Below are 576,716 nucleotides of genomic sequence, written 5' to 3'. Positions count from 1 at the left end.
TGCATTTTTAAGGTCCTGCCAATACAGTTCCTCCCATTCTTTTTTTGCCCGAGCTTGTTCTTCCGCGTACTCCCTCCTAGCTATTCTCACCAGCGGTTGGTTCTTATTACGAAGGGCAACAGTTAACTCACGTCTTTTTGCCCGACATTTTGTAGAATACCAGGGATTGCTGGGTTTAGGTGCATTTGTTTTAGAGCTCCGGATTAAAAATAATTTGCCAACTTCTTCAATGGCATTAGTGTAAATCTGTGGGAAGAGCGTGTCATTGACCACCCCTGTCACCATGGTTATAACCTTCAGCTCAGTAATCAGCCCATCAATGTGCATCTTAATCTTTGCCAGTTTATCTGGGTGAGAGCCTACCTTCTCCCATTTCAATCTTCGATTGCCGTCGTATGGGATCACCTCCTTTGTTATCTTCAATTGGGCTGGGTTTTGGTTACTTTTTAAATCCCTCCACCTCAGCGACATACATAAGGGATTATGGTCGCTATCCTGCGAGGGGCTCACCTCCATGTCAACCAGGTCACGCCACATAGTGACGTCCAATAAAATATAATCAATTCTGGACGGGCTATTGAGTCTATTAAACGTCATTGCCCCGTCCCGATCGGAAGGGGATCTACCATTTGCTGCTCTTAAATTATGATCCACCGTAAGGGCGTTGATCTGTAGCGCCTTTGCAGACCAATTTTTAATTGGGGGTAATGTCAATGCGGGAATAGACCAGCTAGCGTCGTCCTCCTCTAAACCCAGGGGGTCATCCTCACTTAAGGGTTCAAATGTACAATTAAAATCTCCCCCCACAAGTATTTTAGAGTTTGGTGGGCAATTAGCTAGTGCCTGGTCCAAAATTGTAAAAGTAAAAGACATTTTACCTCCCTGGGTCCCTCTAGCGTAGATATTAAATAACTCCATCTTGTTTCCCCGCACCTGTCCTGGTAATGTAAGATGTTGAATATCCCTACACTCGGAATCATGAACTGAAATGTTCCAGTTTAGATCTACTTTTATCCAAATATGTAGGCCCCCAGAGGGTCTACCCTTACCACTACTGTAAGCAGGTACACAAAAAGTAGCATATCCCGTTTTATAAATTGGTACTAAACTCCAGGTTTCTTGGAACATACATATATCAAATTTTTCGATAAAGTTGTTCCAATCCGGGATAGTTAGTTTTCTTTCTAACCCTGCTATGTTCCAGGATAACAGTCGAATAACGTCTTTCCCACTAGGGGGCGGAGGTGGAATAACTCCCATTTCCATATCCACAATCCCTGAAGTGGGTATTTCAAAATGCTCTACCTGGTTTACTAGCTTGCTGTTATTACTACTACTGACTCCCGCAGACAGAGTATGGGTAGGGGAAAGAGAGCAAATGGCGACCCTGGTTTCCGGATCCAGAAGAAACCCATCACTGTTTTGGGGGTCATCAGCCTCATTAGATAACACAATAGCGTTCCCCTCAACTCTACCTACAATTTGACTCTCCCTCTTACCCTGCCCAAACTGTAATTTTCAATCACAATCATCCATGCCGGAAAAAACATCAAACCTATTCCCTAACTCTAAGGGTGTAAAGGGCCTCAGGTACTCCATTCTCCGGTTGTTATTCCTGTGGCCTCTGAAGGGTATCATATTCCAACCTTGATGATCGAATCGCAGATTTGTAGCATGTAGTGCTGTGGGAGCGATTGGATGAACTATGCGGTTTTTCCTTGCATGGGATGTGGGGAAGACCAAGGACCTAGGATAGAAATAGGTCAGAGCTCGGGGGCAAATTTGGCTATTGCCGTTGCCCAGGGGCCAATTCAATATAAAAGCTACCGCTTCTGGGTCTCTGAAATTAATCAGAACTATATCTCCGTCGACATCCTTATTTCTTCCACCAAGCCATGGGAGACGTCTAACATGCAATATCTCACCATTTACATTCTTATTTATAGGTCTATATATTCTTAACCAATGTATAATTTTGTTTTTTAGCTGTGAGAAATCTTCACTCTTATTATCAGCCAGTACAGGGACCCCCGTCAACACCACCACTAAGGGCACAGCTTCTGGGGGTAAATCAACCTGTAGACCATGGATCCCGGGGCCCCCCTCCCACCTAGGGTTACCCTGCGCCTGGCATGTAATCCCTACTGGGGCAATGCTGACCTCCTCCACCGAATCAGTAACAGGCTTACTAACTAGATGTTCCATGGGCATCAGAGGTCCCTTTCTACCACGGTCGGGAGCTATGTGGCCCACAGTCTGTGTTGCATTCCTACTGAAATCAGGAGTTTCCTTAGATAAGTTTATAGGGGGAGCTGCAGCTTGAATACTAATACCATCCGCTGGGGCCTTACCTACGACAGCCAAATTTCTCAATGTAGATTCAATGTTCTCTAGCCTATGCTCCAGCCTCCTCAAGTTGTCAGTAATGGGCAATATGAGAGTGCTAAACATGTCCCCCAGTTTAGCTAACAGATCAGTGGGGATAACAGGCGCCTGCGGGAAAACAACAGCTGGTAGAGCAGGCTCTAGGGTGGACACAACTGGGTTCACAGCCTTTGGAAGAGTGCTAATGGCCGCTATCGGCCTATGATCTGACCCGGTTGCCAACCCAGAAACAGATCCATTTGAAGTATGTTGGCCGAACTCTGAATGATGGATCCTAGGGATATTGATCACCCCCTCCTTACGCCTTATTTTCCTAGGAGGAGGGCCACGAATAATCCCCCTGGTCAGATTCTTAGCCCTTTTTCCCACCCCCCGGCCCGTAAGCCGTGTATTAGAGATTTTAGAGTATCTTTTGACATTTGAAGAGAGAGAGTCGCTGATAACATGCACACTAGGGACACAGTTTGTGGGCGAACAATCACGTAGTAATAGCGGAACACCCTCTTGAGAAAGGGGGGTGTCGCTATCACCACAATTACCACAATCAACAACAGGAACGTGGGAGGAAGCAACCTCTGAGGCTCTACGTTTCATGTTCTCAATAGAGCGACGACGTTCAAGTCTGCGCTCATCCAGAGTAATATCCTGATCCTTATCCGTTACAAATGTCTTTTTAAAATAACTATCTAGGGGGCCATTTACCACAGTCCTCAGTTTCTCCCCTGACATAACATTCTCGCTAGAAGCCATGACAATATTTAGATACTACAAAATCCCACAGAACAGCAGAAAAACTCCTGACCCAGCCCAGCCTCGATCGGCCTCGGAGGGCCTTAGAGGGCCCGCTCTTTGCCCGGTCTTCGCCAGAGCTGCGACCGCGCGCGTACCGCTAGCACGTGTGGGCGAAGTCCTTAAAATAGATGGGAGGGCGTGTGGGAGGCAGGGCCGGGAAGAGGTTCCAGGTGTGCTTTAGAAAGGCTGGAGGCGTGCACCCTGGACCTCGCAGTCCCGTATGCTGTGCCTCCTCGCCGTTCTTCCCGCAAACTGTAAGATGTCCTCACTGGACAAAGGGCAGAGATAACAGTCCCAACACGATCATCCGAAAGCTGCGATTAAATAGTCCGGGCCTCCGAGCGGTACCCGCGAAGCGGGGGCCGCGAGGCGTGGGATTGGTGGAGGCGGGGCCGGGAAGAGGTTCCAGGTGTGCTTTAGAAAGGCTGGAGGCGTGCACCCTGGACCTCGCAGTCCCGTATGCTGTGCCTCCTCGCCGTTCTTCCCGCAAACTGTAAGATGTCCTCACTGGACAAAGGGCAGAGGTAACAGTCCCAACACGATCATCCGAAAGCTGCGATTAAATAGTCCGGGCCTCCGAGCGGTACCCGCGAAGCGGGGGCCGCGAGGCGTGGGATTGGTGGAGGCGGGGCCGGGAAGAGGTTCCAGGTGTGCTTTAGAAAGGCTGGAGGCGTGCACCCTGGACCTCGCAGTCCCGTATGCTGTGCCTCCTCGCCGTTCTTCCCGCAAACTGTAAGATGTCCTCACTGGACAAAGGGCAGAGGTAACAGTCCCAACACGATCATCCGAAAGCTGCGATTAAATAGTCCGGGCCTCCGAGCGGTACCCGCGAAGCGGGGGCCGCGAGGCGTGGGATTGGTGGAGGCGGGGCCGGGAAGAGGTTCCAGGTGTGCTTTAGAAAGGCTGGAGGCGTGCACCCTGGACCTCGCAGTCCCGTATGCTGTGCCTCCTCGCCGTTCTTCCCGCAAACTGTAAGATGTCCTCACTGGACAAAGGGCAGAGGTAACAGTCCTAGGTTTATATGCCTATTATGTGTAATATTGTGAGCTATTCTGCGTGGAAAGTACGCAGGGCAGCTTGTTCTCTCTTGCCTATCTGAGCTGTCTAGGAATGGCCATGAGACAATCTGTTGGGCTCGCTTTAGTAATTCATTTCACAGGAAGCTGTGAATATGTTTATGAATAAATAGAGACAAAGCACCTCACCAGTGCACATCTAATTGGCTATTAAGTAATACTGTTTGAACAAATTGTTAGAATTAACAAAATGAATAAATAAATACGCCATGTTACTACCCGTCCTTTCTGTAAACTGATGAAACTGGAATTGTATAAAGATGAAAAGATGGGTAGAATAGACTGACGTTCCCTTATTTGACCTTTAAGGGGAACTATATGTTGGTGGTTTTTGTTCCAAATTCCCAGGTGGCAACACCATTATTGTTGATATTATTGCAGCACTACATAAGTCGCAGAGGCATCACGAGTCCCTTATCAGTTAGTCTATGCAATCAAGCTGACAGCCCTTGCTAGAGCTGGTGAATAGACTTCTTCCCTGAAAATTATATCACATGGCCTGGATCGTGAAAAGTATGATGTATATGGATCACAATGCTAGGAAAGATGCCCATATGTCCTTAGCACACATTTTTTAAAACAAAATGTACTTTGCTTGTTTTCTTGTCTGCCACAAAGTTCTGCTGGAAAATTCATGTACCTATTAGGTTAGGTTTAATTTATCAGTTATTCATGTAATATGGATCTCTGTTACATTCACTGTTTTAGAGTTTCCCCCTACACCTATAATATGAGAGCATGGTCATAAGCGCAAAACATGGTTGTTCTTATGCAAGGAAAATAATTTTAGAGGTGTATGCAGTTTTGCACAATAGTGAAGGTTCACAAAGTAGAAGCTGTATCGTGATTTCTATGACTTATAAGAACAAGTTTGTTGAAAGACTAGTTGTTTTGAAATTCCTCTTTTTTTTAGGTTCTTCAGAAGAATAATATAGGGGCGTTTCTGAAATTGAATATCCTCTTTTGATTTATTATTTGTATGTTGTGTCTACAGATTTCCTTTCTGTTCACTAACAGATATCTGCTGCCCTACAACCATTGCCAGAGGGGCCAGGATATCAGATCCAACCAGGGGACTAAGTGCAAGTCTAATTTGGAGCCAAAGTGAAGGGACCCAGCCCAGGTGTTGCTGGCCACTATAACAGCGGTGAAGGTGGAAGGCCGGAAGAAACGTGTACCCCTACCACTGTCGGATAATTCTTGGGTGAAAAACGGGGTCACAAATCAGGACGGCGAGCTGATTCCTTGCTTTGTTCCTTTTTTTTTTGGTGCCTAGCTAAGAGAGGCACCGACCGATAACAAGAGCAAGGAGGTTTTGCCTGAGGGGACTCCCTCTGAAACAAGGGTTGCTCCAGATACTCCAGTTTTGTGTGCATCAGGCCTCTGAGTCCCGTTCCCCAAGTGAATACAAGTCTGCACCTTTGTTTGCTGATAAGGAGGTGCCTGGGTACACTAGGTACAATCTGTGGCCCGATGAAAGAGCAGTGCGCCAGCAGGGCAACCCAGGAGTTAGGGAAGGACTAGAGTTTAGGGTATAGGTGCTGGTGCCTGTTAGATTAGAGTGAAAAATTGCCTATTGCCCTGCCCTTAGCATTGCTCTCCATTAGATTGATACCCCATACTCGATCTGGCCTTACACCTTATGAGGTTGTTTTTGGCAGACCCATGAATATTTGGGGGGGTCCCAAAGCCACACCCTATACGTGATGTTCCCCAGGTGTTGAGTGTCACAGTTGACTGACAGCTTGCTTTCTATTCATCAACAGGTCCGAGAAGCTTTTCCTGACAGGTCGCAAGGTGATGGTGATGGTGATGGTCATGATCTGCGGCCTGGTGACCAGGTGATGTTGAAGGTGTTCCAGAGGTCGAGCAGCCTGGAACCTCGGTGGCGGGGACCTGAGCAAGTTCTTCTGGCGACCAGAACTGCAGTCTGAGTGACCAATCGGAAGAACTGGGTCCATTCTACCCACTGCAAGAGGGTGCCGTACGCCTTGGTGGAACCTGCTGCGCTGAAATATCGCCGCAGTATCCTGGACACCGAGAAAGGCCGAGCTGCGTCAAGTGAAGGATGTTATGTTATGTTATTCGTTCTTCTATAGCGCACAGCTGCCCCAGCAAAGGGGCGTCCCGGCGCTCTGAGCGGCAGAACAAAAAGATACATAGAACAGAATGTAACAGAGAGAGGGAGAAGCGGGACCGAGGAATGAAATCCTATGTAGTAAGATGACATCCAGAGGGAAAGAGATAGGTTTTAATAGCCCTCCTGAACATAAGCAGATCATCAAGGGCACGAATATGAGCAGGTAGTGAGTTCCAAAGCCTAGCCGCTAGAACGCGGAAGGAACGTCCTCCCGCTCTGCAGCGTTTGAACCGTGGAACTACTGCTAGATTTTGGTCCAGTGACCTCAAACAGCAAACGGGAACATAAGGAGTAAGAAGATGCTCCAGAATCGGAGGAGAGGACAACTTAAGGATCTTAAAGGAGAGACATAAAGTCTTAAACTCAATCCTTTGAGCCACAGGCAGCGAATGTAGTTTCCGAGTAGTCTCCCTCGCAGAACAGAACCTAGGTAAACCCACCAGGGCTCTGGCCGCCGCGTTCTGTACTCGCTGCATCCGAGTAACTTCCGCCTGATTGGCCCCCACCAAGAGCAAACTCGCGTAATCCAGCCGCGAGAGTATGGTGGCCTAAATTATCAGCTGTCTAGTGGGGGTGTCAAAAAGTTTCAGGGTTGGCCTGGCCCCCCACAAAACCCCAAAGCAAGCAGCAGCCACTTTTTTCGTGTGTCCGCAGAAACTAAGGGCGGAATCTAACCAAACCCCCAGGTTTTTAGTCTCGGGGACCGGAATAGGGGTTGAGCTCAGCTCTGGGGGCCACCACTGAGCACCCCATAGATTGCATTGCTTACCAACGATGAGAACTTCCGTTTTTTAGCATTGAGTTGTAAGCAGTTAGCCGTCATCCAGCCAGCCACTGCTGTTATGCCCTCCCTGAACCTAGGGGCCTCCGAGTCGGAGTCCCCGTTAAGTGCAACCGCCAGCTGCGTGTCGTCAACATAGGAGACCATAGTAAGGCCCCACTGCTTGGCGACCGCAGCCAGCGGCTGCACATACAGATTGAACAGTGTGGGGCTGAGTGCCGACCCCTGAGGGACTCCCTGCTCAATAGGATAGCGTTTGGATTCAAAAGGAGGTGTGGCGACCCGAAATGAACGACCAGCTAGGAAAGACCGAAACCAGTCAAGTGCCACACCAGAGATACCTGCCTCACCCAGACGCTGCAGAAGTAACACATGTGAGACCGTGTCAAACACGGCACTGAGGTCAAGTAACACCAGTGCCGCAGTTTGACCGGAATCAAGCACGGTGCGGAGATGTTCCGTCATCGCGAGAAGAGCAGTCTCCGTGCTGTGACCTGCTCAAAACCCGTTCTGGGAGGAATCCAAGATATTAGCCGTCTGAAGATGTTGAGTCAGAATACCGTTGACATAAGCCTCCGCAACCTTGGCAGCCCAAGGGAGAAGAGAAATTGGGCGATAATTCTCCAATTTAAGGGGATCCAAGGCGGGTTTCTTCAGAATAGGGGTGACATAGGCTTGTTTCCACTTAGATGGTACTATCCCTGCGCACAGCGAAAGATTAATAAGTTGGCGCATAGGGGGGAAACATAGAGCAGTCGAGTCCCTGAACTGCGCGGGTCTAAGCAGGTCTGCAGGGGACCCGGATTTAATTTTAGCTGCCAACCTATTGAACTCTGCTTCTGAGATTCCCGGGAATGTGGATAGAGCCATATTAGAAGTAGAAGTAGGTCTCTGACCTTCACACTGAGGGGTGGTATTAGGAAAGGAGCGGTAGATGGTATGCACCTTTTAAAAAAAAAAGTTGGCGAGCTCCTCACAGTGGGATACAGAACATATCTCACCTGCTGAGGCCCTTTTAGCAGTCAGATCTTTAAGAACTTTAAAAATCAGCTTTGTAGGATTGGGGCTACGTTTGATCTCCTGGGAGTAATAAGCCGCACGAGCTCTGCATATGGCTCTATGTTATATTTTAATTTTTCCAAGGTACAGTGTTTTTTTCTCAGCATCATAGGTTTTACGCCAGGCTCTTTCCGCTTGTTTACACAATTTTTTTAGAAGCAGTAAAGCGTTATCATACCATGGGCTGGGTTCAAAAGAGCGGCATTTACTCCACGTAGCAGGAATCAAAGAATCGAGTGCCCGGGAAACCCAGTCACAGAAGAGATCATAGCCAGACTCGACATCATGAAATGGGTCTAGTGGATATTCACTGAGTACCCGATGAAAGTCCTCGAGCTTAAGTTTCTTCCAGGGCCGTTTAAAGACAGACCTGTCTAAGTTAGTAAAAGGAGGGTTTCTAATCACAAGGTTCAGTTCCACTAAGAAATGGTCTGACCAGGCCACCGGAGAGGGAGGCAGAACATTAGCCTCAGACAGGTTTGTAAAAATAGGGTCCAGGATGTGGCCACCCACATGCGTAGGGAGGGTGACCACCTGACTTAACTGCAACGCCTCTAAATCTGCGAGAGTACTGCTGATAGCAGGGGTGTGGCAGAGGTCAAAGTGGAGATTAAGGTCGCCAAGGACCGTGAAATTAGCCGACCCTATCGCGAAAGAGCTCACTACTTCAGGAAGAGCCTTTCTGAAGGCTATATCATTACCAGGGGGTCTGTAAATCAGAAGCCCAGAAAAGGTAAGGTGATGATTAATTGTGATACAGAAATGCACACTCTCGCAGCCATCTATAGCTAGTTTCTTCCAGGTACAGGGGTAGCAAGATTTAACTACCATTGCAATACCCCCACCCCTAGAATTACGATTGTGAGTGAATATGGAATATTGTTGCGGGATTGCCAAATTCAATTCCACCGTGGTTTCATCATAAAGCCAGGTTTCAGTCATAAAAAAGATATCAGGAGCTTCTGCTGAGATAAGATCATGGATAGCAGAATGATGTTTAAACAATGATCTGACATTAAGGTTCCAAATTTTAAGGCTCCGAGGAATGGAAGGCTCGCTAGACAGGGATGTCATGGGAGGGGACTCACATAATGCCCTAATGGGGGTAGGGGAGCTAAGGCCAAAATTACCACAAGGGCACCGATGGGGGCAGCACAGCGGATCATGAGGAAGATACTCGCAAAATATTGAGGACTGCCGAATGCTCAGTAAATCCTCTCTCATGTACTGGCAGCTCGCGAATTTGGGAAGCACGATAGCCCTTGCCCCTGGCGCCTCTTAAGCGCTGACGGGCGCAGACGGGCAGGACTGTGGCACAACTCCGGTGCAGATCCGGCGCGACCGCTGATCGCGTCCGCTGCCCAGAGACATGACCGTCCTTTTTTATGCGCAGCTAGAGCGCGTCCCAGCAAGAGCCCACACCCAATATGGCCGCCGTCCAATACTCGCCCGCCCGAACCTGGTCTCTCAGCGTCGATACTCGGCTGAGAGTGGCGAGGGAGGGGAGAGATCTCTAGCGGATGTCACCACCGAAGAGGTAAGGGCTGATGGTAAAGCGCGGTGGAGCAATCACACTCACACTGACATATACAGTTTTTTTTAAAACAAAGTTAAAGTGAAAGAAAGATCTCCCGCATCCGCCTCAGGAGAGTAAAAGTATCGTGCTGCCTAGTCGAGCGCTGGGTGTCCAAATGCCCCTTTTATGCGCCGCTAGAGCGCGTCACAGCAAGAGCCCACACCCAATATGGCCGCCGTCCAAGACTCACCCGCCCGAACCTGGTCTCTCAGCGTCGATACTCGGCTGAGAGTGGCGAGGGAGGGGAGAGATCTCTAGCGGATGTCACCACCGAAGAGGTAAGGGCTGATGGTAAAGCGCGGTGGAGCAATCACACTCACATATACAGGTTTTTTAAAAACAAAGTTAAAGTGGAAGAAAGATCTCCCGGCATCCGCCTCAGGAGAGTAAAAGTAGCGTGCTGCCTAGTCCAGTATCGTGCTGCCGGACCACACGATTCCTCAAACATCTTGATTTCCGCTGCGACCCCGGAAGAAAGATCTTTGTTGCTGAAAAAGACTGTTTGAGGCACTGTCCTGGGTTAGTGAAAGTCCAAGTAGCAAAGGGGGGGACTCTTTTAGTGATACTCGTCTCAACCTCAGTGAAGAAACCAATGGCTTCCCAGGACCTTAAGGCTCCATCTGCTTTGTTGTTCAACATCGAGATGAACATGCCTACAGAGAAGAAATCAACTGCTACAAGAGTATGTGATCGAAAGACTATGTTCATTATTGGACTCACTTTGATTATTGTTCTGATCGCTGTAATAACATGGGTTTTAGAGGGAGTAGCTCCTGCTCAAAATCTACTGACTGCTACTACTCCTGTCCCCATTGAACACCACTACTTCCCTCTTCTTTTTCATAAGAAGAAGCACCGAATGTCCTATTTCAACAATATGTTCATTCAGATGTTGCATCACACCCACAATGCTATGAACACTGCCAACTGTTGGGTGTGTGGAATGATGCCAGCCAACCAGAAAAAGGGAGGAACGCCTTTTATTCCTTTGCCGTTTTCACACAATGGCTCTTGCAGGGCCTGGTTTGCGCTGCTGTGGGCTACTCATGTTGCTAACATTACTGACTGGTGTAGGAAGACTTAATGCCCAACTAAACATAGCCTGTTACCCTGATGAAGAAGAAGATCCACAAGCTAAAGGAACTGTATGGGAAATGGAAGAGTATCGCCGAGGAAATTCCTCCACACACTATGTTTTCCCTAACACTCAAACTGTCAAGGGTAATGGACCTCCTGTTATAGCTGTTACTAGAGCTCGAGCAGAACTTTGTGTGAACAGTATTGGCAGTATTCCTGTGGGGAAAAGTGATTGTACTCTGGTGTTAAATATTACTGTAGCGAACACTAGCAGTTTTTTTGTCATCACACAGCACCTATTTTATTTGTGGAAATAAATGATATTACCCTCTACCTATTGGTTGGTCGGGTACATGTTTTGTGTCCTTTTTGCTACCACCTGTGTTTTTGGCACCTGCATCCTATCATAAAGACTATAAACTGTTTAATGACATTTCTAAAAACCGATTCAAAAGGACCATAAATCACAATGAGGTGGATCAAACTGATACTGCATTGAAGCAGTATGTTGACTTTAATTTGGGACTGTTCTTCTCTGTTGGTGCGGCCTTAAACAGCAAAAAGATAAGGCGCTTGACACGTGTTGTAGAGGCTGTAACCAATCAGACAGATATAGCCCTTAGAAATCTCACGGAAGAACTGCAAATTGCTAGGATTGTGGCGCTCCAAAACAGGATGGTCCTCGACGTGGTCCTTGCCAACCGCAGTGGAGCATGCCGCATCATCGGGAGCTGTTGTTGGGTCTACATCCTTGACCACGCTCCTTCAGGTTTTTGAAGCAATTTCTAAGCTGCATAAAATAGCCACTGAAATCCATCAGGATTCAGGGACATGGACTTGGACTGGATAGCTACGGGTGTACTTATTTTATGGGGATGGAAGCTGCTGTCAGCTCTATGTATATTTCTTGCAATTCTGTTTACCTGTTGCTTATGTATACAATGTGGTCCGATGCTCTGTTCTCTCTGTATTTCTACCTGTACCTCATGTATACCAGCTAAACAAAATGCCAAGAATGTAAATGCCCGGTTAGTCACAGACCAAGAAATTAGTGAGTTAATGATGATTGACGTCCATGATATCTTCCATGCTCCTTCTAAATCATAGAGATGTCTCCAGCTAATGCTAAAAGGGCCGTCTGTGTAAATTGAAAATAATGGCTGTTAGCATGAGCTGAAGCCATCTTGGTTGTGGCGTCCATTTTGTTAGCCATGTGATTCTTCCGTCTTCACTGTTGCTTGCCTTTCTATTCTGCTTGAGTCATCAGCTTTATTTAACTCCTTCTATTTTAAGTTCAAACAATGAATGACCTCAGAAAGGCCTGTAGCTGCTAGAATGCAGCTGTCTGAGAATGTAACTGTCCATCATGTCTTACTGATGTAAGCAGTTTTGTTTCCCCTCCCACTTCGCTGGTTAAGTGATATCCATCTGCCCATGTTTGTCAATAACTATTTCTGTGAAGAACTGTACCTTCTATTTGAGTCTACATGCTTACTCCACAACAAACACAGTATATAAGGCCCATGATCTTTGTATTCAAGTCACTACCTCCTGGAACACTTGAGGGTGTTGTATGGACGTGGTCTCACTCATGAGTGACTAAATTTGTTATTTGTTTAATTCCAGCCTCAGTGCCAATCTCTTCTTTGTTGGTTTAAGAACCCGCGGACAGATAAGGATGAACCCCTGCTCCTGTGGGCCCCTAAGAAGGCTCATTTCCACAACTTTACATATGCAGCACCACTGGTTTAGTGCAATACTTGTGCGTGTTGGTCCCACGGGCCGTTTTTCTGTCTCACACTGCATTTACACCATCAACATTGCGACAGTGATTCTAGCATGTTATTCTGAATACCCAGCACCACTGGATCAGTGCATTTCTTGCGCACCTTGTCCCCACGGAATTTGCATTCCTGTCACGGCGCGTTCTCCCACAGGGGGGTTGCTTCTGGGGTACCGGTAGTGCCACACTTGTGTTCGCCAAAACACACAAGATGATGGACGGAATGTTGCACGTTGGCAAAACATTCACCCCCAGTCACAGATCTGGGTTTAATCCATCGTTATTTTGCTCACCACGCCACCCCAGTTCAGACATGGCCATATGCAAATCAGTCTTGACCCTGTGCCTCATGGGAACAGTTCAGCCCGAACTGCCAAGCCATGTCTTCCCTGGACTGGAATCAAGCATCCTAGGACCGGTTTCGGGGTTTCACCTCTCTTCAGCCAGGATAGCATGACTCCAGTGGCGTAGTGAGCACGGGACCCACGTCTGGGCATACCCTTCCCACATAGGGCAAACAGCAAAGACAGCATTGACAGCGCCTATAGCTCTTGGCTTGCTGAGACCGATTGCCTTTGCCAGAGCTTGTTGATAAGATGATGTGCAGCTTGTGGTTATTGGGCTGTTTCTGTATCGGCCGTTAGGTCTCTCCGGCACAGCGCTTGCGCTGTGCTTGAGAAATGTATTGTTTTTAGTATAAATCTTAAAAGGGGCTTACATCCTGCGCCCCAGTTTCCTGGCTTTTCTTTGGTTCATGTGCTTGCCACTTTCTTTTATCTAATTTCTATGTGCTGTTGCATATTTTTCTGCATTTACCAATGCTTGTTCCTCGTCTGCTTCTCTTATCAGTTTCCCGTAGCCGAAATACGATCCGATTCATTAATCTTTATTTCGGTTTTGAAAAACCATAACAGATACATAGTAACATTCATACATATTGGATAATAAAACACCATTAAGAATGGAACATTACGTTGGTACCGCCTTGGCTGGAGCTATTACTTGTTATGACCTTTTGTTCAGTCCATGAGCCTTGAAAATATGTACACAATACAATAAATAACACCTAATAATAAAAAAGTTAAAAGATTATTATAAAAAAAGGCCACCCAGTACCAAATAATAATGTGGGGCATTGGCCTGTTTGACATTGATATTCTAGACTACAGTCTAATGGGTCATTACCGCTCACATTTTATATAAAAGAGAAATATATATGTTCTCACAAAACATGTATCACACAGTTAGTAGGAATTAAAATCAGTGACAGTCTGAGGCGAGAGGAGGGAAACAATTTCTAAGTTTTATCCAGGGGTAGTATTTTTTAAGAGAATCCAGCACCTACACCACATTGAGATTAAAAATCGAAAGACTGCAAATACAATGGGCTTAGAGGTATCAGATTTTAACACTCTATATGCCTCCTGACAATGCACAAACCCCCAGATTCCTACACAACTCGTTGAGCCAACGTTGCCTAGCAAGTTTGTATCCTGGACAAAAAAATAAAATATGAAGCTCTGTCTCCTCTTGGGGTCTACAGATGGGGCACCCTCACAAGGCAGTGCTAGACCAACTGGCAGTAAAGGCATGGAGGGGAAGGGTGCCAAATCTAAACTGTAGATATAATTTCCTAGCTAGGGGATGCAAGATATCGTCCAGGAAAGGCTCAATTTTGTATTCAACTTTTTGTTTAAGAAAATCTGCTGTACGATGGCCCGTGCCCGGGTTCCCACAAATAGCTGCCAATTTAAGTAATCGATAGGTTTTCACCAGTTCCACACGCGAGGTTGCCAAGCATGCTTCCTCGGGGTCGCCCCAGAGACTAGGGTTACCTATCCTGCTGCACTCTTCCTTTAGGTACGCAAACCAAGGGATCTTTTTCTCTGTACCCCGGAAACCCAAAAGCTCTTTTGTTCCTAACCGGTATGCTTCCAATTGTGGGGTCACCCATAGTCTTCGCCAAAAGGTTAGGGGTCTTAAAGTAACCTCATCTCCTATTGGCCTAATACCCAAATCGAGTCTCAGCGGACTTAAGGGGGTACTAGAGGGGAGACCCAGAGTCTGTCTTAAAAAGCTATTCTCAACTTTGCTCAATTGGCTACAAGGACAGTGACCCCACAATTCGGCCCCATACATTGATGCGGCCCTGACCTGCACCTTGCATATCTCTAGGATAGGGCCAGCAGGTTTAAAGGAATAATCTCTCAAATAGTTGTGCAATTACTCCTGTGGTCTGAGCTAATTTGAGCTTGACTTTGGCAGTTTGTGGCCCCCATTCCATATTCTTGTTCATGGTTAAACCTAGGTAGTCAAATACAGAGACCTTTTCCAGAACCATGCCATTTAGTCTAGGATTAGGGCGTGTTGTCTTGGGTGGATTAAAGACCATAAATTTGGTTTTTGAGGTGTTTATTTCAAGCCCCTTGTTATTACAGTAGATTACAAAACTGTCCAGGACCCTCTGTATTCCCATTGGTGACTTGGACATTAAAAGGGTGTCATCCTCTAACAAAAGTGCTGGGACCTTAGAGTTTGCCAGCTTGGGGGCATCACTGTCCATGACCTCATTGAGGTGTGCAATCAACTCGTTGAGGAAGAGGCAAAACAGGGTAGGAGCAAGCACACACCCCTGTCTCAACCCCTTCTCAACGGGAAATTGTGGAGTTAGCTCGCCCTCTTTCCCACATCTAACTTGCACAAAATTGGCTTCATGCAGTCTCTCAAACATTCTCATTTCTATGTGCTGTTGCATATTTTTCTGCATTTACCAATGCTTGTTCCTCGTCAGCTTCTCTTATTAGTTTCCCGTAGCCGTAATACTGTTAACATCCGCTTTGGTGGACCTATTTGTTTTCATACATTTTGCCTCTTTCTACTCTTATTGTCTTGCAGCGCCTTTTTATAAAGCGCAATGTATCACCCAGAGAAATTAAGTGTCTTACCCAGAATCACAGGATGTAGCGCCGCCAAGACTCTAACCTGGATTCCCAGCTATGGAGTCAGGAGCTCTGGCCGCTGCGCCACATCCTCTTCACTTCCATGATGTTTGTTTTTTTGTTCTTGTTTTTTTTAAATGTATTTAAGAGTAACACATCTCTTGACTCCCTCCCCCAAACAAATACTCCCATGGGACTGTCCTTCACTTTGTGCTTCTCGGAAGAGTGCTGTGTAACTTAATGTCATTCACTACAGTTCAGTATACAGATGAGATTTCACGATTTGGCCAAAAAAAAGCAACATCACGGTTCTGTCTTCGAGAACTCGCGTCATTTTGCAACACTGGGTAGAACTCAGAGATTTCATTTAGATGATTTCAAAGCCGGAACAGGCGACTGCTACTTCTGTTTCTCTGATTTCTCCTCTTCATTATGAAACTCCGGTACAAGCCGCCATTGCTTCTTCAATGCTGAAGCCCAACTATTGTTCCTGCCCTCATGCGGTCCAAATATGTAGGGCGGACATCTCTCTATGATCACTTCGCAGGACGTTTTACGTCTGTGGAACATACCAGAAGATTCTGTTGAGGTGCAAGGGTTAAGTCACAGGGGAGTTTTGGGGTTTCATTTTATAACCACTGCTCCAGATCAATCAATCAATCAGAACATTTGTAAAGCGCACCACTCACCCGTGAGGGTCTCAAGGCGCTGGGGGAGGGGTGCTGCTACTGCTCGAATAGCCAGGTTTTGAGTAGCCTCCTGAATGTTAGTAGGTCCTGGGTCTGCCGTAGGAGGGTGGGGAGGGTGTTCCAGGTCTTGGCGGCGAGGTGGGAGAACAATCTGCCGCCGGTGGTCGTTCTTAGGATGCGGGGGACGGTGGCGAGGGCGAGGTCAGCGGAGCGAAGTTGGCGGTTCTGAGTGTAGAAGGTGAGTCGTCTGTTGAGGTATGCCGGTCCGGTGTTGTGGAGTGCTTTGTGTGTGTGGGTAAGGAGCTTGAAGGTGATCCTCTTGTTGACGGGAAGCCAGTGCAGGTCTCTCAGGTGTGGCGTGATGTGGCTGCAGCGAGGGATGTCGAGGATCAAGCTTGCAGAGGCGTTCTGTATGTGTTGTAGTCGTCTCAAGAGTTTGGCGATGTTCCTGCCTAGAGGGCGTTTCCGTAGTCTAACCTGCTGCTGACGAGGGGCTGGGTGACCGTTCTTGTTTCGGTGGGGATCCACCTGTAGATCTTGCGGAGCATGCGGAGGGTGTTGAAGCAGGGGGACGAGACGGTATTGACTTGCTTGGTCATGGAGAGTGTTGAGTCGAGGATGAATCCTAGGTTGCGTGCCTGGTCGGTGGGTGTTGGTGCTGCTCCCAGTGTGGTTGGCCACCAGGGGTCGTCCCAGGCTGAGGGTGTGGAGTCGAGGATGAGGACTTCTGTCTTGTTTAGCTTCAGACAGCTGTTCTTCATCCACTCGGCAACAGCTTTCATTCCTTCGTGGAGGTTGGTTTTGGCGGTGAGGGGGTCCTTGGTGAGGAAGAGGATCAGCTGGGTGTCGTCGGCGTAGGAGATGATGTTGAGGTCATGCAGTCGGGCGACATGAGCGAGCGGTGCCATGTACATGTTGAACAATCAGATCAGGACTTTTAAAAGATATAAACCACCCTAGTAGTGATCTAGTGGGTTAGTTGGTAACTGTGGAACAAGAAGACACAACTTTTAATCTCAGTCTCACCATTTGGCTAAATTGTGAGCTCTTGGCCAATCACTTTTTGAATGCACTCCCATCTGTAATTTTTGATAAGCTAGGGAGACTTTAGGATTGAAAGCAAAAAAAAATCAGGTTTAGTTTGTGGTTACATTAAAAACTGGATTGGATATTACCTTGGGGTGAAGTGGGGTAGGGGCTAAGTAACACCTGGTTTCAAGGTCTGTTCCCCAAAATGTCATCAATCAATCAATCAGGGGTTTATATAGCGCGGCTACTCACCCGTGAGGGTCTCAAGGCACTGAGGGAGAGGGGGTTGCTGATCCGTCTGGGCGCAGGGGTTCAGTTGAAGAGGTCTTGGCAGTGAGGTGAGAGATGGCTCTTCCTCCGGCTCTGGTCCTGTGGATCTATGGGACGGTAGTCAGGGCCAGTTTGACAGAGCGATGGTGTCTGGTGAGTATGCGGAATGAGAGGCAGTGGTTCAGATATGCTGGTCCTGCGTCTTGGAGAGCTTTGTAGGCATGTGTGAGGAGCTTGAAGATGATTTGTTTCCTGATGGGGAGCCAGTGGTTATTGAAGGTGTTTGGTGATGTGGCTGCGGCGGGGAATGTTGAGGTCCAGTCTGCCTGTGGCATTTTTAATGTTCTGTAGTTTCCTGAGGAGTTTCTGGTTGACGCCGACAAAGAGATTGCTGCCGTAGTCGAGTCTGCAGGTAATGAGTGCGTGGGTGACCATCTTTCTGGAATCTGTGGGGATCCATCTGAATGTCTTTCGCAGCAGGCGGAGCGTGTTGAAGGAAGATGAGGATACAGCATTGATCTGGCTGTTCATTGTGAGCGAGGAGTCCAGTATGATGCCGAGGTTACGTGCTTGGTCTGTGGGGGTGGGTTCCTAGTGTGGCGGGCCACCATGAGTCATCCCAGGCTGAGGGGGTGAGTCACAGGATGACTACTTCGGTCTTGTCCCAGTTGAGCTTGAGGCAGCTATCTTTCATCCAGGTGGCAACTGCTCCATCCTGCTGTGGAAGTTGATTCTGGCGTCTGTGGGTACGTTGATGAAGGAGAGGATCAGCTGGGTGTCATCGGCACAGGAGAGGATGTTGAGCCCGTGGTTCCTGGTGATGGCAGCGAAGGGGGCCATGTAGACATTGCAGAGGGTGGTGCTCAGGGAGAAGCCCTGGGGCACTCCGCAGCTAATCTTTGTAGGTTCAGAGACGAACTGAGGTAGTCTGACTTGCTGTGTTCGCCCGGTAAGGAAGGAGTGGATCCAGTCCAGGGCCTTGTCACGGATGCCGGCCTCATGGAGTCTCTACATTAGGGTGCGGTGGGAGACGGTATCGAAGGCAGCCGAGAGGTCCAGTAGGATGAGGGCTGGGGTTTCGCCTTGGTCTAGGAGGGGGCGGATGACGTCAGTGGTGGCGAAATGTGAGGTCTCGTTGCTGTGGTTGCTTTGGAAGCTGGATTGGGAGACAACTAAGACATGGTTCCGTTCAATGAACTCAGAGGGTTGGGCGTTGATGGCCTTCTCGATGACCTTGGCCGGGAAGGGGAGCAGTGAGATGGCCTGAAGTTTTTGAGGTCCTTTGGGTCGGCCAATAGCATCTTTAGTAGGGGGTTGATCTCGGTGTGTTTTTCAAGCCATCGGGGAAGATGGCAGTCTCAATGGAGCAGGTGATGGTGGCTGCTTTAAGGAAGATATGATGTGGGCAAGGGTCTGATGGGGCTCTGTAGTTGATGCTCTTCATGGTTTTCAGTGTGTTGTCTGAAGTGAGCGGAGTCCATTTGAGCAGGATCCGTTGGGGTGTGGCATGGTTGCGTGTGGTGGTGTCGGGCATGGTGGGAGGGTCTTGGGTGTCGAAACTGTCTGATCTTGTGATGGAAGAAGGTGCCAAGTTTGTTGCAGAGGTCTTGGGAGGGTGGGATGTCTGTGGTCTCGATGTTGGGCCTGGCAAACTCCTTGACCATGGTGAAGAGTTTTTTGCTGTTCTGTGCGTTGGTGTTTATCCCGTCTTGGAGGGACATTTACTTTGTGGTTTTGAGGAGGAGGTGGTGTGCGTTCACAGTGGTTTAGAAGGTTGCGTGGGTTTCCGAGGTTTTGTTGTTCCTCCATCTCTTCTCAAGTTGTCTACAGGCGCGTTTGGACTCTTGGAGGGCGGGAGTGAGCCAGCTGGCTTTCTTGGAGTGTTGCTTGCCAAGTGCCTTCTTGAGAGGTGCCAGAGTGTCACTGCAGTTAGAGATCCATCGGTGGTGGTTGCATGTTGAGGTTTTACCGTCTGCTGATGTTGGTGGTGTTTTAGTGATGTTGGTTGTGAGGGCAGTGGTGTAAGGTGGGTGTGGTGAAGGTGAAGTGCACACAGTGGTAGTTGGCCCAGAGGAGTTCGGTGGTGTGGCTGTAGGTGATCTTTCTGCTGGTGGAGAAGACAGGGTCGAGGTGGCAGGAGGTGTGACGTCCTGTTTTGAGGGCGAGGAGTGTGCTGGAACCGTATCAGTGGGAGGTCCGAGAACCAGGGTCTGTGACGCTGGGCGCAGTCCAGGCATGGACGGGCACAGACAGGCTTGCCTTTGGCCCTCCAGCAATGCGGCCACCATTAAGTAGTGTGCGGGAGAGCTGGGATGTGGGAATTGTTGGTGAGGCCACAAAAGAGAGACAGAAGGGCAGCCCAGCAGCAGAGCAGTTACGCTCTACCACGCGCAGGACGGACCCTGCGGGTGGTGGAGGCCGGGCCTCGAACTCGTGACCAAAGGTCAACAGCAGTAACGGGGGCAGCAGCTACCAGACAGAGTTGTGCAGGGAAGGGAGCAGTTTAATAGTAAGGTCTAATAATACTGTGATAAAGTTATATCATTTCCAGCAAGCACTACTGTTGTATGTTTGGGTGCCTTACTTTCACAAAATGTAAGATCTTGGGAAAATAATACTCAGTGCCCTAGTGTGACAATATGTGAGCACCCAGAATTGGCTTATGAAAGAAATAAACACCAAGGGTATATTTCCAAGACAGCACCCGCCACCCCGAGCATGGTTTTTATTCACAGATTTAGAGTTAATTAATTGCAGGCATCTCGTTCCCCCTTAGCATATCTAAATGTGAAGGTGTTACTGAAACTAGGTTGTACAGAAACCCTCTGGTACTACAGCATTACACTCCCAATTACACAGTAACCAAATGCTTGCTTCAGCCTGCAGACAAGCTCCTCTTAACAGCTCATGTAGGGTTAATAAAAGAGAAAGTGACACCCTGACCGGTAGCTTGTGCCATCTTACTGGCAAGCCCAAATCCTAGACATAAAAGCGCAAAAAAGTGAGACATTTGGTGTCCTGCAGCGCCTTACTGCGGACATCAGGAGAGACCGACAGAAACAAGATGGTTGGCTACCCTACATATATGCTGTGAGAGATGTTTGCCTCCATGCTTGCTGTGAGAGTCTTTGGCTTGACTGCAGTTTTTATCTCTTCAGTGAAAGTGACTGCTACCTCCTCTTTTATTTCCTCATCCCAGCAGTGAGAGCACAATGTCTCCTTATTAACTCCAGCACCTCTGCAAGTGTGTGATGCTCATTTGCTTGCTTCTATTCAATAGCTTTCCTTCCTCTTATTGTGTCTCTCGTGCTCCTGAAGCATTGCTTCTTTGCCAAACTTTACATTTGATGACTTGCATCCTTCCATAGTATACATTAGAAAGCTAGTTTCTTTTTCTTTGAGCACTCCACGGGAGTGCATGTGTTTTCTTGATCTCTATATCACTTTACCCAAAACCAATGCACTCTACACCAATCTACTCTGCACCCTATGCTAGACTCTGCTCTGCAACACTTTAAGCCACTGCACGCTATGCTATTGTGCTCTACGTTGCTGCACTCTACACCACTCCGTTCTACTCTGCACCACTGTACTCTACGGCACTTTACTCTGCACCACTCTATGCCAATGACCTCTAAGCCATTCTACTATACACCACAGCGCTCTACGACCGTCTACTCTGCAACGCTGCCTGCATCTGAACTGTATACTCTGCACTCTGTGCCCCTGCCCTCTACGCCAATCTACTGTAATCCACTGCACTCTCTGCCTATGCACTGACTACCACTTTACTGAAAATCAATCAACTCTAGGCCACTGCACTATATGCCAAATACTGTGCACCACTGCATTCGATGCCGCTGTACTCTAATCTCCAACACTGCACACTATGCCACTGCATGCTAAGCCACTCTATTCTACTGTGTACCACTGCTCTCTGCACCACTGTTCTCTGCCCCTCTGCTTTCTGCTCCACTCTACTCCACACCACTGCTCTCAGCATCACTCTGTTCTACAACTCTCCTGTGCAAAACTGCACTGTCTGCCACTGAACTCAGTCACTCTACTCTGCACCACTGCCCTCTACATCAAGACATGCTATGCCACTCTACATTATTGCGCTTTATGCCACTCTGTTCTACTCTGCCCCACTCTACTCTATGCTGCTGCACTCTATTCTACATCCTTCAACTTTACACCAGTCTACGCCACTACACTCTGCATCACTACACGCCACTCTAATCTATTCTGCATCACTAGACACCACTCTAATCTATTCTGCACCACTGTGCTCCACGCCACTCTGCTCTACACCACTCTACTCTATGCCACTCTGCTATACACCTCAGCACTCTACCCTGCACACCTCTACCCAGAACCGCTCCACTCTATGCCACTTCACTCTAATCTGTAAGAATCTACCCTACATCGGCCTGGGTGAGCAAGCGTATCTCTACTGTTAAGGTATGGTTAAAAAGCCTTATTTACTGCAACACGAAAATTGATTTATTTTCCTCCACACTGCTGGTGACCTCCAGACCCAAAGACATATGGGGTACCTTGAAAACCTATTTGTTTGAAACTGACCAGACCTCCTTGCCACAGACTCTCCCTGGGATTGCCCCTGCTAGGGTGGGTTGGGGTTTCGCTTTTCATATTAAAGTACAATGGATCAGCCATTTAAATGGATGTCAAATGTGATATTTTATCAATTTCTGGGCTTGCTCTCTATGGAGTCGACAACTAATATTGACTTTGGAGAAGTGGTTTTATTTTATGCTATGTTATTTTCTCCTCCTAAGTGTCGCAAAGAGACTTTGTACCTGATGATTGCTGTTGATGAAAATGGTAAATAAAGTTACCAAAAAAAGAATAATCTACTCTACATCACTGCAGTCTACTCTGCACCACTCTACTCTATGCCACTGCACTCTACGCCACTCTATTCTGTCACTGCACTCTATGCCAATGCGCTCTACACCACTTTTCTCAAATCCAATGCACTCTACGTCACTGCACTCTCCGCCAACTTACTCAGCACCACTGTACTATACGCCACTTCACTCCAGGCCACTCTACAACACTACACTCTACAATACTCCACTCTGACGCTGTACTCCACTCTGACACTCTACTTCACTCTACAACATTACTCCATAGCGCTCTACGCAACTACCTCTATGCCACTTCATGCCACTTTACTCCGCTCTATTCTATGACACACTACTCCATTCTGTGCCACTTCTCTCTGTAACTCCATTCTGACACTCTATGCCACTCCACTGTATGCCAGACGACTTTGCAACCTCTACTCCACTCCATTTCACTCTCCTACACTATTCCACTCTGTCAATCCACGACAATTTACTGCGCTTTATGCCACTCTACTCCGCTCTATGCCACTCTTGCCCACTCTGCACAAATCTCTCTATGCCCCTCCACTCTGCTCAACACCACACCACGACACTCAATGCCACTCCCCTCCACTGTATGCCCTTCCACTCTACCACACTCTACTCCCTCCACGACACTCCATGATACTCCACGCCACTCAACTCTACTCTACACCACTCCACTATACTTTGACACTCCACTCCATTCGGCTCTCCTTTAACCCATTAAATTGTAGCCATGATGAAAGGCCATACTGATGTACAACATGGCTAAAACATATTGGCAAAGCCAATGACTCTTGCATAGCCTAGACCTATTGGCATTGTAGTTTTCTGTTGCAATTACTTTTTTCTTTCTTCTGTGTCCAAAAGAAGAGTTAGGAACTGTAAATGTTGACAACTCATAGCAAGGTAACTCCATTTTGGTGAGAGGTCTGCAAATCCTTTGCAGTGCATTAACGCAGGCTTCTAGTGAGAATGATCATTGCATTGCAACAGTTTCCTAACTTCATTTTTAGGTTGTGCCTGCACAGCGCAAGTGAAATCTCTTGTATTTACTATATCTTAAAAGGGGGCTTTTATCAGTTCACATCACCGAATGACTGTGTTCATTCGCTTTGCGTGAAACATTTTTTTGTTAACTTCCCCTGGCTGCACGCATTTACAATACTTCTACTAAAGTTGTTCACACTGTTTAAGTGCCATTCACTGTCAAGATAAAAATCTGTTCCCACAGAAAATGCAGACAGCTTCTAATAGAATGCTGGAATGCCTGCTTTTTAATACTTAGTTGTGTAAACCAGATGATTTGAACTTAAAATGTTTGTGGCATTTCCTATTCATACCTCAGTACTTTTCTAAACACTTTGTAGGCATTATCGGGTTGATTTTTTTAACTTAATCTATTTGTTTTTTATGATTAAATTCTAAATGTTGTAATAAACATTGCACATAAAAAAGAAAGTTAATATACAAGAGCTACGCTATATTTTACTACTAAACAGGCAGCCACAAGTGCAGTTACCATGCAGACAACAGGGTCATGATTTAAATGGTGCAGCAGGTGCAGTAGCACTGGGCCCAAAAGTTGTCAGAACTCCTCTAAACACATAATATTGCTATATTTGACTACTAAACAGGCAGTCACAATTGCAGTTACCTTGCAGTTAAAAGGGATTTGATTTGAATGGTGCAGTGGTACCGGGGCCATAAGCTCTAGGGACCCCACTAAACCCAGAATATTGCTTAAACTTAAAACCAAACAGGCAACCACAAATGCAGTTACCTTACAGACAGCAGGGTCATGATTTCTGTGGTGCAGCAAGTGCAGTGACACCTGGACCAAAAGCTCTAGGCATACCAATAAACACCTAAAATTGTGACATTTTACTACTAAACAGGCAGACACAAGTTCAGTTACTTTGCAGATAACAGGGTCATGATTTGAATCGTGCAGCAGGTGCAGTGGCACTGGGTCCAAATAATATTGCTATCTTTTACTACTAAACAGGCAGCCACAAGTGCAGTTGTCTTGCAGGCAATAGGGTTATTACTCCTCTAAACACTTAATATTGCTATATTTTACAACTACACAGGCAGTCACAAGTGCAGGTATCTAGCAAGAGCTAGGGTCATGATTTCAATAGTGCAGAAGGTGCAGTGGCACAGGGACCAAAAGCTCCAGGCACCCCTCTAAACACCGATTGTAGCTATATTTTACAACTAAACTGGCAGTCAACAGTGCAGTTATCTTTCAGGCACTAGGGTCATGATTTGAATGGTGCAGCAAGTGCTGTGGCACTTGGCCAAAAACTTGCCAGAAGTCCTCTAACCACCTAATATTGCAGTTACCTTGCAGTTAAAAGGGACTTGCTTTGAATGATGTAGCAGGTGCAGTAGCACCAGGGTCAAAAGCTCTAGGCACCCCACTAAACACCTAATATTGCTATATGTTACTACTAAACAGGCAGCCACAGGTGCTGTTACCTTGCAGACAACAGGGTCAGGATTTGAACGGTGCCGCTGGTGAAGTGGCCTCAGGCCCAGAATTTGTCATGACCTTCTCGAAAAACATAATATTGCTATATTTTACTATTATATATGCAGACACAATTGCAGTTATCTTGCAGTTAAAAGTGGCTTGATTTGAATGGTGCAGCAGGTGCAGTAGCACCAGGACCAAAAGCTCTAGGCACCCCACTAAACACCTAATACTGCTATATGTTACTGCTAAACAGGCAGCCACAGGTGCAGTTACCTTGCAGACAACAGGGTAATGATTTGAACGGTGTAGCTGGTGAAATGGCATCAGGCCCAGAATTTGTCTTGACCTTCATGAAAAACATAATATTGCTATATTTTACTACTATACATGCAGACACAATTTCAGTTATCTTGCAGTTAAAAGTGGCTTGATTTGAATGGTGCAGCAGGTGCAGTGGCACCATGGTCAAACGCTCCAGGGACCCCACTAAACGCAGGATACTGCTAAACTTTACTACTAAACAGGCAGTTACAAGTGCAGTCATCTAGCAGGCACTAGGGCCATGACTTCAATGGTGCTGTAGGTGCATTGGCACCGGGGCCAAAAGTTGAACTCCCCCAAACACTTAATATTGCTATATTTAACCGCTAAATAAGCAGTCACAAGTGTAGTTACCTTGCAGGCACCAGGGTCATAATTTCAATGGTACAGCAGGTGCAGTGACACCGGGCCCAAAGCTCTAGGAACCCCTCTAAAAACCAAATATTTCTATATTTTACTACTAAACAGGCAGTCACAAGTGCAGTTACCATACAGGCAATAGGGTCACGATTTGACTGATGCAGCAGTTGCAGTGGCACCGTGGCCAACAGTTGTCACAACTCTTCTAAACACCAAATATTGCTATATTTTACTACTAAACAGACAGTCACAAATGCAGTTGTCTTGCAGGCACTAGGTGCATGATTTGAATGGTGTACAGGTGCAGGGGCACTAGCCCAAAAGTTGCCAGAACTCTTCTGAACACATAATATTGCTATTACATCAACTAATTATATTATTTCCCTCTTTCAGTTCATTTTTCAAAAATTATCTATTGCTTACCCGCAGTATACCACTAGTAACAGCACAATGTATTGCCTTTTTGTACATAAACAAGTCATAACACTTTAACAGACTTTCTGTAACTTATATAGTACATCTACTTAGCAAGCTACAACTTAAATCAAAAAAATCTGATTATGAATCACATAGGCGAAACCTAATGCATTTACCAATGCTTGTTTTGTTTAGCAATGGTGTCTGAGGAACACTGATTGTACAACCAAGTTACTACATTTGTGCAACTGAATCTCCAAAGATGGAGAGAGTGAGTAGTCACGGCTTATTCCAGCAGGTGGTGGAATGTTTGAAACTCAGATACTGGATTGTACTACTGAAAATCGACCCCCAGAACTGTGATACAAGAATATCAAGGAGGGAATATTGAGGGGAAAAAGTATTTAAAGGTAAGTGCATATCGGGAAGTACTGAATTATTGTATGTGATGTTAGGAAGTGGCATAGCTAGGCCTTATGACGCCCATGGGGACCCCTGCTTTTGCTGCCCGCGTGGCCGAATGTAAGAGCGGGTAGTGGTGCTGGCGATTCTTGACTTTGCTGCCCCGCGACGGCTGCAGTAAGGAGCAGGGGGGTGGCCGCCGCCCCCAAAACTCATGCAGCACAGGGCGGGTCTCCCCCCACTCACCTTGCTATACCACTGATGTTAGGTATAGAAAAAGTAGACTTACTTACCTGTCAATGTATATAAAAAGTATATATTTTGTCTCGGATATTCTGTTCCATTGATATTCTGGGGTCGATATTCAGGCTGCACATCAGATACTGTATATCACGAGTACTTAAAAAAGCACTCAATTCCAGTCTGCGCTAATTTTTTGAAAAGCAACATGCATGTTATTTACAGGGGGAATGTAAAGCAGTTATAATTGTGAGCAAAAAAATACCAGAAGATACTTTCAGGGCTACAGTATGATCCCAAACATACTTATAGTAATATAGAGCAAGGTACTAAACCACCGCAGACATGTTGCTCTACGGTCAACTTTAATCCAAGGTGAAAGGTATTGGTGTCTTCAGCAGATTGTGAACTTTGAGGTTTCCTATGGGCTCTGTTTACTAATGTCTATGAACAAGGCAGAGGTGCTAGACCGAAGGCCCAAAAACACCTAGCCCCTGGGGGTTGTCAGCGCTTCTATGTGCATGCCTGAAAAAATCAGTAGGTTTGAGCCCAAGTGGCTGAGAATCCATGAAGAATGTCTGTGAGAAGTTGGCCTGGTATATGCTGTCCACTAGTTATAGTGGGCACCTTGTACCAGTCCAAACAACCCTTATTGATGATAGGTTTAAAGACAGCCTTTATTGAAACCTATCCTAGTGGTAGCTATGGAGAGCAGCCTTCAGGCTAAGTCTTGAAGGAGTGTAAAGCAGCTTGGTTTATCAGATTATAACCTCTTGAAATACTAAATGAAAGGAGAACCACACAAGGTATATATAAAATATATGTATTTATTTCTAAACACTCACTACTAATTTCTTTATGAGATTAGAGTCCCAGATACACAATATTACAGTTCTAAAACGACAGTAAATAGCACAATATAAAATGGGCCCTAGTGGCGGACCAAACCATATATTAAGAAAGTTGTATAAGAACCGCTGGGACCCCAAGGTACCACCCAAGGTAGTGACACAGAAGACCCACGGGGGACGCGTGCAGTGTGAGAACACAGGCGTGAGCCCCGTACTATTCTATGGGAAAGTCGCGGTTGGAATTTTAGAAGTTAAGGACACTTAGGAGAGGACTTTGAGCAAACCCCTTTAGACTTAGGGTGTTCTAGGACCAGCACCCACGGGAGCATCGGAGTCCTTGACTTACCTCACCCAGGGAAGCCAGGTGCATAGTGTCAGAGTCCCCCCCACGACTTACCGTCAGCTGGGTGGGATGTTCCTGCAGAGGCGACAAGAACCACCACCCCGTTCCCCGCCTTGCCCTAGTTGAGGTGCAGCTCCGTCTAGGATAAGGGGGTACCCGGGGTGGAAGCCAGATAGGCGCACGGTCTAGATGGCGCTGGACACACGCTGTGAGGGAAAGAATGGAACACCGTTAGCGTTCTGCTCGTTCCTTCTCCTTCCTCTGTCCTGTGTCACGCGTATGAGACCCTGGTTTACCTGGTGCGAGGGTGTGCGAGCAGCTGGCCTCCGTAGTATATTCCAGTGCTCCGGTGCAAATGAGGCAGAGCCCAATTCTGCTGGGTCACGGTGTGAACAAAAATGATATAAAACAAAACCAGCGCTCCTGCGCAAATTATAAAGAGCCCAATCCTGCTGGGGCAATGGGTGAACCAAAATTACATAAAACAAAACCAGCGCTCCTGCGCAAATTATAAAGAGGGCAAGAACCCCCGTTCCACTGCACTCCTTCTGTGTGCCGTGGAAGCAAAGTTACGAGTTGAAACGGCAAGGACCGCCGTTCTTCTGTAGGCGAAGCGCCGTTAGTTAAAGACAGTACCTGAACTGTAGTTGTCCGCTGCCGCGTCCTTCCGTCGGCTGGTACTCGTCTTCTCCGGAGTGGCGTCTCTCCTTCCAGGGCGATGACTTGAATTCAAAGCAGTCAGTAGCCGGAGTTCCAGGCTCTTGTGCGCGATCAACCGGAAGTGAGTCTTTCGGCCTTCCGTTGTCGACCCGCAAGAGCTAGACCGCTGACCCTCCTCCTCGAGTAGCGGGTGGCGGAACCATGACACATAGGTGTCAAATGGTGTTGGGAATCGTCGTTGATTTCAATGGCGATCTCCTGCAAGGAAGGGGTTAGGCAAACTCTAGGGACCCACCTATGGGAGGGTCAGGAAAGAGGGATGGCTACACCCATTTTCTTTGTCTAGTTTCACGCCAGAGCAGGGGCTGGCAGCCCCTGCAACCGGTTTGAGCTGAACTACGCACAGGGACACCAAATTTGCCCCCGCTGCAGACTTCAAAGCACTCTTGGAGTGCACCCACCCAGCCCCAATACACTAAAGCCTGTCTGGGAGGTGGTGACACCTCCCTGTGACAGGAAACCTATTGTCCAGGCCTCCCCTGCTAGAGTTTCGTCCAGCAGCAGGAGGGCAGACTTTTGTCTGTGGCTGGCAGCATCCATTTTGTGATGCCAGGGCCCTGTTAGCTGGTACCGAGTATACCGGTGCTGTCATGTCTCTCCCTCTAGAAGGGTGGGATCATACTCCCACACCAGTTACTGGTTTGGGGGTATGATTCCAAGGTGTTTGACACCAAACACGACATGTTTCTGTGCAACCATCACAAAATTAGCATTTACTGTTTGGTTATAACTATAAGGCACTTAAGAGTATATGGTTTGGCTGCATCACAAACAACCCCGGAATAAAGGTTCCGAAGGCTGCAGAGGGGCTCTGCTCATGCATGGGCACCCTCTCACATAAAACCTAGCACCCTGCCTTCAGGATTGGTAAGGCCTGCCATAGGGGTGACTGATAGGTTTATATGTGCAGTGATATGGAGAGATATAGTGAACCTATATCTCAGTAAGGGGTTCATGTGCCACCATACCGAGGCTGCAGTAGCAGTCCTGTGGTGTCATTTTGGAAGGCTTCCCAGGGGTGGCATAATACATGATGCAGCCCCTGGTAGGCCTCTGGGGTACCTATGCCCTGGGTACATAGTATACCATATACTAGGGACTTATAAGGGTACCCCAGAATCCAACCTGGTGTGTACATAAAGTACTGGTAATCAATTTAGAGAGGAAGTAACCTAGTCTGGGGTCCTGGTTAGCAGGGCCACAGCCAGACTAAATTAGAAAAACAGTGAAACATCAGCAAAAAGTAGGGGTAACTATAAAAAGCAGAACCTACTCTCCTACACAACCCCCCCAAACGTAAGGACATTAAACTAACCTTGACCAGTTGAGTCTTCATGTTCTAAGTGGAAATATCTGGAGACTCCATCTGCATTGACATGGTTACTCCCAGGTCTCTGTTCCACTGTATAGTCCATCCCCTGTAGGGAAATGGACCACCTCAAAAGTTTGGGGTTTTCACCCTTCATCTGTTTTAGCCATAAGAGGGGCTTATGGTCTGTCTGAACAATGAAGTGAGTGCCAAACAAGTATGACCTCAACTTCTTCAGAGCCCAAACCACAGCAAAGGCCTCCCATTCAATGGCTGACCAACGTTTCTCTCTGGGGTCAGCCTTCTGCTAATACAAGCTACTGGCTGAGCCTGACCTTCATCATTCAATTGTGATACCACAGCCTCAACCCCCAACTCAGATGCATCTGTTTGAACAATGAATTCTTTGGAGTAGTTAGGACTTTGCAGAATCGGAGCAGTGCACATGGCCTCCTTTAGGTCATCAAATGCCTTTTGACAGCTGACGTGCACTGAACTTTCTTGGGCATTTTCCTAGAAGTTAGGTAATTCAAGGAAGTCACTATGGATCCATAACCTTTGACAAATCTTCTATAGTACCCAGTCAAGCCCAAGAAATTTTGCTCTGCAATGGTTGAACATGGCCTCCACCCACAAGGTGGCTCAGGTACACAACCTGACTCTGCCCTATCTGGCACTTAGTGGCCTTGATAGTTAGGCCTGCTTTTTGCAGGGCCTCCAAAACATTCCTCAGGTGGACCAGGTGATCCTCCCAGGTGGAGCTAAAGACAGCAATATCATCTAGATATGCTACACTATTGGCTTCCAGGCCTGTAAGGACTTCATTCACCAACCTTTGGAAAGTGCCAGGTGCATTTTTCAAACCAAAGGGCATCACCACAAATTGGTAATGCCCACTAGGGGTAGAAAATGCTGTCTTTGGCTTTGCATCATCAGCTAGTGTGATCTGCCAGTCGCCAGCTGTCAAGTCAAATGTGCTCAGAAACTTGGCTGAGGCCAAAGTATCTATAAGCTCATCTGCCCATGGGATTGGATTGGCATCAGTCCTAGTGACTGCATTGAGACCCCTGTAGTCTACACACAACCTCATCTCTCTCTTGCCATCTTTGGTGTGAGGGTTGGGCATTAAGACTACTGGACTAGCCCAAGGGCTATCTGAGGGTTCAATGACTCCCAATTCCAACATCATCTGGACGTCAGCCCTGATACAGTTACTTACATGATCAGGTTGCCTGTAAATCTTATTTTTAACAGGCAGACTGTCCCCATTGTCCACTTCATGAGTGCACCAGGTAGTCTGACTTGAAGTCAGTGAGAACATATGTCTAAACTGGCTGAGAACTTTTCTGCAGCCAGTTTGTTGCTGGACAGTGAGGCTGCCTTCCAAGGATACACCATCTACTGATCCATCACCAGAGTTCTGAGAGAGCAGGTCAGGGAGTGGGTCACTCTCTTCCTCTTGTCCCTCATCAGTTGCCATGAGTAAGCCCATGTCAGCCCTGTTGACATATGGCTTGAGCCTGTTGACACGGAACACCATATGGGGGCTCCTGAGAGTTCCTAGGTCCAACAGGTAGGTGACCTCTCCCTTCTGCTCAAGTATTGTGTGGGGGCCACTCCATTTGTCTTGGAGGGCTGCTGGGGCCACAGGCTCCAACACCCATACCGTCTGCCCTGGCTGGTAAACAGTCAGCACAGCCGTTTGGTCGTGCCAGGCCTTTTGTAAATCCTGGCTAGCCTCAAGGTTTTTAATTGCCTTCTTCATGTACTCAGCCATCCTGGAGCGGAGACCAAGTACATAGTCCACAATATCCTGTTTACGGGGTTTGAGAGGTAACTTCCATCCCTCCTTTACCAGACACAATGGACCCATAACTGGTTGTCCAACTGTAACCAACCCCCTTCTGTGGAACCTTTCTGTAGGCAATGAGAAGGCAGGACAAAAGTATGTCCCATCTGTGCCTTAGCTTTTCTGCGAGACCTTTAATCATGCCCTTTAAGGTTTTGTTGAATCTCTCAACTAAACCATTGCATTGTGGGTGATAGGGTATGGTGAATTTATAATTCACTCCATACTCCTTCCACATAGCAGTCAAGTAATTAGACATGATGTTTGCACCCCTGTCTGATACTACTTCCTTAGGGAAACCCACTCTGGAAAAGATTCCAAGTAGGGCCCTGGGCACCACAGGAGCTGTAGTGGTCCTAAGGGGAATGGTTTCTGGGTACCTAGTGGCATGATCCACCACCACCAATATAAATCTGACCCTAGATGCTGTCTGAGGATCCATGGGAACAACTATGTCAATCCCAACCCTCTCAAAGAGAACCCTCACCACAGGTAGTGGTATCAGAGGGGCTTTGTTGTACCACCTGCCTTACCACTGGCTTGACAGGTGACACAGAAGCGACAAAACTCCTTGGTGTCTTCAGACATGTGGGGCCAATGAAAGTGAGGGACAAGTCTGTCCCAAGTCTTGTTTTGGCCCAGGTGACCTGCTAGGGGAATATCATGGGCTAGTGTTAATAGGAACCCCTGAACGTCAGAAGTATAACGTACCTCCTGGAGGCACCAGGCTTGGGGTCTCTACTCTCTGAGTACAGGAGTCCATCATCCCAATATATCTTATGGGTTCCACTAGCATTCCCAGCAGCCTCATTAGCAGCTTGCTTTCTGAGGGGTTCAAGAGAAAGGTAGCGCAGCTGCTCCTGGCTCAGATCTGCCCTGGAAGGGCCCCATGTCCCCAAGAACTCAACCTGGTCAGGTTCAAGCTCATCTGGGACAATTCCTTCTTCAGGCCTGAGATCATCTCCCTCAAGAGACTGATCTTCCTGAGCCAGGGGGGAAGACACTGCCTTACCCCTGCTGCTCCTTTTCTTAGGAGGCACCTGGTCCATTTTTCCAGGATCCAGGGCTGTTCAGCTTTTGACATGTTTTACTGTGACTTGGTCACAGCAAACACATGTGCAGGGATTCCCAACATTTCTGCATGAGTCCTGAGCTTCACTTCAGCCCAAGCTGAAGTTTCTAAATCATTGCCAAGCAAGCATTCAACAGGGAGGTCTGCACTTACCACAACTTTCTTAAGGCCAGTTACACCTCCCCAGCAGAAATTAACAACTGCCAAGGAATGGTCTGTCATGAAATTGCTAGCATTGGTCACTTGGTACATTTCACCAAGTATGATCTGCTCAGGAGCCACAAGATCTTTTGTCACCATTGTGAAACTTGCTCCTGTGTCCCTGAATGCCAAAGCCTATTTTCCATTGATTAAAGGCTGCTGTCTGTATTTGCCCATATTACTGGAACTCACAAAGGAGGACATATCCATGCCTCCATCACAGATCAGTACAGCCTGAGTTGGAACTCTGACTAGGCCAGAGTCCACCTCAGAACCCAGGGTTAACCCTACTACACCCTTATTCTGAGTACCACCACTTGGAGCTAAACTAGGGGGAACAGTTGCCTTAGGAGCAATGGTGGCTGGAGTTGAGTCTTTGGAATTGGTACAATCACTTGTCCAATGGGTTTTCTGTTTACAGATTTTACACCATGGTTTCTTTTGGCCTTTTCCTTTGTTAGATTGGGACTCCCCACCAGATGCAGATTTTTGGGGCCCTTGCGAATACTTCTGGTCTTTACTCTTGTCCCCACCCTTGTCAGAGTTTTTGGAATCCTGCTTCTTGGAGTCACCACCTTTGTTCTGAACCTTCTGCCTCACCCTGGTTCTGACCGATTTATCTGCCTTCTGACCCAATTCTTGGGGAGAGGTCTGATCAGAGTCCACCAGGTACTGATGCCACAGCTGGTTTTGACAATTATTAAGGATCTGCTCCCTCATAATCAAATTGTATAATCCTTTAAAATCACACACTTTACTGCCAAGTAACCAGCCCTCCAGAGCCTTAGTAGCACAATCTACAAAGTCAACCCAGTCTTGAGTCTGTGCCTTTTGGGTATCTCTGAACGTCAACCTGTACTGTTCAGTTGTTAGGCCAAACCCATCTATCAGTGCACTCTTTAAGACTTTGTAATTGTCAGTATCCTCTTCTCTAACAGTGAGGAGCTTGTCTCTACCTTTGTCTGCAAAGGAGAGCCACAAGATTCCTGCCCACTGCTCCTGAGGGACCCTCTGTTATTTACAGGCCCTTTCCAGTGCAGTTATCCATTTGTGGATGTCATCCCCACTCTGGTAGGGAGGGACAATCTCGTTCAGGTTCCTATGGTTATGAGTATGATCTCTACCTCTAGGGACACTGTTGCTGCCACCATGGGGCTCTAGCCCCCATCTATGTGAAGCTCTCTGGAGCTCCAGGGATTCCCTATCCAATGCCAACTGTTCCCTCTTTATCCTAAACTTAGCTTCCTCAAACTGGATCAGTCTGCATTTTCTCACATAAGAGGACTCCCTCTTCTGGGAGAAAATGGTCCTATGAGAGACAGAGGTCCCTACAGATGCACCAGAATGGTTAGACTCCAGCAAAGGAGATCTTGATCTTTTTGGCACACCACCAACTCTTCCAGGTGGGGTATAGAGAGGGTCACTGAGGCCTTCTCCCTCACCTTCAGAATGGATTGGATTTTCCAGGTTAGAATCATCTTGATCCTCCTGGACAGCTTCAGATTCCTGGTCATAGGTGTTGTCACCTCTTGGCCTTTCCTCTTCTACTGCCCGACCCAACCTTCCTACCTCATCAGACCCTGGGGTCTTTCTGAGATCATCTAACAGCAGAGCCTCCATGAAGCTTCAACGTCCTAGCTGTACACATGTTTCTCAATTTCACGAATGTGAGATGGTCATACTTGGATGACAAGGCGCCACTGGCTTCAGGTCTTGAAGACATACTAGTGTAGTGAGGTGTTGCACCTACCTAGCCTAGTGGGAGCTACTAGCCTCTCTTGAGTTGGGGAAAAGGGGTGTGCTGGTCCCTTTGCTATCCCAAATCCAAGTTCAGTAGAACTTACTTTTTTCTAGACTTGATTTATATGTATCTATGTACCTATAGTAGTTTTCAGTTAGTCACTCAAAGAGATTATCTGGTAAAGCAATAGCAAGCTTCAATCCAACCGCTGCACACCAATGTGAGAAGTTGGCCTGGTATATGCTGTCCACTAGTTATAGTGGGCACCTTCTACCAGTCCAAAGAACCCTTATTGATGATAGGTTTAAAGACAACCTCTATTGAAAGCTATCCTAGTGGTAGCTATGGAGAGCAGCCTTCAGGTTAAGTCTTGAAGGGGTGTAAAGCAGCTTGGTTTACCAGATTATAACCTCTTGAATTACTAAATGAAAGGAGAACCACACAAGGTATATATAAAATATATGTATTTATTTCTAAACACTCACTACTAATCTCTTTATGAGATTAGAGTCCCAGATACACAATAATACAGTTCTAAAACAACAGTAAATAGTGCAATAGACAATGGGCCCTAGGGGCGGACCAAACCACATATTAAGAAAGTGGTATAAGAACCACGACTTGACTAGACACAGTGCCTAGAGCATGTAGAATTGCTGGCACCCGAAGGAACACCACCCAAGGTAGCGACACAGGAGACCCACGGGGGACGCGTGCAGTGTGAGAACACAGGCACGAGCCTTGTACTATTCTAATGGTGTTGGGAATCATTGTTGATTTCAATGGCGATCTGCTGCAAAGTGCTGCTGCCGGGATCGAGAAAAGTGTCCAGTGTGATCCAAGCCTGGATCGAAGATCAGAAGAACCTGAAAGCAGAGGGGACAGAGTCTGGGTCACTTGCCAGTGACCAGGGGCATGATAGATGAATGCCCACCAATGTCGGGCGTTTCAGGTGCGAAGAGATGCAGCTTGACTCTGCAGCCACGAGGACCAGGAGGCGTCGACGACAACCAGGAGCTGGATTCGAGCTGTCCCACAAAGGATGTCGAGTGCTGCAGTGTCGGTGCCGGGGTTGGACCCAACAAGCCTCGGCAACTGCAACCCACGCAGGAAGAGAAAAGATGCTTCGGTGCGGACCAGCAAGGTCCTGGGGACTCCCCAAGCAATGGAGAGTCAGGGCACGTCTGGAGCAACCAGGTAAGCCCAATTAAAGTTAACGTTGCCTTCACAGGGACCCACCAGTTGACGGACCAGGGATTGCAAAGGGACCTCAAGAGCAAACACAAAGGGCCAGCTCACGAAACACTTGTGGAGTATAGGTGGGCAATCTTCGGTGCAAATTCTGCTTGGAGTCAGGGCTACAAATAACCCAAAGCTCAGCTGCAGGAGTTGTTGGAAAGCTGATGCTTCTGCAAGGTGACTCGGTGTCCAGGGGTTCGGGTTGCACAGTCACCATGAGGGATACGGGCCTCAGACTTGCTTTTGGCACTGATTGACCTCTAAGACCACGGAAAACCACCTCCTGTGTTGCAAATTTCTTCGGAGTCCGGCGGGAGCTTCAGAGATGCAAACTGGTCAGATGCATCTTTGGTGCCTGCCTTGCAGGGGAGTAACTCCTTTACTCCAAGGGAGATTCTTCAGTCATCTAGTTCAATGTAGATCGTCGAAGTTCCAGGATTTAGTATCAGAGTTCCGTCCAGGTGTAATCTAAAGTCCTATAGCCAAAGATTATTTTCTTATACCCCAGGAAGGGGTTGGACAAACTCTAGGGACCCACCTATGGGAGGGTCAGGAAAGAGGAGTGGCTACACCCATTTCCTTTATCCAGTTTCACGCCAGAACAGGGGCTGGTAGACCCTGCAACCTGTTTGAGCTGGACTATGCACAGGGACACCAAATGTGCCCCCAGTGTAGACTTCAAAGCACTCTTGGAGTGCACCCACCCAGCCCCAATACACTAAAGCCTGTCTGGGAGGTGGTGACACCTCCCTGTGACAGGAAACCTATTGTCCAGGCCTCCCCTGCCAGAGTTTCATCCAGCAGCAGGAGGGCAGACTCGTGTTTGTGTCTGGCAGCATCCATTTTGTGATGCCAGGGCTCTGTTAGCTGGTACCGGGTATATCGGTGCTGTCATGGCTCTCCCTCTAGAAGGGTGGGATCATACTCCCACACCAGTTACTGGTGTGGTGGTTCGATTTCAAGGTGTTTGACACCAAACACGACATGTTTCCGTGCAGCCATCCCAAAGTTAGCATTTACCGTTTGGTTATAATGTGCTTAACAGTATATGGTTTGGCTGCATCACAAACAACCCCGGAATAAAGGTTCCGAAGGCTGCAGAGGGGCTCTGCCCATGCATGGACACCCTCTCACATAACCCCAGCACCCTGCCTTCAGGATTGGTAAGGCCTGCCATAGGGGTGACTGATAGGTTTATATGTGCAGTGATATGGAGAGATATAGTGAACCTATATCTCTGTAAGGGGTGCATGCACCACCTTACCCAGGCTGCAGTAGCAGTCCTGTGGTGTCATTTTGGAAGGCTTCCCAGGGGTGGCATAATACATGCTGCAGCCCCTGGTAGGCCTCTGGGGTACCTATGCCCTGGGTACATAGTATACCATATGGATGTATGACGTTACAACGCGTGCTGTTACAACGCATGCTGTTACAACGAAACTGTTACAACGCAAGTGGATTTACAACGCATGCCATTACAACGCAAGTCTTTACATCGACTTGCGCTAGATGGCGTGCTAACATTAGAAAAGTGTAATTTACTATTCCAACTCCAGTCCACTTAACAGTAGGGAAGGCAGAGGCAGTGTCACTCGATTTAACTCTGCTTACATACAGGGTAGGACTGTGACAGAAAACAGGCACAGGCACCAACATAAAAATGGCCTCCATTAGTGATTTAGAAAGCTAAGAACGCCGCCCATGTTTGCAAACTGAGGCAATTTCAATTTGTAAAGACACACAGTATAAGTGTTTTGTAAGATATGGTAGACTGCATGTATGTGTGCTTGCTGCAGGCAATTTTTGTTTTAATATCAGAAAAATTAACAGTAAACCGATCCAGCAGCCGAGTAAAATTTTAAGTGCCAGGGCTCTGGCCAGGAGGCCACTGCAGCTTGCACCACCCATCGCCCCTGTCATCATTGCCAAAACAACTACTAACCATCTCTCTTGCATGTAAATGCAACAGTTCAGATTATTCCAGGTCCCCAAAGCTAAAGGAATGGCTGGGGAGGCAGGTATTAGAAATTTTAATATATATTCTATTCCTAAACAACCGTTAATCTACTCACCTCTTAATTAGATGAGCAGCGCCACCATGTGGTAGACTGTTCTAAGTATGGTGTTGACAATTAGTTGCCGGTGCCGAGCACCGGAAACCGATTAAGTGCCGGTGCTGAGAACCGGAAAGCACCGGTTCAAATTAAGCACTGCAGCAGACCATAAAACAGGCCCACAAACAGCCAAAAAAAGGCCCACATGCTGACCTTTCACTTATTTCCCCATAGGCCAGTCAGATTCTGCTTACATGAGTAATATATGGACATAATGGTGTCTGTCAATGTTTCTAACTGCCGGTGCTTTGAAAAGCATGTATAACCGGTTTGTGGCCTCTCTAAACTCAAGGCAAGTTGTTCCTTCCTGAAATCAGGTACCACTGTGGACTAGTTGTACCTTAGTTAGATCAGGAGAATTCTGGAGTGATGAGGGTTTGCTGTGAAGTACTGCATATGGTTGGTAGATTATGTAGAGAGCATGGACTGGTTTTGAGAGTCCTCCTTGCTCCTCAGGTTCCTTATCCATAGGTCTAGACCTTGAAGAATGTTACAGGTGGGACTGAAACATGTAAGTGGTCCTGAGACACACTGGGGAGAGAAATGCCAGTTCTAGTGTAAAAAGACTGAATGTCTTGAGCATGGCTGGCAGCATCCATACAGGAGAGAACATCCATTGAAGTCTTGTGTCTAGTACAACTAAGTATCAGCTTCATGAAACTGAGTGCAACATCCAGTACAACTGAGTAATAGTGAAATGAAACTGAGTGCAACATTTGAGAACTATTGAGTATGAGTGGGATGAAACTGAGTGCAACGTCAAGTGCAGCTGAGTGGAGCGGGATGAAACTGAGTTCAACGTTTAGTACAACTGAGAATGAGTGGGATGAAACTGAGTGAAACATTTAGTACAACTGAGTATGAGTGGAATTAAACCGATGCAACATTTCTTGTTTGATGGTAAGTTCCAATATGATGACCATACTCATTTTCAGCAACACGTCTTTTAGGAGTTGTGGAGGTGATGGTGCCTTAGCCAGTCTTCCAAGAATGGCAAAACCTAAATGCATAGATTGCTCTAGTAAATAGACTCTGGAGGTGAGGATGAAATGGAACAGACGAGCATGATCTAAAGATTAGTTGAACCTCAATGCTGTCAAGTCACTTTTCATATCTATATTGTGGAGGTGTGCAAGCACAGGGTCTGTGCTAGGCATGGGCATTGTGAGCAGCTGCTTAGGGCTCAGCCCTCCAACAAGGGGCCTGCATCAGTACACCACAGCCAGGCCACCACACACTGGTCCTCTTATGCCCTCTGCTCATCTAATTGGGAGCTAGGTGTTTCAATGCAATGGCACCCTCGGGAGGGGGCGCTTTCCATGGGCTTCGCTGCTATGGTGTAGCAAGTCCTAGGGTGGGGGCCCCTTTCCATGGTCCCAGTTGCAATCAGACAGGTTCTGCAGTTTTGTCCTTGCATCAGGCCTCCTGTCCTGCTGCCCATTCAGTGGCACCACAAGTCCCCCATTTTCTCACAGTTTAACTCTCTCAAATGATAAGCTATTCTCACACCTCCAGCCCTTCAAACTTCATTCATATTTAGTGCCTACTACCCCTGATGATAGTGGCGTACCAAAACTAGAGGGAGCCCCCTGCAAAGTATATGGAGGGCTTCTACCGCCCTACCCGGACCCAGTCAGGAGCTCTCAGGCCAGGGGCGTGCTACCCGTGCCTGAGGGCCCCCCCCCCCTTCGCCACGGGAGCTGCGGGGGCTGATATTACGCCTCTGCCTGATGAGGCATTGAATTATGAGCTGTAAAAGAGGTGCTGGTCTGTTGCTGAGAGGGAGGCTCTGCAGCTCAGGATGGGTCTGTGTAGTGAGGAAGAACAAGCCAGCCAAGCCAGCCAAGTTCGAATTCCATGCTCAGCACGAGACAACATTAGCAGAATACCACATGGCTTTTCCCTTTAGAAAAAAGTATAAACATAATAACAATACTTATAACAAATACAAGTAGAAAGAAGAAATGCAGTAACCAAACACATAATAATGGAAAGAGGCAATTGAGGTATAAAACACTTAAAGTGGGCACAAAATAGACACCCACCACTAAAACAAAAAGAAGAAATACAATTGGATTAAACATTTTCACAAAGTAAAATACACTCAAAGATCATAAAACTATAAGATACAAATTAGACAAAGTCACTGTACTTGCTAGGAAAAGTAACTCTCCTAGCACTATGCCTCACTTTGACATCCTTAGCTTAAGCATCAGAAGTTGAAGGTATTTCATCAGAACCTGAAGAATCTTCACGACACACGACAGTGTGATGACCCACGCTTTTCCTAGTCTCATTCTTCAGTAAATTCCCAGCCTCATGTCCAGCAGGAACAACTCTCTTACCATTCCACCATTGCTTACTAGCAACCTGCACACTATTTCCATTCACCTTGATGACCCTAATAGGAGCACCATACTTGTTTTTTCCTTTGTTAACATGAACAGGCTTACAAATGCGAACAAAATCAGCCACCTTTGCATCCATATCCTTGACTCTGTTTCTCAAATTAAAGTTGTATTTTTGTTTCGCCTGAAAGGAAGAGACTGTTTTCCTAACAATCTCATCAGAAACCAAAACCTTCTTGGCCCGGACCCATTTGTTCATCCATGCTGGACTAAAACATGTTGCCACGCTTCTACCCTGCAGCAATTCAAATGGAGATATACCAGTAGTCGAATGGGGAGTGGTACGATAAAACCACTGCATGCTCTTAACAGCATTGACAATTACACATTTGTTTGTAATGGCCCACTGAATACATTTTCCTAGCACCTTGTTCATTTTCTCTACCAATCCATTTGTTTGTGGATTATAAAGAGAACTCCTAAGATGTTTGATGGCACTGGTCAACAGTAATGTTTTGAACTCATCAGAGATGAACTGTGAATCGTTGTCAGAAACTAACATTGCGGGAAATCCATCCTTGGGGAAAATTTCTTTCATGAACTCAACAACTGTTTTAGAAGTCACTTCATTGACAAACTTAACTTCTGGCCATTTGATATAATAGTCCATCATAACAATAGCAAACCTAGAAGAACTGTTAAGAGCATTGAACAGTCCAACAAAGTCAAAACCTACTTTTTCCCAAGGACCTGAGGGCAATTCAGTAGGGCAAAGAGGAGGTGTTCTACTCTTAATTGACTTGTCACAACTTGAGCATATAACACAATTCTTAATAAACAAATGAATCTCTTTTCCATACTAGTCCACCAGAAAGATGAGTGTACCCTTTTCTTAGTCATGGTAGCGCCCATGTCCATTGTGTGCTCCTACAATAATAATCTTCTTCTTCAAAGTGATGGGGGGAACAAACTTTTCCGCTCTCATCACCAACCCATCCTCAACAGACATCTCATCGGCAACCTTTACAGAAGTCTTGAGATCAAAATCCACATTCCTCTCTTTGGGCCAACCAACCTCAATGAACTTTTTAACAGACTTGAGCGTGAAATTCTTCTCTAGAGCATCTCTCCAATCTTTTTCAGAAAAGGCACCAACCATTGGCAAATCAATAGAAGCCACAACACAATTTTCCTTGTCCTCATCACTGCACAAAGTTTTGTCATCTTCACTCCAATCAGAAGAACGGGACAAAACATCTGCACACCCATTTTTTTTACCAGGAATGTATTCCGTATTAAAATCAAATTGCATCAATTTTGTTGAAATGCGTGCAATATGGGGTGTGAATCCTTTCGAGTTCTTCCCACTCAGAATATAAATTAGGGGTTTGTGGTCAGTCTGAATAACAAAATGTGTTCTCCAAATATAGTTTCTAAACTTCATAACACCCCACCAACAGGCCAACAATTCTTTCTCAATCACAGAATATTGTTTTTCTGTGTCAGACAACACACGGGATGAAAAACCAATAGTATACATTTCAGAATTTTTCACCTGGCTGAGAACAGCACCCAACCCCACTTTACTTGCATCAACAGTCAACACACAATGCAGTCCTGGATCATAGTTCTTCAGAACCATCGGAGACAACAGTTGTCTTTTCACCCATTCAAACATATCCTGACACTCTTTGTTCCACTCAAATGCAACACCCCTTTTCAACATGAATGAAAGAGGTCATAACTTAGTAGCATAATCCTTGATAAACCTAGAGTAAAACTCACATAGTCTCAAAAAGGATTTGAGACCAGGCTTATCAACTAGCGCTTTAGCGTCAACAATACTTCTCACCAAACTCTGATTAGGCTCAACCCCCCGTTCACTGATGAGATGTCCCAGATATTCCACTTTGTCAGTGAGAAACACACATTTATCATGTCTAAGTACACCTCTACACTGAAATCTGCTCAGAACCTCATCAAGAATAAGATCATGGGCACGTCTGTCAGGTGCATGTATCAATATACCGTCCACAGTCTGCACAAAGCACCTTTTGCAGCAGGGTCATCTATTGAGATGCAAACTGCCCTTACTGTGCCACATTGTATAAAAATTAGAGAGGTCTCGCACATTCCCTTTTTGCCCGGGGCCTAAAAAATCTTAGAACTGGACCTGCGCAAGCATATGGTGAATTTAGGGATGTATTGTAATTGTGTTTTGTGATATTATTTATATAGTGATTTCTACTCCTGACGAGATGCGGAACTGCTTTACAAATGTGTTGCATGCTACATTGTGGGATGCTAAAAACCTTTGAGGCATTGGCATGCAGTTGGAGGTACAATTTGTCATACTGTTTATCACACAGTTTGTATGCACCTTGCATGCAGTCTGCCATACTGTTTGTCATATAGTCTGTTGCACAGATTTGTCACCAAACTGTGATGCAGTCTTTCCAGCATTATGTCATGCAATAATATGTCCAGATGTGGCTATGTGATTGGTCATACAGACAGTAAATAATTCAAGTGATCATGCTTGCTGTTGTGCAGAGGTCATGCAGGCAGTTAGGCAGGTAATCAGACCTGTGGTCAGGCCAGCACTCAATGCTGAAATCATGCAAGTGGTTAGGCAAGGCTCAGAGTAGCGTTCATAGCATTTGTAATAATAATTCACAAGTTACTCAGAGGGTTTAAGTAGCATTTTATTGCATTTCAGTACTAACAATTCATTTGGTCCGAGAGTGTCAGCCATACCAACTCCAAATATATTGCAGCCATATCATATCATTTACATCTTTTTAATAGTTTTCCAACAGTTGCAACAAACAGCTGATGGAGGATCACCAGCAGACATTGTATTGTCAATTATCACAGGGCACATGTTATGGCAACATACATAATACTTTCAACAAAAAAGGAAGAACAGGGAAGAGAATTAGAGAGCCTTATCCTTCTATTGATATGTAACAAAACAAAAAAGCCCATCTGCTTATATGGACTAACCCTCAACAAGACAAAGAAAACACTTGGTTTTCTTATATAACCTTCATCCACCAGGATTACCCCTTGGTGGCATGCTTCATTATTGGGTATCATTCCATTCCGCTGCAGAACGGGACGTGCTGCGACCTATGAATTACGTGGGAGCACTCATAGGTGTATTCTAAATGATGAGAAAATAAGAGTGTTTTTTTTGCCGAAAGTAAAAGTAAAAAATATCTGCCCATCAGTAAAACTTTGTTTATTTTAGCCTCTAGCCGGTATGGTTAAAAACGGGGAAATAGAAAGTGTAGGTAATCATGTACCTGCTTTTCTAATGGTCTACATGTTTCAAGCCGTACCCCGTGGCTTTTCTTCAGGACCAACGATCTAACTCCCTGAAACCACTCCTTTTATAATGATGTATAACTGCACACACTCTGCATGCTATAGCTATAAAAACATGTACAGCACCTACATGGTGTTATTGCTTGGTAATCTGTAATACATAATGGGAGAGTTAGCCTGCCAAATTCCTGGCATTATACAGAATCAGACACACTGCTTATACTTCTAATTTTCAGAGCGTCGTGTCTATTTATTAAAGACAACACCATGTTGTGACATGCCTGGGAAGTTCAATATAATGATAATTAATGAAATGAAATTAATGAGCCTTGTGACACACAACATTGAGCACAATACACATGTAAAAACACACAACATACATAAATAATGCAGAAATCTTGCATCATGGTGTCATGCCCAGACCAGGGGCACTAGGACCCTGGGACGTAAGGGCAGAGGGCAGGGGACACTGGACACCAGTTCCGGTGAGGGGAGGGGGCAAGGGGAACAAAGGGCATTGCTAAGCAGGACCTCGGGGCAAGAGGTCAGGGTCCACGAGTGTGACGACAGAGAACAAATAAAAGATACCTGCAAGCTCCGGCGAGTCCTGCGTGGTCTGTGGGGTCCGGGGAACACGACAACTGGCGACGAAGGTGCGTGATCACAAGTGCCCAGCAGAAGATTGGAAGAGCGGCGGTCCGAGGCGTCGAAAGACACTGGAAATCGAGACCAGGAGCCCACCCTGACTCGTGTGTGCAGCCATCGAAGTAGACACGGCGCGGGAGCCCACCCCGACCGTAATAGAGCGCAGGAAGACTGTCCTACATCACCCGGTAAGGAGATTCAAAGCCGAGTGGACGCGCGCTGTTTGGAACGCGAAATATCGCGAGAAGAGGGCAAGGTCAGGCAGACATAAGGACAGCAAGCGTTAGGAAGCTGCGGGCGGCCATTTTAAAGTCAGGCAGAGCCCCGATTGGAGGAAAAAGTATCGCGAGACCACCGGCGGCCATTTTGAGGTCAGGCGAACAGACCAATAGGAAGATAGAACAGCGCGGCGGCCATTTTGAGGTCAGGCAGTGATAAAGAAGTGCCAAATAGAACAGCAAAAGAAGGAAAAACAAGCATTGGCAACGGCAAACACGCACCAGAATGGATTAAAGAAGCACTGGCAAAGGCAAATAAACAGACACCATAAGTGGGAAACAAGCATTGGCAAAGACAATAGCAGAAACACCAGAAATAGAAAACAAGCACTGGTAAAGACAAAAAAAAAAAAAAGACAAGACAAGAAGCAACTAAAGAAGCATTGGCGAAGACAAGTAAAGAAGAAACAGAAGTGAAAACAAGCATTGGCAAAGGCAAATAGAGAGGCAGCAACAAAAGAAAAGGATGGCAGAAAGACAAAATGCGCAATATCGAAGACCACTACCATTTAACCCATCAGAGCCACAAGCAGGAATACGGTGGGAGAAATGGATCAGGCGTTTTGAAAGATACATGGAAGCGACTGATGTGACAGCAGCGAAACAACTAGGCCTATTCCTAAATTTGGCAGGAGATGAGGTTGAAGACCTACTTGTAACACTGCCAAAAGAGGAGACTACCACCTACGACAAACTAAAGGCGTGCCTGACAAACAAATTTGACCCGCAGAGAAATGTTGATTTTGAGCGATACACTTTCACGATCGCTTTCCAGCAACAAGACGAAACGCTGGATGACTTTGCAACGAGACTGCGAAAGCTAGTAACACACTGCGAATTTGACAAATTCGACAACGAACAAGCAATCAGACTGCGCATCATAGAGGGCTGCCGTGACACAGAATTTCGCGCAAGAATTCTAAAAGAACCAACGTCTTTAGAAAGCATCCTATCACTAGCAAGAGCGGAAGCAAGAGCGACAGCACAAGCAAAGGAAATGGAACGAGGAAAGGAACGGTCAGTGGACCAAGTGCACCGAATGACAAACAACAACCGCACAAGTGGATGGAAAAAAGACAGAACTGACCAGACTGTGAAGAAACGACCGGAAGGAACGTGCTACAGGTGCGGACTTGAATTTCCACATCGAGGGCCGTGTCCGGCATTTGGTCAGACTTGTCGGAAATGCAATGGGAGAAATCACTATGCCAGTGTGTGTCCAGGAATGCAATTCAGGAATGATAGAGGAAGAACAGAAAGGCCACGAGTACCAGCCAGCAGGCATGTCCGACACGTCGACACAGGAGCAAGGAGCCCCTCAATAGGATCAGAAGGAGAAGAAGAAAAAGAAGAGGCACCGACGGGACGACTATACCTCATGTCGGATGTCAGTACCGAACAAAATGAGGAGGGCGAAAGCAGAGAAAGCATATCTCTGGCAGATAAAAGCAAGATGAAAAAGACAGAATCGGTGACAATAGGTGTAGGGTCACACAAAGCAAAGTTCGTTTTAGACAGTGGCGCAACGTGTAACATCATGTGCGTGTCAGAATACGAAAAAATGAAAATAAAGCCCAACTTGAGGCCGTCCCGAGTTGAAGTCTTCACCTGGGGGTCCCGCACACCAGTAACAAACATGGGGAAATTCACAGAAGAACTGACATACAAAGACAAAAAGACGAAAGAAGAAATTCACGTGCTAAAGGGCGACATCCCAGCGCCATGCCTCTTGAGCAACATCACGGCTCAGATGATGGGTCTGCTTGCAATGACTTACAATATATCAGACAAAGGAAGCATCCTGAATGAATACCCCAAACTACTGCAAGGTTTAGGGAAGCTAAAGGGGCGGCAAATAACACTACACATTGATGAAACAGTAAGGCCAATAGCGCAACATCATCGGAGGGTACCAATACACCTGCAGCCACAGGTAGAAGAGGAATTGGATGCATTACTAAAGCAAGACATCATAGAATGAGCAGAAGGACCAACACCATGGGTGTCTCCGATTGTGGCCGTACCAAAGAAAGATACGTCAAAAATAAGAATTTGTGTCGACATGAGGATACCAAACAAAGCAATAGAACGCGAGAGACATCCCGGACCACACCTTGATGACATGATCAGCTGCCTAACAGGCATGAGGCGATTCTCTAAACTAGACCTGTGCAAGGGATACCACCAGCTAGAACTAGATCCTCAGTCTCGATACATCACGACGTTTTCCACACACCTAGGCCTGTTCAGATACAAACGTCTGAGCTTCGGTGTATCGTCGGCTGCAGAAATATTTCAAGAGACAATACGACAGGTAATAAGGCCGGTAAAGAACAGCCTAAACTACAGCGACGACATCCTGGTATTTGGAAAATCAAACGAGGAGCACGACAGAGCGCTAAGAGAAGTGTGCTCTCACTTAGAACAGGCGGGTCTGACACTAAAGAAAGAGAAATGTGAGTTGGAGCGAGACGAACTAGTATTCTTTGGCCACATCTTCTCCAAGAAAGGAATGCGACCAGATCGCAACAAGGTAAAAACGCTGGAAAGAGCAAAACAACCAAGTGACGTGGCAGAAGTGAGGTCATTTCTTGGTCTGGCCAGCTACTGTGCAAGGTACATTCAAGACTTCGCTACAGTAAGTGCACCACTGAGGGAACTAACAAAACAAGGCCATAGTTTCGCATGGACTGAAAAGTGCAGCAAAGCGTTTGAGGAGATCAGAAGCGCTGTAACAGCAGTAGACCACCTAGCATACTTTGATCCGAGGCTATGCACTGAGCTGACAGTAGATGCCAGTCCAGTGGGGCTAGGGGCAATACTGGCGCAACACCAACCGGGAAAAGACTCCCCAAGACATGTAGTAGCATATGGAAGCAAAAGCCTATCGGATGTCGAAAAAGGATACTCCCAGCCAGAAAAAGAGAGCCTGGCGGTAGTATGGGCATGTGAACACTACCACATGTTCATCTACGGAAAACCATTCACAATAATAACAGATCACCAAGCGCTGATAACAATATACGGAAACCCAAATGCAAAAATACCGCCCAGGATAGAGAGGTGGGGGATACGGCTAATGGACTACAATTTCAAAATAATACACAAACCAGGGAAAGAACACAATCCGGCGGATTATGTGTCAAGGCACCCCCTGCCACAAGCATCTCAAGTAACAACCATGGCGGAGGAATACCTAAACTTTGCATTAAAACTCAACACACCGGCAACAATAGCAATGGAAGAATTGGAACAGGAGACAAGGAAAGACCCCACCATGCAAGCAATAATGAAAGTGACGAAACAACAAAGATGGAGGCACGTCAACAACAACAACAACTGGGAAGAAGGAGTGAGAAAAGAAGAACTGCTCGCATTCAAAAAGATCAGCGGAGAACTCTACGAAAGCGAAAATGGAATAATGATGAGAGGCACTCGAATTGTAATTCCACAAACTCTGAGAAGAAGAACAGTAGAACTAGCACATGAGTCACATCGAGGGATTGTGGCAACGAAAAAAATGCTACGAGAGAAGGTGTGGTTCCCGGGACTGGACAACATGGTGGAAGAGACCGTGATGCACTGCCACATCTGCCAGGTAACAGGTCCCCCACCAAAGCCGGAGCCACTGCAAATGTCCAAACTACCAAAGGCCGTGTGGACGGAACTGGCGGCTGACTTCTATGGACCTCTGGAGACAGGGAATTACCTGCTGGTAATAATAGACAAATTATCCAGGTTCCCAATAGTGAGGCCGGTAGCTTCGACGTCAGCGAACGCAACACTGCCCGTTTTGGACGACATCTTCGCAGCATGGGGCTCACCACAGACACTGAAGACGGACAACGGGCCCCCATTTTCAGGCGAAGAATTCAAAAGGTTCATGGCATACCTCGGGATCAATTATCGACGAATAACACCCCTATGGCCACAAGCAAACGGAATGGCAGAACGGTTCATGGGAACAATAAAAAAAGGCCATACAAAGAGCAAAGTTGACGCAGATCTCGATAGGACAAGCTCTGTGCCAGGTCCTAAGGGACTATCGAAACACCCCGCACAGCTCCACAGGAAGATGCCCCGCGGAGCTGGTGTTGGGACGGTCGAGCAGGACGAGGTTGCCACAGGTGAAAGAAAAGGAAAGCATAGAGCGACATGACGTGGCAACAAGAGACACCCAAGCGAAGGAAAAGATGAAGGCATATGCTGATCGGAGAAGACACGCGGCAAGCACAAAAATAGAAGAAGGAGACACCGTGGTAGTGCGGCAGAGACAAGTGAGAAAGTCAGACAGTGTTTTCTCAAAGGACCCACTGACAGTGACAGGAGTCAAAGGGCCAATGATAACGGCTTCAGCAGGGCCATACCACATCACGCGAAACAGCTCGCATTTCAGAGAATTGAAATCAAAAGGAGAGGAGCTGCCAATACATGAACTGAAGGAAGAGACACATGAGGAAAGAGATCAAGCGGACAGCGGAACGCAACGACTGAAGGAAGAGACACTTGAGGAAAGAGATCAAGCGGACAGCGGAACGCAACGACCGAGAAGAGAATGCAAGAAAACAAAAAGACTAATTGAAGAAATGTAATGAGACAAGGGTCCGTGGAGACGGTCTCTCTCTCTCTCTCTCTCTCTCTCCCTCTCTCTCTCTCTCTATCTCTATCTCTATCTCTCTCTCTCTCTATATCTCTCTCTCCCTCTCCCTCTCTAAAGAAAAAAAAAAAAGAAAAAAATGTTTGTTTGCAACAAAGGGGGAGATGTCATGCCCAGACCAGGGGCACTAGGACCCTGGGACGCAAGGGCAGAGGGCAGGGGACACTGGACACCAGTTCCGGTGAGGGGAGGGGGCAAGGGGAACAAAGGGCATTGCTAAGCAGGACCTCGGGGCAAGAGGTCAGGGTCCACGAGTGTGACGACAGAAAACAAATAAAAGATACCTGCAAGCTCCGGCGAGTCCTGCGTGGTCTGTGGGGTCCGGGGAACACGACACATGGGTCCTCCAGTGGAGAGGGGCACTTGTAGTCACACTCTTTAAAGTACAAACTAGCGAGAGATCCCCGCATGTCAAAATCGGAACATATAGGACTTTGAAGCAGTAATTTCTTGCAGCTGTGCCATGCCACAGCATATTCTTGGTATAATGATCTAAATATGCCACGCCATGGCCCGACTCTTACCGTCCTGTATACCCTTGGGGATTATATACAGAGTTCCAGTGATCAAAGTCTTGTGGGCGCAATTTCCTCACTGCTCTGAACGAGCACTACTTCAAAATCAAGATGGCCACTGGAAATGGAATAGCTTCCACTTTCTATTAGTGTGTATAGGCTGGGGAGTCGACGTAGGTGAAAACAGAGTTTCTTGTGGGCTATAACTGCTAGTAGGCAAGGAAGTATCCTGATACAAGGAAAACACTTTTTAGAATTGACACGGTCCAGAAAAAACATGTTTACCATTGAATAAGAAATTTAGGAAAAAAAGGAAAAAAAGGAAAATTCCTAAGGGCATTTAAAAATCTGAGCCCAAAAGGAAGAAATGGGTAGAAATGCTTAATCATGCTGTACTTCGGGTGGTTAATGTTGTTTTTGGAAAGTACTCATCAATTACACCTATATTAGATTCATTCTGGAGACAGGACCAAAATGTATTGAGATTAGTTACAGTACTAGTGTAGAGACGAACAAAACCTGTTTCTCCGAAAACATGCTATGCTACAAATTGTCCCGATGATATGTTGTCTTTCAGGCCCTCAGTGTGTGTTTTAAGCCTAAACACCCAGCTTTGTTTTTTTTCCGAACAGTTTGGAATCACAATTCACAGGGTCATTCAGGTGTTCCGGTATCACCAACCAGTAGTCTTCTACTATATGTCTCTTCCTAATGTAGTGGGTCGTTATCTTCGTTGTCGGACAGCCACATCTGAGATTGCTGAGATGTTTGCAGATTCTTGTTTTTATCTTGTAGGTGGTCATCACCACATGGTGCAAATTGCATGGGCAAGTAATTAAATATACCATCCTTAGTGAATTGCAATTTGTGAATCTCCTGAGTTCTCATGTTGTATTGTCATAGGAGGAAACTGTTTTTGTGACCTTTGTTAGGTGAAATACACTGCATCTGCCACATGGGTAATGGCCCACAATGGGAAACATTATGCCTTGAGACTGTAATCTGTTTGTTGTTGATTTGGTGTGTACTAACATGTCCCATAGGCTTTGCCCTCATCTGTGAGAGAACATGGGTTTGGGGAACTCTATAGCACCACTATTTGGAATACGCCAGTGTTTGCTGATGATCTTACTCCCTTGATTTGAGGGTATGTTAAATGTAGTGATACAAATGGGTCTATCCTCTTTTTCTTTTTTAGGGGGAATGTCCAGTAGGGCTTCCCTGTTGTTATCCTGTTCCCATTTCATAGCTTGTGCCACTATCCTTGGTAGATACTTTCTGGCCTCTAGTTTGGTTGCCAGACTTCCTGCTGGTATTTTTGTAAAGGGCAGGTTTTCTAAGGCGTGGCGAGGATGAAAACTGCCATAAGGGAGTAGGCAGTTTTTTGCTGTGGGTTTGTCATGTGTTGTGGTTCTGAGCGTGCCCTGATCAGATATAATAAGAATGTCGAGGAATATGAGTTCTTTCTTGCTTATGGTGTGGGTGAACTTCAAAAACTTGTTCTGTGAGTTCAGCCAGCCTAGAAAATGTTCTGCTGCTGATTTAGTACCCTCCCATATGACCAAGACGTCATCAATATATTTCTTCCACAATTTAATGTATTTTTGATAGGGGTTCTGAGGGCATAAAATCATATTTACCTCCAAGTGGTGGATGTATAGACTCGAAATGCTTGGTGCCTGGTGCCCTTCAGGATAATATAAAAAATTTTCTATTTCCCCTAAATCAGTGTTTCCCAAACTGGGGTCCGAGGACCCCCAGGGGTCCGTGGCACATTCCCAGGGGGTCCGCAGGCATCAGTTTTAAAACCACTGCAAAGTTCCTTGTAAAATTAGCAGTTTTCGAGCAACTATAAAAGTGTTAGAAAATGCCAGTGATTAATGTACCTGCTGGAGAGAGATGAGTTTTGTCCAGTGGCAGCTTTGTCTTATCTAATGTGACACAGAGGGTTAATATGCCTACTGCAAAGAACGTGTACAATGCATTTTAAGAAACAGTATTTTATGTGCATAGGTCAGTGGGTTACTGAGTTTGTCACAGAGATTCTTTTGTCACTCTGCAATACAGAAGGGACAATCGTAATCTAGAGCTGCTTGCAAACTGCATGGTAAAAGTTAGCAACATATGTTTATTCCAAGTCTATCATTATCCTGATGCTGCTAAAAAAGGTTTATTGGGGTGGAAATACATTTTTCTTGTTAAAGCCAATGCTAACCACTGTGTTTTGTTCTGAATCCTGAGTTTGTGCTTCTCCAGACCAAGCACTCTTTAAAAATGCCTACCAGTATGGATGACATGCGAATCCTACACCTTGTAGTCCCATTTGCCTTATGTAACAATTTCTATACACTGATTTACACGTATGATTCATTATCTCTAAATGGGTGTGATGTAAAGTGCTCTGACATCCTACAATGGTATGAAATATGCTAAAACAAATGAAATACATGTGACAGAGGGGCTATGGAGAGATGAGAGGCACTGTTGGAGGGTTATAATAAGAGAATCATTGAAGAACCCCAACAAAGATTGTTGTATCCTGGTGCATAGTAAGGTCTTCATTTACTATTCTTTAAAAGCTAATACAATTCATTATATAATGATAAATGTGTTGTAGACAGCACAATTGTTTCCTACATTTTTTGGGGGAGAGCCTCCCAAAGCCCCCATTGTAGTGGTCAGGCCCATTCACTGCACTTGGTGTGCACCGTATAGGGACTGGTCTGAAAACATTTGCCAGGGCTGCTTTGGGTTTCCAGCCAGGCCCTGGCAGGAGCAGGAGCCTCGTACTGCGAAATAAAACCAACCATTCAAAAGTTAGTCACGGAGATGCAGCACCAACCTTCCCATTGAAAGGTTCAATTTCTTTGCAAATTCTTTCAATATAAAAAACGAAGGGGATATTTACAACAGAATTGGCGGAGCGTGTCATTAGCCTCCTTGGCTTAACAACACACTCCGCCACTCCAGAAACGCAGGGCTGCACCATATTTACAAGAATTTGGTGCAACCTTGCGTTTCCCCCTGCGCTGGCACTACACTTAGCAGTGTAGTGCCAGTGCAGGCACCCTTGCACCATAGTGCAGGGGTGTCTGTGTGCAGGGGAAGATTGTTTATGTGCAGGAAGTTCCCACTTCCTGCACGTGAACAATTTTGTAATGCCGTTTTGTCACTTCTATGTGTGCTGCCTAATGCAGCACACATGGAAGTTACAAAACGTTAATTTTAATAAAGATTGTTTATGTGCAGGAAGGGTCACCTTCCTGAACATAAACAATCAAAGTGTTTTGCTTTATCCGTTGGAAAAAGCAAAAACGAGGAGAAATAGGGCATTTCTCCAAGTTTAGGTTTAAATCTCTTTATTAATTACCAACATCAAGCCAACATCATCCATGACAATCCATTCATACGCCTACAACCTCAGGGGCCGGCAAGTATCACATGGAACATCCTCTTTTCCTGGGTCCCTCCTAGGCCCTATTGCCCTGTCAAGGTGGTATTCCGTCTCTCCCTCCCCACCCCTCATGGCCGTCCTCCGGTGAGCTGGTGTGCCCCGGACGTCCCGCCTTCCCCGCGCACACATACTAGGGAGCCTCTCAGCCCTGCCTCTCTCTCTCCTGAGTACCTCCTGCCCAACCTCCCCTTCAGGCCACGCTGCCCTAGCCATATTCACGTAACTACCGCCGCTCCGGCCGGGGTGGGCGGCCCCCTAGCTGGGGACCCGCCTCTGAGAGCCCCTCTGCTTCCTGAGGTTTATATGTCGGCAAACTGTTAACCCTCCCTCCCCCCCCCTCCTCCCTCCCCCTACACCACTCCCCCGTCCCCCCTCCCCCCTCCCCCCCCCGTCCAGAGCTAATGTCCAAGGACCTCGCTCCCTGCTGCTTCATCCGACCGCGCCTCCCTGCTCAGGTGACATCAAATATCCTGGCCTTCCTGTTCTGAAAGCCGTAAGAGTCTGAGGTATCTGAGGCATGTCAGTTCTCTAAATTCAGTGGCGAGCAGGGAAATAAACGGCCGCCAGATCTCTTTATACTGCTCTACCTCTCCCTTTGCTGTAAGTGACATTTTCTCCATCCCTAGCACATGCCATAGTCTGTGCAACCACCCAGTCACTGTGGGGAGTATGGGTGTTCGCCAATGTGTAATGATGTTTTGAATGGCTGATCCTAGCGCTATCGCTATCTGCCTCCCTCTGCGAGATCTTAGCGGGTACATCAATGTGTTAGGGAGGCCCAACAGGATGTATGCCGGTATACGTGGTAACTCAGTGTTAAACTGGGAGTCCATCGTGTCCAGCACCTCCTTCCAGTAATCACCCAGTCGCGGGCATTCCCACAAAATGTGGGTCAGTGTCCCTACCTGCTCACACCCTCACCAGCATCCCAGCTCTTTACCGCTGTCCATTGCGTGAATGCGTGCCGGGGTGTAGTACCAGTACGTAGAAACTTTCGTGAGGGTTTCTGTCAGGCCTGTGTGATAAGCCGAGTGTCGTGCCCTATACGCAATTTGTTCCCACTCCATGTGACTTAGTGACCTGCCTAGTTCTTTCTCCCAGCGCACCCGACCCGGATGATAGAAGTGCGAAGAAGGCAACTGGATGAGTTTATAGAGATCACTTATAAGCTTCGCGTCGGACGTCCGAGTCAGGAGCCAGCGCTCGTATTGGGATTGTCGTCTATCCGCGGTCTCCCGCATCTGAGGGCTCAGTGCCCAGTGTCGGGCCTGCAGGTATCGCATTCTCTCCGTTTCGGGCATCATATATTCCTGCCTAAAGCTCGTAAAGGGGATAATCCCTTCTGAGGTGTATAGATGACACAAAGCTCTACAGCCTGCCGCCCGTCAGTGGCCAAACGCTCCTCTCTGCGTCCCCGGTGTGAAGTCCGGGTTATCCACCAAGGGCGTCAGCGGGGACGGAAACGAGGTCAACCCGTGTGTAAGGTTTGTGGCGTCCCACACCCTCAGTGGCACTCTGGTGATAAAGGAGGCATAGAGGTTAGCTGGGCGATGGGCCCTACGCAGGAACGGCACTTCCTGCAATGGTCTGCCCGCCACCGCTTGGTCCTGAAAGAGCCAGTGTTTATCCGATTCCCACTTGCTCCACTCCACCAGGTAGCGCAGCTGAGCTGCTTGAAAATATTTGTGGAGGTCTGGGACGCCAAGGCCTCCCGCCTCAGGCGCCAGCAGGGAGAGCGCCCGCCTCAATCTCGGTTTCTTACCCTGCCACACAAAGCCCCCCAGCTCGGACTGCATCTGCCGGATCCACCCAACCGGCGGCGGCAACGGGAGCGCCCGGAACAAATAGAGCACCTGAGGCAGGATAGTCATTTTAATGGCTGCCACTCTGCCCAGCAACGACAGGGTACCGCGGTCCCACCTGGCCAATTCTTCCCGTATCTTCCTGCCCAGGGTAGTGTAGTTGACCGCCGTCATCTCGGGCAGGGTGGGGGCCAAATGGATCCCCAGATACGGGATTGTGCCTGTTGACCAGGCTATCGGGACTTGACGCTGCAGGCGCGTCCGAGTCGCCGGCGCAAGCGACAGATCCAGAGCAACTGACTTCCCCATATTCATCCTGAATCCTGAGACTGCCACGAACGTGGTCAATTCCTCGATGCATGCCGGTAGTGCCCGGAGCGGCTCCTCCAGAAAGAAGATCACATCGTCCGCATATAGGCTGACTGCGTGGTAGAACCCGCCCATTTTCACCCCCTTCACCTCTGGGTTGTCCCTAATACGTTGTGCGAACGGCTCCATATACAAGGCAAAGAGTATGGGTGACAACGGGCATCCCTGCCTCGTGCCCCTCTCAATGTTAAAGCTCCCGGAGCTACAGCCATTAACCCTCACCACTGCGGTCGGAGACCCGTAACAGTTGAATATCATGGTGCGGAACTTGTCCCGTATCCCCACTTTCTCTAGCACTTGCTCTAGGTAAGGCCAGTGCACCCGATCGAATGCTTTTTCCGCGTCTACCGCCATCAGCATTCTCTCACCTCGGATCCGTGATGCCTTTTCTATAATGTGCGCGATCCGTTTGGTGTTGTCCACCGTCTGCCTCCCGGGGACGAAGCCTGCCTGATCTGGATCTATAAGCCCCGGCAGCAGAGGGGCTAGTCGGGTCGCCAGGATCCCCGTGTACAGTTTTAGATCCACATTCAGTAGGGATATCGGCCTGTAGGAGCCACATTGTGAGCCATCTTTCCCCGGTTTAGGGATAACCGTAAGTGACGCCCGCAGCAAGTCCTGCGGCATGGTCCCCTGCTCCATGAAGGTGTTAAAGAGGCGTGTGAGAATCGGTGCGAGTGTAGTGCAGAACGTTTTATAGAAGAGGGCGGTAAAGCCATCCGGTTCCGGAGATTTACCAAACTTGAGTTTGGCAATGGCGGAGATCACCTCCTCCACTCGAATGTCCCTATCAAGTCCCTCCGCTTGCAGAGGTGTCAGCGTTGGCAGAGAGACCGAGTCCAGGTACCCTCGCGTTGCACGCGCGTTTGGGGGGTCCCCAGCATAAAGGTCTGCGTAATATTGGCGGAAAGCTTCCGCGATTGGGTCGTAACTGTCGATCCTGAGGGGTCGGTGATCCCTTTCACCAGGTGCTTCTGTCTCGCCACTCGGAGCCGACTCGCCAGCAATCGGCCGCACCTATCACCCCCAGTGTAGTAGGCATGCTTAAGGCAAAGCGCCGCGTATTCCGCGCGGTCCATATCCAAAGCAACCAGGGTCTTTCTCGCTCCCTGGAGCTGCCGCCAAATCCGGGGGGCCCCCGTTCGGCGATGCATGTGTTCCAGTTCCCTGACTTTCTGCGTAAGTTCCTCTTGTTTACTCCATCTGTGTGCGTTATCCGCCGCCGATATCGCGATGAACTCCCCCCGCAATACTGCCTTCAGGGCGGCCCATTGCGTCGCCCTGGAGGTTTCTGGGTTCTCATTGTGGGATTGGTATTCCCGAATCGCGGTGGTCACCTGCTTGATGACGTCCCCTCTGTATAATAGGGTGTCCCGTAGGCGCCACACTCTGGGGGCATCGTGCACCGGCGGTACCGAGAAGGTGGCCGACACCGGAGCGTGGTCCGACATGGAGATTACTCCTATGTCCGCCGCTGTGGCCAGAGTGCTGACCGGCCCGGTAACTAGAAAGTGGTCCAACCGTGCGTACGTTTTATGTGCATGTGAGTAATAGGTATAGTCCCGTTCTGTCGGGTGCAATTGACGCCACAGATCCCTCAATCCCATGTCTACTAGCTGTGCCTTGCTGCCCGCCGAGAACTCCCCCGCTTGCTGTGAACGTTGGGCTGATCTGTCCAGTGTCGAATCGAAGACGAGGTTAAAGTCTCCCCCTACTATTATGTGTCTGTCCGGGGTAGCCGCCACCTCCCCCAGCGCTGCATCGAGAAAGCGGTCTTGCCGGTCATTTGGGCTGTATAGGGACCCTATTGTGAAGGCTATACCCACCACCTGGAATCTATAGAACAATAAACGGCCCCGCTGCTCCGCCAGTTTGTGGAGGACTTCTCCCCGGAATCGTCGGGCCACCAATATCGCCACCCCCGCTGTTTTGCTGTTATTAGAGGAGTAGAACTGTGTGGGGAATTTGTGAGAAATCAGTCTGGCACAATCCTTGGGCAGGAGGTGCGTTTCCTGAAGGAGACAGATATCTGCCTGGGTATTTTCCAATAAGGAGAGCACCGCCCGCCGTTTGGTCGGATTGTTAAGGCCCCGCACATTGAGCGTCACTATTTTAAAACTTGTGGGTGTCATGTATGAATAGAGTCCCGCCCGCGCTGTGCCTCCCCGGTGTCAGATAGCATTTCTGTGAGGTCGCTTCCCCTGTCTTGCACGCCTTCCCTGTCTTGCAATCTGTCCTGCTCTGGACGGTGCCCCCCCCGCCCCGTATCCTGCCTTCCCCGTGCCCCTTCCTGGTGTGGTGCCCGCTCTCCCTTCCCCTTCCCGCCGTAACCGCAACTGAACCAACTCCTCCCTCCCCCTCCCACCCACCTGCCCATTCCCACGACCCCAACCAACAACTTCCCCAACCGCACCCCCCTCCCTAACCCCAATACCCATGTCTGCATAGTCCAAGTCCGGTCCTCTAGAGGACAAGTCTTTGGTAACACTCTCCAGTGAACGTTAGGCCACCTGCCCCCCCCCGCCACCCCCCCTACCCCTCCCCCCCGCCCCGAACCTGAATGCTGATGTAGCCTTGTGCGATCTCCCCCCGGAGCATTTCTATGCTGTTAACGCTACGTCGCTGGAGCCAGTGTTCTCGACCACCTCCGGTTCTGCTCTGTCCACATCAGCCCGGCTGGTGGATGTGTCCAGCCGCGTCGGTCGGTCCCGGGAGCGCCGCCCGGTCACTCACCGCCAGTCTCCTCCTCTGACGCGCCCCCGTCGCTGCGAAGTTGTATCTTCCTCTCCTGCTGTCAGGCCCAGGATTCCGCAGGTTTCCTGCAGGGAGCGTAGTTGGTGCAGAACCCCGTTCCACCGAAAGATGAGCCTGAAGGGGTGGCCCCATGCATAGGGTGCCTGGTTTTCTCGTAGGAAATCGGTGGCTATTTTGAATGTCCTCCGTTTCTGGAGCGTGATTGCCGACAAGTCCTGATATAAGGCCACCGAGTGCCCCCGGAAGGTCAAGGGCTGTCGCCTCCGCGCCTCTGCCATGATCCGCTCCTTAAGTGGGAAGTCTGGTAGATAGGCTAGGATGTCCGGGGCCGGCGCCGGTCCTCTCCTTTGTGCCCCCACTCTGTGCGCCCTGTCTATTCGGATGTGGAACCCTTCCGGCTCTCCCAGGACCTCCCGGAACAGCGCCCCCAAATAGCCTGCAATGTCTGTTCCCTCCTCCATCGATGGGACCCCGCGGACCCTTATGTTGTTTCGCCGAGACCTGTTTTCCAGGTCTTTGGCATGGGCCTGGAGATCAATCTGCTGGTCTCGGAGTCTCAATACCTCTTGTCGCAAGTGTTCAAGCTCCTCATCCCGTCGTTGGCTTGTCTCCTCCACCGTGGCCACCCGTTCGCCCAAGCCGTCCACCTCACATTTGATTTCCCGCACTTCGCTGGCCACTTCCTTCTTCAGGACCTGGAAATCTTCCCGTAGAGATCCGAATGGGAATTCCATAAAGGACCTGGTGAGCAGGGCCTCCCCTCCCTCGGGGTCCGCAGCCGTGCCGGGGGCCTGAGGCGACCGCTGCCCTCTGTCCATCCTTTGCGACTGCCGGCCCAGCAGCTCGGGGAGAGTGCGCTCCCCCTTCCTTCCTCCTCTGCTGCCCGCCATGCCCGCTGGGTCGGGATTCGAGGCGCGAGGCGTATCCTCCGCTTTGCTGCCCCTTCGCAGGATCCGTCCCCTGGGCTCCCCGTGCCTGTGCACCTCCTCTGGACCACCTGTCCCTCGTCCTCCTGGCCCTTCCTCCTTAGGACAATCCTCCCATCCGCGTGCAGCTGTGGTCACCGCTCGTCCAGCTGCGATCCCCTGTCACGTTGGCCGGAAAATTCTCTCCTCAGGATGACGCTGAAGATAATGGGGTCCACCTCCCATCCGTCCCCAGTCCGGAGAACGTGTAACACACACGGACTATGGAGACAGGTGGGCGAGGGAAGGAAGGGAAGGAACAGCTGGGAGAGGGATCTGGAACGAAACAAGCACACCGTCAGACACCCGTCAATAGTGACCCACGTGTTGCCTCCCCCCTCCCGCTTTGCAGTGGTTTCTCACCTGTCACCTTCCCACCCGGGGTTTTGGGGGTTCTCTGGCCTGGCCTGCGCGTCTTTCAGTTGAGGTTCGCACTGCCGAGACACCGCAGAGCCAGGGCGGATTCGTGGGATCGAATCTGGAAGGGCAGAGGGACGCTGCCCACTGGGAGCAAAGGCCAGCACTTGAAGGTCAGTGCTTGATGCCCCCCAGAGCGCGTCCTGGATCAGGGTCACTTCTAAAAGAACGAGGAGATCGCCTCCCTGAAGGCTAAAGGAAAGAACAGGAACGGGCGCTGCTACTCTAAGCCCGGAACTCCATGGGCCGAGGAGCGCCCCAGTTCGCGCTTCCACTCTGGACCCGGTTCTCCGTGGGCAGAGGAGCGCAACAGTCCGCGCTACAACTCTGTACCCGGAACTCCGTGGGCAGAGGAGCGCGTGGAATGGATGAGGGAAGAAAACAGGAACGTGGAAGCGTCGGGGCTCACCGACGAGGTTTTCACCTTCGCGCTACCACTCTGAACCCGGTATCCTTGGGCAGAGGAGCGCTGATGTAGTGTTTCCTGGAGACTGGATACAAGGACTAGGGCAAGGCCGAGGATGCAGGGCTGGAACGTTGTTTCTGGAACAAGAGTACGAACAGGACTGGCTGGAATCATCGGCACCGCTTGGTGTTTGTTGGCGGTTTTAACCGCTGTCGCGCTCGGCGCCGAACACGTGGGGCGTGTTCTGCCGGGCGTTCTGGGAAACGTAGTTCCCCCACATGGCGGGGATGCGAGCGGTGTACTACCGGTTCTCGCCACCTGACAGTACACCCCCCTCCCCACCGAGTCAAGCGCCGCGAGGAGCCCCAGGCTTCCCGGGGCAGCGGCGGTGGAAGGCAGCCACCAGGCGGGGGGCGTGGATCGCCGACGCCGGCTCCCAGGAATGTTCCTCCGGCCCATACCCCTTCCACGCCAGGAGGTACCACACCCTGCCCCGCACCAGCTTGGAGTCCAGCACCTTCTCCACCACGTACTCCCGCTCATGCTGCACCCACACTGGAGGAGGGACACGTTTCACAGGACACAAAGAGGGTTTGAGCAACGAGACGTGGAACACGGGGTGTATGCGCATGTGAGGTGGGAGACGGAGCTGCACGGCCACGGGGTTGACGTGGCGAACCACCGCATAGGGGCCTATAAACTTGGGATTGAACACACTGGGTTTCTTGAAGGAAATGTGTTTAGTGGACAACCATACTTTATCCCCCTTACGGTACACGGGATTGGGCCTACGGTGCTTGTCGGCTTGCGCCTTGTACCTGTTCTTTGCTATGCGGAGGTTTTCGCGGGCCGTTGTGAGGGTCGAGCGTATCAGCGCGAGTCGGTGTTGGAGATCGGGCAGAGTGACGCCAGAACGCGGGAGCAAAAAAGGGGTGAAACGAGGGTGATACCCAGAGGAGAGGTAGAAGGGAGTGTGTTTTGTGGATGCATGAACGGTGCTATTATAAGCTATCTCCGCCACCCATAACCACTCCACCCAGGCTTCTGAGGCTTTGTCCACATAGCAACGGAGGTACTGCTTCAGGGTTTGGTTGAGGCGCTCGGTTTGACCATCGGATTGGGGATGGAAGCTGGTGGACAGGGATGATTGAATCCCCAGCTCGGTGCACCAGACTTTCCAGAAGCGGGCTGTGAATTGGGACCCCCTATCAGACACGATCTCCAACGGAAGGCCGTGGAGCCGTACGATGTCCTTCAACATGAGTTTCGCCAAGGTCCCCGCCGTGGGTATCTGCCTGCACGGGATGAAATGCCCCATCTTGGTGAGGTAATCGATGACGACCACAATAGCCGTGCAGTTCTGATCTTTCGGCAGTCCCACTATGAAATCGACGGAGATCTTTTCCCACGGAGTCATAGGGGTCGGTAGTGGACGCAGGAGGCCTTGTTGCTTGCAGTGGTCCGTTTTCATCTGGGCGCAGACGGTGCATTGCTTGACCCATCGTAGGACATCCGGTCGAACCGACGGCCACCAGAATTGTCGCAGTACTTTTTCCAGGGTCTTGGAGCCACCCATGTGACCGGCGCAGGGGGCGTCGTGGCACCAGCTGAACACGAGCTTTCGGAGGCGGAGTGTAGGAACCAGAACTCGGGAGCCACACAAGGGGATGCCTTGCAACAAACGCCACTCCTTGTGGCTGCGCAACCAGGACGACCAGGCGAACGATTTGATACCCCGTTTCACTCCGTCGAGGAACGATCCGGTTTCCACTCTCCCCACCACGTTGTCGGGGGTAATGATGGCTCGTTCGGCATCTGCTAAGGGGAGACAGGTCATACCCTGGCGGGATAAGGTATCCGCCTTTTGGTTCTGGGTTCCTGGTCGGAACGTGACGAGGAAGTGGTACTCCGCGAAGAAGAGCATCCACCGTTGTTGTCTGGGGGTGAGATGCCTAGCAGACCGCAAAAACTGGAGGTTGCGATGGTCGGTATAGACCGTGACCTGGTGTTGTGCCCCCTTCAGCCAGTGTCTCCATTCCAGGAAGGCTTCCCGAATCGCTAGCAGCTCCTTCTCGGCGATCGTGTAGTTCTTTTCGGCGGGGTTGAGTTTCCTGGACAAGTAGGCCACTGGATGGAGGTGGCCGGTGTCTGGATGCCGCTGTGACAGAACCGCCCCAACTGCGATGTCCGAAGCGTCCGCCTCCACTATGAACGGGAGTTCAGGTTTGGCATGGCGTAGGACCGGAGCGGTGGTGAAAGCGGTCTTGAGCTGCTCGAACGCCCTCTGTGTTTCGGGTTGCCAGGAAAACGGAACGCCTTTGCGAGTTAGTTTCGTAAGAGGTGCCACCAGTTGGGAGAAATGATGGATAAAGCGCCGGTAGAAATTGGAGAAGCCGAGGAAGCTTTGCACCTCCTTGACAGTCGTAGAAGGCGGCCACTTCACCACGGCTTGCACCTTCCGATCCGACATGACTTGTCCGGCGGGAGTCAGGAGAACACCCAGGAATTCCACTGTCGTCACGTGGAATTCGCACTTCGTGAGCTTGCAGTATAAACGGTGCGCGCGGAGGGCTTGTAAGACCTGTCTCACGTGGACGACGTGCTCCTTCGCGTTGGCCGAATAGATCAGGATGTCGTCGATGTAGACTATAACGGACTTATCCAGGTAATCCCTTAAGGCCTCGTTGAGGAAGAACTGGAAGGCGGCAGGGGCGTTGCAGAGCCCAAAGGGCATCACGAGGTACTCGAATAACCCATACCGCGTTTTGAACGCCGTCTTCCATTCGTCCCCTTCTCTCATTCGAACCAGGTGGTATGCCCCACGGAGGTCCAGCTTGGTGTACAGGGCTGCCTCCCGGACCTGCTCGAGCAGCACGGGGATCAATGGCAAGGGGTATTGGTTCTTTACTGTCACTGCGTTGAGCGCGCGATAGTCAATGCAGCAACGCAATTCGCCGTTGGCCTTCGGGATGAAGAAGAGCGGAGAGGCTGCGGGCGATCGAGAGGGGCGAATGAAGCCCAACGCGAGGTATGTGTCCAGATACTCTCGGAGGTGACTCGTTTCGGGTCCTGTGAGAGCATAGACACGGCAACAGGGGATGACAGCTCCAGGTTCCAGGTCGATGCGGCAGTCATATGTCCGATGGGGTGGCAGCTCTTCGGCCTTCCGTTTGTCGAAGACGTCCGCATAGGCGCTATACCAAGCCGGGAGCACTACGTCTTTCTCCGCCGCCGTGGCGATATGTTGCTGAGAGACCAACGGAGGGGGTGGAGGTGAGTCAGGCACCGTACAGTGTTGACGGCAAAAGGTGGAGCAAAAGGAAATGGTGTTCGCGGACCACTCTATGGTTGGTTCGTGTTTCCTTAACCAGGGTAGCCCCAGAATGAGTTTGCACCGGGGAGCTTTGATGATGTTTAAGGCCAACCATTCGCCGTGGGTCTTCCCGATGGTCATCCAGAGGGCTGGGGTGACATAACGGATGGGCCCCGAGTCCAACTCCTTCCCATCTACCGCATAGACGAGTTCAGGTGTATGTTTGGGGAGGAGAGTGACCCCCAGCTTCTGGGCTTCGGTCTCGTCCAGAAAGCATCCTGTGGCCCCAGAATCAATCATGGCTCGAATGGTCCGAGTGGTATGGTCTATCACGACTTGAAGCGTGAGGAAGAAGTGGTCCGGCTCTGCCTCAGCATCGGCTTCTACCGAAGGGATAGAGTGGTAGCTTGAAGGCTTCCCTTCGAGGTCCTTCAAGCCTGGGCGTTTCCCGCCTCCCCTTCTCCCGTCACTGCCGCGGCTTGGCCTGCGCGAGGCCTCCCGACCTTAGGACGGACGGGACATTCTCTGAGGTAATGGCCTTTCTTGCCGCAGTACAGACAGAGGCCCTGCTTCCGGCGGTAATCCTTCTCACTCGAGGTGAGGGACGCTCTCACGGCCCCTATCTCCATGGGTTCGGGCCGGGCCGGTCCGTGATCGGGTGCTCGTGCCAGATCCGAGGACGGAGGGGGTCTTTCCTTTTTTCTATGGTCTCCTTTCCTTTCTCGGAGGCGGTATTCCAACCGCGAGGCAAGTTCCATCATCGCGACACAGGAGCGTGGTTGGGGATCTATTTGTGCTATGACGTCTTTCAAATCTTCCGTCAGCCCCCGGTAAAATATGGCTGACTGCTTTGCTTCAGGCCAGTCAGTTTCCGCTACCAGCCTCCTGAAACTGTTGAGGTATCCGAGAAAATCGGAACTGCTCTGTTTGAGGTCGAGGAGATCACGATCCGCGGAGAAGGTATCGGCTCTTCGGTCGAAGGTTTTCTCGAACTCTTCGCGGAACGTATCCCAATCATAGAGCAGGGCGTCGTCTCTCCTGACGATAGGCACCGCCCATTGGGCTGCGTCTCCTGACAGGTACGAGATGAGGAAAGCTACCCTAGCCTGGTTAGTAGCGAACAGCTTGGGTTTACAATGGAAGTTGAGGAGGACCTGAGTCATGAAGACCTGTACTTTCTGCATATCCCCATTGAATCGTTCAGGAGGGGCCAGGGGAACATGCGCGGGCATCTCTACCACTACCTGGGGCGTGGAGGTTGGGCCAATACTCCCGGCATCAAAGGGATTCCGTTGGATACGGTCCATCCGGGAATGGAGGGCAGCGGTTTCTTGACGTGAGGCGGCTAGTTCCCCCTGGACAAGAGCCAGGGCTGCCACCACGTCCTCTAAGGAGGTCATTCCCTATGACAGCGTGATCGGGAGGAGCGATAATTCGTGGGCCGATGATTCTGTCACGTTGGCCGGAAAATTCTCTCCTCAGGATGACGCTGAAGATAATGGAGTCCACCTCCCATCCGTCCCCAGTCCGGAGAACGTGTAACACACACGGACTATGGAGACAGGTGGGCGAGGGAAGGAAGGGAAGGAACAGCTGGGAGAGGGATCTGGAACGAAACAAGCACACCGTCAGACACCCGTCAATAGTGACCCACGTGTTGCCTCCCCCCTCCCGCTTTGCAGTGGTTTCTCACCTGTCACCTTCCCACCCGGGGTTTTGGGGGTTCTCTGGCCTGGCCTGCGCGTCTTTCAGTTGAGGTTCGCACTGCCGAGACACCGCAGAGCCAGGGCGGATTCGTGGGATCGAATCTGGAAGGGCAGAGGGACGCTGCCCACTGGGAGCAAAGGCCAGCACTTGAAGGTCAGTGCTTGATGCCCCCCAGAGCGCGTCCTGGATCAGGGTCACTTCTAAAAGAACGAGGAGATCGCCTCCCTGAAGGCTAAAGGAAAGAACAGGAACGGGCGCTGCTACTCTAAGCCCGGAACTCCATGGGCCGAGGAGCGCCCCAGTTCGCGCTTCCACTCTGGACCCGGTTCTCCGTGGGCAGAGGAGCGCAACAGTCCGCGCTACAACTCTGTACCCGGAACTCCGTGGGCAGAGGAGCGCGTGGAATGGATGAGGGAAGAAAACAGGAACGTGGAAGCGTCGGGGCTCACCGACGAGGTTTTCACCTTCGCGCTACCACTCTGAACCCGGTATCCTTGGGCAGAGGAGCGCTGATGTAGTGTTTCCTGGAGACTGGATACAAGGACTAGGGCAAGGCCGAGGATGCAGGGCTGGAACGTTGTTTCTGGAACAAGAGTACGAACAGGACTGGCTGGAATCATCGGCACCGCTTGGTGTTTGTTGGCGGTTTTAACCGCTGTCGCGCTCGGCGCCGAACACGTGGGGCGTGTTCTGCCGGGCGTTCTGGGAAACGTAGTTCCCCCACATGGCGGGGATGCGAGCGGTGTACTACCGGTTCTCGCCACCTGACATCCCCGTTCACTCGGCTCCCGTTGCTCGGGCCGGCATCCGGGCAGTCCTGACCCCCGCTGACTCGGTCCCCCTGCTGTGTCAGTTGTCCTTGCTCCTCCGGGTCGTCCCCGCTCTCCGCAGGGCCACTCCGGTCGCTGTGCTGATGCCCCCGCCTCCGGTCCGCCAGGAGCTCTGCCAACGCACCTTCCTCCTTGTGCTCCGTGACCTCTGCCCTCTCTCTGCCGTAGCGCTTGTCAGGCGGGGGCGACGTCCAAGCTTCCACTCTCTCAAGTGCCTCCGGGCACCAGTCTCTGCCGCCCACAACAGCTCCGTGCCGCCACACCGGCCCCAGGCCCAGCCACCGCCGCAGTAGCACGCGCTCCGGCCTCTGCCGCTCGGGCCGTCGTTGTGCGGCGTCCGCTCTTCGCCGTAGGAGCGCTTTCCAGGGCAAGGTCACTCCATATCCACCTCTGATGGCGGGGTCACTCCACCTGCGTCCCCGCCGGCGCTGACCCTCGGGCTACAGCCCTCCGCCTCACGTGGCGGTGGGCCTCTTTGGCAATCCCGGCCCACGCCTGGTCGCGCACCTGGGTTCTTTCATAAAGTCCGTCCCAGTACCTTCCTCTCCGACCCCCTGGCCTGCAGCGGCTGATTCGGCCTCCCCGTATGCTCCGTCTCCGCCGCCGATCCACAGATCCCGTAAGGCTCAGGGAGGGGGGGGATGGGAGAGGGGCCCCGCGTGGTCTCTAACTCCGGTGGTCTTACCGCTCCAGTATTCTTCCCCTTCCGCGGTCCCCACCGTCTGTCTCCTTTCTTGTAGCCCCCTGCCGGCTAGATTTACAGCCTCCTTCCTCGGCGTCCGCTGTCCTCTGGGGTCTCCCTGGGCTCCCTCGGACGGGGATCCCTCGCCTGCTCCCAATCGCCCGCAAGGTCGGGCTGCTCTCCCCACCGTCTACAGAACACCTCCTCTCTGCCTGGGTCCACTCTTGCTCCCTGTCGCGAGCTCGCTCACCACTCCGCCGCCCTCGACAGGGCCTCCTTCGCGACTTCGGGCTCTCTCGTGGTGCTCAGGCCGGGAGCGCTTCCGTCTTGCCCGGCGCGATGCTCCGTCCCCTCTCGGCGCCTCTGCTCTCATGGCTCTCTGTTCGCCGCCGTGGCCTCCCGGAGGCCCCGGGTCGCTGAGCAGTTTCCCCCTGAGTTCCGCCGTCCCCTCCGCCGGTTTGTGTCGCAGCGTGGGGGGAGATCCTGCTGCAAAATCGGGGCTAGGGGCTCAACGGAGCGGGAGCCGGCAGAGGAAGCGTCCGCTTACACCGCCATCTTGGCCACGCCTCCTCATTTCTCCAAGTTTAGACCAGGTTTTTCATGGTCTTAACGTTGGTGCTATCTCCTATTTAAGCTGCTCATGTAAATAGAGGGCAGCGTCAAAATCAATGGGTGTTGGAGCGAAACTCCCACTGCCCACCTTTCTCACGCTAAGCATTGCATGAAAGGGGGCCTTATTTACAAGGCAGCGTTAAGCCACAATAAGTGGCATAACGCTGGCTTGTAAATAAGGCGAAGCCCCTATTGCCACAGGAACATTGCAAAAAGTGACGTTCCCATGGCGATAGGGACTTGTAAATATGCCACTAAAATCCTTTGTAATTTGAGTATTTGCTTTGTTTGCACATGTGTTTTTTTTGGGGGGATTACTGTTTTATTGTTTGAAATTTAAATCCTACAAGTTGCTTGGGGGTCCCCGGCTTCCAGTGGGGCCTCAATGGGGGTCCTCAGGAGGCAAAAGTTTGGGAACCACTGCCCTAAATTTTCTATTTAATGGTAAACACATTTTTCTGGACCATGCCACTTCAAAAAAGTTTATTTACTGTCATCAGGCTTCTTTCATGCCTACTAAAATTTATAGCCCACAAACAACCCCGTTTTCACCTAGCCTGACTCCGCGGCCTATACACAGTAATGGAATGTGGAAGCGGTTCCATTTCCAGGTACCATCTGGATTTTGAAGTAGCGGTCTAGTGCTCGTTCAGAGCAGTCAGGACGTTGTGGCTGCAGGACTCTGATCACTAAAAGACACACAATTGATGGACCGAATGCAGAACAAATCAAAACATTCACCCCCCGTCAAGAGATCTGGGTTAAATCCATTATTCTTTTGCTCACCATGCCACCCCAGTTTAGACCTGGCCATATGCAAATCAGTCTTGACCCTGTACCAAGCCAGGTCCTCCCTGGACCGTAAACAGGCGTCCTAGGACCGGTTTCGGGGTTTCACCCCTCTTCAGCCAGGATAGCTTGATTCCAGTGGCACAGTGAGCCCAGGACCCACGTCTAGGCATACCTGGCGCACTTAGGGTGAGAAAGCAAAAGACACACAATTGATGGACGGAATGCAGAACAAATCAAAACATTCACCCCAGTCAAGAGATCTGGGTTAAATCCATCATTCTTTTGCTCACCATGCCACCCCAGTTTAGACCTGGCCATATGCAAATCAGTCTTGACCCTGTGCCTCATGGGAACAGTCCAGCCCGAACTGCCAAGCTTTGGACTCTGATCACTGGCACTCTGTATTTAATGCCAAAGGTATACAGGACTGTACGATTCGGGCCATGAGCTGGCATATTTAGGTCATTATATGGAGCAGGCGGTTTGGCATAGTAAGTACGGCACAGCAGCAAGAAATTACAGCTTCAAAGTCCCATATGTAACAATTTTGACACACCCGCATCTGTCTCCCGTTTTTTACTCTATATAGTGTGACTACAAGCGTCCCGCTCCACCGGAGGACCCATGATGCAAGATTTCTGCATTATTTATGTATGTTGCGTGTTTTTACATGTGTATTTTGCTAAATGTTGTATGTCACAAGGCTCATTGGTTTCACTAGAGATGCTCACCTCAATTATTATTATATTGAACTTCACCAGACATGTCACAACAAGGTGTTCTCATTGATAAATAGGCATGATGCACTCAAAATTACAAGTATAAGCAGTGTATTTGATTCTGTATACTGCCACGAATTTGGCAGGCTAACTCTCCAATTATGTATTATAGATTACCATGCAGTAACACCAAGGGGCCGATTCCAAACCTGGAAAAAGGGCGTACGAATCGTCGTACGGAGCGTTTTCTCCGTACGACTCGTACCCGGTAAACTGTCCCTACAACCTAGGAAGTACGATTCGTACAGAAAGCCTATTTCCGTACGAATCGCGACGCGACGTCCGGACGTATTCAGGCAGCGGTTTCCAGCCCAGCAAGTACGATTTGTCCCTACGTCACTCCGTACGGCTCTTTTTTTACGGGAGTCAAACACAGCCGGAAAAGCAGAGTCCGACGCGAACCACTATGCAACGGAGCCCCGGTACGCGACGTAAACGCCATGAACCCCGTCGTACGTGTCATCCCGGTCCTCTTGGCCTACGACCTGGTGCACCGCACCCGACGCACACGCCGCAGAAGGTGAGAACAACACCCAGGGGCCAGGGTGGGGGTGAGGGGCAGGAAACAAACCCCAAACTCAAAGCCAAACCTATAATATGGAGGCCATACATTACCACCAGGGTCTGGTCACTTGGGGGGGCGTATCCAGCAACCCCTGCGTACTGCAACAACGGAAGTGGACGTGTACGGTGCGTTGCACACGTACCCCTACGGCACCATTAGAACAGTGATAGGGACCGTACACACGCAATGAATGTGTGGGTACGTTGTGTGTCACACGTACCCCTACGGCACAGTAGAACTGTGATATGGACCGTACACACGCAATCAATGCCTGGGTACGGTGCGTACCACACGTACCCCTACGGCACAGTAGAACTGTGATACGGACCGTACACATGCAATGAATGCGTGGGTATGGTGCGTACCACACGTACCTCTACGAAACAGTAGAACTGTGATACGGACCGTACACACACAATGAATGCGTGGGTATGGTGCGTACCACACGTACCCCTACGGCACAGTAGAACTGTGATACGGACTGTACACACGCAATGAATGCGTGGGTATGGTGCGTGTCACACGTACCCCGTTACGGCACCAGTACATTTGGGATACGAGGCATACACACGACAGGAATGTGGGCTTAGAGGACTGGCCCAGCATGTTACCTTCATATTGGTGTGTGTGTAGGTCCAGGCCAGCAGTGTACTGCTCCAAGGGGGTGCGTGGGTGGGTGCAGAGGACTCCCAGCAGTGTCCAGACATATGAGGGGTGGGTGCATATGACTACCAGCAGTGTCCAGACATATGAGGGATGGGTGCATATGACTACCAGCAGTGTCCAGACATATGAGGGGTGGGTGCAGAGGACTCCCAGCAGTGTCCAGACATATGAGGGGTGGGTGCATATGACTAACAGCAGTGTCCAGACATATGAGGGGTGGGTGCATATGACTACCAGCAGTGTCCAGACATATGAGGGGTGGGTGCATATGACTACCAGCAGTGGATAGAGATATGGGGGTGGGTGCATATGACTCCCAGCAGTGTCCAGACATATGAGGAGTGGGTGCATATGACTCCCAGAAGTGGACTGAGATATGGGGGTGGGTGCAGAGGACTCCCAGCAGTGTCCAGACATATGAGGGGTGGGTGCATATGACTCCCAGCAGTGGCCTGCAATATGAGGGGTGGGTGTATATGACTCCCAGCAGTGTCCAGACATATGAGGGGTGGGTGCATATGACTCCCAGCAGTGGCCTGCAATATGAGGGGTGGGTGCTGAGGACTCCCAGCAGTGTCCAGACATATGAGGGGTGGGTGCATATGACTACCAGCAGTGTCCTACATATGAGGGGTGGGTGCAGAGGACTCCCAGCAGTGTCCAGACATATGTGGGGTAGGTGCATATGACTACCAGCAGTGTCCAGACATATGAGGGGTTGGTGCATATGACTACCAGCAGTGGACAGAGATATGGGGGTGGGTGCATATGACTCCCAGCAGTGTCCAGACATATGAGGGGTGGGTGCATATGACTCCCAGCAGTGTCCAGACATATGAGGGGTGGGTGCATATGACTCCCAGCAGGGGCCTGCAATATGAGGGGTGGGTGCATATGACTCCCAGCAGTGTCCAGACATATGAGGGGTGGGTGCATATGACTCCCAGCAGTGGCCTGCAATATGAGGGGTGGGTGCTGAGGACTCCCAGCAGTGTCCAGACATATGAGGGGTGGGTGCATATGACTACCAGAAGTGTCCAGACATATGAGGGGTGGATGCATATGACTACCAGCAGTGGACAGAGATATGGGGGTGGTTGCAGAGGACTCCCAGCAGTGTCCAGACATATGAGGGGTGGGTGCATATGACTCCCAGCAGTGTCCAGACATATGAGGGGTGGCTGCATATGACTACCAGCAGTGGCCTGCAATATGAGGGGTGGGTGCATATGACTACCAGCAGTGGACAGAGATATGGGGTGGGTGCATATGACTACCAGAAGTGTCCAGACATATGAGGGGTGGATGCATATGACTACCAGCAGTGGACAGAGATATGGGGGTGGTTGCAGAGGACTCCCAGCAGTGTCCAGACATATGAGGGGTGGGTGCATATGACTCCCAGCAGTGTCCAGACATATGAGGGGTGGGTGCATATGACTCCCAGCAGTGGCCTGCAATATGAGGGGTGGGTGCAGAGGACTCCCAGCAGTGTCCAGACATATTAGGGGTGGGTGCATATGACTACCAGCAGTGGACAGAGACACGGGGGTGGGTGCATATGACTACCAGCAGTGGCATGCAATATGAGGGGTGGGTGCAGAGGACTCCCAGCAGTGTCCAGACATATGAGTGGTAGGTGCATATGACTACCAGCAGTGTCCAGACATATGAGGGGGTGGGTGCATATGACTACCAGCAGTGTCCAGACATATGAGGGGTGGGTGCATATGACTACCAGCAGTGGACAGAGATATGGGGGTGGGTGCATTTGACTCCCAGCCGTGGACTGAGATATGGGGGTGGGTGCAGAGGACTCCCAGCAGTGTCCAGACATATGAGGGGTGGGTGCATATGACTCCCAGCAGTGGCCTGAAATATGAGGGGTGGGTGCAGAGGACTCCCAGCAGTGTCCAGACATATGAGGGGTGGGTGCATATGACTCCCAGCAGTGGCCTGCAATATGAGGGGTGGGTGCAGAGGACTCCCAGCAGTGGACAGAGATATGAGGGGTGAGTGTAGAGGACTCCCAGCAGTGGACAGAGATATGGGGGGGTGTACATCATTATCAGATCACCACACCTACATGGTGGTATGGACGCATCCCTAACTTTGGACTATGATTTTAGTGCTATTACAAAACATCACTGACAGCAGTGTCCCACTCCCAGGAGGATGGATGTCTTTCACACACTGCATGACACACCACATGTGGGTGTGAGGACATATAACACATGCATACCCACCCATGGCGGATGCATCACACCCTGATTTCATGCCAACAGCCTGTATAGTCATGTAACTGCATACAAAACTAAGAAAGCCAAAGGGAACACACACTGTCACGCACATCCCAGGAGTGATAGGAATGTTCAGGTGCTGGTCCAGCCACCAAGATGTTGTCTCTCATGGAAGGAATAGGGTTCTATTCCACTAGATACAATGCCCACAATTGTGAGTCAGGTGCCCAAATACCCTGCATAACAAGTACCATTTGTGTGGTAGGTCGTGATTACACACATGCATAGTGCTGAAAAGGGCCAATTTGTCCCTAAAGGCATTCCTACATACCCAAAACACAAGTACAGTGACTTGCAAGGATGGCACAGACGATTCAGCAGGAGACATCGGTGAGCAGGCATGGCCATTGTTGAAGGTATCCCTCACCAACAAAGGAAATGTTGACACAGGTCAGCACAACAATTGTGCAACTGTTTGCAGGGAAGATGTCAGGTGCCACAGAGGAAGGAACACTCCTTGGGACAATGTCTCCAAACAAAATGAACACACACTACCAATGATTCTTTGCAGAGACATTGTGATGGCACACAGATACTATGGTCCACCTCATGACTGTCATACAAAAACATTTCTCAGAACCCTAACACATTACCAGAACACCAACTCCAGGAGCCTCATCACCAACATCAAGTACCTGAAATGCAATAGTGTTGAAAGTAAAAGAAAAGGCTTTATTCAGCACCAAAAAAAAAAAAGAGACTATGTACAAAGGCCAATGACCAGTCCATTTGTCAAGTCCAAGGGTGGACGTAGGGGACTGCGTCCACCCCTACCTTGCCTGCACAAAGGAACCTCAAGGTTTTTCGACCAGGGGGGCATCATCTGTGGCAGTACCTGGCACCGCAGGGACATGAGGGGGATGGGTAGGTGTGGTGGGTGCAGAGGTGGACGTCTCCACCACAGGGGGTGGTGCAGCGCCAAAGTTGGAGGTGAGCTCGGCGCTGCACACTGCTGCTAGGACGTCCATCCTAACCCCTGCACCTGAAGATACCCCAGGGCCAACGGAGGGTGTGGTGGGCGAGGGATGGGGTGCAGCGCTCTTGGGGGAGGGGGTGGACATGGTGGGGGACTCAACTCCCGTGCCCGGGGACTTCCTCGCCCGCTTGTGGGGTGGTGGCTCAGTGGGGGCGAGGTCCAGCCCACCCATATAGATCTCCTTGGGTGAGAGTTTGGCAGGGGAGCTAAGGGGAGTGGTCTTGGAGGAACAGGGTTGTGAGGACTACGGACTGCGACTGTGGCTGCGTGTATGTCGTCTGCCCCCAGACCCTGTGGGTGTGCCTACATCCCCCTGAGTGTGCGTGCCAGGAGGTGTGCGCTGTGCCTTACTTGGGGGTGTGCTGGATGTGTCTGGTGGGGTGCGTGCCCGTGACTGTCTGGGTGTGCGTTGGGCAGGCATGGGAGAGGGCAGTGTGGATGGGTCCGGGATAGGGGGGGACGGAGCACTGCAGGTGAGAAACTGCTGCTGTCAGGGAAGAGTCCATGGACCGCAGAAACCTGCGTTGGTCAGACATCGTTGCTGACATGCCCTCCATGAACGACACCATCTGTGTGAGCAGTTGAGTGTGTCCATGGAGAACATTCAGCACTGATGCCTGACCAACCTGCAACTGCCGCAGTATGTCCACAGACTCTTCACTGAGGGGTGACAGGGGCAGGGGGTTCGGTGCCTGGGCCGAAGGAGACATGGTGGGCCTCTGCACGGACAGAAGGGACGGGAGCAACTGGGAGGGCGGAGATGGTAATGGAGGAGACGGGGACAGATGTGGGGATGCTGCCAGTTGGTGTTGCAGCCTCTGCCTCCTCAAGGAGGTCAGCCTCAGACCCGTCGGCGTCGTAGCTGCTCTCGCCTCCAGACAGGTCCTCCGACTGACTCCCCTCGCCCTCCGTGCCATTGGATCCTTCTGACTCCACAGCACTGGTGGCACTGTCGCTGGGTCCCTCCTCCAGGTCCATACAGGTGTCTCTCTTGGTTTCGGATGATGATGCTGTGGGCAAGGAGAAGAAACCGAAATGCACCCGTCACCTGTATACATCTGACACATGAGCACAAGGACAATTGGTCACAGTGCATATCAGGCAATGCATCATGAGTAACAGCTAGATAACTCCGCACATATGTAAGCCCTGTACTGCCCAGTTGGTAGACCCACTATGCCACTTGGACACCAGGAAAAAAAGAACACAAAAGGCCACACCTTGAATGAGAAATACACTGAAAAGCTAGTGTCTGTGAACCGGTGAGCACAGCAATACAATGAAGTCATGCCACCTCTTGTTTACCCTGAAAGAAACAGTAGTGGTGAACCCAACATAAACTAACACACCTCAATACTCAAGGTGTCACCACACTCAGAGACCTGTAAGTACTTTGGAACACAAAACAAAAAAATGTTGCTACCTTGGGACTCACAATACTTTACACAATCTACATGTTTTGAATGTGCCAATTCGCCATTTCGTGAAAAGAACACTCATGTGCCTGCATGAAATATGTCGCACAAGGCAGTGCACACAAAAGTACATTTACACTGTCATTGAAGAAGCTGGCACCTTTTCTAAGAAGCCACTGTTAGAAATAAAGGGTGTTGCAGAAAGTACATATACATGGGCCCACGGAGGTCTTGATGTCTTGAGACTCGTTAGTTTGTATCACCAACAACAAAGGAGTCTCACAAAATCAAGACCACTGTGCGAACATGTATATGGAGAATCTGCAACACCATTTAATTCTAACAGTGGCTTCTTTGAAAATGTGCCAGTGTGTTCCATGAAAGTGGAAATGTCGTTTGGTGTGCACTTCCTTGGGAGACTTTTTTCATGCAGGCACATCAGTGTTCTTAACACAAATCATCAAATTTCCACATTTAAAACATGAAGAACTGTTGACAAGTGCTGTGAGTGCCAAGGTACAATTTTTTTAGAGTAACAACTTGAATTATGGCAGTTGTCACATGGCCATCCGTCACCTGATTACACAGTTGGCTACACATATGACCTACTGCCTGTCATCTTGAGTGGCACACATGTCCACACCCAGGACAATGCATAAGCTAATGGGCCTGCAATTGGGTTGAAAAAAAGCCTAGCTGTACTGTGGGGACACCCTCATGGCAAGCCAGAATGTACACACAGATGTCAGCACACAAAGTCCAAACTGCGTTGCATCTGAAACACACACAGGTGCAAAAAATGTATGAGCAGGAATCATGTTTTTAAAAAACTGACACAACATTAAGCACTGGCCAGCATCACAGGGGCACTGCACGGTGATTCTTTGTACAGCCAAGTCTCACACACAAGTCAGGCCTGGCAATGAAAAATCAGGGTTGCACATGTATGCCTCTCCCGCACACCCCACCCCATACATGAGTCAATGTGATTGATACAGATCAAGAAGTGAAGTGAAGTTACAATAACTGTGATGAAAAAATAGCTTAATTTACACAACATCACCTCGTGGGGCTGGCAACACGTATTTGTGACAAACAACCATCAACAGATTGTTGTGAATAGCCACACAGGCACTGCCCAGTGTGAGTATGCACAAGCAAAATGGTGTATCCCTGTCCAGTGGACACATGTAGCACACATTTGCAAAATACTAACTAGGCCAGGGAACAATGCCACAAAGGCAGACCTATGCTGAACCTACAGAGAATGTGCACAGTGTTGGGTGACACACATGATTAGGAGGCCAGGGTGTCTCAGGGGACTGTAGTGGGCACACTGCTCCGTGGTCCTGGAATGAGCTGACCACAACATTGGTCATGCATGCTGCAAGGGTGTTCAGTTGAAAGCTCACACTCCTATGTTGAGAATCATCATCAGTGACAACAAATATGGACCCCCAACATAGTAAACAGGTCATGGCACAGGCAAGGTACCAACAAAAGTCACAGACCACCCTCCCACATGATGCAGAAAGCAATGTGCACTTAGATTTACTGGCACCCTAGATGACCATGTGCAAATTTGATTACACACAGACCAGGGGACACATGTCAAGGAGGGGAAGGGATGAAAAAGAGCACCAGGTGACATTGGGGAACAGAAAATGCACTGCACATATAAACTCTGGGAGTGTATCCAGGCTACGGAGCACTTCCAAAAGCTGGCAACACATAACACAACAAACAGCCATGTACCTACCCCCTCCTTGCTGCAGTCTCTCCTGTAACTGCCTATCGAGCTCAGGGAAGACCACCGCCAGGACACGTCTCATGTGGGGGGTCAGGCGTCGGCGGCCGCCGTGGGGGCGAGGACTGTCGAGCCCCAGCTGGACCCGGGCGATCCGCAGGGTCCAGCACCGGATGTCCTGCCACCTCTTGCGGACCTGTGGTAGCTGCCGACTACGCTCCCCCTCAGATCTCACAACCCTGACGATGTTTTTCCAGATCACCCCCTTCTCGTAGGCAGTTAACTGTCAGGATGACAAAGTGACACAACATCAATACACCTGCTCCATGTCCCAGAGACACACATTTGAACATCATTGAAATGTTGAACAGGGCATAGGATGCAGACAGGAATTACATCATACACAATAAGAAATTGGCCTGTGTGCAAGCCCCAATGCACTACATGGCATTGAAAGTCAACAGGTTGGCATGAGAGGTGCGACACACTCACTGATCATGCCACACACTGTGCAGCACATGCAACAGCAGGCTGATGGCCAGCACGTGCCAAGCAGTCACATGTCCCACTCCACTGACGCACCATCAGCATACTAGACAGACACACCCAAGCACAGATCACTCGCCTATCATTGACAACAGCGGATACAACCCTCACTCTGCACATGTGCCACTTGCCAGTGGGGTGTCACAGGTGTCATGCTAGCTCTGCAAGTCAGACACACTGCACGGCTTACTTGTCACATCAGATGGGTTGATCTGTTGCCTCCTTCATGCAGTTGTGGTGCAACACTTCACATAGACACTCACCCACATGACAAGGAACATTCACACACATCAATGTCCATGAGGTCGTACACATCATTTGGACACTCTCACCACAGGTCCACTCAACTCATACACATCTGTGGGTACAGTCACCTGTCACACCGGGGGGACCACTGAATCACCTCAGGACAATAGGAAAAAAAGCCACCAAGGATTTGCCAGGCTGAAAGTGTCATGCACTATGCAGTGAAAGTCACAGTAAGCACAATGAAAGTGAGGAGTGCACACAGGAACTACATCATGCTCTGCATGAGAGACATCAGCATGTGCCCCCCTGGGACCCACTCTAAACAACATTGCATGTCTGTCCCACCTGGACACAATATTGACAGTCACACAACAGGTGCATAGGCAAAGGTAGTGGAGTCAGCACTCACCTGCTCCCCTGGTCTCCCATACAGCTTGGTGTACTGTGGGAGGAGGCAGTCCAGCAAGGCCTCATTCTCCTCCTGGGTGAATGGCTGGGCCCTCTCCACAGTACGTGACATGGTCCAGAGGAAGCAGAGCCAGCAGCAGTGTGGTCGACTGGAAAGTTGTGCAGGCAAGTGGGTTTTGGCTGCCTTATATCTGTCTTGCTGAGGGGCATTCATTTTGAGGAGTACATAGTGATTGGTCAGACTCATTAGCATCGTACGTTTACTCCAGTCCCTTTAAACATACACCAATGACAGCATTCGCATCGTTCAAAGTTTGAGCATCATGTCAAGTCAACAACCACTTTGCAACATTGTATTTTGTGGCCAACTGACTGTTCCAGGACACATGATCGACACTTTTCAACTGAAAACTCTGTCTCCATGACAACCAGCATGCATTTAGGGCCTAATACTTGTCCCTTATGTGTCCCTATGTAATTTTGAAATCCACACACAGGTACGGTGCGTTTCACACGTACCCCTACGGCATCAGTTGTACAGTGCGTTTGACACGTACGGGTACGTACTAGTTCACACGTACGGGTATGCACTAGTAGTACAGTGCGTTTGACACGTACGGGTATGCACTAGTTCACATGTACGGGTACGCACTAGTAGTAAAGTGCGTTTGACAAGTACGGGTAAGCACTAGTTCACACGAACGGGTACGCACTAGTAGTACAGTGCGTTTGACACATATGGGTATGCACTAGTTCACACGTACGGGTACGCACTAGTACTACAGTGCATTTGACACGTATGGGTACGCACTAGTTCACACGTACGGGTACGCACTAGTAGTACAGTGCGTTTGACACGTACGGGTATGCACTAGTTCACACGTACGGGTATGCGCTAGTACTACAGTGTGTTTGACACATATGGGTACGCACTAGTTCACACGTATGGGTACGCACTAGTTCACACGTACGGGTACGCACTAGTAGTACAGTGCGTTTGACACATACGGGTACGCACTAGTTCACACGTACGGGTACGCACTAGTAGTACAGTGCGTTTGACACGTACGGGTACGCACTAGTTCACACGTACGGGTACGCACTAGTTCACACGTACGGGTACGCACTAGTAGTACAGTGCATTTGACACGTACGGGTACGCACTAGTTCACACGTACGGGTACGCACTAGTACTACAGTGCGTTTGACATGTACGGGTAACGGGCAATCTTTCTTGCTGATCGACGCACCCACACTTCCCCTCTTCTCAGAAGACTTCATTGGCTGCCGATCCGAAAAAGAATTCACTTCAAGGCTTTGGTTCTTGCTTTTAAGGCCTCTCATAATATCGGTGCACCCTATTTGAGAGCCCGTTGTCTCCACTACGTTCCTACACGTTCGCTACGGTCTTCCTCTGCACATTTGCTCCGTACGCCCAGGTTTCACCTTTCACGACAGGGCGGCCGCTCTTTTCAGGTCTTGGTATCGTCCTTATGGAACAAACTCCCTGTTAAGATGCGTCAGGAAAAAGATCTTTTCTGCTTCCGTCGCGAACTTAAAACATTGCTGTTCTAATCCCTCCTAAGGCTGTCTTTTCCTCTCAGCCAGCACTTTAGGCTTGCGTTACAGGTCCTGTGGTCAGCGCCGGGACACTCCTGGGAGTAGCCGTGCGCTTAACAAATACCTTGTAACATTAACATTAACATTAACATTAACACGTACGGGTACGCACTAGTTTACACGTACAGGTACGCACTAGTAGTACAGTGCGTTTGACACATACGGGTATGCACTAGTTCACACGTACGGGTACGCACTAGTAGTACAGTGCATTTGACACGTACGGGTACGCACTAGTTCACACGTACGGGTACGCACTAGTAGTAAAGTGCGTTTGACACGTACGGGTACGCACTAGTAGTAAAGTGCGTTTGACACGTACGGATACGCACTAGTTCACACATAGAGGCACGCATTTCACACGCTTACAATGGTAATACAGGCGCACACATGCCAGGAATGGAGGGCTACGAGTCGCACAAGGATGTCCATCAAGTACTTGTCATTGCATACTGTCATGTACAGTGCATTTGACACGTACAGGTACGCACTAGTTCACACGTACGGGTATGCACTAGTAGTACAGTACGTTTGACACGTACGGGTACGCACTAGTTCACACGTAGAGGTACGCATTTCACACGCTTACAATGGTAATACAGGCGCACACATGCCAGGAATGGAGGGCTACGAGTCGCACAAGGATGTCCATCAAGTACTTTTCATTGGATACTGTCATGTGCAGGCCCTAGGCGTGGCAGCCAGTGATATTGCACATGTCATCTCATCTAGTTGCACAATTGATGTGTAATGACCTGTGGACACATGTCGTGTGATGGGGCACTATGTGGCACACATCACCTTGACACTTGCTACATGTGTGTCTGTAGTCCAACTGTGTCATGCACAGCAGCTGTGGGATGTCACAGTCATCAACACCCGCACCTGTCTCCTGATGCCAGGGACAGGGACACTCTATCAACTGACATGTCACGATCAGCATGTCCCTTTGTGACTATGTCAGGTGTGTGTCATGTGTTCCCATGAGCTTGATGTCAGTGTTCCATCAACTGCATCTGCTGTTGGTGCATCCAACATGGGTCTGTGTGGAGATGGGCATGGAACACATCTACGCACACCATGCCACATGTGGATTCTCACCACTGTAGGGTCTGTGTGCATCGAACATCATATTTTCCCAGTCATACATGTCTGCGTTGTCTCAATGGCTGTGTCTTTCTCTTGTCATGTGTACCCCTTCATCGCAATTTGTTTGATATGTACATTTGACATTCCATGTGACCTGTGCGTGAGCCTTGCAGTCAGCTGTGTGGATGAGATGACATCCTTCCAATGCACCTATGTGGTTGTGTGTCACTCCGGTGATAACTGTGGCTCTTCACTCAGACTGGCCACCAGCTCATTTCAGGGCATGTCATTTAGACTTGACAATCAACAGGTGTATCTGGCTTTTTGTAGGAGTGCCAGCAAGCTGGCATATGTGTCCTGTATGTATTGCACACACCCGACTCCATAGTTACCTGATGTGTATTAGCAGTGTAGCATGTGCTATGTTCATTGACATTGATATTGGCAGACTCTCAATCTTCATTCTTACAAACAATGTCTTGCAGGGCACAGCCTGTCCCAAGAACAATGCCAGACTTGGGTGCCATGAGGGAACGTGCCTGCATCTGCCGTTACAGATTCACTCGCAAGTTGATTGAGGACTTGAAAGACAAGCTGGCACCACACCTGCAACCGCGACACAGGTATCCTACTGCACTGACCCCCAAGATGAAGGTGATGGCAGCCTTACATTTTTTTGCCACAGGTATGTTTCAATTCACCATAGCTGATGTTGGTGGCATGTCACAGACAATGTTCAGCCGTGTCCTGGCTGATGTTTTAGCAGCCATGTTGGAGCACCTAGATGAATTCATCCAATTTCCTACTCCTGAGGAGTTGACAGATGTCAAGGGTGATTTCTATGCCCTGGGAGGGATGCCCCATGTAATTGGGTCCATTGATGGTACACATGTGGCTTTGGTACCACCACAGGCACAGGAACAAGCCTATCGCAATAGAAAACATTACCACTCGATAAATGCCTTTGTGGTGTGTCTTGCTAACATGCTGATTTGCCATGTCTGTGCACGTTTTCCAGGATCAGCACACGATGCCTACATCACGAGGCGTAGCAGGGTGCCACAAATGATGCTGCGGCTGCACAACGAACGAGCATGTCTTGTTGGTGTGTATACTCTGTTTGTCCTGTGTGTTGCGGTATCTTTGGCTCTTACAGCATCTCCTGACCCACTTTTTTACATGATGTTTCCATGTAGGGGACTCTAGCTATCCCAACATGCCATGGCTGCTGACACCTCTCCGCAACCCAAGAACAGCTGCAGATCACCGGTACAACAATGCACACGGGCAGACCAGGCGAGTGATTGAGAGGACGTTTGGACTTCTGAAGAGCCGATTCCGGTGCCTGGACAAGACAGGCGGGTCCCTCCCTTATGCCCCGGAGAAGGTCTGCCGAATATTCCTCATGTGCTGCATGCTGCACAACATGGCAGTTGAGAAGGCAGTGCCACTCATCCTGGATCCGGATGAGCAGGAACATCCACCCGTGGAGGATCAAGGGCTTGCTCACGAGGCTAGTGATGAGGAGGAGGAGGATGATATCCGGAGTCAGCTCATACGCAACTTCTTCTCATAATGGTGAGTCACTGGGTATGAGTGTGTAAGCTTGTAGCATTGAGTGGCATGTGTTGCAATGTGTGTGTCCAGCTGACTGAATGCAAAGTGACTTTGATGTGTGTTCTGATGTGTCACTCTAGTGATGATGTCATGCCACACAGTTTTGCAGAGAGACTTTCTTTGAAATGTACATGTGTCCAACATTGTTCATGTTTTGTAAATGTCCATGTGTGCGGCGAGAATTGTTTTAGGTGACTTCTTGTGTGTCTGTCATTCCCAGGTTTTTGCACCTGTTGTCTGCTCGTGTCATCGTTGTCCTCCTGCTATTCCTCATGAGGATTGCAACGTGTGCTGAATCAGCGTTACATGCATGGACATGTGGAAATGTCAGTTTGGGTAAGGATTGCAGCAAGGCTTTTTGGTGGTGGTATGGGTTGGGAATGTGTGGGCCTGCTTCTGTGCATGTTGTGGTAACATGCATACATGTCTTCTCACCATGGAGCATATAACATGTAGCATCACTCCCATGACATGATAGTCACCCTTCTTGACAGTCATCTGTAGTGGAGTGTGGCGTCTGATGAAGCCATCAATGTGTGTAAACCTTGCCTCTGAAACATTGCGGATGCTACGGGTGGACATAGTGTGGGACATCACAACAACAGGCTCTATGGGGAAGTGCAGCCTCTCCGTGTGCAGCAGGATGTGTTTGGCTCATCCCCTTAACTTGTGTGCCAGTTCATTGGGATTGACATCATCCGTGTCGTGAAGGGGGGGGTTCAGCGTATGTCCCACATGTTCTGTCAACTGACCTGTGAGTCTGTTCACATTGATGCATTTCCCTTTGTGTGTGTATGTGGAATAAAGGTGTTCAGCACAATCCAAAGTGCCTCATCTCTGTCACTGCAGCTCTCTTGCCAGTTTGCATGCGTCATCTATGGCATACTTGTCAAATATTGAGCATATGTGTATGTGTACTTCGGCAACATGCATGCAGTTCTTCATGGCTAATAATATCTATTGTGCATGAAGTCCCTGGTTGTGTATGTATTTGTGCAGGTTGCTCCCCACAACGGGACGTGAACACATGCTGATGGTGTGTCTCCTGTGCGCAGCTCCGCATTTTGTTGCCTGACCCTGTGGCCGTCATTTTTGGTGATTGTTCATACATTTTCTCGTAGTGACCCATGAGTAATCTGACACTCCTTCCTTTACATAAACCTGTTGCACTGTGCCTTTCTGACCTCCTTGTCTTTGTGTGCTACTATTTGCCTAGTTTCTCACCCCTTCCGCCTGCTGCTGCCTCACCTGTGGCACCGCCCCACCGAGTGCCCTGATTCTGCAACCCACACGCCTCCAAAATGCTCCTCCCTTCCCCCCTCCACCCATTCTTAATGCAGCCAGCAGCTTGTCTGTGCCATTGTTGCGCCAACGCCGTGCCAAAGGCAGGATCGTCTGCGCCTGCAACGTGCACAGTGCACAACCCTCTGGTCTTTGCATGACCCACGTAACACAACAGGCTCATGCTGCAGCCAACCTCCAAGCAATGTCCTCCAGACAATCATCCGCCTGCTATCAGGCAACCCCTAAGCGCACACACGACACCTTCGCATGCTGAGTGTGCAACTCCAACTGCCTACACAGCGCTGCCCAGCCTAACAGACCCTGTCAGAGCAACCAGGTCATGTGCCTCCTACTCCACACCCGCTGCGTCCACCAGCACGCCATTGGACTCTGTTACCTCCTCAACACAACAGCCCCACACATCACCTTCATGACAGTAACCTGGACATAAGCATCCTCAGCACACGACTTCTTCATTGCCATCTCAGACGGATACAAGATCACCCGCAGGGACGGCACCAACAATCCTGGAGGATGAATTGCAATTTATTCTCAAGTACACCCTCAGTGTCACAAATCCGGGTTTGCAGCAACTCCCTGGCAACCCTCAGAGTAACACTCATCTACAGATCTCCAGGCCTACATCCACAATTGCGCTAAGCCATCAACACGTACATCTGCACGCACCCCCTCACCTCCACAGGCTACATGTGGCTGGGGGCCAGTAATTTCTGGCTGGAGGAGAACCACACCACCATCCATCATTGGTCCATCAACATTTTAATCCACGTCTCCGACAAGCAACACACTGCCCCACACCCCGCTAACGATCCCCCAAAGATGCTTGATGTAAGTCACCACAGACAAGCTGTGTGGGACACCCGAAACAACACCACCGCAACACCCTGAAACCTCACGCACTGGATCAGCAACTGATCCAACAATCTTGTCACATTGACGGACTTTCCTGTGAAGCACAACAACAGTTAAGGCACCTGGGACAAGGCAGACCTACTGGATTCCTACAGACCTAGCTGGACTCTTGTGCAAACCTTGCAACACAAAGAGCCATCATTTACCTTACAGGCCTGGAAAAGACCACACACAGACATCACCATATTATCAGCAAGGACAAGTGGAGATCCTTCAGATAGTGCCGAGACACCAAAACACACAACATTAAGGAGCTCATCAGCATTGTGAGTGAACTGACAGCAGATCTCCATCCAAGACACCCCACCCTTGCAAGGCAGATCACATCCCTTGCAACTTTGTACCACTGCTAGCTCATGGCCATACACAACAGCCTTGGCATACAGAGGCAGACAGCACTATTATCCGCAGGACAAACCCCCCTCAGGTTCTGGACTCCCGTCAGCAGCAAGTACACCACCTGGCTCATGTGCACCATCCACTCTAGCTCTCCATCAGGCCCCTTCCCACACAACATCTCAACCACATCATTCCCCATCCTTGAAGCCCACGTCCAGTGCGTCATGAATGTCTCCTTTGAGTTATCCACATTCCATGGGTGCTGGAGGCATGCAGAGACCCAGGCCCTTCTTAAACAACGGACGGCAGTACCGCAGGATCTCCTGGTACATCACCCTGCTTCCCTACCCAGCAAATGTCATCAGGGAGACACTCAACAAGCAACAGCAAATTTCCCCCACGCAACCAGCTCCAGGCAACCGGCACCAGACCATATTCCACAGTAATCACGCAACTGCAACCGTCATCATTGCCACCACCAACGACAACTTTGCCCTGCTCAACAATGGTAAGCCCACCACCCTTGACCTCTCAACGGCATTGTACACCATGTGCTAACACACTGTCAGCTCACACATCTCCAACACTGGTATCCAGAGGAGGGCCCAGGATTAAATCAGAAAGTAGCTCACCAGCAAGGCCCAGGGAGTCTGCCTCCACCCTGCAGCATGTAGTACACTGGGGTCATGTGGCACATGCCCCAGGGCTCTTCTCTCAGCGTGACGATCTTCAATGTCTCCATGACCCCCCTCTCCACCATCACATGCGCACACGACCTCATCATCATCTCGTATGCCATTGACACCCAGCTGCTCCTCAAACTTACCAAAGAGCCAGCCAGTGCCAGATCCAAACTTCAAGAAGGCATGAGATCTGTTGACGAATGGCTGAACATCAGCCACCTGAGGCTGGACTTGGACAGGACTGAGGTCATCATCTGAGGATTGTCCCCTTACGGCTGGGTCAACTCCTTGTGTCCCACTGGTCTGGGCACCGCACCAGCACCCAGTGGCCACGCACGCAAGCTGGTGTTCATCATGGACCCATTGATCACAATTACCATGCAACTCACCACCATCTGTACCTCATGCTGCAACACCCTCTGCATGCTGCAAATGATCCACAGATAGATCCACTACAAGGCAAGACAGACCGTCCCCCAGGTCCACGACACCAACCGGCTAAACTACAGCACCGGCCTCTACATAGAACAACAGCAAAACTGCAGGAGAACTTGTCCACATCCAGGGTGCATCCGCACACCTCATCTTCAACATCCCCAGCCCCAGCCACATCACCGTCCACCTGAGATAGCTCCAATGGCTCACTGTCTGCTGAAGGATCACCTTCAGACTCCTCAACCACACTCAGGAGGCAGTCTACAACCCCAGACCCAAAACAAACCTTGGACGTCTGTCATCCAACACCCCGTTGGCCCAACTCCATGCAGCCCACCTTGCCCTGGCCACCATTCATCACATCCACATAAAAACTGCATGCAGGAGATAGTTCTCCCACCTCGCCAAACAGACCTGGGACTCCCTCCCCGGTCACATCAACATGACCCATGACCTCTACACCTTCATGATACTCTTCCAAATTGGTCTGTCTGAGCAGTATTGCAAGCCCCCCCTCAGCAGCTTGAGGCCATCACGGGTGAGTATTGGGCTCCATGTCTGTATTTGGTGATACATTGAGACACATGTGTGTCCTCGACCGGACTCAGATCCAAGTGTATGGATGGCTGGAGTTAGTTCCACACTCAGGCATACTTTGACATATCCCCACACGTATGTTGTGGACTCATGCTAAATGACTGCAACATAAAATTTCACGTATTAATTAATTAATTATAGCTCTGTGGCGTGATTTGTGCACTGAAAAAGGTGCCATGCAGGGACCATAGAATCCAAAGTTCACAGGGGGAGATGGGATCCTTGACATTTGAAGTCATCAGAGTCCAGACCACAGTGTTTGGCATCATTAGTCAGACTGTGACCAGCAGGTCCATGTGGCAGATGATGTCAGTCAATGAGGTGATGCTGTCGCGCATGAAGGCCAGGTGCCAGGCCTGGTGACCTGGGAGATGTGGATGTGCCGCTGCCTCTCACGGTCTTTTCCATGGACGACCCACCTTCCTCGGGGGACCCTCAGATGCAGGCCTTGACGATGCTTGGGACGCTCCATCGGACAAATCCTCCTCCTCCTCCCTCCCTGTGGCTGGTGGAGGTCTTTGCCTGGTGGCACAGGGAGGGTTGCCCATGTTGTCGGCGATCCGACGGAGTGAATGGCTTATGTCCCTTTGCACCGCCAGGAGCTCAACCAGTCTTGCCTCCATCCGTCCTTGGTGTTCTTGTTGACTGGCGTGTTGCTCGGCCTGCTGGTTCTTGATCTCTGTGAGGGTCACCACTACCTGGCTGAACTCCCTGGTGTCATGCCGGTATGCATCCATGATGTTGTGTATGTGTGACATACCGGTCCCTTCAGCTGGCTGGTCAGGTTCTCGCCTCCGCCTGCCTCCACTCCCACCACCCCTGCCCACACGAGCCTGGCCTGCCGTTGTGGGCACATCGGGTCTACAGAACCCCTGAGAGATGGCAGTGGCGGTGTTGTCTGCCTCCTCCTGGGTGCCCGGCGCTCCTTGTCCCTCCTGGTCAGACTGGCTCAGATGTTCACTGCGGGCAGGGCTCCTCGGTGTCTCCTGGGATGTGGCAGGAATGGGGGTGGTGGTTCGCACAGATGGTCCTGAGCCAGGTTCTGCAGGGGCTTGGACACCAGAGGGTCCAGGTCGGTCTGGGTCATCCGCGGAGTGTTGAGAGGCGTCGCTGCCGGTGGGATCAGGTTCCTCCCGGGCCAGGGACTGTGAATCTTCACCCCCATTGTTGGGGGTAGATTCATCACGTTGCCCTGTGTGTGAGAGACAGACAATGTTAATGCTGTTTCATGCAACATGCATGTTTCATACACATTCAAGTTGGCACTGTTCCTCCAGGTAGTTGTATATGCCTAGCATTCTCCTCAATGTTCACATGTGGATGGGTATGTTGCGGGGACAGATTGATATGTTCTCCTGAGTCTTTGACATGTAGATTTTTGGCTTGGATGCTTCTTCGGCTATGTATTGGTCTTGTTGTGTTACATGTCCATTGTGACAATGGGTAAATCCATTGCCTGTCCCGGGGGTGTCTACTTGTGTAAGGGGTGTGTGTGACAGGGCCTGCTGGTGGGTGTAGTGTGATTTGGCACTGGGGCTCCCAGGTGATGTAGCTGTCCACCCATGGAGCATGCTGCCATGACAGTGAGTGTGAGTTCCTGTCCTAGATATCTGACCTTGTTGTCTTGGTGTTTGTGTTTGCACTGGGCACGGGAGGGCCTTGTGCTGCCTACACCCAGGCCGAGTGTGAGCTACCTTGTCAGTACTTTCCCAATCCCTGTGCATTGCTCATGGTGCATGGGTATGTACCTGGGCCATATGGGATGAGGGCAATTGTGTCTGATTTGGAGTTCAACAATGTGTTTTGTGACACCCACCCTCCCAGCATACTGGACATCCATTCTTGGGTTGCTGCTTCGTGTAGCATGGGACATAGCATGGCCTTGCTTTCTCAATGGGGCATACACATGTTAGTGGCATTAGCGTTATTTTTGACTGTGGTTCTGGCCGGTGAGGGCTTGGGGGTAGTTGCGTGCATTTGGTGTAGTTGGGGTGTGGATGCCATTACCCCCATGTTACCTAAGTTGTTTGTGTACTCACCAGGCTCTGGAACTCCTTGCAGTCCATGTACTCCTACCGGCGGAAGCAGCACCGTCACCTTCTCCTCCCAGGGATGGAAATGTACTGGTCTGCGGGGCCCACCACCTCCAGTGATGTTGCTCTGGGCGTAGTCATCATTCATTTTGCGCTTTACCGCCCTCCGCAGATCGTACCACCTGGCTTGGCATTCATTCCTGGTCCTTCTGATGGGTGCAACAGCATTCACCCTATCGACGATCCTCTGCCACAGGCGTGATTTTTCAGCTATGCTGGTCTGTCTGACCAATGTTCCAAACAGCTGTGGCTCGACTCTGATGACTTCATTGACAAGGATCTCCAGCTCCTCCCTTGTGAACTTTGGATTCTTGTCTGTGGGCATGGTGTGGGGTGAGGGTGTGGATGGTTGTGGGTGTGTGGGTCTGAATGTGACGGTGTGGGTCTGAATGTGAAGAGGGGGTATGTGTGAAGGAGGTTGTGTGAAGGTGTATATGTTAAGGTGGATGGGTGCAGTTCTTGGTGTGTGCTCTCTAGCTGCAGTGAGTCTGTTGCAAAGGCTCATGGTTTGTGTGTGTGGGCCCTTTTTATTGGTCCATTTGTGGGTGGGCCTTAGTTTGAATTTTTGGTGGGTATGTTATAAGGGGTGGTTGTGAGTTTGCCCCTCTGTTTGCCTGTTTGGATGTGTCCAGGTCAGTCATTTCTATTTTTTGTGCACTGTAGACGTGTTTTGTGGTGTTGTGCGAGTCGAATAGACCCTCCTTGTGCTGTTTTACAGTGTCCGTGGTTCAGTACGGTACAGGGGTACGAGTCGTACAGGCACACACCCCCATGCATTGTGTATGTACGGTGCGTACACGGACATTGCTATGTATGGTGCGTACACCGCCATTGCGTATGTACAGTGCGTACACCGCCATTGCATATGTACGGTGCGTACACCACCATTGCTATGTACGGTGCGTACACCGCCATTGCGTATGTACGGTGCGTACATAGACATTGCGTATGTACGGTGCGTACACCGCCATTGCTATATACGGTGCATACACTGCCATTGCTATGTACGGTGTGTACACCGCCATTGAGTATGTACGGTACGTATACCGCCATTGCGTATGTACGATGCGTACACCGCCATTGCGTATGTACGGTGCGTACACCGCCATTGCGTATGTACGGTGCGTACACCGACATTGCTATGTACGGTGCGTACACAGACATTGCTATGTACGGTGCGTACACCACCATAGCGTATGTACGGTGCATACACCGACATTGCTATGTACAATGCGTACTACAACATTGGTGCGTACAACAACATTGCGTATGTACAGTGCGTACACCACCATTGCATATGTACGGTGCGTAATACAACATTGGTGCGTACAACAACATTGCGTATGTACGGTGCGTACACCGACATTGCATATGTACAAGTCATTCCCCGTGTATGGGACATTTTCCGTACGAATCGTAAATCGGAAAGCCGGTCCGGATCGTACTTGTACGCTCGGACTGTATTTTTACGATTCGTACGGAAAAGTGTCCGGGTCCGTCTCGTAAAACTTTTCCCACTACGATTCGTACTTCACAGGTCGGACGTGACTTGTACGATTCGTACAGAAAAAAATACGGATACGAGTCGTACGGAAAAAAAAATACAGGATCGGAATTGGCTCCCAAGTAGGTGCTGTACATGCTTTTATATCTTTATCATGCAGAGTGTGTACAGCTATACATTATTATAAAAGGAGTGGTATCAGCGAGTTAGATGCTTGGTCCTGAAGAAAAGCCATGGCGTATGGCTTGAAACATGTAGACCATAAGAAAGGCAGGCACATGATCACCTACGCTTTTTATTTCCTCGTTTTTAAACATACCGGCTAGAGGCCAGAATAAACAAAGTTTTTTCTACCAGGCAGTTATTTTTTACTTTTACTTGCCACAAAAAAAACACCTACTCCTATTTTCTCATAATTTTAAATACATCTGTAAGTGCCAACATGTAATTCGTAGGTTGCAGCACTCCCTGTTCTGCAGCAGAACGGGATGAACCCAATATTGAAGCATGCCACTGATGGAGCAGGATTTCGCAAACAAGAAACCTGCCCATATTGAGTACCCCTGTAACATGTACTAATTGTAAGTAGTGAATATATTCTAACGTGCACCCACACATCACACATGAGATACAAAGGCTTGCTTGAATATAGAATAAAAGGCATGACGTGTGTTGCTTTATTCAAATAATTAATGTTGCTTTCCTGCTTATGCTATGCTAGGTTAACTATTACTATGGAGTAGAGATAAGGTGGGTGGTTAACAGAAAAGATTACATTATCACATAATTAATAAATGTCTGTTTTCACTTTTTTCACGTAATAAACGAGTGCCCCATTTTGTATTAACTTGACACGACTGTAGAGGGAGGAATGGGAAACACGTGACCAAGTGGCTGAACTGCTGAACTGTTGCAGGGATTCTGCACATACACAGAACTATGTGCAGAAAACCAGGACCTCGGTGTGTAGTGGTGTACCAAAAACCCACCTTGGTGCCCAGAACCCCAATCCGAATAGCTATAGTGTCTCATTCGTTCTACGTACTACAGAGAAGCTATCAATGATTAGACATCCTAGAACATGTCACTCTGACCCTCTCAGGAATCTTAGGAAAAACACTCTTTCGTTTAAACACTCATACTTGTCCACAACGTGAGTAAACAGAGACACTGTATAGTTTAAAATGTTTATTTTAACTAACGTGCACTATAATCCGGTACACGAGCCAATACTAGCAGCAAAATGCATAAGAACAATATAATCAGCATTGTTACAATTCCATATAGCACAAAAGGGGAAACCATATTAACATGATAGTGGAAACAGGACTACAGCGCCTTACCACCCTCCCCGTGCTAGAAGCTAGTTTATTTTAAGTATAGAAGACCTCTAGGCTTTGTCAGGGGGACCCCATACCTCCAAGTTTAGATGCAAGGATTTACATCTCCGGACAAGCACAGCTCTTCTTCGTTGGAATGATTTTCTCCAAGTGTCTCTACACACAATAAATGCCATATTAAAAGCACCCGAGTTTCAGTAGTGCAGCTGTGTTATGTCTATGGGAGCGGGACTGACCAAAGTGAATCAACAGCATACATTGTTTTTCGACCTTGAACATGCTGTGCAGACGGGGAGCACAGTGTACAGCTAGAAGTGTGAAAAGCAGACAGTTCTCATGTGAAAAAGCGCAAGCAGAGTATTTACGAGAACAGAGCCATGCAGAAGCACGTGCAAAAGTGGCAGAATGGCTGCCAAGCATCTACTATTACGCTAACTTTAGCAATGCCTGCAGTTAATCCCATGTCCTCACTACAGAACAAGCTGAAAGAGCGTGACTCGGTGAAGGACAATATGCTTGACATGCAACCAACTCCAGTGTCTTCATGAGAAAATTCTGTAGTTGGTGAATGTATTAATTTTTGTTCCACATGCACTCATGAGAGAGAAGGAAAGAAACATTTAATATGTGGAAACGGAAGTTTAACAATGGGGTAGTCAAAGACTCATGTTCTAATGGTAGGGTGACCATCCACCCCTTGATTTCAGCCAAACCCGTAGCTGGGACAGGCGATTTTAGCAATTTTAGTGGGATGGACATGTGAAGTAAAGGTATAAAGAATAGGTGATTTAGGGGTGGGGCTGCTGGTGTGAGTTTCGGAAGAAACGGGAAGAGAGAGAGAGAGAGAGGTGTGCGCCGCTGATCGTCGGGTTGCAGAGAGGCCTAGCTGTTCCTGTCCTGATACTTGAGTCTTTTAGTCGCTGGCTCTCTGTCTGGGGCTCCCCTACTACTACCTAGGCCTGGGTGGTGGTTTTCCTACTTCCAAATTATTTGGGTTGGTATTTCTGATAACTTGAGTACCTTTGCACCTTTTGTCTCTTCATCTATCCCTCCGTATTGATGAATTCTGATTGATGCATATGTCTATTGTCTCTTTATCTATCCACTCTATGCAATGTAATGTTTTTAGAGATCGTTCATTTGCCTGATGTCTGATTAGATTGTACTCTCTCTCATGAGGTTTTCCAAGATTAACGCATTTGAGTTCGATAAAATTGAATAATTTGCAAACAAAGAGTCTGTGGTTATTTTAGTCAGGTTTATGATTAGAACTTCGTATAGAATTGCCATTGCCTTCAATTCTTCAACTAATTGGTTCATCGACCAAGTAGATGAGAAATTGAATAACATGTGTATTGTGTACACTGTATACTGTCTAAATATTGATCGACAGAGTGAAGATTTTGAAATAAATTTGCAAAATTGACACCAGCGTAACAGAGATTTGGGTGTAATGTGTATGGGCCAAAGTACGTGATTTTATTGAATGTTCATCCCTGATCAAATACTATGTTTGTGCTGGATCAGTTTCTTGCTAGCAGGGTTATGGTTTAATTATTGATTAATTAGGTAATGGTTATTGAGTATTCATTATATGTTTTAACCTGAAGAGTTAGTGTCCCCTTTTTTATGTTGTCTAGAAGTACAGGTACAAGAGTTACCTGAGGAATCTCGGAAAGGAATTAGCCTGACGTAGGCAGAAGAAGAGTGTGGTAAAGAAATCACACTGCAGATGTACTTTGTCTATTGTGATAATACTGAAAAGCTAGGTAGGGCTGTTGGTATTATATTTAGGGAAATTATTGTGTGAAAAAGAGAGTCTGTAATAGTTAAGGGTTACTTTTTTAAACTCTGGCAGTATCTCCGGGAGGAGTAACCGGACACCCTTTTTGTACGTCAAAAGGTCCTCTTGTGAAACCTCGGTTTTATCCCTAGGTCACTTCGGAACTTACTAGAAAAGTGAAATAATGCTGGTCGTTATTCTTGCTTGCAGTGTAAGAAAATCTCTTTGAAAGGCGAAGACCATCTCTTTATTTAGCGGAGCAGACAAAGTAGCATCATCTTTATATGTTGTTACGAACCAAATTTGATTCAGAAAAATATTGACGTAAGATTTTGTAAAGGAGGGGTCAGTAGAAGGAGTGCTACTGACGTCACAAAGGTGCTGCGCTGGTATTGAAGGATACAGTGGGTGTGTATCGAAGAGCAGATTGTAAAGGCAGGGTCAGTAGCAGGAGTAAACTGATGTCACAAAGAGCCGCGCTGAGATTGGTCAGACAGCGGGGGCGAACAGAGTGGTGATTGGTTGACTAGTGTGAGACGAACTGAGATAGGACAAGACTGAAATTACATAGTTTATAGAGATTGGTTGGTTGGTGTGAGACGCACTGGGATAGGATAGAAGTTAATAAACATGGAAAAGAGCAATACGGAGAGGTCCCATTTGTTTCTGTTGGGTAGAATTTACTAATAGAAATGTCTGAAGATGGGGTTGATAAAGATTATAAAGAATTTCTTTAAAAAGGACAGACAGATTGTGACAAGAAAGGGAGTTCTTATTCCACCCTGAAGACACCTGCATCTTAGATGATGATGTAGCGAGGGTACCATACGTGTGTTTGGTTAGAAAACTGGTGAAGATATACAAAGAATGACGGAATTTTAGCGTTCCCTGAGTTTGGTACATTTAATGTGAGGATTTTGAAAAAATTGAGAGATAAGATGAACTCTTTGGAGCTAAATCCTAGACTTACACAGTATGAAGCATCGGTAGAGTGGGAAAAGGAAGCATTTGAGAGAGAAAAGGATAGAGGGGGTAGAATATATATTAGATTTTTTGGAGTTACCCATTTGAGAAGCAAGAGGATCAAATGAAAAGGTGGAGAAGAGCTGTAGTGACTGAAGGTTTATACCCAGTTTTGACAGTAGAGAGTCAAATAGGAGCAATATGCAAGGAGAAAAAGGAAAATATGGAAGTGTCCAGAGAGGGTTTGGATGAATCGGATGATGAATTATTAGAATAAATCATGACAAAAAGGCCTCCGCAATATGAAGAAAATTCAGGGGAGGTGACTCCAAGTGCCCCGCAAATAGTAAATGTAACCCCATTAATCCCTCAAATCACTAAATTAGCTAGAGTAATAAAAGAACATGAATTAAGTTTGTTGAATAAGGTTAGATTGTAACAAGTACAGAAATTGAATCAATTGAATTTGGATGCAGAAGCTTTGACAGTACCAGTGACTATTGGTCCTGTAGTTCTGCTATTTGGGGAAAAGTCAACCTTACAGAAAATACCAACATTGGCAGTCCCAAGAAGTAGTATAAGGAGTGACATAGTTACAATAACTAATAATGAGAGTCAAGATTGCCAAAATTACCCTGTTAGATCTACCAGTTGGAAATTTAATGACTGAGACCTCGAAGAGAAGTATTCAATTAGACCCGAGGAAAATAAGTCAAATTACCACTCCAATAGCAGGGAGTTCGATGGATCCCTTACCAGAAGAGCTAAATAATTGGATACAAGACTTGACCAAGCCAGAAGCCCAGACTAAGAGTGTGAATGTGAGTCTATTAAAGGTAGATCTAGAAGAAATGATTATTGGACAGTAAGTCCAGATGGATTGGGGACCTATACTGATGAAGAGCTGTTGTTTTTGTGTAAGAGTATTACGTGGAGAGCGAAGAATTTCCATGAAGAATTATCTGAAGTGGCTAGTGAATTTGGTGTAGAGATAGAAAAATCGAAGTTGTTACAGAAGTCGTACTAATGGGATTTCACTGATAAAGATTTGGAGAGCTTGAATACGTCAGGAAGGAGACTGCAGATAAAGGAATTCTTTAAGAATATCTTGAAGAAATGGGGAACTATAGAAAGATGGAGGAGTAAATGGGTGAAAAAGAAGGAAGAAATTACTGGAAAGGAAACTTCCATGTTTCAATTTAAAGAAACCAAGCAGGTAGAAAGAACCTGTCCCATGAGAGAAGTTCCAGGTGGAGGATAAGTTAATATACCTTGGACTAGACAGGATATATTGTCATTTACAAATGATTTCCCCAGATTACGAGAGAAACCTGTTGAATGGTATAAGCAAGTAGACAGATTTGTAAAAGTTTCAAAGGTATTGTTGAAAGATTTAGATGGTCTTTTTGAGATAGTGGTTCCAGCTGATCTGTGGACAGAATGTAAGATTACTGTTGATTGGCCAAAAGCTGAGTATCCTAGACATGCAATAACAGGTGAACTATCTGGAGAGGTGATGAAAAAGTATCATCAAGTCATTACCTTCTTGAAAGGAAAAATCTCTCCAAAGGAAACATATTGGGTTAAGATTGACAGAACGACTCAAGAGCCTTAAGAGTCAGTTCCCCCCTTACTATGGGCAACGGTTGCAGATGTTTAAGCAGTATAGTGGACTTGAGAATATCGGAGATAAAGATATGGGACATTTTGTATATAAGTTTGTATCTGGCAACTGCAACAGCGACGGGCCCTTCTTGCCGCACCTCGTATCAGTTCTCATAAGAAGTAAAATAATTACAGTGCAATCAACCCCATACGCCAGTCGCTGAGTGGCGCTACTGTGCTCCAGATCAATACAACATAAAAAAATATGAAAGGGGGTGCACAACTGAAATAGTCCAATAGGCCTCAGTGTTGTATCATAATATTCTCTTTATTTAGAAATAGATTAAAGTTGATAAAAGGGTGGTCAGCCAACGCGTTTCATTCCCTCAAGGGGAACTTCATCAGGGCTGTAACATGATAAAACAACATATATATTACATATATATTACATATACATCACAAAAGCACAGGACTAACAACATGCAATGACCACATGATGTAAGAATTTTTATAAAGACATTCTATAGACAATCATAGAGAAACAACCATTTGAGATAACATAAAAATGAACGAACAAAGAATATAAATTCATAATGTACATATTTACAGATAAATGTTTAACGGGTGAGAGCTCAACTAGGGAAAGACGTCCGCCTTATAAACAATTATGAGCAGATATTAAGTTAACCATAACCAACTAATTGTTGGTATACGTCTAGTGATTTGATCTATTGTCATCCTATATTCAAGAAACAACTTTTTTTGGGAAAGCTTATGAACAACGTAAAAAGCACGCAAATAAAGATAGTGCATTTCAAAAAGTAAAAGGACAGAAAAAGAAAATATTTCCTATTTTCCTATTTTTTCATTTTTTTAATAACAGGAGGGGGGAGTGGAAAAAACACATTGCATACCTTGAGTCAGATCTATTTGTTCCTAAAGTAGAACAAGTCTCGAAGGCTTGACGTAGTATAGTGTATAGCCCATGCGTTACAATAGTCTGAAAGAAGGAAAGGAGAAATAGTGTCCAGAATTATATTGAAAAGGCATTGTAAGCAATGCTTGTCATGTTGTGACCATAGAGAACTCTAAGAGTAATCATTCAAATTACATACAAAGTATGATAACCTGCATATATGAGCTCGCTAATGATAGATAAGAACAAAAATGCTAAATATATTTAAAATGTCAAATGGAATCTAAGTTTCTTTTAATATTCAAGAATTACAAAACAATAATGCAATAGCAATATCTATAGGTACTACAACTGTCGTAAATAAAGGACATGACAACAGGGGAAATGAATCCGACAGAAACAGTATACTTCTTCCATAGTTGCCATAGCAACGTGGTACACAAAGAACGGTGGGAAGTCTGAACCAGAAAAAACTAGAAACCGTACGATGTACCTAACTCAAATAAATAAACACAGGGCACCAATGATATGCCCCCGGTCGCGAGTCGTTGCAAGAATGACTCCATTTGTATGATACCACTAAAATAGAGACACAAACAAATGCCGGACAGCAAGGGCATGTCTAAATGAAATATAGAAAAAACCGATCGAAACGGAAAGTACAGCGAGAATAAATATACAAAACTAATCTAGAGCCACGGGCATAAGTTGTAAAATGCAGATGACCCCACAAATTCGGAGCATGTATAAACCCTCATATATATTCTTACCAGCAATAGTACGTGTAGAGTTCCTAGTAAGACGGCATGTTCCTCGGTAGAAAACAGGAACCCCGCCATAGCGTATAAATATACGGGACTCCGCCCACTCATGAAGTGAAAACCAATGAGTGTGCGTCCAAGATCCCGCATTGGTGGTCACCGTTGTGTATTGCTAAGTCAGTCGCCATTATTAAATGGGCAGATTAGTCCGGCAGAGATATTCAAGCACATACTGTTGTGGGGTAACAGTCACAGAATTTAAAGACAGACAATATATAATAAATAATAACCAAAAAACACACAATTCCAAGATAGCAAAGGTCTGTGAGCTGGAATTGTAGCGAGTACGCTAAATGGCAGCTCCACCTGAATAAATCCGATCTATACAGGGCAATGATAATATCATGTGTAACATTTAAAAAAAAGGGAAAACCAGCCCCTATATATAATATCAAAGTCTAAGTGATGTCGACTACAGAAAGTGATCATTATTATATACACAGGGATCGCCACAACTCAATGGACAGAGCAACGTGAAACATTAGCGAATGCGCGTCTGCAGCCGAAAGGTATACGTCAAGCAGCACCTCCACCTAATTCAGTCCGATCCCAAATGGAGAGCGGTGGCTTCCTATAGGACATCCAAGTGCAGAAGCTACCCACCTCTATATATAACAGTGCAAGAAAGTAAAAAACTAAAACGCTAATGGAGATCAACGATCATACACTTGAAAAACGTTTTTTGTGTGTAAACATAAAATCAGATGCTGACAGTTGAAATTTTAAATATGAGATATTTGTGCATTATTAGCCTCAAAAACTGAAGCCCCAGTGGGCATATGAAGCAATGACGGAGCATTCTCGTTCCTAATAGATCAAAAATGATATAGGGCAGGTTTTATCTTTCCAAAAGCTGCAAAGAGTCCTATGTGCAACAAAAGAAGCCATTGAGGCTGATCTTACGGGGGATTTGAAAAAAATTAATTTTTTCATGTGAATATCGTATCAAGTAAACTGTAATTGATGTCATGTGGATGAGAAATGCAAGATTTTCTGTGGGGTAAAATATGTGTCCCCTATGCCTAGTGTGATAATAAGCACCATAATAGACAGGGTCAAAGGACAGAGAACAAGAAAAGAGGGAGAAATACTTGTAACTGGCAGTTTATGTACATCGATGTCTAGTACACATACAGTTTGTTCCACTATTGATGAAGAGGCTGCAAAACCTCATATGTGACAGTTAGAACATGGATTTGCATACATTGGTCATTTTCAAGAAAATAATGCATTTCATTATCGCTGTTAAATCCTTCAGTCGTACTCCGTAATCTACAGATCCATTTTGCCTCACACTGTCTCAGCTGGAGTTCACGATCCCCCCCTCTTTCTGTGTTTTCCACATGTTCAATAGCATGAAACCAGAAATTGGCATGACCCTCATGTGTTTTGATGAATTGGTCAGTCAAGGGATATCTAGAGTCGCGTTTTAGTATAGCCCTCCTGTGCTCCTGAATCCTGATTTTAAGGCTGCGTTTAGTGCTCCCTACGTAAATGGTTCCACACGGGCATCCAATCACATAGACAACACAAACAGTGTTACAATTAATGAAATTAAAGATGTTGTAATTTCTCGAGCCATTGTATGAGAAATTCTTAATTTTATTAATCCCTAGTTCACATATGTTGCACATTGAGCAAGTAAAGAAGCCATTTGGTTTAGATGGTAACCATGTTGTTTTCTTATTTTTACAACTTTTGATGTAACTGGGGCATAGATCATTTCTTAGGGTTTTACCACGCCTATATGTGACTGATGGATTAGTGTAAATCACCTTTTTTAGGCCTGGTATATCACACAGGAGATTCCAATGTTTTTTCAAAAGTTTGAAGATAGCACCGCTGTGTGAGGTATACTGGGTCACGAACCTAATGGTGTTGTCACTGGTTTTAGTTTTGTCTGGACTACAATGTTTTACAGTTAGGGTATTCTCTCTATTTAGTGAGCGTGCCCTGGTTTCTGCCCTGTCCACAATCTCCTTTTTGTATCCCCTTGCTAGGAACCTTTTCTTAACCTGTTGGAGATTCTTATCAAAGTTAGATTCTTCACTGCAGTTACGTCTGACCCGAACCATCTCCCCATATGGAATGTTCCTGATGGTAGAGCTGGCATGTACACTTTCTGGGTGCAGAACTGCATTACACGCTGTTTCCTTGCGATATAAAGTACTCTGAATGTGCCCGTCTTGTATATAGAACTGAAGGTCCAAAAAATTAATTCTCTCATTGCTAAATTCCATTGTAAGTTTAACATTGAATGGATTGGAGTTGAGGTATTCGAAGTAATCTTGGAGTTGAGGTACAGTACCCGACCATAGGCAAATAATATCATCGATATACCTCCCCCAGAACACGATGTGATCAGTCCAGGGGGAGGCACATCTACTCCATGCATGCCCCATCTCATACCATCCCATAAAGAGACAGGCATAAGTGGGGGCAAACCTGGATCCCATGGCCGTACCTCTCTTTTGATGGTACCAGACATCGTCATAAAGGAAATAATTCCTATTAAGGACCAATTTCAACATTTCAATGATCATTTGGTTTTGATCAAACTGGTCAGCATTGTCTCTATCCAAGTAGAATTCAGCCGCTTAAGGCCAAATTGTGTTGGATACACGTATATAAACTGGTGACATCGAAGGTCACAAAAAGGAGTTCATCGGACCATTCGAAGTCATGGAATTTGTTTAAGATATCCTTGCTATCTTGAATATAGGAAGGTAGATCAAGGACATGTCTGTTGATTTTAAGGTCAATAAACTCAGAAATTTTCTCAGTAGCTGACCCAATGCCTGAAATAATGGGTCTGCCAGGGGGGAAGTTTCCTTTTTTATGCACCTTGGGAAGAATGTAAATACAGGGAAATCTGGGATTTTCTGTTATCAGGTACCTGAATTTGTGTTCACTGATCAGGCCCATGTCCCTCCATTCCCTTAGTTTCAAATTTATTTCAATGATCAAGTCATGTGTGGGATTGTAATCCAATCTCACAAAACCAGGAGTACAGTTCCTCTGGGAAGGGAAAAGGAAGGGGAGGGGAGAGAAATTTATCTCTATATAATGCCCTCACACACCTAGCAAGGTGTCATGCTTCATCATAGGGCTATGCTCCTCGTCGGGCTGGCGCTGCAATGCCCGACGGGCTCCCGCGAAGGGGCTCTTTATCGGAGTTCTTTTTAGAGATAGCCGTATGGGTGCGTGGGGGTAAGTGCAACAAATGTAGTGAGTGTGAGTGAAGTGAGTATAAAATAGGTCTGGTATTGCCAGGTAGAGAACAATTTTATTCTGGTGGTATACCAGCCTAGTTAAAAAGGTAGGCTCCCGTAGGGATTATGATGCTCCCCGGGAAGTAAGAGGGTCGACATGTTTCTTGCTGTGTGCCCAGAACGGGTCGGTGGCAATTCTTCAGGATCAGTGGCAGGCAGTGCTCAAGTGAGTGAATATATAGTTTCTACTACATGTTAGGTGAAAGTAAATTTATACTTCACCATGTGTGTCCATAAAATCCCACAAGGGGGAGTCAGGGAATGGACCCACTGTTGTCACACCTAAATAAGGGAAGAAAAACAAAACAACACAACAACCAGGAACAAAACGGACAACATTCAGTAAGGACATAGTAATAATGAGTAAACAATTGGTAGTAATGTGCGATGCTAGGATGGCGGTGTACATCGAAGGCATGCTGAAACACCATACTAGGTGGTGCCCAATACAGAAATTCTAAAGTGCAGCTAAAGGCCAAAGGGGTGGACTGACGTGCCGGGGTGCCACGGTGTGTGGAAACCGGACGGAGTATCGGTGATTTTATGTCTTTCCAAGTCGAACTGAAGGATACAGACCCCAAGTGCCGGAGTGCTACAAGGTGTGGAAAACGGATGGAATTTCAGTGCCGAGTAGGGCTCAGGATAACATACCACGGACCTGGTGCTAGGGTGAACTGAAATTGGCTGTGTACTCAAAATATTACAGGGGGCCTGGAAATTGTCATAGCGGTGGACACTGAAAAGTATTGATGTGAACTACCTATGACCAGAACTCACCCCTAAGGTACAGCAACTTGCTGTACGGGTTAGCATCAAGACCGGGAGAAACGGGGCTCGCCCTGAGGAAAAATGCAATTTAGAATCGGGATTAAGAACTTAGAATCACGACGTGCATAATTACAGATTAGGGTGAGCTTACTGCCGTTGGAATCGAGATAAAGAAATCAGAATCTCGACGGGCGTTTTAGTAATACTTACAAATTAGGGCGCGCTCACTGCCGTTCACCTATTGTGGCTTGTGCTTCCGTGAATGAAACGCGGGAGACGAAATCTAAATAACGGAAGTCGTCGCTAGTAGCTAGACCCGCAGCTAGACCGTAATGTAGTGCGGCCATCTTGATAGTATGGTTGAAACTTTATTAGTAATGAAAGTGACAAAAGACGCTGGTGGGGCGTCATGGTTGAACATGAGGGCATACAAAGGGTGGTATGCCGAACAACTCTTTTACACAAATTGGGGGGAGTTGATGAACAAGGATGGGTTAATTTTAAACGAGAGAGAGGAAAGTATTGGAAACGTCACCTTAATAATAAGTGTGGGTTAAACCCAGGGTAGAGGAACAAGTGTATATTAACTTTTCTTATGGTTTGAGGTCTAGGCACTTATTGTATTTTTAATCTTCACACGACTGGAGGAAACAGGTCTTGGTTAAAGAACACGGACCTGAAGGGGAGTTATAAATGAGAAGATTCAGTTCATAGACGTAGCGTGAGTTATGAGTTGTTGAGAGTTGCCCATGGTATATCATCGTTCAGGCCACGTGTGTGACTGGAAATTCTGAAAATCCACTGTTGTTCCTTGCGGAACAAGGCCTCCTTGTTAATTGCAGGGAAGGCTTGCAAGATTGTCCATGTAAGGTCATTGACAGTATGGTTGTTTTCCAGAAAGTGGGAGCACATTTTGGTGTTAGCCTTTCTACACCTGATGTTGCTTCGATGTTCGGAAATTCTTAACTTGACTGGTCGTGTCGTCATCCCTATATACTTCAATTCGCATGGGCATTGGATCAAATATATGCAGTTGCGCGTGTTGCAGTTAGTGTGTGTTTTTTGTTGCCAAATTAGGGATTCTGAAAGTTTGATATTACTACTTGTTGTTGTCAGCGAACATGCCGTGCATTGTCCACATGGATGATGACCCATTACCGGTGGTAGGTCCCACAGCCGTTGGCTAGAAGGCGGAAGTGGTCTGGGTCTGGTTCTGATAAGTAGGTTTTTTATGTTATCAGTCCTTTTGAACGCAAATCTGGGTTTGGGGATTTACCAATCTCCAACCGACAGTAGATTCCAATGTTTTTTGATGATCTTTTTGATGGAGTTAGATTCCGGTGTGAAGGTGGTAACACATGTAATTTGTTCAGAATGGTTTTTTACTGTGGGGGTCAGCAGAACTTCTCTGTTAGTGTTGCGTGCTCTTTTATAAGCATTTTGTGTGATGGCCCTTGGATACTCTCTTCTCGTTAGGTGGCCCGTTAGGTCGTGTGCCTGTATTCTGAAATCCTCTAATGTGCTGCAATTGCGCCGGAGTCTGAGGTATTGTCCATATGGCAAGTTGTTACGTAAGGCCTTGGGATGGAAACTGCTGAAAAGCAGTGGGCTGTGACTGTCAGTGGGCTTTTTGTAGGTTTTTGTATTGAGCCCTGTTGCGGTTTTAAAAATGAGAAGATCAAGAAAAGGGAGTTCATGGACTGATGAATTGACCGTGAAACGTAAGTAAGGGTTCAGACTGTTCACCCATGTGACGAACAGGGGGATGGAGTTCAAATCACCCTTCCAGAAGATGAGAATATCATCAATGTACCGTCGCCACAGGGTGACGTTTTCCTTGTAGATGTTGGTCTCGGTCATGATATAATTGGCTTCGAAATGTGCCATATAGAGGCATGCCAGGCTGGGAGCGAAGGTGCTCCCCATTGATGTACCATGGACTTGGTGGTACATGAGGTCTTCGAATTGGAAGTAATTCCTAGTAAGGGCAATCTCTGCACATTCCATGATAAAGGATATGGGTGTTGCAGAGACCCATGCTTGTGCTCGGAGTACTTCCTCCACAACGTCCAAAGTGGCCCTCTGTGGGATGTTGGTGTAGAGGGCCTCTACGTCCAAGGTGATGAGGGCGTCCACGCTAGTCCCTTTTTCATTGGTTTCTCTGATGATGTTCAGAACATCCCTTGTATCAAGTAGAAAGGTGGGGGTCTTCTGCACCAAGGGGCGTAAAAAGTGATCACAAAACCGTGAGAGGGGTTCTAGGACTGAGTTGATTCCTGACACAATAGGTCTGCCAGGAGGGGGAAGGACACCTTTGTGAATTTTGGGTAGTATGTAAAAATGCGGTATGCGGGGATCATTGTTAATTAGAAATTCTGATTCATTTCTTGATATCCAGCCTTGTGTGACTGCATTTGTCACTAGAGAGCTTATTGTAATGATCAGTTTTTTTGTAGGATCCTCTTTAATTTGAACATAGTACCGTGTGTCACTGAGTTGTCTCAGACATTCTATTCTATAGTATGTGGTGGACATGATGACTATAGCTCCCCCCTTGTCAGCTTCTTTGATGGTGATTGATGTGTCATTACTGAGATTAGTGATTGACAGATTTTCCAAATTTGAATTGTTGTGGAAGGTTTTTTTCTTTGTCAGAGCATTGATGTCTTTGATGACTGCTTTTTCAAAAGTCAGGATTTCTGGTAGCACCATAGCTGAGGAGGGCATGAAGGTGGAAGGTTTTCGCATCCCTGAATCAGGTTGTGGGGATGGGGTTTGGTCTTGGAAGAAGTTTTTTAGACGGATTTTCCGGAAGAACTCATGCATTTCACAATGAGTCCTAAATGCATTAGGACGTGGAGTGGGCACGAATCCTAGTCCCTTGGTGAGGACGTCTTTTTCTGTCTGGTTTAGTTGTCGGGGGATAGATTCACTATTAATTTTTCTTGCCCCTGTGGCTCCTGAGTTCCATCGGGCTCGGGTCCATTTTGTCCTGCCAATGTACCTGTTTTTGTTGGTTGTAGCCGCCTCTTCTTCTTCCTCTGCCCCTGCCCCAACCTCTGCCTAAAAAAGGTTGTTGCATAAAAGGGTGGAATGGTAATGGTCCCTGTTGGAAACCTGGTGGTTGCCACATATGTGGACCAGGGAAAGGGGGCATTGGGTATGCGTACTGTGGATTGGGTAAACCTTGTTGTTGGTAAAGTTGCTGGCCTTTCCAGATTTCAGTGCTGGAGTTGCTGCTATTAGAGGTGGTTCTACGACGTGAAGTAGTACTGTCGTCTGATGAATAATCGCTTTGTACTTGTTGGAAGTCGTCTTTTAGATATGGGTAGATTTTTTCTTTGTTAAAGCGCCCAATATCTTTCTGCAGTTTACTAATTTTTTGTCGCATTAAGAAATCCTTATTCTCAGCGATCTCGCTGTTGATTTCAGATAATTTAGCTTTGTAGGCCGCGATGGTTATACTAGCTTCTAGTGCTCCCTCTGCAACGGTGATTTGGATGATTAGGTCGTCAGCCAGACGTTTTGCTGTCTTGATAATCAATATCAACCAGTCCCTGGTGCACTTCCAGGCAACCAGGGACCATTCCTCCTTGAATTGCTTGTCATCTAAGAATATCCTTGGCATATTTGAAACAATCAGTCCATTGGGGGCTATGTTGGCACGTAGGTATTCGGTCATGATTGCCCCATGCATGATGATCTTCATTAGTTGGCGTTTCATATTGGTGATGCTATTCCAATCACTTCCTTGGCTGGTGGTGGCCATGGCTCTGTTATCAGGTACCTGAATTTGTGTTCACTGATCAGGCCCATGTCCCTCCATTCCCTTAGTTTCAAATTGATTTCAATGATCAAGTCATGTGTGGGATTGTAATCCAATCTACCATAACAGTCAATGTCATTGAGCTGCCGTTCAATTTCACCTCTATAATCTTTTATGTCCATGACAACGACATTTCCACCCTTGTCAGACTCCCTAATAACGATGTTGTTGTCATTTTTGAGCCTTTTTAATGCTTGTCTCTCTCCGAATGTGAGGTTATGTTGTTGATTATTCCAACTCCTGCTCTGTTTTTCCAGTTGGTATAAACCCTCACTCACCCTTTCCGTGAAAATATCAATGTTACCATGGTGTGTCGTTGGGGTGAATTTTGACCTGGGGCGTAATCCACTTTCTCTCATAACATTTTCACAGATATCAAAGTCGTCTAAAATGGTATGTATCCCCACTTCTTCACCATCACTAAGTGAAAGTAGACATTGAATATTTTTCACTTCAGCTATTGACAGGTCAGTTTGTTTCACATCACAGAATTTATTCGGAGGCATTTTATCTTTGAAAAAATCTTTTAATTTTAACATTCTACTGAACTTGAAAAGATCCACATGTACATTTGTGAAATCACCACCTTGTGTGGGGCAAAACCCCAGCCCCCTGCATAACAAACTTATCTCATCAGTATCCAATGTTTTACTGGATAGATTTCCCCCTCCATCTTTGTCAACCCAGTTTCCACTACTTCTGTTTGTCTTTTCCCCTCTCTGATCTCCTTGGTGGATCTTCTAGTGTACCTTCCTTGTCCCCGTCTACCCCCCTCCTTGTCTTTTTTGCTGCTGTGTCTTTTTTGCTTGATTGCCACTTATTTTTAGTCGGGCCATTTCTTTTTCAAAGGTCGTGGCTCCAACTCCTAAAGGGTGTGTACTGGAATTAGTGTTTGATGAGGTGCTCTCAACAGATGACAGGGAGGTGCTACTCACAGATCTTATTTCATCACTAGCCTCTCTGGATCGTTTTCTATCGTCTGCCACCAAAGTGGTGTCATATTTTTTGGCAAACGTATAGATCCTTCCCTCCTTATAGTCCCTGTCGTCTCGATTGATCTTACGTAGTTTCTTCTCTTTTAAGTAGTTTTGGTGCCCCTCAATCACTTTCTGAAGGATGTTGTAATTTTTGTCAATTAACTCCTTATTGCCACAAGTTTCAATTTCTTTTTCTATGCATTAAATTTCTCACAAAAGTTTTGCTCCCTTCTCTATAGCATGTCTAATCAAGATCTGCATCATTACTAATGAGGCACCTTCTAAGTTCGCCTCCCATTCATTTAACAATTCCTCGCTGAGATCTTCGAACGTAGGGAAAATAAGGATACGTAAACCTCTTGGCACTTTCTTATTATCTATATACTGTTGTAGGGTCACCCCGTCCCACCATCTCGATAGCTCTTGTTTTTTTAAACGTTCCAATTTTACAAACAAAGCACGTGGTCCCAATGTGTTTTTTTCAGTAGATCCTGTTTGAGGTAGGTTGGTATTTCTACCAAATAAGTCCTGTGCCATCTCTTCTCTTTTGTCATCAAAACGTGGCATTCTTAGTTCTGGATGATGTTGAGTGCTTGCTGACCCAGAGAAACCAATATTCCAACTGCAACAGCGACGGGCCCTTCTTGCCGCACCTCGTATCAGTTCTCAAAAGAAGTCAAATATTTACAGTGCAATCAACCCCATACGCCAGTCGCTGAGTGGCGCTACTGTGCTCCAGATCAATACAACATAAAAAAATACGAAAGGGGGTGCACAACTGAAATAGTCCAATAGGCCTCAGTGTTGTATCATAATATCCTCTTTATTTAGAATTAGATTAAAGTTGATAAAAGGGTGGTCAGCCAACGCGTTTCATTCCCTCAAGGGGAACTTCATCAGGGCTGTAACATGATAAAACAAAATATATATTACATATATATTACGTATAAATCACAAAAGCACAGGACTAACAACATGCAATGACCACATGATGTAAGAATTTTTATAAAGACATTCTATAGACAATCATAGAGAAACAACCATTTGAGATAACATAAAAATGAACGAACAAACAATATAAATTCATAATGTACATATTTACAGATAAATGTTTAACGGGTGAGAGCTCAACTAGGGAAAGACATCCGCCTTATAAACAATTATGAGCAGATATTAAGTTAACCATAACCAACTACTTGTTGGTATACGTCTAGTGATTTGATCTATTGTCATCCTATATTCAAGAAACAACTTTTTTTGGGAAAGCTTATGAACAACGTAAAAAGAACGCAAATAAAGATAGTGCATTTCAAAAAGTAAAAGGACAGAAAAAGAAAATATTTCCTATTTTCCTATTTTTTCATTTTTTTAATAACAGGAGGGGGGAGTGGAAAAAACACATTGCATACCTTGAGTCAGATCTATTTGTTCCTAAAGTAGAACAAGTCTCGAAGGCTTGACGTAGTATAGTGTATAGCCCATGCGTTACAATAGTCTGAAAAAAGGAAAGGAGAAATAGTGTCCAGAATTATATTGAAAAGGCATTGTAAGCCATGCTTGTCATGTTGTGACCATAGAGAACTCTAAGAGTAATCATTCAAATTACATACAAAGTATGATAACCTGCATATATGAGCTCGCTAATGATAGATAAGAACAAAAATGCTAAATATATTTAAAATGTCAAATGGAATCTAAGTTCCTTTTAATATTCAAGAACTACAAAGCAATAATGCAATAGCAATATCTATAGGTACTACAACAGTCGTAAATAAAGGACATGACAACAGGGGAAATTAATCCGACAGAAACAGTATACTTCTTCCATAGTTGCCATAGCAACGTGGTACACAAATAACGGTGGGAAGTCTGAACCAGAAAAAACTAGAAACCATACGATGTACCTAACTCAAATAAATAAACACAGGGCACCAATGATATGCCCCCGGTTGCGAGTCGTTGCAAGAATGACTCCATGTGTATGATACCACTAAAATAGAGACACAAACAAATGCCGGACAGCAAGGGCATGTCTAAATGAAATATAGAAAAAAACGATCGAAACGGAAAGTACAGCGAGAATAAATACCAACTGGAAAAACAGAGCAGGAGTTGGAATAATCAACAACATAACCTCACATTCGGAGAGAGACAAGCATTAAAAAGGCTCAAAAATGACAACAACATCGTTATTAGGGAGTCTGACAAGGGTGGAAATGTCGTTGTCATGGACATAAAAGATTATAGAGGTGAAATTGAACGGCAGCTCAATGACATTGACTGTTATGGTAGATTGGATTACAATCCCACACATGACTTGATCATTGAAATCAATTTGAAACTAAGGGAATGGAGGGACATGGGCCTGATCAGTGAACACGAATTCAGGTACCTGATAACAGAAAATGCCAGATTTCCCTGTATTTACATTCTTCCCAAGGTGCACAAAAAAGGAAACTTCCCCCCTGGCAGACCCATTATTTCAGGCATTGGGTCAGCTACTGAGAAAAGTTCTGAGTTTATTGACCTTAAAATCAACAGACATGTCCTTGATCTACCTTCCTATATTCAAGATAGCAAGGATATCTTAAACAAATTCCATGACTTCGAATGGTCCGATGAACTCCTTTTTGTGACCTTCGATGTCACCAGTTTATATACGGGTATCCAACACAATTTGGCCTTAAGGCGGCTGAATTCTACTTGGATAGAGACAATGCTGACCAGTTTGATCAAAACCAAATGATCATTGAAATGTTGAAATTGGTCCTTAATAGGAATTATTTCCTTTATGACGATGTCTGGTACCATCAAAAGAGAGGTACGGCCATGGGATCCAGGTTTGCCCCCTCTTATGCCTGTCTCTTTATGGGATGGTATGAGAGGGGGCATGCATGGAGTAGATGTGCCTCCCACTGGACTGATCACATCGTGTTCTGGGGGGGTATATCGATGATATTATTTGCCTATGGTCGGGTACTGTACCTCAACTCCAAGATTACTTCGAATACCTCAACTCCAATCCATTCAATGTTAAACTTACAATGGAATTTAGCAATGAGAGAATTAATTTTTTGGACCTTCAGTTCTATATACAAGACGGGCACATTCAGAGTACTTTATATCGCAAGGAAACAGCGTGTAATGCAGTTCTGCACCCAGAAAGTGCACATGCCAGCTCTACCATCAGGAACATTCCATATGGGGAGATCGTTCGGGTCAGACGTAACTGCAGTGAAGAATCTAACTTTGATAAGAATCTCCAACAGGTTAAGAAAAGGTTCCTAGCAAGGGGATACAAAAAGGAGATTGTGGACAGGGCAGAAACCAGGGCACGCTCACTAAATAGAGAGAATACCCTAACTGTAAAAAATTGTAGTCCAGACAAAACTAAAACCAGTGACAACACCATTAGGTTCGTGACCCAGTATACCTCACACAGCGGTGCTATCTTCAAACTTTTGAAAAAACATTGGAATCTCCTGTGTGATATACCAGGCCTAAAAAAGGTGATTTACACTAATCCATCAGTCACATATAGGCGTGGTAAAACCCTAAGAAATGATCTATGCCCCAGTTACATCAAAAGTTGTAAAAATAAGAAAACAACATGGTTACCATCTAAACCAAATGGCTTCTTTACTTGCTCAATGTGCAACATATGTGAACTAGGGATTAATAAAATTAAGAATTTCTCATACAATGGCTCGAGAAATTACAACATCTTTAATTTCATTAATTGTAACACTGTTTGTGTTGTCTATGTGATTGGATGCCCGTGTGGAACCATTTACGTAGGGAGCACTAAACGCAGCCTTAAAATCAGGATTCAGGAGCACAGGAGGGCTATACTAAAACGCGACTCTAGATATCCCTTGACTGACCAATTCATCAAAACACATGAGGGTCATGCCAATTTCTGGTTTCATGCTATTGAACGTGTGGAAAACACAGAAAGAGGGGGGGATCGTGAACTCCAGCTGAGACAGTGTGAGGCAAAATGGATCTGTAGATTATGGAGTACGACTGAAGGATTTAACAGCGATAATGAAATGCATTATTTTCTTGAAAATGACTAATGTATGCAAATCCATGTTCTAACTGTCACATATGAGGTTACCAGCCTCTTCATCAATAGTGGAACAAACTGTATGTGTACTAGACATCGATGTACATAAACTGCCAGTTTCAAGTATTTCTCCCTCTTTTCTTGTTCTCTGTCCTTTGACCCTGTCTATTATGGTGCTTATTATCACACTAGGCATAGGGGACACATATTTTACCCCACAGAAAATCTTGCATTTCTCATCCACATGACATCAATTACAGTTTACTTGATACGATATTCACATGAAAAAATTAATTTTTTTCAAATCCCCCGTAAGATCAGCCTCAATGGCTTTTTTTGTTGCACATAGGACTCTTTGCAGCTTTTGGAAAGATAAAACCTGCCCTATATCATTTTTGATCTATTAGGAACGTGAATGCTCCGTCATTGCTTCATATGCCCACTGGGGCTTCAGTTTTTGAGGCTAATAATGCATAAATATCTCATATTTAAAATTTCAAATGTCAGCATCTGATTTTATGTTTACACACAAAAAACTTTTTTCAAGTGTATGATCGTTGATCTCCACTAGCGTTTTAGTTTTTTACTTTCTTGCACTGTTATATATAGAGGTGGGTAGCTTCTGCACTTGGATGTCCTATAGGAAGCCACCGCTCTCCATTTGGGATCGGACTGAATTAGGTGGAGGTGCTGCTTGACGTATACCTTTCGGCTGCAGACGCGCATTCGCTAATGTTTCACGTTGCTCTGTCCATTGAGTTGTGGCGATCCCTGTGTATATAATAATGATCACTTTCTGTAGTCGACATCACTTAGACTTTGATATTATATATAGGGGCTGGTTTTCCCTTTTTTTTAAATGTTACACATGATATTATCATTGCCCTGTATAGATCGGATTTATTCAGGTGGAGCTGCCATTTAGCGTACTCGCTACAATTCCAGCTCACAGGCCTTTGCTATCTTGGAATTGTGTGTTTTTGTGGTTATTATTTATTATATATTGTCTGTCTTTAAATTCTGTGACTGTTACACCACAACAGTATGTGCTTGAATATCTCTGCCGGACTAATCTGCCCATTTAATAATGGCGACTGACTTAGCAATACACAACGGTGACCACCAATGCGGGATCTTGGACGCACACTCATTGGTTTTCACTTCATGAGTGGGCGGAGTCCCGTATATTTATACGCTATGGCGGGGTTCCTGTTTTCTACCGAGGAACATGCCGTCTTACTAGGAACTCTACACGTACTATTGCCGGTAAGAATATATATGAGGGTTTATACAAGTTGTGGGGTCCTCTGCATTTTACAACTTATGCCCGTGGCTCTAGATTAGTTTCGTATATTTATTCTCGCTGTACTTTCCGTTTCGATCGTTTTTTTCTATATTTCATTTAGACATGCCCTTGCTGTCCGGCATTTGTTTGTGTCTCTATTTTAGTGGTATCATACACATGGAGTCATTCTTGCAACGACTCGCGACCGGGGGCATATCATTGGTGCCCTGTGTTTATTTATTTGAGTTAGGTACATCGTACGGTTTCTAGTTTTTTCTGGTTCAGACTTCCCACCGTTATTTGTGTACCACGTTGCTATGGCAACTATGGAAGAAGTATACTGTTTCTGTCGGATTCATTTCCCCTGTTGTCATGTCCTTTATTTACGACTGTTGTAGTACCTATAGATATTGCTATTGCATTATTGTTTTGTAGTTCTTGAATATTAAAAGGAACTTAGATTCCATTTGACATTTTAAATATATTTAGCATTTTTGTTATTATCTATCATTAGCGAGCTCATAAATGCAGGTTATCATACTTTGTATGTAATTTGAATGATTACTCTTAGAGTTCTCTATGGTCACAACATGACAAGCATGGCTTACAATGCCTTTTTAATATAATTCTGGACACTATTTCTCCTTTCCTTCTTTCAGACTATTGTAACGCATGGGCTATACACTATACTACGTCAAGCCTTCGAGACTTATTCTACTTTAGGAACAAATAGATCTGACTCAAGGTATGCAATGTGTTTTTTCCACTCCCCCCTCCTGTTATTAAAAAAATGAAAAAATAGGAAAATAGGAAATATTTTCTTTTTCGGTCCTTTTACTTTTTGAAATGCACTATCTTTATTTGCGTTCTTTTTACGTTGTTCATAAGCTTTCCCCAAAAAAGTTGTTTCTTGAATATAGGATGACAATAGATCAAATCACTAGACGTATACCAACAAGTAGTTGGTTATGGTTAACTTAATATCTGCTCATAATTGTTTATAAGGCGGATGTCTTTCCCTAGTTGAGCTCTCACCTGTTAAACATTTATCTGTAAATATGTACATTATGAATTTATATTGTTTGTTCGTTCATTTTTATGTTATCTCAAATGGTTGTTTCTCTATGATTGTCTATAGAATGTCTTTATAAAAATTCTTACATCATGTGGTCATTGCATGTTGTTAGTCCTGTGCTTTTGTGATTTATACGTAATATATATGTAATATATATTTTGTTTTATCATGTTACAGCCCTGATGAAGTTCCCCTTGAGGGAATGAAACGCGTTGGCTGACCACCCTTTTATCAACTTTAATCTATTTCTAAATAAAGAGGATATTATGATACAACACTGAGGCCTATTGGACTATTTCAGTTGTGCACCCCCTTTCGTATTTTTTTAAGTTTGTATATGGATTAAGACCAGAAATTAGTGCAATGATACAGCAGCATATGCTATGTTGGCAGAGTAAGTCAATTGACGAGATTCTGAGATATGCAAAGTAGTGTAGTGATGATATTGATTCACGGCTTAAAAAGTTAAAAGAGAAAATGACATGGGCACAAGTGAAATTGGCAGAACAACAACAGGAAGTTAGTAATTTACAACAAGGTCAGAGTCATGTAGGACAGGCAAACAGTGGAAATCGAGGAACGTTTAAAATGAGTAAGGAAGAGGCTAAAAATAAATATCCTTGTCATGCTTGCGGAAAGTTGGGACATTGGAGTAACAAGTGTAGATCTGGACAAAAGGGTAATGAAGTAAATCAAAATATAAATCCACAGCTGCAGAATGAGGTGATTGGGAATCAACAGCAGTAGCAGCAGGTAGTTACTCCCCAATTACAGCTGCCACAAACACCTACACCGCACAATGTGAATGCTCACATGCAGATGTACAGTGCAAGTTCGGGATTTCGAGGAGAAGAGCAGTTTGGTAAGAATCCATTAGTTTTGCAGTATTTAGTGTGTTGTAGTGAGAGTGATTTGGATTTGTCTCAATGACGGTGCATGAGGGGGGAGGAAGAGTGTGTACTTGCCGCATCTTTAGCGGTAGATCAGCCAGGTCCATTTATTGATGGAAAGGTAGAAGGTAAAGATATCACCTTCTTATTAGACACTGGGGCTACCCATTCCACTGTGAGAGCAGCGGAAATCCCAAACCTACCCCTCTTGGGAGAAACTATCCAAGTTGTAGGTGTTGCAAACAAACACATTAGAACTCCTGTCACAGCCCCAATAGAAGTTCATATTGGAAACTTTAAAGACATTCATTGGTTTGTGGTGTGTGATTCCAGTCCTGTTAATCTCTTGGGCAGAGATTTGTTCTGCAAAATGAATTGCACTATTTATTGCACACTGGATGGTGTTGCATTCATGACACCGAATGAGGATGTTGAATATAAAATGTTGATGGCCCAGCGAGAGTCAGAAGTAAGTGAATTATATTCATTACTGACGGAGGAAGATTTGCCAGAAGAGTTAAAAAGTACAGTGAGATCGAATGTGTGGGATTTTACAGGAAGAGAGATTGGATTCATGAGAAATGTGGACCCAATTAAAGTCATAGTGAAGGATGGAGCAGTGTATCCCAATACCCCTCAGTTCAAGATGAGTCCAGAAGTAATTGCTGGAGTCACACCTGTAATTGATCAGATGATTGAACAAGAGATTTTAAACGAAATACTGAGCAGTCCCTGTAATTAGCCCATTATTGGTATAAAAAGCCCAATGGAAAATATAGAATAGTTCAGGATTTGAGAAAAGTGAATAGAATTGTAGTGCCATGTTGTCCAGTGGTTCCAAATCCTGCAGTAATTCTGTACCAAATTCCCTGCGATGCTGAATGGTACACAGTTATTGATTTATGTCAGACATTCTTTTCCATCCCTTTGCATCCGGGGAGCCAATATTTATGTGCCTTCCGGTTCGGAAACCGTGTTTTGGCATGGTGCCGAGTCCCTCAAGGGTACACTGAGAGTCCATCAATCTTTAATCAGATCTTGAAAAGGTGTTTAGAAACTTTGAAGTTACCTGGAAATTCTGTCTTGGTTCAGTATATTGATGACCTACTTGTGGCATCAAAAACATGAGAAGCATGTGTAACAGACACCATTGCTTTACTGAACCATCTAGCTGAAGGAGGACATAAGGTTTCACCATATAAGTTGCAATACTGTAGACAAGAAGTTCAATATTTAGGTCACAAGATTGAAAAGGGACTTAGAAAAGTAACACCAGAGAGAATCAGTATAATCAAGAAAATAAATCCACCCCGAAATCAGAAGGAAGTGCGGATGTTTTTGAGAATGGTTGGGTACTGCAGACAATGGATTTGTGGTTTCTCGTTGATTGCAAAACCTCTACAGAGGTTAACACGAAAAGATGTGAAGGATCCGATTATGCTGGATGAAGAGAGTTTGGAATCTTTCTCTCGATTGCGAAACAGTCTTTGTCAAGCGCCTGCTTTGGGAATGCCAGATTATTCTAAAGAGTCTGCATTATACTGTTGTGAAAGAGATGGATGTGTGCTTGCAGTCTTAACTCAGAAACACGGAATGGCAAGACGTCCAGTAGCCTATTTTTCTGCTACTCTGGATTCAGTGGCTGCAGCATTGCCAGGCGGCCTAAAAGCAGTAGCTGCCACTTGTCTAAGTTTGGAACAGAGCGAATCAATTGTGATGGGATACCCAGTGAAGGTCTATGTACCTCACTCTGTTGAGATTCTTTTAACTGGCACTCGGACTCAACATATGACAAATACTCAGCTGACTAAATATGAAGGAGTAATTGTAGGTGCTGAAAATGTGACAGTGGTAAGATGCACTACTGTGAACCCTGCCACATTGTTACCAAATTCAAGATGTGAAGAAGTGAGAGAGGAAGCAGATCATGATTGTCTGTAAGTGACGGAACTTTGCACTAAGCCCCGTCCCGACATTAAATATGAGCCATTAGAAGATCCAGATTGTGAATTCTTTGTGGATGGATCATGTTTTAGAAACAAAAGGGTGAATTGTGTGCTGGTTATGCTGTCTGTACTCTATCAGGGGCACTAGAAGCGTCCTGTTTGAAGGGCGTAAATTCTGCACAGGTTGCGGAGCTGATTTCTCTGACCAGAGCCTGTAAAATGGCAAAAAGTCCCAAAGTAACAATTTACACTGACAGTCAATACGGATTCGATGTCATTCATGACTTTGGTCAGTTATGGATGCAAAGGGGATTTCTGACTTCCTCAGGTTCTCCAATTCGCAATGGAAAAACTGAAAAGGAATTATTGGCAGCTTTACAGTTACCAAAAATAATTGCAGTTGTAAAATGTGCTGACATCAATCAGGAGACGATAATGTGACAAGAGGAAACAGATACGCTGATCAATTAGCGCGTTACTGTACTCAAAATACAATGGCCATAAACAGATCAATTGAAAAGGGAAATGCCGAATGCCACCTTATGTTCACTACAACATTTGAGACTTGGGCGGAGGTGAGAAAGATGCAGGAAGAAGTCAGTGACAAAGAAAAAGAAGAATGGAAAAGAATAGGTTGTAAGAAGAATGAAGAAGAGGTGATATGGGTTTACTATGATGGAAGACCAGTATGGCCAGATTCTTTACTTTCTCACATGGCCAGGATGTACCATGGACATGCACATATTGGACGAGACGTGATGGTAAGAATGTTCAAGCAATCCTGGTACAATCCAAAGTTCAGGGGGTGAACAACCATTACAACGCAACTTTTACAACGCACTGCCATTACAACGAAACTGTTACAACGCAAATGCTGTGACAACGCATGCCATTACAACGCAAGTCTTTACATCGACTTGCACTAGATGGCGTGCTAACATTAAAAATAGTGTAGTTTACTATCCAAACACCTTCGCTACTGCAACGTGGACTGGAGTTAGAATAGTAAATTACCCTTTTTTAATGTTAGCACGCCATCTACTGCAAGTCGATGTAAAGACTTGCGTTGTAAAGACTTGCGTTGTCACAGCATTTGCGTTGTAAAAAATTTGTTGTAACAGCATGCGTTCAGGGTCATCGCAGAGAGTTTGTGCCAATGGTGTGTCATATGCCAAAAACAAAACCCAGGAAGAAAAACAGTTGTCAGCTGGGGTGTAATTGGGAAAGCAAGAGGACCTTTCACTAGACTCCAGCTTGATTTCATCAAGCTGCCTCCATGTAACGGACTAAAGTATGTCCTTGTCATTGTTTGTTTATTTGTTTTCTCGCTGGGTGGAAGCCTACCCAACGAGAAGGAATGACAGTCTCACTGTGGCTAAATTGTTATTGAGAGAATTGATACCTAGCTTTGGTTTTCCAGTCACTATGTAATCAGATAGAGGGTTACATTTTAATAATGAAATAATTCGAGTGATCTGTGCAGCTTTACAAATTGAACAGAAACTGCATTGTGGCTATCAACCAGAAGCATCTGGTATTGTGGAACAGATTAATGGCACCATAAAGTCTAGACTAGGGAAGGTGTGTGCATCCACAACACTAAAATGGCCTGACGCTTTACCCCTTGTGTTGATGAGTCTTAGAAGTATTACTGATAAAAAGACTGGACTAAGTCCCCATGAGGTACTAATGGGAAGAGCAATGAGACAAGCCTACATACCTGCAAACAAACTGATGAGTATGTCTGATGATCGTGTGCTGGATTATTGTAAAGGACTGGCTGACCTGGTGCGTTCTGTGTCTCGCCAGGTTGGAGGAGATGCCACACCAACACAACGAAACCAAGCACATGATTTGAATCCTAGAGAGTGGGTCCTAGTGAAGAAGCACATAAGGAAAACGTGTCTAGAACCCCGCTGGAGCGGCCCTTACCAGATCATTTTGGTAACAACCACAGCAGTAAAGTGTTTTGTTTTGCCAAACTGGATACATGCAAGCCATACCCGTCTAGTCCCAAGTCCAACTGAAAGACCTGAAGAGCAGCAACTGGAACACAGAAATCCAGAACCAGTAGCTGAAGGGCGCAAAGCTGAAGAGTCTGGAGTGACAGATTCTGATGAACATTTTGACAATGAACAGCCAAGCACATGTCGAGTAGAGTGGGCAGCAGATACTGGGACAGAAAAGACTGCTTTTGAGTTGAAAGAGGGTGAGACTGCTATTGAACCAGGAGAAAGTAGAACAGCTGACGAGACAGAAGAAGAAACAGCTGAAGTTCCAAGAATCATCCCAGAAGAAAACCAACTCACAAAATAATTAGAAGAGGGAGAATTAACTAGTGAGTCAGACTCAAGCACTGAACATACAGAGACTGAAAGACAAGAGAACCAAGAAAAACAGATTGAAAGAAGAGTGAATAAAAGAAACAGTGAACAGAACACAGAAGGTGATAAGTGTGGCGCGGTGGAGAAGGAGACAGCGAGACAAGGAATGTTTTGATGAAGAAAGTTTTATTTTGTGTTCAAATCTACAGGACGTTGTCCTAGATTATCAGGAGAGTCTTGGTACTACGAGGCCATCTTCGCTCTCTTACGTCAGAGAGAGAGTCGTCTGGGGTTCAGGCTTCCAAGGACAAGAAAGGTTGCTCCCGCCATGTAGTGAGGCCCAGGTCTGGAAGCAAAAAGGAACAAAGAAAGAAAAAGGCTTGATAAGAAAGGGGGACAATTGGCAAGTGGAGCAAGAAGACTGAATTACAAGATAGTAAGAAAAAAATTAAGATGAAGACTAGAGCAAAGTAACAAAATTTCTAGTCAGACAGAACAGGAAAATGTAGGGAGAAAAACAACTTGAAAATCAAAAAGAACAATAATTCCCTGTATAAAGTACAAGGCTCCTGAATGGACTTATGTTATCCTAGAGGAATTTGAAAGTTTGGGCTTAAGCGATGAACACGAAAGTAGTGAAACTGAAAAGGAGGATGAGAACAAACTAAGACCACCTTCACAAGAATTGTAACGAAATTAAGGTGAAAATTATTGTCAGATGAAATCAAATAAGGACTCAAATTAGACCAAAAACACTGAAAATCAAAAGAAAGGGGTGAAGAAGAACGTCATTAGGTGTAGGACTACACCACATTAATTATCTTTTTCATTAGATAAGGGTTCATTTAGATTCCTTAGGCTTTAGACTAAGAGAAATTGTTAGATTTTACATTTTCGTTGAGCATCAAAATGGCAGAAACTGAAGTGACTGGGCAACCAAAATCTAGCTTAAAACGTAGATGTATTACATTTTGCTTATGTAGTGTTTTTCTACTAACATTTATGTGGATTCTATTAATTATTGTCATACCAATATTCGATATAAATACTACCGGAAATAATACTAATGATGTGATTATTGAAGGAACGAATGATGTTTCTAAACAAGAAATGAACACTAATGAAGAACAATTAGATGGGAGCATTCTCCATCATGACAAATCAATCAGTGATTTCTCGTTAAATGTGTTTACTAAATTATTGTATGAATAAACTAACACCATGAATGTGAGTGATTGTTATGTCTGCATGAAGTTACCACCGTCTGTCTCTGAAGGTATAACCTACCACCATCTTTCTTTAACATATGCTGTTTCATGTAGTGTTCTTAGTAGTCTATTTTACATGTAAGGTAAACTGGAGTATCAATATACAGATATAGATTTAGTATTTTCAGAAGTACCAATTGTAAGGGAACTAAACAAAGTAGAAAGTGGTAAAAATGCACATAATATGGGTGACATTTTCCATATTACTAAACCATTAGATGTAGAGCACACTTATAAAAACAATTTAACTTGCGGATTACATCTTGAAGAAAGATTATTTTTGGATATGGTAGAAAATAGGAAAGCTTCCAGAAGAAAGCTGTTGAACAAAAGTCACAGGCACCACCTTGGGCATTTCAAGAGGGAAATTATGATAAGGGTGAAACTTATGCTGCAATGCCCACGGGTGGGTCACAGAGAGGGAAGTTATGTTTGTTGAGATAAAAGACTAACTACAACAATTATTTTATTGGCACTAGTGAACGTGAGCACACTTTCCAAATTACTGGAGGTTGGGGATTAAAGGGTGGAACTGATCCTGTCTTCCCAGGGATATACTATGTATGTGGTAGGAAAGCCTATTACAGGTTACCTGCCCATTAGTGTGGGAGTTGTTATTTTGGGATTGTTTTTCCAAAAGTCTATCACGTAGACCAAAAAGATCATAGTGTCAATGAAATAAAGCAAGGATTAACACGTAGTAAGAGAGCAAGTTTTTCTGAAATAGTAGGTGATATTTTCAGTGCACTGATACCCTGTTTTAAATTCACACAAAATTGGAAAATTGCCTACTGTAGTTGATCGTTTATTAACAGATACTGCTGGTGGATTTTTAATGATTGATACCGAAATGGTGGCAATCAGATCAATGGTTTTACAAAACCTACTTGCCCTTGATATTATCTTGGCAAAAGAGGGTGGAGTCTGTGGTATGTTGAAAATCCAACACTGCTGTACCTATATCCCTGATAAAAGCAAAGCGATAGAAGGATATATTCGAAATATTACAAGGTTACATAAGGACCTAACCCAACAGGAGGTTAACAGTGTTTGGGAGAAAATTGGTAAGAGTATCTCCGCTGTAGGTAAATGGTTTTCAATGTTTGGAGAAAGTCTGTTAGAGAAAATAGTATTCCAGTACTTTCAGTAGTAATAATAATTTTAGTGATATTAACGGTGTATAAGTGCTGTAAGTGAATGAAAGGGAGAAAAGATATATCAGATAAAAAGAATAGAAAGACAGGATTAAAAAGAAAGAGAGATGAGATAGAATTGGAGGAAATAAATGAAGAATTTTATGACATGATGAAGAAGCTAGATGAGAGTGCCATAAAAGAAGAAAGGGATACTAAGCTTTTAATAAAATAAAAGGTGGTACTCGGTATAGAGAGTAATTATGATGGCTTCAAAAGCCATCAGAGGGGGAAATTGATGGAGCAGGATATCACAAAAAAGAAACCTGCTCATATTGAGTACCCCTGTAACATGTACCAATAGTGAGTAGTGAATATATACTAACGTGCACCCTCACATCACACATGGGAGATTTGCTTTGCAATATGCGTGATTTAATCCTAAAATATATGTAAATAACCGGAAATGTGAAAATATTGTGTATAGAATGAGATTCAAAGGCTCGCATGGCAAGACAGTGTGCTGAAGGGTTCTCGGGGATCCGAGACTTTTTACCAACTGCCTTATTTTCCCCAGCCATCTGGATCATCTATATGCCATAGCTTCTCTCCTGCTACGGGCTCAGATATATTGGACATTCTTAACACTCTTAAGTCAGGCTCCCCTTCGGACCCTTGTCCTGCCAGAGTACTGGCGGGTGTAGCGGAGGTTATTTATACGGAAGTTACATCAATCATTAATCTGTCTCTGGGCACGGCACGGGTCCCTCTGTATTGGAAGCAAGCCAAACTTCTGCCACTCCTAAAGAAGCCTTCACTGGATCCGTTATTAGTGGCTAGCTATAGACCCATCTCTCTGCTTCCATCCTTGTACAAGGTCTGTGAAAAAATCGTCTTCCGATACCTGGATACTTTTGTTGAAAATTCCGGTGCCCTCCATCCGGCCCAATCCGGATTTAGGAAAAGCTACAGCACCGAGTTGGCTTTAGTGGAAATAGCTAAATCCATCAGAGAGTGTCTGGACGCAGGCGGCAGAGCAGCTCTGGTTTTACTGGATCTCTCTGCTGCCTTCGACACGGTAGCCCACCACCTCCTACTTTCCCGCCTGGCTAACATCGGCATTGCAGGCTCTGCTTTGAAATGGCTGAAATCTTTTTTGGAAGACCGTTCCCAGCAGGTCTGGTCACCTCCCTTCTCCTCAATTGCTAGGAATGTGGCTACTGGTGTCCCTCAAGGTTCTACCTTGAGCCCACTACTTTTTAACGTCTATTTGACACCTCTTATTTACCTGGCAGAGGAGCTGGGGGCGAAACTAATCGCCTATGCCGATGATACCCAGCTCCTATTCACCTGGAATGATGGGGACCTGTCCACTTCTCAAGCGCAGAACTGCCTCTCTTCTGTGTTTCAGTGGCTGGCACGTGCCCAACTGAAGTGCAACGAGGATAAGTCTGAGGTCTTGCTATATGGCTCTTTTCCACCTGCCTTTTATGAAAATCTGTGGCCAAATGACTTTCCTCGTCCAAAGTCCGTGGGTGCGCCCACTAAAAACCTAGGAATATGGTTTGGCGACGATCTCCGCTTCACGGTGCAAATTAGGAAACTCACCAGTGCTTGCTTTGGCATACTTAAATCTCTTAGAAGATTTTTTCCTCTTCTTCCCAGCCAAGCAAAGGAAACAGTCGCCTGGGCACTCATTCTTTCCCGCTTAGACTATGCCAATATCCTTTACTGTGGCATTCCTGGCTATCTGTTGAGTAAATTGCAAACAATTCAAAACGCCACTGTTAGACTTCTTTTTAACATCTCTAGAAGGTCTAATGTGCGAAAGCATCTGCGTGATCTGCACTGGCTCCCAGTGGCGCAAAGAGTGCAATTTAAAGCTCTTACGGTGGCCCACAGAGCGCTGCATGGTCTGGGTCCTGCATATATTAGGAAGAGGTTCAGCTTCTATGTTCCCAACCGAGCCTTACGTTCAGCCACCCAACACTTGATGATCATTCCCCATTTTCGTAGGGCTTGACTGGGAGGTCAGTCTATCTCGGTCAAAACGGCATTGGCTTGGAATTCTCTCCCTTTGTCTATTCGGAGCATTCAGGAGCTCGGTCCTTTCAAGAAACAACTCAAAACTTTTCTCTTTAATTAGCCGACTCAAACTTCCCGTCTCTCAGTTTCTCCGATAACTGCTCGCGCCAGGATACTCTCGAGTAATTAAGCGCGCTATAAAATTCTTTATAACATAACATAACATAAGGCCGCATGAATATAGAATAAAAGGCATGACGTGTGTTGCTTTATTCAAATAATTTTTGCCGCTTTCCTGCTTATGCTATGCTAGGTTAACTATTAAAATGGAGTAGAGATAAGGTGGGTGGTTAACAGAAAAGATTACATTATCACATAATTAATACATGTCTGTTTTCCCATTATTCCAGTAATAAATGAGTGCCCCATTTTGTATTAACTTGACACGACTGTAGAGGGAGGAATGGGAAACACATGACCAAGTGGCTGAGCTGCTGAACAAGCTGAAGGAGCGTGACTGGGTGAAGGACAATATGCTTGACATACGGCTAACTCCAGTGTCTTCATTAGAAGAGTCTGTAGTTGGGGAATGTATTAATTTCTGTTCCTTGATTGTTACACATGTACTCAAGAGAGAGAAGGGATGAAAAATGTAATATGTGGGAACGGAAGTTTAACAATGGGGTAGTCAAGGAATCGTGATCTAATGGTAGGGTGACCAACCCCCCCTCAATGACAGCCAATCCCATAGCTGGGACAGGCGATTTTAGCAATTTTAGTGGGATGGACATGTGAAGTAAAGGTATAAAGAATAGGAGATTTAGGAGTGGTGGCTGCTGGTGCGAGTTTTGGAAGGAACGGGAAGAGAGAGAGAGAGAGAGAGGTGTGCCCCGCTGATCGTCGAGTTGCAGAGAGGCCTAGCTGTTCCTGTCCTATTCCTGTCCTGATAATTAAGTCTTTGATTCCCTGACTTTCTTTCCGGGAGTCCCTACTACTACCTAGGCCTGGGTGGTGGTTTTACTACTTCCAAATTATTTGGGTTGGTATTTCTGATAACTCGAGTTCCTTTGCACCTTTTGTCTCTTCATCTATCCCTCCATATTGATGAATTCTGATTGATGCATATGTCTGATGTCTCTTTATCTATCCACTCTATGCAACGTAATGTTTTTAGAGATCGTTCGTTTGCCTGATGTTTGATTAGATTGTACTCTCTCTCATGAGGTTTTCTACGATTAACGCATTTGAGTTAGATAAAATGTATTAATTTGCAAACGAAGAGTCTGTGGTCAGGTTTATGATTAGAAATTTGTATAATATTTTCATTGCCTTCAATTCTTCAACTAATTGGTTCATCGACCAAATAGATGGGAAATGATATAACACGTTTATTGTGTAAACTGTATACTGTCTAAATATTGATCAACAGAGTAAAGATTTTGAAAGAAATTTGCTAACTTGACAGCAGCGCAACAGGGATTTGGGTGTAACGTTTATGGTCCAAAGTAGGTGATTTTATTGAATGTTCATCCCTGATCAAATACTGTGTTTGCGCTGGATCACCACCAAGTGGTAACCCTGGTGGGTGGGGATTATATAAGAAAACCAAGTGTTTTCTTTGTCTTTTGAGGATTAGTCCATTTAAAGCGGTTGGCTCTTTTTGTTTTGGAGCATACATAATATGTAATCCTCAACCACAGTTTAGATGCACTAGTTACATTTCAATTGATCCAACCCAGCCACTCAGTCGATTCTGTGCCCCTTTTGTGCTAACACGAACCGCATTAGTTCCCCTCATGCCAGAGCCTAGTCTTTCCTTCTGTGGGTTTCAAAAAAACCTCTTCCTGTATACCCCGCCATTTGGGACCCATTTTTTATGCTTTCGAGGGTGCTCTCTTGCCTGGTAGATGGTGGCTTCTGTCTGCATACAGCAATTCATGTTCTCATCGGTCATGCTCGGCGGATTTCTCACTCCCCGTAGACGTACAATATCTCGTTTTGTCACCACCAGGGCAGTGTTGCAGAACAGAGCATCATATTAAGACAGTGTCACTTCTCCTCATTCTCCTCAGTTCTTTGACAACCTTGGGCATTTGTTCACGCTTTATATGTTGCCCAAGGAAAATCAAATCCTTATTGTCCTCGCAAAGCTACTGGTGGCAATAGGGTAATATGTTCCTCTGTCACCTGTTATGTGATGTTCTACTCCCGACCAGAATGTCCTCAAACTTAGACAACTCCACAGTGTGTGTACTAGGGTCACCTTCTGACCGCACTTCAGGTCCCTGTCGTTTTATCTACCCTGTGTAGTTGTGTTCTTGTGTGGTAGGAGCTATGTGGAATCTTAAATTGTAGTAGCCAAAACCCTGATTTAATTGCTACCGCTGCGGGGTATTCTAATGCTTTACCCAGTACATATCGTCTAGGACACCCAAGTCTTGTTCCCATTTGGCTTTCAGTGTGTCTAGTGGGCGTTGACAACACACAGAGAGCATTTGGTATATTTGAGCAACTGCATGCTTGTGCAATGTTGATGTCAGAATCCAAAACTCCTACTTAGTCTCATTGGCTTCTGACGCCACTTGGTCGGCATATTCTATAAGCTTCTCTAAGGGACTGCCTCACTTGTAAGTAACCCAGGAACTGCTGGTCAGCCAGCTCATAATGATTCTGCAGTTCTGCAAAGGGCACTATCTTGCCTCCTTTCTAGAAGTCTCCCATTTTGGTCAAGTCCAGCAGGTCCCACTGGCAGCTTGCGTCTAGGCCCTTCATCTTTACAAGGATATCCGACTCCAACACGGCATCTCTAGGGTTAGTCTCGACTCTCACCCCATCGTCCCCATAGCTGACTGCGTTGGGAGGGTTCAGATATTGCCCCTGCTTTACAGTAGACCCAGGTAGTTCCCCTCGCCCACTGTCCTTTTGTCAGCCTTCAATGCTGGCTCCGTCTGTAGTGCATTAGTCCATTGGTTAGATATCAACAGTTAGGTCGCCAAGTAGTCATGTTTAAGGTTTGGGAGAGTGGTCCCTCCGTTAGGGCCCTCTTGCCAATGTCTGATTAGCTAACCATGGTGACCCGTCATCCCGAGCAGGCAGTGGCCTCCACCACCTTGAAAATGCCACTGGTACCTCAAAAGATGTATTTTGGAGCACATAACAAAACATTTAAAAGCGTCATCATTATGTACAACGCGACTCTATCTAGCATGTCAGGAGCTCCTGCTTGAGCGCCCATCCATGGTGACTGTGCCAGGTGTTGATATGCGGCCTCTTTTTTTCCCTGTGGATTTGGTTAAATTAGTGCTGCCACTGAAAGTGTGTTGCATGTTCTGCCATTACAAATGAAGTGCAATGTCATTTTTCATTCTTCTGGTGAGGGACTTGGTCCTTCTGGTCAGACCCATTTCTAGTAAGCTAATGTAAGTTCCAGGTCTCCACCATCCTCTTAACGCCACGTGGTTACCGGTGTCTCTTACTCTGCTGAAAGTGAGTAACAGAGATTAGCAGCTTGAATGGAGGAAGTACGCCCTCTTTTAACAGTGACATCCAACAGCAACCAACTACTGATTATGCTACTTCTTTTAATGAATTTAAGCTTTAGACTCAGAGGACCTAATGATGTGTGTCCCCATTGCTTGATGTAATATTTATGTTGCACTTTAGATCCTTGACACTGTCCCTCTCCTAAGCATACTACATTACCCAGAGTGCAGCATATGGGGGAGGTGGTTGTGTGCGCTCACAGTTTATCACGTGTCCTTGGAGGCGGATATAAGCGTTCAACTATCAAGCACAGGTGCTTGACAACCTTCCTTTTGGATGGACCACGCCTTCCTTCAGCTGTGGATTGTTTGTTTGGCCGTTTGGAATCCCCGTGTAGCGTGATATTCTCTCGCTATTCTGTTTCTGCTGTCCAGGTCTTCGCCTACTTGACTTCTTCTGTATGATATTTTTGAGACTTTCGCTCTTGACGCGTGCCCTCGGCTTCCTGCTCTGCCCTTAATTGGAAGAGACTGCACCTCTATCGTCCCTTACGTGTGACTCGCGCGCACTTTTCTTTTTCTAAGGCAGGGCACGAGTCGGAGGTACATGCAGCTGGACGGCGTTCGACACTATTTTCACAGGGTACCCTGCCAAGAAGTTGGGCCCCTCTGAAAAATATGCTGAATTCGTCCTGGTGTTATTTGCAAACACTGGGACACATTCAGCAGCGCCTGCAGGTTGTTTTCTGCTTTCGATCCGCAACAACGTGCAGGCGGGAAGGGGCTTTTAGTTCAGACTCCTGCTGGGCCCAGGGGCATAACACAGGCCCCTGTATCCCCCGCAGTGCGGGGGGGCCCCCAAGTTCCAGGGGGCCCCCTCTGCACTGCACTTCTGCCGGGGAGCTCCTGATAGTGTTCGGAGGGGGCCCCTCCACGTACCTTGCAGGGGGGCCCTGTGGGGCCCGGCCTCGTGCGTAGGCCTCCTTGACCACTAGCCCCCAGACCCAACCCATACACCACCCCTGGTCCCGGGTTATAGCCGCCCATCCTTCCCACCCCGTAGCCACCGAAGACCCCTGGCCACCATGTCCCGATGTCCCGATGTCCCGATGGCCGGCCCGGGGCCCCAGCGAAACCTAGACCCTGAACGCGCCATGCCCGGCCAAGGGAGAGGGAACCCCCCCAAGCAAGACAGGGAGGAGTAGTCTCTGTCACACCTCTGACCTCCTCTCAACAGAGGGTTTCGATCGCCCTCCGGACCCCCAGGGAGCTGGCTCCCCGCATGCTGGGTGTCTGGAGACCCTCCCAGGCCAACCTGAAAGGATCAAAGAGCCGAGCGGCAGGAAATCCCAACTCCGCCTCCAGAAGCCAAAGACCCCTCTCTGTGTGGACGCCGGACTTCAAAGAGAATGAGGCGTATAACAGGGGGTGCTGAGGGGACTGAGGTAGAGAAGACCTGGAACTAAGAGAGCCCTGCGGACCTGGTCGCGGCTCGACGAACCTGAAAAGAAGGACACTACCTGATCCTTGGAAACCATCTGAGCCCTGCTGACGTCGTCGCGGCTCCCGAGAACACTACGAACCCCGGGGCCTGCTGAGAGACTCGCGGCTCCCCTGACCCTAAGATCATCGGGGCCTGCTGAGAGATTCGCGGCTCCTCCTGACTCTAAGACCATCGGAGCCCGCTGAGAGACTCGCGGTTCCCTCTCCAACTCTAAGACCAGCTGAGCCTGCCGAGTGAATCGCGGCTCCCCGAAGATCTCCCGATTGACAGTTCCTTCCTACCGGAGCCCTGCGGGCATGGTCGCGGCTCGAGAATACCCTGGTCCGGCTGGACCAAAGCCTGTACCGTGTCCCCCGGCTCGAGGATTGAGAGCTGTGCGAAGGATACTCGGCATTGACTCTGAACCTAGAACTGTCCCGCTACCCCAATCCCCTTTGTCAAGGACTTACCAAGCTTGTTGTATTGACCAAAGACTACCTTGCGGATCATAAAGATCCAACGAATCTTAGATAAAGATCTCCGTTTGCTGAACCCTACTGTGTGGTGTCCCTTTCTCAAGTAGTGCCAGCTCAGCGCGTGCGATCCTAAAGTACGAGACCCCTTCCTGAAAGGGCTTCACCGCCAGTGCTCGGCCTGGTTCTGGGAGAGGTGGGTCACGGGGTGGTCAGGAACGTGTTCTGTAACCCCCCTGGGATCGCCCCTTCCAACAGGCCCCCTCAATTATCGTTACGCCACTGGCTGGGCCCATAACCAAGGCAAATCCGAAGGGGACATCAGGCCTCCTTTTCTTGGAGTCTCCTGGCTGGGAGCAGGCAGGAGCCTCACACCTAGAAGCAAATGCGCAGAGGGGAAACAAAGGCTCACACTTTGTTAGCACTTCACACATACTTATGAGAGGCAGCTTTTCACTTTGTTCAGTCCCTGTTTACATGATATGCATGCTCTGCAAGAATGTCAGATGCATTGGTCTTTCCCTGTATTTACATAAAATAAATGCAATTCATATAGTGCCTGAGGAGGCGTTGAAAGAATTTAAGTACCACTATTTTTTCTTGTAAAGCACTATGGGTAGAGGAAGAAATGCGTAGCTTTCAAAAGTGTGAATCTTTTGCCTCAATCAGGAGGGTTTGTGTGTACACTTGCAATGTGCTCCAATGTACTCATGATAGACCTACTAAACATAAATGTGGGGGCTCAAGATCTGATGTCACTTCTTATGATGCCACTTCCTGTGATGTCACGGGCCGTGATGTCACGCGCCACGATCTCACACACTGTGATGTCACATGCTGTGATGCCACTTGCATTCTGATTAACTAGGTTAGTCCCCCCACTTATTTTTTTAGGACCTGCGTCCTGCTCTAAGATACAGGTAAAGCAGGGTTTCCTAATTTTGTAGGGGTCCATCCCTCTGTGTTTCACTGCTGGCTCGATGTCTGTGCACTGAAGCAAGGTAAATGGACCAGGGAGCGTGCATTTTGCTGCTGGCTTGCAACCGTGTGCTGCCTTGGAACTCTTAACTACAATTTGTTCACTTGCCTTTATCCCCCCTGCACTGCCATTACTAGCTACGCCCTTTGACCTCAGACTATTTTTATTGCTAGGATTCTTTGACACCGCAGAGTACATAATCTCTCCATCTTCTGGCCTTGTTTTGTAATAACCCAAACCAGAACACTTGTAAGTGTAATTCAAACCTCTTTTGACATTTCACCAACACCTGGAGATCATCACGGCGCCCCCCCCCCCCCCCATTCTCAATACCGAGATAGTGAGACATCCTCTCAGAGGGAGCCTGGGGGTGTCCCTCCCACAGGCTTCATAAACGGATCCTGACACAGTCATTGAATTTCCTTATACTGTTGACATGTTTTTGCAAGCATTAAAATGTCTGTAGACCCATTATCCTATGTGTTGAGAATATTTTCGATTTACTTTTTAATTTAATATACTACATGAGTAGAGAATAGCCCTTCCTCTTGCTTTTCAATATAGCATAGTTATCTACCAGCACATTAAGTGCAAGTTAAAGAGAGAGGAACACCTACTTGTAGGAAATAAAGGTAAGGCTAACCCTTCAACTGCAAACTCCAACAGAGACACTCAACATAACTCACCTGGGTCCAATTGTACACAGTTTTTTGTGGCCAAAAACGCTGCAATTCGGAGTTAGCGACTGCAAAAATGCTTTTTGCAATGAACAAACTCATTTTGTGATTTGATAACAGGTTACAAAATCGCAAAACGGGTTTAGAAGTTCATTACAAATCACTAATTGGAAGGGGCATGTTTAGGTCATCCCTTTCAAAAGGTGATTTGTTATGGTATATATCAATATTCTGTGACCAAAATCTGGTTGCAAAACATTGAAATTTTACAGACTCACACCATGTGGTGGAAAGCCATTTGCAAAAGTGGTCCAACTGGGAATCCTTCCTTCACATTTGTTGGGGAGTAGGCAGTAGTGAGGGGGTCCAATGTCTACTCTCAAACTTCTAAACATTTTCAAACCTTTCTTTTTAATGAAGCCCTGTATCCTTTATGGAAAAATATTTAGAAAGTGATCAGAGACAAGGTGGTCTGCTGACCCTAGCAGACCCTCATCCATTTGTTGGCCGCAAATCGTATCAGGCAGCACTTTGCACCCTACCTTATGAATATTGATGAGGAAGGTCAAATTGTGACCCACTAGGTGTCAGGATTTTCTAAACCAACCTATTTGTACATAGGTCGGCTTGCAAAATTCCGCAGTGGTCACACAAACATTAGTTGCAATTTCCAACCAATATTTTGCGACCTGTGTTTAATACCCCAGATACCCAAAAGGACTTGCAGATTTTCTTGGTTTCGGCTGATATTCACATCGTTGTGCATTTAGCCACTTTTAGCATGTTTAAGAATTGGTATGTCACTTGTAATAATAAGAATAAGAATAATAACAATAATCATCATCATCATGGTAATAATTGTTGTCATCATCTTCATCCTCATCATCATTATCATAATGTACGTTTTTATAGAATGTAAAATACCAAACCTCTGCTTCTAAACACTATAAATAAGAAATGTTAAAAATATCCAGTATAGAATGCTCACTTTAGTTACCTTGGAAGGACCTTGGAAAGATGGAATTCGTCACCTCCAGAACACCATGGTTGTGAGCGGTCAGCTTTCTGAGCTGTCCTGCATGTGCATTGGCCTGGCCCACACCATGTAATGCAGGGATGGTGACCATCCGGTGACAAAAGGCCTCTGTCTCGGTAACTGATGCCAAGATGGTGAACGATGAGAGAAGGATGGGCTGTAATGAGCATGTCGTCCGGATTTTATATATCATTGTATCTGTTTTGTTAAAAGACACCTTGTTAAAAGGTGGTTCTGACACTATGGGCCGCCCTGATTTTTCGCTTTTTGAGCACCTAATTGTTGAGCTTTTACTGTGGGGGAGCCTCATAAGTTGGGACTCACCCACAGTGAACTCAGGATGTAAGAGACTGCATGGGGATTTTACTGGTGTTCCCCTGGCTTGACCAGGCCACTGCGCAGCAGCTGAAGTAAGGGACACCGGGCTGGTTACATGCAGAAACGTGTACATGCGTGTGCACACGTGTACGGGCTGCGCAGGGGAGATTTCTAGTGTACGCAGTCCAGGAGCAGCTACAAAGTGAATGGTGTGGCAGGACTTATGCAGTATTGGGTGGTGACATGGAATAGGCTTTATACGCTGGAAAGAAACATGCCAGGGAACGTCAGTGTGTTTTACTGTGTTTTCACTTCATTATTCCCCTAAGGGAATGTGGGGCCCATGGCTAAATTAACTTCCACAAGGCCTACAGTTTCCAGACATGCACTAAAGTCCATTGTATTGGAGGTGAAAAGAAGTATTCTGCAGAGTCCAAAGTCATATTTGTACTGCTTTTGGGTCGTCCAGAAATGTCATATTTCTCTGAGTCTCCGGCTGGGGTCTGGCCATGGCAGGTTAGATTAATGCCTTTTCTTCCCTTAGCGAAGAACTTCCCTCCAAGGAAGGGAGATAGGTGGAGCTACAAGCCAATCCATCAACCGCTGTCAGTGGGTGCCAGGCACCAAGCTGAACCCAGGTGAAGGCAGCACTGGGGGAAGGGGAGCATGTGGCCAGAGACACTGGACGACGCCATGTTTGAACAAACCCAGAGGCTGGACAAGAAGGAGGGAGCAGAGGCAGGGACGTGATGTGTCGCTGTTTGATAGGACCAACAGAGACTTCCTGCCAGCCCCCACTCAACTTTTAAAAAGTGCTTGCACAGTAGGAGATGCTCTCTGGGGTATGGTCTGCGGAGGCTGAAGGTGCTGGAGCCTGGCGCAATGGGCAGTTGGAAGGAGAGACCCCCTGACTGCCCCCAGGACCCTAACAGCACCAGAAGAAGAGCCCAGGACCGGTGCGCAGGAGCAGTGGCCTCTGCGCAGGGAGAAGAGAGGCCACGGAGAAGAGCCAGGCGAAAGGCTGGCGCAGGGAAGTGAAGCCAGTGAAGACAGCACCCTGCTGAATCAGAGACCCCGAGGGCGGAGGAGAGTGTTCCCAGCGGCTGGGGCTGGTAAAGAGGAGCATGAAGCGCCCCATAATGCCTCGCCAGGCATTTGGAAATCTTGCATTTTGGTGCTTTGTGGCCCCCAGAGGAGGGGGGATCACCCTCACTTGTGAAAAGGTGCTGGGGGAGCTGCTGGAGAAGCCCAGTCTTTCCCCCCTCCAGCACGAAGAAATCTGCCATTTTGGTGCCTGGTGGCCCCCAGAGGAGGGGGTCACCCTCATGTGTGAAAAGGGGTGCAAGGGGGCTGCAGGAGCATCGCAGCCTCCCCCAGCATAAAGAAGAACAGTCCACCCATAAGTTTCACGGGGCATCTCAAAGAATAACCCCTCAAGGGCTCAGCCAGCCTTTAACACCTTCTAGGCTGGAACTTATATTCTACAGTTGAGGGTGTACTATGAAGTGCATCATGGAGTTATGTTGCTGGACCTTCCTGCTAGGGGGTCTGGCTGTATTTATGTAATCCCATGCTTTTACCTGTGATTCCTTTTAAAGTGAAGAGGCGCACTGCAGGAGAAGTGTAGTTGCCAGAAGTACTTCTTTTGAAGGGACTGTAAGTCAAATGTGTAAGGAGATGTCATAAGCCAAGTGGGGCTATGTTGCCAGACAGTCCTGCTAGGGTGTCTGACTGTATATGTGCAAGCCTGTGATTTCATCTGTGATGCCTTTAGGGGCTGTAATTGCAATGCATTCAAATGATCAACCAAGGTGATGAGTACTGTCATTTTAAAGTGTGCGTAAACATGGATTCTTGCTGCTGCGCTTAGGTGAAGTCCCCAGACTGCTAGCCCTTAAGATATAGAGGTGCATACTTTATGGTCAGTAGGAGATGCTCAGTCAGGGTCATGTGTCACCAAGGCAGGTTTACCCCTTTTTAGGTCTCGCCTGGCTATCGCGTAAGCGATTGCCCAGCGAGACTTATGTAGGGGCTTCAGAAAATGCTCTCAAAGGCTTCCCAGGCAGATCGGGTGGCGGTTACGCGCACAACCACGCGTATTCCATTTGCCACCAGCTACTTCCTGCGCATGCGCCGCCTCACGCATTCAGAGAGATTTAGTAAGGGGCACAAGTCCTTCGGAATGCGGTTTATGGCCAGTGCATGTGAGGCATTCAAGTGCGAAGCTGGCATCTGGCATCGGACTTGAAAGCAGCAGACTGCTTTCGCCAGCGCGCGCTCGGCCTCACTTCCTGCATCCCCTCTTACAATAATTAACTTTCGTTATAACTCACACCCCATATGCTCGTTCCCTCCCACCCTTCCTATGATGTCCGCTTTTCTTGTTGTTTACAAACCACGCCACACACTGCTGCAGGCCACACACTGCTGCACGCCGCACACTACCGCACGCCACACACTGCTGCGCACACTGCTGCATTACACACTGCTGCATTACACACTGCTGCACGCCGCACACTGCTGCACGCCGCACACTGCTACATGAAACACTGCTGCACGCCACACACTGCTGCACGCCTCACACTGCTGCACGCCTCACACTGCTGCACGCCTCACACTGCTGCATGCCTCACACTGCTGCATGCCGCACACTGCTGCATGCTGCACACTGCTACACGCCACACACTGCTGCATGCCACACACTGCTGCATGCCGCTGCACGCCACACACTGCTGCACGCCACACACTGCTGCACGCAGCACACTGCTGCATGCCGCACACTGCTGCATGCCACACACTGCTGCACGCCACACACTGCTGCACGCCACACACTGCTGCACGCCGCACACTGCTACACGAAACACTGCTGCATGCCACACACTGCTGCACGCCACACACTGCTGCATGCCGCACACTGCTGCACGCCACACACTGCTGCACACTGCTGCATTACTCACTGCTGCATGCTGCACGACACTGCTGCACGCCGCACACTGCTGCACACCGCTGCACGCCACACAGTGCTGCATGCCTCACACTGCTACACGAAACACTGCTGCACGCCACACACTGCTGCACGCCACACACTGCTGCACGCCACACACTGCTGCATGCCACACACTGCTGCACGCCGCACACTGCTACACGCCACACACTGCTGCATGCCACTGCACGCCACACACCACTGCACGCCACACACTGCTGCACGCAGCACACTGCTGCACGCCGCACACTGCTACACGAAACACTGCTGCACGCCACACACTGCTGCACGCCACACACTGCTGCACGCCACACACTGCTGCACACCACACACTGCTGCACACTACACAATGCTACATGAAACACTGCTGCATGCCACACACTGCTGCACGCCACACATTGCTGCACGCCGCACACTGCTGCACACCGCACACTGCTGCACACTGCTGCATTACTCACTGCTGCATGCTGCACGACACTGCTGCACGCAGCACACTGCTGCACGCCGCACACTGCTGCGCGCCGCTGCACACCACACAGTGCTGTATGCCTCACACTGCTACACGAAACACTGCTGCACGCCGCACGCTGCTGCACGCCTCACACTGCTGCATGCCTCACACTGCTGCACGCCTCACACTGCTGCACGCCGCACACTGCTGCACGCCACACACTGCTGCAGGCCGCACACTGCTGCACTCCACACACTGCTTTTATGCGAGTTTATGCTACTGACATTGTAAATGACAATGCCTTTTATTTGTTTTAAAACCAAAACATAAATAAAAGGCATTGTAATTTTACAATGCCAATAGCTCAAACTCTTATAAAGGTGAGACCTATTGCATTGCAAATACTTGTTAATGCTTGTTGAGGTAATGGGGCGGGTCGCCACTGGGATGGTGTCAGTGCGCAGGGCCCTCGCTCCAGGTTATGTTCAACTATCTGCATTGGGGGCAAGTTGATTTGCATACATGGGAGTGATGGTACTGGACCCCACCCCCCCTTTGCGGGAGGGGTGGAGATGTTATGCAATGTCACAAAGTAATTCCAACAGCTTATGTATATTTGTAAATTGGTGCATAGTATTGAGTAGTGTGTGTGTTTAATAAATGTACTCTTACTTTTATAAAGCAAAGTACAGACTGGACAATCAATTATTGAGTGTTATTTTTGTGCACCTGCAAATGGCGATTACTGGCCCACACCACCTCCCTTGAGTAAGCCTCAGACTGCTCTGCAACGCTACCCTCTAAGAGTCAGGCGCTACAATTGGGTGTTTGGTTCCCAGTGAAGGACAAATGTAGTCATGTTATTTGTGCAGGCCTCACAGATGCTGCCTCGTTTTCCAACATTGGTGTCTAGCGGTGGAAACATAGTATCCCATTCTGGTGCGCATTTATAGCATTTGATAAGTCCAGTTTTGCCACACATTACCTATGCAGCAATGAGCCAATGGAAGAGCGCAAGGCTCTGAGAAGGGTTCAAAGTTTTGGTTATGTGAACTAAAGGTATGGGAAAGGAAAGTCCAGCGCCCATATGTGTCATGTGAAGTTATTATGGTTTAAATGTAAGCTGTATTGATATGACCGCGCTATGTTGCTTATAATGTGCTAGCGGGATGGTGCTTTCCAGGAAATGATTGCATACACATTTTCTAAGCCATATTGTACACCTTTGAACCCTAACACTACATACACTACACCTGCAGGAGGTCAGCCGCGGCAAAATGCGATGCAGCGCGCGCTACGAAATTTGTTTTATTTATTTAATTGTTTACTTACCTCCAATTATCCATATTCCGGTTTTTAGTACCCCCCACCCTGCCCCTCCCCCGCCCCACCTTTCCGCCCCACGGTACTCCTTCCACGGGCCGCGACTGCATGAGGAGGGTGTCTCCTCAAGAGATAGGGACAGCAATTGATACCTACATCACAGGTGGGGGTGTAGGGGTGGATTGACCTTCAAGGTGGACAGGAGAAGTAGGGGTCCTGGGAGGTTCCCGTGCCTTTTAAGGGCAGGGAGGGTTTCCACAGGAGGGGCCTCAGATATCCTTCCCCCACTGGAAGTTTCTTGCTAATGACGCAGGCCAAAACCACTGAAAGGGTGGGGCAGGAGGTTTCTTTACCCCGGGTAGTAGCGCCCCAGGGGTTCCCATGGTGGGGGACCTCATGAAACTTTTCCCACGGTGGGAGGAGGGTGTGGTAGAGTTGAGTGTCTGGCAGGTCCCCCAGGTTAACTGGTGGGGAGGTGAGCAACCCAGGGGTGGCCCCTGGTAGTGGGTGGCCTCCAAGGAGAGTAGTTCTTGAGTGATGGTGTGTAGTGGTAGCCCCTGGGTACCCTAGGTGGGCTAGGTAACTGACCCAGTGGAGATCTGAGTGGGAGCGATGTGCTCCCTAGTTTCTAGGGGAAGGGTTAGTGGTGGACCCTGAGGTGTAAGGGTTGGGTGGCCGGTGACCAGTCTGGTAGGTCCGGTGGGACTTGAACCCCAGGAGCTGGAGGAGGGAACCTGAAGTGGTGGCTGGGACGATGCCTAGCCGGTAACCAGTCATGTAGGTCCTGTGGGACTTGGACCCAAGGACCAGGAGCTTGGGGGTGTTCCCCTAGCTCAAGGTAGGAGGTGGACTTCTGCCAGGTAGTACCACCCTGAACACAGGTGGGGCCTATCTTAAGTGAAGGGACCCTGTGTTTCGCGAAGGGGTGGTGCAGGCCTAGCTGGGATCTTTAGGGTACCGGGCTGAGAGTGGTAGTACTATCCTGAAGGCAGGTGGGGCCTATCTTAAGTGAAGGGACCCTGCTCTTCAGAAGGTGTGGTGCAGGCCATCCAGGGACCCTGTAGGTCCCTGGGCGGTCTCCCAAGGCGCTGCAGGGAGACCAGGGAGCGCCATGAGAGGTGGGCCTGGGTCTAGCTAACTCGGGACCCACAGGCTCTCTAAGGGTACTCCGGGAGGAGAGCGCACCTCTCGGAGGGAAGGGTACATAGGCCCTGTTCTTGCAGCAGAGAACAAGGAAGGAGTCTAGGTTCCCGGGGTAGTTTCCGGGTGGAGCTACTGACGGGGGGAATGAGCTGTAGAATGTCTGATGAGGCACCCTCAGTGTTCCTCCCTGGCACTGCCAGTGTGGTGGTGAGGTCGGTCTGAGGTCCTATCAGGGAGCCAGGCCAGTGGCCAAAGGGTGCTTTTCTGTGTGGGGAAGCACAAGTGGCTGCGCTTTCTTTAGGGAAGACAGTCATCCCGAAAGGCTGGTGGCAGCAGAATGACCTCAGTGGCAGGCTGAGGGTCCAGAGAGATTGCATCTTTGGGGTGCAAGGACCAAACGGAGAGAGGGTACTGGTTGGAACAAACACTGGAAGGGAGACCAGCTAGTGACCCAGGGGATGGGATTTAGACCTATCCCAGAAGACCGCATCAGTGCTGAGGCACTGGACCCTTGTCCAGAGAAGTGGTAGGCATAGTGTTGCATGCCCAAGGGCAAAGGTGAGCCTAGTTAGGCTGAGTCCATGTAGACCGGAGGGTTCTTAGGGTAGTCTGGGATCCCTGTCATGGGTGGAAATTTCATGGATGGGAGGAGTAGGTGGGCTAAGCGGATAACTGGTCAGTAAGGGGGGTCTGGTCAGTACCCCTTATAACTAGTTATCGCTGACTACGGGAAGTGTACCCATGTAGAGTGGCTACTTCTTCCCTGTAGGAATCAGCTGGGCGTGGCGTGTGTTAGAAGGTGGTTCTGACACTATGGGCCGCCCGTATTTTTCGCTTTTTGAGCACCTAATTGTTGAGCTTTTACTGTGGGGGAGCCTCATAAGTTGGGACTCACCCACAGTGAACTCAGGATGTAAGAGACTGCATGGGGATTTTACTGGTGTTCCCCTGGCTTGACCAGGCCACTGCGCTGCAGCTGAAGTAAGGGACACCGGGCTGGTTACATGCAGACACATGTGTACATGCGTGTGTACATGTGTACGGGCTGTGCAGGGGAGATTTCTAGCGTGCACAGTCCAGGAGCAGCTACAAAGTGAATGGTGTGGCAGGACTTATGCAGTATTGGGTGGTGACATGGAATAGGCTTTATACGCTGGAAAGAAACATGCCAGGTAAAGTCAGTGTGTTTTACTGTGTTTTCACTTCATTATTCCCCTAAGAGAATGTGGGGCCCATGGCTAGATTAACTTCCACAAGGCCTACAGTTTCCAGACATGCACTAAAGTCCATTGTATTGGAGGTGAAAAGAAGTATTCTGCAGAGTCCAAAGTCATATTTGTACTGCTTTTGGGTCGTCCAGAAATGTCACATTTCTCTGAGTCTCTGGCTGGGGTCTGGCCCTGGCAGGTTAGATTAATGCCCTTTCTTCCCTGAGCGAAGACCTTCCCTCCAAGGAAGGGAGATAGGTGGAGCTACAAGCCAATCAATCAACCGCTGTCGTTGGGTACCAGGCACCAAGCTGAACCCAGGTGAAGGCAGCACTGGGGAAAGGGGAGCTTGTGGCCAGAGACACTGGACGACGCCATGTTCGAACAAACCCAGAGGCTGGACAAGAAGGAGGGAGCAGGGGCAGGTGACGTGATGTGTCGCTGTTTGATAGGACCAACAGAGACTTCCTGCCAGCCTCCTACTCAACTTTTAAAAAGTGCTTGCACAGTAGGAGATGCTCTCTGGGGTGTGGTCTGCGGAGGCTGAAGGTGCTGGAGCCTGGCGCAATGGGCAGTTGGAAGGAGAGACCCTCTGACTGCCCCCAGGACCCTAACAGCACCAGAAGAAGTGCCCAGGACCGGTGCGCAGGAGCAGTGGCCTCTGTGCAGGGAGAAGAGAGGCCACGGAGGAGAGCCAGGCGAAAGGCTGGCGCAGGGAGCCAGTGAAGACAGCACCCTGCTGAATCAGAGACCCCGAGGGCGGAGGAGAGTGTTCCCAGTGGCTGGGGCTGGTAAAGAGGAGCATGAAGCGCCACATAATGCCTCGCCAGGCATTTGGAAATCTGCCATTTTGGTGCTTTATGGCCCCCAGAGGAGGGGGGGTCACCCTCACTTGTGAAAAGGTGCTGGGGGAGCTGCTGGAGAAGCCCAGTCTTTCCCCCCCCCAGCACGAAGAAATCTGCCATTTTGGTGCCTGGTGGCCCCCAGAGGAGGGGGTCACCCTCATGTGTGTAAAGGGGTGCAGGGGGGCTGCAGGAGCACCGCAGCCTCCCCCAGCATAAAGAAGAACAGTCCACCCATAAGTTTCACGGGGTGTTGGACTTGGCCCTTCTGGCACGTTCACCCCTAAACTTTTTGCGATTATCTTAGCTTTTTCCCCTATGTTGTGTGAGTGGTTTTAGGCCTCTAGGCGCTTTTACACTGTGTCCCAGTGGAAAGTGCGTGCACGCTGTTACATTTAGTGAGACTGACCTGCCCTCCCATAGGAATGCAGGGGGAATGTATGTGTCCATGGTAGTTCCGGATGCGTGGGGAGTGCAGGGTCGAGTTTGGTATGTGCGAACTCGTGAGAGTGAATGCTGCGCGATGATGTGTGCAGCGTTACTGTGTCTAGTATAGAAGTGCCACTTCTAGATGCTGGCATAAATGTGAAGTGACTGTCTGGCGTGTGATTGGCTGGTGTGCCTGGCTCCAGGAGTCAGGATTGGTCTGCCCCAGTGGTGGGTGGAGAGATCTGCATGTTGATGAGCGGGAGGAGTACACCTGGGACCTGAATAGGGCTGGGCTTTCCCCACACAATGCTGGCTCCGCACCCTGTGGTGCGACTGATGACCCTGGCCTGTTCTGTGAATAGGGAGAGGGGCTGAGCAAAACAAAGTGCACAGGAACCAGTTGCATCTGGTTCGCCCCTTCCCTGCACCTTGAGACAAAGGAAACCTGTGTATAAAAAGGGGCTTTGACCCCCCATGTAAAGTGTTCTTCTTCTGATCCTAACTTGAGGGGGGCCTGCTGCTGCTGGGCGCCAGGAGAGACCGCCACTGCGGACTGCCTCCCTGCTGGAGGGCCCTGTGAGCTGGCTGCTGGGCCCAGTCTTTGCCCGCCTGCATCCTGAAGGGCTTCCCCTGGACTTGGAGCTTTGCCTTTTGATTGGGAGAAGCTCTCCACTTATTGATCTTGGACTTTGGGCTTCCCCCCTAGTGCTGGGGGGCGTTCTGCTCCTACCCTGAAGAGCGCTTTATTTCTAAGTGGGAAGAGCGCTTTGTCCCTGCCCTGAGCTGTCCTGAGGAGCTCTGCCGTCATTTGGCCTGCAGCGCGGTCGATGCGGAGGGAATCCTGAGCGTGGGGTTCCCCCCCCGTGCTGCCGACCGGCGGGAGCCCACCCCGCTCTTTGCGCCTCATCGCGGGTGCCCACCCGCTTATTTAATGATTTTTTTGCTTGTAGGCGGGAGCCCAACCCGTGACTTCGCCCGTGGTTAACGCGGGTGCCCACCCGGTTCTTGATATAAACAAACGAGGGTGCCTACCCCTCTTGCCGCCGAGGAAAAATCACCGCCGCGGCCCAAGCCGCACACTGAATTCCCTCTGGGCCGCTGCCCAGCGCGACCCGGAAGGCAAGGACTCCGTGGGCGGGGCTTCTGGGAAGGGAAGCCCCGCGAGAAGAGGGTCCACGCTGACGGAGAGGAAAGAAGACGGGAGAGGACAGGAGCCTACCCCGCCTCCCTGAGTGCCCCTGCAGAGTCCCGGGTCCCAGGAGGGGGCCCGCGTGAATACGACGACACCGCCGCAGAGAGGAGGCGCCGCAGAGAGGAGACGCCGCCTCCCAGGCAGTCGGTGAGTGCGGGCGTCCCTGCGGGTCACTCCTCTGCTATGTGCAGAGTTTTCTCTGATCTCGAGCCCCCGAGAGGCTCCAACGTCGGGGGCATTCCTTGTGGGAGAGCGGCCCAGGATGACAGCGGGCCGCCCCCGGGACTAAGGCTCATTTTCCCGCTGCCCCGCCTGACAGTGGGTAGCGGCAGCGCTTTGGGGGCATGAGTTGCTACGAGCTCCCGTCCGCTCCACCGAAGGGGGCATTATTATTCCAGAGCCTGTGAGGCTCCAACGTTTGGGGGCATTTTTCACTTAGAGTCCCAGAGAGTGGCTCAGGGGGCACGCTAGTGCCCAGGCTCATTTTTCCCAGCTGCCCAGCACTTAGTGGGCAGCTGCAACGTTTAGGTTGTGCCCCTGTGCCCTGTTGCTTACGCTTCTTTGGCAGCCCAGCCCTGACACTTTGGACAAAGGGCGTTTGCGCCCCTGAGAGGCCAAGTTGGCTTGGGGACAATTTTCCTGTGTTGTGCCCTCACCTAGGGCACATGGTTATTCTTACCTGTGTATGTTTGCGCAATGTACATTACCTATGCTATGTTTATTCCTAACTGTGTCTATGCGTAGGAGATTGTTTTGCTAGTAGAAATTATGCTAGTGTTCATGGTTCCCTGCGTGATATATGCCTAAGGTGTGTACTTACCTTTTACCAGTGGTTACTGGTTGTGCGCTACATTTATTATTTGGTCTACATTTCTACATTTACAATTTGGTAATTTGTGGTGATTCTGACAGTGGTCCATGTGGCCCTGTCTTGTGTAAATTGTCCCCTGTAAATTCTGCCCAGTGCCAGATGGCACAGTGTAAATTGTTCGAATATTATCTAATGTGTTTTGGTATAATACAAAGGCTATTTTTATATATAACCTTGTGTGGAGTTTCTTTTGTGGTGGGCCTTGGGTGTTGTTGCTGGGTGCGCGCGCAAACGCTTTACACATTGCCTCCGGGAGAAGCCTGACTGCTCGTGCCAAGCTACCAAGGGGGTGAGCAGGGGTTATCTTTGGCGTGTAACTTCCTTGCCCTGACTAGAGTGGTGGTTTCTGCCTGGCTTTGGCGCAAGCCCTAGCCAACCAGAAATCCCATTTCTAACACGGGGCATCTGAAAGAATAACCCCTCAAGGGCTCAGCCAGCCTTTAACACCTTCTAGGCTGGAACTTATGTTCTACAGCTGAGGGTGTACTATGAAGTGCATCATGGAGTTATGTTGCTGGACCTTCCTGCTAGGGGGTCTAGCTGTATTTACGTAATCCCATGCTTTTACCTGTGATTCCTTTTAAAGTGAAGAGGCGCACTGCAGGAGAAGTGTAATTGCCAGGAGTACTTCTTTTGAAGGGACTGTAAGTCAAATGTGTAAGGAGATGTCATAAGCCAAGTGGGGCTATGTTGCCAGACAGTCCTGCCAGGGTGTCTGACTGTATATGCGCAAGCCTGTGATTTCATCTGTGATGCCTTTAGGGGCTGTAATTGCAATCCATTCAAATGATCAACCAAGGTGATGAGTACTGTCATTCTAAAGCGTGCGTAAACATGGATTCTTGCTGCTGCGCTTAGGTGAAGTCCCCAGACTGCTAGCCCTTAAGATATAGAGGTGCATACTTTATGGTCAGTAGGAGATGCTCAGTCAGGGTCATGTGTCACCAAGGCAGGTTTACCCCTTTTTAATGCTTGTTGAGGTAATGGGATGGGTCACCACTGAGATGGTGCCAGTGCGCAGGGCCCTCGCTCCAGGTTATGTTCAACTATCTGCATTGGGGGCAAGTTGATTTGCATACATGGGAGTGGTGGTACTGGACCCCACCCCCCCTTTGCAGGAGGGGTGGAGATGTTATGCAATGTCACAAAGTAATTCCAACAGCTTATGTAAATTTGTAAATTGGTGCATAGTATTGAGTAGTGTGTGTGTTTAATAAATGTCCTCTTACTTTTATAAAGCAAAGTACAGACTGGACAATCAATTATTGAGTGTTATTTTTGTGCACCTGCAAATGGCGATTACTAGCCCACGCCACCTCCCTTGAGTAAGCCTCAGACTGCTCTGCAACGCTACCCTCTGAGAGTCAGGCGCTACAATTGGGTGTTTGGTTCCCAGTGAAGGAGAAATGTAGTCATGTTATTTGTGCAGGCCTCACAGATGCTGCCTCGTTTTCCAACACACCTCATGTAGTTTTGTGTATTTGAAGGTATGTACTTGAAATGGCTCTTCATCAGGAGCAATGACAATCTCATCATAACTTGGAGCCAGGGTACTTTAAGGGAAATTGAGATGGGAAATAGCAGAGTGCATGTGAACGGGTGGGGTGGAACACAGAGAAGAACCCTGGAGAGAAGGAGTGATGCAATGGCGGGGTATTTGGAAGAGTGTGGGCACAAACAAATCCTGTGCAGGAATACCAAATGTCAAACTGAAAATAACAGAGGTCATTCTTACTTTTATTATTGGAGCAATATACTCAATCACCAATACGTGGATTTTTTGATAATTCTAACAAGGTTCTGGAATTTGTGACATTTTGCTAAACACATATTTCTTGTATCCTACACATGTAAAATATTTTTCGATGTAATGCCTTCTTTTTCCACCACACTACTTGGAAAGTATGGCTGTTCCATACAATTTCCCAGCACGTCCTCTGCCACTAAACAGCTGCTTCATTTTAATATAAGATGTTCTTTACCTGTGCTGAAAATGTGGGAAGTCTCTACAGGGAGAGAGACCTAAGAATGAGAAGCAAGAAATGTAATCTGATCATAAGTGTGTATCATAATACATGTGACCTAAAATTACATTTGGTACTGCTGATCCTGTTCTTCCTGGCCATCCTGATGCCAGTCCTCCTGGCCATTCTCTGGTCACCTTCTAATGGTCCTTCTGATCCCCCAGGAATTCTGTCCTGGTCGTCCCCATGGTCTCAGTCCTAGCACTCATGGTGTTTGCCCTCCTTGTGTTCCTTTTAGTCCAAATGCCCTTGTTCTCCTTGTGCTCCTCCTCCTCTGCCCAGTCCTCCCTGTCATGGTCCTCATGATTCCCATGATGGTCCCATCCTGGTCCTCCTGGTGATGCTAGTCTACTTAGTCCTTACCCTGTTCCTCCTGTTTTCTTGGGTCTCCCTCTAGTCCTTCTGCAGGACCAGCCCCTCTTGTTCCCTGTGATCCAGGTTCTCGGGTTCTGGTCCCCCTGGTCTTGGGTCTTTCATTGGTCGTAGCCTTTGCAGGATCCTGGTCTTGGGTCTCCTCCTGGTCTTCCTGGGTGTCCTTCTGCTCTTGGTTCTTCTCCATGTGGGCAACTTCTTCATGTTGCTGAGCCTACTCCTCCCCCTGGTCCTCCTGTTACTCCTAGTCTTCCTCCTTGTCCTGAGGTCTAGGCTCTCCTATTCACCTTCATGGTCATCATTAATCCTCCTGGTATCTCTCCCTTTCCTGCCCCCCCTCTCCCAGTGCATGATACTTATGGTGGCCATGCCCTGGTCCTTCTGACGGTCCAAGTCAAGGTAGTGCTTATCCTCCTCATCTTCCTGTTCGTTCTTCTGGTCTTCGCTCTCCATCTAATTCTCCAGGTCTTTGTCCGCATGGCCCTCCTGATAGTACTGATCCCCTACTGGGACTCTCTCATGAGTCAAGCATGTGTGGAAATGTGCATTTTAATGAGCACACCGTTGCAGGGGTCCCCCTTTTCTATCCATGGGTCCGTAGACCAACAAAATAGGGATTGGCACTGAAGCTGGAATTCAAATAACAAGTTTATTAATCACTCATGAGTGGGACTACGTCCACACAGCACTCTCAAGTGCTGCCTGAGGTAGTGCATTGAATACACAGACCATGGTGCTTATATACAGAGTTTGTTGCAGAGTAAGCATGTAGTTACAAATAGAAGGTACAAGCCTACACAGGAATAGTTACAGCCAGACATGGGCAGATGGGTAATCACTTAGTCAGCAAAGTGGGAGGGAGAACAGAACTGTTTACAACAGCACAAATGATTGACAGTTACATCTTTAACTAGGTGCATTTTAGCAGCTACAGGCCTTTTCTCAGCACGTACATTGCTTTGGCTCAGTACAGAAGGAGTTAACTAAAGCTGATGACACAAGCAGAATAGAAGTGCAAGCAACAGTGAAGACGGAAGAATTACATAGCTAACAAAATGGTTGCCACAATCAAGATGGCTTCAGCTTATGCTAACGGAAATTATTTCAGATTTCCACAGACGACCCTTTTAGCATATGCTGAAGACATCTTCCTATGCTTTTGAAGAAGTACAAAAAATATCGTGGACATCAATCTTCATCATTTCACTAATTTCCTGATCTATTGCTCGGCGGGCATTTACATTCTTAACATTCTGTTTAGTTGGTATACATGAAGTGCAAGTAGAAACACATAGGGAACAAAGCACTGGGCCACACTGAATCGCAAAAATTATACATAGGGCTGTTAAAAGTTTCCAGCCCCATACAGTAAATATGTTCCATAGCCATCCAGTCAAAGTCCATTTCCCTGAATCCTGGTGGATTTCAGTGGCTATTTTGTGCATCTTGGAAATTGCATCAAAAACAGAAGGGGCGTGGTCAGGGATGTAAACACAGCAGCTACTTCCGATGATGCGACATGCACCACCACGGTCTGCGACGATGACATCAAGAACCATCCTATTTTGGAGGGCCACAATTCTCACAATTTGAAGTTCCTCTGTGATTTTACCAAGCGCCATTGGTGTCTGATTGGTTACTGCCTCTACAACTCGTGTCAAGCGTCTGATCTTTCGACTGTTTAAGGCCGCTCCAACAAAGATGAATAGTCCCAAATTAAATTCAGTATACTGCTGTAGTGCAACATCAGTCTGAGCTACCTCATCATTATTTATTGTCCTCTTAAATCTATTTTTGGAAATGTCATTAAATAGTTTTTAGTCTTTATGATAGGATGCAGGTGCTAAGAACACAGGTGGAAGCAAAAAGGATACGTAGTAACTTCCTGACCACACAATAGGTAGGTGGTAATAGCCTTTACTTCCACAAATGAAATAGGTGTTGTGTGAAGAAAAAAAACTGCTATTATTCATTCCAGTAATATTCAACACTGAAGTACAGTCATTTTTTCCCACAGGAATATTGCCAATACTGCTCACACAGAGATCCGCTCGAGCTCTAGTAACAGCGATAACAGAAGGTCCATTAACCTTGATGGTTCGAGTGTTGGGGAAAACATAGTGTGTGGAGGAATTTCCTCGACGATACTCCTCCATTTTCCATACAGTTCCTTTAGCTTGTGGATCTCCTGCCTCATCAGGGTAACAGACTTTATTCAACTGAGCGTTAAGTCTACCTCATCAAAATTAGTAATATTAGTGATATGAGAAGCCCACAATGGATGTATGACGTTACAACGCATACTTTTACAACGCATGCACTTAACAACGCAATTTTTACAACGCAACATCCACTACAACGCATTCCATTACATCGCATGACACTACAATGCATTTTTAAAAACTACCTTTACAACGCATTCCATTACATCGCATACTACCTTTACAACGCATACTATTACAACGCATAATATTACATTGCATTTAAGGTAAGTATTTGATAGTATAGGGGTAAAAATTACTATTCTAACTCTAGGGGGTGCAACAGTAGGGTAAGTGTTGGATAGTATAGGGGTAAAAATTACTATTCTAACGCCAGGGGGTGCAACAGTAGGGTAAGTGTTGGATAGTATAGGGGTAAAAATTACTATTCTTACTCCAGGGGGTACAACAGTAGGGTAAGTGTAGGATAGTATAGGGGTAAAAATTACTATTCTAACTCCAGGGGGTGCAACAGTAGGGTAAGTGTTGGATAGTATAGGGGTAAAAATTACTATTCTTACTCCAGGGGGTGCAACAGTAGGGTAAGTGTTGGATAGTATAGGGGTAAAAATTACTATTCTAACTCCAGGGGGTGCAACAGTAGGGTAAGTGTTGGATAGTATAGGGGTAAAAATTACTATTCTAACTCCAGGGGGTGCAACAGTAGGGTAAGTGTTGGATAGTATAGGGGTAAAAATTACTATTCTAACTCCAGGGGGTGCAACAGTAGGGTAAGTGTTGGATAGTATAGGGGTTAAAATTACTATTCTAACTCCAGGGGGTGCAACAGTGGGGTAAGTGTTGGATAGTGTAGTGTAATATTATGCGTTGTAATGGTATGCGTTGTAAAGGTAGTATGCGATGTAATGGAATGCGTTGTAAAGGTAGTTTTTAAAAATGCGTTGTAGTGTCATGCGATGTAATGGAATGCGTTGTAGTGGATATTGCGTTGTAAAAAATGTGTTGTAAGTGTAGTGCGTTGTAAAAGTTGCGTTGTAAAGGTGGTTCCCCGCCCACAATAGTGCAAACCCGGCTCTGCAGGTGCCATTATGTGAAAACGGTAAAGGAATAAAAGGTGTTCCTCCCTTTTTCTGATGAGCTGGCATCCTTCACATAACCAGCAGTTCGTAATGTTCGTAGCATTGTGTGTATGGTGCAACATCTTAATGAAAGTGTTATTGAGGTAGGACATTCTGTGCTTTTGCAAATGATAAGGTAGAGTGAAATAGTGATGTTCAATGGGGACAGGAGTAGTAGCAGCCAATTGATTTTGAACAGGAGCTACTTCCTCTACAACCCAAGTTATTGTAGCGATGACAACAACAGTCAAAGTGAGTCCAGTAGCAAACATAGTTTGTTTATTACAGATTCTCGCAGCAGCCGGTTTCTTCTCCTCAAGCATATTCATTCCATCATCAAACAACAAAGCAGATGGTGCCCTAAGGTCCTGGGCGGGCGTTGAATTCTTCACTAACATTGAGATGAGTAGTCACTAATAGACTACCCCCCTTTGAAGTCACTCTTTAACCACCCAGGACAGTGTCTCAAACAGTCTTTTTCAACGAAGTGTCTTTCCTCCTGGGTCGAAGCTGATATCGGGATGAACCAGGGATCGTGTGGTCCAGGAAACCTTCCCCATGTCCTTCAGGTGACGCAGCTCTTCCTTTCTCGGTGACCAGAATATTGCGGTTATCTGTCAGCGCAGCTGGGCTCACTAGATCCTGCAACACTTTTCGACAGTGTGTCGCATGGACCCAGTTCTTCCGATTTGTCCCTCAAACTGCAGTCTTGGTAACCAGTAGCACCTGCTCAGGGCCTCGCCATCTCGGTGCTATGGAGTTGGTCCTCTGGAATGACTTTATGACCACGAAATCACCAGGACGCAAGCAGTGGCCTTCACCTTGCGACCTGTCTGGAAGGTTTCCCGAACCTATTGATAAATAGAAGACAAACTATCAGTCAACTGTGACAAATAATCATTCATCAACACATGTGGTACATCATGAATAGGGCATGGCTTAGGAATCTCCCAAATATTCATAGGCCTTCCGAAAACCACCTCATACGGTGTGAGGCCAGATCGTGAATGTGGTATCGATCTGATAGATAACAACGCCAGAGGCAGCGCATCAGGCCATTTCAATGACGTGGAGGGTTGTATCTTTGCCAATTTCAATTTCAGAGTGGAGTTATATCGCTCTACTAGCCCCGCTGATTGTGGGTGAAAACCAGCATGAAACTTCTACTTAATCCCCAATCCTTTCATGACATATTCGACAACTTGCCCAATGAAATGGGGTCCATTGTCACGCCATAAAACTCGACAAATGTCAAAACGGAGGAAAATTTCCTTTAGGAGCACCTTTGCTGTCGTAAGAGCTGTATTATCCTTCGTAGCATATGCCTCCACCCATTTACTGAAGGCACAAACCACTACCAGAACATACTTTAGATTGTTACAACGCTCAAACTAGATATAGTGCATTTGCAGGACCTCAAAAGGTGCAGTTGGTATCGCAAACCCTACAGCTGGAGTTTGTGTTCCCTTTCGGCCGTTATAGAGTTTATGGTTTTCTTAAGCCGTGTGGTAGGGTCTATAGCGAGAGGTTGGTAAAATGTAGTGTCAGCCAGGAGGTTCAAGCATGTTGTGCGGTAGGCGGTGGTGCTCTGGATAACTGTGGCCCCGCCTTTGTCTGCTGGTTTAATTATGATGTCGTTCCTTGAACTTAGATTCTTCAACTCTATAACGGCCGAAGCATTGGAAGAAAGATGGATTAACAACAAGGAGCACGCATTTTTGAACTGTGAGGACCCAAGAACACCTATTTGTTATACCATCCCTAAGATACATAAGAACAAATCCCCTCCTCCGGGTAGACCTATTGTATCTGGAATCGGGTCCCTCCTGGAACCTCTCTCAAAATACACAGACTGGTTTCTACGTCCTCTAGTCACACGTATCCGGTCTTATATACAGGATGCTAAACATCTTCTGAACATCCTCCAAGATGTGCCATACAATCCGCAAAAGAATGTATTAGTGTGTCTAGTCGTGGAAGCTCTCTACACAAGCATCCCTCAGGAAGAGAGCATTGAGGTGATTCAGACTGTTTTGAACAAAGAGAAGTGGACCTGGGAAGCCCCGGTAAGCTGGGTCATTACCTTATTACGTTTGGCACTGAAGGAGAATTTCTTTAGATTTGATGACCAGCTCTATTTCCAAGTCCACGGAACATCTATGGGCAGTACATGTGCACCCAGCATAGCATGTCTGTACATGGGGCATTTCAAAGACGAACATATATGGACCCATAACCCATTCTCAACCAACATTAAGAAATGGTGGCGGTACATAGATGATGTCCTTGTTATATGGGAAGGAGATATAACTACACTAGGACAGTTTCACACATGGCTTAACAACCTTAATCAACATCTGAAGTTCACAATGACCTACGATCAAGACCATATATCTTTCCTTGACGTCACGATCAGTGCTAGGAACAATGGCATTATCAGTTTCCTATATACAAAACCTACAGACAAAAACAGTCTACTACACTTTAACAGCACCCATCCCCGTGCGTTGAGAGAAAATCTGCCAGTGGGCCAGTTCCTACGAATACGTAGGAACTGTTCAGATTTGACAGAATACAAACTTGAGGCCCAAATCCTGACAAAAAAATTGGCAGATAGGTCATATCCAAGAAGGATCATTGAAAAGGCGCAAAAACGATCCCGGAATACTCCACGGGATGTTTTACTGGAGACCCATCGCAAAGAAGAACTCAATACCCTCATCTGCGTTACTACCTTTAATGCATCACCCAATGAGTTCAAGAAAATTATCAATAGGAAATGGCCAATACTAACTTCGAACAAGTTGAAATTTGAAAAACCCATGTTCTCTTTCAAAAGAAATAAAAGCCTGAGGGATACACTAATCCATACGGACTTACAGAAAGTAAAAACCACCTACCAGAGTACCTTATGGAGTCAACCATCTGTTGTAGGTCACTATCCATGTGGGTCATGTGTGGCATGTGCATTCACGCGAAAAAAAACACAAAAGAAATTGATTTGGCTATGCATCATAAATGGGTACAGAGATCCCACACCAATTGTAACTCGGAAAGAGTGATTTATGTCATCAAATGCCCTTGCCAACTTTTGTATATAGGTATGACAGGGAGAAAAATAAAAGTTCGTATTAACGAACACAGGAGTACCATCAGAAGATCCATAACAGCTACTCACTGCACATTACCTTGAGAAAAAACACTCAGACAGGGATCTCTGGTGGTCTGTGATCAAAAAAGTCAAGGGGGATGGTAACATGTCTAAGGTCCTTTTAGAACGAGAACAAAGATGGGTCCATAGATTGAAAACCCATATAACTGGCCTCAACGACCACATCCCTTGGAATCAACTTAATAAGAATCGTTAGTTTAGACTTTTCATCTAAGCTAGTATGAAACATCTCCCCTACCATGTTTATACCTGGGTCTCACATTTGTGACAACGACCCCTCCTCCCCGCTATGCATATATGCCCCCCGAGTAATATGGTCACATTGTTATCCGTGTGGAATTAGTCTTAGTATTTCACATATTCAATCCAACCTCTAAATAACTTCCTTCACACTGTTTTCCTTATTTCTGCGAATGGGAACACGAAATATCCAAAAGTCTTGAACTTAACATAACTAGACTTCAGACATCACATAAACACGAGCCCTGTGTAGTTATGATGGAGCGTTAACTTCTTACGCAGATAGGAAGACGAAGTATCCGAAATAATAAGTCTGCATCTCCAGTACTACCACGCATTGACACTAGAACTACAAGTCCCATGTTAATTTAGACCACGCATTCGCAGGATCTACTTCCGCACAGGGCGGTGTTACGAGACCCCGGAAAGAAACGGAGACATCAATTAAAGCCCGCATACAAGATTTAAAGTCGCGGCTACGGCAACGGCAGTGATTCCAAGCTGTGGGAACCCATACCGATTAGGTGCTCATACGGGGCAGGACCCTTGGTGGCGTGAGTAAAATTGAAATGTACAGTGCATGGAAATGTGAAGAGCGAGTGGGGACATAGTGTGATTACGAACGAATGCGTGACTATTATACCTATTTTTCGTTTCCCCTTTCTCTGCTTTTCCTTACATATCTCGGCCTCGACTGTGGGATTGGATTACCTCCTCATGATCGGCTAATTTCCTACACCTGGGTCATCTGATCGGGAACCTACCGATCTGAATATAATTAATTATTTGGCATGAATACACAGTGTGTGACTACAGGGCTACCCTATGTGTAGCGGTCCCACATGACGTTTATCCTCTCCTAAATTGGGGTAAGCATAAACCATAAGATTACAGTGAGTGTGTATTCAGGACATATGAGCGAGTAAGGAGTGGTTTGTTTTAATTTCGTGTCTGTGCCCTGGAAGTTTGACTGATAAGACTTTGGTCTTATAAACACACGCAAATGGATGTGTGAGAATTGGATGCAGTATTTTTCCGCCACTTTGATAATCAGACACCATAATTATGAGTGCAAATAGAATGCGGAAAGATTCCACCACACAACTAGATACACGCCAAATTGCTGTGTGTCACACAAATGAGTGGTTATGCCTTAATCACGCGCACATTCTATTTTTGTGGTTTCACGTATGATGATGTGGAATGGGCAAATATGTACACAATGCAAATGTTGGTATGTCTCTTTGCCGAAAAGAACTGACGCGCTTTTATGTTGTTTGTCATCTTTTGTTTTTCACAGATGGAGTGATTTTAACTGCGGAATGACATTTTAATAAGGAGCAGCTATCTGCCCTTACCATACGATAGTATAGGGAATTTCTTTATCTTTTTCCCTTAAGTCACAGGGGGCACAAGCCCTGACGAATGTCCGTGCACCCTTTACGGGGCATTAAGGACAGAAACATGTTGGCAATAGTGTCCTAGGACCATTATATCCCTAGCAAACCCTTATACTTATTATATTTTAACATCAGTGCCAAACCCAAGAATAAAGGGAAACTGGGGTTTGACGCCGATTTTTAATCTTTATATCCCCTGGCCAAAAAACATTCCCTTAAGTGCTCCCTGAAATATTGGTCGAGCCCACCCTGACCTTTAGGCGTCGGGGTGTCCCAATGATGAAGCATGACACCACTAGGGTGTGTGAGGGAAAATAATAACAAAAGGACTTGCTTCCTTCCCCACGCCTAGGTGGTGTTATTTACTTCTAATAGGGCATACCAACACCTGAGCTGACAGCAGAGTTTTCTTTTCTTTTGCTGACTGGTCCATCTTGGGAGTACCTATAGTGACTTAAAGTCTTAGAGTAGTCTGGAGTTCCTACTACTGGTGCAGAACAAAGAGCTTGACGTAGCTGTTGGAAGGCATTCTTGCATTCAGTAGTCCATGGGAGAGGCATCAGAGTGTCTTTAGTCAAAAGGGCCAACAAGGGTTTAATAATGTACGAAAAGCTAGGGATCCACTGCCTACAGAAGAAAGTAAGGCTAATCAATGCACGGACGTCCTTCTGAGTACGGGTCACAGGAATATCTAAAATGGTCTGAATGCGATCTGGTGTGAGTGCACGTCCCTCCTTAGACAGGAGGTGACCTAAATAGGTAACCTGCTGTCTACAATATTGCAATTTCTTCCGAGAGACTTTATGATGATGAGAGGCAAGGAATGATAACAACAACAGTGTTCCTTCTTCACACTGTTTAGGGGTATGAGCCACCAACAAGATGTCATCGACATATTGAATAAGAGCCACCCCTTTTGGTAAGGAAAGGAATCAAGCTGCGTTTTCAATGTCTGACTATAAATGCTAGGACTCTATGTTTACCGTTGTGGAACTCTACAGAACCTGAATGATCTATTGTTCAAGGTAAAGCCAAACAAATAACGGCTGTCAGGGTGAATAGGTATTGAAAAGAATGCATTCTTTAAATCAATTACACTAAATGTAGTAGCAGTAGGAGGAACCATAGTAAGAAGTGTCGTAATGTCAGAGACTACCGGGTATTGGGGCACCACAATTTTGTTAACCGCTGGTAAATCAATAATGAATCTGTAAATTTTAGTATCAGTGTCTCTTTTCAAAATAGGAAGAATAGGGCTATTACAAATGTTATAAGGAACTTCTTCCACAACCCCCACCTTGATCAAATCCTGAACAATGTGTGTTAATGCTTCTTCGCCTTCCTGAGATATTTTGTATTGGGGCAATTGAGGCAACGGAGCACCTTCCTTCACTTGAATATGCATTGGTAGAATAACCATTTGACCCACATCGGTATCTGATTTAGCCCACAAAGTAGTAGGTAAGGTTGCCCGAGCGATATCCTCATTAATGAGACAAGACCTCTCAACCATTGGATAGTTATCATTTAAGATAACACGCACACCTTCTGAGGAACAACATATTGTAGCACGAAAATATTTGAGCATATCGATACCCACAATGTTATACGGCGTGTTAGGGGAAAGCAAAAATGGACATGCTGCAGTGAATTTATCAAGACTAAATGCAAGTGGCTGTGACAGTGGGCTAGATGTAGGTATCCCATCGAATCCCATCAATGTTATCATGGCGCCAGACAGGGGAGCCCTCGGAACCAATTTTTTAGACAGAGCACTATGAGTAGCTCCTGTATCAACCAGAAACCAATCAGTAGAGCCCAAGACATTTGCATCAACATAAGGACCTTTCTGATCTACTGGGACCTCAACCGGTTCCTTACCCCATCCTAGACATTCCTATGCGTAATCAGAATCTGCAAGACCGTCAGCAGGAAAGTCAAACATTTGATATTTGTTTTGTATATCAAAGGTATTAGAGTAATTTGGTCAGTGCTCAACTGCCTCAAATCAAGGACGAGTTCCAGTGCCGCCTCTGTTCCCAAAATTCCCTGGGCATCCTCTCATAGTTCCCCTACCCCGTTGATACTGCTGACCTCGCAAAAGGGGGAATTCAGTACGCCAATGTCCAATTTCTTTACAATAAGCACACTGATCAGAAGACAAAGTTGATCGAGAGAAAGGGGGTATGCCAGGGGTATATACTACATGTCCGCCTCTACCACCACCTCTGAATGGTGGACCATATACTTGAGCCAACATAACTTTTGTTTTTAAATCCTTTACCTTCCTATCTTGTTTGCCTTTTGCTTCCAATTCCTGATGCTCATGATACTGGCCATAATCAAAAGGGAGACTGGGGAAGACGTAGTCCAAGAAGTCTTGCAGGCCTTTTGGCGACTAGCTATTTCTGGCAATATGTTAGCGACAAATTTGTCAACGAACAAATGCTTACCCGTGTCATCTGTCAATGACTGCCCTCTAAAATCATGGAATGTCTCTTCAAATCATGTAAAGAAATCTGAGACTGACTCATCCGCTTTCTGTTTACTAGACGCTAACGTTATCCAATGTATTTTCTTAGGGGGTATAATAGTTTTCAACTTAGTCACAATAGCTTTGGGAAGAGCTAATATCTCGTGCTGTGGTTTCTGCGCAGGCTCCCTGGCGGCATCTATTTCTTCTAAATGTACCCAAGTATCACCATATGCTACATTGTCATCTATTTTCCGAATCATTCTCCACATATCAGGGGGCAAAAAAAGTCCAAAAAACATATTGATATCTGGCAAGGTCATAGTGCAGGAGCTAATGGCTCCTTCTACTTCTTCATAGAAAGCGGCAGGATTTTTCCACGGATCGGGCAAAGCGGGCTTTAAGAGCCATAACATCCGCTCTACTCCAAGGAGCATAAACCCAATTATAAATAAAATATCCTTTTGCATCATCTGAAGCTTTATCTTCATCTGTTCCCGTAAACTTTGGAGGAACATACAAAGGCGCAGCTTCACGCATTGGTCATTTATTAACTTCAGTACTACTAAATCCGTTATCTGTTTCTGGAGTTTCTACTATCTGTTCTGAGGGTTGGGCTACTTGTACAGTTTTAGTTTTACCTGCTGCTTTTTTCTCCGCTTTTAAGCGAAATGTGTCATCTCGTAATTTACCACTCGCCTAATTAGATCAGGTATTTTTGAACAAAGAAAAGTTCCATCACTTAATTGTTTATAATTAGAATTTATATCAGTGGGCTCTAAGTTTGTGGAAAGGTTTCTAAAATTAAGTATTACTTCCCGAACGAACTTCTCTGCAAAATATAACTGCTCTAAATCTTTCCACTGCTGAACCATCGCTACAAGATCTGGAGCAGAGGTAATCCCACGGGCTTCTCTACGAACAGTGGATCTGATAGTAGCTTTTTCGTCAATAGTTAGAGTAGAGCGAGTCCGTCGCCCATCTGACTTATCTTTGTCTTTATCATCCGAAGAAAGATGTTCTTCGTCGGAAAGATCATTCTCAGGGGCAGAGGGAAACATAGACGGGGTGGGGGTCGATATAATAAGATGGAATCATCCTGAGGTTTATCAAGTATGGAATAGATGGGGCGCATAATAGGGTACTGGCAGTTACCTCTAAACGACGCTCCCTGTCTTCCTTTTCTTTTATTACTTTCATCTCCTTATTTTTTAATTCCAGCGCTTTTTGATATATCGTTTTTCGCTGATCTTTTTCTGCTATAGCTGCTTCTCTCTTCACCCTCTCATGCACTTCTTTCTCCCACATTCGTACACAATCAAACATATCTTGTCGACTTTTCCTTTTAAACAAACACTGCTCTACACACTGAATCTTTCTAAAGTCAAATGACCCATTCACAGGCCATTGTAGATCAGGATCCTTTTTCGTATATTTGTTCCACAGTGTACTATACATTATGAAAGAAATACCGTATTTAATAAACATGTGTCTATTAGGTGTCACCTCTGGGGGAGCCGGCTGACTTTTTTCTAAATCCATATTGGTACCACCAAGACAGCAACACAACCTACGGAGTTTGCAGGAAACAGGCATATTACCAAGTTTTTGTAAAATATAACTTTTTCAAAATATTCAAAAGTGGAGAAAAATTTCAACATTACCTGCCTTTATCTCTTGCAAAGAATAAATCAAACAAACAAAACCAGAATCTTGGCCAAGCAAATCAAGAGTGCCGCTTCAGCGACCTTACACAACAAGAGTCTCCAACCTCCAACTGCCAATCTTTTGGTCGACCTAATGGTCACTGCAAAAATAACGCCATAGTATACGTCAGTCAGGACCGGCCAACACCTGGAGGGTCAAATCGAGAAAACCGGGAAAATCACTTTGGTTGCAAAGACAAGGATCTCCTCATGCAGGACTTCTCCTCAGCAATATTCCACTATTCTGTCAAGACCACTCCTTTGGACGGCCGAGTCCTCGATGAGGCCCCACGTGTCGGGCGCCAACTGTAGAAATGTGCCTTTTAATGAGCACACCGGTGCAGGGGTAACCCCTCTCTGTCCACGGGTCCATAGACCAACAAAATAGAGATTGGCACTGAAGCTGGAATTCAAATAACAATATCACTCATGAATGGGACTATTTCCACACAGCACTCTCAAGTGCTGCCTGAGGTAGTACATTGAATACACAGACCATGGTGCTTATATACAGAGCTTGTTGCAGAGTAAGCATGTAGTTACAAATAAAAAGTACAAGCCTACACAGGATTAGTTACAGCCAGACATGGGCAGATGGGTAATCACTTAGTCAGCAAAGTGGGAGGGAGAACAGAACTGTTTACAACAGCACAAATGATTGACAGTTACATCTTTAACTAGGTGCATTGTAGCAGCTGCAGGCCTTTTCTCAGCACGTACATTGCTTTAGCTCAGTACAGAAGGAGTTAACTAAAGCTGATGACACAAGCAGAATAGAAGAGCAAGCAACAGTGAAGACGGAAGAATTACATAGCTAACAAAATGGATGCCACAAACAAGATGCCTTCAGCTTATGCTAACGGAAATTATTTCAGATTTCCACACCTGTAGTGAGTGAACTTATATGCTCCTTCCCAACCTCCACACCAGTATAACACAGGGCCAAAGAGTAAGCAAATGTTCCTGGAACTATCCCCCCCAGTAAAGAGAGGGGGTAGAATGGAGAAATGAGACACAGCAGTTGAATGAGGCACCTGATACAATGAAAGATCTCACAGGCAATAGCGCAGTCCAACAAGGAAGACCTTATCTGGAGGCTACGGAACCAGGCTGTGTGGATAAACCAATGAAGGTAAGGACTGTCACAAAACCGACATATATAGTAAGTCATATGAACACCAAAGAGTGAAGCTAAATATAATGCCTTCAATTGAGAACAACCTTAAGACAAAACAATATGTAACAGCCAAATGCTATTTGTATTCAAAAAAGGATGAGTCGAGAGGTGTTGTCCTTGATTAATACTGTACTTCATTCAAATGTTACTATGTAGGTAAGGGGAAAAGACTTTCCGCAGCCAACACGTTTCGCCCAGTTACGAGCTTCTTCAGGGCATCTAAACAGAGTAGGGTTAGCATCTCTGGCTGTCAGTGTGAGTTTACTGTGGTCTGCCCGTAGCAAAACCATAAAGAGGTAGGGAGGGCTGGTGTAAGCAGTAGTGCAGACAAAGGGCCAGCAATATGTGTACTGCGCACCTGCCGTACAGATGATTGACCTGGATAAACAGCTGTGTGGCCAGGAGGAGTAGCAAGACATAATTGGGACAGAGGTGTCTGCGATTCTGAGAATCGATAAATGAGGACTATGCCCATACAATGGATAGCTCCCCTTGGGAGCAGTTATGTCAAAGATAGATGCTATTCCTACTCTGTTTAGATGCCCTGAAGAAGCTCGTAACTGGACAAAAGGCAGTGGCTGCCCAAAGTCTTTTTCCCTCACCTACATAATGAAATTCAAATAAAGAACAGTATTAATCAAGGACAACACTTTTCGACTCATCCTTTTTCAAATACAAATAGCATTTGGTTGTTACATATTGTTTTGTCTTAAGGTTGCCTCTCAATTGTGTGCTTTAAAAACTTTATATAATTTATGGTTCAGATTGATGGCGAACCATTTTGAGGTGGGCTACACCTGATCAGTGTATTGTAAACCAAGTCAACACACGTGGTTTGTGCGACAAACGGGCCCCCAGCCACCATTATATCTTCAGTTTAAATATAACGCCCCCTATACTTGAGTGCTTACCCACTTCTCCAGAAAGAACAGCTGCAGGTTAAAGTACTAGAACAACCAAGAAATACCCAGACATACATAAAGGAGAAGCCTTAAGAGTCTGCTGGGAAGCAAACGCATTTTTCAGCAACAACTCATGACTGGAAAATCTGGTAAGGAACCCTAACACGAGGAAAAATGAAAAGGGGAAAACAAAACAAATGTGCTGTACGCCAAAGGATAACTACCGACCAGCAAGTATCATACAACAAGATGCTACTAGGCAATGTGGCTTTCTTCTTCTCTGCTTATATTGACCTGGAAAGACTCATTTGACTTTCGTGAATGTCTAGTCAGACCCCGTCTGTGTGCCCCAGCTACCACTGGTTTGGTCTCTACAACTTCCATTGCGATCTATTGCAAAGGAATCTACGCCTTCCCTTACCTACCCTCGCCTGGTTTTGAGGATCCTTACGCTGAGTGCAGACTTATGGGAGATTTCGGCCCACCACTTCCTTGTCCTGATCCGCCCCGGTGGTATAGGTCCTGTTCATGGTCCTGGCCTCCCAACTGGTATCATGGTCTTGCTAGTCTTTGTGACATTTACCTTTCTAATGATCCTGACCTGGTGCCCATTATCTTCCGGGGCTCTCCCGCCATGTCCTGCTGGTCTTTCTGATCTTGGTGCTCCTTGTCCTCATGATCCTATGGTCTCCATCCACCTGGTTCTCTGGTCACAGCCAACTTTGTCCTTTAGGTCCTACTACTGTTCCTGGTCCTCCTCTCTCTTTCCTCTTCATCCTGGTTCTATATGTATTGAATGTTATGGTCTCATGGTCCTGATCCTCATGGCGATCCTGGTTTTACTCTTCATGGGTTTCCAATTCCTCGGGGTACACCTTCCCCTTGGTCTTCTTTCTCCTCTCTTTTCCTTCTTCCCCTCCTTCTCTTCTTCAAACTGGTTTTATTACTCTTCTTATTCCAAGTCTTATTTGTAGACCTCATCCTAGTCAGCTTTTCTTTCCTAGTCCTCTTCCTAACACCAGTCCTCATCCTAGTCCTCTTCCTAAACCTAATCCTAAAATGAGTCTTTGTCATCTTCCTAGCATTGTCCTAACTTGAGTCCTCTTCCTATCTATAGACCTAACTCTCTTATTAGTCCTATTCTTTCTAGTTCTCTTCTTAGCCCTCTTTCTAATCCTAGCCCTTATTTGTGTCCTACTTAAAGTTCTCTTCCTACCCCACGCCTAGTTCTCTTTCTATCCCAGTGCTCTCTCTATCCCTAGTTCTCCCAGTTGGTCTATTTGTAGTCCATGATGGCCAATGATTCCCCTCTTTCCAATCCAACCACCTGCCTATGGTACTAAGCCCAGTCCTCTTCCTAGTACTACCTCTTTTCAAATTCCTAGTGTTTTCCTCATCCCATCCCATATCATTGTCCTGGGCCTCTTACTTGTGCTAGTCCTTCCTTCACCACTGAAAAGGCCTTACTACTCTTACTGTTAACCTTACCTGAACCCTAAAAGCTCATTACTACCCCTTAACACCCCCTATTCCAGAACCCTAAAACCTCTTACTACCCCTTTAACGCTACCCTGCCCTGGGCCCTAAGAAACCCGTACAGCTCCTTAACCCTACCCTTCGCTGAACCCTAAAAACTCCTTACTACCACTTAGCGCTATCCAGTCCTAAACACTAAAACCTTTACTACCCCATAGTGCTACCTAGCCCTGAAACTTAAAAAACCCTTACTTTCCATACACGCTACCCATTTCTTACTAAGCTTCTATACTAGCAAGCATTGGAAAAGCCAATTGGTTTCTCCTATACGAGAGCTATTGGCTTTGTCAATGTTTTTTAAAAATGTTTCACAGCAGTGCGAGTTACTGTGCTACATAGCTTACAGTTTTTAAAAGTGATAAGATGTGGCCAGAACGAGTCATAGTTTTTTTTTTACCTTAAGCTATGTACAAACAAACAGGTTAAAACAGTTGTTTTTCCCTATACATAATATGCAGTTTATATAGTTGAACAAATGCCCATTTCAGTTACCAGCATGTCAAAGTGGAGCTAGCTAGAACACTGAAGATGGACAGGCTGTAGCATTACAACCAGAGCTGCTGACTTTGGAGCTGGGGAACCAATTTTGAGACTCAGCGCCAGCTCAACATCCTGTGATTCTGGGCAATCACTTAATCTCCCCATGCCTGTAAAAATGAATGTGTCCTTGTGTAATGTATATGGCACACATGTAAAGCACTACAAGTCCTTCTGGTCCACTTTGTGCTATATAAAACAAGCTGTGGGAAAAGGGCATACAGTAATGGGAATGAGGTAGTGGGAGGGGCAGGCCTGCAATGACCAAGGAAGGGGCATGCAACAACAGAATTGAGGTGGTTGTAAAGACAGGCAAGCAACGAACAGAATGCTGCCGCTGGAAAGTAAAAAAACTAATTGCATGTACAAGCAAGTTAAAATTGTTTTTTTCCCTATACTTCATATGCAGTTTATGTTCTTGAACAAATTCCCAATGCAGTTACAAGTGTGTCAAAGTGTAGCTAGATGGAACCCTGTGCATGGAGAGGCTGTGTCGTTATGGCCAGAGCTGCAGACTTTGGCCGGCCAACATCCTGTGATTTTAAGAAATCCCTTAACCTCCCAGTGCATGTAAAAATGAATGTGTACTTTTGCAATGTAACTAGCGTTCATGTAAAATGCTCCAAGTCCTTTCAGTCAACTTCACGCTATATTAAACAAGCTTTTACTAGTGATGAGGTGGGGAAGGGACATGCAGTGAAGGGAGCAAAGTGGTGGAAGGGACAGGCAAGCCACAAACGGGAAAGGGGCATGCAGAGACAGAAGTGAGCTGGTGGTAGGAACGGGCAAACAACTAACAGAATGCATATGATGAAAAGTTAAAAATAAAATAAAGTATGCTACTAATGTGAGGCCAGTGGAAGGACACTGGCCACTGGAAGCAGTACTTGGTCCAAGCTCCACAGCAAGGACGAAGACGTCAAGCCGGGCAGAAAGCTGGAGGCAAGAGGAGGTGCTGACCAACAGAAAGAAAGGAAACAAGAGTGACATAGGAGCCAACCAATGGTACGTAAAGGTAAGTAATGGGGGGACTCTAAATCCCTTTTAAGAATTTCTTTTGTTACAAGAAATTTTGCAAGCACATCACAAGTGTTGTGTAGGAGAAACCTAAAAATCGGTTTTAATTGTAATGGTAAATGTGTAATTATAACTTTGTTGTAATGTATATGTGTTGTACTGGATGCATTGTAGTGGTATAATCAGGGCCACTGGAAATAAGTGGCAGGAGTGGGCCAAATTATGAGGCTGATTTGACTAAATTATGCAGCCAGAAAAGGCAAATTATACAGCATAATGAGGCGTAATTTTTTTTATAGAATCAGTTCATTATTTTGTCACTTTTACACTTATTAACAATGTCTGGGCATAGGTTGCACCTCATTAGAACCCGTTTAACACCCAAACATAGCAATAAGCAACAGTAAGCTAACCAGTCAATCTTTGCAAAGAGCCACCTACTGCGCAGCAACGTGTCACTGCGTTTTTAGTAACTTTTGAACCGTTTAAGCTAAAAGCAACATTTGTTTTTTAATTTTCAGATTATGTAGCAGATGATGGATTAAGTGGCGATTTCAGCAGATCCTTAATTATGTGAAAAACACTGTGCCTGTATGATCGCATAATTCCAGTGGCCCTGGGTATAATACTTTAATGAAGGCTCTTTTGGCACCCAAGTTAGTGTTTGCAAAGATACAAAAAGAGGACTGTAAAGATGGCAAGGAAACCTTTTATACAGATCGCTCTTATGTTTTTGTGTATTTGGCTTTAATGTGCTCACACTGGGTTTGCATGTTTGTGCTGGTCAAACCCTTGCCTATTGACTTTGCAAGTGCTTGTTTTGCTTTTCTGGTAATAAGTCCTAGCAGGACCCAGACCACTTAAGGCGCTGCGTTTGAGTTTAGAAAAGGAACAAAGTGTGAGTAAAGCTCCGCGCATCCACCCCGAATCTCCCCATCACCCGTAAAAATAAAAAATTGCACAGACAACACCCACTGACGCTCCCCTGACAATATACACTATGTTCACGACTGCTGAGAAATCTCAACCCTTAGTGAAATTTAGCACAATTGTGATAATTAATTTCACAAGTGAACGTCGGCATCCTATAATGATTATTGATTATCCACCCTTTGTGAATTCGAATTAGATTTTGCACGCTGAGGAGTCCAATATTTTCAACATCTAAAAGTGTATCATGTGCATGGAAAGTTTTTTTTTTCAAATCGAGGTCTTCTACGTACAAATCAGTAAATAGATGTGTCAATGTTGAATTATAACTGTGAGGCTGATCTTGTACAGAAATAAGATTAGGATGACTCCATGCAGTCTAGACAAACTAAAAATCACGCGCAGTGACATCATTGGAAATCCTACGAAGCCACAGTACTTTTCAAATAAAATGCTGGATATCTCGAAACACTGCTTAGCTGGAAAGTAATGCCCTATAGCAGCCAGAACGACACTGATACTGTACAGGCAACTGTAATGTAAAATTCTATTACAGTGAAGCAGAAAGGGGACTGCAGACTTGTAGTACCACCCGGTTTATTTACCCTACGTATTTAGTTTGATTCCTCCACATACACATTTCTGTCTGCCTTAGAGTCCCACTCACAATAACCCCAAAGGGAAAAAAAACTAGAATAACAAATAAACATATTATCAGCTGAAAATAAAAATACATTTCAATTAAAGTATTCCTATCAATTAAAAAAAACAGGTAGACAATATGCTAAAACCCGAATTAAAAAGAGATCTATGTAAAAACAACAAGAGTTAATTTTCACGTCGTTCAAATACAGCATTTGAACTTTTACCTATATGTGAAGTGACCTAATCAACGTGGAGACAGGAAAAAGCTGGTCTGTGTTTTTTCCTTCAAACTCACAGAATTCCAGTTGATTTTTTTAAGTGCTGGAAGCCTTGAGAAATCCGTCTCCGCGGTAATAAATCCCTTAAACAGAAAGCCACATGTAAACACTGCAAGGGGTAAAAGATTTAAAACGTATCTCAGTAGCAGTAAATTTTAAGGGCTGTTGGGATAAACCCATAAAACACTGCCCCCTCCCTGCCCTCCCAGCGCTACTGCACATTCCTGGTGATGGAAAATAAACTGAAAATAACATGACGAGCCTGAACAGTGTGAGAACTCTGTCAGTGGTGTGCAAAGACTGCGCTTCTCTAGCCGAATCCCGAGGCCAGGGCAAGGGCGGAGCAAGGGCACCATGTGTCCCAATAGGCCTGGAGCAAGGGAACCATGGTCTCCAATGGGCCCGGAGCAAAGGCACTATGGGCTTCAACAGGCCCGGAGCAAGGGCCCTATCGGCCCCAACAGGCCCAGACACAAGGGCAACATGGGCCCCAAGGGGCCCGGAGCAAGGGCACCATGGGCTCCAACAGACTCGGAGCGAGAGAATCATGGGCCCCAACAGGCCTGGAGCAAGGGCACCATGGGCCCCATAGCCCCCACAGGCAAGGAACAAGGGCACCATGGGCCCCAACAGACCCGGAGCAAGGGAACCATGGGCACCATGGGCCCAAACAGGCTCAGAGCAAGGGAACCATGGGCCCAACAGGCCCAGAGCAAGGGCACCATGGGCCTCAATGGACCTGGAGCAAGTGCACCATGGGCCCCAACGAACCCGGAGCAAGGGCACCATGGGCCCCAACAGACCCAGAGCAAGAGACCCATGGGCCCCAACAGGCCCGGAACAAGGGCACCATGGGCCCCAACAGGCCCGTACCCAGTAGTATATTTGTAGGGGGGCATGGCCCTCAGCTATGACCAAACATTAAAGATGGGCTCTATAGGTGCATTATTTACCAAATACTGGTATAATGGTTGCACTACTACATAATGACCCCCCCCCCCCAGAATATCGTGGTACAAGTATATTGACAGAATATTGAAAGGTAAGTGCATATAGAGAAGTATACATTTACTATTCCTAACTCCACATCTACATACCTTGAATATACATATATATTGCGTAGGTACATATATGTGGCGTGAGGAATAGAAAAACTATAGTTACCTATTAAAATTTTGGATTCTATGTTCTATCCTCGATATTCTGTGCAATCGATATTCTGCTTTCGATATTTAGGATGCACACAGTGTGATTCTATGGGAAGGAATATGTGGATTTGTTTAGGTACATATTATAGCACACTCAAAAAACTTTTCACAATCCAACTTTAAATCCTATCAATTCCTATCAATCAGCTCAGAGCCCTCCCTGCCACGCCTCTTACCTGAGGTGTTGGATGCACAGCCTCCACACTCAAAATGTGTTCACTGGAGGATGTCCTACTTGGGACATTCTGTATCAGGAAATCGTCACACCTGGAGGGCCCGAAAGGATACATTTCATCCCAAGTAAAAGTTAGGAAACTTCATCTGCTTCATAAAGTGTGGAGTATCCTAAATCTGACCAACTTCATGAGTGAAGTTTTAATTATACTTACCATTAATTTAAAATAACTTCACTGAGAGCTTGTAGCATATTCACCAAGAACATTTTGGGAAGCTAGTGGCAAACAGTGTGTTTTAAATATTCTAGGGATGCAACAATGGCGAAAACGAAATCAAATTTAAATGTCATTTTACAGGGGAAGTTGGGAAGGTCCTACAATGAGTTTTACGGTAAGGGTGTGGGAAAAGATGGATGGTATAATTACCTTTCATCAAAAGCACCGATCTAAACTTCATTGATTGAAGCAGTAAGTGACATACACCCTTATAGTAACAGACAGGTTGTGCAAAAGGTGTTCTGCAAAAGGAGACCTTCATTAGACATCGACCAGCAAGACAGGTAAGCATGTAAAGTATACGTGATTTTTGGAGCCCGAGATGGGTCTATTTGAGGCCTGTAGCCTGGCTGAGGTCACTAGCAGCTGCAGTGCCTCTAATGCTCTGAGTGATGGTCTCACAGTGTGCTTCTAGGATACTGCTCTGCGATAACCTCTCTCTTTGTTGGCGCTTGCATGGTACCTCCCATTTGGATGCTACAGAGTTCTTCACTTCCAGAATTATGGACATTCTCTGTTCTTTCACATGCAGTAGACTCCTTGCATAGGACTCTCAAGGTGGCACCCTATAAGAAGCAACACAAAAAGATGATGGACAGAAAACTGAACATTGTTATACATTCACCCCAGTCACAGATCTGGGTTAAATCCATAATGTTTTTGCTCACCATGCCACCCCAGTTTGGACCCACACATATGCATATCAATCTTGACCCTGCTCCCCATGGGAACAGTCCAGTCCGAACTTCCAGGCCAGGTCCTCCCTGGACCAGAAAACAAGCGTTCTGGGACCTGCTACCCATGGAAACAGGATGCTTGTTTCCGAAGAAGGGCAATGTTGAAGCACTTTGCATTGTTCATAGAGCCTCAAAGAAAAAAAAGACAACTATATCTACAAGCTTCATTCAAACAATAAAAACAAACCAGGACACTGCGCTCTAGGCTTCCATCACTTATCATATACCACCTTTCCAATGGAAATACATAGGATGCACTGCTTTCTCAGTACAAGCCGCCAAGCTCTGGAACACAATGCTAGCCAACATTTGAAGCAATCAGGGGCAGATACACTTTAGAAGACAGCTGAAAACATGTCTATTTCCAAGACAACTATACCACCAAACATCCCAGCAACAGAACCGGAAAAGACAGTTGCACCCTCAAGTTCAATCTTTAGCCTTCAATCCACAGATTGGAAACAACCCAACCAGCGAACTACTTCTGATAACAAGGTAAGTTATCTAGAGATGACCTATGCTTTTCAGGGGTATTATATTGTTATGTAAGTTCATACATAACATTTCTAGCCCACACTAATACTAATACCATAACACTCAGTGGTTGGCAGCTAACTGCAACTGACACCTCTTACATTCAATAATGGCATATATGCTACGAGGTTGTACATCACCTGCACTGTGCAGCCAATGAACCAGCCATCACTAAATGAACAGGCATGGAATAACTGAAGAGATCTTTCACACACCCCGGGTCAATCAAAGGCCTTTAATCTAGTCCATGACTGCAGGTCTCAAATATCTATACACTATGTCCGCGTCTTTTAACTCAAAATGGATTCAGATATGAGATGATAGTAACACTGCACATTCCAGCAGATCTCTCCACTTCTCTCTTCCTCCAACAATGCCAGATACGGCCCAGAATACACTGGGGCAGATTTATTAAGATTTTGAGTTGGGGTTGCGGCACTTTTGTGGCACAGCTCCAGACGAAAAATAAATGTTGGTATTTACTAAACCATGCAACGTCATCTTGCCAGGCTTTGCGTAGTTTAGTAAATACAAACTAACGCTAGGCATTGGATATCGATGCCTTGCGTTGGGAAGGCATTCCTTGGGTGGAGCATGGGCATTTGAATGCATCCCCCCATGGATTATGGCGCAGTCTCAAATTTACTAAAGCTAGTATACTTGGGAATGCGTCAAAATGCTACACCTTCCCTAGTAAGGAGTAACAGTTCCCCCTGCAACAGTTCTCCTGTCCAGCTTGCCCTCAGTCCACTAACCTCTGCTGCTGCCCTCTGTTTGTGACTCCTCTGCTAATGTCTTGCTCTGTTTTCCCTTTTATGTTCATCTTTCTGCCCTCCTTTTTGCCTTTTCTGCTAGTTTTTCTGCCCACTGTTTTGCCCTCTTCTGCTCTGTTTTGCCTTTGCTGCTGGTTTTTCTGCCCTCTGTTTTGCCTTCTCTGCTTGTATTTCTGCCCTTTGTTTGCCTTTTTTGCTTGTTTCTGCTCTCTGTTTTGCCCTCTTCTGTTCTGTTTTGGTTTTCTGCTCATATTTCTGCCCTCTGTTTTGCCTTTTCTGCTTGTTTTTGTGCCCTCTGTTTTGAATTTTTCTGCTAATTTTTTCCAACTCCCCGTCGTTTCCCTCCTACCGCCGTTTCTCTCCTCCCTCCATCCAGCACCCGGCCCTCTCCCCAGAACCTACTAAATGGAGGCCGGTGCGCGACCCCATTGAGCAGGCCTTCATGCCATCTCCCCCTGTGACAGTTCTCCTGTCCAGTGTGCCCGCAGTCCACTATCCTCTGCTGCCTGTCTATCTGCTGCCCTCTGTGCCTCTGCTCCTCTGCTCGTTTCTTGCTCTGCTTTGCCTTTTCTGCTAGTTTTTCTGCCCTCTGTTTTGCCTTTTTTTTATCCATTTTTCTGCCCTTTGTTTTGCCTGTTCTGCTCGTTTTTCTGCCCTCTTTTGAGCCCTCTTCTGCTCTGTTTTGCTTTTTGCGCTCATTTTTCTGCCCTCTGTTTTACCTTTTTCTGCTCACTTTCCTGCCCTCTATTTTATCCTCAACTGATCTGTTTTGCCTTTCCTGCTTGTTTTCTGCCCACTGTTATGAGTTTTCTGCTTGTTTTTCCGCCCTCAGTTTTGCCTTTTCTGCTCGCTCATTTTTCTGCCCACTGTTCTGCCTTTTTCAGCTTGTTTCTTCCCTCTACCCGCCAGTTCCTCAAGACCTGGCTTATCGATGGAGTCCTCACACCCCTGTGCCCAAATACCCCCAGGGGTGACAGTGCCGTGCTCTACAAATGCTGATTGATGGACTGCATTATGCATCTAAGGATTGTTTTGGGGCTGGAAGTTGTCCATTCCTGCACAAAAACAACCCTACCAGTAACACAGGCATCTCTGCACTATAGGCGCATGGGTGCCTGCGTTGGCACTAGGCAGCACACAGTGTGCCAATTCTAGGAGACAGCACAAATGCCCTATCTTTGTAAATATGGCGCATTTCAGGTGTCTTCCTTTCACGTAACGCAGAGCAGCAAGTTGCCTTGCTGCATTGTGTGAAATGTAAGTAAATCTTCTCAAAAATTTCTGATCTGACAACCCAGTGCAGTGACCAGCTAACCAGACTATAATCATAAGAAATAACACAATGGGATACAGAGAGCTCTTTAAAGCTGCCAGCTTACTGAAAACCCCCATACACTGTGCGTTTGTGTCTCTCACACCTCTCATAACTCCATGCGGCTACACACTGCGTCTTATAACACTATAACCGCACCTCGGTGGTAATCACACATGACATGGAAACACTTCCCACACTGAATCAAAAAATAAAGACCACACCTTTCTAACCAAGCACTGCCCAATATGGAGTAGCTTGCTGTCCATGTAAGTAAGCACTTCAGTGCAGCGCTATACAAATGTGCAATACAATGCAATATTTAACATTTGTGCATCCCCAAAATTTGTTTTGATCCTTTTGAAATCTTTGTTTTCATCACACTTCAGATTTATAAACAAATAATGTGCTTCATTTGCAGTGGCGTAGCTAACCCTCTAGCCGCCCGCGGCGGTCCCTGCGTTTGCCGCCCTGCGGCAGCAGTTAAGAGCGGGGGTTGCTGGCGAGAGTTTTCTCTGCATGCCACCCTTGAGGAGCGGGTGGTGCTATTGCCACCCCGAAACAGCAGGTAAAACCATGTGCCGTCCGGGGCGGACCACCCCATCCCCCCCCCCCCCCCCACTCCCGGACCCCCTAGCTACTCCACTGTTCATTTGTGCTTTCATAACTGTTTGTGTATGTTAAAATATTTGTACAGTTCATTTACTGGTATTTCATTTTTTGTGAATTACAAACAAATTAACATCCTACAGCATTCATTTTTGCGCTCCCTGTACACAAGGCCATTGTTTTTCTTTGCGATTCTGTGGTTGCAGAATTATGCGATTCTGTAGTCACTGGGGTTTTCACATAATTATGAATAATGCCAAATAGTCCATCATCTGCATTATCTATAGATTTTTAACTGCAACATGTTCTGCCATTCAGCGGAAGGTCCTTTGCAAAGGTGACTGGTCACCTTTCAGTTACTTACAGTTGTATTTGGTTGTGGAGCTGGTACTAATGAAGTGTAACCTTTGCCCATACAGTGCTAACGTGCAAAAATTACAAAAAAATGAAGTGATACTGTTAAAAATGTGCTGCATTAAGCCACATATTTTGTGTTTTCTTGCCACATAATTTAGTCAACATTGCTGCATAATTTAGGCCTCCCCTGCTGCCTAATTTCGAGCTTGAATTGACTCTAAAAACACTTGTTTTAGTTTAAAAAGTGATGATTCACATCCGACAGTCATTTACAGTCAAAGGATTAAGCTTTCAAAAGTCACCATTACTGATCATTGAGGAAGGTTCCTCAGGTCTGGGGTCATCGGTTTTTATCAGAAAATTTATTTTTTGGACTGTACAAAAAATGATTTAAAATGTCCATTTTATCGAGCCTCATGTTGAATAACCACTTTTTAAGGCCTCCCAGTGACCAAAATTGCCATTTTTATAGACCTTTCCTCCTACTCAGAAGATTGTCACATAGTTCACTACTCAAAATCCTCTCACTTGGCAGTAAAAGGAAGAAAACAAAACAAAATCTCCACTTTAGAAGATTAAGCATATTTTTTTTTTTAGAAAACATAGCCTGACATTTAACCTGTCAGCAAATGTAATAAGATAAAAACAACACTTGAAGGCATTTTTATCGCTCGGCCACTTTCCGAACTCTTGCACCTCTATACTATGCCAGGTGCCTCGGTTGTTTGGTTGGGGGGGGGGGGGGCAACGATTATTACAGGCTGGGCCAGCCCTCAAATGATACCCCCTCCTCCCACATGGATACGGCCCTGGGCCCCAATTCAAGAAAGGAAAGTGGCCCCTGATGGTCCTGGCTGGGTAGTAAAAAGCAGCCAATTTTAGGCCCCCCACGTGACTGAGAGCCCCGGTGACACTGCACCTGCTGCACTATTTATGTCTTTGCGTCTGGGCCAAAGGGGATTTCCATTAGCCTCTCTGGGCACACCAGGGCACCAAAAAACGTAGGTCCAATCCTCGAACGAGAAGCCTAAACCCCCATTATATTATTTGCTGTTGATTCTGTGTATTCAAATGCATCTCCCTGATTTCAAGTGGGAGCTAAGTGGAATATTGTTTTGGTGTTCATGTACTTGGTGCCTTCAGCAAACCTTTTTTTTAATACATGCTTCATCCTTCAAGAACTGTACACTCACACTTTCTGCACTTTTAAAATTATCGGCAACCTTTTTATTAGTTATTGTTGTGCCTACGTTCATAAAAATGGCACTGCATGTCATTGGCCACTGACCTGACCCTTCCCTAGGAGCCCTCACTTTTGCACACCTGTATGAAAACTGTTTCCGAGCACTTAAAAGTTAAATACCATGCCTTTTGAAATGCCATACTTAAACATACATACATACATAGGCATTTGTACTTTGTACCTTTATGAATTGCAGAAATTTTACAATGAGCGCTTGCCCATTTCCAGGCGTAAACCATACTTGAATAAAAAAAAAACTGTTGTGGCTTTGTTCCAGTGTTTTTAGTTTATAATGACGCAGACATTTACATCAAAAAGTACACTATACATCCCGGATTCACTTAGGTAGTACAAAGCCTGACAGAGACGCAATCAACAGTGACGCACAAGAAAGCTCCAAAGTGCAGCAAAGGGAGGGGACAACCGGACAGCCCATTTTAATCAGGATTTAATCAGGATTTAAGCACCGAAAATCCCTTTGCTAACCCTGCCTCCTCCCTCTCCAGGTTGACTGTGGTGAATTACGTGGCACAAAAAGATAAGCGGCATACTCTTGTGCAGAGGAGAAGTGTATTAACCTGTGGCAGGGACACTGGAATTATGCGACAGGGAAGGACCAAATTATGCAGCAGTATTGACTAAAATATGTGTCAAGAAAAGGCAAATTAGGCAGCATAGTGTAAAACATTTTGTTTCAGCATTTCTTCATTATTTTGACATTTTTACACGTTAACACATTTTGGGCAAAGGTTTCACCCTAGCATCTCCACTTTGACAGCCAAATGCATAAACATGCAACAGAAAGGCAACCAGGCAAACTTTGTAAAGGGCCTTCCCCATGCATCACACTTGTTGCGGTGTTTCTAGTAACTTTGTCCATTTGAACAAGAAACATTTAGGTGGCAAATCCATAATTATGCAGAAAAGGCTGCACCCACAAAATCGCACTCTTCCAGTGGCCCTGGCTAGTGGACTAGTGGATAACAACAGAAGCCCCCTTTCAAGGGCATACTAATGATGATCCCCCAACCATCATCTCCTATGCATTACCCACACATCTCCCTAGACATTCTCTAATGATAACGTCACATTCCGCATGGGCAGGGTACCACAAATTACAGAAGCAGACAGTGAGCCCCCTGTGTACAGGACATCAACTCCAGTTTGTTATGGGGTATTCCATCCACCAAACTCTAAATCAGTTGCAGAGACTTCTGTTATTCCCAGTGGAGGCTACAACTATAAAAATATGGTGGGGATCAATGGCGCCCAACTCACTATATACTACTCCCCAGGGTGCGCACCTCTCTCCCCGATCAACGTCCACGAACAGGAAAGGGAAGGACTTCCTTTCTGCTCAGGGGACGCCGATACAACCAATCCTGGAGCTGCTCTCAAGCTGACAGCAGCTCCAGGATTGGTGGGAGAAGGCTAACCCAGAGCTCATTTTGAGGCCGGGGCCTGTCCCAGCAATCCCCCGGCAGTTTCAGTGACAGGGGATTGCTAGGTTTACAGTGCGCATTTCAGTCTGGCCGCAGCAATAGAGCCGGCCAACCCGACATGCGCACTGAAGGGGCAGCTGTAATCCTGCAATTGCAGGATTCAGCCCCACCCCCTGCCCTCGCGTTGTGGTGTTTAAGTAAAATGGCATTCACTTGCCATTTTACTTATTCTTGTGTGCCTGCGTTGCTCACAGCAGGTGGGTAACACTCCTCCGCTCAAAAGAACGAACCGCCCCTGGTTATTCCTGTTACTCATGATCACTGCTTGTATGGCTAATGTGCTAAATGTTAACTGTTGCTCCATGTATTTATTTGCAATGATGCTGAACCTATAATCTATGCAACCATGTTATATCCCATTACACAGGTCCATGTTCCTCATTTCCTACGTATATATTCTGCGTTCTGTTATCCTCTGTAATCCCTAGACGTGTGCTGTAAACAAATCTGTTCAGTTATGTCACCAGTCAATATGTGGTTCACTTGTTTATTGGCGTTCATATACCTCTCCTCCATTGGGCGATTTGAAATCCAATTGGGTGGAGTCAACGCTTCATAAAACAAATAATAAATGAACCCACCACACACATGCCGTACTTCAATAATGTGGTGCTCTGCAGACTACCAGACATCTCAGTAACCATTTTAGAGTAATGAACCCAAACACTTACCTCCACTGACACCCATTACTTAGCTGGGGACAGTGGATTTACCTGTTAGAGGTCCCTCAGCAGAGACTCCCAGGTTTTCTTCTATGGGATTTGTTTTCAGCCATCCTGACCACTGTGTGGTGAACAAATATCTCTGACAGAGTATAACCCCTGAATTATAAAAAGAACCAGGCCATGGAGCTAAATATTGGTGTGCAATGTAAAGCGGGTGCCACTATTCCACCCGGCGAACCAGCATAGGCGCCAGGAAGTGCAGGTAGCTGGTAGACGCCCCTTTAGAGGCCATATGCAGCCTACTCAACACCCCACCGTAGACTATAAATAAGTATTTTAAACTAGTTCAGCCAGCTGAGTTATATTTGCAATTTTTATTTAATTTTAAGGATTGCTTTTATGTATTAATGTTTAGCTGGGGTTTTTCATTCTGAGAGGTGACAAGTTTCGTGATTTTTTAGGACGCTTTTTATGATGAATTTTACGTTTTATATACTTATGATTTACTATGTTTAATTTGAATAAACTATTTTTTTACTTTTGACTATGCACAACATGGGGTAGGGAATGATTACTGGGGAGGAAATTGGTAATTCTTAAAATCCCTATTTTCAGGGCTGCATGCTCACAGTAGCGAAGGTAATTCCAGGAATTATTGAAGTTTCCCAGGAGGGGATGGGCTCAATGTCCCTGTTGTTTCAGTCAGAGGCCTGGCGTGCTTGCATTGCCGGCATAGGGGACTCAAGGTACTGCATGAGCCAAGGTGAGCAGGAAATGAGGTTCTACTGTCAGATGAGAGCTGGTAGGCTCAAAAGCCCACCCCATCACCCACCTGCACATGTGAGAATCAGGTGATGGGTTCTGCCACTTGATTGCTACACGGCGCCAGCTAAGTAAGCCGCTGGCATACATGGCCATTTGATCTGATGAATCCTCACCTTGGCCTTTGCCTTCAAATTGGAAGGCTGGGATGGTATGGGGAACTTTAGAGGAGGAAATTTTACCACTATATAAGTTTGCATTTTGAGTCCAGACCAAAACATTAAACAAGCATTGGCATAGCCAATAGGTCTCGCCTTTGGGACCTTATAAGTGTTTAGCCATGCAACAGTTGAATAACTAAATACTTATAAGGTCCCAAAAGCGAGACCTATTGTTTATGCCAAGCGGCCATGCGGCCGCGAAAGTGATCGCGATCGCGATCAAACATCACAGCGGCCGCGAAAGTGAAAGTAATCGCGGTAAAGCGCGGTGCGCGTGCCCACGCACATGCTTTGTAGCGCTAGGCTGACATGGTAGCACTTTTTGGAGCCCTCTCAATAAGTCTCGCCAGACCAGCGCATGCGCTGGGTCAGGCGAGACCTAAAAAGAAAAACAAATAAAAAAAAGGAACAAAAAGTGTTACTTCTGTGAACAATGCATCCATGAGTTAAAGAATTTAATAACGGAGTACTTTTGAGAAGTAAAATCGTCTCTCATGTTTTACAATGCAAGCACTTCAAAGGACCAGGAGTGATACATCAAATACGCAACAGCATGAGAGGAGAAACTGAAAAACTCTCCCGGGTGAAACTAAAGCTCACTCTATGTATATTTTAAAGAATTGGTAACAATAGGTAAGTCATTTGTGCTTTCGAGCCAGCTCTAAAAAGGGGATTTCATGCATTGCACTATTCGATATGACTGGGTAACTTGCTTTTAATATCCAACCTACTCAGCATCATTGTTTCAAGGGCATATTTATATATCGTGCCCCAGGTCCCCTTTTATTGATAATATCAACTCTCTTTTGGAAGATGTATTAGCTACAACTAATCTCACTCTGTTGGGCGACTTCAACTTCCATCTAGAAGTCTGCACAGATCCTGACTCCTCGTGCCTCTTGGACGCCATGAGCAGTCTAGGTTTAGCACAATTGAAGGTGGCATCCACACATGAAGCGGGCCACACGCTGATGGTATTTTTTCAAATCATCCTCTTCTCACCTTTAAAGGAACGCCGCTTCTCACCTTTAAAGGAACACTGCCTTTAATATGGTCCAACCACTCAGCGGTTTTGTTTAATGTAGCCCTCCCACTCAGCCTTTCAGCCTCTAGGATCAACCCCAAACCTATTAAGATGTGATACTGGAACAAAATCAGCCCAATTACCTTTCAGGAGCATCTAGTCCCGTCACAGCCGGTCCACACGCAGGATGTGGAAACTAATGCCACGGCTTACACAAGCGGGCTGGATGTAGCAAGGACCACAGTTGTACCAGAGGCAAATAAATGTGCAGGTCATCATTGCCTTTCTGCCCCTTGGTACTCCAAAGATTTGAAAAAACAAAAAATAATGTGTAAACGACTAGAGCGCCTCTGGAGAATAGCCTATGACAGCATTGAGTAAGACAAATATAAACATTGTCTTGCTGCTTACAAAGCCTTACTAGTAAAGGACAAAACTGCGTACTACACAAATCAAATCAAGAGGGCAAAAAATTCCTCCAAAAAACTGTTTAATACAGTCAGGAAATTTACATCTCCGTGCCCGTCCAAAATTTCAAGCAATCAGGAGTTGTGCAATAACATTGCCAAACATTTTCGGGACAAAGTAGAACGTATTTTCTATGACATCTACTGTCCCAGGGCTTTTTCAGACGATGCCTCAACCCAAGGTAATTATGATCCAGCAGTTACCCCCAACTTGCCAACCCTCTCTAAAGTTGCCCCTCTTCCCACTAACCAGGATAGGGATCTCATTGTCTCAGTGAAATGAGGTTCCCCTCTGGATCCATGTCAAGTATCTGCTTTGAATCTGGTGCCGGATATTATTGCGGACAACCTTACCATCCTGTTCAATACTATGTTTGAATCTGGATGCTTTCCCAAGATTTGGAAATTAGCTTCTATCTTACCTATCCTAAGGAAACCTAACCTAAATCCCAACAATCCTAACAATTTTAGACCAATTTCCTGCCTTCCTCTGCCAGTCAAATTGATCGAGCAAACTATGAATCTACAACTTTCTTCTTTTTTTTTTTTTTTTTTTTTTTTTTTTTTTTAAAAACCTTTATTCGTGCATCTTAAAAGAACAAATACGGGCCTACAACCGTCAGGCCGGCCACGATACAATGAAGCACTGATACCCACATTAAATCCCCCGTGCGTCAACAGTCAGGATTAACAACAAGTTATGGATCACATGCTGGAGATATCTTTGACACCCGGGGAAGGAGAAGTGAAGGTTAATTTTAAGGTTTTTAGATAATTTTATCAAGAAAAAAGCAATGAAGGATAGGAACAAAGGAGACTCGAGTCCGCAAGATAGCCTCACCACACGGGAGAGCAGCAACAGCAGTAAGAACAACAATTGAAGTAAAAACTCAAACAGTGAGGCGGTGCAGAAATATAAAAGGATAGTCACATGAGCAAGTACGCACCCCTCCGGAGCCGCCCCCACTCGATCCACCCCACACCCGGACCCCGAATCGAAGAAAGTAGAACGCAGAGACATAAAGGAAAAAAGGCCCATAGAACTAATTAAGAACAGAGTATTACCCCCCCACCCTACACCAATGCGGAGGCTACGGCCTACCCCCCCCCCAGCATAGTGCCTGTCGCCCCATGAACCCGAAATATAGAGGAGAAAGAAAGTAGGAATAGAGGAAAGAAAGTAAGAAAACAGAAAAGAAGGCGGGGAGGAGCCCACGGGACACCAGAGCGCCCCAAACCATCAGCCAATCATGGCCCCCACACACTGAGAGCCCACTACGCCAAAAAACGGCATGCGAAGATAACATGGCACCACAGTGTAAGCGAAGGGATACAAGTCGCAGCAGAGCGCGCATAACATACATACAGTTCCAGTCCCAGGCCAGCCCGTCCATAAACCATGACAATAGAAATCAGTCTAGCCCTGGCCCGATCGCGGGCTTGGGATTAAACCAGCCCCTGCATGTAGGCCCCGTGTCCCGAACAAACAAAAACAAGATGGTCGCTTGTGAAAGGATGGTGAAGTAGGATCACGAAATGGCCGCCGCCCATCGATTAAGGTCCCTCTTTGCACCACATAAAATCCAAACCTGGCAAGTAAGGTACAGGAGTTCCACAAAAAGTCAGCAGTGGGCCACCGCGAACGGTTCCTCGAAGCCGTTAGGCATCTCTCAACAGGATAGTCCAGTGGACGCGGTGAGGCAGGCAACAATGAAGCAGGCAGCCATGACCAGGGGGACAAAGCATCCGCAGTTGAGGTGTAGAGCGGTGTACCCTGGGCGCCGGGAGCGCCAGGTGAAGGCACCAGTGTAACACAGTCACACACCGCCGTTGCGTCCCCGCAAGCGGACAAAAGCACCGGGAGACCCACGCCCTGTAGATGGCACGCAGTGCGCTCACGACCCGCGGCCGACAGTATGGGGTCAAACCGCTCACTCAGCGCCTGCAGGCCAGCGCACATCTGTAGTTGGAAGTCCCGCAGGGCAGCCAGAACGGAGCCGCATGTAAGCGGAGGCTGGGCCCCCACAGCGGCAGCAATCCGGGACGGCACCGTGGAGCTGGTGTCCGGAAGAGGGGGGGCGAAGCGGGCAGCAGGCGAGACCGGAGTATCGCCCCCCAGCCGCAAGCAGGCACTAAACGCCATGTTTTGCCGCTATACGGTGCAATGGCCGGGGGGGGGGTCGTAGCAAGGAGTCAATTCCCCTCAGGTCTACGCCGCAACGGGAAAGGCCAACAGTCGCTTCTCTTCTCGCAGGATCCCTCCGCCGCTGGCTAGGCAATAGGTGAAGGGGGCAGCTGCCTCCCACAGCGCGGTCCTCAGAGCGGGGCAGGGGACCCGCCGCACCGGGGCCCACCCCACAGCTCCAGCCCGTCCGGCACAGGGTGCAGAAGGTGTCCGGCCGTCCCTCTCCGGGCTCGTCCGGCAACGATCCGTGGTGCGAGGTGAAATCGGGACCGCGGGGCTCAGGTTAGCGCTAGCTGGTCCGGCAACTGCGGAGCTTCCAGGGGGCCAGCAAAGGCCGTAATGGCGCAGGGTTTCAGTGCAGAGGACAAAAGCACCCAGAACTCGGGCATCCGGGCGGGCTGAGACTCCGGGAAAGCGGCAGCGCGGTCAGCGCGTCTTCGCACACGTTGCACCTCGAAAATCGGCGAGGATGGGCATCAGGATAGTAGTCCGAGGCCACGGACCGACGGAGCCGGGCGCTCAAGCGTCTGCTCCGGTCGCCATCTTGGCTCCTCCCCCCAACTTTCTTCTTTTATTCTGAAGCACAGTCTGCTGAATGACACACAAAACGGATTTTGAGGTGGCCACAGCACAGAATCTGCTCTGATTAAATCAGTGGAAGAAATCAGAGAGGCCTTAGATTCCGGAAGCAAGGCATCCTTGATCCTTTTAGATTTCTCGGCAGCCTTCGACATGGTCCGTCATGCAATCCTTGTGGATCGTTTAGCATCATTAGGAGTACAGGGTACCGTCCTTAGACTTTTGTGCTCCTTCCTTTCGGACCGGAGTCGGTTTGTAGCTCTGAACTCATATACCTCTGAATCTTTTACTCTCCCTTGTGAGGTTCCACAGGGCTCTTCCCTCAGCCCTACCCCGTTTAATGTTTATGTGGTAGCCTTAGCACCCTTAATGACATTTTTGGGGTTTGCCCTGACCTCCTACGCCGACGACACTCTAATTGTCATTGCTGTTTGCAACCAAGACAATAATTTTGGCAAAAATGTCCATGACTGTATGTTGGCTGTTAGTTTTTGGATGAGTAGCAACTACCTAGAACTAAACTCTGATTAAACCGAGGTCATAATATTTGGCAATAAACCATCCTTTTGATCCCCAGCGTGGTGACCATGGGAATTGGGATCACTACTCACACCAGTCATGAAATCCAAAAATGAAGGAATGATCATTGATAAGTTCTCCCTGGGCAATCAGGTCAATTCATTGACAACGTCAACTTCCGTCATTCTAAGAATGATCAAAAAGATCTTACCCTTCATTCCTACAGAATCCCAAAAACCTGTTATGCCATCCCTGATTTTGTCAAGGTTGGACAGTTTGTATATGAACATGCAGCAACAACATATGAAGAAGTGGCAGGTAATGCAAAATGCTGCTGCAGACTGATGTCTTGCACTCCCAAATTTTGCTCAGTTAAGTCAGAAATCCAAAAACTGCATTGGCTACCAGTGAGAAATAGGATCAAGTTCAAATCTCTGTGTATTGCCCACAAGGAGCTTCACATTATAGGCCCTTCTTATCTTACTCAGAAGTTCGACTGGTATGTATCTAATAGGACCCTTCGGTCGGCAAGCGCCAGAACCGTAGTTGCCCCAGATTTAAAAAAGCCAACTGGGGAGGAGGAAGTTTCTTCATTGGTACAATCAAGGCATGGAATGAGTTACCCTCCTCCATTCGTGCTGCCCAGAGCTTTCTTGCCGTCAGGAAGGTTCTGAAAACCTAGATTCTTTACAACTAGGGCATCAGGTTATGTGCTGATCTAGGAGCCAGCGCCAGGACACCCCGGGGTAACAATGCGCTTTACAAGTCTCATTAACCTTAACATTTGAAAAAAATCTTTGTGATACCTTTTTTTCCAAGAACTTCCTGTTATCTACCTAAAATGTCTGGCAGAGATAAGAGGCCTGTGATTGACTGTTTGAACCTCAAATGCTCCTGGGCAATCCAGGAAGTACGGTGAGGGAGTTGGGTAAAAGCAGAGCGGAGAAAGTCGAACTTCAACACCTCCCACCAATCTAAAGTAGAAGATTCGGCCCAGGCCTATTTATGTCCTTTCGGACCAATGAAAGGCAAGAAGGGCCACTCCGGTGGCGCGTGGGACCAGGAGCTGAGCAAGGGTTTAAGAGTGTACGTATCAATAGTGTAGCTGATGGAATGCCACTGGGGTCCAGGAGGCCCGTTCATCTAAGTTCTAGCTATATATTACAAACTAAATAGGGGTAGGTGGCCTATTTATTTATGTTTATTTATGTCATTTATAAAGCGCTTGAATCACCCCGGATAGGGTATCTCCGCGCTGAGGACGAGAAAGGTGAGAGCTAGAAGGACTTAGAAGAGTGTTGTTTTAAGTTTTTTCCTAAAGGACAGGTAGTTGTTACAGAGCCGAATGTCCAAAGGAAGCTGATTTCAGAATTGGGGGGCCAGATAAGAAAAGGATTTGCCTCCCAATCTGGTTTGTTTTATCCTAGGGATGGTCAGGAGACCTTTCCCTTGGGAACGTAGGGTACGTGAAGGTGAGTACCTAACGAGTTTGTCCGCCAGGTATGTAGGTCCCATGTGATTGAGGCCTTTGAACACCAGGCAGCAGATTTTGAACTGGATCCTCTTACGTATAGGTAACCAGTGAAGTTTACGGAGTAGAGGAAGAGACGGAGTGCGGTAAGGAGCACTAGTCGTCAGACGTGCTGCCGTATTCTGGACTACCTGCAATCCTTGTTGCTAGGACCTATGGCAGGCGCCCTTGCTGCAAGACTGCTAGGGTTGGGCATCTTTATGCCAAACCTCCCTTGCAAGCAGACTAAAGAATAGTGTTTTGAATGGGCAGGTACTGTCCGGCAGTGAATTTGAAAGGGAGAGTACCTGCAGTTTTTAGCTCCCCCGCAATAAAGTTAATGGGATTATACTGGCACGTCTTAGAAGCAAATAGGTACTTTGAACAGTGGGTACCAGCATTTCTGTTTTTCCATTTAAAATGGTGCTTTGAATGGGTAGGTACTCACTGGAATGGCGTTGATGCATTTCTTACACTGAAAGGAGTACCTGCACTTTAACTTTGAAAGGGAGAGTACCTGCACTTCTCAGCGCCAATACATTACTTTTAATAAGAGTACCTGCACTTCTCAGTAGCAAACAAGTGCTCTGGAAGTATCCATACTTTCAGATCTCCATTTCAAGCACTTATTTAAAGAACGGCTGAGGATGTTCGCTTTCCCAGGGCTCGACCCAGAGATGCGCTTCCAAACATGGAAGTCGAAACAGAATTTCAAGTCTGGGCTTACTGTGTGAAGCCACGGCATAATGTGCTATTTTTAGGCACTGTGTCCTCTCCGTGCCTCCCGCACGTCAACGTCCAATACTATATCTGTTTCAGCACCCCTCAAAGTCTGGTCAGCTCTTGTTCAGAAACTTATCATATGCTAGCGTGCTTGCAGCGCCTTGACGGCTCCTTTGAGGAGCAATCAAGTTATAGTGTCTGGAATGAGTCAATCACTTCTTCAAAGAGCTATAGGTATGTAAATGATTTAACTACGGGGCTACCTACGCTTTTCTAGGTAAGCCTAAAAGCTACAGAGGCCGCACGTTTAACAAGCCTTGATTAGCTGAGCAGATTTCTTGTTGTTTAGCAAAACATTCCATTCTATTTACGAAGTACAAATTATACAAAACAAGTCTTTATATAGCTTATATTTTCCTGACTGTCCTCGGAACTCTCTTTGGGCTATGAGACAATCTGTACTATGTATTTATATTCATCTTAATTTATAATAGCACAGCACTTCCCTGAGAGAGCACCACCCCGCTTGCTGGACAGACGATACAAAAAAAACAGGGTATGACAGGTATTAAATCACAGAAGAAACACAGAAAACAAAATGATCAAGGAAGTACAAATACAACTAATAAATAAGAGAACGAATGGAGACCATCTTAGTCTCTTTCCTAGCATAGTAACTTTACTTTCATGAACTTTACGAAATCCTCAGATCAATACTTTGGGAGATTGTTCCAGAGGTCACCAAACTTCTTCCAACTTATCCGACACTTTGAAATGTTGTAAGGATCCACATGTTGGTGTAATTGTGGTTCGCTGAAGAAACTGAGGACCAGCCAACCTTCACATGTACATGACTCCTACGCCACACACCACCTTACGCTTTGAGAGCTGAAGTTTTAGTCCACTTTACTCCAATAGTCAACCATTTATTTTTTGCTTTGGACACCTGGAGTCAGATGTACAAAAATACTGGTCTCAAAAAGTAGTTGTAATATGTGACCTGACTTTTTGGACCAGTATCTAAGGGGCATATTAACAAGGGCCGGCGATAAATATCGCAAAGCGCGCTTAGCGCTTGCATATCTATCGCCGGCTATCTCTGGAATTTATCGCCCGGTTTGTGCGTTATTAACAACGCGCATCGCCGAGGCGATAAAAATTCCAGAGATAGTTGGGATATCGCCGTTTTCCATGGTGGAAAACGGCGATATCCTAAATGATAGGGCCTGTGGTCTTAGCCACAAAATCCACCCCCATGTTAAGTATGCCTTAGTCAGGAATTTAACAGACGTTAAATCCCTGCGTTAAGGCATACTTAACGCGATTTTAAAAATCGCTAACCTCCCTTATTAATATCGCGAAGCTGCCTTCGCGATATTTTCCCAAGGGAGTCTTGTCAGGAACGCCCACTTTGCATCTCATTAGAGATGCAAAGCTGGGCGTTAGGAATCCTGACACTAAAGCAAGGTTTCACGCGTTAGCGTGACCTTGCTGATTAGGTGATAAAATTATCGCTGCTTTTGGGCCGAAAACGGCCGCAAAAGCGGTGATCATTTTTTATCGCTAAGTTTGGGAACCGACCTAGATCAGTTTGCAAAATAATGAATTGGAAGCAGCTGCAGGAGAACCTGCCTTATCAATATTCAATAAACAGGTTGCAAATTGTGACTGGTGGCTCACAAAACAGAGAAGTGCTATGATCAACAAACGACTTAACCCCTAGGAAGGAAGAGGAAATTATGTTCTTCGTTAACCCTCCAATGAGTAAACTATACAGTGAGACAAAGGGGGCAGCAGGGGGACGGAAAAGACATTATTTATCTTAGTACTGCCCTCACACACTTTGCAGTGTCATGCTTCATCATAGGGCCGCATCAGACGTCCAGGCGCAGACCAACACACTGGACGGAGCACGATTTTTTTGTATGTATGAAGAATAGTGGTGAGGGTAGAAAACATGAAGGAACAAAACATAAGTTTTGTCTTACTGTATAGTTTACCCATTGGAGGGTTAATGAAGAACATCATTGCCTCTTCCTTCCTAGCGGTTAAGTAGTTTGTTGATCGTAGCACTTCTCTGTTTAGTGAGTTATCAGGTTTGGTAGAGGAGTCAGAGAAGGCTTATTCCCTTGTCTCTTCTTTTTGTGAGATATTTTGCAAATTGTGACTCCCTTCGACTGACCGCAAAAATAGGGAAGGTGACCTGCAAGGGTCAGCAGACTACCATGGCTATCCGGACAATTCAAAACTTTCTTTTTTAAAGTGGACGATTTCCTTAAAGGGAAAGGGGCAGTTTTTTCTTTGCAGTCTTGGAAAAACCTCAGTGAGAATTGTGAGCGGTCAACTGAAACACTGTCTACGCGCACTGAAGCTGTCATTACAATTTTCAAAATGGAACAGCTCTAAAGGGGACCCCTTCCCTTTTGCCAACGATTTACCCCCCCAACTTGGGAGTCAGTAAATTATCAATGGTTTGTGTGCGGCCAGAATTATTGTTGCAAACAACCGGTACATAGGATACAGATTCGGAATACCACGACCCTTCGAAACTACTCATTAATATCTATTTGTAAACGGATTTTAATGATTTGGAAAAGTTTCTTAAAATCATTTAAGGAGATTAGTACATTCCAGAAATGTTATGAGCGGTCACAAACCCTCTTTTTATTAGCATATCTGAGGGGTTGAGACCATTAAAAATATTAGTACATCTGGCACATGGTCTTGTACGACCTGTGCTAAGGCAGCTTGATTTATAATGAATAAACATGTTTTTTCCCAAGGTTTTTTTATCTTATGGCACTGCACTGCGACACTTTTGGTAGTTCATGGATGAAAATCAACACACATGTTTTCCACTGTACACCTGTCTTTGATTTGGGTTGAGAATAAGCATGTTCTGAGTAAAGTGAGTATCAGCTTCATTGTGTTGTGGATCAAAGTACTTCCTATTTGGGACAGGAGACCAATAGGTTATACTAAATTGCTTATGCATCCTCTAGGTCGGTATGCATATAGCCTAGAAGATGTTATTGTGTAAGGTACCTGAGAGTAAGTGCTGTTGGGTCATGTAACAATCACATGTTGACATACTGGTGCTGTGTTGGCTGTATGTTGGGAGTTCTTTCTAAATGTGTTGTGTTACAGGATAGTCTATTCTGTGTACTGGCAGAGTGTGGTCTTGTGAGCACAGTGGCACCTTTGTGGCAGCAGAGGCTGCTGCCAATCCGACTTGTGGGGGGAGGAGCGCGGGGGAAACAATAATAAAAAAAGAAAGAACTTACCTTTCACCACACCGGGCCCGATCTGCTCCCATGCTGCGCTGCTCATCTGCTCCTGGCACTGCAATCCCTATGAGCATAGGCTCCCAGACTACCCAAGCAAGCCCAGCACTTCTCTCCTGCTATTACTCCCAGGATGAGAGAAGCGCTGGGATTGGGCATAGCGGGTCAGTTTCACGCTCCAGCAGGGACTGGGAGCCTGTGCTCCTGAGAACTGCTGATATCTCCAAGGTACAGCCTTGAGCTATCTAACTGTGCCTGTCATTTTGGCCAACTAAGACGGCCGTCTAAACCGACATGCACAATTTCAGTGCCTAAAGCACCTCCTCCCCCGCTGTGGAAGCTATGACATGGCCCCACCCTAAACTCGCAGACTGGAAGTGAAAAATGAAATGATAATAAAATAGGTTTATTGTCATTTTGTTTTTCTTCTGTCTACTGCATTTCAGCAGTGGGGTGATGCTCCTCCGCCATAGCAAAGGAGCCGCCCCTGCTGTTTTGGCACCATCGGACTGGACCTATGTGTCTTGATGTTTTTAAACTTGGCTGTTACTTAATATGACTTACATTGTGTGAATGGAGATGTGTGTTGTTACATGCACAGCCCTTATCAACTATATGGCTGTGTTGTTTGTGTATGTGGTGGGGTGGCCATCACTTGTTTTCACTGCCCCGGTCTGCCTTGCGAGCCAAGATTGATTTGGAGGAAAATAATCAATGGCCCCCACCCAAGGGGGAAAACATGCTGTGCCTCAACAATACATTTTTTTCCTATGTCAGACGCAAACTCACATGTTGGTGGTTTAATTCTGAAACAGAAAAAGAAATGCTGGGCAAACCGGAAAAAAAAATAAAGCCCCGCTCACCATTAGCAGTGACAACTGTTTGGGCAGATTCACCTTCATCACAGAGATCCCTACCAGACAGTCAGATAGATTTCTCAATATGGTAGATCTGACAACCTATAAATCAAGCCCCATGACAGTGTAGTCTGGAAACTGAAAAAGTGACATAACTCTACATGCAAGTCACACCACCGAACGACACCTCAGAGACCATAAGCTGCTTTGTGGAGAATTTGGTTGGAGCTGCTAAAGTTCAAAACCAGTTAACATTGAACAGAACTACTCCACCAGCGCTTTTATTCTCTCGGCCATCCCAGGTTGCATGCTCAAGTCCAATGCTCTGCCTTCAGCTATCCAAGCCTTAATGAAGAAAAATGTTGAAGTAGTACTTCCGACAACAAATGGGAACAAATATACTCAATCCTTTTTCTATTTGGAAAAGTATAAGGTACTTTTAATCCAGTCTTCATTCTGAATAGAGTGAGTGCCTGGATATCTACATTTCATTAGATTCAGCTTGGGGAACGTTGAGCAAATCTAGACCTCCAGTCTACAGGAATGATCAACGATTCCTCCAATTTGCAGTAATCAATCAACACTTTTTGTGTCCTTCTTTTCGGACTGAAATAAGTGGCAAGACTACTTACAAACAAAGGTGATGGCTCTGCTGGTTGCTTTACCACATAATGAATCCTGATCATCTGAACCTAGATGATTGGTTTCTTCTCCATCTATTGAGATCCCAAAGGACTCATCACCATTATCAAATTCTTTCCATTCTCCAATACCACATCTGTCTAATGAACTGTGAAAGCTGAGGCTAAAACCAGCACATACTTTTACAAAAACAAGGGAACCCAGAAGGTAGATAAGGACCTTGGGTAACAGTTTAGTATTAGAACAGTGGTCCTTAAACACAACAGTTGAGTAAATTGGATAATTATAGACTTGAATCAGTACTATAATGCGAGTGTCCAGCCGGACAATCAATTTAATAAATCAAAAATGTCAAAGAACAAAAACGCAAACTTAGCAATAACGTGGGACACAATCCTGCATCCTACATGAACACATGACAAATACATTTAGGACAAAAAGATATCAGGCAAGACGGGGTAGCTTGTGGAATATTGAGCACAATTTCTAACAAGCTTAGAGAAACAGTAACTGACCTTTTTTATCATGTGCAATTAACGTGCAAACTGTTTACATTAGTCGACGGCGTTTCAATCCTCTAAAAACAATAATAGGATCATCATCAGGACTACAAGCTCGTGGTACGTGGTAAGTTCCTGACTAAACTTTTATCCTGGTGTGGTACTGTAAATTTCGGAACCATGTTGGAAGCATGGCCCTACCATGCCGACTTCAGTATCAGCGAACCGCAAATGTCAAATGCGGTATGTATCAGTGTTTTTGTCATGTTTCACTGATGAATTCACCGTGCATACGATTCCACATATTGAACCCTTTGGGTTCCATTTTAGAACAGTAGCCATTTTGTGGTTGCCCTCACATAGGCTGCGCTCTAAGGCCATGCCTAGGCCTAAAGGACACGTACACCTTCTGTGACTTCTCTCTGACCTGTGCAAACTGACTCCGCTGCCCGAGGAAAATCCTGTCCGGCCAGTTCCTTTCCTCGCGGCCTAATGTGATTAGCATCAGGGCTCGACCCATCATAAAGTCCTTGTTCGCACACGATCTCTGACTAAGCTATTTCACACCTGACTCTGTTTCCTACTTTATGGCTTGTTTTACGAGCAGGAGGTGCCCGTTTTATTGAGGTCCGTTGTTATCTGATGAGGGTTCTGAGCCTTGCTGGGTAAAATGACTGTATGCTTAATGAACTGAAATGTGGGATTGTCATTATGGCTCTGCTGTTTCTTTGAAACTAAAATATGTGGATGACCACTTGTAAAATAGGGGCGGTGTGGCCGAGAGCGTAATTTTGTGTATATAAGTAAAGACTGGTTTTTGGATCGGGAGCAGTCTCCTGAGAACATACATCGTGTTGTACTTCTCGGATACCTGTGATTGGTCTGCAGCCAATAAATATGATCTTTGGTTTCATCTAGAAGACTCTGTGTTTCTGTGGGTCTGAAACAGGAAGAACCCGAAGTCTTAGGGTGTGTTCCCCTGCACCGCTGGGTTCTAAAAACCCGGTACTTCAGTTGGCGCCCAACGTGGGGCGATTTCAGCGGTACTGGTCCAAGCCAGAGGTTCGTGGGGAGCTTCGTGTGGAAATTCTGGAGGAAGGCCGCCACTTCATCGACCCCTGCATGTCGACGTGGTCCGAAAGTCTTTTCTGCGAGGTTCTCCGCGTCTCGACGGCTACGAAGGACTGCTGCCCTGACTATCGCCCTGTTTTGGACCCTTGTCGATTTGGTAGAGCGAAACAATTGAGAGAGTCTTCTGGTGAAGTCATCGATACCTCAGTTAAGTATAAGTGGAGCGTCTCCCAGTTTGTTTGGTATCCTTCGGGATTTTGGTATCCTTCGGGATCGCTTTGATTTGGAACTTGCAAGTGCCAAAGCCGAAGGACTCGTGTAATCACAAGACTACCGTATTCGATAATCCTTTGAAGTTTGAAACTAGACTAGTGAGCGAAGATGCCTGGTTCTAGTATATTTGGAAATTTGTTTTGTTTTGGTTGTAAAAGGGATTCCCGATTAGAGGATTCGTGTCCGGTTCCTCCAATTGGAACTCCAACTTATGAGCTTTATATGAAACATGGCGTGGGCCCCATTATGTATAATGAAGTATGGACCCGATACACCAGGAAGGATGGTGTTTTAAAATGGTAGTTTCGACACAGAAATCCTAGATAACCTAGAAGTTAAATTATTCAAGAAGAAAGCCCGGCCGGCGATGTTTGATTCTTTCCGCCTATGGCGAAAGGAAGCCAAACAAAAAGAAATTAAATTAGCAAAGAAAAATAAAAGAGAGAGAGGTATGTCGATAATGCAAGCAGCGTTGCAGTTTAAAGATAATGAAGAGGACCAAATGAATGAGCAGTTGCACAGGCAACGCAAACTAGTCATTGATAAATGTTACCCAGTTTTGCCGCCCCTTCAGCAAGATGCGTTAGAAGAAAAGGAGAAAGACCCCCTAATGTCGCATTTGCTAAGTTCGCCATCCCCGTATGCGCAAAATGCTACAGCACCTCCGCAACCCTTAAATGTACAGCCTCCAGCTAATGCACCGCAAGCTTTCCCGCAGCCGCCAGCTCTTCCTCAGCCGGCTCCTATCCCTGCAGCACAGCCTTCCCAAGGGACGCCGATTTTGCTACCTACCTCTTCTGCGCTCCCTGCGACTTTCCCTAGCACATCAGCTGCCTCCCTTGGTGCCCTACCTGCTACTATTCCTGTATCTGTATCTACACCCTTTTTTCTTCCCTCTGTTTTTCCCCCGGTTCTTGCCTCAACTTCTCCTTCTACACGACAACGAATAGCTAGTGCAGTCACTAGTCTTATATCACCCCTCTTTGGGTCATCTAGTACGACCCCTGGTCCACAACGTAAGCAGTTGCGTAGTCAGCTGCCTGGTTCTGGAGAGAAAGAAGTACCACATGGCACATAAGTGGATTGTTTATCCATCAAGATATGATGTAGAGTCTGTTGTGAATGTTTTTCATCAGTGGGAAGCACCAAAACAGAGATACGTTTTTGAGAAAATGTGTGAATTCCTCTGTGAGGAATTGGAAGATAATGGTTTAGACTCAAGCCCGCAGGAGTTGTGTCAAGTGCGATTTGAATTTGGAAAAGGTACGATTGTGGGTCCCGATGTTAGGAAAGCAGTTGCGACATTGCTATCTTTTAGGATTGAGGATCCTTCTCAGTCACTGTTTGGGCTTGACTCCTCTGGTAAAAAGGTGCGACAGTACCCTATGAGAGAAGTCCCTCCGGTATGGAAGGCAGCTGTTGCGGCTGATGCCGCTCATGGTATTGCTGCTATGCCAGCTCATTTTCAGCGTGTTTGGGTACATGTTCCCTGGAAGCGATCTGAAGTTTTAGCGCTTAAGCAGACATTGCCTGACCCCCGTAAGAAACCCGCAGGATATTATAAGGAGTTATCACAGACTGCAGAATCATGTGTCATGAACCTAGCTGACATAGATATGTTGTTCGGAAATGTTGTTCCACAGCCTTTGTGGGGATTGATTCTCAATACAGATCATGCTGCAGAACTAGGTGACACATGGGCTAATATCATTAATGCAGACAATAGACAGGTTGGTGGTGCCAAGCCTGAGCCCGCGGTAGCAGAACTCCCTGGTAGAATAATTAACTATATGAAAACTTTAATGCCCGCAATACGTGTAAATTGGGATAAATGATCCGCATGCAAACAGAAGAAAGATGAAACAGTGTCTGATTTCTTCACCAGGTTTGAAGAGACATTTATCGACCACAGTGGTCAAGACATGAGTACAGAAGGTGGCCAACGGTTATTTGTTGATAAATTTGTGCATAATTTGCTTCCAGAGTTATGTAAAAAATTAAAAGATTCGGAGAGTTCTTGGACCGTTTCCTCTTCAGCGCAAATACTGGCTACTGCACAGTATTACGAAAATAGGGATAGAGATGAGAAGGATAGAACAGACAAGAAAACGAAAGAATTAAAAACGAAGGTTCTTTTACAGCAGGCTTATCCGCAACGTGGAGGTCAGAATAATTATAGGCAAACCCAGGGTATCTATCAGCAACCCCAACAGTTTCAGAATAATCAGCAAATGTATGGGTATTATCAACCGGTTGTATGACATAATTTCGACAGACAGAAAATTGACCTACAAATATATCGCAACAAAAATATCGATGTCAAGAATATCGACATCCTATCTACAACATGGTAAGTACAAAAATATCGAAAATTAAATATTGATGTCAAAAATATCGTTATTAAAAATATCGTTTTTTTTACTTTAAAAATATAAGTAAAATAAACCAAATTATACTTAGAAATTAAATAAACATAATTAAATATATTGTATAATATTTTAAATGTATAATTAATATATATAATTTAATAAAATTTAAATTAAACAGATACATATAATATATAACATATATACTTACTTAATAATTAATTTTACAAATAATTTCTGTAACGTATAAATTATTAAATGTTTTTAAAAATTACCAATACATCTATACACATAAAAAAATAACATTAATAAATATTTAATAATTACATATAGCAAATAATAATCAGTATTTTTAATGTGAATAATTTTTATTATTAATGATATATTACAATAGCAAACATAATACAAAACATATGAAATATCAGACACAATAAAACTACTAGTCCAACTCCAACAAAAACAACAGAATGTAAAATGTTGGATACCGTAGGGGTAAAAATTACTATTCCAACTCCAAAGAGTGCAACAGTAGGGAAAGCGTTGGATAGCGTAGGGTTAAAATTACTATTCCAACTCCAGAGAGTGCAATAGTAGGGAAAGCGTTGGATAGCGTAAAGGTAAAAATTACTATTCCAACTCCAGAGAGTGCAACAGTAGGAAAAGCGCTGGAAAGCGTAGGGGTAAAAATTACTATTCCAACTCCAAAGAGTGCAACAGTAGGGAAAGCGTTGGATAGCGTAGGGTTAAAATTACTATTCCAACTCCAGAGATTGCAATAGTAGGGAAAGCGTTGGATAGCGTAAAGGTAAAAATTACTATTCCAACTCCAGAGAGTGCAACAGTAGGAAAAGCGCTGGATAGCGTAGGGGTAAAAATTACTATTCCAACTCCAGAGAGTGCAACAGTAGGGAAAGCGTTGGATAGCGTAGGGGTACAAATTACTATTCCCACTCCAGTAAGTGAAACAGTAGGTAAAGCGCTGGATAGCGTAGGGGTAAAAATTACTATTCCAACTCCAAAGAGTGCAACAGTAGGGAAAGCGTTGGATAGCGTAGGGGTAAAAATTACTATTCCAACTCCAAAGAGTGCAACAGTAGGGAAAGCGTTGGATAGCGTAGGGGTAAAAATTACTATTCCAACTCCAGAGAGTGCAACAGTAGGGAAAGCGTTGGATAGCGTAGGGGTACAAATTACTATTCCCACTCCAGTAAGTGAAACAGTAGGGAAAGCGCTGGATAGCGTAGGGGTAAAAATTACTATTCCAACTCCAAAGAGTGCAACAGTAGGGAAAGTGTTGGATAGCGTAGGGGTAAAAATTACTATTCCAACTCCAGAGAGTGCAATAGTAGGGAAAGCGTTGGATAGCGTAAGGGTAAAAATTACTATTCCCACTCCAGAGAGTGCAACAGTAGGGAAAGTGTTGGATAGCGTAGGGAAAATGATTACTATTCCAACTCCAGAGAGTGCAACAGTAGGAAAAGCGCTGGATAGCGTAGGGGTAAAAATTACTATTCCAACTCCAGAGAGTGCAACAGTAGGGAAAGCGTTGGATAGCGTAGGGGTACAAATTACTATTCCCACTCCAGTAAGTGAAACAGTAGGTAAAGCGCTGGATAGCGTAGGGGTAAAAATTACTATTCCAAATCCAAAGAGTGCAACAGTAGGGAAAGCGTTGGATAGCGTAGGGGTAAAAATTACTATTCCAACTCCAAAGAGTGCAACAGTAGGGAAAGCGTTGGATAGCGTAGGGGTAAAAATTACTATTCCAACTCCAGAGAGTGCAACAGTAGGGAAAGCGTTGGATAGCGTAGGGGTACAAATTACTATTCCCACTCCAGTAAGTGAAACAGTAGGGAAAGCGCTGGATAGCGTAGGGGTAAAAATTACTATTCCAACTCCAAAGAGTGCAACAGTAGGGAAAGCGTTGGATAGCGTAGGGGTAAAAATTACTATTCCAACTCCAGAGAGTGCAATAGTAGGGAAAGCGTTGGATAGCGTAAGGGTAAAAATTACTATTCCCACTCCAGAGAGTGCAACAGTAGGGAAAGTGTTGGATAGCGTAGGGAAAAGAATTACTATTCCAACTCCAGAGAGTGCAATAGTAGGGAAAACGTTGGATAGCGTAGGAGTAAAAATTACTATTCCCACTCCAGTGAGTCCAACAGTAGGGAAAGCGTTGGATAGCGTAGGGGTAAAAATTACTATTCCCACTCCAGAGAGTGCAACAGTAGTGAAAACGCTGGATAGCGTAGGGGTACAATATACTATTCCCACTCCAGTAAGTGAAACAGTAGGAAAAGCGCTGGATAGCGTAGGGGTAAAAATTACTATTCCCACTCCAGTAAGTGAAACAGTAGGGAAAGTGTTGGATAGCGTAGGGGTAAAAATTACTATTCCAACTCCAGAGAGTGCAACAGTAGGAAAAGCGCTGGATAGCGTAGGGGTAAAAATTACTATTCCAACTCCAGAGAGTGCAACAGTAGGGAAAGCGTTGGATAGCGTAGGGGTACAAATTACTATTCCCACTCCAGTAAGTGAAACAGTAGGGAAAGCGCTGGATAGCGTAGGGGTAAAAATTACTATTCCAACTCCAAAGAGTGCAACAGTAGGGAAAGCGTTGGATAGCGTAGGGGTAAAAATTACTATTCCAACTCCAGAGAGTGCAATAGTAGGGAAAGCGTTGGATAGCGTAAGGGTAAAAATTACTATTCCCACTCCAGTGAGTCCAACAGAAGGGAAAGCGTTGGATAGCGTAGGAGTAAAAATTACTATTCCCACACCAGAGAGTGCAACAGTAGTGAAAACGCTGGATAGCGTAGGGGGACAAATTACTATCCCCACTCCAGTAAGTGAAACAGTAGGGAAAGCGCTGGATAGCGTAGGGTTAAAAATTACTATTCCAACTCCAGATAGTAAAACAGTTGGGAAAGCACTGGATAGCATAGGGATTCTATAAACATAATAACCAATTAAATAATTAGTTATAAAAAATAGCATATTAATAATTAATTTACAAAATATGTATTATTAAATACCAATTATTTAAAATAATTATTTATATAAATAACTTTAAATTACATCCCACACTATTCCCCCTTTAACACACAACACACTACACATACAAAATACACAATACATTTAAATATCAGTGTATCTATTATTTACAATTCATAATACATTCTTTATAATTAATATACTTATTATTTACAAATTTATACATATTAACTACGAAATTACAATTATTCACAAATTAATTATTAATTAACAATACATTAATTAGCAATAACAACAAATAACATGGAATAATAAATTATTTATATTTACTATATTTAACGTACTAATAACAATTAAATACCAATTAATAATTAATTAACAATTAATTATTATTAATTACAAATAAATAAAAATTATCAGTAATTATTTGAATTTAATTACATCCCACCCTATTCCCCTATAAACCCACAACCCACTACACATAAAAATTCACATAATTAATTTAATCATCAATTAATCACTTAATAAAATTAAATCACCAATTAATTAGTAATTAACAATTAATTAATTAACAATACCAATAAAAAAATATTAATATTAAACTAATTATAACTTATATAATTAACCAATTAATAAAATTAATTTACAATTCATAATTAATTAATAATTAATTAATCAATTAATATATTTAATTAACAATTAGTAATTAATTAACAATTAATTAATCATAAATACCAATTAAACAATACATATTAATTAATGAATTATAATTAAATTACTTCCCACCCTATTCCCCTATAAACCCACAACCCGCTCTGATACTAAAACGCTAAATTATATTTTACATAATTATTAATCTCTAAACATTTATTTTTAAATGTATTAAAATACATTACAATAGTCTTTAACATACAAATAAATACATATTAAAATACATTACACTAATAAAATATCGATATTCTTGACATCGAAATTTTTGATTACGATATTACTTACATCTATATTAATGACTTCGATATTATTAACTTCGATAATACTTACCTTGGGGTCGATATTCTGTCCATCGATATTCTTGACTTCGATATTCTTTACCTACGATATTTCCAACTCGATATACTTGTAGTTCGAAATTTAAAACTCGATATTTAGACTGCTCACCATTATCAACCACGTGTCCCTATAGGTCCCAATCAGTGTTCATATTGCAAGGAGGAAGGTCATTTTAAAAATAATTGTCTTAGATTGTTGCAGCGCACGAATAATGCTTATGGCGCAAAAGGTAGAGGTGGCCAGCAAGCTCCAAGAGGTAGAGGGCGTGGAAATGTTCCCCAGAACGCGCGTCCTCTTCCGCCTCAAAATACGATAAATAGTTTTGATCAGCAAGCCAATGCAACTGGCAAGACAGCGCAGTACTATAATAATGACTATTATGCAGAAGATGATAATACGGAAGGTAATGATTACTAGGACAGCCATGGACAGAGAGAGGGAGTTGTTTCAGTGCCAGTGGATCAGAGCGGACCGTATGTTAAGGTGACTACAGCGGGTGTAACAGAGCCCTTTCTGCTGGATACTGGTGCTGCAAAGAGTTCTATTATGCGCTCAAAACTCCCTGGCGCGCCTTTGTCTGGCGAAATGAATGTTTCAGTAGGTTTTTCTGGCGCTCCGGTTAGGAACCCGATCTCAAGTCCTATGGCCCTTTCTGTTGGACCTTGTGAGCTGAAAGCACCCCTTATCCTAACGACAGGATGTGGTGAAAACCTGTTAGGATTGGATTTGTTAAAGAGATTACATGCAACATTATATTGTTCCCCCTCGGGAGTACAACTTACACTGGGTAAGGAAGTGATTTCTCCCATGTATTTGTCGAAGAATAAACTGCCAGCTGAATTGTCGTCTCTTCCTGATGCCCTTTGGGCCACTGGCCCTAATGATGTGGGCCTTTTGGAAATACCGCCGTATGTTGTCACTTTGAAAGCCAATGTTAAATTGCCACGCATTCCCCAGTACAAGATCTCTCATGAAGGTGAAAAAGCGTTGTCAGCAATTATCTATGATTTATTTGAGAAGGATGTAATTGAAGAGACAAGAGGCAACGTTTGCAATAGTCCGGTTCTGCCTGTTTTAAAACGTACTGACCCTTCTCAGCCACCCGTTTACAGGTTTGTGATCGATCTTAGAGAGGTCAATAAGATAGTTGTGCCACAGTTTCCAGTCGTCCCTGATATAACTGCCTTGTTAACTATGATCCCAGCTTCCGCTGCTTGGTTCTCAGTGATCGATTTAAAGAATGCTTTCTTTAGTATCCCGATTGCAGAGGAGAGCAGGGATATTTTTGGGTTTTGTTTAGGAGGTCGAAGCTTCCGTTTTAAACGCGCTCCACAGGGCTACTGTGAAAGTCCATCAATATACAGTCAGGCTTTAAAAGCGCAGCTTGATGCACTTGGTTTACCTAGTGGTGCTACCCTTATTCAGTATGTTGACGACTTATTAATCGCCGCAGATACTGAGGAGATTTGTAAAGGAGCTACATCGTCATTGTTGCGTCATTTGTCTGCCTTTCATCACAAAGTGTCTCTCTCTAAACTGCAATATTGTCAACAAGAAGTGACCTATTTAGGTCATCTCTTATCGAAGGAGGGAAGGAAGCTGACCCCAGAAAGAATCCAAGCCATTGCACAATTAAGCGTGCCAAGGACACAGAGAGAAGTGCGTGCTTTCTTGGGCATTACTTCATACTGTAGGCACTGGATCCCGAGTTTTTCTTTGCTGGCAAAACCGTTGATAGCATTAACATGTAAAGATACACCGAATCCTGTCCCATGGTCTTAAGAGTGTCAGAAAAGTTTTTGGGAATTACGCAAGGCATTATGTTCAGCTCCTGTGTTGGGTACCCCCGACTATAGTAAGCCTTTTACATTGTATGTTCATGAAAAGGAAGGTTGCGCATTGTCAGTGTTAACACAGCCTTTTGGAGACAGACCGCGTCCATGCGCGTATTTTTCATCGACTTTGGATCCCGTAGCGAGGGCGTTGCCAAGTTGTTTAAGAGCCACAGCAGCAGCAGCTGCGTCTATTCGACAGTCTGCTGGAGTAGTGATGAATAACACATTGATCGTAATAGTTCCCCATGCAGTGGACACATTGTTAAACAGGACAAAGACACAGCACTTAACTAGTGCTCGATTGTCAGGGTATGAATTGACACTGTTAGCAAACCATGTGCACATAAAAAGGTGCAACACGCTGAATCCAGCTACATTATTGCCAATTTCAGCAGACACAGATGAGGTTGAACAGCATGATTGTCTGTTCAGAACAGAAGAAGAAACAAGAGGGAAAGTGGATCTTAAAGATACTCCCCTGGTTGAATGTGATGGTACCTTATGGGTGGATGGTTCGTGCTTCAAGCTTCCGAATGGTGATACGACTGCTGCATATGCTGTCACGACTTTGCACACGATTGTTGAAACTGCACGTATACCACATAATTCAGCCCAAGCAGCAGAATTAATTGCACTTACAAGAGCATGCGTGTTGTCGAAAGGAATGAAAGTGAACATATATACTGACAGTCAGTATGCCTTTGGCGTGGCCCATAGTTTTGGGCGTTTGTGGAAAGAACGTGGGTTCCTGACCTCGCATGGAACTAAGATTCAGAATGGTCAGTTAGTGAATGATCTCCTTGAGTCACTGACCTTGCCGTTACAAGTCGCGATTGTGAAATGCAGCGCACACAAGAAGGTTACCGATGATGTTGCGCGTGGTAATGCATTCGCTGACGAAATCGCGAAAGAAACAGCAAAAGATGTGACAACTCGAATGTATGTTGCAGGCCCTGCAAGATGGGTTGGTGATGTTGGAATGTGTGAAGACACGATAGAGAGTGTGAAGTCTCTTCAAGCTGAAGCCACAGAGAAAGAATTGAGTATGTGGAAAGAAAATAAGGGTAAATTGGATGAAAATGGTTGTTGAGTTGATTTGTCAGAACACCGGCGATGGTTGTTACCTGATGCATATGTGCTTCCAGTGGTTACGATGGCACATGGAATGGCACATATCAGTGTGAAAGGGATTTGTAAATTGTTGGCTCCAGTATGGCAGAATGCTGGAATTCCCAAGTGTGGGGAGAATGTGGTCAAAAATTGCATGGTATGTTTGAAATACAATCCTGGTAGGGGAACCCCAACTCCAGCTGGTCATTTTGCACCCCCATCATATCCATTTGAGGTTCTGCAACTAGATTTCATCCACATGGAAAGGTGCAACAATTTGAAATATGTACTGGTTGTTGTTTGCGCTTTTTCAAGATGGATAGAAGCATATCCCCTAAAAGACAATACGGCCTTATCCACAGCTAAAGCCCTTGTCAAAGAATTTTTCCCTAGGTTCGGAATGCCAAGGATGGTATGGAGTGATAACGGGAGTGAATTTGTAGGTCGAGTGATGAAGGATGTGTGTGAGGGACTAGGCATTAAGCAGAAGTTCCACGCTGCAAATCACCCCCAATCAGCTGGATTAGTAGAGTGCTACAATGGCACTTTGAAACTTAAGTTGGCCAAAATTCAGGCAAGCTCCGGTCTTAAATGGCCTGACGCTCTGCCCTTAGCACTCCTATCAACAAGAATGACTGTGCATTCGCGAGTGGGACTTAGCCCCTATGAAATCGTGTTTGGCCGCCCGGCCAATATATGGGGTGTGCCAAGACCAACAAAATTCAGTGAAATCGAACATCCAGTACTGCTTGATTATCTGTATGAATTGACGGCTAAATTGCGTGTCTTACACCAACAGGTTCACGATACTCTGCCCCAGGCCGCAGAAGCTCCAGGACACCCTATTAATCCTGGATCGTGGGTGCTGATTAAGAATTTTCAACGTACGAAAAATGATGAGCCCCGTTGGATCGGCCCCCACCTCGTCCTTCTATTGACATGATCAGCGGTTCGAGTGAAAGGGAAAAATAATTGGATACACGGCATACATTGCAAGAGGATCCCTTTGCCCCTACCGTATGATCGGTGGGTCCAGGAGGGGATCGCTGACTCTGAGGCTGAGAATGTGCCTCGTTTTGTGCCTTTTAGCGATGCACGTGTAAAGGGAACAATTTCAGAGCAAGAAAGTGATGACATTCTGCAAGAAGCTATATCGCCATCAATTCGATTGGACACCACAGAGCCTGAACTCTTGTTTCAAGACCAGACAGTACCTGGGAAAAACAGGTATAATTTGAGGCCAAGGACTATGGACAAATAAAAATTCTTTTGCTTTGATATTTTTGGATAGCGCAGCTCTCTCATCTGAGAAACTTTTCTATTTTTTATTTTTTGAACCACCATCCGGGTTTAGCTGTAGGGTCGCGGCGCCAAGACTTTGGGGTACAAGCCGGAGACGTTAGGTCAACGGTTCTGGTTGGTCTAGGGCGTTCCCTGAACTGACAGGTGTACTCCTTAGCAGAAGATACCCATCCGCCGCGAACAGCACGATTAGAGGATGGAGTTTCTCGAGATGAAGAGACCCGCTGAGGAAATACGTTTTAAGAGCAGAATATGTAAAATAATGAATAGCAAATGTTTTGTAGTGTTATGTCTGTTTGTACTGTCTAGCATAATGATGTTTTCCGTAGGTTGTGTATTATTGTCTTTCCGAGTGCCATTTGTACCCACTGTACAGCCCACACCTCCTCCTACTATTTTTCCACACTCTTTTCACCCTCTGCCTGAACACGAACAAGCTAGACGTTCTGAATTTGTAAACAACTCATTTGTTCAACTCCTGCACCAGCACCAACTAGTTATGAACACAACAAATTGCTGGGTGTTGCGTTTGATGCTGCATACCATTGATAAGGGTATGCCATATCTAGTGCTGCCATTTAGCTATAATGGTTCATCATGGGCATTCCAGACTATGTTTCTTTTTGCGCTTGAAACCTACTCCCCGCGACCACCGCGTTCCACTAGACTTAACTCGAACAATAAAGCCTTGATAAGAGGAGTTGCAGATATGAGTAGAGATATCGATGCATATACATCTATTCCCAAGGATGAGTTGCGAGCTTATGTAGGTTGGAACGCGACGGGGTATAGCATTAGTTTGGGCGAAAAACAGTGCAAAAGTTCATCCCCAATTTGGGTTGTACCACACATGGGTCGCCTCTGTTTACAAGGCAATGGTCAGAATCCAAGAGCTCAACTAGGGAAGAGTGACTGTACGGAAACGTACATTTTTCCATCACAGTTTTCGCCTACGTTTTTTGCTGCCAAGGGTACATACTTTGTTTGTAATGATCGAGCATATACATGGTTGCCCCCTGATTTCTCGGGCACGTGTTATGTTGCAAATTTGCTACCGCCGACATTTACTGCCACCTCTGATTATCACAAGACCAGAGTTGTGAGAGACGTGGTTAGTAAGGAGGATACTGTCATACCAGATAACGCTCCGACAATCTATCAGGCCATCTCCAAACTGCATAAAATTTCCGAATCTATCCACGTGGATAAAGGAGATTGGTCGGTAATGGGGTGGTTCTGGGAACTGATAGCAGCTTGGGGATGGAAGATTCTAATAGTCATTGGAACGATCTTAGCCATTCTTTTCCTGTTCTGTCTATGTATACAGTGTGCTCCTGTAATGTGTAGCCTCTGTGTTACATCATGTGTAAGGAAACCTGTATCAAGGGACGAGCTAAGCAATAGGATGATGCTACAGCAACATCTCCATGACTTTGTAGATATGGACCTGGACTCAGATTAATATGAGTATAGTTGTTGCCTATGTAAGGGCAAAAGGAGGGTCTGTGGTACTGTAAATTTCGGAACCATGTTGGAAGCATGGCCCTACCATGCCGACTTCAGTATCAGCGAACCGCAAATGTCAAATGCGGTATGTATGAGTGTTTTCGTCATGTTTCACTGATGAATTCACCGTGCATATGATACCACATATTGAACCCTTTGGGTTCCATTTTAGAACAGTAGCCATTTTGTGGTTGCCCTCACATAGGCTGCGATCTAAGGCCATGCCTAGGCCTAAAGGACACGTACACCTTCTGTGACTTCTCTCTGACCTGTGCAAACTGACTCCGCTGCCCGAGGAAAATCCTGTCCGGCCAGTTCCTTTCCTCGCGGCCTAATGTGATTAGCATCAGGGCTCGACCCATCATAAAGTCCTTGTTCGCACACGATCTCTGACTAAGCTATTTCACACCTGACTGTTTCCTACTTTATGGCTTGTTTTACGAGCAGGAGGTGCCCGTTTTATTGAGGTCCGTTGTTATCTGATGAAGGTTCTGAGCCTTGCTGGGTAAAATGGCTGTATGCTTAATGAACTGAAATGTGGGATTGTCATTATGGCTCTGCTGTTTCTTTGAAACTAAAATATGTGGATGACCACTTGTAAAATAGGGGCGGTGTGGCCGAGAGCGTAATTTTGTGTATATAAGTAAAGACTGTTTTTTGGTTCGGGAGCAGTCTCCTGAGAACATACATCGTGTTGTACTTCTCGGATACCTGTGATTGGTCTGCAGCCAATAAATATGATCTTTGGTTTCATCTATAAGACTCTGTGTTTCTGTGGGTCTGAAACAGGAAGAACCCGAAGTCTTAGGGTGTGTTCCCCTGCACCGCTGGGTTCTAAAAACCCGGTACTTCACTGGAAACAGGTTTTGGTGCCTTTGCTGGATGTCAAAATGTTGGCTCTAAACTATCTAGAAAGGGTTGTTCCTTTTCATAGGTCTGATTCTATGTTTCTAAATTTTGTTTTGACTATCGAAGAGCTGTAACCTTCCAGACCCACTTTAATTAATTCGGTCCAGTTCACTATTTCAGCGATTTGCATTGAAGAACATTTGCCTTATCCTGTCAGTATTCATGATCCTTCCACTATGACTATGACTGCACCATGAGTTGATATCCAGGAAGCTTCTCTGTAGGAAATCTGTGGAGCTGCCACAAGGGTATTTCCTTCCACTTTTGAGCACCAGTAGAGCCTTCTTTGACAGGATAATATTAGGGTGATTTTGGTACCAGAGTCCTCTCAGTTATGTTATAGCTGATAGTCTTCAGGATTTTCTCATCTTGATTAAAGATTTCACAAATGTTGTACTGAACCTAGGTCCTCTTGATATAAAACAACTTGTAACCAGCCTGTGTTCTCTGCTTTAACTTGGATATTCCTCATGGAATAAAGACTGGAAGAAGGAAGCGGATGAAGAGGTAAAGTTTGAATTACATTCTGGTAATTCCATTTACTAGAGGCCTTTCTTCCTCATTGTAGTCATTAAGAATCTCCACATCCTAGATGGTTCTTAGAGAGGGGCGGTGGTGGGCCTTTCTGTGTAGGTGGTATTTTTATTCCCTCTTTTGGAGGGTGGGGAGGAGTTACAGTTGTAGGCAGGGAGGTAGGACAATGGAGTGCCTGTTAATAGAGGTATACTCACTTTATAGAGCAATGACTAGAAAGAGTAAAAATGGAGGATGAGTAATGCAATTACCAGTAAACAATGTAAACATTTGTCTAAAGTTAAAATCTTCCTTGTCAAGGTTTTTAGGTCTTAAAGACTTACCTTTATAGAGTTAAAACTCTGATGGGAAAGACAATGTACCGCTCCACAGCTCCTACAACATGCCTGTGTTGAACTTTCTGTATAAAATATTCCACAAAGAGTGAAATCTATTTATACACCCCAAGTAAGTATTATGAAACTGAGTGTCACAAGGAGAGCAGGGGCGACAGGCTACAAGGGGCGGACTGGTGGGAGGCTCGAGAGATCACGGACAGTGTTTTTTATGATTCACAGGGAGACGAATGGACATCGACAACATCGGAGGAAGCACCTACGGACGTCTTCCCCTTTAACTGAAATACGCTCCCTGGTACACGCCCCCTACGATGACGATGAGGTCGATCACCCAATAAGGCCCCAGGAAGAAAGAGTCGTGGTGTGTGGCTACACCGGAGTGGGAGACGAAGAAGTGAGAGGAGCATCGGAGCAGGATTTCGGAGAATTGAGGAGCGAGGAGACGAGACGGACTACGCCGAAGGAGGAGAAGTCGGAGAAGGGAGGACTCCGCACCCACGCTTCGCCAAGCCGTGCCCACGGAGGAGCGTGGCTGACCCAGGTACGTGAACGTTTCACGGGCTGGGTCGGGAGGCGGGAGAAGGCTGAGAAATAACCTAAGAACCGCTCGCCGCCTCACTTGTACATATTGAGAGCACTTGACCCCTTTTTCCCCCCCCTCACTTGCACCGCTTCCCCTGTTCACACCGGTCGTGTAGAGTGTTTCGTTTGTTTGACACCTGAGCACCGGAGTATCTCCTTCACCTCCCCGGGCCCTTGACGGTAATTTACCCTGAGCGTCCTACTGACCCCAGCCTCTGTTCTTTTTCTCTACATTTGTTGGGGTGGCCGCCATCGTGAGTCCTCTGACGTCCACGCCCGGGACCAGAACCGTCTCCAGCCCACGCCGAAGAGGAAAAGAGAGCAAGAACCTTTTGGGGATTGAGACCGTACATCCTGGATACTTGGAACTCAAATGTCCCCTTACGAATAAAACCCTCACTTACTAGACGCCGAGTTATGCGTTATCCTTCCGACCCGCTCACACTGAGATTTCCTTTTGCTGTCATTCAGCATTTTGAAACAATTAAATGACAAAAATAAAAACTACCACAACACCAGGTAGAGTGTTCTTGGTCTCCTGGTTATTGATGTACAGTGTGGTTAAAAGAACCCTCCTGTGCCAAATAAATAATAAAAATTGCTTTTACAGCTGAATACAGTGGTAATTAAGATACTGCTTGCACGCACTTCCACAGTAACAACAAATACCTCAGCGCAAAAGAGCAGAAGCTGTAGAATTTAAACAAACGGGTGGGTATGTTCTGAAGAACTAAGGCCCTGATTTAGATCTTGGTGGATGGGATACTCCCTCACAATCGAGCCGGATTTCGCCTTCGCCGTATTACAAGTGCCATGGGATATAATGAACTTGTAATACGGCAGACGGGATATCACATCCGCCAAGATCTAAATAAGGCCCTAAGTGTCAAGTAGGTAGTCCTTGTAACAAGCATTGCTGCTGTCCATGAAACCACAAGTGCCAGAAACTAGAGCAAGCTCACTCAACTACAGATTACATTCCCTTTAGGTTTTTGCTTTTGGGAGGTAGCGAAGCTGATCAGTCAAGGCTTACATCTGACGGTTGGATCCTGGTTAAAAATGTCTCAAATACCACATTTATCTTGCACCTTTACTTAATCTCCATGCAACATTTTCTATGAAAGGAAAAAGACTTCACCTTAGTACTTGTAATTATATTTCCATAATACAATACGACTTGTACTTACAGTCTGCTGGCCCTGTGTATCACACTCTGGGTTATTGGTTGAGTGGGGGCGGAAGACCCATTCAGCAACAACCACAGTCCTTGTCAGGGTGAACCACAAAAGTCACTAAATTAACCTTTGCTTAACCCTCTGGTAGCTTTGCATAAAGTAGTCAGCCTTAACTTAGAAGCAATGTGTAAAGTATTTATGCAGCACTCAATCAATAATAAAGTGAAAACGCAACACAATAAAAATCCCAAACCAGTCAATTGTTGCAGCAGCGTGTTGTGCAGATCTCGCTTTCCCAGTAATTGGTGGCAGTCGCTGTCGAAGTGAAGAGCAGGTCTCATTGTAGCTTCTTGTTGGCTGTCTTCGTGGGCAGCAGAGTCTCTGCGCGAACATGCACATTTGCTGTCGTGAAGAGCTCAAACTTCAGGATTTTCACCATTTCTTCAGGAGGAGTGCACTCTGATGCTAGCCAAGGATCCAGGACCTGCAGAGGGAACTCTTGGGGATCTGGGCAGAGGCCTGAAGGGTCCGCAGGGCTCAGGCAGATCCAGTTTCAGCAAGTCAGCTGGGCGGTTTCAGGGAGGCCTCTGAAGTCTGTTATGTCCCTGTAGCTCACACTGGTCATCTTATTGGTCACTCTGGTTAGCCTGGGATGAAGGTTAGCAGGAGTCTTTCTTCTAGACAGCAAAGCTGTCCGTCAAGCAGCAGGGCAGTCCTTCTTCTGTAACGTCCACAGGTTCAACAGAGGTTCTGGAGGTCCAATATTTATACATGATTTTGTATGTGGAGACTCCCTGTCCTACCCCCACATCTGGTTCTGGGAAGTTCTTTCCCTTCCTGTGTCAATCTCTAAACTGTCTAGGTGTGACAATGGGAAGGCAGACCTGGTCCCAGATTCCTTTGTATGTGCAGGAGGCAAAGCCCTTTGACATTTAAGGAAGATGGGTACCGCTCCTCTTTGAGCCATCCTGCCAGGATGGCCCATCTTGTACTCTTTGTGTCACTGTCTGGAAGCAGTACATAAACTTCAACAGCAGAGACATTCGCAGTCATGTGACCGAGGGCACAAGCAGAAAGGCACATTTGATTGGGACAAGAAAATGTCAACTTTCTAAAAGTAGCATTTTTGGAATTGTGACTTAAAATCTGACTTCACCATTGAAGATAATTTTAAATTACAATTCATTTGAGTGTGAACAGCATAAGCCTATCTACTCTCAATCAAAAGTTAGCACTTATTAGGTACTGTACCTTCACTGAAGAGGTCACCCACACCATCATCCTCCTGTTGGAGGTCAAGTATACACTCGTCATAAAACTCCTCATCATCTCTCTGAAGTTCATCCTCAACAAACTCCATTTCTTTAGTGTCCATCTCTTGTGTGCTGCTCCGGACACTAATTTCCAGCCTGCAGCATCGAACACCTCTTTTTTTGTGCTGCATAGAACACCATTCCCAATTCAGGTGCTACGGCCTCCCACTCTTTTCAAGGAATTGGCGCCCTTTCTAAATATGTTTTGTCTTTTTTCTTTTCTATCCTCCTTTGTCCTCATTATAAGAGTAACCCTCTGAAATTGACCAGTATTCATTATCCAAACCTCTTACTTTTTTTTCTGCATGACCTTATCAATGGTCTAGTGGAAAGAGCGCCACATCTCGTGCACAATCAGTTTTTTAATAATCTCTTCATTAATTTTTCCCTTTGGATCACAGGAGATTCTCTGTCCTTATCGGCCATAATGTCTTCAAAGACAGATAGGACTAAAAGAGAGGAGCTCTGTAAGAAGGTTAATGTATAGCCAAGGTATTAACCAGCTAAACCAGGAGTAATTATATAAACTATATTAAATTATACCCTTTTTCTCTTATTATTAAAAAATAATAGCAGGTAATCAAAGTTAAAACAAGAGTTGTCAGTTGTTCGCAGAGATACTGTAACTGTCAACTGCCAGTGTGATGTGTTACTGATCTCGCAAACAGCCGCCAAATTTAATTGTATACCAATTATACTAATCCCTAACTAAAATGGTGCCAAAATCTCATATTAGGCTAAATTCATGCCAGTGCCAAATGCATTCCTCTAATGCAGTGTCGCATATGGCAAGCCTGTCAGCAACAGGGAAATACCTTGCTTCTGCCCAACTGCTCTGCAGAGCGGCTGCGGCCAGCAAGGGAGGCATGTCCAGAAATCAGGGGGGCTGCGCTCAGCCCAGAGACAATGGGGCCTAGGACAACACCAGCGAACTGCGTCGGCAATCACAAGCAGGTGTCGGTGAGCCCGCGGGTCGTAAATGGAGAGCAAGCTGGCTCTCAAGGATTAACTGCATGTAGCCAGGTGGAAGGAACAGGGGAGACGGAAGGTAGTTTTGGCTTAGGCTTTATTGCAATAAGTCTCTTCTTACGAGATGTCAAAGTCATTGAGTATAGTATCTGGGCTGCAAAGTCCTATCCTGTTCTGGTCACAGGCAGGAGATTCGTCTTCTTCTCTACGCGTTCCGGTCCAGTCCCCGTATTGGTAGGAGCTCGGGAAACAAGAGAGAAATATAGCAGACGTGACGGCCCAGTATGAAGGCTTAGCAAGGGGAAAGGGAGTGAGGGACACCCATGCTCTTCTCACACCTCAGTGACGTGGCGGTGGATCTGGGGGAAACAGAGGGGCGCTCTACACACTATCGCTCCCCTTCTTCCCTACCCACCCTGTGATACGGTCTCGTACCTGTGTAAGCCACGCCCCTCCTGGAGCGTGGCTCGGCGATAAGCGGAAACGTAGGCCTCCTGGCTTCTCCAACCCTTCTTCCTCCTTCTAGCTGGACACACGAGGGGAATTCTCGTCCGATGGCGTCTCTCTGTCGCTTCCCTGCAGCTCCCAAAATGCGCTCCTCCAGCGTCTTCCGGCTTCCTTCTTCTCCTCCTCTGGGATGACGATGTTGTCCTGGGCGTGGCTTGTGTAAGCGCTCTCCCAGTTAAAGGGACCGGTTTCGAAAGACAGGGTAGCAGAATCCTGCAGATTTGTGCTTCTGGCATTCCATTAATCAGTCTGTGAAAAAAGGAGAGGGGGCGTTTCAGGGGGCTCAGTCCACCACTCACCCTCCAGTTCCCGTTCCTCATGACGTGCCACGGAACCGTGACACTGCAACATATGAGCCCAAATACAGTTACAAGCAGCAGAATAATATTGGAATAAACAGCATGTTAGTCTCTAGTTAGGACTAGCATCCTCTACTCTTTCAGTGCAATGGGCTGCTAAAACGACTTTTAGACAAATATGGGGGGGATATAGCTGCAGTTATCACTTTGACCTTTAGATTACCGAAAAGTTTCAAACTGAAAAAAAGTTATAATTCACAGTCCTTTATCAACTTGGGATTTACCAACAGTTCTGAGAGGATGGGAAAAGCATTCATTCATTTGAACCGTTATAAATAGCAACTTTACTGTGGTTAACAGCAAAAGTATTTTTTCTGTCCGTTGTATTCTCAGCAAGTAGGTTAGGAGTTAGGTTCTTTAGTAGTCAATCAATCAATCAGGATTTACAGAGCACAGCTACTTCACTCGTGAGGGTCATGAGGCGCTATCTGATTATGCAGCCTGTTCTCCTATTGGTTGAACATCCAGGTCTTGAGGTTCTGCCTGAAATGCTGGAACGCTGATGAGGCTCTGAGGTGCAGGAGGAGGTTGTTCCAGGTCTTCGACTATAAATGAGCGAAGGAGCGGCCTTAGATGTTTGTCCGGCAGATTAGACGAGTGGCAGCTAGGACGAGGGATCCGGATCTGAGTTTCCTGGTGGGCTGTTAAAAAGTCCACAGTTGGCTAAGGTACGCATGTCCCTTGTTGTGTAGTGCCTTGTATGTGTGGGTGAATAGCTTGTACTGGCATCTCTTCATGACTGGTAGCCAGTGGAGTTTCCTGAGGTGAGGGGTTATGTGTGTCCACCTGGGGAGGCCGAGGATGAGCGTGGCTGCTGTGTTCTGGATCTTCTGGAGTTTCTTCAGAAGATGGGCTATTAATCCTACTTAGAGGTGTTTCTGTAGTTGAGTCTGCTGGTGACGAGAGCCTGCGTGACATTTTGTCTGGTGTTGGTCTGGAGCCATCTGAAAACCTTCCTGAGTATTCAGAGCATGAGGAAGTAGGTTGTGAAGACGGCGCAGATTTGCTTCGTAATGGATAGATGACTGTCGAGGATGATGCAGAGGTTGCGGGCTTGTTCGGTGGATGCGTCAGGGCTGGGCCCGGCTCCTAGGGGCACTATTATTTGTTCTAGTGTGCGTCCTTGCCTTTCCCAAAGATGAGTATTTCTGTCTTGTCGGTGTTGAGTTTGAAGCAGTTGTTGTTCATACAGTTGGCAGCGTCTTTCATACATCTTTGGAACTTTTCTTTCATGGTTCTTGGATTGTTAGTCAGAGAGAGCATTAGTTGGGTGTCATCTGAGTAGGTGATGATGTTGAGTCTGTGGCTTTTGATGATGCAGGCCAGGGGGTCATGTATGTGTTGAAGAGGGTTGGGCTGAGGGATGAGCCCAGGTCTAGCAGTCTTGACCAGGACAGTACTCTTCTCTCCATCCCACCCACTTCATTTATTTGGGCATCTACAGCAGTGTGGAATCTGCAGAGGGATGGGGGAGACTATATAAAAATAGAACAAAAGACTTGATACATGAGTAAATTAGGTGTAAAGAGGGGCAGGACTGAACTCATTTTGTTAGTACTAAGACAGGGAAGACTATGGTTTAGCGTAATGAAGACTACCAGTAAGTAATAGGTTAATTTTGAAGGGGTCAGTTATTTTGCATAACACCGCTTCATTTTCTCATACCTAAGGTTTTTTCCTGATGGCGTAGCATTAGGATCAAACTCGAAATTCAAACCAAAGGTTCAATTGTGGTTCCATTACTCTAGAGAACTAATCTTACCAGTTTTTGACAAAGATACAGATATTTAGATTCCATTATCTGTGGATGTTAAGAGAGCACTGGAGGGGGCGTGGCTAGCGCCCAAGGAAGATTGTGACGTCTCTGTGACTCTCTCGAGGGCGGTGCGGAGACTGAGGGACGCTGACAATGCACTCGTGGTTGTCGGAACTTTAAAGGTACATGGAGGAGCAAGTTTTATTACGCGCGGAGCGCTGTTTATTGTGCGTTTTTCTTTTCTCTCACGAGCGGTTCTGCCGTCATGAAGCTAGACCTTTTCAGAGAACACGCGGGTTAAGAGAAGCCGGTTTACCCCGCAAGTTTCTTCTTCGGCGACCTCCATAGCCTGCAATGTTTTCAAAGGCAGCCTGAACAAAAGCAACACATCAATTGAGGATTTTCAGGGACTTTGTGCTGTTGAATACCTGACCCAGTGCTCCTCATTTACTGAGACTCTTGACAAGCCTGATGCTGAGGAAACAATTCCTTGCAAATTATATAGATTCTATGTGAATTTCATTTGGACTTCCTACTCAGCAGTATTAGGCTAGAGTATGCTGGCATGTTGCATTGCACTTTCTAACTTGCATATTTTCATTTGAGGCTGCGGTGATGCACAACAAACAATTGTAATGGGATTGGTCACTTGATGGATGACTTGGGGGAACTTATGGATTTTTCACAGGCAGCCTGAACAAGAGCGACTTATCAATTGAGTATTTTGAGTGGTATTGTACTGTTGGATACCTGACCCAGTGCTCCTCATTTTTTTAAACTGTTGGCAATTTTGATGCTGAGATAACAATTCCTTGCAACATACACAAAATATATATGAATTTTATTTGAACTGTCTATTTTATAATATTGAGCTGGAGTATATCAGTATATTACATTGCGCTTTCTAACTGGCACATTTCCAATTGAGGCTACGGTGATGCACAACAACCAATTTTAATGAGACTGCTCATTTACTGGATACCTTGAGGGAAGTTACAGACTTTTTACGCACCACTCTCCTGGGTCTTGGGCTTGACCGCCCCCCAGCATGGGCAGACTGAAGAAAGTAAAATCTCTGCTGGTACCCACAATTCGTACATTTAAGATCCGTTCGAATACCCGCGCCCATCTTGCCTCAATGAAGGATTCTTTTAATTCGCCACCAAAAAGTCTTTCTTCATCTAACATCAATGCTTCTTCTAAACTTAACAAAGCGTCAACCAAATGGTTGGAAAAAGATCCTCCTTCTCCGCCAAAGGAAACCTCGTCTGTCTCGATGGACCTTCTTTTAGAGGAAATTCGCACTCTGCGTCCATTCATAGAAGAGACAAATTCTAAACTACAAGTCCTAACAGATGGGTGGGCAAAGATGGAAGAAAGAATTACCAAGGTTGAACATAGCTTAGAGTCTTTAGGTTGTTTTAAAGTAGAAGCTCTTCAATCCTGTGTCACATCTCTGCAGACGCAGATTGAAAATCTTGAAAACAGGAATAGGTGGAATAATCTTCGCATATATGGCTTGTCGGAGGGCCTGGAAGGTTCTGATCCTATCACTTTCTTCAAAACATTTCTGACGACAGTGTTAAATCTACCTGAGGGCACTATTCTAAACATTCAGGGTGCTCATAGACTAGGCCCTCCACTTCCAGCATCTTCCAATATCAGGAAACCGAGAGGAGTAATACTGTACCTTCTTGAATATACCGATCTTCTTATGGTATTATCAGCAGTTAGATCCGTAAGACGAATTTCATCATCAGCTAACCAGCTCTTCTTCTCACAAGATTATGCGAAGTCTACAGCGGACAGACGCAAAGAATTCCTCGCTATGAGATCAGCTCTTTGCTCTATTGGAGCACGGTTTGGTTTATTCCATCCCTGGTTGTTCAAGGTAACTTTCAACAATAATACTACTACTTATGAGGATCCAGTCAAGCTAAACAGTTTCCTTAACTCGCATTGTACAACAATTATGGACACTTCTAATACACGTACCAAATAATCTGTTTTGTCTTATTTAAGAGTTCAGCTCTCTACACTGAGTATGATGACTTACTTGTAAGGATATAGAATGTGTACCAGTTTTAGTAAAATGTTTGGTTCGCTTTAACTCTTTTAGGTTGCATTTTTATGTTGTTCAGTTTGAGGTTACGGAAATTTTTCTAATTTAACAAAATGCTTTGATAGCTTTAATCAATTTTTTCTTTTTACAGGTTCCGTCTTCGTATTGTTTGATTTATTCATCTTACATGTCGTCTGTCCTGAAGTCTCTCACGCCACACCTCGTGGAGTCTGGACGTGTCATCTTTCCATGTGGTTTCGTCCCCCCCCACCCCTTATATGTTTTGGATTTTATGTAGGTACAGTCTTCTTTTCCTACTATTTCTAACATAATGTTTCTTCTTTCTATGGCTATTTTGTCTTCTTTCCTTGTAATTACTTATAGTATTTATTTTACCAATTTTCCTTCTCCTGTTCTTTCTTCTCTTCATCTTTTCATCTATTGGTTTTAATAGATATTACTTTCCTACTTATTGCAAAATTTATATTTGACATTATGCATGTTATTACTGGTTCATTTGAATACCCACCCTGTATGCTGAATTTATGTTTTTAAAAATTGTCACTTGGAATGTCAGAGGCTTAATTACCCATTAAGACGGGTTTTATCATACCTATCTAAATTAGATGTTAATATAGCCTTATTACAAGAATCACACCTTACGGAGATTGAGTCATTAAAATTTAAAAAGAATTGGGTGGGTGAAATTTTCTTCTCACCTGGTGATGGTAGAAGGAATGGTGTCATAACATTATGTCATAAAGCATTAAATGCTAGGCTTAGCTCTCAAGAATCAGACAGTGAAGGTAGATGGCTATTCACTAATTTAATGATAGGGAGAACTTCAGTATCTTTGCTTAATATATATGCCCCTACTAATGGTGATGCTTCTTTTTGGTCCCGAATTTCTCATCTACTTGTAAAGTATCCCTCAGAGAATTTTATTTTTGCAGGTGATTGTAATCAAGTGGTTTCAAGACTTTTTTTTTACTCCAAACAAAACACAAAAAGCTTTTTTACAAACTATAAAACAGATTAATCTACTGGATGGCTGGAGATTATGTAACCCCTCTTTGAGGAAATATACTTTTTTTCCCTCCACCCCACCAAATGCAGTCCAGAATCGACCATATTTTTTTAAAATATCTTTTTATTGATTATATTAACAAAAAAATACACAAACAATCGGCATATCACATTTAGCTAAAGATCAGACATGGTTGAATATGGCATTCCATTAAGGCTACAAAGCAATTACGGGAAACAGCACCCACAACAGAGAGAATACTCAGGGAGACAATGGGTCATCATCAGGAGGGGCAGTAGGCGCAACACAGATATCTCCCCTATATGAGTTCCACTTGGCCCACACTCGGGACTATTTTTGGGGGCATCCTCTTGCCACATCAACAGTTTTCTCTCGAAACATACACCAGTCCAGGTTACGCTTCCATGCTGCAACAGTTGGGGGTGTTGGCCCTCCCCATAATTAAGCAATGTCTCTTTTGGCCACTGTGGCACCAAGAGTAACCCACTGCCTCTGCGCCCTTACCAAATCATTGGGCTCCCACACATTGAGTAGACATCTTCTAACCTCAGGGCGGACGGGTTTGTGCAGGACCTCACTCATGACACTATGGATTCATCTCCAAAATCTCTGAATTTGCTCATATTCTCAGAGAATATGCATAAATGTGGCCACCTGTCCGCATTGACGCCTACAGTTAATGTTTTCACCACGCCCCATACGGGCCAGCTGCGGTCCCGTGATGTAGATTCTGTGGAGAATTTTCAGTTGTATCAGACAGAGACGTGCAGAGATCGCCACCTCCCTGGGGGAGGCCACCGCTTCTCTCCAGTCCTCGTCATCTAATAAGAGGCTGTCCGCCTCCCACGACTCACGCAATTTAATTAGAGGATCTGGTGTGTTGTTAACAAGTTTTTTGTAGGTCAAGGAGATAGCTTTCTGAGGAAGCAGCCCGTCTAGTAACCTATCCTCCAGTGGGGAGGAGTCAGGAAGGGAGGAATCCTTACTGATGGCGGTGGTTAAGGCATGACAGATCTGTAGGTAGCGAAAGAATTCTGTATCCGCAAGTTCGTACTGTTGTTTCAGCTGGCTAAAACTGAGCATATGACCCTTCACCCATAGGTCACCGACACGAGAGATGCCAATGAGGTCCCACTTATCGAAACCTTTAGAGGAATGGAGACTACCCAGTTGATCTGAGTCCCTTAGGGGGGCCGCGAGCGTCAGCCTATGCTCCCACCCTAAACGTTTGTTAACTGCATGCCACACTTGGACCGAATGGGATGTGGGCCCAGTCAAGTGGAGGTTCTTAGGATTAGCATAGAGGGCTCTGTTGAACGACTCGCCCAATAGCAGCCATCTGTCCATAGCATATCCCGGATCTACCGGAGCCCGATACATACTCTGATTGATGGCAGCGATGTGGGCCGCCCAGTAGTATTTCTTTATGTCAGGGAGGCTAATGCCACCGTCATACCAATTAAGGGTTAATTTGTGAAGCGCAATTCTAGGTTTCCCGTCCCATAGCAACTGCCTCTGTAGGTCTTCGATCTCTTTAAAATAGCGCTCTGGGACGGGATAGTTCTGAAGGGCGTAAAGGAAGCAGGGGAGGGACATCATCTTAAAGAGAGCGGCTCGCCCGAGCAGCGAGAGAGGAAGCACCCTCCAGGTAGCCACATCACGTCGCAGGCGCTGCAGGGGCAAGAGCAGATTTCTCTCATAGCGGAGCCGGGTGTCGGCTGTGACAAAAATCCCCAACTATTGGAAACCATCGGACACCACCTGTATCGGACAATCCCTGGGAAGAGATGGATTCCCACCAGACAGAATATAGAGGAGAGATTTCCTCCAGTTAATAGAATAGCCCGAGAATCTCCCGAAGGACGTAAAGATGTCTAAGACACATCTGAGGGACTTGTTGGGGGAAGCCAAATAGAGCAGAATGTCGTCTGTGTAAAGGGAGATGCAGTCCTCCCAGTCCGCCGACCACCGCAGACCTCATATGGCCGACCATATTTTTATTTCCCACAATGTTTCCCAATCTTTACGTTCAGCTGAAATAGGACCCATACTTATTTCTGACTATACTCCTGTCTCGATTCAATTGGATATCTTACATAAACCAGTGTTATCTAAAAGATGTAATTTTAATAATTCCTTAATTTTAGACTCCAATTTCAATAATTCTTGTTTCCTTTTTTCATGAATACTTTTGAATTAATCAAATGGTTAACATTCCCTTCCATACAATTTGGGATGCCTTTCAAACCACTTCCCCTGATTCTATTAATATGTATCCAACAAACATAAAATTTCCAAAATACTGAACAGCAAACGTCTTACTAAGATTAAAAGGTTAGAACACTCTTTTTACACCTCTAAGTCAAAGGACTGTCTATCAGACGTTATAAATGCAAAAATTGCTTTCAATAAGACCCCTACTGAAAATGCATACCTATATTTATTGAAAACCAGTGCGAAGTTTTACGGTGGCCAAAACAAATCAGGCAAATTACAAGCTAATTACCTCAAGATCGAGCAAAATAGGCTCCAAATTGAATGAATGAATGAATGAAAACAAATTTATATCGCGCTACTAAGCCCATTGAATCCATTATTGATGAAAACCAAGTACCAAAACTCAAAGATTCCGAAATTATTCAAAAATATGTACAGTTTTATAAATCTCTATACACACCGGAGAATATACCTTTAGATGGAGGTATTATTCAGAAATGCACCATTTCTCCAATGAATTTAGACCTTTTTGAAACTGATATCACGCAGATAGAAATGCTAAATGCATTGAAGACTCTTAAAAAAATAAAGCCCCAGGCCCTGATGGTTTTACGGTTGAATTTTACTTACACTTTGCCCAAATACTTCTCTAACACTTACACACTCTTATTTCCTCCTTCATCACGTAACTCATCGGGATCCTTCTTAGAGGCCTTAATATGCCTCATTCCGAAAGATGGCAAGGATCTACGATATTGCAAAAACTATAGGCCCATATCCTTAGTTAATGTGGATTACAAAATCCTCTCAAAAACATTAGCCCTTTGATTAGAATCGCATCTCTCTTTGCTACTCGGTAAAGAACAATCAGGTTTTGTTAATGGACATAATATCACTGATAATACACGCTTATTTTTTTATATTTTATCTAAAACATCTCATTATTCAGACTCCCTAGCAGCGATTGCCTTGGATGCAAAAAAGGCCTGTGACAGAGTCTACTGGCCATTTCTTTTTTATACCCTTAAATGGTTTGGATTTGGCATACAAATTGTTTCCTTAGTCGCTTTACTTTACTCTGAACCCAAAGCTGCTATTTTTACTAATGGTTGTGTATCCCCTTATTTCACTCTAAATAGAGGATTGCGTCAAGGTTGCCCTTTATCTCCTTTTCTTTTTAATTTAGCATTAGAACCTTTTTTATCTAAAATCCGTCAAAATCATTCCATGACAGGGTTCATATCTAATACTCAACAGATTAAATTAGCAACATATGCAGATGACATATTAATGTTCCTCTCTCAACCACAGACCTCACTCACAACATTTTTGGAGGAAATTGAATCCTATGGACTGGTATCTGGTTTCAAATTAAACAACGACAAGTGTGAAATACTACCCTTAACCAAATATACCTTTAAAGAAGATTTTAAGACCTCTAATTTTGTATGGATTTCTCAACACATAAAATACCTTGGATTATGGTTTTCTCCATCTAAAAAGACATCCATTTCCCTAAATTTTGATAAATTCCTAGATAAATTAGAAGCACTGACTGCGAAATGGCATCCTTCTTATCTATCTTGATGGGGCCGCCTAGACACCATTAAAATGATGCTTACCCATATCATACTTTACATTATCTCTAATATACCAATATCCATACCAGATACGTTTTTTCATAAAGTCAATTCTATCTTTTTATTGTTTTTATGAAATAATAAAAACTCAAGAATGTCGTTACATAAATTGACAAATCCAAAAAAGGCGGTGTAAATTTTCCCCATTTCTTTAATTATCATAAAGCTTTCTAACTGAAGCAGCTATCGAAGTGGGTATCTGACCAATCAGTAGATTCCCCACTATGGGTTGATCTTGAGACTTCATTCATAGTACCCTTCTCATTTCATGAATAACTTTCATTCACTCGTAAACCAAAAACAATTTCAACACCAGTAAGACATTAGATGTTCTCCTTCACTCTGCACTGCATGATTTTCACACTTTTCTCACATCCACAATTTGGCTTAACAAGATTTATGCTTGTCAACAATAAACATATATACTGGAAAATATGGAGAAATAAAGGTTTACTTCAAGTACATCAGCTATTTGAACATGGCTCATTTCATACATTTTCAAAGTTACGTACCCTTTTCCATCTACCTCTTTCCTTTCAACACAAATTTTCAGTTCCATGAACTGCAATACTTGAAGCTTGCACCCACTTTCAGTTTGTGACTCCTTCATCTTCCTGGACCAATTCTATGTGGAATAATTTTCTAGGCTTAAATCCTAAAGCCTCTAATATTTATTCTTGCTTAACACAACCTTCCATAAATAGGGATAAAACCAAAACAGAACTTGCTTGGGAGGCTGATTTACACATAGATTGGTCCATTCCCTTATGGAATAGGATATGGACAAAAATCAGGAAATCATCCAGAGCGGCAAACACTATGCAAACTATTTTTTATATTTATAATAGACTCCTTTTCACACCTGCACACTTACACAAAATACACAATGCAATTTCTAGCACCTGCTGGACATGCTTTCACAAATGTGCTGACTCAAAACACATGCTATTTACATGTCCATACGTACTTAAATTTTGGTAACAGGTTTGGAGTCAAATGAACACCATCTTTAATACTACAGCCCACTTTTCTTTTACCATCATTTTTTTAGGGAGCTTATCCAATGATTGGGATAGGAGACAATCGCAAATAGAAGTCAAAGACTTGTTATTGGCAGTGGCTTTCCAGCAGATAACAAAGAATTGGAAGAATACATCCAAATTATCATATTTAACTTGGTGGTATGCTGTTTGTCATAACCATAGATTGGACACGACCTTTGTATACCCTAGATCTCTCGCTAAAAAAACGTCTACAACTATGGTCTCCTGTCACACAATTTTTAGATAATAGTGCAAAAAATCCTTTGCTCCCATCCCCTTACTACAAGAAGTTGCTCAGCCTCCCTCACTTCCTTTTTATTGAAAATGACATTGTTTGGTATGTTAATTTGGTAATATTTATATGATTGCATATTTTAACTGTATTAAGTTTTTCTTCTCATTTCTTATTGCATTAAAGACTTCCAAGAACCAGACCTTTATATTTCTTAATGTATTATCTTCATCGCTTTCAAATAGAATATGTAATATTATTATTTTTTATCCTTTTTATTTATGTAATATTTGATGATTAACTGTACAAAGCATTGTTACTCATTTCGTTTCCTTCAATAAACCTATTCTTGAAACTTAAAAAAGAGAGCACTGGAAGTATGTCTAGTCAGACCAAAGGAGTTTAGCGACTCAGACCCCCCTATTGTTTTCCTATGGGCCAGTAAATAGATGCAAAAAACCTTCTACTGCCACTATAAGTAGAAGAGCTTGCACAGCCACTCTATAGGAATCAATGTCAGAGGGTAACATACAAGGCAAATCAACAAGAGGTGTATCATTCTCACGGCCAGAATTTAATGGGGTTCTACTTGAGGAGATTTAACGGCCAGCCATTTGGTAAACTGCAAATACATTTGTTAAACATTACTGAATACGTTTAGTCAATAATAAAAATGTTTCTTTTTGTTCATGAGTATTGAAATATGTTATGCAGTATTACCCTGAACCATAGTCTTTCCTGGCACAGTACTCTTCTATCCGTCCCACCCACTTCATTTATTTGGACATCTACAGAAGTGTAGAATCTGCAGAGGGATGTGAGATATTATATAAAAATCGGAAAAAGACTTGATACATGGGTAAGATAGCTGTGTATAGGGGAAGGACCACCCTTATATTGTTATTACTGTGACAGGGAAAACTATGGTTTAGCTAATGAATACTACCGGTAAGTAATACGCTCATTTTGGAGGGACCAGTTATTTTGCATAACACTACACACTACATAATCACCATTCGCATTCAAGCAGGGATACTCAGGTCCATAATTATCTTAGAGTTGCATCAGACTTTGTGCCACGCAAGGGGGCGTTAGGGCGATGCAACATTAAAGTCGGATTTATAAAGGCAAGCAAGGCCACCTTGTGTGGGCCTACATGACTTGATAAATCTGTAGTAACACAAATCGCTTTCTTGCATAACTCTGCCCCAGGGAGGCATTCTATGGGTGGAGCGTAGGTGTTCCCACGCAGCGACCCCCGGATTTGGCGCATTGCTGGATTTACCATTAGTAGTAGAACTAGGAATTCATCAAAATGCTATGCCTCCCAGGGGAGGCATAATAAGGTGAAATATCTTTGTTTCTCTTTGTTATTTCGTCTTTCTACTTGTGTTGCATTCTGCACCACACATCGTAAGAGGAAATTTCCCCTGAGGATTGTTTTTGTGCAGGAAGGCGTCCCTTCCTGTTCAAAAACAAGCCTACATATAACACAGGCACCCTTGCACCATGACACCAGAGTGCCTGCGTTGGTGCAAGGCAGCACATTGTGCACCAGTGCATGGAAAGGAATATGATGCATTCCTGCATTTCACGGAGTGCATTGCATCAAGGTGGCTTGCTGAGTTGCGCTGCATGAAAGTATGTTAAATCTGGGCCTCATTTATTCCTGGTAGTTAGAACTATGGGCACCACTCAGTTCTTAAAGGACTGTGAGTGCTGATTTACATCATGTTAGTTCTGAAATTATAATTTCAGTCTCTTCAAGCAAATATTGTTTTGCCTCTGTTATATGCATCTCAATACTAATAAATCTTGGGCTGGAATGTATGCGGTGTGGTGGGTCTTTGAGGGTTGGAACAATTGTGAGTGAGCGTTGAAGCGATCATCAGGATGGAGGCTGGAGCTGCTGGTGGTCCAATATTTATGATTCAATAAACCTTCCTCAGACTTACTTGATTGGAGAAGGCTCTTGATTTAACACTGACAACGAGATCCGGTGAATACCAGTATACTACAAATCAAACCCACATCAAGTTCATAGGAAATCAAGTAAGCACTGAGATTGTGGCACATCCAGGTTATGAATGACGTGAGGCTCCATCTAGAAGGAAGAGCTAGGGTGCACACTTCGCAGCAGTGGTGCAGGTTGGGAGTCACTGGTTAAGCTAGTGCCGAAGGAGAAGCACTATTGAGCAAGTGCAGATCTTGAAAGTTTACCTTGAGAAGAGGAGTTATCTTCAATGTCTAACGATCTGTAATGAAGCCGGGCGCCATCTTTACTCTGAGCAGAGCTGCAATGACAAACGGCTCATTGTGAATTGAGTGCCATCTTTACTGTGGGCGTTAGTAGTGTACAACATTAACAGATTATGAGCTGCACTGCTACTGAATTGTTGCCTGTTGGGCGTCTACCAACATCGATCTCCATCTTTTATGGGGGCAGTATTTTGTGCTGGCTGTCTTATTGGTCAGTACTAATTCAAGGAGCCATTCTTAAGGAAGGGGAGACTGGGTATAAAAAAACTGTACGTCGTTGACTTCTGTAAGCAGCTTTTACTAAGACTATCTAGTATTCTAGTTGGCAGCTATTATATTGGAGTTTATTCATGTAATGGTACTGCAGTTTTTTGTGTGGCAGGGTGGGTTGATATTGATCATCCTTAGTGAAGTTCAGTGATAACACTGTGTGATATTGAGCGCTTCAAGCATGGTAACATATAACATGCCTCAGCCACTGCAATTTTTATCTGAGAAAAGTGATTCAGTTCTACTGTGTAAACGATGGAAAGTTATTTGACCTATACTTATTAGCTATTGGGGTGAGAAATTCTCCGAGGTCGGAAAGCAAGCTGTCTTGCTTCATAATCGTGGTGTGGAAGGCAGAAACATTTATGAAAGTTTGGATGCTATTAAACTAGGTACTGCATAAAGTGTGAATGCTGAAAATGCATTTTGGGTCAGAACTTAATGTGGTCTTAGAAAGACACACATTTTCTGTAAGAGTTCAAGGGAAAATGGAGAATACTGGAAATTACATAGCATCTTTTAAAACATTGGTGCGTACTTGAGATTTTGAGAACCTTACTGACCCACTAATTAGAGACCAGATAGTGAGATGCACCAATAACCAGAGAGTACAGGAAAAGCTTTGGACAAGAAATTCAAATTTGAAAGAAGCTATAGCAATAATTGAGGGCATAAAAAACGGATTGGTGGGTGCATGAGATGAGAGATTGTAAAAATGGTGAGTATGGCATGATGAATATGGTTAAAGAATTTGCTTATGTGAATATTGATGCAGGGTGTGTGCAGAGAGTGAAGGAGTAGATGAAGGAGTTAAAAGCAAGGAAAATAAGAAACAACATCCACAATGTTATCGTTGTGTAAGTGAAGGTCATTTTTCAAACAGTCTGGGTGTCTTGCCAGATTTGATACATGTAAAAAATGTGGGAAAAAGGGACATTATGCTCGTGTGTATCATGGTAGTGTTGCTAAAAGTACAGTGGTGAATGGCACGAATGAGGAAAGAGAGGTGGTGCTGAGCATTCTGGATGATTGTGTGGTTGATAGTGAACCCTTATTGATGCCTGAATGTGAGGTAGAAATTGGTGGTAAAATTGTCATGGTTCTAGCAGACTCAGGATTGTCCTGCACCATGATTGGTGATAACAATTGTGACAGCATATTTGGTGACGAAGTTATACAATTGTGCCCTCCTGATAATAACCATGCCGGGTTTTTCGGTAATGAACATTAGTTTTGAAGACAGAGAAACAGTGGGAAGAGTGTATGCAGCCAGACATGGTGACAATTAACTGGGATGGAGACATCAGTGTAAAATGGGTATAACATTGAATCCCAACTCACCACAGCGAGTGAGGTTGGTATTGATTGGTGAGATGCCATGTGAGTTTATGGAGGAGTTCCCAAGTGTGTCTGAAGAAAAACTGGGCATGGTCAACCAATCTGAACACAAGATCCTTTTGAAACGAAATGCTGCTCCGTGTATACATAAGGTAAGTAAAGTACCTCATATGATGTTGCAACCGCTTAAAGAGTAGTTACATAGATTAGTAAATATAGGGGTAATTAAGGAGACTGAACTCTGTGGTTCTGGCACTAAATAATGGGGGCAAAAAGATAAGAATGTGTGTGGACCTTAGAGGATTGACAAACACATATGGGTGGCTCATCAGCCACTGCCCAATATTTCTGAAACCTTGGCTTTAATAAAGTATGCTTAGTTTTTTAGTGTGTTGGACCTGTCATCGGCCTACCATCAAGTTCTGGTACACCCAGAGTCAAGGCATCTTATCCTGTTTGTGACTCCTTTGGGGGATTACAGATTCATATGAATGCTCTTTGGCCTGGCATATAAACTGAGCTTTGTTTTCAAAGATTGATGAAGCGGATTTTAGATGGTCTTCCTAAAGTGTTATTCTTTCAGGGTGACATTTTGGTTTATTGGAAGGCTCAAAAAGAGCATGATGCAATCCTCAGATCTGTTGTGTACAGGGTACATAATGCAGGTTTTACTCTCAAAAAGGAAAAATTGAAATTTCGGGTGACAACAGTTACGTTTCTTGGTCACACCATATCTGATGAAGGAGTAAGTACTAAATTGGATTTGGCCAAAGGTACTGTGCAGACACTCGCACCAGTTACCAAGGACCAAATTCATTCCTTTTTGTGGATTGGCAGAGTTTGTTCTAAATTCATTGCCAGATTTGCCAGCTTGTAAATGCCTTTGAGGTTGTTGCTAAAAAAAATTGTGAAGTTTGATTAGTTGAGTGAATCAGCGTTTAGATGTAAAAGAAAAACATTGGGGCTTTACCAACATCAGGTAATTTTGACCCTTGCAAGACAAAAACATCCTTTCTACGGAAGCATGTTTGTGTGGGTTGGTGCAGTATGAACTCAACATGTGGATGGAGATGAGACAATAGTAGCGTTTGCCGCATGTTCTCTTAAAGATGTGGAGGAGTGCTATAAAGTGATTGAGCGCGAGGCTCTGGCAGTTTATTGGGCAATACTGCATTTCACATTTTATTTGTGGGTAATACCTTTCAGCGTGAGATCCGATCATTGTACCCTGGCTCAAATTATTTTTTTTAAACTTCTTTTTATTTTAATCATAAAATGTTGCATTACACCACTCATTTGTCATATGATTTTTAACAGCCATACCATCATATCGTATCGGCTCTTCACATTCCATTAATATGTTGCATAGTTGTCATATCCCCCCCAAAGCTTCCCTTTATTCAGTCCCATCCACCAATACCTCTCTCTCAATTGGGCTGCAGGGGCGGTACACGGGAGGCCTCTGTACTCATTCCATTTATTCCAGACCTTCCCCCACTTCTGTGGACAGCCTCTATTTTGATAAAACATTTTTCGACCACCATGCACCAATCCATATCACCCAGTGACGGTGCTTCTTTCCTGCCCCAACTACGTGCTATATTTCTTTTAACAATTAGTAGGGGTAAGGACACTCGATTTTCTCCCCCCTCCCCAGATTTGTTGCTCCCCACATATTAAGCAGGCACAGCTTAGCAGGCATTGGCAACTCAACTCCATATAGCTCACTTAGACATTGTATCATCACAGTCCAGTAGGACTTGATCTTGGGCCAGGCCCATATATTATGGAAAAAAGTTCCCTCTTGGCCGCACCATCTACAACAGAGTGGATTTGGTTGACTGCCCTATGTTCTGTGAAGCACTTTAAGTTGTATGAGGTGAAAGTGGGATCTAACTGCAACTTCTTTAGGGGAAGAAAGTGCCTCGGGCCAATCGTCTTCTTGCATGTCTGTAATGTCTCCCTCCCATTTCTCCCGCAACTTTATTAACAAATTGGGGGCGTTGTTTGATAATTTCCTGTATGTGAATGAGATCGCTTTTTGAGTTATGTGTTCCTCAAGCAGTCTATTCTCCAAGGCTGAGGATTCTGGCAGCTCTTCGTCTCTGGGTATTACAGTGCCTAGGACATGATGAAGTTGTAAGTATCGGAATGTCTCACTAGGTGCCAGATTATATGTCCCCTGTAGGTCTATAACAGGTCTTATTCCGGCTGCAGAGTAAACATTCCTACTCTTTAAATTCCCAGTAGGTCCCACTTGTAGAATCCCTGTCTCTTCCCTATGTTCCCAAGGAGGTCAGTGTCCTATAGGGGTGTCGCTAATGCAATCCTATTCTTCCATCCCAACTGCCAGTGTGCAGAATGCCAGACCTGAACTGTCAGTGACGTTGGCCACACCAGGGAGGGCACCTTCTGCGTAGAATATAACGTGTGTAGGTATCCCCTTGGGTGTAGTGTTAGTCTGTCCATAGGATATGCCTGTTCCGTCATTGGTTGGGGGCCCCATTGGTTAATGACAATCAATTGCACGGCACGGTAGTACGTCTGGATGTCGGAAAGGGCTATTCCACCATCGAACCATCCAAATGTTAATTCATTAAGAGCAATTCTGGAGGCACCCCCATCCCACAATAAGGTTCTGACCTCACTCTATATGTCTCTGAAATAGCTATCTGGCACTGGGAAGCGGATATTCTGTAAGACATACAGAAAACGTGGCAGTGCCATCATTTTAAAAAGGGCTGCTTTAACGAATAAAGAAAGCGGGAGGGATCGCCAGTGCTGCACATCTCCCTTCAGTCGATGTAGAGAGGGAGAAGGTTTTCGTTTTAAATAGGTATTGATTGTGTGCGACAAAGATTCCTAAGTACCGGAATCCTTCCATCAGTACCTGAGCCTCGCATTCCTTTGGCATTCATGATGCTGGGCCACATAGGACAAAGACCACCGACTTAAACCAGTTTATTGTGTATCCAGAGTGTCTCTGGAATGTGGTGAAGATATTAAGTATTCTGGAAATGGAGGATTGAGGATTGAGGTGCCGCTACATACAGGAGAATGTCATCTGCATATAGAAAAATGATGTCCTCCCAATCTGCCATCCTTCGGAGGCCACGGTTCAATGGGTCACCCCAGATCCAAGCTGCCAATGGTTCCAGCACTAATGCAAACAACAGTGGAGATAGAGGGGAACCCTGTCTAGTTCCCCGGCAAAACGGGAAGGTTTGCAACACTCTACCATTCACGACCACCCTCGCCAGGGGGGCAGTGTATAGGAGACGGATCCAGGACATGAACCTAGGTCCTACACCTAAGTGTTGAAGGACTGCAAATAGATACCGCCATTTGATGGTATCAAACGACAAGCATGCGTCGAGTGACAGAATGGCTGCGTCCTCTTGGATTCAGTTGGCTCGTCCTGGGACCCAATGTAGGCGTCTGAGATTAAGGGCCATTTTCCGGCCCGGCATAAACCCGGATTGGTCCGGGTGTACCAGCTTGGCGATGAGTGGGATAAGGTGGAGGGCATGTAGTTTGGCCAGGATTTTTGCTTCAGCATTTAGCAAAGATATGGGATGATATGAGCCACACCGATCAGCTGGTTTACCCTCTTTATGAATTATCACTATTGTTGCAAGGTACTGGTCTCTGGGTAGTATACTAGTTTTCCTGCATTCCTCGTACATATTGAGCAGGTGGGGCACTGTGTGTGTAGCAGTTATTTTATATAGTTCACTTCGGATCCCATTGGGACCCAGTGCCTTCCCTGATCTTAGAGCCTTGATTGCCTGTTGTCCCTCCTCGCACGTCAAGTCACTATTCAAGCGTTGGCTGTCTTCCTGTCAAGGTTTTATTCCAAACTCCCAGGACTGGCATGTTTCTCAAATGGGTCCACCTCACAATCGCTCCACTCTCTGATGCTATAATAGCGCAGAGGGTTGGAATTATTAAGCGAGGGAAGGAAAAGATAGGGACGGCGGGGAGGGAAACCTACAACACATAAAAACACAATTAGAGGAAAGTTCAAACTCTAATATCATATCACTTTGATATACAACCATATACTAAATGCTATAACTACCTGTAAAGAAAAAGAACTTGAAATCTTGCGAACAGTCTTGTTCGAGATACCTTATCAGCCGAAGGCTCTCTAAATGTAAGAGAAACATCATTCAATCAGTAGCGAAACACACCCTGGGTAAGAACCACACACACACGTGCACACTCGTTACCCACCACAATGTTGAAAGAACTTGCGTCACAGGGGGGGTTGAGTACATGACACACACCACTATCCACTGCTAGGAAAAAGAAACAAAAGAACAACATAAAGCCTTGATGGAGATATACCAGCCTCTAAATGAATAAACCCATATCAGCATTAACAGCTCATGCCTATCACGATCCCGGCTGTTTACTCACAGCACAATTTTCCAAGAGGTATTTCCAAAGTAATGTCACGTAACCAGATACTCAATAGTTAACAGAAAAGTTATAATCACATACTAGAATCTTCGGATGGTAGGTGTCAGGCATTTTGGGCACCCCGACCTGGGTGTATGATTTATAATATGCACATAGAATTCCGGACTTGCTTGTTACTTGCAAAAGTTATTACACGCTCAAGAATGGTGACAGCGTCACCCTTACCGCCCTCGTAGCGTTCGAAATCAAACCAAGGTTTCTTCTCGAGGTACTACACTCCAGCTCCGGCGTCTGCATTCACCAGAATACGCAGCAACAAACTAGTGCAACAGCCCAGATTAAGAGGTTTCCGGGTACGCGCGCATCCCTAGTCCGAAGGATCATGGCAGATGTAGTTCGGGCAGAAAACGGGAACGCTTCCCACCGCGTCACAGTCTCTCGACAGCGAGTCTCCCGGAGAACCAGATCAGGGAACTGCAACAGTACATCCCCCTCCCCGAAGGGGCTGACGAAGACACGGTTTACCGGGAAACCTCTCATGGAACCTTTGTATCACCCTGGGCGCATGAACACTGCTCGCTGGCTCCCATGAATTCTCCTCCACGCTATTTCCTTTCCACGATATCAGATATCACAAGGATGAACCCCTCATTTTGTAATCCAAGATCTTTGATACCTTGTATTCGGGTTCACCGTCCACCCATAAGGGAGGAGGCCTTTTCTTCACTGGTGTGTAGGAGGGCTTTAGCAGGGATACATGGAACACGGAGTGTATTCGCATGATTTTCGGCAGTGCCAAAAGTACAGAAACAGGATTGATACATTTCTTCACCTTGTAGGGTCCCATATAGCGAGGGTTGAAGATACTGTAGCTGCGGAACCTGATATTCCTTGTGGATAACCCGGTTTGTATGGGAGATTTTCCCTACGATGTACATCGCCGTGTTTCTTGTAGCGTGTTTTAGCTTTTTGAAGATTCAGTTGTGTCTTTTTAATGGTGAGCTGTATTTGTCTCACCCTGTCGTGTACTTCAGGCAGTTTATGATCCATCCCTGGATGGATCAAGGGCAGAAATCGAAGATGAAACCCATAGTTACTATAAAATGGGGTGTGTTTGGTGTATTGGTGGATCGCACTATTGTACGCTGTTTCGGCTACCCACAGGAGGTCCACCCATTCATCAGTATTGTCTTTCACATAGCAATGTAGATATTGTTTTAACGTTTGATTCAAACGCTCAGTCTGACCATCCGTCTGTGGTTGGAAACTTGTGGATTTTGCGTACTTTATCTGTAAAGCATTACACCACACCTTCCAGAAATGAGCAGTGAATTGTGAATCACGATCGGATACAATAGTGGATGGCACACCATGTAATCGTACAATCTGACTCAGGAGTATTTTGGCTAATTGCCTAGAAGTAGGTAATGTTAAATGGTAGCGGCAGTCGTAGTCGATAACCTTTCAAGTATTGCCCGGCGGTAATCGCCTCTTATACCATTCGATGCTAAACCAATAAAGAGGCAGGCGCCGGAGACTGGAAGGCAGGAAACAAAGTTTTATTCTGTCGGAGTGGAACACATCAGATCAGACAGCGAGGTATCGTCACGAGGTGCTCTAACTGCATCTCTGAGGCCTGGCCTCTTATACACAGGTTTATGACTTTATTGCAGGTTTATCATACATGGCACATTCTTGAGATTGTTTTGATACATGAAAGAACATCCTCGGAATCCCCACTTCGAGCTCGTTCCCACACATATCTATAGTGGAAGTCCCCACCCCACCCAAAGTAGGAGATGGCTATCACACAGCTGGACATTCCGCCAATCCCCGGGGGTGTGTGCGACCGGTCGGGTCTCAGGGGGTGGGGGGCCTTGATCTACTGTAATCCCTTTGATGTGGGGTGTTTCCCTTACAGTAGGGGCAATAAACTGTATCCGCAGGGCTAGGTGATGGCCTGGGATCGGTTCGGACAATGGGGCGCAGAGGAAGGGGGTTATCAAAGAGATGCATGACCATGTATGGGATGTCGGTCAGGCGTGGGATGTGGTTTCATGGCAGGGTCGCGCAGAAGGAGAGGGTTTATGGCCCGTGTATGAGAGAGCGGGAGGTGGCCGGCGCGCGGGGGAATGCTTGCAGCGCCAGGGGGACGCGCTGGCGATCGGCAATGAGCAGGGGGAGACCATGGTGCCTAAAATGGCTGCCGTGCGCTTTCCTGTGTGTCGTGCTGGGGAGAGGCAAGATGGCGCAGATGATGTTCAGTTGTAAGCTAAATTTCCACAGTCCTCCCTTTTAACATATCTCGCCAGCTTGCCTGGCCGACATTCACCTTCGTTAACCTTTTAGCCATAATACCGTAAATGTTTTTCATGCATTCTTTAAAAGTACATAGTCTTTAGGACAGGCAGGAGCAATCTGACACAATTGTACATAGTTACATGTAGTTGGCGTGACAGTTGATGGCGTAGCGTATACAGAATTTCATTGGAACACACACTTGATACTTGAAAAAGGTTCGGTAAAACAAGGGATAATTACGCCCATTTACTTAAGGTCTAGACTTCGCGTGGATCAAGGTAAATGGCATAGTCATGTGTACGGTTGATGTTATACAAATGTCGTTATACAAAGTTAGAGTTTCTTAACTTATCAGTGTACAGTTGGGAGTGACTGATGCAATATCATGAAAACTCGATTGGAAGATAGTCAATATAAAAGCGGTTGGGAGAGGAATTCAACTTAACATGAGTTACAGTCAGGGAAGGGAGTTCTTCTTTCCAGTGTCCTATTACAACGAGCCATCACTGGTAAGCTCTTATTGTTACTCTTCTTTTGTTAGCATTGTTGAGCACCGGCGGTGGAGCTAAGGTCCAGCTCAAATCCAAGTTTTCACGTAGCAGGGTGTGACCATTCGTTGTTCTCGGATCACAGTCCTGTTCCCTAACACATTTTATCATAGGTACTTTGAGACGGGGTACCCGCTTTTTGTTCTTCTGTTGTTAAGTCAAATTCAAAATCCATATAAAAGAGAGAGAGAGAGAAGGGGTGTGGCGTGCTTTGGGATGCCGAGGGAAGAGGGGGTGGAGTGGGATCGGATCAAAAAGCGGACCAAGGAGAGCAGAATCTTTCAGCACTGGGCCCATCAATCGGGCCCGACGGGTTAAGACTTCAGGCACGTTGGTCAGCGAGCAGGGGGCCTCGAGATAGCCCTTCGTTCTATCGCTTATCATACTGATAATGGTGCCTCGTCTCACGCCCTTTTTGCTTCGTTGCTTCCCCTTTGGTCGATGCCATAGATGTTCCATGGTCCGCAGCCAGAATGTGCGTCACGTCCGACCCCTCTCTTCCGATGGCCGCAGGTTATCTTTGAATGAGTACAAGAAACAAAATCTTAGAGAGTTGGCAGGGAGGACATTTACACACTTCATCCTCTCTCCCAACCACCGAGTAGTTGGGGAAATGCTTTTATCGGTTGCTGTATGATTGATGTCTATTAACTCTTATATCAGTGTGTGTTACCAATTCATTAATCATTGCTGTGGTGCAGGTTTCTGTGGGTGTTCCTGTCCATCGTCTGGCCTGCTAGGTGTCGATTCCTGTGCCCTATAATCGTTGCAGGAAGCCTGACATCTGTCAACTTTTTGGTCTATCAAAAATTCGAACCGGCTTCTCCAGTAGAGACTCGTTCATCTTAACACAAGTTCTGTTAATACACATTTTCCTCCGAGGACTGCTAAGTTTATGAAAAAAAAGTGTGAGGTGCTACTGTCATGGGTTCACAGGTATCTATTTCGGGGAGGGACATAAGCTAAACATTTTTCTTGCTGGAGACAATAGGTAACCCCCATCAGCTTAGGTAATGTACCTTTAGAGAACAAAGTCATCAGTTGATTTGCTCGAAATACTCTGGGACGGCTAGTACAGAGCTGGGGTGATTCTGGGAGGACGGGTGCTTGGACATTCTAGTTCGGAACAATTGGGCGGGGGCAGTTCTGGGCGGTGGAGGTGGTGTCGTCACAGCTCCAAAAACGAAAAACACTGACATATAGTCCCCGTGATGAGGGCCAGATTGGGAGACATCAGTCGTCTTACTCGTCCTTTCCTTCTCAGCCAATTAAATTCAACATTTTGCAGAAAGGAGAGGTAGTAACGTGGTAAAGTACGGTCGTTTTCGTTTCTGTCAATTTGTTCAAACACCGCCGTGTTCGAGGCCAATTATATACATACTGAGGAGGTATGTGTCGTTAATTTGTTCAAAAAAAAGAGAAAGAGGGCAAGAAAGCCTTCAGCGAGGGAGGGAGAGAGAGTAAGAGAGAGAGAGAGAGAGAGAGAGAGAGAGAGAGAGAGAGTGTGAGTGGGAGAGAGAGATGTGTGCATCAAGTAGGTCATTTGGCATACGTACGACACAAAACGAGAGAGAGAGAGTGACATGTGTACGATAATAGGCTACTTGGTGCACACACAACATTGGAGTAGCATGGGTCAGTTCTATGTAAGAAAACACAAGCGGGGGAAAGACATAAATTCGGTGATCACGTTCACACAAATACTGGATAGGGCGTGACAGTACATACATCAAGCGCAGAATCTTAAGACGGAGATACAGGGCTACGTTGAGTATGGGGACCTCTCCTTTTCTGTCCTCTTTCCTATGCATGCTGCGTATTTTCAGTATTTTTGTAGTTTATCTTGGGGGGGGGGTGTCGGACCTTTTACTCCCCTCCCTTTGATTGCTAGACAAGCACTTCAATCATACGATGACGCTCTCTTCAAGCGACCCAAGCATGAAATGCATACACATTCATACCGTATAATCGTAGCACACACGCACAATCATACCATACAGTTTTTCATGTTCCCAATGGTGGTCTGCACTTTGCGCACTATCCCACAACATTTGTCTATGTTTTTCCCTATATTGAACACGGTGCGGTCCATGTCCACTCCATTCTTCAGTCGGAACTTCGTCGTGACCTATAGAGAGGGAAAAGAGGGGGGGATGTGCAGTATTCAAAGTACATTAGCGCGCGTTAGACACGAAAAAGTTCTACTTACCACGTACCAGGCTAGCCGCAGAAGTGGGTAATACCACATACCTATTATTTTTTTCTTTCGAAACAAAGGTGCTCTATTTCATTCATCTCCTAAATTCGGGTTCCCTGGTCGTACATGTATTTCTCAACCGGTCGTATATTATGGTGCAAGATACCATACCTTGCATTCGGCATATACCTTGAGCTATAGTCGACCATTTTCTGACAACTCTTGGAAAAAAGACAGGTGTGACGGGTATAAATTCCGTTAATCAAAAAGATTCGGGCAAATGGGGTCTGCATTATCTGTTTTCTATTGCTTGGGAGTAACAATCATTTATTAAAAAAAAAACCCTTTACCAACCTAGATGATTTGTCATGACACTGATTCCGTAATTCCTTTAAGAAGCCCTTTATTTAAAACAATGTCAGTATACAAATACGGGCCTACAACCGTTCAGGCCGGCCACGGTGTGAGAGGCGTCTCGGCGCCATTTTGGGGCGAGGTCGGGTGGGTCCAGTGCACAGTCTAAGTCTTTCCACTAACTAGCTGCCGGACCAGAATCCCCTTCGGTAGTTCGAGAACTTTTCGTCAGCGTCAGCTTGCGTCAGCATGGCGTCACCGCGGTCTTGTAGCGATGCCGTGGTCCGTCCTTGGGGCGGGACAGCAGGCGGGTTCTTCCGCCGTCGCCCTGAATCGGTCTTTCTTTTACGGCACCAAAACGGAGGCAAGATGGCTGCCGCCCGGGGCAAGGACAAATGTGGAATAATCAAGCAAATAGCGGCGATTGCCCCCACCGGAGGTCCACGGGAGTCGAGTGTCAATGACTCCCGCAGAATCTGCAAAAGCTGAGAGGGTGTTTTTCAAGGGTGGGGGCCCACGCCCGAGCAGACAAGCTTCCGAGTCCAAGGCCGTCTTTCGGTGGGCCAGGCCTGGATTCGAAGAACCGGCCGCCAGAGTCCAGAGGCAGCAGCAGCTCTTCGTTACAGCCACCGGGGTGGGTCCCTCGATCCCTCGGCTGCGGGGGCCCATTCGAGTGAAACGGTAATGGCAATCTTAGTGGATCCGCGCCTGAGTGGCTACCCGGCAGGCAAGACTTGAATGGCTGTCTTGCCGCGGCTGGTCGGTGAGTGCAGGGGCGCCTACTCATCTGGACGGCGAGTGAAATGTCTGGGTGCAACTCAGCTGGCCGGTGAAAGAAACGGCGGGTTCAACTCAGCTGGCCGGCGAGTGAAACGACAGGGTGCAACTCAGCTGGCCGGCGAGTAAAATGGCTGGGGTGCCCTCTTCTGCTGGCGAGCCTCCACCTGGGGAGGCGGGGGAGGCCCGTCCGCGTCGCTTCCCCCTGCCGGGGCACCCTTCGCTGCCGGTCGAGGCAGAGAATGGGAAGACCAATACAACATGGTGGACTCCATCTTGGCGCCGCCAGGGCCTCGGCGCTGCGTGTAGCCTCCGGCCTATTCGCACAATCGTCCGCCACTGATGTTGATGGATTTTTGCATGGCTTTTATAGCCCAAAGCCGACTAAACGGACCGCCCAAAACAGGCCAATGTTGCAACTTCGAGGAAGGAGAGGCGAGGACGGTGTCACGCGGACGTAAATGCTTTGGGATGGAGGTTGCAGCAGACTGTCATGTAAATAGTTGTTTAAAACGTGTTTTAACTTGTTCACCCTGTCGGAATGTTGTTATACCTATAAGTTATTAAAATGTTTTAATCATACTACTTTGTTGGGGTGTTGTACATATTTGCAATCTAGCAACGAGCACAAGGATGTTACTGTGTAATCGGAAAATGGCATAGTCCAATTGTGCGTGATTCTAGTCCGGTTCGGTGACGTCGATGGTGGGTATCAGCAGGCTTCCGGTTGTGCAGGATTTTTTTTTGTGTTTACTGGGCGGGGTGGGTGGTAGGGCAGACATGTTTAGGCAGCGAGAGCGACGGAGCCGAGTTACCTCGTGGCCGTCTTGACCGTGAGCTTGGCTCCTTCCCCTAGTTTCATATATCCCACAAAGGGCTATTTCCTAGTGTTTCTTTTAGTTTTGTAGGGTCAAAAAGGATCCCACCAGGGGGTTTCTGCTTTGGTTGTCTGTCTGTGCTCTTTAAGGTGCCGGTAGACCTCGAGTGTATGAGTGAAGAGGTTCGTCACATCGCCTTCTCCTTCTTCCCCAATGTCTACCTTCCTATATAGGGCCGCTGAGCCTTCGGGACCTTTATCGTGGTACCTATCCTCATATGTATTCAGGGCGTGATAACAAAGTCGTACGACAAAGTGTCGTCTGCGGTTGTCGGCATACGAGTTATACACGTCTGTTATATACTCCTCACTTTCCTTTCGCTCCACCAGTGTCCTTACTATCTTGTCGATTCCTGCTCGTTCATCCTTTGATAGTCGATTCATTCTGGTGGAATCTTTCTTTCTCATCTCAGGGTCATCCAACGTTATTGCCGACGTGGTGTTCAGTACAAAGAGGCTCAGCCGGTGCGGAGGCCGTGAGGACCGAGGCCCCTGTACTGTTTTCGCTTGTGTCTGGGGGTTGTGGGTGTTGCACTACCGGTTGGGAGGGTGCGTATGGAGGGGGCATGTAAATGATCGGGGGACCTAATAGTAATTCGTCATTCGTTCGTTGCTTAGAAGACAACTCAGGGTAGAGCATAGAGGGGGTCCTAACAGGGTACTGGCCTGATGTTTCGGGCTCCTGTCTTAGTTTAGCTTCCCTTCTCTCCTTTATTTCTTCTTCTAACTTTCTAGCGGCAAGGTGAGCTGCTTTTCGTAATTCCTTTTCTGCTTTTACTTCTTCCCTCTTTTTCCGTTGTGTTGCTTCTTTGCGCCACATGCCGATACTGTCAAGCATAGTAGGCGTCGTTTTATTACTACGCAGAGCTATTTCTAGCATTTCTATTTTATGGTCGTCGAAGGATCCCATCAGTGGCCACTGACTCTCGGGGACCTTCCTTGTATATTTATGCCATAGCTTGCTATAAGCTACGGCGACTAGTCCATATTTAGTGAACATGTCCTTATTAGGGGTGCCTTCCAGTGGAGCCGGATGGTCCACCTCTAATAAGCGGTCCGGGCAGAACCAACTACCAATCAGTGGGGAGAAGATAGGCATGACGGGTTACAACGGGGACAAAAGTCAGCACTACCTATCTTTTCACTGCTTGCAAAGACTAGACAGAATATCTCTATTCCTCGTTATTTGTAAGCAGAGAATACCTCCAAAGAACCAATATCGAACAACTAGTGTTCGGACAATCAATCAATCAATGGGGAGATAAAGATAGGCACGACGGGTTACAATGGGGACAAAAGTCTGCGTTACCTACCCTTCACTATTTGCAAAGACTAGACAGAATATTTCTATTCTACGTTATTTGCAAACAGAGAATATCTCAAAGAGCACTATCCTTCAAAACAATCAATGTTCGGACAATCAATCAGTGGGGAGATAAAGATAGGCACGACGGGTTACAATGGGGACAAAAGTCTGCGTTACCTACCCTTCACTATCTGCAAAGGGAGAGAGAGAGAGTATTTCTACTCCTCCCCGTTTGTAGACAGCGAATATCTCAAAGAGAACAATCAATAAGCAATACTAGTATTTTTCAATCAATCAATCAATCGTTTCGCAATTTGTCGTGTTTCACGACCTTACCCGGACTGCGTGGACAGTTTCTCGTCTTCCGCCTCCAGCGCCCGATCGTCCTCTACTCTCCGTATTTGCCGCGGCACTCCTGATGGTTCCCAGTCAGGACCATAGATCACTCGAGAGAGGTCTGCTCAGAACCAGTGAAGTTCGGATGATCGGCTGCCAGACGAGGGTCTATCAAGCAGGAGCTCTCCCGATCGTTGCAGTCGTTCACTCTGTCGTCGGGATCTCTCCCACTGGATCCACGTGTCGCTGATGGGCCCCACGCTTGGGACGCCAATTGTTAAATGGTAGCGGCAGTCGTAGTCGATAACCTTTCAAGTATTGCCCGGCGGTAATCGCCTCTTATACCATTCGATGCTAAACCAATAAAGAGGCAGGCGTCGGAGACTGGAAGGCAGGAAACAAAGTTTTATTCCGTCGGAGTGGAACACATCAGATCAGACAGCGAGGTATCGTCACAAGGTGCTCTAACTGCATCTCTGAGGCCTGGCCTCTTATACACAGGTTTATGACTTTATTGCAGGTTTATCATACATGGCACATTCTTGAGATTGTTTTGATACATGAAAGAACATCCTCGGATTCCCCACTTCGAGCTCGTTCCCACACATATCTATAGTGGAAGTCCCCACCCCACCCACAGTAGGAGATGGCTATCACACAGCTGGACATTCCGCCAATCCCCGGGGGTGTGTGCGACCGGTCGGGTCTCAGGGGGTGGGGGGCCTTGATCTACTGCAGGGGTGTCAAACTCAAATTCATCAGGGGCCGCATCAGCAGTTTGGTCACCCTCAAAGGGCCGGTTGTATCTGTAGGACTATGTGTCCACTATTTATTATCATAAATTATTGTCACTGCATTCAATTATTACTGTTTTTTGTAATAATCATGTGTAAGACAGTAATAACTAGCTCTGAAAGCAGAAACATAGTCAGAATGGCAAGTAGATATTCAAATGTACAATTATTGTACAATTTATTGAAAAATGATTTTTGGTAACAGGCAGCAATTTTTTTTTTTTAAACATACAAATATTGCCAAACACTGTTTTCATGCAGGCCAGGCAAAATCTGGACACATGATTAAACAAAGGCTCGATTCGGAGATCTCAGAGCTCAGGTTGGCTGATGAAGTACCAGCAAGCCCTGGATGTATCGGGGTCCCAGTCCAGCTTTAGCCTTGAACATTTAGCACAGGGCTTTAAATGTAATGTGCTTAGAGATTGTGAGCCAGTTCAACTCATGTAGAAGATGAGAGGCTGAGGCCGATTTTGGAAGGCGATGCAGGTGCCTAGCAACCACATTCTGTACTTCCTGCAACCGATCTTGCCAGCAACTTAACACATTGCCATAGTCTAATCTGGATAAAATAAGGGCCTGGATCACCCTCTTTTGGGCTGAGACTGTTATCATCCAGGTTATCTTTCTTAGTCACTTAAGCACAGAAAAATAAGTGGCAGTCACCATGATCACCTGAGGCTTCATGGAAAGTGTCTGATCCCTACACTACAGAATCCCAGGGTTTTTACCTTTGGCGAAGGAGTCGTCAGAGAAGCCAAAAGATGCTGGCCAATGTTGTGAGTCCCAGAGAGAGAAGTGGCTTCACAGAATCATGACTTCCGTCTTATCCCCATTGAACTTGAGCAAGTTTTTATTCATCCACGCGGAAATGCGTTTTCAAGCCCAGGTTAAGGTCAGAAGGTGCATGATTCTGTGAAGATGACAAAGTAAAGATGATCTGTGCATCATCTGCTTAGGAAACAAGGGTCAAGCCGCAGCTTTCCACTACATCAGCCAAAGGGCGGACGTAGATGTTAAACAAAGGACTCAAAACTGAGCCCTGTGGGACATCAGAGGTCAAGTCTTGCGGTTCAGATCTGGCAATAGATGCAAAATGTTGTGCACGGAGTGTGAGGCCTGTTTCTCTACACAACAGTGCAACAAAATAATAAAGCAGAGTTAACTGGCAACAGGCCATTTGACACGTAGGAAGTGAGTAATTACTGCCGTATTTCCTTTTTAAACCATGTAAAACACATTTCTTGTGATGACTTCCAAGAAGTTCTGGGTTCTCACCTGTGTTTCATGTCCCAATTTGTCACGATTATGAGAGTGAAGCCAGGGGAGCCTACACTGGATGGCCAGCCCCGTCGGCACCTCTGATCCAGCCAGGTACTTTCTGCAACATGCCCAGCGCGGTGGGCCGAGCTGAAGCCGCAGTGGAAAGTGGGTGTGTCCAGAGAGCCCCTGTGCCAGAAGCACACTGCTGAGAGGCCCAGACAGCATCGCTCATGAGGCCATTATTGCCAGCAGTCCGAGAGACCCGGCCCAGAGGGTCCTAGAGATGCTACACCAGACGTTCCCTGGCTTGTAGGCTGGCGCGCAATGCGCTGAAGAGGCGGCCGCGCATGCGCTGAAGAGGCGGCTTTCGAGAATAAGGTGAAGGCTTCAGAATAAAAGCGAGAATAAACGGTGAAGGCTGGCGGCCGGCCGCAGCTACAATGGCCACATGACGAGGTCTGGCGGGCCGGATTCGGCCCGCGGGCCTTGTGTTTGACACCGCTGATCTACTGTAATCCCTTTGATGTGGGGTGTTTCCCTTACAGTAGGGGCAATAAACTGTATCCGCAGGGCTAGGTGATGGCCTGGGATCGGTTCGGACAATGGGGCGCAGAGGAAGGGGGTTATCAAAGAGATGCATGACCATGTATGGGATGTCGGTCAGGCGTGGGATGTGGTTTCATGGCAGGGTCGCGCAGAAGGAGAGGGTTTATGGCCCGTGTATGAGAGAGCGGGGGGTGGCCGGCGCGCGGGGGAATGCTTGCAGCGCCAGGGGGACGCGCTGGCGATCGGCAATGAGCAGGGGGAGACCAGGGTGCCTAAAATGGCTGCTGTGCGCTTTCCTGTGTGTCGTGCTGGGGAGAGGCAAGATGGCGCAGATGATGTTCAGTTGTAAGCTAAATTTCCACAGGTAAAGTCTTGCATGCGATAGAATGTCCCATCTTTGTAAAATTGTCAACCACAACCAATATTACAGTGTGACCTTGATCTTTAGGTAACCCCACTATAAAGTCTAAAGATATAGTATTCCATGGAACAGTGGGTGTGGGTAAGGGTTGTAACAAACCTTGTGTCTTGCTATGATCGGATTCTGCTTTTGCACATATTTCGTATTTCTTTACATGTTGTACCGGGTCTGTCTTTACAGAAGGCCACTAGAAGTATCTAAGAACTCTGTCTAGTGTTTTATTGATGCCATTATGTCCTGCACTGGGAACTGCATGACACCAATGGAACACTCTCTCTTGTAACACTTTCGTAGGGATCAACATCTGCTTTTGTCTAATAGGCACCCCTTGTCGACTTTTTCCATTGACGATGCTCCTTGAGCCATTTCTTCCATGAAGGTGTTGTACTTGCACGTGCCACAGATTTCAGAAACTGTTCAGTGTGTACAACACCTATGACTTGATTGACTTGATCAGGAGCTACTATAGAAAGAGGTTGTTTATTCACCAAACTACAAGCCGTGTCTTGTCTGGTAAGAGCATCTGCCTTCCCATTCCCCGTGCCAGGCCTGTAAGTGACAATGTAATCGAATTTGGAGAAAAAATGCATCCAGCGCAATTGCCTAGGGGACAGCTTGCGTGCGGACCTCATAAATTGTAGATTTCGGGGGGCGTGGCCAAGCGCGGCTCGAAGATAGCCACGTAGTGTGTTAGCTCCACCAATTGTCCCTGCCCCGCATCTATCCTGAAGGCACATCCGTGTCGCCCGACGACAGCCCCTGTTGTCGGAGTAGTGGCGGTTCCCAACCCGCTTACCCCGGCTCGCCGTGCAGGTTCGACGGGGGAGATACCATCCCCGGAGAGTTGTGGCCTGCTGTGAGACCAAAGGCTGGGACCCACAGTGCCAAGGGGCACCGGAAGAGAGCTCCGGCTGGCCCGACTGCATCGCGCGGTGGTGTCGCGATCCTACGGTGCCGCCGCGATTTCCCGGAGCGGAGCTGTGGGGAAGACATCAGAGACCCACGGCAGCGGCGGTGATTGACACCTGAGTCCCTAATCCGGTGAGGCGAGAAGACACAAGTTGGCAGAGACGACACAGAGCGCGCCCGCCGGGAGTTAGTTAATGGTGGTGGCGCGCTCCTGGCGGCAAGAGCTTTCCTACTGCCTGCCCCATTGGTGCCGATGACTGCCACACGCCCGGCCCATGGCTGATACCTGCCGCACGCCCGGGTCAGTAGCGCCCTTGTGAAGCCCGTTTTTGCGCATCAAGGCACTGGAGCGTCCACCCCCCCAGGGAGGCGTTGGGAGAGGCTCTGGTCGATCCGACCACACCGCGCGGTGGCACCTAATTTTCAAGGAGCCGCCGCGATCTCCTGAAACGGAGCATTGAGGAGGAATCTAAGACCCACGGCAGCGGCGGTGATTGAACACCCAAGCCATTAATCCGGTGAGGCGGGAGGGCATAATTGGCATAGAAGACATAGAGTGCGCCTGCCATGAGTCAGTTAGTGGCTGCGGTGCACTCCTGAAGGTGATAGTTTTCCTGCTACCCACCTCATCGGTGCTGACATTAGCTACACACCCAGATCGGCAACGGCCCTGTGGACCCCGGTTTTGACACATCAAGGCGCTGAGGTGCCCCCCGGGGGCTCGGGGGGCTGGGAGAGAGCTGGTGGCCCTCTGTAATTTTGCCTGAGTTCAGGACAGCTTAATGCCGAGGGGTCTGTGGCAAATTTCCCAGGAGGTCAGTGGAGGATGCTTTACTGGTTAAATAAACAGTTACCATCTTTGGGTCCACGTCTAACTTAAAGGTTGGTCCCCGAGATCGCTGCAGCTGCCTAGAACCTGATTAAGGGGCCCATCTTCCTGGGAAGAAAAGGAATTGGTGTTGGACTTTCGGGGGCCCGCACTTTTGATATTGGTGTCCTGACTTGTTGGGCCCGCTGGTGGGGGGTGGTGCTTCTGCCTACCTCGAATACCCCAGTCCAGTTGGGAGCTTACTTTGGATGCTATAATGGAGCCCGTCAAGGGTTCCGGGTCCTGTGGGGCAAAACAGGTCCAGACTAACAAACTGGACCGGTACACGGTTACCAAGGACGTTCAGCGGCACCAGCTGTCCGGAGAGGCTATCCAGGGAAGCCCGGTGGAAGAGAAACAAGAGATATCGCTCAAGGATGTTATGGAGGCTATTACTGGAGTCAAAACTTCGCTGGAACATAAAATGGACACTATGGCGATTGACATTAATCTTATTAGGGCCGACCTGGGGAAGCTCAACGAAAAAGTCAAGCAGGTAGAAATAATGACCTCCAGTCTCGTTGGCGATGTCACGCAACTGCAAAGGGAGGTCTGCGAGCTCCAGGACTCTCGCAAATTTGTAGATCTCAAGCTGGATGATTATGAAGGCCGACTCTGGCGCAATAATCTCCGCATCCTAGGAATTCCGGAGAAATCGGAGGAGCAATCCCCGGACCTGTTTGTTGAAGACCTTATTCTTAAACACTTGCAGCCCAAAGGCCTTAGTACATTTTTGGTAATTGAACGTGCTCACAGGATCCCGGGCGGCCGTCCCAAACCGGGCGCTCCCCCACGGCCCATGCTAGCTAAGGTCTTACACTTTCGCAATAGAGATGTTATTCTCCAGAACTCCAGAGTAGGGGCCCCCCTTCGCTATGAAAATGCTGACATTTCCTTCTTTCCAGACTTCACACAGAGAGTGCAGAAGCAAAGGAGGTCCTTCCTTTCTGTGAAACGTGACCTGAGAGAGAGGGGTCTGAAATACTCAATGCTGTTCCCAGCGCGCATCCGGGTCAAAGTGGAGGGAAGAGCGTGGTTCTTCGACCAGCCTGAAGCAGTGGCAGAGTGGATCGAATACCGCAGAGCAAAGAGCCCAACTTATCGCGGCGCCGGGGAACATGCGGACAGCCGACCTGCTTGAAATAGAAACTTTGAGGACGGCTGCCTTGAACTGAGTAACGGGAATTTGCTGTGGGGTGGGCCGGGGTGGGTGTGGTATCTGAGTCTAATTGCGGGGCTGGTGATTTCATATGGCCTTAAGTCACTTGTCTACTAGGGGCGCTACATGTGACATGGATGGGGCGGGGACACGAGCACAATACTTCCCCTTCCTTTCTTCCTTTGAATTTCTTTCTAGGGCGACAGGCACTCTGCAAGTTTCCGATGGGCAGTTCTAAGCCCAGAGTGCAGGGCAGCAGGGTGGGGGGTTGTTGGGTTGGGGTATTTTGTTTATTTGTTTGTTGCTACACTTGTTCCATCGGTGCGGTATATGGGTACACCCACAGAAGAGTTGCTGGAGGAATACAGGCGGGGGATTTCTTGACTTACAATTTGCATGACAGGCGTGATGGGGGATAAAAACTTTAACATTTTTAGCTGGAATGTTAACGGGTTAGGGGACAAAATCAAACGAAGTGTGGTTCTCCACTACATTAAGAGGCATGCACCTGATATAGTCCTGCTCCAGGAGACGCATTTGGTTGGGAATTTATGTAAGGCAATGCACGGGGGTATAAGTTGGTTGCCCATTCTGGTTTCACCTTGGGCTCCAGGGGTGTGGGTATTATGATGAGAAACACATTCCCACTGGCAGTGAGTTCTACATGGGTGGATGGTAGAGGCAGATATGTTGGTGTTTCTGGTTCATTACCTTTATATCTGTCTATGTTCCCCCAGGCTTACAGGGCCAACGTTCGCTGACCTAGGTGCGGTCCTACTCACCATTCCAGATGGGCTCTTAGACCTAGGTGGGGACTTTAATGCAGTGGTCTCGGGTACATTGGATGGATATCCCCTCGGGAAGTGAGACCATCTGCCCGTTGGTTACCAGATTTCCTTGAGGCGATGGGACTGGTTGATGGCTGGAGAGTATACCATCCGGACGAAGTACAGCACACTTTTCACTCTGGGGCACACAACAGTCTCTCCCGTTTAGACGATTGTCTCGTGCCAGCTGCACAAGCTACCTATATAAACTAAATTAAACACTTAGCCAGAGGTATCTCCGATCACTCGCCTGTTTGGGTTCACCTGCTCGTAAGTGTGGGTGGAGTGGGAAGGTTGGCCCCAATTAACCCTTGGTACCTTCGTAACCCCAAGATCCGTAAGGATCTTATTAAGGCTATTGACGCATATTTTTCCGACAATGTGGGATCAGTGTCCTCTTTCCAGACCCTGTGGGAAGCATTTAAAACTTTAATTTGGGGACAAGCCCTGTCATTGATATCTGGCTCCAAGAGAGACAAACAAAAAGAAGCCCTCGAGCTTGAGGCAGATATATATAGACTGGAGGGTGAACCAGAGTCTGGGGTGACGCTGGAGAAGCTCCATCTGCTGAGTCTGAAGCAGCACGGCTACAAAGCACTAGTCTCAGACAGAGCTAAGGCCCTGAGCAGGGAGCAGCAGGGTAAGATTTATGATCTGGGAGATAAGGCCGGGAAGCTCATACCGTGGCTGGACAAAAGGGAATGGGCGAGTCGGCTAGTCCCGGAGCTTAAAGTACAGGGAGGCGTCTCGATCACGGAGCAGCAGGAAATAGTAGACAGGTTCGCTGACCATTTTCAAGCAGTCTGTACGACAGTAACCTCCCACCGAAGCAGACTCTCCGGAGCTACTGCGTGATATTAAGCTTCCCTGTCTCTCCCTTGAAGATTGGAAATATATGGATAGCCCTCTTACAACTGATGAAATTGCGCAAGCGATCCGTTCCTTAAAGTCTGAGAAGGCTTTGGGCCTAAATGGACTCCCTATTGAACTCTACAAGCTGAGACCAGATAAACTAGCCCCCCTATTTAAAATCTATGTTTGAAGAATCTAGGGAAGTTGGAAAGCTGCCCCGGGAACAGAGAATAGCCACTCTTGTCACTATCCACAAAGAAGGAAAGGCCAAAACAGACTGTGCCTCATACAGGCCCATCTCTCTTTTAAACACTGAACCTAAGATTCTGGCCGAACTCTTAGCCAACCGCTTGGTGAAAGTGATCAGTGGCTGAGTACACCCAGATCAATCCGGTTTTATGCCCCATAGAAATACAGCCCTAAACCTACGCACAGTCCATGGGGTGATAGATAGAGCCCACACCCTTCGAGAGCCAGCTGTGATTGTGTTGTTGGATGCAACCATGGCCTTCGATACTATTGAATGGCCCTACTTATGGGCAGTTTTGGTGAAACTAGGATTTGGCCCGGAGTACATTCAGTAGGTACGTCTTTTATATTCTGAACCACTGGTTCACGTGGTAGTAAATAACAAGGTATCCGCTTCATTTTTACTCAGTCGAGGAACTCGTCAGGGTTGCCCACTGTCCCCCCTTCTTTTTTCCCTGGCCTTGGAACCCCTTGCCGCTTGGATACGTTAGGATCCAATGATAAGGGGTTTGCGGTGGTCCCCCGGATGGGAGGACCGCATATCCTTGTATGCGGATTACAATTTTACTCTATTCGGCCTCCCCTAGGAAATCTCTTATAGTAGTGCTGGACATTCTTACAGTCTTCGGTAGATTCTCTGGACTTCCCATCAATTTGGGAAAATCCTTATTATTTTTTTTTGAGGGGGGACCCTCCCATCCCACCCCGGAACTACCCAATACAATTCAACTTGGTTGGATTTAAATATTTGGGGATTTTTGTCTCACTGGACCCCTCGGTTCGCTATGCCCAAAATCTTCTTCCCCCTTTTCGAAAACTCAAACATGATATTGCCAGCTGGAAGACACTCCCTATTTCACTCTTAGGCAGAGCCGCTCTATTAAAAATGATGGCTTTAACACGATTCCTCTATGCCCTACAAAACACCTTAGATTTAGTTCCAGCACATTATTTCAAGGAGATTGAGGGCCTGCAGAGTTCCTACTATGGGACGGCAAACCTCGAATTGCCCTGAACAAACTAACGCTGCACTGGTATGATGGAGGTATCAGCCTCCCCGATATCAAGAAATACTATTGGGCTTCCCAACTGGCGGCCATCAATCATGGCACGTATGGTCATGCGGACGAACCGGGTTACGAAATGGACAGGTGGCTCCTTCCGGGTGGCAATTATGGCAGAGCATTGTACTCCCGACCTAAACGATTCAAGCTAACAGGCCCCACGGAACACTCCGTTCAAATTTGGCACGACACTACTAACTCTCTTGGTTGGAGACACAAATTAACATTGGCCACCCCTCTTTGGGATTCAGAGAAATTGGGCGACTTGTGGAAAATAAAGGGCTTCGACAGGTGGGACCTTATTAGGATTTCAGCTATCAAGGATATTTGGGGAAGAGGGGGGATCAAGTCCTTCAGTACGCTCCAAAGTGAATATGAATTGGCAGCCACAGAATACTTTCGTTACATACAGGTCCTACACTCACTCCGGTCTTCGTTGCCTAGAGGAGCCGATCCCCCAGAGGCTTCTTCCCTGGAGGACAGAATCTTAGATGGTCACCTCCCTGAAAAAACGATATCATTAATATACAAAAAGCTAATCAGTCACATGACAAACCCTCTCCTGGCACTGCGGGATAAGTGGGTACATGATGGGATAAAGTTAGATGATGAGGATTGGCAAGCAGCAGTGTCCTCCCCTAAAGAAGTGACTATCCCAGCACACTTGCAACTAGTTCAGTTTAAGATCGTTCATAGGATCTACATAACGGGGCCCAGGTTAGTACACATGGGATGGTCTGACACAGGAGAATGCAGAAGGCACTGCGGCCTTACCGGAACGTTTATGCACACTATATGGGAATGCACGCATAACACCTCTTATTGCCTCCAAATACACAACACGATCAATGAGGTGTTGCATGTCTCCCTCCGGCGAGAAGATGCCTCCTAAATGTCAGAGAGCCCACGGATTTAAACACTTCTCAGACGCAATGGGCCACTCTAGGGTTCATGTTGGCAAAAAGAAATTTCGCTCAACTGTGGGGGGCAGCACACCCACCCACATTAGAAGCCTGGGAAAGAAACCTTGATTGGTGTATGTTTAGAGAAAAGACAGTTTATTTGGCAAGGGGGTGCCCTAAGAAGTGGTCCCGTATCTGGAACCCATGGAACATTTATAGAGGAGAGATCAGTACACCGCCTCGAACTGCAGAGCACAATGACTCTATCTCCCCGTGATGTTCCTCTCATATGTGCTGTCTGTATATTCTTCCACCCATGCATATTGTGAAGTATCAACTGCCTGGTCCTCTGTAATGTACCATTCACCGATGTTTGTTTAATAAAAAGATTTATAAAAAAAAAAAAATGTCGTTTTCGATGGTCTGTATATACTGTGGCCAAATGCTTTGCCCCCATTAAATGATGTCTCCAAGTACCAAAAACATCCTTGATGGCTAATAGCTCCTTTTCAGCGAAGGTGTACCGTATCTCTGCATCATTTAATTTGCGAGACATGTAAGCTATGGGATGGAGTCGACCTGTTGTCTCATTCCTTTGAGACAAGATTGCCCCCACCGCCACATCTGAAGCATCAGCTTCAACTACAAAAGGCTTCTCAGGATTTGGGTGGGCCAATACTGGGGCTAACGTAAAGGCTCCTTTCAGTTGAGAAAAGGAGGCTTCAGTTTCTTCAGTCCATTCAAATGGAGTATTTTCCTTAATAACCTTGTTATAGGAGTTACCACCCTCGAGAACTGGGGTATAAGTCTTCGATAAAAGTTAGCAAAGCCCAGGAAACATTTAACCTCCCTCACATTGACTGGTTGTGGCCACTCCTTTACGGCTTTTATTTTACGATCAGACATAACAATCCTTTAGGTGAGATAATCACACTTAAGAATTCCACCCTCTGGACATGGAATTCGCACTTACTCAGTTTTCAAAATAATCCATTGTTGCGCAAGTGTTGCAGGACCAAACAAACATGTTGAAAATGCTGGCCCACCGAATTGGAATGTATCAAAATATCATCTATGTACACCACGGTAAACACATCCAGATACTTCCGCAACACCTCATTAAAAAAACTGAAAAGCCGCGGGAGCATTGCACAGCCCGAATGGCATCACTGTATACTCAAACAATCCAAAACGAGTGCGAAACGCCATTTTCCACTCATCTCCCTCTCTGACCCGGACCAGGTGATAAGCCCCTTTCAAGTTTAAACGTGTGTAGATTTTAAGCAGTTCTAATGGAACGGGGTATATCAAGGGTAACGGATACCTGTTCTTGATGGTAATGTGGTTCAACACCCTAAAGTCTATGCACGTGCGTTTTTCCTCATTTGCTTTCGGTATGAAAAACAAAGGGGAGGCTGCAGGAGACTGGGATGGTCTTATAAAACCATTCGCCAGATACTGATCCACATATATGTCTTCGGGTGCTAATTTTCCGATTCAGTAAGAGCATAAATTCTGCTACATGGCACTACGGCTCCTGGTACTAGATCGATCTGGCAGTCATAAGACCTTTGAGGGGGTAACACATAGACTTGTTTCTCATTGAACACATCCCAAAAAATGTACGTATTCTTCAGGCAATGTAGTGTCTTTCTCAGCTGTGGTAGCTATGTGAAGTAAGGAGGCTAAGGCATGTACCAGAAGTTTTCTGTGACCCTGGCCGCAGTGTTCCTTACACCACTGACTTTCAAAAAGAACGGTCTTGGTAACCCAATCAATGGTAGTATTGTGCTTTATCAACCAGGGTAAAACCAAAATGACTCCATACTGTGGGGCTCGTATTATGTTGAAGCTCAAAAGATTCGAAATGGTGACGCGCACTACATATCTCTAGCATATCTGTGGCAAGACTGACTAGTCCTGTTGTCAACTCCCTACCATCTATGGCCAAAACAGTCTGAGGCGTATCTTTTTCAACTAAAGACAACTGTAAGACAGCAGCTAACTCCTCATCCATAAACAAACCAGTTGCACCGAGTCTATTATGGCTTCCAGATCTCTCCACCCACCTTTTAACTGTATCTGGATGGAGATCCTAAAGTGTTCAGTCTTAAGCACCTTTGTTTCCTGTTTTGAAGGGATTACTAACCCGCTCAAAAAGCCCCATCCTGTTACCTTTGAGCCTTCTAGTTTTCTGATTTTGGAAGCATGGGAGTAGCCCCATTACCAAACCCTAGTTTACCCTTGGGTTTAGTCAAGCAATCTCTGACATAATGGCCTTTCTTGCCACAGTACATACAAAGCCCATGTTTCCGTATTTGATCTCGTTCCTCCGGTGATAAGGAAGCCCTGTCTGTTCCTATCTCCATGGGTTCTGGCACACCTGCCGTTCTAGGTTTAGGGAACTGAGGTTTTTCGTATCTAGGAAAAAACTTATCAGTTCTTCTCCGTTCATTCCTATGCTCATTTATACTGCTGTCTAACCTCAAAGCCAAATTAATAAGATCAGTACATGTGGTAGGCTGTGGGTCTACTTGTGCTATCACATCCTTGAGCTCATCTCGTAACCCTTGATGAAACAAGGCGGCTCTCTTCTCCTCAGGCCATCTAGTCTCTGAGATTAAATGCTGAAATGTATTTAGATATACTATTAAATCTTTGTTGCCTTGTTTCAATTCCAGTAACTCCCTATCGGCTGAGAGACTATGGGCTTGTCTATCAAAGATGTTCTCAAACTCCTTTCTGAATTCATCCCAAACATACAAAAGAGGATCGTCATTACATACCAACGGAACAGCCCACAAAGCTAAATCCCCAGCCAAATATGAAATTAGGAAGGCTACTCTAGCTTGATTAGTAGGAAACGCCCGAGGTTTACATGTAAAGTGCAACAACACCTGCATCATGAATACTTGCACCTTACTCTCATCACCTGAAAACCTTTACAGGGCCGCCATATGGTATAGGTGTGGGGATTCCACCGACACCAGTGATGCTGCTCCAACTAAGGCACCCGAAGGCCAAGAAGCACCACCAAACACTTTTCCTGTACTTGCATCAAATGGATTTCTCTGCAATTTATCAACGCGGTCTTGTAAGGCCGCTGTTTCTGCCCTAGAAGCAGTTAACTCCTGCTGAACTAAAACCAAGGCGGCCATTATATCCTCTAAGGTGGCCATCATCAACTCAATACCGATCAGGAGAGAATAAATTCTTCGGCTGCGTATTCTGTCAAGGTTTTATTCCAAACTCCCAGGATCGGCATGTTGCTCAAATGGGTCCAACTCTCAATCGCTCCACTCTCTGATGCTATAATAGCGCAGAGGGTTGGAATGATTAAGTGAGGGAAGTAAAGGATGGGGACAGCGGGGAGGGAGACCTACAACACAAAAAACCACAATTTTAGAGGAAAGTTCAAACTCCAATATCATATCACTTTGATATACAACCATATACTAAAGGCTATAACTACCTGTAAAGAAAAAGAACTTGAAGTCTTGCGAACAGATTTGTTCGAGATACCTTATCAGCTGAAGGCTCTCTAAATGTAAGAGAAACATTCAATCAGTAGCGAAACACACCCTGGGTAAGAACGGATCACTGACAAAATATCGAAGGTCAAAAAATCGACCAACAAAAATATCGGAGCAAGAATATCCATGTCAAGAATATCGACATCCTATCTACAACATGGTACAAAAATATAGAGAAAAAAAATATCGATGTCAAAAATGCCGTTATTAAAAATATCGGTTTTTTTTGTTAAAAAAATATGTAAAATTAACTAAATAATACTTATAAATAAAATGAACATATTTAATAATGGTTAAAATTAATAAGTAATATATAATTTAATAAAACATTAATGAAACATATACATATAACATATAGGGGCTGATTCCGATCCGGTAAAAAGGCCCTATGACTCGTACCCGGTAAACTGTCCATACAACCCAGGAAGTACGATTCGTACAGAAAGCCGATTTCCGTACGAATCGTACAAAAGACCGTACGGTGCGTACATACGTGGGGTGGGGGTATGGTGCGTACATACAGGGGTGGAAGTATGATGCGTACATACGGGGGTGGGAGTACGGTGCGTACATACGGGGGTGGGAGTACGGTGCGCACATACGGGGGTGGGAGTACGGTGCGTACATACGGGGGTGGGAGTACGGTGCGTACATACGGGGTGGGAGTACGGTGCATACATACGGGGGTGGGAGTACGGTGCGTACATGCGGGGGGTGGGGGTACGGTGCGTACATACGGGGTGGGTCTGTACGACTCGTACCCCGGAAATCAGCTTTTCCCAGGCTACGAGTCGTATAAACTTCGCTTCGTAGCGGGTAGAGTCATTCCCCGTGTACGGGCCTTTTTCCATACGATTCGTAAATCGGATAGCCGGTCCGGATCGTACTTGCACGTTCGGACTGTCATTTTACGAATCGTACGGAAAAGTGTCCGGGTACATCTCGTACAACTTTTCCCGCTACGATTCGTACGGAGCGGGCTGATCCGTACGTACTTTTTCCCGTACGAATCGTACTTCACGGGTCGGACGTGACCCGTACGATTCGTACGGAAAAAAATACGGATTCGAGTCGTACGGACATAATTTTTAACGGATCGGAATCGACCCCAGAATATATATACTTACTTAATAATCAGTTTTAATAATAATTTTAACAACTTATAAATTATTAAAAATATTATACATTACAAATAGATCTATACACATAAAACAATAACATAAATTAAAATGTAATAATTATGTATAACAAATAAAAAAAATACATATACTTTTAATATTTTTACAATTAATTATATACTACAGTAACTAAAATAATACAAAAAATATTTAATAGCGGAGAGAATAAAACTACTATTCCAACTCCAAAAAATACAACAGTAAAGAAAATGTTAGCTAGCGTGGGGCTTAAAATTACTATTCCCACTCCAGAAAGTGCAACAGTAGAGAAAGTGTTGGATAGCGTTGGGGTATAAATTACTATTCCCACTCCAGGAGTGCAACAGTAAGGAAGGTGTTGGATAGCGTAGGGGTAAAAATTACTATTCCCACTCCAGAGAGTGCAACAGTAGAGAAAGTGTTGGATAGCGTAGGGGTATAAATTACTATTCCCACTCCAGGGAGTGCAACAGTAGTGAAAGCGTTGGATAGCGTAGGTATAAAAATTACTATTCCCACTCCAGGGAGTGCAACAGTAGGGAAAGCGTTGGATAGCGTAGGGGTATAAATTGCTATTCCCACTCCAGAGAGTGCAACAGTAGGGAAAGTTTTGGATAGCGGAGGGGTAAAAATTACTATTCCAACTCCAGAGAGTTCAACAGTAGGGAAAGCGTTGGATAGCGTGAGGGTACAAATTACTAATCCCACTCCAGAGAGTGCAACAGTAGGGAAAGTGTTGGATAGCGGAGGGGTAAAAATTACTATTCCAACTCCAGAGTGTGCAACAGTAGGGAAAGTGTTGGATAGCGGAGGGCTAAAAATTACTATTCCAACTCCAGAGAGTGCAACAGTAGGGAAAGCGATGGATAGCGGGAGGGTAAAAATTATTATTCCCACTCCAGAGAGTGCAGCAGTAGGGAAAGTGTTGGATAGCGGTGGGGTAAAAATTACTATTCCAACTCCAGAGAGTGCAACAGTAGGTAAAGCGTTGGATAGCGGGAGGGTAAAAATTACTATTCCCCCTCCAGGGAGTGCAACAGTAGGGAAAGTGTTGGATAGCATAGGGGTAAACATTACTATTCCCACTCCAGAGAGTGAAACAGTAGGGAAAGTGTTGGATAGCGTAGGGGTAAAAATTACTATTCCAACTCCAGAGAGTGGATCAGTAGGGAAAGTGTTGGATAGCGTAGGGGTAAAAATTACTATTCCCACTCCAGAGAGTGGAACAGTAGGGAAAGTGTTGGATAGCGTAAGGGTAAAAATTACTATTCCCACTCCAGAGAGTGCAACAGTAGGGAAAGTGTTGGATAGCGTAGATGTTAAAAATAACATACTTATACAATTCAATTCAATTTATTGCATAATTAATAAAAATTATTACAATCCACATTTAATATAAAAACAATTATAAAACTTGCGTACATAAACTACTTAATTCGTCTTGTCTTTTTGTTTTGTTTTTAGTATTTTTTTTTTTTTTTTTTTAAACCATGTCACAAATTTCCCGGAAGAATATACTTATAGTTTTTGAGTTCTTAGTCTAACACGTTTTAAGATGTAGTCACGTGGTAGAACGTCCGGCCTTAATCAGTGTGTTCCTCTTTAATTGTGGTGTAGGGCTGCTCATTTGCACGGGAGTCGTTTTTTAGCTTCTGTCATAAATTTGAGTCCCCGGCAAGCAAAAATGGGAGAAGAGCCACTCAACCAAGTTATTATCACTTGCCGGCATGTTTTTATGTTCAAATTGAGACAAATAGCACGTAGGTATTTCCTTCTCAGTGTCATTAGCGCTGGGCACACGCAAAACTGGTGAGTTAGAGTTTCGTTGTGGTATCCACATAGTCTACATTGGAGACTTTCGTTCTGATGTTTCCACGACGGTCTTAGATCTTTTGAATAATGCAGGCCCAGTCTATAGTCAATAAAGATTTTTTTTAAGTGTTGACTAAAGTGAGTTGCTAAATAGGTCTGCTGTTTCTGATAAGAGTAGGAAGAGATTACGGTCAAAGCATGGCGTCGAGTAGCCAATATAGTTTTGTCCTCTAGTAGAGATTTCCTTTTTGCCTCTCTGTTGGCTATTTTACAGAAAGAAGTATGTTCAATTTCTTTGTTCCAAATTTCCAGGAGATCTAGTTCGTGCAAGCAGGAGTTCAGGTAGGTTGCCCAAGAGTTTCCGGTAGACTCTCTGTCTTGGGTGCTTATCTCTTGCCAACAAACGTGGTCCATGGACTTGGATTGGGCTAACCGAAGTTTGTGACACCATTTTCCAAACCTTGACATTGAACGAAGGTGTTGATTTTGTAAACCAAATTCGAGACGGATTTGAGCCGCAGATGCTGATTTAGGTAGATTAAACACAGATTTGTAGATTTTGTTCTGTAATTCGTTTAAGATTTTGGCCTCGCCTGCGAGCCAAGTGACTAGTCCATATGATAGTGTAGGTTGAATTTGGGCAGACATTACCCTAAGGAGGTGCGTATAGTTGGGACCCCCCATTTTTTGTTGAAGCTGTCTATATGCGTAAATTAATGTTTGGGACTTTGCTTTTATAGTCAGAGCGTGTTCTTTTTTTGAATTGCCTTTCCCAATCGTCACGCCTAGGTACCGGTAATAGTTCTCTTCTTCCAGTACTGACTTATCAATCGTCCATGTGAATTTAATCTTCTTGTGCTCAACTAGTCGAAGAATTTTTGTTTTTTCCCTATTTAATTCCAATTTTTCTTGTACTAAATAGGAATGAAGGTTGGTAACTTAACCCCAAGGGCCCGAGGAGAGCTGGTTCCCTGTTGTGGAAACTTGGGAACACAAGTTTCCAGAAGTGTCTCAGAGACGCTGTGTGCGTGTGCTTTGTGCAGCCTGAAACCTTCGTAAGAAGTGCCCTGTGATCATGGGCACCTGGAGTCCAAGCAAGTCTCAGCGACACTGTGCGAGTGCTTTTTGCAGCCTGAGCCCTTCGTGAGGATTATCCTGTGATCGTGTGCACCCAGAGTCCAAGTGAATCTCAGCAACGCTGTGTGCTTCGTGCAGCCTGCGACCTTCGTGAGGATTTCCCTGTGACAGTGCACACCAGAAGTTCAAGTGTGTCTCAGCGACGCTGTGTGCGTATGCTTTTTGCAGCCTGAGACCCTCATAAGAATTGCCCAGTGATCGTGGGCACCAGAGGTTCAAGTGTGTCTCAGCGACGCTGTGCGTGTGTGCTTTTTGCAGCCTGAGACCCTCGTAAGAACTGCCCTGTGATCATGGGCACCAGAGGTTCAAGTGTGTCTCAGCGACGCTGTGTGCATGTGCTTTTTGCAGCCTGAGACCCTCGTAAGAATTGCCCTGTGATCGTGGGGGCCAGGAGTCCAAGTGAGTCTCAGCGACGCTGTGTACATGTGCTTCGTGCAGCCTGAGACCTTCATGAGGATTTCCCTGTGATCATGTGCACCCGGAACTCAAGTGAGTCTCAGCGACGCTGGGTGCGTGTGCTTCTTGCAGCTTGAGACCTTTGTGAGGATTGCCCTATGATCGTGTACACCCGAAGCTCAAGGGAGTCTCAGCGACGCTGTGTACATGTGCTTCGTGCAGCCTGAGCCCTTTGTGAGGATTATCCTGTGATCGTGTGCACCCAGAGTCCAAGTGAATCTCAGCAACGCTGTGTGCGTGTGCTTCGTGCAGCCTGAGACCTTCGTGAGGACTGCCCTGTGACAGTGCACACCAGAAGTTCAAGTGTGTCTCAGCGACGCTGTGTGCGCATGCTTTTTGCAGCCTGATAACCTCATAAGAATTGCCCAGTGATCGTGGGCACCAGAGGTTCAAGTGTGTCTTAGCGACGCTGTGTGTGTGTGCTTTTTGCGGCCTGAGACCCTCGTAAGAACTACCCTGTGATCGTGGGCACCAGAGGTTCAAGTGTGTCTCAGCGACGCTGTGTGCGTGTGCTTTTTGCAGCCTGAGACCCTCGTAAGAATTGCCCTGTGATCGTGGGGGCCAGGAGTCCAAGTGAGTCTCAGCGACGCTGTGTACATGTGCTTCGTGCAGCCTGAGACCTTCATGAGGATTGCCCTGTGATCGTGTGCACCCGGAACTCAAGTGAGTCTCAGCGACGCTGGGTGTGTGTGCTTCTTGCAGCTTGAGACCTTCGTGAGGATTGCCCTATGACCGTGCACACCCGAAGTTCAAGGGAGTCTCAGCGACGCTGTGTGCGTGTGCCCTGTTGCAGCATGATATCTTCGTTATCGCCATAGGCCTGGAAGCAACCAAGTCACATCGGAGGCCCAAATCAAGAGAGGCGGGGAGGAGAGCGAAGTCGCACCTCCCAGGTAACGTGTGTCGCCACCTGGGGCGGGGGCGGGCTCGGAGAGAGATGCTCTTGGACTCTCCCCTTCTTTCAGCGCGAGCCTCTGTTCCAGCTCGTATCGCAGCCCGTACGTGCCAAGGAGTGACAGTACCGGGGCCGGAGTGTGGAGCTGCACTGTGGTTTACACCAGACCCGTGTTGGGAGAGACCATCTAAAGCACCGTGATTGGTGCTGGAGTGTATTACGCATTGCATTAATTCTGCATTACGAACTACCTGATTGTTGTATCACTCATTGCATTAGTTTGCAGAATGAACTGCCTGATTGTTGCATTACGTATTGCATTATTTCTGCATAACGAACTGCCTGATTGTTGCATTATGCATTGCATTAGTTTGCATAACAAACTACCTGATTGTTGCATTACACATTGCATTATTTTGGCATTACGAATTGCTTGATTATTGCATAACGAACTGCATTATTTTTACATTGCAAAGTGCCTGATTCTTGCATTACGAACTGCATAGCATTACATTAGGTCTGCATGTAATCATTTAGAATTACTCATTAATACTGCCAGAGCCTACAAGGGCTGGCTGGCCTAATAACTGGCCAGGAGAAATATTACAGATACGCATATTTTATTTTTTATTTATTTTTTATTTATGTCGGATTTTTATCGTGTGGTCTCATCGTATATCTTTTTATATAAACGTATACTTGTTTTTATATCAAACTTGTGTGGAGTCCTTTTCTGGTGTCACCATTGGGTCACTGAGAGCGTGGTTGCACATACTTTACACATTTGCCTTGATGATAAGCCTGGCTGCTCGTGCCAAGCTACCAAGGGGGTGAGCAGGGGCTATCTGAGAAGGTGTCTTTCCTTTCCCTGATGTAGAAGCGAGGATCTCTACTTGGCCTAAGGTACCTACCTCAGCCAACTAGGGAATCCTGGTTCTAACACGGCCCTATCCCCTTGCTCAAATGTTCTGCGTTGAGTCATCATGAGCATAGCTCTGGATGCCTCTGTCGTCAGATCTCTATAGTCCTGCTGTTTGAGGCCTAACAGGTGTCTCGTGCCCTCATCGTTTTGGGTATCAGTTGCGCTTCAAGGTCTGAAATGCTACGTTCTAGTCTTTCTACAACTTTCTTCTTGTCTCTCTTCAGTCCGACCATCAGAAAAAGGGCATGTCCCCTGATTACTGTTTTATATGCTTCCCAGAGTGTCTCTGGTGATGTTACTGATTGTTCATTGTCCTTGAAGTAGCGGTCTGTTCCTTTTGTCACGTCTTCTGTGATTTTCAGGAGTTTTAGTTAGGAGGGATTAATAGTTATTTTGCTACTCGTTCACTGTTTCCAATTTTGTACCGTGCCCAAATGGGGGAGTGATCTGATATTCCTCGAAGTAAGTGTCTCGCATCCCCAAAACCCGGCAGCTGGAATGGGAGTACAACCAGATGGTCGATTCGTGAGAGGCTACCATGAACGCTTGAATGATAAGTGAACTCTCGAGCGATTGGGTTAAGGGTTCTCCCGATGTCAGTCAGACCCATGGCTCCCATAAACTCTGCCAGTCATGTTTGTGATTCGTGTGTCTTCCTTGCTGGCAGCCGATCTATTGTGTAGTTCATTGTCATATTAAAGTCCCGCCCAAAAGGAGTTGGCCCATTGGCAGTTCCAGTATGAGTGTCCCTAGTTCCCAAGAGTAGTGTTGTGGAGTGTTGGTGGGACATATAGCAAGATTATGTTTATTGTTTCCCCTTCCCATCACCCCGAGAGTGCTGTGCATCTACCCCCCTCTTATCCACCCAGATTTTTTCCACTATAAGTGGGAGTTGCTTCTTGAGGAGTATCCCTATACCTGTGGATCCCGAGCAGGAACCCAGCGGGATCCCGAGGTGAACCCCCGAGTGGGCCATCATTTTGTAGCCCCACCTGTCCAATGCTTTGCCGGTTTTGCCCAGGCGAGGGGTTTCCTGTTGGAGGACTACATCTGGGGAGTGTCTCTTCAGGAATTGAAGGACTATACCACACTTAATTTTATCCCCCAGACCATTCACAGTCCACGACATTAGTCGAATCTCTGGGATGCTTGTGTTGGTCACAAGGAGTGTTGATTGTGAGTCAGATCTCTTGTGAATTTTGGAATGAGGAGTACACCCCTGTTGGGGGGTAGGGGTATGGCTCAAAAGAGGTATAAGTCTGATGCTTTGGCACAAGGTGGTGGCATTTTGTGGTGGTGGTGCAGTAAAGCCAAACTGGGATGTTGAATTATACAAACCCTGTAAGTGAACAGAAACTCTCTTTAACCCCTCGTCTCGTAAACAAACCCTCCATCCCGCATCCCTGCCTGACGGACCGACAACTACCCGCCTCCACCAACTTAGAAGAAGTGCCTGTAGTCCCTCGCTGTTTAAGAACCATTGTGAGGGGCTGTGTACCTCCGCGGTCCCAGCCTTCCACCCCATGATAGATTTCTTATTACCAGACTATTCTATTCATAGATCAGAGTGCTGGTTGGCGGGTCGTTACGGCTCTTGGCACGTCCTGCTACTCAATATCAGTTCAGGCAAGTCAAACAACTCACATAGAACCACGTACCCTCCACAAGGCCCGGAAGGTCTGTTAATTTAACAAAATACCTGAGGGAGATAGTTTTCGAACATAAGCCTCAAATGAGCTTTGTGACCTCAGTCACACCGGTGACATGGTGGGGGGAGCCCTCCTTTGGTGCCGGTGCAATGCCCCCAGACAGGGCCGATGTGTCTCTAGCTTGCATCCCTCTGTGCAACTTTGATGGGGAGCCTCCCACCGTATGCCATCCTTCCAGCCAAGCCCATCCCTCTTCAGGAGCGTCAAAAAATCAGGTTTTGCCCTCATTTTTGACTCGCAATCTTGCTGGAAAAGTCATGGAGTACTTCACTCCTTTTTCTCTCAGTGCTTATTTAACAGACAGGAAGTTACGTCTTTGTTTTTGTACCTTCAGGGTGAAGTCCGGAAGAAAGGGTATTGGTGCATTTTCAAATTGGACTGGTGGGGCAGCACAGGCCGACTGCATCACAACATCATGATCCCTAAAGTCGAAGAGACGAGCAAGGATAGGCCTGGGTAGTGTGCCAGGCCGGGGTCTGCCTCCAGGCACTCTGTGTGCTCTTTCGCCTGAAAAGAATTTTGAGAGGCCCCATGCCTAGAGGTGTTTGAGTATAAGATCTTCAAAGAATAAAAATGTGTCAGTTCCTTTGGCTCTCTCCGGAATCCCCAAAATGCATATATTGTTACATCGTGATCTGCCCTCATAATCTTCAATTCTCGCTTCAAGGTGTGCAGTGGTTGTTTGAAGTTCCTTGACTTGGTCCTAGATAGTATTGGTGTCTTGTTGCAGAGTAGTTGTTGTGCCCTGCACCTCCTGGATCCTAGAGCGCATGTTATGGATATCTGCATGTATCAGAGACATCTTCCACGTCACATTGTCTATGCACCCCTCCAGGGCTGGTTTAACCCTTTGTATTGCTGCCATTATGTCTTTTAGAGATATGGCACTGCCATCAGGTAGTTGAGGAGTCGCGTCTGACGCACATTCTTCGGGGTTTTCCGAACCTTCCTGTCCCTTGGGGTGGGCATATTTGTCGAGCTTAGTCTGGTGCGTGCTTTTAATTCCTCTACTCTTGGTAATACCTCCTCAATGTTAGAGGCAAGGGATGGGTTCCAGGCTACTCACTGCCGCCTGCCACCGGAAAGTAAGACTTCCTGCGCAGCCTGTCAGGTTTCTCCCGGTTCCTCAGTTCTTCCCCACCCTCAACCACTGTACTAGATGGTCAGTTTATTTGCGTGCCTTCTTTTCTTCTAGTAGTGTCTCAGGTCAAAAGCCAGGGCACCGTTTTGCTGGCGCAGATGCCTACAGTCACTGGGATTGAATGTGGCCGGTTGTTTCTGATGGCAACCCCCTGGCTATTTCAATAATCTTGCGTCTAGCCGTGTAGGGGCTTCCATCAGCGATGTAGCACCGCTGCTTGGTGTTTCTAGCACCAATGTATTTTTTTTTCCCCCATCGCTACAGAAGAGGTACAGTCGGCCTGCTCGATTCAGGGTCCTCATTCATCGCGGGCGAACGCTTCTGCTTCCTGAAAGAGGCACTCCCCCTATGTCTTCATCCCCACCTCGTTCCGTACCATTAATTGCGGGACCGGCATCTTACTGGGTTCTTCATCTGCCTCAAAGGATGGCCATCTTCCTGCACACTATTCCTGGCTTGCTTCTCTGGATGGGCCACCTCTGCTGCATTCAAGATCGGGGCTTTTTGGCCGCTCCGGAGTTGTACCTCCATTGTCTCAATACGGACTCATCTTCCGCTACAATGGAGCAGCCATTAGTAGCCCCTCAGCCCTCCTCAACGATTTTAAGTCCTCGCACGTCATGGGCAAACAGGTCTGCTTCCCGCTGAAATATTGATGAGAGGCGGTCTTCCTCTTTCTTCCGTCTCACCTCATTCGGCACATGCGTTGGGGGATCAGAGTATCACTGGGTTCTCCGGTTGACTTGCGACCAGTCACCCGCTTGCACACTGCTCCTGGTGCCCTCCTCCAGATGCGTCACAGCCGCTGCCCAGGCCGGAGCGCTGCTGCCGCTCCAAGGCCGCGTCTCCTCCGACTTGTACGGGTTCGTTTTCCGCTGCAATGGAGGGTTCAGCGACAGTCCCCCAGCACTCATCAATGTTCGGAGCTCATAGGTAGGTGTCAGGAGTACGGATGAATGAATGGATATTTGGGAGGAAGTGTACTGGGTCGAGAAGCCACTTTAGCAAGCGCCCATATTCTTAGGCGGTTGGCCACACCACCCTGACTCAAATTTTTCCTTGCACATCAACTGATTTTATTTCACCAAGACTAAGGAGATGGATGGAGGGTCTAACGGAATTCAATTTTGTGGTGGAATACTTTGCTGGACCTAAAAATGATGTTGCTTGTCCAGATCACCCATGCAGAGTGAGAGTACAGTGGATGATGGATGTTTAGTGAGATGGATAAGTGAGAATGCAGTTAATGGTGGTGAGTGGACTGATGCCTTAGCATAGGATGAAGAGCTACAGGTGCTGTGGGAATACATAGTAAAAGGATGGCCATAACTTAAGGGAGTTCCTCATGAATTGAGGGATTCTAGAATGTGTGAAGGAAACTTTGTATTTAGGACAATAAGTTCTGTAGAGTAGACAGAGTGATTCCTGCAGAGGCCTTGAGAGAAAAACTGGTCAATCTAGCACATGACGGTTCTGGGAAGGAACCTGACCAAGTCGAGGCTTTGTGAGTGGTATTGGTGGCCATGATGGATCACAATGTTTAATCTGTTGGTAAGGAATGTATGTTTTGTGCTCAAAATAACAAGAACAAGTTGATACCAAATGCACCTTCATCACCTGTGGAGGTTCCCTCCCAGCCATTGATGAAATTCGGTCTTGATATTGCAGGGCCATTTGATTTGTTGGCTCATAATGAGCACGTTGGTAGATTACACATCTGTGTGGGTTGTGATCAGGTGTATGCCCAGGGTGAACTCAAGTGTGGAGATAGAATTCTTGAGGTATGAGTTTTTGTGTGAGGGTGTCCCAGAACCCTTAATAACTGACAATGACGTGCAGTTTGTTTTTTCACGATATGAGTGAATTTATGTCAGGTTTCCCGATGAGACGTTTCAAAACGGCATTGTACTCTCCGCAAGCCAATGGACTGGCTGAAAGGATGAACTGGTTGGTGAAGAGTTGTGTTCAAAGGGCATTAGACAGGAAGTTGTCTGCGAAAGAAGTTTGCATGAGACATGGTGGGTATATCGCAACTCTCCAAATGGTGTTACGAGTGAGTCTCCTTTTTTGTTACTTAAAGGCAGGAGATCATCCTCTAAACTTAATCTTGCATGGTTAAATTTAGGGAGGATAAGGGGAAACTCTACCACATTTTCCCAAGGTGAGCTTTGTGTCATCAATGGAAATATGAGTCTAGATATGATAATAAGAATGCTGTGAAGTTGTTCAATTGGTCTGTGGGTGACAAAGTGATGGTGGTGAGGCCGGGATATGTTAGGAAGGGAAGGTCGAAGTTCATGAGTCCCTTCGTGATTAGTGAAGTTAAGAAGATTGTAGTAGTGCTTGATTCAGGTGATGGGTGGAATATGCCCAGATTGGTGAGATATGGTGAAAACAGAATCCCTGTGAGTTCTGATAAGACACTGTTCACAGAAAAAAGTGTGTCATCTAATGTGGAGGATGGAATGAGAAATAAAGATCATGACCGGCAGACCTGTAGGGGAGTTCAGAAGAAGGCCCCCTCGGTAAGGTGCTTACTAGGTGCTTACCTTATGTAGGTCTAAGTGCATGTGGCTAATGCACCCTCTCACCATTGACGGAACAACCATAGGTTGCAGTTGAAAAGACTAAAGTGTGGGTCATTATAAATGTCGGAACAGCCATGGGGGGCGTGGCTTGGCAGCCGACGGGCATGGACGCGTGAGCGACGAGCTCCGCATCCAGCCCAGCCATTAATCCTGAAACGAGTGTCCCCCGGGCGGTTTGACGCTCCCGGAGGGCTCCCCCTGCCACCTCGGGACCCCTGGAGCAGTCAGACGGAGCGGACCGCGGCGCAGTGGGCGGACGCAGCGACGGAAAGGTGACGGAGGCGGGCGGCCGCCGGCCATCTTGGGCGGCCTATGAGGGGGCGAGAAGCAGCGGCCCACAGTGCAGGCGGAGCGGGCCGGAAGTGAGGCTGCGTCGGCCGCGAGCGCCGGAAGTGCCGGCCTGGTCCTGCTGGAGAGTGGCGGCGGGGATCACCCTCGGTGCGAAGCTTGGGGCTGAGGAGCCAGCAGTAGAGAGTGACCTAGAGGCGGTGGCTGCATAACGGAGCAGTGGCGACACGGCGGAAGGCTCTGGGCTGGTGTCGGCGACGGAGGACCTGGGTCTGGGGCGCCCGCAGCGAGACGCCACATGCTAGGTGGGCCAACATGGTGGGTGCAGTGACCCCTTGGTGGTAGCGGCTTGACTGCCCACAGGCAGCGGACGGGCGGTTCTGGCCCCTGGGTGGAGCGACGATCCCGACGCCTCTCGGAGGACGGTGGAGAGGGCCGGACGCGGCCCTGGACTCAGCGGCTCTAGCGGCGACTGGTGGCCCCCCCGCTGAGGAGTCGGGTGAGCAGAAGGAGGGCGCTGGTCTCCCGGTGGACTGCAAGCACGGTGGAGCGGGCCCCTGGGGCCGACGAGGGGGTGCGCTGCCCGCAGGTCTGGGGAGCGGCCCGGAGGCCGCCTGGGGAGAGCCTATCGGACACACCGCCTGGTCGGGAGCATGGTCAAGCCACGAATCAAGCCGGGAGGGCAGTCGGTGGAGTCGGCGGGGGACCCTACCGATGGCGGCAGGGGTGGCGCAGGCGCCGAATCAGCGGCGGGCTTGCAGCAGCGACAGCTTGACCAGATCTTGCAAGCCATAGCGGACACAAAAACGGCGCTGCAGAATGATATCGCCCAGGTATCCTCGGACCTGGGGCTGCTCCGGGCGGATCACAGGAAGCTGGTGGACAGGGTCAAGACCACAGAGGACAGGATGGACCTGGTGGAGCCAGCGCAGAAGGTATTGGAGGATCAGACGGCGGATCTCCTACGGCGAGTGGTGACTTTGGAAAAAAGGGCCGAGGATGCTGAAGGGCGCAACCGCCGCAATAACATTCGCGTAGTCGGGCTACCGGAAAAGATCGAAGGGGGAGATATGATAACCTACCTGGAGACCTGGCTGCAGGAGGTGGTGGCGCCCGAGGGACTCACGCGGTTCTTTACTCTGGAGAGGGCGCATAGGGTACCGGCCCGCCCCCCGGACCCGGGCAGGCCGCCCCGGCCGGTGGTGGCCCGACTGCTGCATTACAAGGACCGGGACATTATCCTTCAGAGGGCCAGAACTTCGGGACCTTATCAGGTAGAGAACGCTCGGGTCTCTATTTACCCGGATTACCCCATGGAGGTTCAGCGCAGACGTACCTCATTCCTGGCGGTGAAGAAAGCACTGCGGGAAGAGGGGCTGCAATACTCTTTGTTGTTCCCGGCCCGTCTCCGAGTGGTGATGGATGGGGAAGCTGTCTTCTTCACTGACCCTGCAGCAGCCTGGAGTTGGTTGGAGTCGGCCAGGCCCCGAGCGACGGCGCATGATGCTGGAGAGGGGCCACGGGGTACTCCGACGAAGGCCCGTCGCACCAGACGCAACAGGGCGAGGACAGCGGGGGCCCGATCTCCGGGGGCGTCCCAGACGGCACTGGAGAGGCGAGCCGCGCTGCGGGCGGTCTCTGTGATCTCCGGGGCCACGGCCTCCCAGCCCAGCGAGGATTCGGGCTCTAGGAAGGGCACGGAGGACTCCCATTCGGATGGCGCTGTCGATGAAGTGGAGGTGCTGCCGGATGTTACCCCGGGAACGGCGGATGGAATGTTGGACGCTTGAAGGTTTGGGGAGTGCTTGGGCCCTGAACTAAGGGACTTGGGTTGGGAGGACTGGGTACGTGTGGAGAGGGACACTGCTTCGGGCTCGCTGGGGCCTACGGAGGGCCGAATAGCGGGTGGCGCCCATGGCTGGATGGTCTGGAGCTTCTGGGGGACCCCGGGGGGGGGGGTGGGGGAGCCTGCAGGGGATGGTCTGCTGGGGGGGTGACATTGCTGGAGTCTGGGCATGGATGCTTTGGGGAGGACCACTGTCAACCCGTCAGGCGTAGAGTCACCACCTCAACCTCACGGACATAGTGAGACTCTGGTGGCTACCAGAGTATTTGGTTTCTGTTTGGGGGAGTATTTGGATGGGTGACTGCGGTTTAGAGCCTGTTCTGGGGAGGGGTGGGGATTCGGGGAGTTGGGGTGTTTTAGGGTGTCTAGGGATTGTCAGTGTGCCTCGGAGGAGTAGGATGGGATGGTTGGTCCGACGATGGGATGGGGACCCCCCTTGAATTGAGAATTGTGACTTGGAATGTGAGAGGGCTCACCTCTATGGTGAAGAGACATAAAATCCATGCATACTTAGTGCGGAGAGGGGTCCAGGTAGCCTTCCTTCAGGAGACCCACTTAGATAAAGAGGAGGGGAAGGCATTGCAGCGGCGCTGGCGGGGCCAACTATACTACACCACCTTCTCGAGGTTTGCTCGGGGGGCTCTGATCTGGGTGAGAGCGGGTGTCCCTTTCCAACCCCTGATGACATTGGTGGACCCGGAGGGCAGGTTTGTAGCGGTGCAGGGGCGGCTGGATGGGAGGGACTTGAGCATGTGTAGCGTATATGCCCCTAATGTAGACCAGGCGGCGTTCTTCTCTAGGCTGTCAGGGCAGTTGGCGGCGTATTTGGCGGGGCCGGTTGTGCTGGGAGGAGACTTTAATTCTGTCACGGATGTGGAGTTGGATAGATCCCACCCCCCCCTGGCACGGTCGGCGGTGCGTCGGGTGGCCACTGCTCGGAGTAGCTGGCAGGGCACCTGGGGTCTGGTGGATACCTGGCGTGCTCATCACCCGCTGGACAGGGATTACTCATTCTATTCTGCCCCCCATGAGCTGTATGTCATATTGGATGGTATATTGTGCTCCTCGGACGTCCAACCGCTGATGCGACATAGTGAGTATCTAGCGAAAACTCTCTCGGATCATAACCCCTGTCTGGGGGTGTTACAGTGGTCCAGGCAGCGGCAAGCTATTCCCACGTGGCGTCTTAACCCCCTGTTCCTGGAGGACCCGGTCTTCCGGGCTGAGGTTAGCGACTGCTTAACACAATATTTCGAGCGAAACTCGGGTACGACGGCAAGCCGGGCGACGGAATGGGATGCGCTCAAGGCGGTGGTCAGGGGGTCTGCATCTCGTCCACGGCTGGGGTGAGGAAGTCGCTGCTGAAGGAGGTGGAGGGGGCGGAGGCCCTGCTGCGGGCGGCGGAACAGGCGAATCAGTCGGGGACCGGAGAGCTGGCTGCGGTCGCTGAGGCGCGTGAGGCGGTGGCGGTGCAGGTGGAGAGGCTCCGCTGCTTTGACCATAAAGGCTACCTAATGAGAGCGCACGCGGAGCGTGATAAGGTGGGATCCCTTTTGGCTTGGTTGGCGAACCCGGCGGCCCGGGGGGAACCGATACTGGCCTTGGCTGACGCGGGGGGCGCCCCGGTGTATTCCCAGAAGGGGATAAATCAGCAGTTCGCTGGTTATTATGCTGGGTTATACAACAGCACCATGGCGGGGGAGCCGGAGGGCCTAGCGGACTTCTTGTTGGAGGCCCGCCTGCCTCGCCTAGACCCGGAGGTGGGGAAAGAACTTGGCGGTGCCATTTCGCTGGGTGAAATTCGGGCGGCGATTCGACATATGGCGCGCCGGAAAACCCCGGGGGCGGATGGGCTGCCTGTCGAGTTCTATGCGGAGTTTTCGGACCTGTTGGCCCCACAGCTGCAGGCCCTCTACGGCGAAGCTTGGCGACGTGGGCGTCTACCCGCCTCTGCTCGGGAGGCGATTGTGATCCCCTTATTAAAACCCGGAGGGAAGGCCGACGCGCACACGGCTTATCGGCCGCTCTCCATGTTGACGGTGGACTATAAGATATTGAGCAAGGTACTGGCGTCGCGCCTCCTGGGTCATATGGCCGCCTTAGTCCACCCGGATCAGGCGGGCTTCATTCCTCGACGTAGCACTGCCACTTCTGTGAGAAGATTGCTGCGAGTGATGGAACTGGACCGGGAGGTCTTCCCGGAGGCCTGTACGCTGTCGGTCGACATAGAAAAGGCCTTCGACAGTGTGGAATGGCCTTATTTGTACCGAGTGTTGCGGGAGTTCGGCTTGGGGGAGGACTTTGTGCGCTGGACCTCGTTACTTTATAGCGAGGCTACAGCCCGGGTGAAGACAGGGGTCACCATATCAGCCTCATACCATGTCCGGAGGGGGACGAGACAGGGGTGTTCCCTCTCCCCCCTGCTGTTCGCGCTGGCCATTGAACCATTGGCGGCTCATGCCCGACGAGGGGGTGCGTATGTAGGGGTGGATTTGCGGGAGGATACGCATTATATCTCCCTCTATGCGGACGATCTACTGATGTTCTTGGAGGACGCGGCGGGGGCACTGGAGGGAGCGGTGGCCTTATTGGAGGTGTTTGGTCGGCTGTCCGGGCTTAAGGTCAATTGGCGTAAAACCTGTTTGTTCCCGCTGTCGCGAGGGGGACAGCCCCCGCAGGCGTTAGGCCAAATCCGCTGGGAAGGCAGCTGTCTCCGTTATCTGGGGGTTAACATCTATCATACCCAGGCTGATTTGCTGGACGGTAATGTGGGTGGGGCGCTTCGTGGCCTAAGGGGTAGTATGGGATTTTGGAAAACGCTCCCGCTCTCGTGTGCTGGGAGGGTGGCGCTGCTGAAAATGGTGGCGCTGCCGCGGCTCCTTTACTATTTTCGCACCCTTCCAATATGGATCCCAGCGTCATTTTTTGCGGCACTGCGGGTACTCACCACGAGCTTCATTTGGGGTTCGGGGAGGCGTCGAGTGGCGCTGACCACCTTGCGGCGACCGCGGGCGGAGGGAGGCTTGGCGGCTCCGGATTTCGAATGGTATTATCTGGCGGCCCAGCTCCAGTGGCTCACACAGGCGGTGGCCAGGGAGTACAGGGGCCCGGACGGTCCCCAGGGCAGGCTAATCCCGCGCCACGTGCTGGCCTTTATAGTCCTTCACCAGAGGCTGGACCTCGCCCAGCTCACCATGGAGGAGCGTACCCTCCGGTTATGTTGGAATAGATGCCAGAGAAAGGCCGCCATAGTTCACCCCTATGCCCCTGAGATCCCCCTGGGGATGTGCACGGCGTTCCCGCATGGAGGTGACTGGTCGGGGTTGGCGGTCTGGGAGGAAATGGGGGTCCAGATGGTAGGGGATCTATTTCGAGAGGGAGCATTGCTGCCTTTCCAAGACTTGCAGGACTCTTATGGGCTTCCGCGGGGAGACTTCCTGCTCCATGCGGCCTTGGTGGCGAGCCTTCAGAGGCATTGGAATGTGGGGCTGTCGGAGCCCCCGACTGCCACGGGTTGCCAATATGTGGTGATGGCGGCGGGGACGACCAAGGCCATCACATGCCTTTATCGTAGGCTGTCAACGGAGAGCCTCCCCCCATTGGGCGCCTTGAGGGGAAAGTGGGAGGCGGACCTGGGGAAGGAGATCCCTGAATCCACGTGGTCCACGCTGGTGCGGAGGGCATGGAAGGGGACGAGGAATGCCAGGTTCCAGCTTGTCCAGTTTTTTACACTACACAGAGCGTACCTGACGCCGGCAAAGGTTTTACAATATTTCGGGGGAGCGCACTCTCAGTGTCCGCGGTGCGGGGCGGACGGAGCAGACTTTCGACACATGTTTTGGGCCTGTAGGCAGTTGGGGGACTACTGGGAAGCGGTGGTGGAGTGCCTGAACCAGGTTACGGATCGCTCCATTGGTCCGGAGATGGGCACCTGCTTGCTGCTTTGGTTCCCCCACACCCGTCGCACGAAGGTCACGAGCAAATTCTATGATTTAGGGCTGATATTGGCCAAGAGGGAATTGACGCTGCACTGGAAATCCCGGGGGGGACCCAGTTTCCTGCGCTGGAGATCAGCCCTGGAGCGCTGGGCGGGGGCTGAGGGCACGCTCCGGGTGCAACTGGCCCTCCGGCGAGATGACGAAAAAGCGCTAGCGACAGCCCGGGCGTGGGAAGCGTTGGTGGTAGAACTCCAGGGGCTGATGTCCGAGCCGGGGGAGGAAGGGAGCGGGCCTGATGAGGAAGTGGTTGTGGGGAGTGGGGAGTAGTGGAGGCGACTGGTGGGCCCTGACCGACTGCACTCTGGATAGGGTCGGGGGGAAGGTATTGTGGCTGTAGGGAGAGGTGGGGCTCCTGTATTGCATTGACTGAGGGGAGGGGAAGCATCGAGCGTGGGACCGGGGTAGCAGGCGGGGGCACACTGACAGAGGGTGGGGGGCGGGGGGGGGAAGGGGCCGGGTGGGACAGCTGAGTGGAAATGCTGGTATATGGGGGGTATTTCCTGACTGGGCGGGGATTGAGAGTTGGTTGTTGTATTGCTGTGTATGAAAACAATAAAAAATGTTTCAACAAAAAAAAAAATGTCGGAACAGCCATAGTTTACAGTGGACAATGACAAAAGTGTGGGCCATTTTAAATGTCACTAAAATATTTGTATAGTTGTAGTCATGGATTATTATTTATCTATACCAGTTTCGTTTTATTGTTATGGTTCTTTTATGCCTTTTTTTTTTTTGCTTCTATTGCCATGGTTTGTTTTAAGGATTATGATTAAATAAACCTTCTCCAGAGTGTCAGACACTTACTTTAACGGAGCCTCTTGATTTAGTAACCTCCTTCTCAACCTTCCGTTAATCTGCATTCAGTAAAACGAGACCTAACAGCACCTATGAAACCTCTCACAACCTTTCGAGTCTCAACATCTTTCGTGGAATCTTCCAAAAACGCAACGTGCCTGTGAGTGTCTGCAGCACGCGCCAGGTGACTCCCGCAGCCCCTGACCCTGCAGAGCGCGGAGCTCCCGGGGCTACGGAAGGTGGGAGGGTCCACCCCCAGACGCGGCCCAGTCAGCGTCCAATCAGCGCAGACACCAGCGGGTAGGCTGGTTTAAAGAGAAGGAATTGGGTTTTCAGGTTTATAGGGAAACAGGAGAGCGGTACCAGCACGGACATAAGGTAGGGATTATTCTTGGGGTGTATTATGGCATTTTAAAATACTTGTGAGCTCGGAGAGGCGTGGGGTGCGACTGGAAAGGCATGTAGAAGTGGTTTAATGGGAATAAGAGGACGTTTTTTGAACACGCGTGTTTAGAGTCGGCTGAAGTGGAAGCGCGGTTTATCAGGGAATCGGATTTTGGATGTCGAATTGCCGAGTGTCCCCGGCAGTGATCGTACTGATGGTCAGCCACTGCGGAATGTGCCCGAGTGGCTAGTAAAAGTTGTGATGAATTCTTGAAGATAACACTGTCGCCTCCCCTGTGGGAGAATTTTACTTTCTCCAGAGGTCGCTGAATCAGAATTATCCACATTTTTCTTTTGGGTGTGCCACATTCTCTTGAACTGTTGCGTCGAGGACCATTGCTGGGATTACTCACAGAAGTGTGGGTTTGGGGGGGAAGGGGGGGGGGGTTGTTGTACAAGACACACAGCGAGCTCAATCGCTTCTAAGCGCTAGATATGAATCAAAAGGTCAATGTTATGTATGACACCACTAGCCAGTCTACATTTTTAGTTAAGAATAATTTGCATTATGGGATTTGTTGCACTTTCCTTTGTAAGTAGGGATTTAGAAATCTCAGGATACAAAGTGCTGTTGAATGAAATGCTAGGACTGGCTAAAGAGACCCCCTGGGACGCTTAGATGAGGGAAACTTCAAGCTCCAGAATGCAAAGTGGTATTAGCTAAAATGTCGGACTGGAGCTGGAGGGAGGAGTTGGCTGTCACTGAAGGCAGTCCAAATCGATGGACAAATATGTGCAAAAATATTAACATTTTCTTGATGACAAGGAGGTAAATTTGGCTAAAACTACCATGAAACATAATATTAATGATTGTGAGACTGATGCTAAACATAACGAGAAAAGGGCAATTTTAACATTACTGAATGCATATAAAACAATGTCATTAGTATAGAAGGTCTGTGCCCCTTCACTTGCATATTTCTCTTCAGCTACAACTTTCAAATCATGCTATAAGGGTTGCAGTCAGCATGCCAAACACCCTCTTTCTCCATCTCTCAACAACCTTTCTGTTTCGTGATGCTTAGATGTCTGTTCCCTCCCACACTTTTCCCGAGGTTATTCTTTTCATGCTTGTGCAGCTGCCATGACGTTTTCTTGGTCGAGGCGTGACTAGCTGCTTAGCTCCTTTTCACCTGTTTTTTTCCCTTTTGCGTTTTTGGACTAGCAGTCCTAGGTGCATAAGGGGAAAACAGCGATACAAGTACCAGAAAACAAGCATTGGCATAGCCAATAGGTCTCGCCTTCGGGACCTTATAAGTGTTTAGCCATGCAACAGTTGCATAACTAAATACTTATAAGGTCCCAAAAGCGAGACCTATTGGCTATGCCAAGCGGCCGTGCGGCCGCGAAGAAAGTAAAAGTGATCGTCATTGCGATCAAACATCAAAGCGGCCGTGCGGCCACGAAAGTGAGGCGCGCGCCCGCGCACATGCACTGTAGCTCTAGGCTGGCCTGGCAGCACTTTTTGGAGCCCTCTCAATAAGTCTCGCCAGACCAGCGCATGCGCTGGGTCAGGCGAGACCTAAAAAGAATGGACTAGAACAGCTAGACTTATGTGGTCCTGGAAAAGTTGGCCATGCTGTGTTAGTAACCTAAAACCACATATGTCCTTGCTGCGTTCGGTAATAGGTGCTGAGATTCACTGCGTGACTTCAATGCAAAGAATGAATATGTAGGTGTCGCTGAGCTTTGCCTTCGTTTAAGCAAAGCTGCTATTAAAATTAATGGATCTGTGTTGATGGTAATTAAATGTTAATAGATGCCATTATGGCTGACCCTCTTTGGTTCCAGTCAATCCTCCTCCCTTTACGTTTCTATACTTGCTTGGAAATTCAGACACAAATGGGAATTCTGTTAGCAGTTTTTTAAATTTTGCTGTTTATTTTTATTTTTTTTAGTAATTGCAAACAGGGCTCTAAGTGGGATGAACAAACTTGGGGGGAGGGGGTCATTCAAAGGGGCGTGGCCGATGTAATTAAGGGCATTGCTTAAAAACACGAAAGCTATAAATCTGTGCTTAGCATAGTGTGCTGCCCACCTGGTATGTTGCTGTTTCTGTCATTGTATCTCGTTATATGATGCAACAAGTAACATTACACCTACAACAAGCCAGGACTATTGGCTTTGTCAATAGTTGTTAGTTGCATTAGAAAAACAAGCATTTGCAATGCAATAGGTCTCGCATTTGCAAGAGTTTAAGCTATTGGCACTGTAAATGGGGAAAAAACGTGCGAAAACATTAGTGTTTGAAATGTGCTTCAAGGTCATTTCATCATTGGAAGGACTGTCACAACCCCATTGAGCACTCCCTTTACAGTCCGAGATGAGGTAAAAATGTAGAAGATTGTATTATAAATGCAAGTAAATATACGATTTACATGGCTTATTTTTATGTGTAGATCATATGCAGGAATATCCAAGGTTTATGATCGTTTTGTTTCTGTTGGTGCCTTGAACAGGCCATCTGGCTTTTCGAGCGCTTTACAAAAAAAATAAGCGGATTCTCTCCCAAATGGAAATGTTTAAGAACAGTCAGATTATTTTACCTATTGTAAGTTACATGCATATTTTCCACTTATTGAGGAGTTGACTGAATGAGTCGACATTACGTTTTAAAACTAGCGGTTACGCTTGCTCGGTGCATTTAAACAGGGCAACTTTGTTCTGATTTGAATGTTATAATACTTGGGTGCAGACAGTCTGAGAAATGAGAGACTGCTTGGAACTGCAGCCTTGCCTCTGGCATCCAACCTCTGTGCTAGTGGAAATGCTGATAACTCTTATATACTGTGTCTTAAAATAAAGCAGGTGCCCGGCAATACATGGGCCCCATAATTTCTGGCCAGTGGACAATGTGAAGGGTCCTGGCCCAGTTCTTGAGCACTTATAAATTGTTGGTGGGGCCTGATTTCCCCCCACAACCCCCTTTAAACGGGTGCCCGTGGTTCGGGGTGGTGGGCATCTCTGATGTGGTTACAAGGGATTATGGGACATAAGGTGTACTTGAGTTGTCGGGGGTGGTTTGTGAATTCCCACTGTGCATCTCGAAATAGACTCCAAAATGCAGACTGCCAGAAGAACTTGATCCTTTCATAAATTATTCCCCAAGAAAAATGGAAAAGAGACTTCAAATAAAAGCTGCTAAAGGCCTGATTGATTATTGCCCCAGAAAAATTGAAAACAGACTTCCAAATACCGATTGCCGGCTGCGATGGATTGCATAAATTATTCCCATACAAAAACAGAAACCGGGACCCAGAAGTCAGGCAACCTTGCCTGGGACATGGGTGGCAATGGTCCTGAATCCATATTTCAAACACAAGAGCAAAAAGGCTCTAACTTAGTTGAGTGATCTGCTAAGTCGTGAGCTGAGAAGGGAAAAAGATTTAGAAAAGCTCACAATATTCAATATTACATTTCAAAGTAAAACGCAACATCCAAACTAATAAATCACCGAATATTTACTTCATTTGACGGTGAATTACGACCGTTTACCTCTTTTGTGAATTTAAGAATTTTATTGCTACTATGTTCTACCACTCTTATCCTCACTCACTCACCCTTTAGCACTTCTGCTATTTGCACGTTCCTTCTGGAGAAACCCTGAGTTGAATACCATATAAATCTGTAATTAAATTGCCAAAATGAAGTAAATATTCGGTGATTTATTAGTTTGGATGTTGCGTTTTACTTTGAAATGTAATATTGAATATTGTGAGCTTTTCTAAATCTTTTTACCTTCTCAGCTTACGACTTAGCACATCACTCAACTAAGTTGGAGCCTTTTTGCTCTTGTGTTTGAAATATTGATTCAGGACCATTGTCTTTTGTTTTAAGATTATACCCAGGTCCTAAATTTACTGGGTTACCCCATTTTTATAATGGCTGGGACATGGGTGGGGCATGGAGCGTGCGGCCAGAAGTGTCCGGGGCTCCTGTGAGCTGAGAGAGCCCCGCGTGTTGCAGCCCGAGTGTAGGAGAAGCGAGGCGGGAGCCCACCCGCACTGGCAAGCCATAGAGGGAAGTCAGGGAGGAGCCTACCCCGCCTTCGTGAATGCCGCATGGTGCAGCTGGAGCAGGATTTAAGGCGGGGTTCCTGTGAGCAAGATGGAGCCCCGCGTGTTGCTGTGCCACAAAGAGTGACCGGGTGAAGAGGCGAGTCCCCCTGCCATCGAGGAGACCAGCCAGGGAGCAGCACAGAGTCCCCACAAGAGCCGGTGAGTGGGGTTGAGCGGGAGCCTGCAGGTGGTTAAAGAGGCATGCTGTACGTGGCCACCAGCTGATAATGCATGCAGCTGACGTAAGCGCGTCGCGCCTGGACAGGAGAGGTGCACACATATGGTGCGAGCAGGAGTTGTGATAACGCCGCAAGCCGTACGCGTGCACATCTCCTATCTGTTAAGCTTCGGCACAGACAGTTGATGTGCACGCGTACAGTTTTGTTATTACAACTCCTGCTCGCAGCATGCACATCTCCTGTCCAGGCCTTGCCCTATGCGTGCACATGTCCTGTCCCGCTTCCGACCCAAGTCGACAACAATAGATCTCGCATAGCGTGCAGCGCTTTGCGCTGGATCGCTAGGCAAGACCTAAAAAGCAACAACTACTGCTTTGTTGTGTATATAATATTGAAAATTCCTCAGTTCTGAAATGAGATGACTGTGAAATAACTAAAACGAGTCTCTTTGAAGTTAAATCTAAAGTGGTGAAGGGTGGTACTGCGGCAGAGGTAAGATATATATATATATATATATATATATATATTTTTTTTTTTTTTTTTTTTAATTCTCCCTGAGGGTGAGGCCAAAAATGGACAGCCCGATAGGGACCCGTCCCAGCAGTTGCTTTTTAGAACTGCCTGATTGCAAACATTTGAAGAAGTGAGCAAACAATCTGCAAAATATATCCTAGATCTGCAAGGAAGTTATTCCGCAGGGATGTAAAATCTCTGGTTTTCACAGAACAATCTGGGCCGCCTGATAGGAATATCCCTACACATGATATGGGGCCACTGGACAATTATTCACACTAACCACCAAGGTCTTTTTGACAGCAGAGGGGAAGGTTTGGACGCTATGCCCATGCAGTACTTTGTCTCACTGCCCATGCATGGAAGGTCACATTATGACTAAGGTAGCAGGGCCAGTCACATAGCTGTGGAACTTGCCACTGTGTATGCTGTTGCATTTTCAAAGAATAGTTTACATTTTGGGTCTTTTATAATGTATTATTTTTAAAAAGTGAGAAAGTTACATTGTTTGGTACACGCCACTTTAAAAGTGTGATGCTGTAACATTTCCTGCATACTTGCAGATTTTATTTAAAAAACAATGCAGCTCAAATGAATCAGAAGTTGCTAAAAAAACATTCCCCATGCACACTTTAATGGGGTTAATGGGTACTTTGAGTTTGTTGTCTGGAGTGGGAGACCCCCAGTCTGGGTCCCACCACCATCCCACTCAACCGAAACAATGACTGGTCTCTGTCTTTTTATTTACTGTGGGTACGGATGGTGCAGCCCTGCACCAAGATTTGTTCCATCGTGATAGTCGGGAGGGCAAGATGGCCTGGCTCTAAATATCCCCTGGATCATGACGACAGTGGGTGTGGGCACACTTGACGATTGTGGCCACCCTATCTGTCCCCACATTTTGCAACAGTTTTGCGAGGCTGAAAGCTAGCAGTGGGCCCATTGTGGCACCCACAGCTTGCTCACCTGCCCAGGCTGAAGAGTCATGGGGGCATAGGAGTGGCTAACCACCACTGGTGCCCCAGGACCTAACCAGGTGCATTCCTTATGGGAGTGCGCTTTGTTAATTGCTGAATTTATGTATTAATGAGTTCAAACCATTACCCAGGATGGGCTGGAGAATGGATTTTATCAATAGCATTACAGAAATCTTGACATATTTAAATGTAATTTGGAGGAACCAATGATTGCTTCTTTGGCACACAAACGTTTGCTTCATTATCCATTGAAATGTATGTTACACCACTGATACTGTTTAAAAACAGTAGTTATTTCAAGTGGGCACTGGGAGTAGATGCAAATTCCAAGTATTTGACTCCTTTATTGAAGGATTGATTTCTTAAATCCTACTGTGCCTCCCAGGGACCCAATTTTATTAAACATACATATGCAGTTCTACTAGGGCGTTTCTTGATGAAATGCGGACTTTCTTGTTGTAAAAATTGTAAGCACGGATTAAACCCGATACTCAAGAGTGGCACCTTATAAGTGTACACATGTAGGCTTGTTTTCTGCTGAGTGCAAGACTTTGTGTTTTTCACACAAACTATTATACTAAGGGAGTTAAGAAGGGACAGTGTTAATAAAATGTGTTCCTGTTCTTGAATCTTTAATTGATAGTAAATACTATTTTCAATAGGATCCAATGACTGTGCATGCTTTTTTTTTTTTTTTTGTAAGAAGCGTTTTTTATATTTCGTAATTTTTGGGGTCTCTATAGAGTAGACTTCCACAAAATGTGCTGCATTGGTGGGCTTTTTCTTGCCACATAGTGAATTGGTCCTGCCACATAAATTGATTCCCAGGTTCTGCATAATTCCAGTAACGTAAGGATTAGCGAGGCCGTGCTGAGCAAGCGCCTGCTTGGCATTGAGCACCACAGCAGGAGATGAAACTATTGGAGATGTTTATTGTTATTAATAGGATTACCCAGGTCACGAGCTCCACTGCTTCAGCTCCTTCACCTGGGAATTGGGGAATTGTCGCTTTATATTTCGAAGTCTCCTGGTTGCACCAAGGTATCCCTGAACCAGGACTATTTGCCCCCTTGGATTGTGAGTGAGGCATCTCGTATAGCCATCAGTGTGAACTAAATAACTTCTAGGCGCTTCTTTATGAATGTAGGATGTATTGCTTGCTCAGGGCATATGTTTGAAAAACTAATCCTAATTTGCATCTATGTGGTGTTTCTTACTAACCAAAGTGTTTCTAGGCGCTTATATCGTGTTAATATTACCCACTTGAGTTGCACCAATTTTATCAATCTTCGGGAAATGATGGCCTGGTGAAGTGGGGTGAGTGACTGCATGCTCTGCATTTTATCGACAAGGGAGGATGATGGGCTGGTGCACCCCCCTTCAGAGAAAGGTGTAGCTTGGTCAGAGAGATTTTTTTTTTTAGCTTCAGACTTTCCAACAGTCACGCTAGCATTTAATGTTAAAATACATTTTACAACAAGGAGGGTGCATGCGGTGGCTTAAGGGACACGAGAGAGGAATGCAGATTTGTAGGGGTACTAAGCAAGAGAAACCATGAGTTTGTAAAAAATAACTGAAAAAAGGAGAGAGAGAGAGAGAGAGAGAGAGCGCACGCGCGCTTTTATCTGTAAAAATCCATGTTGAAATCCAACCTCACCATACCCGACTGAAAACACTTCTGTAACCCAACCTATGATCAGAAAATATATTTATTAGGGGGTAACGCCCTTGCTTCAGAAACGTACCTCGTTCTTTCGTATCCCAATAAACAGAACCCTGGAGCATCTTTCATGCTGACACTGTTAACATACGTGCGTTCATATACGTTCATACGTGTATGAAATGTAGTGGCGTCATCGTTTACTGTTTTGTTCGGAATTCGGCTAGTAACCCATTTAATACTCCATAGGCCTCTGAGTGCGGAACAGACCGTGCCCGTTCCCAGGGGAAGCACACCAAAGAAAATGATTACCTTTCTGATTAGCTGGTGCTCAACAGACGAGTGAGGCAGGACTGCCCCCTGAGGAAGCCCCCCGCCCCCCAAAGGGCGCTCTAATGTAATGCGTAACAGAGCATCGTTATATAAGGCCGGCACAGAACCACGCTTTATCATTACGGCAGCCAGAGACGGACCCCTGCCGGGAATGAAAACACAAGGAGAAAGAAGCCTTCCGGGGGCAAAACAAATCAGGCGTGACCGCTCCCCCACCCCCGCTGACCCCTCCAGGGGGCGTCTATGTGAGAAAAAGGCGCGTAAAAAGCTTGTGTAAGACAGGCCCCGCGACAGGTCCTCTCCTCTACCCCAGTTACAGGGAAAAGTCGGCTACAGTTTGATATTGAATCACTTGTTCATTCATGGAAATTGCAGTCATATTCCCGATGTAAGTTACGAGTATCCGAATACAAAGTCACCTGGATAATTCAGGCCTGGCGCAGCCAGGGTGGGGGTCTGAGATAGGGTGCGGTGGGGGAGATGCTTTGTAGCAGCGAACAAAAATGTATAAGAGCAGGTTTGGAAAAAGAACTCGCTTAAAATTTCATATCGGAGTCCACCCTGACCCTCCCCTCCGAAAGAGGGAGAGGTGTCTGTTGTTTAACGTAATAGTAAACACGTTAGTGGATTCTGTCTCCTCTCATGAATGGGGCTGCAGCCAGCGCCTTCCGTGACGGTCTTACGTTCCTCGATGAGCTGAAAAGCTGTGGAGCACAAATTATAGCTAGAGGGCTAATGGGCTACTGTGCCCCGCAGAAGGCCAGCCCAGTGGGGCGCCTGTCGGCTCTCTGTGTCCCGCCCTGTGCTTTCCTAGTTACTAGCATTAAGCATGCTTGGACTCGCAGCCACCAAAACGTGAAACTGCAAGTCGAAGCCTGCATGGTACCGCCTTGCTGCCTGAAAACATAAGAATGGCTGAAAAGGAGGTTACAGATGTAAACCGAACCGCCAGCTCTCCATTCTCATAAGTGCTATCCATGCCCTCACTTTTCTCAAAGAGCAAATATCTGAAAAGCAAAAAAACTGTCAAAATGCGTTTATGGATATAAAATAAGGAAAGCTTTATTCGCTTTCAGCCCTGGGCGGAAATGCACAGTCCATCTGTCAAGCATTTTGTCTTGTCCAATTTGTGATGAGAGATAGATATAGATATATATATATATATATATATATATATATATATATAGATATATATATATTACCTACTGGCGGTCGCCAGTAGGTAGTTATAGTTAGGACCACGTTTCCATAGGAAATCCGCAACATTCTATTTTGAATAACTTTGGCGCCGGTCGACGAATCCTCGCGAATTTTTCAAAATAGGTGGGGCGCTACGCTCCGCTCCTACCCTGAAAGTCTCCGGGGGATTCGTCAAGCGGGGGCTGAGATAAAAGGGGGGTCCCAAAACGCGTTTTTCCCATGCATTTTTCCATAGGACCTTTAGACACAGCTACAGCCCGAACGGCTGAACAGAATTACTTGAAATTTGGCAGAGAGGTAGTCCTCAGGTCAAGGAAGTGCCTTTTGTAGGTTTGGTGTAAATCTGTTCAGTAGATTCAGAGAAAATAGCCTTTAAATCAATATATATATCTGAGCCAGCTTACGGTGCGCTTACGGTGCGCTTACCGTACGCGTACGGTGGCGTGCGCGAGCGCGATTTTGATTGGCTGTTAGATCTTAGTAAACATTCGAATCGGTCGAAACCAGGAAGCGGCGGCCGCCATTTTCTCTCTCGCTCTCTGAGTTGGGCAGCAAAAACGATGCCAAAAAATGTCTAAAGAGGCAGTTTCCTAACCACCCAGCATTGATATAGGGGTCCCCAAACAACCCCCAAAATTTTTTTTTTTTTTTTTCGGAAAATCGCCGATTACGCTTACCGTACGCGTACGGTAAAAATTATTTAAAAAAAAAATTATCCACACCCTCCCTACCCCGTTTGCAAATGGTGCCCTAAGGGCACCATTTGTGCATGGCTTATTACAGGTAAGAAATAAACAAAGAATAAATTTCACAAAGATGCGCATAATATGTCCCCCATGTGCGCACGGTGCGCGAAGCGCATCGTGCGTACATGGCCCATCCCGCATAACGTGGGCACGCGGTGCGCGCAGCGCACCGCGTGACCACCGTGCGTGCACGGCACTAACTGCGTAAAGTGGGCGTGCGGTGCGCGAAGCGCACCGCGTGCTCACTGTGCGTGCACGGTGCGCAAAGCGCACCGTGCGCGCACGGAGCGAACTGCGTTAACTGGGCGCGCACGCCACGAATGGCGTAAAGTAACTTAGCATTTAAAAAAACGTACAAATTCACTGAAAAAACCATAGGTTTCACACACGTTATAGTTAGGAATTAGCATTTAAAAAACCTTGCAAATTTACTGAAAAAACCATAGGTTTCACACATGTTATAGTTAGCTGGACATTTTATTTATAAAAAACCAATGAAATTCCCCCGTTATAGTTAGTGCAGGCAACTATAACTCACGCGACCGCAACCTTCTGCTGATGACATATGTGTCTTTATGAAAAAAAAATATTTGTAATATATGTATAGCTAAAATTTAATGGAAGAAGACATGGGCAAATAAGTGTCTAAATACAGTATTAGCATCAGCAGAGGATTGCGGTCGCGTGAGTTATAGTTGCCTGCACTAACTATAACGGGGGAATTTCATTGGTTTTTTATCAATAAAATGTCCAGCTAACTATAACATGTGTGAAACCTATGGTTTTTTCAGTAAATATATATATATATATATATATATATATATATATATTATCTATCCTAGTGGCGGTCACCAGTAGGTAGTTCTATTTAGGACCTAGTTTCTATTCAAAACGCTTTTTTCTTTTGCCAATATCATTGGTGCTGGTTGACGAATCTTTGCGAAATTTCCAAAACTAATAGGGCCCTCCGGTCAGCTCCTGTCTTGAAAGTTTCGGGGTGAGTCATCAAGCGGGGGCTGAGGAAAAAATGGGGGGGATCCCAAAATGCGTTTTCCCCATGTTCATTTCGATAGGAACTTTAGACAAAGCTACAGCCCAGACTGCTGAACAGAATGACACCAAATTTGGCAAAAAAGTAGGTCTTGGTTCAGAAAGAGCCCCCTTTTTTAGGTCTCTCCTAGCTATCGTGTAAGCGATCGCTTTGCAAGACTATAGTAAGGGGCTCCCAAAAGTGCTCCCAAAAGCAGATTGCATGGCGAGCACACGCACAATCACGTGCATCGTGCCGCCATGCAATCCGTTTGGCATCCTACTTCAAAGGGTCCGCTCACCCGCCTGGAATGCGCTCCCCCGCCCCCGCCAAGCGCGCGCTCCATGCTCCGCCGGGCTTGTCTTGTTCGTCTTTTTAAACATTCGCGTTATCATGTGCTTACAAAAGCCTGCATGTTCGAAATGGGTTTCTTTATTTTCAGAGCGAAGGGCTTTACGATGTACGTCTTTAACATTATTTAATGCCAACAGAGCGCTGTCTTTTTAAATTTTTGTTTGTTTTTAGGTTGCCATGAGCACATAACTGCGCTGCACGCTAAGCTTTATATTAATAGCAGCACACATACTTTTTGTAGTACAAGTTAGTACTTTGCTTTGTTTACTTTGCTATTATTCCAGCGGACATAATACCACTGAGCACACTGTCTGATGCCTGATGCTTGTGGATGTCTGATGCCTGATGTCTGATACCTGATGCTTGATACCTGATGTCTGATGCTTGTGGATGTCTGATGCTCGATGTTTGATGTCTGATGCTTGTGGATGTGTGTTGCCTGATGTCTGATGCATGATGGCCGATGCTTGTGGATGTCTGATGCTTGTGGATGTTTGATTCCTGATGTCGTGGATGTTTGATTCCTGATGTCTGATGCTTGTGGATGTTTGATGCTTGTGGCTGTCTGATGCCTGATGTTCGATGCTTGTGGATGTCTGATGCATGATGTCTGATGTCTGATGCTTGTGGATGTCTGATGTCTGATGCTTGTGGATGTCTGATGCTTGTGGATGTCTGATGCCTGATGTCTGATGCTTGTGGATGCCTGATGCCTGATGCTTGTGGATGTGTGTTGCCTGATGTCTGATGCATGATGCCTGATGCTTGTGGATGTCTGATGCCTGATGCTTGTGGATGTCTGATGCCTGATGCTTGTGGATGTGTGTTGCCTAATGTCTGATGCATGATGTCTGATGCTTGTGGATGTCTGATGCCTGATGCTTGTGGAAGTCTGATGCCTGATGTCTGATGCCCGATGTTTGATGTCTGATGCTTGTGGATGTATGTTGCATGATGGCTGATGCGTGTTGATGTCTGATGCTTGTGAATGTTTGATTCCTGATGTCTGATGCTTGTGGCTGTCTGATGCTTGTGGATGTCTGATGCCTGATGTTTGTGAATGTTTGATGCCGGATGCCTGATGTCTGATGCTTGTGGATGTCTGACGCTTGTGGATGTCTGATTCCTGATGTCTGATGTCTGATGCTTGATGCTTGTGGAAGTCTGATGCCTGATGCCCGATGTTTGATGTCTGATGTCTGATGCTTGTGGATGTGTGTTGCCTGATGTCTGATGCTTGTGGATGTCTGATGCTTGTGGATGTTTGATTCCTGATGTCTGATGCTTGTGGCTGTCTGATGCCTGATGTCTGATGCCTGATGTCTGATGCTTGTGGATGTCTGATGCCCGATGTCTGATGCTTGTGGAAGTCTGATGCCTGATGTCTGATGCCCGATGTTTGATGTCTGATGCTTGTGGATGTATGTTGCCTGATGCATGATGTCTGATGCGTGTGGATGTCTGATGCTTGTGGCTGTCTGATGCTTCTGGATGTCTGATGCCTGATGTTTGTGAATGTTTGATGCCGGATGTCTGATGCCTGATGTCTGATGCTTGTGGAAGCCTGATGCCTGATGCCCGATGTTTGAAGTCTGATGCCTGATGCTTGTGGATGTGTGTTGCCTGATGTCTTATGCATGATGTCTGATGCTTGTGGATGTCTGATGCTTGTGAATGTTTGATTCCTGATGTCTGATGCTTGTGGATGTCTGATGCTTGTGGTTGTCTGATGTCTGATGCTTGTGGATGTCTGATGCCTGATGTTTGTGAATGTCTGATGCCGGATGCCTGTGGATGTCTGATGCTTGTGGATGTCTGGTGCCTGATGCCTGATGTCGGATGCCTGATGCTTGTGGATGTCTGATGCTTGTGGATGCCTGATGTCTGATGCCTGATGCTTGTGGATGCCTGATGCCCGATGTTTGATGCTTGTGGATGTGTGTTGCCTGATGTCTGATGCTTGTGGATGTCTGATGCTTGTGGATGTTTGATGTCTGATGCTTGTGGATGTCTGATGCATGATGCCTGATGCTTGTGGATGCCGGATGCATGATGCCTGATGTCTGATGCTTGTGGATGTCTGATGCTTGTGGATGTCTGGTGCTTGTGGATGTCTGATGCCTGATGTTGGATGCCTGATGCTTGTGGATGTCTGATGCCTGACGCTTGTGGATGTCTGATGCTTGTGGCTGTCTGATGCATGATGTCTGGTGCCTGATGTTTGTGGATGCATGATGTCTGATGCCTGGTATCTGATGCTTGTAGATGTCTGATGCTTGTAGATGCTTGTAGATGTCTGATGCTTGTAGATGTCTGATGCTTGTAGATGTCTGATGCTTGTAGATGTCTGATGCCTGACGCTTGTGGATGTCTGATGCATGATGCATGATGTCTGATGCCTGGTGCCTGATGTTTGTGGATGCATGATGTCTGATGCTTGTAGATGTCTGATGCTTGTAGATGTCTGATGCTTGTAGATGTCTGAGGCCTGTTGTCTGAGGCCTGATGTCTGATGTGTGATGTCTGATGTGTGATACCTGATGTCTGATGCTTGTGGATGTCCGATGCCTGATGTTTGATGCTTGTGGATGTCTGATGCCTGATGTTTGATGCTTGTGGATGTCTGATGCCTGATGTTTGATGCTTGTGGATGTCTGATGCCTGATGTTTGATGCTTGTGGATGTCTGATGCCTGATGCTTGATGCTTGTGGATGTCTGATGCCTGATGCTTGTGGATGTCTGATGCTTGTGGATGTCTGATGTCTGTTTCCTGATGCCTGATGTCTGATGCTTGTGGATGTCTTGTACCTGATGTCTGATGCTTGTGGATGTTTGATGCCTGATGCTTGTGAATAAATTAAAGGCATTGTCCTTTACAATACCATTTATAATATCAATAGCTCCAAAACTCGCAGTTGCGAGACCTATTGCATTGCAAATGCTTGTTTTAAATGGTGTAAATCCATTCAGTAGTTCAAGAGAAATTAGATAAGCATTGGCATAGCCAATAGGTCTCGCCTTTGGGACCATATAAGTGTTTAGCCATGCAACAGTTGCATAACTAAATATTTATTAGGTCCCAAAAGCGAGACCTATTGGCTATGCCAAGCGGCCGTGCGGCCGCGAAAGGGAAAGTAATCGCGGTCAAGCGCCCGCGCACATGCACTGTAGCTCTAGGCTGGCCTGGTAGCACTTTATGGAGCCATCTCAAAAAGTCTCGCCAGACCAGCGCATGCGCTGGGTCAGGCGAGACCTAAAAAAGAAAAGTTTCGATATCTGAGCACCGAGGAAGAGTCGCAACTCCTCCTGAGCATGAGCTGACTTCTGTAGGGCTGCCAACACTCCAAACCAGAAAGTGTTGGCAGCCATCATGTGACTTGGTAACCGAGTCACATGAAAAAAACAAGAAAAGGTGGCAGGGTAGAAACACCCTGACCCTACTAGGCCTGCTGAGAGGGTCCCCAGGGCCAAAAAAAGCATATATATATTTTTTTAAACGGCAGAATTCGCGCTGGGTGCGCAAATCCTGCTGTGAAGAAAAAAAGCTCGAGCCCCCCCACACACCCAAGGACCACCACCTCCCTGGGACTTTGCCAATTAAATGCAAGGGGCACGTGCCCCCCCCCCGCAGCCCCGGGGACCACCACCTCCCCGGGGTATTAGAAATTAAGGGGAGGGGGGGCCTGGAGCCCTTGATGGCCCTGGGGACTGCCACTCCCCAGGGCCGGCTCCTGCAATGTCCCGGGATGCCCACCCCTGGGACATTGCTGTTTGCTATTGCAGAGTTGGAGCATGGCTCCCGCCCTGCCATAGAAAATTACGCTTTGCTTCATTGAAGCGAGAGCATGAAAACCTGCTCTTGCTTCAATAAAGCAAAGCAGGATTGCTTTTGAGCAAGGGGAGCTGCATGTTAGCAGCTCCCCTTGCTCAAAAGCAATGCCGGCTCCCGCAGGAGATGGGGAGAAGGCGGGACTGTGGGGGCCTTGGGGCTTCCCCCACGGTCCCCAACGCAAAGGGCTGGCCCCGGGGGATGGGGTCCCTGGGGCCAATAGTGGCCCAGGAAAGAAGGGTGATGTCACTGACCATGTCATGAATAATGTAATATGTGACGTCATCAGCAGTGCATTGCGGGTGCGCGATTTATAGTTAGCTCAACTAACTCTCAGGTTTTGTTCGAGTGAAATGTCGAACTAACTATAACGTCCCTGAAACCTATGGTTTTTTTCAGTGTATATATATATATATATATATGTGTGTGTGTGTATATGTGTATAGGTGTGTATGTGTGTGTATGTATGTATGTGTGTATATATATATATATATATATATATATATATATATATAATGATCACTGGCACAAATCTGGTGACAATCACAGAGATGCTGCAACAGCACCTCCAGACAACAAATGTAATCAGATTTCACACGAAACAGCAGCCACAACCATCACGTGTGTGTGTGTGTGTGTGTGTGTATATGTATATGTGTGTGTGTGTGTGTGTGTGTGTGTGTGTGTATATATATATATATATATATATATATATATATATATATATATATCCACAGCTTCCGTTTCCCCGTCGAGGCTGCCCACTTCCGGCGCCTGCCCCGAACAGTACAGACACGGACCTCAATTCCAGTGCAAATGTTTATTAGCTTTCTTGCGTGCTAGTCGCCTTAACGTTTCGGCTCAGCCTGAGCCTTTTTTATATATATATATGTATGTATATATATATATATATATATACAAACTAACGTTGCCTGCTGTAAGGAGGCCCAACACAGGTGAGTTCAAAGTAAGCCTTCTTTAATAGTTGGAGAAAACAGTGTGCAAGCAGTGCCTCACAAGAAAATGTCCTGCCCAACGCGTTTCATGATAATAATCACTTCCTCAGGGGCTGTGGGCAAATGCTGCGAAGAAGGAATCACGGTGATTTAAAAAGTATTTCTCCCGCCCTAGTAGGCGTGGCCAACCCCGTGGCCTGCTGGTATTTGGAGTACAAACAGTGTTCATCCGAGTGGATAGCCGTGAAATACCTTCAGTCTGCGATGATTAAAATCCCCAGTGGGTCGTGGTTCACTACGAGTGCCTGTCATGTATGTGAGTTCCTCCAACGGCGACTCACCCGTTCCAAAGCCACAGCACAGGTTGGTACCGCAGCGGAACTGCACAGGTGCAGCGGGGCACTCCTCGCGGCTCAGGCGGGGCCGCCACAAACATCCAAACTAACGTTGCCTGCTGTAAGGAGGCCCAACACAGGTGAGTTCAAAGTAAGCCTTCTTTAATAGTTGGAGAAAACAGTGTTCAAGCAGCAAGCAGTGCCTCACAAGAAAATGTCCTGCCCAACGCGTTTCGTGATAATAATCACTTCCTCAGGGGCTGTGGGCAAATGCTGCGAAGAAGGAATCACAGTGATTTAAAAAGTATTTCTCCTGCCCTAGTAGGCGTGGCCAACCCCGTGGCCTGCTGGTATTTGGAGTACAAACAGTGTTCATCCGAGTGGATAGCCGTAAGTGTTTAGCTATGCAACAGTTGCATAACTAAATACTTATAAGGTCCCAAAAGCGAGACCTATTGGCTATGCAAAGCGGCCATGCGGCCGCGAAAGTGATCGCGATCACACATCAAAGCGGCTAAAGTGAAAGTAATCGCGGTAAAAGTGCCGCGCGTGCCCGCGCACATGCACTGTATCTCTAGGCTGGCTTGGTAGCACTTTTTGGAGCCCTCTCAATAAGTCTCGCCAGACCAGAGCATGCGCTGGGTCAGGCGAGACCTAAAAGCGATGTTATACACTTAATTGTAGTAAAAGCAAAAGGTCTTAATTAACACCAGACCTAAAAAAGCTAATCTGGCTGCCATTGGCTGCTAACCTCTTGCCTTGGCATATGCTTTTTTTGTAATATTTTCGCAAGCTTTTTTACCAATAGAGAGGTTTGCAAAAACCGATAGATAGAGAGTTAGTGTTGCAAAGAGAGTTAGTGTTGCAAAGAGAGTTAGTGTTGCAAAGAGAGTTAGTGTTGCAAAGAGAGTTAGTGTTGCAAAGAGAGTTAGTGTTGCAAAGAGAGTTAGTGTGAGTTAGTGTTGCAAAGAGAGTTCGTGTTGCAAAGAGAGTGTTGCAAAGAGTGATAAAGTTGCATAACTAGATAAGGAAGTTGAAATAAACTAAAATTAGTAATATAATAGATACATGTCTATGCAGGCAGGATATACTAGACCACTAAATGCAAACCAGAAATCAATACAAGCAGGGCATACACACTAAATTGGATAACAAATAGAACTGTAGTCCTAAATTAAAATGCATACCAGTATCACATTCTGGAGTGCAGTTAGAAATGCACTTCATTGCATGTGAGCTAAAAAAAAAAATGCAACTGTGTGAACAGTTTCAAACGGACACAGTTTGGTATACTGTGAAATAGCAAGAGCCAGATAAATTAAAACAAACATTGGCAAAGCCATTGTTTCATGTATTTGAGATCTATTGACTTTGTCAAAGGTTTTTTACATGTTGCACAGCAGCACAGTCGGCAGTGCAACACGGCTCAAAGATCGAATTTAAAAAGTGCCTTTACGCTTGCCAGTGTTGACCGCGTCGTTGCTCCTTTTTCCCTTGTCAGCCGTGTTGTACAGCAGCTGTGAAGCATGTAAAAAAAAAAAAAGAGCTCCGGTGGGTAGTGAGGCGCAAGCAACATGAAGGCAGAGGTGTGAAAGTACTGCCGAAAGCGGGAGGAGGGCGGAGGGATTAAAGCAGGGTTCGCCAAAGTTGGTCTGTTCGAAAAATGGAACATCAGCCATATATGGATTATACCATTGCCTTTGACTGCATTACCAGGTATTTATCATGGGCAAAAATTAAGGCAGAGTGCATTGAAAAGGGCCTGTTCACCCCGCAGACTTGAGTGCACAGCCCAGAACAGGCCAAACCTAACACATTTTAAATACTGAGTGGCCTAAATATGGTTGCATACTTACACAACTTCGATTAAATTAGGCCCTCCGTCACAAAGGTTATTTAATCATGCATAAGTGTACCTTATTTCTGATTTAGACCCTGAAATTCCAGATGCAAGTCACACTTAGTCGCAGAAATAAAGCTTTATGTCCAAACATTTAGCTGAGTCATCAGTTAAACTTAACTGGAACAACATGTTCGTTTTTTTTTTTTTTCTTTCCAAAACTGGGAATGGACCAGTCTATAAATGTATGCTGATGAAACAGCTTTTGCACCTCAAACACAAACCGGCTGGCATCGACTTTACGATTTAATATAATTCATCCTCGCCATTAAATTGATTTTGCAATATTAAAACCAAACTGATGATCTTTGGTAGATACCATATGAATAAACACAAATGGTTCTGGAATGGTCCCATTTTAAATATAATGAAAAATGTGTATTGCCTTAGACCTATTGTCATGCCATCTGCATGTGCTGTTCACAGTTACCTTGTAGTAGGCCAGGTGTTCAAGGTTTTTGTGGCACTTTGCATTGCTATCTTCAAGTCCAAGCGGCATTAGATGGCCATTAAACCTTGGACCCAAAAAGCTCTTTAAAAACCTATTTTAAGAAAAAAATACTTGGGTCTGGGCTGAAACACTTGACTAGCCAATACAGTACAGGTATGTTTCTCACCCAGGAAGTGGATTGGGCGTTTACATTTAGCATTTTTATAAACAAAATAGTCTATTTGAAAATGAATAAAAGATTCTGCGGGAATTTAGTGTAGCTTATGTCTTGCAGCTGCCACTCAGTTCTGTTTTGCAATTCCTTTCGCCGGCTGAACTGCTGCTTGTTTCAAACCCTGAGGCTTGTTCAAAATAGTTTTCAGTACCCCATAGACTGTTCAAAGTCCCTTGTACTGTTTGCAAGGTATTCCACAATACTTTCTTTCCATTTGTGTGCTAAAAGGTAATTTCTGTAAAAATTGTGAACAAAACCAACTGGATATCAAGCCAGAACCCTAGATCTTTTACTTTTTAAGGCACCTTTCCCAAAGAAAGAGGAAGGGCTTCATATTAAAACATCTTTTTGCACAAAGTTTTAGTCCTACGTAGTGTGACATTAGTCTTGGTGGCATTAAATTGAAACCACCTAGTTCACGTTCAGCCCTCAACTCTCGAGTGATAAGACTAAAGTCATTCGTATTCCAATCTACCCAAAACTGCAGAGATTACAAAAATGAGTGTCAGCAGTCCCAGGCTGATATCTTAGAGTTAAACCTGTGATTAAGCTAATTGGGGGCACCAGATGAACGTTCGATGGAAGTAGATTTGAGCCCCAGTCGAGCTTTGCGAAAAATTCTGAACTCTGAGCAAACACAAATTTGTGGAAAGATTGGAATTGAGTATGTGATAATTATTACACCCTGCTGATTTTTGGTGACAAATTTCCCCAGACTAATTTTATTATATACCCATGCCTGATAAAAAGAGAGGATGTAGCCTTACGGCTAGAGCCGTCAACCTCCAAGCTGGGGAACCGGGTTTGAGTCTCGGCAACGACACTCAACATCCTGTGATTCGGGGCAAATCACTTAATCTACCCGTGCCTAACAAAAATGAATGTGTCCATCTGTAACGAAACTAGTGCTCATGTTAAGCGCCTGATATATTTGGGTCTAGTTTGCGCTATATAAAACTCTAAAAAAATAAAAAGGCAAACATGCACGTTTCAGTGCAAAAGCCAATCCACATGCCTCAATGCAAGGTGGAGTATTTAGAATAGGAGGTATTTAAAGCACCTGTGAAATACCCCACGCCGAGGTATCTGTATTGACTGGGTGCAGTAAAACCCCCATTATATATCACCCAATTCGGAATCGGGCCCAAAGTACATATTCATTTGTGTATCAGCAGTCCACTGGGATCAAGGGTGTGGGGGGAAAAACAGTCTGCGATAAGTACGCAGTTCATTTACTTAGAAAAGCCTGGAACCTTTCAATGCTCGCCTGGACTCTTACTTGCACACATGCAGGCATAGAGTAAACCAGATCCGGCGGTCAAGCCTTCTCCTACATCGCTCCTAAAGTACACCGCGACCTGCCGCTACATATAAGAGTCTCCTCCTCACTTATTGAATTCCACAAGAAGCGGAAGACCCAGCTTTTCAAATAGTCCCACTAGGCCCGAGGTGTGGCAGCACCAGGATACCCTCCTGGATGATAGTGTGCTCTACAAATCTGCAGTGCTGGCCCATGGATCTTTATTTATCCACAGCACTGAAGCCTCCTAAGAGGTTTACAACCACCAGCCTGGAGAGCTACCCGGATTTCATGGATAGCCGCTTTAGAGCGTAGCCTCTATGCCATGAAGTTGATTAAAGATTTATTGCATATGATTAGAAACATCAAAATGATCACAGGTCTTGCAGTTCAGTGCTTTACATGGGCAGGTTCTGTCCGGTACTCAGTACCTGCACTTCTTCAATTTGAAAGGGAGAGTACTAGCACTTCTCAGCACGGCTGCAGTACATTTAAAGGGAGAGTACCAGCACTCCTGGGTTGCAAGCAGGTACTCTAAAGAGTGAGTACATGCACTTCTATATTTCCATTTAAAGCACTGTTGAAGTTCCATGACTCAATAGCTTTATCTCACCTTTGAGGATAAACGCAGGACTGACCAGTACAGCTTTCTTGTGCTAATAAAAATCTCTTGTTTATTTTTTTAAAAGTTGTCACTGTGTCTGCGTACTGAAGATGCAATGCCATATGTGTTGAAATATGACTTCTGTACAGTTTTTGTGCTGCATTTTGGATTGTAAGACAATAAATTATTCTAATACTTTAGAGTACAATGGTAGGATACTCTACCCAGCAGCGATTTTAAAATGCTAGCCAGGTTTCTTGGGTTGGTTTGTATGGGAATACTCCAGCCCATATAAGACCTGGGCATCAATAGTCTGATAAGAACAGCAAGATCCCATTGTCGTAAGGCTAAAGTAGACCTCGAGAGAAAATGGAAGGTTTTACATCCAGAATTATGATGACAGTAACTCCAATTGAAGTTATGGACTACCCCAAGACTAAGATTGGTTAAAAAAAATTACGCGCAACCCCATTTTCTTCCATGTCTTTCTCTCATTATTTATTTAATCGATTGATTTTGGTATTTATATAGTATGTCTAGCCGTAAGGAGCAGTGCAGAATTTACATAGGGTACATTTGTGTTGCATTTGGAGCTTCTCAAATACAAAGCTCCATACAAGTTATGAGTATGTAAACTAGGGGAGGGTTAATAAATCATTAAGTGTTGAGTGAAGTTTAGAAATGATTTGCAACCTACTACAATAACCAACATTATTTTGTCACAATTTGTTTTGCAAAACTAATTGTCTGGAAAACCATGTTGATTTACTTTGATAAAGAAATGCACGATGTATGATACTAATTATTGTTTTCTACAATATAGCGGGCTTGAATTAGATTGTATGAAGAATATGTAAGAGGATGAAAAGTGGATGCACTGATTGGAATTCACTTTTGTGTGTGCAATTTGCAGTAAAAAAGTTTACTAAAACGTGAGTAGACCTCATTGCCATAATCTTTCACAGTCAAATGAGTGGTACAGAAAAGGTAGGAAACTCACAGAAGGTAACTCTATATAGAGTCGTGGATGTCAAAATCGAATGTTGGAGTCTGTAAAGGAGAACCGTGTTCAATTGTCCGCCACTTTGGAAAATCAGTGCATCCGTGAGCCACGAGGATCATCTAAATCTGGACATGGGTGTAGATGATGCCATTGTCTCATCAAGTGTTTACGGAACCTGTTGATGCATATAAATTGGAGTTTTCTTGATGTTTTCAAAAAGCTGTAGATGGATGTCAAAAACTCATCAATCTTAAATAAAACATTTACAAACTCATGGAATTTATCTCATTCAAGATCTAGAAGCCAATTTGAGAAGTGTCAAGCATGGCATTGTGGTCATTGTTTTTGGCACGGCACCACAATTTTATGAGTTTCACCTTACAAGGGGTTTTGAGAGAGTGGATGTAAATCACAAGATTGACTAGATGAAGCACTGGCTCCTTCATAAACTGGGGGATCTTTAACTACTTGGTAGAGAAAAAAAAAGAATTTACACACATGTTCTAAATGTTTGTTTTGAATCTGACGTGCAAGTTAATTTTTAAAAACTCAATGTGTAGTTAGTAAAATACAGCACCCTCTTAATCACCCTACTTTTAATTGTCGACGAACTCCTGAGGCTCCAATTACCGTATTCATGTGGTATACTGTGAGCACTTGGGTGGGAGACAAGTTGTCCATTCTCCTTTTAGAGCACAGTCCTGTGTTAGGCAGGTCAAGGGCCTCACCGTGCGCACATTTTTGGTCGCCATATTAGTCAGCTCTCTAGTTGACCTGCGGAGTAAACCGATGACTGCCCTGATGGTTTAAAGAGATGTTTCTCACTGAGACCTGGCTCAGAGAGAACTCTATCCCTGATATTGAAAAGACTATGCCTCAAGGCTTTGCAATAGCAAGGTGCGACAGGGAAGAAAGCAAAAAGGGGGAGAGGTGTGGCCATAATCTACAAAGGGGAACTAAAAATTAAATCTGATCCACTGTCACTCGCGAACTGCGAAAACCTGTTGTTTGCCATAGGGCTATCGCCAACCTTCACATTTTCCACCTTGTAATATACTGGCCCTCAGGCCCTGCCACTCAGTTTATACAAATCCTCGCTGACATAGGGGTGGATCATAGCATCACAAATGCCAACTGCACTGTATTAGGGAATTTAAATCTCCATTTGGAAAATCTGGACTGTGAAGTTTTCAACCATTTTATGACAGACCTAGAGGCAATCCAGCTTACACAACGGGTAAAAGTCCACATCCATTAGCAAGGCCATCTACTAGATCCAGCATTTTCAAACCTAATAGAAATGACTACAGGGGACCCCATATAGATCATATGGTCAGGCCACTAGCGGCAACCTGCTTTGGCCTGCTCAGAACATTGACAAAGCTCCCAAGATGGCTACCTGAACCATCACGTAGAATAGTGGTTCAAGGATTAGTGTGGGAGGGCGGGCCGGATAAACAGACGAGGAGGCTGTATATAGTGGGCCAGTTGTTGGTTTTTATTATAAAAGTCAGAAATAGGACGATAGGCTGCAAATGATTCCTCGGGATCTCCTGATGGACGTTCGCTAGGAATAGGTACGGTGGTCTCTTGAACTTCCCCGTCGTCTATGGCTTCTTCTGATTCTTAGGGTCGACCACGGAGGCTCATAGGGATAAACGAGAGACAAAAGGAGCCGTCAGTCCTATCTCCTCATTACCAAAACCCATTCAGGGTAAACCCGTCACCATCTCCAGGGGGTGCTGTAAGTTACGAGCGTGTAGCCGGTTAGGGTCACATGTGAGGGTAGGGGACTAAAAATGCAAAAGGGATCAGGATAGGAACAGGGGTATATGAGGTTTCTTGTCAACTCTTAGGGGTATCTCAGGGTGAACACTACTGAGTATGTCGGTGGGTCGGCCCTCCTACCCAGATTCCGCCCCTCCCTTCTCTTCCCCCTTAATGTCTTCTACCGGTCCCTGAATCGGGGTACTCATCGGCTCCGTCGCAACTCTCCCCCGGAGTTGCGGCCGCTCTACAGCCTCCTCCTGTGGGGACCACCAGTCCTCGCACCACCGTTCTTCGTCCTCTTCGTCTTCTCCGCTACTCGCTCTGATGTCGTTGTTCTCCTCCGTCTCCGCGATCTCCTGGGTCTCCTTGTCTCTCCTCTCCGATCTCCGTTTCTCCCCGACGTCTTCCTCCTCGTTGGGAGCTGTTTGGTCCTTTTTCTCTGTTGCCGGTATACTGCTTCCGGGGTTGTTCCCTCCTTCGGTGATGACGTCCGCAGGAAGAGTTTCCTGTATGGGCAAAAGACGGAGGGGCGTGTTTAACCTCCGGTAGGAGGTCGTGGGAGACTGCGGCATCAGGGTCCTACTTCCCTCAGGTATGTGTCCGTTATTCCGGTATGCAGCCCGTGTGTGGGCTTCGCTCGGTACCCCCTCACAATTAGTAATTTCACGACTCAATCATGGCAACTCCCTATAGCTGCCAAGACCTAAGGCTGTAATAAAAAGACTGCAAGTTACCCAGAATGCCGCCGCCTGCATATTGATGAAAATCCCCAAACACCAATCCTCAACTGCTCTCCTGGCAAGCCTGAATTTTAAAGCACTGTGCTTAGCTCATCGAGCAATGTACAAAAAGATGCCAAAGCTAATTCAAAGTTTTCTTGCACCCTATAATATGTCAAGAATGATGCGCTCCATCAACCAGCAGCTGTTTGCAGTACCCTGGATAAAGAGATCTAGGAGTGGAGGTAGCTTTTGCCTTCCTGGCTCGTGAACTCCGGAACGTGCTCCCACAGCACTGAAGGAAAACTGAATCCGAACCAAATTTTAGGAGACCATTAAAAACAACTCTGTTCGATGAAACCTAATCTTATGGGAAGTACCTGGAGCTGGTTAGCACTGGAAGTCCATTTTGGGTAGCCATGCGCTCTAGAAGTACCCTTGAATAGATTGAAAAGAATTTGGAAAGCCATGATGGATGGAGCTGTTTAAAGAGCAACAGTGAGTGCAGTGGAGATGCAGTGTTTTGACTGTTATGGAGTGAGTGTCTCCTAAACTAACAAGCATTTGCAATGCAATAGGTCTCGCATTTATGCGAGTTTGAGCTATTGACATTGCAAATTACAATGCCTTTTATTTATATTTTAAAAACAAAAATAAAAGGCACTGTCATTTGCAATGTCTATAGCTCAAACTTGTGTAAATGCGAGACCTATTGCATTGCAAATGCTTGTTAGTGTTTATGTGGGACTTCACCCCCTGTGACCCCTGTGACTCCTACCCAACTTGCCACCACTGTTATCAATTTTTACCTTCAACTAAGTTATTTTATAATCTGATCATAGGCTCATCGTATATTATACAATAGCCACCAGATGTTCACAATTACTCATCATGATATATAGCAACCTATTATTATTCTACATACATATACCTAGGTAATTGAGTATTAGAAGAACTCATTAAATATTTACTAAGGAAAAAATAATTTTTGAAGTTTGAACTCCATTTTCGTGCTGAGAATAGCTCATTGTATTCTTAAATATGAGCCAAGCGGAAGTCCATTAACAATCAAACACATTCTTATGACCTGAGGCTCAAATTGTATGCAGAGAATAACTCATTTGTATATAGTGTAGTGTGATATCTGCCAAGATAGAGCTGAGTCATGAATAATTGTTAAAATCTGGTGTTTACTGAATAATATAAGGTGAGCCTTTGATTGAATTATGGAATAACTTTTCACACCCCTTAAGTTGGATGTATGCCTAGTGTGCAGGTCACGAGGGTTACTGACCCCCTTAAGGTGTGCGCTCTGCAGAGAGGCCACAGTTTGGGTGAGCATGTATTCATAACCCCCTCCACTGAGGGGCATTGTGAGAAACTCTCACCCCTTTCGGCCTCAACTCCAGAACTGTCAGTCATTGCCGCTGTGCACCCACTCATCACAACCTGAACCCACGGACACCTAGAGGCAAGTTTTTTTCACGCTACGCACTATTCAAGAGTGTGAATGCCCTCAGCCCGCACTTGCAGAGAGGCTGCAGAGGGTGGAGAGGGGGGCGGGGGCCCCCTGAGCCTTGTCGGCACCTGTCTGCTTACAGAGGAGGTGCCTGCTGGTGCGGGCTGTGCCAGTGCTCCTCATCACTTGCGCGTCGCTCCCACACCTGTATGACCGCAGGACCGGAGCCTTCCACAGACGAGGTAATAAGGTAAAAGCAGACAACTCTGAGTGATGGGAAATTGTCCTTGAAGGGATGGTGGGTAAGGGCGAGGGGGATTATGGGAGTTCCACGGGGAGAGCAGTTGATATCAAAAAGGGGGAAAGGCAGCTGGGGACATTGTAAAGGGGAGACAGAGGGCGGGATTAGGAATGAATGGAATTCCATAGGTGCAAGGGAGTTAGGTGCGCAGGGATTGCCTGGTTGAAGGACGGGGGTGTATAAAGGGTGAGAGGACGATATTCGTGTCAATCTGCACAATAATCCGTGTGCAATTTGTTAATCCATAATACTCATAGGCATACGGAGCTGTACAAACGCCAATGTGTCTTTAAAATTATATGCGGCAAACCAAGCGATAGAACTAGTTAGTACAAACACGAGAAGGGGAGTAGTCGGGTCAATATTAAAGGACAGCAGAGCAGTCAACAATAGGAGGTACCACTGCGTAGAGCAACTGAAGGAGTAGCGGGAAAAAGCCACTGAGAGGCACAAAGAAAGTAATGCAATAAGGGAGACCGTGGGATAACAACGGAGAAGAAATAAAGAGAACGGGAAAAGTAACGCTGTCAAAAAATGACAATTAGCTTACAGGGAAAATAAAAGGGGGAGAAATAATAAAAGTGAAAAGGAAAAAGAGTGAGGGTAGAAAAAGCCAGACCAATCAAGAAGAAATACAGTGAGAGGCGAAAAAAACCAGCGCTCGCCATAGCGCTGTTTATATTTGCATCGTGCTTTCACTTTCAGTGAAAGCGAAAGCACAATGCAACAAACGCTTGCCATGATGTATTTGCTCGGCTTTCTTGCCTGCAAAAAGGTTTCTTGTCTTTATGGGGCCATGTGTTTGGCCCCATAAAGATAAGAAACCTTTTGCGACCAACGCAAAGCAGGCGAGGCCGTCCAAATGGGACGGCTCAGAAAGCCGAGCAACAACGTCCCAAGGAGCTCTTTTCCAATGGCTGGCCACCGTTTAGCATAAACGGTGATGCCAGCCAATGGAAAAGAGGGGCGGGGCTTAATGCCCCTTACAGAAAATACCACATCTCATTAAATCTCGCCAGCGAGACTGCGCATGCGCGCAGCCTACGCCAGGCGAGACCTAAAAAGGTACTGTTGAAGCGCTTTGTCGGGTAAATGCCCTGGCACCACCTGGCCACAATAGCCAACAATACAAGAGTTTATGATAGTAGAATTAAAATTTTCATGCTGAATGATGTCACTGTACCTGTGAAAACGTTGCTATTAATTGAAGATTAGCATTTTTGTATGTACAAATTATCCTATTGTAGGCATACATTCTCAATAAGGGTATCGCTACTTATGCTGTTTGTCCACAGACATTACCGTGATGGCTTCCTGATGAATGTCACTATGCCGAAATGCAACATCAAGCCCTCCAGCATATCGTGTCATGGTTATCACATTTCCAAGAATTGGCAACATTGACAATTGTGAACCTTATACCCACTTATGTATAATTTTTGATCTAAATATCTGTTGTATCCCTAATATATATTGACATTAAGCATGATCAGTTTATGATGTTAAAAGGTATGAGTATGTCTGATGAACATCCCAAATATTTTTAGACTATGTATTGAAATATGTCACTTTTCATTAATTGAATATATATTTTTCTACTTTTGTTATAAATACACATAATTTGTTGTTGTGTTTTGTGCTTGTTATTTGTTTGACCAATTGATTTAGTTGTCATTGTTGTGTTTTGTGCCCACAATTTGTCTGCATAATTACTTGCTTTGGTGAAACTCCCTGTGAAAACATTGCTACAGACTATGTCACAGATCCAAGGGTGGTGAAGTAGTATGGGTGTGGACTGACAGTCTTGAATGAATCGTTTTTTAACACTTCTTATGCATCTTTTTGAACGTCAGCAAGGCTATATGTACGTGATAAGAAATGGAGTGAATTGGTGGACTATAAGAAAGTAAGGGCATTATGCTGGGTCTTGTCGAGCTTGTTATTTACGCTTCAAAGAGTGCTTTATCTCTTTGATCTTCATAGTGTCTTTATGAATGTTCCTCAGACTTTGTGTGCAGTCCATGGGATAACAGTTTATGTATCAATAGGCCGCACTCTGCGCTTGATTAATGAGGATTTGTTTGAGTAACTGAATACATTCAAGGTGGTTATTTTTGTCCTTTGTGCGGTACATTGAGTGATTTCTTTTTTTCCAGGTAGTCCTGGTTAAAAAACATCTATCTATCCATCGGTAATGCCTCTCCTCCTTGTGGCCTAAATAAAGGCCTGGACTATTGTGGCCCATTGTTTGTAATAAATAGCCCATCCATAATGACGGCTATTCCGTTACTGTAAAAGGTCCTGTCCATTGTGATCCAAATAATGTTTTGGCTGTTGTAACCCTAGTAATGCCCAAAGCTACTTGGCTTCAATATTTTTGCTCTAGATGCAAACCCAGCTGTTGGGGTCAACTTTGCCCCTGGCTATTATGGCATCTATATTGATTCTAGCGTTTGCAGCCATAATAATAGCTCCCCAAAAATGTCCCTTTGCTGTGATTCTAGAAACAGTTGACAAATGTAGTCATAGCAACATCCAACCTTTGTTACGGCATGCTGGGAGTTGTCAATACTGCAAGGACATTACTGAGAGCTGCCTTGACTGAATAACTTTGCACTGTGAGCTTTTTCTGCAATGACCCCCAAAACTGGAAGCTTTCCTTACTGTAGGGACATTATACTGGGCCCTCTTTTAACTAAAGTGACCTCACACACAGAACTGCTCGTCTGAAGTGACATCACACATGTATCTGCTCTTCCTGCAGGAAGATCAAACAAAGAGTCAGGTGGTGCAGCTGCCTTGGTCACCTTCCCCACAAACATGCCACTTTTTCAAAGGAATAATCCTCCCCAGACAAGTCAAGACCTAAAGAGGAACCTATTCAACATTTCCCAACCTAACAACAGCTAACAATAGACACAATACATGTCCTTGGCTTCTCCACACAACACATCCGTTCACAATCACTTGCTGTAGAGAGACAACAGTCTTCTGCAGTTTACACCGAGGTCTGTGAGAGAGACCAGAACCCTGTGGAAATAACCACTTCTGACAGATCTCAAAGCTTACATGCTATATAAAAGCTATGTTTGTACTATCAAATTCTAATAACAAAACCAACATTGATAGAGAGTCTTGATGCAGGCTGTGACATCACACTCTGAGCTGTCGTGCAGCCATGACATCACGCTGATCACTGCTGTAAGAGCAACTCTATCGCATTGGAAGCAGTTGCTATTGTCGTACAATCAACTTATTAAATCTAAAATAGTTGTAAATCAAACGTTTAGGGTACGTGTATCCCTCCGTAATAGGTTCCTAAGGAAGTGGTCCTGATACAAGGGATACTAGGATGCTGAAGATGTGCAAGAATGTTGTGGATGCGATGTGGTTGTTGGAAGTCTTCCTGCGGCTACTACTCAGTCCAAGAGGGGGTCCTGTCCACGGGGTTGACGTCCTCCAAAATCTTTTCAGTTCTGGCAGAAGTTCATTGGCCACTGGGCTACCAGGTGCCCGGTATCGTGATCACAGTCAAATCCTTCCCTTGGCAATAACTTGACTTCTGGGCAACCAGGCTGCACTCTGACTCTCCTGGGTTCAGCAAACTCGGGTGCAACTTTGAACATCAGGTCCTGGTCTCTAGTGCTGTACAGCTGGAAGATTTCAGATACCAGCTCGCCCCAGCAGGCACCTTCAGCTGTTGTGGCCCTGTGCTGCAAACAGGAGGTCAGCCAACTGACCCTTGGAGTCTCTTGTTTCGGCTGGGTTATGGAAATTACTTCTCCATGAGCAGGACAAGGCAGGGACAGTCCCTATCTTTTGCTAGCCTCCAGGTTCAGCAGGTGCAGTCCACGCCGGTGCAGCCTCTCTTTGCTGGTTCCAGGGTACAGCATGGAAAGTCCTTCTTCCAGTCCAGATGAGATCTGGGTGCCAGGGGTGCCTTATTTATTCCCAGAAAATGCCCTCTGGCAGGTTGCAGTTGTTAGCCAAAGGGCTACCAGGTTCCCTCCCTCCTGATAACCACATCCTGGGAAGTGTGGCATCTGGCTATCCCAAATGCACCATTTTGCTCACTCCCAATATGGCAGAACCCATAGCTTGATGTCCAGTGCTCCCTAGCCCAACCCAGAGGTCTTACTACCAAAGGGGCTAAACGCCAAACTGTTTTACAACAGGTTCCCCTCTCATTCCTGGGTGCCAGCGTGTCTGCTCCTCTACCAAATGTTCCCCGTTTACTCTTCAAAGGCGGCTTCATCTTTGAAGCTTGCTTTTGGGCCAACACCCTTGTGCCTTCCTGCAGGACGGAGAAAACACCCTTCACTTCACTGTAGGCCCCTATTGTCCCCTTTCCTGAGAGTTGTTAGCAAGCTTCCCAAGGAGGGCAGAAAGCTATCTTTGGTTCAAGCTCTTTGTGAAATTATTAAGGGCACAGGAGATTGAAGGCAACGTTGTAAAAGTTGCTCCTGTAACCTGTTGCATTAACTTCAAATTGAGAATCCAGTTGGGAATAATGTAATGAGTTGTTTGAGTACCAACTGTGGTCGCACCGTTCAGGATTTAGCACAGCTGAGAAGTCGGCGTGTAGCCCTGTACTCGCCAGTGGGGCAACCAAGTCTTTCCATAGGAAAAAAAACAGTTTTGCATTTTTCCTACCAGAACATGTAAAATACTTGTTCGGCCCATGAAATATGCTGCACCCTATTTTAAGGGTCAGTAGACCTGCTATAAGGGTGACTTACACGTTTCAGAGGGATATTTGACTTTGTCATCGCTTTTAAATGGCAAAGTCAGGCTAGCCGTTCGAAACTGCTCTTTCAGTCTGTAGTGGTAGACAGGGAGACTTGTCACACCCAGGGTAGCACAGTGAGCGCTGCAATCCCCTGGGTGACTTCCTAACTTGCAGGCCCAGGGTACTATATACTAGGGACTTACAGCTACAGTTAAGTTAGCCTATACCAATTGGGTATAGCCAATGTAACATAACGTTGTCTGGTCAGGCCACTGATGGGGGGGGGGTCTGGTTAGCAGGCCTCCGTGCACTCTGAGTTGAAAAACCAGCAACAACTGTCAAACAAGCATTTGCAATGCAATAGGTCTCTAATTCGTGAGAGTTTAAGCTATCGGCATTATAAATGACAATGCCTTTTATTTATCTGTTTTGATAACACATAAATAAAAGGCATTGCCATTCACAATGCCAATAGCTCAAACTCTTGTAAAGGCGAGACCTATTTCACTTCAAAGAAGCGACCCTCATTGACCCAGGCAGCTTGGAAAGTGAAAGCCCGCATGGCACACTTAATGTTGCAGGAAAGCTTGTTGTGCCTGCAGTAGGTGAAACTCGTAAAAGAAAATAGTGCTTAGAGACTAAATAAGACATACTGTGTAACGGAAGTAAATGGGTCAGTCCTCATGGGAGGTTACAAATGAAGACCAGGCGGTACTAAGGAGGGGCTAACAAGCCTAATAACGATTCAGAAGCCAGCATTTATTAAGGACAATGACACAAGCCAATGACAAATATGGGCGGAGAGTGGGCGGGGCTTCAATTCTATACTCGAATACAGCATGCCTCGCAGAGCAGCGCATGCACTGCCCTGGCTCTACCTTAAAAACTTGGTGGAGTAATACAAAAAAGGCATTTTCTTACAATATTCCATCCATATCTGTTCTAAAGAAATTTCATTCATATCACGTGCATAATAATGCACGTAGTGTGTATATTCTCAAATAGCTATACATGATGGGTAGAAAAACTGCAGAAATAACTTTGATCAGCAAATTTCTTATATTTAACTCTGATTGTCTATGCTACCACTGCTTAATTTGGCCGGTGTTGTCCTGTACTCGGCACTGATACCTAATTGGCAACACCCGGCACTTATGACAGCCTGCTACATGGTTTCGGTGTTTGACTAATTTAGAGATAAGCACAACTAGTTTAATAATTGAATAAACGTTAAAAATGACTAATACCTGCTGTCCAAGCTTTGCTTATAGCTTTGGGGCCTTAAATAGTTTGAACTGGCACACCTATAGAGTGTGATGGTTAGTAGTTGTGTTGGTACTGTCATTGGCGGCGCTAGCAGGGCCGATGGGGGGTGCAAGCTGCTGTGGCCTCCTGATAAAAGGCCTGGCACTTTTTTTTTTTTTTTTTTTTTTTTTTTTTACAAACTAAGCGCTGGATGCTCTACTTAAACAAATCCATGAATGCCAGTGGAACACCTATGAAGGCACAGAAGAGCGACCTGCCAGCGCCGTAAGTTGGCAGCAAAAGGAAATGTAACAAGGAATCCATAAACGCGTTATCAAAAGAACGTGTATTGGTCGCCGTATTTTTCCTCTTTCCTATCCGCCTTCCTAATAAATGTAAATGGGTTTCCACCAGAGCCCAAATCGGTATAAACCACAAGTGAAATGTATGGCTTTGCATACTCGGCCTAGGCGTTTGGTGACGCTGCAACACACAAAAAGAATACGATCATTGTTCAGTTCATTCACGTTTTTGCATATGATGGCTCAGTGCGTTCTAGAGAAGTGGGGTAGGAAATGTATGAAGAGACGTATAGTAGTAAAATGAAAGCACGGCAGTTGGAGTTCAAAGTGCGTCATCACTCGGCCCGCGCGCGCCTTCAAAGCTCAGCTGTCGAGGAAAGCACCTGCGCGCCGGTTCACGCGAGGACGTCGAACTGAAGCCAGCTTCCTGTTGGCTCCGAGGATCACAGGATTGGGACACATAGAGGGCAGAAAGTGAACAAAGGCTGGGGTTGTCTTCTTCGTCGTGTCGCCCTCTTCACCAGGGCCCACGCACAAGGCGCCCTGTCATTGCACGCAGTGATGCGTGACAGCCCACGCTCTGCTCTCAGTGCACCACACCCTTCTGAAAACAAAAAAGTTGCTGATGCCTCTGAGCAAATATTTATAATCCATATGCATATGGATGAATCGGGTTCTGTGCTACACCTAAAGCCACAGTGTGCATCTCTTAGGTGGCTGCCCACGGCTATAAAGCTAAACGCCTGTCTTATCTGTCTATCATACAACAGCCAGTTTAACTAAACCTGGTAATGACACATTAAACTGGTAAATTCGCTGGATTTCCCCCACCTCATCGAGTTACCAATACAAGGGGGACCGGTTATTCCTGCGGTGTGGAAAATTGAGTACATTATGTCTAGGTGGACCACGGGGGTCCCCTGAAAAATGAGGAATTCTTGGGGGAGTCAGTAATTCTGGGTCTGATTCAACTGGTGGCTCCTTATTTCCCTATACTTTCACACAGAGATTTTGCTTGTTTTTAGCACTTGAAATCTCCATTTGAAAGTAAAGAGAGAACTGTTGTTTCAGGTTCCGTCGGAATGAAGAGGCCACTTGTAATGTGGGCCTTGTGTTAGCCCGCAAAAGAAGCTATGGTGCCCTCCTCAGCTGTGGCTCATATTTTATATATTTGCCCAGCTCTACATAGGAAACTGCTAAACTATGGAAAACCTTTGTTTTGAGGATGAATCCATTCTGTTTTGAAAAGACTTCTTGGAGACATTCAGAAAGTTTCCCAGGAAATGCATTCCTTCCATTGCCTACCACTGACTTTGTATTTTGTTACTCACAGTTGCTTGTTTTTTCTGCCTTTATTTGGTTTAAGTTGCTCAGTATGTCTCAATCTCTCCCTTGGAAAATAGCCTGTTTACTGTTTTCTTCCACGAGGTCTTGCTTTCTGTAAATAGCCCTTTCAATTGTATTCTTATTTTGTTACATTTACTGTGCATTCAAATGCAGCGGTCAAAAGTTGGGCTCAGACGTCTGAGGTAGCTTGGTGTTTACTTTTGTTTGTCTGACCTCATAGTGAGACAATTTATTTGACAATCATGCTAGATTGTGGGGGTGCTGGAGGAAGGCTGTACAATGTTTTGTTTTGTAGCACACCACAAAATGTGTTATTTGTGCGCTGTACAGTATTTTTTGTTTTTTTTTGTGGTAAAATTGTTGCAAAGGAAATGGCCATTTCGATTGAAAATGGGTTAACTGTAATGGCTGTGTACTACCACAACCTCTACTCAGTGCCACTCTGCTACATGCTACTCCACAAGATCCTACACCACTCCATTCTACTCTACTCTACTCCATTCTACTCTACTCAATTCCACTCTACTCCATTCCACTCTACTCCATTCCACTCTAAGCCACTCCTCGCTGTGACACTGTACTCTTCTCCACTCTATGCAACTCCAGTCTGCGCCACTCTGTGGCACTCCAATCTACTCCAATACACTTCACTCTTTGCCACTCCACTTATGCCACTCCACGCCACTCCAACACTGTATTCCACTCCACTCCACACCTGCCCACTCTACGCCCCTCCATTCTACAACACTCCACTCTGATTCTCTACTCCACTCTACGCCATTCTACTCTATTTCCTACTCTATTTCCTACTCTGTTACCCACTCTATTCCACTCCACTCTGTGCCACTCCAGTCTACGCCACTCCATTCTACAACACTCCACTCTGTGATGCTCTACTCCACTCCATTCCCCACTCTATCCCCCTCTCTGTGCCACTCTATGCCACGCCACTCTATTTGACTCTAGGCTACTCCACTCTACACCACTCAGCTCTACGTCACTCCACTACATTGTACAACACTCAACTCTATGATCCCCTACTCCACTCTATGCCACTCCACTGTATTCCCCACTCTGCCACTGCACTCTAATTGACTCTGTGCAACTCTATGCCACTTCACTCTAGGCCACTCCACTCTACACCACTCCAGCTATGCCACTCCACTCTACTTTCCTCTTTGCCACTCCACTCCACTCTATGCCACTCCACTCTATGCAACTCCACTTTACTGTACGATACTCCACGATGCTCCATTCTGACATTCTACTTGTTTCACTCTGCCACTGTATTTCACTCCACGGCAATTTACTCTACTCTACTCCTCTCTACCCCACAGCACTTTACTCAACTCCTCTCTACCCCACTCTGCACCACTCACCTCTACAATGCTCGACTCTACAACACTCTTCTCTATGCCACTCCAATCTACACCCCTCCACTCAGACAGTCTATCCTATGCTACTCTCCTCTATGCCACTAGTTTTTAGCCATGCTAAACAGCAGCCACACTGGTGTACAACATGGCTAAAACACTTTGTAGAGCCAATAGCTCTTGCATAAGTGAGACCTATTGGCATTGCCAATGCCTCTTGTCTCCCTGGAATAAATGCACAGCTTATTTGTAGGGTCACTAAATTGTTAGATTTCTTTTTGCTACACTTAAAGCAGTAGGAATTGGGGAATTGCTTCTCACTGTATGACAACATCATGAGGGAAAAGCAAGAACGTGTGATGTAGTTTTCAAAGTAGGGATCAAGCAGAGCTTGAATGGAGACTGCATGGCTGCCTAAAGAAGACATTCTAAACGCGTAAATTATGTTTTGTGTCAAATTCTTAACTTTTTTAACAATAATTGTGCAGACTACTGGTGCATTTTATTGAATGAATTGTTAAGGTTTTAATTAACCTACATGAAGGTATCTATTTTACCTACTAGCTAAAATTGAAGGATGATCACATTTTTGTCTTCCTTATGTACGTTTTATGATTTAAAAAAAAAAAAAATAGGCCTGGTTGATATTGGAATGGTTCTAGTTATTCATTAGTAGTTTTGCACTCTGACCCTTTGCCGATCATTATGTTACCAGCAGGCAAAAGGTTTTGCAAATGGTTTACATTTTTGCCAGGTATTTTGGCCATATAGCCAAAACCGCAGAGTAAATGTCCTGGAGGGGAGTAAAAAGAAGCGAAATGTGATGTGCTTCTGTGGTTGGCGGGGTTACGGGATTAAGGGAAGAGTGGCTGGAAAGCATTTCGCTAATCCCTATTTAAAAAGTCCTTGTCAATTAAGTCCATTCTTTACGCACCTAAAAGTTTAGTCATTCACTGACGTCAAAAAATGCCTCTCAGACCAGAAATTTAAAAGAAATTGATTCCTGACTAGACACTTTTTTTGGGGTTTTTTTGGTAAACAATAAGGGTTGAATGATAGTGGGGCCGGCTAAATGTGAATGGATTCAGAAGCCTTTTATACAGCTAAATTTAAAGCTGCTGCAGTACAACACCCCTCTACAAGCAAATTACAAAGACATATGCCGAACCCCTTCCCAGATTACCCAGCAATGTATTAAATATGACGTTTTTGCAAAAAATGTCTCTTAATTAAGGACGCCAATTTATGCGCCGGAGTTACCTCCATGGGCTGCATTCCTTTCTTGATAGTGAATGGTGCTATGTACTAACTTGTACATTTGGCGCTTTGTCCCATACTTTTGCCATCTTTAATCACTGTTAATGTCAGGTGTTGCTTCAGCACATTTTTAAATGGTACACCTTTTTAATGGTGCTCTATTTACTATCAAGGTAGCTATAAAGAGGAGTGGGCCCTAATTTAGACAGCTAGATTGGGCTGGTAAATACTATAAGATATTTAGCTGACCGTTTACGATGCTGCCAATTAATTAAACAGACTCGGACCAAAATCTTTAAGAATGATGGTCTACATCATATAATTATTCAATGTTTTCAATTAATACTCTTTTTGTAAGTTCACAAGACAGATTTGGACTACACTCCACAATTACATAACATCAAGACAAACTAACAAAAAACATCAAAACAATGTTAAAAATTGTCATTTTGAACACATTATTCCCCTTTGTTGCTATGCATGTTTTTATGAAAAACTCTTCTTCCCCTGGTAGTAACCACCATGGGAAGAGTTTTTCATAAAAACATGTACAATCCCTCTGTTGTGCCAAATGTTTTACCCCCGACGGTTGGTAACCCCAGCTGTTTCACTAAAATTGTAATTGATTGAAATGTGGGTTACGTTGTTTCTCTTGACTGGTAACAGTGTACATTGATTTGCTATTTGAACATTGTACCAGTATTAAGCAAACAAGAAGTTCAGTCACAGCAATATAAAATGTTAGCATTAAGATCTGGTGCTCAGAGGAGAGTTTTTGGTCCTCTCTTCTATACATGAGTACAACTAGAATCGTCCAAACTAAAAGTCATTATTCTAAGGAATCTCAAAATTGCGCCAAATGCAGAAAAATAGGTAAATATGGGAAAGTACAAGAAGTAAAGGAAGTTTTAGGAAGGTGTAAGCATTGCAGATGCGCCGTTGAGAGTCTTCTTGGGTCAGTGGAATTTTGGGTATTAGCCTGAGCCACACTCAGCAAGAATCAAAGGGAATAAGCATACAGGTCTAAACCTCTCAAAGTACAAGTGAATGTTGCTCAAGCATCAGACCGTATAGTCTCCAGTTATTTGCACTAAAATCATTCAGATACCACCCCTCTGTTTGCATCATCAGGGGTTCCATTGTCCTTTCCATTCTCATGTTGTAAACTGAAACATTTGTGAAATATCCCACACTGAATATGAGAACGTCAGCGCCCTTGCTCAACCAAACCATGTTAAAACATTGCTGAATAGGATTCCTCAGCAGGGCCAGACTGGGAACCAAAACTGGCACTGGCACTGGCAAAGAGCTCGGCCGGCCCCAGGGGAGGTGGGTGCTAGTGGAAAGCTTTGTGCTCTTGTTGCTGGGGGGTGGTCTTGTACTTATGCTGCAAAACTGGCCCCCGGGTAAAAAAAAAAAACTGCCTCCCAGGGGTCTAAAACCGTCCCCTTACCCTGGCGGACCACTTGGGAAACGCCCAGTGCCCACTACAGCTAGTCCGGCCCTGCTCCTCAGTTAACGCTCTGGCTCTCCATGTTCTCTCTTCTTCTCAGGCCCTCTCTCTATCGCTAATACAGTGTTGTATCTGTTCTCAAACTAACAATGTGTGCGAATACCTGCCAGGGAATAGTCGTGTCAGCAGAAATGGAAAACAGTATTTTATGCAGAATGAAAAACAGGCTTACTTAAGGCAAGTTTAGAATATTAAATCCATGGTGCACATTTAATATGCGTGTACACATTAAACACAAATGAATATAACTTGTCAGTGGATTAGATTCATATTGCATGTGGCATACAGTAAATCTTTAATAAGCATGTGTAAATATGGCTAAGAACTACATTTTATGCGACATATAGGTGTGACATTAGTGCACACATTACATAAATCCATTATTGTTTCTAGAGTAAACACATTCTAAATATGTGAGCATCGTTTCTATTTGATAATCTAAACAGTAAATCTCGTTTAATGAGTTAAGGCACGCAGTGTTATGTATGAATTCTCTAAATCTAAAGTGAATGTACTTCAATAATGATGTCAAATGTAACATTTCATTTTAATTGTTGTTTGGTCACACAGGAAACGTGCACATTTAGATTATGTATTTGTGACGTGTAATGGCGGGGTCAAAATTACACGGTACCATTCCCACGATGAGGAGGGTCAGGACTGATTTGCAATAGGGCAGGACTTTGTCTAGAGTGGTACTGTGGGTGAAAAAGTGACTGGAATGCAGCACCAGGCAAACGCCAGTGGTTAAGAATTCAAGCATTTCAATCGATCACATTGTTGTTTGTATCATCTTATACTGAACACCTGACGCACAGTTGCCACCAGCTGTAAATAGGCTATAATTGTAACCAGCATTTACAATGCAATAGTTCACGTAACTGCCAGTTTTAGAGCTATTGGGATTGTAAATGGCAATGTCTTTTGAAAAATTAACAGGTATTGTAATTAATAATAGTAATTTTCCACCAGTACCATAACTACCACTATTATTATTACTATCACCACAGAGTAATAATAGTAATAATTGTAGTGGTGGTTATGGTACTTGTGGTGGTTGTAGCGGTGGTGGTAGTGGTGATGGTATTGGTACCGGTGGTGTTAGTGGTGGTGGTACTGGTGGTCTATATGGATTTCATTTCAATACTTATGCTACTACTGGAATATTTTTTAACAAAAAATAGAAAAACTAACAAACATTATCATTTGCAACGCCAATAGCTCAAACCTTTAGTAATGCCAGCCCTATTGCATTTGAAATGCTTGTTTTATGTTGCAGGCATGAGGTGCATCATCTACTTCCCAAAATGCAATCTTAGATTTGTAGACACTCGTAACAGTCCTATGGTAGGAGGCAGTTGTTCAGCCAGTGTAAGGCTAATAGCTCACACAACTTAGCATTTTGATACCTGAAGTTTTAAATTACAATAAATGTAGTAGACCTCAGGCAGGAGACTTGAGATATTAGTAACTGTGGAAAGAGCAATAACTTTAGAAACTGGTGCTTTATTTCACCTTTTCCATGGTGTGAAGGTTACGTAACTGTTTTATTGCGTTCGAATGGGCACAATGGGGCTTATTTACAAGTCCCTTGCACCGCCGGTGCTTCACTTTTTGTGTGGGGAAAAAGTGACGCAGTGGCGCAAGGGGCTTCTAAATAAGCTCCAATGTCGTTGGCAGAATGCTTTAAAGATGTCAGTCGATTGCCGCTCACTCTATGCACACACATATATCCCAGAGAAAATCCTGCTCTTAAGCAGTGTTGCCACCTTTTGGTGTCTAGTGAAGCTTGAATACATCCAACTGCAAAATGGTTGTGAAACCAAGAGCAGCTGAATCCACGAGACACCTGGAGCTACAGCCAGAAACATCTGGTATTAGCAAGGAATTTAATACATCATTAAAAAAATCCTCCTAGGCCTTAATGTCCTGTGGCAGTGGAAATCCCTCAGTCAGGGCACATACGTTGTTGGCAAACAGTTTAAAGCCAAGGTGTATAAATAACCCTCAGAGCCTCATCAGAATGTAGCCGAGAATTAGCACAATCAAGACATATACACAGTTGGAAAAAGTGATCTTAAACATCCAGACCGCACCACAATGCCTCATAAATTCAACTAAATTCATGCTAACTGCCAGTGATACGGCATCTAAGTCTATGAAAGGTTGAGAAAAAAGGAGAATAAAAAGAAAGAGAAGTAAAGAAAAGAAAACCATCCTAGTATGAATGTATATACGACACCTAGTACTTAATTACAACCAGGGTTCTCTGGCTATAAAGCAGCACTGCTGACCTGGTTCTCTGGCTCTACAGCAGCTCTGCTGACCTGGTTCTCTGGCTCTACAGCAGCTCTGCTGACTTGGTTCTCTGGCTCTACAGCAGCTCTGCTGACCTGGTTCTCTGGCTCTACAGCGGCTCTGCTGACCTGGTTCTCTGGCTTTACAACCGCTCTGCTGAACTGGTTCTCTGGCTCTACAACCGCTCTACTGAACTGGTTCTCTGGCTCTACAGCGGCTCTGCTGACCTGGTTCTCTGGCTCTAAAGCAGCTCTGCTGACCTGGTTCTCTGGCTCTACAGCAGCTCTGCTGGCCTAGTTCTCTGGCTCTACAACAGCTCTGCTGGCCTAGTTCTCTGGCTCTACAACAGCTCTGCTGGCCTAGTTCTCTGGCTCTACAACGGCTTTGCTGACCTGGTTCTCTGGCTCTACAACGGCTTTGCTGAACTGGTTCCCTGGCTATACAGCAGCTCTGCTGATCTGGTTCTCTGGCTCTACAACGGCTCTGCTGACCTGTTTCTCTGGCTCTAGAGCGGCTCTGCTGACCTGGTTCTCTGGCTCTAGAGCAGCGCTGCTGATCTGGTTCTCTGGCTCTAAAGCAGCTCTGCTGACCTGGCTCTATAGCGGCTCTGCTGACCTGGTTCTCTGGCTCTACAGCGGCTCTGCTGATCTGGTTCTCAGGCTCTACAACGGCTCTGCTGACCTGTTTCTCTGGCTGTACAGCAGCTCTGCTGACCTGGTTCTCTGGCTGTACAGCAATTCTGCTGACCTGGTTCTCTATTTCTACAGCGGCTCTGCTGACCTGGTTCTCTGGCTCTACAGCAGCTCTGCTGACCTGGTTCTCTGGCTCTACAGCGGCTCTAAAGCAGCTCTGCTGACCTGGTTCTCTGGCTCTAGAGCGGCTCTGCTGACCTGGTTCTTAGGCTCTAGAGCAGCTGTGCTGACCTGGTTCTCTGGCTCTAGAGCAGCTCTGCTGACCTGGTTCTCTGGCTCTACAACCGCTCTGCTGAACTGGTTCTCCAGCTCTACAGCGGCTCTGCTGACCTGGTTCTCTGGCTCTAAAGCAGCTCTGCTGACCTGGTTCTCTGGCTCTAGAGCGGCTCTGCTGACCTGATTCTCTGGCTCTACAGCAGCTCTGCTGGCCTAGTTCTCTGGCTCTAGAGCAGCTCTGCTGACCTGGTTCTCTGGCTCTACAACGGCTTGGCTGAACTGGTTCTCTGGCTCTAGAGCAGCTCTGCTGACCTGGTTCTTAGGCTCTAGAGCAGCTGTGCTGACCTGGTTCTCTGGCTCTAGAGCAGCTCTGCTGACCTGGTTCTCTGGCTCTACAGCAGCTCTGCTGACCTAGTTCTTAGGCTCTACAGCAGCTCTGCTGACCTGGTTCTCTGGCTCTACAGCAGCTCGGCTGACCTGGTTTCTCTGGCTCTACAGCAGCTCTGCTGACCTGGTTCTCTGGCTCTACAACGGCTCTGCTGACCTGGTTGCGATAGATATAGGGTCGATTCTGAAGAAAAGTCACCCAGGAGTAAATTTCTGACATTTTGGAATTGGCAGATGATTGTAGGAGTACTGCCTGGAAACCATGATGACAATCACACTTTCGTGAGGCCAGTTGTGGAATTCTTTGTAAATCTCAACGTTCTCACATGAGTATATGTGTATTTTTTTTAAACAAATATAGGTAACGTAAATTTACACATGCGCAAATCCCTCTCAATTACAGAAACCCATTCCCCTGCATCGCAAACAATTTTGGGGGAGTCTGTTCTCCGTTTCCTCCCGCCTTAAAGACTTACTCCTGCCCGGACAATATTACATTTTGGACCATGTCACAGGAGGGTACGGATTGCGATAACACCCACAAACATGCAAGCCTGGTGGGGAGTAACTGCCAGTCCCAGAGCATTCTGCGTTGGCACAGCGAGCAGGAGACAGGGAGGGACTGGCGATGTGCACGTGTTCACATCTCCTGTCCATACGCGTGCACATCTCCTGTCCCTCTTCGGCCAAGAAACCGACAACAATAGATCTCGCCAAGGCGAGCAGCGCATGCGCTGCTCGCCTTGGCAAGACCTAAAAAGCTTTGGAATCCTGTAAGTGAGATTGATGTGGCAGGCTGTGATTGAGGTTGAGAAGGCATATGGTTGAAGGCTGGTTTGGTGTGAGATTGGGGGCTGCGAAGATCGGACGCCTTAGTGGGATTTGAGTTTGGCTGACGGGCTCTGTTAACATTTTGAACTGCAATAACACTAAGTTTGGACAGTGACTGGGGTTTGTTTGATGTGAGGTTGAGGATTGAAGTGGGGTTGAAGTGAGGTTAAGGGAGACAGATGTTAGAACAAAAATGTATTGAAGCAATTAGTGATTTGAACCTACTTCCTTCTTGAAAAAGTGATGATGGTCATGACTCCTTTGCTGCACTCCTGTCTACTGCAAACAGAATTAAATGAGGTGCCGCCCCTCTGTCACAACTTTAAGTATTTACAGCTGTGTCCTTGATGAAGTTATTGGCATTGCTCTCAGCTGTATCAATGACTGTGCATGACAAATGTAATACAAAGATGCACCTGTCTGGGCATAGCTTCCGATGGCTTTGGGGTGTTACAGCCCCTTTAATAAATGTATTTTCAGGTAAATAGTTGGGTACAGGTGCTTTCATTCGGGTATGGTAAGGTGTCTGTCTGATTTCACCAGGAATTTTTACATAAACACAGACCAAAAATGTGCACACACTCTCTCTCGCTGCTTTGAAAGACTTAAAAAATATTGGTTATTTTTCAAAATATTGTTTACTCTCAGGTAGCACCTCCACCAAGTAAGTAAGTAATTCTTTATTGCTCAGTTAATTAAAACCATTGCAATCAGCTACATGAGCTTATACATATAAACAAACTTAAAATAAAATTTTATCTAGTACGACCCTTTTATAAAAGAATTTGGTTAAAATTGCTTTAAAACATTAGAAGCATTTCATGAGGCTAAAAAGTGCATTCTAAAAATTAGGCATTAGCACTTTCCATAAACTAAGATAAGAATGATTTGTTATGTGGCCAAAAGTGTCTTTATTCAAATCAATGCGGCTGCAGGTTCTTGGAGCAATTTTGAGCAGTGCTGTCAGGTGGGCGTAACAATCAAAAGATGGGCCGTTGGTTGGAGACAGCATCTGCGATTTTGTAACGTTGTGGCCGATCCTTAGTGACGGAAGTGTATATGCTTGTTTCTATGCAAGGTTTTTTTTTTTTTTTTTTTTGAAAACCTTTATTCTTCAAAAACATGGACACAGCTATTCAGCCGACAACCCGGAGGTTCGGCAGCTTTAAGAGAGCAGAACAAAGAAACGTCCACAGTGCATAAAAGGAGAAGCAAGAAAGGTTCTGTTTTAAATAAACACAAACTCACACAAAACCCCAGCAAGGCGAAAAACACTAAATACCACTGGTGATTGCCCCTCAGGGGAGAGCGGACCCCCCTCGTCTAACAGTCACAGTACTGTGATAAAAGGAAAAAGGGGGAAAAGCAGAGGCCCAAGAAATCAACTAACAGTCAGATATATATACAAAGCTGGAAAGAATGTTAGGGAGAGAGCTGTTCATCAGGGGGATCCAAATCAGGGGCAAGACATATGCCCCCCCTATACTGGTTCCACCGCCCCCAAATGGCATGCCACTTCCGAGGGCGCCCTCTAGCGCAATATACTGTCTTTTCCCTTAGCATACTCCAGTCCATATTTTCTTTCCACGCAGTCAATGTGGGGGGTCCCGCAGAGCCCCATAGGCGCGCGATGTCTCGCTTAGCCACCATGTTACCCAGAGTCACCCACAGGGTCTGTGCCTCATCGTGATCGGTAGGCCCCCAAACATTCAGGAGACAGCACCGCGCCTCCGGCTGCATAGCAATGCCCGTCACCTCCCCCATCACCGCATGGACTCTCCTCCAAAATTCCATGATGACGCTACATTCCCAAATGATATGCATGAAGGTACCCACCATACCACAGCCCCTCCTACATAAGCCCTCCTCAGAAAATCCCATATGAACCAGCCGTGGCCCCGTAACATAGACTCTGTGGAGTATTTTGAGCTGCACCAGCCTCAGACGCGATGGGATCGCGACCTCCTTAGGAGAGGAAACTGCAGAATGCCAGTCCTCATCATCCAGCTCAAGTCCGTCCCTAGTCCACTGGTCCCTCAGCCCCAATAGCAGGTCCGCCCGAACATTAATCAATTTCTTATATATGAGAGAAATCGTGCTCTCTGGCATATGGCCATCGAGGATCCGGTCCTCCAATGGAGAGGACTCGGGCACCTTCTCACCCTCTACGAGGACTGACCGCAGGGCATGACGCACCTGAACATAGCGGAAGAATTCGGATTTCCCCAACTCATACTCCTTCTGCAACTCTTCAAAGGACTTCACCCTCCCCTTAATCAGCAAGTCTCCAACCCTGGAGATACCGATCCAGTCCCATTTATCAAAGCCTTTCGTGTGCCAAAGCCTCCCCAATTTTTCGGATTCAAACAACGGGGTAGCAAGGGTGAGCCTATCCTTCCAGCCCAGCGAGTCAGTCGCCAACTTCCACACGCGCACCGCCACCCCAGTGGGCCCCGTGAGGGACGAGTCCAGTGCCCGCGAGTACAACGCTCTATGGTAGTTACCGCCGCGCAGCAACCATCGGTCCATGGCGTAGCCGGGGCTTAGAGCCGGACCATAGAAACCATGATTAATCGCGCTCAACTGGGTGGCCCAATAGTAGCGTCGAATGTCCGGAAGCGCAATACCCCCGTCGTACCACGGAAGCGTCAACTTAGCAATCGCTATGCGTGGCCGTCCATCCCACAACAACGATCGTTGGAGGCTTTCGACCTCCCGAAAGTAATTGGCCGGTACCCAATCGAGGGTATTCTGCAGGGTGTAGAGGAACCGGGGGAGAGACATCGTTTTAAACAAGGCGGCGCGCCCGACGAGGGAGAGCGGCAGCCTCCGCCAGCCCGCAACATCCCGCTGCAAACGCGCCAGAGGGGGGAGCAGGTTCCTCTCATACCGCAGAGTGGAATCAGTGGAGATAAAAATCCCCAGGTACACGAAGCCCTGCTGGGCGATCCGGATCGAGCAAGTTCGCGGGACAGGCGGAACATCGCCGCTCAGAACATACAAATATGATTTACTCCAATTGATGACGAGACCTGAGTTCCTACCAAAAGATGTCAGAACGTCACAAACCACTATAAGCGAGTTCTTGGGCGAGGCGAGATATAACAGGATGTCATCGGCATAGAGCGAAATACGATCCTCGTGCTCGGGCGACCATCTAAGTCCACGCATATCCGGATGCCAGCGTATCCACGCCGCCAGCGGCTCGAGGGCATGGGCGAACAACAAAGGCGACAGGGGGCAACCCTGCCGGGTGCCCCTCCCAAGCTGGAACGGAGTCCACGCCCGCCCGTTTACCACAACACTCGCAAGGGGGCCCTCATAAAGCAACTTCACCCAGCTCACAAAACCAGGACCAAAGCCGAACTTGGCAAGCACAGCCCACAGATATGCCCATTCCACCGTATCAAAAGCCATCGTGGCATCAAGAGACGCCACAACAGCTGGTTCCCGCAGCGTGCCCGCCCTGGCAATCACTCCATGAAGACGCCGAAGGTTTAACGCAGTGTTACGGTGCGGGATAAAGCCGGATTGATCCGGGTGGATCAAATCTCCAAGCACCCTGACCAAGCGGCCCGCCAGAATTTTAGCCAGAATTTTCGGCTCAGCATTAAGGAGTGATATCGGCCGATAGGAGGCACACTTGTCTCGGGGTTTACCATCCTTGTGTATTACAACAATCGTCGCCAGTCGCTGGTCCAACGGAAGGGACCCACCCCCCCGCGCCTCCACAAACATGGCGCGCAGGTGAGGGGCAACCCTATCCGGGAACAGCTTATACAAGTCAATTGGCAAACCATTAGGGCCCGAGGCCTTGCCCGAGTTCAGCGCGCGGATGGCACCCGCCACCTCATCAACCGTTATGTCTCCGTCGAGGTCATCTCTATCTACGTCAGAAAGGCAGGGCAGAGCGATGTCACGCAGGAGGTCAAGCGAATCCTCGGTCGGCCTATCCGAAACTGAGGCATAAACCATACGAAAATAATCCGAAAAACACTGTACTATACCCTCGGGATCAACAACCACCTCTCCCCCCTCTCTCGTCAGCTCCGGCACCACTCTATTAACACGTTCTTTTTTTGTCCAGCCAAGCTAGGAGTTTCCCGGCCTTATCGCCAACATCGTACAAGCGACCCTGCTGTTCCCTACTGAGGGTCTTGGCGGCATTCGTCACCAGGTCCTTATATTCGGCTTGCTTCAAGCTCAGATCGTGCAATGAGGCCGCCGTAACCTCCCCCTCCAGGGCCACCTCTAATGCCGCGATCTCCTCCTCAACCTGCATAACCTCGCCATCTCTCCGTCTCTTGGCTGCCACTACCAAGGAGAGGGCCTCTCCTCTCAGCACGGTCTTAAATGCTTCCCACAACGACACGGGCGAGTCAACGGAACCCTGATTGTCCTTAAAAAAGTGATCAACTGTCTTCAACAGCGCACTGCGCATCTTGGGATCACGAAAGTACCAGGGGTTAATAGGAGCAACCCTGCCCCCTCCCTCGCGGCCGACATCCAGCCGGACCCACACTGGCGAATGATCCGATATGCCCCGCGCCATATGCCTGGCCTCAGACACTAATGAGGCGTGCGCAGCCAGAGTGAGCAGGTAATCAATCCGAGAGAGACTACCATGCGCCCCGGAGTGGAAGGTATATTGGCTTTGTGTGGGGTGCCGGAGCCTCCAGCAGTCTACCAAGCCGAGTGTATCTATAAAGTCTGGAAGCCACTTCTGAGCCCCCCCGGTGTCCCTGGGCGGGTACCTATCCAGCAACCCAGAGCAGACAGCATTAAAGTCTCCCCCCACCACTAGCATACCCTCCGGGAGGTCCAACAAGGCCCTGCCCAGATCTGCAAATGTGGAGGCCTGCAGGGCAGGAGGGACATAGACCGAAACCAAAACCAACGTTCTTCCTTCCCACCTCCCCGCCACCGCCACAAACCTCCCCCTATCATCAACAATGGTGGAGTCCACCTCGAAAGGTAGTGAAGCTCTAACTAGGATACCCACACCCCTGGAGCCGGAGGAGAATCCCGAGTGAGCTATGAATTTGTAACCTTTCCTATTAAGAGCATAGCAAGTATTACCTATAAGGTGTGTCTCCTGCAGTAGGGCCACATCCGGCAAAGACCGTTTCAAGAACTGCAAGACTATCCCCCGCTTAATACGGTCTCCCAAGCCATTAACATTCCAGCTAAGAACATTTAAGCCCCTACCCCCCATCCCCACACACAAAGAGGCCCACCCCACACCCGGAGAGCCACCATGGGACAACCCTGACAATGATTACTACGCCTGGCAAAAACAAACCCCCCAACAACAATCCCAAAATCCCAACTCTCCCCCCCCCCCACCCTGCACCCCTGCTGCAGCTTACAAAGCCCCCCCCAACTTGCAGTGTGCCTGTCGCCCTACCATTACCCAAACCTACAAAAAGTACCCTGAGGGAGGAAAGAGCTCCCATCGTCCTCCCGCAACCCTCCGTATTTACTGCAATCAGCTCAAGTCATTGTCTAGTACCAAATCAAGTCAGTCCGGCTCCAAAGGCATCAACCCTGCCCATCCCGGCCACACTCCCCGTCTGCGGCAGCATCCTCGCCAGTCCGTCGTCGGGGCAAAGCGTCCAGCCATTCTCCGGCCATAGCAGGCGACTCAAAGAAGAAAGTTCGGTCCTCATACACCACACGTAATCTGGCAGGGAAAAGCATGGCATACTTCAGGTCCCTCTCCCGAAGCCGTCTCTTCACCCCCAGGAAACTCTGCCTTTGCTTTTGCACCAGCTGGGTGAAGTCAGGATAGAAACTCACTGACGCGTTCTGAAAAGGGACCGGGCCCGTTACCCGCGATGCTTGCAGGATAGCGTCCTGATCTCGGAAGTGAAAGAGCCGGGCGACGATCGGTCTCGGAGGGGCTCCCACCCTGGGCCTCCCGCCCGGTACTCTGTGAGCCCGCTCAACTGCAAAAAACTTCCCAAGGCCCTTAGGCTTCAGATGGTTAAGCACCAAGTCCTCCACAAGCAGGTCCGCGGTAATCTCGTCCGAGGATTCCGGGACCCCGATAATGCGCACGTTGTTGCGCCTGGCCCGGCCCTCAAAGTCCTCAAGCCTTCGGGCGGAGAGGTCACTCTCGGCCCGCAGCTTACGAACCTCGGTCTGAAATTCCGAGACATCATCAGCGAGGCCCGTGGTCTTGAGATCAAGGGTTTTAACCCGCTCATTAGTTTTGCCCAAATCCGCGCGGATCAGGTTAACGTCCACCAAGATGGTATCCACTTTGTGCGCCAGGGCATCGAACTGCCTCCCAATCGAAGCCTGCATCCCTTCGAGCGCGCCCATGACATCCTGCAACGAGAGCTCCGAGGCCGGGGGTGAGGCAGTCTTCTGTACATCCAGCGACTGGCTCGATCCACCAGGCGAGCCCTTCTGCTGGGCATAGCGATCCATATTATTGGATTGAGTATAGGCTCCCCGCCTGGTAGCCTTGGGTTTCAGCCTATCCACCTCTGCTTTACCTGACATGTCTGGCTCCAAGCAGTCCGGTGCAAAAAGACGACCCTCTCTCAGTCAGAGGGAACAGGAGAAGCCAGATCTGCAATAACCAGTCAGAGTAGGGCGCAGGGCGTCCAGAGGATGGTAAAGCATCCGAAGGCACTCCCGGGCCAAGACAAACAAAGGGCGAGAAAGTGAAAGTGAAAGTACTGCGTTCTCCGTCCGCCCGTTCACACCTCGCCTGGCCGCTGTTGTTCAATTAGAGGCCGGGCATCCTGCCAACGCCAGCCCCTGGCATCCCTCGGAGATGGGCCTCAATCTTCCGCCGTGCACAACTCCGGGTCCCGGTGGGCGATCCGAGATCGGGCAGCATCAATCGCCTCCGCACCGAGTCATCTGCATGATGCCGTGCATATAAAACAGGATTTAAGACGGGATAGTCGACGGAGGGCGCGTGGGTCTCGGGAGCTCAAAGCTCACGCGGCCATCTTGGTCAAGCGCTAGGCTCCTCCCTCTATGCAAGGTTTTAACGTTGAGGTGGTTGTTCCTTGTCGTTGCGGAGTGGGGCAGTGGGACTTAAATGCCATATAAGTTTGTTTCGTCTGATCTCTCCCTTCTGGCGTTCTGCTTTTTTTCCGCTTTTTCCAGAAATTTGACAAGATGGCTTGCTAATTGGATGTTTTTTGCCATCAATGCATGGTTTGACCGCCTGCCGGCATGTTCTTATTCCCAGTTTCTTTAGGGTTCGTTTTAAATGATATCTGTTCTCCTTTTCCAGTCCTTTGCAAATGTATATTAAATGAAGGATATCCTCTTTTGGGTCCCCACATAAACGGCAGTTTGTTATCGTTTGAGGCAGTTTCCACGGGGAAAGGTGGTATTGTGGTGGAAGAATACCCAGCCGTAATCGTATAAACTTCTCCTTTGTGGTTCGTGTGTAACCGACTTCTAGGTAGCTTTGACAGGAGCTGCCTGTATAGTTTTGAATGACGGTCCACCCGTGAGCCCTATTGGCTAGTGTTGCTTTGTCCTCTACTAGCGAAATAATCCTTACAGATTTATTTACTAGTTGTTTGAACGTATTATGAGATCCACTGCTCTTCCAGGCATCTTGTAGTTCTAAGGAGTCTATTGAATGCTTTAAATAGTTTGCCGCTGCACTCTTATTTTTCCTTTCTAATTCCTTCAAGAGATGGTGATCCAAGCTTGAGACTTCGACTCCCTGTATTTTATGCCAACTTTTGGCATAGGCACCCATTCTTTCTATTCTTTGATTCCTCAGGCCAAATTCAAGCCTTATTTGTGTCTGTGAGGTATATTTAGGCAGGTTGAATATCATTCGCATTGCCCTGGCTGTTATGTTATCCAATATCTGCGCGTCCCTCCCCCGGAGGCATTCGCTTCCGTAGGTGATGGCGGGTATTAGCTTTGCTTGGATCACTTGTAGTAGTGGGGTAAAGCTGCAGTCAGCTGCTTTCGTTATAAGATTTTTCAGTGCGACCGATATTGTGATTCCTCTCCTTATTATTGCTTCTTTCTGTGGTTGAAATGTCACTTTTCTATCAAAAATTACACCCAGATATTTGTATTCATCCACAGTTTCCAGTGTTAGTCCTCCCATTTTCCAGCAAAACTTGGGTGTAGACGTCTTCATATTTATTCTCATGGCTTTTGTTTTTGAAAGGTTTATGCTGAGGCTGTTCGTTGCCGAATAAATCTATGTTGTGTCAATTAGGTGTTGTAGCCCTATCAGCGTGCTGCTAATAAAGCATAATATCGTCTGCATACATCAAGTTCGAACGATTTAGTCCTCCTAGGTTCAGAGCATGAGGGTTACTTTCGTCTAGCTTAAATGAGAGATCCGACCTAAAGATGTTGAAAAGGGTCGGAGCTAGCACGCACCCTTGTTAAAGCCCTTGGTCGTCTGTATTTTCCTTGACAGGCAGTCGCCAGATCCCAACTTAATTTGTACCCTCTGTCCATATGTAGTAACATCAATTGTGATAGTAGGGTTGATGGTATTTTTCTGTTGGCCAGCTTCTACCATAATAGATTTCTGTTGATGTTATCGAAAGCTGAAGTGAAATTGATGAAACCTACATAAAGAGGCAGGTTGGCGAGTTTGACAGCTTCTATTAGAAGTGTTAAAGGCAGAATATTTGTCGTTGTACCCAATTTTTTCCGAAAGCCTTTCTGGGTGATGGGAATCACAGCGTTTTCGTTCGCCCAATCCATGAGCTCCTCTAGTAAGAGGCCGGCATAATATTTGGCCTCATTGTCAATTAAGGCAACAAGTCTGTAGTTTTTTGGGTCATTTATGCTGCCTTTCTTGTGGATTGGAGCTATTATTGAGCCTTTCCATGAGTAAGGGATTATTTCAGTTTCAGAAATCTGTTTATACAGTGGTGATAACGCCGCTGCCCAGTATTCCGGGTTTCATTTGTACAAAATGGGGATTCCGTTGGGGCCAGGCGCCCCCTCTGTCTTTCCTTTCGCTATCCTACTTTTTTCTGTGAAGGCCAAGGTAGTTGTCTACGTTAGTAGTGCACAATCTGGGATTTTACTGTTGGGTTCCGATAGCCTCGTTATGGTGTTCTTTGGTGCTGTGTTAAAGTGAAGCAAAAGGTAATCGGACCAAGCTTCTTCAGTAAGGTGAGAATTAATGCTGGGTCTTCTTGGGTTCTGGATGTTGTTCACCATTTTCCAGAATCTTCCGCTGGTGTTATTTCCTTTTGTGCCGTGTAGCAACGTAACCCATAGCTCTTCCTCTGCTTCCCTTTTTAAGTGCCAGATTAATTTCTTGTGATGGTTTTTAGGTCTCGCCTGGCGAACGCAGCGCGAAGCGCTGTCGCCAGCGAGATCTATTGTTACTGACTTGCCTCGGAAGTGGGACAGGAGATGGGCACGCGCATGGTCTCGGCGGATTTGAGTTGGTGTACGCGCTTTCAGCCACGCGGCGTGCACATCTCCTGTCTCTCTTCCCTCAGCAAGTCAGTATCCAGTTTCACTTTCTTCCTCATTAGTGTCTGTGAACACTCATACATAGGCCCCAGCATTCAGTGACTCACATCAGCGTTTGCTTAGTTGACTGTTTTCGCCACGTTAATTTGCCTCTTGCGTTGCTACATAATTAGCATAGCTCCAAACACATTTTTACTCGTATTTACCCATTTGCGCTCTCCTACTAACACTAATATTTAAATATAGTCTATACTCCCCTGCAACCTAGCACTTAACACATTTTTACTCGTATTTACCCATTTGCGCTCTCCTACTAACACTAATATTTAAATATAGTCTATACTCCCCTGCAACCTAGCACTTACTCTATCTGCAATACATAAACACTACACTACCAACGCGGTTACTACGCCATACCTTTTCTCTTCTTACAACATTCAATCCTTTTACTTTAGCATTCTTACAACTATTTCATCATGCTAGGATTCTACGCTCCTCTTAATGTAATAATCTTTTAAGGTACTTACAGTTAGCAGCATTTAAAATAGCCTCGCTACGAGTTTCCGTGTGCCCATCCAGCTAACGTTTCCATTGTGCCTGTGTATAAACGAAAGCAAAATGCTCCCAGCAGCAATGTGCACGAGCACGGTAGCAAGGTCGTATCACGTGATATTTTTTTTTCCCAACTAGCATACGTTCAGCATGACTAACAGTTTTAAGATAAATGTTAGTTGTTATTAAAAATACTCTATAAATAAAGATATATTTTATATATTGCTTTTACGATGTTGCTCTTTCAGCAACGCACTAATTATATGCATATTTGAACACATATTGTAAACACGTGTATACGTGTTTAAAGTCTTTACTTAAAAGTGAAAAACCATAACACAAAAGCATTAAACAAGCTTTTACAATGCAAAAATCTCGGCATTGGTAAACTTACAGCTATTACCTTGCTCATAACATTATTTTTGCTTATGTTTTTTTTTTAAATTCATTTTCAAAAACGTACATAGCTATCAACATTACACTGTGCATTAAAAAAATAAATATGTGTAATATTTACCTTATTATTAAAATGTTTTCGTAACACCTACTATTCAACAAAAACTGATTAAAATGCAAAAAAAATAATTAAAAATGCTTACTGTTTTTACACATACTTTGCATAATATTTTTTTTAAAAGGGCTTAAATTACAATGTGTATTAATATAACCAAATAATTATTAATGTTATAACAGAAAATGCATGTTTACCAAATAAATTTAAAAACCTATATTCTTAAGATATGCATTATTAAAACAAAAAATTAGCTGCGCAGCTCACACTGATGCACGCCTCACACTGCTGCACGCCTCACACTACTGCACGCCTCACACTGCTGCACGCCTCACACTACTGCACGCCACATACTGCTGCACGCCACACTGCTGCATGCCACTGCACAAAACACACTACTGCATGCCACACACTGCTGCACACCTCACACTACAGCACACCACACAATAATGCACACTCTGCTGCATTACACACTGCTGCACGCCTCACAATGCTGCACCCTTAACTGCTGCACGCCACACACTGCTGCACGCCACACACTGCTGCACACCTCACACTGCTACACCCATCACACTGCTACACGCCTCACACTGCTGCACAACGCACACTGCTGCACATCGCACAATGCTACACAAAACGCTACTGCACAACACACACTACTGCACACCGCACCCTGATGCACGTCACACACTGCTGCACACTGCTGAAATACTCATTGCTGCATGCTGCACGCTACACACTGCTGCACGCCACACACTGCTGCACGCCACACACTACTACACACCACACAATGTTGCACATCACACACTGCTACACTCCATACACTGCTTTTATGCAAGTTTATGCTACTGACATTGTAAAAGACAATGCCTATTTACAATGCCAATAGCTCAAACTCTATCATTGCGAGACCTATTGCATTGCAAATGCTTGTTAGTTTTTGCAGTTCCTTTTGCACGGCATTGTCCGGACCATCTCGATGTAGTTGCCGCAATAATTTGTTAATATTTCTCTTACGGTACTTTAGGTTGGTGTTTTGTTTTATTAACTTGTCATGACCTTCCATGGTATGAGGAGACTTTATGGGGCTTTTTTGGTTTTGGTCTTCCATTATTATGTGGACCTTTTTTTTTTTTCCTTGTTTGTGCGGTCCCAAGGTTGCTGGTGACTAGCTCCCATCGGCTTAAGTTGTCTATCTGAGTCGCAGTGCTTTTTTCCCACAGTTTGTTCGCTTCCTTTTCGAAGCCTTCCAAGTTATTCGTATTACATTTTATTCTTTTTTGTGTGATCAAAAGTGAAGATCCCACGTTTACTGCTGGCAAGGTTACCGCTACCCCGTAGGTGTTGAGGGTGATTTCTTGCGGTAAATGGTCACTGGCTGACATTGTTCCAATTCAGAAATCCAACACTTTACCGAAAAATTGCAGAGATGAAAATTTAAAGTCTATGGTTGAGCTTAAGGTCGAATTATGAAACGTGGCTGCCGAGGGGCTGTCGTTTGTGAAACGACCGTTTAGAGCTACAAGATTAAGATGTTCTAAATCCTTTAAACTGTCTCTTGCCAGCCGGTTTTGTTTGCCCCATTTGCTTGCCTCCTGTTGTGGTATGCCCCATGCCAAAAACTACTCTTCCAGAAGTGGATCCATTGTCTGGGGCCCTCCAAGATGCATGTTGAAGTCCCCTGTTACTATGAGGTTAGATGTTAGCTCCTCTGACAGTGTTTTTGTCACTTCTGCAATCAGTAGTTTCATCCCAGCTTTTTTCTCACGAGGGTGTAGATATACATTAAGCAGTATTAGCTTTTGGTTTTGTTCTTTTCCCCCTAGATCCAGCACTATTGTTTTTATGCTATTGTTACCTAACTGTTTGGCGTCTTTGTTCTTTATTTCATTAATACTCTTTATTGATGTGCATATTGTTTGGCCTCCTTTTAAGTGGCCATATTTGGCATTTCTTATAGCTGGTAGATGATATGCTTAAAGACCTGTATTTGATGCGGTTGATCTGAACAGGTCTCTTGAAGGGCAATTATGTAAAATGTTTGGAGGTAAAGTAGTAGCTGAGTCTCGTCTGCTTTATTCCCTAGACCGTTTATGTTCCAAGAACATATTCTTAATTGATGTTTTGTTGCAGTATTTCGTTGCGTATTTTGTCATGTCTTCAAAGCCCTTATGTTAATGGTCCTTGCTATCCAATTCCAGTCATTTTGTCCCAGTGATCCTTGGGCTTGCCTTGGGCTCAATGAGTTGGTGTCCATCTGTGAGATTGATGAACTTCAGGCCCCCTTCAGGACACTTTCCGTTTTCACTGTTTTTTGTTTGTTTGAGAAACTACAATCATCTCTCTCTTTTTGTGCCTGACATAGTGGTTCTGGATACCCACCAATACACATTCATCTATCTTTACACTGGCTCTTTAGCCCCTCTCATGTGCCCTGCTCGTCGTATAATGTATTTTAACACTATATGCCAGCGTGATTGTTGTAAAATCTGAAGCTCAGAATCCTGCAATCTTACTGACAGAGCTACGCCACCTGGATCTATGTAAACATGGTCATCTCAGATTATAATGAGCTTCCAATTTAATCGACGTGAGTGGTTCTTCTGAAAAGATTAATTGTTTCTTTATTTTAATATTAAAACATGGAGCAAATTGAATGAGCAACGTGTGCTTTCGTGTTTGCTCTTCTCTGTTCTCTCGGCATGACCATCCTGGCATCACCTCCGTTTGAAAACTTTTCCTCGGTATAGGAGAGCTGAAGAGGAACACATGCTTCATCTCTTATGTTCAGACATGTGTGGTCTCCGTTCCAAGATGGCAAATTCTGAATAAAATCCAATTGTGTACAACTGTGACCAAAGGCCGGTTCCTTTCTGATGGATTTTCCACACAAATAAACTAGTAATCAGTTTGCAAATCAAGTAACCCATGTAGCACATTATCATTAACCAGACCTCTGGCAATATCCAACCAACTTAAAACACATATAAACAGCAACAAGAATTATTGTTGCACTGCCTACAGTTTACTGCAAAACAAAAAGATGGTTTAAGTTGCATCCCTCAATATCTAGGTGAGAAGCTACCGAGCCAAACCTCTGTGAGGCCACACCAGTGCAGAATGTGCACTACATAAAAACACATAACACCTTGTTCTTTTGAAAGAATAACTGAAAGAGCGTTGGAGTATAGAAGGCCACAGTAGCGCCCCTCCGCTAAGGCGGAGGAGCGTCGCCATACTTCTACACAGCAGGAAACGTAAAATGCTAAAAACGTTATCATTTTAAGTTTCCTTATGCTGCAGCAGATTTTGAGGCGGGGCTGCTCAGAGGAGCAAGGGAGGAGTGGTTTACCCACTCTTTAGTGCTCATTTATTTTTTTGTCAGCCCTCTCGTGCCATCCAAAACAGTCATGCGCACTTCCTATATTCTCCATGTAGGCTGCATTACAGCCTACATGAAGAACATTCCAAGGACCCCATTCCCTGGCTGAGTGTCGATCCACGGCGCTCAGACCAATCACAACACTTCATTGCAGCTTTGTGATTGGCCATCGGAAGCCTGGTAGCTGGGTGCTTCCTGCTGGTTCCTGGATCCTGCTGGAACCGGAGTCAGGAAGAAGAGGAAAGAGGAGAGGAGGCGGCCGTCTGGCCCTCACAGGTGAGTGGTTTAAAACCCCCACCACCACCTGAGTCTGGTAGCAGCTTCTACTGGAAGGCCAACCCATAGAAATGAGCAAAACCATCAGTACCCCCCATTTATTTATTTAAAGGTTTTATATAGCGCTGGCTGGACCCAAGAGTATCAGAGTGCTTTACAGGTTTTGGTAATACAGAATTACAATATAACTTTAGTACACTGAGGTAATGAGACAATAGTAGCATTGGAAGAAAGCAGAGTTGGTTAGTGTGTGAGGAGGGGGAGGGCGAGAAAGTGAAGGACAACAGTAGAGGGTGAGGGGTAGGGGGAAAGCAGGTGGGAGAAGGTGGGCATTATCCTAAAAATGAAGAGGGTGGAGGTGGTCGAAATGAAAGAATAGATTGGGGGGGTGGGGTGACACAATAAGTAGAGGGGACCTATACTGAATAAGGCAGGGGTAGGAATTATTAGCCAGTGATAATATATTAAGTACCCCAGAATTTATTGAGAAAGAGAAGCTTGAGGGCTTTTTTTGAAGCTGGCGTAGGAGGGGTAGCAACGTAAGTCTTTAGGGAGGGCATTCCAGAAGGAGGGCGTGTTTCCAGAGAATAAGCGGGACTGTTTGATTTCTTTTTAATAAAGGAGGGACAAGGACAAGAGCGTTAGTGCTCCTCATTGTTCTACTACAGCCTGCTTTGTGGAGTTTGTGAGATAGGTAAGATGGGATATTTTGGTAGAGGGTTTTGTGCGTGATGCAAGCAGTTTTGTAGGTGGATCTACCTTCAATCGGAAGCCATTTAAGGTCTTTGAGAACGGGTGAGATGTGATCAAAACGCTTACAGTCAGTAATAAGCCTGGCAGCAAGGTTCAGAATGGATTTGATAGGTGCTAGGTGGACTTTAGGAGTTCCAGCAAGAGTGGCATTACCGTAATCAATTTTAGACAGGACCGGTGATTGCACAACTGATTTAAAGTCATCTCCCGGAATATAGGGTTTAATTTTTTTAAGATGGTGAAGTGTTAAGAGAGCACCTTTTGGCGGAATTTTTTATGTGGGGAGTAAGACTGAGGCACTTGTCGATGCTGATGCTGAGGGATTTGACTGAGTTAGAGATGGAGAGAGAGCAGTTGAGAGCTTTGATGTCAGAGATCCAGTGTTGAATAGGGAGCAAGTTGTTTTTAGGAGAGAATAGAATTTCTGTTTTTTTAGGGTTTAGTTTGAGGTGGTTATGATGAAACCACAATTGAATCTTAATCAAGGCATCATTGTGATGTAGGACATCGGCATGGGATTTGATCCTATAGTAAAGTTGGGTGTCATCAGCATAGAGGTGGTAACTGATTTTCGCTTGTTTAAGAATCAGGGTGAGGGGTTCCATGAAGAGGTTGAAAAGAGTGGGAGAGAGAATAGAGCCCTGGGGTACGCCCAAGGTGACTGGCAAAGGTTTAGAAAGGCAATCGCTGACTTTAATTTGTTGGGTTCTATGTTGGAAAAAGGAGGTGAACCACTTGAGAACAGCACCATCAAAGCCAAAACGGTCTCTGAGAATATTGAGTAAGGCGGTATGGTTAACAGTATCAAACGCAGCAGAGAGGTCAAAAGAATGAGAAGGGAGGATTCACCCTTGTCTAGGGAGTGATGGATGTCCTCAATAATCTTGAGCATGGCTGTTTCAGTGTTACAGCCCTTTTGAAAACCTGATTGTAAAGCGTCCAAGAGGTTGAATGAGTCGATGTGTTTATCCAGCTGGAACAGGGCACATTTTTCCAGGGCCTTCGATAAGGAAGGTTAGAAATGGGGCGCAGATTATTTAAGTCATTGGGGTCAGCTGTAACGTTTTTGATGATGGAGGTAATTTGGCCTAGTTGGAGGGACGCAGGGACACTACCGGTAGCAAGGGAGGCGTTGATGATAGTGGTCCAATAAGGTGCAATGATGTGTTTTAGGTTTTGTACAAGATAGGACGGGAGGGGATCTCTGGAATGTGAGGATGGTTTAAGCTTGGCAATGATGTCGAGGAGACCCCGTTCTGAAACTGGACAAAAGTTATTCCAGGGTGCATTGTTTTTTAGCTGGGGGGGCTGTGTAGTAAGGTTCAGAAGGGGTGACCGCGGGGGGGGGGGGGGGGGGGGGGGTTAGGCGGAATCAGGGGGATGGATAGGAGTGGATGGCGACAGAGCGGAAATGCTAAGGAGGGGAGGTGGGCTATGTGAGAGGGGGGAGTTAAGACGAAGGATTGATCAATCTTAGTGATTTTATCAGAGAAGAAGCTGGCAATTTCTTCACATCTCTCGACCGTAGCCAATAGTTTCGGGGGGGCTGAGGCAGTTTGGTTTTTGACAATGTTAAATAGTTCCCTAGGTCGATTTCTTGTTGTATGTAGGTAAGGGGAAAAAGATCCTCATCCCTTACTAGTCATATAATAAGCATGTATCCTTTTTGTACTGGTTCTAGCCCAGAAACAGGGGGAGAGGCCCCTATCCCCCTAGTATGAATTAGGATTTTGTAGTTGTATCTGGGCAAGAGTCTGAGTTTTGAGTTCATTAGGATAAAATATCCAAATTAATGTAGATAGATCCGATGGTATTAGTCATATATTTGTGCTTTATTCGTCAGGTAAGAAGAAAAAGGAGAGATGGCACAGCCAACACGTGTTTCGCCCTCTAACTGGCCGTCAGGCCTAGGGCTTCCTCAGGGCTGCACATAGGCAGTGTTAAGCAACAATTGTTTACAAAGGGTTCGGTAAGTAATGTGTATATACCACACAAGGTTGTGGGTGATAGAAAGAAAGCGGGGGTTTAGGTCAGAGAAGAGGAGAAGGAGGGGAGAAGATAAAAAAAGGAACAGAGTTGAGGTGTAAAAGATTAACGAGATATTATTGCAGGAGGATAGTGTGATTAGTAAAGGAGAGTATATGGGTGGGGGTTAGCGGAAGGTATAGTTGAGGTGAGAAGGCGTATGTTAGAACAGATGTGAAGTCGAGTTAATTAACAGAACAAGGGACAGTGTGATTGATTCAAATATTAGTCGTAAAGATAATGATACCGGTTAAATTGCGTGGTATGTTGGTCAGAAGTATCAATAAATGGTGGGGAATAAATATGTAGAAGATAGTATATTAAAAAGGAGAAAAGAAGTTATATAAATTAAAGTAGAATTAATTAAAGAAGGTTGGCATTATAGAAAATCATGTCATACGGTACAATGGTTGAAACAACACGACAATTTTGGGAGGGCATTTGTAAAACCAAGATAACATCAGCGAGGGAAAAAAGACAATATAGTATAAGTAATGCCCCATTTGTGAGGAGACCGCGAGTTTGCAAGACAGGATGAAATAATGTTACCTGTGTGCAGGTACATATAACGAATAACATGATCATAGACAGACATATTGGAGATATAAATTAAACGGCAAGCAATTATTTAAGGAGAGAGAAACAATATATATACATGTCGTATGAGAACAAAAACGTCAAGAGATCCAGCATAGTTGAGACAAGTTGATGCGGGTTCCAAAGTGGTTTCACGGTAAATATGCAAACAATCAAACGTAAATTGACCCAGCCATATAAACATGAGTAAGGACAATTAGAAACATTTCAATCCAGCGTAACGATTAAGCGATCAGTCAAGGACAGAAGTAGCGGATAAAAACAAAGTAAGAAGAGAGCATATATTTACAGTGTAATTGTAATTTCAGCGTCCGGGACAGCAGGGTCAGGTATCAGATGAAAGAAAGGATATCCGCATTAGTTACTTATTCCTATAGCTTTGGTAGAGTTTGCGGATAAAAAAGCGAGGGCGTGATGCCGAAATTCTAACGGTAGTGAAGCGGTGATTTCGGTAAACCGAAAGATGGGGCGTCAGCGAACCAATTAGAACCGTGATATGGGAGTTGATTGAATGCAGTAACATGCAATGGCTTGGATGAAAATAATGATACAACAGATTACACTTTAGTAGGTGCGGTCTAGAACAAGGCAAAAGTGCATGAGGATTGAGGCGTGGAGCTAGCCCGGAAAGTGAAGAGTGCTCATCGTGGCTTGACACACTCTAGTACGTGAAGTATGACGTGAGCGCCAACCTAGGAGAGATGCGGACATTATCGGGGAGTGGATTTGTAAAGTAAAGTGAAGTAAACGTGCACTTAGCTAAAAGATTTATGCGATGTCGTAGAGAGTGCAAAGTACGATCCGAGTCCCTTACCGGGTAGTCACGTAAAAGGGTTTCTGTGAAAAGATTGGGTTTGTAAACCCTAGATTCTAAAATAGGGAGAAAACACAAAGAAAGAACAGATTGTGATATTATATCTTATAAGCTACAGTCTGGCAGGGCACAGGGGTGGTAATGATGTGTCTCTTACCTCCGGTCTCGGCTAATGCCAGATTTTATGGATTTCTACGGCTTCGGTCGTTAGGGTGAAGCCGAAGGGAGCTAGTATTCTTAAGGGAGTCGCGTGTGAGAACTTCCGGGTTGCAAACCGGAAGAGAGAGGGTTCAAACGCGCAGCGCCATTTTAGGATGGTGTGATTAGCGAGGGAAAGTGAAGGACAGGGGGGTGGGCGGGAACGTAATTATTGGCCGCCATGTTAGAATGGGGAGAAATGTCAGAAAAAGCAATCGAAAGCTAAAGGTGTTTGGTTAAAATAAACTGTACAAGAAAGTAATAATGTGTCAACAGGTAATACACATGAAAAACATTGTTATCAGAAATGTGTTCAGCATTTCAGGGCTTATATACATTGCAACTAACAGTGAAAACAAGAGAAGATACTTTTGTAAAACTTGGAGAGCCTCAGTTGAAGGATATTAGTGAGGTACAGATGGAAGGTGGGATGAAGGTATCCTTGGGCTGAGAGAGACATACTGTCAAGTATTTGTGAGCAAATTGCAGCTAATCATCTCCTAACCATACATGCATTCCTGCATCTTTGTTAAGTCCCAGATTGGTAGTTTTGTAATTCATGATCAGCTCGCTTTCGCGTCTCCGTAGTCTGAGTTCGCGGTTTCCCCCTCTCTTGGTTTGGTGTACAATCTCCAAACCGAAGAAACGAAAGTCCTTTTTGTGAGGGTGTTTTTCTTAGAAATGTTCCGTAAGGGGATGGCCAGAGGTATGTTTATGGATGTTGCGATAGTGTTCCTGAATCCGGATTCGTAATGGTCGGATGGTACTACCAATATACGGAAGGTTGCAGGGGCAGATTATCACATAGATGCAGAATTTACTATTGCAGTCAATCCATTCTTTTACGAGGAATTCCCGTCCTTGCGTTATTGGAACTCTTGTCATTTTATTGCAGCTTAGTTTGCAGATGCTGCAATTTTTGCAGGTGTGGAATCCTGAAGGCCTGTCTAGGAATGTAGTTGCTGAGTTCCGTTTTGTCTTCAAATTCTGATTTGCATAGAATATCCTTCAGGTTTGGTGCGCGTCTGAATGTGATTTCTGGGTATGTTTTAAGGTCTTGAGTAAGGTTGGGTGTATGTTGTAGTAAGTGCCAGTGTTTTTTGAGGCTTTGTCTGATTTGATGATGACCAGTGTTCTAGTCAGTTACGAAGCGTATTGCTGAATCACTCTTTTTTTGCCTGTTACGTTAGAACATTTGCTTTCTTTCTATTTTGGCCACTGTTGTCATTGTGTTTTTTAACGTTGATTGTTCATATCCTCATTGTATGAGTCTTGATACAATTTCTTCTCCTTTAGTTTTGAAGACCTCGTCTTCACTGCAGTTTCTGCGTGTCCTTAAAAGTTCTCCCTTTGGAATGTTCTTTATATTATGTCGTGGGTGAAAGCTGTCAGCGCGTAGATTGGAGTTTGCTGCTGTTTCTTTCCGATATAGTTTACTTTGTAAGGTGTTGTCTTTGACATAGTCGATTTCTTGCCCGATCATGTTGTGAAAGGAAGAAGGAAGCTTTTTCCTAAAAGATGTGGTTTTTTTTATAGTTGGGTCTTGCGGCTCTGAGGAGGACGAGATTTGGGGTGGAAGGCTGTTGCCTCCATGTGTGTTCAGCCTGCCTGAGAGCTCGTCTCTCATTGTTGAAGTCAGTATTGATCCAGGATTTGGAGGTTATACTTTTTTGCAGTTTTAATTTGGCTGGGGCAATTTGATCAAGGGGCTTCAATGATGGATTTGTTGTAATGTTCTGTAAGGTCATTGGCACTATGGGAGAGAGGAGTAAGCTGTAGATGAGCTTTAATTTTAGTCTCCAGTTCGTCCGGAGGAATAAGGTGAAGATTTCTGGTCAGCTTCTTTTGAATAACCAAGTACTTGAAAAGGGTATTTGTATTTAGGAAGAAATGGCGCTCGGCAACTTAGCGTATAGAGTATGTGAGTGCACAAGTGAATATGGTGCTAAACAGGAAGGGGAAACCTTTTAAGCCCCTTAATATGTGTAGGCAACTGAATACCACTACACTTGTATTGCATTCATACCTACTGAATTTAACATTTACTGGACTCATTTACACTCTTTACTAGCGGCATTATTTTCGGTTTTGTGGATAATTAAGCTTCTTGGATTACTTTTGCTTGTTTCTGACATAGAGAACGTGCTGAGCGCCGGCTTTTGGTTTTTCACCGGCATTTTGATTACCCTTCATTTCGAAACCTTTGACCGATTTATCCCTCCTTTCTCTTTCACTTGTGATTTGTGTACCCAGCCGGGTTGCAATTATCACAGGCTGTGGGCATCCACTACGTTCATGCAACTCCTGTCAGCCCTGAAGAGTCGTGGGTTCATCTTTTCCTGAAGAAACACGTGTTGGCTGGTTGTGCTTCTCTAAGGATTAAAGAAAATCTGTTTCATTTGAAGAATTGTGTATATTTTACTGTTGTCTTTACTGACTTTTAACTTGTATGTGTGCACAGGATTGCTTGAAAATAGCTTCTTTTGAATGATGGTAGTTGTGGAAGTGGGGGGGGGGGTACAGAGCTGTCGGACTAGTCAATGGGGATAATGTGGGCAAGAGAAGCCAGGTCCTTGCTAGTAATAATAGCTTAATAATAGCGTCAATGGTGGCACCTTTGGAGTGTGTAGGAGAATTGCAGTTTTGTTTCAAGTCGCTGATATCAAGTAAGTCATTGATGATTTTAACCGAGGGGTCGTCATTTTTGTTCCAGTGGAGGTTAAAGTCCCAGAGGAAGAGGTTTCTACACTTGGAAATCGATGATTGGATAAGAAGATCAGACACTTCTTCAACAAAGGAAAGGGGGTCACGAGGGGGATGATAGTTATTATGTAGGCGAAGAGGGGCTTTGTTGGGGGTGTTTTAGGTGTGGGAGGGGAGGAAGGGGATCAGGAGTTCTTCTTGTAGCTTCACACATCGGACTGAGTCAACCCTGTTGACGGGCTGAGCTGCAGCACTAGTATCTGGGGTGGGGCTGGCTATGACATTGTGCCTTGATTGTCATATTATCTATCGTACTGTATGCTGACTTTCTCCCCTGTTCATCTCAGGGACCACAGACTTGAATGTATGTGCTCTGAAACTCAATAAAATTCTGTTTAAAAAAAAAAGATATTATGTAGGCGAATAGGGGGGGGAGCCCTGAACTGTAAGTTCCGCACCAAGGTATTCAAAAGTAGTTGGGTCAGGGTGCTGGACAGGTGAGAGTTGAAGTTCTTCTTTATAAATTATAGCGATGCCCCCTCCAATTTTATCAAGCCTGTCTTTTCTGAGGATGGAGTACCCGGGGGGAGAGAGCAGGTCAAGGATTGATGAGGAGTGGGCATTGAGCCAGGTCTCCATCAGAAAGGCGATGTCAATGTTTTCACTGAGGATGGTTTCTGCGAATTCTGTAGCATGACAAGTTGGCGATCGGCAGTTGACCAACATGCAGTTGAGGGGTTTAGGGTAGTTTATTTTTGTGGAAAAACAGGCGTGGATAGTGGTGAGTTGTTGAGGGGGTCTGGGCGAGACTGGGGAGGACGGGGTCCTACTAGTTCCCAGGATCACAGATAAGCCTGGGCAAAGCACTACGCTACGCTCGCGTAGTTTGCGAAGTTTGCGCTACTTCGCACTACGCGAATTGCACATAGCACAGTGCAAACATGCGTAGCGTAGCGTTGCATAGTGCAGCGGTCATTTTTTGCTTGCTCGCGGTCCTCAACATCAAGTTGGCGACTGCGAGCAAGAAAAATGACATCCTGGCGAGACTTTTTCCTTGTTCGCGATCAGCAACATCAAGTTGCCGATCGCGAGCGTGGAAAATAAACATCCCGGCAAGATTCTCAATGCGAGGAGGTCAGGTTTCTCATTGCGAGTGGTCGCGTATGCTAGCGACTGCTCGCGATGAAAAACTACCAGTCCGCGTTGAGAAAGCTGCCGCTCGAGTAAAAATCTACTCGAGCGGCAGAAAACTACAGCTTGCACTGTGCAAGATGCCGTTTTAAATGATTGCACAGTGCCGGATGCTTGTCTGCACTGTGCAATCATTGAAAACTGCATCTTGCACAGTACGAACAGGGTACTACGCAGTTCGCGAAGTGCTACGCGTAGCTCGCGTAGTGCAAAGTGCACTTTGCGTAGTGCTACTTCGCGAACTACGCCCAGCGTTAATCACAGATCCCAGGATGAAAGAGGTGGAGGAGAGTTTGTGGTCGGGGTGGTGAGGGGGTAGGCTTTATTGATGTCCGGGGAAGGAAGATGGCTCGGGGAGAGGGGTGGGCTGAAAAGACAATTACTGCAAGGCGGTCTAGGTATTGAATTGTCGTTAGGGGAAATATTCCCTTGGTTATGGAGTGCGGGGTACGTTTGTATGGAGTCCAAGGGATAGGTGTGATTGGAAACGTTCCTTGTGGAGAGGGAACTGACGTCATTTCTGGGAGAAGAGAGTTCTAACACAAGGGTTGAGAGGTGGAGTTCTATATTGAGGAGTGACTGGGTAAGATGTACCTTCAGGGCACTGAAGTATGGGATAACTGGGCAAATGAACTATAGACGGTGGAGCCTTTTTGCAACCCGAGAATCCTAAGCTGGAACATTTATGGATCTGAGGGAATTAAGAGGAGTGGTCACGTGGGTGAAATACTGTTTATATCATAAAATTTTCCTGCAGGAGTCCTGGTTCTGAGAGGACAACGCCATTGAGAGCTTTGTAGCTGTTAACAGTTTAGGTCAGAAATGTGGGAAGAGAAGAGCCTCGGCAGGGGTTCTAGCACTAATCGCCACTAAGATAATTAAGAATGTTTTGGATAATATTTAATTCGTCCAGTGGACTGCAATTCTTAGTAGTAGAGTTATGGGTGAATAATAAAGAATGTGGTCCGTTTATACTGATAACTGTGTACATTCATGAAGAGGAGTTCCACAGAATGAATAAGAAGGTTCATAATTTTGATCAAGTATTTTGTAATGTGTTGTGAAAATTCCTGGAGGCAACTATAATTATGGCTGGGGATTTTAGCACACGATTGTACTGCAGGCAGGAGCGGCCTGTGCAGGTAATAGCGGAGGGGTGGGATGGGGGAGATTTGGCTGATGACAGTGAGGGAAAATTAAATTCATTTTCCCTCATCATAGTCTGTCGAACCACCCCCACCGCTCTTACCTTCACCGGCTGCTCCTGAGATGAATTGCTGCAGGAGGTTATTAAGCATCACAATGGGCCCCCAGCCTCTTTCACAGTGGTGTGACAAAAAAGGAGATGATGCTGGTCCAATGGTTGGTAAATAATGGGTTGGTATGTCTGAACGGTTGCTTTGAGAATGATACCCCGACAGCCCAAACTTTTCGTTTTGGCCATAATAGCTGCTCTGTTGACTGTTTGTTCCTGCTTCACTGTACGGACTCTATACAAATTTTAAAGTAATGGATTCCCATGGAAGCGACCGACCATTGGGTAATCTTGGCCATTCTATACTTTGAGGTGCTGGAGGAAGCCAATAAGTTTTTGCTCTTAGGTTTAAGCTTTCCTCTGAGTCTTAAAACACACTTAGATCATCATTATCTTTAGAATTTGGCCATGTACCGAGTCGTGGAATGTACTGATGTTTTTCTGGGGAAAATGAAGCCATAATGGCTTGGTTTAGTAAGGTCTTAAAAAATGTGCTGGCCTGTATACGTGTGAATCTCAGTAGTCATGTATTAGGGCTGAAGGGCCCAGGCAGAATTGAAGTGTGGTTTGACGTATCCTGTCAGGAAATGAAAAGTCGATTGAGGAGGATATCCAAACCGTATAGGCAGGGTCCACCAATATCTAAAAAGTAGTAGTAAAGTGTTTTCCCAATCAGTATAAGTAAGTAAGTGATATCTTTATTTGCGTGATTACTTAAAACCATTGCAACAATAAAACATCAATATCAATTTTCTCCATATTATAAAACCATGATTTCATTTTAGATAAAACCATTGCATAAATAAAACAAAAGTAGACAGATTGTCCGCGTTGAAACTTTTGGTTGTGTATCAGCGTGCTATTGAGAGGTAAGGTTGTTGGAAATGTGTGGAACATGCCATTTCCAAGTTTTTCCTCCTGTGTTGTGCTTTCTGGGGCCGCAGGATCTTGAGTGGGGCTCCCAGCAGCCCAGGACGGCAGAGTGCAATTTTGACAGTAGCTAAGGTGCATTTCTTCTGTGCTAGCATGGCGGTGGCTGAGACTTGGATGCCTGGTGTAGTGCCAAATTGATCAGCTTAAAAGTTTACCTACTGTACCCATAAATTGGACCATATGGCAGGCTAGCTGGATATCCCCTCCTTCGAAGCATGCTTTCACTGCCTTCCTGCATATTCTTATCCCCTTTTTTTTCAAGACCGGTTTTAATACGAGTCTTCGTTCCTTGTTTAGTCTCCCACAAAAGCACAAGAAAGTGTGGTACATCTTCTTTAGATTCTCCTCATAATCGACAGTGGGTTGTTGTCTGTGGCCATTTCCATGGTGGCAAATGGACTAAAGATGGAAGTATGCCTAGCTGCAAGTGAAGGTATTTTTCCTTTATTGTTCTCGTGAAGCCTGCACCTAAGTAGGGTTGGAGGAAACCTCTGAAGAAGTTCTGTAAGCCAAACTAGCCGTGTGCCCTTTTCCTCACACAAGGGACATCATTTTTACCGTTTCTTTGAAGCTTTTGTGCGACCCAGAACTTTCCCAAAGATCTCGTAGTGCCAGACAATTTTTGAGTCTTGCAAGTAAGTCATTGCCGCATTGCCTTTTTTGACTTATGCTCGTTCCAAATGTGCGCGTTTAGAGACCCAGAATCAGATCCTTTTATTTTGTGCCAGCATTTGACCAAAGGCACCCTTACATGCTATTTGTTAATTTCGTAAGCCGAATTCTAGTCTGATTTGTGCGGGCGAGGTATATTTGGGAGACTGAATATTCTCATTGCCCTAGCCACCGTGCTCTCCAGAGTGTCTGCATCTCTTCCTTGCAGGCACTCGCTCCCGTAGGTGATAGTGGGGGAGGAGCTTCACTTGGATTACCTGTAGCAAAGGTTTGAGAATTGGGCTGATGATTTTCTGATTTTTAATGCAATCGCTGTTGCATTTCCTCTTCTTGTTATGGTTTCTTTTTGTTGCGAGAACGTACATTTACTGTCCAATATTATACCCATGTACTTGTACTTTTCAAAATATTAAGTGAGAGTTCTCCCAATTGCCAGCAGTGTTTGTGAGCGTTCTTTTTCTGGTTTAGCCCCATTACATTTGCTTTGTCTAGATTTATACGTAATCCATTCTTGGCAGAGAAGTTGATTGTGACCTCTATTAGGTGCGGCAAGCCAACCGGAGTGTGGTTGATTATAACAAGGTTGTCGGCGTAGAGTAAATTTGGAAGGCTAAGACCTGTCAAATTTGGGGAGTGGGAATTACAACTATCTAACTCAACTGAGAGGTCTGACATAAAAAGATTAAACAAAGTCTGGGCCAAAACGCAGCCTTGTTTCAGCCCCTTGGCGGTTGGTATCTTCCTGGACAGGCGATGTAGGAACCCAGCTTTATTTGCACCCACATATCGGTGTGGAGTAGAATCAGCCTAGTCAATAGGTTTGGTGAGATTGTTCTTTTGGATTGTTTGTCCCATAGTTTCTTCCTGTTGATGTTGTCAACGGCAGATGAATAATCAATGAAGCAAAAAAAGAGTGGTTGATTGACCTTTTTGGCAGCATCTATCAGAAGGTATAGGGCATGTATGTTTGTTGTTGTTCCAGTAATTTCTGAAATCCCGTTTGGTTGATAGGAATTATTGCCATTTCGGCCACCCAATCTGTTAGTTCTTCCAGTAGAAGGCCAGGGTAGTTTTTGGGATCATTATCTATTAACGCGATGAGCCTGTAGTTTTTTGCTTCATACTTGCTGCCTTTCTTGTGAATTGGGGAGATTATTGACCCCTTCCAGGAGTCTGGTATTCTTTCCACTTCAATGATCTGTTTAAAAAGTGGTAATAATGCTGCCACCCAATAATCTGGGTCTTGCTTTTATAAGATTGGTGGGATGCTGTTAGGGCCCAGCGCCCCCTCTTCCCTGCCTTTCGCAATCCTGTTCATGATCTGTTTGTTTGTGAAGGCATAATAACCCTCCTCCAGTGGTTTATCATGATCAGATAAGTGTCTCCCAGTTCCTTGTACTTCATTCTTATAGTCGTCTTGGTTGGCATTGAAATTATGCCAGAGATAATTAGCCCAGGCTTCTTCTGTCAGGTGTGAATTGGTTCCAGGTGCCTTTGGGTTCTTTATGTTATTCACTATGTGCCAAAAGTTTGCACTATTGTTTGTTTTTGCACCGTGTAGAAGTTTGGCCCATAGCTTGTCTTCTGTTTCCCTTTTTGCTTGCCAGATGAGTTTCTTCTTGCTGATTTTTAGGTTCCTTAGTTCCTTTTGAATGCCACCATCTGGGCCTGTTTGGCAGTGCCTCTGCACTGCTCTATTTTTCTCTTGAGGTGTGTAGTTGAAAGTTGGTAATACTCCTGGCTATGTGGTGCAGGGAGAATCCTCCGTTGAAAGTTTGCTTCTGTAGTTGCGCAAGACGTGTGTGTATTTTTTTTTTCTTTGTGTGGGCTGCCACAAGACTTTTAATAAAGTTTTCCCAGCAGGTTAAGGTGCTTGTATTTGTCGATTTTGTTTTCCTCCCAGAGGTCTTTTGCCTTGACCAGGAAACATTCCAGATTGCGCGTTTAGCATTTAATTCTTTTGCAGTTGACTGTGTACATTGTACTCTGGTTCCCCACTGGCTGGGTTAGTGTTATACCATGTATATTCAGTTTAATCTCTTGTGGTAGAGGATCGCCGAGTTCTGATGTTCTATCCGAAAGTCTGCAATTTTGCTGATCAATGATATTGATACAAAAGTGTAATCTATTGTTGTGTGTTAGTGCATTATGAAAAGTTGCCGCCGCTGGGCAATCCCTTGGGAAACGTCCAGTTAATGCCACCAGTCTCAGACGTTCTAGATCCTTTAAGAGTTCTTTTGCTAGTCTGGTTTGTATGTCCCATTTGCATTCTGCTTGGCGGGAGATACCCCAATGCCAGAAATTGTTCTTCCACTAAATGATCCCTGTCCAGGGAGCTCGAAAGGTGCATGTTAGAGTCACCTGTTACAATAACATTCGGGGTTGAAGCCTCTGAAAGAATCCTTGTTAGTTCAGAGCCCAGGAGTTTCGTCCCAGCTTTTTTTTTCCTGGTATGGACTTCTACTTAGAACAAAAAAACAGCCTATTTTTTTTACAACCACTGGAGTGAAATGATGGAGGTGATTCACTCAAGTGACTAAAGATTATTTTAGCTGAACTTAAATACATTTAGTAATTCCCAGTAGGGGAGGCTCATCTGCACTATTGCTGAGGATGCCTGGGTAGCAAACTTGAATGATTTACATGGCTCCCCTCCCATGCAGGCAAATACTCTGTTATGCCCCATTGCCAGTGTTGATCCTAATTGGTTTTTGGTAAGGACATTAAGCTTATAATGGATTACCTCAAGATAACCAGGGCTGCAGGGCCAGATAATATACCTGCAGTAATAATTATGACAAACAGCGATTGGTGGGCTAAGGTATATGCTCACCTGTTTGGATGGATTGTCACCTCAGAAACCCATTCTAAAAAACGGACATGGTAAATCACTCTCACACTATAGATTGATTAGCCTTTTTGATATCTCTGAGAAGGTCTTCTCAAAAATTCTATTGATTCGTCTGGAAGAGTGGGCCCGTGAAAACAAGTGTATTCTAACTGAGCAGGGTGGTTTTCGAGAGGGTCATTCCACCATGGACCATTGCTTTGCCCAATGCGCTATCATTAGGAAATCCTTGGCAATAAATCGGAGGCTGTGTTGCTGTTTTATAGACTTCCCCACAGCATTTGTCAGTGTCGATAGGGGATGGCTCTGGGAGAAACCTAGGTCCTGGAATATCCTTCATCGATTACTATGTATGATCCAGGCACTACACAATGACAATTGGGCTCAGGTAGAACTAGAGAAGACCAGGCGTTCAAGGAAGATTCCAATCCTGGATGGCCTCTGGCAGGGGATGGGTTTTCGCCCGACCCTTTTCAGTCTGCTTTTGGCAGGCTGTTCTGAAATCAAAGTAATTTTCTCCAAAGGCGGGGTGAGCACATTTCATGGCTTTTGTATGCGGATAATCTGGTATTGCTAGATTATACCCCGCTTGGCTTGCAAAGGAAACTAGAATCCTTCTATACTGATAGTAAAAGTACCTCCCGGACATTTTTATTTAGAGAAAGCTAAGATTATGGTCTTGGGGAAAAGAATAAACAACTTTAAATGGATACTAGTGTCCAGCTCAGTGGAAGTGGTAGACCCCCTATAAATATATAGAGCTGACGTTCACTAGGAGCCTAAAGTGGGATACACTACTGGGCCCTACTACAGACAGGAAGTCTGGTAAAGTTCAATAAAACATATGAGGAGCTGTTGCTTGCTCACCTCATGGAAACATATGAAGTTAAAACCCCACCTATTGCACTGTAGAGTGGAGATTCTGCCTCTTACATAACCTAAAACACATTTGTAGCGCGCACCTTCACCACACCGGTATCTTGGTGCTGATTAACAGATTTTTATTGTTTCCCAACTCAATGGTACTCATTTTAGCGACCTCAGAAGGATGAAAGGCTGAGTGGACCCGCCAGGATTTGAACCTGTGACCATGAGGTTGAACACAGGCCCCTGCAGTGAAAGCATTAGTCCACTAAGCCACCAGACCGGACTTGATTAAACGTCTATCTGGAAACCAGTGGAGAATACAGTACTTGAGGGTCTTCTTAGTCTTTACAAAGGAACTATGGAGCGGGATATAAGGAGGGGATTGAAACTGGCATCATGGTATCTGTCATGAATGCTGAAGTTCTTGACTATGCTATCCTCGATGAAGAACCAATAAAAAGTGCTAAACTATGTTGGGAAGAAATCCTTGTCAGCAAAAGCAAGTGGGCAGGGGATGTCCGGTTCAGGATAAGTGACCTCAAATCTATGCACTCGCTTTGGTGTACCAGAGAATCCTGGTTCCCCTTCCCAAGTAAACAAGCACTGAGGGAATCAACCCTGTAGGAAAGCTAGAGGCTGGATACAGCCTATTTGTTGGAGAAACCCTCAATAAGGCTTACATTGAATACTCTAGGGCAGGAGTATGTTTTTCCTATCTGACCTAGTTGCCAGACCCCAAGCTACTTAGGGAAATCTTGAAACTGAGACTGGGGTTTAATCCATTTTTTTCCAGTTCAGGATAGTATGAGGAGGTACGGGATGATAATGGCTTCTTTAAAATATCAGATCTATTCTAGATCAAACGAAATAGCATTTCTGTCTGAAATGAGGTTCGGTGATGTTGCAGTAGGAATTTCATGTTTTAAGCTAATCAGTTAAGCAGCGTTTTAATACTGAATTGGCTTAATGCTGATTTAGATGCATGTACTAAAGGCTTTTAGAATGTTATAATCAATAGAAGCCCCAATAAACCTATTGTTACTACTACTAACGTGTTAATTTTTAAGTCATATATTTCCCTTGTCTTAGTCTCTGTATGAGGTGGTCTGTGTATCCAAAAATGCTGTTTAATGAAAAGGTGAACGTTGAATTATCAGATGTTTGTTAACAATGAGCGAGGATTTCTACAATTTTATCCAATCTTTTCCTTTCCTTTACATAATATTACTGATTACTCTAGTATTCATCATTTCTCGCTCCCTGTCTCCTCCTCATCCTACCATTAACTCTATTCTTCACTTTTTTACTAACTTCATTTTATATTCATGGTCTATGCTTTCTACATTTTACATTTCTCTCTTGTCTAAACTCATATCCTTATTCCAACTCTCTCTACTCCTTATTAATATGCAATGTTGTTTTAACTAATTAGATTTTTGCCTCATAGTTTTGATTCATTCTGTTTTTGATTACTTATGTCCTTGAAAGTCATTTCATGGAAGGTTAGGGGTCTAAATTCTCCTATCAAAAGACAAAGAGTTCTCACTCACTTAGCTAAACTAAATGCTGACTTGGTGTTTTTGCAAGAAACTCCTCTAACAGACACAATCATTAAAACTGAAAAGAGGGTGGGTGGGGGATGATTTCTCATCTCCAGGAGATGGGAAACGAAACGGAGTAGTGATACTTTGTCATAAGACACTTCCAATTTTATTCTTGTCGCAAGATTCTGATAGTGATGGTAGATGGCTGAATGTTAAACTGTTGTTAACAGATGTCCCAGTTTCTCTTTTTAACGTCTATGTGGTGAACCCTCTTTTTGGTCCACATTGGCCAAACAAATTACACATTCTATGGAAGATAATTTTATATTCGCTGGCAATTGCCACCAGGATTTGATCCATTTGTTGACACATTCTAGATTTCCCTTTGTTCCTAATAAACCACATAAATCCTTTGTTAACACTATTAGTAAACACAAACTTCTAGATGCTTGGCGCTTATGTAATCCAACTCCCAGAGAATATACTTTCTACTCCCCTACTCACCACACCCAATCCAGACTCGATTTATATTTTTGTTTCCCACAACATATCTCAAACGCTCACGCATGCAGAAATTGGCCCTATTTTAATCTCCAACCATGCCCCTGTTTCGATTGGCATTGATATTTTACTTAAATCTTCAGCCCCTAAAAGATGGCGTTTTAATAACGCCCTTCTTTTAAACCCTCAGTTCACTGCTTCATTCACTAATTTCTTTAATGAATATTTTGATTTAAATTATACTGAACATATGCCATTTTCAACCATATGGGATGCTTATAAAGCTTCGGCACGAGATTTTATCATTGGTTTTGTTGCCAAGCAACGTAGAACTGCCCGTGTATATATACTAAAAATCTTTTCCAACACATTAAGAAGCTAGAGCACTCCTATTACACTTCACACTCAAAGATTGCCTAACAGCTCTGATTAACGCAAAATTGCAATTTAACAAAAAGTCGACTGATGATGCTTCACTATACCTATGCAAATCCAGTTCAAAGTTCTATGGGGGCAAAAATAAAGCTGGCAAAATACTGGCTAACTACTTAAAGATTAGACCGAATAAGTTAAACATAGAATCGATATGCAACACTAACTCGAATTTAAAATTTAAGGATGCTGATATTCTAAGTGAATTCTCCCTTTTTTACAAATCTTTATATTCGTCCGAAACCCAACATTCCTGATCACATTTCTTTTCTAACATACCAAAACCCGACCTCTCTTCTCTGGATTTGTCTTCTTTGGAGTCCGATATTACACAACAAGGACTATTATCCGCGCTTCAAATTCTTAACAAAATAAGGCACCGGGTCCGGATGGTTTTACCGTTTAATTTTATCTACATTTTTCCAAAATCCTTTTGCTTAAATTGCTCTCTTTAACACATTTTTTTAGTTCTTTAAATAAATCCTCTGGATCCTTTTTAGAGGCACATATTTGCCTTATTCCTAAGGAAGGCAAAGACTCTAGATTCTGTAAGAACTACAGACCCATCTCCCTGGTTAACATTGATTATAAAATCTTCTCAAAAGCATTAGCTATTCGACTGGATTCCTATCTACCAAATTTACTGGGAAAGGAACAGTCTGGCTTTGTTAAGGGACGTTTTATTACAGATAACACCCGACTTCTTTTTAACATCTTGTCCAAATCATCCCGCCTAAAATATTCCCTGGCAGCAATTGTATTAGACGCGGAAAAAGCATTTGACAGGGTTGAGTGGACTTATTTGTTTTACACTCTTAAGTGGTTTGGTTTTGGTCCTAAATTTATTTCTTTGATTTCTCTTCTCTATTCCAATCCTCGCGCTGCAGTCTGTGCTTATGGTTTGATTTCTCCATTCTTTGACTTGGGTAGGGGAGTTCGTCAAGGTTGCCCCTTATCCCCCATTCTGTTTAATCTAGCTTTGGAACCTTTCCTTTCCAAATTACGCCAAAATCCAAACTTAAATGGTTTCCAAATGACCGATTACCATATTAAACTCGCAGCTTATGCTGACGATATCTTGCTTTTTATCTCTAATCCAAGCGAATCAATTCCTGCTTTTCTAGCTGAAGTCCAAACATACTCCCTTATTTCTGGATATAAGCTAAACAATGATAAATGCGAAATTTTGCCCTTAACCAAATATACTTTTAAACCGGACTTTGGTGCCTCTAATTTCACATGGAGTCCTAATCGTATTAAATATCTAGGACTATATATTACACCCAGCATTTCAGACACAGTAGCTTTATGCATGAATAAATGCACTCAAAAGCTCTCGGACCTGACGACCAGATGGCATCCTCTTTACTTATCTTGGTGGGGATCTTTAGACACCATTAAGATGATGTTATCGCCCATAGTTTTATACACTATATATCTAATATACCACTTCCAATTCCTGTTAAATCATTTAACAAGGTTAACTCCATTCTCTCTTCCTTTTTATGGAACAACAAAAAACCCAGAATGTCTCTGAAGAGATTAATTTGTTCCAAAGATGAAGGTGGAATTAACTTTCAAGATTTTCGGACGTATCAGAAAGCATTCCTGCTACGTCAGACATCTCTTTGGTTACTCGAGCCCACAGATGATTTCCCTTTGTGGACCTCAATTGAACATCTTTTTATCTCTCTTTTCTTTCCAGGAGTGTCTTTCCTTCTCACGCAAACCGCATGCTCTTTCTATCCCCATAATCAAATAGACCTCTAAACTTCTCCAGCCATCATCTCCTTCTGAACTGCACACTACAGACTCCTTCCTCAGTTCAACCATTTGGCATAATAAAAGTCTGCTCATTCACAATAAAACCTTTTATTGGAAACCTTGGAGACAGAGAGGATTAATTTGGGTTCACCAGTTATTTTCCCAATCAATCTTTTTATCCTTTTTGCACACTTAGCCAATTGTTTAACCTACCCACTTCCTTTACTACAAAATACAATCTATTAAAGGAAGCCATGATGACTATTTATACCCGAATATCTAGCATACCTATTACTTCTAACAACCCTGACTCCCTCTCACATTTACACACTATGCTACAAAACGCACCTAAAGCTTCCACTATTTATGGTTTTCTACGAGGTACTGATACTACTAGACAGAAATCTAAAATAGAAGAAGCCTGGGAATATGATTTCCAGACCTCTTGGCCAATTTCTTTATGGAATAACGTATGGATTAAATTACGCAAATCCTCTAGAGCAGCAAACACAACGCAAACACTGTTTTTTGTATATAATAGACTTTTATTATCACCGCACGTTTTAAGTAAAAGTTTTTCAAACAAAGGGGAGGGGGAAGGGGGCGTGGGAAAGAAATCTACTTTCTTAAAACTGCCCTCACACACCTTACGATGTCATGCTTCATCATGCAGGCACAGACCAACACACTGGGCGGAGCCTAATTGTTTTGTATAGAAAAGTGGTGAGGAAAGAAAATACATATACAGGTGAAGGAGAAGATTAGTCCCTTCAAGAAGGGATCAGAAAGTGCAAAACAAAATAATAATAAAACTATCTGAGGGGAACTTAGGTTACCTTTATTTTTGGTCACCCTCGATAGGGTTAAAAATATATAGGATACAAGAGGGGAATCAGTACCCCTATATCCTCTTTGCAGGAACCAACATGTCTCGGCCTTTAATGTATGCCCCCAAGGGTCACAGCGGCCTTCGTCAGGGTATTGATCCCTTTAAAAAAGTTCTTGGTCTAGACCCACATTCAGGTCTTAGTCACCGGATAATCTCCATATCTCACTCTTATGCAATCGCCCAGAGGAACAGAAAAACCGAGTTTCACAGCTATTGGCTAAACCCAGGACCGTCGTGGGACCGTGATCCAATCGTCACACTTACTCCAGGATCGACGTGTAGTTCTCGTCTTACTCTGAATCCACCGATGATGGCATACATTAAAGGCCGAAACATGTTGGTTCCTGCAAAGAGGATATAGGGGTACTGATTCCCCCGGTGTATCCTATATATTTTTAAGCCTATCGAGGGTGACCGAAAATAAAGGTAACCTAGGTTCCCCTCAGATAGTTTTATCATTATTTTTGTTTTGCACTTTCTGATCCCTTCTGGAAGGAACTACTCTTCTCCTTCACCTGTGTGTGTGTGTGTGTGTGTGTGTGTATATAGTTTCTTTCCTCGCCACTTTTCTATACAAAGCAATTGCGCTCCGCCCAGTGTGTTGGCCTGCGCCTTGCCGTCAGATGCAGCCCAATGATGAAGCATGACACCGTAAGGTGTCTCAGGGCAGTATTAAGAAAGTAGATTTCTTTCCCACGCCCCTTACCCTCCCCTTTGTTTGGATTGGGGTTCAACAGCTCCCCACTCTTTTTTTTTTTTAGTTTTTTTGTCCTTTTCTTTATAGTGAGTATATAGTTGTGGATGGGGAGTTAGAAAAAGGCTTATTCCCTAGTCTCCTCTTGTGATTTTCTCTAGACCTAAAAAGGAGTCTGTGCCATAGGACTGTGCATTAAAGGAGGTATATTGTCACAACCACCTGTAAAGATGGAAGAATGCACAAAACCATGGACTATCTGAAGAGATGTGCTTCTGAGTTACTGATTTGGATGTGGGCCAAAGTTACACCATCTTCTTCCCCAGAGCCAGTGTCTTTTAGTCTTGCAAAAATGCGAAAGGAAACTATGGGTAAGTTGCATTTATCTTTATACAGGGATGACTAACGCTCTGAAGAGACGTGTCCACCATTTAATGGCTAATGCTTGCCCTCTAGATAGCCGGCTTGGCCTGTAGTGTTGACCACATCCCTCTAGGGCTTTGTTCCATAATGCATGTATGCTATGAGTACATTCACACCTGTTGAAGAGCCTTTGACAGACCTGTAAAGTGAGCAATCGACCGCAGTGGTTTCCTCGTGTTTCTCAATCTGCCTGAGCTTCCTAGGACTTGCTGCTGCCGCCTTCCTGGAAAGGAAGTGCGGCTGCTTACATCCAGGAGTTTCCAGATTTACATTCTAGAATTCCTCAGTGAAGACGAGCAGAATACGATGATAATGCTACAATTTTTCTATATAATAAGACCCTGCAAAATGTTAGTCTTCCCCAGAATCTCGCGAAGACTCCAAACTCAGTCTTACTGTGTGAATGCGGTATTTCTGTAGCTTTAACCTAGCCTTTAGGCAGAGGAGTGCTGGTCAAAGACGAGCATAAAGTCTACAAATGATTGTAGAGGTATCTGTTCGTGCATTGTGATGTACTGTTTTTTAAAGAAGTGCGTCATCAACCCATTCCTAAGTTGGAGCAGCTTTGGGGTGGGTGGGGTCCTAATGGATATGGATCTGTTAAGATCCTGGGTGTAGAGCTGGGGAAAGGCCTGCCATCTTGTTAGGTCGGAGCCTACCAGACAGCGCAGCTTTCTGGTTCTGAAAATTCTTCTTGGTGACATTCTGAAAGCTTTCCTAGGAATCCATTCTGTGCATTGTTTACCATTGGCTTTGTGGTTTGTAACTCACATTTGCTTGCTTTCTATTTGTTGGCTTTACTGATTTTAGGCAGTCCAGCATGTCTTTGTCCCTCCTGTGGAGCATAGCTTATTTACCATTGCTCCTTGTATTCTTCCATGAGTATCCACGTTTTGTAACAGGCTTTTTTGTCACATTTGCTGTGCATTCAAAGACAGAGGCCAAATGTCGGGCTCCGTCTTCTGAGGGAACTTGGTGTTTTACTTTTCTTTGGTGGAATTTCTTTGGCTGACTACAAAGTGAGATGATTTATGTGCCAATCTTGCTGGATACTGGGGGTGGGAACGGACGGTTTTTTCTAGCACACAACAAAATATAAATGTCTGTAAATGAACTGTGCAAATATTTGAGAATATATCAGAATTAGGAAAGCAGAAATGAAACACATTTTTTGTAATTCTGAAGTGTGGTGGATACATTTTGAAGAAGATCAAGACAAATCAATGCATTGGATGATGCCATTTCCACACATTTGTGCACTGTGTAGTTTGATCAGTAAAACAGTATGTACAAATGTAACGGTCATTTCAATTGAAAAAGTGTAGTCTGTAATGGCAGTGCACTAACACACTATTTATACACCACTCCACTCTATGCCATTCCACTCTACCATAACCTACTCCACTCTAGGCCACTTTATGCCTCTACTCCACTCCCTCTATGGCACTTTACTCCACTCCACTCTTCTCTCTTCCACTCCATAACACTTCCTCTATGCCACTAACTGTTAGTCATGCTGAACAGCAGCTATTCTGGTGTACAACTTGGCTAAAACACCTTGGCAAAGCCTATAGGTCTTCAATGAGCGAGACCTATTGGGGTTGCCAATGCTTGTTTTTTCTTTTAATCTACAGTCTGATGGTATCCTAACTGTGGGTGTGCTGAGAGCCACGGAGATGGTGACCTTGGCTGCAAGGTAAGTGGTGGTGCTGGTCATGATGGTTGGGCGTGATTGGCAGTTTTGAGGTCATCGCTCTGTCCCCTCTTACAAGCTGCTACATATAAAGTGTTAGATGATGCTTCTGACCCCAGATTGTTGAATAACACTAAGTGAGCATCTGTTTGAAAAGACTGACTATGAGTAATGCATTTTGGTATTAAGCATGTACCCGGTGACCTTTACAGTGTACTCATATGAATAATATTAAAGTTGTTTGCAAGACAAAGGGCAGAAAGAACTGTGGTGGGATGAGAGGCCGTGTGCTCCCTCCCCGCATGTGTTTAAAGGGCAGAAAGCAGTTGGTAAATGCAAAATTGCAGTAAAGTAATACTTTTCAAGGTAGATAACAATTCCACGTGTAAGAGACGGTTGTGAGGTGTGTGCAGATTTACAGCACAACCTTCGGTCTTGTTTATTACATTAATAGCCTTGATCTGTGACCAATCAATGTATCCATACCTACCTGGGATACACTATTTTATGCAAGGCATTCTCTTGGGAATAGCAAAAACCCAAAACAAGCATTGATAAAACCAATAGCTCCCTCTTATGCAAGCGCTGTTGACTGTGCCAGTATGTTTTAGCAATGTTGTACACCATTATGGCTGTTGCTCAGCATAGCTAAACATTAGTGGGGTAAAGGAGTGTCAGAAAGTGGAGTGCTATGGAGTGGCGTACAGTGGAGTTGAGTGACGTGGAGAGGAGTGAAGTGGGGTGTCATGGAGTAGCGTACAGTGTTGTGGAAGTTGTAGAGTTGACTGGCGTAAAGTGGAGTACAGTGTCATAGGTGAGTGGAGTAGCATAGTGTTGTGGAGTGGTGTAGAGGGTGTTGCGTAGAGTGGAGCAGAGTGTTGTAGAGTGGTCTGGAGAGGAGTAGATTGTCATTGAGTGGTGCAGTGTATCGTAGAATAGAGTGGAGTAAAGTGGCATAGAGGGAGTTGCATAGAGCATCGTAGAGTGGAGTAGTGTTGTAGAATGCCATGGAGTGGAGTAGAGTGCTGTAGAGTGGCATAGAGGAACTAGTTACTGACCTTTGGCAACAATATATCTGTAAGAGACATAGATTAGTTATGGATTCCTCACCTTAGAATTACCCCCGGGCGTCAGACTGGATCCGCAGAATTTTTTCTTCAGCAGTACCCCTGCGCGACGGTAGGTGGCGTTGGTCAACTCCGCGCTCGTCGTTGGCGTCGTGGTCGCCAGAATGACGTTGCGGTATCTACTAACTACTTACCCTAGAAGTCAGTTCACAGAACGGGAAGGATGGGTGGGGCGGTTAGGAATCCATAACTAATCTATGTCTCTTACAGATATGTCATTACCAAAGGTAAGTAACTTGTTCATCTGAAAGGGACAATTAGATATGGATTCCTCACTTTAGAATAGATACCCAAGCAATACCAACCCCGGAGGTGGGTCTGCGAACTAAGTTCACACCAGAAAGTCCTGGAGAACTGAATGGCCAAAGAAGCCGTCTCGCCTGACTTGGCTGTCCAAGCAGTAGTGTTTTGATAAACGTGTGCAATGAAGCCCACATAACTGCCTGGCAGATGTCATGAAGGGATACTCCACGTCCCAAAGCAGTAGTGGCTGCCGTCGCCCAGGTGGAATGGGCACGCAAACCCACTGGAGGTTCCTATTTCGCTAAGGAATAGCAGATTTTGATGCAAAGAAAGACCCATCGAGAGATGGTCCATTTTTGCACAGCCTGGCTTTTCTTGGCGCCCACATAGCCAACAAAGAGCTGGTCATCAACCCAGAATTGTTTTGTGCGATCCAGATAGAATGAAAGCACATGTTTTGGATCCATACGGTGGAGCCTCTCCTCCTCTTTAGAAGGGTGCGGGGTGGGAAGAAGGTGGGCAAAGTAATGGTCTGTTCTATGTGGAAAGAGGTAACCACTCTATGAAGGAAAGAAGGCCTAGTGCAAAGGACACCTTTGTCCGGATAAACAGCCAGGAAAGGAGGTTTTGAAGAAAGAGCCTGAAGCTCACTCACACTGCGAGCAGAGGTGATGGCGACCAGAAAGGCAGTTTAAGTTCAGAAGTCTGAGAGGACAGTTATTTAGTGGCTCGGAAGAAGCGCACATAAGATAGGTCAGAACCAGGTTCAAGTCCCACTGGGGCATTACAAAAGGAATTGAAGGATACAAGTGAGTAATGCCCTTAAGGAAGTGAGTTACAATAGGGGACTTGAAAAAAGAAGGCTGGTCAGGAATCCAAAGAAAGTCCGAAATGGCCGAAAGGTAGCCTTTTACAGTTCCCAGAGCAGAGCCCTGCTGGGGCAAAGAAAGAATGAAGAGGATAACCTCTGAAAGGGGGGCAGAAAGGGGATCCACAGCCTTTCCTGAACACCATGCCACAAACTTGTTCGATCTACAGGCGTATACCGTTTTGGTGGAGGGACGCCTGGCTGCCAAGATAACATTACAGACTTCGGGAGGAAGGTCGAAAGCTGTCAGCTGTTGCCGCTAAATCTCCATGCAAGGAAGTGGAGGCTGGAAAGGTTCGGGTGGAGAACCGTCCCCTGCTGCTGCGACAGAGGATCCTCCCGAAGGGGCAGTCTGATCGGAGGATTGATGGCCATGTGCAAGAGCTCAGGATACCAGACTCTTTGTGCCCACCACTGTGAACTCTGGCTGTGGAAGGGAGAGGGACCTGCCGTTGACCCATTCCTGGTTCGTTAGCCACCACTGCAATTGCTGTGCAGCGCCCTTCGAGATCTGGACGCATTCGGAAAGATTCCACTGATGCTGTGCCCACTGGAACTTCAGGTCCCACTGCAGAGCCCGCATATGCCACCTGGCATAGTCCACCAGCAGGATGCAGGAGACCATGAGGCCCAGTAGCTTCAGGGTCATTCTGACCGAAATCCGGGATACAGGCTGAAAGATCGGAATCATAGTCCAAATATCCCGGACTCGCTAATCTGGAGGATGAGCCCGAAACTGCGCTGTGTCCAGAACCGCTCCAATGAAAAGGAGCTTCTGAGAGGAAATCGGGTGGGGCAGGAACTTGCTCGATTGCTCCCTTGGCCAAGAGAGCCGTAACTTCCTGTTGGAGAAGGGCCAAGGGATCCTCTGACATGATGGAATTGAGGTGGCATGGATGGAGGGGTAGTCTTGGAGGGGAGGGAGTTGCCCCTTTTGGACTATCTGCAAACCCACCTGTCCAACGTGAGGTTGAGCCAGTGGGGGAGGTGACGGCGAATCCTGCCGCCCAATGGTGAATGGTGGCCCTGAAAGGTTGGACTAGGAGGGATTGGAGGCTGCTGCAGAGGGGGTGCTGGTGGACTGGCCCGCCCGCTGGCCCCCAGACCCCCAACGGTGGGTCCCACATCCCAACAGAGGCTGGACAGCTTGTGCAGGCCTGTGGTTCTGGACGCAACGTAGCGGGGCACCCCTGCCGTAGCCATGAAAGAAGCGAAAAGCAGACTGCCCGGGGGAGAGGTGGAAACGAGGCCCAAGGACCTGGCCGTAGCGCTCAAGCGCTCAAGCACGTGGTCTGCCTTGTCGCCAAACAAGCGATGGCCATCAAAGGGCATGTCCTAAGGTGTAGCTTGGACAGCACCCGAAAAGCCAGTAGACCTCAGCCAGGCTTAACGTCGTAGGGCTACTGACGTTGAAATCGTCCTGTCTAGCGAGTCGGCAGTGTACAGCCCACACTTTATGGCAAATTTCGCTGCGGGTCTCCCTCCGGCCACTGCATGGGAGAGCACGGCCTGGGCCTCCTCCAGGCACTGTGGCAGCATCTGCATGACCATGTCCCACACAGAATGGGAATAACGACCCAAGAGACATGCGGTGTTCACTGACCTGAGTCCGAAGCTGGGAGAAGAAAACATTTTCTTCCCAAGATGATCCAGCTTTTTGGATTCCCTATCAGGTGGTGTGGTAGGGAATGCGCCCTTGGAAGACGCGGCTTGGACCACCAAGCTCTCAGGGGTAGGGTCGGCTGGGCGGTGGCATCAGGCAATCATCCTATCAGCCGCTGATGGTTGAAGCACCTCTGTCAGGAGGTTAGTAATAACTGCCACTGTAGAAAGCTCGAGGTTTAAGGCCACGTCTGCCCTACGCAACACCACTGCGTATGATGCACACTCCTCCGTAGCCACGGTAGGGGGAGAAAGCATGCAGAGGTCTGGAGAAGTGTCCCGACCACTGGCCTCACCCAACTCCTCTCTCCAGTCTGGTTCGTCCAGCTGGTCTGCTAGAGGCTCCACAGACCCCTCCCAGCCCTCCTCACCCTCCTCTGGTAGCCACTCAGGGTGATAGGGAACACCAGGGGAGAACAGGGTTACAAAAGTACCGGTCGGCGCCGGTCCGAACGTCTGATGACGTCAGTCTGGCTCTGTGTCTACATTGACTGGGATGCCAAGGTCGACGTTGATTGGGGACACAACTGGCATCGAAGGGGACGGAGGTGTCGCCAATGGATTCGGTGCCAGAAGAGGTGTCACGAGGTCGACCAGCACCGATCAGGATTCAGGCCTGGATCCCTGTGGGCCCTGCGGTGCCCGAGCCGAAGTCCCCGGCATCGAAGGCCTAAAGCTCCCAGCTGAGTCTGTGGGGTCCGAAGGCGCACCGGTGGAGTCAGACTGCCCAAAAATAGAATGGAGGACTTCGTAAAAACTACGAAATTGGGCAGGGGTTGCTCCGGCTCCCTGGAAGGGCAAGGCGCTTGGAGTCGAACCAACCGGCTCCGCGTAACGACAAAAAGACGTAGACAAAAAGTCACAAACAGAGACAAAAAGTGACTCGAGGTACCGCTCTCTCCTGGCATGGAAAAAGAAAGAACTTATGTCAGCGTGCAGGGGCGTGTCTAAGTAGATGCCAGGATTTTATTCCTGTGACCACGATTTCAACGACAAGTGCAGAGTCGACCGACGCCACCTACCGACGCACAGGGGTACTGCTGAAGAAAATATTCTCCGGATCCAGTCTGACGCCTGGGGGTAATTCTAAGGTGAGGAATCAATAACGAATTGTCTCTTTCAGATTGGAGTATCAGTGGCAGTGGAGCAGAGTTTAATGGAGTAGGCTAGAGTTAAGTGGCATAAAGTACAGTGGTGCAGAATAGATTGGCGTAGAGTGCATTTGTTTTGAGCAAAGTGGTATAGAGTGCAGTGTCGTGGAGTTGAGTGGTGCAGTGGCATGGTGTGAAGTCATGCAGAGTATGGTGCCGGGTCGTAGAGTGGTGAAGGGTGCAGTGACCTAGAGAGCAGTGATGTAGTGTGTAATGGTGTAGAGTGAAGTAGTGTAGAGTGAAGTAGTGTCCAGTGGGGTCGAGTGTAATAGCATAGAGTAGAATGTTGTAGAGCAAAGTTGCGTAAAGTGCAGTGGTGCAGATTAGATTGTCATAGAGTGCAGTGGTGTAGAGAGCATTGGTGTAGAGTACAGTGGCATAAGGTGAAGCAGTGTAGAATAGAGTGGTGTAGAGTGCAGTGAAGTGGCAAAGAGCGGAAGAGAGTGGTGCAGTGACAGAGTAGATTGTTTCAGAGTAGAGTGAAGTGACGAACAGTGCAATAGTATAAAGTACAGGGTCATAGAGTGCAGTGGTGCAGAGTAGATTTGAGTGGATTGGTGTACAGTATAGTGGCATGGAGTGTAGCGCTGCATAGTAGAGTGGCGTAGAGTTCAGTGAGTAGAATAACATGGTGGAGTGGAGTGGTGCAGAGTAGCGTGAAGTGACATAGAGTGAAGAGGTGCAGTGTAGAATGCTTTTGGTGTAGAGTGGTACAGTGGAGTGCAGTGGCAGAGTGCAGTCATGCACAGTAGAGTCAGAGTGCAGTAGAGTGGTGCAAAGAACAATGACAGAGTACAGTGGTGCAGAGTAGAGTAGAGTGGAGCTATAGAGCGCAATGGTGTAGAGTGATGTAGCGTGCAGTGGTGTAGAGTGCAGCGGCAAAGAGAATGTTGTAGAGTATTGTGATGTAAAGTGCAGCGGTGCAAAGTAGTTGGCGTAGGTACAGTGGCATAGGGTGCATTCGTTTTGAGTAAAATGGTGTAGAATGAATTGGCATAGAGTGCAGTAGGGTAGAGTGGCACAGCGTAGAGTGCATTGGCATAGTGGAGTGATGCAGAGTGGCATAGAGCACAGTGGCGCAGGGTATATTGTTTCGGAGTGGCGCAGGGTAGAGTGCAGTGGCGTAGAGTACAGTGGAGAAGAGTGGCGCAGCATTGATTGCAGTGGCGTGAAGTTGATCTAAGTGAAGTAAAGTGGCATAAAATGCAGTGGTATGCAGTGGCATAGAGTAGATTGTTTCAGAATAGAGTTAAGGGATGTAGAGTGGAGTAGTACAGAGTAGTGTCGTAGAGTGCATTGGCATAGAGTGCAGTATTGCGGAGTGGTGCAGAGTGGAATGGCCTAGACCGGAGTGGTGTAGAGTGCACTGGCATAGAGTAGAGTGGTGTAGAGTGCAGTGGTGCACTGTAGATTAGAGTGGCAGAGTGCATTGGCTTAGAGTGATGCAGGGTAGAGTGCAGTGGCACAGAGTAGAGTGACGCAGAGTAGTATGTGGCTCAAAGTAGAGGGGCGCACAGTGCAGTTGCGCAGTGTGCAGTGGTGTAGAGTATAGTGACGTACTGTGCAGTGGTGCATAGTAGATTTGCATAGATTGGTGTGGTGTGGAGTGGCGCAGAGTGGACTAGAGTGGCGTAGACTGCAGTGGCATAGAGTAGATTGTTTTAGAGTAGAGTGAAGTGGCGTAAAGTGCAGTGGTGCAGAGTATTGGCCTAGAGTGGATTGCATAGAGTGCAGAGGCATGGAGTGGAAAGATGCAGAGTAGAGTTGCATAAAGTAGAGTGACAGAGTGCAGTGTTGCAGATTATACTGTCAGAGTGCAGTGGCGTAGAGTGCACAGCACAGAGCAGTGGTGTAGCATGCAGTGACAGAGGACAATGGTGTAGAGTGCAGTAAAGTAGAGTGCAATGGTGCAGAGTAGATTAGAGTGGGGTAGAGGGGATTGGCAAAGAGTGCTCTGGCGTACAGTTAAGTGGTACAGAGTAGAGTGCATTGATATAGAGTGCAGTGGCATTGAGTGTAGTGTTGCAGAGTAGGGTGGCATTGAGTAAAGTGGTGAGAATTGGTGTAGAGTGCAGTGGAGCACACTGGAGTAGTGTGGGGTAGAGTGCATTTGCAAAGAGTAGTGTGGAGGGGTACACTGCCAACCGCAACTCTTAGTTTAGACGTACCAAGAAAAACATAGACAGAAACTTGTGAAATTTCACAGTATGTAATGTCTACTGAAAGTGAATACATGGCAAGTTTTGGTCTGCTGTTTTGGAAATATGTTTTTGGCCAAAACAACCATCTCTTCTTCAATGTAACAGGGTAACAAATAGCCAGGACCATTGGGTATATGTACCAGAATTCACTAACGTTAATGACATAAGAACGGGAGATTATGAGGCAAGGACAGCAAATTGTGCTGTGCACTCCATGGCATTAGCTTGTTATTTTGACTTTTTGAGGCACTTTAAAAAATATATATATATTTTTTTACGAGTTTTATATAGTGCGAACTTGACCCGGTGTCAGGTATCAGAACGCTTTACACAGCACCAGTTGCGTTGCATGAGGACACATTCATTTTTGTTAGGCACATTGATTAAAATAAAAGGTTGCAATGCTATAAAAACGCTTAGTTTTCTAATTAAAACAAGCATTTGAAATGCAATAGGTCTCGCATTTTGAGTTAGAGCTATTGGCATTGTAAATGGCAATCTCTTTTACGTATGTGTTACGGAGTGTATGAATGTGGTGTGTACTGGAATTATCTGAGGGACTGGATTAGTTAGTTATGTAATTGTGTGCCATGGAGTTGTGTTATGGAATTATATGGCATGGTGTGATGTAGAATTATGTGGATATTAATTATATGGTATTGCACGTTTTGGAATTATGTGGAGGAGATTGTGTGTTCTGGAGTGTAATTATAAGGAATGGTATTTTGTGTTGTGGAGTGGTATGTAGTGGAGTTTAATTATGTGGTGTGCAGTTTAATGTTGTGGCAGGATGTGGACTTGTGTGGAGTGTACTGGATGTATTTGTTGTGTAATTGTATTGAGCTGTATTATGTGGTTTGCTGAATTATGTGGTGTGGATAGGAAATGTGTGGAGTTGAATTGTGTGGTACGGAAATGTGTGGATAGCTTTGCGTTTAGAGGAGTGCACGTATGTGGTGTGGATTGGAATTATGTGGGTCGGATTGGAATTGTTTGTTGTGTAATTGCGTGGCATGGAATGTGTGGTGTTCAGTGGAGTAATGTGTAATGGAATTATGTGGCATGGCATGCAGTGGTATTATGTGGATAGTATTTATATGGATTATGTAGTAATTATATGGAGTGGGATTGTGTGTTATGGAGTAATTATGTGGCATCGAGTGTACTGGTATTATGTGTTGTGTAATTGTGTGTTATGAAGTGTAACATTCCATTCTGCTTGATTTTGGAAGGGTGAAGCAAGGATAAGAGGCCAGACAAAACAACCACAACCCTTGAAACTGGCAAGGAAAGCAAGAAACTATATATGTCAGTGCCACTGTAAATATATCACAAGTTTACTGCTTGAGCTAAACATAAAAGTAAATAGAGTTCCAAAAGTACCCAAAACCGAGAATACATGCAGGGGCCTGGTAGGCAAGTTTAGCGGTCACTGCCATCACGTACATGAACATTACAGGATGTCCTTTATGACGTAACAGTTTTCGGAGTGTAGTGCTTTAAGGTGACAGAGGATGGTGTGTTTTTGGGGCCCTGAAGCCTGAAATTGACATTTGGTGACTCCAACCCAGATGTAGTTTAATTATGATCTAATGTAAAACATACATGTAAATACTTTAATACATATTAAATGGTTTATACCATGGACAGATATTTCCCGGTGCGATGCGGGTCATGAAAATCTATTTTGACGGTGGCTTTAACATTTACATTTAGTTTCATTATAAGTATACAAAATGAGTATGGCCTCAAGCCTTACTGCAACTGTAAATAAAATATAAACCCCAAGGCTCACTATAGCTTTAAAAAGTATACATCACTTTAAATACACTTGGATTTCATACCTTTATATGATCTGTAATGAGTTGCTATACCTAGCATACTTATTTGAATGCCTGCATGCCACGGTATTTTGGCTATGATTTTTAACATGTAAAAGCATATGAAAACGCACAGGTGGAAAGAATCTAATGTGAACAGACTGTGCATAGATTATGATAGCCAACAGAGGCTGGGTGACGGCCAAGATGTTTTGAAGTGTGCAGCAATGCCCCACAACATGACATTTAACAGTTTGTGTTAGTTTATTGGGTGTGACACGCAGTGAAAGGGGATGTTTATTACAGCCCCAAATTACAGGCCCTGTAGGCCTGTGGCCGGGCTCGGCTCCTGTGTATTTGGGCAACCTGGGGACACTGGCCGGAGGAAGTGGACGGGTCTAGCCCACCTGCAAAGCAAGACAGGCCCAGCCTGATGAAAGGCGTCCCCCGGGGCTGGCGGCGGGGGGCTTCAAAGGAGGTCAAAAGCACACGGGTAAAGGGGTAACAGGTAGAAAATGGGCCTGGGCCGCCTATAAAAGCAGACCGCCACCCTGGCCAGGCACACAAGTTCAGCAGTCTGAGCAGGACAGGTGATCCAGAAGCTCCTGTCTGTGGAGTCATTGGCAGGTCACCCGGAGCACTGAAGGATGCAGCAGCCGGCTGGCCGGGATGATGGACGCTTCTACACTGGAGGTAACTGGTTTCATTTCAACGGATGTATCATTTCCTTTTAATTTTTATTTGTTAATATTGCATTTTGTCGTGTATCATTTTTAAGATATTGGTCATCAGCATTTTTGGGATAAAAAAAAGTCAATTGTTTATTAAGGTCACAGCCTGTAGATGGTCAGCTTGTTTTAAGGTAACCGTCATGCCGGACTAGTTCATTTATACCAAACAACCTCTCACTCTTTGTACAGCGTTGTGAGTCTGTTTACATGTTTTTGCCAAACTCCCGCCAGCTTTATTAGAGTTATTCACGATACCAAATATGTTTGAACCATGTGTTACTAAAGCCCCCAAACTTTAGAAATAATCTCCTTTGGGTGGACAGGATCAAGTGCTGCGGAGCTAGCGTCCTGGTGAGGGTCAAATCCAGTTGCCAGTCTCCTGCGCCAATTAAAAAAAAATTGTTTTACCCCATGCCACCTCTCTACTGAATGTTATAGTGGTCTAGTTTTGATTGTCGGGTCTGTGGTTGGGAATAATGCGTGGGTTACATTTTTAGCAACACTTCTTATTAGCGAGTACTGTTAAATAGAGTTATAGCAACACCAGTTATTTACAATGTGTAGAAACGGCATCAGTGCAGCATGAAGCGCTATATAAAACAAGTTGCCTTTTTACCAGTGCTTGAGGCCCATGCCAGCAAGCAAATACCTGAAGAACAGCACAAAAATAAATGTGGCCGCGAAAGTTTAAAGCAACCGTGCTAATTAGACAAGGAATGTCAGGAATGCAGCTGGCATCGGGCCGCGCTGCTGCTCGCTCCCGAGCTCCCTAGGCCAGGGGAGTTAACGTTTAAAGAGACGGCGGGACATGCACCAGCCTTTGGCCAATTGCTGGATTTCAATTTTTGAAAGCCACACGCAAAGGCCAATAGAATTTGACAAGCAGACGCACGAGCTTTCAGAAAGCTTTGTGAATGTATGCAGTGATTACAAGAGGCCCTCTCCAAGAACAGCGCATGCTCGCTGCGCTAGACGAGACCTAACGAAAACGATTCTGCAGATGCTGTTCAAAAGGTAATCCACTGGCAAGCAACTGTTTTCTTGTATGGAATGTACTTAGGACCGTATTCCTACATTACAACTTAGAATATTTAAAATATTTTCAAATATTTACGCTAATTCTCAAGAGAAAGCAAGTCTGCACCTAGACACGGCTTGTATCAAATCAGCATATATATTTTTTTCCTAATAATCACATTTATGCTTTAAAACTTGCAATCGGTTTCACGTTTAGGCCCCGTTCACACTTCAGGCACTCTCAAAAGGGCCTCTCTTCATTAACAGCCATGCAGAACTGATTTACACAATACTTATGTATTATGCTAGTATTTCACTAGGAATCGGTGCAAGATTAAGGATATCCCACTATAGAGAAGTAAACTGCCTGGGTTATTCTAAACTCGCAGTTCATTGGGAAATTACTGCACCTTTTAAAAAGGCTCCGGGATATACGCATGCGTTTTTTGCAATATTGAAAGAAAACCTTTCGCAACAAACAGAGAATTATTCTTTGTGTCCTCTCTAAATTAAATTAAAGCACCTCTCCTTGGCACATCATTAGGTCAAGCGTACCAGATAGTGCAAGAGGTCTGGTTGCAAAAGACATGTTGTGGGCTTTCCAACAATATACAGCAGCTTGCAGTCAGTTCATTGCTTACCATTGGTTGGCTCTACCGTCACTCCTAGTTACTTTCTTTCTAGTCAATGGCTTTCCTTGTTTCAGCCTGTCCATCTTGTGTTTGTACCCCATAGACCAGACCCTCTTTACCATCTCTTTGATTTGCTTGCTTCTATGCTTCCTCTGCTTGCTTTTATGGACCAACTTTGTTTGTTTTTGTTTAGGCGCTCCATGAGAGTGTATTTGCTTCCAGCTGGCTCCCTTGTGTGCTTCTCCCAACCCTGCTGCTCCTGGTTGCTCCCTCTCGACCCCACCCCACCACTGCTGCCACTCAATCCACCATCTTGTACCTGCTGCCTGCAACCAAAAACCTTCCTTACTCAATTTTCGTCATGCCCGCCTAGCAGCTGCAGTTTGCTGATGAGCTGAAAGACCTTACAATTGGCAACAAACTACAAAGTAGTCATCGCTTGTACAGAAGGGTATTACTTTGTTCCCTATCGCAAAGACCACATCCACACACAATTGTGTAATTCACAGTGGAAGTGGGCTGACTGATTACCTCATGTTCTGTACCTTAGTGGGTAGAAGAAGTAAGTGAATGACACAATAACACATCAGTGGGTGAAGAGAGCTGATTGAAAGCCCCTATAAGCAAATATCTCATACATACAATTTTAGTACAAGCAAAAGGTCTTGGCTAATGGCACTCCAGTGGAGTGGAGTGGAGTGGAGTGGAGTGGAGTGGAGTGGAGTGGAGTGGAGTGGAGTGGAGTGGAGTGGAGTGGAGTGGAGTGGAGTGGAGTGGAGTGGAGTGGAGTGGAGTGGAGTGGAGTGGAGTGGAGTGGAGTGGAGTGGAGTGGAGTGGAGTGGAGTGTGGTACTTGAAACCGATGTATCGAGAAAGTGGTTGAATGGATGCAGATGTAATGTGGCAGAGATATAGATTATGAGGTATAAATGGTAGTTTTTGGTACTAGGTGTAAATAGTGTAAGTAGTGTTAAAGTTATAAGTGTTCAAATACTTAGTTACATATTGTGCTGTGGTATACCATGGTACATGCAAACGTGAAGGCACTATGTGATTGCCTAAAGATGGTCTTTAAAAGATGTAAATGCAGCCATGATACTTTCAGAACACTTTCGCTGCTTTCTGGCTTAGGGCCTTAAATATAGGTAAGTAGTAGGTTTTATTGTTATTCCCTACCTATTACCACCTTCCTTATCAAAGTGATACTAGGTAGAGAAATTAACTTATATGTTTCTATAAATTTTCACAGCACTTTATGGATGACCGCAGTTTCAAACATTTTTTTTTAATGAGAGCAGCAATTTGTCAGTATTAGTGTGGTACTCTGTAGAGTTTTTTTTATAAAGAATTATTATTATTCATTTTTTTTTTTTTTTTTTTTTTTTTACTATTCATTTTTTTTATTCATTTTGCAGCTTGCATCAAGAAAACAAACAACCGCCCAATCAAGGGCAACCATCCACATTGAGTTTTAGCCAATACAAGCCATTTGCAAAGATAAAACAACAATTAGCATTGCATATATAATCAGCTATAAAGAATTAAATATGTTAAAAATTGAAAATATACACAGACTTATGCTATATTTGTAAAATGTATTGTAGTAAAGTGTATTTTTTTTAAACATTTTAAAAGTTTTATTTGAAGCACTGCAGTACTTCCATGGCATTATTTAAGTGGTAATAAGTAGAGTAAAAATATCAAATCTAATACTTAGGCTATGTTCAGCATTACACCCTTAAATATAACTAAGTGTACTGAAAACAACATGGTTGCCTTTAATTTTTGAAATGCACTCATTAGCCAATCACATAATGCCAGGTCATTGCATTGTACAACAGTAATTTTGTGAAATGCTGCATAATGCCACAAATGGTTGTGCAAGTACTGCAACATCAGAGATCACTAAGTTTAAATACCTTATAAAACTTAAACAATGCGTACCTATAGTGCCCAAAAGGATGATGTGGTCCCCATAATGTATAATCCTGTCCCATTTTATGAAAATCCATTCAGCTGTTTTCGCAGTACGTGCGGTACAAGAGTCTATGAAGAATGCATAGGTGGAAAACGTGTTTTGGGACCCCCCCCTTTATCTTTGCACCCCCATTGACCAATCATCGCAAAACTTTCCATCCTCTGCCAATGTAGACAAAGCTATGTAACTGCAAAGTTTTGTGGAGATTCATCGAACCGGAGCAAAGTAATTAGCGAGCAAAATTCTGAGTAATTCCTAATCCTGGGAATCCCAACTGTAACTACAGAGGTAATATAAAACACTGAAAAGCACACATAATATAGTCCATACACATTTTATTCCTATAGTAACTAAGAGGAGACAAGGATTTGTTATCTTCTAAAAGTTGCACATTTTTTTTAGTTCACACAATACTGAAATGCAGTCGACCCATGTTTCGTCCTTCAAGAGTCAGGAATTATACAAGGCCAGAGAAGGAGTTAAGCGCTGCCAGGGATCCTAAAGCAGTGTTTCCCAAATGTTTTAGAACCACGACCCACTTTTTAGAACAACACATTTTTGTGACCCACCTGTAGTGTCCTCCCCAGCCTGGGACCATGCCACATATGGAGCTCCGGTTAGCATGTCTTTATTCTTCAGCATGCAACCGTTAACTGAACACACTGCCACAAACTTTATTAACCCCACCCAGCCACACCCAACAGATTACGTAATACTTGCAAGGAGTCCGCAGAGGACCACTAGAGGTCTCATATATGCAAACACAGGAAGCAATGTCTCCACCTTTGTTAAATAAAAAGTACGAACAAATATACACAGATATAAACGTTATAATTCCTCAGAAAAGGCAGGCTGAGGTGGCCTTGCAGGGAGCGTGTAACTGCATTGGGGGGGGGGGGGGGGGGGAGTGTTGTCGGTATCTCTGGAGGTACATCTTTCACCCCGATGCAGCCACAAAGCCCCCCCGTGACTGTGGTTGGGGTCTGCAAGTGCAACTCAGTAATCTGGTCTTTCAGGGTACATCTCATGGCTCGAGGTAATCAGAGTTGCAGTTCAAACACTTGCTTTCTGATTCTGTGTTGCATTCTTTCCAGCATGTATGGAACTCAAAGTTAGAGCAAACAATGGAGACAACTTATTTTTTTCCTGGATTTTAGGTGCATCACCTTGATGGCTATACACCCAATACTGTAACATGACCACAAATGGGCTATAGCCCTGATCCTGCCAGACCTCTTAGTTACATTTGGCACATTCTACCACTCCGGGCTCACGTCCAATACCTGATCCTGGGCATAACTCTTAGTTACATTTGGCACAGTCTACCACTCCGGGCTCACGTCCAATACCTGATCCTGGGCATAACTGGCTAAGCACTGAAATGGATTGCGGATTTCTTCACCAACCAGAGCCGCTCTTCACACTGGCCCTCACACCTCTCATAGAGTTCCCTCAAAGATCCACGCTCTCGTCCTCTCCTTCAACGCATACCTGTCAACCTTGGGATCCCTTATCTCATCCATTATCCTCTTTAGACAACTATGCAGACAGCACCCTAGTGTTGCTAATATTAATGAATCAAAGGAACTGCTCAACTACCATCACTACTACTACCCGACAGCAGATGAGTCCAGGATCGGCCTTAACCTATCTAGACTGGGTGTGCAGATGCCCTCCGGCCTGGCCTTTATTCTCCAGGTTGAGTGCCTATTGAAATCTCATCCCTCTGCTTGGGAAGTATGTAATATACGCCTTCTCACAATAGGCCACGGATTGCTGGCCCTGCACGCATACCGTCTGCTCCACATAATCGCATTACAGTCCCCAAGGCAAAACCAAAATTGGAGCACCCTTCCAATTGTCATCTTTAATTGTCGGTGTGTTGGGAAAAGCGGGTACAGGCGGGTAGACCAAAGGAGAAAAGAGTTAAGAGAGCCAGGAGAAGAAAAACCAACGAATTGTAGACACAGTTGCCAGCACCCTTCAGAAAGAGTGGTTAACTCACCATTTCTTAGAGCCAGGTGAAGAGGGATTCTGTGCAGACAGCTCCTGTGCCTTTATGCACATCAGAGCCCTGGGCATGGGCCTAGTTTGCCCATGCTAAAGGCCGGCCTGGGACACAGCATTCCACAGAACAGGACTAGCATTCCTCCAAACAGAACACACTCCCCCCACAGATCACATCCTGCCGCAGGACTGATACTCTCAACAACCCTCCTTCTGCAAAATCCTCACAGTATGGGGGTCCTTCTTACTAGCAACTTCTATTTTCTGGAACTTCCTGCCTGCTCCTACTCAGCCAATTTGTAACCGAACAACCTCTGCTCGCAGTACCTGCGCAGACTTTCTGCTGCAGTGCACCTGTGCCTACCACTGCCTGCATGCAGGAGCACTCAAAGACAGAGGCACGCCCACTGCAACTCCGCCTGCACCGAGTGGCACCTGTGGGCCGCAGAATGCGCACTCCCGACACCTCCCCAGTTGTGCTTCTTGGAGTAATGTAATGTGATGTAATGTAGGGAAAATGTTCTAGGTTGTAATGGAAGGGGGCTTTAGAATGTAAGCAGTTCAGTTGTAACAGGCTCCTGAAGGCTACGTGCGATTTTGCTGCTTGAGACCAATAAATAGATTAAGGCTACTCTGGAGTTGGTGTATTATATACATTGTGGGCTATTACAATGGCGACAAGTTAAAGAACATCATGCCGAGTGTAGCATTTGTAAGGATTGGCAGCACTCGCCGGCAAGTAGGGATCGCTCTGATCGGAGCTGGCGTTGCCATGAAGAATCACCACATCTAAAGTGAGTTGCATCTGAAAATCTATGCAGTGCAGCCTGTAGTGAGCTGCGGCTGGGAAATCCTTGTGGGGAAGAGCCATTGTAAAGCACGTGCATGGTCGTTGAATAATTGTACATGTTGGGCCGCCATTTTAGAAGCAGGCATATATGCTGAGCCTAAAAAGTGTGGGAAACACGTTATTTAGGGAAAACGGACAGTTATCTGACACAACTGCATACAAACAGTGATTTCTTTGTGGCAATATCTGCAACTGTGCATATTCAGTAGAGAATGGTGTTTAAGACCTGTAAAATGCTGAAATAACGCGAGATCTCAGCCAGATCTTGGCGGCCAACTTAGTCAGGCAAAGTTTGTGACTTCAATAGACGATTAGTGGGACATCATTTCAAAGGCAGGCAAAATATTTTTCTTCATCATAAAAAGCAAATTCTCATTGCCAAATCTCAATGTTGATGTAAAATAAATAACAGTAATGCCTAGTGAGGAGACAAGTAGTGAAACAATAAACAACGATACAGAAACATATAATGATGATGAAAATGGGGGAAGTGTCCCAAGTATAATTTTTCAAAGGCCATAACCATTTGATATATTCGAACAGAACATTACACAAAGATGGGAAAAATGGAGAAAAAGAATCCGACATTTTTTTAAATTTTTTTTTAAGCCATGTGCAAAAAATATTCTGACGAACAAGCAAGAGATGTACTGCTTAATTTGGTGGGAGATGAAGTAGAGGATATAATAATAATATTCCCGAACAAGAATGAAGTACATATAAAGGACTCATAAAGTGCTAAAATTAGAAATTTGATCCTCCTGAGAAATCGGGATTTTGAAAGCTATCATTTCAACACAGCCTTTCAAAGCGAGGAGGAAACAAAGGATGAATATGTAACAAGATTAAGAAAGTTAGTGACTGTCTGTGAATTTGAAAAATTCAACAATGAGGAAGCGCTAAGGTTAAGAATGATAAAGGATGCATTTCAGTGAGGTTTAGGAAAAAATTGTTGAACAAAACATATGATTTGCAAGACATTTTATGCATGGCAATGACAGAAATGCAAGTGCAGAAGCGTGCTACGGATATGGAGGAAGGCAGAGTGAAAACTATAGAACAAGTACGACAAATGTCTAAAAAAGTAAACCGAGAAAAAGTTGATCCACAAAATAAAAAAAAGAGGCTATGCTACAGATATGGTATGCAATTTCCGCACTTAAGAACCTGTCCAGCACTAGGACAGCAATGCAGAGTGTGGAAAGCCCAATCGCTTTGAAAGTGTGTGCAGATTCAAGAAAGATAAAAAAAGAAATTTGGAACAAAAAATTAAGTTGGAACAAACAAAATCTATCAGGTGTTAAAAAAAAAACGAAAAAAAACCTGGAGGCAATACATTTGACAGACAAATGGAATGTGAAGAAGGGCTGTTTGATGTGTGAAGATCATGAGGTCAAACTAATTAACATACTAAGGAGGGAAAATATAAAGAAAACAACATCTGTAAATATAATGATTGCCCTCAGAAAGTTCCATTTGTTCTTGATAGTGGAGCAACATGCAACATTATGTGTATCAATGAGTACCAGAAAATGAAAGAACAACCAGTGGTGGCCAGTGAGTTTTGAGAGTGGTGAGGCGTAATAGTTGGGGTTGACTACTATGTCGCAAGTAAGGTGAGCAAACCCAGTGGATGAAAGAGGGGTTTGAGAGGGTTCTCCCCCTAGAAATATTTTTTTAAAGAGTGGCAAATGGTCAATTTTGAACAAAATTTGACACAAAAAGGCTTTTATAAAGAAAATGTAAATATGTAGTTTTGAAGTATTTCACCTCATTAAATCAGCCCCTTATCTTGAATTTAATATGTTCCATGTTCCAGTCTGACAATGGGCAGCAAATGATTCAGTCAGTCCCAGAGCGTGTTACTCCTCACCCCCCAATATTGTTTTCTAGGTGTACAGCCCAGAACTAAAGGTGCTAAACACAGCCGCAGGTCCATTAATCTGACCTTAGTGCTTTTTAAGAGGCAGATAGGGATGTCTTAGAAGGCCAGTATAGCACCAAAAGTGGGTCGCTGGCTACATGAACTCATGAAATGGGCTAAGGCTAGTACTATTTGGTACTCATATATTTTGAAACTGGAGGCTAAGAGTGATAAAAGACAACCCTGAATAGGGGACTGTCATTAGATGTGATTGTTGTACACTGTATTCTTGGAGATCCAATTACTTGTTGGCATCGAGTCCCAGGTGCACCCGTGAACGTGACTTTTTCATGTAGACTTATTACATTGTTTTCTCCTGTTCTGTGGTTTTTCTACAGCAAAGGTGGGCGTATGACTTATGCCCACAGAGTAGTCCACGCCAGCATGTGTGACTCCAGCACCGTCAATACTGTAAGGTCATGGGCACGTTTTTGATGGTTATTGTGCTTCAGATTTATATAACTCTAATAAAGCGATTTAAAAACAAATTATGCTAGGGACAGCCTCGCAGCAACATCACGATAAACCGGTACTATGCTGTGTCTCTGTCATGGCCTCATTGTGATACTGGTTCTGTGCCAATGCATGCAGACAGAACACCATATGAGAAGTGGCAGTCTTGGGCCGTGGCACGGCGTTGGTCTTTTGCCGTGTCTAAGATCCCGAGGCCTGGAAGTAAAGACAAGATGCTGGCCCTCTGCCCAACATGCCAAGGCCAACTGAAGGGGCTCATCAATGTAAGGTTAGACTAGGGTTGGCTCAGGAGCCATACAGCTTGCTGACAGCTCCCTTTACCGTGTCTAAGATGCCATGGTGTGGTAGGCAGGACATGATAGTAGCCATGTGCCTCATCTAACATTCCAAGGTTAGCAGCCTGGCACACTTTCGCTGTAGCCTTTCTGTTCCCAGACAAGCCCCTTCGTTAATTGCCCAACAAAGGCCTGTTTGCTCCCTACCCTAGATGTTTGCACAGGGTTGACCCCCGGGTCACGTGAATGCAAAGGATGGTGTTGAGGACTTTTCAAAAACCATGGCCTTTCTGACTGAGATGCTGACACACGCTCATGGATGGACCCATCATTGTACACTGGTTGCCGGGACAAGTGCAGGCGAGTAGAGCGAATGCTGTGAATTGGAAGTGGGGCCCGTACTCGGGCACACGCTTAGAATAACGGCCCAACATTATGGCGTGTGGCCGGGATGTGGAGCCAAGCAGCAAGAAGGGGACAGAGGAGTCTCCTCATTCATAAAATGGAGATGGGATCCTATCTGAAAACATGGAGGCAGGACAGATACCATTCTCAAAATGTAGAACATTCAGAACCTTCCTGTCAAAATAGAGAGATGCGTGAGGCAGGGGAGAGGACCCCTCTTCCAAAATATGGAGGTGAAGTGCCCTCATTTCACAATTTGTATATTGAGTAACTCCTGTGTTCAAACATGGGGACATCTGGGGGAGTCATTCTCTCAAAACAACACCACCACAGAGACACGAATATGCAAATCGATGCAGTGGTGGTTGGCATCTACTGAACGTGGTGGGCAAGTGGGTGGGGCAATTTTTTTTAATTAACACAATAACCGCATTGTGACAGACAATGCCCCCCTCACTTCGATCTCTTCTGCTGGGCCTGCAGTGCAGGCCCCAGCAAACTCCCTCAACCAATCCTGGCCCGCTCAGTTGTTGTTAACCAGCATGTGAGCAGTCCTGATTAGTGGGAGCGGCCTCCCTTGGCGCTCCCCAGCTCACTGGAGACTTGCTCTTAACCTAGCTGTCTTAAGACAGCTGGGTTCAGAGGTTTAAAGTGTGCATGTCTGGCTGGCCGTCGCAAGACAGCTGGCCAAAGAGACATGAGCATTTAAGCAGTCCGAAGGGAGCCTTCTGCCCACCACTCCTCCCTGCTGGCTGTCACTCAGCAGGCCCCGCCCCATCCAGACGCATGGTTCAGGATGGAACTATGAAAAATAAAATGGTCATTAATTACCTTTTTTACTTCTCTGGGGCTTTGGGGGGCACCTAAGTAGGGCGATGCTCCTCCACTCCATTTGAGGAGCCGTCACTGAGAACAACCCTCTTTAAGTCCGTCCAATGTCATTGTTTTTCAGTGGGGAGCAAAGCGCACTGTTTCTTGCTTGGGAAAAGTTTAAGAGATGCTAAAATATGGAGATAAAATCAGTAAAGAAGAGATACGTGTATTAAAGGGTGAAGGTTCCTGGACTATGTTTATTGAGCAATGCCACTGCTCAAGTCATGGGTTTGTTAGCAATTATGTGTAATGTGACAGATCATCCGGTATTAAGAAAATACCCAGAATTGTTCAACGGAATGGGTAAACTAAAAGACTGAATGATTGCGCTTCATATAAATGAAACCGTGAAATCAATCGCCCAAACGCATATAAGAGTCCCAATAAACTTACAAGCAAAGGTTGAGAAAGAATTAGAAAACACTTTTACAACAAGACCTTTTTGAACCAGTCTCTGATTCAACCCAGTGGGTATCACCTATTGTACTGATTCCAAAAAATGAAGCCATAAGGATCTGAGAGGACCTAATAGGGCAACTGAAAGAGAGAGGTATCCAGCAGTGCTGTAGCAGAACTTGAGGTGTCCCCCCCTCCCCCCCCCCTGCAAAGTACTAGGAGAGCCCTCTCCCTGGCCTACCCACCTATCGCTTTTGCTGAGGAGGGCCTCCTGGAGCTCGAAGCCCCTGCACCACGGTGTTGGGGGGGCGTATATTACACCACTGGGATCCAGGCCTCCATTTAAATGATATGATCAGAGTATCAATGGTGCTACTATTTTCTCAAAGTTGGATCTATGCAAGGGGTATTGTCAGCTGGAAATCGATAATCAGTCGAGATGTACCACAACAGTCTCAGCGCATCTTGGGCTATTTAGATATAAGAGACTACATTTTGGCATGTGTTCAGCTGCAGAAATTTTTCAGCAAATCATAAAGAATGTAATAAGACCTGTAAAGAATACCATGAATTACAGCGATGATATCTTACTTTTTGGAAAAACACAAGAACATGATCAAGCATTACATGGAGTATGTCAGCAACTAGTAAAAGCTGGTTTTACATTTAATTTTGAAAAGTGTGAAATGAATGAGCCAGAGTTAACATTTTTTGGTCACATATTTTCCAGTGAAGGAATGAGGCCAGACCCAGTCAAAGTAATGTCTCTCAATGCAGTATTCAGACCTAGAGATGTATCAGAATTGCGTTCATTTTTAGGAATTTCTAGTTATTGTTTCCTGTAGAAAAGTGAGGCCATCTACATCAGTTATACTTTCTGTTCTTGATTAAATATTTTATACCTGGGGAATACCAAATGTATTGTAAATGGATAATGGGCCACCGTTCAGTGCCAATGAATTTCAGAAATGTACAAATTATCTAGGGATAGTGCACAGAAGATTGACACCAATGTGAAAAAGGCTGTGCAAAGGGCAAAACTTTTGCAGATTTCCATAAACCAAGCTCTATGCCAAGTTCTACATAATTCTCGAAATGCTCCTCATGGATCAACTGGAAAATGTGGATGTTTGGTCATCAGGGGCAAACTCGGTTGCCGCATCTCCCTGCAGATCCACCAAGAGATAATGCTGAGATCATGGAAAGAAACAAGGAGGTGAACAATAATACGAAATACTATGCAGAGTGTAAAAGAAACATTCAAGATCGAGAATAACAAATAGGTGACTTGGTACTAGTCATGTGGAACTAAAGAAAATACCAGTGCTGACAAATATTTGTGCTATTTGACTGTGGAAGAGAAAGATAACAACTACGTCCGTTCTAATTAATAGTATTTTATTCAGACTTGATCTGTCTTTTTCATACAAAATTAATTGTTTTAAGAAGATATTCTGATCTGGACACACAATAATAATTCAAGATGATAAACAACAAAGAGAAAAAGTATTCACATACGATAGTTAATACATTCATGACAATGAAGAAATAAACACTGGAACTCAACTGCCCAAATGGCAGAGGAATGAATCTGACAATCAATCATACACCACTCCTCATTCATACAAAACACTCGCACGAAAAACTAAACTCTATATGCCTTTGGTGATAAGTAGAGACAACCAAAGGAATCTCCACACACGCACACTTTGAAGAAAAAGTACAGTTGAAGGGGTATACAACAAGTATATTCAATTTGTAATCAAATTGTAACAACATCAAACAAAGCGCCCCAACGGACTACAAATAAACATGGCTGGAGAAAACAGAAAAAAGGGTCTACGCGTTTCGAACCCCGTTGATTTTAGATGCTGGGGTTCTCTTCAGGACCATAACACTGCAAAGAGAAGAAATGCAAAAATAGATGTAAATCTGGAAAGAAGTGAGAGAGTGCTAAAAAAACACACCAGACGCCTACTCAAAATGACTAGACTTACCCAGAGGGTAGTGTTTGAAAAATGCCCTTTTTAGAATTTCATAGAGGGATACTCTGTAAGAAAGCGAAATGAAAGAACTACCGTTAGTCAAAAGTGATCAGGACAGAGTCCTACATTAAATGAAAGATCAAGGCAGCTGAAGAGCCTCGTGGCGGCCATTACCTTGAAAGTAGGTGAGCCCCAGGAGCCGAGCAGGGAAGTACGGCTGAAGAGAAGGAATCATTTTTAGGAATTTCTAGTTATTGTTTCCTGTAGAAAAGTGAGGCCATCTACATCAGTTATACTTTCTGTTCTTGATTAAATATTTTATACCTGGGGAATACCAAATGTATTGTAAATGGATAATGGGCCATGAACATAGAGGTGGCACTTGACTAGAGGGACTAGGGGAGAGGAGTAATACGTCAATGAGGTGGGGGTTACGTAATGATTATAGAGGTTGCACTTGATGAGAGGCACGAGGGGAGAAAGGCAGTTTGGATTAGGAATAGAAAATGGAGGTATTCACTCAAAGGGGTAGCATTAAGCTACGTTTCTTTAGCGGGAAAACGTTGATTAGGGGGAACGTCATGGGCGTTTATGCACATTAATTATCGAGTGGGATTGGGTTAAGCATAGCCTAACCAATGTGTTTTGCATTTGTAGATTAACAAATCCCTGACGAAGGGCCGGCCAGTAGGCCCGAAATGCATTGGGTAAACAAGATTTATGTTTGTGGATAAAACTTAAGTACACTATTGTGGCGCATGATAAGGCTTGGATTAGCATTTCTGCACCATTTAGAATCCAGTGAAGATGTAAGCGCCTCTTGTGATTTGCGTAAAAACATGAAGAAATGGCAAACCTTTGATTACAATGAAAGAAATAAGAGTTTGGAGAAAAATTATGAAGTTTGTTGGCATTTGTGAAATGCAACGGAAATTAAATATGTGCATCCGGCACGGGGTGGTATGCCGCTCCTGTTCTGTGCATCATTGTTAACAGCGTGGCTTTGGGCTGACCACGATTTCCGGGTAGCATGCGGAAGAAGAGAACATTAAGGAACAATGAATGATACAATTTTTTTAAAAAAGGTGTGCACTTTGTCACTTTTGCGGTGAAAAGTAGTTGGATTAATCCCAGGTATTCTGGTTTCACATTGTTCAATTCAGCCACTAGATGTATATCCTTTGCCTACACCTACCTTACCACCAATCCCCCCAACCCCCTTGCCTAACCGCCATCCCTCTGGTATCAATGCGGCCCTCTGGCACATCACAGATCCGACTTTGTGGCCCCTACTGAAATGTTTGTGAGTACCTATGAACAGGCAATTAGACTGTAAAGATTTCAAGAAGACCAGATCGATTAATTGAAAAAAAGAAAAAAATATATATATATATATATTCACTGAAAAAACCATAGGTTTCAGGGGCGTTGTAGTTAGCTGGACTTTTCACTCGTACAAAACCATTGAAATTCTCCCGTTATAGTTAGTTCAGCTAACTATAACTCGCGCGCCCGCAATGCACTGCTGGTTTCAGGGGCGTTGTAGTTAGCTGGTTTCAGGGGCGTTGTAGTTAGCTGGACTTTTCACTCGTACAAAACCATTGAAATTCTCCCGTTATAGTTAGTTCAGCTAACTATAACTCGCGCGCCCGCAATGCACTGCTGGTATTAAAAGGCGACAATGCATACAATGAATCCACGTGGAATGTTTTTACACCACTAGTGAAGCTCTGACGTGTTTGACGCCCTACCGTGCCTAATCCCGGCGCCCCCGCCGGTGGGTACTCTCCAAGTAGACACCCTTGTTGTTTATTTATACAAACATGAGTAGCTAGTGACGGGCACATTTAATACACATGTACACCAAGCCATTCAAAGGGGATTCAACAAAAATTCGACCAAACTATGCCCCCTCACGGTTAATAAAACACACATCCACCGCCGGATGTGTAATACTTTTTATTTTACTCTCTGGAAAGGAGACAAACCTCACTTGAGAGTCACAGCGTGCTCCTGGCTGAGCCCAATGCTGTGTTACACCCACCAGTGCCCGCCAAGTGCCTCACACCTCTGTGTTGTATTCCACCAGCTAGTGCGTATGCTATGACACTCTCTAGCCCATGTGCACTGTAACACCGCCCTGTGACTATGTCATGCCACACTTGCCTTCGCACGGGTTATATTGCCCCATCTAATGTGCCTTCCTCGATGCCTATGTTATAACGCACAGCGCTATGCCATACATATTACAATCTGGGATCCATATCTTTGTCACAGTGCATATGCAACGTTACACTCCCCAGCACATATTTTATATTACAACTTTAGAGACTAGTTAGGTTACACATCACTGCCCTGTGCTTATTACACTCCAAGGTGCATATCGCATAGCACGCGCTAGTGCCTGTGCTATCTCGCGCTCTCCAATTAATCTGTCATTGCGCACAATGTATTGCATATTATATTTTACGCCCCGGTTCATCTTGTATCACACTTTTTGGTGCATAGTTTATACCATATACTATATCTAGTTTTCCTTTCCAATCGTGCTCCCAGGACTATGTTCTATATAACACTGCGTCCACCTACCCTTTTCACGGGCATTACATTTTGCGATAGGGGGTGGAGGGTCAGGGCGTGTGTCTGCCAAGTGAGCCCGGAGTCACAGTCACAAACGTCCTCTTCTTCCTGAATAAAAGTGAGAGTATGCTGCATACTTGTTCGTATTTTAAGTAGTTCGCACAGACACACATTTGAAAAACAATAAAGTTCCTAATACCCACCTTCTCTGAGCAGTTAGCTTGCTGCCCCATCCACCTCCTCCCTATCCTCTGTTGTCTGAATCCATGGACTAGCCTCCTTCCTCCTTCCATGCATGGTCTGATGTGCTGCCACTGCCCTCCATTTAGCATGATGTACCAGTCCACTCCTCCTGCCCTCCATTGCCCTATTCTATGGCCCACCATTGACCTCCTGCTTAGCCTCTGTGCTTAGCTTGCTGCCCCTATTCTCCTTCCCCCTGCTCTCCGATGTCTTTGTGCATGCCCCTGCTCCATCCTTTTTGCCCACCATGTTCCATGGACCTGCCACTCCTATCTACTCTGAGTGTTCTGTTGATCTGCCACTCCCCTCCCACCTGCCTAGCATTGTCAGATGACTGTAACCTGTCCCTGCCACCTCCACCCTGCCTGTCCACATGCCATGCCCCTATCCCCTTCCTCCTGTCCCCCATGGTCCATTTTACTGCCACACCCTTCTGCCCTCCTTGGTCTGTTATGCTGCAACTGCTACTCCTGCCTGCCCCGCGTGGTCTGTTGTGAGGCCCCTTCCCCTGATCTCTCTTGTCTGTACCCAGGTCCTGACCCTCCCTTCTATCCTCCATGGTCCTTTGTGCATGCCCCTGCACCCTCCTTCTTGCCCATCATAGCCATTGTGCTGCCACTAACCCTCCCGCTTGCCATGCATGGTCTTCTGTGCTGCCATGGCCCCTCCCACCTTCCCTGTGTGGTCAGCTAGCTGCCCCTGACCCCCTCCCACCTTCTCTCCATGGTCTGTGTGTATGCCATCATAGTCTCATTGTTGCTCTCCATGGTGTGTCTTGTTTCTAGTGCCCATCCTGCCTGACCTCCATGGTCATCTTGCTGCTCCTGCCCTGCCCCCTTGCCCCCAGCCCTCTGTTTCCATGTGCAGACCCCTATTCCCTCCCTCCTGGCTTGTCTGTTCCATTGCAATGCCCCTGATCCGTCCCTCCTGCCCTTTATGGTCTGTTATGCTGCAGCTTTCTCTCCTGTCTGTCCATTATGGTCAGCTAGCTACCATTGCCTCTTTCCCCTCTGTTCTCTGTTGTCCATGTGCATGGTCCTTTCCCCTCCCTATTGCTTTCTATGGATTGTTGTGCTGCACTCCCGTCCCGCATGCCCTGTGTGGTGTATTGTGCTGCTGCAAACCCTGATGCCTGCCCTGTAGGGTCAGTTTGTTGTACCTCTCCATGTCCCTCCTGTCCTCTGTTATCCGAGTCCATGTCCCTACCCCAATTCCTCCTGCCTACCATGATCCAATGTACCATACTTGCGAACATTTTGAACTTGGTAAGAGGGAGATTTTGAAAAAAAACTGGGGTATTGATTTTCCCCTTTGAGTTACATTGAAAAAGAGGACATTGCAGACAGGAGACAGATCAAATAAAGCCCATTTGAGCTTAAAAACATTGGACGTTTCCTGGCTGAAATGGGTCTGTTGGCATGTATGATTGTACTACCACTGCCTCTTCCTTCTGCCCACAATGGTCTATTATATTGCCACGGCCTCTCTTGCCAGTCCTGTATTGTTGGTTTGTTGCCCCTACCCCCCTTTCCACTGCCCTCGATAGTCTGTTGTGCTGCCACTGTCCTTCCTGCCTGCCCAGTGTGGTCAAATTGTTGCCTCTGCACTCTCCTACCTGCCTTCAATTTTCAGAGTCTGTGCCCCTGGCCTCTGCCTCTCAACAGTATCCCAATGAACAACTAGATTGCTAACATTCTATATTTATTACAAAAGTGTGGAACGCCTGACGTCATCTTGATGTAATCAAAACTGTAATACCTAGAGCATTTCCTTTAGAAATTACATATATGAGAGGGTCTTATTTGCATCAAAATTATGGTTAGTGCTCTAAAAAACTAAAATGAGGACATATTTTCTGAGTTTTCAAATAGCGACAAAGAACTTTTAAATTATTAGTAATCTTTGTTTTTTTTATCCAGTTGACCACTTGATTAAATGTTGAACTTAGGGGAGAGGATGTGGTGTTACTTCCAGAGCTGCAGACTTTGCAACTGGGGAACCAGGTGGGAGTTTCTGCTTCAGCTCAACATTCTGTGATTCAGGTCAAATCACTTAATCTCTCCATGTCTACAACCAAAACTAATTTGATATTGTGTGATGTAAAGCACTCCAATACCTGACAAGTCTGCACTATATAAAACTGCAAATACACACAAAATAAGTGTTTTGCACACTTCTGTCATTGAGCTACATGTGGGCTACATCTGGGTGATATTTGTGCTGCATTTGGGCTCTTTTGTCTCTGGTGGCCATCTTGGGAGATTTATTTGTTATGAAGTTTCCTAATTTCCTCATTTACTGCAGTCTCCTCAGTAGGAAATACTTTCAGTTTTTTACTTTGATTCCATCAAGAAGGTATTCATATATGTCACACATTTGCCATAAATTCTGAATGTTAGCACTCTAGTTGCTCATTATATCACTGTAGTAAAGCTACTGCTCACCACGGAAGTCTGCTGCTGGTACTAAAAGTGCATGTTTCAGTCTGCATATCAGAATGTTTTAATGGAATAGAAGAGGATTTGAGAAGTCACTCAAAATGTGCCCTAATTTTTCTTTCTTCAGCACTAATCATAATTTCTATGGCAAAATGAACCCCCGCATTGCGTTCCTTTGTAAATTAAATGTTTTAAAAGTTATCAGTTTATTACAATCAAGATGGCTTCAGGTGTGCCATACTTGTGTCATAAGTAAGACAGAACACTCTGGGACATTCTGTCATTGGACTATACTTGGGCTACATCTGGGTGATATTTGGGCTACATTTGGGCTCTTTTGTCTCTGGTGGCCATCTTGGGAGATTTATTTGTTATGAAGTTTCCTAATTTCCTCATTTACTGCAGTCTTCTCAGTAGGAAATACTTTCAGTTTTTTTACTTTGGTTCCATCAAGAAGGCATTCAGATGTCAAACATTTGCCATAAATTCTGAATGTTAGCACTCTAGTTGCTCATTAGATCACTGTAGTAAAGCTACTGCTCACCGGGGAAGTCTGCTGCTGGTATTCAAAGTGCATGTTTCAGTCTGCATGTCAGAATTTTTTTATGAAACAAAAGAGGATTTGAGAAGACAAAATGTGCCCTAATTTTTCTTTCTGCAGCACTAATCAGAATTTCTGTGGCAAAATGAACCCTCTCATTTTGTTCCTTTGTAAATTAAATGTTTTAAGAGTTACCACTTTATTCCAATCAAGATGGCTTCAGGTGTGCAATACGTTTGCCATAAGTAGGACTGTTAGTGCTCTAGTTGTTCTTTAGAACACTCTGGGAAGCTGCAACTGACAGTCTCTGCCCTTTTTGGATGTACATGTTTTACTGAGAATGTCAGACTTCATTCTCACATGACTGAGAAAGATAATGTGAATTTACAGAAAATATGCTCTCAGTTTAGCTTATAGATCACCTTCCAAACCTCTCTGGGAAAAGCATGAAAAAATAGTTTTCTCCCAAACATGATTCATGATATCACAGAAGAAGGCTTTTTCACATGGTAAAATCACCTTAGAACACACCACAATTCCTAAAATGAGTATGGTACCATCAACAAATGATTTATAATGTAACTAAAGTCTTAAAACCTTCTATTAACTGCAATGCTTTTTAATGAGGTGCTATCATGTATATTGGTCCCAAGATGGCTGGCAACACTTCTTGGTTGAAGTACTGACAACCAATCAGATCTCACGATGAGATGTGTGGTTAGGCTCCGCCCAGATATATCTATCTTTTTAACTCTAATTTTCTCAGGAACTACTGAACGGATTTACACCGTTTAAGCAAAAGGCACGAGTCTGAACTGAGGACTACCTCTTTGCCAAATTTGGTGTAATTCCGTTGAGCAGTTCGGGCTGTAGCGGTGTCAACAGGTCCTATGGGAAAATGCATGGGGAAAACGTGTTTTGGGATCCCCCTTTTTTCTTGGCCCCCGCTTGACGAATCACTGTGAAATGTTCAGGATAGGAGCGGACCGGAGCTGGCCAAAAGTTTGGAAAATTTCGCGAAGATTCATCAATCGGCGCCAACGTTATTCCAAATAGAATGTTGCAGATTTCCTATGGAAAATAGGTCCTAACTATAACTACTTACTGGCGACTGCCAGTAGGTAATATATATATATATATATATATATCTCTATTTTCTAGCATCTTTTCTTGAGGGAAAAAAAAGTGGAGGGGGGTGTAATATAGTAATGTGATGTAATGGAATATAGGGAAAGTGCTCTGGGTTTGAATGGAAGCGGGCTTTAGCATCTAGGCCAGGGGTACTCATAGTACGGACCGCGGGCCGCCAGCGGCCCGGCAAGCCTTCCTTGGCGGACCGCGGACCATGCAGACATCGTACCTTGGTTTTTTGTATTTTTCAAAGTGTGTCAGCAAACACCGCCGGACTCCAAGAGAGACTGCTCTATGGGGCCAGGAGATTCCAGGATAGAGTGGAGACAGGCGTATAACGCCCATTGGATTCAAAGGGCTTCAGCCCCCCGTCATGTTTGGCTGCCCGGGATGAGAGAGCTTCCAGGGAACACACACGCAGCCGCACCCAAGCACATCACAGGTCTTTAAAAGACCTTTTGCTTGTTAACGAGGCTTTGATGGTGTTCACATCTGCTTACAGCCCCTACAGCTCCACTCTGCCTTTTGCTTGAAGAATAAGCCTCCCCCCCCCCCCCGAAATGTTTTCTTAGCCCCCCCCACCCGAAATTTGACTCTAGTTGCGCCTCTGAGTGGAGATGCAGGGGCACTAAGAAGAGGTGAAATACAAAAAAGCCTAATTAGCAAGTAAATGACCCGTGAAGTTCTCCGGTGAGGCTGTGTGTCAGCCCGGGAAGCTGTCTCAGCCCGGGCTGCCACACATGCAGGGTGAGGTGACAGAGGACAGCAGGGTGAGAGTGCCCAGTGAGGTGAGGGGGGGCAGCAGGGAGTGAGAGCCAGCGAGGAGTGAGAGCCGGGTGAAATGGCAGAGGGTGACTGGTGCAGCAGGGAGTGAGAGCCTGGTGTGGTGACGAAGGGCAGCAGGGTCTGAGAGCTGGCTTTTACATTACACAGGGAGAGGGGGTAGTGGGGGGGGCTGTTTATGGGCTGGTGTCGGGGACGTGTAGACACAGAAGTGTGCACTGCCCGAGGCCCAGAGACAGAGAGAGATATAGATAGACCGGGACAGACTGACAGATAAAGGCAGGAGGCAGGCAGAGGCAGAGACAGGGACAGGCACGGAGAGAGGCAGATGGAGAGAGAGAGGGAGAGGGAGAGGGGGAGGGATACGGAGAGGGATACGGAGAGGGAGAGGGAGAGAGGGAGAGAGGGAGAGAGGGAAGGAGAGAGACGGAGAGGGAGGGAGACGTCGGGAGGGAGGGAGACAGGAGGGAGAGGGAAGGAGAGAGGGAGAGGGAAGGAGAGAGGGAGAGAGGGAGACGGGGAGACGGAGGGAGGGAGACGGGGAGACGGAGGGAGAGAGGGAGACCGGCAGGGAGAGGGAGAGACAGACCGAGAGAGAGAGAGAGAGAGATGTGCGTATGCCAGGTTTGGTGGCTCAGTGGACGAAGGCGTCCACTGCAGGGGCCTGTGTTCAACCTCATGGACACAGGTTTTTTTTGCTCTAGCCTCGCCCCCTCCCCCACTGACCACGCCCCCACCAGTGCGGCCCTCGGCCACAAACCACACTGTAAATTTGGCCCCTGAGAGAAAGTTTGTGAGTACCCCTGATCTAGGCAGTTTAGTTGTAACCTGCTCTTGAAGGCCACAAGCGGTTTCGCTGCCTGAGACCAAAAAAGAGATTTAAGCCCACTCTGGAGTTTGTCTACTATATACATTGTGGGTTATTACACGTATGCTGTGCCTACACGCAGGGGTCCTGACAGTGCATGTACTCTTCGCACCTGCAAACCCCAACACGTGCAGTGCACGTCACTCACCGTGAGTCAAAGTGACCGGGGGACTAGTCTTGCGTGCTCTCACTCCAGCAGACCACGCAGCAAAACGCACAACCAACAGTGCACAGCACTCCCAGCGCTATTTAGTGACGGGTATTGCAGGTGCATGTGTGTTATACAAGGTAATATAATTGTGTTTGACTGTGCTTCAAAATATGTGGCTCACAGTCCCACGCACTGCGCGTTAGCACTGCAGACAAGCCAACATTTTTATATTGGAAAATTGAGATTTTGAATTAAAATCGGGGGACTGTATGATCCCCGTTGACTTATCTTGAAGCATAGGCAATTTGAGGTGGGGGAGGGGGCTGCTAAATCACAGCCCTTTTAGGCTTAAAAAAATCGAGTCTCCCGGCTGAATCTGGTATGTTGGCATTTATACACTAAGCTGTGCGTAAATGGGTGACTCGACTTTATGGCTGGCCTTTCACGAAGCAGGGCTGTGAACTCCGCCAGTGCACCTGCACATTTCCTGTGGTTGTGGGGTCTTGGGGAATAAAGTGGTGCATATGGGGGTTGGCGGTAAGGAGAGTGGGGTTGAAGAACAACTATCCGGGTCTGTGGTGTAAGAATCACGCTGCATTGTTATGCACCTGCACGAGAATGGCCCTCACAGGGGGAGGGGGGACCCGATATTCCAGCGGCATGACAAAAGGCCTCCTTTTGAGTCCAGCGGTGGCGCAGCAGTAGGGGAGAGGAGGGGCTTAGCCTACATTGATGCGCAGGACAATGGCCCAGACGGTGGCAGCTGTGCCCCCAGGGTGAGAAAAGTACACAGGACATAAATCCGGCTGATAGCACAGCCCAGCCACCCGCAGCACATGGAGCCTTGGAGAAAAGGCCCCGCTTGATTCTGTAACGGGACTCCTGTCACTTCCAAAAACACGCCATTTGATACCTTGTAATAGGCCAAGTTAAATCAAATGCAGCTACGAAGGATTTCGCCAGCCCTTTTCAAACACCACGTTAGCCTTTTATTGGCTAGATATGGCATGGTAAATCAGGTAAGCATCTTATTGGCTAGATGTGGCATGGTAAATCACGTTAGCATTTTATAGGCTAGATGTGGCATGGTAAAGGTAAATCACGTTAGCATCTTATTGGCTAGATGTGAGATGGTAAATCACGTTAGCATCTTATTGGCTAGATGTGGCATGGTAATTATACGTTTGCATTTTATTGGCTAGATGTGGCATGGTAAATCACGTTAGCATTTTATAGGCTAGATGTGGCATGGTAAAGGTAAATCACGTTAGCATCTTATTGGCTAGATGTGAGATGGTAAATCACGTTAGCATCTTATTGGCTAGATGTGGCATGGTAATTATACATTTGCATTTTATTGGCTAGATGTGGCATGGTAAATCACATTAGCATTTTATTGGCTAGATGAGGCATGGTAAAATCATGGTAGCATTTTATTGGCTAGATGTGGCTTGGTAAATCTTGTGAAAGTGAGGTTGGGCTGCGACAGCGCTACTAAAATGGCGAGAAGCTGCCGTGTGGCCTCGCGGAGTCTGGTCCATCCCATGGGCGGTAAACACGGTCACCACCCACCGGCTTCTCCCCTCTCCATGCAGGGGCCCCTGAACAGCACACATGGACCCTTCCTTCTCGTAAGGGTAGTGAAAGATGTGGTATGCGCATGCATTGCTACGTTGGACCCATTGCTGCACTCAGTAATTTTAAGTGATTAAGATTACCAGAAGACTCGATGCTGCATTATGTGTTAGAGTTTTAAGAGAAAGCTGAACTTGAAGCCCCACCCACTCCCTTCTTTGCTACTGAGGTCCACGGTGCTGCAAAATGGCTTCCTCTGTGAGTCATGTGGCTGTAATAAATACCAGAGACTGTGATCGTTTCAAACCTTTCTGTGGGGGTTCACAGTGATGCACTTTGGTCTGAGGCCAGTCCAGAGTAGTTTAAATTGCTCTTTACATCCTCTGCTTCTGACATTCCCAGTGCCTCACGGTGAGCAGGATACCTCCCAGGCAGTGTTGTAAATGAAAAGAAGCGCGTTCTTATTGTTTTTAATCAATTACAATCATTACAAGGAAAAGTAGGAAATATTTCAAACAAATTGTGAGATATCTTCAGACCGGTTGACTCAATTATTCTAGAAAGTTGTAAAAAAAAAAAATTAAAAAGTTTGAATGTACTAGCATGTAAAACGCTAAGAATAAAACATTTTAAAAAAGTATTTTGCATCACATGCATAGTCAGGATGTATTCTTCCTGTTCGTGTTTGAAATGGAAATCTATGTGCAGGTCCGCACTAGCCCTGAGTACCTGTTTGCTACTTAAATTGATGGTCCTGACCCGTGTTGCTCTACTGCAGAGGAGTGTCTCCCAAAATAAACAAGCATTTGCAATGCATTAGGTCTCGCATTTACGCGAGTTTGAGCTATTGACATTGCAAATAACAATGCCTATGGGCATTGTCATTTACAATGCCAATAGCTTTAACTCGTGTATTTGACAATAAACGTGTATGGGAGAAGTGAAGGGAAAGAAAATTGATTGGATGCGGAGGTCAGAACTGGCGGGGTCCTGACCCTCAATTGTTCCAGATGCGGGGGGCTTCCTCAGGGAATAGTCCATCACCTAAGTGTTTGTGTTTCCTCTTCTGAGCATGGGTTGCAGAGGCAGTGTGTGCATACAGGATGTAGGGACTTCCAGTAGTGTCAAAATATCGGTTACGATGTCCCGCTCCCTGACATGTTCATAGTTTTGAAAGAAATGTTCATACAGTTTTCGAATATTTCTTGGACGAGCACACCTGAATGAAGCGGACCCTGTGCAGATAGTGAGTGCTGCAAAGCAGGGCTGGCAATTACAGTGAGCAGAGAGCGAGGCTCTTTATCAAAGAAGAGATGAGGGTGAAATGCATCTCGAGTACAAGACAGCTGTTTGAATAAACCTCTCCACTTTCTAAGGCACTTCAGGAAGCAACATGATTGCTTTGCTCTCTTCTCCTGTCTGAATGCCAGAAATACAAACGGAATGATGTCTAAGCAGCTCGCTGCACGCCTCTGAAATACTTGTGCACTGGGGATTATGTGTTTTTGTGCCAGCTGAACAATGCAGTCTTGCAAAGCAGTCATGTTTTGGGCTCGGGAAAAACGGGAACATAAAACGAAACTGGCTTAGCGAGATAACGGGGAAGATTGCAAGACAGCAAGGATGTGATAACAAGCAGGAAGTGGGATAAGGGAGAGGGTGGCAAATGGTGTGCACTTTCACGGCCGCTTTGATGTTATCAGTGGCCGCGCAGCTTACTGAGAACATCAAAGCGGCCGCGAAATGATCACGCAGGCTGCCAAATGGTGCGCGCGCCCGGCAGGCGCACATGCACTGTAGTTGGCAGCCTGAAAGCACTGGTTTGCACTTCCAAATCCCCCTTTTACAAAAGCTCTCGCGAGAGCAGCGCTAAAGCGCTGGCTCAGGCGAGACCTAAAAATAACAAGCATTTGCAATGCAATAGGTCTCGCATTTACGGAAGTTTAAACTATTGGCATTGTAAATGACATTGCCTTTTATTTAGGTTTCAAAAACCAAAACATAAATAAAAGGCATCGTCATTTACATTGCCAATTGCTCAAACTCGCGTAAATGCGAGATGTGTTACATTGCAGTTCCTGTCAGGCAGAAGAATTGGGCGTAAAGGCATCGGGTTTCCTGGGATTGAGGCTGGAGCGGAAAGGTCTCTTGTGCTTGTAAGAGCTTGCAGACTTCCCATTTGCTTGCCCCCGTAGATGCCGGTCACCACTGGATTTGACCACAGAAAATGAAAGCAGTAATGAGTTTGTTGACATCTGTGAGGGGTACATTGAAACTACACTCACTGTCAAGACACTTGCCAGATGCATGTCAGTGCAGCTGGGCCACTGTGCACACTTACAGATTAAGGGTGAGAAGATGCTATCACCTTCACCTTCTCACCGTGACCAACTTATCCTGCATGCTACACAAACTAGATATAACTTGTACATGGAGTGCTGAGTTCAAAGTGCGATTTGACTGTAGGAAGATTATCATTATTACCTGTGTTCACTTGAGCCTTAACAGCCAACACTCTACAATACCCACAGACTTGACCCCTTTTGAATTGAGTAACAAAGTGCTGTGCTACAGAGGGTTAAGAAAAAGCACTTTGCTGCAGAGTAACATTAAGCACTTAGTAGCGAGTGAATGATGTGAAGTGCGTTGCAAGAGTGGAACTTAATGAAATACTTTGAGGCAGTTTCGTAATATGAATCACTTTGCTGCATCAACGTAGCAAAAAACGCTTTGAAGTAATGACGTAACCTGAAGTGAGACAAAATTCTACGAGCGACTTCGAAATACATCCCGTTCGTTAAGGACATTCATGTACTTTGCAGTCAGCAACACTGGGTGAGAATGTTGTTGTTTCTTTGGAGGCGGGGGCTAATCTCGCATTAGAGTATTGGCTCATATTTACTAGGGCGCGAAGAATATGATGAAATGGCGCAAGTGAACATCTGTAGAGCTGCATTGCCTGGGGGTCCTCCTCAACCAGATTGGAATCATTGGGCTCTCCACGGGTTGGCTGGAACACAGGGCAGAGACCAATGTAATGTAAATACGGTGCTCATGTACAGCGCTCCAATACCTTCGGGTCGAGTTTGCGCTATATAAAAGATGCAAAAGGAAGGAGCAGCAGGCACCCACTGGGGGGGAGTGGGGGCAGACATGGCAGCCAGTGGTGAGGGCCGAGGAAAGAGACCAGCAGAGGAGGAGTGCGACAGGGAGGGAGGCAGTCAGCTGAGCAGAAAAGGGGGTGGCTGACGGCGGGTCTGTGTGCTCTGTGTCCGGGGCCTGGCCGGCAGATGTGCTCCTTGTGCAGTTTGTGGCGCTTCATTTTACTGCAGCTGCTGCAAAGCACCATCCTGGATTGGAGCCAGGGGATGCAGAGCTTGGGCTGATGTGTTAAGAGTGAAGCACACACACCAGTGATTTGACTTCCATTGATCTCAGCCTTTCATCCTTATGAGGCCGGCTGGATTGTTGGCAATTCCTACAGGCGCTTGGGAGATATGGCGGGGGTCGGGCGCTGTCTGGGGAGAGCTGAAGGTGAGTGACGGGGGTTGGGTTGGTGTGCGGGCGGCAATTTGTTCCAGTGCTTGCCTTGTCTCTCGTTTATGACAACTTACAGAGACCTCTGGGAGAAGTAGTGCATTCTGAGTATGAGCGGGGATATGGTTTCTGAGACTTGTGTGAGACTTTGCAGTTTGTGTGGCATGTGACTTGCTGAGAATTGCCAGACACTCTCAGAGGCATATAGATATCTGGCACTGCAAAGCCACTGGGTGTGGCTTATAACAGTTATCTGGAAAGAACACCTGAACGTAAAAGGAAATCTTTGAGAAGAAGCAAAGTATAGAGAATGCTTGTTGGTTTTTATAATACGAACACAGCTGATAGTGTTGAATAGGTTACTTGTAAAGGAACACATATAAAAATATCGAATGCATGTATATATTGAGTTAAATATAAGAATAGATAAGGGAGCGGACCGATTTAGGATTCTGATTAAGGTTAGATGTAGACAAAAGCGCGCTGGTGGAGCGGTGGTCACTAATTTATGCAGCTAAGGAAGAGGCAGCGACGGGTCTGGTTACATGGTTAATGGTGGGGGGGGGGGGAGAGAGGAGGATGTGGCTGGCCAAATGAAGGAATGTTTCAGATAAGGAGAACAGGGTGAGGCTGGCTATAATCCATTAGGTGGTCCCTCACGGCAGAAGAGATCTTCCAAGAGGGAGGGGTCAGGGCTCGATACATAGGGAATGGTCAAAAACAGGTAGCATAACCCGAGTTGAGACTTCTGTAAAGTGCAGACATTGAATGTCTCTGATGCAAACTCGAGGGTTAGGGGGGAAGAGTGCTTTTCCAGAGGAGAGCGGAGCGTTCGCCTTTGGTTGACACAGTGGGCCTCGGTGTGAAGGAGCTATCAATCCCTCATCGCGATCACTCTAAAAGCGAAAGTGATCGCGATTGCGATGACGCATGCTAGGCATGCGCGCGCAGCAGCGGGGGGAGGGGTATGGGGCTGAAGGCTGGCGCAAGAAAGGCAGATGGCTGGGCAAGAAGGGAGGGGGGAATGCGGGGAGCAGCTGTGCACGCCATCGTACACTGACGCTTGTAGCCAGCACAAAAATGTGGGTAGCACTTTTGAAACCTACCTACTAAATGTCTCGCCAGGACAGAGCATGCGCTGGGTCAGGCGAGACCTAAAACAGTGCAAGCACTCCGAGCCTGACAATACCTTTCCATTTAAAGCAAGACTCCCTGCCACTACAGCACCTTTCCATTTAAACATACTACTCCCAGGGTCTTTGAAAGCTGCCTGTTTTGTGTCCTCCCTTCGAGATCCTGAGTGCTGCATTATGGACTAGGGTCCGCCCTGTGTGCTGTGGAAAATGTTCACACTGCACCAGGAGACATCCAGTCAACTGTGCAGTTATCAAGGAACATGGAAAGCGCAATTGTGTAGCTACTGCATTGTATGCATATGAATACATTTTCCACGCTCTTTAAATAATCTATGATATGTTGCAGAATATGTCGATTTAACATTAAAAAAAGTGTTTAGCTCTCACAGATTAACAGTTAAGAAAATTGCTCCTCCGAGGTCTCAATGCTGCACTAGACAGTTTTGCAAAAAACTGAAACTTGTCTTTTCAATTAGGCCTCAGTCAGGGTAAAAGACATCCTTAGGATACCCACAGGGTGAGATGAGCGCCATACAAATCTTTTTAACCGTTTGCAAATTTTAAATGGCCACCTTCGGGTGTTGATTGCTGTAAACACAGATTTGAGAAGGACAATGTTGCCCACGCTTTGTAAACATCCCCATTTGATGGGATTGTTGGAGCAGTAAATAAAAGCCTCGCATACTAAAATGTCTTTCAAACTCGGGGCAAAGAACGATTCTTTCCAGGCCATGAACTTTCTTTGTTTCATTTCACACACATTAATATTGATATTACTTGTCTCAAAGCAGCAATTATTTTAATATATAATTCAAAAGAATTCCACAATCGTACAGCATCTCCTTTTAAGGGCCTAGGTCTTGAATTCTAGATTACCGCCTAGTGAGACACCAATAAACACATATATATATATTGCATGAAATGCACTATACTGTTCTGCAAATCTGTTTTAATATAAAAATGTATTTCCAGTAATGCTGGAGAGATCCAAAGTGACAGACTATTTTGTAACATAAGTGAAATGCTCTTTTCTTTCTAAAATTCGTGTACATCTTGCTTTCTTATGCTAAGTACACTCTCGTACATGTGCTACTCCAGTGTTAATGAAGCGTAGCCTCAGCGCTTTCTGATCCTCTGTGAACGATATTTGGAAAATAATATGAATTATGTATTTTTTCTCATGAAGAAATCTGTATATCTTGACAGCACTAGTTTCAATTTATTATTAGTTAATAAAAACTATAAACATGCTCAATTCACGCAGTCATGAAATCATACTTTCATCTACAACTAAAAACAACAGTTAAAGAATTTAAGATCAATAAACCAAGCCTGTATCAACCTAGCTAAACGTAGGGAAATCATACACAAATTGCATTGTGCAAGCAGTTGGGAACATAAAACATGCTAGGTGCATGTATATCGTACAAAAAAGTGCTGTGTGCAAACAGTCAGCGGCATGAAACATACATAGGCATGTACAGATAGTCTACTACCCAACCTGGTTTTCTATAAAGGGGCCGAATCCGATCCGGGTCGGAAGGGCACCGAACGCGATCCGGCGGGAAACCGGATCCGAGCCGTAGGCGTGTTTTCCGGCCGACTCGTACAGCTGTACGAGTGAGCAAGTACAATGCGAGCTACGTGAAATTCACCGACCGAGTCATTTCTGGGTCCGAACCGCTCCGTACGTCTCGGTCGGAAGCTAACCGCGGCGTGCAATGGATGCGATTTACAACCGAGTCAGTACGATGCAGGTGTCGGACAGCCTGTGAGAGCCGGAGTGTCCGGCTCGCAAAACGTCCGGGTGGTTGCCTTTGGGGGTCCACGTCGGACACCGTGACACCTGCAGCCCTACGACTCGGACACAGGGGGAGACCTATGGGTCTCCCCAACACAGGCATGTACGGTGCGGATGGCACCGACGCGTACCCAGTGTAGGGGGCGCACTTGTCCGTGACATACCCATTCAGTCAATGGGAGCCCATGTACGCGTCGTATGACCGGCTCCCATTGACTTCTATGGGAGTCCGACCAAACCGAGTCCGGCAGCATACGGCCGCAGCGTACTCGCTGGGTCGGACTGCAGCCCTCCTGCTCGGTCGGAAAACACTCCGAAACCGTCTCGGTCGGAGTGCTTTCCGACCCGGATCGGAATCGGCCCCAAGGTGTAATCATGCCAAACTGTGTTATGCGAGCATCAACGGGCATACTGTGCACAGAAGCATGAACAATAATTAATTTCCCATGGACCTGAAAGCAGGGTACTTGAAGTTGGTTGTCAAACCCTACCAGAGTGAAGAGAGGTTCAAAAAGAAGAGGAAGATCTTAAACAATCTAACAAGGGACGAAAAGTATATATAACTTGTCAGCAGAAGCTACCATGTATCCCTAAATCATTATAACGTCCTCAAATACTTAATTGAAACTGACCGATGGTAGACAGCCAGAAATACACGGGAGAGGGGACAGTATTCCTTGTACTCTTCTCCTAGCTGCCCGCCCATTTGACTAATTCACAACAACACTGGGATTGGGGTCAAGAATTCTCTTTTTCTCCCTCAAGCAGCCCATAGTATAATACAGACCACCTAATGCCCAAATCTAAGCCATAAAGAATATCACTATTTACCCTGCTTTTTATCTGATTTATTAAAAGCTGTTAGAAATAGTTGAATATTCAGCATAAGGTTTTGTGGGTTTAAAGCCTCCATGACCGCCGACCTGCAGGTTTTCACTCCCTGGGCTAAAAAATCTTTATGCAACAGGGTCCTCTGGTGTACTAGTAAATAAGGGCATAAACTAAGTATGTGCAAGAACGTTTCATTTGCCTGGTGTCACAGGCGGCACAATATATCCTCCAATATTACCTTTTTCTGCCACTTAGGTGTAAAGTCTAAAGTTGGAAAGAGACCAAATCGCAGTATAAGTTTAATCTTGATGGTCAACGAAAATGTTGCCTCAAAATAGGGTTGTTCCTTGCTGATATCAAAAGAGTTTATCACCAGCCACCCATCAGATTGTTTTGCCAATGTTTTATCCTCCAGGCGGCTTTTCTGCTGGATGCATTTTCTCAGAATATTCTTGAAGTTGTATTCACTTGTGTTCAATTGCTGTAAATATGAAAGACTGAGATTCTCTATTTTGTTCTTTAGATATTTGGTAAAATGACTTTTCCCCTTTTGTGGATTAAATTCCGCCCAGGGAAAATCTTTGTATTTGTATATTAAATGGGCAACGTGTCAAAATATCTAGACAAGTTAATATAATTTTGCATATTGTGTCTTTCACTGCATAATATGTAGCATAATTTGCCAAATAATTCAACTTTCATTGCCATGTAAATTGCTTGTCTTTAAGAAATAATATAGTCAATCCTGCTGTATAATTTGATCCTTCTAAATAATTCCAGTGGCCTGCCGTGTGTTACGCCGATGTTCTGGATCAGAGACCTGGTGGTATTCGTAGAAGTATTGGTGTCCAATATTCACTTCAACAGAGACCCCATAAAATATGCGAAAAGCATTCAGAGATTGAAGCAACATAGCATAAGATCTAATTTGTATTTATTGCCTGGAATCAGTATCGTAAAAAACACTTTAAGGCACACTTGGATCGGCTGCCTGAAAAAGTGTCAACAGAAAAATCATAACCATCAGTACTTAATGCAAAAAACGTACCCAGCTTGGACACACCTAATGGTTCCATGTGAAAATTTAGGCTGATTAAAAACTTGTTTCATATTACCACTGTTTGTCTCTTCATTGTAAGAGCACTTTAAATACATTCGTTTTTTCCGCCTGAGGGTATCGATTTAATAACCAATATCCATTTTCTGTATTTCTGAATACTTCATTCTTTCTCACTCTTTATTTTTCCTGACTTCAGTTTTTTTTTAATGAGTATAATTTTGTAGCTCTTAATAAAGTTATAGTACACGCTTAAAAAGTTCGACTGTAATGACACTATATAGCTTTTTTAACCAATGCTGGTGAGATGGCTGTATGATCTATCTTAGCTTGTATACAATTAGCTATTTTATTTTAAATTTTGTGTACTTATAAATCTTCTCTCAATCGAAAAATTCAAATGAAAATATAGACTGGAAATATATTGGCCACTTCTGCAAATATTTGACCCATTTTTCGATTCATAAATTCAACCAAAGTCCCTACCCACGTATTTTAGCACTGGTTAATTTTCTATTTTAATTTCTGTCCTGGAATAGTTAAGGGCAAGTATTTGATAGTAGGTGGTGATGGGGAGTCCTAGAGCTAGGACATAAGGCAGAATGTTGCATGGATTGTAGGTTTAGCAGTTGCGGATACCCAGTGGACCTTACTGTTGTGTACACCTTGACTTTAATAAAGTATAATGTTTTAAAAAAACAAACCCTATGTCCTTGGTGGCTTTGCAAGTGCGTTAAAAACTCATGTTTGATATATTATTGTGTAGTTAGTACTTTAGTGTGTGTGTGTATGTGTGTATGTATGTATGTATGTGTGTGTGTATATATATATATATATATAGATAGATGGATATATCTATATCTATCTATCTTCCACAAAAATGCCCCTGCATTTAGGAACGCACTCCTCCAGCCAGTGATTTTTCGAAACCTTTATTTTCAAAAGGAGCAGGAACTGCTACTCCGATAATTGCTGTCCTCCTGCCTAACTCATTTCAGAGCATCGTGCTCTTTCATCAGGCATTTGAAAACACACATTGTACAGGCTCCCACAGTTCCCTGCATGCTTCTTCATTTCATAGGCCTCCGGTGTGCATTTCTTGTTAGATGTCATTATGATGCACACTGGAACTTGTGGTTTAACTCACGCCATTTTCTACCCTCCAGTGGGCTGTGTGTAGTTCAATCTATAACATATATATTTACTTAAAAAACCATAGGTTTCACACATGTTATAGTTAGCTGGACATTTCACCATTGAATTTCCCCCGTTATAGTTAGTTCAGATAACTATAACTCGCGCACCCGCAATCCACTGCTGATGACGTCACATATTACATCACTCATGACATGGTCAGTGACATCACTCATAACATCACTGATGACATCATCCTTGTGATAGAGTGGCGGTCGCGTGAGTTATAGTTATCTGAACTAACTATAACGGGGGAATTTCAATGGTTTTTTACGAGTGAAATGTCCAGCTAACTATAACATGTGTGAAACCTATGGTTTTTTTAAGTGAATTTGCAAGGTTTTTTAAATGCTAATTCCTTACTATAACATGTGTGAAACCTATGGTTTTTTAAGTGAATTTGTAAGGTTTTTTAAATGCTAATTTATGTATGTATTATATTTTTTATATATTTATTTTACAATAAACTACCTATGTATATAGCTATAGATTGACTGTATCCTGTAATATGGAATGGCTCGTTTAAGATGTGTTTTTTTTAAGGGTTTTTCACCGTGCGTGAATTTTTGTAAAAAAAATAAAATATTTTTTTCACCCTTCAGGGTCCTTCAGGGACCCCCTGACAAAGGCTAGGGGGTCAGGAACTCTCTACCCTGCCTCCTTTTCACGTTCTCCACCTTTCTTTTTCACTGTCACACACAAAATGGTGGCAGACACTTCCTGATTTCGACCGATTCGAATGTTGACTGACATGTAACCACCAATCAGAATTACGCTCGCGCACGTTATGGTGCGCGCACGGTGCGCGCTTATAGATATCTATGTACTTTTAACTGCAATTTTCTCAGGAACTACTGAACAGATTGACACCATATATGCAAAAGGCACATGCCTGACCTGAGGACTACCTCTTTGCCAAATTTCAAGTAATTCTGTTCAGCCGTTCGGGCTGTACCTTCGACTAAAGGTCCTATGGGAAAATGCATGGGGAAAACGCGTTTTGGGGCCCCCTTTTTTCTCAGCCCCCGCTTGACGAATCTCCCCGAGACTTTCAGGGTAGGAGCTGAGCGGAGCGCCCCATTAGTTTTGAAAATTTCGCGAGGATTCGTCAACCGGCGCCAAAGTTATTCAAAATAGAATTTTCACATTTCCTATGGGAACTCGGTCCTAACTATAACTATCTACTGGCGACCGCCAGTAGATAATATATATAAATATATATATATATATATATATATATATATATATATATATTCACCCAAAAAACCATAGATTTCAGGGCCGTTCTAGTTAGCTGGACATTTCCCTCGTACAAAACCTAGAAATTCCCCTGTTCTAGTTTGTTCAGCTAACTATAACTCGCGCCCCCGAAATGTACTGCTGATGACGTCACATATTACATCACTCATGACATGGTCAGTGACATCACTCATGACATCATCCATGTGATAAATTAGTGCATCTTCTCACACCCTGATATAACCTTTTGATACACCGATTCAAAATTTCAGACGGCCATTTTGAAAACCATAGATACTCCAATACCAATAACTACATACCCACTCATTAACTCTTAGGTCTACATAAACCTCCACTCACTCACCTATACAGTCACTCATACTTACAGTCACTCCGTACAAGACTATCATATGCATTTATACACCTATATAGACACTCACACACCGCCAATCATCCATTGAGGTACTGACACACCTAGTCAGTTGTGTAAGTAATTTAACATAGTCCAATTTACTCACCTATATAGTTAAAAACACTCAACTTCACTTAATCATAAAAATAGTACCACATTCTTACACTCTTATAAAATCATTGATACAAGCACACACTCATCCATACAGCCACTCTCACAATCACACACTCTCGCATATACCCACTTATATACTCTTACACACATATATACTGTCTTTCACATATGTAGTTAGTCACACATGTACCACTGAGATATACATTCAATCCCTAACACACCATACATACATACACTCACCAAACCATACAGTCCATCACAGATGCACTCCTGAAACCATGCACACATAGAATCACCCACTCACACATCTATGCATAGAGTCACACACACCCTACCCACACAAACACTCAGGCACCCATACAGATACTCAGACAACCAATCAATAACCCATATAGACACTCGTATAGCTATTCACAAAACCATGCAGCCACTTACACACCTACACACAGACACATACAGACATTCACACAGTTTAGTCACTAGTCTGCAGTAATATACATTTAATGACTCACTTATAGAGTCAGTTACGCACCTAGAAATTATCCATTCACACACTTGTACATCCACTCATTCTTCCACAGGCCTTTCACTATAAATATATAAAACATATTTAAACTTTACAGAAACACACAGTCACTGGATGACGTCATCAGTGATGTCATTTGAGATGTCATCAGTGATGTCACTGACCATGTCATGAGTCATGTAATATGTGACGTCATCAGCAGTGCATTGCAGGGGCGCGAGTTATAGTTAGCTGAACTAACTATAACAGGGGAATTTCTAGGGTTTTGTACGAGGGAAATGTCCAGCTAACTATAACGTGCATGAAACCTATGTTTTTTTTCAGTGAATTTCAAAGGTTTTTTAAATGCTAATTCCTACCTTTAACTTATCTCTGAAGATATCATGTTTAATGATTTTGATTGGATTTCTATATTTTTCAAATTCAGTGTGTCAATTTCATTAGTTGTTTTTTTTAAAACACTTTTTTATCACCATTTTTTAAACTTATGTTTTCAATTAATTCTTTTAAAAATTAAAAAATATTATTTGAATTTAATGGGTTTTTCAAACATATTTTTTTAATTATATGCTCAAAACTTTATTTTATATATATTTTTTCCATGTTTTTGGATCCGTGCACCCTATGCGCACCGTTCTCGATCCCTACGCGGTAGCATCCACGCATGGTATGCGTTGGATACGTGTTTAGTGCGCGATTGCAATGTGACTGGTGCGCAACTCCCAGCCTATACGCGACACGTTCGATGTACGTAACGCGACGTTTACGCGCTTCCGCGATGCGTCATATGCATCTATGACGCGGTAGGTGCGCGGATCCCGCGAAATATTTAACATTTAAAAAAACAGATATATGTATTTCATGTGACTATTAATTGAAGACACTCTAAACTAGTCTTAAAACTAATAAATTTTTACATCTAATCCTATAAATATTTTTAATGCAATTTCGCGAATCCGCGCTGGTGCATGCTGCGTAAGCGCAATGTGCGCAGATCCCATGTGACCTGCAAAAAAGAGATTTGATTGGTTCATTACACTTCCTCTTCTAACTATTGAAAGACCCCACTCAATTCAATCATTCTTCTTTGACCTTCTTTGGAGGTTTACACTTAGCTCTAACTTTTTTCAACTAAAAATGGCTTCAGGGCAGCAGGCATCACCTGCATCTCCTCATACATCTGAGGATGAATTTTTGCAGGAGTTACCACGCAAAGAACGCTTTTCTTCAGTGGTGTGGAAATTTTTTACTTTTCCCGAGGGGCAGAATAAGACCAATGCCACCTTGGTCACGTGCAAGATTTGCAAAAGAGTGCTGTCGCGAGGGGATCCTAACAAGAAATACACGTGCAGCACGGCAAGTATGATGAAGCACCTGAGGACCCTTCATCCGAACAATCTTGCTCAACAAGAGTGCCGACAGGTGAGAAACACTCCTGCCCCTGCGCCTTCCACCTCATCGCAGCCGAGCACTTCAAGAGTGCATCCATCAGCCCAAAACTTGGACATCCGTCATCAATTTCAATATTTAAAAGTGCTCTGCACTAAGTGCAATGCGACTTTGTGCTACGGTGAGCAGCCGATCGATCTGATCTGCCGCCGGCAAGAAAGTCACATTTGCTAGTTTTTTTTGTAGTTTTTTTTTGTTCCCTGAAGTTCATTGTTTGGTTCCTCCTGTTTTTGTTTTTTGTTTTTTTCCAGAAAAACCAAAAAAATCACAAAATTGTTAGAAAAACCAAAAAAAAAATATGAAAGAAGAAAAAAAAAAGTTCTTGTAAGAACTAAATTTCCTGGTTAAAAAAAGAGCTAAATGTCTTTGTTAGTGTGTGAAAGTTTAGATGAATGTATGTGTAGTACGTAATTGAGTGAATGAATGCATTAGTAGCGTATGGTGAATGTATAAGTGCAGAACTATGAGGAAGTGCTGCAGCATCACACAGTAACCTCTTTAACTACAGTATGCTGTAGTACTTCCCAAGCACAGGGATGCAACATATGTACATAAATATGTTGCAAATCTATGCTTCTCTCGGCACGGCTGCTTAAACTGCAGCTATGTGGTGACACAGGCACCCTTGCACCATAGTGCAAGGATATCTGTGTCATGTGCTGTTTGTCTTTGTGCAGGAAGGCATTTTCTCCTTCAATGTATGCTGAACATTTCAGCATGCATTGAAGATATAAAAATGTGGAGAAATGAAAACAATTCTCCTTGTTGTGCTTTCCTACACCAATTTTAGAATGGTGCAGCATTCACACACATATTAAGATTTATGATTTATGATAAATCTAGACATGTGTCTTGTTCTATGAGTATTAAGTGCAATCATGCACACAGCACTTATAGAACACCATTTCAACGCAAAGTGGTGTGCATAATGAGGTTGTAATTACACAGAGTATAAAAAGTACACAGAGTGCCTTTTCCTCTCTTTGTAAATATGAAAGAGTGTCTTGCACAATAACTATGTTACAAAAAGTGACATATTTCCGGTTTTAAAATTCCTTGCGAATGATAGAAGGTAACCACAGAGCTTTGTCTGCAAAGATGTTCAAAGAAGAATGATTGAAATGATTGCGTTCCTTCAATAGATACAATGGGAAATATTATGAACCCCTGAAATCTCTTTTTTTGCAGGTCACATGATATCTGTTTATACCTATGTAGTTTTGAAATCTGACCACAATCAGAGTGTTTTTAGAAACGTGTTTAAACTTTGTAGCTTCTTGCAGACCTCCTCATTCTGCATATTGAGACTTAGTTAAACTTACCTTCACAGTAATAGGAATAAAAAATGGTATACTTTTTTTTCAGATTTTCATTGCAATCTAAATTCATATAAATTGCTTATTTTAAAATTTGGATCTGTGAAAGAAAAGGGAAAAAAATTATAACATGTAATAATACATTTTTTTACAACACAGCATAATTTCCACAAAGTAATTTGTTTACCTTTTTTGCTGTTCTCAGAATATAATAAATTTCACTAAAAATAGTGATTTCAATCGTACTCATCACTTAACAGCGGGCAAAAAAAAAACAATCAAAAAGATTGTTAAAAAAAACCTAACATGCTATTCTCAACAAAATACGACAAGATACAAATCACAGATATAAAATTTTGTTAGCTGTAAGCATTTTATATAAGTTTAACTTACAAAAACTGTAAATGTTGTCGCTTTAAAATAGTCACCGAATCTAAGGATGAATTTTTGGAGGACACACCACGCCCACGTTTTCCCTCAGTGGTGTGGACATTTTTTACTTTTCCCGAGGGGCAAACAAAGATCAATGCCACCTTGGTCACGTGCAAGATTTGCAAAAGAGTTCTGTTGCAAGGGGCTCCTAACAAGAAATACCCGTACGGCACGGCAAGTATGATGAAATACCGAAGGACCCTTCATCCAAACAATCTTGCACGAGAAGAGTGCAAACAGATGAGAAACACTCCTGTTCTGTATCTGTAAAAAAGAATCACAAATAAATGTATATTAATAACTTTCAAATTTATACTATTCCATTACTGTACAAACACATTTTATATAAAAACTGACTAAGAAACTATAGCCCTGAACCACAAGTGTGACGATCGTTAAAACACTACATGCATAGTGCATACTACTTTGAAGCAGTTCATGCCCTAAAGCCTACCTCACTAAAAGACTACATGCTAACTGACAATGATTACAGCACTATAAGGAGACACACTGGGTGAGTAACAGGGTGTTTGCTAGAAGTGTATGAATACTGACTGGGGAATTGAAGGTGTGAAAGACAACTGTGTAGGTGGTTAGAGGCCTGCATGCATAGTGAATAGGCGTTTGAAGCAGTCCATGTGCTAAGGCCTGGCTCAGTGCATGAATACTTAGGCACTGACTGAATGATTAGAGTACTGCAAAGAGAGTGTCTTGGTGAATTTATAAGTGTTTGGGTTTTGGCACAGTGAATGGATTAGTACATGGTGCTGAATGGGTCACTAGAGGAGTACAAAAGGAGTGACAGGATGTTTGCTGGACTGTATGGATACTGACTAGGGAATTGAAGGTGTGAAAGACAAGTGTCTAGGTGGTTAGAAGACTGCATGCATAGTGGATAGGGGTTTGAAGCAGTCTATGTGATGAGGTCTGGCTCACTGCATGAGTACTTGGGTACTGACTGCATGATTAGAGTACAGCAAGGAGAGTGCCTGGGTGAATTTATAAGTGGTAGGCTTTTGGCGCAGGGAATGGATTAGTACTTGGACTTGAATGCCAAATTTGGTGTCATTCCGTTCAGCGGTTCGGGCTGTAGCTGCGACAACAGATCCTATGGGAAATTGCATGGGGAAAACGTGTTTTGGGACCCCCCTTTTCCCTCGGCCCCCGCTTGACGAATCACCACGAAACTTTCAGGGTAGGAGCGGAGCTGGCCAAAAGTTTGGAAAATTTTGCGATGATTCATCAACCGGTGCCAGACTTATTGGGAATAGAATGTTGCGGATTTCCTATGGAAAATAGATCCTAACTATAACTTTCTACTGGCGACCGCCAGTAGATAATATATATATATTCACTGGGGAAAAAACAAAGGTTAAAGTAATGTAGTCAGGTGATGTCATTAATGATGTCATAGAAAGGCAGGAGTGATGTAATATGTGAGGTCATAAGCAGTGCATGGCAGGGGTGCAAGTAATTGGTGAATTTCTGTTAGTTCAAAACATTGAATGCTGTCACTGACCTATTCACCTAACTATACGTTTACTTTAACCTTTGTATTTTCAGTGAAGTTCTAGTTTTTTTTTTTTAACATAAAGTAATATTTTTTTTACCCTTCCCAAACCATTTTAATCTATGGGGAGCCCATCCCCCTGGGCCACATTCCATAACTGCACAGGGCCCCCAAGCAATTATGAGCCCCGGAGAACCCACCCCGGGCCGAAATGTCCAAAAAAGTAAAGCCAACATCCCCGCCGCGCACAGCCTTTAGTGTACGCAGCACATGGTTTGCCTTCGGTGACCGGGAACCCCATGCCCTGGGGCCAAAACATATATTAAAGGGAGGAGGGCATGCAGCCCGATACTAATTATCTGGGGAGGGAGGTGTACAGCCCTCCTTCCCCAAGCCTTAATAGGCCCGGGAACCATATCCCCTGGGGGCCGAATCTAATAAAAAACGGAGGGGGGGCAGGCAGCTCCCCTCCCTGAACCTTCTAAGGCAGCTAGGATTCCATCCCCCGGGGCCAAACCAATAAAAAGATTATGGGGCCATCTGGCTCACTTACTTGAGCCTTCATAAGCCCTGGATAGCCAATCCCGAGGGCCACCATCTAAGGGGTGGAGGCATACAGTCCCCTGCCTGAGCCGTAATGGGCCCCCGGGACCCAATCCACTGAGGCCAAATATAATAAAAGGGGGAAGAGGGTTGGGCAGCCCTACTCCCTAAGCCTTATTAGGCCCCCGGGATCCCATCCCCTAGGACCAAACCAATAAAAAAGGGGACGGGCCATTTGGGCCCTCCCCATTCCAGAGCCTTATTAGGCCCGGGGGTCCCTGACCCTGGGGCCACCCCATCCACCAGGGCTGTATTTCTTTTTTTTTAAAGGGGATGGGGCCAGAGACACAGCAAGTGAGTGGCCCCTGGGCATGGGGTCCCCAAGGCAATCAAAGGCTTAAAACATTTCTTGGACTTGAGGTATGGGGTCCCCAGGGCATTTGAAGGTTCTGGGAGGGGGGCACGTAGCCCCCTCCCCTTTTTTTGACATTTCGGCCCGGGGTGGGCTCTCCGGGGCTTATAATTGCTTGGGGGCCCTGTGCACCCCTCACCTTATGGAATGTGGCCCAGGGGGATGGGCTCCCCATAGCGTAAAATGGTTTGGGAAGGGTGGAGCGGCCCTGGGCTGCCATTTTTGTTGGCTTTTTGCTACGGTCTAGCTTCCCACAAAATATGGTGTAATTCTGTTCAGCAGTTTTTGTAGTAGCGCTTCTTAAAAAAAGTCTAAGTAAAATGAGTTAGGATTTCATTTTCTCTGGCCCTGCTTGACGGATCACGTCGAAACTTTCCATGCACAAACTAGTGAAAAATTGCACTTTTTGGGAAAGTTTTGTGGAGATGTGTTTAATGGAGCCAAAGTTTTTTGGAACACAAAAACACATTTCCTGTGGAAACTCTGACCTAACTAGAATTACCCAGTGGCGCGTAGGTAGTTCTAGTTAGGACTCCGAGTGAGTCACCCATAGAACTACTCGCACACCTAGACACTCACTGTTAGAAATGGGATTTCTGGTTGGCTAAGGCTTGCGCCAAAGTCAGGCAGAAACCACCACTCTAGTCAGGGCAAGGAAGTTACACGCCAAAGATAACCCCTGCTCACCCCCTTGGTAGCTTGGCACGAGCAGTCAGGCTTATCTCTGAGGCGATGTGTAAAGCGTTTGCGCGCGCACCCAGCAACAACACCCAAGGCCCACCACAAAGGAAACTCCACACAAGGTATTCTATAAAAATAGCCTTTGTATTATACACAACACATTAGATAAAAACACACACTTTACAATGTGCCAACAGGCACGGGCAGAATTTACAAGGGATCATATGTACAGGGGACAGGGCCACATGGACCCCTGTCAGGAATTAGCACTTAGAACATAGCACAAATCACCAATAGTAAACATAGGACATAACACACAGTAACTGTGGAGCACAACCAGTCTCTACTGGCGCACTAATGACCTCAGCGTCATCACACTAGCATCAGGTATAAAACCTATCCTGCATCTATCACAGGGGCATAAATCACATTATGCAATTCTCGCAAGTCTAACGCCTTAGACCTAGCCACCTAAGTGTAACTACTCTAGGGGCGTACATAACACAGGGAAGTACATTCCCCCTACCATCAACCTACGCAGGTAAAACAACCTCCTAGGCAGAAATAACCACATTTAGAGGTATCAGACACAGGGTGCGCAAAACATGCTATACACAATACATTTCCTAGCACCCAAAAGCACATTAGCATGAATCGCAATAACACCTCAATCCCATTAGAGTCCAGGACGCACCAGAACCTAAACGTAGCAGCTGCCCACTACTTGCTGGGCAGCTGGGGACAAAGCAGGGCCTAAACGCTGCAGCTGGCACTAAGTGCTGCGCAGCTGGGGAAGGCAAATAGGAGGCACGGGCTCTCACTGGCCCCTGAACACATTATCCGAAACGCTGGAGCCACCTGGCTCAGAAAGTCACTTTGGAGCGCACTAGCGCTCTTAACATAAACAATGCGGGGGACGTTGGAGCCCTCTAGGCTCTATAACCAATTTTGCCCGTCTCGTTGGAGTCCCCCTCAGGGGGCTCTGGGACCATAAAGATGGCCCCTTGACCGTGGGAGCGCCACTCGCTCTCTAGGAAATATCCGGTCCCGGTTGGAGCGACCCGCTGCCAAACGGGGCCGCTCCGAGAGAACTGTGCCTCGAGGGGCACCAACAACAAGGAGCCCCCACTTACCGGGCTCTTTTCTTCATCCGCGGTGGGGCAGGCACCGGCAATGTGCCTCGAGCCCCCTCCGCCTTTAGTCTGCCTTCGGCGCTGCCTGCGGGGCTCTCTCACCACAGGAGAGCTCCGTCCCTGGAGGCGCCGGTCCTCGCCCGGTCCCCCATCTCGGGACCGGGACTTCTCTGGTGGAGCCTGCGAGGCTCCGGGGACAATGGCGGCACTTCCGCTTCCGTCCCGCGGCCCCGCCCACAACCAGGCGGGCCGCGGACTCGGCGGCAGTTGAACTGAAGCTCGGGCCGCGGCGGTGATTTCTCCTTCTATGATCGCGGGGTGGGCACCCGCAATAAAACAACCATAAGCGGGTTGGGCACCCGCAATAGGGATAATACGGCAATGAAGACGCAGGGTGGGCACCTGCATACAATTAGAAATAAAGGAATAAGCGGGGTGGGCACCCGCAACAGGACACAAGGCGGGGGAATCCCTACGCTGGGGATTCCCTCTAAAAAAAGATCGCAGCCCAGCGCTGCAGGCAGCAAAGAGAGGCGCTCGGGTAAACCAGGGAAGCGCTCTGCCACAGAAATGAAGCGCCTCTCAGCAGAGTGCAGGTACAGCGCCCACCAAGCGCTAGGGCAGCCTAGAGTCCATAAGGCTTAGTAAGGAAGCACAGCAAATGAAGTCCAAAAGGGTCCCAGAAGTCCTCCAGGTATCCAGGGGCTGGGCAGGGCCCAGGGAGGCAAGCCTTCCCCTGGGCCCCAGCAGCAGCATGCCCCTGGTAGATTCGAGTTTGGAACAAGAACATTTTGTAAGGGGACACAGCCCCTTTTTATACACCAAATCCCTTTGTTCTGGGTTCAGGGTGAGGGGGAAAACCAGTCGCAGCTGGTTGGGGAGCACCCTTGATGTGCTCAGCCCCTCACTCTATTCACTGGCAGGGCTAGGGTCGTCAGTCGCACCACAGGGGGCGGGGCCAGCATTGTGTGTGGAAAACCCTGTCCTATTCAGGACCCAGGTGTACTCCTCCCACCCATCTAGCTGTTGATCTCCCCATTCACCACTGGGTGACTCATCCTGACTCTGGGGAATCCCTAGCCCGTCACATGACATGACCAGCCAATCACGCGACAGACACACTGCACACAGAAGTGCCCACTTCCAGAAGTGGCACTTCCACACTAGGTACATGCACGCCGCACACATCATCGCGCAGCATTCACTCCCACGAGTCCGCACATACCAAACTCGGGCCTGCACACCCCACGCATCAGGAACTACTAGGGGCCCATACATTCCCCATGCATTCCTATGGGAGGGCAGGCCTATCTCACCACATGCACTCAGAGCACGCACGCACTTTACCCTGGGACACAGGGAAAGTGCGCAGGAACCAAACAAATCACCACACCAAGTCACCAATAAAAAGCAAAAAGTTCAGGGGTGAACCTGCCAGAAGGGCCAAGTCCAACACAACCCCCTTCCAGCCAAAACGCAGGGCAGACCAATCACCACCGTGATGGTCTTCCCTGCTTGGGGCGATAGAACACGGACGCAGGCCCGCACTGCAGGGACACTCTCCGGTTCTCCGCCATTCTCAATCAACATGGTTCCATCTGAAAAAAAAACAACCGCAAAGAACTCAGGCCCAACTAGGCTACCCCACTGGTACTACCTAGTTGTCCACGGCCAGGACCAGGCCCTAGGCCACCCAGATACCACTGGTCCTTGCCAAACCCAGAGTGGGGGGTAGTAACCCCTGGCATACAAGCCATTCTCCACTCTCCCTCTCAGTGTAGTTCCCAACTACCACTGATCCTTCAACCTAGGGTCCGCACCCTCAGGCTGACCAGAGGTCACGGGCAAGAATGCCCCACCCTACCTCTACTTCTGGGGTTCCGCACCCTCCCAGGGAAGCACCCACCAGAACACAACTCTCCCACCAGTTCAGGACCTTTCTCCACCAACTGGTCTACCACCTGGGATCCAAGTTCGCCGGCTGCACCGGGGTCAGAGGCGAGGCCGCCCTCCCTCTGCACCCCCTTCCAGAGTTCCGCACCCTCCCAACTGGAGTGGTACCCCTAGAAGGCAAACCGGCCAGGACACTGACTACAGTCGTCCTTACGTCCAGATCCGGAAACACCGGCTACTGGCTCCCCAACCGAGGGACGTACCCTTTGGTCAGATGCCTGGCGGACCAGGACTTCTTAAGGGTGACACATACCTAGCGTGTCGTGTGACAGTCTGCCTGGCGCAGAGCTCACGACCTCCTGTCCCTCTGACAGTGCGTGAAGATGCCCCAGCAACCTGGCGCAGAGCTCACGACCTCCTGTCCCTCCGACAGTGCGTGAAGATGCCCCAGCAACCTGGCGCAGAGCTCACGACCTCCTGTCCCTCCGACAGTGCGTGAAGATGCCCCAGGACAGAAGTGGCGTCACCATGGTCACTCATTGGTGGCTCAGCCCATCTGGCCGGCCCCCTGACCCACTGGTTCCCACTGGGGACCTCTCCCCCTCTCACCCCTCACAACTGTACCCCACCTGCTATCAGGGGGGTATCACCTCACAATTGCCCGGAGAACCAGGACTTCCTGGGAGTACATATACGCTCCCGAGGGTGACACATACCTAGCGTGTCGTGTGACAGTCTGCCTGGCGCAGAGCTCACGACCTCCTGTCCCTCTGACAGTGCGTGAAGATGCCCCAGGACAGAAGTGGCGTCACCATGGTCACTCATTGGTGGCCTAGCCCTTCTGGCCGGCCCCTGACCCACTGGCTCCCACTGGGGACTCTTCCCCCTCTCACCCCTCAAAACTGAACCTCTGCACCCTCCACCTAGGAGTGGCACTGCTCGACACCAAAACTGATGGAGGCCTGACTACAGACACTCCCAGCTTACCTCAAACAGGAAGAACCACCTCGAAGAACAGTACAACAGGACAGACTAGGCTCCCTACCTGGTGTTCCCTCATGGAACCAACCAGTCCTGGAGACTGAGGTTGGGGTTGGGAATACAACCCAGGGTCACGCCCTCAACCAGTTCAGGCGTGAGACCACTCAACCTCCTCACAAATAAGGGTACCTAGCTGGGCTACTCTAAACCATCTCCGCCGCAACGGTTTGTGGAGATACCTGCACCATTCTTCTAGGGTTACTCCCAAAAACAAGTTCAAAATAATTTTACACACACCATTTAACACTCAATCTTCCAGTGCAACACAACATTCATCCACACTCACACCCCCCAGACTAGTAAGACAGTTTCTACCGCCCCTGATTTCTCAACCTGACCACCACGTGACACAGGTACTATCACTCTGGGAACTGGGAATGGGACATTCACATTCATCCAGCGCATTACACATTCATCTCCAAACCCCTCCCAGGACTGGTAAGACAGTTTCTACCGCCCCTGATTTCTCAACCTGACCACCACGTGACACAGGTACCACTACCCCGGGAACTGGGAATGGGAATACATGCACTGGACACACATCTGCTGCCACCACTGGATCCCACCCTCTGGTGAATCCAGAAAACACAATGCACTAAGGGGGATGATCTACCCTCCCGAGCTAGGGACACCTAACTCACAGTGCACAAGAACACATTTCCAAAGAAATGACATTTAAAAGCAAACTTTAAAACAATAATCCCTATACCATGTGATTTATCTAAATGCAGAGTTTTGTAGTGTGGCCAGTTGCTGCTGCGGTACAGCGCAAACGCAAGTCCAAATCCCACCGCTGATCACCAATGTTAGAAATGGGATTTCTGGTTGGCTAAGGCTTGCGCCAAAGTCAGGCAGAAACCACCACTCTAGTCAGGGCAAGGAAGTTACACGCCAAAGATAACCCCTGCTCACCCCCTTGGTAGCTTGGCACGAGCAGTCAGGCTTATCTCTGAGGCGATGTGTAAAGCGTTTGCGCGCGCACCCAGCAACAACACCCAAGGCCCACCACAAAGGAAACTCCACACAAGGTATTCTATAAAAATAGCCTTTGTATTATACACAACACATTAGATAAAAACACACACTTTACAATGTGCCAACAGGCACGGGCAGAATTTACAAGGGATCATATGTACAGGGGACAGGGCCACATGGACCCCTGTCAGGAATTAGCACTTAGAACATAGCACAAATCACCAATAGTAAACATAGGACATAACACACAGTAACTGTGGAGCACAACCAGTCTCTACTGGCGCACTAATGACCTCAGCGTCATCACACTAGCATCAGGTATAAAACCTATCCTGCATCTATCACAGGGGCATAAATCACATTATGCAATTCTCGCAAGTCTAACGCCTTAGACCTAGCCACCTAAGTGTAACTACTCTAGGGGCGTACATAACACAGGGAAGTACATTCCCCCTACCATCAACCTACGCAGGTAAAACAACCTCCTAGGCAGAAATAACCACATTTAGAGGTATCAGACACAGGGTGCGCAAAACATGCTATACACAATACATTTCCTAGCACCCAAAAGCACATTAGCATGAATCGCAATAACACCTCAATCCCATTAGAGTCCAGGACGCACCAGAACCTAAACGTAGCAGCTGCCCACTACTTGCTGGGCAGCTGGGGACAAAGCAGGGCCTAAACGCTGCAGCTGGCACTAAGTGCTGCGCAGCTGGGGAAGGCAAATAGGAGGCACGGGCTCTCACTGGCCCCTGAACACATTATCCGAAACGCTGGAGCCACCTGGCTCAGAAAGTCACTTTGGAGCGCACTAGCGCTCTTAACATAAACAATGCGGGGGACGTTGGAGCCCTCTAGGCTCTATAACCAATTTTGCCCGTCTCGTTGGAGTCCCCCTCAGGGGGCTCTGGGACCATAAAGATGGCCCCTTGACCGTGGGAGCGCCACTCGCTCTCTAGGAAATATCCGGTCCCGGTTGGAGCGACCCGCTGCCAAACGGGGCCGCTCCGAGAGAACTGTGCCTCGAGGGGCACCAACAACAAGGAGCCCCCACTTACCGGGCTCTTTTCTTCATCCGCGGTGGGGCAGGCACCGGCAATGTGCCTCGAGCCCCCTCCGCCTTTAGTCTGCCTTCGGCGCTGCCTGCGGGGCTCTCTCACCACAGGAGAGCTCCGTCCCTGGAGGCGCCGGTCCTCGCCCGGTCCCCCATCTCGGGACCGGGACTTCTCTGGTGGAGCCTGCGAGGCTCCGGGGACAATGGCGGCACTTCCGCTTCCGTCCCGCGGCCCCGCCCACAACCAGGCGGGCCGCGGACTCGGCGGCAGTTGAACTGAAGCTCGGGCCGCGGCGGTGATTTCTCCTTCTATGATCGCGGGGTGGGCACCCGCAATAAAACAACCATAAGCGGGTTGGGCACCCGCAATAGGGATAATACGGCAATGAAGACGCAGGGTGGGCACCTGCATACAATTAGAAATAAAGGAATAAGCGGGGTGGGCACCCGCAACAGGACACAAGGCGGGGGAATCCCTACGCTGGGGATTCCCTCTAAAAAAAGATCGCAGCCCAGCGCTGCAGGCAGCAAAGAGAGGCGCTCGGGTAAACCAGGGAAGCGCTCTGCCACAGAAATGAAGCGCCTCTCAGCAGAGTGCAGGTACAGCGCCCACCAAGCGCTAGGGCAGCCTAGAGTCCATAAGGCTTAGTAAGGAAGCACAGCAAATGAAGTCCAAAAGGGTCCCAGAAGTCCTCCAGGTATCCAGGGGCTGGGCAGGGCCCAGGGAGGCAAGCCTTCCCCTGGGCCCCAGCAGCAGCATGCCCCTGGTAGATTCGAGTTTGGAACAAGAACATTTTGTAAGGGGACACAGCCCCTTTTTATACACCAAATCCCTTTGTTCTGGGTTCAGGGTGAGGGGGAAAACCAGTCGCAGCTGGTTGGGGAGCACCCTTGATGTGCTCAGCCCCTCACTCTATTCACTGGCAGGGCTAGGGTCGTCAGTCGCACCACAGGGGGCGGGGCCAGCATTGTGTGTGGAAAACCCTGTCCTATTCAGGACCCAGGTGTACTCCTCCCACCCATCTAGCTGTTGATCTCCCCATTCACCACTGGGTGACTCATCCTGACTCTGGGGAATCCCTAGCCCGTCACATGACATGACCAGCCAATCACGCGACAGACACACTGCACACAGAAGTGCCCACTTCCAGAAGTGGCACTTCCACACTAGGTACATGCACGCCGCACACATCATCGCGCAGCATTCACTCCCACGAGTCCGCACATACCAAACTCGGGCCTGCACACCCCACGCATCAGGAACTACTGGGGGCCCATACATTCCCCATGCATTCCTATGGGAGGGCAGGCCTATCTCACCACATGCACTCAGAGCACGCACGCACTTTACCCTGGGACACAGGGAAAGTGCGCAGGAACCAAACAAATCACCACACCAAGTCACCAATAAAAAGCAAAAAGTTCAGGGGTGAACCTGCCAGAAGGGCCAAGTCCAACACTCACCCTTACAGCCATTCACACAGAGACTTACTCACCCAAACAGATAGACACACACCCACTTACTCATACAAATAGTAACACGTACTAACTCGCCTATACAGTCACTGACAGAAGTATGCACTTATCGATATAGCCACTCACATTCACTCACTCAAGCATACAGTCCCTCATATACGCCATCATTCACCTACACTGCCTTTCACATACCCAGTTACTCACCCATACTGACAAATGCACTCAGTCACCGACACAGCCATACAGACACTCACTCACCCATACAGGTTCTCACGCATGCATACTGTACCCCATACAGCCACTGACTCACCCAACCACTCATCCATACAGGCAGTCACACACCTAGTCACCCACAGACGCCAAGATAACCATAGAGGTAGTCAGACAGCCAATCAATCACCCATATAGCCATTCACTGTCATACTAACACACCCACTTACACATCAACTGAGACAAATTCACACATTCATACAACCAGTCTCTCAAACATACATTCACTGAGACACATAATCACTCACTTAGTTATGCACCCACTGAGTCATCCATGCAGACACTCATACACCCACTAATTCGCCAATACACCTTGGTTTATATATTTAACACTCATAAACTTAATAAAAACACTCATTCATTAGATAAAGTCATCACTGATGTCATCAGTGATGTCATTTGAGATGTCATCAGTGATGTCACTGACCATGAAATGAGTGATATAATATGTGTGATCATAGGCAGTGCATTGCGGGGGCACGAGTTATAGTTAAGTCAGCCAATTATAACAGATGAATCTCTCTGGTTTTGTATGAGTAAAATCTGCCCCTAACTATAAAGTCTCAGAAACCTATGTTTTTTTTGTTGTGAAAAAATATATTTTTTTCTGTTTGTATGCACCCCTGCACTTTGCTGGTTATGGCCCCGGGATGAATGGAGGCTGAGTTAACTATGAAAAAATAAGAGTTACCTCTCACGAAGGATTTGTCGGTGCTGTTCTTCTGCTCGCCTTCAAGACGCGTGGAGTATTGGAAGGCGGTTTGCATGAAGGTGGAAAGGAAATATATCACCTATATATTTCCTACTGGCGATAGCCAGTAGATAGTTGTGATTAGGACCAAATTTCCCCATAGACAAAGCACTTTTTGTTTTGCTAATAATGTTGGCGCTGATTAACATTTTCGCGAAATTTTTATAACTAGTGCGCACGTTAGTTCATCTGCTGTCTGGAAAGTTTCAGAGTGATTCATCATGTGGGGGCCAAGAAAAAGGGATCCCTAAAACTCCTTTTCCCCATGCAATGTCTATGGGGATTTTGCAAGTTTTAGTCATGACTACAGCCCAAACGGCTGAACTGAATTGCACTAAATTTGGCAGAAAGCTGGATCTTGGTCCGCAGATTGTGTTTTTGGGGATTTGGGGTAAATCTGTTCAGTAGTTTCTAAGATTTTATGGGAAGAAAAATATAGATATCTAGGGCTTGGATCCTGTGTGACTCCACGAGTACCCGTGGGGGATCTGGGCGAAAAGTAAGGCCATGATTGACTTGCAGCAATCCAAAAGGAAAGTTGGGCCTGCAATTTTGTTTCTTGGTTGGGCTCCTAGGGAGAAAACAAAAACAAAAACAAACCTAAAGGGTCAGGATAGAGGTATCCTGACCCCATAGGACACATGGAGGGGTCTCTGAGGGAACCCTCATGGGCAAAAAATTGCCCAATATTTTTTTTGGGCCGATCTGCGGATCCACCACCGTGCACAGCTCGAAACCTAGTATCCACGATTCCAAAGCCCAATTGAAAAAAGAAACCTTGCCCACTCACACACCATACTCCTGCTGCGCACGGCCATGTGAGGTTGGGTGCATGAGGGGGGGGGTCAGCGGCAGGCCACATTAACGTACGGTAATTATATATTACTTTATGTTACGAAAACATGGAAAGTCACATAAAAAAAATGTTTACAGGGACTTTATTGTTAGGTTGATGTTTTACCCTCACAAAACCATAGAATTTCGGTAGTTGTACTTATCTTTTAGAAACTATAATTTGTACCGTTAAGTAACTCTAGGCCACAAGTTATAGTTTCTTAACATAAGTATAACTGTAAATGCTGAATTTCTATGCTATTTTGAGTGTAAAACGTCAACCTAACTATAACGTCCCTGCAACCTTTGGGGTGTGTGTGTGTGTATGTGTGTATATATAGATAATATTCCGCACAAAACAGAATGCCAGGATAGGAAATCCATGAGTCCGCTCAAACAGGTTTGTAAAGTTTTTTATTTTCTCAGTTGACAAAGGAACGCGTTTCGACCACGTCTGTGGTCTTGGTCACCTGACCCCATATGTGGTCAAAGACTCTTTAAAGTTTCATGAGTGGTCAAACATACCACGTGTCAATCAATATAAACATAAAAGAAATACACGTGTTTACTTGTGTTTACTGTGAGTTAAAACGTTGCAACTTAATGTGTTCTTAAACTTCTAAATGCAAATTAATGGCTTTGAGATGTTTACTTCACATTTCAAGGTGTCTATGAAAACAAAAGAGCGCGGGCTAGGCGCTGTATGTTATCTCTGCCAGTGCCCGTTTTTCTGCGCTGCAATCGTAGGTCTAGTTCCCCTGTGTTAGGTGCTTTTGTGTACATTAGTGATGTTTGTGTAAAATATTATGACATAATGTCTGTGAGCGCATGTCTAGTCCAGTAACCTTCTCTAGTCTGGTAAATTATCCCAGCAGAGTGTCGGTTTAGTACCATATACGTGGTCACGGTAGCTGCATAGTGCATTGTTAGTGATCTATGGATGTAGCTGTGAGTTAAACTATCAACAAGTGAGAAGCAGGTAGAGTCGACCTTCCACTCTTGGTGCGCATACTTTAATCGCTGGTGTGTGAGTCCCTCGAGCACCTTCCACGTTGTCTCCCTGTAAAGAAGATTACAAATTCATACATTTATACGTGTCATAGGAACTATACTACAACAATTCAATACATTTCTCGATTTGCTGTCCAGATGCTAAGGCTAACAATCAAAATAATTACAATTTCATTAATTAAAACATCCATCATAGTTGCAACTTTCTATTCATACGGCTATATACATGTATAAGACTGGTAGGTAAGAGTAAACTGTGTGAGTGGGGACAGAGGGGGAAGGAAGGAAATGGGAGTGTGAGGCTAGTTCTAACTGGTCCTGATAGTAGCCAACTTAATCAAAGATGCGAATGCATTTCCTCATCTAAATTCAACCCTCCTGGGAATTTGCTGCCTGCTTGCAAAATAAACCGTGACTCTAGTCTACGGAGAGCACCTACCCTGTTCCCACCTCTGGGATTCAAGTTTACACTGTCAAGCCCAAAGAATTTATCCTTGGTCCAATCTCCATTATGTTCTGCTGTGAAGTGTCTTGCTGTGCTGTAACTATGGTCTTTATTTGTTATTGCTCTCCAGTGTTCGAGAATTCTCTTCTTCACCGGAAATGTAGTGGAACCGATATACCACAAGTTGCAGGGACATACTATGACATACACTACAAATTCCGTGTGACACGTTATAAGTTTGAGGATTTTCCACGGGGCTTTTACCATTCTAAGTGTGGTCTCTGTTACATTGTTACTGTGTTTACATGTCTTGCAGTTACCACATTTTCGGAAGCCCTTGGCATGTTTGAGCCAATTTTATTCTTTGGCCTGCAGGTGGCTGTGTACCAACATGTCCTTTAGTGAGGTGCTTCTCCTGGATGTTATTGAGGGGTTGGGACCTATTTTGTTCCTCAATATGGGATCTTGTTTCAAGATCCCCCACCTGTGTTTCAGAATTTTACGCAACTGTGCTGCCTGACTGCTGTATCTTGTAATGAAGCGAACTGGCTCAGAGGCTGCCTGTCTCTTGCTAGCAAGCGTGATAGTTTCCGGCATGTGTTCCTCTCTTTGTGGCTCTCTGACTCTTGCTTCTGCCTGTTTGAGTGCTTTCGTAGAGTAACCTCTCTCCCTGAATCTTCCTTTCATGTCTCGTGTTGTCTGTTCAAATGCTGTTGACGTACTACAGTTCCTCTTAGCTCTGAGGAACTCACTGTAGGGTATCCCCCATCTGAAACTGGGTGGATGGCTACTACTCGCATGCAGGATAGAGTTCCCTGCGGTCTTTTTTTCTGAACAGATTGGTACAAATCATTCCTTCTTCCACTGACAGTTTCAAATCTAGGAAGTCTATTGTCTCCTTGCTATAGGTTCTTGTAAATTTCAAATTCACATTGTTTTCATTCAGTAGATCAATAAAAAGATTCAGTTCCTGTTCACTCCCTTCCCACACAAAAAAGACGTCATCGATGTATCTCAGCCACTTTTTGACGTTACAATACCATTTTTCCATGCGGTCTTTCCAGAGCACCTGCTTCTCCCACCAGCCCACCATGAGATTGGCATAGCTGGGAGCAAAGCAGGTGCCCATATAAGTTCCCTGTAGTTGTCTGTAATGGTTCTTTTCAAATATGAAGGCATTCGCTTTTAGGCAAATACTGATCATTTCTGTGAGCATGTGTGTGTGTTGGAGCAGATGGATGTCCCTTTTCTTAAGGAAACAATTACATGCCTTGAGCCCGTCCTCATGTCGAATGCTAGTGTAGAGTGACTCTACGTCTAGGCTAACTAGCCAATTGTTGTTCGTCATGACAACGTCCTTGATTTTTTCAGGAAGTCACTCGTATCTCTGATGTAGGAGTTCAAGTCTTTTACATAGGGGAACAGGAAGTAGTCCACAAATGTCAATGTCTTTTCGAGTAGGCTGTTTTTGGAGGAGACTATTGGTCTCCCTGGAGGTTCATGGGCATTTTTGTGCACCTTGGGGAGTAGATAAAAAGTGGGGGTGGTCGGTGTTTCATTCTTGAGGAATTTCGGCTCATCCCATGTCAAAAGGCTGCCCTCATGCCAGTCGTCTAATCTCATGTGATATCTGTGTTGTACGTCAGTCAGATATTTTATGTCCACCTTACTGTAGCATTGTGGATTGTTCAATTGTCTGTAGGCTTCCTTTACATACATGGTTCTGGTCAAAAGGACCATGTTGCCCCCCGTGTCTGATGGTTTTATAACTAGTTATTTTCATCTTGCAGGCCCTTGACTGCTTCCCACTGGAATTTGGTCATGTTCTTGTTCTGTGGGGTCAGATGTATCAGTTTTTTTGGCCACAAGGTCGCTAAAAATGTCTATGTTATCTTTAGGTGTCATCGTTACAAAGTCGAGATATATATATTTATATAGTTGTACGACGGAACAACGCCGAGTAATAGGTCGCAAGCCTTAACCACGCATTGTTTTACAACGTATATATTTTTACAAAGGATGCCATTACCATACATTGTTTATTCAATAAAAAACAATGTATTTGTGGGGGAGACCCCCCACATACGTTGTAAAAACATGCATGCTTAAAAATGCGTAGCTAAGTCACAACATAGTAAATACCTCGCTCTAAAGGCTGTTTCCCTATAGATATAATCGGTTTTTTTTGTGGTGCCGTATTGCTTGAAAATGTACACTACGTATACAATGGAACAGCTGGTAGGAATGGGAAATTATTTTTCAGCCTCCAATTCCTGGCCCTGTGCTTTGTAATTACCCACGTTCCTGTGGGTTAATTACCCTCAGGTGGGCCACGGGACTCTGTCGTGCTCTTTATTCTGTATTTCGGCAAGTGTGTGTGTGTGATTCATGCCATTTTCTAGGCCTGTCTGCCATAGGCATCATAAGAGAGGGCACCAATTAGATCCCAGGGCTAAGGTTGTGATCCTGGAAAGTATCCAGTTCCCAGGAAGAGGTAATTGGGCGTGACAGCATTCCAGTGGTTTCTTCTTTTCTCATTGTTGTGGTCGGTCTGACTGTTCGTTTACAAGAATTTTAATATGGCGTGGGTTTGTCGCTCATCGCTGGCACAGATAAATATTTTGCACTTATGTTTCTCCTGATCATTGTTCCTAGGTACCCAGCAAAGTCTGCTTTTCTGGAGGAGACGGCTCCCCTTGGCATGTGACCGAACCCCAACAGTGTCCGCCTTGCAGTGGATCTGCCCAAGGTAAGTGGCCAAGTGAATGCGATGAAGAAGGAAAGGTCCTGCTTTGCTAAATATTAGTTCATGCTCAAATCCAACTCAACAACACAGGTTATATAGTTGATGGTTTTTCTCACTAATTTTATTTAAAGTCCCTTTTTTATAGCAGCAGGTACTGTTCCAAAGCTACTTCAAAACCCTGCACCTGCATTTAATCTTTTACAGTCCATGCAAGGTTGAAGATGAAGGGCACACATAGGAGGCAAGGGTAACAGGTGGATTCCGGTTCATTGGTGCACTTCAGTAGTACACCTGCTCTTGAAGAGTGTTTGTTGGATGTTTTTTTAAACTGAGGCGGGCTGCGGGATTTGTCTCTTTTTTCCCAGGTTCTAAAGCTTCTTTCTTTGCAGGACTCTACCACCAATATGAGCTTGCCTGTAGGTGCTAGGAGTGGATTTATGTAGGTGACTGGACTTTAGGCGTGTTTTGTTTTTTATCGTGGCAAATGGATATATGGCTTTCAAGTGTGGTTTCTTTCCGCAATTCAAATGCTTTGCAGGTCAGGTAGATAATTTTAAGGTTCAATATATTTTGATTAATTTAAATTTTGCAACTTGCAATGCCTCCCTGTTCCCACCTTTCTCCAACTCAAGATAGGGGTAACCTTATCCATGTCCATGTCCGACCTACTTATGTTAGCGGCTCCCTGAGCCCGTAGCATAGTATTATTTTTAATGCTCTTAGAGTTCTTGGGCATGTTATCAATAGGTAGTCTTCAGCGAAGTAGTCCAATAGTGGACCCCACCCCTCACTAAAATGCAATTACTTCCTTTGTATAGCTAACATGATCTTTTCCATTATCTAGAATCAGGGCTGGACTGGCCGTAGCGGCAATCCCCTGGTGGGCCGGACGGGTGGGGGCCGGTTTTGGGCCCCTGGGGGCCGTTTTTGTTACAGGGCCGTTATTGCAGCATAAACTCCAAAATCGGCCCTGAATTAAATCGGCAGAAAACCGGCCCTTTCAAAGAGCTCGGCGGCACCCCCAATCCTGCCAAGCACTTTGCCAGGGCCGGTTTTGGTTCCCAGGCCGGCCCTGTCTAGAATATGTCCCATCAGTAACCTTCAAATTTGGACAAGAGTTAGTGATCCCACATGTCCACACCTCCTCCAGTAGTGTGTTGTCCTCTCGCTATTCATAGAATGTAAGCGTTGCTGGATCCAATGCCTATGGAATAGACTTTTTCTCACCATTTCCCTCCCCTCGTCAGAGGTGGTGTCTTTGTAGGTGATGAGGCATACGGTCTTTCATTGCTTCACTGTGAATGTCAGCTGCAGCTCTTTCTGCAAACTGATCTGAGATTGCCCCTTTGGGCTTTCTAGTCCTTATTATAATTTTACATATTCTAGAGGTCAGATGTTTGTCCTCCAATACTTTTCTCAGCGGTTTCTCAAACTTCGTAAAGTGGTACGTTGCTGCCTCCTATATGTCCTGTTGTGTTAACCAATATCTGAACCGCATTTATCTATATCTGTCTCCCCAGGACATAGTCCATCTTCTACTACTCAAACAACATAATATCTCAATTAGGGAGGAGTCCACTATTCTGATGCACTGAACAAGGTGCAAATGTTTGAATGCATCTCTATTGGTACCCAGACTGAAGTCCAGGCACCCCAGTAGCGTTGTTCTCCCAGATGACATGCTTGAGTTGATGCAACACTGGGCCTCCTGCTAGGGAGTGATCCAAGAAACACCAATGGAGCTCTTTTGTTTTTGTACTTCTCCAATAGGTACTGAGGTGGAAGGCCCAGTAATATGCATATAGATCGGGCGAAACCGACCACACTCGGCCATTGATCTAAGTGCAGGTCTGGACACTATTCCCACCCTCTTCCCTCCCCCATGGAAACCCACATAAACTTTCTGCATCTGTCTCAATATTCTCTGCTCCAGCTGGATTGGGACTTACTGCAACAAGAACAAGACACTTGGTAGGATCTTCCTTTTTATTGATGTGATGTGGCCATGCTGCAATAGGGAGTGAATTGTGCCAACTCTGTAATCCCTTCTATGTTTCTTAACATTTGGGTGGGTAGGGATTGTGGGGGAGTTGGGGTTGGGGAGAGAGGGGAAATGGGCTTTGTGCATCCCTGGGATAGTTACTGCTAGGTGAATTCCAAGATATTTAATAGTGGACGAGCTCCAGGCGGAGGGTGAATTGGCCCTCAACTAGGTCTCCCCCACGGAATGTTTAGGCCCATGGTCTCAGATGTCCTCATGTTTAGCTTGTTCCCTAACACAGCACCGAATATATGTAGCTCATCAAGACAAGGATGTTTATGGCTGCACAACTTAAGCCACTGCCACTAAGATGTCATCCAGAGACATTCACCTGCATTCTGAATCCTCTGGGCTAGTATTTACAAGATCTTTGAGAAAAAGAGGGGTGACAAAGGACATCCCTCTCTTGTCCCTCTTTCAGTAGTTATTGTAGGGAATGCCCGCCATTAACTCAGATCTTCGCTGTAATTTTTGAGTATCCATTGAGCAGTATTGCAATGACCATAAACCCCAAGCCCATGGCCCTCCGCTTTTCTTCCAAATTGTTCCATTCTACCCTTTCAAATGCTTTTTCAGCATCTGACCTTGGCCTGTAAGAGCTGGATTTCTCAGGATCCTTCCACTTTAAAAGTACTGAAACCCTAGCTTCATCCACTGTGGGTGTCGCCACTCCCAATGCTGCCATCTCATTGTTTTCTTTCAATACAATTCCAACTAAGCTGGCCCATATGCATTTGTAGAAAGACTGGGTGAAACTATAAGATCCCGGAGCTTTGAAGAGCTGCAGGCGTTGTACAGCCATATTGGCCTTTTCAGCTATGATGGGACTGTCCATCTTCCCCACCTGCACTGGTAGTAATCTTTCTAGCTTTTCCCCCATAAATACTGTGGGATCACTTGCCATCCACCAGTTTTGATTTGTAGAAGCTCTGGTAGAAGAGGTGAAATGCTTGTAGCTTGTGAAGTTTCCCTTAATGACAGTTCAGTCCATTCACCTGGTGGCCAGCATTTGGCACTGTGCCGGCCTCTTTCTCGGTCTCGTGGCCAAGAGTCTCCCTGCCTTAGCTCATCCTGTCAAGACAATGTAAACCATTAAAACAAATCAACACACAGAGGATTATTTTTAATTTGGAACCACACAATCCCTCCAGATGAGCAAAGAAAGAGCATTGGCTGCTACCAATAGAGCCCCATATTAATATGAAAGCCATATATGTGTCCCTTAGAGTCCGTAATGGCAAAGACTTTATTCCTCAAGTCCAGGCTAACCAAACGCACTCCTTCAGGACAAGCGGGGTCACCAACTCTACCATCTTACAGGTCCCAGGACTCCACCAGCAGATACTGGGTGATTGGAGATCCTCCTACTTGACCTCAGTTTCAAGGGACTCTCCTGAAGCCCTCTGAGATGAACATCACTGTCTCAGATTCCTAAAAAGCTCTCAAGGCCTGTCTGAAATGATTGCCTGTCTGTTCAGTTCAATCATACAGCCCTACTTGGCATGCCTCCCTTACAGGCTAGGATCACTTTACAAATGACCAACACGAGTTAAAATATTTGTAAAAGTTCAATGTTAGAACATCATAGCCACATGCCCCAAACAGGGCAAATTTGAAAGGCGATCAAAAAAGTGGTGCTTAGATTAACTTGCCTATTTACAGTATCTAAAATACAAATAGACCAACATATTCAACAAGTATAATAATGCGATTATCAAATCTTATGTATCGGGTGCAGGCCTTAAACGGAATCCTAAAGTATAGTCAAAACACATTATCTTTATCGTTATTACCACATTAATTAATGGTGCTAAAATGAAAACACTTTAATAAAGTTAATTGAAATAAAAAGCACATATAAGCAAATGACTATATAGAATTAATAGAGCAAACATATTTCCATTCTGGATATTTTTCATTCTGTATTTTTTAAAGATGGGTCTCTGGTATATTCTGTGAGCTGTATCTTTTTCAGGGTGTACTACTGGAATATTGTGTTTTAAATATCGCCCTACATACGTACCATGTCTAGAATATCAGCTATTAAAATGTTGTGAAATTATAGGCAAGTATATATTTACTATATTTAACTTTGCATTCACAAAGCTTGAAGATATATAATTAGTCAAGGTATGTTGAGGCGGAGTTCAAAATTGTAAATTTTCAAGGTATGTAGATGGGGAGTTAGAAATTCTAAATCTAGAACTGCCTATAGATACACACCTTCACTGTCCTGTGGTAGTCAATAAACTACAGTCGATATGATTGTTGAAATTTTGACCCATATCTGCCTTGCATGGTAAATTAAAGGAAAGCACTTAAAAGTACTCTACAATAACGTAAGCCGCATAACTTTAAAATATTTTTCTGAAACACATAAATGTGAACAACTTTTTCTGTTGAAACTGAATTGCTATCATTTTGAGAAGCCATGACTCAAACGGGTGACAGGGTTCAAATACTTCATATTGGAGCTTACAGATAGAATCTTATACCCCAGTCATGGTCAGTGCATTTGTAAAGTGAGGTAAAGCTTAGAGTGCCACCTAATGCTGGGGCCATAGTATCTGAATGGCTTTTTTCAGTGTGTGGGGAGTGCTAAAACTCTCAAAATGCTACCTTGTCTCAATTGCTGAAAATAGTTGCATCTTTCCTGACTCCGATAAAACATCAACAACACTTGGGGATCCACACAGAATTGGAGCATACAGGGCACCTTCCCGCGAAGGTGTGGCCCATGCTTTCAATCTTAAGAAGGATGTCTCCATCAAGGTACATCTCAACTTCAGTCTCACAAGGGCCTGCAGGGTGGACTTTCTTGAATGAAAAAGCGCCTTAATACACTTTGTCAATACCTTCTATGTGGGCACCAACTGTACATCTAGGTTGCAGTAACCCATGGAATCATGAGTACCTCTTTACTCTTATGAGTTTTCAGGCTTGAAGCATAGAGAAACCCATGCAGGCCAAGACCGGCCACAGTGGACAAAGGGAGAAACTACAGTAGGCAGTAGGGTAGTTTGCAGTTTACAGGATTGGATGTGTTTGGGGTTTTCTGAATCCAACCAGAGTGAACTGCTCTCGGTAAGCAGAACACAGTGTTCTTGTAGCTAAGTGCTCGCTTTGCTGTCACGGCAAGACAGTGCTTGTGAGAACTGTGCCAGACAATAAACGCTTGTCATCTACAATGAGTATTCAAGAGCTATGCCTTTTTGTGCTGTAAAATAAGTTGTTTGATCCCACATTAATAGGATGTTTCTCCTGTCTTGAGAGGGTCAGCTTCACTTTCTATGCTTGCTCCCTTTGCCCCATATTGGTTAGTATTAGGCTATTTTCCAAAGCCCCTTTTATGCTCGCAAAATCTAAAGAGGGGGTAGTCAAACTACTCTCTAATAGTGGTAGTCCAGAGAATCCCGTCTATCACATCAGGGCACATATTCAACTTTTACACGCTCTTCATCTCCTGTGAAGCACAATCATGTTTGTGCCTATGTTTTTTGTAGCTACTCGTTATACTTGTCCACCCTATTCATCAAACTCCTCTGTTAAATGGGCTCTGATTTTTTTACATAAGTATCCATGCGCAAAAAAACACACTGGACTGGGTCAGGCTCATTTTTTAAATTGTATAGAAGGGGGAAATACAAACCTTCTACAGGGCATTCACCTTGAATAGTTTTCATGTGTATTTGCTTCCAGACCACAAGGTTCTGAATGAAGATTTAAAACAAACAGAAGATTTACAGATCACGGTGATCAATGCTTTTAGCTTTCTGTTTGTCAAAGAACTAATTTAAACTATCTCAGAAACTGACAGTGTGTTTACAGCCCGCCCATTGCATACCATTGGTTGATTACTGTCATTCCCCTTTGTTTGCTTCCTATTCCATTGTGTGCCTTCGTCTTCTCGGATTTCCTCTCCTGGAGGATAGCTTCTTACCATCTTTTTTGATAGGACGACTTGTATTCTTCCAGTTTTCACATTTACGGAATTACTTTTTCTCTTCAAGCACTCAATGAAGGTGTATTGCTCTCTCATGTGCTACTCCCTGTCTCAAATACCCGCCCCATGCACTCCGCTTTGCCCCATCCTTTTCCCACTTGCCCTTTTAGCCTCTCATGCAAGTGCTGCTTCTCACTTTGAGTACTTGTTGGCAGGTACCTCTTCAGTGTTGCTCCCTCCGACCCAACTTTTTTTAGGTCGAGCCTGGACGGCGCATGCGCTGCTCTGCGAGGGATGCTGTTTTCGGGTATGGACTTGAAGCTCCGCTCATTTTCCGCCAATCTGTTCAATTGGCTCCCATTACTGTCCTTCCGAAATTGTTCCTTTTGATTCATGAATAGGCTTACTAGTCCCTCCTTAGTACCGCCTTATCTGCATTTGTAACCTCCCACCAGGACTGGACTTTTTGCTTGTGTTGTTACACAGTCTGTTTTATCTACAGTCTGTGAGCCCTATTTTCTTTCATGATTTTCCCCTATTCCACCCATGACGGGCTTTCCTGCAAGTGTGCCCACTTTGCCGCCGTGCGACGGTTTCAGCATGGCACCCGCTTTTACATTTTTATTACAAATAGGGCAACTTGCACCTTTTCATGTAAGTTATTTTTTTTTATATGGCAGTGTGGCACGCTTTTACTATAGCATCCGCATGACTTTTTCTTCTAAACTTGCCCTGCCCTGTTTATATGCATTGTTTTCAATTTTGCTAGTGTGTGTGTAGCACGCCTTTATTTTCTTCTGAACTTGCTCCTTTTTGTATGTATTGTTTATTTATTTTGCAATTGCGGCACGCTTTTACTACAGCGGGCGTGCATGTTTTTTTTTCCTTGGAGAAGCAGCAATTGGCGGACGCACGCCTTTCTTTAAACCACAACCCTCCACCCCTTCCCTCTACGATTGCCTTTGGAACCGGAAGAAGGCACCTCCATGGCAACCCCAGCTGCGAGCACTCACGTTCCAAGTCAGATTTCACTTCTATAGGTAAGCACCCTCTCACTATGTAACACAAAGCAGCCGACTCGCATTATTGAAACTTTGACCTATTGGCATTGTAAATGACAATGGCTTTTATTTATGTGCACTTTGTCATTGCTTGCGAGTTTCAAAACACCTAAATAAAAGCCATTGTCATTTGCAATGCCAATAGCTCAAAATCTCGCAAATGCGAAGCCTATTGCATTGCAAATTGCTATTTTTTTATGCTCCCCCCACACAGTCCCAGTTGCTTTCTGCCATCCACTGCCAAAGCGGTCTCTTTCGCACACTTCCACTGTAGTAGAAAAATCTGTATTTTTATTTTTTGGGAGGTCCCTGTAGCTGCCATTTGTTACTGGGCTATTCCATTGAGACAAAAGCAGTCCTGCCAAGTATCACGCATCAGACGTGACTCTAACACATTTCAGTGTGGTGTTCCGCATCACCGCACTGAAATACGTTGTCACACATTTTAATGCCACTGACTGCACTTTGCTGACGGCGCCAGCTGAAACTGGCAAGGTAACGCCAGGGTGCTAGCGCACACACTGGCGCCTCTGACACCCATGTGCGCCGGCTGCTGCTCACCTCCCCGCAGATTTGCCAGCAGGAGACACTCCGATCGGGCTCTGGGTGAGAGTCTGACAGAGCTACAATGTTACAATCTGCCTGCATAATTGAAACAAAATTCCCGAGCGGGGCCTGCCCTCTCAGTCGCTGCATTAGCTGTGGAGCCAGTGCTGTGTGGGGGAATCATGACCTAACGTCCTTTACAGAAAGGAAGTGAGGTCGGTCAGATGCGGCGGCTGGGGACTCGACGCGGACTGGAGTTAACTTGCAAGACTCCGCGCTGTGCTGAGTTCGCGGTATTCCCCGGCCGGCGTTGCCGGTGTTCCGAGGGGCCGGAAGCTGTTCAGGTCAGTGCGTGCTGCTTTAGTTTGTTTTGGGTGCCTGCATGCCTTCTTGGATCTTGTGCACAGTATGGTGATTTCGTCAATATTACACCAAAGTGGCGGCTGTTTGGGAGCACTTTGAATGGTTGTACATTTTGTTGCACTACAAGTTTAAATGCACAATCGCCATCACCCGTACCTTGCAAAACATAATTTGAGCGTATGCTATGGCGGGCGGCAGCTTTCACACCCCAGCGGTTGGAGGGTGCAGGCGGCGAGGGCAACTGACCTACATGTACTTTAAGTGGTGCAGGGCACCGTCATAGGGCGGGTCGGCCACCCTCCGCACGAGCGGGCGGCGTGGCTGCGTAGACAGTTTCTGCTCTCACTGCGCGTTGACTTGTGCCCTGAATTACTGCCGTGATCTGACGACCCCGTCACCCACGACCCGTCCACCGCCAAACTGATGGTGCCTCAACAGGCACTGAAGCCTGCAGCGCTGCAGTGAGTGCAGCAGAACTAAGGGCATAATAAAAATGCAGGGCCTGTGCCAGTCCTTGACTCGAGGCCTGGACCGTGGCCTCTGCTCACGGTGCAGGTGGAAGTCGTGGTGGCTGGCTGGCTCGTACCGTGAGAGCGCTGCAGTGTTCCCCATGCCAGAAGTAAGTGTGTCACACGGACTACCTTTTAAGTAGCAGTCAGTTTTTTCAGACAATAGTTGCTTGTTTTAGGTCTCACTCCGACTCACCGCTTGGCATTGAACGATACCAGCTCCTCTTCATCGGGTGCGTGCGTGCTGCTCACAAATATCACTGGCTTACTGTTGTACTTAGCGATTGTTTCACTAATGGACATTTCTACTGTATAACCTACTTCTTTTGTTAATATTTGAATTCTAGCAATGTAACTGTTTATAATCATCCTAAAAAATTACATAAATGTGCGCACTATATAAAAATGCACATAAATAAATAAAACATGTATTCCCTCCTTCTTCCCCCACCCCCATACCTAAACCTCCATTTCTGTGACGTCAGCCCATCTCCTGTATTAGAGGCACAATCTACGCTGGGGGGCGGCTAGAGTACCGCAGGGGAAGCCTGGAACCTTTCACCAGCTCAGTCGTGTTCTGTCTGCAGAGCAGAGGGCATTTTCGTACATTTACAACCGATTATTAGCACAGGCAGCCAGGGCCCATAGGAACTGCTGGAGCTAGGTAAGGGCACAGGCAGCCAGGGCCCATAGGAACTGCTGGAGCTAGGTAAGGGCACAGGCAGCCAGGGTCCATAGGAACTGCTGGAGCTAGGTAAGGGCACAGGCAGCCAGGGTCCATAGGAACTGCTGGAGCTAGGTAAGGGCACAGGCAGCCAGGGTCCATAGGAACTGCTGGAGCTAGGTAAGGGCACAGGCAGCCAGGGCCCATAGGAACTGCTGGAGCTAGGTAAGGGCACAGGCAGCGAGGGCTTCCAGGCAGGCGCACTGTTAGAACTGAGTTTGGGTACAAGACTGATAGCAAATAAACAGAAAAGGCTAAGAGAAACCACCACAGGCAGGGCTGCATCCGCATACATTACAATTTTAAAATTACTCCAACATAGTTATCCAGAGGTGTAGTGTTACTTTTTAAATAAAAAGATTGTTTTATTTGATTATTGTATTTAACATCGCTTCTCTGTTTATAACGTTCTAGTTATTAGTCGCCATATTTGAATAAGCAAAACGTTTGCATTCTTGCACCTGTGCATGTAGATTACTCTGACGCTCTATGTCTGTGAAGGGAGATTATTCTAAGTATATGCTATTTTGATAGCACAAACCAAGACAAGTGGAGTGATGTACAGGGTAAAAGGCACGAGTCCAGTCAGCGAGTGATGGGAGAGGTACCTGGGTTCTGTGAGGAGACCTGTAATATTACTGCGCTTTAAAAAGGTGCGTCTACAGCTCTTTCCTCAGTTGGAGCAGTGTTGGGGCAGTCCTGATGGATCCAGATCCTTCATGCATAGATGGAGAAAGTCAATTGCCTGTTTTAAAACTCTTTTGGTCACCACCCTTTTAGCTTAACTATGTGTGTTTGAACACATGATCCTAAAGCCGGTCTCATTGCTCAAATAGATGTAATTTCTGATATTTATATTATTCCCTCATCGCTTGATTTTGCGCGCAAAGAAGTGTCACTCCTAGTCGGTGAAATGTCACTCATAATTACACTGAAATTATAAAAATGTCACACATAGCAATCTGAAACCTTGGCAGCTATGCAAAAGTGCTTTTGCACTAGTAAAATATTTTTTAAAGTACCCCTCAAAGTGGTTTGTACCATCTTGGTTTGGGTACCTGTGTCATCGTTTAGGTGTATGAATGTATGGGGATGAACACACAGGGATATGTCACTGGGCATACACGCGCCTTTTAGAATGATTCCGCCAACAGCAGCATCATGACATGCACGTGCTCATGGATGCATGTGTGTCATCGCACCTCTTTTCTTTTTTTTCTCGTCTTTTTTTCTGATGCTGTACAGCATTTGCAACAAGCATTGGCATAGCCAATAGGTCTCGCCTTTGGGACCTTAAAAGTGTTTAGCCATGCAACAGTTGCATAACTAAATACTTATAAGGTCCCAAAAGCGAGACCTATTGACTATGCCAAGCAGCCGTGTGGCCGCGAAAGTGAAAGTAATCCAGGTCAAGTGCGGCGCGCGCGCGCCCACGCACATGCACTGTAGCTCTAGGCTGGCCTGGTAGCACTTATTGGAGCCCTCTCAATAAGTCTCGCCAGACCAGCGCATGCGCTGGGTCAGGCGAGACCTATAAAGCATTGGTGACCTATTGTCTTTGGAAATGTTTGTTTTGTTTTAACTAACAGCACTTTGCTGGGTGCCCATTTTTTTGAAAAACAAACCTCATGGTATTCCACAAACATAGAAGGACTCCAATTTAGTTTCAACAGTGGGGCACAGAATGACCTGAATGACAGCGCTCAACAACATAGGAAATATACACAATTGGACAGCAATTTTACACAGAGTATCATCTGTGTTAATTGTAGTTTCACTTTCTCCATTAGAAGTATAGGTGTACAAGTTTGAGCATACTGAGTTATGATGGCTTAACACTTAGGACTGACAGAAGAGTACCGCATGGCATGGCTGATGAGCCTGTAACTACAGCTACCAGTCATACCCTGCATTTATTGCAGGTTAACCTCAGGGCCGTCTTAACAGCATTATAAGCCCCCGGGCAAAGCAGTGCACTGGGCCCTGCCTACACAACCACTCACAGGAATAAAAATGTTTAGCGGAAGATTAGTGTTAAATTCTGGTCTGCATGGGGCCCCTGGGCAACTGCCCAGCGTGCCCATGCGTTAAGACTGAACTGGTTAAGTTGCAGCTTGGAGAACACCACTGCCCCACATACAATCTATTCACACATCAAATACTCTTGGGCTACAGATGAGACTAGATTGCATCACATGATTCAATTGCTCGAGGGATGTGACGAGCTCTGGACAGGAAGTATACATGATGTTGACTGCCCTGGCTAGCAACAACCGCTTGTAGCCTTTATTACATCTGAAATCGGTAAGAACATTGCGTCTTTGTACTGGCCCACCATATTTCCCTCCAGTAAGTAATCCCTCTTAGCAATTGCCTTTTTGCAGCAAAGGAAAACGAGATTAAATTGGCTTTTATTAAATGTATTGGATAGACTAGTGTACTGGAAAAAAAAAAACATTCTGCTAATTTAGTTAGAACTAAACGAGGAAGCGAAGGGCAAGGTGGAAGACTCCTCTTCTATTTTTAGGTCTGGCCGCAAGACAGTTTTAGCTGTTTAGACAGCCTTGTGTTTTCCAAAAAAGAAATGTATTATATAAAAAGTATAAATGCTTGCTTATAAAAGGCTTTACGCTAGCCCTCTTCGTCCTTTGGTCGATACATCTGTCATTCACATTTTACTTCCGAACACCAGAACATAGAATATGAGACAAGGGTTCCGCTCACTTCATCCATGGCTCTCTTGCGTAGTGAATGACAGAATTTTGCCTGATTACATCTGCTCATTGTTCATCAACTTGTGAAGGAGTACAATTCTTTGCCAGGATCAGTGTGTCTGGGCTAATGGGACACAGCTTTATGTATACATATTTTACATTTTTGTCATATTTTGTTTGCATATGTTTTCAAAAAGAAATTAAGGCAAGCATGCAAAAGCTAGACCTATTGGCTTTGCCAGTGCCTATATGTAATCTTGATACAACCGACCCCTCCCTATGTAACTTGAGGATCGCTCACTGCCTTCCTCTTAAACAAAATCTCTCCAGGACCACAAGTACCAGAATACCAGGAAAATAACCTGGCCTGGCATTGGGAAATGTAAAATGACAAGACCCAGATACCTGAGACTGCTGTCTCAAAATTTAGGACTGGGCGAAGGCAGTGGTGCTGTGACTATTTGCAGCACGGGGCGCGGCCCTCCATGTTAAACCACTGAAGTCGCAGGGGTTGTGAAAAATTAAAGCGTCACACTATGAACAAGTGTAGCAAATGCGCCACGTCCATTCAGTGGGTAAGTGGCACAGGTGGTGTATGTAGCTGGTGGTGCACTTTGGAGTACTCTATCACAAATGTATTACTAATACATGGTCTGGCAGGGCACTGTCATTTCTAGACTGCGCATTTTCCTTTGAAATTCTCATTAAATTTGCACGGACCTACAGTTTTACTGTTCGAATCGTATAGCGCCCACAATATGTGGAAATCAGGTTTCTTTGAATATTTGTCATTTGCACATCATCAAGTGAAGTGGCTTGAGTTTTTTTTTTTTATCCTAATAAATTCTTTGTTTCCACCACACTTCAGAATTACAAAAAAAAGCGCTTCATTTGTGCTTTCCTAACTGTGAATATACTGTGCCATATTTTTATAGTTTATCTATAAGTATTTAAATTTTGTTAAGTGTTTCAAAAGAAAGAATGACAGCCTTTCTTTCCACACCAGCATGATTGTCACATGGTTTCACTTCACCAAATCCTCCCACTTTGCAGTCAGGCAAAGAAAAGTAAACACCAATATACATGTTAAGAGGATAAGCAGCAGTTTGTCAGAATACATAGCCTGACACATGACCGAGTGGCGGCTTCCATCGAATAGTATTGATGGGGGGCAAATAGAAAAATAAATTCTAAAAGTTACTTACCTTTGTGCTGGCTGCCGCCTCGCCTCCATCTTCTTCTGTTCCTGCTTGAAGCAGAAAACACACACAGGCTCCTCTAAGCCAATCACAATGCTGCTGTCACCATGACAATGTGGGCGGGGCAGCAGTGTAGAGTGGGAGGGTGAAGTGGAAGGGGAAGCCAATGAGTAGCAGGCACAGAAGGGGTAAAGCAGCACATGGAGAAAAGCACAAGAGGATGAGTGCAACATGGAGGGGTCAGGGAGAAGCACACGGGCAAAGGAGAGCAACACAGAGTGCAATGGAAGGGAAGAAGAAAAGTACCAGAGGGAGACAGCTGGTAAAAACCTGCACTTTCATGGAGTGGTTAACCAAAAAGAAAAATGTAGTAAGCAGTAGCAGGACATAAGTAATGAGCAGGATGCCACACCAGCGTCCCACTGCCACACCGACAAAGTTGACCGTCGGCCGCCCTCCAGATTACGAGTTGGCAGTCCCGTAGCAGCACCATGCTAAGGCTCATATATGAGTCTTAGCAAGGCAGCACTGTAAAATCGCCAAAGCCCGTTCCTGCACAGCATGGATTGCGCCATGCTTTGCAGTCCATGCCGTGCAGAAACTGGTGCTGCATACAGACAGGGGGGGCACAGCATGTGCACCCCTGCATGCACCCCAGGCTCTGAGGCAACAGGGGGCCTACAGGACCACCTGAAGTTTCCTCACCACCATCATTTTCATGGCGTGATCATCGCAATGAGACCGCTGGCGATGCGGAAACTCGTAATATGCTTGCCAGTGCCACAGCGATACCGCCAGCATATTGAGGCATCAGACTGCCACGCCACCACCAGGTATTGCGGATCCCCAGCAGTTGCGGCGGTCTGAACAGCCATAATCGTAATACGGCGGTCCAACCGCTGCTACGGCAGTCCCCGAACGCCACCGCACCTCCACTGTGGGTTTGGCGCCAAACTCCTAATTAGACCCTCAGTATGGAGTTCGATATGGCATCTTGCCTTCTGGAAGGTAGATGTAAACTGATTATCACTTTGTGTAGTATACAACGCATGCAACCATATCTGCAATTGAATCTGGAGCATAGAGTCAACTGATTCTCCTAATAAGATTAAAAACGCTGCCACTAAGGAATGTCACAGGGGCATGAGAAAATCGTAGCATAAAAGAAAGAACATGTAATTTATGCAATGAGGGGATAACTGATTTCTTTTAATTCACAATCCTTGATTTTTGGCTGTGCTGCTTTTGTTGATCTATCTGTACTGCTATAGCGCTTAAGCACCTGCGGGTTTTAGTGCCATCTATAAATTCTATTCTATTATTTATATATATATATATATATATATAATATATTTTCACTGAAAAAACCATAGGTTTCACACACGTTATAGTTAGGAATTAGCATTTAAAAAACCTTGCAAATTCACTGAAAAAACCATAGGTTTCACACATGTTATAGTTAGCAGGACATTTCACTCGTGAAAAACCAATGAAATTCCCCCGTTATAGTTAGTGCAGGCAACTATAACTCACGCGACCGCAATCCTCTGCTGATGACGTCAGATATTACATCACTGTATTTAGACACTTATTTACCCATGTCTTCTTCCATAAATTTTTAGCTATACATATATTACAAATATTTTTTTTTCAGAAAAACACATATATCATCAGTGATGTAATATCTGACATCATCGGCAGAGGATTGCGGTCGCGTGAGTTATAGTTGCCTGCACTAACTATAACGGGGGAATTTCATTGGTTTTTCACGAGTGAAATGTCCTGCTAACTATAACATGTGTGAAACCTATGGTTTTTTCAGTGAATTTGCAAGGTTTTTTAAATGCTAATTCCTAACTATAACGTGTGTGAAACCTATGGTTTTTTCAGTGAATTTCAAAGGTTTTTTAAATGCAAATTTTTTTTTGAGATTTTTGGTAAAAAATAATATCCAACCTATGTATAAAATAATATATGTACTATATCCTGCATTAAGGAATGGTTAATTTTTTTAAAATTAATGTTTACATACAGTTGTACATCACAGTTATTATCTTCTACAACCCTTGAAACTTGGAATTTTTTTTTTTATGGATTTTTTGCCGTGCGCGTACGGTAAGCTGACGCTACGCGCTCCGCACGTCATAAGTACGGTGCGCTTACGTGATACGTATGTGACGTACACGCATGCGCGTTGCGCGGAACCAACGTCGCGGTTACGCGGGTGCGTGTAATGCGCGAGTGCGTCCTACGTACGCGCTCTGTAAGCGCATATTTACGTCACGTTTGCGCATGCGTACTTGTTTACGAGCGCGTACCGTAAGCTTACGGAGCGTGCACGGTAGGTCATGTGATCCACAAAGAACACTTTTCATTGGTTGAAACTACTTTCAGTTCCAGAAACTTCCCACACCACACCCATTCCCCTCATTACTGCTTGAGATCCCCTAGGAGAAGCAGCTGAATTGACATTGAGATACAATGGCAGAGCAGCAGTCCTCTTCTGACAGTGAGCCTAGCAGCACCATCATCAGACAGAGAAGGAGGAAACAAAAGGATTCTTTTGTGTGGGAGTATTTTACTTTTCCAGAGGGGCAGAAAAAGGTCAATGCTCCATTGGTCACTTGCAGACTTTGTGAGCGTGTTTTATCTAGAGGAGATCCAAGGAAGAAGTATTCCTTTGGAAATTACTCTATGATGAGACACCTTAGGGATAAACATCCCAGGACCTTTGCTCGACATACTGAAGAAAACTCTTCAGTAAGTCACCGGAGCCCAACCTCAGAAGCTCAGCCGAGTACATCATCGGCAGCTCAGCTGAGCCCTTCCTCTGAGGTGGGAGCATCACCTTCTTCAGCTCCTCTGGCCATTAACCCTCGATTTCGGAGTGTTTCAATGAGGTGTACAACGTGTTGTGGTCTTATTGTTTTTGGGGAGACCAGTGTTTCCCTTATTAACAATAAGATAGACCAGCACATTTGTAGGCGTTCATAATATTCCCATTCTTTCTTTCCTCTATCCCTGTATGAACACAACGGCTCTTTTAAGAGCCAACCTTATCTCACAATTTTTTTTTTTTTTTTTTAAGCTTTCCTTTTTGAAAAAAAAATGTTGCCGTGCGCGTACGGTACGCGTAGTCGCAGAATCGTTACGCGAAGTTCGCGGAATTTTTCCGTTTACGCCGTGCGCATACGCTACGCGCATTCCGCGATTTTTCGAAAAAAAATTAAAATTAATTTTTGCCCTTGGGGGTCCTTCTGGGACCCCTTGACAAAGGCTAGGGGGTCAGGAACTGTCCACCCTGCCCCCTTTTCACGTTCTCCACCTTTGTTTTTCACCCCTTCAGACTGCGAGAGACAAAATGGCGGCCGACACTTCCTGGTTTCGACCGATACGAATGTTTACTAAGATCTAACAACCAATCAGAATCGCGCTCGTGCATGGCGGCGTGCGCGTAAGGTAAGCTTACGGTACGCGCTCAGAGCGCGCCTATAGATATATATATTGATTTAAATGCTATTTTCTCAGGAAATACCGAACAGATTTACACGAGACCTTCAAAAGGCACATCCCTGACCTGAGGGCTACCTCTCTGCCAAATTTTAAGTAATTCTGTTCAGCCGTTCGGGCTGTAGCTCAGACTAAAGGTCCTATGGAAAAATGCATGGGGAAAACGCGTTTTGGGACCCCCCTTTTTCTCAGCCCCCGCTTGACAAATCCCCCCGAGACTTTCAGGGAAGGAGCGGAGTGGAGCGCCCCACCTATTTTGAGAATTTCGCGAGGATTCGTCGATCGGCGCGAAAGTTAATCCAAATAGAATGTTGCGGATTTCCTATGGAAACACGGTCCTAACTAGAACAATCTACTGGCGACCGCCAGTAGAATATATGATATATATATATATATATATATATATATATATATATATATATATATATATATATATATATATATATATATATATATATATATATATATATATTTTTTTTTATTTATTTCTGAGAGAGTACATGTTTTTGGATATGTGTTGTGCAAACTAATGCTTTCACAACAAAGCAGCAGTTTCAAAACAGAATTGCTGAGACTCTCGCTATGCCTGTGAATATTGGTTGTAACTAAACAATAGGTCTTTTTGTGACTTTGGAATATCCTCCAGTGGGAAACCTAAAATACTTTTTTACTCAAAATATCAAAAACTAATTAGTTAAAGGTTATTGTAATCGCCTCAACATTTGCTAATGTGATAAAAGCCAGGACTGACTGAAGTGTCATGCATGGCATCACGTTCTGTTTAGGGTAAGGACAGGAGTTAATTACTGCTCTAATCTGGACTTCCAGGGACATACTTTTGTCCAGAATTAGTCCTAGGTTTTGATTTTTCTGGTCATTAGGAATACTGGTCAGTCTGGTGGAGGATGTCTCCTTAGCCCAAAAAAGATTGTAATTGTAGTTATATAGCGTTAACTACCCCTGAGGTAATCCAAGGTGGATTAGTGGTCGACTAGTAGAAGGAAACATAAATTGTTATTGGGAGCGATATGCATGTCTTCGTTTTAGTCGGATGAATAGAATAAAGGTGGGAAGACTTTCTTTGAAAGGGTTTTTTAGGAGTCTATAGTAGAGTGAGAGGTTTGTGGTGAGTCTGAGAGTGGCGGTAGGGGGACAGTTTGAATAAAGTATAGGATGAGTCATTGAGTAGTGATTTGGGGAAATGTGTAATTTTTTTTCTCCACAGTGAGAGGAAAATATATAACTATATAGATACATACTCACACAGGTATAAATACATAGACATTTTAACATATTACGCATCAGCAGAATAATCAATAGTTATAAAATTGTACCATATAAAGACCCAGATGTACATGCATGGATAAATATTTACAAACTCCGGTACTCTGTTTCTTTTGCTGCAGACAAAATTATTATTATTTACTTTTTAATTTTCTGTCATTCAATATTTTAATATTGAAGCACTTAGATACATTTGTTATAATCCTAATATCTACACATTGTGACCGATGTGTAATTCTAACAAACTAAACCCATATGCATTCACCCATCACCTTATATGAAAATATATTAACATATCTCTCTACATTTATGTATAAGTAGATTACAACCACACTCCTCCTGAGGGCCGGGACACAACCGCTCCGGTGTGTGTACAGGGTTCGAGGAATCCCTGAATTACACACAGTCCACTACGCAGCAACGCCACAGAGCACACACTCCTTTCCACAACAATGAGCCTCAATCCCTGCGTAAAGAATTTATTTAATTTAAAAAAAAAACAGAACTCCGAGTTCTCAAGTTTAGGCGGAAAGCAGCTCCAGTATAAAGCACTCTCCACACCAGCGACACTCTAAATTTGCTCACCTCAAGTGTCTGCTTTTCTGTCAAAGTCTTTAAGCGTAGGATTAGCACAGTGCCATCCACAGTGAGATAGAAAGTGCTAGTCTTTTACCTTTTACCACTCCAGGCACAGTATTACAGCTTTAGATTGGTAGAATATATATATTTATTCTTCTTTTTTTTTTTTTTCTTTTTTTTGTCTGGCCCTGAGGGTATAAATTTGTGTCCTTTCTTTCCAATAATACTAAGGATTCTGAAGGTACCCAGGGATTGTGGATTACTCTGTTTTCGTTGTGGAAAATGGGAAAAAGTGCTCCAGAGGAAACAGTCTGTTTTTTTCCCCTGCAAATGGTATCAATAAAGGGTTTGTGGTGCTAAAATCGCCATCTTCCCAGCTTTCAGGAACAGGAAGTTTTTTGCTAAAAAAAACAAAATTTTCTCCACAGTTTGGCATTTTACTGGGACTTAACCTATTTTTTGTGTTTTTAACCTCCTTCTAGTTAGTGGTAAAAATGGGTATGAAACCAATAATGGATCCTGGAAAGCTATACATTTCTAGAAAGTAGACACATTCCTGAATTCAGTAAGGGGTCCTTTGTGTAGATCCTTCAAGGTTTTCCTATAGAAAGTAACAAAACAAATATTGACATTGAGTTGAGAACGACAGCCATTTGTGCCTACGTTTTCATCTGTAACTTCTTCCAATTATGGCAGATTTTTGAAGCACTAATCTGTTAATTCCACAGGAGTTATCTGCTTCGGGGGATATGCAGGGCTTGTAGGTTCACCAAGAACCCGAGGTGCCCAGAGCCAATAACTGAGCTGCACTTTTCAATGGTTTATCTTTGTGTACCAGGTATTCAGCAATTCATTTGATAAAATATAAAGGGAGAAAAATAGGTATCACAGAAACCTATGTATTTCTGAAATGGGAACAGGATATGGAGTTTAGAAGCAGTGGTTATTCATTGAATCTGAATTTGTGGGTACCCGTACTAGCATGTGAATTAGAGGGCATTTTTCAAAAACGTATTTTTTACACACTGTCTTACATTTGGAAGGAAGACACTCCTAGAAAGACAAATGGTAATAACACTTGTTCTGCTGTTCTGTGTTCCTCTAAGTCTTCCAATAGAAATGGTACCTCACTTGTGTGGGTATGCCTAGTGTCTGCAACAGGAAATGGCCCAAAACGCAACGTGGACATATCATATATCTCCACTGAAAACTGACCCTTTTTTTTGTAATGTGCCTACCTGTGGATTTTGGGCCCTAGCTCAGCTGGCACACAGAGAAACTTAACAAACCTGTAATTTTTTTAAAAAACTATACACCCAGGGCAATCCAGGATGAGGTGACTTGTGTGGCTTTCATCTGGGTCTGTTACCCGGAAAACCTTGCAAACCTCAAACTTTGTCGAAACCAAAACAGTTTCCTAACATTTCTGTGATAGAAAGTTCTGGAATCAACAGGGAGCCACAAACTTTCATACACCCAGCATTAACCAAAATCTCCAGATAAAAATGGTACCTCACTTGTGTGGGTAGGCCTAGTGCCCATGACAGGAAATTGACCAAAAATTAAATGTGGAAGCATCACATTTTTCCACTGAAAACTGACCTATTTTTTGCAATGTGCCTCACTTTGTATTTTGGGCCCTAGCTCAGCCTGCACTTAGGGACACTGTAATGATGTATTTGCAGCCATAACTTATAGTGTATCTTTCATGTTCATCAACATGCATAACAATGGTTGTTGTACAACATAGTTATAGCGTGGCGTGCGCTAGTGATACCATGTTTGTAATTAAATGTATGGCAAGTGTGGCAGTTTCTCCTTAATGAGTTCAGAATGCACCTGCAGATGCAGTTTGAATATTTGCTGAGGAGGGACGTACTCCAGTGATTTCCGCTACTTGACTGGAATAACTTTTATCTTGCAACCTTGAAGCATTTCTTATTGGATTATTATCACAATGCTCACTTTACAGAAACCTATCAAACCTGTACATTTTTTTAAACTAGATACCCAGGGGAATGCAAGATGGGGTGACTTGTGTGGCTCTCACCAGGTTCTGTTACCCGGAATCCCTGCAAACCTTAAAATGTGTTTTTTAAAACACATTTTCTTCACATTTCTGTGATAGAATGTTATGGAAGTTGTGGGGAGCCACAAACATCCGCCCACCCAGCATTTCTCCAAGTCTCCAGGTAAAAATGGTACCTCACTTGTGTGGGTACGCCAAGTGACCACAACAGGAAACTGCTCAAAACATATAGTGGAGGCATCCAATTTATCGATCACAAAAACAACCTGGTTTTGAAAGGGAATCACCTGCGTTTTGGTCCCCGGCTCAGCAGCCATCTAGCGAAACCTACCAAACACAGATATGTCTGAAAACTAGACACACGGGGGAGTCCAGGAAGGTATGGCTTGCGTAGATCCCCAATGTTTTCTCACCCAGAATCCCCTGCAGACCTCAAATTAAGCTAACAAAAATCAGATTTTCTCACATTTCTGTTTGGGAAAGTTATGGGATCACCATGCCAGCACAAATTTCCTACCACCGAGCGTTCCCCTAGGTCTCCCGATAATAATGCTGCCTCACTTGTGTGGGCGTGCCAAGTGCCCGTGACGTGGAAGGACCCAAAACATTGCGGAGGCATCAAAATTATTGATCACAAAAAGACCTGGTTTTGCAAGGAGGTCACATGTGTTTTTGGTTCCGGGCTCAGTGGCCATCCAGAGAAACCTATTGAACCCAGACATTTCTAAAAAGTAGACACCCGGGAGGTATGGCTTGCGTGGATCCCCCAACATTTTCTTACCCAGAATTCCCTGCAAACCTCATTCAGCTAAAAAATCACATTGTCCTCACATTTCTGCATGGGAACACCGCGCCTGCATACATTTCCTACCATCCAGCGTTCACCTGGGTCTCCTGAGTAAAATGATGCCTCAAATAGCATAAAAATACATCTGATCTGTCCCCAAGGGGGGCAGATACGGCCAAAATAATGCCCTCCCAAAAAAGGGGGGGGTCACCCTTGCGGGCTGCTTCCCTACATGCCAAAACACATATCCCTGGTGTCTAGTGGGTTTCTGCCCCCTTGGGAACAGATCGGCCTAAAAGTATGGCTGATCTGCCCCCAAGGGAGAGCAGAAACTGACAAAGTTTACCAAAATGTGAAAGGGAGCAGCCCTTACCCAAGGAGCCGCTCCCAATGCCCCAAATAATCTGTGGTTGCCTAGTGTGTGCATTCCTGCTGCGCGATCGCAGCCCCACCCGCGATTGTGCAGCAGGAATACACTGCAAAGCAGGGATGTGGAATTCCTATAGCCGGACGCCCGGGACATACTGTTTGGGGTCAAAGGCAACAAGTTTTCATGTGTATTTTGTCCTTGGGACAAGCTGGCCCAACCTCCTACAGCACAAACCCTTTGGCTGCCAGTTTACAGTACCACATTATGGATCAGGGAAAGGCATTGCCTGCAGTTAAGGTAATATATGTGTCCATGTGTTAATGCTGTTCAAACCTGTATTATGGTTCATTAATGCAAAGCCTTTATTATTAGGGTGAGCTCTCTAAATGTTTTAAGCTCAAACTGGTCTACTGACAGTGGTTAGAGTATAAAAATGTGCCACACATTTGCAAAGTTTAACAATATGAGGATATGTATACTGCTCCCAGAATGCTCCCTGATTACATGCAAATATTTGCAGAAGCCTGAAAGCAAGTTTGATGATTCTTTGCTTTCAAAATAAAATGTTCACAAAAAAATGCAAAAACATTTTGCTAAACTACTGAAAAAATGTAGGTACCATTTCTTTGCAGCATCATTTAGTAAAATGTGTTGATTCATGCTTGTATTTCCCAAAAATATTAATAATGGAAAATAAGTGTAACTAGTTTTAATAAGCATTGGTAAAGCCAGCAATCTGAAATTGTTGGTCAGCCTTTTTAATTTTGTCAATGTGTGAATTGTTTTGGCATGGTTTTTGTAAAACATAATTAGTGTGAGTGCTGCTGGGCCCTTGCCATTATAACAAACATCGGCAAAAGCAAAAATTGTTTTGGTCTCAAAAAGCACACATTGCATAGTAGTTCCTGCCACTGAACAAAACGACCGTATAAATATGCTCCTTGTGAAAGAACAGAATGCTGTCACTTCCAGTGAAGCTAGCTGATAGACCGAAAGAGAGAGACAACATTTTAATACACACAAAAGGTTATGGTTTACGCCAGACCTAATTAGGGTCCCAATTATTAAATAAAGTGCACCCATGTCCTTGGATTAAGTGCAGATGTACAACTTTCATGAATTCACAAGACTTTACAGAAGTAAGACAAGAAATAGTACTCCTAGAAAATATTTGTGAACTGCATTTTAGCATGATCAAAAATGCAGGTGTAGATTTGCTCATGTAAAAATCTGAGTGTTTGCAAGTTCACTTTACCTCTAACCACTTATTTCCCAACCCTTGAAGAAGTTTTAGGTCTGCCATTGTCAGGAGTAAATATCCAACCTTTCTCAGGATTAGAGAAGAGTTGGTGAAAACTCTTAAAACATACAAGTTAGTAGATTTGTACAGACTCAGAAGGGCCTTCTAACCCTGGAACTACTGCTTACCATTACCTTCAGCCCCAGTATGTAGATCTGCGGAAATGTGGCAACATAAGGGAATTGCTGGTATTCAAACCCTACTATTAAGGAGCCCTGGCATAAACAGAGAGGCTATTTCAGAGCTCTTAAATAATGAGATTGCTGTCATAATTTGTCACCGCATTACTTTGCACAAAAGGGACAACTGGATTTTGTTACAGGACAGGTAGATTTATGAAGCAGCCTGCCCCATGGACAAGTAGATATTTTAATAAATTCCACACCCCTGGCAAAGGGACACTGGGGGGAAGGAAATGCTCTTTCCTTCCCTCTCCATGCCTCTTTGCTGTCCCCGATTGCCCCCCGGAGGAAAATCTTGCTTTTTCCTCATACGCACTGGAAGACCTTGCCTCCAGCGTGTCCCCGGCCTGCTATGATGACATCATCTGATTGCTGGGGGAGGGTTGAGGATAGCAGTGGAAGCTCTTTTGCTACCACTCCTGGTGGGGGCATGTACGTGGGTGGCCATGGGGGGAATGCCAGCACTTCCTCCATGGGTGGGTGTCTGGATGTAATGGTTACCTCCTCAGCACAGCAGCCATTACGTCCATGGCACCCAAGGGGTTAAAAATGTCAAAGTCACAAGACAGTACAGCACTAAATGGTTATAAAGTCACAAATAACACAGGTCACATGGAGGAGAACGGAATTGGGGACAAAAAGGTGAAAGCAAGTCATGGGACCGTCTAGAAGGCATTAATCAACAAGCATTGGCATAGCCAATAGGTCTCGCCTTTGGGACCTTATAAGTGTTTAGCCATGCAACAGTTGATGGTGTTGCACCAAGGATATTGTGCTGCATAACTAAATACTTGTAAGGTCCCAAAAGTGAGACCTATTGGCTATGCCAATGCTCGTTTTTGTTACTGTTATTCCATAAAAATAACTTTAGATATCATTGGCCTGCCTTTGTATTTCTACAACAGCTTTTTTGCAGAAGACATATGCTTTTCAGTTGTTAATTTTATTCATTAGTCGTTTAAAGTTAGGAGTGTATTGCTGTAATTGAAACAATGCAAACAAATTACATTTTGAAATGTTCTCAATTAACGCTTTAAACCTTGTTTTTAACTAGTATGTATTTGTAATGGTACTGATTTTTATTTTGTTTCTTGCTTTTTAATTAGGGATTTTTTTTATAGTTGGTAAACACAGGGGCTGGTTCTCCATGGGGGTGGGGGTGTAGGAGCGTCCCCCCCCCCCTTTGAGCCGCCATGAGTCACAGCATATAGAATTTATAATAACTACATATTGATTTTTTTGTTTACGTCGCCCAGGTCACAGCACTATGCAGGTCGGGTTTCTGATGCGAGGTGGGGGCAATTCTATTGATTGGCAGGCAGAATGGCTGCATAATAATGGCTGGTGCCATGATGTGAAGTGCACCTGTCAGGTTGGACAGGCCTCTTACAGTGCCCAGCTTGACATGGACAATTCAGACCCATTGAACTTGCACTGCCTTAGAATCCCAGGGGAGCTCATTCCCATCCCCCCAGTCTCCTTTGGAGCGCTGGGTTCACTGCCCCAACTAATCCTGGCTGTCCTGTTCCACAGGCGGGGGTGGGAGAATAATAGAACGACCAAACACTGTGTGGCTTTATATTGAAGTCACAAAGTCATTGGCCATGTTTCTATTCAAATATGATGCAATATGCCTTCCTCGTGCACAGGGCCACTGGAGGAATGGATGAGGCCCTCACACTGGACCAGGAACAGCTTGGGATTTCTGAAGGACTCCGTCGGAGTGTGTCGGTGTTTTCACTCCATCGGCCGTGTGAGAGCCGTGTGAGTGTTTTGCTGTAGAATCTTCCTCTGTTATCTACGGGGCAACCGCGTTCACTGAGAAATGCTCTCATTTATCCAGAGTATCGAAAGGAGCGAGAAAGGTGTCAGAAAGCCCACTTTTTTGGCCAGTGGCTGCCCTGTGCTTGAAGGGAGGGGAAGAGAAGTCACCTTCGTTCTTTTCCCCAAGTGTGTGATCGGAGGCTCCAGCTGGGAAGCGCAGTCCAGGCCTGGTGGGTGTTCTTTTGGACTGTTTCAGCATTCGCTCAGTGACGCTTTTTACCAAACTGAATGTAATACTAGTCAAACAAAAACGCGCTGTGAACCGTCACACTAATAGATCTGATTATGTAAATTACTATTTGGTGACTGTGACCAGTCAGCAGTTTTTATACTGGCAGCGCTTGCAGCAGAAAGGGAAGTGCATTTTAAATAGAGGGTGTTGCGTTATGGTCAGAGCTGCCAACTTTGAGACTGTGACCCGGGCTCCGAGTCTCGGCGCCTGCTCAACATCCTGTGATTCTCGGCAAATCTCTTAATCTCCTCCTGCCTTTCAAAAATTAAAGGTGTCCTTGTGTGAAGTAACTGGTGCTTGTGTAAAGTGCTTCGGGTCGAGTTTGCGCTACTTAGAACTGAAAACAAAATAAACACTCTTCTTTATTTACAACAGATTGTTTCTTACTCCCACATACCTACATAAAATACACAACACAAATCTCAACACTTGCTGGACATGTTCCCAGGTTCACGCTGATCTCCATCATATGCTTTTCACATGTCCACATGTTTTTATATTTTGGAAACAGGTCTGGCACCAAATCAACACTATATTTCACACCACAATTCCACTCTCCCCTACAAACATTTTCCTAGGTAGTTTAACACCGGACCGGAAAACAAGTCAATCTCAGTTACCACTTATTGATTTGTTAATAGCTGTATCTTTTCAGCAAATATCAAAAAACTGGAAAGATTCCTCTAAATTGTCCTATTTAGCTTGGTGGTATGCTGTATGTCACAATCATCGCCTTGATACAGCACTCGTTCATCCTATCTCTCTTGCTACTAAATGTTCTCACCTTTGGGGCCCACTCACACAATTTCTAGACGATATCGTGAAGAAAACTCCTTTACCTGCTCCCTCACAACAAGAAGTGACCAAGCCTCCGTGACCTCCTATTGTTTATTTATAATTGTTTAATTTATCATTTTCTATTATATATATCTATATATATATATATATATATTTTTTTTTTTAATTGTGTATTTTTGACATGTACTGTTATTTACGATTTCTGTGAACCTTTGCTTGTATTCATATCATCTTCTATATTATCCTTTTACTATTTTAATGGATATTATATATTGTTATTGTTCTTTATTACACCTTCATGTATTTATGTATTAACAAATAACTGCATATATGAAGTATTGTTTTTATGATCATAATAATCTTTCCAATAAACCTTTTCTTGAACTCAAAAGAACTGAAAACAAAATGATGAAATGTTTGATTTGAAAGAAACTTTCCATTTTTAATGGAAAGGTCTGCTTTGTTTACCACTCTTGACACTGGTATCGCCTAGAAGTGTGTGTGGGGGGGGGAGAGAGAGGTCATGCCATGCAACAGTTTTATTTCTTCTGGCCTCACTCTGTGCCTCATCATCACCCCGCAGTTTCCCCGAACCTATGTCTGGGGAGTTAAGAAACTGGACTGGCTCCATAGTAGAGATACTTGTTGTTTCAGCTGAGCTATGGCGTTGTGCTCGTCCTCGTGCAGACAAACTGCATATTCTAGCTCACTCGGAAACTCAGCAGACGCCGTTAGAAATCTCAGTGATTTGACTGAGTGAGGGGGCATAGCTACCAAGGGACCCAGACACCTGTGTGCAGATGCCTGTTCTGGTACTTGGAGATGTATGTAGTTGGCAACTATGGTGCTGCCAGGGCCGTGCACTGCCCCCCGGTGAATTGCTTCTCAGGGCCCAGCAGGCCAGTCGAAAAAAAGGCATGACAAAAAAAAGAAACCACCACCAACAAACTGGATGAGAAGGGAAGGGGTTGTGGCAGCCGTCCCTGCCATTCACTCCGAGGACAACGACACCCAGGGTGCGGGCCAGCGGCGTGTGTTGAGAAAAGAGGAAAAACAAAACATGACACCTCATAATTAAGAGTCCTTTAATTGCTGCCACCAGCTGTTGCGCGATAAAGAGGAGCGCTCCGCAAAAGATTTAGCACCAGTGTCAGTAACTGGAATGCACAAGGACCGCAAACACAATAATGGAAGAGCTAATTAAACGGGCACATAAGCGTCAAGTCATCATCTATCTGAGATATGTCATCAACAACTACTGCAGGGAAATACGGTGATTCAATGAAATATAAAGGCCTGATCTTAAAAACAACTGAGACAAGCGCTGCAAGACCAGCGTGGACCCGCGGCCGCGAGAGTTAATCTGTTTACGAGAGAAAAACAATGCCTGTAGACGCTGAGGGCATGTACAGCGTTTACCTTGCGGGAGCGAGCAGCGACAGGCGCGATAATTGCTAACAGATGGCACCGCTGCTTGCTCCCGCAAGGCAAACGCCCACATGCATGAGGGCTCATTGGAAACAGTGCAGAACATGCATGAGTTTACACAAAATCCCCGAGCGATTTCAAAAGGTCACTCCAAAGTAGCGCTTGAGCGCTGCGTAGGCGAGGCCTAAAAAGGGAAATGTAGAACAGTGGGGGCACAGTTGAGGTAGTTGTTGAGGAGTAGAGATTTGAGGTCCCATTTGAAAGAGGGAAAGGAGGCGTTGCTGCAGAGATCTTTGGGTAGTAAGTTCCAGATCATCAAAGCAATACCCGAGAAGGATTTCTTCTTGAAGTTTGAAGGAATAAGAAGAGCGCTGGAGCTTCTCATTGTTCAGGCGATTCCAGCTCTTGAAAGTTTGGTTTCTAAGTATTCTGCAGTTTTCGTATAAAGCACTTTGTGGGTGATGCAGGCTATGTGGCCGGGGGTGGGGGGGGGGGGGGGGTGGAGAGAATCTGGGTTAGAGTGACCAGCAAAATCCTTACATTCTGACCCCGCACAGCTGAGGTGGGAGTTTGAGGCAGGTTGTGACAAAACTGTCGAGAGACACTTCTCTGTCAGGACAATTTCTTTGTCAAGCGTGCCCACCGTCTTTTCAAAGTAGCCATCAAGGGTACCTGTTCTTTTTCCTGCACCCCCTTCCAAGTTCGGGCCCTATTTATGTTTAACCACCGTTCGTTCTCAGTGAATCCAAACAAAGGGACAAAACAAAAGGCCAAGTCAAAAGCCTCTGAATGCCAGCAAATGTCGATGAGTGCTTGCAGTTAGGTTGGGACGAGAGAACTGAGGGTTGGCGCACAACCTGAGGGCTTAAATAGGATAAGAAGGGTCGCACGGTACTTCAGGGAAAAGAACAAAGGGGCGTGGCCCAGCCTCCTGCCTGATCCTCCTGGTGCAGGATGGGCCCAACCTTGGCCTGAGTTTTGCCCGGGTGCATACCGCACCGTGGGATGTCAGGAGGCGGTTCATCTCGCTCTGCTGCAGGAACCGGTGGAGTCCTTGCCCCTCCTGTAGGACAGCAAAGGCGACTAAGACCTGGAGACTCCACAAACAGCGGCTTAACAACAGTAAAGCATCCTGTGCCGCAGGATGTCAGGAGGTGCTTTATAGAGCTATGCAGAGGGAACTGGTGGTGGCCTTCTCCTCCTGTAGGGCAGCAAAGGCAGCTGGGACCTGGAGTTCCCATGAACAGTGGCCCAACAACTGTAAAGCGTCTTAGGGATATATATCATGTGAACAAGACCTCTGGAAGGTCAAAACGCGTCGTGGCGGAGGTGCTGAGCACACAAATAAAATCCTGAGCACCGAATTTGGGTCAGTTTTCATCATTTCCGTACATTGGGATTGTGTTTGGCGAACACTTTGGGGAGATATATATATTTACACCACCTTGCCCCTGGAATCAGAAAGGGAACTGACGCCTCTTGTTTCGTGCAAGTAAATTTCTTTATTTTTCAATTGTGCTTTGCCGCCATGACGCATTTCAGACCCTAGAGGCCTTGATCACATGGTCATATATCTCACAACCATACCCTTTCAGGCTTAGAGTGCAGATAACTTGTGCAAAGCAGGAAGCAAGGAATTATGTTTAGTTCCTAGGTTTAGGTGGAGAGCAGCTCCTTTATAAAGAGCATCCTACAATGCCAGTGACACTCTGACTCTGCTCTCTTCAAATCTGTTTTTCAAGCAGTGTTTTAAGCATAGGATTAGCACAGTGCCATCAACACTAAGCTAGAAAGGGACAATGGCTTTTGCCATTTTACAGCAAGGTTTTTAAGCACTGGATTAGCACAGAGCCATCTACGCCTAGCTGATAAAGCAACCCCTGACATGGGGTTCGCTCTAGTTGGACCTCATCAGAAAGGTACAACTTTGTCCAGACACATGGTAATTCCAGCTTTCTTACCTCCTACAATACTTTAGGAGGGGGTTTTAAACCATCAGGCGAGGAGCAGGGGGATGTATAATTTCAGTTTTGGACACATTCCGTTTGATATGGCTCCATGTCATCTACTAATCAACAGCTCGTAGACAACTGAAGATGTTTGAGTTTCCAATATCTTTTTGGCTTTCCAGTTTAAGAAATATTATTGTGTCATCTGCCTAGTTATAGCAGGTAAACTGAAATTGATTTACCATTGCTGGCATTGACTAAATGTAGATGTTGAAAAGCATGGGTGAGATGATAGAGCCTTGAGGAACTCCTGCTTTTACGATGTAGGGTTTGGATGAGAAAGGATGACATTTGTTCTATTTTGAAGGTAGGATGTAATCCAATCAAGAGCATTCCCCTCTTTGCCGACTTTGTGAAGTCTGTGGATTAGAATGTCATGATCAGCTCTGTCAAAGGCAGCTGGAAGTTCCAAGAGACGTAGTGCAGTGACCCCCGATGTGTTCTACAGTGTTTTTAAGGTCATCCCAGGTGGTAATTAGGGCAGGTTAAGTGCCTCTTCTTGGACTGATTCCTTTTTGGAAGTCAGAAAGTATGAAGTTTTCTTCAATGAATTGTGATCCGGGGGGAAGGCTGCTCTTTCTATCAGTTTGCTCAGGAATTGTCCATTTGCAATAAGTCTGTAGATGTTTGGGGCGCAGGTTTTTTTTCTTTAACAATGGGTGTATGTATGCTTTATTAAGTCTTCTGGAAACAAACCTTTTCCTTAAGGAGTTATTGATGAGTGTTCTGACTGGGGTGGCAGCAAAGGTTGTTAAGAGGATGTTCTTGAAGAGTTGTGGTGGTCAAGAGTCAGAGGGTAACCAGATGGCCTTCATGGTTTGACAAATCCATAAATTCGATTTCCGATGGTTGTTTGTAGGAATGCAGCAGCTGTGTTAACCTACCATTAGAAAGGATTGCTCGAAATAGGTTGGTGCTGGTGGTTTTCTTTTGGTTTACGTCAACACTGGTCGATGTATAATTGGTACCTAATGTTTGGAGTTATTTTTTGATTGAGTGTTTGCCAAGCCTTTTTGAATTCAGTAAAATTATATGTCTGTTTGTCTATCTATCTGTATATCTATCCTTTTAGCCAGCCCATTTCCTCCACTGGTCTGTTGTTGAGGCATTCACATGTTCCGTGAATCCACTACAATGAACACCATGGGGCAGTGGGCCGGTCCACTTCAGCCACTGGCTAACTTTACTATGAGTAACTAACTATTTATTTATTTAAGAGTTTTCTAAAGTGCAAACATAACCTGGCCATGTCGGAGTGCTGTACAATACAATCACATCTACATGGTCTACCAATGAAAGCAGTTTCCAAGAAATTACAAATGATAGTTGGCATACAATAGTCTGAATAGTGGGGTCAATAAACACATAACTAGGTGTCTCTAGTGATATCATGAACTTTTAGAAGATCCCATGTCACATCAATGTTGATTTAGTCTTTAGCGCGACCAGTGGTCACATCAATAGTTCCAAATTTACATAGAGCGCAGAGGGTGGTGGTTCAATTGAGTGTCCAAATGGTGGTCCTCGTCATGTCATAGTCTGAACATTGCTGATAATAAAAGCATAGCTGCTACAGAACTCATGTCATTGCGATGTGGGGTTAGCCTATAGCTTGACCAATCATCTCGAATTCACTAAAGGGACAAATGTTGCATTGAATTCTCTATTGGTGGTGCCCTGTCTGAGTGGTCTCCAGTTGTATTAGCTCTTGAATACTGAGATTGGTCAGTGGCGGGCCCCATTGGGTGCCCTCTTGAGGTGTGGAGGTTCTCTGTGGGCAAAAAGTGTTGATCAGAATTGTTTTCCACCCGCTTTGTTAGGTCTCGCTGAGGCAGCGCATGGGCTGCTCTGCGAGACAGTAAGTGTATGGGTTTTCAAAGTGCTGCCACAGAATTTTGGTGGCCTAAAGCTTGCGTGCACGTGAGCGTGCACGTGAGCGTGCACGTGAGCGTGCACGCGCGCAGCTGCCATCTGCCTTTCTGTCATGGCTCATTAAGCCTTCCAGCGTGTGAATCATGCTCCTCCACCCCCTTGCTGTCTGCTCTCACTACCCCCCTCCCTTCTCCCCCTCCCTCCTCATTAGCTTGTTATTCTTAACTTCGGAAGCATCTGATGTGAATTCTTCAAGGAGCAATTCACTTCCCACTAAGCCAATGCCGCCTCAGACAGTAGACATTTTCTGGTGCTTGTCTAGTCAGTCAGGCAGGCTCTAAGCTCGTGAAGAAGGGTGACATTCTTTTGTAATGTACAGGATTTTTTTTATTTCTCCTGAATGAAGGCGTGTTTTCGAAGGACTGATTAAGTAGCCACTTTTCTCCCGTTCCGGTTGTTAAACATCGACCTTGCTAAGAATTCTTACGCCGACTCCGTTTACCGCTCGTTTGAAGAGCCATAGGAAGATTTTGTTGTAGGTTTTCCTCCAAATTATGCTGTTACAAATGTACCGCGTTGGGGGGCATCTGCTTAATATATATACATCTTTTTTCATTTTCCGGGCAAGGAATTGTTTTTCATTTCATGGGCGGTTTAAGGCAAGGGCAACAACCGTCTATACTGCGGCTGTAGGAAGGGCAGCAGTAGGAGGTCCGCACGTTTGCATCTTCCGTTGCAGAGTGAAAACCAACATGGCTGTTACCACTGACTTTGGGGACGAGTGCACAGCTGTCTCGTTCGTTTTCATCTTGGGAAACGGCGTCCATTGAGACGCAACAGCACATGGGGCTCACATGTTATGAATTGTATCCAGTGCTTTCGTCTGATACGTGAAAGTGAGTTTAGTCAAATTTTTACTGAATGTGGTCAACCTCATATTCGAACCAGTGCTCTTGGTTTACTTTTAATAACCAAGCCACGAGAAAATTCCCCAAAACAGATTACTCTTAAACCTTTGAAGCTTGTTAAATGGCAGAATCGTCATTTCCTGTCCAGGAAGGTGCTATTTGATTTAAACGTGGTTGTGGATCATCTGCTCAATCTCCAAGGACCATTCCACCATTGCGTCTGGAGAACTTGCTCTGTGAAAAACACATTTGTTATGGCGGCAGACTTTTACCAACCCGTCGCTTTATGCTCTTGTCTATTGGCGACTGCAGGGTACCTGTTGTCCTGGGGATGACGTAATGTGCAATGACCCTCACTTATGCTTTCTTCCAGATGTGGACATTCATGCTAATTCGCATCGGCAGGCTTTGAAGTATGTGACTCTCACATAGCTCAGGTGGAAAGCTGTGCGTTCTGTTCTGCAAGGCTCGTCTAGGCACAACTCCAGCCAAATGAACGAAACTTTAAAATATGTGCTCTCAGTTCCACAGGAAGGGTACACACTTCTTTGGCAGAGCCTTGCCCCCAGCAGGCAGGCTACAGACAGGCTACCTATTCAGGAGCAAACTGGATGACAAAAGTTCAAGACAAAGCTAAAAACAAATCAACAATTAGGCATCCAGGAGCTTTTCAGTTAAGGCATGGAGACTTTTCACCTTTTAAAGTGGTATATGGCCAGGTCATCTTCCAAAGGTGTGAATTGGGGCCGATCATATAAAGAAATTGTATTCATTTTCGAATGCCCTTCATCAGAGCTCAAGAAAATACTATTTTATGTTCCAAAAATATTATAAAGACAATAGAAATGTTACCACACTACTTATGTTTTCAGCTCAGATTATGTATAATCTGCAAAATTGTTACATGTTTCTGTATAATTACATTTTATGTAGTAGGATTATGTCCTCCGCAAGTGCTGCTAGACAACATTTACTCCAAAGTCAGATGATGTGCTAAATATAGGCTTCACATTGATTTCCTATATCAATACTCTATGCAGCTGCACAGGGCTCGGCCCCCGAGTTGTCATTATCCCAGCGACATTTATGGCACATTGGAAGTAAAAATGCTTATCTTATTAAACCAAGAGCATGATACGAATCTGTGCAGTTGGTTACATCCGCTGCTAATGACGGTCACCTGGTATTCAGAGCAAAAAAAGATGGGATGGCAAAAGAGATGGACTTACTTACACTAGCTGAGTTCCTTATTTTATAATAACTTAACTCCTTGGGAAATTTGACTGAATTCAAACTTGACACTGTAACCCCCCTCTCTCTTTTGACTTGCGCATCAGTGTGAGGTAGCAGTCTGTTGTCAGAATTTGAGCAGGATCGCATACTGATTGAAGGTATCAGTTAGCAGACTTTGTACTGTGGTTTTATGACTTCGGCATTATTGCGCATAGTTTGTGATTCCAGCATAGGCTATACAAGAATTGCCAATCAGACAGAGTGGATTGGAGAAAAAGGAAAAGAAACTGAGGAGGCTTTTACAAAGGCACGTTGAATTCTGTCTTGGCGATGTCAGAATGCTAAAATCAACTGGGAAACGCTTCCACAGTTTGACTGCTAAAAGCGCAAAGGAGGGTCTGCCCTCCTGGCTTTATTAAATCTCGGTACATGGAAAAATCCTAAATTGGCAGAGCGAAGGGCTCTTATTGGTTGATATTTACCAAACCTATTTCTGAGATATGCCAGTCTTTTTCTTCTGGGCCACCCGGGATACAACCAGCAAGGCTTGAAATTTAATTTGTTGATTTATTGGCAAGGAGTGGAGTTGCTTTAGGCTGGTGCGGATAGATTGAGTCTTAGGGCAGTTAAGAATGGTCCCAGTAGGTGCATTTTGGACTAGCTGCAGTTTGTTGGTTAAATGCGCAGGAACCCCTAGATAAAGGGAGTTGGCAAATTCTAGTCTAGCAGTGACTAGAGCTGGAACAATTTGCTTCCGGTCTGGACAGGTAAGAGTTTTAGAATCTCTTTAAGGGGTTTCAGTATGCCAAAGCAAGCTGCTCTAATAGCCCTAATTTGTGGTTTGAAAGAAAGTTCTTGGTCAGACTTGCACCTATATTTCTAACCACTTTGGATGGAACTGATGGTTTTCCAAGATCTGTCGGCCACCACGAAGAAGATCGGAAAGGATCGCAGCTCACAGATAAAAGGAGCTCTGATTTGTCAGACTTGAGCTTTAGGCGATTTTCTTTCATCCAAATCTCCACTTTAAAAGAGACAGACCTGAAACCTGTCCAACACGGCTATATCAATCTGCTCAAAGGAAAGCATTAGTTGGATGTTGTCTGCCTATGGCACTACATTGGAAAAAGCCCTGTGTTCAAGAACATTGGCCAAAGGGGCCACATAGTTATGTTAAATAAAGTAGGGCTAAGTGCTGAGCCTTGAGGTACCCCGTATTTCAGCTCTTTTTAGCTTGAGGGGAAAGGAGAAAGACAGACAATCTGCAATCTGTCGGCTAGGTAAGTGTGAAGTCTCTGTTTGGCGAGAGTGACCCCAAGAAGGGTGCTCAGACTTCTCAACAGGGGAAGGAGGTGAGCACCGACCAAGATAACAAGCATTGGCATAGTCAATAGGTCTCGCCTTTGGGACCTTATAAGTGTTTAGCCATGCAACGGTTGATGGTGTTGCACCAAGGATATTGTGCTGCATAACTAAATACTTACAAGGTCCCAAAAGCGAGACCTATTGGCTATGCCAATGCTTGTTAATTAAAGTGCTGATGGTTTAGTGAGGATCTCAGATGGGTGGGAGTTCCATATTCGGGGGTGCTGAGCCAGAGAAGGCTGGAGGGTAGGTTTTACTTTTCTTGAATTTCTGCGGTTTCAGTCAGAGGGAGTTTGCCCTGCACAGTGAGCGGCTGCCACCTGTGAGGGTGAGGGTGCATGGTAGGTACTTTGGTATGTTGAGATGAGTTGCTTTGTGGGTCATGGATGCTATCTTGAGCATAGTTCTGGCTTCAACGGGGTGTCACTGTAGGCATATGAGCAAAGAAGTGATACGGTTGAAGTGCATTCTGCATTTCGACAAGGCGATCATAAACACAGTAGTTCCCTTCGGGGCCAGTGAGTACTACAGGATGTATGACGTTACAACGCATACTTTTACAACGCATGCACTTACAACGCAACTTTTACAACGCAACATCCACTACAACGCATTCCATTACATCGCATGACACTACAACGCATTTTTAAAAACTACCTTTACAACGCATTCCATTACATCGCATACTACATTTACAGCGCATAATGTTAAATTGCATTTAAGGTAAGTATTGGATAGTATAGGGGTAAAAATTACTATTCTATCTCCAGGGGGTGCAACAGTAGGGTAAGTGTTGGATAGTATAGGGGTAAAAATTACTATTCTAACTCCAGGGGGTGCAACAGTAGGGTAAGTGTTGGATAGTATAGGGGTAAAAATTACTATTCTAACTCCAGGGGGTGCAACAGTAGGGTAAGTGTTGGATAGTGTAGGGGTTAAAAATTACTATTCTAACTCCAATGGTATGCGTTGTAATGGTATGCGTTGTAATGGTATGCGTTGTAATGCCTGCGTTGTAGTGACATGCGATGTAGTGTCTGCGTTGTAATGGTATGCGTTGTAATGGTATGCGTTGTAGTGTCATGCGTTGTAATAGATGTTGCGTTGTAATGCCTGCGTTGTAAGTGTAGTGCGATGTAATAGTTGCGTTGTAAAGGTTGTTTCCCCTACTACAACATTGTTTGCTTTTTTGAGACCCAAAAACTTTTTGCTTTAACCTAGGGTTTTATTTTTGTCTTTTTGTAATACTGGCAACTGCCTGGCAGCTCCCCCAGCAATAAAGGTTTATAATAACCATAACAAAACAAAAGAAGGCTCAACAATGCCCAAAGGCTGGTGACCAACGCCAGATCGGTTGGCTTTGCCAGTGCTCCTCATTGAAGAGTGAAATTCCGCTTGCTTTAGTCTTTTGTTGTCTGGCTGATTTGTACACTTGCAAATGCCACCTAGTTCCTTTGGAAGCCACCCTATGACGAATCAGCCGTAACTTCTACTTCAGTACTAGTCAAATGGGCCCTAAAATGTAGTTATCTGGAAACCGTGGGAGGAATCCCGGCTCCCCCATTTGACCACAATATGTAATCTTTGGAAAAAACTTTTTTTCTTTGATATGGAAAATCTCTGAGCGCCTAGATCGATTCATGCTTTACACATCCCTGCCTCATTCATACCTCTTATATTAGTTCACGCCCCTCTGTCAGTGAGCTTCCTTCCTTCTGAGGTCGTGTGTGGCATCACTCGCAGTTCCCCTGCGTGCACGTGGGCTGACTCCACTGCGCCCGCGTGCAATGACGGGGCACCCCGGGGCGTGCTCCCATAAAAATGTGTCTCTCTCACTTCCGGCTTCCCCTCCACTTCAGCCGCACTATCAGACCGCAGAAGAGGAAGTTCTGCTGACTCGCGCGCTGTAGCAATGCCTTGGTTTTGACTGAAGGAGTCCGCGAGCTGTTCGTCTCATCCTGACCACAGCTTCCTATCCTGAGATAAATTACACCAAACGTCTCACGAGTCCTGAATGTCCGCACTCCGGTAGAAACCGGAATGTATGTCAGTTCGAAGAATGGGGGAGGGCGGGCGGTAGTGTCGGCTGGAACTCACCACGTGTAGAACAATATGGGGGTATTCTTTGGGGCCTGGGTCTGTCACAGTTGAAAGAAAAAATCCATGGTCCCCTCAGATGTCCACTTGAATATAGAGGAATACTTGAAAGTGAATTGATAGTAGTTCAGGGCTTTAAGTGGGATGAACAAACTGGGGGGGGGGGGTCCCCTCAAAGGTACGTGGCCTATGCAATTAAGGGCGCGACTTAAAAAACCTAAGCTAAGAGCCTGTGCCTAGCATAGAGTTCCGCTCGACTGGTATTTTGCTCTTCTTGTCATTGAATCCTGATATTTAATACAACAAGTAACATTATACCTACAACAAGGCCGGACTATTGGCTTTGTCAATGGTTGTTAATTGCATAAGATAAATAAGATGCAACTATGGCTTCGTTATATAGAATATTAAAAATGCTTCAGTTTTGAAATGATGAGGCTGTGAAAAAACTATAACAAGTTTGTTCGAAATTACATCAAAGGAAGTGAATGGTGGTATTGCTGCAGAGTGAAGATTTTTTTTTTCACCCCGAGGGTGAGGGCAAAAATGGACAGCCTGATAGGGACCCGTCTCAGCAGCTGCTTTTTACAACGGCCGGTGCTGAGCACCAGCTGATCCTGGCCCACTTAAAGCCCTGCAGTAGATTAACAATTTGTAACAGAAGTGTACTGAGACGCCTGGGTAAAAGGGAAGAGCAGTAGAAAAACACAGGGTGTAAACATGGTGCCCCAAGGACAAGGAGCTGGGTGGCAAAGCTACACCTGGCACAAACTTTGTGTTACAACTCCTATAGGCCGCAAATGGGGGATCACCTGGACATCTGGTCCAGTATGTCTTTGACCTAAAGCCATTTCGTTTAGTTACCCACGTGCCACAGTACCATGACCCTGCCATCTCAATTTTCAACAGTACCAAGTCTCATAGATGGCATACACCTAGCTGCCAAGTGGCCCAATGCCATGTGTGACACTTTCAGTCAGTCTCTGCTTTTTAGATAACAATCACTGTGCAGGAATAAATCCAGCTCTGTGCATATGACACCTTTATTGTTGAATGAATAGGGCACATGTCCCAGCCAACGCAAATATTCACAGATTTACTTCCTTGATTGTTACCTTTTGGGGAACTTTGAATTTTGAAGCTTTTGTGTTGTTGAAAGACTGGTCAAATGGTTTATTCAAATAGATTAATGTGAAACCTCCGCTTAGCCTTCAGATGTGTGTTTGCAATGACCCTACAATTGGTCTCAAATTTACGACCTAAACCTCTTAAAAATGTTATCACTGTTTTTGACTGGCTCATCCTACCCTATTCTCATCCTAACCTGTGTTTTGTTTTTTCGACGTCTGACATTAGCCGGGACGTTCTGATTTTAGTGCACTAAGATGTATATTCTACTTACTTATAGGGGCTCTCAGCCTGCCTTCTTCATCAATTGGACTGTTGTGTCCTTCACATTTTTCTTTTGCCCACTGCCACATAAAGTATTGGTCAATCTGAGACCCACTTGACGGAGACGCAAGCCAAAAAACGCGCAAAACAAACGGAGGGGCAGACATATTATGCTACACATTCTTAGTTCTCTACAGGCGTGTTGATTTGGATAGCCCAGGGGGTCCCTTTTGCGCTGACATATGGAGGCAGACGTTGAAGGTCGTTACATACTGGGGAAGATGTTGTGACTGTCAATTGTTATGCTCCGTATACAGATGCCTCCTTTTATCCTACGCTGAGGGATGTGATGACCGCTATGACTGGGGTCGACACATTCTGGGTAGGTGACTTTAATTGTGTAGTGAATGAGGACATGGATAGCCACCTTCCCTGACAGGGTACTAAACCTAGAATGACTGCAGGGTTGGTGTCGATCATGTCCCGACTGGGTTTTTGTGATGTTTGGAGAGATACTCACCGGAGTCGCCGGGAATATACCTGCCACTCAGCCATGCATGGTACTTCCAGTAGCTTGGATTGATTATTGGTAGGCTCTCAAGTTTTAGGTTTAAAACTATAATAACTGATAAAACCCCACCGAAAGGGAAATAGCCCTCACCAGTGTAAACATATAAACACTGAAAAAACACCTTTACAACCACAAATAAATGCTGTTCAAAGAAAGGAAAAGGCAAGTGAAAGAGTTATTTATTTTCTTCCTGAAGGGGCCAATACAATGCAACTTTGTTATACAAGCTAGCAGCAAGAAAGACTGGGCTAACATTATTCGGCTTGCATTTTGTTTAGGGATGCCACTAAAATATTGTTTCTTCTTCCTTTTGCTTTTTGCAGTTTTGTGGTCTTTGGTCTAAAGATGCAGGGTTTATAAGCATATTTAGTTCCTGTTTTAATTATTTTATAAACAGTAGAGAATCGGGAAATATCAAAACCGTAAGTGATATTTTGGCTGCATTTGATTCTTTCCCTGATAGGTAAAATGGCTGGTTTCATAAGAATCCTTCCCAATATTTGACATCATGTTTACCCACAGAGAATGCGTAAAAACCCTTGATACATCAGCCCCTAGTTTCTAGTGAGTCAGTATTGATAGTAGGTGAATTGCCACACCCCAGGCTTTAGACATTCAATGCAAGGTATAGTGACAAGTATATGTGAAAAGAGTGCTATCACCAAGCATCTGGAATATTGGGGAAAACATGACACCAGTATTTTTGAAAAAATGGAACGCAGTGTCACTTGAAATGCTGCTGCAAAAAGGTTCTTTCCAATTGCAACAAAGATTGGAGAGATATTGCTTGTATTTGCAGTGATTCAACTACGTATATAAAAAAAGGTTGTGTGATGACCTGTCAAAATCGATACCTGAGCTGAAGTGCTTCTCCGTAAGAGATCCTTGCCACTTGTTAGATGGTATGTTGAAAGACTTTACAATCTTCAGAGTTAATGAAGAGTGCTATTGGCTTTCCAGTCCATTCTGGTGCACTGTTTTGTTATGCGCAGGAACTAAAACCCAAATATTTCTCTTTTTGTGATTTGTGTGGCATCAAAGAAAGAGTGATCCTGTTAGAAGGTGGTTCTGACTCTATGGGCCGCCTGGATTTTTTGCTTTTTGAGCACTTAATTGTTGAGCTTTTACTGTGGGGGAGCCTCATAAGTTGGGACTCACCCACAGTAAACTCAGGATGTAGGAGACTGCATGGGGATTTAACTGGTGTTCCCCTGGCTTGACCAGGCCACTGCGCAGCAGCTGGAGTAAGGGACACCGGGCTGGTTACATGCAGACACATGTGTACATGCGTGTGCACACGTGTACGGGCTGCGCAGGGGAGATTCCTAGCGTGCGCAGTCCAGGAGCAGCTACAAAGTGAATGGTGTGGCAGGACTTATGCAGTATTGGGTGGTGACATGGAATAGGATTTGTACACTGGAAAGAAACATGCCAGGGAAAGTCAGTGTGTCTTACTGTTTTTTTTACTTCATTATTCCCCTATGGGAATGTAGAGCCATGGGCTAGATTAACTTCCATTAGGCCTACAGATTCCAGACACGCGCTTAAGTCCACGGTAGAGGATGTGAAAATAAGTATTCTGCAGAGTCCAAAGTCATATTTGTACTGCTTTTGGGTCATCCAGAACTGTCATATTTCTCTGAGCCAGCCATGACCAGATCCAGGCTGAGGGCTGACCTCAGCTGGATGGATTGATAACCTTTCTTCCACAAGCGAGGGCCTCCTCTCCATGGAGAGAAGATGGGTGGGGTTACAGGCTCATCCATTAGCAGCTGTCACTGGGTGCCAGGCACCAGGCTGCACCAAGGAGGGAAGGCAGCGTGGGGGGAAGAGGCTTCAGAGACATGTGGCCAGAGACCCTGGACGATGCCATTTTGAACAAGCCCAGAGGCTGGACAAGAAGGAGGGAGCAGGGGCAGGGACGTGATGTGTCGCTATTTGATAGGACCAACAGAGACTTCCTGCCAGCCCCCTACTGAACTTTTAAAAAGTGCTTGCACAGGAAGAAAAGCTCTCTCTGGGGTGTGGTCTGCTGAGGCAGAAGGTGCTGGAGCCTGGCTCAATGGGCAGTTGGAAGGAGAGACCCTCTGACTGCCCCCAGGACCCTAACAGCACCAGAAGAAGAGCCCAGGACCGGTGCGCAGGAGCAGTGGCCTCTGCGCAGGGTGAAGAGAGGCCAAGGAGGAGAGCCAGGTGAAAGGCTGGCGCAGGGAGCCAGTGAAGGCAGCTCCCTGCTGAATCCACCCTCTCAGAGACCCAGAGGGCCGAGGAGGAGAAAACCCCTGACTGCTCCAGGACCCTAACGGCACCAGAAGAAGAGCCCAGGACCGGTGCGCAGGAGCAGTGGCCTCTGCGCAGGGAGAAGAGGCCATGGAGGAGAGCCAGGCGAAAGGCTGGTGCAGGGAGCCAGTGAAGACAGCTCCCTGCTGAATCCACCCTCTTGGAGACCCCGAGGGCGAAGGAGAGTGTTCCCAGTGGCTGCGGCTGGTAAAGAGGAGCATGAAGCGCCCCATAATGCCTTGCCAGGCATTTGGAAATCTGCCGTTTTGGTGCTTTGTGGCCCCCAGAAAAGGTGACCACTTGTGAAAAGGTGCTGGGGGGAGCTGCTGGAGAAGCGCAGTCTTCCCCCCCCCCCCATGTGAAAGTCACATGTGTAAAATGAAGTACCTGTGTAAGGTGATGTTAAGCTAAATGGACTTATGTTGCTGGACCTTCCTTGCTAGGGGGTCTGGCTGTATTTACGTAATCCCATGCTTTAACCTGTGATTCCTTTTAAAGTGAAGAGGCGCACTGCAGGAAAAGTGTAGTTGCCAGGAGTACTTCTTTTGAAGGGACTGTAAGTCACATGTGTAAGGAGATGTCATAAGCCAAGTGGGGTTATGTTGCCAGACAGTCCTGCTAGGGTGTCTGGCTGTATATGCGCAATCCTGTGATTTTATCTGTGATGCCTTTAGGGGCTGTAATTGCAATGCATTCAAATGATCAACCAAGGTGATGAGTACTGTCATTCTAAAGTGTGTGTAAACATGGCTTCTTGCTGCTGCGCTTAGGTGAAGACCCCAGACTGCTAGCCCTTAAGATATAGAGGTGCATACTTTATGGTCAGTAGGAGATGCTCAGTCAGGGTCATGTGTCACCAAGGCAGGTTTACCCCTTTTTAATGCTTGTTGAGGTGATGGGGTGGGTCGCCACTGGGATGGTGCTAGTGCGCAGGGCCCTCGCTCCAGGTTATGTTCAACTAACTGCATTGGGGCAAGTTGATGTGCATACATGGGAGTGGTGGTACTAGACCCCACCCCCCCTGCGGGAGGGGTGGAGATGTTATGCAATGTCACAAAGTAATTCCAACAGCTTATGTATATTTGTAAATTGGTGCATTGTATTGAGTAGTGTGTGTGTTTAATAAATGTACTCTTACTTTTATAAAGCAAAGTACAGACTGGACAATCAATTATTGAGTGTTATTTTTGCGCACCTGCAAATGGCGATTACTAGCCCACACCACCTCCCTGGAGTAAGCCTCGGACTGCTCTGCAACGCTACCCTCAGAGTCAGGCGCTACAATTGGGTGTTTGGTTCCCAGTGAAGGACCAATGTGGTCATGTTATTTGTGCAGGCCTCACAGATGCTGCCTTGTTTTCCAACAGATCCCAACTGTGTCACTTAACTGATGGTTCTACGTCCAAGGGGCTGTGAATGCTATATTATGCATGTGACAACCGTTTACAGACGTTTTGTTGAGTGATAATGCCAAAGGCAAGAAATGGGAGGATCATTGGTCGCATATTGATAGTGATGTGAAAAAAAGTACGCTCTACTGCATTCTTGGATTTTTACAGCAAAACATAACTGCTGTAGTGGACATAATAAAAAAGCTAGAGTCTGAAAACACCCTTGTCAGCCAAGTGTTCAGCATAATTGGTGTAGATGTGAAACATTTCCTTGAGAGTAGGCTGTGCGACACCGTTAATGACTTTGGCACTGCAACATATTCCATGTTAGAGTGCTTGCCACTTCGTAAGCAAAGCAATGCTGAAGAGCAATTCAGGAACTTTTACTTTACAATGTATGAGAAATGGCTTGCAATAATGCATAGAAATGTCCCTTCACAAACCATGGCATTTGAAGTCAATTAAACCTCACTGTGGTACTCTGTACAAGTTCTAGATCCCTCTGTAAAGGAGAATTTTTGCTTTAATATCAAAGGTGCTGCTTCATTTGTGACCACTTCAATAACTACTCTGAGGGCATAACCGCCCAGTTCAACGCAAATGTTGTAGAACCTGCCCAGAGAATTGCGATCTTCAAGTGCACCAGTATTGGACTGGAAAGCTATGTCCGTGGCCAGAGTTAGCAAATTGTGTACTGGCTGTTTTGGTATTACCTGTCTCAAGTGCCAATGTTGAGAGGGCCTTTTCACAGAAAAACATTTACATCAGAAGGAAAGATTAAGCACACATGACCAAAGACTCACTGAAGAAGTATTGTATAGTGGACTACAATAAGTTTGATTTGCAAAAATGTTTTTGGACCTCATATACACTGTACGTACACTGTCTATACACTATGCTCTATCAGTGCAGAAAGCAAGCAATAATAAAAGCAAAATGTTCCATAAACACCGGAACAACACTGTTTCTGTTGTCTTTAATGGCGCGAAAATGTGTAACCACTGATGAACACAGTTTTTTTGAGGTATTGAAATCACTTGAAAACACGGAAAAAACCACCAGAATTGACCAAAAATAGAAACTGAAAACAGGATAACCTAATTATTGGTGACACAGCAGACGTCCCCTAGGATACAGGATGAGATACACTTGACACAATACTTGTCTGACCATGCACCACTAGCGTGTTGATTCCAGTGGAGGGGCAGCCACTGGTCTCACTATTCATGGCGATTTCCTACCGAGATTCTTCAGGCCCAGGTTGGTAGGGAAACCCTAGTGGGATCTCTAACTGAGTGCTCGTCCAGTTCATGTCGAGGTATTCAGAGTCAAGTGACAGAGTGGGAGGCGCTGAAAGCCGTTTTGAGAAGTAGATGTGTGGGCCTTTCTTGTGGAGCGAGATGTACGCTAGATGCAGTACTCCTCCAAAAGGAACAGGGCTTAGCAGCCCTGCAGAGGCGACCGCCGGGGTAGTCCAATGGACAGGAGACTGAGGTGAAGTTACTGAAGCAGGTGACCGAGACTAGAGATAGGCTTGAGCGTTACACCTGGAGATCTTACCAACATCTGCTTCATTGGGAGTGAGATAGATGTGGGCGACTTCTGGCCTGGATCCTTCATCGTGAATTACCCCGTTCCCCTGTGCTTCACCTTCCCAATCGCTGACGGGGTGAGGTAAGAACCCTGTGACAGAATTGAGGTCTTTCAGAACCATTTGGAGAGTGCATACACATGCACTGGTGACCCCAACTTACAACGAGTAGCAGACTACCTGGCAGGAGTACGGATCCCACAGCTGGGAGGGAGACGTGCCAGTTCAGGAGCTAGACACTCCCCTCGTTTTGGAGGAGATTCTGGGGGCTCTGAAGTCCCTCCCAACTGGAAATATGCCTGGATTCTACGGCTTCACAGAATTATATCAGACTTTTAATACAGAAGGGGCACCAAGTCTACTCAAAGTCTATCTGGAGGCCCTAGGAAAAAAGGTGCATCCACGCGTGAAGGTATTATTGCAATGCTACTGAAGCCCGGTGCTAAGGTATCCGACCTATCCTCCTAATGCCTGATCACTATAATAAACACTGACATGAAAACCATTTGTAAAGGTTTCACATTGTGGTTGGGTCCAGTGATTCCTCGGCTGGTCCACTGAGAGCAAAGTGGTTTTATATCCAGCCAGAACACCATCATGAACATTAGGTGTTCAATGCATATTGTATAGTATTGTATTGTAATTGCATTTATATAGCTCTTGCTACCCCCGACGGGGCATCAAAGTTCTTTTTCGACAAGTAGCACGCTACTCTGGAACCCATAAAGGATTAGTGTTGAATTAGTATAGTGAAATATGAAAGTAATTTGAATGGTGGATAGGTTAGTCATCATGAATGAAGTTGAAGGCCGAGAGGGAGGATTAGCCTTGGTCTCCACTGATCTTGCCAAGGAGTTTGACACCGTGAATTGGCGCTCCCTAATTGTGGTCTTTGAGGCAATAGGCTTTGGACAAGGTTTTAGAGACCGGGTGAAGCTGCTCTGCCCAGTCTGACCCAGGCTGTGGGCTCTGTGTAGAGTATGATCTGCGCCTCTGAAGATCTGGAGGGGCACACGCAGGGGTGCCCTTTCTCACCTCTGATGTTTGCAATAGCACTGAAATCTTTGACCATATCGCTCCATCGGGATATGGCAGAGTGGGGTATCCAAGTGGGAGGAGTGGACCTTTTCGTTTCATTTCATTTTATGCTGACGACACACTCTTCTACCTGATGGCTCCGAGGGAGTCGCTGCCATTGCTACTGGAGCTCCTGGAAGCTTTTGGGGGCTTTTCAGGATTGCAAATCAATCCAAACAAGTCTCTGGTGTTCCCCTTGCGTGGGATGGCAACACAAGGCCCTACTACACTCCCAGTTTCAATATTGCGTTGGGAAACCAACCAATTCCGTTATTTGGGAATACAGGTGGCACACTCAGTCCGGAAACAAAAACAATATAATATTGACAGTGTGGCAGAAGGTCTAGCTAAATCAGTGCAATTTTGAAACCCGCCCCCACTGTCCCTTACGGGATGAGCAGCAGTGAAAAAGATGGTGTTCTTGCCATGCAGCCTATACACTCTCCAGCACTCTTTGGACATCCTGCCATGAGCAGTGTTCTTGCAACTGCACTCCTTATTGACGACACTGGTGTAAGCGGGAGGAAGAAGCAGTGTGTCCCGGGAGATTCATCATCCACCAGGGAGGAGGGTGGGCGGCATTACCCAACCTGGAGCTGTACTACCTACAACATGCATCACACTGGTTGTTAGACACGGAAAACGGGGAGAAGGATCTCCTCCTAGACGATTCCAGCGAAGCCGGATTGCCACCACTGCTCCATAGTGATGGGAGAAGTAATTCCACAGTGTTATCCATACTCCCGCACTCCTCGTTCAGGGAGCAAGGGGTGAAAGTGGTACTGAGACGGGCCCCCTTCGCACAAGAATTTAACTTCTGGGACCTGCCAGCATTCCGCCGGTTGCCCACCATGGTGGACATTTCTGCTTGGAGGGAGGGGGGTTGTTTGATACGGCAGGATTTATACTCCAATGAAACGTTCATTACATTTGAAGCAGCTCAGGAAGCCTTTGAGGTCAAGCAGGATCAGTTTCTACTGTACGCAAGTATCGTGGATATAGTCCGGGATATCTGGCCGACATATCCGGCAGTCCCTATCTCCTCCGGCATGTTTTGGACACTACTGGAGTTTGGTGGAGGTAGACACTTTATATCCCACCTGTACAGGGCCGTGATTGCTGATAAGCCAAGGACCATATTTTGGACCAAACTGGCTTGTGAAAAGGCACTCATACTCTGCTAGAGGAAGCGCAATGGAAAGGTATGAATGCGCTGGTTAAACAAGGGACCTGTAATGTGCAGTTTAGACTTGTACATTTCAACTACAAACATCGCATATATATATCACTCCAGTCCTGTTGCACAGAATACGCCTTACAAAGACGGATAGATGTCCCGGTGTCACGGCGGCCCATCTACCTTCCTCCACTTGGCTTGGCACTGCCCTCTGCTGTGTCATTTCTGAGACCTAGTTATCCAAAGACTGGGGTATATCGAGAGTCTGACATTCGACGCAGACCCAACCAAATTTATTCTGGGAAACATCAAGAAACAAAAGGGTAGGAAAATGGAGTGGAAAATTATGCAATAAGCCCTGCTACTGGCAAAAAGATTGGTTGCCATTTTGTGGATGGTTCCTTTAGTTCCTAGGGAACAGGGTTGGATGAAGGATGTTAAAAAATAGGGGGTAACAGAGGAGATCTGCCTTCGTCAGTGTAGAAGGGATGAAAAGGCGGCAGATGATTTGCAAACTTGGGGCCTACTACTTGTGGAGTTTGAAGAAACAGGGGAGGGACATGAAGACCACTCACTGGATTCTGACGCCTGAAGTCACAATGTTTTTACCTGTGGGAGGTGTGGCGTGTATCAAGGGAGAAATGTCGGATGGTGCTTACTAAAGTGATAATCTTGTCCCTACTGATTAACTTGTACGGAATTCCTGCTGTTGTATAACACATATGGAGGGATGGCTATGTTCTTACAAGAAGTTGGTGTTACAGAATTTCCAATGTACTGTGTGTTAGAATACAATAAAATAAAATCTTTAAAAATAAAAAGTATGGTCCATCTACTTCAGCCAGCAACTAACTTCATTGTGAGTGACGACATTCTGCCCTTTCATTACAACGTCCACACACGGTAATTCCTTAAAGTGAAATTGGACTAAAATGGCATTGTGCCAATTTTGAGACCAAAATATCTTTTTAATTAGATTTGAGACCTCAGCAGCCAGCCTAACAGTAAAGTTTTGCAAAAATCACAATAAACAGAACAAGCATCAGGAAAGCCAAAGGGCTCACAGCCAGTGTTAGACCTAGTGGCTTTGCCAATGCTTGTTTACTTTCGATGCTCTTATTCGGCTTTCTTCATTATTAATGGGCAGAAGCAAAACTTCAAGCACTAAATTGAAGCGCAATGCAAAATACGGTTTAAGGAGAGACTTCTTGAAAGCTCTGCTATGTAGCTGCCGAGTGGCCCTTGTCTCCTGAGACACCCTGAGTCAGTCCTTGGTATTTAGGCGACAGAATTCTGATACTTTGTAGCTCCCTATTTAGCATGGAAAAGACTCAGAATGCAGGCGCTATTACTAAAAAGCTAGGACTGGCTGTTAAAGGCTTGCAGTCCCAATTCGATTGAAAAAAATTGAAACTAAAAGACCCAGAGTGCAACAAGCATTGGCATAGCCAATAGGTCTCTCCTTTGGGACCTTGTAAGTGTTTAGCCATGCAACAGTTGCATAACTAAATACTTATAAGGTCCCAAAAGCGAGACCTATTGGCTATGCAAAGCAGCCGTGCGTCCGTGAAAGTGATCGCGATCGCGATCAAACATCACAGCGGCCGTGAAAGTAATCGCGGCAAAGCGCGGCGCACGCGCCCGCGCACATGCACTGTAGCTCTAAGCCTGCCTGGTAGCACTTTTTGGAGCCCTCTCAAAAAGTCTTGCCAGACCAGCGCATTCGTTGGGTCAGGCGAGACCTAAAAAAGGTGTGGCTGGTTGATGGTGTAACATCATATATGACCACTTAACGATGGTCGTTGATAGTATCAACAAGGAATCCACCTTATATTGACCTTAGAGCCATTGGACACTGCTCTGTGTTGGTAACAAACATTTTATAAGCATCCGTGGTCCATGCAAGTAACAGCCGTGGGGCTCCGTGGAGGGGGGGGGGGGATTTCGAGGGACGATGCAGAGGGAAGAATAATTATTTAATTTTCCCTCTGCATAGTCCCTCGAAATCCTCCCAGCCCCCCCCCCCCTTCCCTCCCCCCCCCACCCCACCGCTGTTACCTGCATGGACTGCGGCTGTTTATATATGTCTGCTGCTTTTATCGCCGGTTTTCATTTAATTTTTTTTGCCACCATTTAAATACTTATACTTTGACATTTCAGGGAAAGTTCGGGATTCGCTTGTACATTTTTCATGCTTTTGATAATTCAAAGTATATATATTTCACAGACAGGTTAGTAAGTTTGTTTTAGAGAATGGGCAGCGCAGCCTCATATACATATTACGTTCAGTCCACAGGGCACCCAAGCAGGTCACTTCTGGGCCTCAATGCTCTCATAAGTCGGGCAAGGCCGCACAGACACAGGAATCACATGTTCCTTAAATGTGGAAAGGCTGCTTTCTTTGAGACAGGCTTGTATAAGAAATCGGTTACATACGGAATCTGCCGTGCAGACAAGCGGCCAAACCGTCATGCGCACTTAAGTGCACCAGCCACTGCCCTTTTGCTGACTTTGACAACAGCCCAGCCTGACCCGCCCCATAAGGTAAACAAAATTGGCTCAGTATGGAAAAACTAAATGATAATACCATTGTGGTGTTGTTTTAATTTTTCTTTTTGCACTGCTCAAAGAGCAGTAGGGCGGCGCTCCTCTGCCTTAGTGAAGGAGCCGCCACTGCTAAGTATTCCACATATACTTTCTGTGGCCGACCTCTCAAATTTTCTCCCTTTAAGAACACCCTTCATCAACACTGGCCCCCAAAGAAAAAAACTCCTTATGCTAGATTCTTCTGAACTCGCCATGACGGCCTGATAGCTCCCACCAACCCTGCACCCCTTACTCAGGCTGATCCACCCAACTGCTAGCAAAGACCAACCATGAGTGCAACCTATCCTAAAATCCTATAACCTACCCACCCGAAAGCACCTGCTCGTCAGCAAGAAACTTACAACCACATTTTTGGTCCCCCACCCCCCAAGTCTGCCCGTGTCATCAACCGCTGCCCCACAACTGCAGCCGGATTCGTTGCTTATTATGAGAAACACTATAATCAAATCTTAAACTAGAGCGCATGCCTGATCCTGACCACCTCTGCCCCCCCACCCCCCATCATGACTGAGGAGAGGTCGGGCATAAAAAATTCTATCAAAAATCACCACAGGATGACAGTCAACTTACTCATTGCAGAAAGAGGGTATTTGACAATGCTTAATTTGAGCCGGTAGTTTCCGGTACTTCATTTAATTATCAACACCGGCATTTATGACAGCCTGCCACATGGTGGCGCTGACTGGCTAGTTTTGAAACAAGCACAATAGTATAAAAATTATTTATCTTGTCAAAACCTGACCATAAAAGCACAGGGTAAGAATACACAGTACTCATTTATGAATTAATTCTAAATTAAAAGGGACTAAAACCTGCCGCCTAAGCCATTCTTCTAGTGTTCGGCGCCTGCAATAGTCTGAATTGTCACACAGTGTGATGGTTAGTAGTTGTGTTGGTACTGTCATTGGCAGTGCTGACAGGGGCAATGAGAGGTGCAAGCGGAAGTGGCCTTCTAACCAGGGCTCTGGCACTTATGTGTTTTTTCCAAATTAAGCACTGGTGTTTGATCTTGGCGCATGCTAAAAACAGCTCCACCATTGCTAAAGTTGGGCAGTTCAGAAGCAGATATATGTTGGATATACCGCAGGTAGTTAATAATGGCTAATGTCGATCTAAAAAGGATGAAATACTAGAAGTCCCCAGGGGATTAATATGCATTACTTGCATGCTGCACAAAATATACCCCTAAAGCAGACACTGAATCCACTGAGCTACCTTACTGAATATAACCGTGCCTATCCGGCTCTGGGTCACAGGAACCGGAAAATCTGTGTGTGGTCAGGAATATTTCGGAGATATTGAGAAAAGATACTAACACCGCTACTTTGCGTGTGTTTACTCTTGAACTATTACATAGCCAAGCAATGTAAGGGCAGATGTCAAAAATGTATTCGAATTTCTTATTCGAGAGGGGAGGGGGGTGTCAAACCTGCAGATTAACTTGGGTATCTGCATCACTCGGGCATATCTTCGAGCTTTCATTGATGGGTGTAGATGGGTTAATATTTTGTCGACTTGAAAAGGTTGAAAATCGCACCATTGAGGTACGTGTTGGTGTTGGCCGCAAATCTCTGCAGGGGGTGCGTTATCCACCTGAACTATCCTGCCATCAATCACTTGAGCAACGCTGTCCCAAAGTTGTTTTGTTTTCCTGCTCCCCAGCCTAACACTTGCCTTTGAAATGCCAAGGCTGGCCCTTGCAGCTGCAACCTGGGAGGGCCGTTGGCCAGGGCCATTACGCAAGTCCCTGCAGAGGAGGGGGGCTGACAATACCTGTGAGGTATGAGAGACCCGGAGGCTCCTCTTCACATTCTGCAGGAGGTCCCATCGTTTTTTTTTATTTTTTACTTCAATGCAGTTGCCATCTAAATAAACATATGCAGCAGTCTCGTTATCCCACTGAACTAACCTGCAACCACGCAGACAGCGCGTTCCCTGCAAATGCGCCTGGTTTCTCTGCTTCCCAGCCTGCCTTGTAAATACCTAGACTGGCCCTTGCAGTTGCAGCTAAGGTGGCATCTACATAAACATCTGCAGCAGCCGCGTTATCCCACCGAGCTCCCATCACTCCCCGTCCTGACAACCTGCCTTTGGAAGGCCTTGGGACGCGATATTTGGCACCTCCACGCCCGAGTGCCAGACAGCCCCCGGCCCCTTCCTTCCTCCTCCGAGGCCCTCGGGGTGGTGCGCGTGACTCACGGGGGTCCTGTGCAGACCTGCCTCTCGGCATCTGCGGGCGCGCTCATTGGAGGAGGGGGCGGGGTAGAGCCGGGCCGCTCCGCGCGCTTGGCTGGGTGTGAATTGCCCCATAAGTAGCCCTGTCTCATTCCTCTCAGCCGCCTCCCCAGACGCGCCGAGCCCACAGCGACCTCGAGGACTTTCGGAAGATTTTCTTTTAAAATGTGTCTGATTTTTTCGGTAGATTTTGTAGTGCGGATCCCTCTGTGAGGGACGCAGGAGACGCACAAAGAAGGTAAGAGCTTGTGGTGAGGTGGAGCGCGTGGGAATTGAAATATATTCGACTTGGGGCGGGGAGAGGGTATGTCGCTTTGAAGTTTAGTTTAGTGGCAGGATCTAGTGCTGTCCCGCGTCAGATGAGAGCAGCTCTTCCAGTCTGATTTATTTTTCTTTGTCCTGCAGTATTAGTAATGTTTGCCTTTTCTTTGTCAACCCTTACTCAAGATTAACAGTAACTGGCCACAGAGAGACCTAAAGTACCGAGCCTGATATTCACTAGACAGCCGTGGAAGATGGAAGTTGAGTGCTTTGAAGATTTATATAGCGCCCACACGGGCCTGACAGCTCCGTAAACTAATATACACCCTCTGCAAGACCCGTGTCTGATCACATGGTTACATTTGCGAATCCAGGTGGGTCCACGCTGCCACTTATCCTTCTATGGTCGTCAAAGTGCCTTTCATTTGGGTAACACGGTTCTTTTGTTTAGTACTTAACCAGGAAAAGTGCCCTATGCAGAAGAACCCCAATGTATCCAGGTGTATGTTTTCACGTGAAACCTCTGCATTCTGGGACTTGTAGTCATTACTTCAGTTGAGCCAACTGGACTCATTTTCTTGACAATAATGAAGTGCAAAACTAGGACCCAAGTGTAAGTCCTAATCATAGCTTCTCCCATTGCAGCAAGGAGGAGGGGTGGGTGTCAGGTTTTGTTTGGTATGGAACAGCATATTGTAAATGTATATCCGTATTTGTAAAGCGCAAACTACTCACCCTTACGGGTCCAAGGCGCTGGGGGCCGTCGTGGAAATTAAGTGAGCTATTGCCCAGAGTCACATGGTGCTGAGCTGAGCTGCCAGAGGAGCCGGGGATCGAACCCTGTGCTCCGAAGTCAGCTGCCCTGGCCGCTGCACCACACCTCTCCGCCGGAGATTGGGTTTTGAGTCAAGAATTCTAATGCTGTTCCACGTCAGCGAGGAGTAGCTTATCCTTTCCTGGTTTCCTGTTTTGTATTCTGGCGCTTGTAGGCTTGCACGTGGCCGTGTAAACTACGAGTACCCGAATGCACAAGTTAATCATTAATGAATGAAGCGCTGGCGCCTAACATGTGGAACCCTGCGCTCTTGAAGCGTAAGTCTGGCGCCAGCTGCCTCCCATGGCACGCACGACACGTGAAGCCAGGTTCTGACTTTCTGAACACTATGATTTGGGGCTTTGTAGTTTACCACTATAGTACAACACTGCTAGTCCCAGTTTGCAAGATTAACTAAAACGTCTGAAAAGTCTCAACGGGCCATAAACGACATGGGGTCAGTTGGCAACAATACAAGTGCTTGTTGATGGATGGGGGTGTGTGAGAGAGAGAGAGAGAGAGAGGTCTTGAAACGCCAGCTGTCCATCATGCCGCCCCACTCTGAACAAAAACTTGCAAGATATTCGACGTTCTGTAAATGGCAGGTATTCCTTGCAACTAATTTAATAGTACTTATTTTACCAACCTTAGAAAGATGAAAGACTGCGTTGACATTGCTGACATTTTAACTTCGTGTAGCAGACGTCAGCGGCGGCGTTGACTCGCTGAACTATATCGCTGGCACAACTTACTGGGCGTACCTTTTGCCTCTTCTAAGTAGGTGTTAAAATGTTTCCATTTAATTTGCTCATTTTATCACCCTTGAAGGATGAAACACTAAATTGGCCTTGCTGGGATTTTAACTCTTAACCTGCGGCTCTCACCTACAACCACTCAACTGATTAGCCTAGCATTAGAAACTTCGCATTTCTGAGTATTTTTATAATTATTATTAATTCCGAGAAAATCTGTACAACTTAATTTTGTGGGAATGTGCAGCTAAATACAATTTTTCACTTATTTGTAAATTATGTTTAAAATCGAGTGTTTTTTTTTTTTTTTTGCGTTAGAATGTTTACACAAAACTCTCTTTTGCGGTAAAACAGCCAGGGAGGTCGTTGCTATAAAGTGTGAACTTGCGGTGAATTTGGTTGGCAGAGTGATCTGGGGTGCAGTTAAGATGCGCTTTATGTGAGCACCTAGGGCATATTTATTTTTGTATTTGGTTTAGGCACAGGTACATTGTGATTTGCCCAGAATCACACGATGTTGAGCCGACGCCGAGACTCGAACCTGGTTCCTCAGTTCCAAAGTAGGCCGCTCGTACTAGACTCTTGTATAGAACCAATGCTTGCGCCTGGACGCGTGGGCCACTAAGAGCCTATATTGGTTCTAATTCGAGTTTTGGGGGATGGAATATTGCCTAGAAAGAGCTACTGAGATGACACAAACCTCACCGGGCCTGTTCGGGTTTCTATTCGGGTTTCCTAGCAACGGCCACGCTATCCCCTGCTATCAGCATTTCCCGTGCATTATGGGCTGTACTGAAGCAATTTGCAAACACAATGGGGTTGATTGTTTCTAGCGCAGAGGTTTGTGGGACAGTGGATGAGCTTGAAGGGGTCACGTGCATTCTAGGATACAGCGATTTTCAAGGCTTCCACTGCTTGGCTCCTCGGCAAACCTAGCATAGAACCTAGACAGGTGTTTTCACGTCACTTGAAGCTCCGTTTCCCTTCCTACCGGTTCCAACTTTCAAAATATTTAGAAAGGGGCGAAACATAACCGACCCACTATGATCAATTCTATTTTGCTCTAGACCACATCATATTGTGCCATATATGCACCATATGGAATGTCCTGTGGTAAGGCTGGGGGAGCAAAAACCAAACCAGCCGGAATTTTCTCGAGTTTGTCAGCGTTCGCGCCGCAGGCCCTGTCCATACACAGAAGGCCAGAAAATGGCGGCCTCCAGGTGTGTGCAACATATTTACGAAGACCATGGCTTTTTGCCACTTGCACTTTGCATTGTGGCACTTTGTAACTTTACTAATAATATTCGTGTGCACTAGTGAGCACTACGCGACATGCTAAGTCATTTTGACTAAAAACAAGGCAGGTCTGTGTGGGGTGTCACACTTCAAAAAAAATATATATATATATATATATATACCGCCCTGACTTTGACACTTTTTCACTTTCATAGAGGAACCACTGCAATGTAGACTAGAGCTCGTGTGCTGATATGTATGGTTAATATAAAAACACATGGAACATGCGATTATATTCTGCTCTCTCGTTTGTAAAGCGCCTAAAGCAGCAATAAGGTCACGTCAAAACGACGGTCAGACGTCAGGGGACGGGGATACGTGAACAGCACTGTGACTCGTGCTAGTATGGTGGTGATAGGACCAGGAGGTGTGCCTCTGCTTGCCCTGGACATAGGCTACTCCTTGGCATGCAGCAATTGTCTGTCTGCATAGAATTGTCAAGTGACGCCATGTCCTGTGTGACACCCACGTCCGCCAAAAGGCCATACTTGGGCAAACCTCGGTAAAGGCGTTGGTTGCCAGCCTTTTTGGATTGTTAATGATTCTTTTCTCGTGGTTTGCAAAACTATGTTTGGGGAAGCTGCAGGCCCTCGTAAATCTTTAAAAATAAAAAAAATAGTGGCTAAACACAACATTATTTTTGGGTCTCTAAAGGTACACATTGTCATGAATAGTCCTGGGCACTGAAGGGAACTACTTTGCATGTGGATACATTCCTTGTCAAAAGGAAGCATTTGGTCACTCACTGTGAAGTTAGCCAATGGCTGCAGTGGGCTCAGCCACTGTCCCGTTCTTGGTTTGGCAGAAGGAAAATATGAATGACCCAATAACCTGAAATAGAAGATGAGTCCATATAATTAAGTATATTATACATATAGTTTTAGTAAAATGAAAAGTCTATACTCACGCCATACCTTAAATGATAACATGGAAAATGCTAATCTCAGATGGCAACATGCAGGGCGGGACTGGGAACGCAAACTGGCTGGGGGGGGGGGGGGGTTATGGAAAACACTTATGCAGCTTTTGGTGCAGGAGGCCGATATTGCAGCAATGGTGCAAAACTGCCCCCTGTATAAAAAATGGCCCCCACCGGTCCAAAACTGGCCCCCACTCTTACGACTCACCGGGAAAATGCCCGGTGCCCGCTACGGCCAGCCTTGTCCTGGCAACATGTTCTGAACTTACAAAAAAGGTATCAAGGTATAACTTCTATGCCATTGGGAAGTTGGGCATCCTCAAGTGGATATGATCCATAAAAAACTTAAACTGATTCCGTTTCAGTGCTGCCTGCCAGTGCCACCTCGTGCAGGCACCTCTCAGACTGTACTGGTTTTTCCCCCAGCACCAAGTATGCTGGAGATTGTAGACTTAATTTACCCACTATTCACTGAGAAACCTTGGCTGGCTGGAAGTCCCAGTCATGACTTGCAGCCAGTGCTTAATTTGTAAAAAGTGAAGTGCCAGGGCCCAAGGTAATACTTACTGGTCCACTGCAGCTGGCACAACCCACGTCACTTTAAACTGCATGTTTAAATTTAAAGTTTTATATATTTTTTTAGCATGTATCAAATAGCTTAATGCTTCACTAATGAATGTTCCTTAAAAATACACACACACTGCACCATACTGTGGTGGTTTCTCATAAATATGTGCTGGGGTTTAAAAAATAAATGCCGTTCCTGAGCACCAGAAAACTCCAGCACAAATTAGGCACTGCTTGCATCCAGTTTAGATCTGTGGTTCTAGGAGGCTAGCAGGCCAGGAGGGATTCGGGGACTATTATGAAAATTGTTGCAAGGCCTGGTTGTGGCTTCCGGTCCTTATTGCACTAAGCTAAGCAGGTTTGGGGATTGTAGGCCCACATTTTTTGAGATGGAAACTACAACTCCTAGCATGCTTACTGTGGTTGTTTTAAGAACACGGATTGGATTAAAGTCACCTTGTGACCTGGGGCTGGTTGACAGCTTCGTGGCTCACTGTAGAACCCAGTTATGCCTTTGGTTGTGTGTTGTAATGTACTTTGATTATCTCTGAAACCATTGCAAATATTGGCATTGGCAATTACAAGGCGCACTAATTCACTTGTGTCTCTCACCCAGCCTGCTGATCAACAGTGTTATTTACAGACTGCTGCTTTACACAGTCCTTATCTTAAACTAACAAACCCCTTGTCCCCTTTCAAGACACAAAGTTAGAACTACTGACGTTGACAATATTTACTTCTGTGTCTCTAATGTATTTACCGCACTTTCAACATAATCCAGCAACTGCTGTAACCATTTAAATTGGGAACAGTTTAGTTATTTTTGTAATCTGCAAACCGGTCAACAGTTACTTTAAAAAAAAAAAAAAAAGCACTAGATGTGGTGCCACTCAGTTGTAGAACTTTTTAGAAAAACTGGCCACATTTCAGATTCTGACTGCTAAATTCAGGTTCTAAGCAGATATTTACGATGTGAAACGTTTGCATTGTCAGTATTTATGTTAAAATTAGAAAATAGTTAAATTCTCAAATATTCCGCACAATGCGCTGTATTATACTACACATTTCGTTTTTTTCTTTTCCTGTAAAATCGAGTCGATTAGGCGAGGTAGAGTGAGTGGGTGCATTCGTAGTATGTATAAACAATGGGGACGTACCCACAAGTTGAAAAAAGGTAAGAAGTTTTGGACTCACTGTAGTAATAAGCAGTGCCAGAAAACAGTTAGGTTTTTAGGAAAGACCCCTCACACACCAACCTGGTTGGTGTCATGCTTCATCATTGGGATCCCAACCAGGTGGCTGAATGCCGCCTGGTTATGCTACGACGCCGTATTACAGCGGAGCTGGTGTGGTGTATTGGTGTGATGTGATAAAGTGCAGGTTAAAAATATCTCTGGGAATCCTTGCCAAATGTGTTTTATTCGTGGCGGCCCAGGATATGTTAAAATCATTCACTTTTTGCACATGGTCCTGACGAAAGCCCTATTCAATGTCTTTTTGGGCTGAAACATGTAGACCTATTGCAGACAACTACGAGTCACACAACTCTATTAGTTGCGCCCTTGGATTTTAACATATCCTGGGCCGCCACGAATAAAACACATTTGGCAAGGATTCCCAGAGATATTTTCAACCTGCACTTTATCACATCACACCAATACACCACACCAGCTCCGCTGTAATCCGGCGTCGTAGCACAACCGGGCGGCATTCGGCCACCTGGTTGGGACCCCAATGATGAAACTTCTTACCTTTTTTCAACTTGTGGGTACGTCCACATTGTTTATACATTCAACTTGAGGATAGGGACGTCCCCCAACCTTTCCTCGCACTCCCCCCATTTCTGTTTGACACTGCATTCGTAGTACTCCTTGCAAACTGTTGTCTTCAAGGCGCTACATCTCTAAGACTGTTAAAGCGTACTGTGATCTGGTGGTTGTGGCGGTGTGCTGCGTATACAGAGAAGTGTGAGCGTGTGTGGGGGGGAGCGGAGGTGTGAATCTTTCCCTGTCCCAGCAGCACTTATGATCACTCAATGAAACATAGGGGTGTGGGGCGTCAGGGGTCTAGCCAGGCATTACTGTTCTGAATAGTGCAAACAGAACTAGGCATGGGGAGGGCTTCCTTGCAGACTGCAGGACCCCCATATTACCCTCCCAATGAAGTTCCGAGTGAAGGTGAGAATTCTTCCCGCCTCTGTACTTCCATGTCGTTAAACTAGCGGCGTGTGTAATGGGGGCGGGAATCCCCTTAAGACCGTGGCATTCTTATTGGGTGGAACCAGTGAAGTATGTGATGGGATTGGCGGGGATCACACAGCGCGTGCAAGATAAAGTTGAATGGTGTGGGGGGGGGGGGCTTTCAAGGCCCAAGTACTCTCAGTAGTGTGAAGATAATTAAATGTAAGGGGGAATCACGCACAGACCAGTGGCAAAGTGAAGCAGTAACAGTCCTAACGTAAAATATGTGTGTGGCAGTGCAGCGATCGCTCCTCCGTGGCGGTTGGTGACCCACTAAAATGGTGTTCGACATTAATAAAAGTAAAACGACGACATCAATACAATAAAAAGAAAAAATGCAAATATGCATCTAAAAATGAAAAAAAAAATCCTTTCTCTTACCTCCGCCCCGGCTCCAGACTCCTCCAAGCACGATACCCCACGGCTCCTTATCCAATTCAGACACTGCTCTCAAGCTACATGAGGGAAGTTTCTGGATTGGCTGGAGCAGGCCGCCTCAGTGCTCCGAAGAGCTAACAGCCGGTTGGAGAGGTTGAATTGCGAATGTCTGTTTGGCCATAATAATGTAGCCGGCAAATCCGACATGCGCAATTCATGCTCAAGGGGCCACTCGGCATTGTCTTTATAATGTGGATCTAAAAATCAGATGTTGCTTAAATGTTTAATGATGTGACCCTTCACCCAGTGATCAGCTTCACATGGTATTCCCTGCCAAGCCCCTGTCCACCATACCTGCTTCCTCACTCCAGACCGCACCCAGGACACCACTACCAGGCTAAAAATACCTACCAGGGCACCAAAGCTCAGGATGTCGGGCAGGCGGTAGGTTTGAGTTTAGTAACCCATGAACACTGTATTCTTTTCATAATTTTATATAGCACTAAATGTGGCTTCATGGCCACTCCAGAGCATTGAAGAAAAAATTGACAACTCCCGCTGAAGTGTGAAATGTAGGGCAGGTAGTGTCCAGCTGTATTCGAGTTACTGAAGCCACCCACAATTCCTACTTCAGTGCCTTAATTGGTACTCTGTATTTAGCAGAATGGGTTTCTTCAAATATTCAGTTTTCAAGATTTTTTTTTTTAAATCTGGAAATGGTGGTTTGTTTCTTCTCTCAGGCTGGGATTCCCACAATTGCATTTTTGTGTTGTGGTCTCACAAGGATCGGTCTCCATGTTCCATAGATTTAAATTGGCCTATCGGAGGTTCCTATTGGGGTGTACCTGGGAGCCAGATTTGGCACACAGCCAGGTCAATGGTTCCATTATGACTTGTGGGTGGTACAGACCATCTTTAATACTATTGTTGACTCCATCGGAAGCCACTGGAATGCTTTTAAGACTGGCTTAGTTGTGTTTCTGCATTATACATAATTTGGCTTGATCTGGTTGGCTCTACCCAGTTTTGGTGTGCGGAAGAGGGAGTATTTTCTTCAGTAAGGAAAGTTGTTGGTTTTCACTTTTTACTAGTAGAAATAAGTGTCCATAATAATTTCCAGAACAGTTTCAATACATAGCTACCTTATCCAGTCCAGGTTTTTGCTTTGTCTTTTGTTGTTTGTAATTCAGTTTGTTCTGGTATAAATTAAAGACTGCAATTACCAGAATGCACGAGGAAGATAATGGTATGGATGAGCTACTTGTGAATAGAGTAGGGAAATTTGAACTCTCTGCTAGTCCAGGTTCCATTAGGATTAGATTAAGGGCTGGGATTATGGCTCCAATAAGGCCAGTTTCCACTCTGCTATTCATCCCCACATCCCAAAATGTTAAATGAATTAGCTGGTATTTTAGAAGAAGCAGTTTTGGGCATGGGTCCACCTGCCCAGGAATCCTGCTGTTCCATGTCTGGACCGAATAGTTCAGTCTTGTTCCTTTGGGATACGTGCAACTGACAATCCTTCATTTTTAATTTGTCTATGCACAGCCAAAGCTAGGGGTCTAGTTTATGGGTGAAGTAAACAACTTTGTAAGAAAATGTACATTTAATTATGAAAATACTATGCAAACATTCTATAACTTGGTGATTAACCTATTATGGGAGGATTGGAGACTTCATGAGGTTCAAGAATGGGATAAACTTTGAAGGAGAGAGGGTTTGAGAGTTTACAGGGTCCTGGACAATAAAAAAGTGATTAGATTTCCTTCAGGTTTTAATGCAGACACATCTAAAGGATTATTCTTGTTTCAAGAGTAGGACTTGTTCCCAGGCATTTGTGAAAGGAATGTCAAGTTATTTAGTAATCTGACTTTCCAAAGTGCCCTTCCTGCCACTTCTTCCTGGCCTATATTTTGACATTACCAGTTGCAGTCTGTGTGGAACATGTCAAAGTTGGTGTCTGATAGGATTGCTTGTTTATTCGTTTAAGACGCAAGACTCTGCTTTGCTTTTGGTGTTTACTGGCTAGTCAGAACATTTGTGACCCGTAAGTGGAAATGTGGTTGTTTTTCTTTAGATCAAAGATTCTTATTTGCTATTGAAAAAGTAAACCCAGCCTGCATAAAAGCAGCAAGAATTGAGCCAGTTGCCCTCACATGACAGGGAAAACTCTAATCTCTTAATTTCTCTTTGTATTTGAGAATTGAGTGAGATGCCCTCACGTGACAGGGAAAACTCTAATCTCTTAATTTCTCTTTGTATTTGAGAATTGAGTGAGATGCCCTCACATGACAGGGAAAACTCTAATCTCTTAATTTCTCTTTGTATTTGAGAATTGAGTGAGATGCCCTCACGTGACAGGGAAAACTCTAATCTCTTAATTTCTCTTTGTATTTGAGAATTGAGTGAGATACCCTCACGTGACAGGGAAAACTCTACTCTCTTAATTTCTCTTTGTATTTGTTTCTCTGTCGAAGCCCTGTTAAGAGTAGTGTACATAGCGTCAAGGCGGGACATAGGAACAGACTTACACATTGCATCATAACATAAAGAGGATTTCATTCCATGTGATATTTGGGTGGGACGCCGATTTATACGACGCATGACATACATTTATCATGTACGTTGACTATGCTCTTCAGGTGTGCAGCAAACCTGAGTGGCTTAGAGGGAGTGGCAGTGTGTTTTGCTTCAGTTTCCTTGTTGATGTTAGTGGTTTAGACATTTTTGAGTAATACTCCAGGTGTCTGTCCCAGGTAGGTTGTGCAATGTTTACCGGCAGATGACTAGGCCCTTGTTCAAGGCCTGAGACTAATCCATGCTGATGCAGTGGTTGGCTTCCCTTCCAAAGGTCTCCACTGCCTGTGTGACACACAGGTTTCTTCACAGCATGTCATCCCCCATCTAGTCCCGCCTAGCCCTCCCTGCTCTCGGGTGTCAGCAAAGACTTGACTTTCCAGCTCTGTCTTTGCTCTCACTTTGCACCCCCAGAATTGTTCTTTAAAAATAAATCTACACATGTAGGTTTGCTCCTAACTGTGAGTTTAGATTTGCACAGTTTATGAACTTGCTATTTTTGAATGAACTGTAGGAAACCTGTGCAACAGTCACTGCTCTCTAGTACTACTCCTGGAAAACCGTTCCACTGACGCAAATGTGTTTCCTCTTGTGTAATTGTTCAGTGTGTACAATTGCACAACAAAAACCCTCTTGCATGACTACAATTGCATGTTGCAGCTTTTAGTGTTCTTATTTTTACTGCACAGAGAATGTTTGTCTGTGAAGAAATCTGCTCTCTAGCACCTTCACCAATATCTTGTGTGATCCGTTCCCATTGCAACCCTGGCAGACCTATTACTCCTGCCCTTTACAGGAGTAAATCTCTATTTCAGGGTTGGGAGCGGGCTGAGAATACACACAAATAAGTACTTTTTGGCGTTCCGATCATTCAAGGGATGACATCCAGGAATGGCCCATTTTGCAGACTTAGTCCCACAAAAAAGACATGTGAGTCAATCTAAAGTAGCCTAAAACCATGAATTCTGAGTGGCCGTGGTAGCTTTAGAAGCATAAAACAAATTATTTAGGCATAAAAGTTGAACTTGCATGCACAAAAATGATTTCTGTGGATGAATATGAATCAGTATTTAATGTATAAAGGAATAAGTGCCGGAGTAAGCCAGCGGCCGGCACTATCAAAGGTTGGGGTACCGAATACCAAGACTGCGTAGTCTTGATTCTACCTCGCAACTCTTTTTTCCAACCACGCGACACTCGCTGCCCCTTTATCTCATCCTTTCCTGCTTTCTCCCTTTGTCATGGTTTTTCCATCTCGTTCGTGATAGGCCACAAGGGGCAGGGAGAACCGCGAAACAGCCTGGAGCCAGCTAAATTGGAGGCCAGAGGGTGTCGGTGTGCACCACGGAGAGCCAGGCCCAATCCAACAGGTGAGGCATCCTTCCCAGTGTCTGGCCAGCCCGATTCTGTGGCACCAAGCAGAGCCCGGCAGCATACAGTATATTTCCACCTGAGCTGCTGTGATGCACCAGCCCATGGGTGGATGGGATTCTGGCCCTTGGGGCGAGGGCAGGGCATCCACCTCTGTAGGACGGTGGGGGGGAGATGTGGTTTCTGGTGCTTCCCGTGCACCACAGAGTTACATTTACACATGTCAGTCTTGATAAGTCGCTACAACGCGGTCATAACCGTGCGTCCTTTACAACGAACATGACTTTACAACGCATGCCCGATTCCGTAGTAAAGGCATGCATGGTAAAGGCATATTCGTGGTAAATGATTTGTGGTAACGGTCATGCGTGGTATAGGCATGTTCATTGTAAAGGATGCATAGTAATGGTCATGCGTGGTTATGGCCGCGTCGTAATGGCTGTTTCCCAAATGGGCTCACCCATTTCCCCATGTATGCTGTAGCGGATGGATAGAACATTTGAACGGCTCAGTAACCGGCCAGTGGATGAAGAGGGCTGGCTGCAGGATCCTATAAGTGACTAAATTAAGATTTTAGTAAAATCAATAGGACTTGACAGGTGGCAGACTTAACAAGCATTGGCATAGCCAATAGGTCTCACCTTTGGGACCTTATAAGTGTTTAGCCATGCAACAGTTGTATAACCAAACACTTATACGGTCCCAAAAGCGAGACCTATTGGCAATGCTAAGCGCTCGTGCGGCCGCAAAAGTGAAAGTGATCGCGATCAAACATCAAAGCGAAAACAATTTTAATTATTATTATTTTTTATTTAACTAACTTAGCAGAGTCATAATTGAAGTAGCAGTTTGGGATTAAGGAATTTATTCAGTGCTTTCTAATTGGTGAAAACAGGGCCACTGGAATTATGCGGCACGGGAGGGCCAAATTATGCTTCAGGGTTGACTCATTTATGCCGCACGAAAAGGCACAATTATGCGGCCTAATTTTGCACATTTTATGATGGCATTACTTTGTTATTTTGTATTTTCAACGTTTGTTAACACGGTCTGGGCATAGGTTCAACATCATTAGTACCAGTTTAACACCCAAATATACCCATAAGTAACTTAAAGATGGCCAGTCAACCTTTGCAAAGGGCCTTCCACCGCGCTGCAACATGTGTTGCTGCGTTTTTAGTAACTTTTGAACGGTATGAGCTCGAAACATTTTTTTGTTAAAATGTGCAGATTATGCAGCAGATGATGGATTATGAGGGAAACGCTGCAAATTCATGATTCCAGTGGCCCTGGTTATTAGGCGCCACCCATCACCAGGCTCTTTAGGGCAAATTCCCTAAAAATGGTGGCTGGTATTACTATATGGGAAGTGCTACAGAGGCAAAATGTAATTTTGCTTGGAGTGCCTAAAATATTTGCACCGATCCTACACCATGTGCTTAGTCAAACTGCTCCTGGGTCTCTCCTTTCTACCCTTAGGCCTCCTGAAGCTGCCCCCTGCAGTGCAATTTCTGTGGAGAGGCAAGCACTGCAAGCTGTTATTAATTATGGGAAATCCCAGTATTTCCAGGTAAGGCCACGCCCTGTTTCCTGCCTACTGGCCTTTCAGCCTGGGCCTTTCAAGGTCCTTCTAGTGTGAAGAAAAGAACTACATCTACAAACAAAATCAACAGTTTAATCGCCTGTTCTGATTCTGAAAATATGGTCTAAAATTTCGGCTAGTGTAATGGCCAAAAGTGGAAAAATTTAGAAAGTGTATGATTTTTTTCGTGTGTGGAGATGCAGAATTATATGTTTAGTTGTCCACTTTCAAATGAAGTTTTATCTTATATTTTTAGAGCTGTGAAATGACTCCTTTGTCCTCTTCCGAGTCTCTCTTTATTAAACATCATCATAAATTCTGTTCCACCAGTTCTGTGTCGTTGTATAAATGTTGTTGAATCCCCTCCTAAGGTGGGTAAAGCGTGTGTAAATGTGTAAGATGCTCTTCGGTTGGAGTGCATTTATTGTGGCGTTTTTTCTTCTTGTAGGCGGCAGCGAGTGTGTAATCGGGGACATAATGAGCCTTTCATCTTTCCAAGGTCGATAATACGCTTTGTATTAAATAGGGTAACCATGCCTGTTGTTTACAGTTCGTATAAATTGCAAAAAACGGTGGTTTGGGCGCTATATAGAAGGGTATAAAGGTTATTCTGTTCGGTTTGTTTTGCTCGTGGTTGGCTGCCGCCAGTTCTCAAGGCCTCCATTCTACCTCGCAGTGATTTGGCCTTGAAATCAGCACTTGCTGTGTTTGCTTGTGATAAGATAAGGCCTATCGTGTGCGGTTATGAGATTAGTAGAAGTCTTGCCAAGCCTCTTTTTTAGTGCTTCAGAAACAAAATATACAAATATTTGTCTGGTTTCAACAAGGGCTCAACTATATGTTTTAATACCACCAAACTGCTTTTTCTTACTGGACACTGCCCATTCAGCACCCCCTTTGTGAACACGGTTGTCTTTTGTACTTCTCCTCATGGGCGTTGCCCCATCAGCACCTGCATTTCCCCGGACAGTGGCCTTCTCTGTCCCCCCATCTCTCCTTAAACACTGTCCCCTTCTGCAGCCGTCTTTAGCTGGACCGTGTCCTCTTACAAACCATATTCTTTTTGAACACTGTCCTCCACCACGCCTGGCTCTTCTCGATCAGTGTCCTTTACCCAGAGCTTAGTTTGGGTTAGAAAAAAAAAAGATAAGTACCAGGCCTTCGTCAGTAGGCCACCGCAGTTGGCACCACACATTGCCACTGCACTTACGCAACTATTAATAATTACACTGCTACAAGTGCGACAATATGGTCAAGTACTGCCGAGTCCCCCTCCTCCTTTATCATACATCCAAACCTGTGGGGTGGGGGCCCTTCCCAGCTCCAGCACGGCTTACCGTCCCTCTTTCCTCCCCCCCCCCTCTATCCCCCCCCCCCCCCAAGGCAAAGAACTTAAACAACACACCTGCTTGGATTAAGGGTCGTAAACTCCGGCCGTATTTATTACATAACCATAATCCGACATTAATATTATTTTCATCATGTACACCGTACGCAGAAAGTCCTGTGCATTGCATGGATAGGTACAGTATGTCATTTGGCTAACCTTAAAATGTCTCTAATACATAGCCATACTTATCATAAGCGAAGTGGTCAACAATATTATCTTTCTGCGTATCCCTGTTTGAGCCTACTGCAAGGTGAATGACTGGCCCCAGATTCAGATCAAGCTAGGTCCCAAACTCCTACCATAGTGACCTTGCGCAGGGCGCCCAGTTCACCGGAAGGTTACATCACCCCCGGGCACCCCCTACGCCCTCAACAATATCTCCATAAGGGGCCACTGCAGTTATGCCCAGCTTACTTGGGCCCTTCGGCGCGTGCGGGGTGGCCAACAAGCCTACTGGAAGCGTAACTTCTCTTCGCCCCCTACCCTTCCAGCCTACTGGCTGTAACTGCCCCTGGACTTCCATGAGAGACCATCTGTCCCCCCCCCCCCCCTCGGGAGTCCCCATTTGACAATGGTGATGCCTGCTAAGGACCGTAAACTATGCTCACCAATCATGACCTTACCGCCACATGCCAGTATAGTTGCTCGACTATCTGGCCTCCCCCCTCTGCCCCAAAGAAGGTCATGCTCTGTTTCTTGCCTCCACCAGCATGCCTGCCAGTAGATTTTTCCTGAAGACTCATTACCCTGTTTAGAGAGGTGCACGCCATCCTGTAAGAAAAACGGCTCCCCCTGGATGCCCCATGCACTATTGTATGCTGTTCCGGGGTTCTGAATAATGTATCAATCCGATTATTAAGCCTTTTCGCTGGTTCAGAGCCCACACTGATTGGCCGCCTCTCCACTGAGATCTTGAAATCATGTGTGACCATACCAGTAGTGCCTCAGTGCATCTTTTGCCAGCCACCTTACTTCTGTGATCCGGGTCTCAACTACCTTTCCTACTCAGGTGCACCAGGTCATTACCTCCTAGGTGTAAGATAAGCGCTGCAGGAGGTACTTGCTTTTGGTCCAGCAGCATATCAACATATCCCTGAGTCGGTCCAAGCTCAGCCCACATTGCCCGTGGAAAGAATTTTCTAAAACCCGGCTGCCGTGCTCCGACTCATAAATTGCCTGTAAGAAAAATTGTTGTAACCTTTTAACATATGAATGGCCAATAACCCATACGTCATTTTTTCTGTGCTCCCCCGGCGAGCCCCTGGCCCCCAACAGATACTGACGGACGACAAACAATGCACGCTCCCCCCCCCCCCCCCCCCCTGCGGGACAGGATGTAGAAACCGGGCCGTGGTAGGATCATATTGGTGAGTGCGCTTCCATACGCTTCCATGCGGAACAGGACATGTAAACTGCAACAAAACCAAGAACAGGCTACCATCAGCAACATGAAAATATATACCATATCAACTAGTGATTCATTTATGCCTCTACCTCCCACCAGCTGCTGCCCTCCTTTCTGAGGCACAGGACGTGGAGAAAACGCTAGCTGCCAATAGTTCAAAGCAACTGCCTAGCACTCCCTCAAAGCACGTGAAGCCGCTCATATTGCTTGTAGCATCCAGAGTAAAATGTTTGACCCTGCTACCATGCCTTAAGGGAAACCTCCCTAACTGGCAGCCCACCTCGGACAACAGGATGCACTGAAGTCTGTCTGTTAAAACTCTATTAGCACGTTGCTGGCAGTCTGTACTATACTTCTCCGCAAGCGCGTACCACTCCTGGTGCAAGAGTCCGCCCCATGCAGTTCTCAACTAAGCCAAGCGCAGACCCCCTTTGACAGTTAAACCGGTCAATCAGCCTCCTGCTTTCTCCGTCCGGCTGCTTACCACCTGTAAAACAAACAACATTTTTTGCGATGCCTCATGTACGCTGGGCCCACACCAGCACTTCCCACTGGAACCCCTTCAGCGTCCACAGAAGGCGACGAGGTATCAAGCTGCTGTAATCAAACTTATGCACTTTGCACCTGTATCCAACGCGAATAGAAAGAGAGAAGTAGTTAGCGGCCAGCACTTATCAACACCCATAGTCTCGCCCATTCCTTGCAGCAGTCCAAACCCCAGTTGTCCAGACCCCTGCACCACCAACCGGCCTGCCATCCCTGACGCCAAAGTGGTAGTCCACAAAGCAAATTAGGGTGGGCCCTAGTATAGTGGTGCATTAGGCTTCGCCCAGGCCTGGCCTGCACCTACTATTGCTGAAAAGTTTAATTCCTGGACGCCCGTAATTACTCCATTTCGACAACAACCATGCCTTTCCCCTGGGGGGGCCTAGATGTCTAATTCAGTTCGACATTCCATGGCCTAGCTGGGCCACACATCTAATATGCGCCCGGGGTACCCCAATAGAGCTGGAATTATGTGTTCACATAGCAACCAATGGGGAGTATTGCACCTTGGCTGACGCCCGGACTTAAATGTTGGCTATGCTGCTCTATGCCAAAGTGCACAACCTCGGCGAATAATGCCCCCCTTGCTGCATCATGCAACTTTTTTAATCCCGCTGCCCGGTCCTTGCTAAAGACTAGGATGGCGAATGCCTCGCCATAATCCCTCTCGCCTACCATATCCAGGTAAAAATTATACTCCACCTACCGACATTAATTGCTGCCTGCACCCAAGGATTCTGAGCCAGCTGAATACCAGTTTCATCACAGTCCCACAGACTATGCTTCTAAACAAGCTCATTTCCCAGTCCTTCGCAAGGAATTAATGACTTTTTGTGGGCTTGGTTGTGTATGGAGGCACATAGCGGCTCGGCAGTGGCCGGGCCTCATCTCATAATAGACCCAAGAGGCAGGGAGTATCAACGCGGCAAGGCACTGCCAGTATCATTTTTTTTGAGAAGGTGCAGGCCCACCCAACAGCACTGCTAAAGAGGCACAAGGTCAGGAGCAAACCTTAGCCAATCCAGTAAGGCTACCCCCTATCCATAGGGACCCAGCTAGGTGCCTCCCACCTAAAATGTCTAGGTGCTTCATACTGCGCCCATACTGTGGACCCTACAAAAACCCACTACAAATGTCCCCTTTCTATTGTGTGATTCGGTTGGTTATCTAACAAGCGCTCACCCCACTCATCTCCTGAATAATGCCGGTTTCGAACAGAGCAAGAGCAACTGCTGTGATCCTTCAAGGATTCTGGCCCATGGCATCCCTGCATTCTCAAACACTACTCCACTATAGGCACCTCTTGGTGGAAGAAGAACCGCTCAGGGGCACATTGCTCATAAAAGCAAACAGCGGACTAGCTTGATAATTAACACAGTCTGTATTATCTACAGCTCATACAACCGACCGACAGGTCAAAAATCTCTCTTGCGCAGCAGACGGATTGGTACCTGGCCCAAAAATGGTTCTGAGGAGCCTGATGGTCATAAAATGTTAAGTAAATCAAACAAGGGGCACTGTTCCAGGGTCGGTGTATGCAAAGAGTCAACACGCAGCACTCAAGAATGAGAGGACTTGAAAAAAATATAAAGGGGAGGAAGAGGGGTGTCAGGTCATAGAGTGGGGAGAGACGCAAAGTGTCTCTTGTTGCCCTCACACATCCCAAGGGATGTCATGCTTCATCATCGGGCGGTTGCTCCTCGTCGGGCCGGCGGTGCAATGCCCTACGGGTCCTCCGAAGGGTCTCTTTGGCGGAGATCTTTTTAGAGAACTGCTGATGGGTGCATGTGGGTGTGTGGGTAACAGATTAGGTGTGAGGGATAGTGCGTGCGTGCAGTGCGTATTAAAAATGCCTAAGGGTTGCCAGAAAGGAAAATGTAATGAAGAGGTACCCTTGGCAGAGTAAAAAACCCGTAGGTTAGGGGTTACCAGCGTGGGCGCAATGTGCCCAGGTAACTATGCTAAGGTCAACATGTTTCACGCCTGAAACGGTCTGAAAGATCCTTGGCGTTTCTTCATGACCAGGTGTATGAGGGGTGTGAGATTAGTGCACGGACGTGTGTGTTATGAGTGGGGTAACATTGGCCCACTCAAAGCTAAAAAAGGGGGGAGAGAGTACGCCTACAAACTAATAGTCAGTGGCTGCCAGAGATCATAAAAGGTCATAAAATGTTATCATAATTGCCTACAAACATTGTGAAAAGCGGCCCCTATTTCCCACTTGAAGCATCAAAGTTGGTCAAAATTAGGCCTGTATATTAAGCGGGACTTTGACTCCCAGTATGTTCGCCAGGATAGTAGATGCGTCTCTTCTCCCGCCTCCCTTGCGTTCCATTTTTTGGTAGAAGCACCACGTCCCCCACATGACACCACAGCGTACTTAGGCCTTGTACTGGTTTAATAGGTTAATATTGTATTGAAAAGTATCATGAGGACAGAGGAGAGTGAGCTAGATGCTAGCGGCCTGTGCTTTGAGAGGGCAATCCCTGTGTTAGCTGGGGAACCAATACACCCTGCACAAATATACATCCGCTTTCACATGTTCATAAGAGTGTCTCAGCACAAGACAGAAATGCCGTAACTTACCCCTAACTTGGCATGTAGCCTTTGTTTGCGAGTGCACTTATTTACTCACGCAATCCATGCGAGCACAGTCACATGCCCGCTTGTAATCATTGCAACTGTAATACAATGTCACCAAATTTCTTTGTGCGAGTGACGCAACTGTACCCTTTTAACGACTTCTATTCTTGTAGAAATGATAGGTGTTATGATTATAATTGATATCGCCCCTTAAATGAACTTGTACATTTTCTAAGCACTGTCACTCACGCAGTCCATGCGGGTACAGTCGCATGCTTCCAACTCGGTAATACCTTATGCAATGCGTATGTGCCTACGAGGACAATAAGCTAATGAAGGCGCAAATGGTGAAAGGCCAAAAGACTCCTTTTACTTCATGAAAACGTTTAGTTTACCTCCTTCCATAATATTTTTTAACCCCCCCGTAGCTGGTTTTGTGTCGCCTCTCATTGGCTATGCGATCGAATGAAATTGATTCATTTTTTGTCAGATGCGGAGGGCAGCCCTCCCTTCCAGGGCACAACACTGCATCCCCACGAGGATTGTTAAAAAATGTTCCCTTACCAATGGTCCTCTAAACTGATTTCTTTCGATATCTGTATGGATGACATTGCCTGTCTGCCCTTATCTATCTAAAGAATCAACCCTCTAACTGACGGTTCTCATGCACATGAGAACGATATTGGCTCACTTCCTGCACCCTATAGCGCTACGTGCACGCCCGGTCTGAGCAGTAACCCACGAACACCAAATAGGCGTTGCATTGATACTCAAGGCGCTGACGTTGTTATGTATGGGGAATGCCTGGTCTTGTCTGTCAGGATTCAAAGCAAATGCCCTGCCATAAACCCCTCACACTTTAGCAAAGAGCGGTCAATTTGCTGGACCAACGTGTGTTAACATAGTTAAGGAAAAAAGGTTACACCCTCCTGTGGGGAGGTGCTGCCGACTCCCTTGCCACAGGGAACACGAACACCACTGGTATATCGCCAACCTCCTGGTGCCCTAACATAACCCTTAACCCCTTCCCTGCTCATGACGGAACCACTCCGTCATGAGCCACGGGTGCCATGTGCTCATGACGGAGTGGTTCGGTCATGCTGCGGCCGTTGGCGGCCGCTCCGCCCACGCGGCGCTAATTCCTCGCCTGTGCGGGCGATTAGCGCCGTGGGCGAAGTCATGACGAAACCACTCCGGAGCAAAAGCATGGAATACTCTTCCCCCCAGTTGAGATTACTGGATAAAGAAATAGACTTCCGTAAACATCTAAAAACCTGGATCTTTAATCTCCAAGATATAACTGCCAGAAGCCTAGTGTAATTCGGGTTCTCGGTCAAGTAAGCATAGGGACTACCTAACATCTGGTGGTCCTTTCTGGGCGCCTAGATGCTCCTTGGAGCGATTGCCGCGCGATACAAATTGGCACTTACATTACATTACATTACATTACATGAGCACAGCTCAACCGTGACTCATGACTGAGTGGTTCCGTCATGAGCACGGCGCCACCGTAGTGCCCCCAAACCCCCCCCAGCGCTGCGGCTGAATTCCTGCTGCAGCCAAGGGGTTAAGCTGTATGCTAGCATTACTTTGACGACACTGCCTTAAACTCTATCCGACATAAGCCTAAAACACAAGTAGCTGTGGGGAGCCCATTGCTCTTGGTTGACCCACTAAAGTTATCGGCACGCCCGCAACCCGCAATATGCCCTGCTAACCCTCTGTTTATTTGTAGTGCCATCCTGGTCCGAAGGTATTGGGAGTATCTCGAATAGCCCTTTTGCAAAATGCAAAACATGTAGTTATAATCTTCTCCATTCCTTATGCAAAATTGGAAGTACCAGGAAGCAAAATATACCCCATGAGTGGATACTTAACAAGAGGCTCCTCGAAAGATCATCTTTCTCTCCCCTCAACTCTTTTCTTCTCACCAGACAATGAGGGTCCTGCCCAAGTCCACTAGCGAGTTTGTGCTTGCTCCCAAACTGCTTCCAAATTAGTTTCATTATCCCGCTATAAGTGTTCAAAGAAATGGTCTGGTCTGGGGCAATGCCCAGACCCTTACCTCATTGCTGCAAGCCCCCGGTCGGCCACCAGCACCCCCACAGCCAGAGACACTCCCACCAGCTAATCCGGTGGGTTGGGTGAGTAATCTCTAACCCGTGTGGCTCCCGGCAGTGGCGGAATGCAGGCCCAACAGGAATGCCCAAAAACAGAGTCCCTGTTTCCCTTGAACAACAGCCTTCAGTGCCCCAGCTTGTCCACAGCTGGCCTCCCGTGTCCACCGACGACCTACAGGAAACAATAAGGAAGAAAGCGGGGTTTCCTGCAGTCCGCTGGCCGCCGATCCCTGCGTTTCCCCAGAAATCTACAGCAACAAACAGAAAAGAAAGAACCGGAGCTTCTCCGAGTCTTCCGGCAGCTGCCCCCGGCGCTCCCTGGCATAGCAGAGCTCCTCCTTGTGCCATTGTGCTCCTGGTTTACCTGCAGTGCGAGAAAAACAAAAGAAAAATTCCATTGGGGACCCGACGTCCTGATGAGGCTGTGGGGCAGCGGGGTACGAGACCGCTCCCGCCGCTCCACCGCCTTTAAAAGGCACTTAGGGGCTGGCAGCCGGTTCCAACCGGCTTCACCGGCGTTTCAAGGATGTGACACCTGGAAGCGCTTCCGGCCCACATGCCCGACAGCCAATCAGTGGTGGCAAGGGGTGCCGCGTCACTGCTGTGCGCAGCACAGCCGCGCCTCCCCGCCGGCTGTGGGGGACCAGCACGACCGCCATACTCCCGGCGTGTCCGAGTCCGTCCCCGCTTTGGAATTCTGAATGTTCTACGCCGCCAACGCTATAAGAAATACTTGAGTGGCATGTATTAGTTGTTTTTAATGTATATTGAATTAACAAACTGTTTTTCTGCTCATCTTTAAATTGCACACTGCGGAAAGAGGTTGCGGTGGGTTTGGGGCGGGCGCTAAAACGCGGTCCTTACCTGTCAACCACCCGCACAGGCACAGTTGGGATAAACTAGCACAGGCCTGTTGGGGGAACAAAGAACTTGGTAGCGGGAGGTGCCGAGGTAGGTATCCCATGGGCAGCCAGGCCTCCTGCACAAGAGTTCTCGGTACGGGGGAGGGAAGGTGGGGACCTCCCATAAGGAGGGTCCCATGCTCTGGACTCTTAAGTAGAAGGGCTGCTGAACCAGTCATGATCTCACTCAGGAACGGTTGGGTTGCAGGTTACACAGGACCAAACCAGTTATGGTTAAGGGACTCCCATGCATTAGCGTCTCTGTTAAGGTTAGGTTTTCATTTGTAAGCAATATGTAAATAATGGTTACTGTGCACATTTATTAATGTCTGCCAAAAATTGTTTTGTCTGTGAAATTAATAAAACCAAGAGATCTTACGATCTCGAATCCAAAAAGAGTTGGGACTCAGGCTGGGTCTTTGATGGAGGGGCGCAGGGCGAGCGGACGGGGGAGTTTGGTGAGGGTGGGAAACCATTGAACTACAGTGCCTCCCTGGCTGCATGTCCTCTACCACACCTGACTCTACTTGAAGACTGTCCTTTTCAGCATCTGTCTTTAGTAGACACTGTCCTGTACCATACCTTTTACACTCTTCGAACACTGTCCTCTTAAACACCCGTCTTTAGTTGATTGACACTGTCCTGTACCACACCTTACTCTTCTTGAACACTGTCCTCTTCAGCACCCGTCTTTAGTAGACACTGTCCTGTACCACACCTTACTCTTCTTGAACACTGTCCTCTTCAGCACCCGTCTTTAGTAGACACTGTCCTGTACCACACCTTACTCTTCTTGAACACTGTCCTCTTCAGCACCCGTCTTTAGTAGACACTGTTCTGTACCACACCTTACTCTTCTTGAACACTGTCCTCTTCAGCACCCGTCTTTAGTAGACACTGTCCTGTACCACACCTTACTCTTCTTGAACACTGTCCTCTTCAGCACCCGTCTTTAGTAGACACTGTCCTGTGCCACACCTTACTCTTCTTGAACACTGTCCTCTTCAGCACCCGTCTTTAGTAGACACTGTCCTGTACTGTGAGAGGTGTGGCTCACTGGTTAGAGGAAGCAGACCCAGAAGCAGAGGATGGCCTGGGACCAGGGTTCAATCCCCGACGCGGCAGGGTCGTGGACCAGGGCCAGCGGACTCGATAATTCTCGCTTCGGTGCCCACTCTAACCAGGGATCACACTCGGCGACTCTGGGCATTAGCTTGCCTCATCTCCACAACGGCCCCCCACATTCGCCGGGGATGCCTGGTTTCACCTTGGAGATACCCTGGAGGGACCATCTCACAGGGATAGCCAGGACGGGTTCCCCAGCGGTCTACAGCGCCAGGACGCCTCAGGGCAGCAGTGCGCTTTACAAGACACATACATTTACATTTACATTTACCACACCTTACTCTTCTTGAACACTGTCCTCTTCAGCACCCGTCTTTAGTAGACACTGTACTCTAGCACACTGCAGCCTCTCATTAAACACTGTCCTTCTCTGCTCCTATCATCACTTCTTCTGCACTTGTCTCTCAAAGAACACGGTCTCCCTGAGCCTCTATACTTCCTCGGACACTGCCTTCTTCCATTAGACACTGCCCTCTTCGCACCGTTTTCTTGCCACTGCACCTTTCTTTCCTCTGACATCATGACATCCTCTACTTTTCTTTCCTCAGACCCGGTCCTTTTGCACCTGTGTTTCCCTCGGACACAGCCCCTCACACTCGCCTCCCCTGCTGTGTTTCCTCTGATACTGCCCTCTCTTGCACCACTTTTTCTCCTCGCACACTGCACTTTACGCACGTTTCTTACCCCCATGCATCATTCTTCAGTCCGACACTGTCTTTCTGAACCTGTCACTCCCTCGGACAGTGCCTGCCCCCGGGGTGTAGCTTAAGGGGGAGTGTGTGCGGTGTTACACCCCCCTAATATATGTATTTTCTGGTAAATAGTTTGGTACAGGTGCTTTTAGTCGGGTATGGTGAGGCGTCTGTCGGATTTCATCACGACTTTTTGCATACACACGGACAAAAATGCATACTCTCTCCCTCTCTCGGATTTGAAAATCTTCAAAAATGTCGGATATTTTGATTAAATGTTGTGATTTCTCTCACTTAGTAATCCCATTCGTGTCCCTTTCCACTGCCTATTGGGCCTTTCTCATGCGCCCTGGTTGAGTAAAAAGGAATTTAACATTACATTGTTGGAAAACCTGAACACCCCCCCCCATTTTACTGACCAAGCTATGCCCCTGACTGCCCCTCTGTATTTCCTCAGGCACTGCCCTGTACTTACAGTGAAGGGCAGGGAAACATGCCTTGGCTATGGCAGAATCATCGAACGGTGAGTTTAACGCACCAGGGAGACCTGACAGGTTGAGGCAACAAAAAAGGCTATTTTCAAAGTTATCTTTCGGAGGTTTTCAGTTCTGGCTGAGATTCAGCCTGGGGCGTTGCCTCGTAGAATAAAGGAGCGTTCCACTGCCAGACACTAGATTGGTTTACCGAATTTGGTGCATGCTGTTTCCGAGATAGCAGTGTCCCCTCACAAACATCAACACAAAGAGATTTTTGCCATAATCCATGCGATCACCCCCTGCTGGGCGGAGTTCATCCCCTCACCGTAAATCCAATGTGCTTCCATGCGGGGGGTGGGGGGAGGGGGGGGCAGTGATCTCAGTCTTGCTACTGCCTCGTTGTTGTGCTTTCCTGCTAACTCGTGTGCCAGGATAGGATTAGGGTAGTATTTACCTAGGATAAACAGTGCTCCTGAGTTGTAAAGTAGGCTCCCGGGGCGGCTGATTCTGCAATGTCCGGAAAGTCACAGCAAAAGCAGGGTTCCTTCTCCCTATTGCTTCACGGGCATATACAGAGAACCTTTCCCCACAATAAGGTCTTGCTGGAATGCGCAAAATTCACAAATTTTGCATCATGTAGAGTTTGCGAAGTTATTCAAAAAATGTCACATGACAAGATTTCATGTAGTTTTAGCCCACATGGGAGTAATTTGTGCAGAAAATGTCTCATTGAGCAATATTTTCTGCTTTCGCTTGTCTCTTACCAGCATCTCATATGTCTCTTTTACACTAGTTGTGCCCTTCCGTCAAAAAAATAAAATAAAGTTGCACAAAGTACCGGCAAATCGCATTTTGTGCACTGTGTGTGCAAAAGTGAATTTTTTATTACAATTTGACAAAAAAAAGGCATTTTGTGCTATGTGCATAATTTTGCCAATTGTCCTACTTCTTGCCATAGCTGACTTTGTGTGTCTCGAAGCTCTTAGACTTCTGTATCCGTCTTCCATTTTTAACTTTAAAGACACCTACTGATAAATCAAATAAACCTTCTGTTATAGATGTGTGTGTGTGTGTGTGTGTGTGTGTGTGTGTGTGTGTGTGTGCATATGTGTGTGCGTATATATATACATATACATATATACACACACATTAGCTAGTTATGTGTGCATATATATATGTGTGTATGTATGTTCTCTGGAAAAAAAACAAAGGTTAAAGTAACTTTATAGTTGTTGGTTGAAATAACACAATCATTGTGACAACGTCCTATAGAGCTTGTGAATTTTAAGTAATTGAATACCTTACATCTGTGTCCAATTTATTTTCTATCGCCAATCACATAATAATGAACAGAACCTTTGACCACATGATGCACCCTCTGCATATCAATCAATTCATCCACATCTGGTGAATGCTTTCTATCCTCTCTTTACTAGTATTCACCCAGCAAGCAAAATGTCTCCGTAGATGGGGTTACCCCCTTTTCAAGTCTTGAACACCCTCTAAAAAGTTTGTATTCTATTTGCCATAACAGGATCACCCTTGAAAAGGCTTCACATGGACCACAATTTTAAGTCAAGAGGTTGACAATTATGCATTTGAAACTGAAAAGACAATTTATGTGAGGCCCTATGAACAATCCTCTGTAGTTTGGTAAAATGCACCACTACACAGGTTGTTGAGGTAGGCACAGTGGAGTGTCACCTTAGAGGTGACACTCCACTGTGCCTACCTCCACGGCTCCCTATTTCTGCTTTATTCAATAATCTGCAATGCATTAACATTTTCTTGGAAATTCTCAAGATAAATATCCACACTTTAAACATTATTGTTATGTAGATTTTATCTATAGCACTGCATTACAACTGTTTAACACAGGCATGTGCCCAGATACACACTGGTCGATAATCTCTTGTCCACATAAGCTTTGGGTTTACTCCAAGATATTTTACAATAGGTGTTGGCATTCAGGAATATTCTACTTTCGAACGCTACTTTGCAACCCACATTAAGCGTGTGCAGCCTTTACTTTGTTTAACATAGGGTACTCATTTCACCCCAAACATTAGTGATTTGCAAATGGTATACCATATAACTTTGAGCATGCACAACCACCCTTGACTGAAGAAATTACAGTAGTTCCATGCTACATCCCCAGACATGTTCACACAAATTCTATGCTGCGAATCACTATTGTGTTCTAAGAGATGTCATCCATGATATAATTTCCGATGTCATCAGTGATGCCATTTACCATTTTCTGAATTATGTAATATATGATGTGATAAGCAGGACATGGCAAGGGCACAAGTTATAGTTGATTCAGTTAACAATAACTGTTAGTTTCTAAATGTTAGGTTTTGTGTTATACCGTCACTTTAACCTTTGATTTTCTTCTTCAGTGAATTTATAGTGTTCTTTTCACTTAGGTGCAGATCTTATCATCAAACCGAACTATAATATCACTTTATCCTTTGTTTTTTTCAGTGGATTTCTGGGGTGGGTTAAATCCTATTCAGCCAACTCCCCCGCTGAGCATAGCTTCCAGGCATGCACAGTGGGGGTTAGAAGCAGCACCTTGCCTCAGGCGGGTGGCCAACCCTCCACTGCGAAGGCTGTGCACAGTCGGCTGCGGGTCTCGTCACAGGCCATCCCCCTGGCCAGCTACTCCCAGGTGACCAACACCCGTCTGAGCACAGCCTTTGGCATTATCTCTGGTTTATGGTCCGGAGCTTGTGGTTTCAGCGCAGTTCCTCATTGTGTTTAGATTCATTATAATAACACTTCAACAAATGGTGGTCTTGTTGGTAGTGCCACGGAGTGACTGTATGACCAAAGAATCTCAGCTACTCTTAGAACAGTCATGTGGTATGGTGGGTGGGCACAGGGCCACCACCTGCAATCTATGCAAAGTGTAGCTTGATTCCAATCCACCCAGTGTTCCTTACTAGAACAGCCTGTGGTCGTTCCAAGACCGATCGCCTCTCTCAAACCTGCTCTGTGCGCCAGTGTCCTTTGTGCATGGTTGTCATGATTTGTTACCTGACCTATGCTGTGCTCCATTCTAGCATTTAAGTCTGTTCCTTCGCTCCATTCAGGTTCCTGTGTGCTTTCCTTGGCCTCAGCTGTTCTGGGATGAACTTAACTGCTAGGTGTTAGAGCTAGCTTGTGCTGGCCTTTGTTGTGAAAACAACACCCGTTTGTTTCTTCTGAAGGGGGTGGAGGCTAACGCTCTAGTAGCAATTTCTTCCAAGTGTGTGACATTATGATGGAGCGCGTCCATTTTGGTCGTAAAGTTCCTATAGTTTCTTGCATCATTTGTCTGTAGTCTAAATACAATTTTATCCCTTTTGCTTTCTATCCACTTTCAGACTGATCATTTCTAAATGTACCTTTTGCTGTTCCACAGCTCCTCAGAAGTTTTCTGGAAATTTGATACTTTCATGCTGTTCCACTGCTGCTGCTTGTTACTTCAGACTCTCTTCAAATGCCTCCCAGAAGTGTGGGGTGGGCTTCCAAGCTCTGGAGAGCCAAGAAAGTTTAATTGTGTGTAAGGAGAAGGTGGCCAACTCTCAAACACCCTGGGCAGGGAGAATACAATATTTCATTGTTCGTCACTTCTCTTACAGCTAACCTTCATGAATTCCGGTTTGCCTGTGTCCCGCCTCATGCCTGTCATCACTGCAGGGGAAGCTTTCCCTCCAGTGCTTAACTCAGTGAGACGTTTTACCAGCTGTAAGGGGAGACCTATGTAAAAGGATTGAAGAAGCGAAGGAGTTGACCCGGATGTAGTGGGCAAAAAGAGATCCTTGCTAAGTCACAAATCAGGCCAGCGTAACTGCTTGTGTTACTACTTACTTGTTTTTGTAGCATTATATACCTCACTACTGCCATTTCTATACTTGGTAGATATAGTCATAATTACTTATAGAATTGTCACTGAAGGCACCGTTACTCAATTTAAAAGTGCACAATTTACTGACCTCAGAAAGATGGAAGGCTAAGTCTGTTTTTCAGGAATTCAAACTTGTAACCAGCAGCTTACACTGGATGTTGTTGGTGAGAATTTAACTCACTGAGCTATCTTGCCATTCCTGTAGAATATTGCATGCCATGATATTTTCATTTCTGACTTATCGCAATTTTTGAAGCTGTCAATGTGTTTCGTTCCATGAGGAACTTCTTCAGGGCAGTGTCCGTAGTACATCTAAGTTTGGTTGAATAAGTTAATAGGTCTCCATAGTAGAGAGAAATAATTCCAACATTTGATTGAAAATGTGAAATATGGTTGCCTCAAAGAAAGTATATATCGGTATTGTGGTACCAAGACGTCAATGGTGAAGGAACATTCAATTCAGACATTGTTTCCACACTTGTAAAATGGAGTTAATAAGAAGGCAGTAGATTCTATCCCAATCTTTGATTGCATCAAAATAAATTGCTGCTAGACAAGGGTTTGCATGAGTGTTTTGATTTAATATCTTTTTTGAATGCCTTGATGTTATGCAGAGATCCCGGTTTGATAGCTGCCAGAAGCACTTAAAATTTTTGTTGGTGGGGCTAGAATTGGTGGACATTGAATGCCCACATCAAGCTATGTCTGGGAGGACAGGAATAAATCAAACATTAATGTTGTGTGAATGGATTTCTCTTGTAACTGGCAGTGCCCGCTCCTCAGGCAGTTGAAGCTTTTACACCTACAGTCAACATGTCTCTTCGGCACAATCAGGCATAACATATTTGCCTTTTTCAGTTGGCGTCAACCAACAGACCACACACTGAAGCTAAATTAACAGTGCTCAAATGATTGTCTCTGGAACCAGGCAACCTGAATTCTAATCTTGGATGCCATGCAAGGCTAAAGGTGTGTAATCTTATGCCAATCGCTTCAACTCCCTATTCCTTACGTCGCAGTGCCCACGTGATTGCCTCTGGATCTAGGCAGCCTGACTTCTAATGTTGGCAGCCACGGAGTACTGAAGTAATTTTGTGCCAAATTGCTTCCTTACCACATACCTTAGTTATCTAAACAGCCAAAATCTGTAGTGACCCGAATGACCCAGTATGATGTTCGAATTTCGACGTAAGTCCTTTTCGCGTTTCTCTGTAATTGTTGAGCAGAATTTGATCAGCACCATATTGCAGATTATCGTCGACATACCCTGAAAATTCTGAGTTGTATAATATACCTTTAAATAACACCCCCTCCCAAATCCTCCATTTAGGATGAGATCACCCCCAACCTGACCTTGTTCGCTCCTCTTATGCTGGTGTGGGTCAATCAACCATGATACGCACTCTCGGGGCACCAGGCATGGCTGCCTGCTCTTCCCTTGCTGTTCGCATTTGCAATTGAACCGTTTTTATGCTGGTTCCATCAGATGCCTTATTGCGCAGCTTGAGATGGGACCCGGATTGGGAAGATGTAAAATCCCTATATGCGGGTGCTAGAGATTTTGGAAGTGTTTGGCTTCCCCGACCTCCGCTTGTATTATTTGGTGGCCCAGCTAGGAATAATTAATGGCTGGGTTTTCTCCTCGCAGCAGGGACTCTCGTTTAAGGTCGATAGGTGTGCGATGGATCGGGAGGGATGTGTTCGGTTGCACGGCGAACAAGAGATGTCTCAGTTGCTGACACCCACAGAGGTGTTGATCGGGATCTGGCACAAAGCAACCAATGCCCTTGGTTGGAGGTGTAGGCTGACGTTAGAAACCCCGCTACGGGACCCAGACCGGTTGAAGGGATTGAGGGTGGTTGAGTGTTATGCGAGATGGGAATTGATCGGCATATCCAAGGTGGGGGACGTGTGGAAGGGGCAGGAGATTGTACCATTCTCCGAACTAGAAAACCAACACAAACTTTCCTGGGTCCAACATCTGCGACATATCCTTTGGCCACGTTTCAAGGAGCTCAGGTAGTTCCCGGATGACTCCCCTCCACACCCTCCGATTAGAATTTAGAGTACTGGGGGCTTCCCTGATCGACCACACTGTGTCTAAACTATACTTGCCGCTCGTACACAATAACAGCCGCCACTGGATCATCGCCAAGGACATTGGGAAGGAGATTTGGGTAGACTGTAGAACCAGGATTGGGGGGGCAGCCTGCAGGTACCGTAGAGAGGCAGCCATGCGGGCCAGATTCCAAATGATCCAACTAAAACTACTTCACGTGTCTGATTTCACCAGAATTAGACCATTTCGAATGAGGAGCGCAGACTCTGAACTGTGACTGAGGTGTTGAAGGCAAATAGGCACACTATTGCATACTATATGGGGATGCCCCAAACCTCAAAGGTACTGGCAGGTAGTGGATAGGAGGATACGCAGAGCCTTAGGCTGCACACTGGCGTTGAATCCTCAGCTGATCGCCCTGGTAATCTGGGGGGAGAAATCCCTTGACTGATACTCTCTACTCTTCTGTAACACCGCCTTGATGGTGGCAAAATGCGATATTCGGCTGTGGAGCCTTGGAGAAGTCCCATCGCAAAGGGCCTGTCAATCCAACACCGATTGATGCACGTGCTATGAAAAAATGGTGTATCAGGAACGCGACTGGCCCAGAAACTTCAAGAAGGTGTGGGGACCTTGGCAACACGTGGCAGAAGATGTTCCATGAGAGAGAGAAAGAGGGACTGAGCCCGGGGACAGTGTGCACTATGAAGTAGACTCTGAATCACATGGTGGGGGCCCACCTAGTGTATGTTTGTGCATATATGTTCTGCAGGGATTGGCCTGGTGCCTTGGTCAGCAGAGTTTGTTGTAATGTCTTTTCCATGCCTCACGTTTTTTGTTGTGGTATGGTGGCCGCTTTACACCCGGTTATTTGAAAATCAATAGTCTGTGTGTTTTTTGTGTTTTTTTTAAACATGATACACACTCTGGCCAACTTCAAAATTGAGGCCAACCGGTTACCCAGGATTATTCTGCTAAAAAAAAACATCCTTTCTGCTACCTCCTGGGACAAAGCCTTTGCTGACAGTTCTGTAAAAGACCAGTTTCTCCAGGTGTGTACACAACTGATTAACTGCGTCCTTTACTGCCATCTTTGTCAAAAATGGCAGATTGAAACTTTCAAGCTATAGGCCAGTCCATGTAGTGAGGCAACCTTAGACCAGTTGCTGCCCGTGCAGGTAAGAGCGGTGGGGCTGGGTTGAGGGGGATTCAACAGATGACCACGAGGAGAAATTAAATAAATAACAAATTTTCCCTCGTCCTCTGTCGAAATCCCCATGATTTGGAGCCACTTGAAGATCTTCCGTATATTGCGGAGTGTGCGAAAGCCGGCAGAGGAGATTGCGTTGATCTGTAATTTCATGGCAAGCTTGCTGTCCATTCTTATGCCGAGGCCGAAGATCTGCACTTCTGTTTTGTCCGTGTTGAGTTTCAGACAACTTTTTTTCATTTTTTCTGCCTTTACCATTGCTAAGGTGAGTTGATCGTACGTGATAACAAGTAGAGGTCGCCTCTCTGCTCGGTGATCTGTCCAGAGCAGTACAGAAAGACAATATTTGAAATGTGTGCCAGTCCTCCATTTTGCATGCTCCTAGGCTTTGAAGGGTTAGTGAATCAAGAAGATGCCATATTCCGGTTTGCATCGCTGAAAGCAGCTGGTCTCGTCACCATGCACTTTATCTCCAAACTTCCCTTATGGGAACCCTGCCGCCTCCTTTATATGAAGCCCATCACTTTGTGGACATTTGTCCGATGAGGTGCTTTGTGTGATTTTGATGCTGGTTTCTGTTGATGGTCTTGTCCAATCCGCACAATGGTAGGAGCTAAAATGAGGGAGGGGAGGAACATAGGAGTAGAGACTGAGTGGGGAAACTATGATGGGCATATGAAGAGTCTCGAATGAAACCTAGTCCAACATCAGAGTATTGTCAGTACAATAAATGTCTCCTGGGGGTCAGACATCAGCGGCGTTGCATCAAAGAAATGTAAACGAGGTTTGACCCGAATGTGATTTCTTGTCTGGTTCAGAGGTCGAAGTGGGCAGGGGAATGGTAGAGCGACATTCCCTAGCATTATTAATTTGATCAAAACGGTTCCCATACTTTAAAAACACAACCGTCCCTGAGTTGCCAAAGGTTGAAGCGGGAGAATGGAAGTCTCTGTGAAGTGAGAGGCAGCTGAATAAGAAACTAGCCGCCTCTCCCAGGTCCCTGCTCCTGAAAAAAAAAAAAGTTTTCAATTGTTTAATCGACAAATCTAAATGTTGGTTCTGAGTCAATAAAATCTGTTATTTGTCCTTTTAAATGAAATCTGTAAAAAGATTCGCACTGGTACTGTCGGGGTATTACTAAAAAACCTAACTTTTGGAAGCACTTTAAAGATTTAAACACAAGCTTTTTGAGGCGTACTTTACATACTATGTGCAACTTTTCATATATTGAGTGTAATATATATTTATTTCACTATTGACTTGCGTATTTAGTGTGCTTTCTGTCACAGAGCTGGACATTTTACCACTTTAAATACACATCATTATTTCCACAGTACACAGACCAGGATTCAAATCAGTGACCATCTGGTTACACCATCAGACATCTGAACGAAGTGTATTAACCAACCTAGCTTTCTTACCAGACAAATGCATTTCTCACAGATAAACTTAAGTTGCATACATTTTTAGGTCGAGCCTAGCGGCAGCGCGTATGCACTGCTCGCTCTGCCAGGCATGCAGTAGTCGAATATGCTGTGGATGCCTCGCCTTCTCTCTGCCCATATTTTTGATTGGCTGGCGCCATTGTCCTTGGTTACTGCTGCCTTCCGATTGATAATGAGGCTTGTTAGTCCCTCCTTGTTACCGCCCTGTCGCCATTTGTTACCTCCCATGAGGACTGGATCTTTTACTTGTGACCTTCCACTGTCTCCATCATAAGTCGGTAAGCACTATTTTTAATTTTTATGTGCAGCTTTCATTTTAGCAGCCGCACTTGTTTATTTAATTAATTTGCGGCATGGGCCCAAAGGGAGCGTTTCTACGCACTAATCTAACAAGCATTTGCAATGCAATAGGTCTCGCATTTACGCAAGTTTGAGCTATTGACATTGCAAATAACAATGCCTTTTATTTTTGTTTTTAAAACCTAAAGAAAAGGCATTGTTATTTACAATGCTTAAACTCGCATAAACGCGAGACCTATTGCATTGCGAATGCTTGTTTATTTAAGGTGTGTGCATAATATGCAGTTACCTGTAGGTTGGTGAAATTACAAATTTCTACCCCACACTAGCTGATCCCGCGCCCCCCAACCGCCCCCAGTCCCCATACTTTTCTATATGCACTCAGATCGCTGGTCTGGGTCGTTGCAAAGTCTTTTACTCGCTCTCATTTTAAAGATGTTGCCCTCCCTACAAGCCGCATTTCTCTCAGTGATGAAACATCCCTCCTATCACACTCCTCCCTTAGTTCACGTCATCGGGGTCACCCTTCAAATACAAGTGATTGCCCCCTTGCCCCGCCTCCCTTTTCGACAAGTGCAGGGGCGTAAGGCTACGTGGACAGGGGCCGACCACGTGCAGCTGGCCTGTGGAAGGCGAGTTTGTGAGGGGCGCCAGGTCTCTGCATTTGAAGACAAACCCCGGGCTAGCCTTGGGGCTTTGGTATACAGGTCACCTGCTCCCCGCTGCGTGGCGACATTCCAGACCCCAGCTGTTACCTAGCCTGCCCGAAAATACTTACCCGTCCTGAAAAACAAGGGCTGTGCAATTTCCATTCACCTGTCCGTGGAAGCTGCCGAGCCCAGAGGCTGATGCACCCGGGCCTTGTATGCAAATGCCGGTAACAGTGAAGTGAGCCGTAAAACTGTTTACAAAGCGATGTCCAAGCTTCGGGTCAACGTCATCCGATTCTGGGCAAATCACTCCGTCTCACAGCGCCTAAAACGTGTATCGTATCCCCTTCCTGCCGTAAAGGCTCCAACTCCCTTGGGCTTTGTAAGCGCTTTTAAAAAAGAACTGCAAAACTAAGTCTATACCACGTGACTTGCTGACGTAGGCAAGCTATAAATTCACGTTGCTGCACTCTTACAGCATAGCGTAATTTCTGGTTCATTTAAAGCGAACTGATTGGACACCCTCCACCCAAAGCCCGTATCCATTTTTGTTTGCCATTATAAGCACCAATAATTAATATATGGGAGTGTTTTTCTTCCTTAAACTGTGTTGTCTTAAGCACGCGGTCCTGGAACAGAAGGGAGACTTAAAGCAGTTGCTTGAGCAGGCTGGGTGTTTTGGAACCCCCAGCACAACTTTGTGTAATTGTACATTCATTTCTAAAACAATTTACCCATCCTTTTATGTCTTCGTACATCATTCCCCAAACATTAGGATAGCCTTTAATTTCTCTTTCACATTCACATTTGTGTTCTTTTCTTAAACAGATGTGCAAGTGTGGTTTCATCTTAATTTTGTTGCTGCGGCATTTCAGTTACAAATGTCTTTCTTTAGCCTTCATCAGGACATGACAAATTAGCCTGGTGTCATGCTTCTTATGGGCAGGAATTGTGCATTTGAAACAATTAAAATATAATGGAATATACCTGAAACCCCAAAGATGAATTGCAATCATGGAGCTGAGGTAAGAAAGTGCGACGCTTGTCCTCTTTAGAACATGTAAGGCACATCCATTCATTTGACCTAGAAATCTGAAAGAAAGCACAGTCTTAAATCTGCAACATGGAAGAAGCCACGCAACTGTGGATGTGAACATCGCAAATATGGAGCGTCCGCCATCTAGAACCTGAAAGACATACCCACAGCCTTTCACCTGGATCCTGAAAGGTACAAAGCAGCCACACATATTGGTACTGAAAGGCGTTGGGTAGCCGTGCATTTGAAACCCGAAGGCCACCATATCTGGACCTGCAAGATACAGCAGTGCGTTGAACTTCTGGAAGGAATATGAACTGTGAAGTACATCTGGCGCCCAAAAGACAGTTCAGCAACGAAACCCTGTATTTGACACCTTATTCACAGTGAAGGCGTGTATCTGGAACATCAAGGCACTGCCATTCTTCTGGAACCTGAAAGTCAACACTCCATTCCACCCACACTCCCAATTTTAGTGTAGTACTTGTGTGATTTGCCAGCTGTTGTGTGGTGTCACTGTGCACAGAATGAAGAATAAATGGGAGTCCTGAGTGGGCAAAAGTGGCCTTGGATGGAGCGACGCATGCACAGAATATCCATGGCAAATATGTACTTTGCGCTAAGGGCCCAGCTGACTGACGACTTTGGGCAAACACAAATTAAAAAGTCAATAGACGCTAATGTGTTCTGAAGAGGGACGCCATCTTGCAACCTTTGAGCCTCGCGCTTGTGAAGAAAGATTAGAAAATCATAAAGTGGAACAAAAATCTCAATTACCTGCAAAGCCAATGGGCTGGGAAAAATCAAATATGTGATCACGGCGCAAACGTCAGCGTTGGGTGGCACTTGCGAAAGGCTTGAATGAGGCCTTCTGGCCACTGAACTAACCTCCAATGTTGCATTGAATCGTGGGGCAGGTCTGGACTTGACCGTGAAGTTTGTACGACCCTCTGCGCATCACAGGGCGGAGCTAATCTGGAAACTTTTATCAAGGCAGTCCTTTAACTTTGGTTTTCGATACCGCAAGGCCCTCGCTCCATAGAGTTTCACAGGTCACAGGAAACCTGTTTTGCCAAGCTGCCTGTTTTTATGTCCCCTTGGGGTAGACCTCAAGTGTTTGGTTTGTGCATTTTTCCTGGTTGGGGAGGTGGGAGAGCTAGTGGATAGAGGGGTAGTTATTTGACCATTCATTACCTGAATGAGTTTAAGTACCAAGGGTTGGGGGAGGTGGGAATTCCCAAAGATTTGGAGTGGGAGGAAATTCATCATAGTGGTGCTGAGCAAGGTGGGTGGTTGTGACCTGCTCGGTAAACATGTGGCTTTGTGTAATCTTTCATGATGTATCTCTGGTGTGCTTGGCAAGAGGGCCCAGGCCTCCAGTTCTCAATGGCTGTAAATGCATTCGTTTTTTTTGTTGTTGTTGCAGTAAGAGTACCACTTTGGTTCTTTGGCTCAATTTGTAGGTCTGCAGGGGTAACGCTGGAGACAATGCAATGCAACCACGCGTGTTGCAATTCCGCCTGCTTCAAATTGGAAGCTCCAGACATACGTATGTCAATTCTTGAGGTGCCATTTGTGAGCCATGTGGCATATAATCAGACTTCTTGCAACAGGGAGTAATTTAAATTCTGAATGTTGGGATCCCCAAAATGATTAAACATAATAACATTTTAGGGACAAAACAGCACTCTACTTTACTCCATCAAGGCCCTTAACACTTGTTGTCTGAAAAGGACTGAGTTGGATCCTGCTGCCACTGATCCCTTCGCCCCCTTCCCTTGCTCAGCCCCTACTCATGCGACTGACCCCTGTACTCCAGAAAACAAAACAGTTGACTCAGCATTACTGCTTGTGCTACTTGTTTCAATCTATAAGTCACTTCACAAGTGTCAACGTTATGTCACATAATGCACAGACTCCATCTTCTTCATTAGTGACAATCCTCATCAAATACATTATTTTCGATCACAAAGATCTTATAAAGTGCAAGGTGCTATAAAAGTAGCACAAGCAACAAAAATAGCATCCAAAATACAGTATACAACAATGGTTAAAAATATACATAATGCAATATACAACATTATTTAAAAATATGCAAAGTTAAGTCGATAAAAAAAATCCCCAGTTTTAACATACAAAGATTTGGAAGACTACGTAATACATTTAGAGCGTTTGATCCATAGTGCATACCAGAATCTGACCAGACCAAATACCACTACCCACATGTATCCGTGGCTAATATTCTCATAGCCTCCAAATAGTGTCCCGGACCGACCAATCTGCATAATGGCACAATCCACTTGGTCCTCCAGATTTTTGTAGTGAAGGCAAACAAACAGGTGGACTATTGATTCTGAACAAGCATTACATGCCGGACACTGGTCGTCTACGGACCTATTGGCACACTACGTTTTGAAAAATAATTTAGTTGGCAAGGTTTTAAAACGGCATTTCATAAATAATTTCCTTGCCAGAGGTGGGACAATTTCATTGATGGTTTCTTCATAAAAAGGAGAAAATTTAAAGTTAGTAAATTCTTGGGTAAAAGTGCCCACCCGTTTGGCCGCCTCCTTCTCCATAATGCCGTCCCAGTAGATCTTTTTAACCCTGGACTTTGGAATAAGGCCAAGTTTTTCTGGAGAAGTCCTGTATTCCTCCATCCCAAGACCCTTCAGTAGGTTCTTCAAACAGCTAAACCATGCGATGGAGTTAACCTGGGATTGTTTAGGAGATCTATCATCTATGCTCTATATGGTGTAAGCTCATTTACTGACGACAGGCGGTGCCAGAACATTAGCTGCTTATAGCCCATCTTATTCTAAAGCATTTTCTGGCCCAGGTCCAGGAACATGGTGACCAGGGGCGTGCAAATCGGAAGATTTAGCATTGATCGACTAAACCTGTTTTCTACTGTGACAAGGGAGTTTACATTGCCTATGCCCCACAGTTCAGCCCCATAAAGAGTTCCCCCAGTATTTTAGTATTATAGATCTCTATGGCTGGACCCACTTTCCTGGACACTGTTTTTATGTATCTTACCTAGGTGTGCGGTTTGTTGGATTAGGGATGCTTGTGCCTTTTCAATTTGTGGTGCCCCACTTAAATTTGCGGTTAAGTGAATAGCTAAATAATAAAAAAAAAATGTTTTGCCTCATTTAATACCAGGCCACGTTCCTTGCAAAATGTAATAAAATTGTTCAATAATTGTTGCAGGCCAAGGGGGAAAATCACTTTCTTTATTGATAGTCTTATAAAATCATACTTCACCCCCTTTAGGGATAGGTGCTAAGTTCTGCTGCCTCAGCCTCTCTGTGTAAATTACTCGACCACCCCATACTACTTGCCTCAACCCCTGGACCCTGCCCACCAGGTATGCACAATTGTCCTTATGCACCTTTGTCACTACTTTAACCTTCTCTCTACTGCTCCACGTTAAGGTCCTCTTACCCAGGATATGCATTAGTCTCAGACATGACAGAAGCTTTTCTGGGGCCAGGAGCCACACACCTTTGCATGGCCTCTTTTTGTTTTCTGATCCAAGAAACAGCTCGAAATTGAGGCAAACTGTCCAATGAGAAAAGTGAAAACAAGGTATGTGCCGCCACCTACTGGTGTTGGTCCTTTAACAGCATCAAGAAGGAACAGATCAGGCATTTTTTAAATGATTTAAATCAATACACAGGGCCCAAAAAGTTCCCAGGGCACGGGGCGCGGAACTCTGGTCAGGCTATAATGAGGGAATCCTGCGTAACACCTTTGTGGAAAGAAGGACAGTTTTCTGGTTGTCCAGCAGCAAGTTCAGTGGTCGAACCAGTTGATAGATGAGTGGTTGAGCAAAGTGTTTTAAGGTGGGAGGCTGAGTTGGAAAAGTACATAGCCGGGTAGCAAAGGGCTTTACAATTAAGATGGACAGCAGAGCTCAGTACTGTTGATTTTTACTCCCTTTTTCTGTCTTAAGTTCTGAATTTCTCTCCTTTTGTCAGTAACAGATCCCCGACTGGACCCGCTATGACCGATGAAAATGTTACATGTCCGTATCCAGCCAAGTATGAAGCCATTCTCTTTCCCACCATCTACGGTATCGTCTTCATTGTTGGCCTCTTTGGAAATCTGACAGCTGTGGGAGTCATAGCCCTGCACATCCGGCGCAAGAATGTTCTTGGCGTATACCTGGCGAACCTTTGTGTCTCGGACCTCATATACATCTGCACCCTCCCCATCTGGATCGTCTACACGGCCAAAGAGGACTGGCAGTTTGGTGCACTCACATGCAAGATTGTGGGCTTCTTCTTCAACGCCAACCTCTACAGCACCATCGCCTTCCTCAGCTGCATTGCCACGGACCGCTTCCTGGGTACGGTTTTCCCCATCCATTCTAGAACGCTGCGGAACATGAAGGCTGCCATGATAGTTTGCGGCATCGTTTGGGTCATCATCCTAGGTACGCATTCTGTATTTCTCAGCAGGGATGAACTCTTCAATGCCACTCAAGACATTGAGCTTTGCTACGAGAAGTACCCCATGGACCGATGGATGGCCCGGCTCAACTACTTCCGGATTTTTGTGGTCTTCCTGATTCCTCTTGTGCTCCTTGTGTTCTCCTACTGCTCCATCATATGGGCCATCCATCACAGTCCGAGCCTGGAGAAGAGGCAGAAGCGGAAAATCACCAGCCTCCTGTTGGCACTGATTGGCATTTTTCTGTTTTGCTACCTTCCTTACCATGTGGTGCTCTTCATCCGCTCGTACGCCAGCGATGTGAGCATCAACACTTGCCATTTAGAGTCGAGAATCCGCCCTGCCTACCGCATCACCTTCGCCCTGACCAGCCTCACCAGTGCTCTCGATCCCTTCATCAACATCTTCGTGAGCGACAGTGTAAAGCAGGACATTTTGGAACAGCTGAGGGATACCTGGCACTTGCTCAGACTGAAGGGCAAGCAGGATAAGGAGGGACGGCCATACTTGAAAACTGTCTGTGAGGCGAGCAAACCGCCCAAGAACCTTGACCAAGGCCTCCTCAAGATCAGCCAGAGCAAATCCCAGACTAAGCTGTGAATGTTCAACGGCTCACGTAAGAACAAGTAACTCTTGCATCATCTTCTTGCGATCATAGTATTTGAAGTGGCTTCCGCTGTTCGTTTTAAAGTAATCTAGCTTTGGAACTGAAAGAAACAGGATCAAATGTGATGAACGCCTCCAAGATAATCCTTTGGCCAGGACACCGAAAAGGGCATGTGACCAAGATCACAGTGTCCCTAGAAGGATGAAAACTGCCTTGGGAAGTGATCTAAAATGCAAGAATTGTTCCATGAACACATTTTAAGAGACTTATTTGCATAAAAGAGTAAAAATGAAGTGTACAAATAAAGACCTCGTCTGTGCTGAAGAAGAGCTGCTGGTGACGTAGATTACAGAGAAGGGTTAGGCCGATCATGGGCAACTTTACCTAATAGTTCATTTCTGATGTTTGGGAGACCCACCTTATGTTGGTCGGACCAGAACTGCGGCTTGGTATCCTTGCTCTAGCTTGCCAATGAAGTGCACTAAACGTGTGATATTTGCACATTGCGAGGGCAAGCTGTACATAAATGTATAGACTACATGTGCATAAATATTAGGTGCTTTTGTTTGTAGACGTTGCATTACAAGCCTTTTTCTGTACAGAAACCAGACAATTTTACAAGTGTTTTTTGACTTAACAGTTCAGCACATCGATAAAACAGCAGAGAGCTTTGCTTTTTAATTCTGTTTTACATTGGTTTTATTTGAGTTTTAAGATTTTATGTATGATTGAAATGCAATGAAGTTTTGAGAAATAATTACGACTTGGCCAGGGTGTGGGGGTTGCGGGTAAAGTTGCAACATTGGGCTGAGCATTTAAAATGTTTACAACGTACAGCGGATAACATAGGAACGCCCGGGGGGACACTACATCTTGAGTAGTAAACCAAGAGAGGACACCCATTTAGTTCCGAAATGGCAAAGGTGGCATAAGAGTCGGGTGGCTGGGGTGTTGGCACGTGGCCTGTGTAACACCACATCCAGAAGTTGCGGAGCTGCTACGTGTCCTCGTGACATGCGTAGCGAGTTGTGTACTTATAGCCAACATCACTATTCATGCTGGTACTTCCTGTTTCACTTCCGCCTTTTCTGCCCTCCCACAGTGCATTGTGCTGTGGGGGGGGAAGGACTGTCTGAAGGTGTTGAGCGTGACGTGGGGCCACTTGGCAGTGACATTTGGGATTTGAAGAGTCGGTGGAACCATAATATCAAACGCATTTTCCAGAACTCTCATACATCGACTAACGTTTGAGGGTTTTTTTTTTTATTAAAGACTGCCTGTCTCGGGGTTCACAAATAAACAAACAGGCTAACAGGCCCAAAAATTAAATGAAAAATTAGACCACTATCATAAAAAAAAAAAAAAAATCTTGGTAAGTTTGGGAATGGCTGATTCTCCAGATCCCCGTGGTAATTTTGGCGAATTTTAGTTTTCCAGGTCATGCCAGAGTAGTTTATGAAATGAAATGAAAACGGGTATTTAGTAGAGCGCACAGCTGCTCAAACGAGTGTCCTGGCGCTATCGATCTTTCTGGGGGTTTCCTTATTACATTCTGGTAACTGTGGCATTGATTTTATCGTTATAAATGCACAGTTAGACACGCACTGAAATAAAAGGAAAACCAAAACTGAATAACACGGCACTCCAAATTTGATGTTTTATAGTTCTTTAATTCACCTGCATCTCCAAAAAGCATCCTTCATACAATCCCAATTCTTTTCTTCTTCCAAATAATTCACTCTTTTCTAACCTTGTTTTATTGAGTTTGTGACTGTCCACTCACCCTTTAAATCTCAGGGGCTGTGCAAAATACCCTCTATGGTTGTTTCCTGTGGTGGTCACACTTAGGATTATTTACTATTGCGACCATTCACAAATGTTTTTTTCATGCATCCTTTTAAAATGAGTTCTTCCATTTTGTAATTTCTATTTTTAGCAGGTCACCGTGTCTTTTTTTTCACCTGCAGGCCTTGAGACTTTTCTTATTCTCACTTGAGTTATTGCCAGTCAAAGTATAAAAATAATAAAACCCTCTGAAATGGAGATGCAGTTCTCTGAAATGTACACTAGGAGACAGTCGAATTACAGCAGTAGCATTATATTTTTTGTCTTCAAGCCTTTGGCACATAAGCTGCAAACTTTTTCTAATATCTTTATATTTATTTAAACACCATTTGTTTTGGATCAAAAATCACAGTTTGTTTCTTGCTGAATTTAAAATGATATTTGCACAATTGAACACTTTTTTTGGGAAGGTAGTGAAGGGTACTTTTTTTCCTCTTAAAGTAGGTTTTTCTTATTTTATCTTTGCATATTTCGATGATGTGTATTTGTGTGTATCCCGCTCAGAGGTGACTAGCATTTTTCAAAAGTATTTACTTTTTTTTTTTTTTTTTTTGTATTAATGGTATTTTTGTTTTCACACACTGTGTTGCATTGTAACGTGTACAGAGAATTCCTGTCATTTCAAGGGTTGAAAAAGAGAGGCAGAGAAACCTGCTTTGGTTATTCCATGGGGTGATAGCATTTTGATAGTCCATCATTTACGGAAAAAATGTATTTGGCTAGTACCCACTCTGCTTCAACAGACAGCATTTTATTTAGCTAAGAAAATGTTTACTTCGCTCTAGCTGCAGCTGGATTACTTTCTGTCTACTTTATAGGACTCGCCCTCTTCTCTATGTTTGCCATCTCGAGACCCAACTTAGCAAGATGTGGGTGTGTTCTCTTCGTTTGGCTCCTAACCACATGCATTCTGGGAGTGGTAGTCCAGCTTGGCTTGTTTATGAATGACCAGGGTTGCCAATTTTAAAGATGCGCTGTGAGAGTAATGTCAAAAACGGTGAAGTGCCTCCATATTGCCCTTGAGGCAGTCCTAAAGCTCAGAAGCATAAGAGCCTTCCTAGGCGAGATAGGAAAATTGGTTAACTTCTGTGGTTAACTCTTTGATAGCAACTTTTATTGGCTAGGTTAAATCTTGGAAATGTATGCTGCGTCCTGTTCCTTCCACTTAGTATACATTGTTCTTTTTTAAGCTTCAGAGCTTAAAATGTATGTCACTCCCTGCAAGCACATATACAACTCCTTCCAGCCCTCTCTCCACTAAAGAGCTTCCCCTTTAACGCCCCCACCTGCAGTCCACTTTTCTCCGACTCTCTCACCGACAGTGTATGTCACCCACCAAAGACCCCTACATCAAATCCAAAGTAGCCACTCTTCAGGTTCCCTCGACATAATTGTTTCCCAAGTCACCTCCCCCCACCCCCATAATTAAATACCTGGCCCGCCCACACCGCGTGAGAGTCGCACCCCATTTACGTCACTAAATATCGACCATTCATTAGTCCACCTAAGTGATCTGTACAGCATCACACCTAGGAGTTGGCTACCTCAATTTGCTCATTAAAATGTACACCACTACTAATAATCAAAACACCCTCTAATCCATTAAAATGTGTATTTCCAAATCTCTTTCCAAATACGAATTCACATTGGAGACATTTTGTTCTATTGCAAGTATAGCAGTCGGGGAGGGGGGGGGGGGGCATGATCAAAAATGTAGAATTTAGTGCATGCACGTCTTTACTTTGGATACAAGTATGCATGTGTCTTCAGCGCCCTCTTGTGGCTCGTTAATACTGACGCCGCATGAGCTCTTACAAAATCGCTGTTCATGGCCGGGGGGCCAGGTACCTACGTTTGCCTTGCCTCATAATTTTGTATACGCTTTGGCCCCGCCCCCAGACCCGAACCCTGCCTTTTGGGTGTGGGTCTGTTGAAACTTCCTAGAAATGTTCCCATACCCATTATGTAATTTTAACTAAAGGGCGCATCTGTTTCCGTCTTGTGAAACAATGCTGACATTTTTATTCCGAAGATCCAATCTAGATCCAGTTTACGCGGTTTACATAATATATAGAATTAAGTATTTTAAGTAGACTCTTGGTATTTCAATAGACAGAACTTGCCAAAGTGGGCCATGCGCGAATAAGATTATTCGCTCACGGCTTTTGCTTTGCATTTCTGGTACTTGTAGTACTGCTGTCCCATTCTATACCAGGACTACAAGTACCAGAATGCAAAGTAAAAAAACCTACACTAACAGATGTGCGCACGCGTGGCCCGGGGGAAATCCGAGAGCGTTTTCACACATGGGTGCACGTAGCAGGTCTATACAAGAATCTCTGCATCCGTGGCTCACAGACTCTACCGCTTTGTGTTAACGCTGAAGAAGGCGATGACGGGGTTAAAGAACTGCTGAGGGGAGGCGCACAGGAGTGACCAGGAAATGGCGCGAGATAACCTGTCCTGGTGGAGTTCTTTGTGTGCCGCACACGGTGCCTGTCCTGGTAATGTCCCTCTTTTTCTTGTACTTCCTTCGAATACAAATGGGATACGTGTACCACCTTTGCTCAGGGTGTATACGAAGACCACTGTGGCTTTTCGTTTAATTAGTCTGTTGAGCGGAACGAAAACCTCTCTGCCAAAAGAATAGCTCGTGATAAGAAACATTCTGGTCAGGCAAACATCACCTGGAGTGAAACTGTTTATAAAAAAAAATCTGTTCCATTGTGACTACAGGTGTCTGCGCCAGGGCCTGGCCAGTGATTTATGCAGTCGTTGCAGAAGTTACATTTGTTGGCGTTCTGTTGCCCTATTGTCTCCATCCTAGCATAGTAGCAATATTTGTGGCCAACCTGTGCCCCTCTGTGTGTGGTACTGGTACCGCAGTAGGGTGACCAGGCGTCCCGGATTTTGCCGGGGGCAGTCCTTATTTTCCAACAGGTGTTCCGGCAGATTTGGTAAATTTGGGTCATGTCCCGATTTTTAGAGAGGGCCAACTCAAAACGGGGAGACACTTTTTTAGGTGTTCCAAAATCAGTGCTAGTTAGCAGCTGTTATAACTAAGAGATGTAAGTAATAGTTATGATGCTGATTTTGAAAGTTACATTTTATTTATGTTCATAGTGTCATTCTGTGTGTCTGTGTTGATGAGGGTTGTCATTCTTTGCCACTTCCTTGATGTAAAATTGTAGTCCTTCCTCTGTTTCTGAAAAGTCCCGGTTTCTGAGTCGCAGGATCTGGTCACCCTATATCCTAGGCATCCCCGACCAGAAGCCTCATATTGGTTCTGGTCGGGATCATTGCAGAGGTGGGCGGGGAGTGGTCGGCCCGACAGCTTAGTAAACAACTGGGTGATGTTTTGTGCCACGACAATTTATCTTAAGGGGACCTTTTAAATAGTTGTTGCATTCCAGGGCACTGCCAATATCCTTGCCAGGGGCATAGCCATTATTAGTGCAACAGGAGCAGTGGCACCGGGGTCTGACGACCGTGTTACAGGACACTTCACCACAGTTATGGTTGCAACCAGGCCACCCTTGCTACGCCCCTGACCCCAGTACTGAAAGGAGCTTTACACATCTCACTAGAATGTAAGCAGGTAACCTACAGGTCACACATACATCTCTGCAGTAGGTTCCTCAACCCATTGAGCTGTCTCACTTGGAACAGAAAGTGTGAGCTCAGTTGCAGGTTACATTCTGGTATACCAACCTGCTGAATGAACTAAGTGACACGTCGATCATACCTTAAGCTGTGTAGCAAGCACATTACCCCCCAGGTCCCCAAGTCTTTGTTCCATTCATAACATCTGGAGATAAACCATCTCCCAGACAAAAAAGAGAACACCAGGAATACTGGTCTCCCCCCCCCCCCCCCCTCCCACAGGGAGTACATAAACAGTACTTACCCAGAATTCGTTCTGTTCTTTATGGGACGAGGTTGCTGTGTGTCTCCCAGCCTGCAGGGCTTGTAGAGAGATACAGAGTTGCGGAAGTTGGGCCCTTGGTGGCTGGAGTGGTTCGGGTCTCGAACGCCTCTTGCTGACATCCGGACCCTATTGGGAGACGCATGATGGCTGGCGAATGGCACGGAGGAGCTGTGGGCAGGGGCGTGCTCCCGCTGTTCCTGCCTTCCTGTATGTCAGTGTGCTGAGTCCCGGTGCGCCTGGGCGGGTCTGGGGGCATTTTCTCTTTTTGTTGGGAAAGGTAAAAAGAATATATGCGGGCCCAGTGGTGAGCGCCGCATAGTGTTTTTTTCTACCCAGGCCTGTTGCTGCTGCTTGGTGTGGTACTGTTCTGCTGCCAGTGGTGATCATGGGGAAGCATGCCAGAAAGAGGAAGCATGTTGGTGAGTCTTCCTCGTCCAGTTCTTCCTTATTTTCTCCTTCCCCTCCTGGGTCGAAGCGCCACAAGGAGTGTGGGGACCCTAGGTTGAAGAGTTTGATCAGAGAGACCCTGTTGGAAATGGGGGACTCCTCTAAACCTAAGTGGATGATACCGGTTCCTTCTTTGTCGGAGGAGGAGGGGACAAGGTCCTGAGGAGTTGAGGGGAAGTAGATTTCCAAAGACATGCTGCCGGTTTTAATCAGGCATGTGAAGACTAATATGGGTTTCCCGATGGGGAGGTGCCTTCTACTTCTTCTGGGGGCTTGCTGCGGCAATTCCAGAGTACGGCGCAGCTGTATGTCCTTGTACATTTCTAAGGTGCTCAAGAGGGAATGGCGGTACCTGGACAAGATTATGTTGCCCCACTTAATGGCGAAGTTGTACCCTTGGCAGGATATGCAAAAGGACCTGCCTGATGCCTTTTCCATTGACTCCTTTGTGGCCAGCTTGGTGAGGCGGACTTCCTTGGTGGAGGATGCGGTCATTAAGGATGTGGTGGATAAGAAGGTGGATGCCTCCCTTCGTAAGGTGTATTCCGATTCTCACTTGACTCTTCGTGCTGGGATCTGTGGTACCATGTGGCACAATCATTACTGACCAATCTCAAGGCTCTGTTCAGGTTATTGGACGAGGCCTCCGACTGCTCTGCTCTTCTGGAGCAGATTGAACGCCAAGTGGAATATCTTTCGGATGTTTCTTTTGATGTGATCCGGGCATCTACCCTTTCCGAGGGGGCTTGTGTGGCGGCCTGCAAGAATATCATTCTTAAGGTGTGGAGAACGAATTCTGCCCAGAAGGCGTCGCTCTCCAGTTGCCTGTTCGAGGCGAAATTGGAAGCCAAGCTGCATCAGTTATTCAAGAAGAAGCGTTCCTCCTCCCTGAAAGGGGCTGCTGGTGGAAAAACTGTTCTTTAAGCTTAAGTCCCCTTTTCACTCCTCTTCCAGGAAGCCGTTCCCAAGGACGATTCCTTGCGGGACGGGGTCAGGATAGGAAGGCCAAGCACCCCCCTCCGAAGCCTCGTTCCTGAATATATGGTGGAGCGGGACTAGGTCGGCGGTCACCTCCGGGCTTGGGAGCTCTCTACTTCCAACGCCTGGGTGTAGGACATTATGAGGCACGGATACCGGATCGAGATTGGGGGTAGTCCCTTCAGACTGAGAGGTCCGTCTGACTCCTTGGCCTTCCAGGATATGGAAGCAGGTGGCCTAGTCTCAGTGGATTTGTTTTCTGTTACAGGAGTTAGCTATTCAGTTGGTTCCCCCTTGGAGGTTGTAGGGGGTTTCTACTTAATCATCTTTTTGGTGGCGAAAGCTATGGGAGGCTTCCCGCTGGTTTTGGATTTGAAGGCTCTGAACTTGTTTGTGTTACGTCTACCCTTCAAGATGGAGACCCTGCAAAGGATTATACCAGTGGTGCTGAAGGACCATCTGATATGCACCTTGGACTTGCAGGATGCATACTATCGTGCCCATTCATCCCCTCTTCTAGAGGTTTCTAAGGTTCTGCTTCAAAGTGGTTCATTACCAGTTTCTCGTCCTTCCATTTGGCGTGCGGTCAGCCCCCAGGGTGTTTACCCAGGTGGTGGCTCCTGGTGGCCTCCCTTCCTCTTCAAGGAATCCACTTATACCCCTATCTGGATGATTGGCTTTTCCATGCTCCATTGGAGGAGCAGCTTCGGGGGCATCTGGAGGTGGTGTGTGCAGCTCTCAAAGCGCATGGGTTTCTCCTACACTGGGTGAAGTGTCAGCTGGTGCCCTCTCAGGATCTGATGTTCATTGGGGCTCGATTTCACACCAACCTCAACAGTGTGTTCTGCCTGCTCCACGGTTTCGGGTGCTTCCGTCCTTGGCCCAGGAGGTGATGGGCAAGTCCTGTCTGTTGGTCTGCCTGTGGTTACGGATGATGAGCTACATGGCAGCAGCAGTGTTTTTGGTATCTTGGGCCTGGTTTCACCTCCTCCTCTGTGGATATTTCTGCTGTTGGTGTGGGATTCTCGTTCCAGCAACTTCGGTGTTGTGGTTCTATTGACCCCGGCAGTGTGCCAGCAGCTGGAGTGGTGGACTGTGCAGGACAATCTGGAGCCGGGGATGCCTTTGCAGCCGGACCCCTTGGTGTTAACGGATGGCAGCGCTTTTGGTTGGGGGGGTGAATCTGGGGGACAGGTCCTTGCAGGCCCGCTGGTCTCTGAGGGAGGGGCGGTATTTCTCCAACTGGAGGTAGCTGATGGCTTTTTCCTGGGCTGTTGTGGGGTTTTAAGACCTACTTGAGGGTCAGAACCTGGTGGTATATTCTGACAATCTGGTCACTGTGGCATATTTGAACAATCGGGGGTCGGTGGGTATCTGTTTTAGGTCCCTTATTGCTGTGGCTCTGCCTTTGTTCCTGTGGTGGAGAGGCACCTTCAATCCTGCAAGCTGTGCATATTTGGTGGGGGGTGAACAATGGGATGGCAGATGCTTTCAGCTGGTTCTTCCCTTCCTTTCACAAGCTGTCTCTCACCAGGGAGGATTTTCAGCAGGTTTGCTTTTTGCTACGCGGCACAATGTTCTTGTTTCTCGGATTTGTTGCCTGGTTCCTTGGTTAGGGCCCTGGGGAATGGATCCTCTGACGGTACCTTGGCCTGACCGCCTGTTGTATGCCTTGCCTCCAAATGCTCTGGTTCCCCAGTGTCTGGCTCGACCTAGGAGTAAGTCCAGGTTGGTGATTGTGGTGGTGCCCTTTTGGCCTTGTCGGTCGATGTTCCCCAGTCTCCGGCTAATGGCTGTTCAGGGGCTGTGGATGGTTCAGTGCTTCCCCTCTCCTCTACGGTCTGTCTCATCGCTGGCTCTCCCGAGGCTCCATCTCTCAGTCTGGAAATTGAGAGGAGGGGGTTGCAGAGCAGAAGGATACCTCGACACCTAACGGTTGCTATCCACCAGTCCTGTAGGTCTTCCACTCTTAAGACCAATGAGAGGCAGTGGGGGAAATTTCGGTGTTAGTGTGGTTCTCACCAGCTATCTCCGTTTGACAGTTCTCGATGGATGTGTTACATTTTTTGTGGGAGGGGTTTGAGAAGCGTCTGGCGGTGGCTACCTTACATGCTCAGTCAGCAGCCATTAAGGCTTTGCAGACACATGGAGTAATCTGGCTGATGTGGATGATATGATGGTTCGCTCACTGCAGAGTTTCTCTTTTGCTTGTTCTGTGGTGAAGCAGCTGTTTCCCTTATGGGGTTTACCGTTGGTGTTGAAGGCTCTGGTATCTGCCCCCTTCAAGCCCTTAGAGTTGATTGATACCAAGTTTGTCACCTTCAAGGTGATTTTCTTGGTAGCAGTCACTTCCACTCAGTGGATTGGTGAGCTGGGTGCTCTGATGGCTAGGGAACCCTACTTGTCGTTTTCTTAGTATGGGGTGGTTTTGAAGTTGGATGCCTCTTTTGTGCCTAAGGTGGCGTTTCAATTCCATAAGTCCTAGGAGCTGGGTCTTCCGGCTCTGACAGTGGTTCTTGGCTCTTATAGTGATTTGGATTGGTCCCTGTTGGATGTGAGAGGGCACTGCTGGTCTATGTGGAGCACACGTGGTCTTTTCATAAATCTGAGGCGTTGTGTATTTCTTTTGGGTCCTTTGCTAAAGGGGAGAAGGCCTCCTCTCTATTAATCAGTCGCTGGCTGAAGCAGGTGATTGTGCTGGCTTATTCCCTTGCTGGTGCTCCTCCTCTGGCAGGAGTTCAGGGACGTTCCATGAAGGGGGGGGGGGGGGGGGGGTGATTTCCTGGGTGGCCTCCTGGGCGGAATTGCTAGGGGTGTCAATTGCTAAGGTTTGTCAGGCTGTGACGTGGACTTCCTCCAATACCTTTGTTTGCCATTATCGTCTCCAGAATGCTTTGGAGGAGATGCCAATTGTGGGTTAGGGGTATTGCAGGCTGTGTGTTCCTAACTGTGTCCTGCATTATGCAGCACCCATAAAGAGAAAAATGCCTCTTAAGATTGGTTTTATGTAGGAAGGTGTCCCTTCCTGCACAAAAACAATGCTGCATACAACGCAGACACCCTTGCACAAGGGTGCCTGCATTGGTGCTAGGCTGCCCATTGTGGGCCAGCACAGTGGGAATAATCAAGAATGTGCTGTATACCTTAAATGCGAAAGACACACAATTGATGGACGGAATGCAGAACAAATCAAAACATTCACCCCCAGTCAAGAGATCTGGGTTAAATCCATCATTCTTTTGCTCACCATGCCACCCCAGTTTAGACCTGGCTATATGCAAATCAGTCTTGACCCTGTGCCTCTGTATACCTCAAATACGGCACATTCCTGCCCTTTCCCAGTGACACATCACAGCAAGGTGACTTGCTGCGCTGCACTGCACCACTATTTCATAAATATGCCCTTAGTCTTCAGGTTGGCTCCAGACCAAGTGTAAAATGAGGTTCTGAGGGTGGGGAAACAAAGAGAGAACCGGATTACCATAAGTAGCATTAGGTGACACCTCAAGATGTGGAATGTTTGCAAAGGGCGTAGCTACTCGCAATCCCTCCCGTCTGCATTCTAGTCCATCATTTTGCGGCCATTAGTCCACTTCAGAGACAAGCCATACGCAAATCAGCCTCGACCCTTCTCCAAAATGAACAGTCAAACCTCATTTGCCCCAGAGATCCCCCCTGTACTGGAACACAAGCACCCCAAGACTCTTTAGGCCTCCGCTGGGAAGAACAGCTTGAGGCCTGTGACATAACGTGACCAGGAGTCATGTTTCTTGTCCTTTCCTTGCCAATATTTCCTAATCTGATGCCTTAGTCCAGTTGGGTCATCTACAGTAAATCGAGGCTACAGCTTCCTGAAAATGTCATGAATGTAATGGAATTGGTGATATCGTTCACGATTATGTTTGAAATCACAGGGCAAAGTCCACTAGTCAAATGTAAATGTCACTAGAATGTCCATGATGGCTTAGTTGCACCACATTACCCTTTATCCCTATTGTTGTTTTCATTCTTATTTGTTTAAATTGGCATAAATGTTGACCTTTTTCAAATAGTAAATTGTTTTAAATACAGCAATGTAAAAATTGTACCATATCGTTTGTTTGGGAGAAGTGAAAAGAAAGAATTGAAATTTATGTGAGCCAAAAAGCGTTGTTTTAATTAAGCTATTTGCTGCCTAAAAGATGTTTTCTTTCTAGAAGCGAAATGCTTGGCACCCCTTTTCTCCACTGGTCAGCTAACAATGGATCACTGATTGTTCATAGAATGTTGAGGTTTTGTTTACCATTCCTGTCCAGAATCCAAATTAAAAAGAAAGACTGTAAAGGGGTCCTGTTTTGATGAGTTTGTTATTTGAAGGCATTGTCAAGCTTGGACACTAATTAGCGGTGGAAAAGTAAATCGGGTCAACAAACTCATTTTCCAGGCTTCGAAACGGATAAAATCTTTAATTTAGATCTAACTCTAGTGAATTATGGAAAATAAATGATTGTTTCGACTACTGCTACTTTGTGGTTGGAGCTCATGATACAAAAGCAATCACTTCAGTATTTTAAAAAAAGGTCGTTTTGTAAGTACTGACCTAGACCAGTTCAGGATTTTTATGTCTCACCTACACAATGTCTGCAAGACCTTTTTAGGTCTCACCTAGCATTGCAGCGCATGCTTTGCTCGCTCTGCGAGTTCTATTGTCTTCGGGTTGCTTTCGGAAGTGGGGTGGAAGCTCCACCTCTGCTTTTCATTGGCGCGCATCATACTTTAAAACGCTCGCATTTTATTTGGAGAGAGGCTTTTTGGTTTCTTCTTTGTCTCCTTTCTGGCTCGCCCACCCGGACTGGACTCATGCACAGCGTCTCGCGTCTCTTCCACCTTGTTCAACACGCATGGCGTGCTTTCACTTTCAGCAGCAGCACTTTGTTTCAGTCACCTTATCCACCCTCTGCATAGAAGCTGCCCCTTCCCTCTGCTGATAAAAGGCTGAGCCTAGTTTGGAAAGGCGCATTACTATTTTGTATACCGAATTTTAACCACAGGACCTCTTCGATTTCTGGATTCAATTTCTCACTATCTGCTGCAGCTTTTCTTTTATTTGTTATTTTTTATTTCAACAGTCCTTGAACTCGCCAATCGCTTTTTTTTATTTTAAAGTGACTTCTTACAGAGGCGCCTGCTGTGTTCTGAACTTGCAAAGTTAAAGGCTAGAATTACGTCCTCCACGTGAGAAAGGTGGGGCTTCAGTCTCCAATGGGTAGGATAGTGAATCAGTCGTAATGGTGATAATATACGCCGCCAACTTCAGGGACCCCCTGTTGATGGAAAGCTTCAACATTGATTGTAACCTCACGGAAAAGTGTGTTCTGACGTTTCACGTGTGAACGATCGCCGAGAGACCAAATATTAAAAGTTTGTTTGCAGTTCGTTGCAGCGAATCTACAACGCACTCTCCGCCATGTTGCTGCTTGGCTAAGGTAAAAGGCAGGCTACTAATCAATCAGAATGAATATTCCCCAAAGAAGAGCTGGCGTGACGAGGTGCTTCCGGAGGAGGAGTAGCGCGAGTGTCAGCTACAGGTGGATCTAGCTGAGCAGGAGGTGAGATGACAGTAAATACCATCGCTGTGCTTTGCTGGGGTTATTTGGTCAATGCAGACCCCCCTCCAATTCATACAAACCTCAATGGGCTCAGAAAGAGGGCTCACAATACATTGCTTTTCTTTTCTCATTCTCTCTTAAGGCGCATTATTTGCTGTCGCTTGTATTCTTTTGTTAAATAAAATAAAAAATTTAACACACCCATTTCTTTATACAAGGGGTATCAATGTTAGAACATTAGATGCATTCATCTACAATTGAAAGGCCGTTTCTGCCATTCATTTGATCAGCAACTTGAATAAATAATCCTAAATTACGCACAAGAATTTACGTTTTGAATTGTGACAGTTAGCACTATCAGATTGAAACAAAATAGTCGCCCCTCCTTCTTTTTAATCAGGTTGTGACCTCTCCAAAATAAAAAAAATAATTATAGAGGATTCCCTTACCTGTTTTAACCCACACACCACATCTACATCTTACCAGGCCCCTCACACCCACAGCACCTATACGGCAAGGAACAAAAGATCTCCGATAAAGAGCCCCTTTATGGGTGCCCGTCGAGCATTGCAGCGCCGGCTCGACGAGGAGCAGACCCATATGATGAAGCATGACACCTAGCTTGCTGGGTGTGTGAGGGTCCTAGTTCCGAAAGGAGGTATTTCCCACCTCCCCACCACTCTGAGTACTTACCAGGTGGCCAACTTGCCACCCAGGAACACCGTACCTCTTTTGTCTACTATGACGTGGCAGCCATAAATGTGAAAGCGCCGCATGGGCGCTAGTGAACAAAAACACATTTGCAATGCAATATGCAAGACCTATTGCATTGCAAATGTTTGTCTTTAATATTTTGTTGGGGTTGCCTTTCTTTTTTGCCAATTTTTTTGTTTTCACTTGTGTAATGTTTCGTCCATGAAAATAATTCCCCCGGAACGGTAGATGTATACCTCAGTTATGTAGTTACCTAATGTTAGTAATGGTTCCCTTGCTACAAAGTTGCTTTGGATTTGGCAAAGTTTATTTTCTCCTTACGAGACCCTGATCTTCGACTTTGAACTCCTTGCTTCTAGTCCCAGCCCATCGATTTAAAAAAAAGTATTTTATACTGCATTGGTTTAGGACATACGCATCTTGAGACTGATGGTCTGACGAAGAGATACGAATAGCGGTAGGTGAGATTGCAGAAAAATGTAACGTTTAACAACACCCCCCCACCCCAAAAACATTGGACAAATGCTATCCCTATGGTAACTTTGTTCCCAGGTGTATGACCGTGCACATTCCAATGGCTCCAAAAGGGAATTCTGGAAAATGTTTCACCGCTGCTGGCCCCTGGGTTCTTGCTTGTGAACAAGACCGCATGTGTGTTGTTTCAGAGACTGATCCCAGCATAAACAGTATGAAAAAGGTCTCCCATGCATGCAATTCACACAGATGTGAGAGAGACACTCCGTAAACTGTAAATTGCTCGAAATCGTCCAAATAACAATACATCAAAGGGATCAATATTCACATTATCCAAATGAATTGTGAATTTATAAACAAAAACTAAGAGAACAAGCATTTGCAATGCAATAGGTCAAGCATTTTAAAAACTTTGACCTATTGGTATTGTAAATGACAATGCCTTTTAATATTGCAGGTTTTTTAAACCCATAAATAAAAGGCATTGTCATTTACAATGCCAATAGCTCAAAATATCGCAATTGCGAGACCTATTGCATTGCAAATGCTTGTTGTTTCTAGCAGTGGGCTAAGAGTCCACCTATTGCTTACCTTGGGTTGGCTTCATTCTCACTCATTTGCTTGCTTTTTATTGGTCAGCTGCCTTAGGTTTGTTTCCTTTTCATGCTCTAGTCCCTCCTATGGAGCATGGATGCATTGCTTATGTCCTTATACTAATGTTTTTATGGGCAACTTTTTTCCTTTGTATTTAAGCACTCTACCAGAGTGAGTCTTATTCAGCTGGCTTCCTCGAGTACTCTCACCCCCTGCACCCTGTATTCCTCCCGCCCTCACTTGTTTGTGCTTTTTGCAACTGCGCTCACTTGACCTTGTTGATTGCCCCCACCCCCTCTGTCCTTTCCTGTCCGTTGCCACTTCCTTCCTCTATCCCTCCCTCCCTGACTTTCATCACAGAGGAGCAATACGTGGGGAATGCAGACATAGCAGCCAAATAATCGACTGTATTGGTTATGCCAAAAGGAATCTCACATTGAAGTTGATGGGTCTCAGGCATTCATGTTGCTGTGGGATGCATCAAAGGCTGATATATCCCAAGACCCGTGGTTGAAGTGGGTGGTATTTTACGGGCACGACTTGCCCCTACGTTCTTAAATTAAAAGAAACCAGTTCCTCTCCTATTAGTGAAAAGGCAACTAACTGGACGGTTAATTCCGACAGTTGAAATGCTTCACCAGAAGTGTACGGCAGGGAGGCTCCTTTTCTTGGAAACCCATGGAGAGTCTGACAGCTAAACAGGCCTCCTCCCCAGGGTGTCTGCATGCCTGAAAGAAATGTAAATGTGTACAACAGTTTAATATGCACACCTAAAAGGAACTTGGAAGCCAGTATTGGCTTGAATTAATTAAATCACTCAAAGCTTCCTGATGGCAACAATTTGAGTGGTATTGCAAGAGAGTTACCAGCTTAATTGTGAAGTGTGTGCTTTTAAAGGACAGTTCTAATAAAAGAAAATTGCACTACGTAAGATCTGGTTATTACTAACCTCTACAATTTTAAGCACTTTTTATCTTAAACTTTCTTTACAATTTTTTTAGCAACCTATCTTATATTGTGTAATGCAAATTTAAAATAAGGAGTTTCATATTCACTGTGCTTTCTATCACAGACTGGCAACCTGGAGAACTAAACAGACAGGGTGGTCGAGCTCGCACGAAAGCCTAGCTGACCACATCCCAGTTTTAAGGAATCTTGTGAACGCTTTCAAAAACCATACCTCTTAATCAATTAAAAAAAAAATGTTATGCTTGGTCTTCCACTATTGCATATCACAGATGCATCCAAATGAGTTAATATTTTTAAGCTCTACTGTGATGTACACATTTTTAGAATACCCTAACACTTGAAATGGCCAGGTGAAGGCATTAAGTAGAAATGTTGCAGAAGAAGGCTAGGCATGCACGCATATTTGTCAGGAAAAGACTAGACGAAGGGCTACGAGTGCGCGTAGAGGAGCATCTCAGTTGTGAAGTCTGTTGTCTTATTGACAGCATTACACCTGTGCTTTGGGTGGTTGCAATGTGTTGTGTATATGCCCACAAGCAAAACCAAGGTCATAGAGGTTCTTTCCATCCTCCAGCTTTCTTACGTGTCGAAGTGAACCTTTCTCGCTCCTGGTACAGTAGAAAGAAAGTTTTGAAGCGTATGTGGAAATTATGGGCGGGGTATTCTGATAATAAAAGAAAGATGGCTGTGTTTACACACCTAAGGAAGAAGCCCATAGATTACTGAATTATTCATCTCATTCGGTAGTAGGTGAGAAGAGGAAGGCAGTTGTGGCTAGTCCCGTGCATCAGGAGTGAGGTGGGCGGTGGGGTGGGGGGGGGGTGGCGTTGACAGTGGGAGAATGGGGTGAGGAAGAAGATTTTTTTTTCTTCTCTCTCTAAAATTACTTACCTGTCAGCCGACCGCCACCTATCTTCAGCCATCTTCCTGGCTTCTGCTGGAGCAGGAAGCAGGATAGGCTACCATAAGCCAATCACAAGGCTGCAATGCATTGTTGTGATTGGTCGGAGCACCCTGGTTCGGTGCTGAGATGAGAAATGGAAATCTGGGCTTGTTCTCCACCCGGGCTGTAATGCAGCCTGGGTGCAGTACATGCCAAGTGCGCACGTACTTGTGAGGTTGTCACCACCCCTCCCTCATGCCCAGCCCCACCCCACATAACTGCCAGAGCACCGAAAAATAAAATCATGATAACATTGCATTATTATCATTTTATTTTTCCTTTTTTACCATGCTGAAAGGCAGTGGGGCGACCCTCTTCGGCTTTAGCAGAGGAGCCGCCCCTTGAGGAAGATCTATGTAATGTTGGTTCTGCACACCAGCTTGTATAAATTTCGTCTTTATTTCAATTTCCAACACACGAGAGGAGAGAAGCACAGCCGTGTCCTCTGTCAGTCATCCGCTATCGCCTGTCAACATTCCAGAACGCACAGCTGATGACAGTGATCAATACATGATCAACATGTATGATGTCTCAAGGTGGACAACCCGAGGCGCAATATTCAACAGTTGAAAGGACAATAAAATGGCTGTACTCCAGCTAAAAAGGACAATGGGAAGAAAAGGGTCGAGGTTCTGGAATGGTATAGATTTTTAGGCAGGGGGGAGATGCCTCATCAACCGATGGCAGTTTAAAGACCGAATACATGGGAAGTTTTTAGGATGATGCACGGAGACCATTTGATTCTAAGAATCCGCAGCAAACCGGTACAAAAAATACTTAGTGAGTTAATATCTTACTCTTAAAAAAACCATTGAGATTACGCCACAAGCTGAAGACATGCCACAAGGCATCAGGGAATTGTGTCTATGGGAATCGTATCATGGGAGAATGGAAGTGAAGAGTAAACCATGGCCATTTTTCATGGTTAATCGCAGGCATGCATTAAGCTGCTTCCCCGCCCTTGTGTTAATCTTCAATCAGCTCCACATGAATGGAGCATTGCTCTACTGCAGGCAGCTCAGTGGCCATCTTGGACTAGTATTGCTTTATAATAGCATCCCATTTTGTAGCAAGCAAGTGTTTCTGTAACGTAAGTTGTTGGATATTGAACTGAACTTTCTTGCTCAATATCAATGTGCTGTACTTGAAGTTAAACGTATGATTCAGAAATAAACATGAATGCAGATTATGTGTTTTTCTTTATTTAAATTAACTAATCACTGTACAAGAGTCATTCGCATTTGACAAGTTCAACATTTGCCTCAAATGCCCATATCCAGCAACACTGAGAGGATGCTTGGAGTTCTTTTGTGAAGGCGGCCTCAGGTGAAAAGAAACAGTATCCTGTCACTGATTGCTGTACTTTAACTACTATATGGTGTCTACTTGTTGTGCCAGGAGACAGTGCCACATCCTGTGCAGTTTCCTGCCGGGGCCTTGGTTTTACTTCTGGACATTGAAGGCACCACTACCCCCATCAGCTTCGTGAAGGTGAGAGGAGGCAGGCCTGCCAGACAAAACAAGCGCTGCCACATACCAGAGAGTAAGCACCCACTGTTAGGGGATGCGACTAACACAGACCATAGGTTTTAAGCCAGAGAAACTACGGTCATGTACTATACTAGTAGACAAGCTCTTCCGGAGCCCACATAGTATCTGCTACAGTTGTTGTGAGTACTGCAATGGGCAACAACAACAGGATGGATGCCGAACAACGGAGGGAGGGAGGGTGGGTGGGGATAGGCAACTATTGAATTAGGGAGGGGAGTGAGTGGGTAAGGGAAAACAACAACAGGACCACCACAGAGGAAGGGCTGGTGAGGCAATCAACACTGAAGAGGGAGGGAAGAGTGGGAGCGGCACTGAGGGGGGAGAAGTACACAACACGGTAGAGTCAGCTGAATAAGGCGCACTCTGATACAGTGCTGAAACTGAAAGACAAAAGTAGTGCCTAAAAGAAAAAGCAGTTGAGGGTCACAAGTAATGCGTCGATGCTCCAGACAAGCAACGAACACGCTGAAAAAGAGGGAAGCGGGTGCTCTAACCAATGAATAGTAAGAAAATGAGAGTGAGAATGAAGTGAACAAATAATAGGTAGTGGGTGGACTCCTAGCACTCTGATCGAGAACAAAATGTCTCGAAGAGACAGCTCATGGGATAGCGCATGGATATCTTCACCCCTGTCTCCTAATAAAATCATCGAATAGATTTCCAATTGCTCATATGGACTTTTGTTAGTCGAGTTAAAGCGTTGTAAGGGAGTTAACATCACATACATTTCCAAAGTTTATGAGGCCAATATTACTCCACAATAAAGACCAAGAATGAATGAATTCAAATATGTATGGGTTTATTTAAAAAAATGTATCCAACCAGTAAGTATGCAAAGTAGGAGTACATTTAGAAGATGTAAAAATACAATTTGAAGGCCAAAATGTGCCAGTTATTTGAATTGTAATACAATGAGATACAAAATATTAACAGCCACAATGCAAAGAACTCAATTGTTCCAATAAGGTGTCCTATCAAGAAACTTTCCTTTTCTAATCCAAACATTGGTTGAGACCAAGATTTCTAATGGGGATTTCTATCCGGGAGTATAGTAGGTGTCTGCATAGAGTTGAACTTCTGTAGAAGTTCAAGGAAAAAGGAGAAGTGTTCAGCATAAAGCTTACACTCAGGGAAAACCCATCAGAGAGGTGTGTTCTCCCTCAGAGTCAAACGACAGTCTAACCTAACTACCTCTGGAAGCACCAAATAAAAACAAACAGTTACTTCAAGAATATCCATATCTCTCCTCCACCACTGAGAATCAATTAGGTAACTTCATTCAAAGGGAGTCGACATACTCTCCAAGTTTCCATCTCAAATTAATTGGGTATGCAGCTGTTGGCTTTGGTTGTTGCTTCCCCCTGGTGCACCGCAAACAGAAGGCCTTCTCTCCCCATCGGTTCTTCGCAATTGTTGGCAACTTTCTCTTCCCAGGCCTCATTATCAGTCGTCTAATACACATCACTGAGCTTTGCACTAGCTAAAGAGAACCACAATTATGCACCTGCAAAGGAAAGAGAGCAACATACCGGCAAGGTTAAAGCGAACATTTTCAGATAAGGCCTAATGTCAACCTAAGTTAACTTAAGAATCAAAATGGATGCACATTACAATATTATAAATCAATGGAAGCAATGATTAATGTAAAACATGAATATATGTTGTACATGATTGTATCAGTCTTTGAATTTAGTCTAATGCAGTTATGAATGAACTTCCTGTGATCATGAGGGATAGGTCTTATTATTTTGGTTAAATGTGCCACACACATTAATAAAAGTAGAGCACACGTTCAGTATAAATGTCATATATAGGTTTATAAATATATGTACATGATGTAAACGGGGTGGGACCTAAATTACGCTGCTCTAATCCTCCCTCTGATGCTTAGGATAGCCATCACAAGTCTTTCCTTGAGGCTGGCTCAGAACCTTGTGGTTTTCATCTTACGCCTGGTGTTTTCCAGCTGCTTCATTTGATCAATAAAGCTACATTGGTACTCCTTTGGTTCTCTTTCTTTTGATTCCCCTTTCATGTTCTTACCCTTTCCTCAATTTCAGACACTTTTACACTTTTAACATGGCAAACAAATTACACAGACAACAATGACTATAAGGAGTCTCAATATTGAACTAAAAATCACCCTGCCTATGTTCCCAAACAACTTACCTACCACAACAAATCCATTTCCGACGGTTTCCTAAGCACTTGTAGCTTCTAACTCTCCTAAATCTTCCTTCAATGCAGCAAGGTTCTTAATGAACTTCTTGATCTCTTCACTTTTGTCAGGGATATAGGTGCAACATAGTTGAACCATCAGCATCTTGCAGACTCCGCCCTTCTTTACGAGATTTATGTCCAATGCAAGACGGTTTTGCAAAACCATAGACCTAATATCTATCATCCCTGTATTGACAGCTAACAATGATCCGGGTATACTAGTAGCTAATTTATCTACTATCGAAGAAAGCCTTTAATCTTGATCATTCAAAGCTACTCCAATGGAAGGGATCATTTCGCCAAAAATATCCTCTGCAATTTCAGAGACACTGCTGCTGCATTTTGGTCTACCAGGTAATCTGCCCAACGTATCGTCCAAATGTTCCACTGGGAAAATGCCAGGCAAGACTAAAGCTAAATAACTGGTGCCAAACCAGTTCCTAGGCATTGAGAAGTAAGCATGCTCTCTGCATATATAAGAGGCCCCAGAAATAACAAGAACATTTCCCGCCAAAATCTGATCTGTTTCCTCACAATTCAAATATGTGCCCACAATCACTCCTTCTCATATGTTTACCATGGACCACCGTTTTAACCCTATTTACACTTAACTTGCCACTATGTTGCCAATTTTACGTCAGTGTGGGTGGAACTTCTGATTCTAAATGTTCCAATTCTTCCTTTGCCCATTTATTTCTCCCTCATCCTTGCCTGGTTCCCTTTATTTCATCAATTACTCTGCTTCTATTTCATCTTTACATTTCTGTTCAACATCAATCAGAAAACAGGTCAAATTTCGTCGATGAGCATAAGCAGGATCCAGCTTCCTTATTAGCTGGAAAAGACTTAAAACAGTGTACATTTCTTAAGCATTTGCATGTGGATTTAAATGTTTCTACATAGGTACCTCTGAGAAAACTAAATCCTAATTGGAAAAATAATACTCAAAATGACCTCATCTTTATAAAAGACTATGGGCCTGATTTAGATCTCGGCGCATGGGTTACTCCGTCACAGCGGTGACAGATATCCCGACCACTGAAATATAAATCCCATATAGGGCTCGAAAAATCCACTCGCAATTGGGAGCCAGAATTAATCGGGTCTAGCTATTTTTAGGGCTTAGTCTCCCGTTCTGGCGAGCTGCCAACAGGTTTTCTGCTTGCTCACAATGTGAAAGAGCAATAAAGATGCCTTTAAATCTTATTTTGTCACATTTCTACGCTTTCAGAGACCGCAGTCAAAAGTCAGTTTGTCTTTCTAGATTTACTTTTCTTTCTGTGACTGAAGTTAGAGTATTTTGTAAAGTGAACTGTGTGACAATTGGGTTGAGACTAGTTTACGGGTCCGGTACATTACAGTTAAGTTGAGCAGTGTATTCATGTTACAAGACCTGCAGGTCTAGTAACATTTTTATGATTTATTGAGCACTGCCATAGGATATAAAGGGATTTATATTTTGGCAGACGGGATATCTCTCATCGTTGTGACGGAGCAACCCGTCTTCCGAGATCCTAATCAGGACCTATGCAGAATACTACAGGAAATACCATAGGTAGGAGGAATGTGGTGGTAAGGAATGCCCCCATCTACTGAAGCAGGCAACTGTGTACGAACATAACAAACATTTGGCATCCATAGTGTCAATATATTCGTAAAGCAGCCTATAAAAAAGCATTAAAAGACATTTTTCACTTGAAGCATCTATGTGTAATACCTTCAAATTGAAGGTATGTAAATTCCCTACAGCCGCAGGCCTGGTACTAGAGGTAGGCCTAGATTTTTTTAATGTGTTTATTATATTTTTACACATGGTACAACAACAGTTGCAAGTGTGGTTCCAAGCATTGTAAAACATTATCATATATTACGGTCAAGATTGTTCAAATAATTTATATTGCCGTCGCCACTGGGATGCCCATCGAGAAGATATCAACATCAAACACATGAGCAACAGTTCACAACATAGAAAAAAGTGAGAAAAAGAGAAACTCTGGAGCTTGCTAGGAAGTGAGGGAGTATATTTCCTATGGGTAAGGAGTTAGCCTGTGGAGTACCCATCGGAGGTATCATCTGAACAGGGGATGTAATCCGATTGTAGCGGGAGGAGGGGGGCTCCTTTGCGCGTAACTGGTGATAATGGTGCAAGATGGCAGGGTTCAGGTCTCTGTGTGTCCCGGTAGGGCGCTTAATGAACTGACTTTATACCTACAGTTCCCCATGGGACTCACGAGCTGACCGGTAGGGGGGTGCACCGTGATATCTGTGATCATGTGATCACAAGCCTACGTGTGGATCATGCAGGCATGACTCCAGGTGGATGCGCATCGTTTTTGGCATCTACATTAAGCAGAAAGGTCACCCAACATTTCCCACCTGTGCGGGAATCCCCCTCATGCGAAGCAGCTTGAATGTGTGGGCTTCTGCCCAGGTCCATGTCAGTAATACAGTAAACCAGCACTGGGGGTCTGGAGAGGCACATGCCTTCCATGCCATGGCCACCTGATGTTTGAACAATACAAAGGACGGGCCAATGAATCGGTGAAGATGTTTGACTCCCTTCGCTCAGGGGCATGGACCCAGCAGGCAGGATTCAGGTGTGGGTATACGATCATGTACTGCAATCCCAGACACCACGTCAGTCACCGCCCACTAGACTGGATGCAGCACCGGGCAGTCTGATACCATGTGGTAGAACCCTGCATGCTGTAGGTTACAGCGGAGGTAATCGGGGGGGGGGGGGTCTAGGCTTACATTTAATTGTATTTGAAGAGGTTGATGAAGTAATCCTAAAAGCAATATGATGAACACTACAACAGTTAGTAGTATGCCAGCTAATATAAATCTACGCCTATTTGAATTACTAGTTTCCATCAGATCGCTACAATCAGATTAAAATAGTTTTTCTCTATGTTTCAAATAGCAAAACTGTGGTTTAACTTATTTACAGTTAATCTTCGTGAGTCATCCGTATCCCTACTCCGTCTTCTTCTAGAATTACACCCTTGCGCTCTTTATGCAGCCTCGGACCTGGGGAATCTTCTTGATACTTTTAGACAAAGTTCAATAAATTGTCTCAGTTCAGAAGAAATGTCAAAATTCAGTTCCAAATATCAGTAAATCACAGTTCAATTTAATCAGTGACAATGTAAGTTCAATAGCAGTGTTCCACAATGGGCTCCAGTTCATGGAGGTTTACCTCACCCTGTACTGTCATCATCCAGATTGTAGAACACTCTCTTTCTTAGGCCACAAAATAGTTCCACTCAGACTCAATACCTTCAAGCAAGGCACCCATGCTCTTTTTGATCTCTTGAGAGTTGCCTGTTTGTCTTCGCTGCCACTTAGATCATCCATCTTTTCTGTGATAGTAGGAGGTATGTGTTAAACAGACAGATTTGGTCTCACAGTTTCTTGCCCTTTTGGCCATTCGTCACCAGCGCCAACTCGGCAGGTTACTCCACTCGGCTCTTGCTCGTTCTCTGAATCCCCCCCTGGTTCTTTCACGTGCTCTACAGTTAGTCTGCTCTTCAAGGAGAGGCACCATCACATCATCAAGGGGGCACTCCACTTTGGGTTTGTGAGGCATGCACCCAGTTGGGTAAACCTACACACTTAACGGCAGTGTTGGTCACTAATATGATGTGGAAAGGGCCCTTCCAGCAAGGTTCTGGGCCCATCTTCTCAACATGTTTCTTCACCAAGAACCAGTCACAAAGACTGAGGTCATGGTACTGCTCTTGATGTGAGAGAGCAATGGCAGCGCCAACCTGGTGAGACACAAAGCACCGCATCAGCCAGCCCTTTGCAGTAGTCAAGAGTCATATCCTCTTTAATATTCACAAGTGCAATTGCAGGCACTGCAGGCTTGTAGCTCAACCCCTGATGATCCTGCGAAGACTTGTCGGCATCGCAGGCAAAAAATCCGTCCACTTCACAAATGTAGACGCACACACACCTTGGCTAACCGTGATTTCAGCATACTGGTCACCTGGTCCACAATGCAATAAGCCTCAGGTTAAAAGCTACAATGCAGTCTCTGCTCTATTTGTAATGGTGCACACAACATTTTCAGGACGTCCTTATTAAATTGAGTTCTTCAGTCTGGCTCCAGTGAAATTGGAAACCTGAACCTGGGGATGAGTTCCCTCAACAACTAGGCTACAGTAAGAATGTCATTTCTTCTTGTTGGGTAAGTCTCAACCCAACGTGAGAAAATACACTCAATCATTAGGTCATATCTCAGCCTGTTGCACACGGACATTTTGATGAAGTCCTTTTGCATCCTGTTGAATGGATCTCCTGAGCTCCCTATGTGACTGATCACTTGAGTCCTCCTACCCACGTTCATCTGTTGGAATAGAACACACCTGTTGACACAAACTCTCAGCCATCAATCTGAATCTGGGGTGAACCAATTATGTCGAATCAGCCTAACCATAGTATCCCTTCCCAATGTGTGTGATCATGGAAATGCCTAGTCATTGGAGACAACAATTTATCAGGCAGCCCGGGTCTTCCATTGAGTTGACAGTCTTATGTCATGGTCCCTCTTGAGGCAGCATGCTCTGATCCAACCCAACTGTTCTGCTTCTGGTACTTCCTCTTGCAACCTCCGTGTTAGCCACTGTTAAAGTTGGTCTCGTTTTCAGATTCTTTTACATACGCTCCATTAAAGTTTGAGACCCATGAGCGCAGTACTGTGTGACCTTAACGGCATAATGATTGCTGACGTTCATGTTGTCATTTCTGCTCCTGTCTGCCGAACACTTTGCAACAGCAATTTCTTTAGTCAATTGCAATGCTTCCAACAGTTTCAAGACATATTCCCCATTTTGAATGCGAGAACCTGATGACGTCATAAATCCCCTTGGAGACCATACATGTCCAAAATCATAGACCACACTGAAGCTATACTGTCAGTAAAAGTAGTCACTCTCAGCTGTTCTGAAACACAGCAGGCTCTAGTAAGAGCAATCAGTTCAGTCACTTGTGCAGAGGCTACACCCATGAGCCAGGTGGCTTCCAATACTCCACCAACAGTACAGACTGTGTAAGCCACTCTTAGGGTTCCCCCATCACCTCTTAGGCATGAGCCATCCACAAACAGTATATAATCTGTCTTTGGCATGGCTCATCCAAAATATCTGGTCTCGGCTTGGTGCATAGTTCGTGACATCCAGACAATTGGGTTCTACCTCTCCATCGTCATTCTCATTTTCAGGCAATGGTAACAGTGTTGGTCAATTAGCTGTACTTGTAACGACAAAGGAGCGTCCCCTTTATAGGATGGTTTACCTCACCCACCCAAAGGTAGCATGCTTCTTCTTTGGGGAACCTCCTCGTATTATGATGCCTAGTCACGATACGGGCTACAATCCACTCCCTAGGAGGGAGGAGCTTAGAGATGTTTCCAATCTTGGAGTATATTCTAAATACCCAAATGAGAAGCCAAGGATGTTGAGGGCTGCAGAGCAAGGTAACACAGTAACAAAAAGTGATGTAAAACTAACTCCACGGTACACAAAAAATGCGTTAATGCTCTGAAGTAATAGGTGAAAAACCTATTGAAGTAATTACCGTGGATCTGTGAAAGGGCAAGATATTCTATGAGTTCAGGGTGCCAATTAGGTTATGTTTCTTACAACAATAGTATTCAATACAATCAGTGGCCCGTGATTCTAAGACCATAGGAAAATAACCATGGTCCAGCAGAGTAGAGTAAGTATGTAGAGCCGAACGTAGTGACATTTGAAAATAAGTCACTCCGATGACCTCATTGTTAATGATCAAGAAGTTTAAGAGAAAATCTGGTAAGTTCCTGTTGGGGGTACACGTATGAGTTAGGTGTCCGGATTGTAAAGGCGCCCCTTTTACTTCCGGGATGCCTTTACTTCAAGACTTCCAGACTTACCCACTATTTCTAGGATCTGAGAATGCCTTCTAGACTTCTCACACACTTTTCAGTCCGCCGAGTTAATATATCACTATAACTTTGTAACATCAGAAAAGGAAACTGTTTTGTAGCCTTTAGGAAGTTACCTTGTGACGAAACACGTGTCGGTTGTCGTTTGCTGTTTCCAAATACACGTTTATAGACCACAAACATCTGCCTTCAATTCTGACACAGTATTGACCTAACACTAAGCATTGTGAACGCTTCAAACTGCTTTCTATTTGACTACTTATTGATCGCTTTGGTACTGTGGCATATTATGTTTACAAAGAGGAACTTTTGAACCAATGTGTTTTTAGCACCTTTGGTAGTAGGGTGCTAACTACCATAAGAGCACCAGCGACACTGAGTTTGTTACTTTTTTTTATATTATCTGCACTTGATCAGTCAAAATCACATTATTTGGCTAATAAAAACTATAAAAGCATGTTAAAAATACCCATCAAAAAATATATATATTACGGAAATCAATCCTAATTAATATACGGTCCCAGATCCTAAAATACATGATTCTCTCAAAGATACAAACAGTATAAATGCATTGCATATACAATAAATCAGTAATACAAATAAAAAGTACAATTACATAAGCCTACTCTCTTGCTATTTCCCTTATTCCCTTGCTCTAAATGCTGCGGCTAAAAAAACTGGCAATTCTAAAAATTTCCTAAGGCCTACTCAGCATCTGCAGATATATAAACGCCGGTCTGGCCTGCAGAAAACCTTTGTCCTTTATAACTGGGAGGATATAACGCCTGCGAATATATAAATAATAATCGCAGAACAGGACTAAATGCATGGTGTCCTGCCTTGAGAAACAATCGCAGGGGCAGGGACACAGGTCCTCTATCTTGGTCCAACCCAAAGGTTCAGCCAGCTAAAAGTGTAAATAATTAAGCCTAAATCTCTGTTGAGGCTTAGTTACAATATCCAAATAAGGCTCCATAGAATAATAAGTCTTTAGGAGCTGATGGGCAGAGGTTTTCGATAATTCAGAGGCCTCTCTTTCTAGTGACGCTATATGCAGAAAGGACGTCTATGTCCACACCAAATCTTTTTTGCCTATTGTTTCTGGGTTATCAAACATTGCTGGGCGGCCTAATAACTCAGCTGTGCTTTTCAGATGTCTTAGCCATGGAATACTGCTGGCTCTATCTAGAGCCATACAATCTCGTATGATCTCTTTGTTTTTAGATTAAATCAGAGTTGGACCAAATCGAAATCCATTTCAGAATAGGTGAAATTCTAATCAAATCAGCCACTTAGCCAATGCCCACCTCTTGATGAATTATATACAAGGATGTGGATATCTGCACTCAATTGTAAGAGGTGCGGTCAATAACCCACTGCTACCTTTTTTCATTGTGTACATCCATACTTCTGCGGTCTAAAAATTCTTCAGAAGGAGTATTCAACATACAGTACTCAACTTGAAATATTGGAACGTAAACAATGGCTTCTGTCATGTGGGAAGTGTATCCAAAACGTGCCTTTCTTACAGCTTGCTTTTAAAAAAAATATAAAATAACCTTGTTGAATCCCTTTAAGCGCCCCCCACTACTGTGCACCCTTTTTCCTCCTGTGACGTAATTTAAGCTTTGATGTAGGATGACGTTATGTCAAATGAGGGAAATTACATCTAGGAATGTACCTTCTCAGTGATTCAGTTAGTACGGTGCTAGTCTCAGGAGAAAGAAAATGTGTTTTGTTTTATAATTGGCTTTAAGTGAGTAACGTCCTAGAAAGCCAAAATTAGACAGTCATCTAAGTGGCCAGACAAAAATGTAGGTAAAACTAGCACTGCCACAGCCAATTGGTCTCTCCTATGGGACCTGTTGGCTTTGCCGATGCGTTCTATCTATGCCGCACAACAACTTTTCATGTGTACTGCCTCGTCATTTTGTTGGTGCATGCCTACAAAATGACTAAGGTGCTTTTTTCTTTTTAAATCAGTAAGTGAAAGAAGAAAAAAAAAACATGGAGAATCGTGGAAGCAAAACCGTGCACGCGTGGGCGAGCAGGTAAGCAAAATGGAAGATGCGGGTGGAGTAAAGTTGCACAGGGATGGAAACAACACAGGAGGGGCAGAAAAGTACATGGAATGGCAGAACAACAGGGTGACACAGAAGCGCACGGTGAGACAGAGCAACATGGAGACGGGGGGCCTGGGGGTGAGAAAAACACACAGGGGAGGCAGCTGGAAAACACATGCACTCTGGTAGAGCTCTTATGTAAAAAGAATAATGTAGCAACAAAGAAACGAGCAGTGTAAAGACACAGAAATGCATCCATACTCCAGGGGAGGGACAAACTCATGACGGGCAAGTAAAGTCCACAAAAGCCATCAGATTAGCAAGCAAATGAATGTGACAGCGGGGCCAACCAATAGTAAACAATGGCCGAGCTCTAAGCATACTGTAAGCTAACAGAATTTCTCACAACGAACAACACATGCACTGTCCTAGGTGAGACCTAAAAATGACCTTCTCTGAGCTGCCACTGTGTGTTAATAGATCTGCTCCTGTACCCGGTTGCGAGGTCCCTGCCATCAGGCACATTAGTTGTTGTTTTCAGATCTTTATTAACTTTAACAACAATGGATACTTGAGATAAATAGAAATGCAGACAAACAGTTATTTAAGAGTGCGCACCCAAAACGTAATCCAGTTAAAAAAAAAAATTCACCAGACCACAGTTAACCTGACTACACTTTTGCAATTTAATTTGCTTTCCGATTAATTTTGTTTTGTGTCATTGCATGTAGCCAATCCACATTTTACACTTGTCTCTATAGAACGTCCATGTTTTCCTCAAAATGTCCCTTCGAAATAACTGTTGCAATATGACCTCAAAATGCCCTCTTTGTAGGCCTGGGCAGAGTTCCGCTTAGTGACCCAAAAACTCTTCCACTAGGAGTTCCGTTACGTCACGCCGTTTGCGCTGATTTTCAACGCTGGTTGTGTGGCCCGCGCTGTTAAATCAGTGCACGTGGCATCATGTGCAGCGCAAGAGGGTGCTGCTTCTTTCTGCTGCTCGAGTAGATTTTCTCCCCGAAGCACCAGCTTCCTTAACATGAACGGAAGATTTCCCAACTCGAGAGGTAGCGACCATTCGCGACCCCGCATTGAGAAATATTGCTGGGAGGTGGACTGGAGTAAGATTTTCCTAGCTCGCACTCGCCAACTTAATGTTGGCAAGTGCGTTTTTCAGAACTCCGCGTGCTATGAGAGCACAAAGTGCGGGCGGAGCAGAATTTCACACACCGGTCCAGCCCTTTGAAGTTGCTGCTCCATTGTTCCCCACTTTGCTCACAGTACTGCTCAGTTTCTGCACACGCTCTTTAGGTGCCCAGGCTGGATTATACGAGTGATTGAGATGTTTCCAGAGCTGACCTGCTTCAAAAGCTACATATGGGACATTTGGAAACTAATGTGACAAAAAACGATCCCTGTAGTGCACATGACTATGAGTTATAAGAAAAAGTGAGCAAAATGTGGAATCAAACTGTCATGTTTTCTACAAATGAGATAGTGCCCCTCTAAAATTCTTGCAACAAAGTGATGGAAGGAATGCAGGATTTAATTTGAGCCACTTGTTTACAGTCCACAGTTCTTTGTCCCACTGTGCCACTCTAGACAGAGACAAGCCGTATGCAAATCAGACTATGCTCTGCTCATGCAGTAAAAGTTGAGACAGAACTGCCAGACCAGGTCCCCTCCACATGGGGTTGCAAGCGACTTCTGACCAGTTTCGCCCTAATTGGGCGTCATCACTGAGGTGAAACTTGATTTGCATGGCACACAATGACTGCACATCTGCTATCAGTACAGTTGCCTTTGCCTTTCAGGAGGGTTGGGACATTCAGAAGTGCCTCGAGCTCGGCAGAAGAGGACTTCACCGATGTGCACATGTCCACAAGTCGGTGATCAGTTCATTGATGCATTCCTAACAACTTTACAGGGCATGTGCACATATCACTGGCGTGTACATTAATGCACTCGTATTTTTAGTCTCTCTGCTCACTGAAACCAGATTGGGGCATCCAGAAGCAAACGCCTTCCTCAAATATTCTAAGACTGAAGTTAGAATAGTAGTTCATCCCATCATTTAAATTTATGGAGATTTTACTATATGAAATATTATTTCTATACCTGTCCTCCACTTCGAGGAGTGCAGCAGGAAGACAGAGAGAACACTTAAAGTAAATAAAAGTATATCACTCGCCTGAGAGGGAGCGCGCAAGCTCTACGGCATTGGAGCCTTTGCAAGTTCCCTCTGGGCTGAAATCTCCCCCAGACCCTTTGGGAGGCAGAGGCAGCGTTAAGTCCTGGGAGGAGGAAAAGTCACCCTGTGAGTTGCATCAGAGCAATGTGCATCCCTCCTCCCCACCATAGGCCTTCCAGCATGAGGCTTATCGCACGGATTCCCAACTTGACCCATCATCTAGATTAAAACTCCTCATGTCAGAAAATGGTGCAACACACGTTTGTTACAGGTGAGTTATGTTTTGTTATGTGATGTTATTGTTTTGGTTATGTTATAAGCATAACATATCCTACATAACATGTTATGTTTATGTTATGGTTGTTATGTAACCCAGGAGGGTATGCTGACACTGAGCAGATGAGTCTGGCCACATCTGATGCCTAATGGGACTACTCGAAAAACCAGATTTTCGACTTCTTGCAGAATTCGTGGAGGCGGCTCGTATGTGCAGCAGCAGGTCACTCTGCGCTTTAGGAGTGATGTAGGCAAAGGCTTGACCACCGGATCTTGATTCCCTTATGAAAGGGGTGTGTGCAAGTAGGAGCACGGATGAGGGGAGGGATCCTAAAGGTTTGTGAAAGCAGATACGATTGTTGGGGTTTGCTGGCCAGTGTTATGTAGGACCTTGTAAGTTTGGGTGTGGAGTTTGAATTGTACTCGTTTGTGAATGGGGAGCCAGTGGAGCTCCTCGAGGTGCGGTGTTACGTGAGTGCGATGTGGGAGGTTGAGAGTGATTCTGGTCGCAGAGTTCTGAATGGTCTGCAGCCTCCTGGTGAGTTTTTTTGTTGATCCCTGAATAGAGGGTATTCCCGTAGTCCAGCTTGCTTGTGACCAGGGCATTCATGACAGTTTTCCAGTTCTTAAATGGGAGCCATTTGAAAATCTTCCTCTGCATTTTCATGGCAGAAAACTTGTATCAGTGACTGCATTGACCTGGGCGGTCATGTTGAGTTTGTTGTTGATGATGATCCCGGAGTTCGTGGTGTAGGTGTGTTTCGGTGTGATCTCTCTTAGCCACCAGTTGGCGTCCCACAGTGCTGTGCTCTTCCTGAAGATCATGATTTCGTTCCGAACGGTGTTCAGTTGTAGACAGATGGTCTTCATCCAGTGGGCGATTTCAGTCAAGCTGGTATTGAACTTAATCCCAGATATTGTGCATCTAGTCCGTAAGGGAGAGAATGAGTTGCGTGTTATTGGTGTAGCATAGGGCAGTATTATCGTGAGAGCAAATCATGGTGGCTAGAGGATTATGTATGTGTTGAAGAAAGATGGACTCTGGGAGGATCCTTATGAAACTTTGCAGATAAGGTCTCTGGTATCCAAGGTGTACGGTGCCAGGCTGACTGACTGGGTCCTTCCAGCCAGGAAGGAACCGAGCCATCGGAGTGTGTGCCCTTGGATTCCGATGTCATGTAGGTGTTTGATAAAGATGGGGGGAGATACTGTGTCAGATGCAGCGGATGGGTCCAGGGAGAACAAGGCCACTCTGTATTCTTCGTCTAGAGCAGGGGTCTTCAAACTGTGGGGCGCGACCCCCAGGGGGGCCGTGGAGTGATGCAAAGGGGGTCGCGCCTTCCCAGTCACACTTCTGCCCAGGCCCAAGGGCTTCAGCCCCCCCCCCCCCCCCCCCCCCCCACTTCCCCGTCCTGTGTCTCAGCCCGGGCTGCTGCAGTGAAACTTGAGCTGCTGGGGGCTCAGCTGGGCAGTGTCCCCGTGTTTTTTCACAGGTCTTTAAAGACCATTTGCATTTTAACATGCCTTTGTAAACTGGTTACAGAGGCTTAGGTTTTTTTGCTGGTTCCAGTACCCCCTGGGTCCCCACTGTGCCTATTCCTTACATTTGGATTTTACATTCACTGCCGTAGTGTGAGAATGCATTTCATGGAAAGGAATACAAAGTTGGCTTCCTGGGGGCGCCGTGTGTGAAAGTTTATTGTGCTTTTGAAGCACCTGCTGCAGCGTTTCTTTCCCGGCAATTACCAGGCCTCACATAAATGTCAAGATAACTTGTGTGATTAATTATCTTCCTGGAGAGAGATCAGAATTTTGTATAGTTGAGGTTTTGACTTAGGTGAAGTTAGTGCAGAGGGTTAATATGCCTGCTGCAAAGAACGTGTACCAAGTAGATTACAGAGTGTGTATGATGTGAAGAGATCAGCAGGTTACTGCTTTCAAAAGAGACATCCTTTTGTTACTTGCAATTTATAACTTAAAGTCCTAATATAGAATAGTGAGCTATTAACTTTCATCCTAGAACAGCATGCACACTACAAAGAATACATTATTAGCCCATTGATTAATGTTGCAAAAAGGGTTAATTTGGCTAGAAATCAATTCTTATTATTAAAGGAAACTCCCAACTATGCTGTTTCTTTTTCGACTCTGAGTTTGTGCTTCTCCACACCAAGCACTCTTGAACTATACTGCCTACCAGTATGGATGACATGTGACTCCTATACTTTTAGTCCTTTGGCTTATGTAACATTTCCTATACACTGATTTACACACTTATGATTGATTGTCTCTGTGTAATGTGTGTGTGTGATGCAAAGTGCTCGGACACCCTACACTGGTATGAGTGGCACTATATAACTAATTCAATGCATCTGAGAGTGTGGGGTTATGGAGACTTGGTCACTGTTAAAGGGTGCTAGTGAGAGAATCCGTGGTGGGGGTGGTCATTGGGGGGGCACCAACAAACATTGTCGCACAGGGCACCACCAGCACCACCAGCACTAAAGCCGGCCCTGGGAAGTATGCACAGATAAGCGCTGAAAATACCGCTTTAGGTGACTGCTTTTTTTTGTACCGACTGGGCCATCAAAATAATCTGCTGGTAACCCTAACCATAGGACTGGAAGTTTGTTGCAGGATCAGCACATTATTTATTTCCTTCACCCTCGATCCCCGATTAATGCCGCAATCGTTTAACTTAGATCTTAAAGTCTACGCCCCCGTCAATAACATGCTGAGTTACTTCATGGGTCTGGGAATGCACCCTGCATTCAGACAACTCATTCCTCATTCTCGCCCTTTATTGTCACGCTCACCTTGCACTCACAGTGATCACAATGCACTCACACTGATCACCATGCACTTGCACTATTCACCCGCTCACCTTGCACTCAAAATGCACTTGTCCTGCTCACACTATACCTCAACCTGCAGTCACACGAGTACACTACTCATCCTGCACTCATGTGACACTTCACTCACCTGTCCCCCTCACTACTCAATATGCAACTCACTCAAACAAGCCCATCAGTAATCATACATTCATTCATCCCATTCTGAACTTGCATCCGCACCCAAAATGAGAGAGGACAGTAAGGGAGTGAGAGAATTTGATTGAAGAGGTCAGGGATGAGGAGAAATGTGAATTGCCGAAGAGAAGTGTGGACACGCAAGAAGTGAGTGTGATCCAAAGGTGAGGGCTTCTGTTAGAACAAAGGGGAGATGTGAAAGAGGAATGGGGGGACTGGAGAGGTGTAAGATACAAATAGACAAAAATTTGAATGAAGAGACGAGGTGAATGAGAAGTGCTGAGGGGCACGGGAGGTGACAGGGCCAGAGAGGCCATGAGATAAATGTGAGAGACTGTTAGAGATGAGGGCAGTGAAAGGACAAAATGGAAAGAGGTGATTAAAGGTGAAGTGAGAGGTTGAATGGGGAGAGTTCTGAAGTTGTAAAAAGGGGTGAAAGAAAATGAACTGCAAAGTGAGAGAGGGATCCGGGGTTAGGAGAGGAGAGAGGGATGGAAGGGAGGGGGTGAGAGGAAAGCTGCATGGGTAAACGGCTTAACTCTACACAAAACCGCCAGGGTTTTAAGTGACCCCTGCTTCTTCCGGTCAGGGCCAGGTGAGCTTCTAATGTGGCAGCACGTATTGCTGCAGAGTGGAAGGCCCTTCACAAAGGTTGACTTGAAATCTTTCTGATGATAATTGCTGTATTTTGGTTATAAATGGGTACTGATTGGGTGAAATCTTTCCTCAGCGTTACTGTGTGCAACAAATATCAAAATAATGAAGCAATGCTATCCCAAAATACGCGGCATCACATAACCTCATTTACATTTTCATCCCACGCAATTTAGTCAACAGGTTTAGACGTTTTTGTCAGGAGGGGGTCCTTACGCCTCAAAATGTTGACAGGGGGGTCTCGGCATCCAAAAGTTTGAAGACCTCTGGTCTAGAGTCATGTGAATGTCATTATATCAAGGAATTGGTGGTCATTTAGGTATTCAGGAGGTGTCTGTTGATTATTTTCTCTAAGATCTTGGTCCAGAATGGTAGAAGGGGTATAGGCCTGTAGTTGAGACTTGGTGTGTAGAGAATTTATTCGTAGGAAAGGATTATTTTTCGTTGGAGGGTGGAGCAATCCCCTCTAGGAGAGGACATGCAAGGGGCGGAGTGGCTTGTTTACTGTCTACCCAGATCAAATGGAATTTTTCCCACTATATAGATTCTAGTAAACTTTTCCAGGCAGTAACGTTGTTTAATTTCGCCAATACTGAAATCTGTAAACCAATCGTTTTGATAAACACCTATATCCCCCCAGATGCTTGTTACAATGTAGTTTAAAAAAAGTTTTTCTCCTTTATAAAGAAATTATCTGATAAAAAACCTCTTCCCCATATAATTTTGCTAGGGGATTTTAATTGTAAAATCTCTAACTTCAGTCTAGAGCTATTTAGAAATAAGCACAAAGAGGAAGCCTTGCAGATTCCTCAAGCCCTTTTTCCAGGAAACATCAAAACAAACAAGAGAGGGAAATTGCTCCTTGAAGAACTGACAGTAGTTGATGGAATCATAGTAAATGGTATGCTTCCTTCAGATACTCCGGCGCATTTCACCCACAAATCAAATCATAGTGAATCTATTTTAGATTACGTGATGGTGGAAAGCACCTCTTTTTCCCTTCTGAAGGATCTTACGGCCTCCTATACATTATATAGTGATCATAAAGTAATAACTGTTACTGTAAATTTAAATCCGCCCTTGACGGATCGTTGGTCTTTAAACAGCAAACTTGTCAGTTTTGGAGATAAATCAGGGAGATGCTATTGGAATATTAGGGCAATTAGGGGCTTGGAAAGCATTCTAGAGGTTGCAGTAAAAAACTTGGGTAACTGGAAAGGACTTGAAACAATATGTTTCGCAGATTTCATGAATGTGGTGATCTCCATTGCAAAAAAATCGAATCTAAAAGGAAAAACCAAAGTAGTCCCTAGTTCTGTTCGTTTACTTAATACTGAAATAAACAGATTAGTAAGGGAACAGTATTTGAGTTATTCTCCCGAAAGATATCATAGAATAGTTTTACTAAGGAGAAGGAGGTCCAGGGTGAAGGTCAAATTGAAAAAAGAGAGGGAAGACAACTTATGGATTAAATTGCGGGAGGCTGCATCCAAAGGTCGAGTAAGATTATTCTGGTCGCTCATCGGGGAGGGATGTGGAGTAAGATCTAGACCACTTCCAGTTCCCATCGAAGAGCAAATTTGGGTTAACTATATTGAGAACCTATATTCAAGTAATGGAACAGTGGTTGGGACTAGTAGAACAATTGAGGACAGTTCTTTAAATAGCCCCCCTTCTGAAAAGGACATTGAAATTGCTATTAAGGGCTTGCGTTCCTCTGGGGCTATGGGTCCGGATGAGCTTCCCATTTCGGTCCGAAAACAGGATAGTGAACGGTGGAGCAAAATTCTTTTTCCGGTGTTTAACTTTTGTTTTTCAAGTAAAACCGTTCTCCCTTCTTGGAAGGGGAGTATATTAGTACCCCTTTTCAAGAAGGGTGACCGGGATGCTCCACAAAATTATCGACAAATTGCCTTCTTGGACGCTATAGGTAAGGTCTTCGCAAAATGCCTTTTGAAGTTAATTAATGATTGGGTGGTCAAGGGCGAATTATTACCCCTCGAGCAGACTGGGTTCAGGCAAAGGCATGGTACCCTAGATAACTTAACGGCATTACAAGTTATATCAGAAAAATACATCAAAGTCCGAGAAGGGAAAGTCTATGCAGCCTTCATAGACTTCTCCACAGCATTTGACAAAGTAGATCGTCCTTTGCTGTGGAGGAAATTATCGGACCTGGGCATGCCATCCACGATCCTGGAGCTGGTTCGGGCTCTTCACTCTGATACCTGGTGTAGAGTTTTATTGGGAGGGGAAAGAGGTCTTTCTCAAGTTATTTCTTCAGTTAATGGACTAAAACAAGGTTGTTTATTGGCCCCTTTATTATTTCCCCTATATATATCTGACCTCCCCCATGCCCTGTCCTTAAGCGATGGTATTGCCCCTGTATTAGGGGACAAGCCGATTGTCTGTTATACGCAGACGATATATTAATATTGGACCTAACTCCAAGAGGATTAAACAGTCGTCTACAGGCACTACATGATTACGCAGAGACACACTATCTGAGGATAAATGTGTCGTAAAGTAATGTGTATGACGGGAATGAAAAAGCTGAAATATGGGAGCTTTACTTGGTCTGTAGGTGGACAGAAGTTGGAAGTTGTAAAATCTTATGTCTTCCTAGGAAAAACAATATCTGGTAATTTAAGTGATAAGGCCCATATAGCAAATAATACCCGGAAGGCATTGGCACAATGTAAAAGTTTAAGTTCTCTTTATAGATCTACTGGCAGAAGACATTTTGCCCTTCTGCTAGAGGTCTTCCGTGCCAAAATCCCAGCTTCCCTACTGTATGGCATTGAATTACTTGAATTGGGCAAATGGGGTTTTTTGAACGTTACGGAGGGCAAGATCTTGCGGTATTTAACTACGGTTAATACCGCTTGTACCGTGGCCGCTCTTAGGTTGGAATTTGGCCTGCGTAGCAGTTGGGTCCAGAGCCTCGCTGGGCTAGTGCGATGGGTCTTTAATATTGTAAAGGGAGAACCCGGTACTCTAAGATAACTTATTCAAAAAGAACTACTGGGATCCCTAAAAGAGCACTCCCTAATTGTAAAGAATTTCAGAATTGCAGTTGATCTTTTACAATTGGATGAATCGGCACTTTTTACACTATCTGCATATCAGCTGAAGTCCACCTTGAAACTAGCTACATGGAAATTAAGTTTTGGGATGGATAGGGAAGCCCTCATCTTAAAGAAAGGTGTTTCCCCGGCCATTGATTCCTGCCTAATAAGGAAAATACAACCCTATATTACCTGGAACCTTCCTCATGGTGTACGCCGCTTTTTGTTTCTATTGAGGCTGGATCGTCTTCCTTTGAATAATTTATTGTCTAGATGGTATGGTTCTTCAGTAACGTGTAATCTTTGTAATAATGCTTCTCAGGATATCACTCATGTACTCTTTGTCTGCCCAGCTCTGCTTTTACATCGGCGTAAGTGGTTGAGACCAATTTGTCTAAAATTAAATATTTTGTCTGCCACCACATTCTTAGACGCCATTTATAATCCCCCTAATGAAATGTTTTGTTATAAAATCTTTAACTTTTTTAAAAGCTTTCTAGATATATACTAGAGGTTCTCAAAATGTTCTTTTTCTGTTGTTTTTATTTTGATTTTAAATGCATGAAAATGTTTTTTCCATGTGTTATCCTTTTATGTGGATCTCATTTGAGTTCCAAAATCATAAATTAAAATAAAATTAAAATTAATGGCCTGTAGTTGGCAAGCATTTATGAGTCTGCAGAGGGTTTCCACATCAAAGGGAGTACAGTTACTTGTTTCCATGCATCTGGGTAAGTCACGGAAGAGGTGGAGGCATTTAGAATGGGTGTGAGCATGGCGCTGATGGGTTGCAGACCTCTGACGTAGGCGTGGTGGGGGTAGGGGACCAGATGGGGCCCCTGAGATGGTGGACGTTATGGTGGCGGCAGCTTCTTTTGGGGTGATGACAGTCCATGTTGTTACCATTGCTTCTTGGATAGGGTCGGGTGTTTGGTAAAATCTGTTTATTCCAGTTGTGGGTTGAAGTTGCTGCAAATGGTATTGATTTTGTTGCTGATTAATTGAGAAAGATTGTTGCAGAGGTCTTGGGGGCGTCACCTTTGAGGTGAAATCTTTCACAATGCCCAAACAGATTACTTGTGGTCAGCTGTTAAAACATTAACATCAAAACAAATACCCTTTGTTCCCTTAACATGAAGTCTTTAATGATTCCAAAAGCCGAAGACCTTGTTCTAGCTGCCCATGTAAGTTTTTGGCCCGTTTGGCCATGGCTCACCTCTGACCAAAAGGCAGCTTATAGATCAGTCTGAATTGAGGCCGAGAGGCAGAATTTGTAATTAAGTCGATAGCAAGGAAATAGTGATTCCCACCCATATACTAAGACTGACCATGTCTGTTTTTTACCCTGCCTAGTAGCCCCCGATGTAACCAATTGGAAATCTGATTTTTCTGAATGAAACATGTATGTGCACGCAAATTGATAAATTCCTATGCACATAGAAATGTTGGATCTTGCTGTTCTTCAGGGATAAATGTAAAGTTCATAGTACAGAACAACCTCCTGGGACCTGTGAAACATGCACAGCTCATTAACTGAAAAAGCAGAATCTGGTAAGTGTATCACCAAATAGATGCCCTGTGGCCCAACAAAGCCACTAGTTTCGCCAACCTCCTGGCTGAAGTGACTGTCACTATAAATGCCACCTTCTTGCAATGCTTAGTTTGTGCCTGTGCTTGCTGGTGCTCAGCACTGGCACCTGTTTTGGAACACCACCACAATTTGACATTTTACCATATGATGGTGCTGTCGGTCTATATTTAAATTTTAAAAAAAGCATTTGAGCAAAGGGTTTAACACTTCAATACACCAGTTAAAAAAAATAGTAATGTAGAGGTGCTTAGGCCATTCTTACAGGTTTGGATCTCCTAGTGTAGTCCAAATTGTCATGTTTGTAGGACTGTAATAAAGAGGTGCCATTGGTCCTGGTGTTTGGCAGCACTGGCAGAAATCGTACGTGATGCAAACTGCACTGGCCGTCCTAGAAACAGCTTGGGACCTGACACTTTTTATTTACAAATTAAGCACTCCTAGTTACTTGATAAATGATTTTTAGGTCCATTAGCTCCATAGGTTAAAAGGGATTACCTGGCTCTGCTTCTAGAGCCAATGAAAGCACATGAGACCTGTGCGCTGGTTACAATATGGCAAAGCTAATTAATCATCCAGCCACCGGATCGTCACCATTGTGCCATGACCCAGAAGGCTCCCATACTCCATTTATTGCTGTCCATTGCAGTGCAACCAAAGTTGCTGTGCTATGTTGCATGAGAGGGAGAGAGCAGAACCGCGCCATATCATGCTTCTCTCGCTCTCTGTCCTGGTACACGTAAGGCTGCCTTGTGCGAACGTAGATATCCTTGCACCATTGTGTGTGTGTCTGGGTCTGTGTGTCTGAGTGAATGGTCAATTGTAGGTTTTGTACTGGAAAACATCCTTCCATTGCAAAATAGTATACTTTGACATAGTTCCACACTTGCCGTACAGTGCAGCACAAATCCAAAGTTGGGAAGTTTTGAGAAAATAAATCTCACAAACTTCACACCTGCCTCGAGGAGGTGTAAATTTTTGGCACAAATCCCTGTCTATTATAGCTAGTGATTTGTGTCAAAACCCATGGGTAGTCGCATGGGAATGCCTATGGAACATCCCGTTGACGTAGCGTAGCAGATAACGCTATTTTAGGCTCATTTTCAATGCAAATCGCGATTTGTGTTGAAAAGTAAATCCCATTACAATACTTTGCACTGGGTTTGCACCCTTGTGTGAACCAAACCTTCGTTGTTGTGGGCACTTAAATAAGGACCAATATCTCTTTACTGAATCCTTACATTGGAGTTCCTTTAATTGCCTTACCAGGCTTTCTCTTTACATTGTGCCTCCTTTGCTTACCACTATCAACCCATTTACTAAACAACCTTATAGTTGCTGGAAGGTTGTTGCCATTGATTGTTTCATATAAATGGCACTGATACCAACCCGTGAGCCTGAGCTATATATATTGATAGATAAATAAAGATGTTTTCCAGCTCTTGCTGCTAAACCTGCATCCAACCAGCTAATATTTTCTGGGTGGATAAAGCCTTGGTATTTACTGGGTATTGTCCATCCCGCAGTGGGCAAATGTTAAAAGTGCCATAGATGTACCCCTTCCAAAGAGAATGCCAGTGCTGCAAAAAGTCGCAAAGACCTTTATCGGGTGATGCAGGTTTGCGTTACTACATTGTCTGTCCCCCAGACCTAAACCAGCTTCGGTTATTCACTGGTAGAAGTATCGGGGAGCACGACAGACAGATTTCATAATTATTCAATGCTACCTCCAGCATGGCTGCCAGCATCTTTTGTAAGGTGGAGGACCAACGACCACAGCATCACTTCTTTGACCATCTGGATCTCTGGACTCATTGCACCGAATTGGTACAAATTGTGACCATGCACCTGCTTACCTACCCGTCATCCCACAAGCCCTTCTCCCCTACCTTGTTCTCCTTCCCATCAGGTGCCCAGCGTAAGCTGAATTGTTACGGTGATCACCTGTAGGGCCATCTGTTACAAAACCACCAATATTTGTTGCTTCTAAATTTGTTTGGTACAACCCAGGAGGAATACTCCATTCTGCCCAGCTGGCTCTGCCCCATGTAACAAACCTGTCAGTTTTGGTGGTCGGGCTTTCGCCATCACTGCGAGTAAAGCTTGATTTTGCTAGCCGCTTTTTTTTTGAGTAAGGAAACCCCTTTTCCAAGTCCTAAGAGATCACTGAAGATACGGCTAACCAACAGATAATTTGATCATACCGGGGCAGGGCACCTAAGAATGTTATTATCTGATTAATTTTAGTTAATGATTTTTCAAGCCATATGATTTCCTCTAGCGACTTGGAGGCAGGAGGGTACACGCACCATGTTGTCCACTGACCTACGGGACTCAGAAAAACCCAGTGCTGCCTCCCCATCCAAACTCTTTTTGAATTCTTGAGCCATCATTGCACTTGCGTTTCAGTCCTTGGTGTGTAACCTTTTGAGAAAGCACTTTGTGGCCAAATAAAGTCCGACTTTAAAACATGCAATAACGTGCAGCACAGAATGCCTTTTGTTTTCAGTGGCAAGTACATCGGATTATTATCCAATGTCTTTGCATGCAATAACAATTTAAAATTAAATATATATTTTTGGGATTATTGTTTAAAAAAAATATACAGTGAGGTGGAAAACTGTTTGAACACTAAAGTTTGTCGAAAGATGATACCTACAGTCCTTTCTAAACAGGAAGCATCTTATCAGGGTTTCCTCTGAGGTTGACACATTTTCCCCCGGCTGGTGTTTCGTGTAGCTGTTCATTTTACCAGAAGTAGCCTTCTCATATGTGCTTCTGCAGACCGTCTTTGAAATATTTGCACGGACATGTTGCCACGAATTCATTCAGTGTTGCACTGACCCCAAAAGAAAGCTTATTCAACTCAGAGACTGGATTTACTTGCGCCTGAAGAAGACCTAGACCTGAATTCGAACCTTTGGACACTTGGTAGGCGGTAAAATGTGGCGTTCTGTTTTCTTTTCTTTGGCTTTATTCTTTCAACTTATTTAATTTCATCAAAGTCCATGTTAACATCCACAGAGCCCACAATCCTAATGCACTGATGAGGTTGTATGAGAGAGCAGAAATTGAGACCAGTATGCCTCGTAACCAGTGTATGGTGTATTCTCCACAGCTCAACATATGTGTATTTATTTATTTATTGAGTTTTTGTTATAGCGCGAACTTGAGCCTCGGTTATCAGAGCGCTTTACAGAGCTAGCACAGCTGTTTTGGGACTGATGAAGTTTGGGGTTGGTAATCATTTCGCGGGAGCCAAGGAAGGCCTCCCAATTTGCTGCTAAAAGATTGAAGTGGAGTTGCAGTGTCAGTCACGTGATATCTGTCATGCCAGGAGTCAAAACAGCCTGAGTGTTTATTCTCACATAGCTTGACCCCATCGCAGCTGAATGTCAAAGCAAGGGAAGAGGTTTCCTATTTTTTCTCATTCATTTAGAATCCAGTGTGTTGTGCTTTTTTCCACTTTAGCGTGTACGGTTTATTTTCTATGTGGCAGGGCCAGAGTTGAGGCAGGTACCACCACTTTTGCAGTATTTTTCACATCTAGTTTTGGCACTGTGGTGTCCGTATTTATCATTACATTTGGTGTATGGTTTCTGGGAACAGAGATTGTCGGCCATCTTGTCAATTGTAGCACGTTTCTCTATAAAGGAAAGTTTGTCAATTTTGAAGGCATTAGACTGAAAAAAAAGCAGCTTCCCACTTTTATCCTACAAATTCATGTAGTTCAACTGTTGTAGGGCTGTCACAAAAGGGCGGGTGGGGGTTCGGGCCTGACGCTCCAGTCACATTCCTTCCCCGCTGTCCTTCAGCAATATTTATTATAGATTTTTAATTGCGAGCAAGCCGCTTCATTAATAATGGGGAGCCGTGTGTGGTCAGACCACTAGATGGTGACAGAGGCCATGTTTTTTTCTTAAATATCAAAGGGTGCTGTTTATCGCATCTGAATTGAGATCTGATGTATGCCAGCACAGAGTTTTCATCCAACTATAAGTAAGAAGGAATTTAGGACAGTAGGGAAAGAAATATCATGCGACCAGGATAGGCAATATTTTGAAGGGAAAATATCTGTATGTTTTCTGATGAAATCTTCGCAAAACGGTCAACAGTTCCCATGTATGGATATTCTTCCCATTCGTTGGTTAAGGAGATAATTATTAAAAATAAGAATTGGGATTAATCCATGTTATGATAATGATGGGATTAAGAGGGCCATGATTGACCACGAACGGAAGTGTACCTATAATCTAGGCACAAAATGTGATATTTTGCACATTTTATTAGATTGTCTAACTGTTCTTGATGCATGAAAACTGTGGCTATGATCAATCTTCCTAAAATATGAGATTAGGAATCGTGCACAGGCAGTAGACTTGTTCATTTATATGCATTCATTAGATGTAGCATGTGCAACAGGGAAATTCATGCTTGAAGTTAAAGTTGTTAAAAATGTGTATTGGGATGTGTTATAACCAGCATTAATCTGATGAAATGTACTCCACTCTTTACTAATGATTCTTGGAATTTAAATAATTGTTATAGAATTTTCTACTTTTAGAAGTTTTTTGATGGATTAGGAGTTTTTTACGGGCATTATATCGTTTTTAACGCGAGCTGGTTTTAAATCAAAGATCGCTATGTTTGTATGTTTATACAGGTTTAAGGACCTAAGGTCTAAATAAACAATCTTTTTGACTGACTGACATCTGGTCAAAATGGAAGCATCGAGGGGACCTGCATTATGTTGTGACACCAGGCCGCGCAGTAACTGTTGACCAGCCTGGCTGGTGCATTGGGCACGCTCCGCCCTGAACACGAGACAAGAGTTTTGGAAAATGCATCATAGAACCCAGAGATTCCATTGAAAAACGAAGGTTAAAAAAGAATGTTGAACAAGTTAGTAATGCAAGTTGATGTACAGATTATTTCCAGAAAAAGTCCCAGATTTGCAACTTTAAGGGGCCGCTGCCAGTAGAAATATGGCGGATTTTTCACAGTGTGGCTCCTACAATCCGCACCGCACTGTCTGCAGCTGGACTGAGAGCACCAGTCCATTCTATGGGAATGTCTTTCCATTGCTTATACGTTGTAGCCCAGCTATGCCATGTGGGCTGTAAATTGTCATCCGGTACCATCATGGGGCAATTTTAGAGAAGAAAACATTCGTAGTCCTGACAGAAAATATGGTCTTTAAGAAATGCATATTGGAATAATAGGATGCTATGACGATATGCCTATGTAAATGTGGTGGAGGTACTTTTCATGGTTATGATCTTGGGAGGGTGTGCCGGTGACACTAAAAGTTACCTCTCTCGCCCTCAATTCGATTTATTTAAGGTGGTCCCCAATAGAATTTTTAGCAGTATTGGCTCTGACAGTATACACTTGAACGTTCTCCCTTATGGATACTTTCAGCCTCACCCCTGGCGGTGCCTTTCCCATAAGATGCTTATTAGAGAAGACACTAATGCCAGTTTGAGCTAATGCACTCAGCACACCATGGCTACTGCAAAGTCTCAGGGACACTGGTCAGTCAGACATGCACACTGAAGCAGTCTCCTACCCGAGCTGCGTTGCCAGGTTGGAGACAGCAAGCACGGGCACCCAGTATCACTGGGAGCGCAAATTGAGGGTGCTCAGGCCAATTCTGGAGCTCCTCTCATGCATGAGAGTAGCTTCAGGATTGGCCGGAGGGGAGTCCGAGAGCCTGTGCCTGCAGTGGAGCCACGAGAGGAGCAGAAGACCTGCGAGGGACAGGTAAGTTATTTTTTTTTCTTAGTTTTTGTCGTCTCCTCCCTCACCCCCCACCCCGCCCCACTCCTCTGACACCAGCCGCTACTGAATATACAGGAGGAAAACCGGAAGGCTTGTGCACTCCCATTGAGTGGCAAGTAGCAGAGAAAAATTCTAAACAAAATATAACTCCCTGACTACAGCGATGGAAAGGTACAGTTCATCCATTGAAAAACAGTAGTAAATCAGAGGGTAGGACAGCCCCACAAACAGAGAGGAAAGCTATTGATTCAGGATCAAGGAACTGAAAGGGACTAGAAAGACATCTAGTCATGAGCTAGGGGAAAAGCCAAAGCTTGCTTACTCTTAGGAATACAGTTATGCAGTGCTGTCTGTGACAAACAATGCTGTCTGTACCAAGACTACAAAAAGGCCCTACTCATTGCAAACACAGTCATGAAACCAGCGCTGGTGTCGCCTGGTGCGACACTCCTCTTTTGAGCCCCCGACCCCGGGGGTTCGTCGGATTCCCTCACTACAGCCCGGTAAAAGTGCACCTTATCTCTCCATAGCCCCTCACACATAAATTTCATTTGTTTTACAGCACTGGTAAAGGCTGGCTTTATCAATACACTTAGCCCTCCCCTTAAAATATAGAACTGTTCTTTGCAGAAGGCACATTAACCCTCTGCACTACTTTTATGACGAGTCAGAACTGCCATCAGACAAAACTCGATCTCTCTACAGCAGAAACAATAATCACAAGAGTTATAACATTTTTATTGCTGCCTGAAAGCTGAATGCACAAGGAACTCTGCAGCAGGTGCTTTTAAATCTTAAGCTATTGCTAAACACAGCACACACCCTTAGATCAGTTCTTCCCCTGCTTGTCAGTGGCCGCACTAGTCTCACCGCCCTAAAGCTGGCCCTGCATTGAACAGTAACAAAACCATTCAGAAGCGCGCTATTGTGTGTTCAGAGGCCAAGAAGCCTCCGAATGCACAATCGCGAACTCATGAACAGCTTTGTGTAGGTCCAGAAACGATGTTTGTCATGTTTGGGGAAGGGCCAGCTTACATCAACAAATGCATGAACTTCTACCAACTGACCAGGCACCTACAATTTGCCTCCCTCTTCCTCTCTTCCTCGCAGACACCCCCCCCCCCCCCCCCGAATCCGCCAAGCCAATAGAGGAGGACGCTCCTTCTCACATCTGGCGGCCAAAGCTTCGAACAACCTTCTCCTGCACCTCAGCTGCCTCATTGCTCCAGCGATTCAGGAGAGAACTCAAGACCTGGCTGTTTGTAGGGAATCTGTCACCTCACCGCAGCTAGCAACCCCAGCACCTTGAGACCCTCACAGGTGATTTTCCGTGCTATATAAAACATAATTGATTGACTGTGGAGGCTAAGAAGGCTTCTGAGTCTGAAGAAAGACCCACTGTTTAGCAGCAAAGACTTGGATAAGAGAGTAGAGTTGTACAGTTTTGTAAGAATAGCGAGGGTCACAGCCTCTACCCTTGGCTTGCCCATTGGTACCCCTGACTGTCCTTGCAACCCGTGGTCCCAGGGCTTGTGAAGGCGGTGTCAGAAATAGACATAGTAAACAAGGCATTTCAAGTTCAGACCTATGCCTTCCTCTAGTCTCTAAGGAGGATATAGACTGCTGTTGAGGGGCTAGTATTGGGTTCAAGAGCTCAAGTTTGTGACTCCTGTATGGGTGATCTCCCACACTCTCAACCTAACTTTCGCCAATGCTTTTCAGATGTCACTTTTTGGATGAAATCTAACCGCCTTCAATTGAATGCTGACAAAACAGAGCTGCTGACAGTGAGGGATTTTCTGTCTACATGCTCTTCCTCGTTGGTGCCTCAAGATTTTTGATCCCCTCCTTTTGCTTCTGTTCGCAATCTTGGCTTCACTTACAACAGTGCCCTCCGCTTTGCTCCTAAAATCTCAGACTTCTGCCAAATGCTTCTTTTACCTTTGGCTCCTCAAGAAAATGGACTACTTTCTACCTTTTTGAGTTCAGAAAAACTGTGGAATAAGCTATTATTCTCCCTTGTTGTGATTATGGCAATGCCTGTACAGTCTGCTTTCAGAATACCTTCTTTCCCAAACCCAGATAGTTCTGACAGGCCACATTTCTACCTCTCAGTATTTAGCTACATTCCACTGCTTCCCAATTGCTCTGTGCACCATGTTCAAAGTCCTCAGGTATTACCTCTGTCCCACTATTTCACTGGCCCTCTTTATCTCCAGATCAAGCTCCTAAAAACCCTCTGCTCCCATAAGGTGGATGTTATCGCACCCGTTACACGAGGCATTTTGATGAATAAGAGACCGCGCATGGGTAACGCTAGATGCTGCTGCAAACCCTCAGCCATGGAAAATGGCTGACCTGACCTGGCCTACACCTGGATACAAAGTCCCTTGGAGCATAAAGCACCCAGCAAGTGGGTGTCAGAAGGGCAAAAGTCAATGTTTATCCAGGCAACTGACAAAATTCAGAAGTGGAGTCCATTTTAATGTGTTCATTGAGGGAGGGCAGCAGAGAGTACATTTGTTTATTTTTTAGTATTACTGCTGTTTTTGCCATTTGATATTTTATCCATTCGAATCAAACCTACATCTAAACGCAATTGTAGTCTTACATTTATGAGGCCAGACATTTTTCAACATTGCTACAAGTTTAGAGATACCCACCTGGAAATGTTTGCCAATTCTAGCATAGGGCATGGGTATCTGGGGGGTGTAGAGTTGTAGGGGCAATCCAGGCGGAAGAGAACAGATTCTACAGTCGGCTGCTAGGAGTTCCCCCCCTTTGACACCACATTTCTCCCTGCACCAGGAGCTAGGTAAGGAGTATATGCAAGACATTATTAATGCTGCCCCCCCTGGTCCTTTAGTGCTCACTCTGGGCAAACGAGGAAGCTGAGCTTAACCGGGCAGTCATTGGAGATTGTTTTCCTTGCGCCCATGGCTTGACTATTCCATGGCTAAACTTTATTAAAGACTCCTTTTTAGCCCTTGGTTGTGTACATTTGTTAGAGCACCCAAGCCCATTATGAACAGGTCTTGCATTCTTTTGAGAGTTACAGCTATTGGTGCTGTAATGATATATATATTTTTTTACTTATGTAAGACAGAGTGCGTGGGTGCAAAAGTGATAAAAAGCGAGAGATGGTATCTAAAGGAACACTAGTTCATTTGTTATATTAGTGAGAGGTAGAGTGAAGAAAGAAAATGTGAGAGAGTGAAAGAGTTAGAGAAAGGTAGAGTTAGAGAGAGAGTGTTTAGAGGTAGGTTGTTAAAGTTGGAGAGCGAATTGTGCGCTACAGTGAAGCGAGGGAAATGGATCGTGTGGTTGTGGGCAAATCACCTAATCTCCCTGTGCACATGACCTTGCGTAATGTAACTGGTCCTTATTTTTTCTATGACTGCACGGCAGGTGGAGATGATGATTGTCAGCCCGTTATGTAGCGCTTGTGCAGCATGCATGCAGACACCGACTCCCCAATGACTATCACACATAATGTTTATGATGTATATATTGAAATAGCCTGTTGTAAAGTACCTTTACACCACATGTCTGTCTGAGAGGAACGAAATAGGTCTGCTGGTTCAGCTGAGAGTTAAACATTAAAATTCTTATCACTGCTGACTTTAAAAAGGGACACATTTAATTATTTTGGTTTGGCTTTAGGCTGCATCTCTCGGGGTCACTTTTGTGGCAGAATTACTTGTGTGAGTAGCCTGCAACTAAACTTACAGCCTCCCCCCAACTCCAGTCCTCTTCCCCTGCCTCTCCTCCTCCCACCCCATGGAACCCCTGGCCCGGTAATTAATGGCTGGAGGGACAGCCTTGCAGAAGAATTTAAGCACAGGCTGGGGCAGCTGCGCACAGGCTGCAGAGAGGGAAAAGGCAAAGAGGAAAAAACAAGAGTTAAAAATGCAATAGGTCTCACCTTTGATTAAGTTAAAGCCATTTGCTTTGCTAATGGTATTGTATAGCAATTGGCAAAGCAAATGGCATTAACTTAAACGCGAAACCTTTTGCATTTTCAATGCTTGTTAGGTCAGTATCGGGCAAAACAAGCGCACCACGGGCGCGTTGTGCAGAGATGTCACGTGTAATCCCACGGCGCGCGTGCACATCTTTTGTCCGTCCGCGTGCACGCTTTGGAATCCGCATTGATTCCAAAAGGCTCTCGCATGGCGAGAGAAGCGCATGCACGCTGCTAACGCCAGGCGAGACCTAAAAACACCAAAGGCGAACTGAGGAAAGATGGAGCTTTCCCCCGACTGACGGCCAGTTATTCCACGCATTGCAAGGCTGCTTAGCCAATGCAGTGACCACCATAGGGAGGTGAGCTCGCCACTGAGCCCCTTTCCAAACTTACTTCCTGGAGAGCAGCGCAATAATTCCTGGGACAAGGGGAAAAGACAATTATTTGTATTTCTGAACTTCATGGGGGCCGTAGGCATGGAGCCGGTCGCTTTGATAGCGTTACTTGTAACAACATTAACAAGACAGACAATGAAACACTTCTTTATCCAAGTAAAGAGCGCACATGCACACACCATGTTAGACGCTATACGGTTGGGCCCACGTCACAAAAGATCACGCACAATCAGTGCACAAGAAATCACATATAAACACGGGCACCACGCTCAAACATGAAGCACAGTGTCTGTGTATATCAAAGTTCAGCACGGGCGGCCCGTGAAGTGAAGTGGGCGCTGTTATGATTAAATAAAGGGCAGCACACAGTTTGAGAAAGAAGCACCCAGTGTAACACACAGAAAAAAAGTAGTAGTCCCCAAAATAGTATAGAAACACTCGCAGTGTATGGAAACTGTAGTTGGGCGGTGCTGCTGGACGGTAAACAGAAATGATGTATAAGAAGCACCTACCAACGAGGAGCCAGCAAGCAAGAGGGACGCAGGAGTGAACCAGTCCCAAGCAGCAGGCAGGATTACACTTTGTGTAGTCATTACTCCAGGTCTTCCAGACAGCACATGCACGCTGATTAGGCTTGACCTAAAAGGGTAAATACTGGATCTAGGATAGCTTCGGTAAGCATAGACAGGCCACTAAGGAGTTAGTGGAAGTGGCCAAACCTCTGGTTAGAGATTATACAAATGTGTATGAGAGAACATTACTAGCTAGATTTAGGCTAGCTTCCATATGATGGCTGTTATGTTTTTGATTGGGGCAATATTCCTCTGCTGGCATCGGCATCTGCCCATGTGACGAGCAATCAAGTCAATCTTTATTGCATTTTGTTTTCTTTTGTGGTTATTATTTGTCATTCACAAGGAGATTTTTATTACCGCTGTTGCGTAGGCATAAATTCTCTAACTGCAAGGCCGCCTTATTCTTTTTACAGCAACTTAATGATTATGACACATGTTACTTAGTTACTTGTTTTTTGAAGAGCATTTCAACACAAAGGAGGAGCTTGCTGTTTTGAATTAAGGAGTTGATTATGATGGCGGGCGGATCGCCACCGCCTGGCCGGTGGTGGCGATGCGCCCGCCATCACAACCACATTTACCCCAGCCATATTACCATGGCGGGGGGCTACCGCAGCGGACGGAAAGTCCGTACGCCGCTTTTCTGCTGGTTGTCAATCGTTGCGATTGCCGGCCGGGCGGAGCTGGGGCATAATATGGTGGCGGTGCCTACGGTACCTATGGTACCCCCTCTTCATTGCCATGCACAATGTGGCAGGCACCACGAGGTGCTTGCCACGTTGTGCATGGCAATGCGCAACATGCCTATTTGGCATTGTGGCGGGTGCTGCTTACAGCAGCACCTGCCGCACCGTCAAAGATGGGGAATGCGACTGCCACGTGACGGTCGCATCCTAATCGGCGGAGCGGGACCGCCGCACCGCTGGCGGCCGGTCCCAGCACCGCTAGGGTGGCAGGCGGACTAAAGTCCGCCCACCATCCTAATGGGGCCCATAGTGTTTATATAAATAATTGCACTTTGAGCTGCTGGTCTTCTACTATGATGATGAATTTTGATTTATGTATCATTAAATTCCCCAGAGTTGATGTTGTTCAATGAAATTTGGAAAGGTGGCTAATGCTAATATAAATATATCGGTAGTGAGCCCCTTTGTATTGTATGCTATGTACTTATTATGCTGATGAATTAATATCCACACTCTTAAGTGGAAGTTTTTATTAAACGTACTGTAGAAATTTTAATCCTTCTGTCTTTTTTTGTATGTTTTTACTCGTGTATCTTTTATGATCTGCTGTTGGAAAATCAAATAAAGATTAAAGAAAGAAAGAAAGATTTGTTTGTTTCTCGCTGATGGCCTCTGTGCATTTTGTGCCATAATTTTCAGACTCAAGTTTGCCTGTTGTGCTAAATCCCATGTGTTTTTGCTTTGCAGGTCTCTGAATAACTGTTCGACATACTTATGGGGTGTGCGGACATTTCGTGTTCCTACCCAGATGCATATGAAACCACCCTCTTTCCCATTATATACAGCTTGGTCTTCATCGTTGGCCTCATTGGGAACCTGACAGCGATTGGGGTCATTTTCCAGCAGATCAAGCGGAAGAATGTCGTGAGTGTTTACCTGGCGAACCTCTGTGCCTCAGACCTCATGTATATTTTTACCCTCCCCACTTGGATCGCTTACACTGCCATTGAGGACTGGAAGTTCGGCGATCTCCTCTGCAAGATCGTGGGCTTCTTCTTCAATGCCAACCTCTACACCACCATCACTTTCCTCAGCTGCATTGCCATGGATCGCTTCTTGGCCACAGCATTCCCCTTTCAATCCAGAGTGGTGCGGAGCATGAAAGCTGCCATGATCGTATGTCTTATTGTCTGGCTTGTCATACTTGGGACTCACGCTGTGTTCCTTGGCCGGGAAGAACTCTTTAACTCAAGCCAGAATGTCAAGCTGTGCTATGAAAAGTATCCAATGGAAAGGTGGGTTGCTCATGTCAACTACTTCCGGATCTTTGTGGTGTTCTTGATTCCTCTGGTCCTTCTTGTCTTCTCTTACTGCTCCATCATACGGGTGATCCATTACAGTCCAAGTCAGAAACCTGAACAAAAAAGGAAACTCACTGGTCTTCTTCTGACAATGACCATCATATTTGTGGTCAGCTACCTTCCTTACCACGTGGTGCTCTTCATCCGCTCTTACATCAGCGACCAGGACATGTGCACCTGCCAAATGGAGAGGAGCATCCGTCCTGGTTACCGCATCTCTTTTGCTCTGACCAGCCTCAGCAGCGCTCTCGATCCATTCATTAACATCTTTGTCAGCGAAAATATCAAGCAAGACATTCTGAAAGAGATGAGGTCTATCTGGCTCTGGTGCCGAACACTTGGTGGTCGAACCAGATGGAAAAGGCAGGATCACAGGACCATTGGGGGGGACACATCAACAAAACTCTTGGACAAGATGGATATTTCTCAGCAGGCAGAAGGAAAAAAAGATGAGACAGTGCTGTGAAAAGTGGATTTACCCAAATAATCTTAAAGTAGGCGTGTGTTTTGTCATCTTTGGTCTTTTAAAGTGCAGTACAGTGGTCTTGTGAAAACTTCACGTAGTATTGAGAAATTATGCTTTAAAGTTTCTTTCTTAAGTGATGCATTGTGTGATATTGGGCAAACATTTCATCTCCCAGTTTTTCAATTCTAAGTTGGGAGTGCTTTGACTCAGCTGTTGATCACCGTCTCTCAACTAATGTGTGAAATTGTTCCCTTTTCAAATATGTACACTCAAGGGCGAACTTACGCAAAGCATTCCACCAATGTGGCTGGTTATTTGTACATGAACAGCGGTAAATAGAAAATAAAAACATGTATTTTTTTATTATTTGAAACAAAAAGCACGACTTTAACTTTTGAAGCAGAGAGGTAAACTCTGGCCGGTCCGTTTTATAAACAGTATTGTTGTTTTTAGTAATTTTTCTCCATTTTGCAAGCGTCTGATTTTGACATCACATTTGACTGCGTTCCTGGGTGAAGAAAAAGGCTGTTCTGTCAAATTTACTCTTCAGCCTAAAAGAATTAGGATTATTAGCTAGGGTCAATTGTTGGGTGATAACCACGCAGTATAAAGGCGAGTGTAAGCAAGGTGGAATATTCGAGCCTGAATGATCAGGGAACCATAATTTTGAGACAATCTAAAGCTTAGACTTAGTGTTTTCTTATTTTACTGTGTGTTCTGTGAGTTTATATCCACATGACAAAAGTTGGTTCTGGCTTTTCCTCTTAATAAGCGCCCTGGTGGTTAAATTCCTGACCCTGTAGTCCTCATTGCAGACTAAGAGCCGGATTTTTATGTTGGCGGACAGAATAATCCCAGTTGGCCTGGCGGAGGACTTTACATCCGCCAGGCGGACACGACTCCGCACGCTAAATGTATAAATGACCTCCGAACTACCTGTCATTTATGAAGCATTGGCAGGAGCCGCTGCCACAGTGGTTCCTGGCAGTGCATTTTCCTCTTAGGTGCATTGCTTCATCAGTGGAATTTCTTTTTGAAAATAAAATGCTCCCTTCTTCCATGATGAGGGGAGCATTTAGCAGTTATCACAGCTCATCAGCGCTAGGGTTTTCCTCTCGGCGACAGGCAGTGGAAACTGGCCTGTAATTTCACCGATCTAAATTAGGTTTGCAGATTGACAAGTCAGCCTCGATAGCCCTTACTGTGCCGGGCCATCGAAGGGGTTTAATCATGGCGGAGACGTGATTAATCCTACTGTCTGCCCGCATATAAATTTGGCAGGCAGGTGGCATTCTTGGCAGTAAGGATACTCCTTCATGATAGAGTATCCTTAGTGCCAAGTATTACATCTGGCCCCATGTTTGACATGGCTGGTCTTAACCGTGTAATTCCGTATTTGGCAGTATTTCATCCTCACTGCATAATTCAGAGCTTGGCATTTCCAGGCTGAGTGCAAGAGTGGTAATTTTCTCAGCAGAAAGCTCAGGTCTGTCCAAGCATGAATACAGTTAAATTAATAAACATAATATTTATGGGGTGTTTATTTGATAACAGACGTTTTAGAAACAAAATAGTAGTTTCCCCTTAAACATAGGCTATATTAAAAAACACGAAATTTGGCAACATTCATAAGTTATGATGCTTTGCAAGGCTATCTAAAGTCTTTGGTAGAATAAATGTAGCAAACATATCCGTGAAAAGCATTGGTGCAGAAAGGGGTGTGCCCATAAATGGCAATTTGTCATATTTTGTAGATATGTATGTCGTTATACATGTATATCATCGGCCAGCTAAGAAGCAGCTGAGACATAAACTGGGGCAGGACCCCAAGGTACAATGTAGTTGGTTACAAGGCAGGCAGTTGATGGATTTCTTCGATTGAAAGGGAATAACGCTCTGTTTCTTCCTGAATTGCAGGATGACCCATACAGTTCTGATGTCAATGGGCTATGTGTAGATGGAGAACGCTTTGCTTCTGTTTTTTCCTCCCTACGCCTTTTCTCTTTCAGTCTCCTGTTTGCTGATGTGCTGATGCCCAGTAGAGCTACACTTGGGGCCTGATTAGGATGGTGGTCAGACTTCTGTCCAACCGCCATCTGTTCGGAAACGGGACCGCCCGACTAGCTGTCAGTGGTCCCGCACCCTAAATGACAATGTAACCGCCTTCAAGGCTGTCGCAGAGTGTATATTTTGTATTGCGATGGGTGCTGTAGGCTGCAGCACACGCCACAGTACAAAATATGTACTCCGTGCATATCCCTGTACCATGTGGCTGGCACCATGCGGTGCCTGCCACATGGTGCAGGGATATGTTGTGGGTCTCCATAGGTGCCCCCCAGGGGCCATGTTAAAGGGCCAGGTAGGAAGGGGGGGACCCGCTATAGGCCCCCAATGTCCCTCTCTGTCTGCCTTTTCATGGCGGTTAAACCGCATGTTAAGGCAGGCAGAAAGGGACTTGTAATCCCTACGGCGGTGCCTGGCATGCACCGCCCCTGTTTTAGGGATACAAGTCCCTCTGACAGACCCGGATCTGTGGCGGTCAGTCTCTCCGACCGCCAACCATCTGCCCGCCATCCTAATGTGGCGGGCGGGAATCAGGATTACGATTACGATGGCGGGGGGGACTGCCACCGTCGAGCTGTCAGTGGCGGTCCCACCGTCATCGTAATCAGGCCCATATTTTCCTGGGTTTGCCCTCAGACTTTTGAGGGTATCGATCAGTTTGTACCTAGCAGTTGGCTCTTTATACTGGAAGGTTTGTGTCTATTAGTATCTGATACTAGGATGCTCATAATGATTGATCTGTTGATTCGTGAAAGTTTGCCCTTTAGTTGATTGTTACATTATAAACCTTTTCTAGACTGTTTCCTGCGACTCTTTACAGGCTACTTCGGGGCGCCGAGATTGTGGACTCGGAGCATTGATTTCTCTATGAGGTGATAGCGGACAGTAGGGGAAATATATAGAAATATTGCTTGAAATGCAGGGTTTTAACACCCTTCTGACATAAGCACATTCACTGATGATCCATGGGTAACCCAGGACAGCGTCACACAATATAGGGCCATAGACCCTCACAGAACCATTTTCTCGACAGACCTTGTATCTTGCCATCTAGATAGCAGGGGCAGCATTGGACCAGGGATGATACATATGGGCTGTCAGGGTCGTGTACCCATTAGTATTTTAGTACCACAGACTTGGTGCCCATTGGTGTTCTGGTACTGGCTTAATCATACACTTTCATCTCTTGGTACTGGGATGTTTCCACCCGTCAGTCTGTTAGCACTGTGGTGTTTAAGCCCAGTTGCCCATTGGTAAAGCAGAGTTTTTACTCATTAGTCTCTCTGGTTTCTTGCATAAAGCTAAAATTCACCAGTTTGTCAGTGCCTTAAGCCGGGGACTGTGTTGGTACTGGTGAGCTTTAATGCCCACTAGTCTCTTGGTACTGTGGAATTTATACATTTTAGCCTTCCAATAGCAGTTGGCAGTGCCACTGTAGACAGAAACCTATGCATCGGTACAAATCCTCGCTCACTTAAGGAACCTTGTTTTATTTTATTTTAAACAACTGAGCTTTTTTTAAATGATTTTTATTATAAATCTAGGAATTCTCTCATTTTTGTACTTTCCGTCCACCAGCCATACCATTTATGCTCTGATCCATACTGTGAAGCCTATGTAAAGTAGGGGGTTGGGTTTGATTCTGTGCCTGAGAAATCACTTTAAATGCTAAGGATTATAAGGTAAAAACAAACCTGATCCGAGAATTGTCCATCAAGTATTTGCTATATTTCGCACCAGGGGAGTGCAGCACAAAAAAAATCTTTCAAGATTCCTAGAATAAAATTATTGAAGGATGAGTTTAGCCATATTCACAAAAAAAACTATAAAACTATTGAGCAGCCTTTCCCTGCTCAAAATTGTTTAACATGTGAACTATATTTTTGTAAAAATATATACTTTTTTTTTTTTTTTTTTTTTACAACTACAAAGTATAAAAGTACATATATGGTAGATGGGCGTGTTTTAATAGCAACATGATATGTATGTATTTTTAATTTGTTTCTTGTTTAAGTATCATCAATAAACACAACGTTTTAACTCATTGAGTCGGCAAAGCTTACATTTGTGGTACTTGTATAGGAAAAAAAAAAGTACTTTGAACCCTAAGTGATAAGGTAAATTAAACAGAATAGTGTTGTCTATGAAACTCTGAGCTGTGAAGCGCAAGTGCTTGCTTTCTGCAACCGATTCTCTAAGCGCTACGGATCAGTATGTTTGAAGGGTTTGGGACTGGCGAAAAACCTATAAATGTAAATGTCTATTAATGAGATGGACGTCTATTTCCTCATTCACGAAAATGACCGAGCATCTTATTTTTTACGAGCATAGAGTTTGTCCAACATACTCTTAAGGAATTTCATACTCTATGAGCGTTTTCATTTTTTTCTGTATATTTTAGAATGTTATCTTTGATACATTATCTTTTTTTCAGAAATTAATTGTTTGACAATTACCAATTATTCGATAAGCTTCTTGCTGTGTGGTACCAAAATTTTGTTGTCAGAATACCACATACAAAAATATCATACGATATAAATGTTATGTTATAGGGATTTAGTATAGCGCAAAACAGAGCTCACTCAGGGCCACATGTATGAAAGTTTTTTGCATTCACAAACTGTTAGATTCGGTAAAATCGCCCGTTTGCGAATGCAAAATAGCCGTTCATGATGTATGAAAAGCTTAAAAGTCGCAATTTTAGGTAATCACAAAAATTGTGATTACCTTAAATTGCAACTACAAGTAGGGAATCGCAAATTGCGGTTCCCTTAGCACATGTATGAAGCATTTTCCAAATGCAAACTGTGCGTTTAGGAAAATGCAATTACCATCGGCTTCAAGTCAATAGTAACCATGTGCAAACTTTAAAAAATGTACGACACTACATGTATTTTTTAATTGCCATTTTGCGCACACGTACCCCTAGGGCATGTGTGTGCTTTATACGGGCAAACATTCTTTTTTGGGGTGCTTCAGGGGGGCCTTAGGCCCCCAGGCACCCTTGGCTTTCCATTACGTAATTTACGATGACCTATTAGTTAATGCAAAACCATTCGGACCTATGGGTTTCGGCCCATAGGAATGAATGGAAAAAAATAGTTACTTACCTGTACACTATAGTTCTCCAGTATTATCTTTCATAGATTCACATGCTTGTATCTTCCCCATCGTCATGGTGGGAGTCTCACGGTAAAAGAATAACCATAGCAGTAAAATAAAAAACTGCCTGGAAACCATAGAGAGTATATCCTTTGGTAATCACTCATCCTCATTATGTGGCCCAAACAGCCAATCAGCAGTCAGCCCTGAGATACACAATCCCCAGCAGAGCCACCATATCTCAGATTTCCAACAGCCCAAGAGTGAGCTACGGATTAAACCAGAGATAAAGGCGGTCTACCTAAGAAGAAACGGGGAAGTGGGCGGGCCGCATGTGAATCTATGAAAGATAATATTGGAGAACCATAGTGTACAGGTAAGTAACTATTTTTTTCTCCAGTATTGAATCTTTCATAGATTCACATGCTTGTATCAGAATAAATAGCAGTCCTTATCCCATATAGCGTTTCTAGGATAGACCCCTTTGTCTCCAGGGCTCTGTGTTTTTTTTTTTTTTTTTTTAAACGCTGTACTGCATAGTTTGAAATTGCTGTAAGATAAGATTTATTAAGAACTACGAAACTGACCTTAACAGCTGTGAAAATATAAATATACACAATTATATATTTAACAAACCATATAGTGAAAGACAAGTACCTTAGTGAAACAGGTGCCGCAGAACTGCTTGACCCACTGCTGAATCTGCTTTCCACTGCGTGTCCAGACAATGTCTGGTAAACGTGTAAACGTGTGTTCATTTGTCCAAGTTGCCGCTCTGCAAATGTACGGAAGGGAGACACCTGCCAACAACGCTGTTGAAGTTGCCATCTTCCGAGTGAAATAAGGGCGCACTCTCGTGTGCAAAGGTTTTCTTGCTTTTTCATGACATAAAAGGATGGCAGATGCAATCCATCTAGAAATAGAAGTTCTTGAGAGGGCCAAACCTTTCCTGGGCCCAGAATAAGCTATAAGCAGTTGATTTGTTTTACGAAAAGATTTTCTTTTCTCTATGTAAAATTTGAGGGATCTCCTAATGTCCAACGTGTGCAGAGATTTTTCTGCTGCAGTGGAAGGGTTCTTGAAGCATGTGGGCAACACAATTGGTTCATTGAGATGAAAAGTCGTAGGAATTTTAGGAATAAACTTTGGATTTGTCCTGAGAATTACTTTATCTTGTCTGAATTGTAGGAATGGCTCCGTAACCGAAAATGCTTGGATCTCGCTGACCCTACTGGCCGAAGTGAGGGCAAGAAGTAAAGCTACTTTCCATGAGATGAACTGCAATTCAGCTTTATGAATCGGTTCGAACGGAGCTCTCATGAATTGAGACAAAACCGTGTTGAGCTGCCAAGGAGGCGATGGATGTTTAATTGGTGGGTACTGTCTGAAAAAACCTTTTAGGAATTCTTTAATCAATCTTTGAGACCAAAGCGATGGACTATCTGGTGTTCTGCGGTATCTGGAGATAGCCGCCAGATGTACTTTTATTGATGCATGAGAAAGTCCGGCCTTGGCTAGGTGAAGTAGATGCGGAAGTATTTGCTCTGGAGAAGAATTAAAAGGATGTACATTTTTTGCTAAACACAAATTGCAAAATCTTTTCCATTTTGCTGTATAGGTTTTGTTAGTAGAAATTGCTCTAGAACTTGCTAGTATCTCTCGGCATTCTTGAGGTATATCTAGCGATTGAAATTCAGGCTCATAAGGTTCCAAGCTGCCAATTTTAGAGAGGTCAATGGCGGGTGAAGAATCTGTCCTTGTTTCATGAAGAATAGATACTGTATTATTGGAAATTATACTCTGGGTTCCACTGACAATTGAAGAAGTTCCGTGTACCAGAACTGTCTTGGCCAAGCCGGGGCTATCAAAATTATGTGGCATGGTTCCGACCTCATTTTTCTTAGAATCCTCGGAATTAGAGGGAATGGGTGTAACGCATATGCAAACATCCCTGTTCAGCGAAGGTGCAGAGCATTTCCTCTCAAACCTTTTTGCGGAAATCTGCTTGCGAAATGTTTGCATTTCTTGTTGTGTTGATTCGCAAACAAGTCTAATTTCGGTTTGCCCCATAGACTGAATATTCGTAGGAGTTGATCGTGATTCAGTTCCCATTCGTGGCAAATGGAAGATGATCTGTTTAGGTAATCTGCCCTTGTGTTGTGTACTCCAGGAACGTGCTCTACCTGCAGAGCGATGTTGAGCTGTAAGAGCCAATTCCAAATTTCCTGGGCTTGAGCTGACCGGGATTTTGACTTTGTGCCAACTTGCTTCAGAAACTAAAGCATTGTAGTCGTACTGTCGGTCCTGACTTGGACCGGCGAACCACGAATTCTGGGAAGGAAGGCTTAAAGACCCAGGAATACTGCTTTTAATTCCAATAGATCGATGTGCAGTGTTGCCTCTTTCTCATTCTCCCTTTTGTTTATTTTTCTTTTTTTTCCTTTTCTTTTTCTTCCTTTTTTTGTCCTCATTAACCGCCAATCTCACTTTAAGTGCACATCCGAGGAGTCCGCGCCCACACTCAGCAAGCTGAGAGGCGTAGGTAATTAGCACTTAAAATCGGCCACCTACCGGCACTAAGACTTTCCGAAACGCACACCAAACCATCCACTGAGATAACTCTATATTGCGAGCTTCTAGAGCTCGAAGGTCTTGTCTTAGGACCTCAGCCTCATACTGGGGAACAGGATTCCAGACCTGACCCTTAGAGTGTTTAGGCAGCATTAATCATAGGACCCGAGGAGGGGAAAAAAAAAAGGAAACCCTCAACTACGGCTCCCATTTCTTTCCTGTATCATCCAGAATGTTCTCTTCTTTTTGCTGCCTGTTCTCATTAAGTCCAACTTAGAGGTCGCCAAAACAGAAGATAACCAGTCAAAGGAAGGAGGGGTGGGATCTGTTCATTTCTTGCATATTTGTCTCCTAGCCAGGAGCACAGCATTAAAAAAGTAGCGATCTTGCAGGGCCTCTAATATTGTCTTGAAATCCGAAGAAAATCGGGGATAAATCCATAATAACCATGATCCCTAATATGTCCGACACAAATTTGCCTACACTATCCCAAAATGAAAAAAGCACTGGGCACTCTTTAAACATGTGGATGTCGGAAGCCATGGCCAAACCACATTTTTTACAACATACAGGCTGCTCTTTATTGATTTTAGAGAGCTTCAACGGAGTGAAGTAAACCCTGTGAATAGTGAACAAGTGGTTCCTTTTCAACCACGCCGGCTTTACTATATCATACAGGAGTTTACATGAAGATTGCCATAAAGAATCACATTCTCGATCCGGTAAGACACTACCCCATAATTCCTCTGCCAAGGTAAACGTTCTGTCCACTGCCTCCAAAATTGCTTGGTACCAAAAGGAAACTTCTTTCTTCCCATGGGGTTTAGTCACGAGATTGTACTCTAGATCGTTGCCTTTCCCTAATAAGCCCCCCTTAGTTGTCTGTAACTGAGCCTGAACCCAGCTCACCAGCTGCCAATATTTAAATCTGGAAAGGCCTGGCCCTACCCTCTCGCTAAGTTGCTCCCATGTTACCAATGTGCCATCTGAGATCAGATCCCCCCCCAGACCACCAAACCATATTCCCTTAACGGGATCGCGAACCTATCTCTCAGACACTCTGGACTACCAGGGGAGTCCCATATAGGGGCCATGCTAGAAAAATAACCAAGAGTTGTCGACCTCCTCAGGTTTGTCCAACTTTTACCCAGACCCTGCAAAACCTTAAGCCTAGCTTTTTTGAAAAACTTAACATCTCCGAATTTAAACAAAAAACCCTCCACCGGTAAATGTGCACCCTGTAACATTGCTAAAAACATCCCTCCCACACCAACCTTAGTCGGCATTTTTAATAGCATGCGAGCGTGGGAAAGTTGAAATGCCCATGCATAGAGCTGAACATCAGGCAGGGCAAGGCCCCCCTTCTCCCATCGGCGTCTCAGCTTTTTCCAGGCCAATCGCGAAAATTTATACCCCCAAACAAAAGAGTTAATTGCCCTCTGAATTTGATCAATTTGTAATTTTTCAAAATAAAGTGGGATACAGTTAAAAAGAAAAGTCATTTTTGGGAGTATCGACATTTTAGCCAAATTAACCTTGCCAATAATGGAGAGGGGGAGCGAAGCCCAGATCTTCATAAGCTTCACACATTCTCTCGCTACTTCATTCACGTTTATCTCAGCAATCTTAGCTATATCTTGCACTATGTTAACTCCAAGATATCTCATTTTAGAGCTTAACAGATGCTGACATTGATTGACCACTTGATTCCAGACCATCACCTCTGTTTTAGCGGCATTGATTTCATACCCTGACACTACTCCAAACTCCTGAGCTTGACTGATGACTGCTGGAAATGCCTTATCCAAATCGGCAGTAAAAATTAAGATGTCTGCATACAGGGCTACCTTCCTCTCCCACTCTCCATACCTAAAGGGGTGGATGTTAACGTCCTCTCTAAGCCGTTGAGCGAACGGCTCAATATATAGGTCAAAAAGGAGAGGGGAGAGTGGGCAGCCCTGTATAGTGCCCCTAGATATGTTAAAGGGTGCTGTGACACTGCCGTTTACCAGAAGTCTGGCTGTAGGGCTCCTATATATAGATTGTATTGTATGGCATTCTCGCCAAGATTACATTTTTCCAAGACCTCCGACAGGTATACCCAATTGAGCCTGTCGAAGGCCTTGGTGGCGTCCAAGGTCATAGCCGCTAAGGGGATAGAATATGCGGACGCCAGATCTATTGCACCAATTAGATCATAAGTTAGGTGCGTTATCTGGCGCCCTTTCACAAAGCCCTTCTGGTCTGGATGCAGGATGTCCCCCGCCACCATACCCAGATGTGCTGCCATTATAGAAGTAAAGATTTTATAATCAGCATTCAATAAAGATATGGGTCTATAAGACCCACAATAGAATGCCGTCTTCCCTGGTTTCAAAATCAGAACTATAGTGGCCTCGTTCCATGAATCTGGCCTTCTTGCAAGATCCAAGTGAAGAGTTTAGTCATAATAGGGACAACCTGATCCCCTATTGCCTTACAGATCTCGGATGGCAAACCGTCTGGCCCTGCAGCCTTACTGTTCTTACTATTAGAGATAGCCTCCCTTACTTCCTCATAGGAAAATTCCGCATCCATAAATAATTGTTGCTCGTGGCTAAGGGAGGGAAGCGAAATATCTTTGAGCCAATTCCGAACACTCCGACTATCTACATTACCATCTTCCTGATAGATGGATTGGAAGAAGGCCTGAAAGGCATCCCGGATTTCATCATCCGTAGCTAAGATGCTCCTCTCGTTTCTAATCTCCTTAACCCCTTGCATGCCCGCCCCTTTCCCCGCCCAGTGCCGCGCTTTGTATTAGCGGGCGGAGTTCATGACGAGCTGGACTCGTCATGGGCACAGCGCCACCGCAGCCCATGACGAGTCCAGCTCGTCATGGGCACTGAAGGGGTTAATATAGCTCCTTGCTCGGTCTGATTTACTCTTCCAAGCAAGGAGTTTACCTGCTCCTTCACCATACTCGAAATGGGAGATTTTACTAGCTTCCCACCTGTGGATAAGTCTAGCGTTCAGAATACTCTCAAGCTGGGCCTTCAAACTACTCATTTTATTTCGCTTTTCCTGCAGAGTTTCAGGGGAAACAGCAGCTGAGAGATCCACCTCTGCGTCCTTTAACCTAGCTTCAATCCCGGTGATCTCTTCCTTATATTTTTTTATTCATATAACTGGATCTGTTAGTAATTTGGCCCTGAATAAATGCTTTCATAGTGTCCCAAACTGAGGTTATTGAGGCAGTGCCAACATTCACCTCCAAAAACCAAGCCACCTCCTCTGAGAGAGAAGAAACTTCTTCCTCATCCAAGAGTATGGCACGATTGAAGGACCAGGTTCTACTTGGACTAGGTGCTTGGCGTTTCAAAGCCAGTAGAACGCCAGAGTAATCCGAAAGATGGGGAGCCAAATAGACTATATTTTTAACCATACTTCAAAGTTGGGTTGGTTCCCATGTAAGTACAAACCAATCAGCGAATATTAGAGGGGTTTCAATTATTTTTAAGAAGTCAGCAGGCGCCCATATTTCCTCTTGTATAAAGGACCCAAATGGCAGATGGGTGATAGTTAAAGCTTCAATAATGGACACGTTGTTGACCTTAATTGGATATTATGGTCCCAACCAGGATGACCCTACTAGTTTGAAGGATATTTTTTCGCACTTATTGGACTTTCCAGAGCCATTTGTCTTGGCAGGGGATTTTAATATCGTCTTAAACCCCATATTGGACAAGACCCCAACTACTGGGGCTGTGGTCTTTTCCAAATCCTGAGAATATTTGCTTGGGGCCATGAGACAGTTCACTTTTTTTTTTTGAAATCTGTTTTTATTGTTTTAAACAAGAACATTCTTTGGCAAATGACACAATAGGTAAGCAGAGAGTTGATAGCATGGGTGGGGGAGCACCCCGCAACAGAATCAATAACTACTACGTCATGGCTTGCAATCAGGCTTATGTGTGAGCAATGCCCCCAGCGGAGCCAACCACGGTCTCTTTGACAGTCCCGAAGTAGTCTCAACAGAAGTAACAGTACTAACCGTACCTCAGCTAGGTTCCGTGGCTATGCGCGGGTGCTTCCCGCCTCATTCAGGTAGTGAAGAACAGGCAAAATACCCGCAAGGCCCAAAGATTATACAGAACAAAACCTTAACAATGGCAGCATAAACTGTACATACAGGCTCAATACCCAATAGCCAAGGGAGGAAGCAGTCGGGGGCATGTCAGCATGGCAGGGGGGCATCCCCCGAACCACCCCCACCCACGTCAGCTCCGTCGGCCGCCCCCTGCAACTCCGCACCACTCTCCGCGCCCAGGCGTCTGAGCTTCCCCAACAGCTGCTTCCAGCGGTCCGCCATGGGTTCCCTCCGCAGGCCCAATGTTTCCTCCCTCTGGATGGCGGTCCCCTCAGCCCCGGCCCATGCTTGAAATGAGGTGTTCCAAGCCTGCACGCGCGGCGGGTCATGCGCTTTCCACCGTTTCGTGATGAGTCGTGCCGCTACCACTAGCCCCAGGTCTATGAATCGAGACGTCACCTTATCCTTACGCTGTCGTTTAAAGTGGTGCAATATGTGTTCGGGCCAGTCGAATGGGATGTTGCGACCCACACTCTCTAGTAGCAGCCCACTGACCGATCTCCAGTAGACACCCAACCGTGAGCAGCTCCACAGCATGTGTAGGAAACCCGCCCCCGGCTCACTACATCTAGGGCACACTGCGTCTGTACGGTGAAAATACCGATTGATTAACTCCGGCGTGAGGTAAGCTCTGTGCACAATAAATAACTGGATTTGGCGGAACCGCAAGTTTCGGGGTATACGCACCGGGCCCTTGAGTATCCTTTCCCACTCCCTGTCCTCTATCGGTCTGCCCAGGTCCATATCCCACTTAGCGCGGAGGCGGTCCAGGCTGACGGACGACAGCTCCCTCAGTGAGGCCGCGAACCAGCGGATCAAGTGCCCTCCTCTCCCCATAACATGCAAGTATTGCATGGTCAGATGCAGAGTGGGTTCCGAGGCCATATCTCCCCACTGGGCGGTCATGCTCGCTATCAGCGAGCGATGCGTCAGGAACCCCCCGGGCGGGAGCCCGTCCTCCGATACCAGGGTCTCGTATGGTATGAGCTCGCCCTCCCGGTACAGGTCTCCCAACGTGCGCACATCGGCCCCCCACCAATCTGCCAGCATGGGGGTCGTGAGCACCCCTCCTCCACCAGGGGAGCCCTCAAGTGGTATTGCCGGCGCATACGGGACAACAGCACGCGTGAGGAACAAGGCCCTCCGGAAACACCTGTGCGCCACTTCCAGGAGGAGTGGCAGCGGACGCGCGACCCTGTGAAGGGGATGGAAGGGGCTGGTTATTCGTTCCAGTGAATAGGGTGCCAACTCCGAGGCCGTGTCATCCCTGCCCCTATCAGCGAGCCAGCGGGCCACCCATTGCAGTTGAGCGGCCAGGTAGTAGTGCTCAAAGCAAGGGGCGGCTAGACCACCTCTGTCTGTTGGCAGATACAACTTCGCGAGCGCCAGCCTGTGTCGGGCATTACCCCAGACAAAGTCCCGCAGTAGCTGACTAAGCTTGCCAAAAAATGCGGGGGAGATGTACATCGGGAGATTGGCGAAGTAATACAGGAGGCGGGGGAGCATGACCATTTTGGCCAGGGCCACCCTGCCCGTGATCGTCAGTGGGAGTGCGCTCCAGAAGCGTATCTGCGACCTGAGCGCCGTGACTGCCCTCCCCAGATTCCCATCGAAGAGGTCGGCCGGGCAGCGGTAGATTTGGATCCCCAAGTAGCGGAAGGTGTCTGCCCTCCATTGGACCAGCGTGCCATCCAGGCAGTATCGCGGGTCTTCAATACCGGCGCTGAAGGCATACAGGCATGATTTGGCTGCGTTCACACGCAGCCCCGAGATGGCGGCGAACGTCCGCAGCAGCCGCGGCAGTTCCTCCGGGACACGCCCCACATCTTGTACATAGACCAGCAGGTCATCGGCATAGAGCGACACGTGGTGGACTGCGTCCCCCAACTGTAGACCATCTCCCAGTGTCGCCCGCACAGCCGCGGCCAGGGGCTCAATTGCCAGGGCGAACAGGAGCGGGGAGAGCGGGCACCCCTGGCGGGTGCCCCGGCCCACCGGTATCGCCTCCGAGACGTGAGGGCCCAGACGGACGCGGACCGTGGGTCGCCTGTATAACAGGTCGACCATCTTCAGGAATTCCCGGTCCAACCCATATCGCAGCAGCACCTCGGCTAAGTAACCCCACTCCAGGCTGTCAAATGCCTTCTCTAAGTCCAAAATAAGGCACCCCGCCCTGGGCCACCTGTGCACTGCCTCAGTTGCTACCCTGAAGTATCGCCGAATGTTCAGGGACGTTGACCGTGCCGGGACAAAGCCATTCTGGTCGGTGTGCACCAGATGGGGGACCACCGGCGCCAGTTGCTCCGCCAGCACTTTGGCGAGGATTTTGTAATCCACGTTCAGCATCGCTAAGGGACGGTAGGAGCCCAGCTCTGTGTGGTCCCTGTCAGGCTTGGGCAGGGAGACCAGGAACGTCTCCCGCATAGAAGGAGGGAGCGACCCTACCTCCAGTGCTTTGGTATAGAGCTCTCTCAGCAGTGGCGCCAGGGACTCGCGGTACGCTTTGTAATATTCCGCGGGCAGGCCGTCCGGCCCCGGCGTCTTCCCAGATGCCATCGATTGAATCGCCTCCCCTATTTCCTCCAGAGAAAGAGGTCCGGCGAGTTCCCCGTTGTGTGCCGCCGTGACCTCAGGGAGCTGGACAGAGGCCAGGAAGTCCCCAAGAAGCTGCGGGGGGCCAGTTCCCCTCGCTTTGTACAGCTGCCTATAGTGGTCAGCGAAGGCCCGGTGTATTTCACGCTGTGTGTGGACTAGCGTGCCATCCGCTCTGTGGATCGATCCTATAGGGGCACGCCGGTCCTCCTGTCTTATGAGCCAGGCCAGGAGGCGGCCCGCCCTGTCCGCCCTAGCGTGCGTCCTGGCTGTGTGCGCAGTGTAGTTGTGGCACCGGAGCCGCTCCAGGAGGTCCGCGTGCCTTTCCCGAAGGTCTGCCAGGGTGTGTGAGTGCCGACCCCCTCCCTCTCCCTCCCTCTCAAGCCGCAGGAGGTCATTCTCCAGGCTCGTCAGAGAGTCCGAGAGGCCCCTGCGTATGCTCCAGGTAGCCCCCAGGCAGTGGCCGCGAATGGTCGCCTTATGGGCTTCCCACTCCACCAGCGTATCACTCGCAGTCCCTTCATTTGCTTCAAAATATGCCAGAATGGGCGTGCCAAGGGAAGATCTAAATTCCGGATCCTCGAGCGCGCTCGGCTGAAGCCGCCAGGTGGGCACCGGCTGCCGCTCCACCACCCAGCTAAGCTGGAGCCACAAGGGGTTATGGTCGGAATGCGTTCGGCCCAGATACTCAGAGCGTGCTATGAGTGGGAGTAGCGACTGCGAGCCCACCAACCTGTCCAGCCGGACGTGGAGATCGTGCACCGCCGAATAATAAGAGTATATCCTGTCTCTCGGGTGGAGGGTGCGCCACAGGTCCTGTAGCGCCCAATGCGCAAGCCAGTCCCCTAGCGCCCGAGCGTTGGACTCCACCACCGCAGCTCGCAGGGGAGGGAAGGATCTGTCCAGCTGGACATCTAGCACCATATTGAAGTCCCCTCCCAGTAGCCAGGGGAGCCCCGCATAAGGGTGCAGGATCTGTGTCAGGCGTTCCAGGAAGGACGGCTGATCCACATTGGGCGCGTATATCGACCCCAGCAAGATCTCCTGCCCGTTCAATTTTCCCCGCACCAGCGTGTACCTGCCCTCGCCGTCCACCACCACCACCACCACCACCACCACCACCTCCTCGCACCGGAAGGGGACCCCCGCTCGCACCCATATCAATGTGCCGCGCGCGTGCACCGAATAATTGGTACCATATGTGTGCCCCCTCCACCGCCTGGAAAGCCTGCCCAGTTCTAGCTGTGACATATGCGTCTCCTGCAGGAGGGCGATCCCAACAGAGTGGCGTTGCAAGTAGGAGAAGATGGAGTAGCGCTTTGACGGTGTGTGCATACCCCGTATGTTCCAAGTCACAACATTAGTGTGCGCCATCGTGAAGGTGGGAAAACCAGCCGGGCTGGAAGTAGAGCACCCGCACCCGGGGAGGGGGGCGAGGGGCCGGCCACCCAACCCAGGAGAGCATATAAATGCGCTGCCATGTGAACAGTGTAACTGCCGTGAACAGTAGAACAAAAAGGGCGTGTTCCCAACGGGGCATCCGTCCAAACTTCAAGAAAACTAATTAACAATGCAATGTGTCAGTACAGTGTCTGGTGGGGTACGCGCGAGAATGTCGACTAGCTGGCACAATGTCCCCCCTCCCCAGTCACCTCTAAGGGAAGGGAGAACGCAGCAGCATATCTAGCATGAAACTGTCGCGCTGACCGGGCTCTAGTACGCGGTAGTAGGGACCCCCCACTGTACCATCCAGCGGCGCGCGCCACGGTCGGGCCTTCCTGCACCACCAGTTGCCCCCCACGCTAAGCCTGCGCCCCTCGTGGGAGAACCCTCTCACCCTCAAGTCCCTGTCCCTCCTCCAGACGCCCAGTTGCAGGCCAATTGCGTGGGCTTACCCACCCCGCATGGCTCCCACCTCAGTGCGGTGCAGCAGTTTCCCATCACACAATCAAATCAGCAGTCTGTGGGGTCACCACCGGTAGAGCCAGTTCCTCCGAAATCACCGTGGACGGGGACGAGGCACCACTGGTCCCCGAGGGACCGCACACTCCAGTCTCCATGCGGTCTCCACTGGGCGGCGTCCCCAGAGTCGCAACCGCGTCGAGGACCTCCTGCCGCTCCACTCTGATCCGCTCGGGGCTAGGCGCCGTCAGCCCCATCCGCAGCTGCTGTCGGGCCCCCCGCCTCCTACGCCTCCTAGGTCCTCTCTCCGGGCGGCCATCGGGCGCCGCGCCCGCGGGTCTCTTCCCCCGTCCACTGCCCCGTCTCCTCCAGCCAGTCCCAGACATCCTCCGGGGAGTCGAAGAAGCGGGTCCCCTCCTTTGCCACCACTCGCAGACGGGCCGGGAACAGCAGGGAGTAGGGCAGCGCCAGCTCCCGAAGTTGCCTCTTCACCGCCAGGTAGTTGCTCCTGCGCCGTTGCACCGCTGCGGTGTAGTCGGGGAAGAACATGACGCGGCTACTGCCAACCGTCGGGTCTCCAGACTTGCGTGTTTCCCTCAGGACCGCGTCTCGGTCGCGATAGTTCAGGAGCTTGAAGAGGAACGGGCGGGGCCGGGCTCCCGGCTTGGGTTGCTGCGCCGGCACCCTGTGTGCTCGCTCTACCACAAAGTGCTGGGATAGTGCCCCCTGCGGCAAGAGGTCCTTCAGCCAGCGCTCAATATACTGCTCCGGGTTCCTGCCTTCGACGCCCTCTGGAAGTCCCACGACGCGTACATTATTGCGACGGGAGCGCCCTTCTGCTTCATCGACCCGGTCTTCCAGTGCATTAACCCTGTCCAACACATCCTGCAGTGCAGCTCCATGGCTATGGGTGATTGGCTGGAGCTCCCGAAGCGTCTGGCCCTGGACCATGACCCTCTCCGCCAGCTTGCGGTGATCTGCATGGAGTAGCGTGAAGTCGGAGGTGACCTTGTCGATCCTGACTTCTAAGGACTCTCTCGTCTGCTCCAGACTGGCGCCGAGTTTCTCCACCGCCGCAAGCATAATGTCCATCTTGGCCGTCAGGGCCGCCGATTGTGGCTCCGCGTCCCCCCCTGGACGGGACTGCGTGGTGTCCGCGCTCCCTGTGCGTGACTGTCCCTGCTGCGTTTTGTCCCGGAGCCGGCCCATCACGTATTGTTGAGCCGTCGGCATCCGCAGGCCGAATCCCGGTGTCGCAGACGCGGCTCGATGGCTGCAGCTCTACTCCTGTACTGCGCACCCCTCTGTGCGGCCACCAGTGCGGGCAAGCAGCAGGCCCCAAAGTCCGCAGGGCTCTTGGGCCAGTGTGTCGCGCCCCTCTCCCCAGGTCAGCGCTCCACTGCCCTCCTTACCGGGATGTGCCAGTCGACGGGGTTCCCCGTGGCTCCCCTCACCGGTGCCGTCCGCGGCCAGCCAGGCCTCCAACCGTCACCCTCCAGCCGCCCCGGGCGCGCCCGACCGGCGCCCGCGGCTCCCTGCTGCAGCGCCGGCCGTGTGGAGGCAGGCGCTTCGTCCGACGTCGCCGGGTGCACCCGACCGGTGTCCGCCGGTAGTCTGCTGGGCTCCTGGGCACGTGGAATGTCACTGATCCGACGTTTCGGCCACCAGGGACGGCCGGGGGTCCTCTCACGCCCAGCACGCCTCATTCAGGCGCCCAGAGGTGCCCCTGCCACTTGGGCGCCAGGGCCGCACTGCTGTCCTCCTCGGTGGGCACCCTCTCCCAGGGGGCCGCCGCCGGCTCTCCTAAAATGGCGGCCCTCGCAATATGGCGCCCACAACTGCCCGCACCTGTCCACAGGCCCCCGGCAGCAGGCGTCCTCTATGAGACAGTTCACTTTGTCAGACATTTGGAGAGATAGATCAGGGCAGCAGCAAGGGGTGTCTTATCGAAATTTCAAATATAGACATCAGTCAAGGATTGATTTTGTCCTGGTTAGTTACTCACTAAGAAGTATGGCAGTGTTGCCTCTTGAGTTGACCAATGACCTTGAATCTCTAGGTCTTGCAAGTTTGCTCCCCAACCTTGTAAGGAAGCGTCTGATGTCATGTCGTAACTGGGAGACTGAGGTTCGAAGAGGAGACCCTTAGTTAAGTTGTCCCTGATGCCCCACCATGACTGTTTGCGTTTGATCTGAGTGTTGAAATTGTGTTTGTCCTCGAATGAACCCAGGGCTTGAACCCATTGCTTGTTTAGAGATTTTTGCAGTGGTCTCATGCGCAGGCGACAGTTGGTAACCAATGGGATGCAGGATGACATCATTCCAAGCAAAGATTTGAAGATCCTGATTGAAGTAGACCTTTTTGATTTTAATGATGCTGTTAAACGCAAAATCTTTTGTATACATTCTTCCGAAGGGTATGCTTTTGCTTCCAGAGTATTTAACATTGCTCTGAGGAATTGAAGTGATTGTGCCGGAATAAGGGAAGACTTCTGTTTGTTTATCCGAAGCCCTAAATCTTGGAATAGATCCATGCAACTTATTAGAGACCGTTGCGTTTCCTGGTACGATGCGCCTTTTATCAGCCAGTCGTCCAAATTTTGAAAAATCTGGAGACCTTGCTGCCTCAAGTGTGCTGCGATCAGCGCCATATACTTTGTGAAAACCCTTGGTGCAGATCTGAGGCCGAAGGGCAATACTTTAATTGGTAATGGCGCCCCGCCACCACGAACCACAGATACTGTCTGTGCTTTCTGTGAACTGGGATATGGAAGTACGCATCCAAGAGGTCTAATGATGTCATGTAATCTCCTCTGCGTAGTAATAGGAGGATATCCTGCAAAGACAGCATGCGGAACAAAATTTTCTTTATGTATTTGTTCAAATCCCTGAGGTCCATTACCTGCCTCCATTTGGTAGACTGCTTTTTCTTTACAAGGAAAAAGTGCAAATAGAATCCTTTCCCTTGTTGTTCTGGGGAAACTTCTTCTATTGCTCCTTTCACAATGAGAGCTAGGACTTCTGTCTTGAGGGCTGAAAGATGGTTTTGCTTTCTGTGAATAGGTGGTTGAGTTTGAGGTTTTTGCAAGAATTCTAGGGTGTGGCCTTGTTTTATAATATCCAACACCTTTTTGTCCGATGTTATTGACTGCCAATGATTGAGATAACGAGAGAGGTAATGGATCTGCTTGATGTGAGACGGGGCCGGTGGTGCCTGAAGAGCGTCACTTCCTCCTACCGGAGTCCTGTGTCTTTCCTCTCGCAGCAGGTTTCCTCCTAGCCTGCTGTTGATAGGTGGTGTTAGAGGACCGATACTGCTGATTGTTTGAGAATTGTCGGTACCCCTGCTGTTGGTAAGGTTGGTACCTGTTTGATTGAAAGGAGAATCACTGATGGTATTGTCCTCTCGAACCTCTACCACGAAAAGATTGAAAACGGCCCTGCTGTAAGGACCCCAGAGCTCTAGCCGTGTCCGTGTCTGCCTTTATCCCCTGAAGCGCTTCTTCAATGTGCTTCCCGAAAAGACTCTCCCCATCAAAAGGCATGTCCATGATTTTTGCCTGGACTTCAGGTCTGAAAGATGTTGATTTCAGCCATCCTTACCTGCGAAGCGCCACCGCTCCAGCCATCTGCCTGAAGCCCACTGACACAATGTCCATTGCTATGTCAATGAACTCCGAGGCTGCTCTGGCTCTGTCCTGGAGAATTGTTGTTGCTTCCTCTTTTTTGTCGTCCGGAAGGTGGGACAGAATTGGTGCGATGTCTGACCACATTTGTCTATTTTATTTGCTGATGAGAGCTAGTGCGTTTGCTGCCCTGATGGAAGCTGCTGCCATTACTGCAAAGCGCTTTCCCACGCTATCCAACCTCTTACCCTCCTTGTCAGGGGGAGCCGAACAGGAAGAAACTGGATTTTTAGAGAGTCTATGTGCTACCTGTGTAACAACGGACTCAGGCTGTGGATGTCCAATCGGGCACGCTGGGGAAGTCTCAGGAGCACGGTATTTCTTCTCAATTTTTGGAATTGAGGCTGGTACTGAGGCCGGATTTTTCATCAATTTCAGAACTTCATCCCATAAATGTTGGATTATTGGGATAGCTCTAACAGATTTTCGAGATGTTTGCTTAAAATCATATAGAAAAGATTTATTCTCCTTCACAGGTAATGAAAGTTCAAACCTCTTTGAGGCTTTTCCCATCAGATCATGGAAACTGGCAATGTCTTCTGGTGGGGAGCTTGCCTGAGGTAATGGTGATGTTGGAACAATATATTGATCCGATTCATCTCCTACAATGTCATCTTGGGGTATCTCTCCTTCCTCTGTTTGGTCTTCGTGATCACTCTCCACGAGGTCATCCCGAATAGTTATTATTTTTGGGGTGTCTACTCTTTGCACTGGAGGTGGAGATTTAACCACTGGTGTCTGAACCACTGTCTGTGGTATATTTGCTGAGGTGGAGGCCGGAGCATTATCTTCTGGAAAACGACGATAATAGCTGTTTATCATGTGCCTTAAATCAGATATTAAGGATATAGGTACTGACATAGAGTCCTCCTGGACATTGGGATTCGCTTCCTCCTCTTCCTCATAGTTATAAGCTTGATGAAAAGATTCATAACATTTAGAACCCTGAACCGGACGATCTTTAAAGGAGAATTGTTCCTGAACTTCCTGGAATTCTTCTTCATCTGACTCTTGACTTTTAACGTGCAGTTGAGAGGGACTATAGGCTACATCATAAGGCCCTTCATCCTCAGACTCCTGACAATCCAGAATAGTGGATGGAAGAAGCGGTGAACTTTTTGGCGTGGAAAACTCTGCTTTCTTGCCCGTCGACGGAGAAAAACGTTTAATTGAGATGAATGTGGAGGACTTCGTAGTCGGAGATCTAAACACAGTTGCCATCGATGACTTGTTCGGGATCGTCGACGGCGCAGATGTTGACGTCGACGATGGCCTCGCACTCGCCATCGACGGAGTCGTCGTCGTAACCGCTGTCGACAACGCAGTTGTTGTCGTCGAGATGGTCGTCGTCGTCGACAAGGAGATCATCGTCTGAGTCGTCAACTCCGTCGGCGAGCTGACAGGAATTTCTTTAGACTTCGACGACGGCAGCAATGATGGATCCTTCGTCTCCAAGGTAGTTCTGTGTGGAGTATGAGGCAGAGAAGAAGAGGATGACTCTTTCTTTAGATTTTCTGGATTTTTGCCTTTTTTGTTCTCCTTTCTCCTCAGAAGATTCCCTCTTACGGAATGTCCTTTAGAATCTCCACCAGACTCAGTCTGTGGTTTTCTTCTTTTGAAGCCATAATAACAGGCGTGCTTCTCTGTCCTTAAGTGTCTTTGCAAAGAAGGTGCGACAATGCTTGCACTCTTTTGGAACATGCTTGGGGTACAGACAGTACAAGCACTGCTTGTGTGGGTCCTCAGAAAATAATCTGGGTTTTCCACTGGATCTGCAAGATCTGAAGAGTCTCTTTTTAGAGCTTTCAGACATTTTGAATGAAATGTAGATGAAAAATCAATACCTCACTTCCAACTGTTGAAGGTCAAAAGTTCAGCAAAGAACAAACTGAGCTAGGCTCAGGGAGACTCCTTCTCACACAATGGAGGTTGGAAATCTGAGGTATGGTGGCTCTGCTGGGGATGGTGTATCTCAGGGCTGGCTGCTGATTGGCTGTTGTTTGGGCCACATAATGAGGATGAGTGATTACCAAAGGATATACTCTCTATGGTTTCCAGGCAGTTTTTTCTTTTACTGCTATGGTTAATCTTTTACTGTGAGACTCCCACCATGACGACAGAGAAGATACAAGCATGTGAATCTATGAAAGATTCAATACTGGAGAAAAATATTACCTATTAGCGATTCGCTATTTACTAAATCCTTATTAGGTAATATTAAGGAATCTTGGCCATTCCTTACATACATAGCATTTTCAGTATAGATTATCTCTGCGCTAACAGCTAAAAGAGGAGGCAGTAGCAAGTATCATCTTGAAATTTTACAAAAAGATGTTAAAAAGGCAGGTTTTCATTAGATATTTAAAAAACAGAAATATGATACAAGAGGGGATGTGAACAGGTAACTTTTTCTAATAGTAAGGAGCAAGAAAGGAGAACGTTCGACCCCCACTAGGGGCGGTTCGAATTGTACATGAAACAGCGAGAGCAGTATCATAGGACCTCAAAGCCCTAGCTAGAGATCAGAAACTAATATGGGACCGGAGATTTAAGGGGCCGTCCCGTACAAGGCGTCACCAAGACAACATATTACACTTACAACACATGCACAACAAGTACTACACTTCAAATGTATTCTCATTCACCACAATGACACTTACCATTACAACTCCAACCACACCTTACATCACAATATATCACGTAACTACACCTCTGAGGCGGAAGCCGGAGGAATTACGCGCCATTCTTTTAAAACTGTTCTTTTGTGTTGTAACATATTTTAAAACTTTGATTCCTGCCTTGAGCTCTCTGCTGGGCTGCTTGCCTTATAGGTATTCCACATTCAGCGGACTCTAGCGCTGCTTCGTGGAGTTTGTTGTGGTCGGCCGCCATCGCCAGTCGCGAGGCCATGCACACCTGACAGGCCACGCCCACCCCTCCCGCCGATAAGAACGCGCTGAATCACGAGTGCGCTCTCTGTAACTACACCTCTGAGGCGGAAGCCGGAGGAATTACGCGCCATTCTTTTAAAACTGTTCTTTTGTGTTGTAACATATTTTAAAACTTTGATTCCTGCCTTGAGCTCTCTGCTGGGCTGCTTGCCTTATAGGTATTCCACATTCAGCGGACTCTAGCGCTGCTTCGTGGAGTTTGTTGTGGTCGGCCGCCATCGCCAGTCGCGAGGCCACGCCCACCTGACAGGCCACGCCCACCCCTCCTCTCCCTAAATGTGCTTCCCACGCAAGCGCAGCGGACGAGCGCAGCGGCAGCGCCTAAGGCAAGCCCGTCTGCGCCCGTCATCGCCAGACCATCGCCTCTCGCCAGTCCCCCTGCTCAACTCGTACCACATTTACTGCAGTACGATAGAAAGTCCCTCCTCGCACTCAAATCAGACTCAAGATGCGATAAACTTGAAGGCTGCCTTGGGCAAACAGGTCTGTACTGCAAGCCGTGTTGTTTTTTTTACATCTTCACCCGGGCTAGCCAGCCACAATACCACTGCTTATAAGCAATACACCCTTACCATCCTCCAACTTAATGTTAGATCCCTTGTGAAACATCACGCCGATGTGTTCACCCTTATAACAGAGGAACATCCAGACATTATGTTTATCTGCGAAACCTGGCTCCACGATGACCAAAACAGCATCCTAAATCTCTCGCTGCCCGAGGGTTTCTCCATCAAAACCATCAATAGAGACTCCAGGGGTGGGGAGATAGCTGTTATTTACAAATCATCATACAACTGTACTTTTGAAAAGGAAGCCATTTGGGGCTGTGAAAGCGCAAGATTCAAAATCTCCACTAGTCCCCAGTTCACCCTTTCCGGACTCTATATTTACCGGCCCCCTGGCCCCACTGCCAGGTTCATTGAGGAATTCCTAGATGTCGCTCACACTCTAGTGATATCCTCTCCTAATTTTACCATCCTGGGAGACCTTAACTTACATTTCGACTCCTTGACCGATCCTACTATTAAGAACCTTCAGGCAGACCTCACAGCCCTTCAGCTAAACCCGCTCATCCAAACTCCCACTCACTCTGCCGGGCATTTACTGGATCCAGTTTTCTCCAACCTCTCAGATGCCTCGGCTGCCCCCCCCAAACCCATGGGGTGGACTGACCACTCTCTTATCCAATTCTCCCTGAAAATCAGAGACTCGATTGTGAAAAACACCACCAATTCCCGATACAAGAGGCCATGGCATAAACTGGCACCTAGCGACCTTACTAGTAAACTAGGCAACCTCCACCTCAACCTCACAGACGGAGATATTAACTCCGCCTACGCGGCCTTTCAAAATTGGATCAACTTAGGACTAGACTCCCTAATACCAGCAAAACGGACTAAAACCCGTAACACTCCATCTAACCCATGGTACAATGAAAATCTTCTAACCATGCGGAAAGACTGCAAAAGAGCTGAACGCCAGTGGAGGAAAGAATATAAGGACACCGACAAAGCTGCTTACCTGCGAAAATTGAAATCGTACCACA

At 45.8% G+C, this 576,716-nt stretch overlaps 2 protein-coding genes across 14 annotated transcripts; both read left to right on the top strand.

The window, feature by feature from the left end:
• The first annotated feature begins 265,112 nt into the window (after positions 1–265,112).
• On the top strand, positions 265,113–552,540 carry LOC146798143 (G protein-coupled receptor 4-like). 5 transcript variants are annotated; one of them, XM_085625388.1, is made up of 3 exons: positions 265,113–265,151; positions 408,920–409,013; positions 551,095–552,540. In XM_085625388.1, exon 3 carries the CDS (start codon positions 551,122–551,124, stop codon positions 552,172–552,174), a length of 1,053 nt encoding a protein of 350 aa, XP_085481514.1. In that variant the 5' UTR covers positions 265,113–265,151; positions 408,920–409,013; positions 551,095–551,121; the 3' UTR covers positions 552,175–552,540. The 5 variants fall into 5 exon arrangements, with proteins under 5 accessions (XP_085481514.1, XP_085481515.1, XP_085481517.1 ...); XM_085625389.1 differs by lacking the exons at positions 265,113–265,151; positions 408,920–409,013 and adding an exon at positions 460,343–460,476; XM_085625391.1 differs by lacking the exons at positions 265,113–265,151; positions 408,920–409,013 and adding an exon at positions 460,737–460,873.
• Positions 265,117–503,333, top strand: LOC146798144 (G protein-coupled receptor 4-like). 9 transcript variants are annotated; one of them, XM_085625382.1, is made up of 3 exons: positions 265,117–265,151; positions 408,920–409,013; positions 498,816–503,333. In XM_085625382.1, exon 3 carries the CDS (start codon positions 498,841–498,843, stop codon positions 499,888–499,890), a length of 1,050 nt encoding a protein of 349 aa, XP_085481508.1. In that variant the 5' UTR covers positions 265,117–265,151; positions 408,920–409,013; positions 498,816–498,840; the 3' UTR covers positions 499,891–503,333. The 9 variants fall into 9 exon arrangements, with proteins under 9 accessions (XP_085481508.1, XP_085481512.1, XP_085481507.1 ...); XM_085625386.1 differs by having other exon boundaries at positions 265,123–265,151; positions 498,822–503,333; XM_085625381.1 differs by lacking the exon at positions 265,117–265,151 and adding an exon at positions 292,600–292,618.
• Positions 552,541–576,716: the final 24,176 nt, after the last annotated feature.

The sequence above is a fragment of the Triturus cristatus genome, chromosome 9, assembly GCF_964204655.1.
Source record: "Triturus cristatus chromosome 9, aTriCri1.1, whole genome shotgun sequence".
Classification (NCBI taxonomy): Eukaryota; Metazoa; Chordata; class Amphibia; order Caudata; family Salamandridae; genus Triturus; species Triturus cristatus.
Note: the sequence above shows the minus strand (reverse complement) of the source record. Positions and strands in the feature narration are given on the sequence as shown.

Excerpts from the sequence above, each read along its gene's own strand:
- LOC146798144 (XM_085625379.1), top strand. The coding sequence starts at position 342,434 with ATGTGGGCCAAAGTTACACCATCTTCTTCCCCAGAGCCAGTGTCTTTT. Across the intron at positions 342,513-408,919 it reads AATGCGAAAGGAAACTATGG|GTACCCAGCAAAGTCTGCTT; the intron begins GTAAGTTGCATT and ends CATTGTTCCTAG. Across the intron at positions 409,014-498,815 it reads TTGCAGTGGATCTGCCCAAG|TAACAGATCCCCGACTGGAC; the intron begins GTAAGTGGCCAA and ends TCCTTTTGTCAG.
- LOC146798143 (XM_085625388.1), top strand. The coding sequence starts at position 551,122 with ATGGGGTGTGCGGACATTTCGTGTTCCTACCCAGATGCATATGAAACC.